We start from the raw sequence: 576,716 nt of genomic DNA on the forward strand, positions 1-576,716 counted from the left end.
ATTGTGTGCCCTCCGGTATACGATTAGGACAGAAAGCTTTTGGTTGGACCAGTGACTGCGCAGGTTTTGATGACACAAGGAAGACAATAAGTTGGGCATTGTGTGAAAGGGAGGCAGCAGGATCCGGGCTTGTGCACTTGTCACCTTCTGTATGAAGCCAGGAGGGTAGAGCTTGATAACCTCTCCTAATAATACCCACATGCACATCTTTGTCATCCTTAAATCACTGAGTCTTGGACTTCAGGTTCTCCTTGTGCCGGTCCACAAGGGAACCAACCCACTCCACGGTTTTCTGCTGGGCTTCCTCCCAGCTGTAAAGTGGCTTATATGCCAGTTCTCATTGAGCCTTCTTGTAAGAGAAGGTGACCATGCTGTTGGACAATGTCACTGTGTGGCTGTTGAAGGGCGGTCGATAAGTGTAAACTGGCCTGAGAAGGAAGCTCACTATTTCCAGCAGGAAGCCAATCCAGCACACCAGGGATAAAGGAAGGCTCCATCTGGAATCAAGGCGGAGGCCGAATTCTTTGCTCAAGGTATAATTAGGGATATCATAGCTTTAGTGAGGCCTGTCATCTAGGATGTAATAGAACTGTCCTCGGACACTTAGGGCCTTCTTGGGGCTCCACAGGACCCTCAAGGCCAGAATGTGGGCCCAGCCCACATAGACTGGGTTGGTTGTGGGGAACTTTCCAATAGTTGACAGGATTGCATTGTTTTTCAGGGCCCTATTTACATTGGCAGTAAGAAATGGGCTTCCTTCCCCATAGATATGCATTGATCTTAAGGCACAAGGGTACAAGGTGCCAGCATTTTTCAGAGTCTGCACATTAACCGCCAGCACAGCCTTCTCAGCAAGTTTTTTGCTGTATGGATATGGAGCGGGCTCTGTGTTTTCCAGAGGCTCTTGTTCATGTTGATTCTGGACAATCTTTTTGTAGGAGTTGGGCCAGGCTACCTGTATGTTGGTAGTGTGGATGAAGACTAGCACACTAGCTTGGACACAGGCCTCCAACAGCTGTTGAGTACTTGTCCATGAGGAGCATGCTGTCAATGTCAGGAAATATCCCTAAGGGGGGCTAACCACGTGAACAGATCCGTGTGTCTCACTCCCCACTCCCAAGTTCAGTAGTTGTAATAGACTCGAGGTGCATTCTTCAGTGGATCTGACTGAGACTGGGTCATGCTACAGCCATAGGAAAAACACAAAAACGAAAAGAAACTGACATTTGGGTTCTGGAGAGCAAGAATTTCTAGACTTTGGGGTTTCATGGACATGTGTGTGTGTGCTTGTGTGTGTACCATGATTTTGGAAAAGGAACTATATAAAGGGACCTATATAAAGTTATCACTTTATATTTTGCCAAGAAAAGATATTGAAAAATAATAATTTGTTATCAATACCTTTGAAAATAGATCATTTAAAATCTAAAAAATCAGAAGGCTATACTATGAGAATACAGACAGTCCCAGTCCTTAGGCACAAAGAGGCAGTGGAAGAATTCACATCACACACACACACATTCACAGTTGTATATAGGCAATATACCTCTTAAATATACATGAAATTGTTGATATTTATTACCTTTTGTTGAGGACTAATAAAACTTTGTCACAAGGACCATCCCTGGAGTCACTGAGCAAACGGTGAGTTATGGGAACATGCTGGAAACCCACACTCTTTTCCTGATTGTGAGTTCCCTGGGAAAGATGCTTCCAATTCTGGCTGTGACTCTGTTTACCTGGTAATGCATAGTGGGGTGACAAACCTTCCTTTAAACCCTGCACCAGCATTTCCTGTGGAGTCTGGTGGAGGACTGGGGAGGGAGTGTGCCCTCTGCTTGTAACATCTGCACTGGGAGGACCTGGCAGCCTCCACTGAACTGTGTGGAAGCGAGGTATCTGGTGTGCCTTCCCTTGAAGAAGGAAGAAATTTCCTAGGCAAAAGATTGTTATTATTATTATTTTAATTCTTGGCCCCTTCTCTGTGGAATTTGGGTTTCTGGAGAGACAGCCTTATGTTCTCAAAAATTAATCTGGTGGCAGAGAAAATTTATAGTTAGTTTACCTTCAAGGGGGAATTGACCAACATTGTGAAGTATTTTCTAAGCCTGGGAGTGACAATGGTTTGAGGAAACAGATGCCTCTAACACTTCCCTATCATTTCACATCCCCTGTTGTTGGGAGCTGTGGAGAGTAAGAATTAAAATGAAAAACTGGTTACTCTTAGCACCCTCCTTGCACTGTAGGGGTACTTAGAGGTATGGCTAACCAGAAACTGGAAAGGTTTTTTTTTTTCTTTTTCTTCCTTTCTTTCTTTTTTTTTTTTTTTAAATATGGTGCTGGAGACCCAAAAGCAATTAGTTTTGTTAGAAAACGCATCAGAGTAGATTGAATTTGGAGGGCCAGGCCAGCAGTTGTGTACTGTGGTGCTTAAGAGACTGGGCTCTGGGAATCAGCAGGTGAGACTGCATGGAAAGATTCCTTAAGGAAATGTGTCTGAATTTAAAGTAGGTTGGTAAGTCGCAATTCGGAAAGACCACCAAGCATTTAAGGAATGAGGACTGAATGAGAGTGCATTTTGAGCACCTTACAGAAAATAGCTCGGTAATAGTAGCCCCTGTGGTGAGCTGAAGAAACCGTATTCTGGATACTGGGCAACTCTTATTGTTAAGAAAATATTGTGAGAAAGCATGTACTGGATAATTCTGTTCTGATAGATCTCTGTGAACCAGCTTTGCTAGTTCTCTCGAGAGAATTTCTTTGACGTGGTCAGGACAGCTCTGTATGTTCTTGATATGGAAGTGGTTGGAAGGGAAGAGCATGATCCCTTTAAATGATATGGAAGGGGAGAAGGGAAGTGCTGGGTAGAGGAGGGTGTGGTTCCTGACTAGGGCTCCGACTCCACAGACCTAGGTGAGGTCTTGCATTTGCATTTCCCAAATGTTGCATTTCCCAAGACTGCCGTGGCCTGCTATGTCCCCGTTCTGTGCCTATAAAAACCCCTAAGACCCTAGCAGTCACACACACAAGCTACTGGATGTCAAGAGCAGCAGATCAGTGGAAGAAGACAGAAGGGGCTAGATGTGGAATGGAGCACATCAGTGGAGGAACACACAGGCAGCTGGATGTCAAGAGGAATGCACCAACTGGCAGAACAATGCAAAGTTTGGCCTGTGTGGTCGGAGACGAGTTGAGATATTGAGTAGCCAACTTCCAGGGAAAACTAGCCCCTTCCGGATTTCCCCATCTGCTGAGAGCTACCTCCACTCAATAAAACTTTGCACTCATTTTCCAAGCCCAGGTGTGATCTGAGTCTTCTGGTACACCAAGGCAAGGACCTGTTATACAGAAAGCCTTCTGTCTTTGTGACAAGATAGAGGGTCTAACTGAGTTTGTTAACATAAGCTGCCTATAGACAGCAAAACTAAATGAGCACCCTGTAACACACGCCCAGTGGGACTTCAGGAGCTATAAACATTCACCCCTAGTCACTGCCATGGGACTGGAGCCCCACAGCCTTCCCATCTTCATGCTTCTTTAGAGATTTGAACAGTGGGGCACTGAAGAAGCAAGCACACCCCATCCCATGCCCTGCAAGAGGGACAAGAGAATTTTTTTCATTTCTACTGGGGGCTCATCCAGGCTCTCAGGAAGATGAGTGTGAGCAAATGCAAACCTCTATGGTCTACCTTTCTTCCAAAACCCTGCCACCTCTCTCTCTTTCCTGTGGGTAAGATGCTCTGTTACTTTTTTCTCTTTTTCCCTCTCCCACAGTTTGAAATCTCTTATCTCTTTCTTTATAATGTTAAGGGTTTTGCTACAGGCTATGGCAATGTTACTAAATGTAATGAGCTTTAGACTCAGACACCTAAGGTGCAAATCAGACGAATTGTTCCTAAAGGTGCCATGTATGCCTCCATGATGACAGCTACAGGCATGCATGGCTCAGGGCACCTTCTGTTACTCTTTCCCCTCCCAGTTCAGGAACATGGGCATGCCCACAGCAGGCAAAGGCTGAGCCTAACAGCGACAAGTTGGGGCGGGAGAAAACCAGAGGTAGCTGGGACCCCACAGGGCCAAGGAATGGACACATTTCTCACTTGCTGTGCCAATGGGACCTTTCCTCCCCTGGCCAAGGAATTTAACCTGGTCTGAACCAGGGGAAAGTTATAAGGATTAAAGGGGCCCACTTGCACTAAGCAAAGGTTTCTTCCCCTAGAATCCCCCACTTTTTTGTCCCTTTAACTGTTTTTCTCTTTTTTCCTTTTGTAGGTGAGAGGGGCCCCCCTCTGACTCTGTTTCTGATAGAGAAGTTAATGGAGGGGTGACCCCTGCTGGCTGAAAACTGCAAATTCAGCATGGCTCATGGATACGAAGAGCCTCTGAAATGCCTTTTCAGTCCTAAACTCAATTCCAAGCTTCATGCTTAGACTCCAGAAAGAAAAAACAGGTGAGGGATCCAAAGCCAGTCAACAGGTACAGTGTAAATGGGCAGGACCAATTCCTGCTGAATGAACCCCACTCCACAGAAGGAGGCCATGCTTCATGGCATAAACAGATCCAGGGAACTCAAAGTTTGCCAACAGTAGGGAGGAATGGATGCATAGGCAAGGGCAGGTAATTCCTACTCTCTAGGCTTTCCCTGCCTTACGAGGACACACCACATTGGTATCTATGGCCAGCACCTGCCAAGGTCACTGAGTCTCAGGAATAAGAGGTGGAAAGTGAAGGGAGGACATTCTCTTTCTCTCTCCATCACACCCTGAGTATTTTCTGAAAGAAGAAAGGAAATGATAGATGCCTCTATTCCCTGTCTTTCAGAATGGGCAACCAGTTCTCTACACCACCCCCAGCTTATATTCCTCTGGAGTGTATTGTAAACCATTGGGATTGCTTTGACCCTCAGAATCTGGAGAAAAAAAATATCTCATATCCCTCTGCACAAAGGTTTGGCCAAATTATGATTTATATGAAGGACTGACTTGGCCTCAGGAAGGGACCATTTATTTATACCATCTGGCAGTTGAAACTTTTCTGTAGATGCGAGGACAGATGGTCTGAGGCTCCATATGAGCAGGCTTTCTATACCTTGCAAGGTGATCCAGACCTTTGCTGACAATGTAGGATTGATCCAGCCCTCCTGTTTGCTATCACGGGAAAGGCTGCAAGGGGCAAGCCCATAGAGTTAAAGATAAGAATCCCAGAACCACTCCCACCAGAGAAGCCAGATCCCTTCAGCCCTGCTCCTCTGTGTTCACCCTGACCTCCCTATCCAGCTTCAAAGCCCCTCCTAGAAATCCTCACCCTAAACAAGCCCCAGTCTCACTCTTGCCCCTCCAACAGATGCCCAGTGAATTTGGGCTCAGTAAGTTCCAGGTCTCCTTCTCCCACAGGACTTAAAGCAAATTAAGGGGATATTAGGAAGCTTTCAGATGACCCTGATAGATACATAGAGGCTTTCTAAGATTTCACCCAAATATTTGAACTCTCCTGGAGAGATCTTATGTTACTTTTGAATCAGACCCTGACAGATACTGAGAAACAGGCCACTGTGCAAGTAGCAGAGAGATTTCGGGATGAGCTTTGTATCACATATAATGTCAGGGAAAGGAGTGAATATTATCCAACTGAAAGAGAAGCAGTACCAGTGAGTAACCCTACATGGGATCATAATGATGAGATGGAAGACTGGAAAATGAGACACTTTCAGGTGTGAATAATGGAAGGTTTATGTAGAACTAAGACTAAGCCTCTCAATTATATCAAGTTGTCCATGATTGACCAAGGATTTGATGAAAATCCCACTGGAAAGGCTAAGTGAGGTCTTAGTAATGCACGCCTCTCTATCTCCTGCTTCAGCCAAGAGACATCTAATTCTAAACGATAAATTTATTACTCAGGCAGCTCCTGACATCCGGAGGAAGTTGCAGAAACAGGCCCTGGGACCAGGTAGTACATTAGAGGAGCTCCTGAAAGTGGCCATCTCGGTCTTTCACAATAGAGACAGAAAGGTCCAGGAAAGAGAGAGGAGATACAGGAAAAAAACCAAAACTTTTAATGGCCTTGGTGCAAGTCCACAAACCCCAGAATTCCCGGAGTGCACCTGTCAACTGCTGAAGATATACCAAGAACAGTTATGTCTCTTCTAAAGTTTAACCAGTCCAGGGTGAAACAGATCAGGGTACAATGTTGTTAGTACATTTTACATTTTGTCTCTGTAATGTTTAGCACTAAATTCTTTCTTTGTGTAATACACATGTTTAACCCATGCATACTTAACCTTATAAAACTTGTTTTTTCTCCCTAGGAACCAACAAATCCCAAACAGTAAGGCAACTGGAGCCTCAGAGGATGGCTCCCCTTTGCTAGGAACCCTTAGATAGACCCCTGGAAAGAATCTGACTGCTGTTTTTCCCCAAAACAACACCTCCTGTCAGCAGGAGGCAGCTAACACTGGTAATTGTCCATATTCTAACGGCAGTTAGATGTACCTCTTCAGAGGGGGGATATGATACAGAAGCGCCATAAAGGGAAAAGCATGGTCCCTTTAAATGATATGGACTGGGGAAAAAGACGTGCTGGGTAGGAGGGAAGGGGAGGGAGGGAGTGGTCTGTGGCTAAGACTCCACCCCCATAGACCTATGTGAGGACAGGCATTTTCTGCCCAAATATTTCATTTCCCAAGGCCACCCTGGTCTGCCACACCCCCATCCTGTGCCTGTTAAAAAGCCCCAAGATTCTAGCAGGCACACGCAAGCTGCTGGACGTCAAGAGGAGCAGATCAGGGAAAGGAGACAGAAGCAGCTAGATGTCGAGGGAAGCACATCAGTGAAGGAACACAGGGCAGCTGGACGTCAAGAGGAATGCACTGACCAGCAGAAGGATGCAGAGTTTGGCCAAGCAGTTAGAGAAGAGTCAGGCCATTGAGCAGCAGACTCCAGGGGGAAAACCATGATTTTCTGGCTTCCCCCATCTGCTGAGAGCTACCTCCACTCAATAAAAACTTGCACTCATTCTCCAAGCTCAGGTGTGATTAAATTTTTCTGGTACACTAGGAGAAGAACCCAGGATATACAAAGCCTTTTGTCCTTGTGACAAGGTAGAAGGTCTAAGGTCTAACTGAGCTGGTTAACACAAGCTGCCTATAGATGGCAAAACTAAAAGAGCAAAACTAAAGGAGCACCATGTAACACACGCCCACTGGGGCTTCGGGAGCTGTAAACATTCACCCCAGACACTGCTTTGGTGTTGGAGGCCCCCAGCCTGCTCGTCTCTATGCTCCCCTAGAGGTCTGAGCCGGGGCACTGAAGGAGGGAGCCACACCCCCATCACACACACTGTGAGGGGGACAGGGATTTTTCCCATTTCATGATCATCAGCCTACAAACAAGGTTTAAAATGATGACTATGGTGGCACCTGGCAGGTTTGATTCTGGCCCACAGAGGCAAGGCAAGGCAAGGGGTGGCTGGATATCAAGAGTCTGAAGTCAGAGTTTAGTTGACTTTTGATTGGAGCTACAGTGGAAAGAGTGTCCACAGCCTTTGGAGTCACACAGGGGTGAGTTTAAAGTCTAACTCTCCTACTTACTTACCTGGGAGGCCTTGGACTGGTTACTTGCCATCTCTCAGCCCTAGTCTTCTCATGTAACAAACTGAAGGTAGCAGCTTTGAACTCCCCCAGTTGGTAGTGATTAGCAGAGACACTTGGCCCAGAGCACAGCAGGTATTCAGTGGAGGGACTTCTCTTCCTTCATTGTTTATCTTTCTCATCCTTGTTTGCCCCACCTTGCTCCATCTCCTCCTCAGGCTACTGTACCTTTCACATTGAAGTTCATGATAGACTCTCTGTGAGTGACACCAAAGATGTCAATGATAGAGGCAGTGTGGATGATGACCGAGATGTCCTGGCAGGCTCTCTTCAGGCATGACTCATCCAGAATGTCTCCTTCTAGCATTGTCAGCTTAGTCTTGTTCTGGAGCTCTGCAAGAACACAGGTCAGGTCCTTGGAAGGGTTTCCGAATCTGGCTTCAAAGTTTCCTGATAAAGGTGATGTTACATAGGTGTTCGGGGATGGTTAGAGTTGGGTTGTTAGAGTGGAGGGTGTACGTTCCATGGAAGGAACAAGTAAGCAAAGACACAGAAGTCAGCCTGTTTAGCAATTTATTGGGAAAGAGCAAACATCTGTTTCTACCCCATCTCATTTCAGAAAAGTAATCTAAGCAATGAGCTGTCAGCTGTTCTTGGAATATAAGCATTGCTAGGATCACGGGAGACTCACCAAAATTTTTAAGGGGAGTAGGGTGATTGTGGAGAGTTGGGTGTAAGAGGGAAAAGTTTGAATTTAATTCTGTAGGTAATGCAGAATCATGATTTTTGGTCTCCAGCACCATGTCAAAGAAAACCCCTTATTTATATTTGGAATAAGTAGAGAAGCAGGCCAGGGGTGGTGGCTCACCCCTGTAATTCCAGCAATTTGGGAGACTGAGGCAGGTGGATTGCTTGCATCCAGGAGGTCAAGACCAGCCTGGACAACCTGGTGAAACCCCCTCTCTACTAAAAATACCAAAATTAGCCAGACTTAGTGGTGAGTGCCTATATTCCCAGCTAATAAGAAGCCTGAGGTAGGAGGATGGATGGAGCCCAGGAGGTGAAGGTGGCAGTGAGCAGAGATCATGCCTCTGGACTCCAGCCTGGGTGGCACAGTAAAATCCTGTTTCAAAAAGAAAAAGAAAAACAGAAGCAGAATTGTAGTGTAGGAAGTTAACCCTGCCTCAAGGATATAAAATGGACTGGTATAGGGGATATGAGAAAGCCAGGTGATCAAGAGATTAATCAGAATGTCTGTGCCAAAGTTTAGATGAGGGCTGGAAGCAGGGTCCAGCAGTGGAAGCAGAGGAGGGGAGAGATACACCAGGTTGGAATTTCAGACCTTAACTTGATGGTCCTGGTACCTGTTGGAGCTGGGCTGAGAGGAAAAGGAGAAGATAAAATCACCCCCACAGTTTCCTGCTCAGGCAACTGAGAGGAGAGTGGAGCCATTATTAGGGAATTGCAGAAGAGTTTAAATAATGAATTCTATTGAAAATTCTTATTGGATATTATCAAAAGCAAGTAGCAATGCTGAAAATGAGTTAGTCACCAGTGGACTAACATCTAGCTGTGTAGCCCAGGGCAGCAGTTACAACATTGATGTCTTCAGGCTCCTCTGAAATCCACAGGTAGTGATGCTGCCAGTAAAGTTGTCACCTGGAATTAGCCCACAAAATGAACATCATGCTACATGGAGCTCAGATAAATACTCTACACTCATTTGTGCTTTATAATCTGCATACGGCTCACAGCTTGCTTCTTTCCTTTTACTGCTATCTCATGAGGCAGCTATTCTGAGTCCCATTTTATTGGTGAGGAAACTGAGGCTCAGGTTAAGGCACAGATTAAAAGTCACGTTTCTAGTGAAGGCTCAAAGCTGCCCACCCCACCTCCAAGTCTTGCACCCTGTACACCGGGTGCAGCACTAGCTGTTTAGAATCAACTTTTCTGAGAAAGAGTAAGAATAAGTCAGTTTAACTGAAATTGGCAACAAAGGCCAAAGAACAGTGAGAGTAAAATTCAGAGTGAAAAATTCAAGGCTGGAGAAATTCCTTTCTGCGGTACAGGCGGGACCATTTACTCTCCTGATGCCTCTGCCTTGTTTTGTCTACTCCCAGCCCCTTCCCACTGTCAGGCAACTCCAAGGAGGCCCTGCAATGGGGGAGGCAGGGAAGAGGCTGCTGGGGAGGACATGGGTAACAGACTGAGAATGGAATTTTCCCTGGTTGTATTTCCACCTCTGCACTTCCTGCTCCCTTCCTCTGCTTCCCATTTGCTGCCGACTTCAGACAGACCGGCTCAAAGGAATTGCCTTTTCAAAGCTGAAGAAGTCTAAAGCCAAGAGAAAATCACTCTTCCCCAACGAGTTCACAGGGAACTAAAGAGACCAGGAAAGGGGACTTTGTGGATGGAGCCATAGCTCCCTCGTTCCCCAAGCTGCTAGACGAACTATTGCTTAAGAGCACAGATGCTGCACTAGACTACAAGGGTTCAAATCCAACTTTGCCATGTTCTAACTGCAGGACATTGGACAAGTGCATTAACCTCTCTCTGACTGTTTCCTCATCTGTAAGAAAGGAGGATAATAATATTAACTATCTCATAGGGCTGTTATGAGAAGCAAATGGGTGGGCACATGCAAACCATGTAGAACAGTGCCTGGCACAGAAAAAACATCAAAAGCATTCTCTGTTTTTATCTTCATACAGTCTTCTGCCCATCCATTCTAGCCCCTGCATTTTCACCACAGGGAATTGTTCCTCTAGGCTGAGCATTGCTTTTTCTTTGTATTAACTGTTAGAGTACAAATGTTGGTGAGACATAAGGATTACAATCATTTAAAATTGGTCAAGTGTTAATATGTGTTTATCAAAGACACCTTTAGAACAGAGGGTGGAGGAAATCAGAAGAGGTCAGAGAAGAGCGAAAGAAGAGTAGAGTGCTGGGTGTGGTCCCTGAATGCTGTCAAGGGGGGACTTTTCTGTGGGCAGGGCATGACCTTCTGCACAGTCAGAGCCCACATGTAGACACACAGTCCTCCCAATCCCATGGGATGGGGAGGAGGACAGGGAATTGGGCACACAGGGAGGCAAAGGGAGAGATTGAAGACCCACTTTGCCAAGCATCAGCCCCAGGGCCAAGTGAAGCCACTGGATGAAGCTTTGGTCTGAGCTCTGCTACACATTAATCAGATGACCTTGGCAAGTCGCTTTATGTTTCTGGACCTTGATGATGCATTCATTGTCCACTTGGATGTCACCCCTTTTCTACCTTCCTCATAGTGTTATTTGCATAAGGAGTTGCTACAACAAATTCTGCAGTTTTTTTTTTTTCCAGAGAAGGGTGGTATTGAGCAACACAGACAAATGGTTTTTAAAAAGCCATATATGAGAAATGAAAATGAGGCATGTCTGGTCTCATACTGCCTCTTACTCTGTCTCTGCTCTGTGCTGTGCACTTGTGCATACTACCTCTCACTGATGCTCTCTCTCTCACTCTTTCTCATTCATTCTCTGTCTTTCTCATTTTCTCTCTCTGATTTTTCTCTCCCCTTCATTTTCTCTCTCTTTCTCACTCTCTGATACATACACACAGGCACACATGCACACACACACACGCTTAAACACTCATCTTTACCTTCACTTCCTTTTATTTTACTTCCACTAAAGATGCTGAGGATGCTACAAAACAAAACAAAGCTCAGGGCGGTCCAGAGAGGCAGGGACCCACTGGTGAGGTCTCCAGGTACATGTTGTCCTTTATGAATGTTGTAAAGCAATTGCCAAGACAAAAAGCTTCAGAGCATAAAAGAGTTGTAGACAAGAAAGATAACTGATGTGGGATTTTCTAGATGAAAAGAAAAGGGACCTGGAGGCTGAGGTGGCTGCCTCTCAAGTTCCGCGTCAGGGCCAGAATCCAGTCTCTGGACAGCCCGTCCAGTATCTTTCACACTATGCCATTTTATACTATTTAATTTTCTTTTTTTGATGACTTTGGATGTGGGATTGGCTTAGATTTGGCTACAACTTTCCATAACTTGCCAGAAAAGCTCCACCTCCCCACACCTATGCAGGGTTTAAAATGGAACCACACACCCACGACTCAAGTTTACTTACTAGAAAAATCCTCCCTCAGTCCTGGTCTGAAGGCCTTGTCCAAGGCCCTGATCTCCTTCAGCTCCTTCTTCACCAAGAGGCAGACGATCCTCTGACCCAGAAACCCTCCTGCTCCTGTCACAAGGCAGCTCCAGCCCGTCATGGCCAATCCAAGATTTCAGGAAACCCTTGCCAGGAAATAGAAGATGCTGCAGAGCAGATCTTATTCTAGGGTGACCATGGAGAGGACTAGAAACAGAGGTAAAATGGTTATAGACTTGCACAGATGCCTTGTTTTCCTCCACCCTGTTTTTTTGCAAAACTTCCATGTCCCCACCACTGCCAAGAGTAGCTGAAAGAAAATGAAAAAGCTCTAACCATTAGTTAAAGGGTTAAAAGCTGGACAGAAGAGTCAGGGTGCTGGTCACTTCATCCCCTAAGGCAGCCCTGGAGCTTTATGCTCTGTGGCTCCTGGCTTGCCCCTTATCACTCTGAACTGCCACATACTCATTGCTCCCACCTCCTCAAGCATTCTTTTTCTCAGAAGAATAGTGACCTTTAGGTTAAATCTCTAATTCTTCCCAGGAACAGGAGGAGAAATCCAATCCTAAGGCTACTCTTCGAAAAGGAGTAAGTGGTAAAGTGTGTGGTAAAGAGTCTGTGGAAAAGACTGTGGTAAAGAGTCTTAGGCTTAGCCTTAACAGGACACTGGTCAGTTGATACCAGCTGTCTGGGATCTGCAATCTGTGAAGTTAAACTAGACTGGGAGAAATCTCCAAGTGCAATGCGAACTTTGCCTTTGTGCAGTAAATATGTTTGGAGGGAAATCCATATGAGCCCATTATTTCCTGTCTGAGTGGCATTTGAAATGTTGCTGCTGTCTTGCAAAGTTTAGAAATTTGCAATGGTGGTATCTCCAATCACTTAGTTTTATGTGAGGTGACTTTCTTTCCTACTGAATACATCCAAAACCTCAATTGAAATTTTTCCCCTGAAGAGCTCTGGGTTGCTAGATGAAGAACATCATTGAAGGAAAGCTATCTATTGGTAACTGCTTAATAATATGGCCTGTACCACAAGAGTGGAGATTTGTAGTTGTTTGCCCCAATAACTCTTGTCATAGATGTTTGAATGTATCCCATATTTTTGACTGCAAAACCATTTTCAGCAAATTCCTGAACTGAACATGCTGTGAGTGCTGCTGAAGCCTATGCATTAGAACTGCCTGAATTTACCCACCATAAGCTCCCGAGACACTTTATTTTCTTAAAAAAATGTAATTTATATTCATTAAACTGCCCAGATCTCAAGTGTTCAGTTCAGTGAAACTTGACAGTTATGTATGCCCACATAAGTACCACCCAAAAAAACAGAGGTCATTTTCTTCTTGGAAAGAAGTTCTTAGTTAATTCCTCGCACTGTACCCAACCTACTTGGTAGGCAACTACTTTCTGATTTTTATTCTTATTTTATTCCCATCTTTTCCTAGTTTTTTCTTTTAAGATTTCTGTGGTTCTGGATATATATTTAAATACAAAATCATTCTGAAATGAAGTTTTGTACATGGAGTACAGAAAACTTGACCACTGATTGTCTCTATTGTTTGCTCATTTTTTATTTCATGATTTTCCTTATTATTGGCTTATAATTATTAACTTTGGGTTTATTTTGCTCTTCTTTTTCAGGGTTCTTATGATGAAAGCATAGATAATTGACTTTACTCCTTTGCTCATTTCCACCACAGGCATTTAAAGTTGTCAGTCTCTCTCTAAGCACTATGTCAGCTGCGTCCCACATTTTGAGGTGCTGGGTCATCATCACTCAGTTAACGATGTTTTAAACTTTTTCTTGTGAGTTCGTCTATGACCAAAGTGTTATTTAGAGTATGTTGCTTGTTTTCTAAGATTGGGGGCTTTCTAGATATCTTTTATTTATTTATTTATTCATTTATTTATTTATTGAGGCAGAGTCTAGCTCTGTCCCCTGGGCTGGAGTGCAGTGGCAAGCTCCGCCTCCCGAGTTCACGCTATTCTCCTGCCTCAGCCTCCCGAGTAGCTGGGACCACAGGCACCCGCCACCGCGCCCGGCTAATCTTTCTATTTTTAGTAGAGACGGGGTTTCACTGTGTTAGCCAGGATGGTCTCGATCTCCAGACCTTGTGATCCGCCCGTCTCGGTCTCCCAAAGTGCTGGGATTACAGGCTTGAGCCACTGTGCCCGGTGCTCTAGATATCTTATTGCTACAGATTTCTAATTACATACTATTGTGGCCATAGCATATACTCCATATGATTTTGATTCTTGGATGTATATTGAGACTTATTTTATGGTGCAGCAAATAGTCTATGTTGGTGAAAATGCCATAAGCACGTGAAAAGAATGCTTTTTGCAGTTGCTGGAAATAATACTCGACAAATGGTTTGGTTTGAAACCCCACTCTGGGTTTTGCCCACCTCCTGTGTTGTAGACATTCATCTGCTACTTGGGACCTGACTACCAATGCTTCAAACCCACTTGCCTAGGAAAGGTTGGTCCTGTGCTGCAAGATGTAGTAGCTAGTTCTCTGAAGTTATCGGAACTAGCTACAGGCCCTGGGTCTTGCTGAGACTTGTGGAGCGCTATCTGAAATCACCCAGGTGCATCGCATGCCTTTGTCTGCTGTATCAGGTGCTGGAATGCATCTTATGTATCCCCCATCGCCCTAAGGGTGGGGCCGGTCATTCCCTCAGCTGTTGGGAGTTCTGGAGGCTGATAGATTTCAGCCAGTGTCTCTTGGAGTCTCTGAGTGGAAGCAATAAATATAAGCCCTAAAGAAAGTGAGAAATTAAACAAAAGGCAAGACTGATGGGGCCCACACTACTGAACTTTTTTGTTTTTAAACAGCTTACTAAGGTATAATTGACATATCGTAACATTCACCTTTTTTAAGTGTAGAGTTCGATTATTTTTAGTAAAATTTTAGACACGTATGACCATCACCATGCTCCTGTTTTGCAACATTTCTATCATTCCTAAAACATCCCTCATGCTTATCAGTTGCCACCTTTTATTCCCACTCCCCAACTCAAGGCAACCCGTAATTGGCTTTCTGACTCTAGAGATTTGCCTTTTCTGGACACCATATAAATGGAATCATGCAATATGTGCTCTTTTGTATCTGTCTTCTTTCACCTAACTTAATACACTTTTGTGGTTTATCTATGTTGTAGCACATATCAATATTTCATTAGGTGTCAAATCCTATTAAATTGTATTGATAATTCCCATTTGTTTGTTCATTCACCTGTTGATCAATATTTGATATGTTTCCACTTTATGGACTATTATGGATAAAGCTGCTATGAATATTCACATTCATGTGTTGTGTGGACATAGGTTTTTATTTCTTTTGGGTAAAGAACTAGGAGTGAAAGTGCTAGGTCATATGGTAAATGTATCTTCAAAGTTTTTAAGAAACTGCCAAACTGGTTTTCAACATGACTACATGTCCCATCAACAAGGCATGAGTAGTTTCATTTTTCCACATCATTGTTTTTTCACTTCCTCCAGTTGTTTCTATCCTTCTTTTATATTATAGCATTCTAGCGGGTAAGAAGTGGTGTCTCATTGTAGTTTCGATTTGCATTTCCCTGCTCACTGATGATGCTATCTTTTCTTGTACTTTATTGGCCATTCCTACACCTTTTTGGTGAAATGGCAATTTATATATTTTGCCCATTTATAAAATTAGGTTATTTATCTTTTCATTGTTTAGATGTAAGTGTATTTTATACCCTGGATATAAGTCCTTTATCAAACATATGATTCGATTTTTTTTTCTCAGTCTGTGGCTCATCGTTTCATTTTCTTTTGATGTCTTTAAGTGCAACATTTTTAGTTTTGATCGTGTCTCATTTTTAAACTATTTTTTTAACCAGGAAAAGTTGGGTTTTTGCCTAATTCAAGATCATGAATATGCTACTCTATGTTTTCTTCTAAGAGGTGTATAATTTAGCCTTTACATTTAAGCCTATAATTTATTATGAGGGAATTTTTGTGTATGTCTGTGTTAATGGCCTGGATTCATATGGCCAATTGATTTTAACAATACTAAATTCAATGGGGAAAAGCATAGTCTTTTAACCAAGCGATAATGAGACAACTGAATTTGTCCACATGCTCAGGGAAAGTCAGCATGCTATGTCAAGTGATGCTCATCTGAGTCACCACCTATTGGCATCTGAGCGTGTGAAGAATTTCTCAGTATGATAATTATGGGTTAAATAATATGCTGTAGCTTTCTGCTTCTCCCATTTGACAGACAGTGTCATCTTTTTGTGCAGAGCCAGCCACATCCCTGAGGCACCATGGTGAAAATGAAGGCATAAGTCAACGGATTTGGCTTTATTTGGGTGCTGGGTCACCAGGGCTACTTATAACTCTGATAAAGTGAATATTGTTACCATCAGTGACCCCTTCATAGAGCTCAACTACATGGTCTACATGTTCCAGTATGAGTCCACCTATGACAAATTCCACGGGACCATCAAGGCTGAGAACAGGAAGCTTGTCATCAATGGAAATCCCACCACCATCATCCAAAAGCTAGATCCCACCAAAATCAAATAGGGTGGTTCTGGAACTGAGTACATCATAGAGTCCACTAGTGTCTTCACTGCCACGGAGAAGGCTGGGGATCACTTGCAGGGTTGAGCTAAAAGGGTCAACATCTCTGCCCCATCTGCTGATGCCACCATGTTTGTAATGGGTGAGAACCATGAGAAGTATGAAAACAGCCTCAAGAACATCAGCAATGCCTCCTGTTCCACCAACTGTATAGCACCTCTAGCCAAGATCATTCATGACAATTTTGGTATATTGGAAGGATTTGTGACCACAGTCAACACTATCACTGCTACAGAGGACTGTGGATGTCCCTTCGTGAAACTGTGGCATCATCACCACAGAGCTCTCCAGAACATCATTCTTGCATCTACTGGCACTGTCAAGACTGTGGGCAATGAGATCCATGGGCTGAACAGGAAGCTTACTGGCATGACCTTCCATGTACCCACCACCAACATGTTGGTATGGACGTAACCTGCCATCTGGAAAAACCTGCCAAATATAACATCAAGAAGGTAATGAAGCAGCATCAGAGGGTCCCCTCAAGGGCATCGTGTGCTACACTGAGTACTAGGTTGTCTCCTCCAACGTAGCCATTGACACCCACTCTTCCACCTTTGATCCTGGGACTGGCAGTGCCCTCAATGACACTTTCTCAAGCTCATTTCCTGGTATGACAATGAATTTGGCTACAGCAACAGAGTGGTGAGCCTCATGGCCCAGACGGCCTCCAAGGAGTAAGACCTCTGGACCACCAGCCCCAGTGAAAGCATGAGAGGAAAAGAGAGGCCCTCAGGTACTGGGGAGTCTCTGCCACACTCAGTCCCCCACCACACTGAGAATCTCCCCTTCTCACAGTTTCCATGCAGAATCCCTGAAGAGGGAGGGGCCTAGGGAACCCTACCTTGTCCTGTACCATCCATAAAGTCCCCTGTATGTACTAGGCCAACAAAATGCTATATTAGGAAAACTCACAAATATTACTGATCAGAAAAAGATTAGACAGCATGATTTCTCTATCCTATTTTATGCTAAGGCATAAATGGTCAGGAAATGCTGGGCTCACAATGGAAGTCTGCATTCCAGTATAGGAACACTGGTCTCCCTTATTATAACTTTTTTTTTTTTTGTCATGTAAGCACAAGGACACAGCTTTAACAATGGAGGAACACACAGGCTGTTTGTGTGAAACAGTCTGGATTTAGGTGCCAACTGTTCACAAGATTGTCTGGGAAACTCAACTGCCCAGCATCTAGAGTCCTTGGGCCTCATGCAAAGAGTTTCCATTTTCTTAGGGGAGAAAGCCACCCATTGTACAGGGAGCTATAGTAGGCATAGCCCCTCATGTTGGGAAAAGGAAATCCCTCTTCTAGGCCAGCTTATTAAATTCCTGGGTTACTTTAGGATAATTACACCCCTTGTGTTATAGTCCTAGAGAGGTCAATTTGGACATGAGTAACATAGAATAATTTTTAAAGGCACAGGAGTAGATGAAATAAGCTATGGTAAGAATATTCATGGATAAAGGGGAAAGTTCCTGGACTGAATCCTGGAATAGATACATCAACATTTAGAAGTTGAACAGAGAAGAAGGGACCAGCTAAATATACTGAGTAGGAGTTGGTAGCAGGTAGGAGGAAAATTAGGAGAAGATGGCCTTGTAAAAGTCAAGCAAATAAAGTGTTTCAGGAAGAGTGTGGGCCACTATGTTGGATGCTGCTGATGTATCAAATGCAATAGGAAAATGACTGATTATTGATTTTGACAACATCTTAAGTAATTTGGTACGAGAAATTTCCAGGAACTGTTGGGTTGAAAGTTCAATTGGAAAGTCCAAACCACAATTCATCTGTGTGTTGAGGAATAGAAAAAATGTGTAGAGAGTGACTATTAATAAACTGCTGTACAAGAAGTTGTGCCATGAAGATCTCAGTAAAAAGGTGTTACAGCCAGTGGAGTTAAGAGTTTGTTTTTGTTGTGTTGTCTTAAAACTGGACTGCTGCCTTTATGAATCCTCAGCACCTTGTACAGAGCAAATGTTCAAACATTTTTGAGTGTTTGACTCGATAAAGCACCTGTGTCTCATGCATCTTTTTATCACCATAAGAATTTGCACAACATCTGACACGTAATATAAACTTAATAAATGTTTATTGAATAATGAAAGGAAGGATGAGTGAACAATCAAGGACTCTTGAATGTCTTAGTGCTTCTGGGACCACTGCCCAGGCCAAAGCTGTTTGCCAAGGAGAAGCAATTTTCCTCCCATCTAAAACATGGATATGAGTAGGATCCCAGGTATTTGAAGGATACTTGAAGAGTCAGTTTTCAGAAGTAAGGAAAAATGGGCCATCCCCTCCACCATACAGGGAGAGCTGGGGGCAGAGCTTTTGGTTTATACGAGCTCAACTTGGCTGTCTTTCCCAGCAAGGCCTTTAGAGTGAGGAAGGAGAAGGCTTTAGCAAAATCTCTTTTCCATGTCCTACTTAATTCTCTGTTTGTCAGTTATTTTGGGAAGGTCACATAGATACCATTCAACAAGGTGCTCCAGAGGATGACAATGATGATATGGTAGCCAGCCTCTAAGGTGACTCCAGTGATTTCTACTTCTTCGTATTCAGTCCCTTGTGTGTGGGCTGACCCTAGTAACTTGCTTTTAATCAGTATGATAAGACAAAAATGATAGAATGTTATTTCCACGATTAGGTTAGAAAAGATTGTTACTTCTGTCTTGATTTTACATTTCCTGTTTCTCATTGGGCTGGATGAAGCAAGTTGCCATACTGGAGAGGACAATATGGCAATGAACTGAGGGCAGCCAACAGTCAAAGGGGAACTGAGGTTCTTGGTCCAATAAGTTTCGAGGAAGTGAATCTTCCAACAACTGTGTAAGTGAGCTTGAAAGTAGATATTTCCCTAGTTGAGTCTTCTGAGGAAATCAGAACTTTGTGCCACTCCCAGAGTTCTTGGAACTCCGATGTTTAAGAAAAAAAAAAAATGCCAGGCACAGTGGCTCACACCTGTAATTCCAGCATTTTGGGAGGCCATGGTAGGTGGATCACCTGAGGTCAGGAGTGTGAGGCCAGCGTGGCCAACATGATGAAACCCCATCTCTACTAAAAATGCAAAAAAATTAGGTGGGCGTGGTGGCACGTGCCTGTAATCCCAGCTTATTGAGGCAGGAGAATTGCTAGAACCCAGGAGGCAGAGGTTGCGGTGGGCCGAGATTGTGCCATTGCACTCCAGCCTGGGTGACAGAGGGAGACTCCATCTCAAAAAAAAAAAAAAAAAAAAAGAAAGAAAAGAAAAAGGTAGACTGTCATACTTTCAACAAGCTACCTTCTTTCCTTGGGGATTTCTCTTGCATTACAAAGAATATTCACCCTTAGTTAAACTCAGTTTGAAAACTACAAGTGGTTTGGCAAATGTTAGATTCACTGAAGTTTGTATGTGTTGGGGAAGATGTGGGGAGACAGGCGTGTTATTTGTGGAAGTGTAAGTTTATGCAAATTTTTGGTGAGTATTTGACAAAATATTTTAGACTTTCACACACTTGACCCAGCAAGTTCACTCCAGATATTTATTTTAAGGAAAAATCAGTTGAGATCAGACCAAGAGGTCATATGGGACATCTCCTTGCATATAGAAAGCTCTACATATGAGCTCTAATATATTAATTGAGTCCTTCACTATATCTAAGATGCTTTACTTATATTTTCTCATTTAATTTTTAAAGTAGACTTTATTTTCTATAACAGTTTTAGCTTCACAACAAAATTGAGGGAAAGTGCAGAGAGTTCTCATATACTCCCACTCCCACATATACACAGACTCCCCCACTATCAACATCCTGCACCAGAATGGTACATTTTGTACAATCAGTTGATTTGCACTGACATATCTTTATCACTCAAAGTCCACAGTTTACTCTTGGTCTTGCACATTCTCTGAATTTTGACAAATGTATACTGACATGTAAACACCATTTTAGTATCATCTGTCCTGAAAATCCTCTGTGCTCTGCCTATTCATCCCTATGTACATCTTCACTCCTACAGCCATTGACTTTTTACTGTCTCCAAGGTTTTGCCTTTTCCAGAATGTCATGTATTTGGAATCACACTGCATGTAGCCTGTTCATTTTGGTTTCTTGCATCTAGTAATATACATTTATGTTTCCCCCATGTCCTTTTATGGCTTGATAGCTCTTACTTTTTTAGTACTGAATAATATTCCACTATCCATTCAACTATTGAAGGACAATTTGACTGCTTCCAAGTTTCAATAATCATTAATAAAACTGCTATAAAGATCTAACCTAAAAGTACTTTTTTATGTGGACGTAAGTTTCTTATTTATTTGTGTAAATGCAATAGAGCATGATTGCTGGACAATGTGTTAAGAATATGTATAGCTTTGTAAGAAACTGCTAGACTGCCTTATGAACTGTACCATTTTGCATCCCCACAAGCAATGGATGAGCATTCCTAATGCTCCACATTCTTGCTGGCTTTTGGGGTTGTCAGTGTTATGGATTATCACCATTCTAATGGGTGTCAGTGGTATTTTTTAGTTTGCAATTCTGTAATGACATATGATGTTTAGTATCTTTTCATATGCTTTTTTTGTAATCTATGTATCTTCTTTGGTGGGTGTCTGTTCAGGTCTTATGCCTGTCTTTCTATCAGATTGCGTTCTAAATGTAAGGCATTTTCAGAATTGAAGAGATTCCTTCTGAGATTTTTATATGCATCTCTTCAGTTTACTGTGGGCATTCCTTTTCCCATGTTCTGAGCAATGGAGAACAGCTTTTTGGTATTATCTTGATAATATTCTTGCTCATTTCCCTTGGAGTTTTTGATCTAGCCCTCTGAGCCCAGTTGCAACTTAAAAAATTACACACGTGTGTGTCCAGGAGCACAGTTATGACCAGGTAGATGTATACAAAGAGAGCTTCTACTACATTTTCTTGTGAAGCAAGCTAATGTCATTGTCTGTATGCCACATTATTTTAATACCATATGCTCATGTGATTTGTTTCACTCTTACCACAAACCAATCTCTAATGACTCCCCTAAGTCCTCAGCTGGTGATTTCATGGTTGAAGAGATGACCTTAAGTGGGTCACTACACCTGCACTGAAGTCCTTGTAATAAAGGAAACTTGGGGAAATGTTGCAACATGATCACTAACAAGCAGGAAAGCATGAAAAAAATTGATTTGCGAGATTCTGATTGGGTGTTGGGAGGAGTAGACATTATCGTACTTATGTTTTCTCTGATTTCAAGTCTTATCTTCAAGGCTTTTAAAATGTATTTACTTAACCACAAAGAACAATTTAATACCGAAATGTTCTTATCTTTTTCAGCTGTGAGGAGAATCATGAGACCACAGTTATGAACTTAATACAAATGGAACGAGGCTAAGAAGGATGGTATTTGACAAAGAGTTCTATGATTTAGAAGAGAAATTCCAAAAAGTAAAGTTCTAGAAAGGGCACCAAGTCCCACTGTCTATGAGGGTGATTCCTGATGGATGACAGGGGTATGAGGGCTGGGGAACAGGCCAGAGGAGAGCAAAGTCTGCCTAGTTTTGGTCATTTGCTGTGGGATATGGCTGGTGGGACAGCTCTTGATGAGTCTGCCCACTGTCTGAGGCAGTGTTCTTGGGGACCGCTGGGTAAGAGAAGATTTCTTAGACTTTAATCTCTCCCATTCATTTAGCTCTGTAGTACTTTATTGAGAAAGCCTCCATCTATCTACTAAAACTATCCAATATGACCAAAATAAGCATATCTCCTTTCTCATTTACTGGTGAAGAACTGGGCTAGTCAATATTAATTTGCTTTCAGGGTCCCTGAATTTCTTATTTGAAAACTCTGCTACTTTTCTTGGAGGTCAGTGCATTGCACAAAATAGACATTAGCCAATGGGCCATAAAATCCTGTTACATCATAGGGCATGACAAAGAATATTTTAGGCTTTTCTTCGCTCCTCTGTTCTTTCTTGTTCTGCTCTTTCTGGCCTTGGCTCTGTGACTCAAAGGAAAAAATATTCCCGAAGTCCCTTGCAGCAGTGCATGAGTTAAGCTGTATCAAGATCACTCTTGTCTCATATTCTTTTTAATCTTGAGAGCTTGTGTGGTCTGAATCAGATTCACATGTTGAAACTCAATTGCCAATGTGATAATGTTTAGAGCTCGGGCCTTTAGAAAGTGATTAACATATGAGGACAGGGTTTTCATGAATGGAGTAAGTGTCCTTATAAAAGGGCTTCAGAAAACTAGCTGACCCCTTCCATTCTTCTGCCACATGAGGACACAGTGTCTACCTTTTGCAGAGGATGTGGCAACAAGATGCTGTCTTGGAAAGAGACACAGGGCTCTCACCATACATGGAACCTACTGACACCTTGATCATGGACTTTCCAGACTCTGGAACATTAGAAATAAGTTTCTGCTATTTGTAAATTATCCAATCTGATATATTTTGTTACACTAGCACAAAATGGCTTAAACCATGAAGCTTCCATTTTGTTTCAAGTCACATGTTGCCATGCAAATAAGGGTGTTGAAGGTCATCTTCAAGGCCCATGGTCATCTAGGCATCCTGTCCCATAATGCAACTGTGGCTACTGTGTCATTCAGTCAGTCACCCCTAGATATGTGCTTTCTTAGTATGTCCCTAAACTTTCAGTGCAAGCACTCCATCCTGGCTGCCAGGGTAAAGACCCCCTCTTTGGCCTCAAATTATCAGCCACCAATGCAGCAGACAATTTGACACCTACATAAAAAATTAAGGCCTAACACTGGGAGCATGGTGAATTTCATTTTTCTTTTTATCAACCCATTAACAATGACATCTACTTTAGACTTCTGAGCTTCTTTTCAATGACCATTATTCTCCAAAGTATCCACTCCTCTTCCAAGTATTCTAACGACACCTGCTTCATATTTTCCTTTCATCTGGTTTGACTGCGCTGCTCTGTTTAACAGATAGAGAGTATGAGTTCTGTTGGAAAACATTTTATAGGTATAGCTCTTCTGTCCAGAGTTCAAAGTTCCATACTTATTTCCTAGAGATATATAGGATGTGCAAAAAATTGTAATCCACTGATGGTTTCAGTCATTACTGATCTGCCCTTTTAAAATCTTTTATTCTGAGAAGAACCAAAGGGAGGGCTTTGAGTCACACATTTTATGAACTAATTTTTCAAGGGAGTGCTGTTTTGAAAGTTTGGGTGTTCACTTCTTTTTAATTCTGGGTTCTGAATTGCAGTTATAGGCAAGCAGAGCTGTACGGCCATACTTCATTTTTCCTTTCTAAATATGTGGGTGGTAGACACCCTATACATATATTTGGGTTAAGCAAATAGGCCTTAAAAGTTATTACCAGGTCTGCTGTGGGACTGCTTTCTCTTTTGGTGTTTCCCATGCTAATGTTCTTTTAACCCAGCTCCTGGCTCTGTGGGTTAATCTGGGTAAAAGTGAACCTGTACTATGGCACGGATTCACGCAGAAAAGTGTCCAGTCGAGGAATGATAGAAGACTTTTCAGGTCTGTTGGCTTAGGTAGTGACCCATTCTGCTGGGTTCCATCCTAACTCACTGTTTTCCTCCTTGGATGGCTATAATTTTCCAGATGTGCTCATGTATTTTGATCTGGCTTTGCTTTCCTGGATTAATTTATTTAATAAATATTTATGAGGCCCTCTATGACTTTGGGCATGATTCTAAGCTCTTGGGAACGTAGCAGGGAGCAAGACTGTCTGAGGTCCCTATGAGGGTACAGATAAACAATAAAATCTACAACTAGAAGTTAAATGCAGGTTTTGGTAACAGGAGGGGAGAATCAGGGTGATGTGATGCGTGAAGCAGAGCATATTCAGAAGAGGATGGTCAGTAAGTCTCACCTCTTTAGGGAGGTGATAGTTCAGCTGAGATCTACACGTCAACAGAGAGCCAACCATGAGAAAATGAGGAACACCATTTTATGTAAAGGGAATGAGAAATGTGAAGATTCAGAGGCAAGAAAGTTTTGCTTGTTTATGGACTAGAAGGAAGGTTGATATCTCTGGGGCATCATGAGTAAAAGGGAAGTGGTGAGGAGCTGGAAAGTTCAGCAGATCATTCAGTGTCCGGGAGAGCTGGAGATCAGTTTAGAGTGTATAGTAAATGAATGGGAAGCCACAGAAAGGTTTTAAATAAGTGAGACATAGGATTTGATTTTACTTAAAAAAATCTCAGGCTGTTGTATGGAGAACAGAGTTTGGCAAGCAGCAAGACAGATCATGGGAAAAGTCAGTGCTGACACTATTCATTTAGACAGATATATATTTTTCTCTAACCTTCTTTCTTTCTTGTTTTTGTTTTTTTGAGACAGGGTCTTGCTCTGTCACCCAGAATACTGATGTGCAGTGGCGCAATTCTCAACTTCCCAGGCCAAGAGATTCTCCTACCTCAGTCTAAGGAGTGGCTGGGACCACAGGTGTGCACCACCATGCCTGGCTAGACTGTTACACATTTTTAATTTTGTAGATATGGGATCTCCCTATGTTGCCCAGGGTGGTCTCAAAATCCTGGTTCAAGTGATCCTCCCACCTTGGCCTCCCAGAGTGCTGGGATTATAGACGTGAGTCTCCATGCCCAGCTATCTCTAACTTTTCTGTGAGTGGGCCTCTGCCCACATTCCGATTAGAGAAACTGCACCTGGTCACCTTGGACTTCTTGAGGTTTGATTAGTTTAAGCTGCAGATTTTCTTAACCTTGGAGAGCTGTTTTTTTTTTCTTTTAAATGTAAAGAGTGATTCGTTAGAGTGAGGCCTAAGTACCTGTAATTTTGTAGAAACTCCCCAGGTGATTTTAATGAGGAAACAGGGTTAAGAACTCTGTAGGACCAATTAGGGACCCCCCATTCTTTCTTGGGGATTACGGTAAGTATAACACATAAGGCTCCAATCCTCTCCTCCACCAGAATTACAGAGGCAAAGGGCAGTGCAAGGTGCAACAGGCTTTGTCTGCTCCTGATAGGCCACCTTTCACACAACTGCTCCAAATAGTGAAGACAGTATAATAAGAGCCAGGAAAAGTGCCTGTCTTGGCTGTCCATCGGATAACTTCCACTGCTTCCATCAATCTAGCAGTGGAAGGCTGCTGCTGGCCTTCACCATCCTCGCCACTCATAGTCTCTCTTCTTCCCCTATTCTCATGAATCTTTATTTTCCCAACTCAGCTCACTTATCAAATCAAAACCCCAGGCATGACTCCTTTTCTCAACTGCCCTTGGCATGAACATAATTTCCGTCCTCTCTGCCCGTGTGGGAGGGGAGGAGCACACCTGGCCAGTCTCCAGCATGAATTGCCTAGTACTTGCTCCTCTGTCTCATTGTGACAGCCACAAGTGCCCTGCAGATTGCAGTTTTCTGCTGCCAGACTGTGGTTTTAAGTTCATCTCTGCTAACCCAAAGCACATTCCAATGGGTTTCAATTTCCAGCTGCTCCCCTGGGATCCAAACCACTGTTCACAGTGCTCTCTGCATCCAGCTGGTGCCCTGCCTCATTCCAGCAGCTGGGAATGTCAACTTTGGAAGCCAATGTGGTGGGCGGCAATTTGTTCCATATACCACATTGCCCTGTGTTCAGGAAGGCTGAAAAAGGTATCAGTGTACATGAGGTGTTCAAGCTGACTTTCTCACTCATATATTTGAAAGATGTTCAACCTAAGTAAAAGTATGGGCAGACTCCATTTCCTGGAGACCAGGGATTCATTGAAAGTAGTTCCATGCATTCTTTTTATTCACTAAAGACACTCCACTGAGATGCTTTTCTGGACCTACTAGGGCTGAAGTAGGGAGTGATTCTGCCTGGGTGTTCTGATACCATCTGTGTATAGCTGGCCTTCCCCAGCCCCAAAGCTGTGACTCATAAAGAGCAGAGCCCCTGAGAAGTTCACCCCTCAGCTGAGTGGGCAAGTGCCGGGCCTAGTGCTCAGTGCTAGGGAGACAAATATGAGAGAGGTAGAGATGCTTGCACATTCCAACACCATTTAAGGGTGAAGGTGAAGGCTGATTTTGTTCCCTTCCTGCCCAACATGCTTGTGGTGAATTATTTTGCCAACTGTAAGTATGATTTTCAGGGGCACCAGGGACTGCAGGGGGTGAGAGGTGGACAGGGGGAACTTCTTCATGTTAAGGCTTCACATGTTATGCTAGGGCAAAATGGTACATTCGGCAAAAGCTTGAAGTTAAGTAGATTCTCTGCCAAGGACTTTGAAACTGTAAGTCAGAGTCCCCACCACTGCTGCAAATCAGGCAGTGTCCACTGTACCTGGCTTTGTTGGGTGGGAAAGGACAGTGTGTGACCTTGGAAAAGCTAGCTCACTTTGTCAAGGGGCTGGAAAAGGATCTGACTAGACATTTCTCTTGTCAAGTGTAGCACTAGTGAACGTCTGAAACGAGGGTCACCTCAAGGTTTCTGCCGAAGTAGTTCTGCTGATTTCTGTGTTGAAGTTAATAGATTTGGGAGAAATCACAGACACAACTTCACAGCCTGAGATTCACTGGATTGACAGAGCCAATGTTCAATGTTGCTGAAACCTGCACCACCATGCCTGATGAAGCCCTCTTTAGCTCTATAATCTGAATTCTACAAAGACATTAAATTGCCCTGGGGGAGTCAGAGAGCCTTTTCCATTTACCCATGATTGATCAATGAACAATAGTTGTTTTGCCTGCTGCTAAAAGAAGTTCTCATAATTAGGACTCGCTGCATATTTTACAGGGATAGGATCTGTGCAAAATAAAATGTGGGGTCTCATGTCAGTCCCTTAAGCCAAACACAGGCCCTGTGTGACCTCATGAACCATGTGCCCTTACAGCTCCCCTGCTCAGAGCTACACCAGGGATTTGACAGACTCCAGATGGTGAGAGAGGGAGCTAGGGCCGGGCTCATGAGAAGGGTATTCCTACCTCAGTGGCCAGGGTTCATGTTAGGATGACCATAGGCCGGCAGCCCATCTCACACCCACTCGTCTGTCACCAGTACCTGATTAGGAAGAAGGGCTGACTTCGATAGTGCTGGTTCTTCCATTTCTTGAGAAAAGATTGCACTATGCAATAGGGAGCTTCAGATTTCCAGAACAGATTACTGACTGTTTTGGAGTCTGTAACTGACCCCAGTGACCCCTGCCTTTGGGGAGAGAATGGCCGAGGCACCTTCTGTTCATCTAGACCTCCCCCTCCACTTCCTCATAATGAACCTCTTTCATGCCTCAGAACACCGTCTCAATTCCCTGCTCATTACCCTTGGGTGAGATCTTGGGCTGTGATAAAGGAAAAGAACTCCCACCCAAATTTCCCCCAGAGTCTCCTGATGTCTTAAGAATCACATGTACCCGGAGAGGTTGAGTGGTCCTCACCTGAGTCTCCTAAGAGTGGGAAACTCTCTTTTGAATTCAGTTTTTAAAAGCAATTTTTCTCTCTCTCCCTTTCTTTCTTTTTTTCTTTCTTTTCTTTCCTTCTTTCCTTTCTTTATTTCTTTCTCTCTCTCTCTCTTTCTTTTTTTTTTGTAGTATAAAAATGCTCCAGGCATTGCACGATGTCAGGTTTTGGATCTAATTCCCAATCCCTTTATAACCATGACAGCTGGACTTCGCCTTCATCAGTATTTCCTTTTCCCTGCTCATGGGCCTCTCACTCCTACATTCACTCTTCACATCACACAAATAAGTTCATTCTCAACCCCATACCTGCCATGTGGCTTCCCTTTTTTTCCATTCTCATCATGATAATCCAGGTTCTTCACGTTCATCAACACCTTGAAAAGTCATCTTTGAATTCTTTCTTGCTTTGTCATTCAAAGCATTCTACTCCCTGACTCCCCATCTCTTCCTCTCTCCATTCTAACAGTTCTGTTTGCTTGTGTTTTATCCATCCATCCATCCATTCATCCATCCGTCCATCCATCCATGCATCCACCCATTCATCCATCCATGCATCCGTCCATTCCTCCATCAGCCCATGTGTCTATTTTGTCTCAGACACTGGGGACAGAGAGATGATATGGTGAATTACTGTCCTCAGGACATGGCAGTGTAGGGGTGGGGAACAGGATATATAAATAAAAAATTAATGGCAGTGCAACTAGATATGCACAAAGCATGGAGGATGTAAAAGAAGAACCTGGGAAGGATGCACTGGCAGGAGAGCTGGGCACCTTCTAAGCAGAAGGAATGCCGTGCACTGGCATGGGTAGATGAAAAAGCATACTGCACGCAGGAAGCCCTGAGTTTTGGAAAATTGTTGAGGCAAAAATTAAGAGAATCTGGGGATAGGACAGGGATTGGTGGTAAGAATTAATCTGGAGTGTTAGGCAGGGCCCAGGTCTTCAGAGGTCCTATATGTTATGCTAAGGCTCTCAGGCTCACCCTAATAGTCCTGGGGCTCCACTCAGTGGTTGGTTTTAAGGAAGGGAGTGACATGGTGAGACTAGTTTGGAGAGAACTCTGGACTCCTGCAAACAGATTTCATGGGTAACTCTTCAAGGTGGGGAGGCCTGTGGGGGGTAAAAGTAGGAATGATGTTTACCAGGGAGGAAGAGGACACATGCAAGAAGCGTTGTGGAGGTAAAGTTGGCAGCCCTGAATGATAGGTGGAAGGAGTCTGGGGCTGCCATCCAGGTTTCTGGTTTGAGAAAGTGCGTGCATGAGAGTTCTGTGCCCACACCCAGTCCTGTCTAAACTAGGTCGTTCTGCCTTGGGCCTGCCTCAGTTGCCCCTGTATTCAGTTTTGTTACCAACGCATAAATCAGGCCTTCATTTCTTACCTAGATTCTTGAAGTATCCTCTTCATCTCTTTCAGTCCATCCTAGAAAATACTGCCATCGTAATCTTCCAGGGATGGCTGAACAATTCCCATTGCATAGTGAACGATGTCCCAGCTTTTAGCATCACCATCAATATTCATAGCTAGAGCAGACTTTCTTTTCCCGTACAGTCAAATTTTTGAGAGAACATGAGGCATGTTGTATGTGAAAGTGGTTTTTAAGGGGGGCACAGACTCATACTCTGAGGTCAAAGAAGGAAGATAGCAGGGTGTCTCAAGAAGTGACCCTGGGTGATCCTGTCTGTGCCCATCATGTCTTTCTAGGTGTATCTTCCACCTTTCCCCTGGCCTAGTGTTCTCTGGTCTGGTCTCATTGTTGCCTAAAATTGACCCCTTTCTTACCTGGGTCTTTGCAGACTGCATTGCTTCTGCCTGAAATACTTTCACTCACATTCCTGTCTGTTGAAATCCTACCCATCTTTTGATATCCAGCCCAAATGCAAGGACCCCATGAATCTCCAGGGGAATGGATCATCCGGAAGCACTATCCTGTGTTACGACACCCTGCACATTTACTGTGCACAGCACCCAACATGTCTCGTATTTTATCTCCCCCACTGGACTGCTAGACTGGGAGCAGAAGTGGAAAATCGGAGGCCTTAAGCCTGGGTCCAGCCTTTGAATGTGTTTTGTTAATTTGCACATTATTCCCCAACCAAATTTAATTTATTAAAAAAAAAAACCTGTGTTAAACACACAGAAAATTTGAAAATATGATATAATAATGTATATTTGGGACATCACTGAGAATGAACAGATTTGCTGCTGACACCTCGCCACCTACTTTTTAAGATATAAAATATTACATGTACAGTTTGAACACTAGCCCACACATCCCTCTTAAAGCTGGTCTTCACACTGCTATTTCAAATTTAGCGTTAGTAACTAATATTTAGAAATCAAAAGATTTCACATAAGAATTGGCCTCCTACCACTTTCCTGCCAGTTCTCAGCAGACCACTGTGGGTTCCACACCCCACTCAAGCCCTCAGAGCCTGCCTGTCTGGTCGGTGGCTGAATCTTGCACCTGAGCTCCTCGTCTGCCCTCTGTACACACTTCCCAGCAGTTGAGGGGGCTCTTCATGGCCTTTGTCCTCCTCCAAACCACTGCCCTGGCTGTGCCCCCTGCCTGGACCCAAGAATCCAAGGCCTCATTCAAGCCCCATGGGCTCCTGCGGCTTTTCCCAGTGACTTCAGCTCAGATCCATTCTCTGTACTCATATACACCTAGCTCTTAAGCCGGTGGCTAAGCACTTGCCCGTGCTTTCATTTATTCCTTTGCTAGGTACCTTGCAGAGCCACCCAGGTGAAGAAAACGGACCCAAAAGTGCCCGCTGGGTCTGGTTTCCTTGTTCTTCCCTCTGAGATTTTGCTGCTCCCGTGTGATGCATCACATGAGGTGTGGTGGGGCTTGGTGCAGGATCTCTGCCCGCCTGGCACCTGTAGCTGTAAGAAGGGATGGCACATATTGTTGGCTACAACACAACAGGGCCTCTATGCTTGTTCAGTTGAGAATGCTAGTCATCCGATTCCCTCGTCTCTCTTCGATCACTCCTCGCTGCCCGATGGAGACATGTCCTTTCCCTTTCCTTCCCTGTGAAAATTGCCCCGGTGGTTCATAGGTGTGGGGTTTCACTAGGCTGAAAAACAAGGAGGAAGGGCTCTTGTCCCAGATTCCACCACCCTCCTTTCTCTCCCATGCAATTTTGCATTAACATATGGATGGTGTGCATGCCTTTCAAAAGCTGGACAGATGCTGGCTCTTGGCATTTTGTGCAGAGGACGGGGAAGGAGGAGTGCTGCATTTTTCACCTTACCCCATTGCCTGGGGCCACACCGCCCTGATGGTAGTGCTGATCATCGGTTCCTTGGGGTTTTGAAAGTGGTGGAAACCTGTTCATCTGAGCCAGAATGTTTTTCTCTTTTCCCGTCAGAACGAACACTGATACTATATCCTTTGTGATCATCAAATTCAACTGATTAATGATGTGTAGATTTCCTGTGTAGGAAAGAAGCCGTCTTGGTCCTGGATGTGACTGTCATCATTGCTGTCACACCCAGGTGCAGAGGGAGACAGCTTCCCCTCCACACACTCTGACCCCACAGCAACCTCCTCACCTGCTTCAGTTCTACTCTGTCCCTGATGTCCCTGAGACTGGATTGTGTTTGTTGTTTGTTTGTTTGTTTGTTTTTTACTGTTGCTTCTTTGGTTGGTTATTGGCTATGTCATCGTTGAAGTCCCCAAACTTGTCCTGATTTGTCTCCACTTCTCAGGCATGTTGAGAAGAATAAGAGGGCCAGTGACTAAAAGGGAGATGGAGGGAAGGAAAGTGGCTAAGGAAGTGGAAGAATAAAGGAAGAAAGGATGTGATTCAAAGGAGAGAAGGATAAAGAAAGAGGAAGAGGCAGTTAAATCTGGGGATGTGGGATAGTACACTTCTACTTTTTGAGCTGAAGAGGAGGTATATTTTGAAGAAGTTCACACTTGTTCCCTTTACTTGCCCAGGAACCCATGGTGTGGCTTCATTGTGTGATTTGAAAGGGTGAAATGCAAGATTATTAATGACCAGAATGGCCAACACATTTATAGCCAGGTGTGTCCTAGAGACCTTCAAGGAAATTGGCACTAAAGCTGGTGGAGGCTGGATGCCTTTTTGCTTGCTCTCCCTTGCTCAAGGCCATTGGTAAGGCATGCAGCCCTTCCAGATGCCCTCAGGGAATTTCCCGAGTTCTAGAGAATCCCCTGCATGGGATTGTGCAAGAAGGAGGTAACCCAAGTAAGCTAGGGCTCTCCCAAGGATTGGCACCCCATGCTCCAATGCTCTGCCGTACCACTGACAAGGCCAGTTCAGGCTGTTTGATTTGGTGGAGACATAGGGACTTTCTTGGCCAATCTCCTGATAGCAGGCCTAGCCACTAATCAGTTGACTGTGAACAAATTTTCTCACCAATAAAATGGAAACGGTCACCCTGCCTCGGGTTTCTGATGAATATTAAATGAGGTAATATATGTCATATGTAGCTCATGTTGTACATGCCTGAAATAAGGTAGAGCTTATTCAGCCTTCAACCACCCTTCCTGACCCTCCCACTACTCTGCCCACCTCCTAACCCCAGTTTCATGCTACTCTTCTAAGTTGGAGATGGTGATACCTGGAAATGAAAGGGAAAGGAGGAAAGTATGTGTTAACAGAAACCACACCTCCCTCCAGGTTAAGCATTAAAACATTTATTGCTTGTTTCATTGAACTGTGTGAAGAAACAGGAGAGTTAAAAGAAAAGAAATCCTTTCTCATTTAGGAGGAGAAATGGAGTTCTAGTAGTTAAAAGAGACCCTCAAGATAAAAGAGACCACAATTTTTCAGAATCAGGCACTGAGATTTGGAAAAAGCAAATCACGTTGTCTGTCCTCTGGCATACGATTAGGACAGAAAGCTTCTGGTTGGGCCAGGGAATGGGCAGGTTTTAATGACATGAGGAAGACAATAAGTTGGCTATTATGTGAAAGGGAGGCAGCAGGACCTGGGCTTGTGCCCTTGTCACCTTCTGTATGAAGCCAGGAGGGTGGAGCTTGATGACACCTCCTAACAACACCCACATGCACATCTCTGTCATCCTTAAATCACTGAGTCTTGGACTTCAGGGTCTCCTTGTGCCGGTCCACAAGGGAACCCACCCACTCCACGGTTTTCTGCCGGGCTTCCTCCCAGCTGTAGAGCGGCTCATACGCCAGATCTTGCTGAGCCTTCTTGTAAGAGAAGGTGAACACGCTATTTGACAATGTCACTGTGTGATGGTTGAAGGGCGGTTGATAGGTGCAAATTGGCCTGAGCAGGAGAGTCACTATTTCCAGCAGGAAACCAATCCAGTACATCAGGGATAAAGGAAGGCTCCATCTGGAATCAAGGCGGAGGCTGAACTCTTTGCTCAGGGTGTAACTAAGGTTATCATAGCTTTGGTGAGGCGTGTCATCTGAGATGTAGTAGAACTGCCCTCGGACACTTAGGGCCTTCTTGGGGTCCCACAGGGCCCTCAAGGCCAGAATGTGGGCCCAGGCCACATTGCCAACATAGACTGGGTTGACAGTGGAGAACTTGCCAACACTTGACAGGATCCCATTGTTGTTCAGTGCCTCATTTATATTGGCAGTAAGAAATGGGCCTCCTTCCCCATAGATACACATGGGTCTTAAGGCACAAGTGTAAAAGGTATCACCATTTTTCAGAGTCCACCCATTAGCTGCCAGCACAGCCTTCTCAGCGAGCTTTTTACTGTGTGGATATGGAGCAGACCGTGTGTTTTCCAGAGAGTCTTGTGTTTCTCTCTTACAAGAAGGCTCAGTGAGATCTGGCGTATGAGCCGCTCTACAGCTGGGAGGAAGCCAAGCAGAAAACCGTGGAGTGGGTTGGTTCCCTTGTGGACCGGCACAAGGAGACCCTGAAGTCCAAGACTCAGTGATTTAAGGATGACAGAGATGTGCATGTGGGTGTTGTTAGGAGATGTCATCAAGCTCCACCCTCCTGGCATTCTCGATGATTTCCTTGTAGGAGTTGGGCCCGGCTACCCCTAGGGCACTGGGGTAGATGAAGACTGGCACACTGGCTTGGACACAGGCCTCCAACAGGAGCTGAGTACCTGCCCACAAAGAGCATGCTGTCAGTGTCAGGAAATATCCCTAAGGGGGGCCTACCACATACACAGATCCATGTGCCCCACTCCTCACTCCCAAGTACAGTGGTTGTAACAGACTCGGGATATATTCTTCTGTGGCTCTGACTAACACTGGGCCACGCTACAACCATAGGAAAAACACAAAAATGAAAAGAAACTGACATGTGGGTTCTGGAGAACAAGAATTTTTAGACTTTTGGGTCTCATGTATGTGTCTCTGTGTGTGTGTGTGTTTGTGTGTGTGTGTACCTTAATTTTGGAAAATGACCTTGGGTTATCATTTTTTGTTTTGTCACGTACACATTGAAAAATTAGGATTTTTCATCAATACCATTAAAGACAGATCATTTAAAATCTAAAAATACTCTGAGTGTATGGATAGTCCCAGTTCTTAGGCACAAAAGGGCAGTGGAAGAATTCACATGACACACACACAAATACATAGTATGCAGGCAATATACACTCTTCAATATACATGAAATTGTTAATATTTTTCTCATTTTGTTGAGTACTAATAAAACTGCCACAAGGACCATCTCTGGACATTGAGCAAACAGTGGGTTGTGGGAACATGCTGGAGACCCACAGTCTTTTCCTGATTGTGTGTTCCCTGGGAAAGAGGCTCCCAATTTAAAGTCTCTGTGCAATTTGAATTTCTGGAGAGACAGTCTCAGGTTTTTAAAAATTAATCCAATGAGGGAGAAAATTTGGAGTTAGTTTGCCTTCAAGGGGGAATTGATCAACATTGTGAAGTATTTTCTAAGCCTGGGAGTGATAATGGTTTTAGGGAACAGATGTCTCTAACTGTCTTCCCATCTAGAAGACATCTAACAGATGTCTTCCCCTGTCATTTCATATCCCCTGTTGTATGGAGCTGTGGAGAGTAGGAATTAAAATAAAAAACTGGTTAATCTTAGCATCCTCCTTTCACTGTAGAGGTACTTAGAGGTATGGGTAAGTAGCAACTGGAAAGGGTTTTTTTTTTTGTTTTTTTGTTTGTTTGTTTTTGTTTTTTGAGATGACACTGGCGACTCAAAAGTAATTAGTTGCTTTAGAAAAGGAGTTTGAGGCTGGGTGTGGTGGCTCATGCCTGTAATCCCAGCACTTTGGGAGGCGGAGGTGGGTGGATCACGTGAGGTCAGGAATTCAAGACCAGCCTGGCCAACATGGTGAAACCCCATCTCTACTAAAAATACAAAAAAAAAAAAAAAAAATTAGCTAGGTGTGGTGGTGGACACCTGTAATCTCAGCTACATTGGGAAGCTGAGGCAGGAGAATCGCTTGAACCTGGGAGGTGGAGGTTGCAGTGAGCCGAGATCACACCACTGCACTCCAGCCTGGGTGACAAGAGTGAAACTCTGTCAAAAAAAAAGAAAGAAAAAGAATAAAAAGAAAAGGAGTTTGAGTAGCCTGAATGTGGAGGGCCAGGCCGGGGGTTGGGGTGCTGTAGTGCTGAAGAGGCTCTGGAGATCAGAGAGTGAGTGTGCATTAGAAGATTCCTTAAGGAAATGTGTCTGAATTTAAAGTAGGTTGGAAAGTGACAATTCAGAAAGACCACCAAGCATTTAAGGGATGAGGATTGAATGAGGGTGCACTTTGGGCACCTGGCTGGAAACAGCTATGTAATAGCAGACCCTGTGGTGAGCTGAACAGATTGCATTCTGGTACACTGGGAAACTCTTATTGTTAAAAAAATATTGTGGGAAGGTGTGTGCTAGATAATTCTGTTCTGACAGACCTCTGTGAACCAGCTTTGCTAGTTCTCGAGAGGACTTCTTTGAGGTGGGCAGGAGGGCTCTGAATGTTCTTATCAGCCTGCACACAAGGTTCAAAATGATGACTATGATGACACCTGGAAGGTCTGATTCTGGTCTGGGGAGCCAAGGGGTAACTGGATTTCAAGAGTCTGAAGTCAGAGATTAATTGACTTTTGACTGGGGCCACATTAGAAAGAGCTTCCACAGCCTTTGGAGTCACACAGGAGTGAGTTTAAAGTCGAACTCTCCTACTTACTTACGTACTCACCTGTGGGACTTTGGACAAGTTGCTTGTCTTTGCTCAGTCCTAGTTTTCTCATCTATGAAACTGAAAATAGCAGCCTTGAGTTCCCCCAGTCAGTAGTGATCAGCAAAGGCACTTGGCCCAGAGCACAGCAGGTGTTCAGTGGAGAGACTTCTCTTTCCTTCCTGCCCTTCTTTCTGATCCTCATTTCCCCACCTTGGTCCATCTCCTCCCCAGGCCACCGTACCATTCACATTGACATTCATGATGGACTTTCTGTGAGGGACACCGAAGACATCAATGATACAGGAGGTGTGGATGACGACCAAGACGTCCTGGCAGGTTCTCTTCAGGAATGGCTCATCTAGAATGTCTCCTTCCAGCACTGTCAGCTGGGTCTTGTTCTGGAGCTCTGTGTGAACACAGGTCAGGTCATAGGAATGATTTCTGGATCTGGTTGGGAAGTTTTCTGATAAAGGTGATGCTACACAGGTGTTCGAGGATGGTTAGAGTGGGGTGTTAGAGTGGAGGGTGTACATTCCACGGAAAGAAGAAGCAAACAAAGACACAGAAATCAGCATGGTAGCAGTTTACTAGGAAAGCAAACATCTGTTTCTACCATGTCTCATTTCAGAAAAGTAATCTGAGCAGTGAGCTGTCAGGTGTACCTAGAATATAAGCATTGCTAGAGTCATGGGAGACTCACCAAATTTCTTAAGGAGCCTAGGGTGATTGTGGAGAGTTGGGTATAAAAGGGAAAAAGTGAATTCAATTTTGTAGGTAATGAGCAATAATGTATGGAATCATGATTTTGGGTCTCCAGCATCATATCAAAGAAAAATGCTTATTGATATTTGGAATAAAAAGAGAAACAGGCCAGGTGTGGCGGCTCACGCCTATTTCTTTTTGCATTGCAAACATAAATAAGCAATTTTTGGAACTTTGGGAGGCCAAGGTGGGTGCATGCCTTGAGCCTGGAGGATGGAGACCAGCCTGGACAACCTGGTGAAACCCCATCTCTACTAAAAATACAAAAATTAGCCCTGTGTGGTGGCATCTGTCTACACTCTTTGCTATTCAGGAGGCTGAGGCAGAAAGATGGATGAAGGATGGATGGAGCCCAAGAGGTGAAGGTGGCAGTGAGCTGAGATTGCACCTCTGCACTCCAGCCTGGGGGGTAGAGCAAGACCCTTTCTCAAAAAAAAAAAAAAAAGAAAGAAAGAAAAAGAGAGAGAGAGAGAGAAACAGAGGCAGAGTTGTTGTGTAGGAAGTTAGCCTTGGCTTGAGGATATAAAATGGACAGATACAGGTGATATGAGAAAGCCAGGTGATCGAATGATTAATCAGAATGTCTGTGCCAATGTTTAGACGAGGGCTGGAACCAGAGTCCAGCAGTGGAAGCAAAGGAGGGGAGAGATACACCAGGTATGAATTTCAGACCTTACCTTGAAGGTCCTGGTACCTATTGGATCTGGGCTGAGAGGAAAAGAAGATAAAATCACCCCTGTGGTTTCCTGGTTTTCTGCTTGGGCAACTGGGAGGAGAGTAGAGCCATTACTAGGAAATTGAGGATGGGCGTAAATGATGAATTTCATTGAAAAACTCTTATCGGATACCATGAAAAGCAGATAGCAACGCTGAAAATGAGTTAGCCACCGATGAACTAACATCCCAGATGTCTAGTGTCTAGCCAAGGGCAGTGGATATAACATCCATATCTTCAGGCTTCTCTGAAATCTACAGGTAGTGATGCTGCCAGTAAAGTTGTCAGCTGGAATTAGCCCCAAAATGAACACCATGCTACATGGAGCTCAGATAAATACTCTACTCTCATTTGTGCTTTATAATCTGCATACGGCCCACAGCTTGCTTCTTTCCCTTTACAGCTATCTTGTAAGGTAGGTATTTTGAGTCCCACTTTATTGGTGAGGAAACTGAGGCACAGGTAAGTTAAAGGACAGATCTAAGGTCAGGCTTCTAGTAAGGCTCAAACCTGCCCACCTCACCTCAAGCCTTGTACTCTGTACCCCAGGTGCAGGACTGGCTGTTTAGAATCAACTTTTCTGAGAAAGAGTAAGAATAAGCCAGTTTAACTGAAATTGGCAACAAAGGCCAAATAATTGTAAGAGTGAAATTCAGGTGAAAAACTCAAGGCTGGAGAAATTCCTTCCTGGGGTACAGGCGGGACCATTTACTCTCCTAATGCCTGTGCCATGTTTGGTCTACTCCCGGCCCCTTCCTATAGTCAGGCACCTCCAAGAAGGGCCTGCAGTGGGAGGAGCCAGGGAAGAGGCTGCTGGGAAGACGTGGTAACAGCCTGAGAGTGGAATTTTCTGTTTGTATTTCCCCCTCTTCTCCCTTCTCTGCTGCCTTCCTCTGCTTCTCCTTTGTTGCCGACTTCAGACAGACTGGCTCAAAGAAATTGCTATTTCAAAGCGGAAGAAGTCCAAAGCGGGGAGAAAAGCACTGTTTGCAAACGAGTTTGCAGGGATCAATAGGCACCAGGAAAGGGGACTTTGTTGATGGAGCTATAGCTTCCTCCTTCTAGAAGCTGCTAGACTAACTACTGCTTAAGCACACAAATGCTGCACTAGACTGCGTGTGTTCAAATCCAGATTTGCCATATTCTAACTGTGGAACCTTGAACAAGTTAATTAACCTCTCTCTGACTGTCTCCTCATCTGTAAGAAAGGAAGGTGATAAAAAACCGATCTCATAGGGTGGTTATGAGGAGCAAATGAGTCGACACATGCAAAATGTTTAGCACAGTGCCTGACACAGAAAGAACACTGAATAGATTCTCTGTTTTTATCTTCATGCAGGCCCCCACTCATTCATTATACCTTCTGAATTTTCACCATAGGTGAACGGTTCCCTTAGGCTGAGCATTATTTTTTTTTCCGGTATCAGGTGTTAGAGCGCGAATATTGGTGAGATATAAAGATTACAAACATTTAATATTGGTCGTATGTTAATATTTGTTTATCAAAGACACCATTAAAACAGAAGGTGGAGGAAATGGGACTTTTGAAGAGGCCACTCTTCTCTGGGAGAGTGAAAGAAGAGATTGTTGGGTGTGGTCTCTGAGTGCTGTCAAGTGGGAGCTTTTCTGTGGGCAGGGGAGGACCCTCTGGGCAGCCAAAGCCCACATGTAGACACACAGTCCCCCCAATCCCCTGGGTTGGGGAGGTGGACAAGGAATTGGTTGGGGGCACACAGAGAGGCAAAGAGAGAGACTGAAGACCCACTTTGCCAAGCATCAACCCAATGGCCAAGTGATGGAGCCTCTGGAAGGAAGCTCTGGCCTGAGCGCTGCTATACATTGATCAGATGGCATTGGTAAGTAACTTTATGTTTCTAGACCTTGATGGGTTCATTGTCCAGTTAGATGTGATCCATTTTGTACCTTCCTCATGGGGTTTTTTTTGCACAAGGAGTTGCTACAGAAAATTCTGCCATCAATTTCTTTGGGGTATTGAGCAACAGAGATAAATGTTTTGTTGTTGTTGTTGTTGTTGTTTGTTTTTTTTAAAGCCATTTATAAGAAATCTAAATGAGGCATGTCCGACCTCATACTGCCTCTTACTCTGTCTCTGCTTTGTACTGTGCACTTGAGCACACTCTCTCTCTCTCACTGATGCCCTCTCTCTCTCCTATTCTCTCTCTTTCTCATTCATTCACTGACTTTCTCATTCTCTCTCCTCCTCATTTTTTTCTCTCTCTGACACACACACACACACACACCCCACACACAAACACTTACACACTCATCTTTACCTTTGTTCCCTTTTATTTTCCCTTCACTAAAATACTAAGGAGGCTTCCAAACAAAACAAAGTCCAGCGCAGTCTAGAGAGGCAGGACCCACTGGTGAGGTCTTTAGGGTAATGGTGTCCTTTGTGAATGTTGCAAAACAATCGCCAAGACAAAAAGCTTCAGACATAAAAGAGTTGCAGACAAGAAAGAGAACAGATGTGGGATTTTCTTAATAGAAGAAAAGAGGCCTGGAGGCTGAGGTGGCTGCCTCTCAAGTTCTGGGTCAGGGCCAGAATCCAGTCTCTGGACCCCCCATTCAGTATATTTCACACTATGACATTTTATACTCTTTAATGTTTCCTTTTTAATGACTTTGGATGTGGGATTGGCTTAGATTTGGCTACAACTTTCCATAACTTGCTAGACAAGGTCCACCTCCCCACACAACAGGGTTTAAGCTGGAGCCACACAACTATGACTCAAGTTTACTTACTAGAAAATTCCTCCCTCAATCCTGGTCTGAAGGCCTTGTCCAAGGCCCTGATCTCCTTCAGCTCTGTCTTCTCCACCAACAGGCAGATGATCCTCTGACCCAGAAACCCTCCTGCTCCTGTCACAAGGCAGCTCCAGCCTGTCATGGCCAATCCAAGGTAGCAGGAAACACTCGCCAGGAAACAGAAGATGCTAGGGAGAAGATATTACTCTATGGTGACCTTAGAGAAGGCTAAAAAGGGAGATCAGATATTTATACACTCACACAGATGCCTTTTTACTTCCACCCAATTTTTTTTTGCAAAAATTCCATATCCCACCATTGCTAGAAGTAGCTGCAAGAAAATGAAAAAGCTCTAACCATTAGTTAGATTATTAATAGCTGAAGAGAGTAGTCAGGGTGCTGGTCACCTCATCCTTTGAGGCAAGCCTGGAGCTTGTGCACTGTGGCTTCTGGCTCAGTCATTATCACCATGAACTCCTGCCACAAACTTATTGCTTTCTGCTCCTTCAGGATCCCTTTACTCAGAAGAACAGTGACCTTTAAGATTTATCTCCCAGGAACAGAATGAGAAGTTTAATCTCCCAGGAACAGAAAGAGAAATTCAAGGCTGCAATGTGATGAAGAGTCTTGGGTTTAGACTTAACAGGACACTGGTCAGTTGATACCAGCTCTGGGATCTGCAACCTGTGAAGTTAAAGTAGACTGGGAGAACTCTTCAAGTGCAATGTGAACTCTGACCTTGCGCAGTAAATACATTTGGGAGGAAATCCACATTAGCCCATTATCTCCTCTCTCAGACTATCATTTGAGATGTTGCTCCTGTCTTGCAAGGTTTAGAAATGTTGACAGCTCCAATCACTAAGTTTTATGTGAGGTGACTTTCTCTCCTACCCAATATATCCAAAACCTCAATTGCAATTTTCCCCTGGAGAGCTTTGGATTCCTAGACAAAGAACATCATTGGAGGGAAGCTGTCTAGTGATAACTGCTTAATTATATGGCCTGTACCACAAGAGTGGGGATTTCTGGTTGTATGACCCAATGACTCTTACCATAGATGTTTGAACTTATCCTACATTTTTGGCTGCAAAACCACTCTCAGCAAATTCCTGAACTGAATATGCTGTGAATGCTTCTGTAGTCTATGCCTGACAACTGCCCAGTATCACTACCATAAGCTCCCCAAAACACTTTCCTCTATTTTAAAAATTCAAGGTGTAATTTATATGCATTAAAATGCCCAGATCTTAAGTATTCAGTGCCAATGAACTTTGACAGTTACATATGCTCATGTAAGTACCACTCAACGAAGATATAGACCATTTCCTTCCCTCCATAAAGATGTTTTCCAACTGTTCCCTGTTATTTCCCTGCCCTCCGCCCAATCAGTCTCAGAGGCAACTACTTTCTGATTTTTATTCCCACAGAATTCCCATTTGCTATTTCAATTTCCTATATTTTCATAATTTATTCTTCTAAGATCTCTGTGGTTCTGGATATATGTTTAAATATAAAATCATTTTAAAATTTAGCTTTCTGCATAGTGTACAGAAAAATTAACTACTGATTTTCTCTATTGTTTGTTCATTTTTGTATTTCATGATTTTCATTATTTTTGTAATTGGCTTACATTTATTAACTTTGGGTTTATTTTACTCTTCTTTTTCAGGGTTCTTTTGATGAAAGCATAGATAATTGACTTTACTCCTTTGCTCATTTCCACTACAGGCATTGAAAGTTGTCAGTCTCTCTCTAAGCACTATGTCAGCTGCGTCCCACATTTTGAGGCACTGGGTCATCATCACTCAGTTAATGAACTTTTTCTTGTGAATTCGTTTATGACCAAAGTGTTATTCAACATATGATGCTTGTTTTCTAGGATTGGGAGTCTTCTAGATATCTTATTGTTATGGATTTCTAATTAAATCCTATTGTGGCCAGAGCATATACCCTGTGTGATTTTGATCCTTGGATATATATTGAGACTTGTTTTATGGTCCAGCATACGGTCTATGCTGGTGAAAATGCCATAAGCACTTGAAAATAATGCTTTCTGAAGTTGTTGGAAGTAATACTCTACAAATGATTTGGTTTGAAACTCCACCCTGGGTCTTGCCCTCCTCCCACATTGTAGACATTCATCTAATACTTGGAACCTGACTACCAGTGCTTCAAACCCACTTGCCGAGAAAGGTTGACCCTGTGCTGCAAGCTGTAGCAGCTTGTTCTCTGAAGCTGGCAGAACTAGCTACAGGCCCTGGGTCTTGCTGAGACTTGTGGAGCACTATCTGAGGCCAACCAGGTGCATCACATGCCTTTGCCTGCTGTAGCAGATGCTGGAGTACACCTTAGGTAGCCCTCATCTCCTTCAGGACAGTATCGCTCATTCCCTCAGCTATTGAGAGTTCTGGAGGCTGATAGATTTCAACCAGTGTCTCTCTTGGAGTCTCTGAGTGGAACCAATAAATATAAGCTTTCTTTAAACCAATAAATATCTCGCTTTCTTTAGGAACATGAGAAATAAAACAAAGGGCAAGACTGATGTGAGCCAAACTACCAACTTTCTTTTATTTTTAAACAACTTTACTGAGGCATAACTGATATAACATTCACCTGTTTTAAGGCACAGTTCAGTTACTTTTAGTAACATTTTAGAATTGTGTGACCATCATCACAGTCCTGTTTTGGAACATTTCTATCATTCGTAAGGAATCCCTCATGCTCATCAGTTGCCACCCCTTATTCCAAACCCCCCAGCTCTAGGAAGCCCATAACTGATTTTCTGACTCCACAGATTTTATTTTCTGGACACCATATAAATGGAATCATATAATATGTGGTCCTTTGTATCCATCTTCCTTCACTTAGCTTAATATACTTTTATGGTTCATCTATGTTGTAGCACGTATCAATATTTTGTTCCTTTTAGGTGCCAAATCCCATTAAATTGTATGGATGACTCCCATTAGTTTATTCACTTATCAGTTGATAGATATTCAAGGTGCTTCTGCTTTTTGGACTATTATGAATAAACTGATATAAATATTCACGTTCATGTGTCGTGTTGACATACATTTTTATTTCTTTGCGGTAGACAGGTAGGAGTGACACTGCTAAGTCATATGGTAAATGTATCTTTAATGTTTTAAGAAACTGCCAAATTGTTTTCCAGTGTGGCTGCCTGTCCCATCAACAATGCATGAGTATCTCAATGTTTCACATCATTGTTTTTTCACTTCCTCCAATTGTTACTGTCTTTCTTTTCTATTATAGCATTCTAGTGGGTAAGAAGTTGTATCACATTGTAGTTTTGATTTGCATTTCCCTGCTGACTGATGATGCTGACCATCTTTTCATGTGCTTTATTGGCCATTCCTATACCTTTTCGATGAAATGCTATTCAAATATCTTCCCCATTTTAAAACTGGGTTATTTATCTTTTTGCTGTTTAATTGTATTTTATATTCTGGATACAAGTCTTTATCAAATACTTGATTTGAAATTGTTTTCTTAGTCCGTAGCTTATCTTTTCATTTTCTTATTGATGTCTTTCAAAATGCAAACATTTTTAGTTTTGATCATTTTAGTTTTGATCAAATGCAAACATTTGATCTCATTTTTAAACTTTTTCCCTTTTACCAGGAAAACTTGGGGTTTTGCCTAATTCAAGATCATGAATATGTTAATCTGTGCTTTCTCCTAAGATGTGCATAATTTAGCCCTTACATTTAGACCTATAATCCATTTTGTGGGAATTTTTGCTTATGTGTGAGTTAATGGCCTAAATTCTTATGGTCACTTGATTTGGACAAAAGTAAATTCAATGAAGGAAAAGGATAGTCTTTTAAACAAATGATACTGAGACAACTGAATTGTCTACATGCTCAGGGAATTTCAGCATGCTGTGTAAAGTGAGGCCCATCTGAGCCATACCCTATTGGCATCAGAGTTCTTGCAGACTTTCTTGATATGATAACCATGTGTTAAATAATATGCTGTAGCTAGTTCTCTCTTCCTGTTCCACAGGCAGCCACACTGTCCTGTTTTTCTCCAACCACATCCCTGAGACAACATGGTAAAGCTGAGGGCCTGAATAAACGGATTTGGCTGTATTGGGTGTCTGGTCACCAGGACTACTTTTAACTCTGGTAAAGTGGATATTGTCGCCATCAATGACCCCTTAATTTAGCTCAACTACATGGCCTACATGTTCCAGTATGATTCCACCCATGGCGAATTCCATGGCACCGTCAAGGCTGAGAATGGGAAGCTTGTTGTCAATGGAAAGCTAGATCCTACCAAAATAAAAAATGGCAATGCTCTTACTGAGTACCTTGTGGAGTCCATCAGTGTCTTCACTACCACGGAGAAAGTTGGGGCTCACTTCCAGAGGGGAGTCAAAAGGGCCATCATCTCAGCCCCCAGTGCTAACGTCCCCAGGTTTCTGATGGATGTGAACCATGAGAAGTATGACAACAGGTTCAAGATCGTCAGCAATGACTCCTGTCCGACCAACTGCTGAGCACCCCTGTCCAAGGTCATCCATGACAATTTTGGTATCGTGGAAGGACTCGTGACCACAGTATACGCCATCAGTGCCAGTCAGAAGACTTTGGATGGCCCCTCTGGGAAGCTGTGGCATGACGGTCACCGGTCTCTCCAGAACATCATCCCGGCCTCTACTGGTGCTGCCAAGGCTGTGGGTGAGGTCATCCTTGCCTAAATGCAAGGACCCTATGAATCCCCTATGGGAATAAATCCTCTGGAAGCACTTTCCTTTCTTATGGCACTCTGCACATTTACTGTGCACAGCACCTAACATGTCTCATGTTTTATCTCCCCCGCTGGACCACTAAACTGGGAGCAGAAATGGAAAATCAGAAGTATTAGGCCTTTGTCCAGCCTGCAGACTTGTTTTGTTAGTTTGCATGCTTTTCCCCCTACAAAGTTTAATTTATTAAGAAAATTATAACCTATGACACACACACAGAAAATATGAGAATATGGTATAATAATGTGTATTTGGGACATATCACTAAGAACGAACAGATTTGCTGCTGACACTTGTCCACCCACTTTTTAAGGTGTAAAATATTACACACAGAGTTTGAACACTACACCATGCATCCCCCTCCTGCAGCAGGTCTTCACACTACTTTTTCCAATTTACAGTTAGTCATTAATATTTAGAAATGAAGAGATTTCACATAAGAATTGGCCTCTGGCCACTTTCCTGCCAGTTCTCACCAGGCTGTCGTGGGCTCCGCGCCCCACCCCAGCACTTGGACCCTGCCTATTGGGTCTGTGACTGACTCTTGCACCTGAGCGCCCTCATCTGCCCTCTGTACACGCTTCCTAGAAGGTGGGGGCAGGGAGCTCCTCATGCCCCTCATCCTCCTCTGCACCACTGCCCAGGCTGTGCTCCCTGCCTGGACCCAGGAATCCAAGTCCTCATTCAAGCCCCATGGGCTCCTGTGGCTTTTCCCAGTGACTTCAGCTTAGCTCTGTTCTCTGTACTCATATACACCTCGTCCTTAAGCTGGTGGCTGAGTACTTGCCTGAGGGTTCATTCATTCCCTTGCCAGGTACCTGCAGAGCCACCTAGGTGGAGAAAAGGACCCAAAAGTCCCCACCAGGTCAGATTTCCTTGTTCTTCCCTCTGAGCCTTTGACGTCCCCGCGTGGTGCATCGCATGAGGTGCAGCGGAGCTTGGTGCAGGAGCTCTGCCCACCTGGCACCCTCAGGTATAAGAAGGGATGGCACATTTTGTTGGCTACAACCCTCCAAAGCCTTTTTGCTTGTTCAGTTGAGACTGCTGGCCCATCCGATTCCCTCGTCTCTTTCTTCAAACACCCCTTGCTGCCCGTTGGAGATATGTCCTTTTCCTTCCCTTCCCTGTGAAAATTGCTCTGGTGGTTTTATAGGTGTGGGGTTTCACTAGGCTGAAATACAAGGGGGAAGGGCTCTTGCCCCAGATTCCACCACCCTCCTATCCTTCTCATGCTGTTTGTCATTAATATACAGATGGTGTGAATACCTTACAAGAGCTGGACAGATGCTGCTCTTGTATTTTGTGCAGTGGCCGAGGAAAAATGAGTGTTCCTTCCATTTTTCACCTTTCCCCACTGCCTGGGGTCACTCCGTCCTGAGGCTGGTGCTGATCTTCTGTTCTTTGGGGTTTTGAAGGTGGTGGAAACTTGTTCATCTGGGCCAGAATGTTTTTCCTTTTTCCCTGCAGAACGAACACTGAAACGATCTCCTTTGCAGTAATCAAATTCAGCTGATTAACGATCTGTAAATTTTCTGTGAAAGAAAGAAGCCGTTTTGATGTTGGGTGTGACTCTCTTCATTGCCAGGTACAGAGGGAGACAGCTTTCCCTCCCCACACTCTGGACCCACAGCAACTTCCTCACCTGCTTCAGTTCACTTCTGTCCCTGATGCCCCTGACTGTGTGTGTGTGTTTTTTTAAACTATTGCTTCTTTGGTTGGTTAATGACTACATCATCATTGAAGTCCCCACATTTGTCTTGATTGGTCTCCTCTTCTCATGGAAATTGAGAAGAATGAGAGGGCCAGTGATTAAAGGGGAGACAGAGGTAAGGAAAGAGGCTAAAGAAATGGAAGAATAAAGGAAGAAAGGATGTGATTTAAAGAAGACAAGGAGAAATGAGAGAGAGGCAGTTAAATCTGGGGATGTGGGATAATAGACTTCCACTTCTTGGGCTGAATAGAAGGTACATTTTTGGGGAAGTTCACGCTTGTTCCCTTTACTTGCCCAGGAACCCATGGTGTGGCTTCATTGTGTAATTTTAAAGGGTAAAATGCAGGGTTATAAATGACCCGAATGGCCAACACACGTATAGCCAGGTATGTTGTAGAGACCTTCAAGGAAATTAGTACTGAAATTGGTGGAGGCTGGATGCCTTTTTGCTTCTCTCTCCCCTGCTCAGGCCCATTTGGTAAGGCATGTAAACCCTTCCAGATGCCCCTCAGGGAATCTTCTGGGTTCTAGAGAGTCCCCCGCATGGGACTGAGCAAAAAGAGGTAAACCAAGTGAGCTGGGGCTCTCCCAAGAATCAGCACTCCCTGCTCCAGTGCTCTGCGGTACCACTGACAAGACCAGTTCAGGCTGTGTGATTCTGTGGAAAGATAAGGACTTTCAAGGCCGACTCCCTGGTAGAAGGCTTAGTCACTAATCAGTGTGACTGTGAACAAGTTTCCTCACTGATAAAATGAGAATAGTCACCCTCACCTCATAGGTTTGTGAAAGAAAATTAAATTTTGGGACCCCACACTCATTTAGCCAAAGGGAAAAGTCAAGCTGGGAACTGGGTCATGCAAACCTGCCTCTCCCTTTTGGTGCCTAAATAAGATGGCTACAAGATGAAAAGCCACATCCCCGCCCCACTTCCCCATCCCATATTTTGCCCACAAGAAAATTTCTAGTTAGCTGTTAAAACTTCATCGTGGCAATGCAAATTGGTAACTTATCTTTACAGGGCAGTCACCCGGGCTGCCAGACACAAATGCATATCTGATTGTTCCCCTACCCAGTGTTTTCCATCTTACCTTATGTACAATGCAGATTCCCTGCATTTTCCCTCTGCCTTTTTTTTTTTTTTTTTTTTTGAGACGGAGTCTCGCTCTGTCACCCAGGCGGGGAGTGCAGTGGCGCCATCTCGGCTCACTGCAAGCTCCGCCTCCCGGGTTCATGCCATTCTCCTGCCTCAGCCTCCCGAGCAGCTGGGATTACAGGCGCCCACCACACGCCTGGCTAGTTTTTTTTTTTTTTTTTTTTTTGTATTTTTAGTAGAGACGGGGTTTCACCGTGTTAGCCAGGATGGTCTCGATCTCCTGACCTCGTGATCCGCCCGCCTCGGCCTCCCTCTGCCTCTTTTATGTCATCTTATATAAAAAATGCAGATTCACTGAGCCAGACAAGGGCATGATGGCTATTTTTCCCTACCCTCCCCTTACATAAAAACTGTGTGCTTCTCAATATCCCACTCTTTCCCCCTTTGAATTTGAAGCACTCAAAATCGTCTACGGAGAAAGGCATAGACCTGTCTCCTGGGTCTGTCCTTAACTTTGACAAATGAACCTGCTAAAACAATTCAGACTTGTCTCATCATTTTCCTCAATTGACATCTGGTAACCATGGAGGGATCCTGAGTGAAAGTGACCTGACCTGTGGAAATTTGCCTCTCGGTGCTTGGTACCTGCTTGGGCACTTTATATCCCAAACTGACAGGATGATTTGCCAAAGTCAGGGAACTCTTTCCTGCTGGGATCCCTTCCAATATTTTTCAGTTAGGGGGTCAGAGGTTTATTTGCTGTTAAAACAACTCCCCTTTTTTTTGTGGTAGTTTTTCTACTTGCTTCCATCAAGGAAGGTGAGCTCATCTGCTTCTGCATCAGTGGAGCGTGGTCTCCAGCTTGGACCCCATCACTAGGTATGAAACTGGTTTGGGATTGTGTCTTATCAATTCTTTTAAATGACTAAAATTAACATTAACAACCAGCTGGTGTTAATTTCCTGCTCACACTTAGAGCGCTCAGTGTGATCACTGTTAGTTTTGCTTAACTGTTTTGTGTGTGTGTGTGTGTGTGTGTGTGTGTGTGTGTGTGTGTGTGTATTTCAGTCCTTTCTCCTGTCGGATTTGACCAACTCTGAACCCTCTGGCTCATGAGTGTGGAATCTTCCACTATGAAGAAATAGAGCACCTTGCTCCCCTCAGCCTTTTGAGGCATTCTCAGGTGATTGAGAATCATGTGAAGGTGTCTTGAAAGAAATGCTCCCTAAGATGTGCAGTGGCTCTAAATAGGTTTCCCCCTCAGAAGAACATACTTAGGGTCTAATCTCAGCTGGCAGGTGCATATAAGGAAGTGATCCCTCCTGCACCTTGAGCCCCTGACACATTGTGCCAGGTAGCCATGACACAGGTAGACCAAACTGGGTCAGGGGCTAATGGCTCTGAAAAGTTAGCTCTGCATGGAGCACATTTTGTGCCCGACACATGTCCCAACTTGGCCAAATTTAAAGATGAACTCTAAATTATGGCGAACGAGGCCTCTAAGATCCCAGCAGCTGCGAAACATAAAGTTCCCCCTTTAGGAACTCTAGCTAGGTATATGCAAAATACTTATGGCAAATCATCATGCAAGTATTTAACCGAGTGGACCACTGTAACTAAAGCAGATTCTAAGTTACAGTGGCCTAAATGGGAATCTTTTGAGATGCCCAAATCAGTGTACCTGTGAACCACTATGGAAACGCAGACACAAATAGCAAACAACCAGAATGGGAGAACTATGTTCAGTGGTATCTAGAAAGTAACAAAAGCGGGGAAGACCACCTCATCTCCCTACAGGAGGTGAACAAACAACTTGGGAATGCTAATAAAGAACTCTCTAATATTTTATCTCTCTTAAAGAAATCCTCGGGATCCACTAATTCCCCTTTGACACCTTCCCCACCTCCACCTACACTCCCACTCTACCCTGACCTCTCTGAGCTTCCCAGGCCAGATCTGTCCTTACCTTCCCCAGCATGTTTAACACTTGCTCAACAGAAGACAGAGTCAGGAATCTGACTCCATGGACCCCACCCGCTGATGATTCCCTGACATCCCCAATGGCAGAGTCTCATCTGGAAGATGTGGGAAAGCGGGACCCCGCAGGGACTTCTCTCATGATTTCCTCATTTTGGGAACAACCAGTAACAGGTAGGGGAACCCCAGCAATTGTCTACCAACCCTAGTCAAAGGCTGAATTATGAGGCATAAAGAATTTCCTGACCCCATAAAGATCCAACTGGGTTTGCCCGAGAAGTTGAGTTTATTATCAGAACCTATGACGAAGGTCATTCAGACCATTATCAGCTAGTCCACATGTCGGTCTCAGAAGCTAAAGCTAGGGAATGGCTGGAAAAAGCTCAATGGTCAGACCTTATAGCAGATTTGACCCCTGAAGGCCCAATAGAGCCACAATAATCAGGCTCCACAAATCCAGAAGACGGGTGTAAAGATGCATGGGAACAATCGACCACTCTGTTAAATATTAGTCCTTCAGTGTTCCAAAGGGTTGTGGATTGGAATAAAATCCAACAATGCTGCCAGAACCCAAATGAATCAGTTTTAGATTGTTTCACATGTTCTGATAAAACTTTAAGACAGTATTGCGGGATGTCAGCTGATTGTTTGAAAATACTAAAAATGATATATTACCAAATTAAAATTTCTTAAACAGACTAGATGATGATTTAGCCACCCTTGTAAAACACCACTTGACAAATTGGGCCACAGCCAGAACTAATGAACTAGTTAACTTATCTGACCAGTTATCTCACATTATGATAAAGAAGGAAAAAGAAGATTGCCTGAGTTATGCATTTACAGCTAAAGCAATTAACTTCCCAAACCTCTCAGTCCCAGAAAGACTTTAAGCTCCCTCAGTCTGAGAACTCTTTCCTCCAAGTTTGTTACTACTGTGAAAGACTGGGATGCCTCAAGAGGGATTGCCTTAGGCTGAAGCGAAAGAAAAGGCTAGAGAATGCAACTTAGGAAGACTAGGGATGCTCTGAGGAAATACAGGGGTTTCACCTCTTTAAATACTCTACCCTGACAAACAAACTGGGAGAGATTAATATAACAATAAACCATTTTATTTTATTTATTTATTTATTTATTTATTTTTTGAGATGGAGTCTCGCTCTGTCGCCCAGGCTGGAGTGCAGTGGCCGGATCTCAGCTCACTGCAAGCTCCGCCTCCCGGGTTTACGCCATTCTCCTGCCTCAGCCTCCCGAGTAGCTGGGACTACACGCGCCCGCCACCTCGCCCGGCTAGTTTTTTGTATTTTTTAGTAGAGACGGGGTTTCACCGTGTTAGCCAGGATGGTCTCCATCTCCTGACCGCGTGATCCGCCCATCTCGGCCTCCCAATAAAAAAAGAAGAAGAAAAAAAAAAGAGCTTAAAACTGTTTTGACAAAGGCATGACTATTCCTTTGATAAATCCCAACTTATTTAGAAACCCCATTCCTTAAAGTAATAAAAGATTTAACATGGTGGGTGAGTCTAATAAAACAGTCCCATGTTTAAGTTCAGACCTACCCCTTACCTTTTCGTCGGCTTCAGCTTCCCCTCCACAGGCTCTAAGCATGACACGCTCAATACGTCCCATATGTTCTTATATGCCCTCGGGCCCCTGTCAATCATCTGGGCCATGATCTCCTCAACATCCATAATGCTCATATCCTTTTTTTTTTTTTAAATCAAAAGGTGAACTCTTTTTAGAATTGGAGCCAGGTGAGCAAAAATACCAAATTAAAAAACGTCCTGACAATGTACCACAATTTTGCATTAGTAATGTTAAAATGTCAGCTTGTGACTGGGAAAATAAAATGGAGGCAGGGGAAGAAATATTAAGGGAGAAGAGTAAACATCGGAATAAAGAGCAGGAAGCAATAAAACTCCTTTTAGCTTCCTCAATCTTCCTGCTAACACCAGAAGCGGAGTACTTGTTCAAGATGTCCCCTCCCACTTATGGCCTCAGTCAAATACAGATATGGGAAAAATACCCTCAACCACTTTAATAAAGGTAGAGGTAAACCCAAAGAAACCCCTATCCAACTTTAAACAATATCCTCCATGACAGGAAGCCATAGACGGAATTGCCCCTATCATACAAGATTATCCGGGAAAAAAAAAAAAAAAAAAAAGCTCATTATTCCCTGCATAAGCCCCTGCAACAGCCATTGGATGCTTTCCTGTAAAACATCCAAGCGGGAGAGGATAAAGATTTGTGCGTGACTTGGGGGCAATTAACAATATTGTAATACCCAGGCACTCAGTAGTCCCCGAACCACATACCCTTCTATCAGCAGTAGCCACTACCAGCCAGTATTTCTCAGCTGTGGATTTCCGCCGTGCCTTTTTTTTTTTTTAGTATTCCTGCAGATCCAGACAGCCAGCATTTGTTTGCCTTTACTTGGAAAAAATGGCAATATATGTGGACTACAATGCCCCAAGCGTATACAGAAAGTCCCACTTACTTTTCCCAAATATTAAAAGCTGATTAAGAGGATTTAATTTTTCCCCAGGGCTCAACCTTCACCCAGTACATGGAGGACCTTGTCCTTTGTTCAGGCATACTATCTTCCTCCCAGGAAGATAGTCTGTATTTACTCAAACAGCCACCAAAGGACACAAAGTGTCCAAAGACAAATTTCAGCTATGCTTACCACACATTAAGTATTTGGGGCATATTATCTCAAAGGACTGAGTATTAACCCTGACAGAGTGAGAGGAATTTTAGCTTTTCCAATGCCCATCACTATGAAGCAACTTAGAGGATTTTGGGGCTGTTGTAGAAACTGGATACCAAATTTCTCCCTTATGGCGTAACCTCTGTATGCATACCTAAAAAATGAACAACCTGATCCCATCATGTGGACTTCAGAGGGACAATCAGCTGTACAACAAATAAAGGAAATTCTAACTAATGCCCCAGCATTAGGATACCCAAACTATTGCCTTTCTCCTTTTTCGTACACGAAACTGGAGGTACTGCATGCAGGATACTGATCCCAGAAACATGGTGATCATCAGAGACCTATAGGCTATTATAGCCAATAGCTGGACCCTGTGGCTTGAGGGCTGCCTCCTGTGTGAGAGCAATAGCAGCCATGGCCCTTCTGTACAACTCTGTTGAAGAAATAATTATGGGTTCCCCCATTACCATTTTTGTGCCACATTCTCTTAAGACCCTTCTCAACTCTCATCATACTCAACATCTGTCAACTGGTTAGCCTCTTATGAAATTTTGCTTTTACCATTTCCCAATATTACTATTTCCCTCTGTAATAATCTGAATGCAACCACTCCCTTGACAGGCTCTTCCAATAAAACCCCTAATGACTATGTTCTGATGATTGACCAACTTCTCACCCCCAGAACAGACTTATAAGAGACCCCACTGGATAATACTGAGATAGAATCAGATACAGATGGGGGTTATTTAAGAGGGGAGGAAGGAAATTTTAGAGGAGGATATGCTGTGGTTTCCGTAGCAGAGGTAATTGAAGCCAGTCTTCTTCCCCAAGCCAGATCAGCTCAAGTGGCCGAATTGATTTCCCTGATCCAAGTTTGTCAATTGGCAAAAGACAAGGCTGCAAACATTTACACTGACAGCCACTATGCTTTTGGGGTTGCTCATGACTTTGGGATGCTATGGAAAGAGAGAGGATATTGAACCTCCTCAGGAAAACCCATAAAATAATGGACACCAATTATGAGAGCTGTTAGAAGCTATTTTAAAACCCAAATGTTTGGCAATTATAAAAATCCCAGGTCACTCAAAATTAGACGCCACAGACAGTCAGGTAACCAATTGGCTGACACTACAGCTAAAAGAGCAGCATCCAAGCCACAAGCCCCAGTATAAGAAATGGCCATAAAACCCCAAAACACTTAGAAACATGTTGAAAGAAACCCAGAGCATAGCTCCTACAAGAGAGAAATCTACTTGGAAACAGGCAGGGGAATACTTGTCTCCCAAAACTGAAATGTGATGTGGACCTAATAATAAATCCACTATTCTAATTGGATGTCAGGTGCCCCTTATGGAATATGTTCATAATCTAAGCCATTGGAATCCAGATAAAATAATATCCTAATGTAAACAATATTACTGGAAACCATCCTTCACAGTGGCACAAAAAGTTTACTCTTGTTATTTGTCCCAAATGTAACCCACGAAAGCCCCTCCATGGGGCCCAGGGTCATTTTTCCTTTCTCACTGGACCTCTTGACGTATGGCACCTTGATTTTATCCAGCTGCCATCATCTCAAGGTTACAGGTATGTTTTAGTAATAGTCTGCATGTTTTCCCATTGGGTTGAATCTTTTCCCTGCAGGCAAGCAACAGCCATGGCAGTTGGAAAAATCCTACTAGAAAAAAGTATCCCACTGTGGGGAGTCCCTGGTGAACTTCACAATGACAGGGGAACTCACTTTACTGGCCAGGTTATTCAAAGCATTTGTAAAATTTGGCCCATATTTCAACATTTCCATTGTGCCTACCATCCCCAATCTCAGGCCTGGTGGAAAGGACCAATGGAATAATTAAAACCCAATCCGCTAAGTTCACAGAAGCATTTTTCCTCCCCTGGTCCAAAGCACTCCTGCTTACACTCTGATCAGCCCCTTTTGGAAAACATCAATTGTCCCCTTAAGAAATTATAGTGGGAAGGCCCATGTGTACGGGAACAAACATAACGAATCCAACTTTTCTCAAGGGAGATAGATTGCAATATTGTGAGGGACTTTTTTTCATCCACCTTAAAAAATGCCAAGATTTGGTAAGGAATTCCTTTCATAGTGTGCTCCCTGGAGATAAGATGCCTGGTCACAATCTGCAACTGAGAAATTTTGTCTATTGGAAAAGACATCTAATAAATAATTCCTTTCAACCCTGATGGAAGGGCCCATACCAGGTACTATTGACTAATCCATGTGCCACAAAATTAGAGGGTATAGACTTTTGGATTCACATCACTCATTTTAAAAAGGCACAATCTCCTGAGCAGACTGTAACTTCCACCAAAGACCTTCACCTCCAGTTCACTAAACATTGACCTTCAACCCAAAATTAGAAGCAGATGACAGCTATTGTGGACTGCTTAAACCCAAGATACAGGACCAGGCCTGTATACGAAGAAATGTCTATGTTCATTGTACAATAACCATTACAATGATTGTCCTAGATATACTGGCAACTACTGTCTTATGCAGAACAGGGCACTTGCTTTTGTCTAATTTAACTAACATCTGTTAGTAACTAAAATGAATTTCACAACCTTGCTATTATTAATTATATATCCCTACATCTTCTTGCTACTGATGCCCATGAAACAAACCTATTTCTACAATAGGCTCAGGATTATGCAGACAGATTACAGGACACCTGCTGGATATGTGGGCTCATGCCTCTCTCCAGTGGCTCTGGCCTGCCATGGTGAGTATCCCCCTTCCAAGGTCAGGACTAGATACAATACCAAAAATGTATTGCATCACAGAAACAGTCTGGTATTCTTAGTGCTACCATAACAAAATACAATATATATATAGTTGGCCCATTAAAAACACTCTTAAGAGTGAGGGACATAGGAAAAGTTTTTCAGTGGAAAAGACCAGCTCATTTGCTCTCACTTTAGCATCTCCCAAACTAAAAGAGAAGGTGGTAACCATGCCTCAAACAATGACCCATTTTCAGAATGGAATAATACAAATTTGGGATGGATTTATATGGCTCACCCATTCGTTGGCCAACTTAACAAAACAGTGCGAGAGATATGGGGTGGATACCTGGAGAACATTGAGACCACATTATCATATTATAAGACGCTGACTGGCATGCCAACAATTGGGTGCAGCAACCAGATATTTATTGGCTAGCTCCAAGTGGTACATATTGGCTATGTGGCACTAACTTATGGCCATAGTTACCTCCAAGGTGGTTGGGATGATGTTCCCGAGGTTATGCTTGGGCACAAGGACAAGTAATTCAGACCCTGCCAAAACCAGCAAACCTTTTTCATTTACACTCTCATTGGATGTGTTCAGTATTCCAATGGCATGATCATTTAGCTTCAATCTTTATACCACAGATAGGTATTGAAGATGTTATATGGCATAGAGAGGCCTTTATGAATTACACCCAAAAGGCCCTGAATGATAGCTGCATGTGTATCCCCTTGCTAAACAATGAGGTTATGCTTATGAGGAAAGCTGTGCTGCAAAATCATGACTTTAGATACTCATGACAGCACAAGAGGGGACCTGTGTCATCATAAAAACTAAACGTTGTGTGTATATTCCAGATGAATCAAAGAACATAATGCGACATATGACTGATATGAAAACCCAGGTAACCAACATGTCAGATCCAAAACCCTTACTAATCGATTGGTTGAGTGGTTGGCTTGGATCCTGGGGAACACGGTGGTAGAAACTATTGTTTATAATAGGAATAATAGTAATAATTTGTGTTCCATCCTGTTTTTGCTTACAATGTTGTTGTGGTATGTGCTTACATATAAGTCAACATGCAACTAAAAGGCCTAAAGAATTGCTCTAATTGAGGAGGCAGTGATATACTCCGACCCAGCTTCCAGGTTTGCTTTCCTTTTGTTGCTGTAAATCTGGCCTATGTCCCTATGTATTTTCTTTTTTTCTCTCTCTCTCTCTTTCTGGTTTCCTCTCATGTTCCCTTCTTCCATTTTTTTTTTTTTTTTTTTTTTTTTTTTTGTATCTTCATGGGACAAGACTTCCCAGGAATAAGCCTTCCTAGCAAGGTGAGACATAACCTCCCAGGAACGAGCCTTCCTAGTGACGTGGGACCTGAACTTCTAGGAATAAACCATCCTAGCCATGAGAAACCAGCCAAAAAAAAAAAAAAAGAAAAAGAAAAAGAAAAAGCAACCAGAGGCCAGGAACGCATATTTCTTTCAAAATGCAATACTTTGAAAGAGTTTAGAGAAAAAAAGGGGGAAAATGTGAAAAAAAAATTAAATTATGGGACCCCAAACTCATTTAGCCAAAGGGAAAAATCAAGCTGGGAACTGGGTAATGCAAACCTGCCTACCCCTTTTGGTGCCTAAATAAGATGGCTACAAGATAAAAAGCTACACGCTTCACCCATATTTTTCCCACAAGGAATTTCCTAGTGAGCTGTTAAAACTTCACCACAGCAATGCAAATTGATAGCTTATCACTACAGGTGCAGTCACCCCAGACATGAATGCCTATCTGATTGTTCCCCTACCCCATCTTGTCTGTGTTATTTTATGTACAATGCAGATTCCCTGCATTTTCCCTCTGCCCCTACTGTTCATGTCATCTTATGTAAACAATGCAGATTCACTGAGCCGAAGGCATGAATGCCTATTTTTTTCCTACTATCCCCTTACATAAAAACTGTGTGCTTCTCAATATCCCTCTCTTTTCCCCCTTTGAATTGGAGCCCTCCAAATCATCTTTGGAGAAAGGAATAGGCCTGTCTCCTGGGCACATCTTCAAATAAATCTCCTAAAATGATTGAGACTTGTCATTTTCCTCAATTGACAGGTTTCTGATGAGTATTAAATGAGATAATATAAGTCATATGTAGGTCATTTCATACATGCCTAAAACATAGTAGAGCTTATTCAGTATTCATCTGCCCTTTCTGTACCTCCCACTACTCTGCCCACTCCGCAACCCCGGTTTCATGCTACTCTTCTAAGTTGGAGACGGTGATAGTTGCAAATGAAAGGAAAAGGATGAAAGTATGTATTAACAGAAACCATGCCTCTCTCCAGGTTAAGCATTAAAACATTTATTGCTCTTTACATTGAACTGTGTGAAGTAATAGGAGATTAAAGAGAAAAGAAATGCTTTCTCATTTAAGAGGGGAAATGGAGCTCTATTAGCTCCATTAGTCAAAAGAGAACCTCAAGTTAAAAGTGACCACAGTCATTCAGAATCAGCCACTGAGATTGGGTAACAGCAAATCATATTGTCTGTCCTCTGGCGTATGATTAGGACAGAAAGCTTCTGGTTGGGCCAGTGACTGTGCAGATTTTGATGACATGAAGAAGACAATAAGTTGGGCATTGTGTGAAAGGGAGGCAGCAGGACCTGGGCTTGTGCCCTTGTCACCTTCTGTATGAAGCCAGGAGGGTGGAGCTTGATGACATCTCCTATCAACACCCACATGCACATCTCTGTCATCCTTAAATCACTGAGTCTTGGACTTCAGGGTCTCCTTGTGCCGGTCCACAAGGGAAGCAACCCACTCCACGGTTTTCTGCTTGGCTTCCTCCCAGCTGTAGAGCGGCTTATATGCCAGATCTCGCTGAGCCTTCTTATAAGAGAAGGTGAACACGCTATTTGACAATGTCACCGTGTGGCGGTTGAAGGGCGGTTGATAGGAGTAAACTGGGCTGAGTAGGAAGCTCACTACTTCCAGCAGGAAGCCAATCCAGTACATCAGGGCTAAAGGAAGGCTCCATCTGGAATCAAGGCAGAGGCCAAACTCTTTGCTCAGGATGTAATTAAGGTTATCATAGCTTTGGTGAGGTGTGTCATCTGAGATGTAATAGAACTGTCCTTGGACACTTGGGGCCTTCTTGGGGTCCCGCAGGGCCCTCAAGGCCAGAATGTGAGCCCAGGCCACATTGCCAACATAGACTGGGTTGACAGTGGAGAACTTGCCAACACTTGACAGGATCCCATTGTTGTTCAGGGCCTCATTTATACTGGCAGAAAGGAATGGGCCTCCTTCCCCATAGATATACATGGGTCTTAAGGCACAAGTGTACAAGGTGCCACCATTTTTCAGAGTCCACCCATTGGCTGCCAGCACAGCCTTCTCAGCAAGCTTTTTGCTGTATGGGTATGGAGCAGGCCATGTGTTCTCCAGAGGCTCTTCTTCATGGCCATTCTGGATGATTTCCTTGTAGGAGTTGGGCCCGGCTACCTCTAGGGTACTGGTGTAGATGAAGACTGGCACACTGGCTTGGACACAGGCCTCCAACAGGAGCTGGGTACCTGCCCAGGAAGAGCATGATGTCAGTGTCAGGAAATATCCCAAAGAAGCTGCAACCACGTGCACAGATCCATGTGCCCCACTCCCCACTCCCAAGTGCAGTGGTTATAACAGACTCAGGGTGCATTCTTCTGTGGCTCTGACTGAGATTGGGTCATGATACAGCCATAGGAAAAACACAAAAATAAAAAGAAACTGACATTTGGGTTCTAGAAAGCAAGAATTTCTAAACTTTTGGGTTTCATAGACCTATGTTTGTGTGGTGTGTGTGTGTGTGTGTATATATATATATACGCATATATATATATACTTTAATTTTGGAAAAGGACCTAGGGTAATCACTTTATATTTTGCCAAGTAAGAATATTGAAAAAGTATGATTTGTCATCAATAAAATTAAAGACAGATCATTTAAAGTCTAAAAATCAGGAGACTATACTCTGAGAATATGAACAGTCCCAGTCAGTCCTTAGGCAAGAAAGGACAGTGAAAGAATTTGCATTACACACACAAACTCACGGTTGAATATAGGCAATATACATTCTTAGATATACATAGAATTGATGGTATTTTTCTCATTTTGCAATGGATTAATAAAACTTTGTTACAAAGACCATCTCTGGAGTCATTGAGCAAAGAGTGGGTTGTGGGGAGATGCTGGAAACCCACACTCTTTTTCCTGATTGTGCGTTCCCTGGGAAAGCAGCTTCCAATTCTGGCGATGACTCTGTTTACCCAGTTATGTAAAGTGGGGGTGATAAACCTTCCTTTAAACCCTGCCCTGGCGTTTGCTGTGGAGCCTGGTGGAGGACTGTGGAGAGGAGTGTGCCCTCTTCTGGTAACACCTGCACTGGGAGGACCTGTCAGCGTGCCCTGAGCTGTGTGGAAGCAAAGCTCATGGAGGTATCTGGAGTGCTTTCCCTTGAAGAAGGAAGAGATTTCCTAGGCAAATGATCATTTTTTATTTACTTATTTTTGTATTCTTAGCCATTTTTAAAGTCTCTGTGCAATTTGATTTTCTGGAGAGACAGCCTCATGAAATGGCCATCATTGTGAAGCATTTTCTAAGCCTGGGAGTGATAATGGTTTTAAGAAACAGATGCCTCTAACACTCCCCCTGTCATTTCTTATCCCCTGTTTTTGGGAGCTGTGGAAAGTCAACATTAAAACAAAAAACTCTTTACTCTTAGCACACTCCTTGAACTGTAGTGGTACTTAGGGGTATGGCTATGTAGAAACTGGTAAGGGTTTTTTTTTGTTGTTGTTTGTTTGTTTTTTTTAGGTAGTGCTGGAGACTCAAAAGCAATTAGTTGCTTTATAAGAATTTGAGTAGACTGAATGTGGAGGGCCAGGCCAGCGGTGGGGTGCTGTGGTTTGAAGAGAACTGGGCTCTGGGAGTCAAAGGGTGAGACTGCATGGCAAGATTCCTTAAAAAAAATGTGGATCAAATGAGGGTGCACTTTGGGCACCTGGCTGGAAATGGCTCTGTAATAGTAGGCCCTGTGCTGAGCTGAAGAGATTGTATTCTTGATACTGGGAAACTCTTATTGTTAAGAAAATATTGTGGGAAGGCATGTGCTGGATAATTCTGTCCTGACAGACCTCTGTGAACCAGCTTCGCTAGTTCTCTCGAGAGGACTTCTTCTTTGAGGTGGGCAGGAGGGCTCTGAATGTTCTCATCAGCCTGCACACAAAGTTCAAAATGATGACTACGGTGGCACCTGGAAGGTCTGATTCTGGCCCAGGGAGCCAAGGAGTAGTTGGATATCATGAGTTTGAAGTTGGAGTTTAGTTGACTTTTGATTGGGGCCACAGTAGAAAGAGCTTCCACAGCCTTTGGAGTCACACAAGAGTGACTTTAAAGTCTAACGCTCCTACTTACTTACTTAACTGTGGGGCCTTGGAAAAGTTACTTGCTGTCTCTCAGCCCTAGTTTTCTCATCTAAAAAACTGAGGATACCAGCCTTGAACTCCCCAGTCAGTAGTGATCAGCAAAGGCACTTGGCCCAGAGCTCAGCAGGTGTTCAATGGAGTGACTTCTCTCCCCTTTCTTGTCCTTCTTTCTGAACCTCATTTAACCAACTTGCTTTATCTCCTCCCCAGGCTACCGTACCTTTCACATTGACGTTCATGATGGACTCTCTGTGAGTGACACCAAAGACATCAATGATACAGGCGGTGTGGATGACGACCGAGACGTCCTGGCAGGCTCTCTTCAGGAATGGCTCATCCAGAATGTCTCCTTCCAGTACAGTCAGCTTGGTCTTATTCTGGAGCTCTGTGTGAACACAGGTCAGGTCATTGGATAGCTTTCTGGATCTGGTTGGGAAGTTTTCTGATAAAGGTGATGTTTCATAGGTGTTCAAGGATGGTTAGAGTGGGGGTGTTAGAGTGGAGGGTGTACATTCCATAAAAGGAACAAGCAAACAAAAGCACAGAAATCAGCATGTGTAGCAGTTTATTGGGAAAGAGCAAACATCTGTTTCTACCCCATCTTATTCCAGAAAAGTAATGTGAGAAGTGAACTGTCACACGTCCCTGGAATATAAGCATTGCTAGAGTCATGGGAGACTCACCAAAATTTTTATGGAGAATAGAGTGATTGTGGAGAGTTGGGTATAAGAGGGAAAGTTTGAATTTAATTCTGTAGGTAATGAGGAATCATGTATAGAATTATGATTTTGGGTCTCCAGCACCATGTCAAAGAAAAACCCTTATTTATGTTGGAATCAGTAGAGAAACAGGCTGGGCGCAGTGGCTCATGCCTGTAATTCCAGCTCTTTGGGACTCTGAGGTGGTGAATCACTTGATTTCTGGAGGTGGGGGTCAGGTTGCAAAACGTGGCAAAACTCTGTCTTTACTAAAATTACAAAAATTAGCCTGGCATGATGGCACATGCCTATAGTCCCAGGTAATCACAAACCTGAAGCGGGAGAATGGATGGAGTCCGGGAGGCAGAGGTTGCAGTGAATTGAGATCATGCCACTGCACACCAGACTCGGTGGCACAGAAAGACCCTGTCTCAAAATATTAATAATAATAATAATACAAGAGAAACAGACGCAGAGTGGTGGCATAGGAAGTTTACCTTGACTTGAGGATATAAAACGGACTGGTATAGGGTATATGAGAAATCCAGGTGATCAAGAGATTAATCAGAATGTCTGTGCCAAAGTTTAGACGAGGGCTGGAGGCAGGGTCCAGCAGTGGAAGCAGAGGAGGGGAGAGATACACCAGGTTTGAATTTCAGACCTTACCTTGAAGGTCCTGGTACCTACTGGATCTGGGCTGAGAGGAAAAGGAGACAAAATCACCCCTATGGTTTCCTGCTTGGGCAATTGGGAGGAGAGTGGAGCCATTACTCAGGAACTGCAGATGGGCTTAAATGATGAATTTCATTGAGAAATTTTTATCAGTTATCATAAAAAGCAGATAGCAATGCGGAAAATGAGTTAGCCACTGATGAACTAACATCTCAGCTGTCTAGTGTCTAGCCAAGGGCAGCAGATATAACATCCATATCTTCAGGCTCCTCTGAAATCTCCAGGCAGTAACGCTGCCAGTAAAGTTGTCACCTGGAATTAGCCCCAAAATGAACACCATGCTACATGGAGCTCAGATAAATACTCTACTCTCATTTGTGCTTTATAATCTGCATACAGCCCATAGCTTGCTTCTTTCCTTTTACAGCTATCTCGTGAGGTAGCTATTCTGAGTCCTACTTTATTGGTGAGGAAACTTAGGCTCAGAGAGGTTAAGGGACATATCTAAAGTCAATTTTCTAGTGAAGGCTCAAATCTGCCCATCCCACCTGCCATTTTTAGACCCTGTACCCCAGGTGCAGGAATAGCTGTTTAGAATCAACTTTTCTGAGAGAGTAAGAATAAGCCAGTTTAACTGAAATTGCCAACAAAGGTCAAAGAACAGTGAGAACAAAATTCGGAATGAAAAATGATAGGCTGGAGAAATTCCTTCCTGGGGTACAGGCAGGACCATTTGCTGTCCTGATGCTTCTGCCTTGTTTTGTCTACTCCCAGCCCCTTCCCACTGTCAGGCAACTCCAAGAAGGCCCTGCAATGGTGGAGTCAGGGAAGAGGCTGCTGGGAAGGAGGTGGATGTGAGCCCGAGACCGGAATTTTCTCTGGTTGTATTTCCACCTCTACCTTTTCTACTCCCTTTCTCTGCTTCTCCTTTACTGCCGACTTTAGACAGACTGGCTCAAAGGAATTACCATCTCAAAGCGGAAGAAGTCCAAAGCTGATAGAAAATGACTCTTCCCCAGTGAGTCCCCAGGGATCTAGAGAGACCAGAAAAGGGAACTTTTTTGATGGAGCCGTAGCTCCCTCCTTCTCCAAGGCACTGTGGACTTGGCAAGCGTTTCATGTAGACTAAATGCAGTTGCTTTTGTGGTGTGTGTTGGGCTGGAGGGAGGCTCAGAGAAGCTGCTAGACAAACTACTGCTTAAGGGCACCGACGCTGCACTAGACTGCCTGGGTTCAAATCCAGCTTCGCCATAATCTAACTGTAGGACCTTGGACAAGTTGGTTAACCTCTCTGTGCCTGTCTCCTCACCTATAAAAAAGGAGGATAATAATATTACTGATCTCATAGAGTTGTTATGAGGAGTAATGAGTCTGCACATACAAAACGTTTAGCACAGTGCCTGGGCACAGAAAGAACACTGAAAGGATTCTCTGTTTTTATCTTCATACAGACCTCTGCCCATCCATTATATCCCCTGCATTTTCACCATAGGAAAACTGTTCCTCTAGGCTGAGCATTGCTTTTTCCTGGTATCAGATGTTAGATTGCAAATATTGCTGAGACATAAGGAGTACAAACATTTAATATTTGTCATTTGTTAATATTTGTTTTTCAAAGACACCATTAGAACAGAGAGTGGTGGAAACTGGACATTTGAAGAGGTCAGGGAAGAGTGAAAGAAGAATAGAGTGTCAAGGGCAGCTTCTGTGTGAACAGGGAAGGACCTTCTAGGCAGCCAGAACCTGCATGAAGACACATAGTTCACCCAGTCCCCTGGATAGACGGTTAGAGTGGGGGTGTTAGAGTGGAGGGTGTACATTCCATAAAAGGAACAAGTAAACAAAAGCACAGAAATCAGCATGTGTAGCAGTTTATTGGGAAAGAGCAAACATCTGGAAGGGGGACAGGGAATTGGTTTGGGGCACACAGAGAGGCAAAGGGAGAGACTGAAAACCTACTTTGCCAAGGATTAGCCCCAGAGTCAAGTGATGAAGCCTCTGGAATGAAGCTCTGGTCTGAGCTCTGCTACACATTAATTAGCTGTTTTTGGCAAGTTACTTTATATTTCCAGAACTTGATGGGTTCATTGTCCAGTTGGAGGTGACCCCTTTTCTACCTTCCTCACAGGATTATTTGCACAAAGAGTTACTACAGCAAAATCTGCAGTTAATTTCTTTGGGGTATTGAGCAACAGAGACAAATGGTTTTAAAAAAAAAGCTATATATGAGAAATATAAATGAGGCATGCTGGCCTCATACTGCCTCTTACTCTGTCTCTGCTCTGTGTTGTGCACCTGTGCACGCTCTTTCTCTCTTTCTCTCTCTCACTGATGATCTCTCTCACTCTCGCTCTCTCTCTTGCTGATGCTCTCTCTCTCTCACACTACCTTTCTCATTCATTCTCTTTCTCATTCTCTGTCTCTGATTTGCTTTCCCCCTCGTTTTCTTTCTCTCTTTGACACACACATCCACTTACACACACATCCACTTACACACACATCTGTACCTTCACTTCCTTTTGTTTTGCCTTCACTAAAGATGCTAAAGAAGTTATAAAATGAAACAAAGCCTGGGGCAGTCTAGAGAGGCAGGGACCCACTGGTGAGGTCTCCAGGTAAATGGTGCCCTTTGTGAATGTTGCACAGCAATTGCCAAGACAAAAAGCTTCAGAATGTAAGAGTTGTAGACAAGAAAGAGAACTCATGTGTGATTTTCGAGAAGAGAAGAAAAGAGGCCTTGAGGCTGACATGGCTGCCCCTCAAGTTCTGGGTCAGGGCCAGAATCCAGTCTCTGGACACCCTATCCAGTATCTTTCACACTATACCATTTTATACTGTTTCCTTTCTGATGACTTTAGATGTGCAATTGGCTTTCATTTGGCTACAACTTTCCTTAACTTGTTAGACAAGGTCCACCTCCCCACACCCGTGCGGAGTTTAAGATGGAGCCACAGACCCATGACTCAAGGTTACTTACTGGAAAATTCCTCCCTCAGTTCTGGTCTGAAGGCCTTGTCCAAGACCCTGATCTCCTTCAGCTCCTTCTCCTCCACCAAGAGGCGGACGATCCTCTGACCCAGAAACCCTCCTGCTCCTGTCACAAGGCAGCTCCAGCCCGTCATGGCCAATCCAAGGTAGCAGGAATCACTCGCCAGGAAACAGAAGATGCTGGGGAGCAGATCTGATTCTAGTGTGACCCAGAAGAGGGCTAAAAACAGAGGTAAAATGGTTATACACTCACACAGATGCCTTATTTTCCTCCACCCCATTTTTTACAAAAATTCCATGACCCCACTACTGCCAGGAGTAGTTGAAAGAAAAGGAAAAAGCTCTAACCGTAAGTTAGATTGTTAAAAACCGGACAGAGGAGTCGGAGTCCTCATTGCCTCATCCCTGGAGGAAGGACTGGAGCTTTATGCTCTGTGGCTTCTGGCTCAGCCCTTGTCACCTTGAACTCCTGCCACATACTCATTGCTCCCTCCTCCTCTAGGATCCCTTTTCTCAGAATAATAGTGACCTTTAGGTTATATCTCTAATTCTTCCCAGGAACAGGAAGAGAAATCCAATCTTAAGGCCACAGTGTGATAAAGAGTCTTGGGTTTAGCCTTAACAGAACACTGGTCAGTTGATACCAGCTGTCTGGGATCCGCAATCTGTGAACTTAAACCAAACTGGGAGATGTCTCCAAGGGCAATGTAATTGTCCTTGTGCAGTAATTCCACCTGGAGGGACATCTACGTTAGCCCATTATCGCCTCTCTCAGAATGTCATTTGAAATGTTGCTGCTGTCTTGCAAAGTTTAGAAATTTACAATGGTGACAGCTCCAATCACTAAGTTTTATGTGAGGTGACTTTCTTTTCCACCCAATATATCCAAACCTCAATTGCAATTTTTCTCTGGAGAGCTCTGAGTTCCTAATGGAAGAACCTCATTGAAGGAAAGGTATCTAGTGATAACGAATTAATTATATGGCATGCCCAATGACTCTAATCATAGATATTTGCACTTATCTTATATTTTTGGCTGCAAAAACATTCTTAGCAAATTGTTGAACTGAAGATGCTGTGAATGCTTCTGAAACCTATGCCCCAGTCTGCCCAAACACCACTGCCATAAACCCCCCAAGACACCTTTCTCTACTTAAAAAAATAGAGATGTAGTTTACATGCATTACAAGGCCCAGATCTTAAGTGTTCAGTGTACACACTTAAGTGTTCAGTGTCAATGAACCTTGACAGTTATATATGTCCATGTAAGTACCACCAAAAAGAAGATATAAGCCATTTCCTTCACTCCAGAAAGTTTTTTTCTGCCGGTTCTTAGTCAATTCCCTGCCCTCCCCCCAATTTACCTGGTGGGCAATTACTTTCGGATTTTTATTCCCACAGAGTTCCCATTTTATTCCTATATTTTCCTAATTTTTATTCTAAGATCTCTGTGGTTCTGGATATATATTTAAATATAAAATCATTCTGAACTGAATTTTTGTGCATGGAGCACAGAAAAATTGACCACTGATCGTCTCTATTGTTTGTTCATTTTTCCATTTCATGTTTTCACTATTTTTATTATTGGCTTATATTTATTAACTTTGGGTTTATTTTACTCTTCTTTTTCAGGGTTCTTATGATAAAAGCATAGATAATTGACTTTACTCCTTTGCTCATTTCCACTATAGGCATTTAAAGTTGTAAAATTCTCTCTAAACACTATGTTAGCTGTATCCAACATTTTGATTACTCAGTCACTGATGCTTTGGATTTTTTTCTTGTGATGTCTTCTTTGACCCAAGTGTTACTGAGAAGCATGTTGCATGTTTTCTAAAATTGATTTTCTAGATATCTTATTGTTATGGATTTCTAATTAAATACTATTGTGGCTGGAGCATATACTCCATGATTTTGATTCTTAGATATATACTGATATTTGTTTTATGGTCCAGCATATGGTCTATGTTGGTGAAAATGCCATAAGCACTTGAAAAGAATGCTTTCTGAAGTTGTTGGAAGTAATACTCTACAAATGATTTAGCTTGACACCGCACTCTGTGTCTTGTCTTTCTCCCGTGTTGTAGATATTCACCTTCTACTTGGAACCTGGCTACCAATGCTTCAAACATACTTGCCTAGGAAAGGTTGGCCCTGTGATGCAAGATGTAGCAGCTTGTCCTCTGAAGCTCTCAGAAATAGACACAGGCCCTGGGTCTTGCTGAGACTTGTGGAGTGCTATCTGAAACCATCCAGGTGCATCACACACCTTGCCTGCTGTATCAGAAGCTGAAGTGCACCTTACAGACCCCCATCACCTTCAGGGTGGGAACGAATGTTCCTTCAGCTGTTGAGAGTTCTGGAGGATCTTAGATTTCAGCCAGTGTCTCTTGGAGTCTCTGAGTAAAAGCGATAACTGTAAGCTTTCTTTAAACCCATAAATATTTTGCTTTCTTTCGGAAAGTGAGCCGTAAGACAAAGAGCAAGGCCGATGGGGGCCACTCTACCAACTTTCTGTTTATAAACAGCTTTACTCTGGTATAATTGACATATTATAACATTCCGCTGTTTTAAGTGTACAGTTCAATTGTTTTCAGGAAAATTTGAGACTTGTGTGACCATTACCATGATCCTGTTTTGGAACATTTCTATCTTTCCTAAGAAATCCATCATGCTCATCAGTCGCCACCCCTTATTCCCAACGCCCCAGCTCTAGGCAGCCCCTATGACTTCCTGACTCCACAGATTTGATTTTCTGGACACCATATAACTGGAATCATGCAATATGTGGTCTTTTGCATCTGCCTTCTTTCACTTAGCTTAGCATACTCATGTGGGTCCTTTATGTTGTAGCGCATATCAATATTTCATTCCTTTTAGGTGGCAAATTCTATTAAATTGTATGGATGGCTGCCATCAGTTAATTGACTGATAGATATTTATGTGTTTCCCCCCTTTTTTTTTTTTTTTGAGACGGAGTGTCGCTTTGTCACCAGGCTGGAGTGCAGTAGCACAATCTCGGCTCACTGCAACCTCTGCCTCCTGGGTTCAAGCGATTCTCCTGCCTCAGCCTGCTGAGTAGCTGGGACTACAGGTGCATGCCACATGCCCAGCTAATTTTTGTATTTTTAGGAGAGACAGGGTCTCACCATGTCCGCCAGGATGGTCTCAATCTCTTGACCTCATGAACCGCCCGCCTCGGCCTCCCAAAGTGCATTATGGATAAAGCTGCTATAAATATTCACAGTCATGTGTTGTGTAGAAATACATTTTAATTTCTTTGGGGTATTCAGGAGTAAAACTGCTGGGTCATATGGTAAGTGCATCTTTAATGTTTTAAGGAACTGCCAAAATGTTTTCGAACACGGTGGCCTGTCCCATCAACAATGCATGAATATTTTAATTTTCCCACATCATTGTGCTTTCACTTCCTCTAATTGTTATTGTCTTTATTATTATTATTATTATAGCATTCTAGTGGATAAGAAGTGGTGTCACATTGTTGTTATAATTTGCATTTCCCTGCTGTCTGATGATGCTGACCATCTTTTCATGTACTTTATTGGCCATTCCTACACCTTTTTGGTGAAATGGTTATTCAAATATCTTGCTCATTTTAAAATTGGGTTATTTATCTTTTTGTTGTTTAGCTGTGAGTACATTTTACATTCTGGATATAAGTCCTTTATCAAATATATGATTTAAATTTTTTTCCTTCAGTCAAAAGTGGCTTATCTTTTCACTTTCTTATTGATATCTTTTAACATGAAAACATTTTTAGTTTTGATCATGTCTCATTTTTCAACTTTTTTCCTTCTACCAGGAAAATTTGGGCTTTTGCCTAATCCAATGTCATGAATATATTAATTTCTGTTTTCTTCAAGAAGTGTATAGTTTAGCCCTTACATTTAGGCCTGTAATCCATGTTGAGGGAATTTTTGCTTATGTGTGAGTTAATGGCCTAAATTCGTATGACCAATTGATTTTGACAAAAGCAAATTCAATGGAAAAAAAAGACAGTCTTTTATACATGCGATCCTGAGACAACGAAATGGTCTGCATGCTCAGAGAAGGTCAGCATGCTGTGTAAAGTGATGCTCATCTGAGTTACCACCTACTGGCATCAGAATTTGTAAAGAATTTCTCAATACGATAATCATGGGTTAAATGATATTCTGTATTAGGGAAACTCACAAAGATTACTGATTAGCAAAAGAAGAGGCGGCATGATTTTCCCATCCTCTTATCTTATGCTGATGCATAAATTGTTAGGAAATTGCTGGGCCAACAATGTGAGTCTTCATTCAGTGTAGGAACACTAGTCTCCCTTATTATAACTTTTTATGATGTAAGAACAAGGACACAGTTTTATCAAGGGAGGAACACAGGCTGTTGGCGTGAAACAGTCTGGATTTATGTGCCAGCTATTCACAAGATTGTCTGGGAAAATCAACTGCCCAGCACCTAGAGTCCTTGGGACTCATGCAAAGAGTTTCCCTTTTCTTAGGGGAGAAAGCCACCCATTCTACAGGGAGCTATATTAGGCACAGTCCCTCATGCTGGGAAAAAGAAAATCCCTCTTCTTGGCCAGCTTATTAAAATTCTGTGTTACTTTAGGATAATTACACCCCTTGTGCTAGTCCTAGAGAGGTCAATTTGTACATGAGAAGCATAGAATAATTTTTAAAGGCACAGAACTAGATGAAATAAGCTAGGGTAATAATATTCATGGATAAAAGGAAAAGTTTCTGGACTGAATCCTGGAATAGACATATCAACATTTAGAGGTTGAAAAGAGGAGGAGGGGCCAGCAAAAGACACTGAGTAGAAGTGGGTGGCAGGAGGAAAATTAGGAGGGGATGGCATTGTAAAAGTCAACTGGAGAAAGTGTTTCAAGAGGAGCGTGGTCCACTATGATGGATGCTGCTGATGCATCAAATACAATAGGAAGAGAATTGACCATTGGTTTTGGCAACGTGCTAAGCAATTTGGTAAGAGCAATTTCCTCGAATATTTGGGTTGAAAGTTCAACTGGAAAGTACAACACACAATTCATCTGCGCATTGAGGAGTAGAAGGGAAAAGTGAAGAGAGTGGCCATTAAAAAAAGTACCTATTCATCAAGAAGTTGTGCCCTGATGATCTCAGTAGAAAGGTGCTACGGCCAGTGGAGTTGAGAGTTCATTTTTGTTGTGTTGTCTTAAAACTGGACTACTCCTTTATTGATCCTTAGTACCGTGTACAGAGTAGATGCTCAAACATTGTTGAGTGTTTGACTAAATAAAATGTCTATGTCTCATACATCTTCTTATTACTATGAGAATTTTCACAACATCTGACATGTAATAGGAACTTAATAAATGTTTATTTAATAAATGAATGGAAAGATTAGTGAACAATCAAGGACTCTAGAATGTCTTAGTGCTTTTGAAACATAGTGCTTATGAACTAATACATAAAAGGAAATAGAAGAGAACAGTGACCACAAAAATGAAAATACTGGAAAGTTTATCATACTAATGACAGACTGGGACCATTGCCCAGGCCAAAGCTGTTTGCCAAGGAGAAGCAATTTTCTTCCCATTCAGAGGATGGATATGAATACGTTCCTATATATTTGAAGTGTATTGGAAGAGCCAGTTGTCAGAAGTAAGGAAGAATGGGCCATTCCCCATACAGGTAGAGCTGGGGCCAGAGCTTTTGGTTTATATGAGTTCAACTTTGCTGTCTTTCCCAGAAGGCCTTCGAAATGAGGAAGGAGAAGGGTTTAGTAAAATCTCATTTCCATTTGCTACTTACTATGCTGTCTGCCAATTATCTTGGTGGGGGAGGTCACATAGATGGCATTCAACCAGGTGCTCCAGAGGCTGACAATAATGGTATGATAGCCAGCCTCCAAGGTGGCACCATTGATCTCTACCTCCTGGTATTCATACCCTTGATTTGTTCTTTTTGCTTAGTCTTACTTTGGCTATGCAGGCTCTTGTTTGATTTCATATGAATTTTAGGATTGTTTTCTCTAGTTCTGTGAACAATAATAGTGGTATCTTAATGAGAATTGCATTGAATTTGTGGATTGCTTTTGGCAGTTTACAATTTTTTCACAATGTTGATTCTACCCATTCATGAGCATGGGATGTGTTTCCATTTGTTTGTATTGTCTATGATTTCTTTCAGCAGTGTTTCATAGTTTTCCTTGTAGAGGTCTTCTGCCTACTTGGTTAGGTATATTCCTAAGTATTTTATTATTATTATTATTATTATTATTATTATTATTATTATTTTGCAGCTATTGTAAAAGGGGTTGAGTTCTTGATTTGATTCTCAGTTTGGTAGGTGTTAATATATAGCCGAGCTACTGATTTGTGTACATTAATTTTGTATCCTGAAATTTTGCTGAATTCAGCAAATGATAAAAGGACAAGGCCTTTTATAATTTTCTTAAATTTATTTGAGATTTGTCAGTTCTAGGAGCTTTCTGGAGGAGTCTTTAGGGTTTTGTAGATATACAATCATATTGTCAGCAAACAGCAACAGTTTGACTTCCTCATTACCAATTTGAATGCCCTTTCTTTCTTTCGTCTGATTGCTCTTTCTAGGACTTCCAGTACTATGTTGAATAGAAGTGGTGAGAGTGGGCATTCTTGTCCCAGCTCTCAGAGGGAATGCTTTCAACTTTTCCCCATTCAGTATTTTGTTGGCTGTGAATCTGTCATAGATGGCTTTTATTACAGTGAGGTATGTTTCTTGTATGCCAATTTTGCTGAGGGTTTTAGTCATAAAGGGATGTTGAAGTTTGTCAAATGCTTTTTTTTGCATTTGTTGAAATGATCATGTGATTTTTTTGTTTTTAATTCTGTTTATCTGGTGTATCACATTTATTGACTTGTGTATGTTAAACCATCCCTGCATCCATGGTATGAAATGCACTTGACCGTGGCAGATTATCTTTTTGATATGCTCTTAGATTCAGTTAGCTAATATGTTGTGAAGGATTTTTGCTTCTATGTTCATCAGGGATATTGCTCTGTAGTTTTCTCTTTTTTGTCATATTCTTTCCTGGTTTTGGCATTAGCGTGATACTAGCTTCATAGAATCGTTTAGGGAGGATTAGCTCTTTCTCGATCTTGCGGAACAGTGTCAATAGGATTGGTACCAATTCTTCTTTGAATGTCTGGTAGAATTCCATTGTGAATCCGTCTGGTCCTGGACTTTTTTTTGTTGTTGTTGATAATATTTTTTTTTACTCTGTCGCCCAGGCGGGAGTGCAGTGGCCTGATCTCAGTTCACTGCAAGTTCTGTCTCCTGGGTTTATGCCGTTCTCCTGCCTCAGCCTCCCGAGTAGCCAGGACTACAGGCACCTGCCACCTTGCCCGGCTAGTTTTTTTGTATTTTTTAGTAGAGACAGGGTTTCACCATGTTAGCCAGGATGGTCTCGATCTCCTGACCTCATGATCCACCTCTCTCGGTTACCTTTTCATTCTCACTGCTTATTATTGGTCTGTTCAGGGTTTCGAATTCTTCCTGATTTAAGCTAGAATGGTTGTATTTTTCCAGGAATTTATCCATCTCCTCTAGCTTTTTTTAGTTTATGCACATGAAAGTGTTCGTAGTAGCCTTGAATAATCTTTTGTATTTCTGTGGTGTTGGTTGTCATATCTCCCATTTTGTTTCTAATTGAAATTATTTGGCTCTCTTCTTTTCCTGGTTAATGTTGCTAATGGTCTATCAATTTTATTTATCTTTTTAAATATCCACCTTTTTGTTTTATTTATCATTTCTATTTTTTGTTTCAATTTCATTTAGTTCTACTCTGATCTTGTTTTTTTTCTTTCTTCTGCTGGGTTTGGGTTTGGTTTGTTCTTGTTTCTCTGGTTCCTTAGGTATGACCTTAGATTATCTATTTGTGCTCTTTCAGATTTTTGATGTAGGCATTTAAGGCTGTGAACTTTCTTTTTTAGCACTGCCTTTGCTGTATCCCCAGAAGTTTTGATATGTTATGCCACTATTATCATTCAGTTTGAAGAATTTTTTATTTTTATCTTGATTTCATTGTTGCCCCAGTGATCACTCAGGAGCAGGTTATTTAATTTCCATGTAGTTGCTTGGTTTTGAAGGTTCCTTTTGAAGTTTATTTCCAATTTTAGTCCACTGTGGTCTGAGAGTGTACTTGATATAATCTGAATTTTCTTAAATTTATTGAGATCTGTTTTGTGGCCTATCATATGGTCTGTCTTGGAGAAAGTTCCATGCACTGATGAATAGAATGTATAGTCTGAAGTTGTTGGATAGAATGCTCTGTAAATATATGTTAAGTCCATTTGTTCCAGGGTATAGTTAAATCTATTGTTTCTTTGTTGACTTTTGTTTTGATGACCTCTCTAGTTCTGTCAGTGGAGTATTGAAGTCCCCTACTATTATTGTGTTACTGTCTATCTCACTTCTTAGGTCTAGTAGTAATCGTTTTATAAATTTGGGAGCTCCAGTGTTAGGTGCATGTACATTTTAGATTGTGGTGTTTATCTGTTGGACAAGTCCTTTTATCATTATATAATGTCCCTCTTTGTCTTTTTTTAACTGCTGTTGCTTTAAAGTTTGTTTTGTCTGATATACAGATAGCTACTTTTGCTCACTTTTGGTGTCCATTTACATGGAATGTCTTTTTCCACCCCTTTATCCTAAGTTTATGTGAATCCTTATGTGTTAGGTATTTGAAGGCAGCAGATACTTGGTTGGTGAATTGTTATCCATTCTGCAATTCTGTATCTTTTTTTTTTTTTTTTTTTTTGAGACGGAGTCTCACTCTGTCACCCGGACTGGAGTGCAGTGGCCGGATCTCAGCTCACTGCAAGCTCCGCCTTCCGGGTTCACGCCATTCTCCTGCCTCAGCCTCCCGAGTAGCTGGGACTACAGGCGCCCGCCACCTCGCCCGGCTAGTTTTTCTTTTTTTGTATTTTTTAGTAGAGACGGGGTTTCACCGTGTTAGCCAGGATGGTCTTGATCTCCTGACCTCGTGATCTGCCCGTCTCAGCCTCCCAAAGTGCTGGGATTACAGGCTTGCGCCACTGCGCCCGGCCAATTCTGTATCTTTTAAGTGAAGCATTTAGGCCATTTATATTCAACATTAGCATTGATATTTGAGGTACTATTCCATTCATCATGCTATTTGTTGCCTGTATACCTTGGGGTTATTTGAGTTTCTTGTGTTTGAATGTCTAGGTCTCTAGCAAGACTAGGAAAGTTTTCCTCAATTATTCTCCCAAATAAGTTTTCCAAACTTTTAAATTTCTCTTCTTTTCCAGGAATGCCAATTATTCTTAGGTTTGGTCATTTAATGTAATCACCAACTTTTGGAGGCTTTGTTCATTTTCTAAATTCTTTTTTCTTTGTCTTTATTGGATGGGGTTAATTCTAAAACCTTGTCTTTGAGCTCTGAAATTCTTTCTTCTGCTTGTTCAGTTCTATTGCTGGGACTTTCCAGTACATTTTGCATTTCTCTAAGTGTGTCCTTTATTTCCTGAAGTTGTGATTGTTTTTTATTTATGCTATATATTTCATTGAAGACTTTTCCCCTCATATCTTATATCACTTTTTAAAAAATTTCCTTAAATTGGACTTCATCTTTCTCTGGTGCCTCCTTGATTAGCTTAATAATCAACCTTCTGAATTCTTTTTCAGGTAAATCAGGGATTTCCTCTTGGTTCGGATCCATTGCTGATGAGCTGGTATGATTTTTTTCGGGGGCGGGGGTGGTGGCAGGTTGTTTAAAAACCTTGTTTTGTCATATTACCAGGACTGTTATTCTGGTGCCTTCTCATTTGGGTAGGCTATGTCAGAAGGAAGATCTGGGGCTCAAGGCTGCTGTTCAGATTCTCTGTCCCACAGAGTGTTCCCTTGATATATATTCTCCTCCTTTTCCTAGGGATGTGGTTTCCTGAAAGCTGAACTATAGTGACTGTTATTTCTCTTCTGGATCTAGGCTCTGGGCTAGTACTGGGGGTTGTTTGCACAGAGTCCTGTGATGTGAACCATCTTCAGATCTCTCAGCTGTGGATACCAGCACCTGCTCTGGTGGAGGGGGCAGGGGAGTGAAATGGACTTTGTGAGGGTTCTTAGTTTTAGTTATTTAATACACTGTTTTTGTGCTGGTTGGCCTCTTGCCAAGAGGTAGCACTTTCAAGAGAGCACCAGCTGTGGTAGTATAGGGAGAATCAGGCAGTGGGCAGGGCCCTAGAACTCTCAAGAAAATATGCCCTTTGTCTTCAACTACCAGGGTCAGTAGGGAAGGACCATCAGGTGGGGGCAGGGTTAGGCATGTCTGAGCTCGGACTCTCCTTGGGTGGGCTTGTTGCAGCTGCTGGGCTATAGGGCTATGGTTCCCAGGTCAATGGAGTTACGTTCCCAGGAGAATTATGGCTGCCTGTGCTGTGTCATGCTGCCTGTGCTGTGTCAGAGAAATGGAGGAAATCTAGCAGTCATAGGCCTCACCCAGCTCCCACACAACTCAAAAAGCTGGTCTCACTCCCAGAATGTTCCCACCCCAACATCACCGAGTTTGTTTCCAGGCAGTGTGTCAGCAGGGCTGACACCCTGCACCAGGCTACCAGCCTCCCAGGAGAAAGTAAGCCGAGCTTTCATACCTTCCCGCCTGTTGAGTCTGCATATCAGATTCACACCCTCCTCTGAGTTTCTTTGTTTGGAATTGTTACAAAAGTCAGCTGAAGGTTTCCTTCTCCCTGTGTTCTTTTCCCAGTTCCTCTGGCAGCCCTTCCCAAGGACCTTTGTGAGACAAGTCAGAAATGGCTTCCCTGGGGACCCAGAGAGTCCACAGGGCTTTTCCCACTGCTTTCTCTACCCCTGTATTTTGCTCAGCTCTCTAAATTGACTCAGCTCCAGGTAAGATCAAATCCTTCTCCCATGATCTAGATCTTCAGGTTCCCTACTGAGGGTGTGTGTTTGGGAGTGTACGATTACCCTTTTCTCACTTTCACACCTTGGGCATTCAGAGTGTTTGGGCTCTCTCCTGAGTTCCGCAGGAGCAATCTGCTTCCTTCAGAGAGTCTGTGGGTTCTCTCAGCTTTCCTGGTATACTCCTGCAGTAGTTCTGGAGCAGAAGTTCATGATGCAAGTTTCCACATGCTGTTCTGTCCGTCCAAGTGGGAGGAGCAATTTAGTCCTACCTCCTATTAGCCATTTTCCCTCCACTCCAGACATTTATTTTAAGGAAAAATTAGTTAATATCAGACCAAGAGGTCATATGGGATATCTCCTTGCACATAAGAAGCTCTACATATGAGATCTAATGTATTAATTGAACCCTTTATTATGTATCAGGAACTTTACTATATTATCTCACTTAATTTTTTAAATGGGCTTAATTTTCTATAATAGTTTTACCTTCACAACAAAACTGAGGGAAAGTGCAGAGAGTTCTCATGTACTTCCTACCCCCACAAATACATAGCCTCCCCCACTATCAACATCCTGCACCAGAATGGTACCTTTAGTACAATCAATTGACCTGTATTGTCACATCTTTGTCACTCAAAGTCCACAGTTTACTCTTGGTCTGGCACATTCTCTGAGTTTTGACAGATGTATAAAGACATGTAACCACTGTTATAGTATCATCTGCCCTAAAAATCCTCTGTGCTCTGCCTATTCATCTCTCTGTTCACCCTGACTCCAACAGCCATTGACCTTTGTACTGTCTCCAAGGTTTTTCCTTTTCCAGAATATATATATTTGGAATAACACTGCATGTAGCCCATTCATATTGGCTTCTTGCATTTAGTAAAATACATTTAAATTTCCTCCATGTCTTTTTATGGGTTGATGGCATTTTTCTTTTTTTAAGCACTGAATAATATTCCATTGTCTGGATGTACCATAGTTTATGTATTCATTCACCTACTGAAGGACAATTTGGCTGCTTCCAAGTTTTGACAATCATGAATAAAACTGCTATAAAGACCTACTCTAAAAGTAGGCTTTGGTGTGGAAATAGATTTCCAAATTATTTGTGTAAATGCAATGGAGTATGATTGCTGGATCATATGGTAAGAATATATTTAGTTTTACAAGAAACTGCCAAACTGCCTTACAAAGTGTCTGTACCATTTTGCATCCCACTAGCAATGGATGAGCATTCTTGATGCTCCACATTCTTGCTAGTGTTTGGTGTTGTCAGTGTTGTGGATTTTGCCATTCTAATGGGTGTGCAGTGGTATCTCATTTTTGTTTTAGTTTGCAATTCTCTAATAACATACGATGTTGAGTATCTTTTCATACGTTTTTTGTAATCAATATATATTCTTTTGTTAGGTGTCTGTTGAAGTCTTTTGCCAAACTTTTTATCAGATTGCATTCCAAATGTAAGACATTTTTAGGAGTTAAGAGATTGCTTCTGAGATTTCATATGCATCTCTTCAGTTTACTGTGGGCATTCCTTTTTCCATGTTTCTGAGCAATAGAGAGCAGCCTTTTGGCATTATCTTGATAATATTCTGGCTCATTTCCCTTATAATTTTGGATCTAGCCCTCTAAGCCCAGACAAACTTAAAAAATTACACACTTGTATCTGGGAGCACAGCTATCACCAGGTAGATTTATACAGAAAGCTTCTACTACTTTCTCTTATAAAGTAAGCTAACATCATTGTCTGTATACCACATTGCTTTAATACCATATGCTCATGTGATTTGTTTCACTCTTATCCCAAAACTCTCTGTAATGTCTCCCACAAGTCCTCAGCTGATGATTTCAGGGTTGAAAAGATGACCTTAAGTAGACAATTATGCCTGCATTAAAAAGTACCTGTAATAAAAGAAACTGGGAAATTTTGCAACATGATCACTAGCCAACATGAAAGCATGATAAAAAATTGATTTATGAGACTGCGATTGGGTGTTTGGAGGGGTGGATATTATCCTACTTACGTTTTCTATAATGTCAAGTTTTATCTTCAAGGCTTTATTTATTTGTTTACTTAACCACAAAAAAAATTTAGTACTGAGATGTTCTTATCTTTTTCTGATGTGAGGAGAATCATGAGATGGCAGTTATAAACTTAACATAAATGTAACGAGGCTGAGAAACTGATATCTGACAAAGAGTTCTATGGTCTAGAAGTGAAATTCCAGAGAGTAAAGTTTTAGAAAGGGCACCAAGTCCCACTGTCTCTGTGGCTGATTTCTGGTGGAGGACAAAGGTATGAGGGCTGGAGAACAGGCCAGAGAGCAAAGTTTGTCTAGGTTTGGTCATATGCTAGTGAGACAGCTCTTTCATGAGTTTGCCCACTGTCTGAGGCAAACTTGGGGACCCCTGGGTAAGAGAAGATTTCTTAGACTTAAATCTCTGCCATTAGTTTAGCTCTTTAGTACTTTATTGAGAAAGCCTCCATCTATCCACATCTATCCAGTGTGACCAGAATAAAGGTTTCACCTTTCTAATTTACTGTGGAAGAACTGGACTAGTCAATATTACTTTGTTTCCAGCGTCCCTGAATCTCTTATCTGAAAACTCTCTTTCTGCTACTTTTCTTGGAAGTCAGTGCATTGCACAGAATAACATTAGTCAATGGGTCATAAAATCCTGTAACATCCTAGTTCATGAGAATGAATATTTTAGGCTTTCCTTTGCTCCTCTGTTCTGTCTTGTCTCTGGCCTTGGCAGTGTGACTCAAAGTAAAAAAAATATTCCCAAAGTCCATTGCAGCAGTGCATGAGTTAGGTTACACCAAGATGACCTTTGCCCCATATTCTTTCTTGATCTCGTGAAACTGTATGGTCTGAAGGTGTTACCTCCAAATTCATATGTTGAAACTTAATTGCCAATGTGATAGTATTTAGAGCTGGGGTCATTAGGAAGTTATTAACATATGAGGACAAGGCCCTCGTGAATGGGATTAGTGACCTTATAAAAGGGCTTGAGGGAACTAGGTGGCTCCTTCCATTCCTCTGCCACATGAGGACACAGTGTTCATCTCCTGCAGAGGATGCAGCAACAAAAATCCATCTTGGAAGGAGACTCTGGGCTGTTACCAGACTTACCAGCCTCCAGAACATGAGACATAAGTTTCTGTTGTTTATAAATGATCTGATCTCATATATTTTGTCATACTAGCACAAACAGACTAAATCATGAAGCTTCCATTTTTTACAAGTCACATGTTGCTATGCAAATCAGGGTTTGAAGGTCATCTACAAGGCCCACGATCATCTAGGTCTCCTGTCCCATAATGCAACTGTGACTTACTGTGTCATCCAGATAGTCATCCCTAGATATGTGCTTTCTTAGTATGTCCCTAAACTTTCAGCACAAGCACTCCACCCTGGCTGCCAGATTAAAGACCCCTCCTTGACCTCAAATTATCAGCCCACCAGTGCAGCAGCCAATTTGACACCTGAGTAAAAAGTCAAGGCCTAACACTGGGATCATGGTCAATTTCCCTTTTCTTTTTATCAACCCACTAACAATCACATCTAATTTAGCCTTCTGAGCCCCTTTGCAATGACCATGATTCTCGAAAGTATCCGCTGCTCTTCCAAGTATTCTAACAACATCTGCTTTTTTTCCTTTTCGTCTGGTTTCTCTATGCTGCACTATTTAATAGTATGATTTTTCTTGGGGCATATTTTATAAGTATAGTTCTTCTGTCCAGAGTGCAAAATTCCACAGTTATTTCATATAGATATATAGGATGTGCAAAATTTTATAATCCACTGGCTGTTTCAGTCATTTCTGATCTGCCCTTTTAAGATCTTTTTTTCTGAGAAGAATCAAAGGGTCTTCTTTGAGTCACACACTTTATGAACTTTTTTTTAAAGGGACTGCTGATTTGAAAGTTTGGGTGTTCACTTCTCTTGAATTATGGGTTCTGAATTGCAGTTATAGGCAAACAGGTTGTATGACCTTACTTCATTTTCCCTTTTCTAAATATATGGGTGGTTGACATTCTGTACATATATTTGGGTTAAGCAAATAATCCTTAAAAGTTATTACCAGGGAGACTGCTGTGGGACTGCATTCTCTTTTGGTGTTTTCCATGCTAATGTTCCTTTGACCCAGCCCTTGGCTCTGTGGGTTAATCTGGGCAAAAGTGGACCTGTACTATGGCGTTGTTTCATGCAGGAAAGTGTCCAGTCAAGGAATGATAGAAGACTTTTCAGGTCTGTTGGCTTAGGTAGTGAACCATTCTGCTGGATTCCATCCTAACTCACTGTTTTCCTCCTCTGACTGCTATAATTCTCCAGATGTGCTGATGTAGTTTGATCTAACTTTGTCTTCATGGATTAATTTATTTAATAAATACATATGGGCCCTCTATGACATTGGACATGATTCTAGGCTTTTGGGAACGTAGCAGGAAGCAAGACGGTCTAAGGTCCCTATGCAGGTACAGATAAACAATAAAGTAGACAACTGATACGTTAGTTGCAGGTTGTGGTAACAGCTAGGAGGGGAGAAACAGTGTGATGTGATGAGTGAAGCAGAGTGTTTTCAGAAGAGGATGGTCAGGGATGTCTCACGTCATCAGGGCGGTGACAGTTCAGCTGAGATCTACATGTCAACAGACAGCCAACCATGAGAAGGTGAGGAACACCATTTTATGTAAAGGGAATGATAAATGTGAAGATCCAGAGGCAAGAAAGTTTTGATTGTTTATGGAATAGAAGGGAGGCCAATCTGTCTGTGGCATTGTGAGTGGAAAGGAGAGTGATGAGGAAATGCATTGGAAGGATGAGCAGATCACGCAGTGCCCGAGAGAGTTGGAGATCAGTTTCGAGTGTATAGCAAGTGGAATGGGAAGCTATAGAAAGGATTTGATTTTACTTTTAAAAACTCTCTAGGCTGTTGTGAGGGAATAGAGTGTGGCAAGCAGCAGGAGAGATGATGGGGAAGCCATTGCTGAAGTTATTAGTTTAGACATAGATATTTTTTCTTTAACCTTCTTCTTCTTTTTTTTTTTTTTTGGTTTTGTTGTTGTAGTTTTGAGATGGGGTCTTGCACTGTCACTCAGAACACTGGAGTGCAGTGGCATGATCTTCAACTTCCCAGACCAAGTGATTCTTCTACCTCAGCCTCCAGAGTGGCTGGGACCACAGCTGCACACCAGCACACCTGGCTAGGTTTTTAACAAAGTTTTAAATTTTGTAGAGGTATCCCTATGTTGCCCACGGAGGTCTCAAAATTCTAGGCTCAAGTGATCCTCCTGCCTCAGCCTCCCAGAGTACTGGGATTATAGGCATGAGCCTTCATGCCCAGCCATCTCTAACCTTCTTGCTGTCTTCAAGTGCCAGATCTTATTCAGCTGGGTATCCCTGCTCTAGAAATCTATTCAAGCTGACTACTGGTCTCAGGAGGTTTTGTTCTGATAGGTCATTTATATATTTTCCAACTCTCCTTTATCTATCCCTCCATCCTTCCATCCATCCATCCAACCATCCATCCCAGAATTGTTCACTGAGATGTTCCTATATGCCAAGCCCAGAATAAAGCAGAGTTTCTTGTTTGGAGTCATTCATAGTCTATTTATGGAGAGAGACATGCAAATAAAGAAATATGATAGGGTTTAATAAGGGTTGTAATACTGGAATGTGCAAAGTACAATAGGAAGGACAGAGCAAATAGCCTAGGTTAATATTCTATGATAGTTGAAAGTTGAACAAAGCCTTAAAAAGTTAATAGAAATTTTCCAAGCAATAAGTGTGTGTGTGTGTATATATATATATATATATATATATATATATATATATACTCATTAAGTATATATATATATATATATATACTCATTAAGTATATATATATATACTCACTTAATGAGTATATATATATACACGCTCATTAAGTATGAGTATATATATATACATGCTCATTAAGTATGAGTATATATATATATACTCATTAAGTATGAGTGTTATGAACTTCAAATAAATCATCGTACTCAAACTTTTTCCCAACCTACTGACTGAGGGAGTATAATCCCCATTTTACAGACCAGGACTCAGAAACACAGAAAGATCAGAAAACTTGCCCAAGTCACATAGCTTGCGGTAGTCCTGACTGTCAAACCCGCATCTGTGTGGCTCCAAAGCCTATGTCCTTAACTATTTCCCTATTTCTTTAGATAGGAGTATGTTTTTGTTGGGAAAATGCCTTGTATATACAGCTCCTCTGTCCAGAGTACAAAGTTAAATAGTCATTTCATAGAGTTGTATAGAGTATGCAAAAAATATAACCCACTAGTGGTTCCAGTCATTAATGATCTGTCCTTTTGACATCTTTTACTTCAGAGGAAGATTTTAGGCAAGAAAGCAACATATAACAGTCAGTGATACAAAGAAGGGCATGGAACATTTGGGGAACACAGGGGTTTGGAGGGCCTGAAGCACAGGGGTGGAGGGATTGGAAATATGGGAAATATGGGGCATAAGCCTCCGGGCAGGATGGGGTCCAGGCAGGACAGCATCACACACCATGCTGTGAGTTTGTGATCCTCCTGTGGGCAACCTCAGCAGTCTGGTTATTGGCCCTTTTTTCTTACAGCCTGGAAAATTGGATCAAGTTTCGATTGATCTCAGCAACCGACCGGCAGCCTAAAAGAACAATGAGGTTACAAGCTCATTTCTCTCAAATACCAGCAATTCACCTCATCATGGGTAAGGGGTCATGAAGGGGAACAAGTCTGACTTGATCTTTGTGCTCACTCTTATAAATGGTTTACATACAGAATGAATAATGTAATTCTGTTTGCATTGGAAATTATTCTGTGAACCTGAGCCCATGTCATCTCTGAACACAGCTATGTCAAAATGTCAGGGTAAACATGTAAAAACCCTATTTTAGCATTTTCTAAATCAACTCTTGTGTGCAATAGATGTCTTTGATCTTTATCTTGGTTTTGATAAGGCTCAGGGATATAGGAAGTATCTGTTAGGGAGGACTATGACACACAGATAGCAAAAGAGATGGGGTGAGTATTCCACATAACAATTGCCGTCTAAAGGAAAGTTCTGTCAAAGGAAAAGACTCTTCTTTAGAAGAAGATATTAATTAATATGTAAAATTATGACTGTAGCTCAGATTGGCCATAAGGATTGAAGAGAGTAACTCCAGACAAGTAAAAGAAGGGAGAAAGAGAAGCTGGCATGATGTTATGGGGCTGGGGAGTTGTGGACTTGAGTAGGCAATGAGAAGTCCCTGGTGATAAGAAGGCTGAAAGAATTCAATAACAGACTGCATAATGTTTAACTGGGAGTTCTTTCCATATTTATGATGTATGCACCATAACTTTGGCAAAATGTATTATTCACAAAAATATACTAATGAGAGAGTCTTTTCCTAAAAATAGAAGCATAGAAAAGAGTTGAGTTTCATGCCTGGGTTGATTGGAGTGGACAGAAACAGCAGGCATGGGATATGTCAATGGTCCATAAATTGAATGAATTCAACAGAAGCAAGAATTCAGAGCCAGAGGTGACACTCCCCAGAACTGACAATGATCTTGAGGAGTGCTCTGGTCTCCACTGGGCAGAGAATACTGCTTAATCTTTGTCTTGAATGTTGCCTGCCTGTCCTATGTTTTGAACAGCTACCATGTCAGGAAAGGGTCAGCTAGAGGGAAGGACTGCTATTCCTATTCTTTCGCCATCCTGCTTTAAGTTCCAAATCAGAGAAAAAAATGTTTTTAACTTACCTGTAAGGGCCATGGAAGTGTGGAACTCATTTGTTAAAATGTTCAAAACTTCCTTAACACCATGTTCACCCTGCTCCCGAGGCAGACAGACAGAGACACAAAGAGACATAAAGGAACATTCTGACCATTCACTGAATATAAATTCTAGATGTAGTCAGAGCTATGATGGCAAAGATGGGAAATATCTGTGAAGTAAGAATTACCTCGGGAATAAAGGAAAGGACAGAGATAAAGATAGGGGATGAGAGCTATTGAATATTTTGCAATAGGCTTCAGAGGAAGCATGGAGATGCAGCTTAGGTGTAACTATCCTTTAGGAATCATTTTGAAAAGGGCTAAGCTTGGAAAATGAACCACAGGAAAGCACAGAAATGAATGAGAAGCTCTGTATCTTCTTGCTGGTTCGCTTTGCCACTCTCACCTTGTAGGCAAGACCCCATAAGATTGGTCTCCCAAGAAAAATGCACCTAGCCCCAAGGGCCAGAGCCTTCAGCACATCATTGCCAGTTCGGACCCCGCCATCAAGGTAGACTTCAATTTTCCCCTTTACAGCAGCCACCACTTCTGTCAAAGCATCAATCTGAAAAGGAGATACACATGGGCTGGAGGGCTTTCTATTTTGACTCTCAGACTTGATCTTCCTGGCATACGACCAGGCAAACCAAGCTGAGGAGATGCCCTTGACAATTTCTTCCCCTCCCATGCTTGAGGCTGCCGGTGCTGATCAACTGCAGCGGCAGTCACATTCCTGAGGCCCTCCTGCCTTGACTTTCTGCTTTGACTCCAGTCTAGCTTCTCTCTGACCCCCTTAACTTTCTTACAGATTGGAAGAACTGCTTGGTTGCACTTTCCATCCCAAAAGGGGCATTTTCCATTTATAATGTTCACTTTAACCTTCTTCTTTTCAAACAACATTTTGACTTTTGATTTTCTTCTACTCTCTCTGTTTCTAGGGTGGCAAAAATAGAAAGTCTCTCCACTGTGAAGGCACTAAGTCTTCTTGGCAAGACAAGTGTACTCGGCCATGGCCTGCATGTCTGGATTGCAGCTTGACTTGGGAAACTGGGCTGCACACTATTTCTCATGCACCACTTGGCCAACTTGTCCCTGACTCCCTCATGGCGTATCTGAGAAAATGAGATAGGACTAAAGTACAACATGGTAAAACTAAATTTTGAGATTTTGATAGACACAATAAAAACATCTTATCACCTTGGCCTGATTTTTCTAAGGAGCTTTGTCTCTTATGTCGCCTCTTTAATTCCAGGGAACAGGCCAATAGGCCTTGACCACACAAGGTGCCCCAGGCCAATCTTTGCTTCTAGGCACCTACAAGTCTGTAAAGAGGAGTGACAGCAGGCCCCTTATGGATCAAGGGGGAAGATCCTTGGGGAGGGAGTTCTGGAACTCCCTTGGGGTTCTAGCTATGCTTCTCTGAGAGATAGCCTGAGAAGAGGAGTCAAAACTTGGCCCTATGAGGCCATCTGCTGCCAAAGGAATCCATCAGCATTCTATCTGAATGGGATCCTTTGGCCAAGACTGAACAGTATAAGAAACTAGTGAGGAAATAATTTTCTACTTTAATTTATAGGTGAGGGGATGGAATTGAATATGTTTGGAACTTACATGTAATAACTAGAGAGAATTCACATTCTAATAAGAGGCATTTTTTTTTCCTAGGAAATGAATATCAGTATTTGCATTTAATAAACATTTACCGGCCAGGCGCGGTGGCTCAAGCCTGTAATCCCAGCACTTTGGGAGGCCGAGGCGGGCGGATCACAAGGTCAGGAGATCGAGACCACAGTGAAACCCCGTCTCTACTAAAAATACAAAAAATTAGCCGGGCGCGGTGGCGGGCGCCTGTAGTCCTAGCTACTCAGGAGGCTGAGGCAAGAGAATGGCGTGAACCCAGGAGGCGGAGCTTGCAGTGAGCCGAGATCGCGCCACTGCACTCCAGCCTGGGCAACAGCGTGAGACTCCGTCTCAAAAAAAAAAAAATAAAAATAAATAAATAAATAAATAAACATTTACCTTCTCAGAAAAATGGATTTTTCTCTCTGCAGAAGAGATTTACGCCAAGCTAGAGGGTACTATTAAAGCAACTTTCTTGAGATGTTTTTTGACTGGCGCCTGTCTATGTACGTATGACTATAACATACATCAGTGTTTTTATTGAAATATATACAGTGAGGCATGAAAACCAGGATGCACCCAAGTAAAGCATATTCCATCCCCAAAATATAAGCTGTATAAGGAATTAATATCTATAGGGACTATATGAATACTTCTGGTTTAAAAACTCATCTGATCTATAGACATTGTGAAAATTGTGTTTGAGGCATACTTTCAAAAGGATTACATTGGAAATGAAATAACTGATTCTGTTTATCCATTTCAAAGTTAAGGAAAGGTTCTTAAGACAGAACTGATTCTTTTCTTTGCATGTTAAGTCCAAAACAAGTTGTGGAGGTTTTAGGAACTGAATATAGCCTAACAGTGCCAGGATCACTTTAAGTTCTCAGGCAGTGGAGGTATATATGGCTGTATAGATCTAAAAGATTTTATTATTATTATTATTATTGTTATACTTTAAGTTCTAGGGTACATGTGCATAACGTGCAGGTTTGTTACATATGTATACTTGTGCCATGTTGGCGTGCTGCACCCATCAACTCGTCAGCACCCATCAACTCGTCATTTACATCAGATATAATTCCCAGTGCAATCCCTCCCCCCTCCCCCTTCCCCCCTCCCCATGATAGGCCCCGGTGTATGATGTTTCCCTTCCTGAGTCCAAGTGATCTCATTGTTCAGTTCCCACCTATGAGTGAGAACATGCGGTGTTTGGTTTTCTGTTCTTGCGATAGTTTGCTGAGAATGATGGTTTCCAGCTGCATCCATGTCCCTACAAAGGACACAAACTCATCCTTTTTTATGGCTGCATAGTATTCCATGGTGTATATGTGCCACATTTTCTTAATCCAGTCTGTCACTGATGGACATTTGGGTTGATTCCAAGTCTTTGCTATTGTGAATAGTGCCGCAATAAACATACGTGTGCATGTGTCTTTATAGCAGCATGATTTATAATCCTTTGGGTATATACCCAGTAATGGGATGGCTGGGTCATATGGTACTTCTAGTTCTAGATCCTTGAGGAATTGCCATACTGTTTTCCATAATGGTTGAACTAGTTTACAATCCCACCAACAGTGTAAAAATGTTCCTATTTCTCCACATCGTTTCCAGCACCTGTTGTTTCCTGACTTTTTAATGATTGCCATTCTAACTGGTGTGAGATGGTATCTCATTGTAGTTTTGATTTGCATTTCATAAGAGGCATTTTTATAGTCCCAGCATGGTATTATTTGGAATATTTTTATACCGTTGTGAAAGAGGTGGAACTTCTATGAGGAACTTCGAGATCATCTGATTTCGAACTATAGTATCTGAGTTTTTGGCACCCCCTTAGATTCTGTGCCTGAGGTCAGTGTCCCACTCCCTGCAGTATGTTGCCAGTGCTATAAAAGGTGAGGATTTTGAGAAAAGTTCCCACCTCTATGAGGTTTCATATCTAACATTGTCCTTGTACTTCCTCCTGGGACCAGGGGAAAGGATAAGTCAGCTGTTATCCCCAGAAGACTCTAATGAATGTCCTGTTCTGTTCTATTAAAAATTAACTCTAAAGCCTCACTGCACCCTAAGGTGAAATTCACTCCCTGTTTTATTTCACAATTATTATCAACTCCACTGCATAGTATGGCTCACTAGAAGAGTTTGTACAAACATGTTTTTCTTTCACGACATCATACAAATATTCCAGTTGGGCACAGTGGTCCATGCCTATAATCCCAGCACTTTGAGAGGTGGAGGCAGGTGAACCACCTGAGGTTAGGAGTTCGAGACCTGCCTGGCCAACATGGTGAAACCCCATCTCAACTAAAAATACAAATAGCCAGGCGTGGTGGCCAGTGCCTGTAATCCCAGCTACTTGAGAGGCTGAGGCAGGAGAATTGCTTGAACCTAGGAGGCGGAGGTTGTAGTGAGCTGAGACTGCACCATTGCCCTCCAGCGTGGGTGACAGGAGCGAACTCCAACTCAAAAAAAGAAAAGAAAAGAAAAGAAAAGAAAAAAATCCAAATAATACCATGCTGGGACTATAAAAATGTCTTTTATTTGGACATGAATTATCTCTCGTTACTAATAGTCACCAAAACTGATGGTACTGGCATAAAAATAGGCACATAGACCAATGGAACAGAAGAGAGAACCCAGAAATAAACCCAAATACTTACAGCCAACTGATCTTTGGTGAAGCAAACAAAAACATAATGTGGGGAAAAGATACTATATTTAACAAATGGTGCTGGGATAATTGGCTAGCCACATGTAGGAGAACGAGAATGAAACTGAATCATTGTGTCTCACCTTATACAAAAATCAACTCAAGATGGATCAAGGACTTAATTCTAAGATCTGAAACTATAAAAATTCTAGAATATAACAGGAAAAACCCTTCTGGATACTGGCTTAGGAAAGGATTTTATGACCAAGAACCCAAAAGTAAGTACTATAAAAACAAATAAAGAGCAGGCATTTAATTAAACTAAGGAGCTTTTGTACGGCAAAGGAACAGTCTGCAGAGTAAACAGACAACCCACAGAGTGGAAGAAAACCTTCACAATCTATGTATCTGACAAAAGTCTAACATGGAGAATCTATGAGGAACTCAAGAAAAAAAAAACTCATCAAAAAGTGAGCTAAGGACATGAACAGATAATTCTCAAAAGAAAATACACAAATAGCCAACAAACATATGAAAAAGTGCTCAACATCACTAATGATTAGGGAAATGCAAATCAAAATTACAATGCAATACCTCCTTACTCCTAGAAGAATGGCCATAATCAAAAAATCAAAAATAATAGATGTTCATGTGGATGCAGTGAACAGGGAACACTTCTACACTGCCGGTGGGAATGTAAGCTAGTACAACTACTATGGAAAACACTGTGGAGATTCCTTATAGAACTAAAAGTAGAACTACCATTTGATCCAGCAATCCCATTACTGGCTATCTACCCTGAGGAAAAGAAGTCATTATATGAAAAATATACTTGCATACCTGTTTATAGCAGTAGAATTAACAATTGCAAAAATGTAGAACCAACCCAAATGCCCATCAATCAATGAGTGGATAAAGAAACTGTGGTATAGGCTGGGTGTGGTGGCTCATGGCTGTAATTCTAGCACTTTGGGAGGCTGAGGCAGGTGGATCACAAGGTCGGGAGATCAAGACCATCCTGGCTAACACAGTGAAACCCCGTCTCTACTAAAAATACAAAAAAAAAAAAAAAAAATTAGCCGGGCGTGGTGGCGGGTGCCTGTAGTCCCAGCTACTCAGGAGGCTGCGGCAGGAGAATGGCGTGAACCTGGGAGGCGGAGTTTCCAGTGAGCTGAGATTGTGCCACTACACTCCAGCCTGGGAGACAGAGTGAGATTCCATATGAAAAAAAAAAAAAAAAAAGGAAAGGAAAGAAAAGAAACTGTGGTGTGTGTATAGATAGATAGATAGATAGATAGATAGATAGATAGATAGATAGACAGATAATGAAATACTACTCAGCCATTATAAGAAGGAGTGAATTAATGGCATTTGCAGCAACCTGGATGAGGCTGGAGATTGTTATTCTAAGTGAAGTAACTCAGGAAAGGAAAACCAAACATCACATGTTCTCACTCATATGTGGGAGCTAAGCTATGAGGATGCAAAGGCGTAAGAGTGACACAATGTAGTTTGGGGACTAAGGGAGAAAGGGTGTGAAGGGGGTGAGGAATAAAAGACTACAAATAGGGTGCAGTGTATACTGCTCAGGTGATGGTTGCACCAAAATCTCACAAATCACCACTAAAGAACTTACTCATGTAACAGACACCACCTGTTCCTTAATAACCTATGGAAATAAACTTAAAAAAACTCAGATAAATGATATTTGAATACAATGTTTTAAAAAACCAAATGGCAAACTCTGACCTGTGAGCTGGAAGTTTGTTTTTATAAATAAATAGATCTCAGGCCAGGATTAAGGTGAGGTGAGTGAGGTAGGGTTACGCAAGTGCAGAGTCAGGCGTCACCTGAAGCAAAACCCTCACTAGGCTCACAATGATATTGGTGCTGTCTCTGAGTGACGTTGGGTTTGGATGTGAAGCCAAATGGCTTGGGAGAATAACAAGTTGATCGGCACAATAAGATAGGAGAAATTCTCTTCTCCCTGGCCCCTGCCTTAGCCAATACTCATTCTCTAGTGGGGAAGCACAATGGGAGAATTAGTCTCCCTCTTTCTCTACTCATTACTCAGTTCTTCCAAAGGAACAAGACCAGCTAAGTTGATTAATGAGAGCTTGACACCTATGGTATGATGTATTTTATTAGTTTTCTTTCAAAAGCCTATATTCTAATGTTTGCTGCTTGTTGGTGATGGGCTCTTCATTGTCTTCTGTTCCTATTTAGGCATAGTTGGGATGACTCAGGGCATGCCATACTCTTTTGCTTTCTCTGTTTTGCTAAATACTGGATGGCTTGTAGGCATCCTGGCAGGGGTTGGGTGAGAGAGCTCACTGTGTGCTCTGCCCAACCACTTTCTCCTAAGGTTGCAGGTCAACAGGTGGGATGGAAAGTAGGAGGCCCGACCGCTTCAGTTCAACTCTTACCAGAGAGCCACAGTGAAGAGTGGCTCCCACTCTCCATGTGGGCTTGCCATTCCTCTGCCTCTACCAGTTAGAGCTGGTGCAGAGGAGGAGGTGAGTGGCTGGCTCTTAGGCTTCCCAGCATCATGTGTCTTGGAATGTACCAACCAGCTAGTGCAAATTTCTAATTCAATTTTATCTTAAAGAAGTACTTGAGAATGTGCTATGGATTCAATCACTGATGTGTTGTTTAAAATAGGGAAAGATTAGAGGCAATACAGATGTTCTCCAATGGATGTCGGTTATATAGTTGTCTGTTCATACTACATACCAGTAAAAATAAGAGGATCATATATACTGAAACAAAAAGTTGCTCTTAATATAATGCTAAGTAAAAGAAAAATATAACAAAATAGTATTTATACTTTTCTTAAGCACAAAAAGTTGTATTTGCATTAAGAAGATGTTAACAATGACCAAAATATTGATGTTAGTGAAAGTGATAAAATTAGTGTTAATTTTTATCTTTTGCTTATGCATATTTTCTAATGTATCTGCAGTGAACATGTTTTATTTATGTAAGTGTCAATGAAACTGAAGAAGAAAAAAATCTCATTTCTCTTTCTTAAAACAAGTCAAGCAGCAACAGAACATTTGAAAAAAATATAACTCAATGAAAACAAATCAACAACAAATTCCCACGTAAAGATTCTTTCCCTGCCTTCCTTTCCCTCTCTTTCTTGCCCTCAAACTTCATCTATAATGGACATAAGTTTATGAGTTAAGCAAAAAAATTATGGACTTTTTTAGATTTTAGCAAAAGACTCATTAGGGTGTTTTTAGAGTTTTGCCATGAAAGGTGTTTACTTTAGAACATCTGTCTAATGAAATTCCATATTAACTATTTATTATCTATGTGAACTAAAGACAAGTTACTTAACATCACTAAACTACAGAATCCCCATTGGCAAAACAGGGATAATACCCATCTTGCAGCATTGGCATGAGACTTAGAGATGCTATATGTAAAGGTTGAAAAAACAGCCTAGCACACAGTAGGCTACTAATAATAATTAACAGTCCTTAAAATTCACAGCTACATACCAACACATGTGGTATGGAGGAGTGAAATATGCTCAGATTGCACAGAGTCCCTTGATGTGGACACACTCACACATACACACACAGCACTCACAAACACATCCCTCTTGGAAGTAATCCTACTTACTGAAGCGAGAACCTCATCAAGCTGCCTCCCACCATGGTTGGAAACAATGATGCCCTGGACATTGTGCTTCACAGCTAACTCTGCATCCTCTTTTGTCAGAATCCCTTTAAGGATGATGGGCAATCGAGTTATGCTCTGAAACCAGGAGAGATCATTCCAGCAGAGAGAAGTGCTGATAGGAGTCATCTGGAAATAAGGTATTGAATTTCCCTATAGGAAATAAAAAGGGAACTTAGTGCTGAACTCTCACAAGGCTACTTGATGCATTCCAAAGATGAGACACATTTGGAGAGCTGCCATTTATAAACTGGAAGGAGGAAGAACAGGTCTGGGCATGGTGGCTCTTGCCTGTAATCCTAGCACTTTGTGGGGCTGAGGTGGAAGGATCTCTCTTGAGCCCAGGAGTTTGAGACCAGCATGGGCAACACAGAGAGAGCCTGCTTCTGCTCCTCTAAAAAAAATAAATAGTGGTGCACATCTGTAGTCCCAGCTACTCGGGAGGCTAAAGTGGGAGGATCACTTGGGCTCAGGAGGTCTAGACTGCAGTGAGTCGTGATGGCGCCACCACATACTAGCCTGGCTGATAGAGTGAGACCTTGTCTCAAAAACAAACAAACAGACAAACAAACAAACAACAAAGAAACAAAAAGAAACAGGAGCAACAAAACCCAACAATATTTCTAGCTCCTTTTTCTAACAAAATTAGTATAAAAGAATTTCTACTTTAATTGCTTATCATTGACCATGAATCATATTGCTGCTCAATAATTGTGCTAGGATCTGGTGACACAAAGACAAATAAGGCAAAATTTCTACTTTAAAAAAATTCAGAGTTTAGTATATGAGATGGATAAGCAAAAGCATTTATAGGTCAATGTGATATGTTATGGTTGAGACATACCCAGGATAAGAACTAAGCAATACCAAATCAGTTATTACCCAATATTTACTCTTGGCTCACCATGTACATCAAATATTTATAAATCTCGTGCTTCTGGAATTTGAATAAGGATTTTGGAGCACCTCAAGGCCAATCTGTGATTAATGAGAACCGTTGAGTTAGTTGGCTGGATGTCACAGCTGCCCACTGGGTGAAAAGGCTGGCTTTAGTATCTCTACTATAGCCAGGGATTCCCACTTTATCATGGCTGTCTCTCTCTGAGGTACTCCTTGCCATTTAATTGCAGGATTTTAATGGGGAAGGTGTCCTTTGTAGTCACCTGGTTCAGAGATTACAAACAAATGTGCTATAACATCCTGGTGCTCCACAAATGAGTTCTATGTGTGCAGAGATATTGATTCCTCAGTTTCAAGGCAGTAGGGTAGAACCTGGCCTGTCTAGACTGTCTGGCCAGTCACCTTGGCCATGAACATCCCCTTTGGAGAGTCAGTTTGTCTATGTATGCCAACCAAAATTAGCATTTTCTGAGTGTGTCATAAAGTAGAAAATGTTGGATGAACTTTTTTAGTTTACTCTCCTGTTCACGTGAAAATCTTTTCTGTGGCTTTCCTATTTCTCAGCATCCAGCTCTGGTCAGAACACTTCTGGTGACAGGTTGGGCAGCTCCAAGGGTGAGAACATTTGGTCTTACATTCTGCTTGTCTGGAAACTCTAAGGAGCAGGAACCATATCTGCTTTTTCGAACTGCTGTATCCCCAGTGTCTGGCACAGAGCAGGCATTCGATAAAAGGTTGTGGAAAGAAAGAATGGAGGAAAGGGGAAAAGAGGGAAGGAAATTTGCCTCCTGTAATGCTTGTCCATTGAATTTGGTATCTTTCCTACCTTTTTAGGTGACTGAAGATCTGTTAGTGTTAAGTTCCTCCTCAATTGGTTTCGAATGTCATGTCGCCTATTGCCACATACAGGTGTATCCAAAGTAATTACCAAAGCTTTGAAACCTAGGGATTCTACCCTCTGGATCAACTGTTTGTTCAGCTGCAGGTCTGGATGCACATAGAGTTGGAACCATCGGAGGCCTTCGGGAGCTGCGATAACAATGTCTTCAAGGCTACAGCTGGCAAATGTGCTGGTGATGTAGCAGATACCAGCTGCTTGGGCAGCTGCAAAGCAAAGGACATGACTCAGGCTGGAGGACGGAGGCCTCTGGACTAGGCTAAAAAGCCTTGGGAGTCTGTGTAGCCTCTGGCCATCTTGCCCCATGAATGCAGATAAAACTTAATTTCATTCTGCTTCCTTATAAGAAAGGGATGGAAGGCAATTTGATGAGACTGAGAGACCTAAAGCTGTTTGGGTTCTCCTCTGTATAACCTGTCTTACAAACCCTCTACTCGCTAACAAAATATTTCCAGCTAAAGATGTCATGCAATCTCCAGAATCATGTTGGTTGTGTTATAGCCTTCAGACAGGAAACTGGGCTTCTTATGAACTCCTTAATGAAGCAGAAGAGAATTAGAGAGGACAGAGGATGAGGGAATGTAGTCCCAGTGGAGAATCCTGAACTTCATGGTGGAAAAAGCATAACATATGAAATTAGAAGAATGTTAGTTCTACTCCTTCTTTGCTGGGTGGCCTTGAGTCTCTCATTTTCTTTATCTGTAAAATGGGGAAAATAATACATCTCTTTAGGGTTGTTGGGAGACTGAATAAGATACTAGCTATGGGAGCATTCTTTACATTGCAAAGTGGCGTACTGCATAGATACCAGTGCTAATGAAGTTGATGGTGATGACATTCATACTGCTGCTGTTGACTGGCAGATTTCCCATTTCCTACTCTATTCATTTCAGTGAAATCTCCAACAGGTTAACATCACTGTCCCACTATAACTCATGGGCAGAGAATTTAGGCTAGTCAAAAATGAACACTTTCAATTTTTCATGTCAACAGGAGATACCCCATTCTTTCATCCTACCCCCAAACAACACATTCAACCATGACGACTTAGTAAACTAGTCATATTCATATAGGATATTAATGTTTCAACCTAGCTAGACCTGGTCCCTAAACCCCATCAAGATGGATGTCACATTCAGCTCTAGAATCCTTGAATCTATAGCTTCCTGTATCATGGAGTCAAAGGAAAAGACCTCAGGGAAGCCCTGAGCAATTCACAAAAAGAGATGTGACTTAGAGTGAAGATTATGAAGGAGTCCCAAGAGCATTTTCAGCCCCATCTCTCCTTTTCTATTTATTATTATTATTATTATTGGTGGTGGTGGTGATGGTGGTGGTGGTGGAGGATGTGGGATGAGAATCAGGTTGACTGGGAAGGAGATGTAACCCAACAAGAAAATCTTTGTCAAACAAGATGACAAGGTCAATTGAAGAGAGGGAAAATGGAATATTTGGGCAACAGCAGGTTCCAGGGCCTTATGTTAGGACCTAATGTCATGATTCTCTCCTCATCCTAAATTCAGAGACTGCCATTCAGCCCTAGTCCTGGCCCATCAGGGGCCAAAGAGAGCCCTAGCCTTGGGGCTGCATCAAGCATCCCTTTCCCTGCAGATGGTGTGAGCCTGAAGGGCCAGCATCCCTCTTCTGAGGGATGACTTGGTTGGCTTTTAGCACCTTCTTATTCATCTTAACCCCCGTTGCACTCTAACTATTCTCTATTATGGAAAATGAATGTTTTCTCAATCTTAGGTTACACAGACATAGCTTTAAGCATTCCCTTTCCTGCTTTCCTTAGTGTTAACCAGATTGTGTTCCTAAAGCCCTTCTAGAGAGAATCTTGGAGCACTCTGCCACTGCTCTGAGGGACCCCTCCTCTGGGAAGGGAACCTCAAGGTGGGGACGGTTCATACCTCTTGCTGTGCTCATTTCCCCATCAGGCCAGACAAGGCAGTGGAACCCTGTGGGTGCGATGCAAATAGGGGCACTGATCTCCTCCCCTTGGATTGTGGTTCTGGTGTCCACCTCAGACACATCTCTCAGGTACCGGGGACGGAGGCGAATTCTGTGCCAGACAACAAAGAGATCTTCTGTTGGTGCGATGATTCTGCAGCAGGGAGGTGCTGCCTGGGGTGGATCCCCCTGATTCCTGATACAAGTCTAAACCAGACTGGGTCCTGTGGAACCTTGGTGGGTTCAGTTGGCTGGGAGCTGAGTAACCTGTGTTGATCCAGAAAAAGGCTCATCTCCAGAAAGCCATTCCCAACACCTCATTTCCCATTACCCAACCTTCTCTGAACCACTCTGTGCACACCAAGTCCACACTATACACTATACCTGCTTTGCTCTGTCAGAGGTCTGTGTCTTTGAGCCATGCCTCCCTGACTACACTGCAGCACTTGGATGGTTTGGTTCATCACAACAAAGACTAAAAGGAAAAGAATAGGCAGGAAGAAGTTCCAGGCTCTTTTCCTCTCAGGTTAGGAACAAGTCTCCAGAAAGTAAGAAAAGGCCACTGAATGAGAACAAATCCCAGGGAGTGATTGAGGTTTTTGTGATAAAGCTAGTTAGTTTGAAGATGTGACTTAAACACTGCTTTAGGAGAAAGTAGGAGAATTTACAAATAATAAATATGCAAAACACACATTTTAGATAAATGTTTACTTAGCCTCAGGAGTCTAAAGTTTTCATTGTTTACACAGTATCAGTATTTCTGCACACGAACTTAGAAAAATTTTCTGAAAATTCTAATTGTGCAAATTTGAGTAAGATAACCTCAGTCACTTCATCTGAAATAGGAATAATAATCCAAATTTCCTAATAGTTTTGTGAAGACAGACTGAAATAAACGATGTAAGGTGCTTAGTATAGTGCTAAGTATGAAAATACAAAACATAGGGCTCCCTTTTATACCATTTTTCAGTTTTCTCCTGACCTCTCTATCACAGGAATCAGCAAGCTTTTTCTATAAAGGGCCAGAGAGTAAATATTTTAGGCTTTGTGGACCATGTGGTCTTTGTCACAAGTATTCAGCCCTGCTGTTGAAGTGCAAAAGCAGCCATAAACAATAGTAAATGGCTGAGCATCGAGGTGTTAAAATAAAACTTTATTTATGGGCACCAAAATTTGAATTTCATATAATTTTTAAGTATTACAAATTATTCTTCTTTTGACTCACCACCCTGCAGTCATTCAAAAATGAAAAACGATCGTTAGCTCATGGACCATACAAAAATAAGTGGCGGGTCAGCCTCTGCCTGCGGACTGATGTTGGTTGACCGATGCTCCATCTCCTACTTTTTCAGACCAACTCTTCTCCGCTGACTCAATCTCTTATCTCTAAGGCTCCTTGGATCTCCGTATTTTCTCCAAACCTGAGTGTTCTCTCCTGTCTTCCATTTTCTTCTCCAAGCCAGAGTTTAGGAACTCAGGAGATCTAGGCCGCCCAACAGGCCCATCCTCCCTGACCAGGGAACTGGTCATTCTGAGACTCTTGTTCTATCTTGTCAGGTTGCAGAGTTGCTGAGATGAAGGAGAATGACTTCCTTATGCTAGTTATAAGAGAAATTCTCTCTTTTTCCATCTTCCCATAACCCTCCCTCCCCTGCCCCCAACAAACAAAAACAACAAAAAAATCATCCACCTTATTAGGTCTTGAGTGGTCTGTGTTTTCTGGAGGCAGAAACCAGGACTACTACTGTCCAAGGAGCTCTCCACCAGTGCACCTTAACCTAACAATAGACAGGCTGCAGAAGACCAAACCTTTTAAATGCTGCAATGTTGTCATCCCGCGTGACACTGTCATCAGCTCCACCTTCAATAAAATCCCGAGTTGACTTAGACAGATGCTCTCGCGCGTGGGCCTGAAAGTCTGTCAGACACACCAAGGACATTTCTGGACCTTCCAAGGAGAAAACAAAACCAAACCCAACCCAGTGAGAACACTTCAGATGCAGAAAAGAAAATGAAGGGGAAGCTGCAGTATGAAATTGTTTGGATTCAACATTAGTCTCCCTGTATTCTTTATCTTAACGGAGTTATTGCCAAAGCCAATGATCCCTAAACCAGAAGGCAGAGAGTAATGGTCCACCCCTCCATTCTCCCATTCCCATTCCCAAATCCTGATTGTTTGGCCTTCTGAGTATTTCTCATATTTTATCCTCCACTCTACACACACCACCTTAGACCTAGTTCAGGCCCCACCACCTCTTAAAACCTCATTACAAATTTTTTTTTGTAATTTTTTTTTTATCTTGCCTTCACATTCACTCCCCATCTTGTCTTCCATCAGCTGCCTGGGATCTTCCTAAAGTTCAAGGTTGATCATGCCTGCCTCTTGCTTTTCAGTGTACCCACATCATGGCATTCCCAGCTTTCTAGGCCCTGGCTCTTCACTGCCTCACCAGCTTCATTCCTTGGTGAATGTATGCTACCATCTGAGAGTTCCCAGGAACCTCAGTGTTTGAATTGCTGGGGCTGTGGATTACAGAGAGCGGAAAGAACAAAAGAAAGTTTACTTTGTAATTCTTGGCTGGGTCGCTGAACATGTTGCTTAATATTAGCAGGAGGCTTAAGGGTCACCATCTACCTCTTTGCTATTTTTGCTAATTTGGGGACCTGAGAAACAATGTGTGTTGCCTCCATTTATTCCCATCTTCAATTTGAGCCCTATAAACCCAGAGCTTGGTACTTTTGATACAATACCTCTGAAAGAGAAAAGAGGACAAGCCTTGGGGGTAATCAATAAATCTCTCCAGTAGAAACAGGGCAGTAGGAACAGCAGCAGCAGCGGAGATGCTGAAGACACTAGCTGCTTTCAGTTACAGCATGTAGAGCTCCTGCATGAGAGGATTCCAGAAGGAAAAAGAGAGAAACGTGAAGTTCTAAGCTCCAGCCAACTCCCAGGCAGTTGGCAGCCGTGTGAAAATTAACCAAAGGTTGTGGGTAGAAACTGAATGGCTTTTAAGTCATTATCTAAAGGAAGAGAATAGTTCCCAGTAACTAGGGCTTCAACTAGGAATGGGTTAGTTCCTCTAATGGACAAAGGGGACAGAGAGGCCAGATGGGATGTGAGGTGCTGGGAATCTTGGCTGGAGCAGGGATGGGGCAGAACTTGCTTGAGGATACCTCAAGTCAAGCCAGAATCTGGTCAAGCCAGATTCTGTTGAAGTCAAACAGAGAAGTAGCCCTTAGCACTTACTTAAAGGTCTAAGCAGGAAGAAATTATATGACAGACAGGAAACGGAGCCCCCAGGAAGTGCACTGGGCTCTAGATGGAAGCTATGAGGAGTAATTTGGAGCCCAGTCATAGCACTTTTTATAGAAGAAGTACTCTTCCAGTGAGTGAGGAGAGAACATTGAGGTATGGAGTTGAGTATGACAAAGTACTACAACCATATCTAATTTAGCTCATTCTTACTCCACCCTTCAAGGGGTTAATAAACCTTAGTCAAATGAATTAATCATTGCAAGTAACCAATTATATCACAATTGCTTATTTATATCTCTGTGTGCATGAAATAATTAACATACTAGGCCTGGGAATGTTATTCTTTCAGAGGTCTGCTTGCAAGATTGGACCTTGATTGGTGTCTGGGAACTTGGACTTCAACAGGGTTCCCAGTGTTCCCTGATAAGAGTACCTCCCCATGTGTAAACTGTTTGTATAAACAATGTGGTTTATGATGAACATTTGCTTCTCCTCTTGGTATGGGCTAGGCAGAGGGTGACCACATGATTAGCCCCCAACGTGAAACTCTGGGCATTGAATCGCTACTGACCTGCTCAGGTAGGTAACATTTTACATGTGTCATCACATGTAATTCCCCCATGCTGGGGGAATTAACTGCATCCTGCATGAGTCCACTGGCAGAGGACTCGTGGAAGCTTATACCTGGTTTCCTCCAGATTTTGCTGCAAGAGCCATTTTTCCCTTTGCTAATTTTGCTTTCAGTAATAAAGCATAGCCTCAACTATTTGTTCTTCCTAATGAAGAACTGAACCTGGGATCCCCAACACACTTTGTATTCCCAGGCATTAGGATAGTACATGGCACTGAGTTGCTGCTTACAGTGTTCCTTACTTGAATTTAACATTCCCCTGCCTGTCATTTATCTTCATCATTGGATGAGAATTCTCCACCAGGTTTCAACTCCTGATATCTCAATAAATCCACATATCCTATACATTACACACTCATAGAAATGCTGTTCTACACAATTCTAGCATAAAGATTGTGTCTAATCCAGATGAAATATGCTCACAATTATGGCAGAGTCATATGCCTAGAATAGTGTCAATTATGTGATTTGAAACCTGCTTGGACACAAAGAATCAACCCTAGCATCTTATATATAACAAACACTATTTTTTCTCATTTCTATACCTCTTCTAATTTTTCCTTAGACTCTTTTCTATCTACAGCTTTTTCTTAATGTCCCTGTGAAGAAGACAGAGAAGGTATTAGTGGACTGTGAATTTTTGAGTTTTGCATTTAAAGAGACTGAGGCCTCAGAAATAAAATAACTTGTGAAAGATCTGTGATATGGTTTATCTGTTTCCCCACCCAAATCTCTTCTGAACTGTAGCTCCCATAATCCCCACATGTCATGGGAGGAGCCTGGTGGGAGGTAATTTAATCATGGGAGTGGGTTTCCCAGTGCTGTTCTTGTGAGAGTGAATGAGTCTCATGAGATCTGACAGGTTTATTTATTTATTTACTTATTATTTATTTTGGGACGGAGTCTCACTCTGTCACCCAGACTGGAGTGCAGTTTGTTCTAGACTCATGTGTTCTGGTAGCTTCTAAAGATAGACATTCTCTATTTTCAATTTCATGTAAAGAACAAAATAGTTGGTTCTCATAAATTGCTTGTTATGTTTAAGAGCATTTTGTAGGTTTAAAAATACAATTATGCATTTTTTTCTTTTTATAATGTATGTAAAGCTTAGTATGGTCTCGGCTCACTGTAATTTCTGTCTCCCCAATTCAAACAATTCTTCTGCCTCAGCCTCCCGAGTAGCTGGGATTATAGGCATGTACCACCACATCCAGCTCATTTTTGTATTTTTAGTAGAAACAGGGTTTCATCATGTTGGCCAAGCCGGTCTCAAACTCCTGACCTCGGGTGATCCACCCACCTTGGCCTCCCAAAGTGCTGGGATTACAGCCATGAGCCACCATGCCTGGCGGATCTGATGGTTTTATAAAGGGCAGTTCCCTGCATGTGCTTTCTTACCTGCTGCCACTTAAAACATGTCTTTGCTCCTCCTTCACCTTCCACCATAATTGTGAGGCCTCCCCAACCACGTGGAACTGGGAGTCCATTAAACCTGTTTTTCTTTATAAATTATCCAGTCTCAAGTATTTCTTTTACAGTATGAAAATGGACTAATACAGTAAATTGGTACCTGGTAGTGGGACGCTGCTATAAAGATACCCGAAAATGTGGAAGTGACTTTGGAACTGAATAATAGGCAGAGGTTGGAACAGTTTGGAGGGCTTAGAAGAAGATAGGAAGATGTGGGAAGGTTTGGAACTTCCTAGATACTTCTTGAATGGCTTTGACTAAAATTTTGATAGTAATATGGACAATGAAGTCCAGGCTGAGGTGGTCTCAAATGGAGATGGGGAACTTGTTGACAACTAGAATGATGGTGACTCTTGCTATGTTTTAGCAAAGAGACTGGCAGTATTCTGCCCCTTCTCTAGAGATCTGTGGAACTTTGAGCTTGAGAAAGATGATTTAGGGTATCTGGCAGAAGAAATTTCTAAGCAGCAAAGCATTCAAGAGGTGACTTGGAGGCTGTTAAAAGCATTCAGTTTTATGTATTCACAAATATATGGTTTAGAATTGGAACTTATTTTTAAAAGGGGAACAGAGCATAATAAAAGTCTGGAAAATTTGCAACCTGATGATTTGATGATAGAAAAGAAAAACCAACTTTCTGAGGAGAAATTCAAGCCGGCTGCAGAAATGTGCATACGTAATGAGGAATCAAATATTAATTGCCAAGACAATGGGGAAAATGTCTCCAGGGCACATCAGACATCTTCACTGCAGACCCTCCCATCATAAGACTGGAGGCCTAGGATGCAAGGCACTAGAGCCTTGCTGCTTTGTGCAGTCTCAGGACTGGGTGCCGTGTTCCAGCGGTGGCTAAAACCAAAAGTACAGCTCAGATTGTAGTTTCAGAGGGTGCAAGCCCCAAAGCTTGGCAGCTTCCACATGGTGTTGGGCCTGTGGATGTGCAGAAGACAAGAACTGAGATTTGTGAAGCTTTCCTAGGTTTCAGAGGATGTATAGAAGCACTTAGATGTCTAGGCAGAAATCTGCTTAAAGCAGAGCCCTCATGGAGAACCTCTGCTAGGGCAGTGCAGGAGGAAAATGTAGGGTTGGAGACTTCATACAGAATCCCCATTGGGGCACTGCCTAGTGGGAGCTCTGAGAAGAGGGCCATTATCCTCCAGACTCCAGAATTGTAGATACACTGACAACTTGCACTGTGTACCTGGAAAAGCCATAGACACTCAACACTAGCCTGTGAAAGCAGCCAGAAGAGAGGCTGTACCCTGAAAAGTCACAGAGGCAGAGCTGCCCAAGACCATGGGAACCCACCTCTTGCATCAGTGTGACCTGGATGTGAGACATAGAGTCAAAGAGATCATTTTGGAGCTTTAAGATTTGACTGTCCTGCTGGATTTTAGGCTTGCATGGGGCCGCAGCACCTTCAATTTGTCTAATTTCTCCCATTTGGAATGGCTGTATTTACCCAATGCCTATACCCCCATTGTATCCAGGAAGTAACTAACTTGCTTTTGACTTTACAGGCTCATAGGTAAAAGGGACTTGCCTTGTCTCAGATAAGGCTTTGGACTGTGAATTTTTGAGTTAATGCTGAAATTAGTTATGACTTTGAGGGACTGTTGGGAAGGCATGATTCGTTTTGAAATGTGAGGACATGAGATTTGGGAGAGACCAGGAGTGGAATGATATGGTTTGGCTGTGTCCCCAGCAAAACCTCATCTTGAATTTTAGCTCCCATAATCCACACGTGTCATGGGAGAGGCCCAGTGGGAGGTAATTGAATCATGGGGGGTGGGTTTCACCATGCTGTTCTCATGATAGTAAATAAGTCTCATGAGATCCGATGGTCTAATAAAGGGCAGTTCCCTTGCACATGCTCTCTTGCCTGCCACCACGTAAGACATGCCTTTGCTCCTCCTTTGCCTTCTGCCATAATTGTGAGGCCCCTTCAGTTATGTGGAACTAAGACTCCATTAAACCTTTTTTTAATTTATAAATTACCCAGTCTCAGGTATTTCTTCATAGCAGTATGAAAATGAACTAATACAATCAGGTAGTAAGTTATGAGAGATGGTTCTGAAGTCGTGTGTCCTGGTAGCTTCTAAAGGTAGACTTTCTCTATTTTCAATTTCAGGTAAAGAACAAAGTAGTTGGTTCTCATAAATGACTTGTTACATTGAACTTGAGAGAATTTTGTAGGTTGAAAAATACAATTATACATTTTTTAATATAATATACGTAAATCTCTATTATTTTTATTAGAGGTTTAATATAAGGTTTATAATTAAAGAAAAGGATAACTTCATTGTTCAAAGCTTTTCCTAAATTTGGAAATGAAGAAATTAGCATAATATATTTGTATATATTTAATTCAATTTGATCCCTACCAGTCTTGAAGCTACCAGGAATTAAAGGGAAGATTCAAGTTATCTAATGGTTTTCTTGTAGTCCCTTTTTATTTTGTCCTCTTGTATTCCCATTTTATTTTGTCTCCATTTCAATGTTGTTTTCTTTTTTCCTTTTTTATTCCTACTGCCCAAGAAGAAGAGACACAGGAGAAAAGAATAAAACTGCAAACTGACCAATTGCCAGCTATTGTTCTAGAAACTTTAGCTCCTTTTAGCTCCTTGAACCTCTTTAGGCTTTTTGTCTGATAATGAAAACAGTGAGGTACAATTAGCAGACCAGTGACAAGAAGGAGGAAATCTAAGGGCAAGGACATTCAGGAGTACCTGTTGCTAACAATCTGAAGTTCAAACTGTCCTGACTGAGGGAAGGAGGAAGGAAGTAGAGAAGCTGGCAGGCTTTTCAAGGAAGACTTGGCTTTCTTCAATATTGCAATCTGATTTAACACCAGACAGATAACAAGTTGTCTTCCTTTGAAGATTCTGTATGATTCATATGATTCATGTTGGTGTTGCTTTAGGAACTCAGGGTTATCACAGCTTATATTTTTATGGAACCCCCCTACACAGTCTGTGGGAAATCTCAGTGTGAAAATTGCAGGGTAGGCTGTGGAGATACAATGGGGGAGAAAAGTCAGCCTCTGATGACTCACTTTAAGGTACACTTGCTTGGTGCTATAGGATGGTGTCCTTCTAGAACCTCTGGCCTAATTCTTTAGGAACTTATGCCAAGTTTCCCAATGGAATGTCAGATAATATCAAGGCTACATTTTACGGGCCTAGTTTGAGAGATTAGACTGTTCAAAGTTGGCTGAAAATGCTTTCATCAGTCTTGCCCTCAAGGATGGTGGATACAAAGGGTATAGCCATTACCATAGCATTGTCAACAACAGCATTCTCAGGGGAGAGGCTGAAGCTAGAGGAGACCCTGAGAATGAAGAGGTGACGGGAGAGGAGAAGGGTGGCAGAGCTGATGGAGACTAGGAGAGCCATGTGCAGATGGCAGTGTTGGGTTCAGGGAAGACATGAATCAATGGCATTGGAAAATGCTCCTGTGACTGAGGCGATGAGCCCCAAGCATGGGGAGGAGAGGGAAGGAAGAAGAATTTGGATACCCAGGAACAGCAGGTCAGCCCTCAGTGTATAAAGGGAACCAAGTGTTTCTAGCATTGCAGTGACCTGAGGAATCAAGGGTGGCATTTGTATGGGAGTGAGGGGAAAAGGAGCCAGTCCAGTTAAGATGTGGCAAGGATTAATTCCTGGTGGCTGTCAGCCCAGAATCAGTTCTAGCTTCTTCCCTGAGCTCTCATACATTGTGAATCAAGGATGCAGGAGCCTTCTGAAACATAATGGCCCTTTTTTTTTTGTTTTATTCTGATTTGTATAATAATAATGTCTCCTCCTTAGACTGCCACTCCTCGCCCATTCTCATTAGCCTTTTTTCCTTTCTACTAATGAAAATTCCCTTCTTGACCTGTAAGCGTGTTCTACCATGAGGAGTATGATGCTTGAGTTCTTCAGAACAGCTTCTTTAGTCATGATAGGAGAGTGACTCATATCTTTGCTTTACTCTAGGAGCTTTGTGTGTCATGGATTGAAAGAGTTTTTGAGGTTTGCGGTGGTGGGCACGTTTATGTTAAGGACATGCTCACTCTGAAGCTATAGTGACCTAATTAGGCAATTACCTACCACTGTCCTGCCTCCCACACATCCTGCCTATTGAGGACTGGAAGACTATGAGAACAGTCTTGCTTGATGGAGCCAAGGGGGACCCTAGAGAGACAGAGAGATGTGCACAAGTTTGGTAGCACAGTTAATAAATGAACTCAGGTCTTCTGTCTCCACATTTAGGGTTCTTTCTGAAATACAATATGACTCTTGCAATTGCTTGTGGATAGCCTGGGAAAACCTAGAATTAGCTTCTCCTTACTTGAGAATTAGCTTCTCAGCACAGACCTAAGATTTCTAGAGACTCAACTCATCTACACTAGATTTTATCATTCCACCTTCACCTCTACTCCTTCTGACCCTGCTTAGTCACACCAGCAAAAGGAGCTCCACTTGAAGTTGGAGGTATAGAATAAACTTTTGCTTCATCCAGTCAGTGGAGCTGTGCGTGTGGCAGCCTGAGAGGCAGGCTGCTTCAAGGGAGATCGTTACTAACACTTATGTGTTATTTGAACAGTGGCAGGCTACATGTCTTCTCTCCAAGTCTCAGTTTCCTCATTTGAGAAAATACACATTTTTGTATATTTCAGCTTAATCCATGATAGATTTGAAGCCACCTGAAATTAAAAGCTGAGCTGAGGTCCTTCAAGTACTCATATTCTGTGCTTTCTTGGCCCATAAATACAAGGAGCTATTTAGATGAGTTCATATGAACATTCTAATTCAACATTTACTTCATGGCAATAAAGTATAGAACAGGGAACCAGCACAATATTTAGACATATTTGCCAACACCAAACAGCTGGATGCTCAAGCCTGCCTTTGCTCCTCCTCCCAGCCTGGAGGGCTTGCTTTTCATGAACTTTTCTGGTCCCATGGCACCACCTTATGGCTTCAGCGAATAACTACTTGACCAATCTTGTCACCATTCCCTTTTACAAGCGGATATGATCTGTCACGCCACCTGTTTTTCCTACTGTCAGACCAGGTAATTGAAATCCATTTTACTACATAGATGTGCCTCTTCCTCCTTTCTCAATTTCTCCAAACTATTGAGTGCCTTCTCAGAGAAATCTTTCTCACCCCTTCTTCTCTTTTCCTAATCTCTCCCATCTCCTTTCCTTTTTCATTTGCAAACCAAAAATAATTGTGCTATGTAGTCCCTTGTGTCAAGAAGAACAAAGTGAAACAATTTTGAAGGCGCATTAGACCTAGCAAAGAACTTCAAAAACCTTTGAAAGTACTCTCAGACATCTTAACATTTCTTACTGACATTTCCACTCCATTCTCTCTTCCTCTAATTAAGCCTGCTTTTCTTCATCAGCTGCATATACAAGAAAAATTTTTAAATGATTTAATACACAATTTTCTTAGTTTTCAGTTTTGGTTAATGACGAGCAATACAATAACATTGTTTCACGTTAATTTGCATTGCAAATATGCCAGATCTTCTGCTATTTTGCGAATCAAGTGGGTATTTCAGTCACCTGGGAATCCAACCGCTATTTTAATAGCATTCTTTCTATGGGAAAATCTGTTCTGAGTTTCAAACAAATGCCCTCCAAGTAGAGTTTTGGAACTCAGCCATGTTGTAAACTGTGTGCTGCCCATAGGGTGTTGAAAATAGTTTAGGGCATACTGGGAGACATTGATCCAAATGTTTATATGGTGTTTTGAAAGATTGAGGATTTTCTTATTATTTCAAATAGTGGAATAATTTGATTATGCAAAGAACCTTGGAGACAGCATGATGGCTCCTTAATATGAATAATAATAATGATGACAATAATATTGCAACCATGTATCAAGTGCTTCATGTTGTGCCATGCACTGTGTAAATTGCGTTACATGCATGACTGTTTTAATCCTTGTTGAAATGTTCAACACAAATATTATCATCCCCATTTCACGGGTGAGAAACTTGAAGTTCAGGAGGTTAAAATACTTTGTTCAATATTACATAACTAGTAATGGGTCATGATTCCAGTGGCCTGGCTCTGAAGCACCATAGAAAGAAGAAAATGGGCACAGCCAAGTGTGGTTTATGGAACGACAGAGTTGGCACAGACCTTAGAGGATTAAAATGTCATGGACATATGCAACTTTGCTTTCTTCCCTCAAAAAAAATCATAACTCAAATAGAAAAAATCTTCATTATTCAGCCAATCACTAAAAAATAACCTCTTATGTTTAAATCTGTCTTAACAGTCTACAGAGCACTCTTCTATATGCTATTCCATTTGGTGCTTACGACAATCCAGCGGGCAATCAGAGACTGTATGTATGAGCCCCATGTTATAGATGAAAACACTAAAGCTCGTAGAATCCATGTGAGTTATCCAAGCTCATGCAACAGAAATGGCAAAGCCTGATCTGGAATCTTTCTGACTTGTTTCCAATGTCTTTGAACTAGTATAGAGTGTTAGTGGTATGGAGGAGACATTTAAGTCTCTGTTCTGAATGGTCAGAGAGCTGCATAAAGTGAGCTTGGTCAATTCCCACAAAATCCAGACCATTGGGAAAGGAGTTCTATGTGATACTGTGAGATCACTGTCCCTGCCTTTTTATCTGCTCAACAAGGATAGAATGTGCAAAACAGACATCAGCATCCACACAAAGCTCCAAAACAGGCTCTGCCCTCCACTCTGTCCACTAGTGACTTCAGGTCTTACAGGTGTACCTGTATCTCACAGTGGCAATCACTGGGTGGTAGCAGGAGGAGAGGAGAAAGGCCAGAGCAGTTGGGGATGGAAGAGCCCAGCTATGAAGTGCAGTTTTTTCTCTCTTTGCCTTCCTCCTGGCATCTCTGTCTATGGCAACTACCCAGATTGTGTTTCTGAAGGCCATTGCTGTCCACCAATCGACTGTGCCCAAGGAACTATGCCTGAGGGAGTCAGTGGAGTAGAGAAGATAGAGTATATCATAACCTTTGGCACTTGGCAAACATAGGCTGAAATCTCAGCTCTACTACTTGCTCACCATGGTTCCGTGCAAAATTTATTTGTTAAAGGAGAATATTAACATCCATCCCATAGGGCTACCATGAGGACTAAGCACTATGGCCCCTTTGAAATTTCTAAAACAGTGCCTTGTATAGACTAGATTGTCAATAAAGGCAGCTCCATGTTCATTATTCCTCCTGTTGATGACATGTATGATTTCATCTGAGGCTCTGGAAGTGGAAAGCTGCTTCAGGATTTGAGTATTTCTGTCATAGTATAATTTAAACCCTATGTCAGATTTACTCATTAGTTTATCCAAGAAGGTTTGTTGACACACACTCTCAGCCAGGATAGCAGAGGCATATACTGCTCCCCATGTGCTTAACATTTCCCTGCTGCTTAAATACAGGCACGGCTCTGTGACTAGTTCTTCTGGCCAGTGGGCTGGGAGTGGGAATAGCAGGTGTTAATTCTAGGCCAAGGATTGAAGAGCTGGCATGTGACCATCCAGCTTTGTTTCCTCCTCTACAGTGATCCTCCATCCTCAAGAAGACAGCTGCAAGAGAAAGGCCACTTGGATTCCCAAAACGCCATTCAGAAAAAAGTAGCCCTGGAGATCAGTTGATATTGTACGAGGGAGGAATATATATTTATGTGTTACCTCACTAAGTTGTCAAGGTTTATTCTTTACTATAACATAGCTTAATCTAACATAATATATCAAGGTATTATGCTAAACACTACAGATATGGGGGGAAAAGCCTTTATCACATAAGTTTCTGCTCTCAAGAAGCTTACAGTCGAAGAAGACAGACTTGAATAGCTCGTCATTTGATAACTGATACGATGTAGAGTATAACAGAAGTCCCTTTGGTGCGGGAGTTACCTGGAAATTTGGCAATATTCCCATTACCTCTCAAATGATATGCCACAAATGATGTTCCACTCAATCTATTCTAGACAAGCTCCAATTCTCATCTATCTTTAAATTAGGATATTACTATCTGTCTCATAGTGATCTTGTGAGAATTGAAGGATCTTGCAAAATGCAGAATATAGTGGTAGTTAAGAATAAAAGTCTGGGGATTTTGCTTCCTACTAATGAACTCTCTATTCTGTTCCATTGATCTATTATCTATCTTTGTACCAGTACCTCCCTATCTTCATTAGTGTTCTTGGTAGTTCTCTCCAGGTTGATCTGTAGATTCAATTTAACACAATCGGAGGCGCTTCATTAGAGGGACTTTGTAACCTATTTGTTCCAAATAAGCTTATTGCTCAAAGGAACTACATTGTTTGAGACACAGTGACTTCTTTGTTTTTTTAGGAGTCACTGTTTTCTTTTGCTTGTGGCGAGGAAGCAGTGGTCAAAATACTAAATATATCCCTGAAGGCAATCGCCATACCTTTTAGGTTTTCAGAAGGCTGCCAAGTGAAAACATTTTAACCCATTTTTCCGCCTACAGACACCCACAGATATTCCTCCATACAATTCTTAGACTCAACTTCCTAGACTTAAGCTTCTCTGTCTGTATCCTCTTTGAAACCAAATCTTCCTTTGCCCATGCCCCCTGAGTTCCCTAACACCTGTCTCCCTAGGACTGTCTTTGCCAAGGTCCCTGCCTTGCAAACTCACACTTGGCTTCTACGATATCTCCCATTCCCATCCCACCTGGCACTTCATCTCCTTTCTCAGTTCCAAGCACACAGAACACACTCAATGACAAACCTGATTCTAACATCTTCCAGTCCTCAGGGAAAGCAGTGTTTAGACACAGTCACTCAAAGCCTGGCTCACTGCCGGAGGTGTTAGGAAACACACATCACTACCCACAGTTCATGCTAAAGAAGAGGCTGAAGGCTCAAAGTTAATCTTTTAATGAAAACATCCAGCTTAGCAGTAAATAAGCAACTAGGCCTGAGCAAGGTTGACTTTGAAAGAATTTTGCTGGCTTTGCAAATTTACTTCAGAATTAAGTGAAGTTTATTACAAAATTAAACTTCAAAGTGAACAAATGGTTTCTTTTCTCTCAAACTTTATGTTGTCCTCTGCTCATCACAGATTGTTAGAGGTAGGGAGTGGGTGATTTCAGGTAGGAAATTACTTGGAGAAGGAGGGGCTTTCTGTGGTGATGGGGTTAGGGTGGGAGAAGAGCAAGCACAGCCTGGGAGCCCGTGGGCAGGACAGCAGTGGGGACCCAGGCCAGGACGGTCTGAGCTTTGGGGATTGGGATGGAGGATGCATAGTGTAGAGCCTTCCCTGCCCACAGAACTGTTCTGGGGAAATTAATTATTCTAGATTAATATGGGAGGCAGGGAGAACCAGTGAAATTTTTGAGTGGAAAATTAATCAGGAATATACAAGAAATGCTAGGAAAAGCGAACTTAAAAGTACCTGGAAAAATAGAATTAATTTCTCCAGAACAGTTCTGTAGGGGTCCCAGAAAGGTCACTAATTTGTCCAGGTCTGTTCGTCTCCACTCCTCCCCCAGCTCTTGCCACTGCTCCTTAGTATTGCTACAGCTCACGTGTGTGATGCGCTTATGACGTGCCAGGCACACTACACGTGTTACTTCATTTGATCTTCACGGAAGGTCAATCTTTTCAAGACTGTCTCTTTTTCAGAAGAGAAAATGAGATTAATTAACATGACCAAAGCCTTTCAGCAGTAATAAGCAGAATTGGGATTTGAGCCTAGCCTGTAGCCAACACACGGGGCGGGGGAGGCAGAAATCCTGAGCTGTACCAATGACCATAACAGTGGGGTTTGCCTTTCCTTTGGAATCTGTAGTTCGAGTGCAAAATGAGTTTCCCACTGACTTGTCATACCATCTCCACTCAAGGCTCATTGGCTATTTATTTGGAGGGTAGTCACTACCTGCTACCTAGCCACTAGAGGACAGTATTACCTCAAAAGTGCTTTCAAAAGTAGCCAAAATCTGGGTTCTGGAAATTTCTTTTCCATAGCAATTTTCACAACCTCCATAATCAGCCTCTAGGCCATATCCTCGGTCAGCTCTCACATAACCTGGCCTGCTCACAGTCCCCTGATCCAGACCCTCCCTTGCTGTTTTCCAGACTCCAACTCTGTCTCTCCCTTCCAGAAGGAAGCCTGGTGATGAACACACACTGGAACGTGGTGTCTAAGCTCCAAACTGCAGCCACTCACTCATTAACATCCACATGTTACTTAAATTCTCTGTGCCTCGGTTTCCTCATAACACCTCCCACACTGTAATGAGAAGTAAGCGAGTTAATACTTAAAAGGTGCTGGCAGTAGATAGAAAGAACAGTAGAGGTTCTCATGAGAGACTCTCAAGTTTGAAATAATGACCTTTTTGGAGACCTTTTAAATCTGAAACATTGCACTGAGTTAAAGAACATCTTCTCTCCAAGGTAACACACTATAATATCAGCCTCTAATGTTTGCACCTAAGTGAACTGATCTCAAATGGGGGATATAGGGCCACAGGCAGAGCTTTCTGAGGCAGTATTTTTGCAGCACCTCTTGAATTCCAGGGAATGGGTCCATGGATAAGACAGGCCAGCTTTGGACCCACCAGCAGGCTTGGAGAGTGTTTCAGGATGAGGTTATGAAAAGATATTGGTTTTATTCAGGTGGTCATGGGGTACCCATTGAGCAATATGCCTGCTTATTTTGGATGAAGAGAAATGTCGAGTCATTCTTGAGCTGTCATAACCCAGTCTCTTAGAAAGCAAATATAGTTTCACAGTAGAATAGAATGCCAAAATTCTTCATAATGGAGGGGATTAAAAACATGCTAGGTCCTCCTGATCACTGTGATCCTGTTCTAACCCAGCCATCCATTTCGCTTGAGGTAATTCTGGAGGTCAGGATGAGCCCTGGACTTTGCAGTCTGTGCTCAAGCCTGTCAGGGTTAAAGATGAACAGTTTGGTGCTGTGGTCAGGTTAATATTAGGTTGGCGCAAAAGTAACTGTGGTTTTGCTATTGAAAATAATTAATGCAACCTTGGGTCATTGCAAACTGAAGCCAAACCAGTCATAGATGGCTAAGTCAAACTAAAGACAGTTTGCATATTTCTGCAGCCAACAAGCCACTTATAGGCTATGAGCCTCTTTGCAATGGCTACACGGTGGATGGGGGCAGCTCTGCAGTCAGTTACAGGAAGAGATGGGAAGAAAGCCTTCTCAGTGATTCCTCAGTACCTCCTGGGAATTTCAAACTCGCTAACTTGACGTTTAGGATTCTTCAACATCTAGCCCTGGCTTGCCTGTAGGGGCTGCCACACATGTCCCTGCATGCACAGTTCTGGCTGGTTTGGCATCGTTGGCTGCCTGCATGGCCACTCCTCAGTGCTTCCTGGAATCCCTCCCTAAGTCACGCACTCAAACATCTCTGAAAATGGGGGCCATTCTTCCGTCATGGATCACATGTACAAAGCTCTCTCATATGTGGAATTCTTCTATGGTACTTAGTTCCTCTGGCTGTGGCAAAGCCTCTGGAAAACCAAATGTAGAACTCATCTCTGAGTTCCTACAACACCCAGACTATTTCCTTGAGCAGAAAATTAAATAATTAATAGAGAACCTTTTATTGAAGGATCCATTCTTACTTAGGGAATCCCAGCCTGAATATTTTCTTTTGGTGAAAATGACAAAAGGGGCTTGGATAAAATGACTGAACCATGTCAGTCTTTTTTCTAGAGGCATAAATGTGAAGAGGAAAGAGCTGAGAAGGCACATATATGACTTCTTTTCCTGAGTCTATCTGGTTCCACATTTGGGAAAACATCCCCAACAGTTTCCTGCCTTTATTTTTGTTTATCATGAAAAATGAAACTAAGTTTAAGATGGGTCAGGATCTCACATACCAAGTCAACAGGAAATCAGAACTAGAATGCTTGGTGTTTGGGAGTGAGGGCAGTGAGAGAGCTAGTGCTTACCTTTACTTTCTTTCTTTCTTTTTTTTTTTTTAATTATGAAAATCACAAAGTAAGATAAAAATCTTTGCTCCTTGTCCTCTTACCACTGAAGATCTTTGACATTACCCTAGTGGTTGCTTGCTGAAGCTCTGCAGGGAGAAAGATTCGTTTTAAAAACTGATGCGGTGTCCACAATTCCATATGTAAAAGGATTTAAGGATCACCAAACGGGGGTGGGACCCAAAGCTTCACTGAGCCCTGATGAATGAATAGAACTACATTATAAGGTTCTCCAGAGAGTAGGGCAAAAGTTACCAATTGTTTTCCTGAAATATATCAACAAGAATGCAAGCCTAATTAACGAACCCCAAGGTTGATTTTTCTTGCTGCCTTTTTCTCTGTAAGACAAATAATAAATGAGTAAGGCTGAAAGTAAATGAGAACCATATTGGGAAAGTGAAGCCTAGTCAAACTTTTGGCTGGGCTGGTTGCAAAGAGCTAAAGTTCTTTAATCATCTCACTGGAGATGTAGCCAAAAAATGCAATTTGAAACACACGCACACAAACACACACACACACATCAACACACACATCTACACGTATTTCTACACCCACACCCTTCCCCCTTTTTACTGTAGATGAATCAAGATGGCAGAGACAGGATATGATGAGAACCATTCCTGCTCTCCACCTATTTCATAAAAGGCTTTGACTATTAGTAATCTTTGCTGCCTTGATTTGAGGAATCCATCTATGTATTCTTATTCTATAAATGTACACTGTGCATTGTGCATTGGCTATAAGAAGCTAATAAGCAACTGGATTTGATAATGAATTGGGAATATGCTAAGATGGCACTCTATTTAAAATCCAGATTCTTCTAACAGATAATTTTTCTAGAAGATAAATTTGTTTGGGCTTAAAAGAATGCTACTGTCAGCCAGGTGTGGTGGCTCAAGCCTGTAATCCCAGCACTTTGGGAGGCAGAGGTGGGCAGATCACCTGAGGTCAGGAGTTTGAGACCAGCCTGGCCAACATAGAGAAACCTCATCTCTACTAAAAATACAAAAATTAGCCAGGCATGGTGGCATGCACCTGTAATCCTAGCTACTCTGGAGGCTGAGGCAGGAAAATTGCTTGAACCCAGGAGGCGGAGGTTGCAGTGAGCTAAGTTTGCATCACTACACACCAGCCTAGGCAACAGAGACTCTGTCTAAAAAAAAAAAAAAAAAAAAAGAATACTACATCTGAAGGTGGGAATGGAACGAGAAATGAAAACTGTATTATGATTGAGGTAGTTTTTTATTAGTTGACAAACTGACGAAACACAGAGGTTTTTCTTGTGTCAGGGTCAGTCAGGTCAATTTTATACAGAGGCAGAACTAATAGTTGAATATGGTGGTGTGATTTCAGGATGGTTTAGTATACACTCCATTCCACTCTACCTCACAGTACTTTGGAGTTTAAGGCCTGAAAAACTGCTATTGTCTTTGTTAACAGAGAGGCAGAGGACATATCTATCTGGCTTAATGGAAGTTGGATGGGTGAGATGTGGACTTTTCAAATGAGGCCTCACTTAGATTGACATTAAATAAATTTGGCGCATTGTAAGAATATTTTTACCTAACTCATGATGTTTCCTTTTGTTAAAGGGAGCTCATTTAGTGTTACTCCTGTCCTCCTCGTCTCCATTGCTCACCCTTCCAGGGTGAATGGAGTATCTTACCTGATGGATACCTCTGGGCATGCTCAGCTCCATGTTCCTCCTTATTGGGAGTGAGGTGTTCACAGAGAGAAAGCATTTTATTTTGCTCTTCTAGGGGAGGGTTTTTCCTTATTGGGGTTCAGTACAGGCAGACCAACTTGGCTAACAGATTACCACATCCTCCAACCTGGCCTCTACCAGAAACAAAGGATATTTTGGTTTTCCATTTGCCAGTCCTTTTTCAATTTGTACAGAACATTGGCAAAGAAGAGAGCTATTTATTGGGATTCCTTAGACACCCCAACATGGTTTAAACATCAAGCAAACTGAATGGAGAACTTGAAAATTTTAGTTCTGATCCTAGTTCTGTCTTTCCTTAGGTGTTTGAATTTTGGGGAGACATATAACATTTCTCTGCTTCATTTTTCTTAAATGTAAAACTAGTTCATAAAATCACTACCCTACAATTATACAGCAGTTTCCCTTTATCTGTGGAGAATATATATTAAGACTCCCAGTGGATGCCTAAAACTGCAGATAGTACCAAACCCTATATATACTGTGTTTTTCCATCTGGTAACTGAGACAGCTGCTAAGTGACTAACAGGTAGGTAGCATGTACAGAGTGGATATGCTGAACAAAGGCATGATTCACATCATGGGCAGGGTAGAATGAGATTTAATCATGTTATTCAGAATGACATGCAGTCTAAAACTTAGGAATTGTTCATTTGTGAAATTTTCCATTTACTATTTTCAGACTGTAGTTGACCACAGGTAGCTGAAACAGTGGACTGCGAATAAGGGGGGACTACTGTATGTGTAGTGGAGTACCACACCACGACACATGTATATAATACAGTGTACTGTTGGAGACTTTTTTCTAGACAGAGAAGCTTTCAAGGCTCTACAAAGGCATAGCCTGAAAAATACCTGTTAGTTACATAAGAATTGGCTAATCAAATTATCATCTCTGGGAGAAAGATATAAATAGACTTTCTGATATTTGAGCCTTCACAAACTTGCCTATCTCCTTGGGAAGGTAATCTCTGGTAAGGGGCTATGACATTTTTGCAAAAGGATCACGAGGGCTTCTGGGAAAACAGGAGCTGAGATCTCAACCCTGTGTTCCAAAGACCAAAGTTATAATGATCCACAGGCTAAGGGAGCCCCCAACCAAGGCCAGGGATGGGGAAGACCAATAAACTCCCGGAAAACTAAATTATTTTGAAGAAAGGGGGAATCATGATGGCCTGGGTTCAACATGGAGTGATAGTCCATGGACCAATTAACAGTGACCACACTAATGCTGTAAAACAAACAACCACAAAATATCAGTGGAAAAACCAATAAAGACTATTTTGCTAAGGAGTCTTTTAGTTGACTAAGGGTTGGCTGATATTTGCTAGACTCAGGAGCAAGGCTCTGATGATTTCCAATAGGCTCATTCAAATGTGTGCAGGTTTGCTGGAGCTCAGTCAATCTAGGCTGTTCTTGACTGCAGTGGCTCAGCTGAGTTCTGCAGTCAAATATACATGAGGCTTCTTAAGGCTCAGCCATAGAACTAACACACTGTTTTCAACTTTTTCTATTGGCCAAGCAAGTCACATGGCCAAGTCCAAATTTAAGAGTGGGAAAATATATTCTGCCCCTCCCTGCTATCCTTGTTATGAGACAGGTTCTCACTCTATCGCCCAGGCTGGAGTGCAGTTGATGGTTACAGCTAATTGCAGCCTTGACCTCTTAGGCTCAATTGATCTTCCCACCTCAGCCTCCTGAGTAGCTGGGACTACAGGTGCATACCACGATGCCTGGCTAATTTTTGTATTTTCTGTAGAGATGAGGTCTCACTATGTTGCCCATGCTGGTCTCAAACTGCTGGGCTCAAGCAATCCTCTCGCCTTGTCCTCTTGAAGTGTTAGGATTACAGGCATGAGCCACTACACCTAGCCACTCTGCCCCTTTAGTAGAGAAACCTCAAAGTTATGTGGCAAAGGACATGGATATAAGGAGGGATGGAGAACTGACTAACGATGCAATCTGTCAGAGTAGAGGAGGGTAGTTTTGGGCACACATCATAAGGTTCATAGCGAGAGGTCCTCCAGACACAAGCACATAGGCACCAATGTTTGTGCCTTTAAGAGAAAAACTTCAGCTGAATTAAATTTAAAGGAGTTTAATTGAGCAATGAACAATTCGTGAATTGGGCAGCCCCCAGAATCACAGCAGATTCAGAGAGACTACAGGGATGCCTCGTGGTCAGAACAAATTTATAGACAAAAAAGGAAAGTGTTGTATAGAAATCAGAAGTGAGGTACAGAAACAGCTGTATTCATTACAGATTGGCGTTTGCCTTACTTGAGCACAGTTTGAACACTTATCAGTGTATGAGGGGTTGAAGTACGGCCACTGGGATTGGTCAAGACTCAGCTATTGTTGCAGGTGCACACTCCTAAGTTTTCAATCTTGTCTGCCTATTAAGCTAGGTTACAGTGCATCCACAAGGACTCAAATATAGAAATACAGAGTCTTTCTCAGGTCATATCTAGTTTGCTTTAACAGTGCTCTGGAGAATGATGGCTGAGTAAGGAAATGTGAGTTTAAAAGGGTTGTAATCTTTGCATGGAGAACTACAGTGACCTAAGCAAGGCCATCTTAACATCAGAAGCCAAGGGTAGCTGTCAACTCCTGTAGGGCCTACAGTGATTAGTGGATCTGGCAAATGTTCAATCCTCTCACCAGAAGATAATGTGTAAGTTCTTGGAACTCTCGTACAATCTGAGGGTATTGAGATGCGAGGGAGGAGAATTCAAAAACAAGATTCTGGATTTCCTGATAATACGTGCATAAGATATGGGTTGTTCAAACAAGTTTAGCCTAAAGCTGCCTCCTTACATATTTTAAGTTCAACCTAAAGGTTTCTCTATACATCGTGAACTCTAATAAATGAAGGTGTAAACAGACCATAGCCTACACTTGTGCCAGTCACTGAGTTTTGGCCAATCAAATGTGGCCAACTCTTTGAACTGTGTTCAAATAAGGCAACTGCTGAGCTATAACCAATCCAGCTATTTTTGTGCCTCATTTCTGTTTTCTGTATATCACCTTCGTTTTTTTCTGTCCATATATCTTCTTCCACCATGTGCTGCGCTGGAGTCTCAAAGCCTATTCTGGCTCAGGAGGCTGCCTGATTTGGGAATCATTCACTTCTCAATTAAACTCCTTTAAGTTTAATTCAGCTGAGATTTTTCTTTTATCAGGGTTAAACGGAAAATTTAATAGAGAGATAGTTAAATATGGACCCTGAATTAGTGATACAATTTCGTGTACAAATAAAAACCACTCACAAATGAATCCACCTCATCTATTGCTGCCACTCTCCTCTTTTGCCTTTCATTCTCCTTTTTCTTTCTGATTTTCCAAAGTTTATAATTATAGATAATGAAGAAAGTGTCATGATTCTGTAAAGGAAATGTCTTAGGCCCCTTCAAGCTGGGCACTACTCAGGGCAAGTCTGTCTCCCCTTCTATTCAAAGTCACCCACAGAGATAGATGCATATTCTTATTCCCTCCTTTGGAAAGACTTATTAGGAACTCAAAAGAATGCAACCATTTATCTCTCATCTACTCGTGACCTGTAAGCCCCCAAGGTTGGATGGGGGAGGGCCTTGCTGGATGGAACTAATGTACTTCTTACTTATATTGGCCTATGTCTCATGTCGCCCTAAAATGTATAAAACCAAGCTGTGCCCCTATCCCCTTGGGCACATGTCATCGGGACTTCCTGAAGCTGTGTCACTGGTGCATCCTCAACCTTGGCAAAATAAACTTTCTAAATTAACTGAGACCTGTCTCAGATTTTCTCGGTTCACATTTTGGTAACCGTGGGGGGATTCCGAGTGGAGATGCCCCTGATCTTTCACAAATCTCCTGTCGGTGCTTGGTACCAGCACAAACTCTGACTCAAACCAATAGGACAATTTGCTGAGGTCTGAGTGTACCCGCCCCTAGAGAATCCCAGATCTCCCCAAATGTGGTTGAGATTTAAAGTTTATTTTGCTGTACAGCTCCTCTTTGTTTTTTGGAGTTTTACTTGCTTCCAACGTAAGGAAGGCAAGTATTTCTTGCTTGCGTGATGATGGAAGGCAGGTAACTCCTTTATGGAGTTTGAGCTGGCTTCCAACAAGGAAGATGAGGGTTTTTTTGTTTTGTTTTGTTTTTTTCCCTTCTTCTAGGATGCTAGAGAGCAGTCTTCAGCCTGAGACCCATCTCTAGGTAAGTAACTGAACTGGAGCTTGTCTTGGCTAAAGTTAAGATTAACAACAAACTGGTCTTAATTTCTGCTTACCATTAGAGGGCTCAGTGATCATATTGTTGGGATTTTTTGTTGTTGTTTGTTCCTGTCTGAAGTGGTTGTTTAAGGATCCTAACTGTAGTTTGGAGATACATTCTAAAGGGTCTTCTCTGTTGCTTTTTTCCTCAAATTTAATCTTAATTTGGTTTGTCTGTGTGCATTTGCATGAGGAACTGAACTGTTGTTTTCATAAAAAGAGACTGAGATTTCTCGGCTCTGAAGGAAAGGGCATTTTGCTCCTCCCAGCCGAAGGATGTCCCTGGGTGACCAAGACCTCATGGGAGTGTCTGGGGGTTGATCCCCTCCATGATGTGAAGCAGCCCCGCATGGAAATCCCCAACAAAAATTAATTTTAAAAATGGCTCATCCGGGAAACGCATATGAGGACTGATCACCCAGCGTTTTGAGCCCTCTATGAGGTCACAGACCTTTGGAGAGAGAAACTGAGACATGTAAAAGGGTGGAGATGACTCAGTGGTGACACACCATGGAGTCCTGCCCACAAGCAGCACATATTGATCCACCACAGAAAAGCCCTAGACCATAACTCCATTCCTCCATTAAAAAAAAAAAAAAGGCAGGAAACAATCTAAGAATGAGGAGAAAACAAGGAGAATGACCCCCTTTTGAGCACTCCATAGGTTTTATGTCATCTCTACTTGCCAAAGTTTACATAAAATGGAAATAATATAGTCTTTGTGCACATTTACATTAAGAAAAAAGAGCCCTAAGGTCGACCTGCAAACTATGGAGTTCCTAAGTCCTGTTTTTCTTTTCTTCCTGCTCTGAATCTGCTGTTATATTTCCATTATATTTCCATTAAGATAAAAACCACTGTTTAGACCCAAGAAGTTCTTTTTGCAAGCTGGTAAATTTGTATTTATCTCATGGCTAAAAGTTCTGAAGTAAAAACTGTAGGAACTTCTTGTATGTGTGTGTGTACATGTGTATTTATCTATTTAAAAGTTCCTTATAATTTATATAACCCAACCTTTTTCTCTCTGCATCTTACAATGTAATTTTTGCTATTTGACTTTCACATGAGCTGCTTCCTTTAATATGCAAATTTAAGGCTATTTAGTTGACAACAGCCTAGGGTGGTAAAACAGGTTATCAGGAATCTGAAAGTCTAAGATAGGAAAAAAAAAGTTTTGTGAAAATAAAATATACTTTTATCAGCATGCCTAATATGTCTCTGTATTTATGTGTGTGTACATAAAGTTTCACTGCTAAAAAAAATATAAAAGAGCTCTAATTAATCGGCTTAAAAAAAAAGTGCCTAAGTCAGATACTAAAAAAGCAAAGACTAGTCAAATGCCTTTTCAAGTTTAAGTATTTTAAGTAAAATCTTTAATAAATAGGCTAGCTTTAAAATTATTGGTAAAGTAATATGAGAAATGTCTTAAGAATTGCCAGCATACATTTTTATTTGCATTTATTAGTCAAGCAATTTCATTCTTATCCCTGCCAAATACTATAAGGTGTCAAAATTTGGCACAAGGGTTACAAAATTATAAACCCAGCCCCAAACAGAATGATCTTTGCTTTTGTAATTTTTAATAAATAAGACATTGATACTGGTTTAATGAAAATAGCTGCATCTTAAATTTAGTAAGATTACTATGAATTCTAATCTTTTGACTTTAGGCAGTCTAGTCCACAGGCAATAAGGATGTTTGTTTTGGGAAAGGACTGTTTGTTTCAAAGTTAAACTATAAACTAAGTTCCTCCTAAAGTTAGTTTGGCCTATGCCTAGGAATGAACAAGGGTAGCTTGGAGGTTAACAACAAGATGGAGTCGATTATGTCAAATCTTTTTTTCACCATCTTTGTTATAATTTTGAAATGGTGGTTTTATCACTTTAAATCATGACTATCACAGTTTTCATAAATAATCTAGGTAAACAATTAAAATAAAATAATTAGGTAAATGTAATGGGATAAACACCTGTAGACAAACTGGTCATAATTTAGAATATAAAGTTATATTAAATTAAACAATAGATATTTTATTATGTGGGTATTTTCCAATAAACATATATTGTAGGAAAACATTCTTGCTTAAAAAAAGGGGGTGTCCCTTTTTTAAAAGAAAGTTGTACAAGTTTTGTCTAATTCAAAGCTAATTTAAAGGTTATGTATAAAACAAGGTAAAAGGAACCAGAGAATAAAACGAGATGTAAAGAAAGTCATAACAATAAACAGGTTCATTTTGTGATAAGAAAACTTAAAGAGAAATAATTTTATATGAGAAAGAATCTTGTATGGTAAATGCAGTTTTAAAATAAAATAATTAAATGACTGGTTGTTTAAGAAAGAGAGATGTCCAGGACAAACCAGAAAGTCCAAGCATGTCACGAACAGGCTGCATAAGTCACAATACGAGGATTTATATTAAAATAAAAACTTTAATATGATCCAGTTGTCATATTGTCATCAAGTTTTGGCTTGCTTAGGAAAAAAAAAAAAACTGAGACAAATTTTTTTTAAAAATTAAGGTTATTACAACCATGTATCTTCCTGTATGTGTTTTTAAAGTCCTTGTGACATTGAGTTACAGGGTTTTGACTCCTGGGTCTAAAAAGGACACCAAGTCCAGCTAAATCTTAAACACTGACAGCAATTAAACCTCATCTTCAGGCCCGATAGAAGATGCTAATCAAAATAAACTGCAGTCCTGACACACGGGGCAATAAATTAAAGCTATTCAACTTCTCAAGGCCCAGGCACTACTGAGGGAGAGATGGACACATAAGATTGTAAGGGTCAATTTTGAAAGATAAAATAAGTTCTGTTTCTCTATAAGTTAATCATTAATGTTAAAGGCACACCAAGGCAAGACAAGCATATGGGCCCCTGTGTCAGATTAACAAGGTTTTCTTGAAGCATTAACCAACTCCTATATAAAGGTTATAAAGATTATAAAAGGCTTATGGAAGCTATATCTTACAGTCAAGATTAAAATTTTAGAGATTGTTTATAAAATTTTGAAAAAAATTAATTGGCTTCATGCTGTTTTTTTTTTTTTTTTTTTTTTTTTTTTTTTCGGATGGAGTCTCACTCTGTCACCCAGGCTGGAGTGCAGTGGCACAATCTCGGTTCACTGCAAGCTCCGCCTCCTGGGTTCATGCCATTCTCCTGCCTCAGCCTCCTAAGTAGCTGAGACTACAGGTGCCCACCACCATACCCAGCTAATTTTTTGTAATTTTAGTAGAGATGAGGTTTCACCATGTTAGCCAAGATGGTCTCGATCTCGTGACCTCGTGATCTGCCTGCCTCAGCCTCCCAAAGTGCTGGGATTACATGCTGTTTTTATTAGGGTTTATTGTTTGGAAAATTAAGCCTTCTCTCTCAAAGAATAAAAGCGTTTACCTGGTTTTTTTTTTTTTTAAAATATTTGCGTTATCACTTTGGTTAAATGAATGACTTATTTTACTATGACCTGTGATCCTATTTTGTGATATCAAGTGTTTAAAACCTTTGATGTTTGACAAACTTTCCAAAATCAAATTATAAATTATGTCTTTTTATGACCTAATTAATTCTTTAAGATATTAGGTTCCCTAAAGTCCAAAAAATGCCACATAATTTGACTTATTTGGTACAAAAATTATACAGGAATATGCAATGGCGTTTGGTTTCCTTTGGGCTATATTTGTATAAGTAGGTTATTGTTATGTATTCCAAAATTATGGGAAACTCCTATAATTCTGATATAACTTAGTGTACATTATCAGTAATAATCATAACTATTATGGTAAAATTATTGTGTGCTACAGAGGCAACAAATTTCCTTGTCAACTGTGTCTTTGACTAAGGCTGCCCTAAAACTTTTTGTCATCCACGGACAATTGTTATCTTATTTTGGTCCTCTTTAGAAGGTGGTTTTATAATCAGCTATAAAACTCTTAACAGGTGCTCTTGAATGCAGGTTTCTGATAACTCTGGAGACTGTGATATCAGAATAGAGGAAAAACTTTCAGGACTCATGAGAGCTAAAATGTTCATGAATATCAAGAAGAACAGGAATATACTACATGGACTGAACTAATCTTTTTGACTTTTTTGCTTAAAATGTTTGCTGATCCTTTGTTTTGTTTTTCAGAGTCTTAAAACTTTTCTTTTATGCTATTGACAGCTTTTAACAACTCAGAATACTTGTATGCACAAAATTAGGAGCATATTTCTTTCTCTCTACCTGATTTCTTCAGAATTTGGAAACTATTTGTGAGTATTTTTAACTTATGGCAATACAGTTATTTGCATAAGTGCCATAAGAATCTGTTTTCATTTGTAACAGGAAACAACTGGAGAAAGTGGTTATTTCACCAAGGTTTCGACTGAAATGGTGTGCTTTCTTTTAAGGAATCAAATTTGACTTATGGAGCCAATAAAACTCTTGGAAAAACTGGCCTCAAATTTTGTGTACACAGTTTGCATACAGGGTTTCTGACTTGTGGTAAATAATGAATGTCACTTTCTGACAGGCCCACAAGCCCCAGGTTTATCTTAAAACCTCAAGAGGAGAGGAAATTCACCCAACTCATAGATATTTGATGACACAAATCCATGCCTGGTTTGGCTTTAAAAAGTCTCATCTGAGATTCTTCTTATGAAATAAGTTCCATCAAAGCCAATTTAAAAACCTATGTAAAAGAAAAGAAAAAAAATATATATATATATACAGACACACATATATATAATTGCCACACTGTATACAAATAATTAGGCCAAGTATAATAAAGCAAACCGTCCTGCCATAATTTGTCTTCAGTACAAATGGGAAGCTGGAGAGAGAAAAATTATGTTTCAAAACTATAGTAACCCTGTTGTTAGATTTCTACTGTTTGAATTGAATTCTAATTTTTCTTGGCTACAAGTCTTCAAAATAATGTTTTCAATTTTTTCCTTCTTTTTTTTCAAGTTTTTCCCAATTTGAAATCACTGAAAACTAAGTTTTGCTTTCTTAAAACCCTGTGAACTGAAGCCAGACAACTTAAACTTCAGAAGAAAATAACAGCAACCTATTTACATACATAAGCCACTTGCATACCTGCCTACTAATGTATGGACTTCAGAGTAATATGGCCTATATACATTTTTCCAGGATTGTTCTTTTGTTTATTGTTGTTTTTCTCCCTTCTTGCCCCAATTTTCTCTTCGTAGGACATGAGACTTCACAGCCTGCTAAAAATAAGCTTTTGGGACATACCTGTCTAGGAATAAACAGTCCTAGCCTTGAGAGATCAGATGAAACCTGAGGTCAGAGACTCATTTTCTTCTAAAATGCTTTCTCCAAAAGATTTTTAAAAACAAAAGAGGGGAAATGTGAAAGGAAAATATCTTGAGCCCCTTCAAGCTGGGAACTGCTCAGGACAAATCTGTGTCTCATTCTATTCGAAGTCATTTCTCTGCTCAGAGATAGATGTCTATTCTGATTGCCTTCTTTGGAAAGACTTATCAGAAATTCAAAAGAATGCAACCATTTGTCTCTCACCTACCTGTGACCTGGAAGCCCATATGGTAAAGGGGGCTTGCTTTGAGTTGTCCCTACTTTTTTGGATGGAACAAATGTACTTCTTACATATATTGATTGATGTCTCATGTTTCCCTAAAATGTATAAAACCAAGCTGTGCCCCGGCCACCTTGGGCATGTGTTGTCAGGACTTCCTGAGGCTGTGTCACAGATGCATCCTCAACTTTGGCAAATAAACTTTCTATATTAACTGAGACCTGTCTCAGATTTTCTGGGTTCACAATTCCTACTGGGAAAATTGTCGATATTGTGAATGAGAGGGATTTGAAGTATCATTCTGCTTCTCTCTGTCCCCAAAATCAGTTTTGGAATTATCCTTTCTCTTTCATTTCCAAAGATTAAGTATGAAATGAAAATGTAACCCCCAAGGCTACATCCAATCAGGACAATGATTTTCTGATTTTTGTCTCTTGTTCAGGTAAGGAATCCCTTTTTCTTATAGTACTATGGGCAATCTGATAGGAAAACAGTGGTGCTGGTTGTGAAACCGCCTTTGCAAAATTGTAACTGAGGAAATTATAACAGTGAAATAAATCAGACTTGACTGACTCTATCTTGCTTCCAACCCTTAAGCTGTCATTAATTCCTGGGCATAGGTGGAACTAACTTTGGGAAGAAGTTCAGTTCATGGTTTGACTCTGAAACAAAATTGATAAGAGTGCTTTCCCAAAAAGACCCCCTTCTTGTCTGAGGCCCAGTCTGCCTTTGCAGGACTAACAAATTAGCTACAAGATTAGAAATTACAATTTAGGGCTCATGCAGCCTCTGGCTCCAAGAGTCTGAACCTCCCCAAATTGCTCCTGGGGGTAACATCACTATTGTAAAACCTAAATTCGGCACTTGAGATATTTTGCAGACCCTGCATTCGATGAATCAGCCGACACGACCCAGACCTGTAATCTGGCCCAACTAGTTCTGCCATTATACCCAGGAACAGAAGACATTAAGGAAACCTAACTTCAACCCACGATGATTTCATCTCCAACCTGACCAACCAGCACTCCCCACTTCCAAGCCCCTACCCACAAAATTCTTTAAAAACTCTGATCCCCAAATGCTTGGAGGGGCTGATTTGAGTAATAATAAAACTCTGGTCTCCCACAGAGCCAGCTCTGCATGAATTACTCTTTCTCCATTGCAATTCCCCTGTCTTGATAAATCGGTTCTGTCTAGGTGGCAGGCAAGGTGAACACATTGTGTGGTTGCAGTTGGCTATGTGTTTAGAGGAGGACGATTTGAGAACAAGAGATATTCTGCGATGTACAGTGCTCCCCCTTCCCCAAACATGTGAGGTCAGCCAGCATATTTCTTCCACACTCTCACGCTGTCCAAAGTCTGAAGTCACATAGGTCATGAGCAAACATGTTTAATGAGTAAAGAAAGAACTGCTGGTCTCACAGACTTTTTAAAGGGCTTGCCCCCACAAGTTCAGTATCTTGTTTGCTCTCCAGGGCCTGTGAAGCCCTCTGAGCCTACCCTACCTGCTCATGCCTACTAAAGGAAAGGACAGCTTTGAAAGCGGAAGTCTAGTTATCAGGAGTTAGTGCTTTTATGCACACCTGTAAAGAAGGAGGGGAACGGAATTCAGTGCTTTGGGAATATCAATATGCTTTTGTGTAGAGAGGATATGTAGGTGTGGCTTGCAGAGTCTAATTAACAAGAGTGAGGTCTGGTGTAAAGAAAGTGATTTATTCCAAAGTCAGTTTAGGGGAAAAAGTACAGGATTCCTGCCTAAGGGGACCACTTTGCTTATGGGGCAGAAACTGGGTACTTTTAAAGGGGAAGGCACACAGAGGAGGAAGTCAGCAGGTAGGGGGGCATCCAAGTGCTAGCTCTGTGCTTTATCTACTGAGCTGTAGAGCTGGTGACTGTTGGTGCCTTTGTGGACAGGACCAGGCCCAAAACTCCCCAGGTGGGAGAGAGTTTTTGTAGCGGGACTTTGGGTTGTAAATCAACTGTTTTCTCTTGAGGCTTTCTCCTGGTGGGAGTTTCTAAGCACAAAGATAAACTTGCCTTGTAGGGAGTGTCTGGTGAAGGGGGGGGAAAAAGGCTATATTTGCATTTTTAAAGGACCAAGTAGGAAGGGGCTTAAAAGACAAAGGTACAAATGGTGTATTGGATAATCTCTCCCCTCCAATCCCAGGAATGCATGTTTTGGATTCATATAGATGCAGATACAAATCCTGGCTTTGTTGATGATTAAAACTGACCAGGGGTAGATACTGAGTCTCTTCCATCTCACATAGTGGGGACAGTAATGAATACATCATAAAGTCATTATGACTAGATGAGAGGATATGTATAAAGTACTTGGCATAAAACAATAGCTAATATAGCAACTATTCATTCACAAAACACAGACAAAGGTAGGCATCTGATCCTCATATTTCCTCTTCAACTCTCTTCTCTCTACCCAGCTTACAGAGCATTATCTATTGGGCTTGGAAGTGGGGGAGGATGCAGATAAGGAAAAAATGAATGCTGCCAGCTTATAGCTCTATTTAGATGTTTTCTGTCTTATTTCTGGATAATGCCTTCTGAAGTCAAGGAATTTGGTCTTCCTGCTCTCTGTTTCTGCAGTATTTGGATTATGGGCAGCTATTCAGGGCACAGGTGAATGACGTATGTGAGAATATGTGTGGGGAACGTGTTCATTAATACTACATATTAGTCCATACCTAGTTTGCTATCACTGCCGAAGCATCTGGTTGGTCTTTGTTCCAGTAGGTAGCGCACTGTCCAGTGATCCTCAAGAGGAGGGGTTTTATTTTCTAAAAAGGCATCTACGGATGAAGAAGAGCATTGACCATGGTGGGAGGTGACCTGGGTGGAGTACAGACACTGTAGCCTCTTCATTGCTACATTGCTAGGTGACCTTGAACATTTAATCCCTTTGAGCCCAGGTTTTCTCATTTTAAATTAGGGCAAGGGTCATAATAATAACTTTCTTTCGATGTTGTTAAAAAATTAAGTAAAGGCCATTAAAATTGCAAGTACAGTTTTTCTAAATCTCCCATACAACTTAATTATCTTACTATTGAAGGTTGCACATATAAAATGGGAAGTGAAAAGTTAACTGTTCTCCCAGACATTTTGGTAAGAATACTAAGGTGATAATGATGCCAACATAAGTAAGTAATTTACAAGAATAGTTCTACAGATTTCTGGTGTTTAAAGTTATCTCAAATAGGATTTCAAAAATATTGGCAAATCGTGATGTAGTCTGTATTATGGACTTGACACTCTTCTGAGCATTTCAGATTTATTATTTCATTTAATTCCATGCTAAGCAGTATAATCTTGGAGAAAATTTAGCTTTGATTTGAAATTTGATAAAATAATGTATATGTCTGCCATGGACTGAATTTTGTCCACCCAAAATTAACATGCTAAAGTCCTAGCCCATGATATGATGGTTTTTGGAAGTGGAGCCTCTGGGAGGTAATTAGTGTTAGATGAAGTCCTGAGGGTGGGGGCTTCATGGTGGGACTGGTACCCTTATGAGAAGAGACACCAGAGTGCTTGCTCTCTCTTGCACTCTCTCTCTCCCTGTGATGTGAGGTTGCAGCATGTTGGTGCTGTCTACAAGCCAGGAAGACAGCCCTCACCAGAAACCAATCATGCTGACACTTTAATCTTGGACTTCCAGTTTCCAACACTGTGAGAAAATAAATTTATGTTGCTTAAGCCACCGAGGCTAGTATTTTTTATGGCAGCCCAAACTGACTAATACAATAATCTTAATGCTCTCTTTCTCTGTGGTTGGTTCTCTCCCATTGGCCCTGGGCAACATCTGTTGATAGAACTTTGCTTCAGTGTAATTGAAAAAGCAAGCAAACATGTATCAACATCTGTAAACGTTTTCACTCAGTCCACCATGGAACTAAAATTCAACCAATGTTTACCATGCTTTTATCCTCTTTTGCACCCACCTTCAACCAATACAGTTATTTCTAGAAAGAATTTGGGCAAGCTTCTGCCTTTGTTCAAATATGCATGTGGCCAAGAGGTATTTTTCCTCCATTTTTTTTTTTAAAGAAACCTAATGAGTTCTTTTCTCATCCTCTCTATTAAATTATAAATTCCTTGAAAACAGTATCATTCTTGTTATTGAGTGATATGCAAATTCTAGTGTAGCAACCTCATATCTCTTGGACACTCAACACATATCTGCTAAATTGTACCAAAATTTTTAAAAGGGGACCTCAGATCAGTTTGGGCTTAGAAAAATGGAGGAGTTGGGAGGGGGGTGTGCCACAGAGACGAGTCCAAACCTGAGGCCTTGAGAACAAAATGCAGGGAAAACCAAAGTGCAAACATCAAGGCCAAGTCCCAGGGCAAGAGAAGCAGCCTGAAATAAGGAGTCATTTGAAATTGGAGGGGAGTAGGAGCCACTCTGGAATGCAGACAGGAGGCCTGCCACCGCTGCTAAAAGTGTCGCTACTGTCCCTAGGCTTCCAGATAGGTCAGCTGGAGAATGGGATATGCCACTCACATATACAAGGCCGTTCATGTACAGGCTGGGGCCTGACATTTCATCTTTGTATTCATCCTCATGCCGTTCTTTCAAGGGTGGTTCCTTCTCAACCCGGTTTGTTTATAAACATCCAGGACAGCAGTCCCCTGCACACTGTAGGGGTTAAGTCTTTGTTGACATGTATTGCAAGTCATTGTCCATAGGGCTTGGGTGGGGAAGGAAGCTGGGATTAGCCTGGAGCCTCTGTAGAAGATCTGTTTCATCCTAAATTACATTCAGAAGAGTAAATAATTCTTAGAATGCATTTCACAAGAGCAACACACTCATTTTAGTGTCCTGGATATGGTCCAGGGAATTGTAATCTAAATTCTCCATTTCATATGGTCATGTTTCTAACATTGCCCAGAAAGGTCATTCCTGGGTTGCAATGGATTGAGAGGCAGGAAATAAGAACTCAATCTTGGCCCCACCACCAAATCATTCTGTCATTCTTGGTCCCTGAGTCTCCCGACTCTGCTCTCAGTTACTCCATCTGGGAAACGGGAATAACAAACTCCCTGTTGAAAACATGAAGATGAATTAGAGATAATATTTTTAAAGTGATTTCCCAGCTAGAAGGAGAATGCTGCATATTTCATAGTTGCTCCCAGGGACAAAATCACACACATGTAGTAGTCGTTTTCTCTCCTCTGTAATTGAGAAAATCTAGAACTTGAACTGGGAAATTCATTGTTCTAATGTTTGAGAGGGGTGTGAATAGTGATCTTAAAAAATCAGCCAGTCACAGCCGATGTTGAGAAAGGGTAAACACTAGCGGAATCAATGGGCTTTAGAATGAGGCAGTAAAACCTCCAACAAAATAGGTCACTAAATCCCAGTCTTGGCTCTGGCTCAAATCCCCTCACTAGAGTGTTAAAGTATGATGGGAAGCTTCTGGCATTATACCTGGCACAGCACCACCCTGGGGTCCAGCTGGCCCTTATAAAACTCTTTCATTCGTACACTCGGCTGCTCCCGTTCACCATGCACGGAAGGCACCCACTGTGTGCTCTCCTGGTGAATGCAGGTGGTAGCCAAGGCGGAATGTCACGTTGACTCTCCAAAGCATAGGGCCTGGTACCTTGTGGGAACTCGTAGATATCTGTCTGGGAAATACATGAACCAATGAAGGTACTTGTTCCATGCAACTGAAAGTTTGGGCAGTTTTCCTTACCCTCTCCTGGAAGAAGACACGAGTCCGTGCACACTAAAGGGACATTTGGTGGGCACCCAAAGCGTGAAAGAGGTTCGCAGTAACAAAACTAACACCTATGTAGTAGCTGCTGAACGTGCCAGGAGTTTTCACCTCGTTTAATCTTCACAATAATCCCGTGAGGTATGCTCTGTGATGATTATTCCCATTTTACACATAAAGTCAAGGCCCAAAGGAATTTTGTAACTTGCCTGATGGTTAGGACGCTGGGTGATCTGAATGCAGGCAGCCTGACTTTGGATACCACCCTGTTAACCACTCAATTACAGTGTACTTCAATGACCTATGACCCCTACCACAGGAGCAGACTTCGGGAGAAGATACCACTTGGTGCACTGTGCCACCGTCCCAGCATGAGACCAGAGCAGTGCTCAGTATCCTGACACACTGGCGTAGGTTGGGCCTGGTGTCTCCGTTTCCTAATGGGGACATTGAGGTGCACAGCAGTTGTGTGTCTCACTCATAGTCACTTGGCTAACTGTGGCAGAGCAGGGATCAGGAATCTGGTCTGCTGGTCCCTGCCATGCTGCTTGGGGCTCTGCAGTTCAGCCACTTGTGCCAGAGACACTCACCTAGCGTACTTCTCAGCCCTGTCCCACCAGACTCCTTGGCCCAAGGCCACCAATAGTGGCCATGCCTGGCAATCAATTGGTAGACACCTGCTTCGTGTGAAGGACTTTGGGCACTAGAATAAAAAGCCAGAAATGGAAGACTTTGAGGAACATTTAATCCAACCTCTCATTTCACAAATGGAGAAATTGAGGCAGCTCATCCAAGGTCCCAAACTACTTAGTAGCAGTCTGGAACAGGCCCAGGTCTCCCAACAAGACATGTCATATTCGTTTGCTACTCTGCCGTGCTGTGCTGGGCAGTGGCAACGGGAGGTACCAAGAACCTCTCTGTACTGTCTGTAGAGCCTCTCCTTTCAGCTTCTCACTGCCTCACTCCATGGCCCTGGCTGCAGCCTACCCACTGCACCCTGTGGCTGTCAGTGCATGGGGTAAGCCCTGACATGTGGAGGGAAATAGGCACCCAGCCTAAGGGATTCTCCCCAGGCCTGTGTATGAAAAGGATCCTCAGCAAGCCATCCATTCCCACTGCCCTCCTCCCACTCCTCACCAGAAACTTAATTAATCATGTTTGCATCTGGATCCAGACAAGACAATAGCAGGGATGTGTTTTTGGTTAGGAACTGAAGCTGCATTCGCAAAGGAATGTTGATTAGTTAGTGGTCGGTATCATTTTTCATGCCTTTTTAAGTTACAAAAATTTTAATATCAAAGCATTTCTCCCTGCACTGCACGTATCTATTTCTCGTAAGTGCATTATGCTGGCATAATTTTCTTCTCCTTCCTGCGGGCTCTGTTTATGAGATGATCCATCAGGTTGTCTCAGAGTCTCCATCCAGCCCTTCAGCAACCGGAGGCATTCCAGGTGAACTCTGAGCCCACAGCCCCACCCCGTGTGGAAGGGGAAGGAGAAAGGTGGGCTTAGGCTGAGATATGATACACTGTTGATCAGGGAGACAACAGTCACCCACTGCAGAGACAGCAGGCTTTCCCCCGTCCCCCGCATTTCCCGGACCCTCATTATAAATGCTGCTGCTCTTTACAACAGGAGTGGGTCCCGGAAGAGAAGAAAAGAAAACGTCCCAAACCTCCTCCAGACCCGTAGATGCTGAGGTCAGTCTGAATGCTTCCATTCAGTCTTCAAATCTGCATCAGGAAAATGCCCTCAATATGGGAAAATCTTTGAAGGCAGGAAGCATGTCTCAATGTGTACAACATGCCCGTGTGTGCAAAACATGTCAAGTCACAGATGATAAGGCATGGTGGGATCTATGTGGCACAGTCAGAAATCTGTCTGCATGCCCAGCCCTCCAGCTAAACCTCCCTTTAGACAAAAGTGGTGGAGGGGTAACAAAAGAGAATAAGGTGCCTCCTCCTTCTGTTCAGTGACCTTTCCGAAGGCAAGCCTGCAGTAACAAACCTGGCTGAGGCACTACGTGTACAGCTTGGACAGGACTGACCAGTGGGAACAACATAACAGCATGTTCTAAGATGCTCAGATGCAAGCTGACCTTCCCTCCAGCTGAGAAACCCTCCTGTGGTCACTGATTTCCTGAATGCACTGGCCTGAGGGCATGGGGAGGGCCTGTTACAGGACAGGATCACCAGCGGGAGTTCAGGGGATTCAGTATACATTTGTGTCACATTGGTCCCCAAAGCAGTTTGGGTTTGTTGAGGCAGGGTTTGACTTCCTGAGAGCCCAGCCCCAGGTCATTGTTGTTACTCCAGACACTAGGAAATGTGGATTGTGGGGTGAGATACTGAAGCTGGGGATTGGCCTGGAGACAGAGAGTACTCTGCACAACTCAACAGCAAAGTCACATTCCCAGAGAGCAACCAATTGATCCAAGGGTTATTTTTTCAGAAAATGAACTGCAATTGTGTGCCAGGCACTGTGCTAGAGGTACACCACACTGGGCCCATTGCAGGCCTCACCCCATGGGGGGTGGCCTGACTTCGTCTCATTATTTGTTCCTCTATCTTCCAGGCCTCTTCCTTGGTGCTGGCTAAGGGCTAGGCTGGATGTTTAGTAGTAGCCCTAAGGAAAAATTTTAGTATGTCCATTTTTATACACAGAAGCACAGATGGTAAGCAGCTATGAAAGTTGTCAGAATCAAAATGGAGTCATTTATGTTAAAACCTTGGCAAATGGAGCCAGGGATGGCCATCAAGGGAGGGTCCTCACACATGAATGCCTGATAAGAACTGTCAAAATACTTACTTGGCAGGGGAGATACCATGATCACGAAGATTTTCTGAAGGCGAGGCTTATCTATTGTAGTACGTTTGTACTGACCCCTGTGATTTACTATAGCTTTGCAAAAAGGCCACTGCAACCTTAGACAGAAAATACAGATTCTGTAAGGATGTTTGTCTAGCAACTGCCTGTCCAAGCTTGGACTTGTGCCACCCTTGTAGCCAAGGATAATTGATTCGAACAACTGTAATCCTCTTCCTTTTGTCTTTATAAACTTCCCCTTGCCCCAATCTCTTTGAAAACACTCATAATTTGCTACGGTATACATATTCCTATTGCAATGCTACTCCCAGATGAATATCTTTTTTTTTTTTTTTTTTGAAGAGTCTCCCTCTCTGTTTGTTATTGAGTTTGACAAAGCAGGGGTTGGAAGGCTATAGCTTGTGGGCCAAATCTGGCCTGCTGCCTATTTTTGTAAATAAAGTTTTATTGGAATGCAGCCATACTTGTTATAGTATTGTTTATGACTGCTTTTATGCTATGCTGAAAGAGTTAAGTAGCTGGGAGAGAGACTGCACGGCCCACAATTCCTAAAATATTTGCTGTCTGGCCCTTTACTGAAAAATTTGCCCTGGTATAAAAGATTTGCCCATTTCCACTAGAGAATCAACGGTCAAATAGAAAGTATAGTCAGATTTCTTGATTTCTTTCCAAAGACCCAAACCACAGACTGACCTTCTCATTAAAAAGTTATTTTGTTTTGTCTTTAATATTTGTAATCTTCGTGATTCCTGCCTTTTGGCAGAAAATATCTGAAATATTTAATGGCTGCGATAGAAAGCAAAGAAGGATACATGTCTTGAAATCTTTAGCCCAATAACATACTTTAGAAACCAGAGGACAACTGCAGGCTCTGAATCTTCTTGGGGCCTGGTCTGAACTCAGGACCGTGGCCCGCCTCGGTTACTGACTTAAGGCAAAGGTCAAACTTTGGGGTAGGTTCGTGTTGACTCTAGACAGCCATCTGCGGAACACATAAAAAAATCAGGTAACTTATACTCTTGTATTATAAAATTTTAAAGTATTTATGTATTTTTAAAATCACAGATACAAGTCTCTAAAGCACGCATAAACAAACCCTTAGGATATTGTGATAATCTAAAAATATCCTGGGGGAAGATGAAGCAATATGTAAATATTCCGTTTTATTATCCTCTGAATAAAAACAGATATTTTTGTGGTACTTTCAGGACTTTGGGGTAGGTAAATAGATAAAGAATGAAGCCCAGAGATATTAAGTTCCTTACACAGGGCCATGTTATCCTTAGTTCTGCTAACCAAGTCAGCCTCACTTGAAAGCCCATGTCTTAAACATTCTGCTTGCTCTATAGCCTTGCTTTCTAGGGGAGGGGAAGCTTGGTGCCTCTGTAAAGTTGGACTCATGAACTGGCTTTAGGATGCCCCTTGCAGCTGGGCTCATAAAGAGTCTTACAGGCTGGCTTCTGCAGATGCCTGTACCCTCAAGCCAAACACGAAGCTATTTTCTTGGCTCATCTCCCGGCCCTGGGTCTTTTTTCTGGTTTTGTTGGGATGCTGCTGAGTGAGAATTGCAGGATACCCAAGAATTTGCCAGAACTGAGGGTGCCTTCACACTTCTAGATCACCTTCTTTTTGGAGTACACGTGGTGTGGTCCAAGAGGAATGTGTTCGACAAAGATGAGGAGGGTCGTTGTGTTCACGCACTCATGAATATCAAAGAAGAGGCACCAACTAAGTCTTCTGGGAAAATTTCCAAACTGACAGTGCAGTGAAGGAACAGCTGCAATCCCTGCACCTCCCATTCTGCTCAGCCCAGCACAATAGATTTCACCGAGAGTCTGCTCAGAGACAAGCCTGTATGGAGTGTTGGGAGCCAGGGTATCTAGGACCTTGGCCTATCCCTGCCAGGGATGGGGTGTCAGATACAGCAATGAAGCCTGCAGTGGGAGGATCTGAGGCAACTCCAGGGCTGGCATTGGGCACCTGCAGAAAATATCCTGCTGTTGGCAGGGCCTGACCACCTGCTGTCCCTTTACTCACTCTAAGGCCCAAGACAGACACAGGTATCTCTTAAAGGCCCTTACAGCTCAAAGATTTAGAATCATCTCCTAATCCTTCATCTTGTAAAGAGGGATTGTCATTAGCTATGCGAGTGGATGGGCCTAGAATATCCAGATGAGTGCTCAGTGGAAACCACTTCACCCTCATAAAGCCATGTGAGAGAAGTAGCCCTACCTCCATTTTACAAAATAAAGTAACTCAGAGAGATGAACTGATAAGCCCTAATCATACAGTTTGTAAATGGCAGAGCAGGGAATCCACAGCTCTGGATGCCAAGTTTCTACAGTGAGCTCTGAGGGAGGCCTGACAGGGAAAGACAAGTTACAGAAGGGCAGGTGAGGGCTGGGCCTCCCATTCGGTTGTGTAGGCTGACCCCTGTACTAAAACCTTGTAGGGACTGAAATTCAGCCTGGGTTCTGCTCCCCATGCCATGAGCCCCAGCAAGGTACTGAGCTCTCCAAGGAAGACTCTTTCTAATATGCCCAGAAGAGCACTGGGGTCTAGTGCTGCCCTGCTTGTGGGTGTGCAGGTAGTGAAGTCAGGGTGGGGAGGGATAGCAGATCCACTTCGACCTGGATGATGCTGGCAGGGTTATGGACTGACCTTATGATTACCCCCTTCGTACTGTAGGTTTTGCTGTTGTTGCTTTGAGTGTTCTCCTTACCTTTTCAACCACTCCTCTTCATCATTGAACACCTTTATGAGGTCATCTAGCAGGACATTTACCCAGCAAATGTTTTTTCCAAGACCAGGGCAGGAGATGAAGAAAGGGGGAAGATGAGAGACAAGAGCATATCGATGCTTTAAATTAAATTTATCTCCTAATTTGGATCATAATTTAATTAATCCTAATTTAATTAAATATCTCCTAATTTAAAAAGCATACCAATGTCTCAATTTGGAACATTTAAAAAATTGTTGCAAACAAAATGTAAAATTAGCCCATTTCCAAAGATCATGACAGAATGGAGTTTTGGGAAAGAGTAACAAGCACATATTTCGAATATTGTGGGCCCAAGAATAAGCTTGCACTCTAATTGAAGACAGAACAATTAGTGACAGACGCGCTCCAATTCATCAGATTGGTCAAAATCATAAAACTCTCATCGACATGGGGTACAAATGCAGTTTATATCTCTGTTTTTTCAAGCCCTTCCCCTCCTACCTAGTGAATAGTAAACCCAAGGTCCTCTTCTTTGCCTCCATCCTTAGTCTGAATTGTCTGTGAATTCAGGGACTTACAGTTTCAAGATATAAGACCTGGAGTCTGACCGGTAGACTAAACATCCACTCCAGGCCCCCTGCCAACCCCGAGGAAGAAGCCTGGAGGTAGAGGGAGGAGAAATGACCAACTCAGGCCGGAGGCCATGGTGAGGCCCGCGGGTAGGGGGCTCAGAGCCTGGCACACGAATAGCACTTTATTTTCTGAATAAATAACTCTGATTACTACTTGGTTCATCTCTGGGAACACTGAGTTTGCTATTGAGTTGCTCCATCAAACTCTTGGTCCACAGGTCAGTCCCTAGCTTCAATATCTCACCTCACGATCCACTTCTTTCGCTGAAGTCAGGAGGGACAGCAATTAACTCCTGCGCTGCAGCGTCCCCAGGGCCAGGTGCCACTTGAGAGACCCCAGGCTGGAGCGAGAACGTGAGGGCCCTGTGCTCCGGAGCAGGGCGGAGGGATAGCGACCTGGGGCATCCGCTGCTTGCAGGCCCGGTTAGGGCGGTTGCCAGCCACCGGGGAGAGGCGCTGGCAAAAGCCAGAGAGGATCCCCCGCAAGAAATATATCGCGTGCTGACACTTTTACGACCCGGGCCGGCTTACAGTACACAGGCCGGTGCACAGCTCCGCTTTCCCCTGCCCAGCTTGACATCACATGCTCACCCCGGGGCTGCCACTTGGAGTCAGGAAAGCCCATTTATTTTCCCTCCTCAGATAGGCCTAGTGGTTCTCGTCAGGTGCAGAAAGCCAATAAATCACCAGCTAAGTCTCCGTGTATCTATCAGTCAGGAGTTTGTCATCCTCCAGCCTTGATCCACATGAAAGCCGGGAGCAGGAGGGACGGGGGGCGGGGAGAGGGGCGCGCGGGGGTGGGGCGCGGTCGGGCCTCGGACACCTGGCGGGGAGCTGGCGGGAGGGCTCGGGGAATCTGCGAATGTTCACAGCTCCAAGGGACCGCGGGGGAAATTTACACCTCCTCCCCCTCCTGCTTGTGCTTCCTTTCGCTTTGAAGTTCTGTGGCTCCGCACTGGAGTTCGGGAGGCAAGTCCTCCAGCCTGGGGTTTTTAATATTCACATCACGTCCTCTTTGCAGCTACTTTGGGAGGAATGAAAGCTACAAAGGACGTTTGGGTGACCTCCCCACAACACAAGGTGGGGTGCGCGGCTTCAGACCACACTGCCCTGTCTCCAGTCGCCATGGGTGACCAAGTAGTTGAAACACGACTGGGGACTTGGGTGCCAGTCCTTCTAGGCAGAAGGGGCCCTCTTGGGTAACTCCCTTTTCAGTCCTTAGTGTCTTCCAGATAGCAGTACAGTATCTGTGGAATCCGATGGACCTTGATTTGAATCCCACCACTGCTACGTTCACCTTTTGGACTTTAGTACATTTACTTATACTCTTCATTTTCAATTTCCCCATGTCTAAATGGGAATACAAGCCTCTAGTGCACAGAATTAGTGTGGGAATTAAATGAGGCAATATGTAGCAATTGCTCAGCACTGCATTTCATGTAGTAAAACCATGGAAAGGAGATAGTTGCATTTTAATTATTTTCCTGATCTATGAAATGTTGGTTTGGGACTAAGGCCATTCTAACTTTCAGCTGCTCGCCCTGAGCCAATAGTGCAGCTTGGGCACTGGGTGCTACCGTTGCATGGCTCCCACTCTGCCAGGAAGGCCTGACCTCATGCTGCCATTTACCATGAGGCTCCTGAGCATCATAGGTCAGCGAGGTCTGGCTCTGCTTTTGATGAGTGCCTTTCTTTGGAGCCATTTGGGGAGCCTCTTTCGATGTCCTGGTCACATCTGCATGAGAAACACTACAGGTCATTGAATAGGAGATCCCATGTCTCACAATGAGAACCTGAGTCTTCAAAGATAACAAGGGAAGGGCTCTTGATCACATGGTCAGCTGTGCACCTGGGACTGGAACTCAGTGGCCTTTTCCCATCCTGCAGCCACACCAACATGTACAGGTGTTACTGGAAAGGGCTCCCCATCCAGACCCCAAGAGAGGGTTCTTGGATCTCAGGCAAGAAAGAATTCTGGGAGAGTCTACAGAGTAAAGTGAAAGCAAGTTTATTAGAGAAGAAACAAAAGAATGGCTACTCCATAGGCAGAGCAGCCCCCAGGATGGCAATATGCTAAACCAGGGGTGGATTATTCATGAATTTTCTGGGAAAGGGAAGGGGAATTCCTGGAACTGAAGTTTTCTCTTCCTTTTAGACCATATAGTGTAGCTTGTGGACATTGCAATGGCATTTGTAAACTGTCTTGACGCTCTAAGGAGTGTCTTCTTTCGCATGCTAATGCATTATTATTAGCGTATAATGTGCAGTGAGAAGGATCAGAGGTCATTTTTGCCATCTTGGATTTGGTGGGTTTGGGCTGGTCTCTTTACTGCATTCTGTTTTATCAGTGGGGTCTTTGTGACCTGTATCTTGTGCCAAACTCCTACCTCATCCTGTGACTAAGAATGCCCAACCACCTGGGGATGTAGCCCAGCTGGTCTCAGCCTCATTTTACCGTGCTCCTATTCAAGATGGAGTCACTCTGGTTCCAGTGCCTCTGACATAGGTACTACATTCACCATGTAGAGGAGCAAAAGCAGAAAGTTCCCTTAATAGGCTGCATTTCTCTTTTTCAATATCTCTCACTCAGGAAACAGTTTTTTATAATCTTCTATGTGAAAGCCACCTGTCATTTCACCTCTCTGTCTTCAGTTTCTTCAGTTGTAAAATGAGGGGGCAGGAATACCAGTGTTTTTCAATTGGGGGTTATTAGAATCTGGGGCCAGGACTGTCGTGCACATTGGAGAATCTTTAGCATTTGGAGCTTCAGAAATTAAATGCCAGCAGATCCCCCAGGCATTGTGACAATCAAAATGGTCCTCACATTTCCAAAACCCTTGAGTTGAGAACCGCTGGATGATCCTATTTACTTTCTAGTTTTAATATTGTATCAGTTGAGGAGTCCTGGTTCAGGTACTAACCAATTACCCCTGCTGTGACTTTTGGCTAAGCTCTTTAACCTTCTTCTTCTTTTAAATATCTGTACCATGGGAATAATCAAACTTGTCCCATACTGTCTATGTTACACAGCTGTTGTGAAGATATGATTACAAGAAAAAAAAAGTCGATGTGAAAACATTAGTCTCTGAAGGTAAGTTACCATCATTATTATGCAAAATTTTTTTGCAAAATAATTTTTAATTGTGTGAAAATAATTACCCTTAAATTTTAACTAATAATTACAATACCCTTTAAATCGATTTTCTTTATTTAGGGAAAAAGAAAATAGATTAAAAGGGTAAATGATTTACCCAAGGCTATGAAGCTAGAATTTGAATTCAGACAGTCTGACCACAAAAACCTGTGTGCTAAATAGTGTCCTCTGTTTCTTGTTCACATGGGTCAGAAATGGCTTCTCCCCTGATCAGAGCATTTTCTGTTTATAAATGAGTTATATAGGAAGCTGTTAGATTGTTGTTTATCAGTGCATTCCATCCAGAGGTGGTAGTGATCTGAAGAAGGGCTCTCATTTTTGAAGGGAGGTGAGTCTCACTCTGTTGTCTAGGCTAGGGTGCAGTGGTATGATCATAGTTTACTGCAGCCTCCAACTCCTCGCCTCAAGTGACCCTCCTGCTTCAGCCTCCCAAGTAGCTGGGACTACAGATATGCACCACTGTATGCCTGGCTAATTTATTTTTTATTTTTTTAGAGAGGGAGTGTCACTACGTTGTCTAGTATTGCGGGATCTGGCCAGCAGTCCGCAACGCAACGGGGCTCTCTCTTTGCTCCCAGGCGGACCAGCAGGTCGAGAAATAATAGACACACACAAGATAGTGAAAGCTGGGTCCAGGGGGGTCACCGCCTTCTGGTCCCGTGGTGCCAACAATGCACTGGATATGCCAGCATTTACTATTAGGTTTAGTGAGGGTGGGGGTAGGTTAGTGAGGGATTTAGGGTCATTTGATTATGAGGTGAGATGGTCACATGGGGATGAAGTAATTCTTTAACATGACATCTGTATGCAGAAGTACAGTATACAGAGGTAAGAATTGACAATATAGTGTGTGCATCAGTAATTTCTAACAGAGCCTTAAAACAGAAACACAGCCTTTCCATAACCTATGATTAGCAAGATATTAATCAGCAGTAACAGTTGCAGCAAAAACTGGTTACAAACAATCCATAGAAACAGGACGTGAAGTTAGACAACTGGTTAGACCAGAAATTCTCAGAAGGGAGTATGAACCCTGAAGAGGCCTAGAAGAGCTACGGCAACATGAGGGCATTTATAACCCTATCTTATCCATATGGACAGACGCTCCCCATGCGCCCGTTTATAGGCTCTCCCCGAGGGTCGCATTCCATTCCCAGAGCTATGAACATCTGCTTTTCTGGGATAGGAATCTTGGTGATGTGAAACCTCCCTGACTGCACGTCCATTCACAGGCTCTCTGGCAGGGGGAAGCACATCACGCGCTGTTGCAATTTTGTATTTACAATTATTAGAAGCATTTCATCTTTTATTCTGTAGCAATAGTTTCAGGGGGTCTCCCTACAGTCTAGGCTGGTCTTAAATTCCTGGCCTTAAGTGATCCTCCCACCTCAGCCTCCCTTGTAGCTGGACACCCAGCAGAGAAAGACTCTAAGCCACTCTGCTCAATTGCCTCCCTTAGTGTGACTCTCACTTTTTGGTCTCTTGTGCCTTCTCCACTTCCTCTGTGAAAACGAAGTCTTCTTAAGTTCATTTAAATCTTTTGTATATCCCATTACTTTCACACAACTCTTTGTTCCTACTGTCTACTCTAAACAAACACACATACACAAACACACACACACACCCCCCTAGAACCAAGGTTGCCAGATTTACCAAATAAAAATAAAAGATTCCCAGTTAAAACTGAAGTTCATATAAACAATAAAATTTTTAGTATATCTCAAATATTGCATGGAACATACTTATATTAAAAATTATTCATTTTTAATAGAAATTCAAATTTAATTGGGTGTCCTGTATTTTATCTGACAACTCTAATCATAACTCATATTCCAGTGCTCTCCAGCCTCGCTCTGCCCCTCAGACAGAGAGCAAGAGAGGAGCAGGGCTCTGTATGAGACATGATCAGAGACCTCCAGAACACAGAAGTCTCTGTTCTAAGGGTATTTTCAGTCTAGCTGAGAATACAGACGTCACAAGAGGCAGCTGCTTGACACTTGACTTGCATCTCATGTCAGTACCCGCTGGGAGTCTCACTGGACTGCTTCGTCTCCTGCTACCCACATCCACTCAGTCCGTTACTCCCCTCTCCTTTTCACATCCTCTCAGATCTATTCTCTTTTCTGCATCCCCAATTTTGGTCCACTTTCTCAACAATTTGCAATTCTCCTAACTTGGCTTCCTGTTTCTATTCCTGATATTGAATGTTCTCTACCCTCCATACAGACACCAGGCAGATTTTGCTTTCTTTTAAAATAACATGCTTCCTCTGATGAGTGTAGTCATCTACATTCATTACAGAAATATTCCCACAGGAATATTACAGAAAATTCCCATAGGAATACAGAAAAAAAAAATTGCAAAGTTCTCATTTCCTACACCAAAAAAATCCAAGCTTCGAGACCAAGTGATCATGGTCCCTGAGATATGGCCTTTCCTGACTATTCTGGCTCTGCCTGACATAATATCACTCAAACTCCATCAGCTCAAACTCCATCTACACAACCACGTTCCAGTTCCCTAAATAACAAGCCATGCTTTTTGTCTGGTAGGACTTTGCAAAGCCTTTTTCTTCTCCTCCCTAGAAGCAGCTTCTTCCATTACCCACCAGTGGGCTCTTAATTATACTTCAGAACTCAGTTCCAGTGTTATTTCCCTGAACTTGGCTTCCCGAAACAGACTTAGAAATAATCTCCTTAGTGCTCCTAAAGTCATCTGAGCTTACACAGTCTTTGCAAATACCTTTCTTGCGGATATTTTAAAAAAATAATGTGTTGCAATTGTTTATTTACACATATATCATCCCATGTAAACTTAAGATCCTTAAGGATAGAGGCCATGTATCTCTTAAGTCAGCAAAATGCCTCATGCAATTAGGAGCTCAATAAAATGTTCATTAATCATTAAATTACTTAAATAATGGGACCATTTCTTTTCCTGTGTGTTTTATGCATTTCACTGATGGCCTCACACTAATTGTTCTACAAATGAAATGCTGGTTTGAATGCTGCTGTTACTTAACAGTTGTCGATCCAATTAGATTATAAATATCTGTGATCCCCCACAGTGTACCTTTCAGGGCTAGCCATAAATAATTGTTGAATGACTGAATTATCTTCCTGCAGACCTAGTGGATGATACACATGGCAAAAGGTCCCAGATAAAGTTTCAAGGACTTGGGTTCCAGTCTCTGCTTTTCCAAGCTGAGTACATTACTATCGCTCTCTTGGTCTTGGTTTCCTTGTCTATAAAGTGGGTCCAGGTCATCTGTTAGGTCCCCTAAATTGTTAAAGGGCAATGAATTTATAAATAATCTTATCAGTTGTGACTTGCTAATAAGCTGCTCCTTCTGTCTTCGTGGGGAATAAAAGGAACTAATGTTTGTTGCATAGCAGGTATGTGCTAGTCAGCCCCTGTCCTAGGAACTTTCCATGTTTCTCTGTTCAAGACAGGAGGAGAGCATCATGTGACACAGGTGACATCTGCAAATCAGAGCATATTCCTCTGCACCCTCATTTACTCTCATGTGTTGAATATTAAATACTGTGTTAAAAATCTCTTGAATTCACCCGAATATGTTGATTAAGTAGATTGCATTTCCTAATATGGGTGGGTCTCATCGAATCAGTTGAAGGCTGAAAAGAACAAAAAGGCTTACCCTCATGTGAGCAAGGGGGAACTCCTCCTGCCTGAGCTCCTGAGTTGGGACACTGGCCTTTTCCTAACTTTGGACTAAATTGGGGTTTTCTTGGGTCTTGAGCCTTCAGACTGAACTATGCTGTTGGCTCTCCTGGGTCTCCAGCTTGCTGACTGCAGATCCTGGGACTCCTCAGCCTCCATAGTTGCATAAGCCAATTACTTATAATAAATCTCTCTCTCTCTCTCTCTGTGTGTGTGTGTGTGTGTGTGTGCATGTATATGTGTGTATGCACACACACACACATTGTTGGTTCTGTTTCTATGGAGAACCCTGATTAATACAACCTGTCAGGCAATGATCAGTCCAGCCAGCCAGATGTCAAGGGCTCTTGCCAAGTTTAATAGCTTGGAAGAGGAATTCAAAGCCTGCCCTGTTTCTACCCTCTTCTGGCCCATCCATCTCCTTGGATGACCTCAGCAGGGCCAGCCTTGGACTTCAGTTTGAAACCCCCTCTCCCCTGCTATCTACTGTCTGTAGATATTTTCCCCTGCTAACTCTTCAATGTCCTTCCATTCTGATTTAGAAACTTCTTGCAGAAAAGGGAGCTACCTCAGGTTTCCACACTATTATCACTAATATATAATCATAGATTGTAATAATTACACTATAATGTTAGTGCTAATGGCTAACATTCATTAACTGAGTGCTGTAAATGAATGATCTCATCTGCTCTCACAACAACTCTGTGTAGTAACTACTGTCAGACATATTATAGGTAATAAAATTCAAGCACAGATAAGTTAAATGCCTTTCTCAAGATTCAATAGCAAGTGACAGAGCTGGGTGTGAATTCAGTGAACTCGATTCCAATCTTGGGGTCTTGAACAGATAATCCTTAAAGTCTCATTTCACCCTGATATTCCCCAAGTCTCTAAAACCATTCATACCAAGGCATGAGTTGCCTGCCTCTACTACTCTGTATTAGGGCCCAGGTTTCTAGGGCCGCTACTGCTGCTAGAAAGTATCAGAGGTTACATAAGCATGGGGGAGCAGAAAGAGACTGGGCCCAGGAGCCACAAAGCTTGAAAATGAGCCTCCGCTACATGGCAAGCCATCTGTGGGAACTTGGGCTCATAAACTCTGAATCTCAGTATTTTCTTCTCTTAAATGGTAATAATCATGATCATGCCTGCTTCTCATAACTCACAGCATTATTCTAAAGATCAGGAGATCAAGGGCATGTGAGAGTGCTTTGTAAATTGTAAACTGCCATACAAATATGAATTATTATTGTTTCCAGCTGGAGTTGTCTGGGCCTACTTCAATGAGGGCATTATAAATGATTGATAAAACTTTATATGGTATCTGTGCTTTAAGGGGGGAACTAGTCTTAAGCCAAATGGCTAAAAAATCTGGTATGGAATGTTGGTTGCAGCACTCTAGACAGAAAGATTTGGGCACATGAATAGGGATTGGGCCCAGATCCAAGATACTGGTCAGCTTAACTTAGATTCTAGGGTTAGAAAGTGCTATTAAATGTTGATTGCTATTTAGTTATTCACTGAACAGATCAAAGAAAGTAATAATAGAAAATGTGTGTTTGAGTGCTTACCGTGTATCACACTTAAGTATTTTATATGTACATGTTATTTAATCCTTACAACAATCCAGTGAGATGAATATGTCTATAGATAATATGACTATTCCCATTCTCCAAATGAAGAAAATAAGGCTCAGAGAATTTAGGAAACTTTTCTAGAGTCACACATTTAATAAGTAATGGTAAAGTTTGGATTTGAACCTGGTCATTCTGACCCTAGAGCCAGAAGGAACAAAGAAAGGATGAAGGGGGGAGGAGAAAAGAAAAGAAGGGAAAGGAAAGGGAAAAGGAAAGGGAAGGGAAAGAAAAATGAAAGAAGGAAGGAAGGAAAGAAGGAAGGAAGGAAGGATGGAAGGAAGCGGGGAAGGAAGGAAGGAAGGAAAAAGGAAGGAAGGATGGTAGGAAGGAAGGGAGGAAGGAAAGAAGGAAGGAAGGAAGGATGGAAGGAAGCGGGGAAGGAAGGAAGGAAGGAAAAAGGAAGGAAGGATGGTAGGAAGGAAGGGAGGAAGGAAAGAAGGAAGGAAGGAAGAACGAAGGAAGGAAGGATGGGAGGGAGGGAGGGAGGGAGGGAAGGAGGGAGGGAGGGAGACAGGAAGGGACGGGAGGGGAGGGGAGGCAAGAAGACTATATACTGAGTACTCCTCAGGTAGATTATAATGAGACCTAAGGAAGGAAATGACAGAGATCTGAAACCAAATAATCTCCAAATAAAACATGTCTTGAGGGAGTCAAAAAAGGTCCTTGGCCTATTTTGGCCTATCAGGAAGTGCATGTTCACTCTCATGTGTATGAACAACAGTGGAGCCACAACACTGCGATAAAAATTGAAATTGGGTGCTATGGAAATACAGAGGAAGGGTGAAGATGAGAACTGGGGAAGGCCCTCTGCCAGATATGATGTCCAGGTAAATCTCAGATAATGATATGGTCTAGCCAGGCACAGAGTCAGGAAAGGAGGCATGAGACTGCACAACACAGGTGGAGCTACAAGGAATTAGGAAGTACTACTATTACAATGCAAAAGGCAATGTGGGAGAGGTCAGACGGCAGGCCGGAGATTCAAATAGGGTCCAGGCCATATGTGCTAGGATGCTCTGTGACAAGCCAAAAAGTTCAGGCTTTATTTTATAGGTGACAGAGACTCACAAGTGGTTTTAAATAAGGTCAGACTTGTAATTCAGATGATCTCCTCTGACTAGAGTGGGGAGGGGGGATTTGACGGGTGGAGGACAGGGCAAGAGAGAAGAATGGTCAAGATTAGATTCCACTAGTCCAGGCAAGTCTTTACAGAGCCGATGAGGAAGGTGAAGAGATGTTTAGGAGATATTTTTAGAAGCATTTCATGATTCACTGTAGTGGGGTGGCAATGGAAAGTTTCTGGGCTGATTCCTGTTCTTGGTTCAATAACTTGAGAGTCTGCTGTGCTACTAACAGAGGTATGGAATACTAGAAGAGGAGCAGTTCTGGGAAATGGACTTGTTCAGAAGCAGATGGGAACAATAAATATGAAACTCTGGGAAGCAGTGAGGGACAAAGATGGCTATTTGTTTTGTTAACAAAAATTGTTTATTAACTACTAGATGTTGATATAAGACTAGGTATTAGAAGTCAGCACAAGACAGGTCATATTGCAGTAACAGACTACCCCACAGCTCAGTGACTTAATGCAAAAAAGGTGTTTATTTCTTAACTCGTACTGTCGAGTGTGTGTTATTGAGGGAATCTGTTTCGCATCATTACTTAGGGACTCAAGTTGACAAGGTTGCATCATCTTGTAACTTCAGTATCTAGAACATGAGTGCTTCTCAGTCACTTGGGAAAGAGAGGAGAAAGACTAAATAATCACAGGTATGCCTTTTAATTCCTCAGCCTGGAAGTGACAAAGATAATGTCTGCTCACATTTCATTGACAGAATTGGTTTTTTTGTTTGTTTGTTTGTTTTTTGTTTGTTTTTTTTTTTTTTTGAGACGGAGTCTCTCTGTCGCCCAGGCTGGAGTGCTGTGGCTGGATCTCAGCTCACTGCAAGCTCCACCTCCCGGGTTTACGCCATTCTCCTGCCTCAGCCTCCCGACTAGCTGGGACTACAGACGCCCGCCACCTCGCCCAGCTAGTTTTTTGTATTTTTTAGTAGAGACGGGGTTTCACCGTGTTAGCCAGGATGGTCTCGATCTCCTGACCTCGTGATCCACCCGTCTTGGCCTCCCAAAGTGCTGGGATTACAGGCTTGAGCCACCGCGCCCGGCCGACAGAATTGGTTTTATGGTCCCACCTAACTGCAGGAACTGAGAAATGTAGAGGTGCAAATGTTACTTGTGGTGAGCGTTACCGTCTCTGCTGCGTGTCATCAGCATATGGGAGGTGATTAAATCTGAAAGAGTAAGGACAAGATCAATCAAGGTAAAGCCCACAGAGCGAAAAGAGAATGGCCAAGGACAAAACCCAGGGAATCACCTTCTGTAAGTAAAACAAGGAAGAGAGGAGCCCAAGGATGACACCGAAAAGTGACATGAAAAGAGTTAAGAACTATGAGCCAATAGTGTCACTCGAGCCAAGGAAGTATGTCTATACAGAGGTGTAGAGCAGCAAATACAGCCTGGAGGAGCAGAAGGATAAAGACTGAAGTCTCCACTGCATTTGGCCATCAAGAGGGGGCTGGATAACATCTTAATAGAAGTGTCTCCTTGCAGTGAATATTTACCTAGGTTTTTGTTCTAGAAAAAAAAATGGTCACTTCTAGAGCTGTATGGGACAGGGCTGTGTTCCTGAGGCCATAGCCCCCAGAAGTCTTCTGAAAGTGACGGTGGCAATTCAGGTAGGTAGTCTGTCTTTAGCTCACAATATCATTTGAAATGTTTAATACATTAGCAATTGATGATTAGCTAACTGGGTGAGATAAGACCTGTAAAAGTACAGACCCTGATAATTGAAAGAAACCGTAAGCTGTGTAAACTGAAATGAAAAGTGATGTTTACCTATTATTCATTAGTATTCTTATAGAGTGGCAGTATCATAACTTGGGAAGTTTACCTAAAGCGCAGTTATTATTACACTTGATCTTAGCCAAAAGGCCAAGAAGCAATTAAAGGTCAGTTACATTTAACTAATAAAAATCCTTAGATTGAATTAAGAATTGCATTTGTGGCTTTTTCATCCAGGAGAAGGAAGTGTTATTTCCTTTTTGTATTTTCACTTGGAAAAAACTGAGAAGAGTGTGACTAGTCGATGATATTTTGACCATACAGCTGGTGAGCACTTCTGAGGAAGAGGAACATGGACGAGACATTTGTTGAGTACCTATTACATGCCAGGCAATTCCCATACATATTTTATTTAATCTTCACAATCACCCAGAGAAAGAGATCTCTTTTATCCTCATTTTACGGACATGGCAAAACTGAATAGAAGGTCCTAGTTTACAAACTCCAGGGGCTCCACTCCATTTGCTATCAGCTAAGCAGACTCGGAGCGTGGGCCCCTATTTCTGCTTCTCCCGGGACACTGTAAATCGCTCCATTTGCCATCAGTCCGGAGCTGTGAGCATGCAGATGAAAGGCGTTGTGGATCTGGGAACTACCGCTCTATCTTCAGAGGAACTGACTTTCAGCTTTCAGCCACATGCATGAGAGGGGCTGATTCCATCTGTCGACCTGTCAGGCCGCCTCTCTCTTAGGCTTCTTTCCTCTCTTCTTGGAGTTTCTTCAATAAAACATTTCACTCCCTTGAAAAGCGACTCCCCTGAGTGGCTGAGGAGGGCCCAATATGGTTCCATTTAGCTCTCTGGGGAGGAGGAGGAAGCATCCTCCCGTTACCTAACTTTCCTAGCAAGTGGTATTTCTGTTTCCTCTCCCTCAAAAAACTATACAAAAATAAATGCTAGTTGTCCTCCCAGCTCATGAGTTCCACTACCCACAGTTTCTGCTCGGAACTTCCCCACTCCCCTGCCGTCCCGTCATTCTCCATTCTTGGACTCCTGACTCCCAGAAATACTGATGGGAGGGTGAGTGTGGCGCGATCTTGTGGTCATGCGGTGGAGCTTCACCTTTCTCAGCCGCTCTGCTTCAGCGGCAGAGACTCTCTGGCCTTTCTCTCCAGAGGGCTTCTGCTACTCATCCACAAGACCCCTGCGAGAAGCAGAACCCGCTCTGTCCTAGGCTCCCTTGAACAAGCCAAGACACAGGCGGCAAGCTCACACGTGGTGAAGGACACATTAGACTTTTTTCATGATCCTATAGAAAGGAAGTTTATCTTCTGGTCAGGCTCCCCTTCCAGAATCTTCTCTTACCCCTCCAGTGCCCAAGGCTAGGTCCTCTCTCTGTACCTGTTGTTCTCTCCCATGGAGGCTCATTAACGCCACTACAGGAGTGACCGAGATCACCTGGGGAGGCTTAAGAAAACACCAATTGCTGAGCTCCAACCCCACAGTATATGATTTGCCTTTCACTGAGAATTTGCTTTTCAGGCCACTACCATTGGTTTGCAACCCTAGATGCAGATTTGAATCACTGTTTTAAAAAATATATAGTATGTGTGCCCCAGACCAATTAGCACATTGATAGCTTTAAAAACACCCCCAGGTAGGCCGGGCGCGGTGACTCAACCTGTAATCCCAGCACTTTGGGAGACCGAGGCGGGAGGATCACGAGGGCAGGAGATTGAGACCATCCTGGCAAACACGGTGAAACCCCATCTCTACTAAAAATACAAAAATTAGCCGGGCGCGGTGGCGGGCGTCTGTAGTCCCAGCTACTGCGGAGGCTGAGGCAGGAGAATGGCGTGAACCCGGGAGGCGGAGCTTGCAGTGCGCCGAGATCGCGCCACTGCACTCCAGCCTGGGCGACAGAGCCAGACTCCGTCTCAAAACAAAACAAAACAAAACAAAACAAAACAAAACAAAATAAAACAAAAAACCCAGGTGCTTCTCAAGCGCCCTGAGGCTGAGAACCTCTGTATATTCAAATCAGCTTTTCACTTCCCGGAGGTGTTTAGACCTGAATAGTGGACTTGAGAAACTTTCCCTCCTAACCTTTCAGGCCCCCAAAGAAATACATTTTTTAAAGTTAAAAGTTTCAGGCACATGCGCATATTAAGGGACGGGGTTGATATTTTATTGAAAGAGATCAGCCTTTCTGGAACTCCTCATGTTACCCTGCCAGCCTAAGCTGCCAGAATAATGCACTGGTAACTGGCATGGAGATCTGGAGACAAAGTTCTAGCTCCGCCCCTTACTACTATGTGACTTGGGTTGCCTATTTAACTTCTCTAAGCCTTAGTTTTCACATCTGTGACACGGGGACAATAAGCACACCTATTATTTATAAGGTTAGTATGAGGAATAAAAGAAACAATCCAACCCCTCACAGATAGTTAGAATTCTGTAAAACACGGTTTTATTTTAAAATTGTATTACCGTTACTGTTACCACTATTGTTCTTCTTGTGACTCTTTGGACCAGCCATCGGAAGAGCTAGTGCATTCTGATCCTGATTCCAAGCTTATGGGGCCTTCCTCTGTGAGTTGTGGAGAAATAGACTGGCTGTCAGAACTTTCTCAATTCCAGTTCCAACTTCATGGTCTGTTACTGGTCTGTGATTTACCCCAACCACCATCCTTGCCCAAATATCTACCAAAATCCTTAGACTCTACTCCTCCTAACTTAACACAGGATCTTACTCCTTAACCCACCCTCACATCCTTCTAAACCCGTCTCTAGGAATGGCATCTCTGTCTACCATAAACTCAGCTGCCCAAACTAAAAACTGGAGAGCATTCTTGAGTCTCCCCTCTTGTTCTTGGCCCGCCACCACTACCAAAGAATGAGACAGACAAACAAAAAATGGATAACCAATTCTTCTAAGTTTTAAATTAATTTCATATCTGTCCCCTCTCCTGCTGCCCTCATTCAGGAGTTCCCTTCTGGATTATTTTAGCTGTCTCTTACTTGTCTCTATCTCTTATTCTTAATTTCTCTACCTTATGTACCATGTCACTACCAGGGAGATATAAATACAATTATGTTGTTCCCCGGCTCAGAACTCCTCAGTAATTTTCGATCATCTATCAGGTTGAATTGTCTTTGCAAACACAGACACTGGCAGGGACAGGCAGGCAACACAAACTCATGGCATGGAATGTTGCTAAAACAATATGCAGTCACACTCTGACTTGTCTAGCTAGGCATGTTGCTTTTTAAAAACTGTGCAAACCAAACAAAACATCTCTTAGCCATGAAGTCCTTGGGCTACCAGCCTGAATCACCCCCCTGGCCTAACACGTAGATTCTGATTGCTTTGATGTAACCTGCAAGGCCTTTCCTGATGTGGCTTTCGTTACCTATATAGCCCCATACCAATCCCTCTCTTCTTGCGCTTTATACATGAGTAAACCTAAAGTTCTCAGAATAGATCATGTGTTCTTGTACTCTCATGTTTTTCTTTCATTTTGTTTTTCTTTTTAGCTTACAGCTGTTGCAGCCAGAAACCTTCATGTTTTTGCTCATGCTGTGCCTTCTACCTAGAATGCCCTTCTTCTTTTCGGCACCCTGGCCAAATCCAGTTAATACTTGACAGTTCAGTTCAGAGGTTAGCTATACATGGTTCCACTAGCCTAATACAGTTTTCACTCTCCCACTCCTAATTCTCGAATCTAATAGTGGCCATATTGCATTGAATCACTTATTTGCATGTCTATTTCCTCCACTAGTCTCATAAGCTCCTTAAAGTCAGGGGCTGTCTTTTTACTTTAGTATCCTCAGCTCTTACCATAGTGCCTGGCATCTCGTCTAATGAGTACAAGAATGGAGGAATGGTAATAAGTAACATTTTGAGTGCTTCCTGAATTTCAGGCACTAACGTAAGTACTCTACATACATTATTTGCTTTAACCCTTTTATCAGGTACCAAAAATAAGAAGGAAGGGACAAGTCTAGGATGTCTCCGTGTAATATATACATTGGTTTTTCCTAAGTGCTCCCAACTCAACTGAAAATGACTAAAAATGTCTGCAAAGGTACTGTTTACAATAGCAAAGACATGGAATCAACCCAAATGCCCATCAATAATAGACTGGATAAAGAAAATGTGGTACATATACACCATGAAATACTATGCAGACATAAAAAAGAATGAGATCATGTCCTTTGCAGGGACACGGATAGAGCTAGAAGCCAATATCCTCAGCAAACTAAAACAGGAGCAGAAAACCAAACACCACATGTTCTCACTCATAAGTGGGAGCTGAGCAACGAGAACATGTGCACACAGGGAGGGGAACAACACACACTGGTGCTGTCGGGGGAGCGAGGGGAGGGAGAGCATTAGGATAAATAGCCAATGCAGGTGGGGCTTAATACCTAGGTGATGGATTGATATGTGCAGCAAACCACATGGCACATGTTTACCTAAGTAACAAACCTGCACGTCCTGCACATGTATCCTGGAATGTAACATAAAATTAAATTAAAGAAAGAAAAAAAATGTCTGCAAAGGTAGGATTTAACCATCTGGGATGCTCCAGAGTGACCTATAATTACCTCTACTTTACTACATGAAAATTACTTATTTATTAAATTACTTATTTATTACTTATTAAATTACTTATTTATTACTTATTTTATTCCCTATAAGATAGTGAAGCTCTTGGGGGCAAGGTCTACAGTTTTCATCCCATAATTCCTAGCACCCAACTTCCTTCCTGGTACATAGTGAGACTTGTATAAATGTTAGATAAGTAAATGAACAAAAGTTCTGATAGATTTCTTATTACACAAGTTTCTGAAGCTCTGAAATTCTGGCTGTAGGTCTCTGGCAGGTTCAGTAACTTCTTTTGACTTTTTTTCAGACATGTGCTGGGTACTTTGGGTATATAGGTTACATATGTTTGTATAACCACACGTTGCACCTGAGATAAAGGAAGAAAGAGAAAGAAAGATTGGGTAGAGGAATATAATATAAAAGAAGGCAAAGAAAGTGATAGAGAATAAGGAATTTTTAAAAATTTGCAGCTATTACTAAATGATTTTAGAGTGTAACTTCAATGTATTTTATTTGCCATTAAAAAAAAAACTCTGCAATTAAGCTACATGGTCATTAGATGTCAGTAAAGTAATAATGTGTCTCATCACGCTCACCAAGGTCTTAAGTTCCACACTATAGCTTTAGGCTCAATCTCCTACAGAGATTTATAATCATGAAGTTCTATTGTTATGGTGATGAAAAACAAACCTTATTAAAGAATATAACATTAAATAAATAAAGTAAGAATCAAAACATATAACACTTTTAAAGGAAAATACAAAAGCAGTCAAATTCTACAAATATCTAAATGTATTTCTCAACTATCATATAGTAGTTAAAACTCCTAGTTCAAATTTCAACTGTTATAGTCCTTTCAACAATTTCTATCTAAAATTAGAAATGTTAAATTTGGTTGATTCATCTAAATATATTATTATCACTTCCTTCCTTTCCACTTATCCCTGTTCCCCCATCCTACCCCCTCTACACAGAAATAGCCACTTGTCACTCAGATTTTGCTGTAGGAACTTTTGTATAGGATATAATTAATATTTACTTCTATAGCTGATTATTATGCAATTCATTGAGTGAATCTGTAAGTACCTCTAACTTTCATCTCTCTTAGACAAAAAAACAGCTAATTGAGATTTTGCAATTTCATCCCTCAGTCCTCTGATCAATCACATTAGGCTCCCTCTCTATCCTCCCCAAGACCATTAAAACGTCTTCATGTTTTAATTTTTTCGAAGTTACGCAGTGCTAAATTTTACTCATCAGCCCTAGCTCAAGAATTGGCTTTAGTAATGCCCTTGCAACTGGCAGGGAGGTAATGGCCAAGATTTGACCTCCGAGTCAATCAGAACTGAGTTTGAATCCTGGTTCTACCTCTTCTTTCTGCCTTTGGGAAAGGCAAGTGTATCATTCACAACAGAAAAATTTATGCTGCAGAACAAGCAGCTGCTAAAATTTCAGTGGCTTAAAACACAAGTGTATTTCTCACTCACACTGCATGTTCAAAACAGACTGGCAGAAATCTTCTACTCATTGTAGTCACTCAGGGACCCAGGCTGATGGAGGCTCCTTCCTCTGCATGGAGTAAGGTGGTCTTCAAGTAATCCACAGCCATCCAAGTTGGTAATGAGCAGAGGGTCTTGAGCTGTTATTTTGGTGCTCTGGCCCGTATCATTTCTGCCCACAACCCATTGGCCAGAGCTAATTAGAGGGCTATGTCTGACTTCAAGGATGTGGGTAAATGTAGTCTCTACGTTCTTCAAAGAAGAGGGGAACTCAGTATTGGTAACAGTAGAAAGATCTGCTGTAGACCACCTTCAGTCTCGAAATATTTAGTTCTGTCCTCTTAATCCTCTTAATACATGCAGAAAATACTCCTCCCTTTCCCGACAAGATAACCTAAATATCCTGCTGAGTCAAGACATTAAATTCAAAGTCTCAGATCTCTGAATGAAGCATCACGGAATCTTCATCACAGAATCTTACCTTGTGGTTTCTCCATCAGGTCTGGATGTGGCAGACCTCGCTCTGTCATCCAGGCTGAAGTGCAGTGGCACAATCTGAGCTCACTGCAACCTCTGCCTCCCAGGCTCAAGCAATTCTCCTGCCCCTCCTGAGTAGCTGGGACCACAGGCATGCATCCCCATGCCTGGCTAATTTTTTTTTTTTTTTTTTTTAAATAGCGATGGGGTTTCACCATGTTGTCCAGGCTGGTCTTGAACTCCTGACCTCAGGTGATCCACCTGCCTCGGCCTCCCAGTGTGCTGGGATTGCAGGTGTGAGCCACCATGCCTGGCACAACCCTTGATCTTAAGAGCTATGAACTAAAAAGACGTGCTCTGCGTCCTCCTTTCTCCTCCACCCAATACACAGTGATAGAAGAGGAATGTGATAATCTTGAGAACACCTATTCAGAAAGGGGAAGAATGGGAGATGTGAGTGGCCTGTGGAAGTTCTGGATCCTGCTGGGTTAACTTTTGAGGCCCTCTCCTTGGAGTGGAAATATATTTTAATTAATCTTTGATTTTTCAGGTTAGAGGAGCTTTTGGATCCATTATTCTCTGTCACTGCTGGTCTACTCCACGGGAGCTTCTTTATTTTTCTTTGTCCCTCTTGACTATGTCTAAAATAGGCATTGGGGAATATGATTTTGTTATGCCCAGACCGTTTATTCCCCGAAGAAGACCACCAGAGTCCAGAGTCAAAGCTAAGCAGCAAGGATCTTTATTACAGGTTCGAACCTGGAACTCTCCCTCGCTCGTGAAACGAGACGGGCAGGAGAGCTCCCCCACTCAGCTCCGAACAATGTTATATAGTCTAAGAAAAGTGGGCATAGAGTTATTATACAAATCAGATATATGATTGGCTAGTGTTTGAACAAGGCGATTTGGCTAACTATGATTGGTTCCCGCCATTTCTGATATTTTGGTTCAAACTTTGAGGCGGGAGAGCAGGTTTATGGCAGCAAGAGTTTATCTTCCTTAAACACGTCTTGTGACCTTGCCTCAGAACTTATAAAATCTCTGGTATGTGCAAAACAAAATCTCTGGTACGTGCAGAAAACCAGGTACTCACAGAACTTACGAAATCTCTGGTATGTGCAAAGATTAGAGAGCAGAACAAGGGTGTAGCGGGTGGGGGGCGGGTGCACATCTATCTTTGTGTCCTTTCAATTTCATAGGGGATCAAGCATCTATTCCAGTCTACTTCCTTCCCTGAATGATTCGAAGTCAGGGTCTCAACAGTCACTGCCCTTTTAGCCAAGGCCCATGCCTCCTTTGGCTGCGTACCTCTCTCAAAACTTCAGTGAGCTGAGACTCCCCTGAGTCAGAGACTGAAATATTGTATTTCAATCACTTTAAGTGCTACTAACCACTCCCTCAGCCCTTTCTCAAACGTGGTTCCCTTATTTGCTGTTTGGTTTCTCACTCCCAAACCTATCTCTAGACTTAAGTGCATGCCACGTCTTTCTTTCTTTCCTTCAGTGCTTTTATCTGATTAAAAGGATTTACTGGCACCCTGTCCTTCACTGGATCTTACTTTAAGACACCTTACTCCATTCAGAACTTTTAACAACTGTATTTAATGACTATGCCCTTAATTTGATCCTCCCCACAAAGCTGAGTTTTATTAGCCTTTGCTTTTCACAGTCTTCCTCATTCTTATCTTTTATAGTTTAGAATTGAGAAGCAGTTGACTTTGCAATGCCACCACTCCCTGAAGTTTTAGATGCTCTCTATTCTCTTTCATTCCTGTTTGCAAGCAAGCAAATTCTTTGCTGAGCGCATCTCTTGCTTACAGGACCTTGACAAGTATAGCCCAACAGCAACCAGTGCACATTACGATATTCTTTCCCAACCTCTTCTCCTAATTAGAAGCATGACATGGCTCCAAAGTAGTTAGATGCATGATATGCCTCCAAAATGACTGAAGGTGGCAACTTTATAAAATGCTTTGCCATTAAATGAAGTGGATTACCAACTTTCAAGCCTCTAATGTCAGTTTTCTCACCACCTATCTAACACCTGGCACATAAGCCAATGTCATATATTTCGGGACTGTTTTTTTCCCCCTTTGGTCTTATTATTGTTGTTGTTATAGTAGCTCTTCTTTCAGCTCCAATATTTGTATCAGTAGAATAGTCTAGATTATGCTTTGGTAAACAACCACCCTAGAATTTTAGTAATTTAAAACAATAAAGGTTTTTGGTTACTCACACTATGTGTTCAACAAAGATTGTCAGGAGAACTCTGCTCATTGTAATCACACAGGAATCCAGGTTGATGGGGGCTGTGTCACCACACCCAGGATGGGAGGGTCTTAGGCTGATAATTAAATGCTCCAGCCTCAAAGGAACTTGCATCATTTCCCCATACAACTCATTAAGTAGCACTAGTCATATGGCCATGCTGCCTTCAAAGGGTCATATCCTTAATCCATTGAGTGGTTTTTCTTTTTTGCTTTCCTATCCTATATACACAAAGCAGGCCACTGATAATAACATCTACTGCACTATATAGCTGCTCCATGTTCTTCAGTTGATTCATTTGTGAAAAAGAAACCCAAGTAATATCATCTGATTTGTGTTTTCCAGAGATTCTTTCAGATTTCACTAAGGAGAAGGAATTGTGGGCATAATGGGAGTGGAACACAAGGATGGAGGTAAGGAGACCATCTAAGAAGCTGCTTCAGTGGTCCAGGTGAGAGCGATAATGGACATGAACTTATGGATTTGAACTTTTTAAAGATCAGTCAAGATCAAGACAGTGAATACGACAGGGAAAAGTCCAACTCAAACAAATCCAACTGTGGGTTGGTGGAGAAAGATGATTTTTTTTCAGCAATGATAACTGAGTGACATTCAGGCTAAAACAAAACCACCAACCCACAGAAAAGCACCTCTAATACCAAAGGGTGAGTGTTTCAGAGCATGAAGGAGGAAAGTCAGCAACTAAACTTCTTTGTCAACTGCTCCTCCATTTAGCTTTACTATTAATAATTGAGTCCTCACTTAAATAGCCACTTGTAACCTCACACCTCCAAACCTTGTAGCTGCTCATGGCTGTGATTTTTACTTTACACATAGAGAAAGAGATGCTGAGACCTATTTTTCTCTCTCTCTCTGACCTTACACTGTAGTTCTTTTATTCGCCTCTCCAAGTCTCCTTTTGGGATTGATGAAAACTCTGTGTGTTAGAAAAGGAAGCCCTTTCCATTTTCCTACCCAAATTCCTCCTCTGCCAAGTTGCTTAGTTTCTATGAAGGAGTTACTGCTGCAGAATCTTCAGACTTCATTATTAGGTTTGGTTTTGGTTGATGTCTTTTAATGATGTGGAGAGAGGTGATAACTGCATATTAATGAGACTCACAAAGGAACCAAATGGAAAGCTGTTGCAGACTCCAGTGGTGACAGCAATAAACTAGAACTCTGGAGAGAACTGACTGACAAGCAGGGAGCAACAACATGTGCTGAAACCTGCGCATGTGATACTGACACTGCCGGGAAAAGAAGCACAGGTTTAAACATTTTTTTTTAAAGGGAAGAAGAAATGTGTAAAACAGCAGTCAAGAGAAGAGTCTTAAGGATGAAATGAAAATGAAATGCTGAATTTGCACAAACCTAGTCTCCATGGGAGGAAGTCGAAAGGATGCGGTAATTCTGCTGACCTCACTCGGCACCTTCCACCTTACCTTTCTCCCCCATGATGATGGTCACAGGTCCCAGGTCGAGAAAGCCAGTATATCCCAATCTCATAAACACACTGGTTCTGGTATAGACATGTAACCTGATGAGTCAAATAAGACTCAATTCTGGGATTTTGTATTTTATTTTATTAGAACTAGTATAAAAATAAGAAGCTTTCATCCGACAAGGATTGGAAGTTATAGTTAGTATACACCTATAGCTGTCAGAGTTCACCTAATAGAGAAGACCTGGCTGTGATTGAAATCAACATAAGGAAAAGCAGAGTTGACAACAGAGAGAGAGAGAGAGAGAGAGAGAGAAAGAGAGAGAGAGATAGCGCACGAGAGAGAGATAGGGTAAAGGGGAAGAGAGGGAGAAAAAGAAAAAGAGAATAAGCCCTCTGGAACCAGCCATGCCTGATGTCGTAACCCTTGGTTGCTCAATTATTAATAAATTTCTTTTTGTATAAGCCAGTATCAGAGCACTAACCCAAGAAATCTTTTCAAACATATTGCCCTTTTTTTCTGTACCCTTTACTTTCTAGCCATACTGGATGACTTCAATTTCCAGAGTATTTTGGAAAAAAATTATTCTTCTGAGGTCTTGCTCAAGCAGCTTTCTTCCCCCTTACAACGGAAGAACACTGATTCTGCTATATTTGTGAAAACTCTCCTATCCTCAGGGTCCAATTCAGACTACTTCTTTTGGACTCCTGAACATTCAGTGGAATGTGATCTTTCCCTTCTTTTTTATTATATGTAAATAGACTAGTATAGATTTGGAAAGTTTGAAGAAGAACAAAGTTGGAGGATTAAGACTACTTGATTTGAAGAGTCACTATAAAGCTATAGTGATTGTGTCGGTCAGGAGTCTCTAGAGAAATAGAACCGATAGGGTGCTTTTCCTCTCCTTCTGTGTGTGTGTGTGTGTGTGTGTGTGTGTGTGTGTGTGTGTATCATTTGGCTCATTTCATATGTATATCACATGATTGTGGGGGCTGGCAAGTATGAAATTTGTAAGGGAGGATGGCACTGGAAGCCCAGACAGGAGTTGAAATTGCAGTTGTGAAGCAGAATTCCTTCTTGTCCTGGAAACCTCAGTTTTTGCTCTTAAAGCCTTTCAAATGATTGGATGAGACCTACCCACATGACTGAGGGTAACCTCCTTTACTTAAAGTCAACCGACTGGAGATGTTAACCACATCTACAAAATGTTTTCACAAAAAAATCTACAAAATACCTTCACAGCAACACCTAGATAGGTGTCTGATTGTATAACTGGGTACTACAGCCTAGCCAAATTGGCACATAAAACTAGCCATCACAGTAATCAAGACAATGTGGTATTGGTGTAAAGATAAACTGATGTAACAGAATAGAGAGACTAAATAGAAAGGTACACACATATGGATGGACAAGTGATTTCAACAAATGTCCAATGGCAGAAAGTCGTGAGAAAATAGTCTTTCATACAATAGATCAATTGGATATCCATATGCAAAAATAAACTTTGATCCGTATCTCTCACCATATACAAAAATTAACTGTAAATGGATCATAGACATAAATGCAAATCCTAAAATTATAAAATTTCTAGAAGAAAGCATTAGAGTAAACCTTCATTATCTTGGGTTAAGCAAATATTTCTTAGTTATAATATCAAAAGCATGATCCACAAGAGAATAGATTGATAAGTTGGGCTTAATAATATTAATATTTTAAAAACACACAGAGAATGAACAAACCACAGACTATCAGGAAAAATTTGCAAAACATGTATCTAATAAGTGACTTATATCAGAATTTAGAAAGAACTGTAAAAATTCGACAATAAGAAAACAACATAATTTTAAAATGGACGAAAGATGTTAACAGACATTTTGCCAAAGTAGATATACAGATGGCAAATAAGCACATGAAAAGATGCTCAACATCATTAGTCACTAAGAAAAGCAAATTGAGGAAATGTGCATTAAGGAAATGCACAAGAGGTATTACAGCTACACACCTATTAAATTGGCTAAAATTAAAAGACCGAGTATATCTAGTGTTGGCAAGGAAGGGGAGGAATTGGGATACTCATATATTGCTGGTAGGATGTAATATAGTACAACCTCTTTGGAATACAATTTGGGAGCTTTGTAAAATGTTCCACATACACCTAATATATTATGCAAACATCCCACTTCTACATATTGACCCAGGAGAAATGAAGACATTTGTCTATATAGGACTTTTACTGGCTGGGCGTGGTGGCTCATACCTGTAATCCCAGCACTTTGGGAGGCTGAGGTAGGTGGATCATCTGAGGTCAGGAGTTTAAGACCAGCCTGGCCTACATGGCAAAACCTCATCTCTACTAAAACTACAAAAATTAGCTGGGCATGGTGGTGCACACCTGTAGTCCCAGCTACTCCGTGGGCTGAGGCAGAATTGCTTGAACCCAGGAGATGGAGGTTGCAGCGAGCTGAGATCGTGCCACTGCACTCCAGCCTGGGTGACAGCAAGACTCCATCTCAAAAAACAAAAAACAAACAAACAAAAAAACTTGTACATAAATATTTATGGGAACTTTATTTGTAATAGCTGAAATGCAAAATCAAGCCAAATGTTAATCAACTGGTGAATGGATAAATAAACTGTGATTGGCCGGGCACTGTAGCTCACGCCTGTAATCCCAGCACTTTGGGAGGCCGAGGCGGGCAGATCACGAGGTCAGGAGATGGAGCCCATCCTGGCTAACATGGTGAAACCCCGTCTCTACTAAAAAAAAAATACAAAAAACTAGCCGGGCGTGGTGGCGGGCACCTGTAGTCCCAGCTACTGGGGAGGCTGAGGCAGGAGAATGATGTAAACCTGGGAGGCGGAGCTTGCAGTGTGCTGAGATCCGGCCACTGCACTCCAGCCTGGGCAACAGAGCAACACTCCGTCTCAAAAAAAAAAATAAATAAATAAAAGGAAATTGTGACATATCAATAGAATACAACACAATTCCCCAATAAAAACAAATGAATTATTGATACATGCTACAAAATTATTGAATCTTATGCTGCAAGAAAGAAGCCAATAAAAAAGTACATACCGTATGATTTCATTTATGTAAAATTCTAAGAAATGCAAACTAATATATAGTGACAGGAAGCAAATCAGTGGTTGCCTGGGGACAACTGGGAAGAGCAAGAAGGAGGGCCCAACGAAACTTTTGGAAATGATGATATGTTTTCTATCTTAATTATGGTGCTGATTTCACGGGTATATACCTATGTGAAAACTTACCAAGTTGTGCTCTTTAAATATGTGCAGTTTATGGCATGTCAATATTATACTTTAATAAAGATGTTAAATAAAAAGTACATGCAGGCTAATGACAGGAAATTTCAAACAAAGTAACTAAAGAACTCCAAGGGCTAAAGCTGCATGTTTTTCAGCCTGGGAGTTCTTTTTTTTTTTTTTTTTTAGATGGAATCTTGCTCTGTTGCCCAGGCTGGAGTGCAGTGGCCGGATCTCCACTCACTGCAAGCTCCGCCTCCCAGCTTCACATCATTCTGCCTCAGTCTCCAGGGTAGCTGGGACTACAGGCGCCTGCCACCACACCCAGCTAATTTTTTGTATTTTCAGTATAGATGGGGTTTCATCATGTTAGCCAGAATGGTCTCCATCTCCTGATTTGGTGATCCGCCTGCCTCCGCCTCCCAAAGTGCTGGGATTACAGGCGTGAGCCACTGCGCCAGGCCCAGCCTGGGAGTTCTTAAGTTGAATTTGTCAAGTTCTGACTCTGCCATTTTTAGCGTCTCTAAGTCCCATATTTATCACTCATAAAATGGGAGTAATCTTTCTTCCTCTACTACCTATCTCAAGGGGATTACCGTGAGGACCAAAAGTGATAAGGCATGTGAAAGTGTTTTGCAAATGATGCAAACTACAGCACATTGCACAAATGTCACCCATTGGTTTAGTTGTTATACACCATCTGCATACTATTCTTGCCCAGCATATATGCCTCATGCCAGCTCAAGTCCTAATAGCCCGTATATAAAGTGTAATTGCACAAGTTACTGGAATAGCCCTGAAACCCAGTATTCCGGGCATGACACATCCTAAATACACAACAGATTTTGAAATAAATCAGTTTCAGCCCAAAGCAGAATGCAGGAAACAGACAGATGCCTTCACACATATGCCAAGTGAATGAGACCCACCCAATCAGGGACAGAGTCCAGGGCAAGGGAACACAGCCACGATACAGGCTTTTTGTTCCCTGCTGGAGGCTGTCATAGGGGACGGTGACCCCGTAATATGGCCAGCCCCAACGTGCTGAGAGGTTCTCTACATTTAGAGCCAAGTTCACTTGGAAATTAACTGCTTTTTTCTTGGCTTCTGACACTAGCCAGCCAGAATAATGGGGCCACAAATCACACTGAATTAGTCAAAGTTAAAGACTACAGAAGGAGAAATGGGTAAATGTGCTTAAGTCACCCATCTTCTTTTCTTGCCTTTGGCATTGTTATTTAGCTGATTCTAAATCACAACTAACATTGTCCCCATCATTTGGATTGATGTGAACTTGTTGGAACTTTTCCCCCCAAAATGTGCCAGGTCCCTTGAACAGTCAAGACCCGCTGTTTGAACCCATCTTTCTCCTGCTGACCTCGGAAGGGGAAATCCTGTGGGATTGGGCTATGCCTGGGCAGGGCTGCATTTGATGCCGTACAAAACCAGGGTTGGCATTCCCTGGATGAGCTGTGCCTGAAAGGAGCATTTGGGAAACAAAGAAGGAAATTTGAGAGATGGCTTGGATGGAAGGAACAAAGGTATCATGCAGGGGTGTGTGTGTGTGTGTGTGTGTGTGTGTGTGTGTGTGTGTGTGTGTGCAGGGAAGCAGAGCAGAATTAGATCAAAAGGTAGGAAGAAGTCAGGGAACACAGTGCCCTCAAAAGCTGAATGGTCAGTAATAAGTCAAGGAATAGATGTAAGAGGCATCCTACAAACAAATGTCTCAGATGACGCTGAACCTTTTTCTTTCATGGGACTCTATGCATCTCTCTGGCTGGGGCTGCTTTTCCGAGACTGAGTGCGCTGGTTACCATGACACCTAGACGCCATGCAGCAGAAGCTTCTGTGGTTGGGCATCTCCTCAGGCTGGGAGGAGTGACAGACAGCTTGTGGGAATTCATAGGTGTACTTAAAAGCTTTAGGCAGAGACATTGCAGCAATTACTGCATACTGAAGGAGTACAGTTTGGCTCAAGGGATCCCCTCTGGGATTTGGAAGTACATTTTTCTAATTCTCCAAATATTAATCCCGGTTCAACTGAGCTACACTGATAGCCTGGGATGCTTGACCATCACCCCAAGTAGATTTTGCTTTCAGGTACTCATAAAGCCCAGTTGAGGGGTTCCTGATAGGACCTGCCTTTTCTAGAAGCGGAATGATGATTTGAGGGACACTGAAGCTTCACTGCAAAACAACATGAAACAGAATTCCTCTGTAGATGCTTGAGAGTGTGTCATTAAAGATTTATTCATCTTATTTGCCATTTTTCTTTGTTTTTTTTTTTAAATAAGTTTTATTGTGAGTATTTAAGGTATGCAATATGATGTTATGGGATACATACTGATACTACAAAGGTTGCTTTGGGGAAGCAGATTAACATATCCATCACCTCACATAGTTAACCAATTTTGTTTGTTTGTTAAATGAGCTGCCAAAATATACTCATTTAGCATGAATTCCATGTAAAGTACAATTTTATTACCTGTAGTCCTCGTGTCGTATTTTGATCTCTAGACTTATTTATCCTGTATCTCTGCGACTTTGTATCTTCTGATCTACATTTCCCCATTTCCTCCTCTCCACACCACCTGCTTCTGGTAATCCCTGTTTTGTTCTCTCTATATAATGGAATTTTTTTGAGATTCCATACATAAGTGAGATCATATAATATTTTTCTTTTGGCATCTGGCTTATTTCATTTAGCATAATATCCTCTAGGCTTGTCCATATTGTGGCAGATGGCAAGGTCTCATTCTTTTTAAAGGCAGAATATGTATTAATGTGTAGCACACTCACTGTCTCATATAGACATCTGCACTCCCATGTTCACTGCAGGGGGTATTTCTAAGCGGATTTAGCCACCAAGTCCTAGACACCTTAATGTACATTTCCTGATCTTTTTTTCCCACTATGGTTAGAGGACTGACCATAAGTCCACATTGGTAGAGTCCTATGTCTTAGAGAAGAGGGAGTTCCTATGAGGGACAAAGGACAGAAAGTGAAGGGGACAGGAAACTAGGCAGAAGGGATCAAAGACAAACTTCATTTTTGTCGCCTTTTCCCTCAATGTCAAGAGTTTAGTGTCCACCTTCAATCATTTGAAGGCTATTATTTTTTGGTAAATGTGATATCAGTAAACTTCAGATAAAAGATCACAGACAAGAACACTGGTAGCCAAATGGGAAATGCATTTTGTTATCACCGGTAAAGTGGCGGATTCCAGGCTTCGGCACTGAGCCCAAGCTCAGCCAGGCCCCAGCACATCTCCATTGTTAATGACGCTATTCTTCATGTCTCCATGGTGCCTCTAGCAAAGCCAGCCTAGCCATGTTGGGAGATGCTCTTTCTGCTAAATGTCTGTGCACTCTTAAGGGACAGGCTGAGCAGCACAGCCCTGTAGAATTGCAATTTGAAATATGAAAGCATGAAACTCTTCCAGATACTGGGTATTCCGTTGTGTCCCATGCTGCAGGGTCCTTCTCTTGAGCCAAAGCTGCTCCTACAAGCTCCATGCTAAATGAATGAAAGTGTGTTTCTCTACCCGGGGTACACACAACCAAGGGGGCCCGTGACAGATAGCAGGGTGGGACAGGGAAGCACAGGATAATAATTTTGCAACTTCTCATACAGTCAGTTTTATTCAACAGGAAATAGCTGAAAACATTTTTCTGCATGGACTAGAATAAAAACTGCATATGAGATTTCAAAAACGTAATTTGGAGCTTTATTTCTGCTGCCTCAGGTGGTGCCTTGCAGACTCCCCAAAGGAGGCTTGAGTCACCCCTTACAGCGGGACAGCCTTGCCCTCAAGCCCACCGTGGATTTAAAAGGCTTCTCAGAAATACTTTGGGTTCTTCTTAATTTCTGAAATTAATTCTACTAGTAGAATATAATTCTCTAACTTTAAGGCTTTGAATTTCAGTAACATAAGGATACCAACCCCTGTCTCCAAATACTTTTTGACCATTGTCAGTTATAGCTGATGCATTCGATATGAACAGAATCCATCGGGCTTTTAAACTCAAGCAAAATCTGGTGAAAAGGAGAGAGGCACACTATGTGGGTAGAGTTAGAGTGTATTTCCCTGATTTCATGACTGTGCCAAAGATCAGTCTTTATCATGTAATGTTGTAGCTCTGCCTGCAAACACCTAGCCCTGAGTTTGTCCACAGCCTTATCCAGTGATGTGCCCTGACAGTTTGAACCTGATTTCATTCCATTTGGTCTGAAGGAACTATTCCAACAGAGTTTCACGGGCTAGGAAGAGAGGTTCTCATTTAGTAGGGGGACCGCCAACATTGTTGTTGATTTGCTACTGAACATTTCAGCCTGCCCTGGGGGTAGATCCAGGTCTTGTGTCCTGTGAAGCTTATGCAATTTGGGGGAGCCCTATTTAAGAAAAAGAAATTTTAAAATAGGGTATCTTTGCAAATTTACAAAAATATATGAAGAACATATTGCTAGGCTCTCCCAAGCATGTGGAAGGGGCTGACACAATTGAGGGGTCTGAAGTCTCAGCCCTGTTAGCTTGACAGTAATCTACCTCTGTTCCTACACTTGAATGTATTTTTATATTTGGTGATGGAGCTTTCAGGGGTTGCTAGTGATATATTATTTTCTCTCCCAGATGTAGCAATCTGTATTTTTCCAAGCTGCATCTCATTTTATAGCCTCCTGCCCAAATTTTCCAGTCTCATTGGGTCCGTATCTATTTCTTCTTTCTGGCCGGACTTTAGAGCAGCTCCTTGGGAGATGTGCAGGGGCATTCAAACAATGGGGTTGGCCCAGGAGCATGGAATTTCCTGAAAGACAGCAGGAGTCTCTGGTGGGTTGTTGGGATAGATGATCAACAATGTTTAACACTGGAGATGGAGTTGTACCTGTCCATGCCAAGAGCCTTTCAGAGGCAGCTCATGTGGAAACCATCAGTCCCAGTTCCACTCATTGGCTAACTCAAAGGCAGCCAAGCCTAGGGACCAGAGCTCCAATAGCCAAGAACAAAAGTACTGTATGCCCCAAACCAGCTAAGAGTGCCGATGAGAAATCTCCCCAAAAGAGTCCCCATTTTCCCATCTATCTATCTAAAAGTAGGTATAATAAAAATTTAGTGGATTTGTCAGTACTCACACATATACCTCAGTCAAGATGAAACATCACAAAATCAATTACTTTATTTCTAGGCTTATAATCTTTCGAAGACCCCCCATTGCATTTATGATGTTTATGACATTCTAAATAATACTTCCCTCTCTCATCTTATTCCTCTTCCTCACACTTCAGGAACAGGCTGCACTAAAGTTATATCAGCTCCTTAGAAAAGCTCCGCACTCTTTCTTTCTTGCCCTCACACAAGCCCATGCCTTTAGAACCCACATTTCTCTTTTATAAGTGGTTAACTCCTACACTAACATGTTAACTTGGAGACATATACTATACTCTCATAGTACCTTGGACACTCATCACATTTTACCATTGTACTTAATGCCCATCTTCTCCACTACACTAGCAGCATTATGTTTTCATTATATACTCCATTATAACAAATGATCAAATAGTGGCTTAAAACAACATTGATTTTATTAATGCTCATGATTCTGCAGGGTGACTGGGCTAGGCTCGGTGATTCTTCTGCTCTAAATGATGTTTGGAGCTTCAGTCATCTGCGGACTGGACCAGCCGGTGTGTCTAAGACAGCTTATCCATAAAGCCGTTAGTTGATGCAGGCTGTTGCCGGGAAACTCAGTGAGGGCTGTTGACTGGAGTGCCTCAGTATTCCTTCCATGTAGCCTCTCCATTTGGCTTGGCTTCTTATAGCATAGTTGCTGGATTCCAAAAGGAAGAAAGTGGAAATGGCAAGTCTTTGTAAAACCTGGGGTCAAAAGTCCCAGGATTTCACTTCTACTGCATTTTATTGTTTAAGTAGTCATAAATCCAAGGGAGGAGAAATAAACCCCACTCATCAATAGGGAGTGGTACGCACATATAGGAGGGAAAAAAATTGATGGCAGTCATTTAAAAAAAATTATCTAGCACACTATGAGACCAGTGAATAGGTCTGTCTTGTTCTCCAGCACCTGGCTTAGTGCCTAACCACTAAGGGTTGGCACTTTGCCTATTCGACCAAAGCATCTATTTCTTCTAATTCTTTGCTAATGCTTAGGTTTGGTCTTCGTGTTTGATGTATGTTCCACTCTCCAAACCATGTAGGTTGACTTTTCCTCTTTATGGTTTGCCAAAAGTAAAAGTAACAACTCCAATAATACATTACTTAAATAAGAGATGTATTACTCAAAACCAAAAGGGTACTGGATGCAACCGGAATGTTATATGCATTAGCTGAAAGTCCGCTTCCAGCTGCTGCTCAGCAGATTATTAGGGCCTCCAGGAACAGTGTCTGCCTCCACCACCCCCATTTCTGCTGCTGTTACATCTCACCACCAGAGTATAGGCAAGGATGAGGAATCAGAAATTGGGGTTCTCCAGGAGGTAGAGGTTACAGTGAGCTGAGATCGTGCACCACTGCACTCCAGCCTGGGCAGCAGAGTGAGACTGTCTCAAAAAAAAGCAAAACAAAAAAAAAAAAAGAAATTGGTCTGTTATCTGGTAACATACACTTGGAATCTGGCTACTCTAGCTGGTTTCTTTGGGCCAACTTTACAGTTTCTATAGAGCTTGGTGAGTGTGATTAAAAATGTTTCCTAATCACTCGCTTATAGGTTAGAAATGCCTAGGATTCCATTTAACTTCAATCATTAGGAAAGAAGGAGAGCGTGATGAAGTCAGTTATCTTTGGAACTTTAGGCAGCACATTAAATATGGGGTTGACTGCCACTATCACCACCCTAACTGGTGCCACAGGCTGGCACCAGAGGAACGGGCATTAAGATCACATATATTATACCGAGAACAGAGTATCTCAAGGACCAAGACTTCTGTCTTTCTTGGTCTTCAGCTGTGATACCTACCCAGGCTTATGCTTTCCATGCTCTCACGTACCCTCAAAGTACAGAAATGAGATGACTATACTTCTCAATTCATGGCACCCTCCTCAGGCCATGGCAAATTAGAAAATTTAGATTCAAAGTTCCTTTCTTCCTTGCACATTTTTGAAGATATTAACTACCCTTTTGTTGTTCTTGTCTTCAGTGTTGATAAGTCTGATATGAATCAGATTCTTATTCTTTTGTAGTCAGTCTTCCTTTCCTCTCTAGAAGCTGCTTTTGATACCCTTACTTTTCATTATAATGTGTCCTAAAGAGTTTTGTTGTTGTTGTTGTTATTAATCCTGTTTGGCATTCGGAGCTGAGAATTACAGAATATTACCAATTTATGAAGGCCCACTAACTAGTACATTATGCAGATGGACATAAACATCCTTTTTATTCAAAATTATAAGTGTTGAACTTTTCTGGATGCATAGAGACACACATATGGTAAGCATTTAAAACAGGCTTTACGGACTACCACAGGTACTCAATAAACATTTGTGGGTCAGTGAATGAATAAATGAATGAGTAGCACATTGCCTAGCACATAGTAAATTCAAGGTAGCTATTATTATTAACAGAAGTGCCACATAAGTTTAGAAAACTGCAAAAGAGTTGATCTCTGCTCTGTAGTGATCTTAGTCTAGTTGAAATAGGTAGACAAACTTGCAGTACTTATCACATCATAATGTTCATTTGAAATACCACAGCAATCACTGGAGAGGGAGTTACTAACTCTCTGAGAAGCATTCCCAGAGAAAATAGAGCTGAGTTTTGAGGATAGCCTAGGACAGGACAGGATAGAATAAAATAGGACAGGACAGGACAGGGTAGGATAAGATAGGACAAGATGGATAGGATAGGATAGGATAGGATAGGCGAGGCTAGGATAGGATAGGATAGGATTGGATTGGATTGGATTGGATTGGATAGGATAGGATAGGATAGGATAGGATAGGATAGGATAGGATAGGATAGGATAGGACAGGACAGGACAGAACAAGAAAGGATAGGACAGGACAGGATAGGATAAGAAAGGACAGGACAGGAAAGGATAGGATCGGATCGGACAGGACAGGACAAGAAAGGACAAGACAAGACAGGACAAGACAGAACAGTAGAGGACAGGACAGAACAGGATAGGATAGCATAGCAGAGAAGTGAAGAAAGGGCATTTGAGCCAGAGAAAGGCTCACGCAAAGGCCCACCTGGGACATGCCATCTTCAGTTTGTTGTGGCTAGAATGAAGACTAGAGGGAGAGAGAGGAAGAGGAGTGAGAAATTATCTCAGATAAGTGAGAGAGCTGCCTTCTGAATCCTTACTTAATCCTCACTGACTCTTCACACAGTGCCCTAAGTAAGTTTTACAGATGGGGAGACTGGGCTGAGAATGGTTAGGAGAGTCACCAAGGCCACCCGGTTTTGAGAGGCAGAGCCAGGACATGAGCCAGGATCTGCAGGCATCTGCTAAGAACTTCAAGAACAACGACCTGCCTGCAGCAAATTCCCTGCACTTGGTTTTTTCTGTCTCCAAAAACTTAGCAGGGAAAAAACTCTACAAAGGAAAGGGCTCTGTAATTGTTTTTAGTGACAGTGACAAAGCAAGGGCATCTGCCTTGCTCTGCACAAATAGGAGCAAGACTTAAGAGGACCAAAGGACCAGAAACAGCTGAAGGGAGGAAGGTATATGTCTCGGCTGTGAGACTCACAGAGACAAAAAAGGGAGGCTTGGGGAAAAGGGTCAAGAGGTCCACTCCCATTTGGGGCTAATGAAGACTATTAGACGTCCTAAGCACTGAAAAGAGGATACTCTCATCAAGTCATAGAAAATTAAAAAATAGGAGCTGGGTGTGGTGGCTCACGCCTGTAATCCCAGCATTTTGGGAGGCTGAGGCAGGAGGATCACAAGGTCAGGAGATCGTGACCATCCTGGCTAACATGGTGAAACCCCGTCTCTACTAAAAAATACAAAAAAATTAGCAGGGTGTGGTGGCAGGCACCTGTAGTCCCAGCTACTTGGGAGGCTGAGGCAGGAGAACGGCGTGAACCCGAGAGGCGGAGCTTGCAGTGAGCCGAGATCGTGCCACTGCACTCCAGCCTGGGCGACAGAGCAAGACTCCGTCTCAAAAAAAAAAAAAAAAATTAAAAAATATATATGAAAACATAAAGTAATGATAAGGAAGTCCAACAGAATTCTCTCTCTATTTTTCTTTTTGGATGACAGCTCTAATTTATTAATTTTTTTGAGGGTGCTAAGGTTGTATCTGGGGAACCTGATGCCCACTGAGTGGTGTTAAGAACTACTCCCCCATTTTGCAGACAAGGTGACTTTAGTCGCAGGGGAGATGGGTCCAGGGCTTTGCCTGAGCCTTCAATCTAGCCTGGGAAATGAACAGCCTTAACTCAGATGAAAGTCTCAGTTTTTCCATTAAAAGCACTTTCCCATAGCAAATTCTGAATGCAGCCTGAAATCAAGATGTGCTATGAAACTTATTCCTCTGGGGCATACGTGCAGCTTAAACCACTTGTTTTACAAACAGGAGAAAATTTATGGTTAAAAATTTTCTCTGGGGAGAGGTTAATTAGAGTTTGTACTCTGGTTCTTGAAATACCACTAGCAAATCTCGTGCTATTACCCAGAGCTCATCTTACTTGGCCAGAGGATAACCGAGGGCTTAAAATCAGCTAAGGTTCAGTTTTAGAAAAAGCAGGAGCTCTCTCCAAAACTTGCCTCTCCTCATACCTGCTTGAAGCTCCAAAATTTGACATGAGGAAGGAATATGATTTCAGAATGCAGAATCTGGACTGTTTTGGCAGAAAAGTAAGCTTGAAGAGAGGCCTCATAATGCAAAACAGTAAAGATCAAGAAAAGACACTCCAACTTCTTTCCCTGTACAACTTCCTAGTGGGTCTGAAGGGGTGCTGGGACCTGTGATATTTTCAGCAAAGTGAACCTGCTTATAGCCTGGTTAAAGCGGCATGGTCGTCCTGACCTCTAGGAAGCTTAATATCAGGTCTAATGAAATACAACACGTGGCTGACATCAGAGCCTGTCTCAGGCCACACATCAAAGGGAAGGAAGTGGATGCTTTGATCCTCTAAGTCATTGCTCTCTACAGAAAGTTTTAACAAAAGAAGGAGGGAACTGGATGGGGGTGGGGGTGGTATTCAGGGACTGGTTTTTCCTTCTGCTAGTAATGTTATTCTTCAAGTTTTGGAGGACAGGCAGGAGGGTGGTGTAGGGAGTGATTTTCCTGTTGTAATTTCCATGGGCTGAGGTGTCTATCTTCTCCCAAATCCCTGCCTTGCCTGTACAATGATTCCTGAATTCTAGGGTTTAGTTTAGTTAGGTTGAGTTTTTACTTTTATTAGAATATAAACCCCTCCTAGGACAGGCAATCACTAATGCCATATTATCCCACTCTTCAGTAAAAGTATCGTGTTAGGCCGGGCGCGGTGGCTCAAGCCTGTAATCCCAGCACTTTGGGAGGCCGAGATGGGCGGATCACGAGGTCAGGAGATCGAGACCATGCTGGCTAACACGGTGAAACCCCGTCTCTACTAAAAAATACAAAAAATTAGCAGGGCGAGGTGGCGGGCGCCTGTGGTCCCAGCTACTCGGGAGGCTGAGGCGGGAGAATGGCCTGAACCCAGGAGGCGGAGCTTGCAGTGAGCTGAGATCCGGCCACTGCACTCCAGCCCGGGCGACAGAGCGAGACTCCGTCTCAAAAAAAAAAAAAAAAAAAAAAAGGTATCGTGTTAGAATGCATTTCAGATCTTGTCATTCTACCAGCCTATAGTGTCTTGGCTCCTGGTGAGCACAGGGTGCAGTCTGCATGCGTTCCTGGGAGGGCTCGCCTTCCCATAGGACCTCGACCCTGCCTAGCCTCTGGTCCCCATGTCTGCCCCTCCCTGCATTAACATTAATCTCCAGCAATTGCCCTGAACTGTCCTGTGGCTTTTCATCCTTATCCACGCAGTTGCTTGCTCCTGCCTTAGGATACGCTGTTCTCTGGGGTGGAATGCCAGCCAAAGGTCAAATATTATCCTGGTTCCTTACAAAGATTAGGCCATGAAAATATTTATCATATAAATAAAAAAAGATAAATTGCACCATGGCATATCTGCTTTTTGTTTGTTTGTTTTTCTATTCTGCAGGTTTTCAATGAAAGGAAGAGTGGGAGGCATTAAGAAGCCTGAGAAAGAGGGGAGAGAGGGGTTAGAGGCTCCCGCCTAGGGACAGGGAACTGCAAGAGGGACTGTTCAGTGCTTTGGGCTAACTCAGAGTGGTGCCACTAAGGTAGGGGTAGGAATCTGACTCAGAGCTGATAAGCCAGTGTTCTGGGAGCACAGGGATAAGCCTGGCACACTTGGTTGGGGTGGGGAGGAGGGACAGAGGAAGCAAGAGCCAAAGGTGGGGGTTAGGCGGAGGAGGCAGAGCAAAGCTCAGGAATCCCTGGCTAGCAAGGCAGAAAGGAACAGGAAGGTTGCTGGCCCAGGTGCAGTGGAGAGTCAAAGGCTAAAGAACTCTAAAATAGTTGACTATGAATGTTTTAGAGTCCATCATGTTGAGTCTGTTTTCCCTCAGCAGTAAAAACGAGTCTCAATAAAATGTGAGGGAGTAATTGCTAAAACCCAGATGGATCTGAGGAGGTGGTAGGTGAAATTGTGGTTGGAGGGGAGGTGTGTGATGGGGGACTGAAGTGAGATACAGGGGTATAGAAAAAAATGGCCAGTGCCCAGATGGCCTTCCCCTTCTCTCCCACAGGGCTGCTAAGCTCCATGGAAGGAAGAGCACTCTCCCCCGGCGCCCCTCCTTTCCACCTGATAGGGCTGAGGCCAAGGTTTTCTCTAGGACCTTGACTTTGACATCTGCTCTGGGGGAAGATGATAGCGTGGTGGCTGGCCAGGAGTGAAGGCACTGAGATAGGGACACGGGGACAACGTGGCATCATTCTCTGCTTCTTTTCCTGCAGCATGTACTATTTTCACTATTCTCATGCTGGTGGCACCTATGCTGCCTACCTATAAACTGAGAGTGGCAGCCACCTGTCACCCTGAATGGTGACAGAGAGCAAGCACTTTGTAATCCATTAGCTTTGCTTCTTTGATACGCCTTGTGACGGCGGACATTACCTGTATTAGTCAGGGTAATGTCCTAGAGGGACTCTGACTAGAGGAACAGAGCTAATAGGATATATATACATATATATGAGTTTATTAAGTATTAGCTCACATGATCACAAGTTCTCACAATAGGCCATCTGCAAGCTAAGGAGCAAGGAGAGCCAGTCTGAGTTCCAAAACTGAGAACTTGGAGCTCAAGAGCAGTAAGTATCCAGCAGGGGAGAAAGAGGTAGCTAGGAGGCTAGGTCAGCCTCTCTTTTCTCATTTTTCTGCCTGCTTATATTCTAGCCTCACTGGCAACTGATTAGATTATGCCCACCCAGATTAAGGGTGGGTCTACCTTTCCCAGCCCACTACTCAAATATTAATCTCCTTTGGCAACACCCTCACAGACACACCCAGTTTCAATACTTTGTATTCTTCAATCCAATCAAGTTGACACTCAGTATTAACCATCACATTACCTAAGCAATCCGAGCACCAGTTCCTCCCCTGGAAAACTGAAGTAACAATAACATCCACTTCTTGGATTATTGTAAAAAGTAACTGAAGGAAGGTATATAAAGCATATAAAAACAGCACCTGGCACAAGGATATGCTTAACATACTGTACAAGAGGAAGCTGGAACATCTTCCAAGGCATTGAGGAGCTTGGTGAGGGCACCTTGGATTTTGGCTTCTCTTTATTACCTATAGTAATAAAGATAATGCATGTTTTTACAATAAAAAAGTATGCAGAGAAATTTCCAATGCACTAAAGGCCTATCTCTGAAAAAATAAAGGCATTATACACATCTGTCTTCTTGCTTTTCTTAGTTCAGCATTGCAGCATTCATCAAAAAGAGGATAAAAATGGTGATTTTGTCCCACTGAAGTCCTAATTATGCTCATTGAAATGTACATATTTAGGTATTCTTCAGAGGTGCTATTCTCCATTCTTAGATAGGGGGGTGTATGAATACCACTGAAATGTGTATATGTTTACCCTTTTAAGTCAAGTCTCTACAGACAGAAACAATCCCCCAGCAGAAAGAAGCTGGGGAGAGAAAAGGGAAAGAAAAGAAAGAAAGAAAGAAAGAAAGAAAAAGAAAGAAAGAAAGAAAGAAAGGAAAGAAAGAAAGAAAGGAAAGAAAGAAAGAAAGAAGGAAGGAAAGAGAGAGAGAGAGAAAGAAAGAGGAAGGAAGGAGAGAGAGGAAGAGGGAGAGAGAGACAGAGAGAGAAAAAGAGAGAGAGACAAAGAGAGGCAGAAAGAGAGAAAGAGAAAGAAAGAACAAAGGAAGGAATGAAGGAGGGAGGGAGGGAGGGAGGGAAGGAGGGAGGGAAGGAAGGAAGGAAGAAAGGAAGGAAAGAAGGAAGGAAGGAAGGAAAGAAGGAAGGAAGGAAGGAAGGAAGGAAGGAAGGAAGGAAGGAAGGAAGGAAGGAAGGAAGGAAGGAGATAATTTATCCAATGCTCCTTTCTCACTCTTTGCCTCCAATTGGTTAAAGTTCTGCCCTAGAAAAGTCATTCCCTGGCACTTCTGGGTTTTGTGACCAGTCCTTTGGTTACGCCCTGGAGAAGCCAGATTCCATGCCTTGTGGTGTGGAGCTTCATCCAAATTTGGACTTGGTGGTAGGAGCTAGAGACTCTAGCTGGTGCAGAGCTGGTCACCCCGCCAGCAAAGCTAGCAGTTGAGGGTCCGAGAGACAGTAGGGCTGAGAAAATCTGTGGAGACCCTTAAGATGAGTTTGATACAGAAAGTTAATTTCTTAAGATGGAAATTGGCTCATTCCAAGTAATCATTTCCTTAATATTGAATGTATTTCTCTTGCTTCTGGAGACTTCGACATTAAAAAAACTCTGAGTCATCTATAAATAACCAAATCTAAACTTCTCATTCATCAGCTTCTTAACATTTTATTTGGAGGAATGAATAAAATAATATTTGAAATCAAATTTGTATTTGGAACCCTGGCATTAAAATCACCAGTGCTTTTATTTTAAACTTTAGATTTTTAAGCATTATCTTATATATTTTAAAATTCATATTTATTGTTGTTCTACTTCTAAATGGGAGGTCTTTTATGTGGATAGCTTTAGTAGTAGATACCTGTTAGAGAACTGGGTCTTAATCCTGTTTGGTGTCATGTCACCTGGCCTTTCCCTATGGACTAGAAGAGTGGTTTTAATTTTTTGGGATTTGAGGTACACTAGGAGTTCTGGTAGTATTCCTTGAAGGGATGAAAAGCCTCTGAACCACATGAATTCACCTTATAATCATCATATCAGTACAGCAAAGTCTCATGGTGCCTGTAACAATGTCCTCTTAGGTCTCTAAGCATAGTCACCCTTTAGTTCTGGGCAGCTGTTTCAGTAGAACCAGTTACTGCTCTGACCTTGGCTTCTCTTGCCTGCTCCCAATATTCTCATGTGTGTTCTGGTAAAGGCACACCCCTTAGTTCTTGGTCCCAGTGATCTCTTCTTACCAGATCACATGACTTGCTCAATTCCATATTCTGTTGGACAGTATTGCCATAACAGCAATGAACATATAACAGAAATGGACATATCGGTGAACATTTGGCAGCACACTCTTTTTTTTTTTTTTTTTTTTTTAGAGTCTCGCTCTGTTGCCCAGGCTGGAAGGCAGTGGTGTAACCTCAGCTCACTGCAACCTCTCTGTCTGCTGAGTTCAAGTGGTTCTCGTGCCTCAGCTTTCCCAGTAGCTGGGATTACAAGTGAGCACCACCACACCCAGCTAATTTTTGTACTTTTAGTAGAAACGGGGTTTCACATGTTGGCCAGTTTGGTCTCCAACTCCCAAACTCAGGTGATTCACCCACCTCAGCCTTCCAAAGTGCTGGGATTACAGGCGTGAGCCACTGTGCCCAGCCAGCAGCACGCTTCTAGAGGGACTGTACTTCTCTGCTGTGCTGTGACACACAGTTGCAAAACTCTGGACTAAATATTGGACCAAATCCCTTCTAGATCTAACCTCTTTTTTTAAAACAGCTTTATTGAGGTATAATTGATATACAAAAGGCTGTACACATTTAATGTATACAACTTAATGTATACAATTGCATCCTTTGAGATGAATAAGTTCTAGAGATCTGCTGTGCAATTTAATTGTGACTATAGTTAACAAGACTGTATTGTGCACTTAACAATTTGTTAAAAGGGAGATCTTGTATTTTCTTATTACAAAAGCAAACAAAACCTCCAAGAAACAAACAAGAAAAAGAGTCACAAGGAAACTTTTGGAGGTGGTCTAAATGTTACGCTCATTGTGGCAACCATTTCCTGAGTATATGTAGAGATCTAACATCCATTTTTATATTCACAACAGAGAATAGGGAGAATGACAAAGCAAGTTAATGACAAACAACCTTAAAACCCAGAGATCTCCTATTCAATGTTAAGTTGTGGAAACTCTGGTTCCTGTTTAAGAAGCACAAGTTTCAGTCTCCCTACACCCCTGCCCCCACCACATTTTCTTGTCTGAGAAACACTGTTGTTAGACATTGTTATTATTATTATTTTGACACTGAGTCTCGCTCTGTCACCCAGGCTGGAGTGCAGTGGTGCGATCTTGGCTCACTGCAACCTCCGCATCCCGGGTTCAAGCAATTCTCTTGCCTCAGCCTCCTGAGTAGCTGGGATTACAGGAGTGCACCACCATGCCCGGCTAATTTTTGTATTTTTAGTAGAGACGGGGTTTCACCATGTTGGCCAGGCTTGTCTTGAACTCCTGACCTTGTGATCTGCCCACCATGGCCTCCCAAAGTGCTGGGATTACAGGCATGAGCCACCGTGCCAGCTGCTGTTAGACGTTATTATTCATTCTTGATACTCCCAAGATCTCTTCCAGGAAAAAAAAAAAAGTGGGTTGACTAGGTATGTTAGTCCATTATCATGCTGCTAATAAAGACGTACCTAAGACTGGGTAATTTATAAAGGAAAGAGGCTTAATTGACTCACAGTTAGCATGGCTGAGGAGGCCTCAGGAAACTTACAGGGATGGCGGAAGGGGAAGCAAACGTCTTTCTTCACATGGTGGCAGAAAAGAGAAGAGCCCAGCAAAACGCGGAAAAGCTCCTTATAAAACCATCAGATCTTGTTAGAACTCAGTATCACGAGAACAGCAGCATGAGGGTAACTGCCCCCATGATTGAATTACCTCCTACTGGGTCCTTCCCACAACATGAGGGGATATGGGAACTACAATTCAAGATGAGATTTTGATGGGGACACAGCCAAACCATATCACTAGTAGACTGTTACTTAGTTTGGATCTGGGTTCCCACACTTCTTCTGCTATACCAACCAGCTGTGTGACCTTGAGCAAGTCATTTAACTTCTTTCTCTTTCAGGTCTTCAGTCATATGAGATAAATATAGTAGCTGCTCCAGCTTCCACACTGGTACATTCTGAAGCGATGACTCCCCACCGTCGCCTTCTTGATTCAGCCCTCCTCTTCTCACACATGGTTCATTCTACTCCCTGACCCCCCGCAGTCAGCCCTGTGCCAAGTCTGTCCTTGGTCCAACCTCCTACACCTATGGTCACAGCATTTTTCTAAGCATAGATCTAGTCATGTATCTTATTACAAAAATAAGATATTTTTGTAATAAATTACATTTTTTATATGTAAAAAAATGTAAAATAAAAAAAATTATTATTTTTTTTAAGAGACAGGGTCTAGCTCTGTCACCCAGACTGGAGTGCCATGGCATGATTATAGCTCTCTATAACTTCAAACTCCTGGAATCAAGGGATTCTCCTGCCTCATCCTCCCAAATAGCTGGGATTACAGGTGCACACCACTACACCTGGCTAATTTTTAAAATTTTTTGTAGAGACAGGGTCTCATTATGTTGCCAGTCTGGTCTTAAACTCCTGGACTCAAGGGATCTTCCTGCCTCAGCCTCCCAAAGTGCTGGGATTACAGGTGTGAGCCACTGTGCCTGGGCTTTTAACATATATATTTCTTTTGAAAAATGGTTATTTTTGTAGAGATAGAGTCTCACTATGTTGCCCAGGCTGGACTCAAACTCTCGGCCGCAAGTGATCTTCCCGCCCCTGTCTCACAAAGTGCTGGGATTACAGGGTAAGCCACCATCTCTGGGCATGATAATACTCCCTTAATGGCTTCTAGCTGTTCATTAAATAAAGATTAAACTGCTTAGCTTGGCCTTCAATGTCCCCTAACCTTGCCCCTGTCTACCTTCAGTTCTCACCACTTTTACCCTCATCTTTATCCTCAGGGTATCTTAGCATTCCTTTAGTTTCTCCACCTTAGGATCTTTGTACATGCTGTTTCTTCTGTCTGGAATGCTTTCCTCCATCTAACTCCGCCCACCTCCTCCTTGCCTAATAACTAACTTCTTTTCCTTTACATCTCAGCTGAAATGGTCCTTCCTCCAGGAAGGCCTTCCCTGAAACATTCCATGCCCAACTTGATCAGCCCCCCATTACATTCCTTCATAGATGCCTACACTTTTATTTCCTAGAACTTGCTGCCATTTATAAATATATACTCATATGACTTCTATTGATTAATGTCTATTTTTTCTCTACTAGAATGTTGCCTAAAGTCAAGAACTATGTTCTGCTCACTGTTTTCTTCCCAGGGCTTATTACTGTGCCAATTGCTCAATAAATATTTGTTGGTAGAATTAAAGGAAAGATGGGAAGATGGGTGGATGACAGATAAATGCAAAGGAGAAATATGTGACCTTTCCCATCCTGGACTGATTCACCTTTCCCAGCTCCATTTCCCATACTCTCTGTCTTGATTTTTCAAGGTTCCTCCATGTCTCTCGTATTCCAGTCACCTAAAGTTACTAAACTATTATTAAGATGACACTGTGTTTACTACCTCCACTGCTGTTTAGCCAAGACAAAAATGCCTTGATATGTTATACATCAGTTGTTGCTATGAAGATGATTCTACTGTCACAATGAAAAAAAATTATAGTCTGTTTAAGGGAACAACCAATAAATAAGGAAGAGATTTTGCTTTAGAAAACCGAAGACGCCCAGGAACCATGGTGGCTGTTTGAATGTTTGAAGGACTGTTTTCAAGATGACTAGACTAATTCCCTACAATATAGAGATTAGACCCAGAAACAAAAAGTGGAAGATACAGGGAAACAAAATTTGGCTTGATAGAAAGCAAGAATTGTGTGATAAACATACATGGCAGAAAAGGAAATGGGTTGCTTTGAGTGCTGGTGCACTCCATATACCTAGAGGTGCTTCAGCCGAGGTTAGATGGTCACTTTGATATAGTTGGACAAAGGTCATCTCCAAGTCTGCTTACACACATTCTGTCTGTGGAGTGATGTTTCTATTAAACCGGCATCTGAATGGGACACTACAAGAACTCTAGAGATGGTGGTAGGACCCAATCAGTAACTTAAATATGGAGGCCTTTTACTTCAAAATTTTACAAAGGTCTTAGATAAAACTGAGAAGTAAATCTCTGGGCAGGCGGAAACCAACATAGACTCATGACATTACCGAATGCTCTCTCCTTTTTTTTCCTTTTTAACCTATCAAGGAACCCAGTTCTCATGTAAAGGTTACACATGCTTCCAGAGACCTCAGCACCCATCTTTTTCAAAGATTTTGGCTCCACCTAGTGGTTTGACTAGGTGTTTTGCACACCATGGGTGCAGGGTTGGGGCTGGAGTGGAGGGTCGGGGGACCTCCTGTTGCTGGAATATGTTTCCATGCTCTTTGACTGGACCCTTCTCCCTAGTCCTGCTCTGTTGACTGAGAACTAGTTGACTGGAGTCAGTGATTGTACCACCCCACTTTGCACCTCTAAGAAGTTTGTCCTCCAGGTCCCTGTATTAACCCACATGGTATTGGCAAGGAAAAATCTTGAGAGGTCATTTTTTCTACTTACTGCTCCTCAAACTATGCCTTATGGAGACCAAAGTGTTCCAGAGAGGTGTTTTGGGAGTCACTGCAGGGTGTGAAGTAAGAAAGGCTGAGCTGTAGGCCAGGTGCGGTGTCTCAGGCCTGCAATCCAAGTGCTTTGGGAGGCCGAGGTGGGTTGATCACTTGAGGTCAGGAGTTCAAGACCAGCCTGGTCAACATGGTGAAACCTCCATCTCTACTAAAAATACAAAAATTAGCCAGGTGTAGTGGCATGCACCTGTAGTCCAGCTATTCAGGAGGCTGAGGCAGAAGAATCGCTTGAATCTGGGAGATGGAGATCTGCACTGCACTCCAGTCTGGGAGACAGAGCGAGATTCCATCTCAAAAAAAAAAAAAAAAAAAGGCCGGGCGCGGCGGCTCAAGCCTGTAATCCCAGCACTTTGGGAGGCCGAGACGGGCGGATCACGAGGTCAGGAGATCGAGACCATCCTGGCTAACACGGTGAAACCCCGTCTCTACTAAAAAATACAAAAAACTAGCCGGGCGAGGTGGCGGGCATCTGTAGTCCCAGCTACTCGGGAGGCTGAGGCAGGAGAATGGTCTAAACCCGGGAGGCGGAACTTGCAGTGAGCTGAGATCCGGCCACTGCACCCCAGCCTGGGCGACAGAACAAGACTCTGTCTCAAAAAAAAAAAAAAAAAAAAAAGGCTGAGCCGTCAGGGATGGTAACATGCATATAGATGGTTTTCTGCTCCACTGCAGAATACATTGAACTAAAATCTTTTCCATCTTGATAACATTTTTATTAGAGTAAACAGTTTAAGAAATTTTGAGCCAGGTGTGTCCAGTATGCCTGTGTATGGTTTTATTCCTCACTAATAGAGGGCATTCTTAGAATATAATCATGTAAGATATAAAGGGATAACAGGAAAAAGGAAGTAGTTGTTCTAGGTCAGTACTCAATAGTTGCTTTACTGATGATGTTATAAGACCAACAGGTTCGTGTGCCCCCTGTGCAGTAACAGATTAAATACACTGAGACAGCAGGGTTTGCAGTAGAAAAAGAGTTTAACGATCTCAGGGCACTGCACAGGGAGGTGGAAGGAGACCCTCAAATCCGTCTCCACGAGGAGTCCTTGGCTGGGGTTTCAAGGGAATTATGGAGGGTGAAGGGCTGGAAACTTGAGGCTGTTGATTGGTTGGGGCAAGGGGGGATGAAAACATCAGGATGTGGAAACTGCATCGTTTGGTGAGTCAGCTCCTCTTGGGATGCTTCAGACCAGCTGAGTCAGTAGTTGCATCAGTACACAGAACCTGAAGGACTATCTCAAGGGGAAAACGTAATGTTTCATAATATTCAAGTCGTTATCTATAGAACAGGTCAGGAGAACTATAATCTAGGGTCTACCTGATTCTAGCACAGCAGGCACCAAACAGCTGTAAGGAAGCAGGTCCGAGAGCAGGCTGCCCTCATGAGTAATGCGGAATGTGCTGCAAGCTTGTTTATTTTTGTTTATCTCCCTCCCTTCTGCCCTGATTAATTTTATCAAGTTTATTTGGAAGATTTCAGTGATTGCTAACACCAATAATGGAATGCTTTCCTATTTAATAATAAACTATTAACAATTATCTTTGGGTTTTGGTCTCACTACTCAGGAGGCTCCTAATCCAAGTACATTTAGCCAGATTTCCTGTGTCACCAGATTTGTCTATGCTAGTGTCCAAATCAGCACCTCAACTTGTCATTAATCACAGGCAAAGAAGTCTATAGAAGGTGGTGACAATTATTACAATGAATGATGTAGTGAAAATGCATATTTCAGTGATTTATTTATTGTATGTTAACAGTGAATTGTAACTGAAAGAAGGTATGAGCACAAAGTTCCTGCCCAGTCAGTAGAATTTCATGATAATTCTTCGACTACATAAGAAATAAGCAGATTTCATGGTTCTCTGGAGAGACTAAGAACACATAGTTTGAGGAGAACACACAGAAGCACTTTCTCATAATCAACATAATTCCTTAAAAGATTTTATTTCTGCAGTATGATCATATGAGATTAGAAATTAGATAACATCTCAAAAGTCATTCCTAGGTTTTGAAGAATTTCAAACATGTAGATTCTCAAGTCCAATTTTCACCATTGCTAAAGTGCAGCCCTCAAGTTATCTACAAAAGATTGTGAAAACTTGAATCATATAGATTATATACAGGTTGAAAGTCACTGGGCTGTGGCTCAGCTTGACCTATGCAGATCCAGCCTGTTTCACAATTTAAGATCTGAATCAAAAGCACATGTATTTTTAGCATACATTTTTATTAGGATGACAATGCTTTTGACAACTGTATTCTCCTGAATTTTTATTTGGTGGTTGAATGCCATGGAAACTTTAGAAAACCTTACTGATAAGCTGTGGAGATACCCCATTTCAAATACCAGGGCAATGAAATTGATGGTACTTAAGGGTTGATGCCTTTTGAAAATTAATTAGGCCAGAGGGAGAGAAAGAGAGAGAATCCTCTAATGCTCATATCAATTATTGGAATTATATGCTTCAAAGTAATACCTGCACCGCTGTTAACCCCTTCTCAGCAACTTGCCTTATGTACTTTTTCTTGAATACTATGTACGATGGAATCCAAGCTTCTTACATCAGATCTTATTGAGCAGTACACGTAGAAGGGTCTTGTGTGAACTAATGCTGGGACATATCACTAAATGCCAAATTGCTCCTGTAATTAGAGATGAGCTTTTTTGGCTAATTTCAAGTTGGTCATTCTACCTGATCTTCTTTGGGAACCAGAAGACAAATTGGACCAATTATTTGCATTGTATCAGAATTCTTCTGATCAAAGATTCCAGAGACACAGATCTTTATTGGATATGGATTGTCAGCTTGAGTGACTTTAACCAGAGTGAAGACTTAACTGTCTTCCCAAGAGATAGCTGAGTGCTGGTGGCTTGGGCTGGGCAAGGACTCTACCTCTTCACTAGTGTTGAGAAGTTTTTTTTTGTTTTTTTGTTTTTTTGAGATGGAGTCTTGTGCTATAATTCGTAGAGTTACAGAGCACACTTCAGTGGGAAAAGAGGAAGAAGAAAGAGGAATAATGGTTAAGCAAAAAGAGAGAGATTGACTCTAAAAACCAGAGTAAAATTGGGAAGAGAGTGAAGGGTAAGATTTATCTAAGAAATTCTGCTGTATAAATCCTGGTATAACCTGACAATTTGGAGTTGTCACATATAATCAAGTATTTATTGGCTCTGAGATCAGATAACTAACTTGCAATAAAATATCCATCTTTCTTTAATATCATCCTTCAAATCTCAGTGTCCTTATCTGTAAAATAGGAATTTTAGTATCTTTCATTTAGGGATATTAGGTGGATTAAATTCAATAATGCATGTGAGCTGTGAAGTACTCTATAAGTACTCTTTTATGTGACCTGAAATATATCTTCAGAAATATTTTGTTTTTGTGAAGATCTAGATTATGGATGGAAAATAACTTTCAATTTGAATATTAAGTTCAGTAGTTAGGAGTGGCTGTCTGAGCAAAGTGCTGAAAAATCTTTTTTTTTTTTTTTTTTTTTTTTTTGAGCAAAGTGCTGAAAAATCTTTTTTTTTTTTTTAAGTTTTCTTTGAGCATTCATTCATAGACTTGTGCTATCTCTGAAGCTCTCACATTTATAAACATTTGTAATATTTGTAAAGCAACACAGTTCTTATGGCTGTTTGTAAACATTTGCCATCCACCATGGGTGCCATAATGATATCATTGACCACATGAAAACCAGAAGAAAAATATGCTGAGATTCTTTCCCATCCACTGTAAACATAGAAGTATTCAAGCATATTATTCAACAAGTGGAGCCCTTTCCAAAATTTCAGATCTGAAGATCTTAGCAAATTAAAATTATTAAAAACCCAGCTTGTCAGCAGGAATATATTGAAAGTATCATCACGTTCAGATTAACCATACAACACAAATTTAAAGCATATGAAGCCAATATAATCTGAAAAGTCTTTGAGGGACAACTCTTAGTACCATAGTAACAAACTATGTGATCAATTAGCGATGTCTGTAATGGGTATGGGAGGGTTGAGTCACAACATAGATGTTATGTGTTTCTCCTATCCACAATTTAAATAGATGACTAAATATCTAATGTGAAAACTCAAGTCTCTTTGGAGCTGAGGTTTCCATTTTATAGTTAGCATATCTATACTATTATTATATGTATATAATTTATAATTTCAGAATTCTTTTTTTTAAACAGTTCTAAGATTGTATTGATAATAACTATTGCAGATATCTTTCTATAGGGCTCCTGGAATGAGCATTTTGCCATGAACTGTATATACTAATTTCTACTGAACTAAAACTGAACTTTCAAATACTTTCCCTTTAGTGGTATTTTACTAATGATGCCCATCATGATTTGATCATAGTTTAAGTATATATTTGATGACACTATATCAATGGTAACATAATTCAAGTGCTATAAAATTTGTGTAAAAGAAAACATGTTAGGCATAGATTTACTTTCTTTGAAATATTCCTGGTTGACTACCTTCCCCTCCCTGTAACCCTCCTGACGATAGTTTTCCTGCCTCTCTGGAGCAAGGCCCGATGAACAAAGGTGCCATGAGATTATTCCCATCTGAATGGCAAATGATGGTTACAGTGAACAGGCTTTTGAGAAGGGAATTCCAAGTACTGAACTGAGAGCCCAAGAGAACTTCTTTGATTCACAAGGATTGGGTGAACTCTGCTACCTAACATAGCTTAGGTGTTAGGTGCCGCTGTAGCTGGCAGTAGGTCCAGAAAAGCACCCTATGGGGTGCTTAGGTGACAGTGCACGTCTCTTTCATTGGAGCTCATGAAAACAGGATGATTTTTCTGCTTTGCATTTCACATTTGGTACATTTAATGTTTTTGCCTTCTGCCCAAGCTATTTCATTATCATCGTTATCAAGACTTTTGATAATCCTTCCCGTTATCATGGGAAGTATTTATTATGCATCTATTTCTATTCTGCTAGGCTTACCACAATGTGGGCTGGAGCTCATGGCTTTCCATAGTATCTGGCCTCCTACCACACAGCAACAAAGCCATTTAACAACTATTAGAAATTAATACAATTCAGTCACTGGCAGATTGGGAGAGATAACAATTGGCGATAAAAAATGGGCCCTGTAATGCACAGGTGAGATAAAGGATGTGGTTAAAAAAAATAAGTGAATACCATGCCAAATCCTACCCAGCCTATAAAGCCTACTCAAATGCATCCTTCTCTGAGAAGCTCACCCATAGAACTTGCTTTACAAAACCACCTTTTTTGGTACTTCTTGAATTCTGTGACTTTTATGCACATCTTATTTCCTGCTCTCTGAACTAACTGAGGAACATGTCACATGATATCGTAAACATGTTTCATGATACCTAGCACAACGCATGAAATATTCAATAAAGTTTGATGAATGAGAAAGCAAATCAAGAAACTCTGTCAAAAAAATGTGTTAGATGCCTAAGCACTATGCAAAGCACTGGGGGTATAATGATGAACAAGACAGCCAAGGCCCCTGCCTTCAGCAAGCTCACAATCTAATAGCGAAGGAAGCCCAAGAACTTAACAGGAATTGCTTTAACACGGTATGTACATTGATGTGATTGAATGACATAGAAAAGAGGAAAAGTCATACTTTCTAGCCTACCAAGTATCTTATGATTCAATATTAAATTTCCCTGTCTCTATTTAGAGCAAAAGTGGCAAATTCAAATGTTTTCATGAGCCAGGTAGGTAATATCAAGTAAGACAATAGTGGGCAGTGGGGGCTTCAGTGACCTGGAGAGTTTATGCTCCACTTCTAGGATGGAGGAGCTACTCAGCTTCAGCCAATTGTATCATGTAAGACTGAACGTTGATTCAGTGTTGCCAGATCTAATTTTCTTCTAGGAAGCAAGCAATTTGGATTTTTATGTGAAATCTTCTGATTTTTAAATGTTGGCAACCAATTTCCTATTTTGTGGCTTAGATCTGGCCTGCGAGCTACCATTGACTGCCTCTAATTCAGGGCTTCCATAGAGGGGTGCCCCTTATGAGGAGCCCACACACCACGCCTCCCCTGTATGGGTCCCAGAACCCAGGCTATCAACTCTCTACCTCTCAGCCCTCTCTCTTCTCCCTGTCTTCCTTTCACACCCTATTCCAGTGTCAAGGACGCTCAAGCTAAATCAATTAGGGAAGGGCTGACATCTACAGTTTGTGGGAAAATAGTTTAACCTTTATGAAAAGTCAGAGGTACAGGGCCCCTGGGAGTTGGAGATGTGAGTGGGATAGAAGAGCCTAGTGGGGAACTCTCCCAAGCTTCTTGCATGATAGGCAATGCTCTCCTTTAAAAAGCATTAACAAAGGTCAGATTGACAAGTCAACACTGAAACTGTATCCAAATACGTCTCCCTAATTGTAGGGAGAAAGCAGAGAAGGGGCTAGCGGAAAAAGTCCAGAGGACAAGACTGACTCCAAAGCCTTTCTCCCTCCATCCACTGGCAGGCTTGGGCATATTCTATGAGGTGAAGGGAAATTGCAAAATTAGAACTGGCAACTTATACAGAGAGGCCCAGTGCAAGGCCATGGGCCTGAGGCAGGCTCGGAAAGTTGAGGAATTGTGGGGGAAAGAGGATTTGGCAGCCTGACTTCCTGTGGCTGTATCCAAGGCTAATTAGTTTGCAGTGTTCTGTGTGTGCCTGAATGGAAATGATCCCAGTCTTGAGAGGCAGGGGGGTAAGGAAATCAAAAACACATGCAGAAAGAAAGAAGGGGAAGGGATTGGTGGGAGAGGAAGGCAGGGGGTTGTGGGGAGGGGAGGGGGAAACCTGTCCTTTGGCTACATTTTCTTTCTTCAGGAGAGGGCTCTCATCATTCTGTTTCATGACCAGTAAATCACCACCACAGCCCTGTCCATCACATCTCACATCTGCTGCAGAACTCGTTAAACATCAAAAGACGAGCCTATCAGTTCTGCTTAGTTAGAAGTCTGACTTACTAGAGGTCTAACCAAGGAGGAGTTTGCATGTTTTTAATAATAGCTTAAGGAACTTCGTAGCACCCCATAAATTACTTAATGCAACAAACTCTTCCTGTAGTCCAGCTGGCATTTGAAAGTTGCTCAACCAACCCAGACCTGCCCCTATGGCAATGGTTTTTTGGTGGTCACATTCCAGGACACCACAGGGTGTTAGTTAATGCTTCAATTCATAATTCTGAGCCCATTATTAAAAATGAGTTACTCTACTGTGTACGTCCTCCCTGGCACGCATGACTCAGAATTCCTTTGCCTTTGTCTTTCTGTACTTCTGAGGTTGCCAGGCACCTCAGAGCAAAAAGAAATGGTCTAGTGGAGAAATGGATCAGTAACTAGGGACAATAAAATCAGAACCTCGTCCCAGACTTGAAGGTACATGCTCGACAGATACATTAATATAAATCAGTAAATATTTACTGAGTGCCTACTCTGTGCTAGGAACCAGACATACAAAAATAAATTCTGACATTCTGACTCCTTTTAAAGAGTCCACAATAATGTGGACACGTATGAACACTCTGAGGTTTAAAAAACAAACTAACTAACACAAATGGAAGGATATAATTTACTCCACCAGTAACCCCTTTGAAGTTCCTTGGATGTTGGTGCATTTTGCTATCCCTGTTTGATGCTAACCTCCCAGGTGTCCAGACCCTGTGAGGGACACAGTCTAGGTAAAACCCACAACATCTGCTCAAGAGAAGCTTCAAAGAAGCAAAATGCTTGGAATTATATCTTCTCTAAGAAAATATAGGGTTAAAAACTCAACCCAGACCTCCTGACTTCATTTTTTCTACACATTTGACAAGGCCACAGAAGAAATTTTTAAGCACCTATCTAAGTAATATTTCCTCTACACAACAGTCTATATGGCATGAGGCTAATACTAAGACAAAAATCAAAATCAAGGGAATACATATAATACTACTAATTTATTATTTATGGCATTCTTGCATTGTGCCAGGAATTGAGCCATGCTGATAAAGATTATTAGAACATAATCCCCCGTTTCATAGACCTTCCCTTCATGTCAAGAGGCAAAGTCCACCACAGTAAGAGAAATGACCCAAGTGTGCAAAGGATTCTATGGTAGCAGGAGAAGGTACTCAACTCAGACATGAGTACTCTTACTAAGGTACTTAGGACAGAAGACTTTCTTAGCAAAGATGGTGTGTTAAACTGAGTCTCAAATAGGTAATTAGCCAGAAGTAGGAGATGGGACATTCTAGGAATTATAGCATCAGTGGTGTAGCTGTTTGCAATGCTCCGTCTCCCAAACCCTCAAATGATCTCATTATCGTTAACTTCACTAGAAAATTAATGAACAATTGCCTTGTGCAGAAGCTGTAGAAACTGTACTAGGTATTACAGATTCAACAATGATTTCTATCCTTCAGTGACACACAGCTTAGGAGTGATTAGACAGTATGGATGGATGAATAGCTAATAGAGACAGACAGATGATGGCAATACCCAACCTGTACTACACTTTTGTGTGGCAGTACCAGTTCTTTTTTTTTTTTTTTTTTTTTTTTGAGACGGAGTCTCGCTCTGTTACCCAGGCTGGACTGCAGTGGCCGGATCTCAGCTCACTGCAACCTCCGCCTCCCGGGTTTACACCATTCTCCTGCCTCAGCCTCCCGAGTAGCTGGGACTACAGGCGCTCGCCACCTCGCCCGGCTAGATTTTTGTATTTTTTAGTAGAGACGGGGTTTCACCGTGTTAGCCAGGATGGTCTCGATCTCCTGACCTCGTGATCCGCCCGTCTCGGCCTCCCAAAGTGCTGGGATTACAGGCTTGAGCCACCGCGCCCGGCCGGCAGTACCAGTTCTAAGGAGCTTCACAGTGGGCTTCATTTACCTTCTCTGTCCTGAGAGGGAGGGAGGGAAGACATTGCTTAATCCATTTTGAAAAAGAATAGATTCCTAGGCTAAAGAATAGTGCAGATGACCAGTGCACATGCCTGATTACTTGAAAGGAGGTCAAGGGAGGAAAAACATCAAGGGAGGAAAAACATGGGTAAGGAGGTAGATGTTCTGAAGGGAAGCAGATGAACTGGCCAAGCTGAGATGGGAGGAGAAAGCCATTGCTCTGAGCACCTGGACCATGTGCAGTTTCTCAGTTTTGGCAGCAAACTCACATCTGGCTGAAGCAGCACCTCCATGAAGACCTAGAGGCTAGGCTGAGGGCGCTGTGGACATACCATTAACAGCAAGGCTCAAAAACACATAAAGTAGGAGTGACCTGGGAGAGTCTTCCCTGAGTTGTCCCTTTACAATATGTTTGACCACTTGAGCACCAGCTCCATGGGGTTCAGCACGGCCTGGGGCTGGGATTATCACACGATGACTTTTCTTCCACCCCTTCTCTCCATCTCTAAATGCTGCATCCCCCTGGGCTTAAGTCTGGATTCTGTTTAAGTGCCTCTTCCTTAATTTCACAACTAGGTTTAGAGGCTCAACTGAACTACCATTTGCCACAAGGTATTGTAACTCACAGTGTCTCTGTCTCTCCTACTAGTCTGTGGGCCTTTTGAGGGTAAGGATCATTCATGTTCCTATAGTGTCAGCACTTACTACAAAGACTAGCAAATAGTAAGTATGCATTGAAATTTGTTGAATAACTAAATAAATGAGTGGGTTTGTGTACATAAGAATATCACCAGATCTGCCAGACCATGACATTTGTGGTTTCCATATAAGAATCCAGTTCCTAGGGCCTACAGGATCCTTTTTTTTTTTTTTTTTTTTTTTTAAATCTAGAAGCGCTTCTATTCAGAAAGTCTTATTCCTAAACACTATTTGTGATGGTCTTAATTTTCTTTTTTTTCTTTTCTTTTTCTTTTCTTTTTTTTTTTTTTTTTTAACGAAAGAGGGTCTCACTCTGTCACCCAGGCAGCTGGAGTGCAGTGATCACAGCTCACTGCAGCCTTGAACTCCAGGGCTCAAGCAATCCTACTGCCTCAGCTTCCCAAGTAGCTACAACTATACGCACATGCCACCATACTCGGCTAAGTTTTTTTTTTTTTTTTTTTTTTAATTTTTTCTAGAAATGGGGTTTCTCTTTGTTGCCCAGGCTGGTCTTGAATGCCTGGCCTCAAGCCATCCTCCTGCCTCTGCTTCCCAAATGGTAGGATTACAGGTATGAGCCACCGCATCTAGCCTGTGATAGTCTTTTTGTTGTGTCAACTTGGATAGACTACAGTCTCCAGTTACAGAATCAAATACAAATCTAGGTGTTATTGTGAATGGATTTTGTAAATGTAATTTAAGACTATAATTAGTAGACTTTAAGAAAGGGAGCATAGCCTAGATAATCCAGGTGAGCCCAATTTAATCAGCTGAAAGGACTTAATAGGCAGAGCTGAGGCTTTCCTGAAGAGGAAGAAATTCCACCTACGGATGGCAGCTTCCACCTGTGCCTGACAGTTCCAGCCTGCCCTCCTGAGTGCCTGCCCTACAGACTTCAGACTTGCCTCGCCATCCCCCACAATCACATAAGCCAATTCTTTGTAATAAATCTCTTAACATTTATGTCCTATTTGTTCTACTTCTCTAATTGGATCCTGACTGATATACTATAAATTCAAAGTGTCTTAGAGAGCTTGAGCTTGCAGTTTCCCAGTGTACTTTCAGTAAATAACAGAAGGTCAAACTTTCAGAGTTTTAATTCAGATATACTCTTATTCCTGCTGATGTATTCTATTAAGTATCTTTTCCTAACATGAACCAGTTAAATGTCTTATTTTTCTTTTTTTCTTTTTCCCAAGCAATAGTGTCACTTGCTGAAGACGTTTTAAGTTCATTAATTTAACCCTTCTCCCCAACCATTTCTGCAAGTGTGGTGAATAGACCTCCTTAGCAGTTATGGTTAGTGTCAGACTGGGCTGCCTTGCCACATTGAAGTAGTATAGATTTGAGAATACAGATTTGTCTTTCAGATTACAGAACTAGTCCCTGACTTACTCCAGAAGTTAAGTAGTAGAGCTTTTACCATGCTTAGTTCCAAATTCCAGAACAACTCCCAGCCTTCTCCAAAATTAAAAACAGTCTAATTTAATTGACAGTGGTTGATTTTGGCTGGCTGGGTGATGATGAAAGAAAGGAGAGCACTTGCGTAGTTTATGGTGAAGATAAAGCACGTATTAGGCATTGTAATTATCTAACTGCACACTATAAACTTTCCCATTTCATTCATTTCTGTATCTCTTGCTCTTTATTGTCAGTTGCAGAGGCACAACACTTTTCTCAGGATTCGTGATCAACTCTGCCCTTTGGAATTGTCCCTACTGTCTAAAAATTAATTCCGCATGCATGTACAAACTTACATTTTATGTTCTCACCACCTTCTAATTGTAAAAATGGTTCTACCTTCATTTTGTCATAATTATGCTCCTTTTCTAAGTAACACTTTTAATATTATTGCTGCTTTTGCACTTCTCAGATATGTGGAGTCAAAAATGTTTCTAGAACACTTCAAAATCATGCACAAATGCAGCAAATTAGCAAGTATTAAAGAGTAAGTGGTTGGCAGAGACCTAAATGGCAGGGCATTGGACAATAGCGCCATCTATTGGTTGTGGATAGAGTTGGCTTCTCTCTATTCGGTCTTTATTCTTAAGTGTAACCGGTAATTTCCTATGACACAGTTCCTAGGAGAAGGAGCTTCTGTCATGATTTCACGCATCCTTGACGTACTTTCTTTCTGTGAATGTTAAAAGCCTTTAATAATAAGGGTCACTTTGGTCCCAAGTGGTCAGAGCTGGGCCTTCGGAAGGCCAGGTGAGCCCACACAGGGAGATCTGCATGAGCCCCTCATTGCCCCTATACCAGTGCCACAGCTGTTTTCCAGTGAGAGCCATGACCTAGATCACAGGTTCTATACTCTGGCTGCACCTCAGAACCTCTGGGGTGTGGCATAGGCTTTGTGATTTTTTTCAAAGTTTGCCAGTTGATTCCAATGTATAGCTAGGCCTGAAAAACACCTAAAGGAGTAAGAGAACGACATGGAAGAATTAACATTCTACACATTTGTTAAGATCTCCATTTTCCTCATGCCAGCATCCACTCTTTTCAGCCAAAGCACTGTTTACCAAATATATCCCAAGGAGATATTAGAAACAAACAGGTTTCATGATTTTTCCAAGATCAGCCGATACTTCTGTGGCAGGTCCAGGTCTGGAACTTGGCACACAGAGACCTAAGCTACAAGAGCTGTGAGCTGAAAGCTGCTAAGTATCCCTGTCTATAATTATGGCCTCATCTGTAAATAGATGGCTTTAGACCTGAGTTTCCTTTTCCTGGAAAGATAAAGCCACCAGAGGTGAACTTCATTCTTCTTTTAGAGAAAGGAGGAAACAGGGACGACTTTTGCAGTCTAATGAGACAAGGCAGCTTTCCACCGTCTCAAGAGAGACCATGGCTCTTGGCTACAGTTGCCTGCAAGCCCAAGGATGGGACAGAGGAGGCTGAATGCAAAATCGTCCTCTTCTTAGAAGCTTCCAAGGAATTTCATTAGGGCTCTTTATCATGAATAGTTGTTTAAGATTTAGGGATACCTCAATATGTGTTCTAACATGGAAAACAGACCTTTCTTTACTCAGTGGAAGAAAATATTGAATTGATAAATATATTTACAAGACATTTCTGTGCCAATAGGTCACTCTCTACATTTCCTGATATGCCGCCATCTGACACATTCTTTCAGAATTTTGTGACCATTAGGATCTAAGATTGGATGGAACTAGGATTGGATCCAGTTCAGCAGTTCCTTAGACCAGGAAAATAGCCCCAGCTATCAAGTAGCTCTAAGCAAATGACTTTAATCTTCCTAAACCTGAGTCTGTATCAGCAATAAATGGAATTATTGTGATAATCAAATAACAGAGAGCCCAAGAAAGAGGTTTGTAAACTATAACATGCCATATAAAGCTCAAGCAATGTGATGAGGACTGTTTTTCACTCTCCAAAGGGAATCTTTCCTCCAAGCAAGTCCCCTCTTTGTCAATCACAGTGAGTGATTGGCCCCACCCTCTCCAAGACTGTTCCTGTGTCTGCATCTTACCCTCTCTTCCTGTCCAAATCCTGCCATTATTCCACACCCAAATCAATTTATACCAAGTGCAAGAAAACACTTTCTGACCAATCTAGTTCAGTGATTTCTCCCTCCCTAAATTTCTGTAGCATTTTACAATTGATGCCAAAGAATGTATAAATTCAGATGATTTGCCTTGCCTCCTATTCTTTCATGTATGTCCTTTCTGTCTCCATAACTTTTTTTTTTCAAAAATACACCTTTTATAGAAGAATTAAAACACACATACAGAAAATATGCATGTAGCACAAAATAACCCACTGCAAGCTCACCCAAATCACTCACCAAACCATCAGAGATTAATAAACAGAACCCTGTCAACATCTGAGAAGCCCTTCTTGGGCACCTTTCCAACCATTGTCTCCACTCTCCTTCCAAAAGATGCCCACTCTTCTGACTTCTAATACCATACATTAGTTTCACCTGTTTTTGAGTTTTCTATAAAGTGTGTATTATTTGATGTCTAGCTTCTTTTGCTCAACTTTATACTTGTGATAATCATCCATGTTGTACGTGGCAGTAGTGTCTTCACTTTCATTAATTTGCCGTTTCATGGATATATCACAGTTTATCTCTCCATTCTATTGTTTGAGGACATTTGAATTGTTTTTAATTTGGCTATTTTAAATAATGCTGTTATGGACATTCTTAGGTTTGGCTTTTAGTAAACACTTGTATGCATTTCTTCTGGGCATGTATCTAGGAATAGAACTAGTGGGTCATAGGGTGGGCATATGTTCAACTTCGGTATATACTAACAGTTTCTCAATGTGATTGTACCAATTTACACTCCCAATAGCAATGTATGTATGTTCCAATACTCTACAGCATCACAAATACTTGGTATTTTCAGTCTTTTAAATGTTAGCCAAGTTGTTGATACACCATATATTTCACTGTATTTTTAATTTGCTTTTTCCTGATAACTAACGAGGTTGAGCACTTGAAAAAAATGCTTATTGGCAATGTGAATATTCTTTTTTGTGAAGAAAATAGCATCCAATTTTTACTAGGTTTTCTGACTTTTTAAATTGTAAAAAATATATACAAGATGTCATTTTATATATAATATTTGTATACATACATTTCCTTCCATTCTATAACTTTCTTTTTCCTTCTCATAATGGTGCCTCTTTATAAACAGAAAATGCCAATATTTTAATTTTTTTTAGGAATGTTATGTCTTACTTAAGAAATCCTTGCCTGCTCCAGGCATACAAAATATCATTCTACATTAATTTTTAGAAACCTTACTATTTTACATTTCATATTTTGATCTAAAATCACCTGGAAATTATTTTTTTCTTTTTCTTTTTTTTTTTTAAGAGACAGAATCTCACCCTGTCGCCCAGGCTGGAGTGCATGCAGTGCAGTGATGCAACCTTGGCTCGCTGCAACCTCCGCCTCCTGGGTTCAAGCAGTTCTGCCTCAGTCTCCCAAGTAGCTGGGACTACAGGTGCACACCACCATGCCTGGCTAATTTTTTTTTTTTCTTTTTTTGTATTTTTTAGTAGAGATGGGGTTTCACCATTTTGCCCAGGCTGGTCTTGAATTCCTGAGCTCAAGTGATCCGCCCGCCTCGGCCTCCCAAAGTGCTAGGATTACAGGGGTAAGCCACCGCGCCTGGCCCTGGAATTGATTCCTTAAATAATGTATGAGACAGGAGTCAAGATTGTTTTTTCTCATATGGATATCCAATTGACCATTGATTAAAATAGTGTCTTTTTCCCACTGCTCTGCATGGACCAGTGGTGTCCATATATGTGTGGGTCTGATTCTAGACTTTCTATTGTGTTTCATTCGTCTATTTGTCTATTTTTATGCCTCTCTTCACATTGTATTAATTACTTGATAATAATTATTGTATGTAGTAGGATAAGCGTTCAAACTCTAATCTTCTTAAAGATTCTCTTACCTATTCCTGTCATTCTACATTGCTATATAAAATTCCACATACATTTATCTACTTTTAAAAAGAACATCTGTTGGAATTTTAATTGAGATTGCATTGAATGTATAGATCAATTTGGGGAGACTTAATATTTTTGCACTATTGAGTCTTCCGATCTATGGATCTCCGTTTTAGCTCTTCTTTAATTTCTCTGATATTGTTTTATAGTTTTCTGTGTGAGATAACACACATTTTTCATTATATTTATGTCTAGATATTTGATGCTTTTATATTTTCTTTAAATTTCATTTCCTACTTGTTAGTTGCTACTATACCTATACTTGATTTTTATTAATGTCCTTGAATCCCGTGAGTTTGCTAAACTGACTTATTAACTTTGGAAGTTTATCTATAAATTCCTTTGGATTTTCCAGGTACACAATTGTGCTCTGTGTAAATAATATATTTTACTTCTTTCTTCCCAATCCTTATATGCTTTATTTATTTCTTTTTCCTTATTATACCATTACAATTTTAACCTCTAGTATCATGTTAATTAGAAGTATTGAAATCAGAGATTCTTGTCTTATTTTTAATTTTGGGAAGAAAATTATATTTCACCTTTTAGTATAATATTTGTAGTAGATTTTTGGTAGATGCCTTTTATCTTTTCAGCTCCAGAATTTCTATTTGGCACTTTTTAATAACTTCTATTTCTTTGCTGAGATTCCACATCTCTTCGTTAATTATAATCATGTTTTTAAAAAAATCTTTGAAAATATTTATGTAGCTGCTTTAAAGTCTTTGTTAACTCCAGAATCTGGGTCATGTCAGAGTATGTTTCTATTGACTGCTATTTCTCTTCATTGTATTTTCTTCTCACTTTGTGTGTGTAATACTCTTTTATAGTACGCCAGACATTTTGGATGGACCCCTGTAGTGACTGGATACTGTTACCACCCTCTGAAAAATGTTGATTATTTTTTCTCTCAGGCAGTTAACTTGGGTGGACTCAAACCCCAAACTCTCTCCCCTATGAGAGGAAGTAGCTGAAATCTCTAGTAAGTTCTTTCAGACTTTCACCTGTTGCTTTTCACTGGGCTCCTCAGAGTTCCTCATACATACATAGTTTAGGGATCATCCAGATGTTTGGGCAGAGTTTATGTGCACATTCTGGGGCTTCTCTCTCAGACTCCCGCCTTCCTGACACCTCACTCTCTGTTCCGTTAACCCTAACTCCATTTAATGGTTCCCTGAACTGCTAAGAATAATGTTCTCTTCTTGAATTATTGTTATTGTCGCCCTATATTGTACAGACTGCAGAGTGCCTTCAGACAAAAGGCATATCAAGGTAAATCTTAAAAAATGCTATATTGAAGGGATGAATTCCTCTCCAATTCCTGTCTGCTTTCAGTCACTATCCAGTGCCTTCAAGCAGTTTTTTATTTCCCTCAAGAATAATTGTTTTCTACAGAAAGTTTTGTCTAATACGAGCTACTACAAAATTACTGGAAGTGGAATGTAGTGAAAGGCTTTGAATTATGGATTACACTTCTTTATTAGGTATAAGACTATTCAGATGTCCTATATTTTTCCCCAGCTTTAGTAAATTGTGTTGTTTGAGAAATTTGACTCATCTAAAAGTTCAAATTTATTGGCATAAAGCTGTTTATAATATCTCACATTGTATGCTTTTGTAGATTAAGTATTTTGAATTTATATAAAACTGAGTAAGAAACTAGAGAAAATTACAGGGCATGGTCCAAATTTAAATCCAACAATTCTTTTAAAAATATTCTTTATGACATATATACACACACACACACACACACACACATATATACACTATTTAAATAGAACCTGTGTGACATTTACTTGTATTTTCTTACATTATTCATTTGATTTCAACTTTATAAAAGTTAAATGACAATAATTTTTTAAATTAAAATAGTTTTCAAAATATAAAAGTTTACATACTTAAGAATTTCTAATTTTTCTAAATATTATCATCTATAAGTTAAAATAGATTTGAATTACCTCTCTTCATAAGTTAAATATCCTGAAAATTGCCTCAGCCTTTTGCTTATTTTTTTTTACTAATAAAATATGCTTTTGAAAGTGGCACTCTAATTCAATTATAAATGAGCTAGTGTATACTGCCTAAAAAGTAGCCTTCTTATGACATCTAGATTCAGGTTTTATAGCCAAAAGGAAAAATATCAAAAAGATGTTGATTTAAAATCAAATAAAAAATTGAAAAGGCTAATTCTGTGAATTTTAATTCTTAATATGATCCATGGTAACCTCTTCTGGGAAGTAAATTTCACTTGATACTCAACAAGAGAAAGTTTTTGTATGCTTCTCATGTATCCTTTGTTCATTTTCCTTGTCACAGCCTATAATTCAGTTATCACAATGTATCCTTACTTCATTATTTGAAATTTATACTTACTTTTCTACACTTAATATAACCCCATGTTTTCTTTTCCATTCAACAAATATCAATTTCATCATTTCTGTTTTTGATCTAAGGGTGAGGTAAACTAGGAAAAATGAGGTTAGATCTGTGTCTTCTTCAGTCTAATGAAAAAAACCCCTTTACTTTGACATTCTTTTCTTTGTTTTAAAGTCAGGTTTATTGAGAAATAGTTTGTGTACAGCAAAATCTACCCTTTGTAAATGCAATGAATTTTGAGAAACATAGACAGTTCAGTGTCCACCACCACCATCAAGATAAAGAACATGTATCTTAATCCAAAAATTTCCTCATGTACTTTTGTTGTCAAATTCTTACCTAAATTCCCAGCCCACAAACAACCACTTAGTTTTTTCTGCCCCATAAGTTTGCCTTTTCCAGAATGTCTTATAAATGTAATTGTGCAGTATGTAGCTTATTGAGTCTATTTTTTTTCCATTTATTATAATGCATTTGAGATTTATTCATGTTGTTGCCAATAGTTTGATTCTGTTTATTGGTGAGTAATATTCCATTGTATGGATGTACCACCACATTTTATGAATAGAATTACTATTTGATGGACATTTGAAATATTTCCAGCTTGTAGTAATATGAATATGGCCACTATAAACATCTGTGGATGTGTTTTTGTGTGAATATATGTTTTCACTTATCAGGCATATATCTAGGAGTGGAATTGCTGAGTCATATAGCAATTGCCTATTTAATTTTATAAAAAACAGCCAAACTATTTTTCAAAGTGGCTGTGCTATTCACATTCCCATCAGCAATGTATGAGAGTTCCAGTTGCTCTTCATTCTTCTCAGCAGCTTTTGTAACAGCTGGTGTCTTGTTTCAATCTGCAATTCTCTACCATTAGTGTTGTTGGACACAGACTTATGTGCGTTTTTGCTGTCTGTGTATTGTCTTTGATGAAGTGTTTGTTCAAATTTTTTGCCCAGTTTTTAAATTGGATTGTTGTTTTCTCCTTTAGAAAAACAAAAGAAAAAGAAAAAGAAATTGGATTGTTGTTTTCTTCTTATTGAGTTGTGAGGGTTCTTCATGTATTTTGGATATCAGTCCTTTTCCAGATATATGTTTTAAAAATATTTTCCCCAAACTTATGTCTATATTTAAATGACATTTTCCTAAAATTGTTATTTAAATGTGGGAGGCTTTTAAATTTTAATAAAGTCTCATTTATCAATTTTTTTCATTTATGGAATGTGCTTTTCGTATTCTACCTAATAAATCTCACCTAGCCCAGAGTCACAAAGATTTTCTCCTATATTTTCTTCCAGAACTTTTACACTTGATTTTTACATTTAGGCCTCTAATCAATTTTCAGTTAATTTTCATATATAGTTTAATGTATGGGTCAAGATACATTTTTTGCATATAAATGTCCAACTGTTCCAGTATTATTTTATGAAAAGACTATCCTTTCAGCATTGAATTGCCTATGGTGGATTAGCTATGTCTGGATTCTCTACTGATCTTTATATATTTCTCAACTCGTGTGTGTGTGTGTGTGTGTGTGTGTGTGTGAGACAGAGTCTCACCCTGTAGCCCAGGCTGGAGTGCAGTGATATGATCTAGGTTCACTGCAACCTTTGCCTCCCAGGCTCAAGCAATTCTCCTGCCTCACCCTTCTGAGTAGCTGGGATTACAGGCACACATCACCACGCTGGGCTAATTTTTGTATTTTTAGTAGACACAGGGTTTCACTATGTTGGCCAGGCTGGTCTCGAACTCCTGACCACAAGTGGTCCGCCTGCCTCAGTCTCCCAAAGTGCTGGGATTACAGGCATGAGCCACCGTGCCTGGCCCTCAACTCATTTTTTGAGGCCAGCATTAACCTCACACCAAAATCAGACATTATAAGAAAACAGAACTACAAACCAATATCCTCATGAATATAGATACAAAATACCAACAAAATATTAGCAAACCAAATTCTGTAATATATTAAAATAATGATCTATCATGACCAAGTGGAATTTTTCCTTGAAATGCAATATTGTTCAACATTTGAAAGCAAATCTGTAGGGCTGGGCATATTGGCTCACACCTATAATTCCAGCACTTTGGGAGGCCAAGGCTGGCAGGTCACTTGAGGTCAGGAGTTCGAGACCAGCGTGACCAAAATGGTGAAACCCTGTCTCTACTAAAACACAAAAAGTAGCCGGGCATGATGGTATGTGCCTGTGGTCCCAGCTACTCAGGAGGCTGAGACACGAATCTCTTGAACTCGGGAGGCAGAGGTTACAGTGAGCTGAGATCACACCATGGCACTCCAGCCTGGGCGACAGAACAAGACACTGTCTCAAAACAAAAACAAAAATAAAACAAAACAAAACAATCAATAGGATTTATCATATCAACCAAACTAAAGGAGAAAAGCCATATCATCCTCTCACTAGATGCAGAAGGATGGTTTGACAAAATTCAACAACTATTCATGAAAACTCTAAGCAAACTAGGATTACAGGTTGAGACTTCCTTAACCTAATAAAGGGCACCTTTGAAAAACCTATAGTTAATATCATACCTAATGGTGAAAGACTGAGTACTTTCCCCCTAATATGAGAAAAAAAGGTAAATATGTTCACTCCTATTACTTCAGTTCAACATCGTACTGAAAGTCCTTGTCAGTGCAGTAAGGCAAGAAAAAGTAAGAAAAGGCATACAGATTGCAAAGGTATAAACTAAACTGCCTCTATTCACAGATGACATCACCTATGTAGAATCTACATAGAAACTTAGGTTTTAGTTGCTTTTCTTCCCATTCTTTTTTTTTTTATTTTGTAGAATTGGTGTAATATTTTCCTTAAATGTATGCTAGAATTCACCAGTGAAGCATCTGGAGTTGTTCTGAGGGATAGTTTTAAACTATAAATTCAAATTTTAAAGTAAATGTAAGACTGTGTAGCTTATCTTGAGTAAGTTTGGTAATTTTCATCTTCCAAAGACTTTATCCATTTCATCTAAGTTGTCAAATTTTTGGTGTAAAGTTGTTTATAATTTTTTGTTATCCTTTTAATATCCCCTTTGTTCAGGGCAGCAGTTCAAATCACAGTCAAACTCTCACTTCACTCGATGGCTTGACGTCTGTCCCATATGAGAGCAGCTCAAGGGTCAGTAAGAGATGTGGGCAGATGGGGATCCCCCTTTAGTCTCTATTCTTTTGGGGATTTCCTCTTAATTTTCTTTGTGCTGTGGTTGCCCCATACTCTGGTTCTTCTAGCCAGTAATATGTGGGGTTTATATGGAGCTTTAGCCATTCTACATAGTGCAGACTAGAGCCTGCCTTGGCCTAAAAGCTGTAAAATCTAAAAACTCATCAATGCCATTTTCTTATTTCATATATTGGCTTCTTCCAGCATTTTCGTGCTTTTAGTCACTCTCCAGTGTCTTCAGATACTGTTTTTAAAAATATGTTTTGTCCTCTGTGTGTGTATATAATTTTTTATGTAGATAGATCTGATAAAAGATGCTCAGATCTTACGGGAGATGAAATCTCCTTTTTTTTTTTTTTTTAAACTACTACCACTAAGACTCCAAAATTATCAAGTCTTTTCCATATGAAGTATAAGCCATTTATAAAGAACCAAGATTGTGGGGAAAATGTTTCACAGATCCTGTAAGTCTGAGATAAATCACCCCAATAATTTCAGATCCTATAGCATTTTCTTGACTCAGCTTGAAATTGTAGGTTTCAAGCAATAAGCCAGGAATCCCATACTCTTCCTGGCTTTTGTTATAACAGGGCAAAAGTTTGAGTCCTCACTTTATTGTACTTTGTATATCATACTTTCATATGTGACAGTGCAAGGAATACTTAAGTTAGATAAAAATTTATTTTAGATAAAGATTTTTGCCATGAATGCTCCTTCCTTTCCCATCCTACTGAGCTAAGCTGGAAAACCTAAAAGGATACATGAGGGTCTCTTTAATAATTTTTCTTTAAGCCCAGAGGAAATGCTACACTATCAGCAACTTGCTTTTCTCTTCCAGGATGTCCTGATTCCCTTTATCTTCCAGGCCATCAAAAAGTTCCAGAACCTTGATCATGCTTAGATTTTTAAAAATCTCCTAGATAAAAGAGGAGGAGCTAAGTGAGGGACAAGTGGAGTAAAATCCTTTCTCTTGGGAGGTTGAAGCAGGAAGATCACTTGAGCTTAGGAGTTCAAGTCCAGCCTGGGAAACATAGAAAAATCCTGTTTTTTTTTTCTTTTTTTTTTTGCTTTGTTTTTTTGAGACAGAGTCAAACTATGTTGCTCAGGCTGGAGTGCAATGGCATGATCTCGTCTCACCGCAACCTCTGCCTCCTGGGCTCAAGAGATCCTCCCACCTCAGCCTCCCAAGTAGCTGGGACTACAGGTGCACGTCAGCACTCCCGGCTAATTTTTTGTATCTTTTGTAGAGATGGGGTTTTGCCATGTTCCCCAGGCTGATCTCGAACTCATGAGCTCAAGCGATTTGCCCACCTTGGCTTCCCAAATTACTGGGATTACAGGTGTGAACCACCATGCCCAGCCAACTATATATATATACTATACTATACATATATGTATATATACATATATATACAGAGAGAGAGAGAGAGAGCGCGCAAGCGCTGGCCGCAGTGGCTCACGCCTATAATCCCAGCACTTTGGGAGGTTGAGGCAGGTGGATCACCCGAGGTCAGGAGTTCGAGACCAGCCTGGCCAACATGGTGAAACCCCGTCACTACAAAATTTACAAAAATTAGCCGGGTGTGGTGGCAGGGGCCTGTAATCCCAGCTACTCAGGAGGCTAAGGCACAAGAATTGCTTGAACCTGAGAGGCGAAGGTTGCAGTGAGCCAAGATCACACCACTGTACCCCACCCTGGGTGACAGAGCAAGACTCTGTCAAAAAAAAAAAAAAAATATATATATATATATATATATATGTGTGTGTGTGTGTGTGTGTGTACATATATGTATGTGTGTATGTATACATATATGTGTGTGTGTATATATACACATATATATATAACCCTTTATGGTAGGGCATCACTCTACCTCTTTATCTTCCTTTTGATTATCAGTAAATAAAATGCTTATTTATGCATAGACATCTTGATAGGCAAAGGAGAGTTGATAATTCAGGAATAGTCCTTGCCCCCAGGTCCCTTTTGTTTAGCTCTGTAAATAAAAAACGCAGCAGCATGTTACAGGCATTATGCTAAAGATGTGGACAGTGTCAGGATTCACAAAGGAAGGAATGATCAGTTTTGACCGCCGGTGGGGTGTCCAGGTGAGATTCTGTATGTGAGTATGTGTGTGAGTATGGGTTGGCAAGGTGCACAGAGATGAGGGTGAAAGAACTGGCAGCTCAGGTTTGGAGATGGCAGGCCTGAACCCACCCGATGTTTTCAGGGAAGTGCAGGGACATTTGTGTGTTTGGTGTGTAGGGTATGAGGTATGATAGAAGAGGAGTCTGGGGAGGGAGGAAACATGAAGGACTTTGTTACATGGTTGAAGAGTTTGGACTTCATCTTGTAGAGTATACTGAACTGTGAAAATGTCTTAATCAGGACAAGAGCGGGATCACCTCTGTGTTTTAGGACAAGACATGTATTTATTTCTGTATGTTCTTGATGCTTGTGAGGGTCCCTCCCTAAGGAGTTGGTCTGATGGAGGTAAGAGATGGGATCACAGGGAGGAGACATGGTCAACCATCTGGTCTAAAATTAGACTACAGTCATCTATTGTGTGCTACACTGAGCCTCTTTTCATGCCAGATATGGTCTGGGAACCAGACCTGTTTAGACGTGGCTTAGGTGAGAAACTGGTTGCCTTTTTCAAAGATGATTTGGATTTCAAGAGGAAAATCACAGCATCGGAGTTCCAAGCAAAGGGGCACTGTAGGCCAGCAAGACTGTGCAAAACTTAAAGCTGCAAAACAACCAGAATTAAGTCTACCTGAGAGCATCACTGGGAAGAAAATTGAGGCCATAAATACAGCTGGAAATAAAATTGAGAAGTGTTACCATACTGCTACTGCTTAAAAACCGAAAGAAAAGAATAAAGATGAATTCAATCTCTTCCTGAAAGCAGGACTAAGAGGTCCAGGCATGATGCTTGGAGCTCTAAAATGAGCACAATAATGGAAAGTGGGGGGCTGCATGCAAATGGCACATGAGAAATGTGTTTTTCCATAAGTCTAGCTTTTCTTCTCAGGATCCAAAAGTCCCCACCAAAATCAGGGCAGTTTCTACAATAATGGGCTTAGGAAGGAGTTGGGCAGATATTCTCAAACTGTCTGTGGCTCTCTGAGCCTCAGGCCAGTCTTAGCTAGTAATGACATTTATAATGTGACAGTGCCTACCTAAACCACTTGCCTGAAATAAACTATAACATGACAGTTGATTAAAACTATGACTCACTTCACCAGGCTCTTTCCAGAAGCAACCCCATCAGAAGCTGAATCTGTAAGGAGAGAGTGCTTAGGAGGTCAAGGTCATAGGCTTGTTCCCTGTATAGATCACTTCACTCTGCTCTGCAATCCCATATCTCCGGTGACTTCCCGCAGGATAGGTTACATGCCCTTTCCAAATCCTCGCATAGAACCCTCTGTCTCTTCTATTACAACACATGTTATAATTTACTGGAACTGCTATTTAATTTTCTTTCTTTCCTGTCAGAAGGGAGAGAGGGAGGCCATGAGTGGAGGTTTCTTTCTGCAATGGCAGCATGTGTGTGGCATGGTGGGAAGCTCTGAACCCAGAACACCTGCTTCCAAGTCCTTGCTCTACCACTGAATAGTTTGAAATTGAACCTGTTTCTTCAACAATAAAGAGGAAATAATGGCACTTATTACATGCCATTATTAACGAGCCAATGAAAGTAAGGATTATTTACTAAGGGCTATTTGGATATTAATTAATCATAATATTCACCAGTCTTGAGACTGTCCTAGCAGGGTGGGTGCGATTGAACTGGCAGAGGTATGGGGAGGGCATTTCTGAATGAAATTGATATTACAGAAGAGGGAAGAGGAGGGGAGTGAGTAGGGGCACAGAGGTAAGCAGTGGAAAGACAAATGAAAACGAAGAGAGAACGGAAAATGAAGAGGGGCCCAGAGCTGTGCTATTGAATGCAGTAGCAGTAAGCCCCATGTGGCTATTTAGCTAGTTCGAATTGAGATGGGCTGCTAGAGTTATTTAAAAAAAAAAAAATGAAAAAGAGCTAATTGATAATGTTTATATAACATGCATGTGAAATTACAGTATTTTTGATATATTGGGTTAAATATAGTATGAAAATTAATTTTACCTATTTAATTTTACTTATTTTAATGTGGCTACTAAAAAATGTAAAAGTATGTATGTGGTTGGTATTTGAGGCTTGTGTTACATTTCTATTGGGCAGTATTACTCTAGGTTATTTGCTGTCCATGAAATAAGTGATAGGGAATATAAGAATTTTTGAGAATTTGGCTTTTCAAAGTAAAGTCAGGGTACATGTAAAAATTGAATTTATCTCACAAATTTACCCTTTTTTTTTTTTTTTTTTTTTGAGACAGAGCCTCTCTCTGTCTCCCAGGCTGGAGTGCAGTGGCGTGATCTCTGCTCACTTCAAGCTCCGTCGCCTCCCGGATTCACGCCATTCTCCTGCCTCAGCCGCCCGAGAAGCTGGGACTATAGGCGCCCGCCACCACGCCCGGCTAATTTTTTTGTATTTTTAGTAGAGACGGGGTTTCACCGTGTTCGCCAGAATGGTCTCGATCTCCTGACCTCGTGATCTGCCCGCCTCGGCCTCCCAAAGTGCTGGGATTACAGGTGTGAGCCACCGCGCCCAGCCAAATTTATCCATTTTCAAAGTTAATTTCACTGACATGCTTTAAACATCTGTTCCGTGCCAAGGACTAAGTACAACACAGGCCAAGCCCTTCAGGAGCTTACACTGTAACCATGGATGAGGATGGGAGAGTCTCTTGTAACTCACAGTATTCCATGGCCATCCAGAAAGTGTTTGACTGAATCTAACACAGTGTCAGCAGACCAGGGGTCCCCCAATGTATCTTCAAGTTAAGAAGAAACAACATGATGCCAGGAAATCTAACTTGGTTTGAATGTTTTCCTTCTTGCTGCTGCCGGGCCGCCTTTGACTGTTTCAATGTGGCATGTGGACGTAGATGAAGGGCAGGCTTTCAGGAGCTGTATTAGCTGAATCTGTAAGGAGATAGTGCTTAGGAGGCCAAGGTCATAAGTTTGTTCCCTGTATGGGTCACTTCACTGTGCTCTGATCCACGCCTCAGACTTGCCCCCTGTCAACCTGAGCCAGCTGTTTTGTAAATATGCTTTGAATCACTTGGGGAACATGGCGAGAACATATGCAGGGAGCTGGTCAAATCTATCACCACTGATAGATTGGAGCAACAACTGAAAACACATTCTCAGTCAAAAGCAAGGACTCCCGGGAGGAGAGCCCATAAAACTTACACATCACCTCATACAGTGGACCCAACTGAAGCCATCTTTTCCCTGCACATTTCTGCCTGAAGTCATTGACTAGGATGGAGCTTGTAGGGCAAAGCTTCTGGAGGCCATAGTTTCTGGATAGAGCAGAACACAGGCAGCATTCACCGGGAATTCAGACTTCTGCTAAAGGTGGTGTTGCCAACAAGCACATGGGGCCTCCCTGTCTGACCTACAGAGATTGTTTAGACTTGGAAATACGGGCACCTATCTCTTGAGTGACCTGTCTGCTGGTAATATTTACATCCACATTCACACAGAAAGGTGGCATGTTTTAATTCCAAGCTGAGATTCAGCCCCATGCTCTTCACTGAAGCATCGCTGACAGAAAGGCTGGTCTGGGATCTCCAGCTACACAAATAAATACTGAAGCAAGGCCTAACAGGAAGACCCTCACTACCCAATTTCTTCCAGATGGCAGTGATGGATGGCTGTATGTTTATGTTTACTTGGTTTCCCAGGTGACTGGTGTCCTGGTTTCCACTGGTCATGGTTTGATGAGCATTTCTTCGAAGATGTGAACTGCCTACCCCAACGGCCCAGCTCTTGGCCCACCAGTCTACACCACGCTCAACATTGTCAAGAGGTCATTGTGCTTGTTGGATGACTAGTTAACTCTTTATTCACCACCCTCTTCTTATAAATTTCTAAAACTAGCAATACAAGATTCAAATCTAAATCGTCATAAAGAACTGCATGTTGGGCAGAATAATGGCCTCCAAAGTATCCGTGTCCTGATCCCCAGAACCTATAAACATGTTACCTTTCTTGGCAAAAGGGAATTAAATTTGCAGATAAAATTAAGGTTTCTAATCGCCTGACCTTAAAGTAGAGAAACCAGCCTGGATTATCTGGGTGGGCCCAATGTAATTACAAGTTTCCTTTAAAGGGGAAGAGGGAGGCAGTAAAGATGGTCAGAGTGATGATATGTAAGAGGGACTCAACCTGCCCTTGCAGGAAGGGGGCCATGAGCCAGAGTAGTGTCCTTTAGAAGCTCTTAAAGTCAAGAAGAGAATTCTCCCCTAAAGCGTCCATAAAGGAACTCTACCCTGCTGACGCCTCAGTCTTAGCCCAGTGAGACGCATGGTAGACTACTAATGGAACTGTAAGGTAATACATGTGTACTGATTTATGATAATTGCTTATAATAATTTGTTATAGCCACAATAGAAAACAAATACACACCTAGACAGGTTGAACACTCCTTGGCCTCCACACTCTGCTTAATGTGAGAAGTACTCCTTCCCTTAGCACAGTGTAACCTAGTGGAATACATTCTTCCTCAGGGCTGCTAGAGGCTGGAGCACACACATGGCTTCCTACAAAATTTAGGAAAGTGAGTGACGATGGAACCCTAATTGGAGAAAATACGTAATCAGTCATCAAGTCCTCTTGGTACTATCTGAGTAGAGGGAAAGCATATGGGCTTTGACATCTAGCAGACATTGGGTCAAATCCTGGCTCTGACATTTAATGCCTGTGTGATCTTGAGTGAGTTAGCCTCCCAGATGTTCAATTTCTTAAGGGGCACATCACACCTACCTCACGGGGTTGTTGTTGTAAAGAGTAAATAAAATAAGGTATATAAAGTACCTATCTTGGAGCCTGGGAGCAAGATAGAAATCCAATAAATCATGTTATCTTCTACCTTCTTTATAATCATTTCGCAGATCTCTCCTGGTTATCTCCAATCTCATGATTCTTGACTGAGTTAGTTTCATCATATCTCTTGCCAGGACTGTTTTAATAGCTCCTAAAGTTTTTAGGCCGGCTCCAGACTCCAATCCTTCTTTACAGCCTCTACAGCTATCTTCCAAAACATAGATTTTCTCGTAATACCTCTTCTGCTGTAAAACCTTCAGCAGCTTCCTGTGGCCTGTGGATTAAAAAGTCTGAAGTCCTTTCCAAGGTTTGTGCATATATTAGTCTGTTTGCATTACTCTAAAGGAATATCTGAGACTGGATAATTATTTCTTTGTTTAGGTGAGACAGATAATGTACTGACGTAACAAGGTTCAAAGGTGGCATATCTCATACATGCTCATGAACTACAAGTCAAAAGAACTAGGTAACATAAAGAGGTTTATAGCTGGGCATGGTGGCTCACGCCTGTAATCCCAGCACTTTGGGAGGCTGAGGGGGGGTGGATCACAAGGTCAGGAGATCCAGAGCATCCCGGCTAACACGGTGAAACCCCGTCTCTACTAAAAATACAAAAAATTAGCCAGGCGTGGTCGTGGGCACCTGTAGTCCCAGCTACTCAGGAGGCTGAGGCAGGAGAAGGGCATGAACCCGGGAGGCGGAGCTTGCAGTGAGCCAAGATCACGCCACTACACTCCAGCCTGGGTGACAGAACGAGACATCATCTCAAAAAAAAAAAAAAAAGAAAGAAAGAAAGAAAGAAAAGTGGTTTATTTTTGGCTCACAGTTCTGTAGGCTATACAGGAAGCTTGGCGCCAGCATCTGCTTTAGGTGAGGACCTCAGGAAGCTTCCACTTAAGGTGGAAGGCCAAGGGGAAGCAGGCATGTCACATGCCAGAGAGACACCAAAAGAGAAAATGGGGAGGTCTCAGACTCTTTTAAACAACCAGATCTTGAATGAACTGAGCAAGAACTCACTCATCACCAAGGGGATGGTGTTAAGCCATTCATGAGGGATCCACCTCCATGATCCAATACCTCTCACCAGGCCCCACCTCCAACATTGGGGATTACATTTCAACATGAGATATGGAAGGGACACACATCCAAACTGCATCAGTGTGAATCCTTCACAACTTCACCTCTGTCCCTTGCCTCCTTTATCTGTCTAGCCTAGGTTCCTTTCTTGTCATGCGCTTACTCATTTCTGTGCCATTTTTTTTTCTTTTTAGCTTAGTTGCTATTTTCTATCTCTGGAATTCCTGCTGCCTCCCTTTTTATCTAGAGGGCTCCTTTTATCTCTTCATGTCCATTTTAAATGTCACCACCTTTTCAAAGTCTTCTCTAATTCCTCTAAGAAGTTAAGCACTCCCTCTGCTGTTTCCATCATACTATGTACACTGTAGAAGTTATCAGAGTGCATTGTGATTATCATTCTAAATTTTTTGATGACAGAGACAATGCATTTTGCACCTTTGTTCTCAAAGCTTAGAATATTTGCTTTGCTTATAACGTATACTCAATATAAAAGCATACTTAATATTTGTTTTTATTAGTATGAATAAATGAATGAACAAATGTTACGTGAAGAACTCACATCTTTAAAGCTGTTTCCAAGGAATGGAATTGTACTTTTCACATCCCAGGTTAGCTGACCCCAGGATGGCCCTTCTGCGATGTTGTGCATACAGTGAGTCTTCTAACATAGTTGGATTATTGAACAACTTTGCATTTATTTAGTAAGGTTTTATGGATTTTAGTCAGGTCACTTTTTCATTTAAAAATATTTAGTTGTTTTTCCTTGCTTTAGGAGAAGGTCCAAAGTCCTTAGGAGGTTATTTAAGGCCTTAGGTGATTTGACACCTACATATCCCGCTTTTTAATTTGTTGACTACTCTGCACTCCAACAAAACATTTGTAAAACAATTTCTTAAACATGTCTTGCCTTCACTCTCATCTCCATGCCTTTGAAAATACCATTCCTTTACCCATACCTCAATCTTCATCTAACAACTTCTTACCTTAGAAATGAAGCCCAGGCATCCTTTGATCCAGGCATCCTTTGATCCAGGAAGTCTTCTCTGACATTCCCCTTGTCTATCCTCGTTCAGATGCCTGTCCTCTATATCCCATTACACCCACCACCTCTATCATACAACATATGGCAGTGTGCTTTTAACTTTTTAATTTATTTTATTTAAATAAGAGGAATGTAGCCACATAGAAAAAGAGAGAGAGGTAGAAAAAGAAAACATGTCATACCACCACCAACAGATCTTTGTGTCCAACGATTAGCACTTTCTTGTTAACTTTCAGAAAAATTATTTATGTATCTATAACTCTACTTTATCCATAATCTTTTTATTTATAAATAAGATAATATTAAATATGCTGCTCTGCATCTTGCTTTCTTCACTTATATGAGAAAACATTTTTATCCCAATACATCTACTTTAAGATTGCAATGGCCAGCCCGGCTCAGTGGCTTACACCTGTAATCCCAGCAGTTAGGGTGGTGGAAGAGGTCACACGAGGTGAAGGTGGAAGATCACCTGAGGTCAGGAGTTTGGGACCAGCCTAACCAACATGGGAGAAACCCCATCTCTACTAAAAATAAAAATTAGCCGAGGGTGGTGGCAGGTGCCTGTAATTTCAGCCACTTGGGAAGCTAAGGCGGGAGAATCGCTTGAACCTGGGAGATGGAGGTGGCAGTGAGCTAAGATCAGAGCACTGTACTCCAGCCTGGGCAACAACAGCAAAACAAAGAAAGAAAGAAAGAAAAGAAAAGAAAAGAAAAGAAAAGAAAAGAAAAGAAAAGAAAAGAAAAGAAAAGAAAAGAAAAGAAAAGAAAAGAGAGGAGGAGAGGAGGAGAGGAGAGGAGGGAGGGAGGGAGGGAGGAAGAGAGAGGGAGGAAGAGAGAGGGAGGAAGAGAGAGGGAGGAAGAGAGAGAGAGAAAGAGAGAGAGAGAAAAAAAGAGAAAGAAAGAAAGGAAGGAAGGAAGGAAGGAAGAGAATAAAAAGAAGAAAGGGAGAAAGAAAGGGAAAAAGAGAAAAGAAAGAAAGAGAAAGGAAGAAAGACAAAGGAAAAGAAAGAGAAAAGAAGAAAGAGAAAGAAAAGAAGAAAGGAAGGAGGGAAGAAAGAAAGAAAGAAAAAGAAAGAAAGAAAGAGAAGAAAAGAAAGGAAGGAAGGAAGGAAGAAAGGAAAGAAGAGGAAAGATTGTAATGGCCAAGGAGTTCGATACCAGCCTGGCCAACACGGTGAAACCCTGTCTCTACTGAAAATACAAAAATTAGCCAGGCATGTTGGCAAGTACCTGTAATCTTGGCTACTATGTAGACTGAAGCATGAGAATGGCTTGAACCCAGGAGGCGGACGTTGCAGTGAGCTGAGATCATGCCTCTGCACTCCAGCCTGGTTGACAGAGTGAGACTCTGTCTCAAAAAAATGTATATATATATTTTAATGGCCAAATAGTATTCCTGTAGCAATAAAGCAATAACCTTAAAGAATAATTAAATAAAAGCAATAAAAGATAACTGTAGCAATAAATAACTTTATTTAATGATAATCATTGATGAATACTCAGGTTATTTTCAAGTTTTAAAATACTGTCCATCTTAGGTTACATTTGTAAGTATATATTTAGGATAAATTCCTATTAGTGCGTCAAAGGACATTTAAAATTTCAAAATATGTTGCCAAGTTGTACTCCAAAAATTTTGCACCAATTTAAATTCCCACCAACAGTTTGTTTATTTTACAAATTTGTTTATTTTAATCTTTTCTTTCCAACCCCACATATATCAGAACTTTCTAGTGTTTCCCTATATGTTTGATGAAATATCTCTTTGTTGTTTTGATTGCATTTAAATATTTTCAGTCAGGTTGAGAATCTTTTCACATATTTCAGGTCATTTGTTGTATTAGGGTTCCCTAGAAAGATGGAATTAATGGGACAGATGTATATAAAAATGGGAGTTTATTAAGGACTATTGACTCATATGATCACATTGTGAAGTCCCACAATGGGCTGTCTGCAAGCTGAGGGGCAAGGAAGCCAGTTGGAGTCCCAAAACCTCAAAAGCAGGGAAGCCAACAGTGCAACCTGCAGTCTGTGGCCTAAGGCCTGAGAGCTCCAAGCAAATCACTGATGTAAGTCCAAGAGTCCAAAAGCTGCAGAACTTGGAATCTGATGTTTGAGGGCAGGAAGCATCTAGCAGGGAAAAAGATGAAGGCCAGAAGACTCAACAAGTCTGCTCATTCCACATTCCTCTGCCTGCTTTATCCTAGCTGTGCTGGCCACTGATTAGTTGATGCCCACCCAGATTGAAGGTGGGTCTGCCTCTCTCAATCCACTGACTCAAATGTTAATCTCCTTTGGCAACACCCTCACAGACACATCCAGGAACAATATTTTGCATCCTTCAATCGAGTTAACACTCAATATTAGTCATCAAATTTGTATTTTTATCTTTTTCTGAGAACTATCTGTTTATATTCCTTGCATGTAGTTATTGTTTTCTCTTTCTCTTTCTTTCTTTTTTTTTTAATTTGGTAAAGCTTTTTGAAAATTAAGTAGCCATTTATCTGTCATGTTTATTTTGAACAACCAATGTAGTATTTGTCCTTAGACTTTGGCTATGGATTTTTTTATTTTTATTTTTTTGCCATATAAATGTTTTACATTTTAAGTTCTTAAAATTTCCTTTCTGGCTTCTGGGTGTGCTGTGTATTGAATGTATTTTCTTGATTGCTTTTGTTTGCCTATTAACAAGAGGACCTTTCAGTCACCTTTCTATTCCCAGTGCTTAGCAGAGGGACCTGCCCGTAGCCCACTGGATGCTAATGGAGTGAGGAGATGAGTAAGTGTGAGCACACGTGCGCCTACTGGCATAGGATTGACATATTACCAAAATAAAACAAAAACCAGGCTGACAACAGTTTGAAAATGTCTCTGGGATTTTCATGGGCACATGAAGAACAGTAACGTGGTTTTAATTCCCACAAGTAGGCCAGGGTACATGATTCTGTCTGTCTCCCACTTACCTACAAACTTTACCAGTTTTACCACCACCTCCATATCCTTTAGTCCATGTTCAAGGATCCAGGTTCAATAACCTAAGGTGTGTGGGCCAGGTAACAGGGTAATTGAGTAAGAAATTAGAGCTAGGCTCTCATAGAATAGGATTCAGGTCATGTTTTTGTCCACTTGCCCGGCCAAAATTGCCTTTGACAAAAGCAGAAAATTTCCATCTTTTTTTTCTTTTCAGTAAGGCCCTTTTTCCCTTAATAGACAGTTACATATGTAGATAGATAGATAGATATCTGTCTAGATCTACATATTTATCTACATATCCACAAACACAAATACATATAATAATGAATTATTATCACTATGTAGAGATATCTAAAAATTTCTATTTGGGAAATACATCTTTTATTAATGTTCAGAGAGAAAAGCAATCTTTCCTTTCAGAGTTTCAAGGCAACCAATGAATAGTTTGTGATTCTAATATGAAAATGAATATACATTTTATAGATTCTCCTGGAAATTTAAACTGGTTATATACTAGACTGTGACTATTTATATTATTTTTTTAACTTAAAAAAATCATATCTTAAAATGCAGAAAACACATTAGTATTATTTCACTCATGCCATGTAATAATAATAACAAAAATAATATTTGCACAATATATTACAGTGTGCATTTGTAGGCACTTTCTTGTTTATCAATCTCAACAAAATGTTAAGACAGCAATTATTATTATTATCTCCTTCATTTTTGTGTGACTCATGCAAACATATCCTCTTGGTAAGATGAAACACAAACCTTGGCTGACGCCAGATGTAATGTTTTTCCTAATAAAACACAACTAGGGTAAAAAAAAAACAAACAAACAAAAAACAGTGTGTTTTCTTTATGTAGTCCTTTTAACTCTCCTCCCTAGCATTAGTTAGGTAGGAAATTCAGAATTGGGATTCAAAGGGAAAATGTCCATTCATGCCAAAAGATTATTTTAAGAGGCATGAAGAAGTGAAAAATATATAAGGAATTTAGTACAATATGCTACAGCCACCATATACCTCAGTCCATGTTCAAGGATCAAGATTCAATAATCTAAGCCATGTGGGCCAGGTAATGGGGTGGTAGAGCAAGAAATCAGAGATGGGCTCTAAGAGATTAGGATTCAGGTCAGATTTTTGCTCAGTCTAAAATTGCCTCCAATAAAAGCAGAAAATTCCACCCCCGCACCCTCCCCCCACCCCCCACTCTCTCTCTCTCTCTCTCTCAGGTGTTTGCTTTACTGAAGACAAGAAGTCCTGGGTCCTAAAGAGATCCTGTGTCTGCTCTTAAAAGCTGGCGGGGCTAAGAGGGCCAGACAGTCTTAATTGAGAATTTCTTAACTTAATTGAGGTTGGGTTTCAATTCTAGTCTTGGAAGAAGCCCTATCTCTCTAACCATCTCCCTTGTCAATGCACAAATCTCACCCCAGCCTGCTTGTTGAGAAGCATAAGAAGAAGAAAGGTCCCTAACTATGCGAAGCCATGGTTATGATCCACACTGTATGGTTTAAAAGAAATTTAAGTTTACTCCTGGATTCTTTCCACATGTTCTTGATATATCATGAATTACAAAATAAATAAAAATCCTCATTTGGAGAGGTCAGTGTCCAAGCAAACTAAGAGAGACAGATTGGCTCAAGCTGGTGGCCCACCATTTTCCTGCATATAGTTATAACTTAAGAAATACGTACCACTTTAGACAGTTTGCTTCCAAAGTATAGAGGCTGGTAGGAACCACAGCACTGTGACTCCGGCGTGACAGTTTCATTGATTTCTGAGTCATCTCACCAGGATTTGCATGTGAAATTGAGAACAACTTCTTCCCTGATGGCAAGTGCTCCATATGTGGGGAACTTCTATTTTTTTGTATCCCTTCTCCCCAGCCCATCCTGGCCACTTGACTGGCTATGTCAATGTTAAGACAGGATAATAGTAGCTTTGGAAGAGGATTGGGCAATGAAAGAAAGTATAAGGAAAATGCCAAAATAGAGTCTCAGAAAACAATCTGAGTCACAGAATTGGCCAGAATCTGACAGTAGGTAATCTCAAGAGAAGACACTCAAGTGGAACAGAGGCAGAAGCAGAATCTATGAGCAAATCTAAGGTCTAAGTCATAAGGAGTTAATAAGGAAGCAAAGCACACAAGTCAAGGTACAGAGATAGTAGTCACAAAAGTCCAGTTAAATTCTAAAAAACAGCAGGAGGTCCTCTTTTAGAAGCCCTAGTTCCTTGACCTGTGGACATGACTCTTCACTTTGAGACCAAGGGTTGCAACCCTGAATTTCAGAAATAGAACAACAGCTGCCTGTCCTGCCGCAGGAGCAATAACGATGCATACATTTATTGGCTCTGCTGCCAGAGCATCACGAGTGCAGGAAAACAGGTTGGTCCTGAAATGTCAGTGGTCAGGCCTGTGGGAAGAACTAGTAAGGAAACCCCAGGCATGGGAATCTCCAGGCTCTGTGTCCATGCTTGTATTCCTTGGCCTTACTACTACTGTCAGCTTTAGCTCTTTATTTTTCTTGTTCCTAGTTTAAATACTAGTTTAACGTTTTTCTTTTTGATTTTGTTTTGTTTTTGAGACAGAGTCTTGCTCTGTTGCCCAGGCTGGAGTGCAATGGCATGACCTCAGTTCACTGCAACCTCCTCCTCCTGGGTTCAAGTGATTCTCCTCTTTCAGCCTCCCGAGTAGCTGGGACTACAGGGGCACACCACCACGCCCAGCTAATTTTTGTATTTTTAGTTGAGACGGGGTTTCACCATGTTGGCCAGGCTGGTCTCGAACTCCTGACCTCAGGTGATCCACCTGCCTTGGTCTCCCTGCCTCAGCTGGGATTACAGGCATGAGCCACTATGCCCGGCCTCTCTTTGATTTTTAATTGTATTTTTTAAAAAACTACAAAGTACTGCATGATCTTTGTAAAAATTCAAGTAACTTAAGAGTATACAAAATACAAAGCAAGAGTGCCATTCTCACACTCTACTCCCACTCCCCAGTGGAAACCAATGTTAAAAATTAGACCTGTATACCTTTAGAATTTTTCTAGGTTATTATATTTTTGAGTATGGTCACACTGTATATATTATACTGCAACTTTTTTTTTTTTCCTCAATCACATATTACAGACTCCATTCCAATTCAATATATATGTGTCTAACTTATTCTTGTTGATGGCTACATAGCAGTCATAGTGGAAATATGTAAAATATATTAATCATCCCTTTATTAATTTGCTATTATAAATAATGTTGCCATGAACAGCCAGGATGGTTTCTATCTCCTGACCTCGTGATCTGCCCGCCTTGGCTTCTTGACTTCTTCTTCTGCTAATACTACTCTTGCATACACTGGGGATTATAAAAAATTTGATACTAACAATTTCATACATTTTTCAGTTTACATAGTGTCTTCCCTACCTATTTCATTTGATTCTCACAAAATTTCTGTTAGGTGTGCAGGGAGGAAATTTTTATCTTGGACTCAGACTAGCTTTCTTAAGTTCATATGATTAATAAAGGAAAGAACTAGGACTTGAATACAAGTTGGCTAAGTCCAGGTTCTATTTGCCATTTCCCCCTCTTCCTCTTTGGAACAGATAACCATCAAAAAGTTTGTGTTTCTATCAATTGCTTTCTATTCATGTGAGATGTCCACGATCTCTAGAGAAGCTCAAGTTTGTTGATTGGTTGGATGGATTTGGGGCTGCTATAATTTGTGAATTAGACGTATCAATGTTGCTTATAAAAATGCTTTTGCAATTTCAATATTCTGGCATTTAATCCAAGATGACCCAGGGCAACATCTCCAGCAGAAGATGCCTGGCAGGGTGCCAAGAGGCCTCATGATGACCTTATCTAGTAAGTGTCAGTGCTGCAATTGGAACCAGACCTTTCAGACCCCAAAGCCTAAGCCTTTTGCACTTACTCTATGCACTTCCTCATATAGACCAAGATGCTCAGGGCAGAAGATCAATGCATTCTTTCCTTATAGGCAAATTATATGAGAAGCCAAATTCTCAGAAGGTTGCATGCTGGGCATGGAATCAGAAAAAGGAAGAGTTCAGGGTGTTAAGAAGTGAATTTCAGCTCAAGTAGCTGAAGGCATGCTTACCCATTAGGGAGTCACACATTCAAAAATCCAAAAGATTCAGAAGAGTGTAACATAGATGAGTGAAGCATGTCAGGGAGCAGGCAATGATAGGAAATAGTGGGGACCATGCCAACTAGAGAGTGCATGCCCTTCCAAAGGAGGCAGCCATGGCGTCATAGCTCGAGCCCATTGTGGCCAGCCTGGTTAATTCAGGTTTTCCCAATGTTTCATGAAAGGCTAGATATATGGATTTTTCTATGTGAAATTAGTTGACAACTTATTCAATTTTAAAAAACAGTATGACACAATATAGTGTGGACCAGACTTGACCTACCAGCTGCTGGTTTGTGAAGTTTTACTATGGGTAAACTTTCACCAAGAAAACTTCAATTCTCCAAGCCATTTAAAAATGGCTTCTTCACCTCTAAACAAATCAAGATCAGGATTCTTCAGATTTCCCTTTTTACCCTTTGGGGTCAACCTCTGCTTACAGTCATTCTCCAGATAGAATAGACCATATTTCATTCTATTTCCTCATACTAAAATATACTTACATTTCAGTCATATCTTCTTGGAGGATCCCCATCTCAACTTTGATTGGATTCACACTTATGTAGCATGAATTCCTTTGCATTTTTATTGCTACCATTACTATTTTTGGAGTTGTCAATCTTACGCTAGATGACATTGCTGCATTGAGTGTGAATTTTACTAACTGACTCTCAGAGTGACACCAATTTCCAAGTCCTAAGAGGTCTTTCACTGCTGTTATATTGTGGGGACAACAAAATTATTTTGCCTTTTCAGACATTAAGAAATTGTTTTAAGTAAATACATAACTTTATTGCCTTACAGATTTATTGAGTGATTATCACTTATTTATTGAGTGATTTATTCTCCTAAGAGAATTTAGCAAAGGAAGTGAACAGCTTATAGGAGAAGGAGAGAATAGGGAAAGCTCTTCTAGATACCAAAACAAGCAGGAAGAGTTGGACTGGATTTTAATTCAAAATGAAGTCTGAACATTTCTTCTGCATCTCAGTGATGCTGAATTGACCCTCTTCCTCTCCAAATGGAGAGATGGCAGTTCTTGCCTTGTGGCACACGATAGCCTTCAGGACCCTGAAACCATCACTGAAAAATGGAGGAGGAGGGAAGGCACCCAGAGAATGGAAGGTAGCTCTGCTCTTCCTCAGGCACATCACGCCAATCCATATATGACACGGTAATGTATCAGGTCCATTTCCAGAAGAAATGAACTTGTGAATTTCACAGCATTTGGGCATGGGGACTTCACCAACATCTTCAGTCATATCCATAATCAACTAAAAAGACTATCCTTCAGTTAACAAGTGTTGGTAACATTATAAGAGTATTATTTCCAAGACACTAGTTCAATTTTTTAAAATTCCTTTCTTTTTTATGTACTCATTTTTCTTTTATTCTTTTAATTTTTTTTATTCTCTTTTCCTTTTTTTTTAAATCTTTGATTTATTTTTCTTCACAATCTGTTTCCATGTAATTCCAAATTGACCAATCGGACTACCATCTTGCCTTTATTATTGAGAGGTGACACACAGTGACACATTACAAAATAGATAACATTCATCTAGAATCTAAATAGCTAAGAATCTAAAGCAACCAGATCTTTATCTCTCCCCACCACGGTCTTGTACAATGACAGTGATGCCCACTCCAATGAGCCTGATATCTTCTAAGATTCTAAAATTTACCTGAATCATGATAAAGATTATTTGTGCTCTGTAAAGTGTGTCCATTGTTTTCACTGTATGCCAATTCTTTGAAAATTAGAAATCCAAAATAAAAGACTTCCCAGTGCAGCCTTAGCAAGAAAATTCCCCACATTTGCCTCTTGACAATTCTACCAGATCATCCACAAATGTTTTGGGTTTCTACTCCTTAAACCCGGGTGGTGAAGAACATGGTTAAACAGACGTGGGCTCAAATCTAGTCCACTTCTACCTATAATCTTGGGCAAGTTGGTTAACTTTCTGAGTTCAGTTTTTTTAAGTGGAAATTGAGAATAACAATATCTACCTTAAAAAGTATTGGTATGGGGATTAAATGAGGCAATGTGTAATAAGTGTGTGTATATATATATACACACACACACACATATATAAAATAATCCTTTAATAAATGTGGCTGCCAACATGTTTTTCAACTCAATCACCTGTTAGAGGGCAAATCAACAACAGTGAGGCATATCAAAATGCATTCTGCCCTGAAGGAACCCTCTCTTTTGCTGGAGAGAAGCTGCAAACACTCATGCAACATTGAGACCAATCTAAGACCCTTTGCAGGAAAGAGCTTAAGTGACCAGCATATGATGTCAGCGTTGCAGGCACTGAGAGACATTCTTACTCCTCCATTTTCACCTGGTCTCTGTTGCAGAGGAGCAGGACTTGGACAGAGGAGACCAAGCTCCCTATCTTCCTACCCAGTATACTTTACAACCTACAAGCTGCAGGCTGAGCCTCACAGCCAGCCAGGGATAGTGGATACAATTATCTCCCAGCCCTTTGAAGCTCCAGTCAGGAATATCTGTTGTCACCACCACATGTGATTAGGACAGCAATGTCCTCCTGCAGAAGACAGAACTCTTTGTACATCACCCTCCTTCTACCACTGTTAGAGATCAGAAAGTGTGCAGAGAGGGTGGCTGGCCTCTCTCCTTTTGGTCCAATTTCACATATTGGATTCTCTGCATTAATAAATTGGTTACATTTGCCCAGCATTTGGCAGGCAAGGTTTCTAATAACACTCTGATCCCTTCAGAGAACATGAATCGCTGGCATGCAGGGGGCTCTGGTTACCTCCTCCCCCACTCTCTGCTGCTAAAGGTCCTACGCGTTAGTAGGGGTCAGGCGCTTGCCTGGGCCAGGGCAGTCTAGGACAAGGGCTATGGCTTCGAGGCACTGTCACAGAGCTCAAAGATTTTTCCCTCAGAGGGAAAACAGATAACTTTAAGCCCAGGCAATGTGCAGCTTTCTTCAGCTGTCAATCCTACCTGGTTTGCATACAGATTGAGAAAACGTGTGATATTTTACCACAATAATCGGTCCGGAGAACTCAAGGGGGTTGGTGGTGGGTGGAGAGGGAATGGGAGAGAAAAAAAATGTGTGGTGCAGATGTCTGAGAGTCCCATGCTGCCCCGACATGCTCCCTTTGTGAAGCCAACATTCTTTGGGGATGGAGAGCCTGAAGGGAGACTGGGTAGAATGCATCTACATTGCTCTGATGCAGCCTTTCCCATTGCCATGGTGCTCGAAAGTTCCCTGAGCAAGGAGAAGCCCTTGGGTTGAGAAGAGGCCCAGAGTCAGGGTCCAGCCACACCTTCAGCCTTGGCAAGCCAAGCAGAGGGAACAAAGCAAGGGGCAAAAATGAGCTAAAATAACACTAGCCGACTGGGACAAACCTAGGGAATCAAAAACAAGAAAGAGATGGAGAGGGAAAGGAAAAAGAAACATGGAGAATTGAGAAGAGAGGGAATGGGAAGGAATTCAATTGAATTCCATAGACATTTTATGTTAGCCTGTATTGGGGAGAAAAGAGTGGGGTTTTTGATTGTTTGTTTTTTCTGACATGGAGTCTTGCTCTGTGGCCCAGGCTAGAGTGCAGTGGCACAGTCTTGGCTCACTGCAACCTCTGTCTCCCAGGTTCAAGTGATACTCATGTCTCAGCCTCCTGAATAGCTGAGATTACAAGTGTGCACCAATATGCCTGGGTAATTTTTGTATTTTTAGTAGAGATGGGGTTTCGCCATGTTATCCAGGCTGGTCTCAAACTCCTGGGCTCAAGCGATCCTCCTGCCTCGGATTCCCAAAGTGCTGGGATTATAGGCATAAGCCGCCATGCCTGCCAAAAGGAGTGTGTTTTACAGAGCAAATGTATATGGAATCCAGTTCCTGCCCTCTAAGGAGCTTGCAGATATCAGGCCAAGTGCTGTGGCTCAAATCTGTAATCCCAGCACCTTGGGAGGCTGAGGCAGGAGGATCACTTTAGCCCAGGAGTTTGAGACTAGCCTTAGCAACTTAGGGAGGCCCCATCTCTCCAAAAAAAAATTTTTTTTTAAATTAGCCAGGTGTGGTGGTGTGTGCCTGTAGCTCCAGCTACTCAGGAGGCTGAGGTGGGAGGATTGCTTCAGCCTGGGAGGTTGAGGCTGCAGTGAGCTGTGATTGCACCGCTGCACTCCAGGCTGGGCAACAGAATGAGACCTTGTCTCAAAACAAAACGAAATCAGCCACACAACTCAGTCCTGCAACAGTCCATGAAAGGGTGTAATTCCAGACATCAACGCCATGAGGTATGGTAAGGAGAGAGATGGTGGTGGGGAGACTTTGTGGAGGTGGTGAGTCTTGAGACTGTTCTAGCAGGGTTGGTGCAGCTGAGCTGGCAGAGGTACAGGGAGGGCATTTCTGAATAAAATTGGTAGTACAGAGAGGGAAGAGGAGGGGAGTGAGTAGCGGAAAGACAAACGGGAAGAAAGAGAGAATGGAAAATGAAGAGGGGCCCAGACTGCCACTCACAATTGCCATAAGCCACCTACCCTTACCTTTAGACCTTTTCATCCAAAGGAATTGGAATTAGAAGCTTCTTATAGGATCCTGGAAATCCCGGGCAATCCACCAACCCAGAAGCCCAGCTTCAGGCCCAGAGGGAAAAGAAGGAAAAAGGGCTGGTGCACACTTAAGTAGGAAACCTTCCCCTTTCCTGCTGACTCCAGCCAGCCTCACCGCTGAGGTCCCCAGTCAGCAGATCTGGAGCCACCAACACATCGCAGAGCCTCCCGTGGGAGAGTCCCAATGTGGCCATGGGACAGTCCATGATCTGTCTCTCTGCTATTATCCTTCTCTCTGTGGTTTCCAGTATTTCCCAGGAAGATAGGATTTTTTTTCCCCGTCTATTTTTCCAGCTTTTTATTTTGAAAAATTTCACATCTTAACAAAAGTTGAAAATATACCATACTGAGCACAAGGAACACTTGAAATATTTCACCAATTATTAACGTTTGATTCCATACGCGGTAGTGTACTGATAAACTGGATCTAGGGTAGGAGAAGCCCTTATTTGTAGTAATTGCCAATTTATGTGGTGTAAGAATTCCCACCATGGATGATTTTGAGCAAATAATGACTTAAATGGCTTGCAAAATTCCTAAATATTTATCTGCTCTTGAGAGCTGGTAAGAGTCGGCTGCAGTGTATCATATTTTTTTCTGAACTATTTAAAATTGCAGATATCACATCACTGAATCAAATACTTCAGATGCATCTCCCAAGAATATAACGTTCTCTGACATAATCACATTATCGCACTTATGAAAAAAATTAGCAACACATTTCCTAATATTAGCTAACATACATTTCCCACTAAAATTTTCCAAACTGTCCCCAAAATGTCTTTTAGTAGTATTTTTCTGAAAAATGAAAATCTAGTCAAGATTATATATTGCATTTGGTGTTTTGGTTAGTTTCTTTTATTATTATTATTTTATTTATTTATTTATTTTGACAGGGTCTTGCTCTGTCACCCAAGCTGGAGTGCAGTGGTGAGATCTCAGCTCACTGCAACCTCTGCCTTCTGGGTTCAAGTGATTCTCCTGCCTCAGCCACCTGAGTAGCTGGAATTACAGGAGAGCACTACCACACCTGGCTAATTTTTGTATTTTCAGTAGAGATGGGGTTTCACCATGTTGCCCAGGCTGGTCTTGTACTCCTAGCCTCCAGTGATCTGCCCGTCTCGGCCTCCCAAAGTGCTGGGATTACAGCTGTGAGCCATCGAGCCCAGTGGTTAGTTTTTTTAAAAAAATTTTAATTTTTATCAATGAATAATTGTACATTTATGGAATAAAGAGATGTTTTGATATATGTATACACTATGGCATTATTACATCAAGCCAATTAACATATCACCTCATTTTTTTTTTTTTTGGTAATGAGTACATTTAAAATCTATTCCTTTAGTAATTTTGAAATACATAACACATTATTACTAACTATGGTCACCTTGCTATGCAATAGATCTTGAAAATTTATTCCTCCTAACTGAAATTTTATACCCTTTGGTCAACATCTCCCCGTTGCTTACCCTCCCTGCCCTCAGACTCTGGTAGCCACCATTCTAATCTCTACTTCTCTTTAGTTTCTTTTAATTGGAAATGATTCCTCTATCTTCTTTTTTTTTTTGAGACAGAGTCTTGTTCGTGTCTCCCAGGCTGGAGTGCAGTGGTGCGATCTTGGCTCACTGCAACCTCTGCCTCCCGGGTTCAATCCCAGCTACTTGGGAGGCTGAGGCAGGAGAATTGCTTGAACCTGGGAGTTGGAGGTTGTGATGAGCCGAGATTGTGCCATTGCACTCCAGCCTGGGCAACAAGAGTGAAACTCCGTCTCAAAAAAAAATAAAAAATAGATAAATAGATAAAGTAGTAGCCAACAGATCTGTCCATTTAAAAGGTATCTTTTCTCCTTTGTAATTAATAAATAATTTGTGGGATAATATATTGATGGTCTGTAAATATCCTAAAATGCCAAAACCTTTTACTCAGTGGTTAGCATCTGCTGATGATCCTTGCCTGAATCAATTGTTACATTAGAGGTCAAAATATTGTGATCTTCTAATTTTATCACTCTTCTACATTTATTCGATGGCTTTCTTTTTTTTTTTTAATATGCTCTTTTACTATCATAATGGACTCACGGACTTAAAATTCAATGGATTATAATCCATTACTGTTGTTTTCTTCTTGATATTGAAATTACCCCAAATTTGGCCATTGGGAACCTCTTCTAACAGGATCCTGTGTCCTTTTGACATGACCCCATTGATCTTCAGGCCCTTCCTTTCTTTCTGGCACACCAGGACTCCCCAGGCTCATTTGTGTTTGCCCTGTAACAGAGCCAGAAGCACGTATTTCTTCAGCGAGCCCTGATCTCTTTAGCGGGAAATGTTGCTTAGAAATCAAGGTCTGGGTGCTAGGTGTGCCCATCGCTGTGGGAATATTATTGCTTTTAGATTTTTTTCAATTGACGTGGTTGGGGGCAAATGTGTATATATAATACATATTATATATAATACGTATTGTATGTCATATGTACATATATGTATATAAACTAAATTATATATAGTGAATTCCCTAACCCCTATTATTTCAGAATACAACCTTATTTGGAGATAGGGTATTTACAGAAGTAATCAAGTAAAACGTGGTCATTAAAGTGGGTCCTAATCTAATAATTCTGATGAAAGGGGGGATTTAGGCACAGAGGCACATACGGAGGGAAGATGATCTGAAGACTCAGGAAAAAGATGGCCATCTGCCAGCCCAGGAGAGGGGCCTGGAACAGATCCTCCTCTCACAGCTCTCAGAAAGGACCACCCTGCTGACACTCTGATTTTGGACAGAACCATGAGACAATACATTCCTGCTGTTTGAGCCACCACTTTTGTGGTAACTTGGTATGGCAACCTTAGCAAACTAATATGCTGCTATATACATTACCATAAGTTTATCAGCATCTTCTTGAAACAGCACATATTTACTACCTTGCATTTCTGTAGCAGTGTCCCACGGGCCACATCAGACTAAAATCTAAATGTTGGCAGGGCTGTAGTGCTTTCTGGAGTCTCTAGGAGAGAATCTATTTACTTGCTCATTGAGGTTATTGGAAGAATTTAGTCCCTTGTGGTTGTAGGACTAAGGTCCCCATTTTCTAACTGTCCGCTGAGGGCCTTTCCCAGCATCTAGAGGACATCTGAGTGCCTTGTTACATGGCCCCTTTCCTTCATCTGCAAAACCAGCAAAGACAGTTTGAGTCCTTCTGGTGCTTTGAATCTCTCTTGCTCCTGCCTCTTCTTCGCTGTTGCATCTTTCTTGCCTATGATTCTTCTCTCTTCTTTCACTGTTAAGGGCCCATGTAAACTCACTGGGCCCACTAAGATAATCTGCAATAATTTTCCTATCTTAAGGTAACCTTAATTTCACCTGCTAAGTTGCTTTTGCCATGTAACATAACATATTCATAGGTTCCAGGTGTGGACACCTTGGAAAAAGGAGCATTATTCTGCCTACCATGTAGAGATATTGATATACTTACTTATTTGTTTTGTCCAGCAGCATGCACGGAATAGTTTCAGAATGCCAGTAACATTATAATTATTTAAAAATAACCAACTAAATAGTGTTAAAATTTCTTTGGAATTATTTTTATCCCTAGAACATTTCCCACTGAGGTAGTGAACACAGAGTACTATATTCAGAATTTTACTTGAATTCTCTTCTCTGTGTGGTGAGGTTATTAATGTGATATACAGCTAGATTCATTTGTTTGCTTTTGTATTTGATTTAAGATTTGTTTATTTTTCATCTTTTCATATTTAATTTTATTTTGTGAATAAGGAGGACATTTCTATAAGTCAGAAGTCAAAACTACGTGAAAAGGTATTCCTAGATAAGTCTCATTTCCATCCCAATCCCAGCTCCTGGTTTCCAAGGACTGGTCTGCTTCTCTGATTGCTTGCTCTGATGGTCACTGCTGTTACAGAAGTCAAATTACTGACATATCAGTAGCAAATATGTGTTAGTACAAGTCTATCATCATTTTCATCAACTATAGTCATTTATTGCAGATTAAATACTGAGAGCAAAAAAGAAGAGAGCAGTCCCTGCCCTAAGGTGTGACAGTCTTCTTGGAGAAACAGACCTGAAGTGCTACAGAGAACCACAGGCAAAGTAGGCTCCACATATGATGAAAGGTTTACCTCCAAGGTGTGGGGACCCTGGATGATTCCTCATGATTAGGCCTCCTAAGAAAAACTTCGTGGAGGATGTAAAACTTGATTCAGAGCATTTTAAGAAAGAAAAATGGCATAAGCTAAGGCAAAAAGGTATATACCAGAGTGTTTGGGAAACGATTAGCCAACCAGCCTGGTGGATGGAGTAAGCACTGGAGTTGGACCACAGGGAACTGGCTCCAGGTTCAAATGCTGCCCATGTGACCGTGGGCAAGGATTTGCTCCACTGACACACTTCTCAGTTTCCCCACCTACAAACTAGAGGTAAGACTAAGTATTAAGCCATTCTCAGAATAGTTTGATTTAAAAACAGTTTCTTTATAGAAATACTGGGGTAGGGTGGGGGAAGTTAGAGAATCGGGTTTGAAGCACATCACATAGAACCTTCATTAGTTTGGATTCTGTCTTATAGGCAATAGAAGCCAAAGGGAGGATTTTTTTAAAACATATGTAATAAATGAATTTTTTATTACTTATGAGTAAATAAAGCATTTACTCATGAGTACATAAAGTATACTTTGACTTTGGTTAGTAATATTATAGGTATATATTTCTGAACTTGTTCTTTTTTTACTAAGTTATATATGCCAATGATCTCTCCATGCTAATACTTTTGCTCTTTAACCAGTGCACTGTATTTCACAGGATACATCAGTCTAATCTATTTAGCAACTTTTTATTGTATAGTGACTCTTGTTCACACAAAGGTACTTCCTTAGAAAGGGTATTTCTATATCAGTGGCTCCCAAATTCTAAACATGCATTAGAATCACTTGGAGGTCTTGTTATAACACAAATTCCTGGATCTCACCCCCAGAGATTCTGATTTAATAGGTAAGTGGTGGGACCTGAGACTATGCATTTTAACAAGTTCTCAGATGATATTGATGCTGTTGGTATATTTCAAACTTTGAGAACCATCTTTCTATATGATGGACTCTTAAAATTAGAATTATTGGGCCAAAGCTTATGTGAATGTGTCACTTTGATGAATCCTGCACATCATATTCCACAAATACTGTTATCAATTTGCATTCCCACTGACAATTGTATGAGCATGCCATTTCCCTGCCAACCCTGGTTATGATAACTTTTACTTTTTTGCCAATGAAATTGTAAAAACTGGAAGCTCATTATTGTTTTATTTTTGACTACTTGGAGTGTATTTTTCTTATTTTTATAGTAGCTTTTTAAAATCTTATTACAAGAATAATACTTACTGCAAAAAAATTTAAGAACTACAGATAAGCAAAAGATAAAATCATTCATAATTCTGCCATACACAGATCACCAATTTTTTTTCTTTTTTTTTTTGAGGCAGAGTCTTGCTCTGTCGCCCAGGCTGGAGTGCCTTGGCATGATCTCAGCTCACTGCAACTTCTGCCTCCTGAGTTCAAGCGATTCTCCTGCCTCAGCCTCCTGAGTAGCTGGGATTACTGCACACCACCATGCCCAGCTAATTTTGTATTTTTAATAGAGACGGGGTTTCGCCATGTTGGCCAGGTTGGCCTCGAACTCCTGACCTCAGGTGATCAGCCCGCCTCAGCCTACCAAAGTGATGGGATTATAAGCATGAGCCACTGCACCTGGCCCAGATCACCAATATTAACATTCCATGTATTTTGTAATCTGTTTTCTTTTCACTTAATAACATTCTGTGAACATTTTTTCCATATCATGTCATTAACTGTTATTTTCCATTATCAGCCTAAACGGCTGCATGGTGTCAATGGAGTGTTTCTGAATGAGAGCTGACATTGCAAAATGTTTTGAGAAGATTGATCTAGCAGGAGGATTTAGAATGGGAAAAGACAAGGGAAGTCTGGAGGCAAGAAATTAGCAGACTATTGAAATAATGTAGGAGAGTGGTGACAGTGGGATTGGATAGACAGGAGTGAACATAGGAAACATTAGAAAGAAAGAATCAACAGTCTTGTTAGCCTCTATGATGGAAGTGAGGAAAGATGCAAGGCTAATCCAGCAGGGGGTCCCCAGTTACTAGGATCATAAATTTAATAGATGCCTTACAAGGAACAATCACTCTTCCAATCTCTGATTCGTGAATTTATCTTGGTGTAGGGGATGAGGGAATAAAGTTAACTTTATAGAGGAAGAATTTCATTTAGGAAAGCAGCAGACTTTAAATCGCAGAGCCCAGGCTTGATGCCCCCATTTTAGTGTAAGTATTAATTATTTGAGAGATCCTACGGTGAGGTGGAAAGACCATAATCTTCAGTATTAGACAGAATTGTGTATTACTGCTTTGCCACTTCTTGTGACCTTCAGCAAACCTCTTAACCACCTTGAACTTTTTTGTCTGTAGAGAGTAATAATATTTACTTCATAGGATTGTTGCGAGAATTAAGTGAGATTTGATATATACTTCTCATATATACATATAACATATATATATATATATGAACCTTGTGAATCATCCCACAACCCAGCCCTCCCTAGAGAATCACTCATGGCCAACCTAGACATGTTTGCTTGTCAGTGAAATGAAGCTCATTGATGAAATAAAGTGAGTACTGAAACAGGTCCTTCCATGGGTAGCTGTCTGCACTGGCACACAGAGTGGACTGTGGCTTCCTTCCTGAGCTTAGGTTTTGAGGGGTGCTGTGGATGGCTGGAGAGATTCTCTGTGTGCTGGACAACTCCAGAGGTGCCTCGAGAACGTTGCAGAGATGTACACAGCAGAAGCAATGGAGACTTGAAATCAGTATTGACAGGCTTGGTCCTTACTCTTTCTTATTTCCTTCATCTTCTACCAGCTCGCAAGGAACTCAGGCTCAATGTTACCTCTAGTCTCAGTATAGATATTGAATAAAATAAGTCTGCAGGCAAACAATTCAATTCTTCTCGGTTACGTCTTTTCTTCCTTAAAGTGGAGATATTACCATGGTGAATCTGAAGGGCAAATGAGATGTTGCATTTGAAAGTGCCTAGCATGATATCCAAGAGGAGTGGACACTTACTGTTGAGTTTCCATTGGGAACCTCTGTAAAGCTATCTCCCTATAGGGCAGCAGTAAGTCAACCACAACAGAAAATGTTTCAGCTGCCTGGTAACCACCTAGTCTATGATTAACAGAGACATCAAAATAGCCATCATCTCCTAATCTAACCAAGTCTCTGACACAGCAAGAAACACAAAACACCCATTTTCCTAACTTAACTCCCATCCCTCAAGGTTGGAAAAAGGGAAAACTTAGATCCAGTCACTAATACCCTATTTGCCTTAGATGACATGTCATGTATTTCTACAATACCCTATTTGCCTTAGATGACAATATATGACATGTCATGTATTTCTATAATACCTTATTTGCCTTAGATGACATGTCATGTATTTCTACATGGCAGCCAACAAATGATTGCCAGGAACACTGTGGTGACTGTGGGTCTGGGGAGAGGGGTCTGCCAGGGAAAGTAAACCATTTATTTACTCAGTATCTACTATAAGTCAAGTGCTATTATAAGCCCTTGTATAACCTTATCTTCACAACAAGCCTATGAGATGGGTGGTATTATAACCATTTTGCAGATGAGGTAACAAAGACTCAAAAAGATTAAGTGGAGGTACAGCATACTAGGTGGCAGCTACCTCCCCCTTTTCCATCTTGCTTTTAATTTAGTTTTTCAGCACATATTCCTATCATCTTGATTGCTTTACAGACCAACAATCCTTTAATCTACCCTAAAGAAGAAGCAGTATAGACCTGATTTCCGTCTTTGAATCAGTCTGTCCAATTTCATCCAATTTCAAGTTAAGTGCAAGTTAAATTCAGTGTGTATAGCATTAAATGCTACTGTCTACTAAAATATTAAACCCTGTCATTCTACTATGTACTGTCAAGCCCACACTGATGAGATAGTGAATAGTAAAAGTGTCATTATTATAATTTTTAAGTTAAAGCCTGATTTGTCTGCTCATTTTTTAAAAAGCAAATTCTCATATAGTATGAACCAGTCCCTGAATTTTTTTAAACAAGACCATTGTTTTTAAAAGTGAAATGAGTGGAAATATGCTGTTTCCTGCTGTCTGTATTCCCCACTCCTTTGCTCTCTTTCCCACCCCATGTGCATATATTATGCATTTCTTTCTTCCAGAGATGCTCACAGCTGTTTCTCTTCCTCTCCCTCTTGAGCTCTCTAGGGCAGCTTTCATTCTTTCACCTAAGCATGCTTGGAGCCCCATGGAAACTCCCCCACAGTGTGATTGCTTCCACACTTTTATACGCTTTAAGGAATATCAGCTGAGAACTGCTTATTGATCCCAAGTGGGGAATCCTCTCTTACAAAGCAGCTGGCCATTGATGAAGAAATGTTAAGACATCCTCATCCTTGTCCTTGTCCACTTCCAGTTCCTCATGCTTATGCCTCCCAAACCAGGCCCACCCTCAGCTCAGAGCCTCCTTTTCTAAATATTTCTCGTGGAGCTGCTTTTTCTATTTCTCAGACACTGATCAATGGAACCACTTGGTCATTCTAGTTTTAAATTAGATTGCTATCCAGTTTAGAGATTTTATTTTGAAGTCCAAGTATGGAAAAGAGTTAGTTGCTCCCCAAGTGCTTGAAGTCTTAAGAGACAAGGTTTCCATTTGCTCAGGTAGCATCACTGGCTCATATCTTATTCCACCCACCAAGTAGCAGGAACACTGAGTGGCTGCGCCAGGGTGTAGTAGGCAGATGTTGTAAATCATCCTATTCTTGGTTGGCAGAGCCGGCTTTACTGTAGCCTTGTCAGTGCTCAGTACTGCATGAAGAAATGAAGGAAGGAGCCAGTATGTTTGGAGTGCTTGTTTTCCTCTAGGAAGTATCCACAACCTGTTGAGAAGATTCAATCCCACACTCCTAGAAAGTGAAGACTTTCTAAGGACTTCTCTTCTACCATCACTGTTTTACCAGTGAGAAAACTGAGTCCCCAAAAGTTGAATAGTTCTCCCAAGACCACACAGCACATAAGTAAAAGTGACAGATGGCAGCCTAGCCTTCTGGCTCCTAATTCAGTGCATTTTCCATTTCTCCACAGCTGGCAGGTGTTCCACATACTAAAAGTTCACATTGGAAATGAATTTGGTGTATTGGAAAGTGGCACTATGATGCCTGCCATCGTTTAATTGATACATATCAACATGACTCATATTCCAAAGGTGATGCTTCTTTTCTGCCCAGGCACTGACCTTGGAAGCTGCTGCCTGGGCGGCAGGCATGATATCCACACTCTCTGTATCCCCTTAGGTCTGGGTAACTGAGTCAGAAAAAAATATAGCACATTTTCTGAATGGTGTGCCTTTTGTCACAAAGATTGAATTTTTATTAAGCAACCAAAACTAAAGACTTACACTCTAGTAGGATGGCATTTAAAAGATAGTAAGTAAAATTTGGAGCAAGGGTTTTAAAAAAATAGAGTTCAAAATAGAAATGAGTTAACCTCTCAGTCTTTCCCTCATTTCTATATACTGCTTTAAAAAAGAATGCTTAACTATTCTTTTCATCTACATTATTAGGTAATAATGTCTTCCTCTCCCTGACATTAAAAGTTTGCCTGTAGGATTTTTCCTCTAAGGAAATATGTAATCTCTCACTGCTTTTTGGCTAATCCCAAGAAAAATTTCTTTACTTTTCCGTGTATGCCCTTTTTAATTTATGTTAAAAAACCTTTTGATGTTATTATTAAAACCAAAACAAAAAATTCTAGCTTGTAACAAAATTAATTCTTAAAATACATTGAGATGAAGCATTACGTGGTTTTTAGATACATTAGATTATGTCTTCACAGGTATTCAGACCATCTACAATACTCTAAAATTCCTATGAGTATTTTTCAAATACCTCTATTCCAGTATCTTGCCACCTTTCTTGGATGAATGATTTTTAAAACATTGTTTATTCATCCTTGCAGAACAATGGCCCCAGAACCACAGTGGCAAGAATGACTTACAGACCGAAGAATTACATTGAACTCATTAAGGTATAGCAGTTGATTCCTTAGGATTAAGACAGACACCTAGAGAAGTAAAAAAGATATACCCATCAGCCAATCATCAGCAAGTATTTACTGTGAGCTGTTTCAGTCAAGGCTCTTTGATTGTAGGACCAGCTAGTTTAAATAAAGATAGAGATTGTTGTAAAGGTATCAAGATCTCATGTGAATTGGAGCTGGGAACTGGAAGGCCACAAGGAGCTGAGACAAACCTTCACCCGTCACTCCATCTCGGAGCACAGGGTTCCCCATCTCTGACCTTGTTTGTGCAGCTCCATCCTCCTCTCAGGACATCCTGGTCTTCTCTTGACTTATGGGGTCTGCTCCCCCATTCTCCCGGCTGCATCTGAATTTGGCTTGCCATACTCTGGGTTCAGGTCCTAATTCTGCTAGTCCTTTCAGCCTGATTCCCACAGATGATTGGCTCAGATGCTGAGTGTCCCAAATTTCAGAAAGGGGAATGTGATTGTGATTAGTCCAGGTTGGATCAGGAGCAGTCCAGTCTGCTGTGGCCATGGAGTCATGTTTTATAAGCATGGCCATCTCAGAAGGTCTTTCATCAAAGGCAAGAATCTGGGGCAGTTACCAGGGAAAGAAGATGTGGGCTGTTTAGTGTGAGCACCAACTATGTGTTCTTTCTAGTATAAAGTGGTGGAACAAAGCTCACGTATTAGAGTCCATGCAGACATGGCACTCAAATTTAAGTTTTACCACTTGCTAATTATTCTGGACAAGTTAATTAACTTTCCATTTTTAATTTCTTAATCTGTAGAATGGGAACAATAACAGCCTCAGAGTGTTATAGTGAAGATTAAATAAGATGATGTTTGCCAACTGTTCGGCACAGGGAAGTACTAAAAGCAATGCTAGTTATCTTTAGTTCTCCTATACGCTAGGCTGTATGCTAAATTTAGAAGTAATACATCTAACAAGAGTTTTCATGACGCGTGGAAAGCATGTATCACATTAACATGTGGACTGCTGAAAAACCAAGAATTCTCTATACCAAAAAGGAAGGATATTAAACAAATAGATACTACCCCAACATCTCTCTTTTTGGCACCAAATAACAATATAAGTGACTAACATTTGCTTAATGCTGTACAGCATAAAAGGTGGGTTTCTTTTTCTTTTTCTTTTCTCGAAGTGGAGTCTAACTCTGTCACCTAGGCTGGGAGGCTGGAGTGCAGTAGTGTGACCTTGACTCACTGCAACCTCCACCTTCTGCGTTCAAGTCATTCTCCTGCATCAGCCTTCCAAGTAGCTGGGATTACAGGAGTGCACCATAATACCCAGCTGTTTTTTGTATTTTTAGTAGAGCTAATGTTTCTCCATATTGGCCAGGCTGCCTTGAACTCCTGACCTCAAGTAATCCACCTGCCTCAGCATCCCAAAGTTCTGGGATTACAGGTGTGAGCCACTGGGTCCGGCCATAGGTGATTTTCACTTTCTTTTGGTTCTCTTTTCATTCTCCTAACAACTCTGTGAGATTGATACACTTACTAGCCTCTTTTTACTGTTAAAAAATTGTTCAAGATCACATGGTTTGTAATTAACTGATATGGGATTCAAATCCAGGCCCTTTGACTCTAAAATTCATTATGCTTTTCAGCGCATCCACCAGAAGATAATTAAATTCTGTATTGGTTATTTCAGGAGCAGATTGCCTATTTTATTACGTGATTCTTCACCCCCTGCCCTCACTGCATTGAGATAAAATCCAGACACTTGACCATGGCTGCTAAAAGCTCTTCAACAATTGATTCCAACCTCCCTTTCCAACCTTGTGTAGCCCATTGTCCAAACGCTTCTTCGTGATTTTTCAATTTTTCCTATCCTAAGAGTGTCCTTCTCCATCCTCTAGTTGAGTGAAGTCCTGTGAAGCTTTCAAGGTCCTGTTCAATCGTTGCCTCCTCTGGAAAGCCTTCCTCTTTGTCCTTCAAGGCAGCTTTATTCCTTCCTTCCTCTGGGCTTCCTTGACAGTGTGTTCACCCCACTTCAAATTACAGCAAATGCAGGCTGTGTCAGGAATGAAAGCCTTTTCACCTTTTTCTCCTAGTGTCTACTACAGCACTAGATATGGTACCTGTAGCAACAGACCAGGTTCTAGACCTGTGAGATAAATGCCTGAGCCCCTGAAAAAACACTGGTCTGTGTCACACCGGCTTCGGAACTGGGTAGGGCTGGGCTCTGCAGGTATCTGGGAAGGAGGTACACTTACTTTACAGGATGTATGTCAAAGGAGCAGCACCTTCCATTAAAACAGAGGAGGGTTTAAAATGAACACTTAGGAAATAATTTTTTTAAAATAAAAAGCCAGAGCTATCCCTGTCTCCATCAGACAGCCTAATTTGTATAACTGGGCTTCTGCCTCCATGTTTTATTAAATATTTCTCTTTTGAGCTGGCACTCTGCTCTGAGCCCCAGCCCACTTAGCCAGCCTGGCTACTCCTGTCAGTCCCCCTCTCATGGCAAGGAAGGAGGGCACTGTCAGTAAAAAGGCTTCAGCTTTCGGTGCTTTTATGGGACAAGCTTAAGTTTGCTGAAGATTCAGGTCGAGACCAAGGTTAACTCACGGCAGGGAAATGCTTACGATGGCATAGTAACTCAGAACAATAAACTTGTGCCAGACCTAAATATGTGTTACCACCCTATACTGATTGCTGCCATATTGATTCATTATGTCAGAGCTTCTTGGACGGCAGTGGCTTCAATCAAGTCTGAATTCACTGGCATCTTTGGGCCCCGTACATTGGGCAATATGGTAACTTTCCAGAAGATGAACTCAGCCAGAAATAATTCCACCCCCTACTTTATACCTCCAGCTCCTACAACAGAATCTCTGCTTAGCTTGGTACCATTTCCTCTGAGACTGGACTTTCTAGAGCTTTCCTCATTGAAAGCAGGGCTCAAAAATAAATTTAAGGATGGGAGAGCATACCTACTATAATGTAACACCAAGTTTAGAGTCTTTTAACTGAGTTCCGGGAACTGCCGCTGGCTCATCAAAACAGGGTACTGGCCGGGTGCAGTGGCCCATGCCTGTAATCCAAGCACTTTGGGAGGCTGAGGCGGGCTGACTGCCTGAGCTCAGGAGTTTGAGACCAGCTTAGGCAACACTGTGAAAACCCGTTTCTACTAAAATATCAAAGAAATTAGCCGGGTGTGCCGGCATGCGCCTGTAGTCCCAGCTACTCAGGAGGCTGAGGCAGGAGAATTGCTTGAACCCAGAATGTGGAGGCTGCAGTGAGCTGAGATCGCGCCACTGCACTTCAGCCTGGGTGTGGACTGGCGTGAGACTCCGTTTCATAAAGAAAAAGAAAAAGAAAAAAAAAAAAAGTACCCTGATATCCTTCTCCAGCCCTTATTCCCCCAACACTGTCATTTCCAACTAAGAAGGTTTTTATTTGGTGCACCTATTTGCCAAAACTCATATAAATCAGACTGTATACTTTGTAAGGCTTAGGTTTAATTTTTTAAAATTTAGAAGCTGCATGAATGAGGTTTGAGATTAAGTGTGCAAAGAGGTTTAGGAGCAGCTGCCCCACCTGCCTTCAGATTGAGATGGATGGGGAGCAATACTGGGTTTGAGCTGCCCATAATTGAAAAAGTGTGTGCCCCAAATATCATACTTATCCTGCATTTCTACAAGAGCCATAACTCTAAGGCTTTCCATTAGAACCCCAATAAAGGGGATGTCTTCAACTTTAAGCATCCCAGACACTCTCGGCGTTTGTTATACTTATAGAACAAGGTTAGACATGTTAAGAATAAAGGGGAGAGGAGGAGAGTCCATCCCCTGGACAAGCAGCATAAACTAGAAGAGTAGCCTTTGTGAATGAATGAACAATAGGAGGGCAAATAGGAACCTCACAAATCCAATCTGCTATCCCTGGGAGGCACACCCACATTGACCACAGCAGTTGCCCCAGAAGGTGTCCAGAGCACAGTCAGAGCTGCCAGGTGCCAAGTCTGGGGTCTCCATTCACATTGTCTTCTATATAAGTGAATGTGGTTCCTGAAGTTGTGCAACATGGTGGTTGTGAGCAGCGGAAGCCACAGGGGACACCAAAATGTGGGTCCCTAGGGCAGAATCCCAGGTCTTTGGGCCAGCCGTCTCTAAGCCCTAAAGTTATGTCAGTGGCACTTTCAGAAGAAGCTGAGGAATGGCATTCATACGAACATTCAACTGCTGAGCACCTGCTCGGTGAAAAGTGTAGTGTATGGTGTGAGGAATCAAACATGTATGAGAGATGTTTAGTGAGTATCTGAAGGTGTATATGAGGATGGGCTCCCATCTCTTATCTGGCTGTGACTTTGCTGCTTGACTATAATTTTAATGTACCAACAGCTCATATACTGTACACTCCTAACACCAATCCCTGTCCTTTCTCATCTCACCCTCCCCTGTTTCCTTAACTCCTTTCTTTTTAAACGACATGCTACAGACCACAAAATATAAACAACTGTAGATTAGACTTTGGAGTTAGAATCTCTCTACAAATTTGATTTTGTTCTTTGCTCCTTTAGAATACTTAAATTTTGACATTTAAAAGCTCTAGTAGTGTTTTGTGTGTGTGCATGTATTCACACTCATTACCTATACACAAATAATTCACAGATGACATTTCCAGTTAAGTACAAGCCCAGGGCTATAAAAAACAACTTTCAAGGGAAACCAACTTTCAAGGTGGATCATAAATTAAAGTATTTAAAAGTTGGCAAAAATCTGAATATGATATTTTATTTTCATTGCAGGTCTATGGAATTTGAATAAGGGCCATTCAGAGTTGCTCGGTAGAAGAGTGCTATTTTAGAAGAAGAAGGAGCTGATTTTCCTTGTTTATTTTTCTGGAGGTGTAAGGCAGGACCTAAAGAGATGACATCAATTAGCACAATATTCTGGTGACTTATTGGAGTTTGTGGAGTTGGTAACACAAAGAACTAAGGGGCAAATTAACAGACACCTGACTCAGTGTGAGGCTTACAAAAGGGTAGTTCATATGTATCAGCACACAAACTCTACCTGGGGAATTGCTCAAAGTACAGAAGTTCCGGCTGCCCTGAGATCCTGAATAAGAGACCTGAGGGGTGATTTTGATGTAGGTGGTCAGGAAACCATACTGAGAAACCTGTGTTTGCAGTTAAAACCTGCTGACCAATAGTGAACGTACATGAAGTCGATATGGGGTTCATTTAGCTATTCTCACAACTTATTGGTAGGTTTACATTTTTATAGAATAAAAAATAAAACAAAACAAAAACCAAAACATCCTCTCACTATGCACCTAATTCTCAAAACACCTCCATGTCTCGGAAACATAAGCAAATAAGACAAATGACTGGGGGGCCTCAGCGAGGGGGATCTCCTCCAACCTCCAATTCTTGGCTCTGTCTGGGGTTATGTGTGCACTGAAATTTTCTACTCTTGTTGAAAAGCCACAAAGGGGATGCTGACTCAGAAGTCTGGCCACTTCCAATCAGACCAAGTGTCAGACTGACAACATGTGAGAAGGGGTGCTTTTGTCCCAAGCCTTCCGGAGGACAGAAGGGGGCCCACCCAAATCCACAGGTATAGATGTGCTTTGCACGTTGCCAGGTTGCATTTTCTCCACTAGCTGTGGTGAGGAGTCACAGCTAGAAATTCTTTTCCTAGGGGCTAAGAACCCAAACATATGTGACTGATTAGAGCTAATATCTCATTTCTAATTCTATTGATTCCTTGAAAAGAGCAAGTCTCAAAGACTGTGGCTATTCTTAGCAATTTTGCCTCCTCCCCCACCATGATGGCTGTCTCTGAGAGAGGAAGGAGGAGGCCGGCAGGGACTCACTCTTGTCAGCTGGGCAGCAGGGATTCCTGCCTTCCTGGTGTCAGTGGGGCTCAGCCTCCAAAGCACATGCCTGCAGTCAGATCAACACACACTCACACACTCACACACACCCACATGGGGGTCTCTCTCACCTCCCTTCTTTCCCATTTCTAAGTCACAGCTGTGGTAAGGCCACTATTAATAACAACAGGGCTTCTCACTGGGTTTCAGAACTCTGTGACTTCCACAGTCAAAGTGTGTTCCTTCTCCTTAGTCCTGTCATCTTCCTGTGATTTGGTAGGAAAGCCTCTCCGGGGCCTTTCTTTTAGTTACCACAGGAAATAAAGGAAAAGCTTAAGCCCCATTCATCCAGATCAAGACTTTGGTCCTAAGAGAGGCTTTTCCAGTGCAGACATAGCAACATCCCAGCAGGTCTGATCCTTGTGCCCCTCAGAGCAGAACTGAGGAAAATACATTGTTGCCTGGCCATACCCAATCAGCCTTTAGGGGTATGTGGGGCTCCACGCAATGCCCTGCGAGGTTTTCCCCGTGGCGGCCCCATTCAATGTTTGTTAAGTTGAACTGAATTAATCACATGGAATTCCCCTGGGTGTTCTCCAAGTGTAGCCAGTCCTAGTCTGTGCAAAGCCCTGTGGTTTCCCAGAGAGTGTCTCAGACCTCATACCTCAGACCTGGTACAAATGACCTGATGTCTAGTTCTAGCACTGCCACCAGGTAGACGCATGATCTCAGACAATCTCCTGACTTCTCTGAATCTTATTTTCTGCATTAGTGAAAACAAAAGTCTTGAACTGGAATTACTAAATGTTTTCTATGACCTCTTCCAGCTCTACAGAGGTAAGGATAACGATCTGATGGAATACCAGTTTTCCCTTTAAGTGAAAATGACCACTACGTTGCCAAAGCCCACCATATATGTTTGCACTCTGTTCTCCATTCTTCTGGCTTGGAAAACAGAACAAGTTGAATGCAATCTCATAGTTCGCATTCACACAACAAAAATCAAAGCTTCCCAAGCCAGCACTGGGGATAAAATGATGATAAATGGAAACTAGCTTTATCATCCAAAAATACCCCCTCAAATGCTGAAGAAATATTGATAATAACACTCCATCTGCTGAATAAATCAGAACAAGACTGGAGATTCTACTCAACATTGTTTGAGTATGGAGGATAGCCAGTAAAGTACTAGGGTTTCATGAAAACTGATCTCAGGAGAACTGACATAAATAAAGCATGTCAAAGTTTAAAAGAGGAGAATGAAAATAAAAGGAATAGCAGAAATGTTTTCTGTTTGTTATTATCTTCATTGTAAAGAACTATTGTAGAAAGAGCACAGGTCTAGAAATCAAGATGCTTGGCTTCTAGTTCAGTCTCTACCACTGATTCCCACCTAAACTCAGTAAAGTCACTTCACCTCTCTATACAGGCTACCTTATTTGGTGACTGCGAGGCTTCAATAAAAAATATAAAAAGGCACTTAGGGAGAAGAAAAGGTGTCTAAAGCTTAAGATGCTATGTGAATAAACTGCATGGATATTATGAATAATAATAGTAAAATAATTCTTCCAAGTACCGTAGTAAAAGAGCCCAGAGAGGCAGCTGCTGTTTTAGGGCACCCCCTGCAGGTGGACCCAGAAGTTGGCACCAGCATAGAGACCCAGATTTCCTGCCTTTTGGACCTTCAAGGGAACTGCGCTCAGCCTGGGCAGAGCAATGAGACTTGCAGTGGAGACGGATGGGGGAAATTGAAATAGCCCAGTTTAGTCTTTACTGTCAAGAGGCCTACAGCAATATTATTAAGGTCCACTAGGGTCTCCTCCCCATCCCACCACCAGACTTAGATCTTTTGGATAAGGTCGATTCCTAAAAGTGAGGCTGTTAGTTCTCCTGGCCTCTCACTACCAATGTAAATACTCTGGGGAAGTGCCCAGGTTCTCCCAAAGTCATCTTAAAGTGCAGGGTAGCCCTAGGTGACTGATGGTCGGTTGGTATTTGGAGTTGGAGTCCTCAGGTTTGAAAATCTCCACCAGGTTGCAGAACTCTTGGCTTATATAGAGAGTCTCAGTTCCTCAGGTGAATATCTGTGAGTTCCCCACTCCCAAACAATGTAATAAATGGAGCCTACAGTCTAAATTACTAATCAGCCGTATAAATGGACCAAAATATCTTCCGAGGTTAAAGTAATAACAGCTGTAAATATTATAGTACATAGTTGGAAACTTAAACTGGGATAAGTCCAATAATTTATAGGTATCTCTGCATGTTTACATAAATGTGGTCAACTGCCAGGATTGCTATTATATACCATATGGAAAATAAAAATCATTCTTTTTTAGGGGGAAGGGATGCTGTCTTAGATATTCTATCTTGGAAAGAACATGAAAATACATGGAACATGAAAACAGAAAGTAGGGCATGCAATCTGAACTACATACAATAATCTTTGGGAGTTCAACAACACAAAAAATTCTTTATAAAATTTATGATTTCTGGCTTTCTCCTTCTATTTATCCTTCTTTCCCAGATCCTTAGCTTCTGATGCTAATACAATTTCTGAATTGCCACTGCAGAAGCATACCACTATATTCTCAGGCTTCTGAAATTGTGAGTGTGGAAAAAGGAAGTGTCAAAAATTGCGTTTGACTTTCTAATATCCAAGGTAAAGAAATCCCCAAAGATAAAGAAAAGGGGATTAAGCTATTACTCTGCTTGTTAATCCTGATATAGTCGATTTGCACAGGTTTTTATAGAAAATTTTTGGAGAAGAACATTGGATTATTTGAACAAATGAGGTATTTCAAAGAATCATAGAATTTTAGCAGTAGAGGGAAATTTAAGAATTATTTTATTTGACAGATGCAGAACTATTTTCCAAAGAGATAAAATAGCTTGTTTAAAATGTACTAGTATCAGAGCCATTGTCTTTCATTTGAAAATGGGAGAGAAAAAATTAAGCGAAAGAGGAAGAGGCAAAGGAGGGAAGATACTGATTTAGCAGAAAAAGGTACACACAGAAACAGAGATAGATACATATAGAAGGAGAATAAAGAGAGAAGAAAGAGGCAGGAGAAAGAGAAGAAGGCAGTCTTGTAAAAGGGCAGAAGACAGAGTGGTTGATGCACAAATATGAGAAAATGCCATTGTATATATTAGTAGTAGCCCATGCTTCCCTTTCTGGACATTCTCTACATAAAGAACCTATCCTCCAACTTACTAAATGGGACATCTTATAAGAATCCAGATTTCTGGGCATTCCTGAGCATTGGGAAGCTTGCCACCAGCTTAAATAAATTGATCCTAGTCTAATTTGGACAGTGCAACTTAATATAAATGGCTGGATGAGACCTGAGCAATATCTGCTCATTTTCTGTTCTTTGTTTTAGTTTTTTGTTTTTTCCCTCTAGCACACTTAAACCATTCCAGAGAGATAAAACTCTTTAGTGATTTTATTCCCAGAAGGAAGCTGAATGCCTTGAAGCATCTGGCCTGATGTCCTCATGTTTTCATAGCTCATAGCTCATCTTTCTTTGTGCCCTGGGCAGCTGATCTGAATATAGAGTATACATGAACTTCGAAGGAAGCTGGCAGGATGGAGTTGGGGCCTCACTGTTTTAATCAAGATGAATTCAAAACCTTTGCGTATCGAGTAGAAAACTTGAACCAGCAATGGAGAAACAATTGACACCAACGGAAAAGGAAATGGCAATCAAAAAGGTGCAGGGAGCATAATAAGATTATATTTAACATGGTTATACCCTCCTAGCAGATGATCATGGATTAAATTACTTGTTGCCTCCATAAATAATTTCAGCATGTGGAATAAGATTGCCTCCTAGAATGTATGAGATAAGAAGTTCAGGAAAATATGCAATAGCTCAAGACAAAACCACGGTTTCCACCTGTATATCATGGTAATGATGTTTCTCCCTCCTTGAGCTGGGGGCTCCCTGTCCAAGCTTCTCCAGTTAATGTGGGGAACCACATCACTAGTCACTCCCTCATGACTCTGCACCTAGCTGGGCATCACTGCACACTGCATTTGCCTCTTCTCTTCTGGGGCTCTACTTCATATGGGGGCTATCCACATGGGATATATCAAGTGATGACTTGGGTTCGGAGTTATTTTTCTCCAAATTGCTCTCCTTCAGGAAAGCACCAAATCTGGCATATGGCAAGTGCTTGAAAATGTTTTTTGAAAGAAATAAATCCATTATTCCTGAACCCCCTTCCCCACATCCAGTACAGTGCTAAGCACATAGATAATATTTGAGCTTTTTTTTTTTTTTTTTTTTGAGACAGAGTTTTGCTTTTGTTGCCCAGGGTAGAGTGCAATGGTACAATCTCGGCTCACTGCAACCTCCGCCTTCCGGGTTCAAGCGATTCTCCTGCCTCAGCCTCCAGAGTAGCTGGGACTACAGGTGAGCACCACCATGCCCGGCTAAATTTTTATATCCTCCTTAGTAGAGATGGTGTTTCCCCATGTTGGCCAGGCTGGTCTCAAACTCCTGACCTCAGGTGATCCGCCCGCCTTGGTCTCCCAAAGTGCTAGGATTACAAGTGTGAGCCACTGCTCCTGGTCAATATTTGAGCTTCTTTCATTGCCTATGTTGTCCTAAGGAACATGGTGGAGAGCCTAAGGCTCAAGCCTAAGGAGTTTACTTTGTCCCTTGCTAAGAGGATACCTGAGAGCCACTCAGAAGCCTTCCAGTGACAAGGCAGGAAGGAGACTCTGGGGAAAGGAAGATGAACAAAGGAAGAGGTACTTGGAGCCAGTCCTGGTCATGAATGCCTCAGCAACCTTTCCATGGAATACTTCTCTGAGTCCTCTCCATCCAAAACAAAGAAAAATGATTTCTGGGACCACCACTTCCTTCTCACCCTCTAATAGATATCGAAGGACAAAGTATTCAACATAGAACCCAAGGAAAGAGACACTAACAGATTGGGTGTCTTTTATCCTCACTCAGGGAGTTTTCTCAAATCACACAAACAAGAACAGCACCCACTTTCCCCACCCTCAGCCCCGCTTTGAATCTGCTGCTGCTTCTGCTGTGCGGCCTTCTTCATGTAAAGATGAGATCAAGGAGCAAGGATGCAGAACACTCTTGGGACTTTCCCCGATATTCCAAGGCAAAAGAAGAAACCTAGAGAGAATTAGTAACAGCAAACACATCTCTCTAGGAATGTGTATAGTACTTTTTAAAAAAGATTCTCCAAAGAAGATACATAAGTGGTCAACCAGCACATGAAAAGATGCTCAACATCATTATTCACGAAAGACTATGCAAATCAAAACCACAATGTGATACTGCTTCCTACAGGTACGATGGCTAAGATTTAAAAAGACAGAAAGTAAGAAGTATTGGTGAGGACGTGGAGAAACTGAAACCCTTCTGCCTCGCTAGCTGGAGTATGAAATTATGCAGCTTTTTTTTGGAAAAGAGCTTGCCAGTTCTTCCAAAAGTTAAACAGAATTGTATGACCTAGTAATGCTATATATATCCAAGAAAATTAAAAACACATATTCACATAAAAACATATACAGAAATGTTCACAGAAACATTATTCATAATAACTGAAAGGTAGAGATAACCCAAATTTTTATCAACTGATGAGTAAATGAATAAAAAGTTCTACATCCAAATTATGGAATATTATTCAGCCATAAAAGGAACAAAGTACTGATACATTCTACAACATGGATGCACCTTGAAAGCATTATGATAAGTAAAACAAGCCAGATATGATGTCCACTTATTATGTAATTCCATTTAAGTAAAAATCCCAGAATAAAAAACAGAGTCAGAAAGTGGATTATTAGAGGTTGTCGGGGTTGGGTGGAGTGGGGTGGGAGAATGCACAGTGCCTGCTAATGTGTCAGGGTTTCTTTCAGGAGCAATGAATATATTCTAGAATTACACAGTGATAATAGCTGCACAACCTTTTGAATATATTAAAAGCCACCGAATTGCATACTTCAAAACAGTAAATTATAGACAGGTGAATTATACATCAATTAAAAAATTATAAGAAGAAGCCTTTAGAATTGTTCAAAGGACCCTGCTAGAAACTCTAATCTCAACTTGTTCTGCTAGACTACTTGCCTCTTCATCTCACCCCCTAACTCACACTCCAAAGCAGCCCCAAACCACAGTCCCTAGCTACTACTAAAGGAAAAAAATAGAAGAGACACCAGTCAGCATTGGAGGAGACTTGAGAAGCATTTGATGTTTGCAGACATTCCCTGTAGGGGGTAGGGAAGAAGGTTGAACATAGGAACGTGAATTAATGGAAGATGAATTGCCCCATCTCCAGAAGGGATCAGATGCTGATTGTGAAAGGAAGCCAAAGTGTCTCCAGAGAGGCCTCTTTTTAATACCTTCCCATGTGTTAACTATAAGGGAGTGTGGCCAACAGAATCCTCATTACACACAAATGTATTTGACTTGAAGAGGAAAGGTCACCCTGAGCAATTCTGAAGCTTGCTTGCTTACTGGGATCCTCCACGGGTCCCAACATTTTTGTTGGCCTAACTTCTCCCCTGACTCAGAGGCTGTGGGTTTCCTCTCCTTGAATCCTTTCTCCCCATGTGATGTGTGTGAGAGAGGAAGAAATGTCAAAGTGTAACATGAGTGGTTGCCTATTTAACTACTTTAAAATCAGCTCTAAAAAACGAAATTGATTCTAACCAACAGTGTGCAAGATTTTCAATTTTGCCATACTGATGATGGGAATCAATTTGGTACAGCTACTGTGGAAAACAGCATGGATGTTCCTCAAAAAATTAAAAGCTTAACTAAATCACATACCATATTATTCAGCAATCCCACTTCTGGATATTTATCCAAAATAATTGAAATTAGGATCCTGAAGCTATATTGGCACTCTCCTGTTGATTGAGACACTATTCACAATAGCCAAGATGTGGAAATAACTTTGATATCCATCAAAATATGAATGGATAAAGAAAATGTGATATAGACATACAATAGAATACTATTCAGCCTTTAAAAAGAAGGACATTCTGCAATATGCAACAACATATCAACCTTGAGGATATTTCGTTAAGTGAAATAAACCAGTCATAGAAAGAAAAATACTGTATGATTCTTCTTATATGAGGTATTTAAAATAGCCAAATTTATAGAAGCAAAGGGTAGAATGGTGGTAACCAGTAGCTGGCAGAAGGGAGAAATGGGGAGTTATCAATCAAGAGGCATAAAGTTTCAGTTAAGCAGGATGATAAACTCTAGATATCTGTATTATAATATAATACATACAGGCAACAATAAGGACTTGTACACTTTAAAGTTTCCTGAGGGTAGATCTCATGTTGTGTTCTTACCACAATAAAATAAAATTGTCCCCATCCCCTCTTCCACCCCCTGCCAAAAAAAACCCTAAATTGATATCTTCAGAAGATGCTAGGGAACCAACTAGTTTTTGGAAAATTGGTAAATAAAAGTTTAAAAATTTTAAGGTTCCCTTTTGTTTTTACTATGCAAAGTGTGCCACTGAAGAAACAAAAACCACATGGGTACTTAAATTTCAACAAATTCGAGTTCTCTTTCCTTGCAAGATGATGGGTGAAAAAGTTGAGAAGCTGCATACTAAAAAGAAGCCCGAAGCCAAGAAGGCTAATGCTGGTGGCAAAGTGGAAAGGGGTAACTTCAGGGCTAAAAAGCCCAAGAAGGGGAAGCCCCATTGCAGTTGAAATCCTGCCCTTGTCAGAGGAATCGGCACATATTCCTGATCTACTATGTATTCCAGAAAGGCCATGTACAAGAGGAAGTACTCAGCCACTAAATCCAAGGTCAAAAAGAAAAATAAGAAGCTTCTTGCAATGGTTAAATACCAGATAGTGGTGACAAGAATGGTGGTATCTGGGTGGTTAAACTTCACAAAATTCCTAGATATCCTACTGAAGACGTGCCTCAAAAGCTGTTGAGCCACAGCAAAATACCCTTGAGTCCACACGTGAGGAAACTGTGAGCCAGCATCACCCCCAGGACCATTCTGATCATCCTCATTGGACACCACAGGAGCAAGAGGGTGGTTTTCCTGAAGCAGCTGGCTAGCGGCTTTGTTGCTACTTGTGACTGGACCTCTGATCCTCCATCGAGTTCCTCTACAAAGAACACACCAGAAATTTGTCATTGCACCTCAACCAGAATTGATATCAGCAATGTAAAAATCCCAAAACATCTTACTGATGCTTACTTCACAAAGAAGCAGCTGCAGAAGCCCAGACCTCAGGAAGGTGAGATCCTTGACACAGAAAAAGAGAAATACGAGATTAAAGAGCAGTGCAAGATTGATCAGAAAGCCGTGGAGTCACAAATTTTGCAAAAATCAAAGCCATTAAACATCAATGACTACTGATGTCACAAAAAGAGAGACACTGAGACATACATAACCTCTAAGGAAGAGCACCTAATAATAATGTCCTAATGCTTTAAAACAAGAAGAAGGAGGAGGAGGACCTGGATTGGTCACTTAGATACAATCAGAAACACAGAGACTAAAGGAACAGAGTAAACTTTACTGTGGGGAAGCAACCAGCTAATTCCAGACTGTAGGAAACTCTTTAGATTAAGTGTTCCAATTCTTTCAATGAATAAATTGTAAGGAAAAATAAGGAAATGAAGGGGAAGCCTATGGACTAAAAGGCACTTAAAAGATGTTTATAAAAAACAGGCAAAGCTAAACAAGTGTTTAGGAATATACACTTAGGTGATAAGACTATTTTTAAGAAGTGAGAAGTGGTTGCAATAAAAGGACAATGATTACTTTTGCTGGAAGAGGAGAGATGTTTGAGAGATGGGCATGTAGAGGGCTTCTGAGCTGGCTGGAAAAATTCTCTTATCACGGGTAGTGTTTACAAGAGTTATAGCTTTGAAACCATTATTTTAACTTGCACATTCTCTTTTTATGGCTTTTTGGTACTTACAATATATTTAACAATAAAAAGTTTTTAAAATAAAAATTAAGTAAGCTTTGATGTGAGAAATGGGAAAGAAAAAACAGAAAACAGAGAAAAATATTAGGACTGTAAGAGAGAAAAGGGTCACATTTGTGACCCCACATCTATTTTTTATAGCAAAAACAGAACCCATTTTTTTTTTTATCACAAAGATGATTCTGAGTGTCACCTAGGATCTCCCTCTTCAAAATGCACAGTTAATTTTGGCCACCTATGACCCTGACAATGAAATCCAGGAGGAGGGGGAAAAGCTGGTGGAGAAGAGACTGGAATTGAGACTGGCTAGCTGATTGTGCATGTGCTGGCTGGAAGAATGGGAAACCAACATCTTAAGACCACCATTTGAGAGAGGCCAGAGTGGCAGCACAGCCCCCAAGAAAGAATGTGGAATAGTGTCTTCAGTGACCCCATCAGAGAGACACCAGCATCCCCAGGAGCAGCTGGAGAAGTCAGGACCCATGTAGGGAAATGTCAGCTGTGTCAGAACCATGGGAGCAGAGAAGGAAGGCCTCTGTAAGAGAAATCTTTCTCTGCCTGCCCACATGTCTGTCAGCATGACATTTTGGGTCAATAAATATTCATCAGGATGCACCATTCCAGCTGACCTATGTTACCCCCTCCACTGGAGGAGAAAATAAACAGGACTGTGGGTGCAGAAAACGTCTGCCCCCTTCAGAGCTGCCTTTGTGCTCTGTGTGTGAGCCAAGAGTTCAGATGAATGTTTGCCTCCTTGAATCCTTTGGGACTTGTTCATCTAATATCTGGTATGGAGCCAGCTCCTTCTCTGTGTGTTAAACAGCAATACAGTGCCATCAACATTCTCAACTGTGAGAGAGTAACATCCAAGCCAAGGTTAGCTAATCAATGAGCAACTCTTTCTGTTACCTGCTAATGGGAGGGTTCCCAGGTGGAGTTTGTTTCTTCCTTTTTTGTGCTCCCAGCATCTGTTTTCATACATCTGTTTTGGCTTTTCCTCTCATTGCTATTGTCTATGTATCTGTCTCCACAGTGAGACTGGGAACCTCTCAATAATTTCATCAATAAATATTGATTGAGTAACTCTTATGTACAAAGCATTATGCTAGCTAAAGTGGCAAACAAAGGAGTAAGTCCTAGAGCTAAGAGGCAGATATTAAACAATGACACACAAACACATGCATAATTATAGATTATGTGAGTGCTGAGAAAGTGAAGGGTGAGATGAATGATTACCCAGGGCAGTCTGTTGGATAGTTCCACATAGGAAATGCATCAGTGAGAAAGAATGTGGAGGGATTGGCCAGGCCAGGGACAAGGGAGTGTGTTTCTGGGCAGGGAGTATGTCCAGAGCAGCGGGTGAGCGGAACCCTGGTGCAAGCCAGGGATGGAGAAGCAGGGCCATAATATGAAGAGCCTGGTAGACCATGATAAGGATCTTAGAGTTTTAACCTAAATACCACAGGAAGGGGTACATGTTTAGAAATGCGGAGATCACTTATTACACTGGACAAGCAGAATGATGATGGAGGCAGAAACAAGAGTGAAGAGGACAGTGATGAAGAAGTCAGCAGATCTGAGAGGTATCTGGGTGACATATTTGGTAGTGTTCTCAGGCGGATGCAAGCAGTAAAGGGTCATTCCAAAACTTCTGGAATGAACATGAAGATAGATAAAGGTGTCATTTATGAGCATAACTCAATATCAAAATGAGACAAGACTAGTACATACACACACACACACACACGGCATGACTAAACTCATTAACAATTATCAATACAAAACTCATTTACTATTATCAATACAAAAACACTGAATAAAAAAATTAGCAAAGGTAACCCAGTAGCATAATACTAGTAGCTAACACTTAATGAAGTATTACTATTTACCACAGGCCAAACACTGTTCTAGAATTTTATTACCTCATTAAATTAATATTTGCTCATAACATAATTACTTGCATTATCTCTATCTCCACAACCACCATATGAGAAAAGTACTATTATTATCTTCATTTCACTGATTGGTGAATTGTAGCTCAGAGAAGTGGGCTGTTTTTCATGAATCAGCATAGATGACATTCCCAGACATAATGGCTCCTTTCCATGTAGGATTCCATTTATATGAAGACGCAATCCTAATCCATGGTGTCAGGACAGTGGTTACCTCTATGGAAGGTATTTACTGGGGAGGAAAATGAAGGCCCTTCTTGGGTACTAGAACTGTTATTTGCTAGATCTGGGTGATTGTTATGTGATATATGCATACGAAATTGTAAACTTAAGACTTGCACATTTTGCTAAATGTATTTTTTATCTCAAAAGAAAAGGTATGTGGAGGACATATAGAAGACAAATATTCAATATCTTTGTATATGACAAGCTCTAAAAACCAATGAAAAGTAACCATCAATCCATTAGTGGATGAAGGATATAAACATGGAGCTCACAAATAAAGAAATATAAGTGGAAAATAAATTTGTGTGAAATATATGTAAACAGTAAATAAAGAAATGCAAGTTAAATATTAATGAAATATTTTTCTCCTAGCAAATTGATCAAAATAAAAAAAAGGTCAATAATACTCACTGTCAGTGATAATATGGGGAAACAGACATGCATATACTGTGGTAGTAGAAATTGTTACAAATTTTCTGAGGCTAATTTGGCTGCACATATGAAAGTCTTTTCAGTTGTTTATACTTTGAAACAGCAGCGATTCTAGTTCTACAAAGTCATCATAAAGAATTACTTGACCAGGCATGGTGGCTCACACCTGTAATCCCAGCACTTTGGGAGGCTGAGGCAGGTGGACTGCCTGAACTCAGGAGTTAGAGACCAGCCTAAGCAATACTGTAAAACCCCATCTCTACTAAAAAAATACAAAAATTAGCTGGACGTGGTGGTGGGCAACTGTTGTCCCAGCTACTCGGAAGGCTGAGGCAGAACAATTGCTTGAACCCTGGAGGCAGAGGTTGCAGAGAGCTGAGATTGTGCCACTGCACAGAAGTCTGGGCAACAGAGAGAGACTCCATCTCAAGAAAAAAAAAAAAGAAAAAAAGAACAAGCTCCATTCCAAGATGGCAAAATAGGAACAGCAATGCGCTCCATTCCAAGATGGCCGAATAGGAACAGCTCTGGTCTGCAGCTCCCAGCATGACTGATGCAGAAGACGGGTGATTTCTGCATTTCCAACTGAGGTACCTGGTTCATCTCATAGGGACTGGTTGGACAGTGGGTGCAGCCCATGGAGGGCGAGCTGAAGCAGGGCAGGGTGTCGCCTCACCCAGGAAGCACAAGGGGTCAGGGGATTTCCCTTTCCTAGCCAAGGGAAGCTGTGTCAGACTGTACCTGGAAAAATGGGACACTTCCACCTGAATACTGCACTTTTCCCAAGGTCTTAGCAACCAACAGACAAGGAGATTCTCTCCCGTGCCTGGCTTGGCGGGTCCCATGCCAATGAGGCTTTGCTCACTGCTAGCGCAGAAGTCTGAGATCAAACTGCAAGGCGGCAGCCTGGCTAGGGGAGGGGCATCCACCATTGCTGAGGTTTGAGTAGGTAACCAAAGCAACTGGGAAGCTCGAACTGGGCAGAGCCCACTGCAGCTCAGCAAAGCCTACTAACTCTATAGACCCCACCTCTGTGGGCAGGGCATATCTGAACAAAAGGCTGCAGACAACTTCTGCAGACGTAAACAACCCTGTCTGACAGCTCTTAAGAGAGCAGTGGTTCTCCCAGCATGGTGTTTGAACTCTGAGAATGGACAGACTGCCTCCTCAAGTGGGTCCCTGACCCTCGTGTAGCCTAAATGGGAGACACCTCCCAGTAGGGGCTAACAGACACCTCATATAGGTGGGTGCCCCTCTGGGATGAAGCTTCCAGAGGAAGGATCAGGCAGCAATATTTGCTGTTCTGCAGCCTGCACTGGAGACACCCAGGTAAACAGGGTCTGGAGTAGACCTCCAGCAAACTCCAACAGACCTGCAGCTGAGGGACCTGACTGTTAAGAGGAAAACTAACAAACAGAAGGGAATAGCATCAACATCACAAAAAAAGGGCATCTACACGAAAACCCCATCTGTAGGTCACTGACATCAAAGATCAAAGGTAGATAAAACCACAAAGATGGAGAGAAACCAGAGAAGAAAAGCTGAAAATTCTAAAGACCAGAGCTCCTCTTCTCCTCCAAAGCATTGCAGCTCCTTGCCAGCAACAGAACAAAGCTGGATGGAGAATGACTTTGATAAGTTGACAGAAGTAGGCTTCAGAAGGTCAGTAATAACAAACTTCTCCGAGCTTAAGGAGCATGTTCAAACCCACTGCAAGGAAGCTAAAAACCTTGAAAAAAGGTTAGATGAATGGTTAACTAGAATAAACAGTATAGAGAAGACCTTAAATGACCTGATGGAGCTGAAAATGATGGCACAAGAACTTCTTGACACATGCACAAGCTTCAATAGCCGATTTGATCAAGTGGAAGAAAGGGTATCCGTGATTGAAGATCAAATTAATGAAATAAAGCAAGAAGACAAGGTTAGAGAAAAAAAATAAAAAGAAAAAAAAAGAATTATGCCAAAAATGTATTTGGTTATATAGAAATCATCATAACTCTCTTGATAAAAGCAAAAATTTGGAAACTACCTGTGAATATGTGATTAGTGAAAAAAGTATTTTATAATCATATAACAGCACAATATGCAGCCATTAAAAGTGATAATGTTGATCAATATTTATCGGCATGAAAATATGGCCGTGACATATTATTTAAATTTTTAAAATTGAGGGCCAGGCACAATGGCTCATGCCTGTAATCCCAGCAGTTTGGAAGGCTGAGGCAGGCAGATCACTAGAGGCCGGGAGTTCAACACCGGCCTGACCAACATGGTGAAACCCTGTCTCTGCAAAAAATACAAAATTATTGTGTGTATAATAATATATAAATAAAATTGTATATATGTATGATATAGGTACATATATCTAATGTATATATAATTATAGCTACAGTGGATGGTTGGCTGGATATGAACCAAAATGGTAAGAGTAGTTGTTGGCTGGTAGAATTGCTGGGCGGCACTTACTTCTTCTCTACTTCATGAATTTTTTTTAATTTTAAGTTCTGGGATACATGTGGTGAACATGCAGGTTTGTTATATAGGTATACATGTGCCATGGTGTTTTGCTGCATCTATCAGCCCGTCATCTGGGTTTTAAGCCCTGCATGCATTAGGTATTCGTCCTAATGCTCTCCCTCCCTTTTCCCCCCAACCCCTGATAGGCTCTGGTGTGTGATGTTCCCCTTCCTGTGTCCACGTGCTCTCATCGTTCAACTCACACTTATGAGTGAGAATATGAGGTGTTTGGTTTTCTGTTCCTGTGTTAGTTTGCTGAGGATGACGGTTTCCAGCTTCATCCATGTCCCTGCAAAGGACATGAACTCATTCTTTTTTTATGGCTGCATAGTGTTCCATGGTGTATATGTGCCACATTTTCTTTATCCAGTCTATTACTGACAGGCATTTGGGTTGGTTTGAAGTCTTTGCTATTGTAAATAGTGCTGCAATAAATATACATGTGCACATGTCTTTATACTAGAATGATTTATAATCCTTTGGGTATATACCCAGTAATGGGATTGCTGAGTTAAATGGTATTTCTGGTTCTAGATCCTTGAGGAATCGTCACACTATCTTCCACAATGGTTGAACTAATTTACTCTCCCACCAACAGTGTAAAAGCATTCCTATTTCTCTACATCCTTGCCAGCATCTGTTGTTTCAAGACTTTTTAATGATTGCCATCCTAACTGGCATGAGATGGTATCTCATTATAGTTTTGATTTGCATTTCTCTAATAAACAGTGTTGACAAGCTTTTTTTCCCATGTTTGTTGGCAGCATAAATGTCTTCTTTTGAGAAGTGTCTGTTCATATCCTTTGCCCACTTTTTCATGTCGTTCATTTTTTTCTTGGAAATTTGTAAGTTCTTTGTAGATTCTGGATATTAGCCCTTTGTCAGCTGGATAGATTGCAAAAATTTTCTCCCATTCTGTAGGTTGCCTGTTCACGCTGATGATCGTTTCTTTTGCTGAGCAGAAGCTCTTTAGTTCAATTAGACCCCATTTGTCAATTTTCATTTTTGTTGCAATTGCTTTTGGTGTTTTAGTCATGAAGTCTTTGCCTATGCCGATGTCCTGAATGGTATCGTCTAGGTTTTCTTTTAGGGTTTTTAGGATTTTAGGTTTTACATTTAAGTCTTTAATCCATCTTGAGTTAATTTTCATATACAGTGTAAGGAAGGGGTCCAGTTTCTGTTTTCTGCATACGGCTAGACAGCTTTCTCAGCACCATTTATTAAATAGGGAATCCTTTCCCCATTGCTTGTTTTTGTTGGGTTTGCTGAAGATCAGGTGGTTATAGATGTATGGTGTTATTTCTGAGGCCTCTGTTCTGTTCCACTGGTCTCTATATCTGTTTTGGTACCAGTATCATGCTGTTTTGGTTACTGTAGCCTTGCAGTATAGTTTGAAGTCAGGTAGCATGATGCCTCCAGCTTTGTCCTTTTTGCTTAGGATTGTCTTGGCTATATGGGCTCATTTTTGGTTCCATATGAAATTTAAAGTAGTTTTTTCTAGTTCTGTGAAGAAAGTCAGTTGTAGCTTGATGGGAATAGCATTGAATCTATAAATTACTTTGGACAGTATGGCTGTTTTCATGATATTGATTCTTCATATCCACGAGCATGGAATTTTTTTCCATCTGTTTGTGTCCTCTCTTATTTCATTGAGCAATGGTTTGTGGTCCTCTTTGAAGAGGTCCTTCATATCCCTCATAAGTTGTATTCCTAGGTATTTTATTTTCTTTGTAGCAATTGTGAATGGGAGTTCACTCATGATTTGGCTCTCTGTTTGTTATTGGTATATGGGAATGCTTGTGATTTTTGCACACTGATTTTGTATCTGAGACTGCTGAAGTTGCTTATCAGCTTAAGGAGTTTTTGGGCTGAGACGATGGGGTTTTCTAAATATACAATCACGTCATCTGCAAACAGGCAATTTGAGTTCCTCTTCTTCCTATTTGAATACCCTTTTTTGCCTTCTCTTGTCTGATCATGAATTTTTATAATACAAATTTTATAGTCATATATGTAATATATATTCAAAAAAAGATAGCACATTTATCTAGATATTCTAGCAATTTTAATTTTTAAGCTTCATCTACCTTGTTTTTCTTTAAATCATAAAACAAGCTTTAAAATGCAGTAATCACCATACACACAGTGCAGGAGTTCTTACTTGGGGCTTTGATTCTCAACGTTGATCTCTCTTAGTTTGAGAATGCCTAATATGTTCTAAACATCTTTTATGAGTTTGGAGAGTTTTCCACATTGTAACTCCCCAAAGTGGGGCCAGAACTCACTGTTCCAGGCTCCTTTGCTGCTGACATCAGAGGATGAGTCTTTGCATCCATGTGAGTCCCAGCTTGGAAGGTAATGCTACAAGAAGGTAGACATGCATGGTATCCATCTCAGGTGAACATGACCCCAGGAGCTCAATGACTGAGCTCCTAGCATCTAGTTCCAAGCATTATCAATGCAAGCTACAGTGTCTCTGCAAGAAGCAGAGTTGTTGCCAAGCATTGGCAGTGACGATGTTTTCGATGGAGCAGATTGTACAGTGTGATTTGATGTTGTTTCTGGCCTGATACTTCCTAAGTCTGCTTCTCTTGCCCTCCAGGAGATTCTGTGAGTTGCTTTATATATATATATTTGCCTAAACTAACTAGAATGGATTCTATTATTTGCAAGGAAGAACTATGCCTAATAGTATTACCTTCACCTCCATTTTACAGATGAAGAAATTGAGCCTTTTTAAAAAATGAAGAAAATTTCCTAAGATTACAACAGCTAAAAAGTAATGAGGCAAGACTTAAGTGTAAGACCTTTGAGTCAAAGTCTAGGTTCTTCCTACCATGCCATGCTGCTATCTGGAAGATATGTACATATATTTTTACAAAGATTATTAATAATTAAACAAATAGATACTAGTATGGGATATCCCAGAGGAATTTAAAACTAAGATATTCCAATACTGACCATGAAGTCAGGTCATTAATAAAAACAAATGTTACCACTTCACAAATAATTACTATGTGCCAACACTGCCCATCAGCTGTGGGAGGGATCCCAGAGATTAACCACTCTCATTTATAGATGAGGAGCTTGCAGCCCAGAAACATGATAGAATTTTCCTGTTTCAGTCAGTAGGGTAGAGTGAGGAGAGAAAAGCAATTTGTTGACTCCCTTTTCCTTTATATCAGTGGAGGGTGAAACCACTTATTAACCTGTTTAGAAATGCTTGTATCACACAAGTTCAATGCCTAAATGAAAATCTTATTTAAATGTTAGAAGAAATAAATATTGAATCTATGAGGAATAACCACATTTAAAATATTGCCAACCAGTTCCAGAGATACCCTAGACTACACTATCATCAGCCCTTCGGGGTGTGTAACTGAGAAGCCTAAAATAGCTTTTGAGAGAAACCTCATGAAAACATCCCCGGGGGAGCTGAGATCACATTTCCACCCAACTCTGAAACACAGGATTTATTTGACCAGCTTCGAGGCAAGAAAATTGTTCCTTCTGCAGAAATTGGGGAAAATGTGAAATCCCTTGTGAATCCATGGAAAAATGTAAGATTTAGTGTCTAAATGTTTTAAAATAAAAACATTTTATAGTAGACATTACTATCTCCATGTTCATAGATAATATTTTTTGTTTTAATAAAATCTAAGATGTGTTTTACCCTAAGGGCCATTTCTATTGAACCTGGAGGGGGAGAAAAAAACCAACTTGAGTTACACAAGGAAAACTGAACCTTTACATTTCTGATTCGTTTCCCCTTAAATCATCCAAACATTGCTTTTTATGGGCTGTGTAATAGCAAAACAGTCTCTGAGAGGGTGTTAAAGCATTTCAAGCCTTGCTTCCCTTAAAAATAAAATAATATAAAATAAGTTTTAAAAGGAGGAAGCAGGCTTCAAGTGAATCTAAAGGGTTTACAAAAGGTCTCATCAGGCCAATATCTAAAATGTTTTAGTGAATTTTTAATTTAAAAAATTTTCCTTTTCCTGTTTAATAGTGGAATCTTGCATGAAGATTGCCTTGAATGCTTAAAATATGTCTTCCTATCAGAATAAGAATAAACTTGGTCACTAAAAAGAGAGCACTCTGCTTTTCTCCATTAGAAATCACCGTGAGATATTTTAGAGTGAAGGAATTGTACCAATTTAAACCATATGCTTGTTTACATCTAATTTATCAGATAACTATTGGAAAATTTTACCTAACTAAGAGAGTCTTCTTTTTCACAACCATTGGGTGATTCAAATAGTGGAGTATGCAGTTCACTTAGGGCCAAATGTAGAATCACATGTTAATAGAATTTGACTTCTATTAAGACTTCTTCCTCCCTTTTTTATCTCTATTATTGAGATGACTATTGAATGAAATCAGGTCACTTTTGCCTTAAGCTCTTTTTTACTTTAGTTCTCCCATGAGCCTACTTACATGAATCATAACTTAGGTAGTTTGGAAAGAAAGTCTAAGAAAACTAAGAATGGCCGGGCGCGGTGGCTCATGCCTGTAACCCCAGCCGTTTGGGAGGCTGAGGCGGGCAGATCACCTGAGGTCAGGAGTTTGAGACTAGACTGACCAACATGGAGAAATCCTGTCTCTACTAAAAGAAAAAAATTAGCCGGGCGTGGTGGCACATGCCTGTAATCCCAGCTACTTGGGAGGCTGAGGCACTTGAACCTGGGAGGCAGAGGTTGAGGTGAGCGGAGATCGTACCATTGCACTCCAGCCTGGGCAACAAGAGTGAAATTCCGTCTCAAAAAAAAACAATAACAAAACAAACGGCTAATATTGAATGAAGCATTTTCTCAAAAATAGTTTCAGACATTGCACTAGTTTGCAAAGCAGAAGAAATCCACCATACATTGTGCATTTCCAGGTAATTAGTGAGTTTTCCATTTGAAGTTTTAGCTGGTTAAATTTTTGGCTGCCTTGAATCTGAAGAAAGACTGGCAGAGATAACAACATAGTATTTTAAGCAGAAATCTAAGGAAGCCATTCAGAAATTCATCCATTCATTCCACCATGATTTATTGAGTGACAACTATGGGCAGGCAAGATGTTTGGGACTGGAGGTATAACAGCGAACCATGGAGACAGGTATTTTCAAAGAAATTGGATGACAAGAGATCTGTTTGGGAGGGCCATAGTTTGGCGACAACAAATACTAATTCTGGGACTCATTTGTAGCATGTTTCATAATTTCAGAGAAAGGAAACATCAAAGTGCAAATAGTGAGATCTCTTCATTTTCAGTCCTGTGATATTTGGCCAGTGTTTTGCATAGCCTGAAGAGCAATTCCTATCTGAGATCCAATAACTTCACTCACTAGGGCACATATGATACCCTGGAACATTTATCATTTACCTTTAGTGTGCATCTCACCTCTATTCTACTTGCTCCCAGCTTTGTGTCTCTGCCTCCTACTTCACTATGAAAACTGAAGTGATTGAACTTGTATTCTCCCAAGTCTTCTTTTTGCCACCTTCAAATTTATCTATGTCCTATACATTTAATGCAATTCCAATAAATAGTATCTCCAATATTTAAGAAGGAACTTGCAGTTCATGCAGAAAAATAACATGTGAGAAAACTCAGAGAAATCTTGAAAATAAAAATGAGAGATAGATAGTGTTACTAGACAATGCAATATATTTTGGAATTCCAATAAGTAAAAAAGTTTGATATTAGATAAAAAGTGAAAAATCCATGGAATAGAATAAAGAGTTCAGAAATAGATTCAAATTCTATGAAGGTTGGGCTTATGACAAAGGTGCCATTTCAGACTGGGTAAGGAAGGAAGGGAAGAATTCAAAATATGATGTTGGACAACTGGCTGACCACTGGAAAAAATATTAAAACGGTATTTATCTCATCAAAAATAAATTCCAGATGGATTAAAGACATAAATGTTAAAAATAAAAGATTTTGAAGAAGGCATGAGAAATAACAGGGACCATATTTACCTTCCTGTCTGAAACAACTAAGAAAAAAGACAAAAAATACAATGATTTTAAACCATTAGACAATAGGCAACAAATGACAATGATCCTTGAGAGACAGGAAACAAACTATATGAACCCTATTATTGCCTCAGCCCACTGCCTGGAAAGAGTTTTGAGGCCACAGCATAGGGAAGGGGGAACCAGCTACAGCCCAATGATCTCAAGAAATTTAGGAGCTGGAGCTGGAGCTGAAGTCCAGGAAGGCCAAAGCAGCTGAAGCAAACAGGGCAGAGTACCAGAGAAAATCTGCTGTCCAGAGAGAGAGCCCTGGAGATCTTCAGAGGATCCCCTTGCAGTATTCAAATCAGTACTACTCAGCAAATGTGTGTGAGTAAACTAGTAGAGGACCCAGACACTGGGAAACAACCATCTGAAAGGACTAAAGAGAACAGTGTCTCACAATGGACTGGAAATAGTTCCTGTTCCCATCAACCAGACTGAAACACCTCAAAACTCAAAAGGCATCATGTAAAGTACTCATAAGAGTTTTGCCTCATGAATGGGGGGAAAATATCCCTACTAAATGCTTATCTGGTCTTGCCTAACAGCTTAAAAACAAGACTAAAATGAACCAGAAAAAACTCAAGAATATTCACAAGATTACAAAAATAATAAACATCCAACAAGGTAAAATTTACAGATCTGGTATCCACTAAAAAGTTACCAAGTAAGCAATGAAGCAGGAAAATGGACCCATAATGCCAGTGGTTAATTCTGACGAACCAAGTAGTAAAAGACTTGTTTCATTGTATTTCCTTCAGTCTCTTAAAATTATATAAATATATACAAATGTATTATATATTTATATATAAGATATATGTGTTTTATGTATGCAAATGTGCATTTATATATACTATATATATACACACACACACATCTGCTTCCTCCTGTCTACCTACTCCACAGATTATCTAGAAATATAGATGGAGAAAAAATATACAAGAGATGATAGCAGACATAGAGAATATAGTGAAAAGTTTGACAAGATGTCAATTGTGAGTACCATAAGGAAAAGGGAAAGCAGAAAGAAATGGCTGAGATTTTCCTAGAACTCATAAAAACATCCACAGGTGTAAGAAGCAGCCCAGGACTGCCCTAGTGGGTTAAGGATATATATATACACATATACACACACACACATATATATATTTTATATATATATATATATAATTTGAAAGGATCTAAATGTTCATTAATGTGGACTGTAAAATTACAGTACATTTATGTTATAGATGCTATGTAGCCATAAAGTGTACTAAAGGAGCTATTTATGTCAGGATATGGACCAACCTCCTAGTCTCCAAAATATACTGCTAGGAGAAAAGGCAAGGAGGAAAGTAACACATAGAGTATGTCATCATTTGTCTGGAAATGGAGGTGGAGTCACATTCACACACAGATATAAATACCTATTTGGCTGTAAATGAACAAAACATTTCTGGTTTGATACACATAGAAATAAGTAATAATGGTTGCCTCTGCAGTGTTGGATAGGCTGGGTGACAGGAATAGAAGGAATATTTTGTTCCTTGCATATATTTTTGCCTCTGAAATTGTGCAGGAGGTGCGACTATCACCCATGTAGATCAACCAATAAGAAAATTTAAAAGCAAACCCCAGCACAATCAAAATGGCCTTCAGCTCTGACCAGTTAAGTCCTTTTCCCTTTAACTACTTTCTCTGGCCTTTTACAGTCTGTCACTTCTTGGAAAAACTGGGAATTGAGAATTTAAAAGCATGAGGATATCTTTCCTCTATAAGCATCAAACCCAAGGCTGGAGCTCTGTATGGGTTTGCAACAGACTGCTTTTAAATCCACAGGGTGGAGAATTTAGCTTATTTTTAAATTAGGTGGAATTCAGAAAAGAGCTGCCAAAATGATTAAATAGACTGGAGAGACTGGTTTATAAAGAAAGATGAAAAGACCTAAATGTGTGTAATTTGGCGACATGACAGCAGGCCTGGCCTGTGGTTAACACATACAAGTACTGAACTTGATGAGTTCAAACACCAGGAAAGGAGCAGAGTAGTTGAGGATATAAGTAGGAGGAAAAAGGAGAAAATATGAAAAGAAAAACAAAGTGAACAGATACTCAAACAAAAGTCTTAGTCAGCCTGTCTGTCTCTATCTCTAGAGAGGCCTCTCCAGGGAAGCAACTGATGTCTTTTTTCTTGGATACTATCCTAGAACATCTTTACCTTCTCAGCAATTATAAGCTGAAACCAGCTGCCAGACCAGGGGTTAGAGGTCACCAGAAAGACTTTTATTCAACTTAAGCTCCCCTTTTCCACTGCCTTCTCCCTGATCTGGCACTTTGCTGTATTCGAGTGGCTACTTTGCTTCCATGTGCATAACCAATAAGGGGCAGACAGCCTTTTAGGGAGGAGTCTATGCAGAGTACATTGATCATTCAGTCATATGTCAAGTTTTACTGGGTGTCTATGATAGGTTTGAGAAAGAAGATTGCAGTTCCCTGCTACTATCAAGGAGTTTGTGGTAGTTCACAATAGTTCTATCAAGAAGGGATAAGTGAGATGGCCAGGTGGACACAGACCAGCTTAGCAGCAGCACTGTGAGCACTGTGCTGTGCATTGGATGGTCCCATGTCCCTAATCAGCCTCTCACTGAGCCTATCTCTAGAGAGTATTAAAAAGTCACACTATTGCTATGCCACTGAAAATGAGTACCATCAGGGGTAACTTTTCTTGCTTGTAATGTAACTACTCAGTCTCTTCACCTGCTATATCTAGTCCATTCCTTTTATTTCATATTCACTAATCCTTAGTCCATATTTATTTGGGCTTGCAAATTAACTTGCCAGAGTATATGCTCAAGGGTGTGCAAACTGATATGGGAGCATATATAAAAATCCACATTTGTATGTACAAATAATCATGCACAAGTCTGTATGCATTTCTGGATTCATATCTCTGTGTTGCTGTGTATATGAGAAAATGCACATATGGGTAAAATGAACGAAAAATTAATTTAAGAAACAATCTGGTAGGGATTCCAAAACTAATACATAAGAGAATGTTTTAAAAACCATTCTTGGTTTATGTTTATTTTAAATTTTCTCCATTTTTCAAATGAAGGAACTGAACTGTGGCTGGAACTTGATCCTGATGTGCTTATTACTGGTAGCATTAGGTGAGGCCATTCCCCTGTGGGCAGAGAGTAGGGTCGGAGGGAATAATCATTATAACTCTCAATTATCCTGGACAAGAGGCAGCTTCTGGGTCAGGAGATGAAAAGTTGGCAGCTATGCCTTAGACTGTGGGTAAGGAAAGAATTACTTCTCTCTGGGCTCCGGTTCTCTTGTAAAGAGGCTCTGAGGGGTCCAGAAATGCTAAAGGCCTTTCCCATGTGGTGGAGAGAAGCTGAACTCTGCCATATGGAACTAGGGGAGGAGATAGGCTCATAGCTACGGTGCCATGATTAGGTTTGCCTACAGATTACAGAAACCCCAAAAGAACAGTGACCTAAACAAAAAGTCCAGGGATACTGTGGTGGCTTCACTAGGTAATCAGGAACTCCATCTCCTCTCTGCTCTGCCATCCTTGGCAGCTGCTTCCAGCCTAAAGACCATCACATGTTCCAGGATGGCTGCTGTAACCTCTGTCATCACGTCCTTTTTTGGGCAGCAGAAAAGACAAAAAGGAGGCATCTCCCAGTTTTTTTTCTGTTGTATTAGCCAGAACTTAGTCTTGGGACCATATCTAACTGCAAGAGAGGCTGGGAAAGATATCCTTATAGCCTGGTTCATCACCATCTTGAATAAAATTGTTTTTCTGTAACTAAAGAAGAAGGAGAGAATAAACATTGGGGGGAAAAGTGTTTCCTGCAACAGTTGGGCAAAAATGTGGCCTAGAGAAAAGCCCATAAGGATATGTAGTTGCCAGCCGAAGCATAATTTTGGTATATGCTTCCTTTTGGTGATACCTGAGGCTGTACCAAAAAAGTGATACTAGCTGTTATAAGCTGTTCTTGGTTATGCTGTGGGTATTAAAGAAAGTGTCTGTGCCCACTCTTGGGCAAAGGAGACAGCAGCACTCAGAGGCAAGTATGGTGTGTCTGCAGTGACCTCAGGGAGCACTGGCCCACAGAGAGAACCACAGAGAGCTTTCTGGAGCAACAAAATCACTTCATGCTCATAGGCAATGTGTCTGAGTCATGACAACTGGTGGGGAGGACACAAGCAAGAAACATCCTAGAGACTCCCTGGGAAATACCAGCTGTAACAATACCTCAAAAGTGGGGCTGGGGTCTTGCTGTCCCACAAGTGAGGGTTACAAGGTCAGTAAGCTGTGCTGAACCATGTATATGACCTCATTTATAACCATGGACAGGTAAGGCCAGGGGATTATTTGAGTGACAAGAAATAAAGAATATATTTCAGAAGTATTTGTTTTGTAAAGAGAGAGTTGGTTAAGAAAATGTGGATGCATGCATTTTAGACCACGCTTCAGCTTTTTAAAGTGAACACCAATGAGTGAGCATGATGATTTTCAATGCATATTTCATGGAACTCTCTAGTTTCATGAAGTGAATCAGAGTGCCTCCAAGACCAGAGAGAGACCAATGGGCTAGACTCTGGTCCCCAACCTATGCTGATGACATCATATTCATATTATTAGATTTCAACATAACTTCTCATTTGAAAAATTATTTCTACTGGCCCCACCATTAGAAATTAATGGTATAGGTATTAAACTTAGTAATGGTAATCACCTAACAATGTTGATCTCACTGTCTTAAACTAAGAAATACTGCAGAAATGCTATTTAATAAAAGGAAATAGATATGTTAAATCTGCTCCTCTAAAAAATTCCAGTCTATCAAGGATATAGAGAAAATGAAACATTTATACATTGTTGGTAGGCATGTAAATTTAGTTCAACCCCTACGGAAAAACAGTATGGAGATTTCTCAAAGAACTAAAAATAGAACTACCGTTCAATTCAGCAATCCAACTACTGTGTATCTATCCAAAGGAAAAGAAATTGTTTTATCAAAATTTACCTGCACTCATATGTTTATCACAGCACTATTCACAATAGTAAATTCATGGAATCAACCTAAGTATACATCAATGGTTTACTGGATAAAGAAAATGGGGTACATATATACCATGGAATACTATGTAGCCATTAAGAAAGAATAAAATCGTGTCTTTTGCAACAAAAAGGGTGGAGCTGCAGACAATTATTCTCAGTGAAATAACCCAGAAATAGAAGATCAAATGTTCTCACTTATAAATGGTAGCTAAATGAAGGGTACACATGGACATAAAGATGAAAATAATAGACACTGGATGCTCCAAAAGTGGGTATGGTGGGAGGGGACTGAGGTTGAAAAACTGCCTATTGGGTACAATATTCACTATTTGGGTAATGGGTTCAATAGAAACCCAAACCTCACCATTGTGCATCCATCTAACAAACCTGCACATGTATCCCCGAATCAAAAATTTGATAAATAACAAACAACAACAAAAATTCCAGCCTATACCTACATGAGCTGAGATATGCAATATTGGTTACCATGATTAATTCACTAACAAAGGTTCTAGACATCAATCAAAACATTTACGAAAAGAAGGGATTCTATATGAAGACAGGCTTTGAAAATTCTATTTTTTTAAAAAAAATTTGTTATTATACTTCAAGTTCTGGGATACATGTGCAGGATGTGCAGGTTTGTTACATAGGTATACATGTGCCATGGTGGTTTGCTGCACTCATCAACCTGTCATCTATATTAGGTATTTCTCCTAAAGCTATCCCTCCCCTAGTCCGCCACCCCCGTCAGGTCCCAGTGTGTGATGTTCCCCTCCCTGTGTCCATGTGTACTCGTTGTTCAACTCCCATTTATGAGCCAGAACATGTGGTGTTTGGTTTTCTGTTCTTGTGTTAGTTTGCTGAGAATGATGGTTTCCAGCTTCATTCATGTCCCTGCAAAGGACACAAACTCATTCTTTTTTATGGCTGCATAGTGTTCCATGGTGTATATGTGCCACATATTTTTTTATCCAGTCTATCACTGATAGGCATTTGAGTTGGTTCCAAGTCTTTGCTATTGTGAACAATGCCACAATAAACATACATGTGCATGTGTCTTTATAGTAGAATCATTTATAATCCTTTGGGTATATACACAATCATAGGATTGCTGGGTCAAATGGTATATCTGGTTCTAGATCCTTGAGGAATCGTCACACTGTCTTCCACAATGGTTGAACTAATTCACACTCCCACCAACAGTGTAAAAGTATTCCTATTTCTCCACATCCTCTCCAGCATTTGTTGTTTCCTGACTTTTTAATTATTGCCATTCTTACTGGCATAAGATGGTATCTCATTGTGGTTTTGATTTGCATGTCTCTAATGGCCAGTGAGGATAAGCTTTTTTTCATGTTTGTTGGCTGCATAAATGTCTTCTTTTGAGAAGTGTCTGTTCATATCCTTCACCCACTTTTTGATGGGGTTGTTTTTTCTTGTAAATTTGTTTAAGTTCTTTGTAAATTCTGGATATTAGCCCTTTGTCAGATGGAAATTTTCTCCCATTCGATAGGTTGCCTGTTCACTCTAATGATAGTTTCTTTTGCTGTGCAGAAGCTCTTTAGTCCCATTAGACCCCACTGCTCAATTTTCACTTTTGTTTCAATTACTTTTGGTGTTTTAGTCATGAAGTCTTTGCCCATGCCTATGTCCTGAATGGCGTTGCCTAGGTTTTCTTCTAGGGTTTTCAGGGTTTTAGGTCTTACATTTAAGTCTTTAATTCGTCTTGCATTAATTTTTGTATAAGGTGTGGAGGCCTAGTCTCCTCCACACCTTATACACCTAATTCTTCTGCATGTACACCTCCACACCTTATTCTTCTGCATGTGAACATCCAATTTCCCTAGCATGGTTTATTGAAGATTAGCTGGCTATAGTGCACGAATTTTTTCTGGGATCTCTATTCTGTTCCACTGGTTTATATGTCCATTTTTATGCAAGTACCATGTTGTTTTGGTTACTATAGTTTGGGGTGTGTGTATATATATATACACACATATAAAAAATACATTAATATATAACATATATGTTATATATAAATTAAATTTATAAATTAAAGTTAAATTTTTAAAAATTTAAAAAATGTATATACATATATATATATAATGAGATGGGGTCTTGCTATGTTGCCCAGGCTGCCCTTAAACTCCTGGACTCAAGCGATCCCCCCGCCTTGGCGTCCTAAAGTGCTGGAAATACAGGCGAGAGCCACCTTGCCTGGCCTGGCTTTATAGTATATTTTGAAGTCAGTTAACATGATGCCTCTAGCTTTGTTGCTTTTGCTCAGGATTGCTTTGGTTATTCAGGGTCTTTTGTAGTTTCAAAAGAATTCTAGGATTCTTTTTTTCCTATTTCTGTAAAGAATGTCATTGGCATTTGTATAGGGATTACAATAAATCTGTAGATAACTTTGGGTAGTATGGCCATTTTAACAATATTAATTCTTTCAATCCATGAACACAAGATATCTTTCTAATTATTTATGTGTTCTTCAATTCTTTCACCAGTATTTCAAGGATTTTTCATTGCCTTAGTTAAGTTCATTCCTAGGTATCTTCCTTTTCTTTATACTATTGTAAATGAAATTGTTTTCTGGATTTCTTTTTCAGATACTTCACTATTACTATATAGAAATGCTGTTGATTATTTTTACCCTACAAGTTTACTGAATTTGTCAGTTCTAATAGGTTTTTTTGGTAGAGTCTTTAGGGTTTTCTATATATAAGATCATGTCATCTGCAAAAAGGGACAATTTGACTTCCTCCTTTTCAATTTGGATGCCTTTTATTTCTTTCTATTGCCTAATTGCTCTGGCTAGGACTATGTTGTCTTTCAACATTATGTTACATAGAAGTGGTAAAAAGTGGGCATCCCTGTCTTTTTCCTGATCTTAGAGGGAAAGCTTTCAGCTTTCCCCCTTCAGTATGATGTTAGCTGTGGATTTGTCACATATGGCCTTTTTTTGTGCTGAGGTACATTCCTTTTATATATAATCTGTTGAGAGTTTTTATCATGAAGGAATGTTGAGTTTTGTCAAATGAATTTTCTGCATCGATAGAAATAACTATACGGATTTTGTCTTTCAGTTAATGTGGTATATCAAATTTATTGATTTGTGGATGTTCAGCCATCCTTGCATCCCTGGAATGAATTCCACTTGATCATAGTGAATGATATTTTTAATAAGTTGCTAAGTTTGATTTGCTAGTATCATTTTGGGAATTTTGCATCTATGTTTATCAGAGATATAGGCCTGTAGTTTTCTTTTTTTTGTTGTGATCTTGTCTGATTTTGGAATTAGAGTAATGCTGGCCTCATAAAATGAGTGTGGAAGTATTCCCTCCTCTTCCTCTTTAGCTGTCTGAAAAGGTTGAGGGTCAGTATTAGTTCGTCTAGTGTTTGGGGAATTCAGCAGTGAAGTTCTCAGGTCTTGGTTTTTTCTTTGATGAAAAACGTTTTATTCCTGACTCAATGTCCTCACTACTTATCAATGTGTTCATATTTCTATTTTTTATTATTTAATCATGGTAGGTTGTATGCTTCCAGGAATTGATCCATTTCTTGTATGTTATCAGATTTGTTGGTGTATGGTTGTTGTTCATAATACTGTCTTATAATCTTTTTAATTTCTGTGGTGTGAATTGTAATGTATCCTTTTTCATCTCTAATTTTATTTACTTGAATATTTTTTCTTAATCTAGCTAAAAGTTTATCTATTTTATCTTTTCAAAAAACAAATCTTCATTTTATTGATCTTTTCATTTATTATTTTTTTAGTCTCTGATTTACTTCTACTCTGAGCTTTAGTATTTCTTTCCTTCTACCAATCTTGGGTTTAGTTGTTACTGTTTATCTAGTTCCCCAAGGTGCATCATTAGGTTTTTTATTAGAAATATTTCTTCTTTGATATGGGCATTTATTACTATAAACTTCCCTCTTAGAACCGCTTTTGCTGTGCTCCACAGGTTTTGGTATGATGTATTTCCATTCTCATTCATCTCAAGAATTTTTTTTAATTTCCCTTTTTATTTCTTTATTAACCCATTGGTTATTTAGGGGCATATTGTTTAATTTCCATGTATTTATAAGGCTTCTGAAGTTTTTCTTGTTTGTTGACTTACAGCTTTTTATTAAAGCTACCTCTATTGCTGAAATTCCAGCAGGGAAAAAAATTATTATTGTAAATCCAAGTCTCTATCTTCCAGCACTTTGTTGTCTTCTGAAACAATGGGATTTGGGGGTGGGGACACACGAAGTTCCTTAGGAAGTTAACTATTGCACTACAATAGAGCTGCTTGCAGTTGGGAGCTTTTAGTGGGCAATATATCATAATCAGCAGCAGAAGATGTAGATTCATGAAAGTAAATCAGTGAGATGTGACTCAGGCTGCTTCTGGAAAGACAGGAGTAATTTCCTTAAGACAAGGTCTGCTCCAACACTGTGAGAAGTGGAGCTCTTCGCAGAAAAGATGAGAATTGCTTCTGAATTAAAAAGCTGTGAGTGACCTTCCAAGGTCACCTAGTTTATTCCCTTCAGGCAGAAACCCCTAGTAATGTGATGATAAGGTGGCCTGTTTTACAGACCCTGAGAGAGAGCACATACATTCCAGAATCCCACACTCCAGCACGAAGAACGTTCACTAGCAAGAAATTCTTCTTGGGTGTAAATATAATTCCTCCTGCTATGGCTAGTTTGCTTTTGCTTTTGCTTTCTATTTTCTCTTCCTGAGAGACAAATAAGCTGGTCAAGTAAGACTAAGGAACCAAAGAAGCACGACTTCACAACTTGCCCAGAGTTGGTGAATTCAAAACTAGAGAACTCATTATGGTATCCGTTCTTATTCCCAGATCTGAAGAACAGTGAATGCCTTTCTTGGCAGATAGAGAGCACTGGCAGGAGGCAGTTGATCTACCTACTTGCAGATAACTAAAAATCTTTAAAGCTCAAGGTACTACTCACCAGGGAATCAACTGTTAGTTCCCCCGTAACGCCCCCACAATAAAAGGTTAAAAAAAAATAAAGGGAAGGAAAACAGCAATTTAAAAGTCTATAAAAGTGCCAGTTGCATGGTCTGAGGCTAGTGCTTGAGAGTAAGGGTGAGCAGGAGGTCTCTTTCACCCAGGTAATGACTGTATGAGCCCCATAAGGAGATGGTTAAATCAAACACTGAGATGACTGCTCTTAAGAGGGGAAAAATATGTCAATCACACTTTGCCTTTGACACAAGGAAATTCCTTGAAACTGAGAATGGAGAGTGGAAGGGAGGGAGAATGTCTCCTGATGTGGGTGGCCAGGAAATCAGGGGCCAGAAAAGCATGAGAGGAGAGAGGAAGAAAGAGACTGAGAGGGAAAAAAACACAAGATTGAATTCTAATCAAAATGCTATGAGGCGTTCACACCAGGCCTTGGGAGAATATTAACAAGGTTACCCAAGGGGGGGCCTTTAGCCCCAGGAATTATTAGTGAATATGGAATTATATTTGCACAAACACTACCAGATGCAAGGGGCTAAATGTCCTGCAGATGTGGAAGGAGCCAGTGTACGTTCCAATAGGCGGCAGCTTTATTTGTTTTACTCTTCGTCCAAAAGTCTGGGCAGCACGTTTCTGAGGGGTTGCAATTCTGGAATGACCACCACATCACTAGGCCCCTGTTTCCCAACTGCTGCTTGCACCAGCTCCAAAAGTATCTCTGCCTAGGACAATGTGGAGTGGCCCTGAGTTAGGTTTGACAAGCTTACCAGCTGACCTCTACCATTTTTTTTGTGTCGGGGGAAGGGGATAATAGCAGTCCTAAAAGAGATTTTCTGAAAGATGAAAGAGTTCAGAGCCAGGTGAATCACAACAATTTCAAAGAGTAGTTTTGAACTCAAATTTTAACGAGTCAGTGTTGGGCAAAGAATATACAGCAAAACAAAAAGGGTACAAAGGGTCTCCTCATATGAACCTTTAGAGCCCCACAACTCACTTTTATTTAGATTCGCCGCTGCTGAAGGGGACATATCTCATCTCTGTGGTTGGATGAGATGCTGCCTTCAGGGGGTCTCCTGAATGCATGACCCCAAACCACGACCACCATCTTGCTCGCATTGAGCAATGATTGCCAGTCTGGAGAGAAAGAACTGCTCAGCACACTGATAAGACATGTAGAGGCAGTTGACCCTGAAGCTAATGCCATGAGCCCCTCCCACATCCCTCATAGGGCCTCTATCAATATGTATGCATGGCTATATGTTTTCATAAAGTTTACGAAATTAAGGTATATAACACCAATTAGTTAATACAGCCCTGATTTCCCCTCTGTCACATTTCCCTTTGTGTAGGGTGGCATCAGAGTTGGGTTGAAGATATACTTAGCTTGCGTGGAATGAAATGTATTACATGGTTTGCATCACCTTTGTGTAGGGCTGACTGCTAACCACCTGGTTGTATAAATGGATTCCATAAGCACTTCTATCATCAACTGCTCACCAGTGAGCTGGGTGACCAAGGGACATCATGTTGGGATTACCAGCATCCTAAGATGCTGATCCTATGATGAATTCTGATGTTACGTAAATACATCCTACAATGCCCAGCCCTGAAATTAGAATAGTGGAGGAGAAATAAGATTTGAAATGTGCAGAGCCAGAAGCTAGTCAGAGAAGTGTTATCTAAATCTTACAACTCTTACATGTAAAATCTTGATAAAAGTTTTCCCAAATTTGACAACAATTGTAAAATTTTGCGTGACATTGCAAGCAACAAAATGTGGTATTGAAGAAAATTTCCCTAAACTATCAACAATAAAACACAAATTTTAATGAACCATACTAAAGGAAAGTTGAACTATGTTTCTATTCTCTCTATACAGTATGGTATTACAAAATTGTCATATAAAGAAGCAATCAGAATCTGTACAACTATATGTGTATATATTAGAACTATATATATAGTCCACATAATAGAATATATTACATATTCATATATTATCTAATATATATTATTACACATAATAGAATATTATTATGTATTATATGTAATATATTACATATTTATTTATTTTATATTAAAATTTATATTTTATATATTTATTATGTATTACATGTAACATATATTACATAATATATTACATATTTATATATTAGATCTAATTATATATTATCATATATAATAGAATTATTACATATTATATGTAATATATAATACAATATATAATTAGAGATATATAAATAACATATATAGTATGTAATATATACAATAGAAATATTTCAGAGAGTTAATAAATAAAAGCAGCATGTTGTTTTCCTGGATTTTGTGATTTTTGTAATATTTGTCAGCTTTCTTTTTCAATTCGTGATTTGTTATTTATTTATTTTTTTTATTTGTTATTTGTTTTTTGAGATGGAGTTTCTTTCTTGTTGCCCAGGCTGGAGTGCAATGCCGCAATCTTAGCTCACTGTTCACCACAACCTCTGCCTCCTGGGTCCAAGTGATTCTCCTGCCTCAGACTCCCGAGTAGCTGGGATTACAGTTGCTCACCATCACGCCTGGCTAATTTTTTGTATTTTTAGTAGAGATGGGGTTTCACTCTGTTGGCCAGGCTGGTCTTGAACTCCTGACCTCAGTTTATCCACCCACCTCAGCCTCCCAAAGTGCTGGGATTACAGGCGTGAGCCACTGAGTCCGGCTGATTTGTTATGATTTCTTTTTTTTTTTTTTAAATTATTATTATACTTTAAGTTCTAGGGTACATGTGCATAACGTGCAGGTTTGTTACATATGTATACTTGTGCCATGTTGGTGTGCTGCACCCATCAACTCGTCAGCACCCATCAACTCGTCATTTACATCAGGCATAACTCCCAATGCAATCCCTCCCCACTCCCCCCTCCCCATAATAGGCCCTGGTGTGTGATGTTCCCCGTTCTGAGTCCAAGTGATCTCATTGTTCAGTTCCCACCTATGAGTAAGAACATGCGGTGTTTGGTTTTCTGTTCTTGTGATAGTTTGCTGAGAATGATGGTTTCCAGCTGCATCCATGTCCCTACAAAGGACACAAACTCATCCTTTTTTATGGCTGCATAGTATTCCATGGTGTTCTTACTGTAAAACATATTCACTTTACTACCTAATTTTATATCCAGAGTTGTGTATTCTTTTTCTTAAAGAAGGCCTCCAATATTATATAAGCTTCAAACCCTATATAACCTGGATTTGCCTTTGGTGCCATGTACCTTCTAATCATTTTTCAGACTTAAAAATTTTACTCCTCAGCTTATAAGGTAGGCCTTGTTTATACTATTTTACAAATAAAGAAGCTGTGACTTTCAGTCATATAGCTTCTAAATGGATTTGAATGCAATGTCTGTCTTATGCCAAAGGAAGTGGGTTAGCTCTAGTCCCTAATTGTATTCCCTGCCCCCATAGCCCCATGCTGATTCCAAACTTAAACTTTCTCTGCTTTATCCAGTCTGATTCAAATGGCTTCCACTGAGATCATTCTCTCTACTGTTCCACCCATCTGTCCCCTGAAATACCTCATTATGAACTGATCTGAAAGATATCACTGTCAGAAAACTTTTCTTCATTTATTTTCCATTATTCTGAAATATGCCCTTGTGGACCCCCCTGGCAATTTCTCTTTCTTGTGATACTTGCCAAGTTTTATGTAGTGTTTACCTTAATAGAAAGAACCAGGAAAAACATTTCAAAGCATCTTGCCCGAAGGATCTTTGAAATATTTTTTTAAATTGAAATTCAAAACACACTTCCTCCAGGAAGCCCACCAGATTAATTCCAGGTGGCAAGTCCCCATGCCATCCTCTTCCTCTGTAACTGATTACTAGCTATTCACAGCCACACTGTATGTACTTGCATATACAGTATTCTCTTTCTTATTAGAAAACTCATGATCAGCAATGCTTTAAAATCTTTACTACTTAAACTTAAATGCATGTTTGGATTCCAAAAACTTTCTGGGAACTCAGCAGAATTTTCAGACTATGTAATGTAAGGAGGTGAGGTCTGATTTTTTCTTCAGCACACCTCAGTATCTATCCTGTTGCTTTCAAAATGAAAAATAAGCAAGTTCATTTAATGCAAAAACAGAAAACCTCAGTTCTGTGGTGGAGCAAAAACTCATCAGACTCCTGGCCTGGTTCCCCTGAGTTCTAATGCATGGCTTTAGCTCTTTCAGTGTGTAACCTCCACAAACAACATGGCTTCTATTTCTCTATCTGTAAAATAAGAATTGTATTATTTCTTTCCCATTTACTTCACAAAAGTCTCATGGGAACAAGAGTTAAATGATTAGTGACTGAATAAAAATCATCCCTCATTGCCACAGTGATAGGCACCAGTGACCTGATGCTAAATCTTGACTGAGACTGAAGGCAATTCAGATCAACTCTGGGCCCTGTCTATGATTCCAGGCTGCTTTTCTCCTCATGAGGACAATCTGGGCTCAAGAATCTTGACTTCTTTCACTGACAGGCCCCCTGCTCATGGCCCTCCCTGCTCAGGCCCAACCCCCAAATAATATGAAATTTGGCTTACTGGTTGTAGGGAAGCAACATGTAGGAAATTGTAACATGTGCAATATAAATTTATTCTCTCTTTTTCAGCTTATACTACAATATTATTTAGAAAATTATTTGAGATCAAAGCTCAGCATTTCATCTAGTTTAGGCCTTTCCAAAGAGAAGCTCCTGCATAACTCTGTAAAGGGTTTCCAAGTCAAACAAGTTTGCTGTCAGGACTGAAATAAGTGGGGTGTGCTTGAGGAACAAATACATCTCTATTGATGGAAATTTGTAAAGGTTATTTTAAAGGAAACAAGGGATTCTGGCATATTTTCAGTCAATTGTGCTTATTGAACATAATCTATTTCTGGTCTTCAGGTATAAAACAGCCATGGGAAATCACCCTGAACTTGAATCTGATCCCTGAATAAATTCAGAAAACTCAAGATGCATAATTACTCTACCAACCCTGATGCCTATAGTACTATCTTGTCCTAAAACAACTTTCTCCTCTAAGATAATGAAAGACTAAATGAGGGAGTTTGTCGGAGAAAATAATCACTAAGCTTTGCTATGTTTCATGGTAACAGAGGACAAAGCAACACAATGTGCTTGAGTTTTGGAATCAGACAGACCTGGGTTTGGAATCCCAATAGTACTAGTTCCTAGTTGTGGAATCTTGAGCATATTATTTAATTTCCCTGAATCCGTTTCCTCATCTACAAAAAAGGACTAAAATTGTACAGGTAGAGAAATAAAAGCAATGGTTGCCACTGTTACATATTCAAAGAGCTAAAGCCATACATTAAAATTTGGGGGAATCAGCCCAGGAGTTTGATGAGTTTATGTTCCATCACAGAAGCAATAGTGATGATTGAATTAGATACTGTATACAAAGTGTCTGGCAGATTGCCTAACTTATAGTACACAATCAATACATAATAGATATATTAATCATAATAATGAAAAAAATATATTCCTGGTCTACCAATAAGTCTATTATAGTCAAACAAAAAATAGTTTTTGAGGATATATATGCTGGGCGCTATAGGAAAGGGAAGTACAATGACTTAGATAAAATGTAACCTACTTTCAAAGATCTGACTGTCAGAGGCATTTGAACAAGAGCAGCTCTATCTTGAATAGGGGCTGGGTAAAATAAGGCTGAGATCTACTGGGGTGCATTCCCAGGAGGTTAGGTATTCTAAGTCACAGGATGAAACACGAAGTCAGCACAAAGATACAGGTCATAAAGACCTTGCTGATAAAACAGGTTGTGGTAAACAAGCCAGATAAATCCCACCAAAACCAAGATGGCGATGAGAGGGACCTCTGGTGGTCCTCACTGCTCATTATATGTCAATTATAATGTATTAGCATGCTGAAAGACACTCCCACCAGTGCCATGACAGTTTGTAAATGTCATGGCAACATCAGGAAGTTACCCTACATGTTCTAAAAAGGGGAGGAACCTTCAGTTCAGGTAATTGCCTACCCCTTTCCTGGAAAACTCATGAATAATTCACCCCTTATTTAGCATATAATCAGGAAATGACCATAAAAGTAGGCAGCCAGCAGTCCTCAGGTCTGTTCTGCCTGTGGAGTAGCCACTCTTTATCCCTTCACTTTCTTAATAAAGGTGTTTTCACTTCATGGAGTCACCTTGAATCCTTTCTGTGCAAGATTCAAGAAGCCTTTCTTGGGGTCTGGATCAGGATCCTTTTCCGGTAACACAACCATCTAGTTTAACTTTTTAAAATGTTATTAAATATCTGTCTTTATGTATTCTCTGACTTTGCCTAAAGTATATGCAAATCATACATTTCAATTGCACAGGTTCTTTAATTGTATAGGCTATAGCTGCTATACCACAATATATGCATTCTTCAAAATCATTGCCTACGATAAAAGTTCATGTTAAAATAAAAGAGAATGAGGATAAACGTACTCAACTTTGTAACCAGAGCACTAACAAAAATGGTAATTATTACCTGGGAGATAACTTGAAAGTTTCCAGGAAAGCAGATCAGTTGGCACTTGCCTCTGGGGATATTTTTAAATGCATAAAAACAATAGTGTGGTCTGCTGGATGCAGTGGCTCACGCCTATACTCCCAGCAATTTGAGAAGCTGAGGGAGGAATATCCCTTGAGGCAAGGAGTTCAAGATCAGTCTGGACAACACAGCCAGACTCTGTCTCCACAAAAAAAAAATTAAAACAATTATCCAGGCACGATGGTGCATGCCCATAGTCCCAGCAACTCAGGAGGCTGAAGCAAGAGAATTGCTTGAGCCCAGGAGCTTAAGGCTGCAGTAAGCCATGATCGTGCCACTACACACAAGCCTGGGCAGCAGAATGAGATCCTGTTTCTAAAAACAACAATAACAGCAAACAACAGTGTGGGACTTATGCTTCCAGCCAAGATGGAGTAACAGAAATTGGATTTACCTTCTTGCGTAAAACACCTGAAAAATCCCCTGGACATCCTAAGCTAATTAATTAGAGAACTGAAAACCAAATACCACATGTTCTTACTTATAAGAGGGAGCTAAAGACTGGGTACTCATGGACATAGAGATGGTAACAATAGACACTGGGGACTACTAGTGGGGGAAGGGAGAGAGTAGGGGAAGGGCTGAAAAACTGTTAGGTTTTTACTATGCTCAGTGCTGGATGGCAGGATCATGAGTACCCCAAACCTTAACATCACACAATATATACCCAGATAACAAACCTGCACAGGTACCCACTGAATCTAAAATAAAAGTTGAGAAAAAGACCCATCAAAATATCTGTACAAAACCTGGACAAATATATAAAATTACAGCTCTCAAGATATTGGAAATAAACAATGAAGGACAGTGGTCTCTGAGTGAAGGAAACAAATGAGGCAAACTTTAGAATTTCCCAGTTTACTCTTTAAAAAGAGTTCCCAGGTCATGATACAAAGAGGGCAATACAGGTAGAGCCCAGTGGTCTCCCTGAGGTGAGGAGATGGAGCTGGGAGTCCAGGTAAGCCAATATGGCTAGAGTTCTCAGAGCAGAGAACCAAAGAAGAAAGTGTGTGGAGAGTGAGTGAGATTTACAGAGGATCCCCTTCAAGATTTCCATTGAGAACTGATCAAGCATTGAGAGGAAACTACTTGAGACTAGGGAATAAACCACAGTAAAGGATAAGAGCAAACTACCCCAGGTCTCATACGGGGCCAGGAATAGTAGCTATTTTCATCACCCAGAGAGAAAAACCTCATAATTCATGGGGCTTAGGTTAATAATACGAAGGATTTTGACTCAGTAGTGAGAAAAAATTAATCCTAGGGTAAATGTTGCTCTGATTCTGCCAAACAAAGCCTAAAAGCGTGACCCAAAAGTACCCAAGTATTTCTCAATAAACTGACCACATTCCAGAACAAAGTGCAAGAATATTTTTAATAAAACAAAAATATACAGCATCTCTCAAGATAAAAATCACAATGTTGTGCATCTAAAAAAAAATGACCAGGCATACAAAGAATCAGAAAAATCAAACTGATAGTGAGGAGAAAAAAATAATTTATCAAAATACTTTTAAAATGACATAAATTATAGCACTAATAAATAAGAGTAACACAGTTATGATAATGGTATCCCATATGTTCAAAAGTTTAGAGAAAGATTTAACAAATTAAGTAAAGATATGTAAAATGTTTTTAACAATGAACTTCCACAGATAAAAACTAAAATGTGTGAAATGAAAAACACACTGGATGGGATAAACATCAGATTAGACATCACAGAAGGAAAGATAAATGAACTTGGAGACATAGCAATAGAATCTATCCCAAACGAAGCACAGAAGATTTAAAAAAAAAAAAAAAAAGACCAAGAAAAAAAAATAAACAGAGCATCACTGAACCATGGGACAACTACAAGCGGCCAAATATGTGTGTAATGTGCAATGGGAGTTGCTAAAGGAAAGAAGGCAAGGAGGGAGTTGCAAAATATTTGAAGAAATCATAGCTGAAATATTTCCAAATCTGAAAAAAATATAAACTCATAAATCCAAAAAACTCAATAGACTCCAAGCACAAGAAGCATAAAGCAAACATGAGAACATGGGGATACACCATAATCAAATTGCTTAAAACTAGTGATAAAAGGAAACTTTTAGAAGAAACCTGAGAAAAAGGACACTTCACATAAAGAGAAACAATAATAAAGATGACTTAGATTTCCTGTCAGATACTATACAAGCAAGAAGATAGTGTAGCAATATCTTTAAAGCACTCAAAGAAAGGCCAGCATTGGCTAGGTGCGGTGGCTAACTCCTGTAATCCCAGTACTTTGGGAGCCAAAGGTGGGTGGATCACCTGAGGTCAGGAGTTCGAAACCAGCCTAGCCAACATGGTGAAACCCCGTCCTACTAAAAATACAAAAATCAGCCAGGTGTGGTGGTGCATGCCTGTAATCCCAGCTACTTGGGAGGCTGAGGCAGGAGAATCACTTGAACCTAGGAGGCAGAGGTTGCAGTGAGCCGAGATCACGCCATTGCACTCCAGCCTGGCAACAAGAGCAAAACTCTGTCAAAAGAAAAGAAGAAAGGAAGGGAAGGGAAGGGGAGGGGAGGGGTGGGGAGGGGAGGGAAGGGAAAGGGCGGGGCCAGCATTATCCTGATACCAAAGCCAGACAAGAGCACTGCTGCAAGAAGAGAAAATTACAGGCCAATATCCCTGATGAACAAATATGCAAAAATCCTCAACAAAATACTAACAAACAAAATTCAACAGCACATTAAAAGGATAATTCACTACAACCAAGTGAGATTTATCCCTGGGATGTAAGGATGGTTCAACACATGTAAATCAATAAATGTAATATACAACTTTAACAGAATAAAAGACAAACCCATATGATAATCTCAACAGATGCAGAAAAGATACTGAACAAAATTCAACATCCTTTCATAATAAAAACTTTCCACAAATTATTTATAAAAGGAATGTACCTCAACATAATAGATGTCACATATGATAGGCCCATAGCTAACATCATACTGATGAAAGTCCATAGCTTTCATAAATAGTGAAAAGATGAAAGCTTTTCCTCTAAGATCAAGAACAATACAAGGGTTAGGTGCAATGGTAATCCCAGCACTTTGGGAGGCAGAGGCAGGTGGATTACTTGAGGTCAGGAGTTTGAGACCAGCCTGGCCAACATGGTGAAACCCTGTCTCTACCAAAAAGCACAAAAACTATCAGGGCATGGTGGCACATGCTTATAGTCCCAGCTACTTGAACAGCTGAGGTGGAAGGATCACTTGAATTCAGGAGGCAGAGGCTGCAACGAGCTGAGATCGCAATGCTGCATTCCAGCCTGAGTGACAAAGTGAGACCCTGTTTAAAAAAAAATAAAAAGAAAAGAAAGAAAGAAAAAGAACAATACAAGGATGCTCACTGTCACCGCTCCTGTTCAACATACTACTGGAGGCCGGGCGCGGTGGCTCAAGCCTGTAATCCCAGCACTTTGGGAGGCCGAGACGGGTGGATCACGAGGTCAGGAGATCGAGACCATCCTGGCTAACACGGTGAAACCCCGTCTCCACTAAAAAATACAAAAAACTAGCCCGGCGAGGTGGCGGGCGCCTGTAGTCCCAGCTACTCGGGAGGCTGAGGCAGGAGAATGGCGTGAACCCGGGAGGCGGAGCTTGCAGTGAGCTGAGATCCGGCCACTGCACTCCAGCCTGGGCGACAGAGCGAGACTCCGTCTCAAAAACAACAACAACAACAACAACAACAACAAAACATAGTACTGGAAGTCCTAGCCAAAACAATTAGCCAAGAGAAAGACATGAAAGCCACACAAAGGGCCCAAAACTATAAAACTATTATACTAGGAGAAAACAGGGGAAATGCTTTAGGACATTGGTGTAGGCAAAGATTTTATGGGCAAGACTTCAAAAGCATAGGCCACTAAAAGAAAATAGATAAATAGAACTATATCAAACTAAAAAGCTTCTGCACAAGAAAGGAGAAAACAGAGTGAGGAGACAACATATAGAATGAGAAAAAAATATTTGCAAACAATTTATGTGACAAGGAACTAATATCCATAATATATAAGAAACTGAAACAACTCAAGAGCAAAAACAAAAAACAAAAAACAAAAAACAAAAAAACAAATAATCCCATTAAAGAGTAGATAAAGGATCTGAATAGATATTTCTCAAAAGAAGACAAATGACCAACACATATATAAAGAAATTCTCAACACCAGTAATCATCAGGGAAATGCAAATCAAAACCAGAATGAGATATCATCCTACTCTAGGTAAAATGGCTACTATAAAAAACATTTTAAAATAACAAATATTGGCAAGGATATGGAGTAAATGGAACTTTTATATACTCTTGGTGGAAATGTAAATTTGTAGAGTCATTATGAAAAACAGTATGGAGGTTTTTCAGAAAAATAAAACTATAACTATTATATGGTCCAGCAATCCCACTGAATATTTATTCAAATGAAAGGAAATCAATATATTGAAGAGATAATCTACATGCTGATGTTTATTGTTATTACAATAACAAAGATATGGAGTCAAACCCAATGTCCATAAATGAATAAATGGATTTTTAAAATGTGATACATATACACAGTGGAATACTATTCAGCCATAAAAAAGAATGAAATCTTGTCATTTGTGGGAACATGAATAAGTCCGGATGATATCATGTTAAGTGAAATAAGTTAGGCATAATAAGATAAACAACACATGTTCTTACTCACATGTGGGAGCTAAAAAAAGGTTGAACTCATAGAAGTAGAGAGTAAAATTGTAGTTATTAGAGGCTGGGTAGGGCGTGGGGGAAGGGAGGATAGAGACAGGTTGGTTAATGAATATTAAATTACAGCTAGATAGGATAATACTAGATAAGTTCTAGTGTTATATAGTACTTTAGGGTGATTAGCATTAATAATTAATTGTATAATTTCAAAAAGCTAGAAGAAAGGATTTTGAAGGTTTTTAACAAAGAAATAATAAGTGTTTGAGGTGATGGATATGCTAATTACTCTAATTTGATCATTACATATATGTATCAAAACATCACTCTGTATCCCATAAATATCTATAATTATTACATGTCAACCAAAAATAAAAGGAAAGGAAAATAAAAAGACACAAATATTTTGTTTAAAAAAACAAATGCACTCACATTGGAAAGGAAGAAGTTAAACTGTCTCTGTTTGCAGATGACATGAAAACTCTAAAGACTCTACCAAAAATGTTGGCACCAATAAACAATTTCAGCAAAGTTGCGGGATACAAAATCAGTAACAATAAAAAATTAGTAGCGTTTCCATGTTCTAACAATGAACTATCTGAAAAAGAAATCAAGAAAACAATCCCAACTACAATAGTCACCAAAAAAAAAAAAAAAAAAAAAAAAAAGTGTAGGAATAACATTGATGAAAAAAACTGAAGAAGGAACAAACATTTTGTGTTCATGGATTAGAAGAATATTGTTAAAATGTCCATACTACCCAAGGTGATCTACAGATTGAATGCAATTCTTGTCAAAATTCCAATGACATTTTTCACAGAAATATAAAAACAATCCTAAAATTTATTTGGAACCACAAAAGACCCTGATAGCCAAAGCAGTCCTGATCAAAAAAAAACAAAGCTTCTGGTATCACATTACTTGATTTCAAAATCTACTGCAAATCTATAGTAACCAAAACAGCATGGTACTGACATAATAATAGACACACAGACCAATGAAATGGAATAGAGAGCTCAGAAATAAATCCATACATTTATGGTCACTTAATTTTTGACAAAGGTGCTAAGAACAAACAATGGGGAAGGGACAGTCTCTTCAATAAATGCTGCTGGGACAACCAGCTACCTACTGACAGAAGAATTACATTAGACCTTCATACATTTGAAAAAAATGGTTAACATCTAAAATATATAAGGAACTCAAATAACTCTAAAAAGAAAACAAATAATTGGATTGAAAAATGGCAAAAGTTAATGATCATGCTTTTGAAGAAAACAACAAAAGTAAATAAAAAGAAAAAAAAATGGGCAAAGGATCTGAATGGATATTTCTCAAAAGAAGATATATCTTAAAAGAAATAGATATATCTTAAAAAAAATAGATATTTCTTAAAATAAGGCAAACAGCTACATGAAAAAATGCTCAACATCACTAATCATTAGGGAAACAATGAGCTGTCATGTCACACTTGTCAGAATGCCTATTATTAAAAAGACAAAAGGTAAGTGTCGGTGAGAATGTGAAGAAAATAGAACCCTTGTATGCTCCTGGTAGAGATGTAAATTATTGCAGCCATTATGAAAACTGTATGGATGTTCTTCAAAAAACTAAAAATAGAATTATCATATGATCCAGCAATCCCACTTCTGGGTATTAACCCAAAAGATCTGAAATCTTATGTCAAAGAGATGTCTGCACTCCCATGTTCATTGTAGCATTATTCACTTGGCAGTTATGGAACCAACCTGAGCGTCCACTGATAGATTAATGCACAGAGAAAATGTAGTATATGTACACAATAGAATACTAAAAGGAAATGCTGGCCAGATGCTGGGGCTCACACCTGTAATTCCAGCACTTTGGGAAGCTGAGAGGGGAGGATCACTTGAGCCCAGGAGCTTGAGACCAGTCTGGGCAACATAGTGGGACCCCCAGCTCTACAAAAAATAAAAAAAAATTGGCCACGTGTGGTGGCACCCATCTGTAGTCCCAGCTACTCAGGAGGCTGAGGCAGAAGAACTGTTGAGCTTGGGAGGTCGAGGCTGCAGTGAGCTGTGATCATGCCACTGCACACCAGCCAGGGCAAAGGAACAAGAAGAACCTGTCCCAAAAAATAAAATAAAATAAAATAAAATAAATAAAATAATGGAAACTATAAAGGAAGAGATTTTGTCATTTGCAACAACATGGATGGAATTAGAGAACACTGTGCTAAGTGAAATAAGCCAGACATACAAAGACAAATACCATATGTTCTCACTTATATGTGGAATCTAAAGCAATCAAACTTACAGAAGCAAAGAGTAGAATGATGGCTACCAGAGGCTAGGGGTTTGGGTGAATGGGAGATGACTGTCAAAAGGTACAAAGCCTCAGTTGAACAGGAGGAATAAGTTTTTGCTTTTTGAAATCTATTACACCAGCATGATGAATATAGTTAACTCTCATGTATTGTACATTCAAAATCACTAAAACAGTAAACTTCAAATGTTCTCAAGACAAAAAAATAAGTACTTAAAGTGATGGATATGTCAATTTTATTGATTTAATATCAACCTAGATTTAATTCTTTCACACTGTATTAATAAACCATAACATTGCTTTGTACCCCATAAATATATACAACTATAATTTGTCAATTTACACACAAAAAATTTTAAACTGGACCCGCATCTCGCACTTTGTAAAAAAGTCAACTCAAAATGGATTAAAGACTTAAACATAAGACCTGAAACTGTAAACCTACCAGAAAAATAAACTAGAAAAAAAGCTCCATGACATTGGACTTGGCAATGATATTTTTTAATATGACCCAAATCGCTTCTCAGCCTTTTGACTAAGATCAATTATGGGTATATCCCCCAAATGACAAGCAACAAAAGCAAAATTGGACAACTGCGATTCCATCAAACTACAGAGCTTCTGCATAACTACAAAAACAATGAACAGAGTAAAGAGACAACCTGCAGAATGAGAAAATATATTTGCAAACCAAACATCTGGCAAGGGGTTAATGTCCAAAATATTTAAGGAATTGAAACAACTCAATAGTAAGAAAGCAAATAACCTAATTAAAAACAGGTCAGAGGACTTGAATAGAATTTCTCAAATGAAGACATACAAATGACTAGTAGGTATATGAAAAAAATGTTCAACATCATGAGTCATCAGGGAAATGCAAATTAAAACCACAATGAGATATCACTTCATGTCTATTAGAATGACTATTATCAAAAACACAAAAGATAAGACATGTTGGCAAGGATGTGCAAAAAATGGAACCCTTATTCACTGTTGGTGGGAATGTAAATTAGTATAGTCCTTATGAAAAACAGTATGAAGGGCAACCCCCTTTGGGTCCCCTCCCATTTTATGGGAGCTCTGTTTTCACTCTATTAAATCTTGCTACTGCACACTCTTCTGGTCCGTGTTTGTTACAGCTCAAGCTGACCTTTCGCTTGCCATCCATCACTGCTGTTTGCTGCCATCACAGACCCGCAGCTGACTTCCACCCCTCCGGATCCGGCAGGGTGTCTGCTGCACTTCTGATCCAGCCAGGCGCTGCCCATTGCCACTCCCAATCGGGCTAGAGGCTTGCCATTGTTTCTGCACGGGCTAAGTGCCCGGGGTTCATCCTAGTCGGGCTGAATAGAGCTATAACACTCACCGCAGGGCCCAAGATTCCATTCCTTGGGATCTGTGAGGCCAGGAACGCCAGGTCAGAGACCAAGAGGCTTGCCGCCATCTTGGAAGCGGCCCGCCACCATCTTGGGAGCTCTAAGAACAAGGACCCCCTAGTAACATTTTGGCGACCATGAAGGGACCTCCAAAGTGCTTTCGCTTGCTATTCTGTCCTATCTTTCCTTAGAATTGGAGGAAAATACCGGGCACCTGTTAGCCGGTTAAAAACGATTAGGATGGCCACCAAACTTAAGACTCAGGTGTGAGGCTGTCTGGGGAAGGACGTTCTAACAACCCCCAACCCTTCTGGGTTGGGAGCATTGATTGTTCTGCCTGTAACCAGCTTCCACTTTCAATTTCCCTGGGGAAGCCGAGGGCTGACTAAAGGCAAAAAGCTGCCGTACCAAACTCCCAGCATTAGCCGGTTGAGATCACGGCGCAGCCAGAAGTCTCTACTCAACAGTGGCCCATGCGGGCACCCCTACCTTTCCTTCTGACCCATACCTCCTGGGTCCTGACCATGACTTTCTTGAAAGTATAGCCCCAAAATTCTCCTTACCTCTGAATCTGCTTCCTCCGATCCCTGCCTCCTAGATACTAATGCTTCAGACTTTCACTTCCTCTGGCAAGTATTAGTATCTCCAAAAGGATCTAAGGAAGCTCTCCGCTGCATCCTTAGGCCCCTAGGCTATGAACCCAGGGAGTCTTGTTTCTGGTGTCCCTCCCAATTTAGTCATACAGCTCTCGACATGTGCAGTTTTGTGGGACCCATTCCCCACCACCCTTGCCAGGGCCTTGGAACTGATAATCCAGTACTGTAACAACTGGAACTGGGTCTACAACAACATAATACATCAGGATGAAAGCAAATTGAGTAAATAAAAGGGAGGCGCATATTCCTATAGTGGGGGCAACGAGTGAACATCCTTCCACTGTGTTTCCAAAATCCATCTACAAAGACAGAAAGGAAAAAGAGAGAAAGAGAAAGAAGTAGAAAAGAAAAAACAGTGTACCCTATTTCTTTAAAGGCCAGGATAAATTTAAAACCTATAATTGATAATTGAAGGTCTTCTGAGTGACCCTGTAACACTCCAATACCACTCTGTTGTCAGTGTAACCAAGGGCGTTGGCTGAAAGCACTGAGGCCACTGACAACCAGTAGCCTTCCTATCAAAAATCCTTAACCCAGGAACCAGCAGATGGCCCAAATGCATTCAATCTGTAGCAGCAACTGCTTTGCTAACAGAAAAAAGTAGAAAAATAACCGTTAGAGGAAACCTCATTGTGAGCACACCTCGCCAGTTCAGAACTATCCTAAGTCAAAAAGCCAAAAGGTAGCTTACAAACTCAAAAATCTTAAAGTATGGGGATATTCTGTTAGAAAAAGGTGATTTAACATTAACCACAGCAAATTCCCTTAACCAAGCAGATTTCCTAACAGAGGATTTAAATCTTCATTACCATACAAAGGTCCAACCAGACCTAGCAGAAACTCCCTTCAAGACAGGATGATACATATTTCCTCCGGGTGACTGAGGAAAAACAAAACACACACAATGGGTATTCAGTAATTGATAGGGAGACTCTTGTGGAAGCAGAGTTAGGAAAATTGCCTAGTAATTGGTCTGCTCAAACGTGGGCGCTGTTTGCACTCAGCCAACCCTTAAAGTACTTACAGAATCAAAAAGCCCAGTGTAGACTCTCATTGGGACGCAGAATACATGGAGATTGGTGCCGCAGACATTTACTAACTTGCATGCTAGAAAGACTAAGGAAAACTAGGAAGAAGCCTATAAATTATTCAATCGTGTCCACTATAACACAGGGAAAGGAAGAAAATCCTACTGCCTTTCTGGAGAAACTAAGGGAGGCACTGAGGAAGCATACCTCTCTGTCACCTGACTCTATTGAAGGCCAACTAATCTTAAAGGATAAGTTTATCACTCAGTCAGCTGCAGACATTAGAAGAAAACTTCAAAAGTCTGCCTTAGGCCCAGAGCAAAACTTAGAAACCCTATTGAATTTCGCAACCTCGTTTTTTTTAATAATAGATATAAGGAGGAGCAGGCGGAATGGGACAAACGAGATAAGAAAAAGGCCACGCTTTAGTCATGGCCCTCAGGCAAGTGGACTTTGGAGGCTCTGGAACACAGAAAGGCTGGGCAAATTGAATGCCTAATAGGGCTTGCTTCCAGTGCAGTCTACAAGGACACTTTTTAAAAAAAGATTGTCAGAATAGAAATAAGCTACCCCTCGTCCATGCCCCTTATGTCAAGGGAATCACTGGAAGGCCCACTGCCCCAGGGGACAAAAGTCCTCTGAGTCAGAAGCCACTAACTAGATGATCCAGTAGCAGGACTGAGGGTGCCCGGGGCAAGTGCCAGCCCATGCCATCACCCCCACAGAGCCCCAGGTATGCTTGATTATTGAGGGCCGGGGGTTAACTGTCTCCTGGACACTGACCGTCCTTCTCAGTCTTACACTCCTGTCCTGGACAACTGTCCTCCAGATCTGTCACTATCTGAGGGATCCTAGGACAGTCAGTCACTAGATACTTCTCCCAGCCACTAAGTTGTGACTGGGGAACTTTACTTTTTTCACATGATTTTCTAATTATGCCTGAAAGCCCCACTCTCTTGTTAGGGAGAGACATTCTAGCAAAAGCAGGGGCCACTATATACCTGAACATAGGAAAAGAAACACCCGTTTGTTGTCCCCTGCTTGAGGAAAACATTAATCCTGAAGTCTGGTCAACAGAAGGACAATATGGATGAGCAAAGAATGCCCATCCTGTTCAAGTTAAACTAAAGGATTCCGCCTCCTTTCCCTACCAAAGGCAGTACCCCATTAGACACGAGGCCCAACAAGGACTCCAAAAGATTGTTAAGGACCTAAATGCCCAAGGCCTAGTAAAACCATGCAATAGCCCCTGCAACACTACAATTTTAGGAGTACAGAAACCCAACGGACAGTGGAGGTTAGGGCAAGATCTCAGGATTATCAGTGAGGCCCTTGTCCCTCTATACCCAGCTGTACCTAACCCTTAAAATCTGCTTTCCCAAATACCAGAGGAAGCAGAGTAGTTTACAGTCCTGGACCTTAAGGATGCCTTTTTCTGCATCCCTGTACATCCTGGCTCTCAATTCTTGTTTGCCTTTGCAGATCCTTCGAACCCAATCTCTCAACTCATCTGAACTGTTTTACCCCAAGGGTTCAGGGATAGCCCCCATCTATTTGGCCAGGCATTAGCCCAAGACTTGAGCCAGTTCTCATACCTGGACACTCTTGTCCTTTGGTAAGTGGATGCTTTACTTTTAGCTGCCCGTTCAGAAACCCTGTGCCATTAAGCCACCCAAGTGCTCTTACATTTCCTCACCAAATTTCCTTTCCATGGCTACAAGGTTTCCAAACCAAAGGCTCAGCTCTGCTCACACTAGGTTAAATACTTAGAGCTAAAATTATCCAAAGGCACCAGGGCCCTCAGTGAGGAACGTATCCAGCCTATCCCAAAACCCTAAAGCAACTAAGAGGGTTACTTGGCATAACAGGCTTCTGCCAAATACGGACTCCCAGGTATGGCAAAATAACCAGGCCATTATATACACTAATTAAGGAAACTCAGAAAGCCAATACCCATTTAGTAAGATGGACACCTGAAGCAGAAGCGGCTTTCCAGGCCCTAAAGAAGGCCCTAACCCAAGCTCCAGTGTTAAGCTTGCCAACGGGCCAAGATTTTTCTTTATATGTCACAGAAAAAAACAGGAATAGCTCTAGGAGTGCTTACACAGGTCCGAGGGACCAGCTTGCAACCCGTGGCATGCCTGAGTAAGGAAATTGACGTAGTGGCAAAGGGTTGGCCTTATTGTTCACAAGTAGTGGCGGCAGTAGCAGTTTTAGTATCTGAAGCAATTAAAATAATACAGGGAAGAGATCTTACTGTGTGGACATCTCATGATGTAAACGGCATACTCACTGCTAAAGGAGACTTGTGGCTGTCAGATAACCATTTGCATAAATATCAGGTTCTATTACTTGAAGGGCCAATGGTGCGACTGCACACTTGTGCAACTCTTAACTCAGTCACATTTCTTCCAGACAATGAAGAAAAGATAGAACATAACTGTCAACAGGTGATTGCTCAACTTATGCCGCTTGAGGGGACCTTCTGGAGATTCCCTTGACTGATCCTGACCTCAACTTGTATACTGATGGAAGTTCCTTTGTAGAAAAAGGACTTCCAAAAGTGGGCTTTGCAGTGGTCAGTGATAATGGAATACTTGAAAGTCCCTCACTTCAGGGACTAGTGCTCAGCTGGCAGAACCAATAGCCCTCACTCGGGCACTAGAATTAGGAGAAGGAAAAACGGTAAATATATGTACAGACTCTAAGTATGCTTACCTAGTCCTCCATGCCCACACAGCAATATGGAGAGAAAGGGAATTCCTAACTTCGGAGGGAAGACCTATCAAACATCAGGAAGCCATTAGGAGATTATTATTGGCTGTACAGAAACCTAAAGAGGTGGCAGTCTTACACTGCCGGGGTCATCAGAAAGGAAAGGAAAGGGAAATAGAAGGGAACTGCCAAGTGGATATTGAAGCCAAAAAAGCCACAAGGCAGGACCCTCCATTAGAAATACTTATAGAAGGACCCCTAGTGTGGGGTAATCCCCTCTGGGAAACCAAGCCCCAGTACTCAGCAGGAGAAATAGAATGGGGAACCTCACGAGGACATAGTTTCCTCCCCTCAGGATGGCTAGCCACCAAAGAAGGAAAAATACTTTTGCCTGCAGCTAACCAATGGAAATGGCTTAAAACCCTTCACCAAACCTTTCACTTAGGCATTGATAGCACCCATCAGATGGCCAAATTAGTATTTACTGGACCAAGCCTTTTCAAAACTATGAAGCAGATAGACAGGGCCTGTGAAGTGTGCCAAAGAAATAATCCCCTGCACTTCAGGCCATACATTTCAATCCCTGTATCTTTAACCTCCTTGTTAAGTTTGTTTATTCCAGAATTGAAGCTGTAAAACTACAAATGTCCTTCAAACAGAGCCCCAGATGCAGTCCATGACTAAGCTCTACCACGGACCCCTGGACCAGCTTGCTAGCCCATGCTCTGATGTTGATGACATCAAAGGCACCCTTCCCGAGGAAATCTCAACTGCATGACCCCTACTACGCCCCAGTTCAGCAGGGAGCAGTTAGAGCAGTCATCGGCCAACCTCCCCAACAGCGCTTGGGTTTTCCTGTTGAGAGTGGGGACTGAGAGACAGGCCTGGCTGAATTTCCTAGGCTAAGGATCCCTAAACCTAGCTGGAAAGGTGACTGCATCCACCTTTAAACATGGGGCTTGCAACTTAGCTCACACCCGACCAGTCAGGTAGTAAAGAGAGCTCACTAAAATGCTAATTAGGCAAAAACAGGAGGTAAAGAAATAGCCAGTCATCTATCGCCTGAGAGCACAGGGGGAGGGACAATGATCGGGATATAAACCCAGGCATTCGAGCCAGCAATGGTAACCTCCTTTGGGTCCCCTCCCATTTTATGAGAGCTCTGTTTTCACTCTATTAAATCTTGCAAATGCAAACAAACAAACAAAAAAAAACCCAATAAAACCCCACTATGGAGGTCCCTCACAAAATTAAAAACAAAACTACCATATGAGCCAGCAATCTTACAACTGAGTATATATCCAAAGGATATGAAATCAGAATGTTGAAGCGATATCTGCACTCCCATGTTCACTGCAGCATTATTCACAATAACCAAGCTATGAAACCAACTTAATTGTTCATAAACAGATGAATGAATAAAGAAAATGGAGTACATATACACAATGGAATAGTATACACTCTTTAAAAAGAAGGAAATCCTGTCATTTGCTGCAATGTAGATGAACCTAGAGGATATTATGTTAAGTGAAATAAGCCAGATACAGAAAAACAAATACCACATGATCTCACACATACATGAATCTAAAAAAGTTGAGCTTGGCTGGACACAGTGGCTCATGCCTGTAATCCCAGCACTTTGGGAGGCTGAGGCGGGTGGATCACTTGAGGTCAGGAGTTTAAGATCAGCCTGGCCAACATGGTGAAACCTCATCTCTACTAGAATACAAAAATTTCAATTTTTAAAATAAAAAATTTCAATTTCTAATTGCTGCTATTGTATATAAATACTATTAAATTTGTAAATGTACAATAACATCAAAAAATATGAAACAGGGATAAACTTGACAATAGATGTTTAATATTTGGTTACTGCAAACTACAAAATATTGCTGAGAAAAATTAAAGAAGATATGAGTAAATGAAGTGATACATTGCATTAATGAATAGCAAGATTCTGTACTGTTAAGATGTAAACAGTACTCCCCAGATTGATCTATGGATTCAAGGTATACCCAGTAAAAATCTACATAGGCATTTTTTGGAGAAATTGACAAGGTGATTCTAAAATTTATATGACGATGGAAAGGCACTGGAATACTCAACACACTTTGAAAAAGTAGAACAAAGTTGGAGAACTTATACTACCTGACTTCAAGATATTATAAAGTTATAACAATCAAGACACTGTGGTATTGATGTCAGAAAGATAAATAGATATATGGAACAGAATAGAGAGTCAACCGATTTTTAATAAAGGAGCAAAGGCAATTAAATAGACAAAGGAGAGCTTTCCAATAAATGGTTCTGGAACAATTGTATATTCATAGGCAAAAAAAGTGAACTTTAATCCATAATTCACACCATATAACAAAAAATAACTCAATTTGGATTATACACCTAAATGTAAAACCTATAATTACAAAACTTTAAGAAGCATTTGCTGAGTCATTTAAGTTACAAACATAACATTTCAACCCTAAGTACTTCAGCATATATCTGAAAAATTGATTATTGTATTTATTCATGTTATTGTTATAGCCAATAAAGTTAAAGCTGACACCATAACATTACCTAATATATAGTCTATATTCAAATTCCCTTAACTGACCCAGTAATATTCTTTTCTTGCTATTTATTTCAACCCAAGATCAAATCCAGGGTTACGGACGAATTTAGTTTTCAGGTTTATCTCTTATAATATAGAACCGTTCCCTCCTTCCAACCGTTACTCATTTTGTGACACGGACATTTTTCAAAAGCCCATATCCACAGTCTTAAAGAGTGCTTTACAATCTGGATTTGTCTGATTGGTTATTGCTGTTTGGATACAGGTTAAATATTTCAGCAAGTATACTACATAAGTAATGTCGTACACTTCCCATTACATCCCAGCCGATACATCTAACATCAGTTTGTCCCACTGGTAATGCTAAGTGTTAATCATTTAATTAATGATTTAATTAGGTGGCATCTGCTGAATGTCTCCATTTGGAAGATGCCTTTTCCATTTGTAATCGACAGCAATCTGTGATGTAACACTTTGAGATGTATGAATAATATTTTGCTCTCTATTAGCAATTTGTCATTGATTATTTTTACCTGAATCTGTTATTGCATAAACGTTGCAAAATGGTAAATCTGTAAATTTATCATCCTTCTACATATATTAGTTGGCATTCTTTTGTAAAGAAGAATTTTCTTCCCTTCTCCTGTCTTTTCTTTAGTGTCACTATGGACATGGATTTTTAAAAATTCAATGTGTTATATCCAATTATATTATCATTATATATAATAAGTAATCACATATTATAATTAATGTGTTATATGCTATTCTTTGAGATTCTCAAACTGTCTCAAATGTGGCCACTGGGAGCCCCATCTATTCTGTTCCTGTGTTCTTTAGACATCTTTTTTTTTTTTTGAGATAGAGTCTGGGATCTGTCATCCTCGCTGGAGTGCCGTGGCGTGATCTTGGCTCACTGCAGCCTCCAGCTCCCGGGCTCAAGCCATCCTCCCACCTCAGCTTCCCCAGTAGCTGTGACTACAGGCACGCACTACAATGCCTGGCTAATATTTTGTATTTTTTGTAGAGATGGAGTCTTGCCATGTTGTCCAGGCTGGTCTTGAACTCCAGGACTCAAGCAATCTGCCCATCTCAGCCTCACAAAGTGCTGGGATTACAGGCGTGAGCCTCCACATCCTACCTAGACGTGTCTTTTCCAGTCTTTGAGCACTCCCTTGATTTCTGGCACTAAATATTCCAGGGTTGTCTTGTGGTTTCCTTTCTCCAAACTTAGAATTAGCCATTTGCCCAAAAAGTCCTGTTGTCTTTAGTGAAGAATGATATCTGGAAACCAAGATCGCATTTCCAGGTGTGCTTACTGCTACTGGTACAGAGCTCATCACAGTACCCTCCAGTTTCAGAGTTCCTCCTACCTGTTCCCCATCCATATTTAAACCTCTTCTTAAACAGGGAAAACCTAAGTTCCCGACTATCTGAAAACAATTTTTTCTCTATCCTGCAATACAAATAAAATAATTTCAGTACTCTAATGCCACTCCTAATAACAAATCTACTATTTCAGATTTTATTGCAGATCTTTCAGTCCATAGACGGATCCCATTCAGACTCCTGTCTTCAAAAGTTATGTTCATTCTTTTTACCTGCATCATTATGTCATTAACTTGACAAGTGGTTAGGTTTTTTTTTTTTTTTCCCTGAATGTATTCAATTGTAAGGTTTGCTTCTTTCAACTTTTCAATTTATTTTTGAAATTGTAAAACATTCATACAACTCAGAAATCCAAACTGCATAAAAATATATACTCAGGGATATCACACTCCCCTCCCTGTCTTATCTAGCTCATTACCCCCCGCCCCCCAGTCACCTCGGGTCATTATTTGCTTTTTTGGTTTATCCTTCTGGTGTTTACTTTTTACAAAAATATGCAAATGCGTACACATATTTTTATTTCTCCTTCTTTCTGACATAGATAAAACTTACTGCATATACTCTGTGGCACGTTGCTTTTTTCCACAAGAGTATATCCAGGAGATTGTTTCATATTGGGACACAGAGGCTTTCCACAGTATTTTTTTTCTGAGTCGGAGTCTCACTTTGTTGCCCAGGCCAGAATACAGTGGCACCATCTCAGTTCACTGCAGCCTCAACCTCCAACGTTCAAGCCATCCTCCTGCCTCGCCCCCCACCCCCACCCAAGTAGCTGCGACTAAAGGCTCATGCCACCACGCCCGGCTAACTTTGGTATTTTTAGTAGAGATAGGGTTTTGCCATGTTGGCCAGGCTGGTCTCAAACTCCTGAGCTCAAGTCATCCTCCCTCCTCAGCCTCCTAAAATGCTGGTGTGCCACCACGCCCAGCCAGCTTTCCTCAGTTTTTTTGTGGGTGCATCATACTCCACTGTGTGAATATATCATAGTTCACCAATCTCCTTGGCAGGGAATTAGTTTGTTTCCATTTTTGTTCCTTTGTTGTGAATAATTTTAACTGTATATATATGTGTATCTATGTGTGTGTGTGTGTTTGTGTATATATATATAATATATATATATATATTACTTTTTTGAGATGGAGTCTCGCTCTGTCACCTGGGCTGGAGTGCAGTGGAGCAATCTCGGCTCACTGCAACCTCTGCCTCCCAGGTCCAAGCAATTCTCCTGTCTCAGCCTCCCGAGTAGCTGGAACTACAGGTGCCCACCACCACACCCAGCTAATTTTTGTATTTTTAGTAAAGACGAAGTTTCATCATATTGGTGTGGCTGGTCTCAAACCTCTGACCTCGGGTGATCCACCTGCCTCGGACTCACAAAGTTCTGGGATTACAAGCATTTGTTTTTGTGGAAATATGTTTCTGAAGTTATATGTCCATGAGTGTCTGAATCTGCTAGGACTGCCAAAAATACCACAGACTGTGTGGCCTAAACAATTGAAATGTATTTTTTCACAGTTTTGGAGGCTGGAATTCCAAGATCAAGGTGGCAGCAAAGTGGATTTCTTCTCAGGCCTCTCTCATTGGCTTGTAGATGACCAATGTCTCCCTGTGTCTTCTCTTCACGTGGTCTCTGTGTATTGTGTGTCCCCTAATCTCTTCCTATAAGGACACTAGTCATATTGGATTAGGGCCCACCCAGATGATCTCATTTTACCTTAGTTAACCTCTTTAAAAGCCCTGTCCACAAACACAGTCACATTCTGAGGTACTGGGGGTAAAGATGTCAACATATAAAGGTGACAGGAACACAATTCAGTCTTAAAGAGTAAATGCTGGTATTGTTAAATTCACTTCATTGGGTTTATTCAAGTTTGCACTATCACCAGCAATCAAGTGCTTCTTTTTAATTTTTTTAAAAATATGGCTGAACAAAGTACTGCTTAGCAGTAACCACACTAAAAGTATTTACTTTCATATTAGAGGCTATAATTTTGTTTCTTCTATTTCAGCTCTCCTTGCCTAGACGATCATGTTTGAGTCTCACAAATTTCATGTTATATTGACGTAATTTTCCTTTTCACAAATTGCATATGAGGTACTTAATGTTACAGAAACACTTTTTGTGGTAGGCCAGGCTGGATTTTAAGTTGTCGTGACTCAGATGTTTTCCCTTGAATCTGGATGTTGTTTCCCAAAGAATCCTTGCCTTGACTATCTCCTCTACTGTAATAATGATTCTGAGAGTGGGACACGTGGGTTTTCTAAACTAATGAAAATGTGTCAACCTGGAGTTGCATCCTAAAGTCGCTGAGTTTTGAAGTCTATGTGAGGAAGAGAGGAAGAGAGGAAGTGAGTACACTGTATTCTAGAAGGGCATAAAATGAAAAACATTTCAGGGTACAAGAAAGACTAAGTGCGGTACTTCCTTATCATTGTCCCTTGCATTATTGGTGTATCGTGAAAAATAAATTCTCATTCTAGGGATTATGACTTCATGGGGAGGCAATAACACTGCAAGAGATTTATAGCTATCTCTGGTCTCCTGCATTTTGATACCACAGGGTTACCTTCTCCAATTCTCACAGGTGAGTTCTCTTTAAGGCCTGTTCCTTTCCCTGCCATCAGCTTGCCCTTATTAAATAGAACTTTACCTGTAACTGCTCCCTACAATGGTTTTCTATTGATGAATAGTCTCATATTCTAGGTGTTTATTTTCCAAGTGAAATTTCATTCCAAAACCAGTTACAAACAAGTGTTCTGAATCTCTTTAATCTCTTTTAATTACAAAAGAAAACATCCTCACTATATCAAGTTTGCATAGTACAGATGTCTATGAAAGTAAAAAGCAAAAGTTATTCTTTAACTCCAGAGGTAACTTATAATAGTTTTTATATGTTTTTAAAAAAATCTCAGTGAGGGAGCAGTTGGGAAATACACTGTCTTGCACTGTTGCTGGGTGTATATGTTTGTTAACATCTCTGGAGATGCACATAATCTCAGAATTAGTGACTCACTTTCAGAAATTTACTCTGCAGGTATAAGATTTATTCTCATATATACAAATATATATTTACAAAAGTTCACTGGAAGCATTGTTTGCATTAGTAACTATCTAAACACAAGCCAAATGTCCACCAAAAAGAGGTTGTATAAACAAATAATAATACTCTTACTCAACAGAATACTATAAAGCTTTTTTTTTCTTAAAAGACAGGGTCTTGCCAAGATGCCCGGGGTAGATTAGAATTCCTGGGCTCAGGGTATCTTCCTGCCTGTCTGCCTCCCAAATAGCTGGGACTACAGGCATGCACCATTACACCCACCTATTGATTTTTTTAAACTGAGGTGTACATGTTTACTAATATGTAAAGATGCTCAAAGCACAGTAAGGAGAAAAGTCACAGAGCTTGTAAGAAAGCATGTGGGTATTTGTGACATCTCTGTGATATGCATAGAATTCTTCTAGAAAGATGCACAACAAATGACTGTTTCTCTTGGCAGTGGGATTCAGGAGTTGGGGTAGTAGGTTGGAGGGCAGAACTTTCACTTTTTATTTTGTAGTCTTCTTTAGTTTGAGGGGTTTTTTTAAACCATGTGAATGTATGACTTTTAAAATTGAAAAAAAATATATTTTAAAGAAGCAATTTCCATGGTCTGGACTTGACTTCTATTTACAGTCCCCTGTTAAGCAGATCATGATGCATTAGTTTCCCACTGTTTCCTGAAAAATTTTTTTCTACATCCTTTCTTTTTAATAGCCACTGTACATAATGAAAGAAAATGGTTGAATTTTGTCTAAGTTATAGTACAATTGGTAGGGAAAAGAAAAACAAGTTGGGCTTTATATTACATAATTCTTTGTTCTGTTGTGGTAACACACGTAAACTCCCAGGCAACATACCAAGATATGCTTAAGCAAAAAGGAAAAGAGCAAGAAATCTGAAGTGGAGAGCTTAGGCTGGAGACGTGTAGAACATTTGACTACCCGATACCACATTCCTAATTGTTTGTTACATGTTTACTTTCTAGATCCTGGAGACCAGGAAATAGTTTTCTCATGCCAAAATTACATTATAGTTGTAAAATGTGAATGCTTAGTTACTTAGTTTTTGGGAAAGATTTGACCACTATTTATTTGAGAAAGATCAAGAATGATTAGAACTCAGTAGACTGAGGTTTTATGAAAGAATATATTACCATCTTAGACTTACAAAATGTTTTACAGTTACACAGAGTGAAGTATAGGCTAAGTCTTGTACAGCTGGCCACAGTGAAAATCACACGGCATTGGACTGCAGGACCATCAGCTTCTGATTCTGAGAATTTCTAGCTCTATCTCAGAGTTGCAACATATTATTGCTGGTCATGTCATTCCACGGTACTGACATCTTCTAAAAGTATTGGATGGCGCATGTAAATTACAACAAAATGAATATTTAATTTCATTTTTAGAATATTTAGCAATATTTTGCAATTCCCCTGGAGAACTGGCGGCTCCATGGGCTGCTGCAAAGCCAGGGCTAGCAATCCCTGCCAGAGAAGACCACTAGCATCAACCGCTTCTAAGAAGTCAGGAATGGTATGAAATGGAAGCAGAATGTGTCACTGTCACTGTTTTGATTTGATTTTTTAAAATCAAGAATTGGCTTTCCCAAGTAGGTACCAGAACAGTGCTACTGTTCAAATATTTCTTAAAACTCTGTACTGTCGATTATGGGAAAGCAAAGCCTGGGCACTTCCCCTGCCCTCCCTGACCAATTCCAGCAAGGAAAACCATCTGTGTCCTGGCAAAGCCCAGAACAACTGAATGCTCTGTGCAACAAGAAACAGTTCCTCCCACCATTCCTTTGCCTCATCCAAATACAGCTGTTTGCTTCAGTCTGCAAGTGCCTGAATGCACAGGCGGTTTCTGTGTCCGTTGTGTGAAAACCAACTAACATTTGCAACCCACTTTAGTTTTCAAAGCATTTTTCCCTCTTCTATATCCTGTGCTCCTTCTTCACACACGACCACAAGTTAGAGGTAAACTGAAGTTTTTATGATGTACTCAAGCTTCCCCCCTCCTCAGAGTGTCAAATCAGGTTGAAAATGTAATTGGTAAATATTTATTTGAGAATTGTAGGAACATTTTTATGTTTTCTGAGAAATAATCGATTAAAATTGAATCACATCCCCGCCTTCCAAAATGAGAGTTGAACTTCTGATGTTTTAAAATTTGACCAAACTAGTATCTGTGGTGTTTTATTCTATTCAGTTCAATGGCGCAGTTATTTACTGAGCATTCACTGTGCACAGGGTATATGCCATACAACCTCAAGCAAGGCTGTTCATGGCTCTAGAAGGATCTTAGGGGTCCGTGGAGAACATTAGACAGTGAGGAAATGGGCTAGGGTGTGAGTGATCCTTTGAAAGGTGGGAGCACAGGGTGCTGAGGGAGCTCCAGGAGGGACACTAACTCCATCTTGGGAGAACATTTCTCATGCAGCTTCACATCTTCACAGTATGTTAAGGAGAAACATACTGTTTGGATTACAGACAGTGGTGTGAAAGCATCCTGTTTGGGAAAAGCAAACAAAAACATGCATATTTTCCCCCCTTGGCTTTGTCCATGTTCATCATGTTTTCCTCCAAGTTCCTCCTCTTATCTCATCATGGGCTTATGACTCCTCACGAGCTGCACAGGATGCTGGCTGTAAACAGAATCTTGGGACAGGGTCTGAAAATGCCTGTGTCATGCCAGGGCGTGGGAGGCAAAGAGTGAAGGGTCCAGCCGGGGACACTGGGAGAGAGGAAAAGACACCCACAACACAGCTGACTCTGGTTAGCAAAACAACCAAGGCCAGGGTAGGCAAGGCCAAAGGGCCCGAGGCTTGCTAAGGATCAGACCGCTCAATTGAGATGTTACCTTTGGGAATCTCTACTTGATCCTCTCTACCCCAGTACTGTCCTCCAAGTAGAGTTGGAGGACCCCTCTGGGCCTCTACAGAAACCTTGTTGCTCTCTCTAGTCACAAGAGGTCACAAGAGCTTCGGGTGGGGCAATCCCCTGTTCACTTGTCACTCCTATTAAGCTGTAAGTGTCCAGAGTTCAAGGCTGCTCTTTTATCTTCAGTGTCTTTCATACTACCTGGCTCAGACTAGCTTTTGGAAAATGTTTCCTTTTTTTTTTTTTTTTTTCCTGAGAAGGAGTCTTGCTCTGTCGCCCAGGCTGGAGTGTAGTGGCATGATCTTGGCTCATGCAACCTCTGCCTCTGGGGTTTAAGCAATTCTCCTGCCTCAGCCTCTGGAGTAGCTGGGATTTATAGGTGTGTGCCACCATGCCTGGCTAATTTATTTTTTGTATTTTGGTAGAGATGGGGTATCACCATGTTGGACAGGCTGGTCTCGAACTCCTGACCTTGTGATCTGCCCACCTCGGCCTCCCAAAGTGCTGGGATTACAGGCATGAGCCACCATTTTTTTAATTAAAAAAAAAAAAAATACTGGACTGGGTGCCATGGCACACACCTGTAATCCCAGCACTTTGGAGGCTGAGGTGGGAGGACTGCTTGATGCCAAGAGATCAGCCTGGGAAACACAGGGAGAACCCTTTTCTAAAATAATAAAATAAAATAAAATAAATTGCCTGGGTGTGGTGGCACATGCCTGTAGTCATAGCTATTTGGGAGGCTTAGGTGGGAGGACGACTTGAGGCCAGGAGGTTGAGGCTACAGTGAGTTATGATTTTACCTGTGCACTCTAGCCTGGGTGAGACAGTGAGACCCTGCCTCAAAAATAATTAATTAAAACATGAAAAAATATTAGAAATCTTCAAATTAAAGCACACACAGACACTTAATCCTACTGCTTTTTTTTTAAAAAAAATTACATTAAGATGTGAAAGTTCCCCTTTCATATCCTCCCTGTCTTCTTTGCTAAAACAGATATATCAATGTATACAGTAAATGTTGTTTGAGTCAATTAATAAATGAGTGAACAAACACTCTTGTCTGTGTTGAGATTAAATCCTGGAAGGAGGCTCCCAGTTTTTGCATCTGGAAGTCTAAGCATTGGTCTCAAGTTAGGTGCAAATCCTACCCCCTTGAATTCAAGGCTAGCCATTCCCTAGCCATAGCTGTAGCTGCTAGCTAGTAAGCTTCTGAGAGCACAAATTATGTTCTTTACCTCATATTACTACACACAGTGTTCCACCAAAAAAGTGGGGAGGGGTGCTCAATAGCTAATTATTAAATAATGAATCAACAAACTGTCCCCACCTTACCTGCCCAGCATTTTTCTCTGAAGATGCAGTGAATAGAAGTTGTATTAGTTTCCTATTGCTGCTCTAACAAGGTATCACAAACTTGAAGGCTTAAAACAACTCATATGGTTGAGTGCAGTGGCTCAGACATGTAATCCCAGCACTTTGGGAGGCTGAGGCAGGTGGATCACCTGAGGTCAGGAGTTCGAGAACAACCTGGCCAGCACATGGCGAAACCTCAACTAAAAATACAAAACAATTAGCCGGGTGTGGTAGGCGCCCGTAATCCCAGCTATTTGGGAGGCTGAGGCAGGAGAGAATCGCTTGAGCCCAGGAGGCAGAGGTTGCAGTGAGCCGAGATCGCTCCACTGTACTCCAGTCTGGGCAGCAGAGCAAGACTCCATCTCAAAGAAAACAAAAACAGAAACAAATATATTAGCTTACGGTTCTTGGGGTAAGAAGCCCTGAAATCAAGGTGGAGGCAGGGCTGAATTCCATCTGGAGGCTTTAGGGGAGAATCCAGGCTTTTCTTTTCTACCTGCATTCCTTGGCTCTGGGTCCCCTTCCATCTTCCAACCTCTGTTTCCATCATCCCATTTCCTTCTCAGACTGACTCTCCTGCCTCCCTGTTAGAAAAACCTCTATGATTACATTGGAGAATAAACCAGGATAATATTCTCATCTCAAGATTTTTAATCACATCTGCAAAGTTCCTTCTGCCATATAGTCATCTTCAGGGCCCGTCATTCTGTCTACCATAAAGCCCTTGGGGTAGAGACACAGAAAATCTGTGCACGTTCTGGTCCACACTCTCCTAAAGAGCAGTTTGACTTCATTTGCATTCTCTTTGATCTTAGTTTCCTTATCTGTAAATAAGAAAATGTATTTAACAAATACATTACTACACATGCACATTCTGAACTTTGATGACACGTAATAAAGCAGACAAAAGGCCATGCTCCTATGCTGCCTATATTCTAGAGGAGGAGAAAATAAAGTAAAAGATTTTAGGTGGTAACTGGTGAGCATTGGTGAGGAGACCAGCACGTCTGGAGTAGAGCAAAGCAGGGGAGAAGGCAATGGGGAAAGGGCCAGAAAGAGAGGTTGGGATGGGAGATGCAGGTCACTTAGGTCTTACAGGTTTTGAGAACTCTGGATTTTTTCCAAATGACATGGAAAGACACTGGAGGGTTTTGGGCAAAGGAGTGACCATGACCTGACTTACATTTTAATAGACCACTCTGGTGGCTGATTGAAAATACACGGAAGAGGGTGAAGGTAGAAGCAGGGAAATGTGTTGGTACCTTATTCTCTTTACTCCCACCTTTCTTTATGCCCTATTCATTTGCATATCCTTGCTTTCTTCATGCAGTTCTCTGTTCTAAGGGCACCCTGCTCCTCTTTCCAATTCAAAATTCTATACAGACACTCCTTCAAGACTGAACTCAGTATTCATTTTAGAGCAGTAAGGAAACTTGGGGAGCTTATTCTTTGCCCCCATCTTCAGATGAGGACACTGGGGTCCAGAACTCTTAGGAAGCCTGTCCAAGGTTATACGAATAGCAAGCAGTGGGGCTAGGATTGCTCATAAAGTGTGATTCTAAGGGAAATCGAAAGGGATTCCTGATACAAAGATGTTTCTCTTGAATTTTTTTCTTTTTTTTTTTTTTTGACAAACCCACAGCCAACATCCTATGACTTGAAATTCTGTTTGCTGTTTGCCTTCTCCCTAATTAAACTGAGATCTTGAAGAGCATGGATAGTATCCTATTCAGCTCTGTGTATTTAGCACAGTGCCTGGCACAATAGACACTCAATAAGTATTTGCTAGGTGAGTAAATAATGGAATGTCAAGCTCTTGAAAATCTGTTTGTGTGTTACTAGTCTCATGACCTCCTCAACTCCACCATTTCATGGTGTTAAATGTCAGTTGGACAGGTCTAGAAACCTATGAGCTGGGTGTTCTAGAAAAGGAGACCTTATTATTGTCTTAAAAAAAAGGAGTGGCAACATGATTAGAGTGGGGATCTTCCCAACAGAGTAAAGGTCAGAGCTAGAGACCCTCTTCTTTTCTTTCCCTCCTTAATTCTCAAGCAGTTCTGAGATAAGAGGGATGACTAAGTTCTAAGTGAGTGTCACTCTTTGAGGAGAAACCACAGCCCTGTGACCTTCTGTGCACTAGGCATGGTAGTCGTTTTTACTGACGTAATAACTAGCAGTGACAACGTAAGTGATACGTGTACCCCTGCCTCTTACTCGTGTGGTGGGGTTGTGCACGTAGACCAGGAGAAAGGCCCCAAGAAGTATGTCCCTGTTTTCACTGTCAGTGGTTGTGTGGACTCATACTAAATTATCTAGTAGCTAATATTTTTAAAAATAGGGAACTTGGGCCGGGCGCGGTGGCTCAAGCCTGTAATCCCAGCACTTTGGGAGGCCGAGACGGGTGGATCACGAGGTCAGAAGATCGAGACCATCCTGGCGAACACGGTGAAACCCCGTCTCTACTAAAAAATACAAAAACTAGCCGGGCGAGATGGCGGGCGCCTGTAGTCCCAGTTACTTGGGAGGCTGAGGCAGGAGAATGGCGTAAACCCGGGAGGCGGAGCTTGCAGTGAGCTGAGATCCGGCCACTGCACTCCAGCCCGGGCGACAGAGCGAGACTCCGTCTCAAAAAAAAAAAAAAAAAAAAATAGGGAACTTGGCTGGGCGTGGTGGCTCATGCCTGTAATCCCAGTACTTTGGGAGGCTGAGGCAGGTGGATCACCTGAGGTCAGGAGTTCGAGACTAGCCTGCCCAACTTGGTGAAACCTCATCTCTACTAAAAATACAAAAATTAGCCAGGCGTGGCAGGCGCCTATAATCCCAGCTATTCGGGAGGCTGAGGTAGGAGAATCGCTTGAACCCGGGAGGTGGAGGTTGCGTTGAGCCGAGATTGTAACACTGCACTCCAGCCTGGGCAATGGAGTGAGACTCTGTCTCAAAAAAATAAAATAAAAACAATAATAGGGGACTTGAGTTCATACTATCATGCTCATGCTCTGGAATGGCACCTATTTTCCTATTGTATTTCTTAAGTTTTTAAGAAATCCTCCCTGCAATACTCAGCTTTTCTATGGTGGGATCCACGTTTTAATCCTCCATGGAGCGCCAGCATCCTAGACACAACCATGTTAATCGGAGTTGGTCAACACATGTGGGCAGGATGGCAGTGAGGGAGGGAGGAAAGAAAGGTGGTTTTCCAATTGCATGTCTCTGAGGTTTTGGAGTGGGAAATAGGAAACTAGAGCCAAGAAAAGGTGATACATTTGATAATACGTAAGAAGTATCGTATGTGGTACTCGGATAACATAAAAATTACCTTTTCAGTGCTTTAGTTTCATGGACATGCAGTAAGAATGCATTAAATGATTTTTTTTTTAAATGAGTGAACAGTATGAATGAATACAAGTACTAGTGCCTTTGCCTGACAAGCTTTAGTGATAAATGGTTTTCCCATCTCTTCCAGATCTTACTCTTCCCTCCAGGCTCTCTCCCACAATACTAGCTCCCAAACTGTGCCCCCCTCCAATCCCCACCAAGAGATGCACGTAATAATATTAGAAGACTCTTTATTTCTCCTTTATTTTGAATTTATTATCTAATGTTTTCTAACAAAATTTTTTCTTCAAGTTAGTCATAATTTGATTCAATTCCTCCAACGCTAGACTATCCAAGACACGGTTTCTGGGTCTTCCACAAATTCATGATATAACAATCAAAGAATCATTGAGGTGCCAGTGGGATCCTCTATCAAAAGAGCAGGATAATTCCACTCAGTAACCTGTATTTCCAAAGTACTGGGCAGTCCTTGGGTTAGAAATGCAACAACACCTACATGAGCATAAGCTTATATGTTAATGGCTAGAAGGAACCTTGAGAGGCATTTGGTTCAAACATTCTCACTTCTTTTCAGACACATACGTGCACAAAAAGGTTCAAAAGTTGCCTGGGCCCTGTGGCTCATGCCTGTAATCCCAGCACTTTGGGAGGCTGAGGCAGGTGGATCACTTGAGATCAGGAGTTCGAGACCAATCTGGCCAACGTGGTGAAACCCCATCTCTACGAAAAATACAAAAATTAGCCAGGCATGGTGGCAGGCATCTGAAATCCCAGCTACCCAGGAGGCTAAGGCAGGAGAATTGCTTGAACCCAGGAGGCAGAGGTTGCAGTGAGCCCAGATCACTCCGCTGCACTCCAGCCTGGGCAACAGAGTGAGACTCGGTCTAAAAAAAAAAAAAAAAAAGTGGCAAAGTTCAGGACTTTCCAATGTCACTTTACTTCCTACAGCAGTGTTAGGACGGGAATAAAGTCCCATCTTCTTTTCAGTGCACCCATTGCCTTCTGGGACACATTTTCTCCTTTTCTGCTTCAATCCTCCTAGTGGAAGTTTACTCTCTTAGATTACAACTGATATGAACAGATCCTTAAACACAGAACTGGCACACAGAGAACTTGATGATAAATTGGAAAATGATGCAAGCACAAGGACTGAATCCAGAAATAAATCATATCTTCACATGTTTAGAGAAATTGCATTTTGAAAAATTTCCATAGAAATTATTTTACCCACCACAGGAATGCTACTCTCTCCCACAGGGATTTGACCAAACAGAAAGGGAAGCAGAATGGAGGAAGAGTAGTAATTTAGATTTATATGTGAAACATTATTTGGAACCTAAGTAATAACCCTTAACTAATCAGAATGTTTTATGCATTCTGCTTTTTAGCAGAAAGAGCAAACCACAAGAAAGCAAGCATGTAGTAGAGAATTAAAAAATGCTTCCAGGGTTTCTTAGGCTCAAAAAAAATTTTTTTCCCAACTCTCTGCACTATCTAAAATATCCCATTGCACATTTCCCTCCTCTCCCTCGCATGTGTTTTGTTCATTTAACCAGTTTGCCAATATTTATTGAGCTCCCTCTTTTTTTTTCTCAGTTTCCACGTACAGCACTGATGAGTCCGTCTTGGATGTGCCTAGTACTCTAAGTCAGAGATGAAGATAAAGTTCTTTCCTTTAAGAAGTTTAATGCCTGTTTAAAAAGTTATCCTAAGATGATTTTGGTTTTTATCATTTTTAGTTATATTCCTAGTTCTGTAAATAGATAGCTCTACAGTGAATATTTTCATTCAGATCCATTGTCTATCATTTTGCATTTTGTTCTGTGCATCTGGGGAAGGGGCTGGCAGAGGGACTGACCTTTACAGACTGGATAAGTCATACTCCTTTGCTCTGAGGTTCATCAAGTGGGAGTAACCAAAAGATCAGAAGATCAAAGTGTGAGAGAGAGGCAGGGGTAATTTCCCACCCACCATCTCTCCAACACACATATACTTTGTTCTCCACACCTACAAGCTGTGGGTAGACAGTGGTTCCATTCCTCTTCTAAATGCCACAGCACCTGTTAGGTAGCCCTCTTCTGGAACTCTCTCTTAGGCTAGCAGCTGGCACACAAATCATTGTGACTGCCGATTACAAAAGAAGCATATTTCTGAGAACAAGCCAAAAGTAATACAGTTGGGAGCTAGAGGACCTGCTACAGAGAACGAAAACAGGTCAAGATATTCTTCCCACCTACCCTTCAAAAAGAGATCTGTGGAAAGCCACTTCATATTCAGGTGGCTGAGAGTTGCATATTCTCTGTCTTTCATAAATGGAAACCTGCTATGCTAGGATGACAAGCAGGGGCAATTTCACTTGGTTGAACATAGCTTCCTGGAGCACAGTCTTGAGAAAAATTTTGAGGCCCATTCTCAGAACCTGCATCTCAGTATCTTCCACAGACATGGGGTCAGCAGATATACTCTAAAATGTGGATTCTGACTATAATACCTATTTCTGTATTTCTAAATGACTGTAATCTGAGACAAGGCAGAAACGAGTGTCTTGAAACACAAGAGTTACAATGGTGTCATGTAGCCCTCCTCTTTCTTCCCCTCACTTTACACACAAGGAAAAAGAGGCACATACACGGAAAAAGAAGCATGTGAAGGGTGAATGGTTCACAGATCAGTAATGCATGCTGATTTTCTCCAAGATCATGCTCAGTTCTACTTACTGAGGAGAAAAAGTAAAGAAAAATATGGTTGATTGCAGTTGTCAATGAATCTGGGGAAGTCCAGTGAAATCTCATGGGCTGAAGTGGAATTTGACTGAGACAGTTAGGTCAAGACCCTATTTTTAGAGAGGCAAAGATATCTTTTAATAATGTTTTTATAAATATCAAGATCTAAGCATTATGTTTTACTTTCAGTAGTCACACCTAGGATCATAGCATCATACTAGAAGACAGGGTGTTGGATGGAATCTAATGTAGTTTGATTACAAAGACAAACAGAAAAGAGCCTATCTAAAAGCCACTCGAGGGAGCTTTTTGGAGATCTTGTTAAAGTTCTTTTTGTAAAAGATAAGCTTTGAATTGCAAACCCTGCTCCCCCAAGTTATAAAGTAGCTGGGAGCAAAGGATGGTGATTTTAAAATAGAGTAAGTGTACAGATAGTATAAGGATCTTGTCTTTAGGGCCATACCAAGTAGAAAAGATACACCATGCAAAGAGAGACAACAAAATAAAATACACTTTCAAAAGTTTAATTTTCCTCATTTTAAAGTTGTATTTCCTCTATGGGATACAGGTCCTAAGACTGAGGATGAAAAATGGGGATAAGGAACACTGAAATAGTCTTACAATTCTCCCAAATTATTCTCTATTCTAGATCCATACACAAGGGAGCAATTCTCTGCCTTTTTTAAAGACCTGTTCTCTAATGTTGAAATGACCATTTGTAAGAGTATGGAGAGAAAATATTAAATATAAACAGGAATCCTGGGGCCTGTAACATTGCTATGTAATCAGTATTCCTCCTGGTTCTGCACACTAACAACTCTACATGTAACGGAGTCAGTTTTCATGCATGTTATTCACTTGTATCTGTTCTGACTCTCTACCCACCTTCCCCACCTTAACTCTCATCAAAATATCTTCACTGTTGCGGGGTGGAAAACTGTCCTTAAGGCAAGAAGCCGAACCTGGCAATACAGAGTGTGGCCTTGCCCCTTAATTTTAAGAAAAAAGTACTCTGAGAAAAATCCCATTTTGCTATTCACATCACTTAGTCTCTTCTTGCATTTTGCTCTTTCTTCCAGAAATAAAGTGATAATGATGGCTCCCTAAAAAACCCTTTAAGCCTTCCCAAAGATAAGATGAGCTTCTGATTATTGTCCTTACAATAAGATGCTATAATTTGCTCTCTCCCAAAAACTACTAGGGAAAGAAAACATTTTTTTACATTAGGGGTGGAGATGAGAGTATCAGCCTTTAAAAATAGGATACTTGCTTGTTCTGACTTTGAAGCCTAACACAAGGATGTGGCTTTATGTGGAACCTTTCCCCATTTGGACTGGCCCTAGCTTTAGCCTCTTCAGCTTTACCATGGTGTCAAAGTAGAACACTCATCTGGAGATGAAGGTTCTTCTTTTTTTTTTTTTTTGAGATGGAGTTTCGCCCTTGTTGCCCAGGCTGGAGTGCAGCGGCACAATCTTGGCTCACTGCAACTGCTGCCTTCCAGTTTCGAGTGATTCTCCCGCCTCAGCCTCCTGAGTAGCGATTACAGGCACCTGCCACCACACCTGGCTAATTTTTGTATTTTCAGTAGACGGGGTTTCACCATGTTGGCCAGGCTGGTCTCAAACTCCTGACCTCAGGTGATCCGCACACCTCGCCCTCCCAAAGTGCTGGGATTACAGGCATGAGCCACTGCACCCGACTGAAGGTTCTTTTCATTCTTGCTTTTACTTGTGTGATTTTGGTCAAGGTACTTAATATCTGTGGATCAGTTTTCATCAGTTATAAAATAAGAGGAGGAACTAAAGTTAAGCCAAAGGTAAAAAAAGAATAATCATTATTACAGCTTCCCACATACTTTAATGACTCTTGGAAGTTATCTCACTCAAAAGCAGGATCTGCCTTACTTTAATTTGGGTCCTTATAATAGGTCCAGCATAAGATGGCATGGTCAGAGAACACGTACAGAGAACTGTACCCCATAATTATGAAGAGAGAGGTTTGTTTGCTTTTATTATGGAATCTCTTCTATATTTGAAAAAACATATTCAATATAAATGAAAGGTCAGGGGTGAATGAATTGTGCTTTAAGTAAGTTTTGAAGACAACTGCCATCTAGTCTTTGCAGTCTGCAAAATTCTTCTTTAAGTGAATAAATGTGAGGGCAAATCTCCATCACCTTGATCAGCATCTAATACCAACCTGACACTTAGAATTAAATTAGAGAAACAAAATTGGATACTTTGAGACTTGAGGGCTGATTATACTGCTTGAGCTAAGAATGGATTTAAACTCTTCCCTTATCCCATTTAAATCTAACTAGGTATAAACTCTCCATTACTAAGGAATAGAGGTGTGTCTGCAGAGGTGGAGGTTCCCCTTGATGTTCTTGGACAAGGAAACCTAATCCTTTCTTCTGACACACATGGTTGCAATAGAAACCATTTCCCAACTGCCAGTCTGGTTTTAATCTGTTGTTTCTAGCAAGAGAGGATTTGCAGGGAATGTTAAGGAGAGAACAAAATTACCAGAACTTACTATAAAGTAAAAGTGTTGATGAGAAATCAAAATTTAAACAAGTGTTCAAAATTGTAAGCATGAACATATGCAGACACATAGTTCATGCTATAAGAATAGGACTATAGAAGTTTTTAATCTTAGGTATGTTTAAAGTCTGCTCTCAATACAACATTTATATCTCACTTTACCAAAGTTCTTTAGCTTACTCAAATGATAGCAGTGGTAAAATACTGTCATTAAATACAGTGGTGCTTCATTTAAACAACACTGTTGGAGAAAGAAGTATTCCATAGGAGAATTTTCCATATAACCAACTGCATAATACACACTTTTCTTTCTTTTTTTTTTTCTCTGAGACAGTCTTGCTGTGTCGCCCAGTGTGGAATGCAGTGGCTCAGTCTGGCCTCCCTGAAACCTCTGCCTCCCTGGTTAAAGCAACTCTCGTGTCTCAGCCTCCCGAGTAGCTGGGACTACAGGCGCACACCACCATGCCCGGATAATTTTTGTATTTTTCGTAGAGATGGGGTTTCACCATGTTGGCCAGGCTGGTCTGGAACTCCTGACCTCAAGAGATCTGCCCACCCCGGCCTCCCAAAGTGCTGGGATTACAGGTGTGAGCCACCATGCCCAGCCCATGATATATATACACTTTTAAATGTTAACCATTTTGTATGAAAACATTTCAAAAGTGTATTACGGGTTTGTTCTTTAAACATACATTGAATAATATATCTTTCCCAGAGGAGTCACGGTTACCATTATTAAAAACTTAAGTTAAATATACTGAGCTGAATATATTCCTCCTCTTAGAAGATGGTGAGCTTTGTAGTCATACTTTCCCCAACACCAAAACGCTTACTGTGAAAAAGTACAAAAGTAGACAGAACTGGTTCATTTTTAATACATCCTGTGTCTTTTCTGTTAACTTCCTTCCAGTGGTTAAAAGCATATCAATCGCTGACAATAAGCTGTGTAATTTGTTCAAATCCAATTTACTTTTAAAAGAGGTGCCTACTCTGCACAAGAGACTATTCTAGGTGCTGGGGGAGATGTTAGAAATATAAACTATAGTCCTTGTCCAAGAAGCAAGGCTGACTGAGTGACACCTGAGAGTTACCAGGTGACCACCAAGGTGCAAAACACAATTTATTACTTCTAACAAAGTCTAAAAATTAGCAAATATTTCTGATTTTAAAAATCAGGATACTGAAGTTATCAAACTTGTGGTCTGAAGTTCCACCTTTTTTAGTGGGACTATGTCTTGGAAATACGTCCCACGAAAATATTATTGGTCATGGGAGTTTGCAGATAAGACTAAGAACTACTTCTTGAAGAAATAAAGTAGGTATACACTTTGACAGCTTTTGGTGCACCATAGTCTTATTGCTAGGTTTTATCTTGCTATCTAGATGGCTAAGGATGTCAGAAATCTAACCTTGCTAATTGCTAGGGTCATATAATCTAATAAATAAAATATATGTAAAAAACTGTACTATAATGCTTTCCTCTATGTATGAGTAAAACATGTAGGGCATTTATTAAACTGCATTTTACAAGGGATAACATACATCCCCTTTCCCCTGGCAAGGTTTGTTTCCAAGGTCTCAGTAATACCACATTCTTTGGGTTCTACAACACCTCTTGGCTCCTTTATTCCCATCATCTGGCTGCTTTCATTCCACAAACTCTATCTGGTGGTCTCAAGGATTTCCTTGGTTTCAAGTACCATCTGTTCTGTAGTTCATATCGCTTCTGAGCTTCAGACCCATGTATCTATTTAATGGGCACCACATTTTGGAAGTACTACAAGCACCTCAAATTTAACAGCCAAAACCAAACTGATGAGTTTTGTTGAAGGCTGTAACTTGATTTCCTAGGGTTTTGTTTTTTTTTTTTTTGCCTTCATCCCTTTTCTGCTCACTTCTAAATTACACCAATTATACTTGAACTTCACCAGTACTTTGTATACCTACAAGATTATACTATACGGTTTTAATTTACTGTTTTGTCTTACCCTGGTAGATTTCAGCTCCTTATCTCCTACCTCTCCTTGGTAATTTTCAGTAGCTGGCTGAATTATAACAAAACACATAAAGGAATCCTCATTAATTTCTTCCAGTTATATTTTTACTGAAACACTCGTAAATCTGGGCGATTTTTAGGTGAATTAACAGAAGCAGGAGAACTGTATTAAATTTTATCATAACCCCAAACAAAACAATTTCTTCCATCAGGTATAACCTTCCTGCAGTCTTTCCTAATTAGGTTGAAACACCCCAGTCCTAACCACTCCTCCTCAAAACTTGGTGTTTGCTTCTTTAACACCTATTAAGTGTACATCATTTATTTATCCGATACTCTATTAGACTGTACACATCTTGAAGGCAAGATATGTCTTTGTACTTTCAGTGCCTAGCACATTACGGTAGGGCTCAACAAAGTTCACAGGACGAATGAAATAAGGCCACATATGCCCAGTGCGGTGGTGCATGCCTGTAATCCTAGCACTTTGGGAGGCCGAGGCAGATGGCTTGGCTTGAGCTCAGGAGTTTGAGAGGGCCTGGGCAACATGGTGAAACCCTGTCTCTACCAAAAATACAAAACTTAGCCGGGCGTGGTGGCGCACCCTTGTGGTCCCAGCTACTCAGGAGGCTGAGGCAGAACAGCTTGAGCCTGGGAGGCGGAGGTTACAGTGAGCCGAGATCGCGCCACTGCACTTCAGCCTGGGCGAGAGTGAGACCTTGTCTCAAAGAAAAAAAAAAGGGGAAATGAGGCCACATACGTCTAAAAAGACCACTTACATTGCCCTCTAAAAGAACTGGGAGTTCCTAAACAAACTTTTTTAAGGTTGCCTTCACAAAGTTAAGATGAGAAAGGCAGCCTACTTGACTTTCTTCCCAGTCTAAAGCGCTGCTACTAATAATCCCCAAAGAGATTCTCCTTCCAGGAAGGCTGATGCAGACATGGAATCCAGGGAAAATCACTAAAGCCCCACCTCGTTCCTGTCCCCACCTGCTCGGTAAAAACTGCACTCCGCCTGATAGCGGCTGCGCCGCGGAGCCTGGAGGCCCGGGCCGCGCCGCCTGGAGGCCCGGGCCGCGCCCAGCAAGCAGGAGTCGCGAGACTGGGATTGGCTCTCTGAACAGACGTCATTACGAACAAGACGGCTCCGCCCTTCTCAAGATGGCGTTGCACTCAATGCGGAAAGCGCGTGGGTGCTGGAGGTTCATCCGGGCACTTCATAAAGGATCCGCAGCTGCTCCCGCTCCCCAGGTAACCAAAGACGGCCCTTCCCTCCACGGCTTCCCACGCGCGAGGTTCTTCTCATCCCACTGCCCTCTATTTCTCTCCTCCCGCTTCTTAGGGAAAGTACGTGCCTTCTCTCGCCTAAGGTCTACTCGCCTATGACTGCCGGCCTACTCAGAGCGTAGTGACGTTGCAAGGATACGTGATGACGTAAAGGTCCCTTGGTGGAAAAAGCGCGCCGCTTCCTGACGTCTTGAGGCCGCCTGCAGTTCTGGGAGCCGAGCGCCGCCGCTGTTGCCGGGCAACGCGGTGAGGCTACCCTAGCTGTGATGTTTTCAGAGACCGGTTGTTTTAGAGACTGCTCTTCTTATCGTGGTCCTATTACTGTTTTTATCCTCCTTACCCTAACAACAAGCTAAGGGGCTATCGGAGAGGTTAGGGAAGTCTTGTTAGGCATTGGGCGGCTTAGGTCCGGGCAGCAGATTGGCAGTGTGGTACTTGAGCAAGTGTCAGTCCTTCTTCCATTCTGGTTGCTTCTCGTGACTCCACAGCACTGCTGTATCTAGCAGGTGAAAGAGTGACCGCAAGCTGCCACAGAGTTCGTCCTGTCCTGCGCTTGACAGCACTGCCGTTACCATTAATCTCGTCGTATGGAGACCATGTCACGGCCTGGTCTTATTGGGATTTGTCTTAAATATTTGGAATTTTACCCTCAAAGCAAAAAAGTCAGGGGGAAGGGATACTCTTTCTGTTATTCAGGCTTTTACCAAACGTCTTCCAAGTGCAGTCTCAGTGGCAAGCACTTTGACATACGATGTCTACGGGAGATAGCTTCTGGGAACTAGAGGGAAAGGAGAGAACGTGATAATGTAATTTCCTGGCGTCGTTTGCATATTCATTGCTATAATGCGTAGGTGTGAGGATGTCACACCTATTGTAACTGTTGTGTTGAGAGCTAGACTGGAAGGTAGCCTAGAGGTCAAAGGTTTGGTCTGCCGCTTGATAGCTGTGTGAGGAGTCAATCTCTTTGGGACGTTTTTTTTTCTTTTTTTTCTCATATTGAGTGGAGGAAGAGTTGGACTGATTGACATGTTAATGTTCCTTCAAGCTCTGGGAAATCTATAGTTCCATGATTATGAAGCCAAAACAAAGCCAATGAGAGTAATTATGGAAACCAAGATTTAAGTTCAACTTATTTTTCTAATCATGTCATAAATTTTTTGAACTTCCGTTTTTTTATTGATGTGAGCCTCTCAAAATTCTTATAAGCTAATGTATTAATATATTACCAGAAAGCTCCTTGTCAACAAACAACTATTCAAATGTTACTTTAATTTTCAGCAGCAATGCTAGGCAAGACAATTAGATAAATTTATCAAAAATTAGATAAATTTATCAAGAATTCCTCTTCTTGCAATTTGAGGGTTTGATTCTGCAGAAGCAGAATTAGCTGATTATTTATAATTAATAGCACATTAACACCTGTGTTATCAAAGTAGCTAAGCCTTATTCCAAACTAAAGAATTGAAGATGTCTTGAGAATAGAGAATCAAAGAGAAAAAAGAAAAAAAGAAAAAAACTACAGCCTGCTAAAGACCGCCCAGGGAAGTTTAAGACACTAAGTCATTATAAATGCTAAAGAAAAAATTTCTTAAACCTCTACTATTGTTGCAGTGGCATTTATGAATAGGGCTATTAAAGTTAATTATTAATCTAGATTGTTTCAAGATGTAGAATTTCCAGTACAGATGAATGTTTCTAAACATTTAATTTAGCTTTGAGTAGAATAAGAATTAAATGTGGGAGTATTTTTTTAAAGTGTAAATCTACATATAATTTCAGTCATTTAAAATGATGGTTTGAAAAATTAATGTGGTCTTTCAAAAGACTAAGACACAAAATTGTGTTCATAGTGTTATTACAGTGTTATGTTTATATATAAGTGTTTATATAAACATATACGTAGAAAAAAAGACTGGAAGGGAACAAACTTTTATAACTTTTAAATTTTGCTTTGGCCTTCCTAAATAGTGAGTTAAAAGTTATTTGTTTCCTTTTACAGCATTCCATATTTTTCACATGTCTAAATTGAAGACACACTTTTTTATAACCAGAAAAAAGTTTTGAAATCATAAATCTTTGTACAAATCTTTAGTCATTAATACCATTTGTGATATTTTAGGTTTCTGGGGAAGATACTTGTCCCACAGTGCCATTATTAAAATGGCCTTAGAAAAGGACTACTAAAAATTTATGGCCACTTATCCTGTATGTATCTTCTTTTTCTCTTGAAAAGCTTCCTTTGAAGTCAAAGGGATTTTGTGAACAGATGCAGAAATATGTGAAAGAGGCACTGGATTCTTAAACCAGATGCATTAGACATTTTTATTATATCTCATAACCTTTGTAGAAAACAAAGATTATTTTGCAAGACTAGTATAATGGGAAAAAATGTATATTTATCATATGAATGGTTCTATCAAAAACCAAGAAATAGCCACGTTAGTTTTTATTGGCCTTGGCTGTGCACTTACTCCCTGAGTTGTGAAGCAAAAGTGAATGAGCCATAGCAGTGCTATGTTAGAAACTCTAACTAATAAAGTATTGTGATTCCTAGGTTGTTTTAATGGTTTTTAGTGTTTTCCTTTTTTAAAACAAAATCTTGGGTGAAAAGCTTGACATAGGGCATTTTTGCTTATCTCAGATGCAGGCTTTTATCTCTCAAGGCCAGATGTAAACTGAAGTTGAAAATAAAAATTAGGGAGAAACAGGAATAACAGCACATCACTCCATACTCATTATGGGATGTCTACAATTTATATGAAAACGGTTTATTTTGCCAGGTGTTGCCTGACAGAAAACTGTTGAAATCTGACAAGATGAGCATAGTCATAGAGTCAGAGGAATTAAGACTTGACATGTTCTGTTTAAATGTTGATGGTATTAGGTAAATTTAAGCCTGTCATCATTGGCCAAACGCAGAATCCATACTTCTTTAAGAACTAAGTCATGATAGTGTTGTGCAAAGAGTGAAATACTGATGGTTAGATTTTTGCAAAAATATTTGTTATTCAGTTGAAGTATGATAGAGTGTCCACATTTTATTGCAGTTGAACATGCTTCATTATTAGCAGTGCCTAGCCTGGGTTTGGCCAGTATTCACATAATGTTCTTGCTGTTAACAATTGCCAAGTATAGCCATTAGATGAAGAATTATGTCTTAAAAAAAAGCATGGTTTAAAATTTTGGACCCTGTATTTAATTCTCACAAGACTTAAATTTTTTTAATTTAAAAATAATTTTAGATTTACAGAGTTGCAAAATTAGTACAGAGAATTTCTGTGTACCCTTCACCAAGCTTTGTCTTGAATAATCATAATACAGTTATCAAAATCAAGAAATTAATGTTGGTACAAAAATAGTAATTTAGCTACAGACTTAGTTCAAATTTCACTAGATTTTCACTGTCCCTTTACTTAGTCCAAGATCAAATCCAGGATCCTACATTGCATTTTGCTTTCATGTGTTTTCTAATCTATACATTTTCTCTTTCATGACCTTGGCACTTTTGAAGAGAACTGGTCAGTTATTTTGTAGAATGTCTCTCAGTTTAGGTTTATCTGATTTTTCTTTGTGATTAGACTGAGGTTATGGATTTTTGGCAAGAATACTGCGAAGAGATATTGTTCATAACAAGACCTTGAGGCAGGTATTGCCACCTTATTTCAAACGTGAAGAAATAGTCTTTAGTTAAGTAACTTGCCCAATGTCACACAATGGTGGAATTAGGATGGTAAGATTTAATGTAGGCATTTCATTCCATATTTTGCAATTAGTATTTGTTACTGTAGGTTTCTGCATTGTTAATGACATTAAATTGGGGTAGTGTTTCCACTGACTTTTAGCTTTTCTCTGCCATGTATTGTTCATGCAACATGCAACATGAGCTAATCGGCATGGTATGTGTTCAAGAGCTACTACAACCATCTGGGAATTTTGCTAGTTGATTACTCTGACAATTTGATGAGGTTACTTCATCTCTCGTGGCAAATAAAGGTGTTGCATGGATCCACTCTAAAGCTCCTTTTAATCTCAGTCAGTGAGTCTGTTTGTTTAAAGTGTTCTTGTGGTTGGTTGCTTTTGTGAACTGACCTAGTTTATTATAAATGATAATAATATTTAAATTCTTTGCAAAATAGCTTTGAGCAGCTAATGAAAACTACTGATAGTAACTGTTGAAAATATAGACGAAGGAAGAACTGTAGCTGAATGCTAAGGATTTATGCTAGCAGATAGTATGGCAGCCATGGCCTGGAAATGCTAAAGAGAGTGATGCTGCTGACCTCCAAATTCTTGCTCAGTGTATCTTTTGAATGACTGCAAGTTATAGAAGAGTTGTCTGCAGAATCTTCTGCAACTATATCTGCACACACACAGAGACAAAAATATATATATTTTTGTATAAATATATTTATACACATTTATTTATTTATTTATTTAAACATCTATTGGCCAAGCACTGTGGCTGACGCCTGTAATCCCAACACTTTGGGAGGCCGAAGCCGGTGTATTTCTTGAGCTTAGGAATTTGAGACCAGCCTGGGCAACATAGTGAGACTTGTCTCTATAAAATATTCAAAAAATTAGCCGGGCTTAGTGGCATATGCATGTAGTCCCAGCTAGTCAGGAGACTGAGGTAAGAGAATCCCCTGAGTCCAGGAAGGCTGCAGTGAGCAGTGATTGTGCCACTGCACAGTTAAGATCCTGTCTGAAAAGCAAACAAAAAAGCCCCCCAAATCCATCTGTCTGTCTGCCTGTCTACCTCTCTCTCTCTCTCTCTCTCTCTCTAATCTATCTATCTCTATATTCCTTGTCTTTTAGAAAAGGAACTAACAGCTAAGCCTCATGGTATGTGTTACACATACTTTGTCTTATTTACTTCATACAACAATTTGTAAATATTATTCTTCCCATTTTATAAAAGAGGAAACTAAGGTTCAGAGAGTTTAGGTAATTTTCCCAAGTCACAGAGTAAGTAAATAGCAGTAACACAGTTCAAAGCTAGTCTTGCCTATGCTTTTCCCACTTTACCAGTAGTCTTTTATCAAATGAAATCTTACATGAATCCCTGTTATATAAAACAGATAAAAGCAAAGCTTTTCTGATTTAAGAAGCAGAGGAGTATTTTTAGCCCTGCTTGTTTGATTTCCCTCCCCCCCTTACCCACCCCACTCCACAACCCATGGGCTCCTGAGACAGTGCCACACGATTTTGGATTTCTTAAGATGTAGTTTGAAAAATACTGCAGCTTCCATAAATATCCAAGTAAGTTTGTTGATCAGGACCACATATGATGGATGGATTATTTTTAAGGAGCTGCACTGTAAATGAGTTTGAGAGTATTTACTTTGATGTGTATGTATTTTATAACTAAAAGACAGTATTCTATTGATCTTAAGCTACCTGAGAGTACGTGAGATAATAGCAGTCAAACAACTTTCTTTCCTTTTCTTGCCTTCTTTCTTTTTTACAGCTTAACTTCTGCCTAACATGCTGATCTTTGTGCCCAAAGGTAATGCTTTGGATTCACTCTGTCACTGTTGTAACTAACCTAGCCTCTAGCCTCCTCACAGAGAACACTTATTCTCGTTCTTTTCTGGACTCTATTCTACTGCCACCATTCAGGAGTTCAAGACTTTCTCTTCTGAAGATTACAATATGAGGCCTAAGTCTTCCTCCTAAATTTCAACAGAGAAATTTACTCCTTTAGGGTAGATGCTGCTCAGCCACACTGTCAGACCCTTGATGCCGAGAGATAATTTATAGGTACAGAGGTGATATGCTGACTCCAGCTTGAGTTAATTTAACTCTGCTCAGGCATTTACAGTTTTCTCTCTCTACCATTTCTTAACAATATCCTATCTTTTTTTCTCCAGTTCAGAGGCTTCACAGATTTCCTTAACTTCTCTGCTTACTGAGCATAGCAAGGTCATTTATAGGTCTTCGCACTGACCCATCACCTGAGTTCTGTTAGGTTTCTACTCATTAACCAACATTCATCTGTAGCTTTCTTTTTTTCTTGCCATACAGTCTTCTGTTTTTTTCTAGAGCTACTCCTCCATTTCTAATTGAGAAAGTTCTAATTGAACTGACTTCTGGTTGGCTAAAGAACTGCTTTTTGTTTTTGTCTTTGTTTTTTTTTTTTTTTTTTTTTTTTTGCCCTTTTACCTCCTAAAAAGCAGAGTGAAGCCAATCTGATTTTTAATTCATGGATATTCTTACAACTGCCGCTTCTACATCCTTTGCATTCTTTGCGGATGCACCAAACAGCATGCAAGAATGTCAGTTTCTTCTTCACATTCTTATCTTCATGTTCTGACTGTGACTCACTGAGGATGGATCCCTGAATGACCTTGGTTAGGTTGCTTCTTATCCCATTTTCTTGAGATGATAGGTGTAGATTTTTCAGTAAGGTAGTTGAAAGTGTAAAATAAAATAACATCTTACTTTGTAAAACATTTTAAAGTGGAATCTATTCTCTTTAATAATATCCTATTTTAATACAGCATTTTGTAGTTTTCAGAATGCTTCACATTCTCATTTACTCTTGAGTATAATATACAAAGTTCCTCTGTTTAGCCATCAAAAATTTTTACTCATTGATTAAACTTTTATTGTGCCTTCCCATGTTTTTTAACTAGTTTTGCAATGATGATGAATATAAAGTAAATATCCGTGTTCTTTCAAGTTTTACTTCAGCGACTCTTATCCTATTTGTACTAAAATTAATATAATGTTTAATTCATTTTTGGGCCCTGGTCTGATAGTATTGTGATAATTTCAGTTATTACTAAACATGATGGTAATGGAGGTGGTGGTGATAATAGCAAACATTCATTGGATGCTTACTATGTGCCAAGCATGGTTTTAAGTATTTGACATTCATTAACTCATTTAATCCTCATAACTCAATGAGGTAGGTGTTATTATCCCCATTTTATAGATGGTGATTTTGGGAGGTTAGATAACTAACCTAAGGTTACATAGCTAGCAAGTGCCGGAACCAAAATGTAAACCCAGCTAGCCTGATTCCAAACCCTGTGCACTAACTACAATGATGATAAATTCTGAAACAAAGTACACATGTTAATTTGCTGATAACTGCCTTGTAACTTTTAAATCTGTTCTATGAAAGCCACTTACATATCTTGCCATGGTGACATGTAGAGTAGAAATTATAAATCATCCTTTGTTGTTGCTATTCTTACAGTCTTGTTTGGCTCAATGAATTATGAGAAAGAAGCAAAGCTGTCTTGTAAATTTATCTCCATGTCTCTATTTGGCTACTACCACTAGGATTACCTTGTATAAAATAAGAGCTTTTAACACATGAGTCCCAAGGTGCATGTAGGAAGTTCTATTTATACACAGTCTATAGCTAAAAGGTCAACCTGCACAGAGCCCTGCAGGCAGAGGAGAGGTGGTGAGAGCTAAAGCTGATGGATGACCAGGGGACCAGTATCTAGGGTCTAGTTGGGATTTATGGCTAGAGTGCATTCTTCAAGAAGTAGCAGAAGTACAAAGTGAAAAGGTGGGGAATATGAAAATAGTGTTGTGGGCCATTTCTGCAAGGGACAAGGAAGAATTTGATTCTAAAAGATTGTCCTTTGAAGGAGTTCTTAAAGAGGTCTAAAATTCATTAATTATAGAGTATTAAGGTGAGTGTATTAATATATTAGAATGATGATAAGGCTTTAAAATTAGCAATATTGAACAGAATTCATTTTATACATCAAACAAAGAGCTTCTCATGAACTTTTTGTCATACTCCTCATGAACAGAGACTTTGCATGGAGTGGTCAACTTTATTATATGAATAAAGCCTACTCTTTATTCACCATGTCACTTTGGACCCTTTTGGAAAGCAGGAGAATATAAAAGTGAAGGAAAATGGAGCTGTTTGTTCAAATCCCAGATTTGGATTCCTGTCCTCCCATGGGGAGAATGTTCTGAGCAGCCAGTTCATAAATTTGCTGGAAAAGAGAAGAGGCCTCTTGGGCTGAGGGTGAGTGTGCAGTGCGAAGTTGGAGTCCCAAGGGAGATGTTAAGGACCAGACTGTGTGGAACCCTTGCCAGTTGGGGGGAGAGAGCCAGATTGGCCCCCCGACTATGGCTACTAGTTACCTGGCAAACTTTGGCTTTTCCCATGGCTGGCAACCTTCTAGCTACTCCCATGCCACTAAGCTATGAGACATCCAGACTCAATAACTTATTAGAGACCCAAGTTCATCGGGGATAAACATTCACACAAACATTGTACTAAGTTGACTGGCTCTTCATTAAGAGGAAGTGTGGGAAAGTAGATCATGCATGACTATTTGGATCAGCCAGGCCTGGCTCCACCACCACATTTTAAATGTGATTCCAGGCAGTTTTTTGACCTCACTAAACCTAAGTTGTCTCATGTGCAACATGTTAATAATACTCCTCACATTGTAGGAATTTTATGTAGATTTGAAATCCTACCATATATAAAGTTCCTTGACTACGGCACAGCACCTGGTAGGTCCTCCCTGCTTGATGATGACTTCTTCAATAATATATAATTCTATCCAGCAACCTTTCTCTTTTTATCACTCTTAGTAGGATTTTTCCCATTGCCATACTATTCTTTCCCCCCCTAAAACGCCCCCCAAAATCAGTCTGACTATGTTAATCTCCCAAAAGCAGGGTTCTGATTATGTTGTTCCCTTGCTGAGAAGCCTGTGGGGGTTTCTGATAAAGTCCAGACTTCCCACAGAACGTTTAAAACTTTGCACAGTCCAGATCCAAAATACCTCTCTAGACCATTGCTATCTTACATAGATCCTTTGCCCTAGAGTTCACAAAATTTCCAAGTTTCCTCAGAGCGACTCCCTTTTACTTCCTTATTAATGCCATTGCCTCTTCTTGGAAAGGCCTTTCTTCTTATCCTTATCTGTCTGTATTCTATCATTCTTTAAAAACAAAACAGAAATATGTACAGCTTTCTGCAGTATCAATTATACCACAATGAAGTGTTTTAAAACAAACAGCAACAAAACAAATCTCATGTATAGGTTCTAAAAACTTTGTTCTGAAGCTGGAAATGATTGCTTCCATTTTGAAATTTTATAGGACATTGTGTCTTTCTTATAGAAAAAAAATACATCGTTTATACTCTGTCTTTGTGTATAGGCATTTGCTTTAAGATAGATGGAAGAGCATGCTCTTTTTCATTTGGACCTTTTGTGAATACCTCAGCAGAAAACAGTTTAATGTGCACCATACCACAGGTACAGCATAGGTTGCTACTCAACAGGCAGACCTCACCAGGCAGTATGTTTCTAGAGGCCACCACCAGTCATGAAAGATAGGAAGATTCTTCCTGTTGAGCCCTGGCTGTGATAACTATGTGTGTGAGAAAATGAGTTATTATAATAATAAAGATTTAATTCTTAAATCTTTGGCATAATAACTCCTATTACAGGAGTAGCTCAATAAGTATTTAATGAGTGAATGAATTCAATGAAAAAAAATCAATGACACAACACATGAGACAGTGCATGGCATTGTCATCAAGGAGACTGCTGAACTTAAACCATACATTTTTGTGTGCATTTTTATTTTTTTAATTACAAAAGATGTGTAATGTTTGCTGCAGTTAATAAGTGATCTTATTGCCCCAAGTATCCACATGTTTATAAATGATTGGAAGGTCATACTAATCATTTAGAGAAAATTTAGAGAAAATTTATTTCAACAATTTTCTCTAAGAGGGTATGAATTTCAAACTTCTTGCTTAACTGACTTTTATTGCCACTCTGGCCCTAATAGTATTTTTCACAGGTACCACTAATTATACTAGGGTTTGCCACCTCTTTATATTATACTGAGGTTTGTTACATTTGTATATAGAAAAGTGTAGACATACTCAGGATTAAGATGAAAAGATTTTAAGTATGGTTTTGCCTCAAGGAACTGTCTAGTTCATAAATGTGCCATATTATCTATATAACCACTGATGTGGTATTTGCTTTTATAATCCAGAGTATGCTTTCTTCCACTTATAAAGCAAATAAAAAGCTCATTGATTGTATTGACATTGCCTTTTTTTTTTTTTTTTTCTCATTTACCTACCTTAAGCCCCGTTTAAGCAACCTGTCAAACCATGCCTAGCATTTTTGCTCTGTAGATCTTGGTATGCCCTGCATAGATCAAGAAAACAGCCCTAGGTCTCACTGCACCGTTACGTGATGTAGATAGGCCATTTGTAAGCTAATGCAACTTCATTTTTCTTTGCACCTTGATAAATGCAGAGAAATGTGGTTCAAACAGATTTTATATCTATATAACCAAGGTTTTGCAAAGAATTTATATTTTCTTCTTTTAAAGTGGCCAGTGATATTATAGTAGTTGGTCAGGAAAGCTTTATTGCAATGCTTGCTTACCAAATTGTCATTACATGTTTAATAAAACCTTAAATCGTGCTATATCATATCTGTTAGAGAGAATGGGATTCTTTTTTTTTTTTTTTTTTTGAGATAGAGTATCGCTCTGTTGCCCAGGCTGGAGTGCGGTGGTGCAGTTAGAGCTCACTGCAGCCTTGATGTCCTGGACTCAAGTGATCCTCCTTGTGATACTCACCTTCCTGCGTAGCTGGGACTACAGGCATAGGCCACCACATTTAGCTACTTTTTTTGTTTTTTATTAAATGCAAGGTCTCACTATGCTGTCCAGTCTGATCACAAGCTCCTGGGCTCAAATGGTTCTCCTGCCTCAGCCTCCCAAAGTGTTGAGATTACAGGTGTGAGCCACTCTGCCTGGCCAAGAGGACAGGTTTGGTTGCAGCATCTATCTGGTAAATCTATGTCTAACTGTATTCAGGCTGCTATAACAAAATACCATAGACTGTGTATCATAAACAACAGACATTTATTTGTCACAGTTCTGGAGGCTAGGAAGTCCAAGATCAAGGTGCTGACACATTCCATGTCTGGTGAGGGCTTCCTTCCTGGTTCATTCTCTGAGATCTTTTTTATGAGGGCGCTGATCACCTCCCAAAAGCCCCACCTCCTAATGCCATTACATTGGGAATTAGGTTCCAACATATGAATTTTGGGAGGACACAAACATTCTCTTGCAGTCTGTGACTACAGTGGCCAGACATCTTGTAAAATCCAGAACCAGTTATACTTTATAACCATAAATCTTTAAAGTGTCTTTGAAATTTCAGTGTTTCAGCATCCACCTGACATCTCCTGCACTGTGTCTCACATTCTAAAATAGAACAAAACTTCTTTAGCAGACCACATTCCCTTAATTTTGATTGAAAATATATTAACATATCTAGGACTAAAATAGAGACACAGCTTGCCCTCTTGTCTGTCTTTTCCATCTAGCTAGCAGGGATTTTGGTCAGGCTTCCATTATACCTGTCTTTTGAAAGTCAGATGCTTACCTTTAGACCAACCATGTGGATATAGGGTCAGCCAGTTTCCATTTTGACCGCAAGTTAGAAGGAATGGGGAATGAGAGGGGTGGCTATTCAAAAAGGAGTAATAAAGCCATGACCACTGATGGGATTACTGTCAGCTGAATACCATTTAAATTCCATTTTCTACAGGGAGATCATTAAGAATAAAGCATGTACATTGCAGGGGTGGGGAGATGGGAGTGGGTGGGTGGCGGGGAATGTTAAATCAAGCTTTTTAAAATTTCTCTCAGTTCAAACCCTGGGGAGGAAACCAGAGTTGAGGAATTAAAAAAGGGAGACAGAGATGGCAGAAGAATCGTTAGAGTGTAGATCTAAGGATTCCAAGGGGGTAGAGAATGTCAAGAAGAAGAAATGAAGAGCAAGATAGTGACATGATAAGATAAAGACTAAAAATTATCCATTAGAATTTAACCTATAATCCCAGCACTTTGGGAGGCTGAGGTGGGTGGATCACCTGAGGAGTTTGAGACAAGCCTGGCCAACATAGTGAAACACCATCTCTACTAAAAAATACAAAAATTAGAGGCCAGTGGTTGTGGCTACCTATAATCCCAGCTTCTCGGGAAGCTGGGGTAGGAGAATAGCTTGAACCCAGGAGGTGGAGGTTGCAGTGAGCCAAGATCGCACCACTGCACTCTGGCCTGGGCAACAGAGCAAGACTCTATCTCAAAAAAAAAGAATTTACAGTTGGTATTATCACTAAAGACATTAGCAAACAAAAGTTTTAGAAGAGTTATTGGTGAAGAAGTTCAGTTACAATGAGAGAAAACGTGAGAAAGTGAGTATTGCTCGTTTGAAGATCCTGATTGAGAAGGGAGTGAGCAGGTGAAGGAAGCTACAAAGAATGGCCTTACCAAAAATTTTCTTGAAGGTAAGGTCTTTTGGGATGAAAGAAACTTGAACATGACTGTTAGAGCAAGTAAAGATGGAGAGATTGACGATACAGGAAAGAGATGGAAAGAAATGGGAAAAAATTTGTCCAGAGCAAATGATTGAACACTAGGAGAGTGGGAGAAAGGTAGAGATAGGTGTGGGTCTAGGTAAGTTTGCTGAGAATGGCGTGGGAAATCAAGGAGCTCCAAACACTGCTGAGCATCATTCTCTCAGATGGCTTTAGTCCTGAGGTGATGGTGTATGTTAGTGGGTTTGTGTATGGATTCTGCAATCGGTCTCCTTGCATTCAAACCAAAGTTCTTCCATTCAATAAATGGGTATCCTTGGGCAAGTTACTGAGCCTCTCTGTACCTCATTTTCGTTTATAACATGGAGAAGAACATTGAGATAAAAGCTTGAGCTAGACTGCCAGGATTTGGAGCTAGTAAGCTCTACTGCTTACTGGCAGTGTGACCTTGTGAAGTCACTTGATTTTCCTGTGCCTTAATTTTTTTTCATCTGTAAAACAGACCATAATAGTATATACCTCAGTTTTTGGCTCTCTGAGCAGCACCATGGCAGTTGGCAAGAACAAGCGCCTAATAAAAGGCGGCAAAAAGGGAGCCAAGAAGAAAGTGGTTGATCCATTTTCTAAGAATGATTGGTATGATGTGAAAGCACTTGCTATGTTCAATATAAGAAATATTGGAAAGATGCTAGTCACCAGGACCCAAGGAATCAAAATTGCATCTGATGGCTTCAAGGGTTGTGTGTTTTAAGTGAGTCTTATTGATTTGCAGAATGATGAAGTTGCATTTAGAAAATTCAAGCTAATTACTGAAGACGTTCAGGGCAAAAACTGCCTAACATCCATGGCATGGATCTTACCCGTGACAAAATGTGTTCCATGGTCAAAAAATGGCAGACAATGATTGAAGCTCACATTGATGTCAAGACTACTGATGTTTACTTGCTTCATTTGTTCTGTGTTGGTTTCACTAAAAAATGCAACAATCAGATATGGAAGACCTCTTATGCTCAGCACCAACAGGTCCTCCAAATCCGGAATAAGATGATGGAAATCATGACCTGAGAGATACAGACAAATGACTTGAAATAAGTGGTCAATAATTGATTCCAGACAGTAATGGAAAAGACATAGAAAAGGCTTGCCAATCTATTTATCCTCTCTATGATGTCTTCGTTAGAAAAGTAAAAATGCTGAAGAAGCCGAAGTTTGAATTGGGAAGACTTATGGAGCTTCATGGTGAAGGTAGCAGTTTTGGAAAAGTCACTGGGGACAAGACAGGTGCTAAAGTTGAACGAACTGATGTATATGAACCACCAGTCCAAGAATCTATTTGAAGTTCAGACTTATAATAGTGGCAAATAAAAAATCCTCTATTTGTGGGAAAAATATCCAAATAGTATCTACCTCAGAGTGTTACCATGAGTGTGAGAATTCAATGAGTTAATATTTGTAACTATGTAGAACAGTGCTAGGCACACTGTAGGTATTATGCAGGTTTTTAAAAAGGGTTTTATAATCAGGGTTGAGAGCCTAATTGAAATTAGAAATTGCAAATTAGATTTGGAACAAAATTCTGCATTATTTTGAGATTTCCCCCCCCCCCAAAACTGCTCAGCTAGTAAGGGGTATAAGTGAAGAATGAGTTCTCTACCCTTGATCCACAATTGGAGTCTTTGTCTTGGCTAGGAGAGCTGAGGTTGCTCGGGAGAACATAGTCCAAGTGATGACCTTGGGGCCAGGCTGGGTGGGGAAGAAGAGAAGACAGGTAGGGAGTGCTGTATCAGCAAAAAATGGAAAAATCAAAGGCTGTGATTTCTAAATAAGGTTGAAGAGCACATATAGTGGGAATTAGAGAATGAAAGAGTTAAAAGGTAGAAGGTTGCAGACTGAGTAGAATATTGACATTTATGATTTCAAAAATGGAGAAATTCTGTGTAATGGCAAGGCCCAGGGTATAACATGGGAATAAAGGATTGAGGTTGAGGAGATGCAACAAATGTATTGAATGCTAGTGTATTGGATAGGTAGTCTACCTGACAATTGAACTCTCTTGGAGAATAGAATTTGAGGCAGAGAGACAGCCAGCTTCCTAATCCTTTAATCAGTTTAGAAGAATATTCAAGAGGTGGAAAGATAACAACAGAGGCTGAATAAGTGTAAATATCTACTCTTCTGTCGTTTATGTAGTCATGTAAAACTTTTTGGACCCATTGTCTTCTGAATGATTAGAAGACCCTGTTCAGTGGAGGATTATTTGAATATGTCACCTGGTGAATTCTGTCCTCATCTCTAATTCATGAGAGTAGTGAAGTTGTGAGTATTTTATAGTATTGATTCAACAAGTATTTAGTGAATACTTATTATGTGGTAGGTATTGGAGATAGACCAGTGAAAAACAGAAATCTTAAATTCCAGTAGGAGAGACAGAGAACAAGTAATTAAGATATATAGTATGTTAGATAATAGTGATATGGAGAATGAATCAAAGCAAAGCAGGAATCAGGAGGTGGGTAGCCAAAGGGTACCACAGTTGTAAATTGGGTGGTCAGCAGAGGCCTCCAAGAAGGTGACTTTTAATGGAAGACCTGAAGGTGGTGAGAACATGTACAAAGTAGATATCTGAGGGAAGAGGATGCGAGGAAGAGGAAAGAAGAATGGAAAAGCCACGAGGTGGGGGCTAAACTGTCATGTTTGAAGACCAGCATAGAGGCCAGTATGGCTGCAGGAGAGTGAGCATTTTCTGTAACAAATACTATATAGCACTTACTATGTGTTGGATACTTTTCTAAATACTTCACAAGTATTAACTCATTTAATCGTTATATCAACCCTATAAGACGGTACAGATGAGGATCTGTGAAACAGATGTTAAGTAACTTGCCACACAAGCAACAGAATGCGCACAGCTAACAAGGGTGAAGAGCCAGGACCTTAACCTTGGGGTGGTTTGCATTATGCTGTTCATTGTAGTAATAATATACGAAGTCAGATGGCTAATAGGAGGGTGGACGTGGGGAGGTCAGTTGTATAGAACCTTAGAATAAATTGTAAAGACTTTGACTTTTTCTGGCATTAAATTGGGAAGTCATGGGAAGGTTTTGTGTGGGAGAATAGCGTGATATGATGTAAGTTTTAAAGTCTCACTCTGGTTATCATGTTAAAAATAGAATATAGAGGAACAAGAGTAGAAGCGAGGAGACCAGGTAAGAGGCTACAGGATTCAAGCAAAAGGTGATGGTGGCTTGGACTAGGGTGAGTGGTGAAGATGGTTTCATGAGACGTGATCAGGTTCTGGATATTTATTTTATTTTTGTATTTTATTTCATGTCATTTCATTTCATTCCATTTTTTGAGACAGAGCCTCACTCTGTCACCCAGGCTGGAGTGCAGTGGCGCTATCTCGGCTCACTGCAAACTCCACCTCCTGGGTTCAAGCGATTCTCCTGCCTCCGCCTCCCAAGTAGCTGCGACTACAGGAGAGAGCCATGCCTGACTAATTTTTGTATTTTTAGTAGAGACGAGGTTTCACTGTGTTGGTCAGGCTGGTCTCGAAATCCTGAGTTCAAGTGATCTGCCCACCTTGGCCTCCCAAAGCATTGGGATTACAGGCATGAGCCACCACACCCGGCCATGGATATTTATTTTAAAGCTAGAGCAAATAAGATTTTCTGACTAATTAGATGGAAGATGAAAGAAACAAAAGAGTCAATGATGATTCCAAAGTTTCTGGCCAGAGCAACTGAAAGAATGAATTTGCAATTTACTGAGATAGAAAATAATGTAACAGTAACAAGATTTTGGGAGGGAAGATCAGGGATTATCAGGAGTTAAGTTTTAGGCAAATTGAGTTTAGATGCTTAGTGAACATCTAAGTGGAAATGTCAGGTAGGCAGTTACACATGTGAGACCAAAGCTTAGGGGAGAGATATAGATGGAGATGTACATTTGAGAGTCCTCTGTATAGACTGTGCTGAAAGCCTTGAGATAGGGTATGATTATCTGTGCAGTAGGTTTAGAAAGAGAAGAGAGGAGTGGAGGGGAAGGATGGGAGGGGAGGGTGAGAAGGGAGGGGTGGTTCCAGTACTGAGCCTGTGAACATTCCAACATTAAGTGGCTGGGATGATGAGAACCAGACAAGATCTATTATCCAGATAAGTATAAGATAAGTAGGAAGTGGTAACATGCTGGAAGCCAAGTTAGGAAAATGTTTTATAGACTAACATTAATGTGTGTGTGTGCACGCATGCACACAAGTGCATGCTCTTGCACACAGTCAAAAACACCCTCCCCCCCAAACACACATGTCTTATATGTAGATGGAATGATGAGGAGTATCAACTACTTTTCTTCAATAATTACCATAGTCTGTACTTGCAGGCAGATTTAATTGGGAAGCCAAATTATTAAGTAAGATAGCTTGATGGGTATGGAATCAGAGCAAAGGGAGTTCACTGAAGCACTTCATTGGCTAAGGTAATCAAGCTGTCATTATCCAAAGATCCATCTCCAGTATGGGACACACCTGTTCCTTGAGCAACATATTGCTGGCCTGTGCCATAGTGCCAGCTCACTTGGGCAGTTCTTTAAAACCCAAGGCCAAAGTTTTCCCAGTAGAGCTTCTTTTTTAAAGCTTCCACCCCTCAAGGGGACATATTCTTTCTTTAGATATGTTGATGTGCCTCATTTTGTTTCTATAAGTGTATTAAGTCTTGTCCTCAGAGTTCTTATACTTTTTGAGGGGGGTGGGTGGGGTCACTATTTACTTTGATTAAAATGTTGACCTCCGGAGGGGGCGGAGCAAGATGGCCGAATAGGAACAGCTCCAGTCTCCAACTCCCAGCGCGAGCGACACAGAAGACCGGTGATTTCTGCATTTTCAACTGAGGTACTGGGTTCATCTCACTGGGGAGTGCCGGACTATCGGTGCTGGTCAGCTGCTGCAGCCCGACCAGCGAGAGCTGAAGCAGGGCGAGGCATTGCCTCACCTGGGAAGCGCAAGGGGGAAGGGAATCCCTTTTCCTAGCCAGGGGAACTGAGACACACAACACCTGGAAAATCGGGTAACTCCCACCCCAATACTGCGCTTTAAGCAAACAGGCACACCAGGAGATCATATCCCACGCCTGGCCGGGAGGGTCCCACACCCACGGAGCCTCCCTCATTGCTAGCACAGCAGTCTGTGATCTACCGGCAAGGCAGCAGCGAGGCTGGGGGAGGGGCGCCCGCCATTGCCAAGGCTTAAGTAGGTAAACATAGCCGCTGGGAAGCTCGAACTGGGTGGAGCTCACAGCAGCTCAAGGAAACCTGCCTGTCTCTGTAGACTCCACCTCTGGGGACAGGGCACAACTATACAACAACAAAAGCAGCAGAAAACTCTGCAGACGCAAACGACTCTGTCTGACAGCTTTGAAGAGAGCAGTGGATCTCCCAACACGGAGGTTGAGATCTGAGAAGGGACAGACTCCCTGCTCAAGTGGGTCCCTGACCCCTGAGCAGCCTAACTGGGAGACATCCCCCACTAGGGGCAGTCTGATACCCCACACCTCACAGGGTGGAGTACACCCCTGAGAGGAAGCTTCCAAAGCAAGAATCAGACAGGTACACTCGCTGTTCAGAAATATTCTATCTTCTGCAGCCTCTGCTGCTGATACCCAGGCAAACAGGGTCTGGAGTGGACCTCAAGCAATCTCCAACAGACCTACAGCTGAGGGTCCTGACTGTTAGAAGGAAAACTATCAAACAGGAAGGACACCTACACCAAAACCCCATCAGTACATCACCATCATCAAAGACCAGAGGCAGATAAAACCACAAAGATGGGGAAAAAGCAGGGCAGAAAAGCTGGAAATTCAAAAAATAAGAGCGCATCTCCCCCGGCAAAGGAGCGCAGCTCATCGCCAGCAACGGATCAAAGCTGGACGGAGAATGACTTTGACGAGATGAGAGAAGAAGGCTTCAGTCCATCAAATTTCTCAGAGCTAAAGGAGGAATTACGTACCCAGCGCAAAGAAACTAAAAATCTTGAAAAAAAAGTGGAAGAATTGATGGCTAGAGTAATTAATGCAGAGAAGGTCCTAAACGAAATGAAAGAGATGAAAACCATGACACGAGAAATACGTGACAAATGCACAAGCTTCAGTAACCGACTCGATCAACTGGAAGAAAGAGTATCAGCGATTGAGGATCAAATGAATGAAATGAAGCGAGAAGAGAAACCAAAAGAAAAAAGAAGAAAAAGAAATGAACAAAGCCTGCAAGAAGTATGGGATTATGTAAAAAGACCAAATCTACGTCTGATTGGGGTGCCTGAAAGTGAGGGGGAAAATGGAACCAAGTTGGAAAACACTCTTCAGGATATCATCCAGGAGAACTTCCCCAACCTAGTAGGGCAGGCCAACATTCAAATCCAGGAAATACAGAGAACGCCACAAAGATACTCCTCGAGAAGAGCAACTCCAAGACACATAATTGCCAGATTCACCAAAGTTGAAATGAAGGAAAAAATCTTAAGGGCAGCCAGAGAGAAAGGTCGGGTTACCCACAAAGGGAAGCCCATCAGACTAACAGCAGATCTCTCTGCAGAAACTCTACAAGCCAGAAGAGAGTGGGGGCCAATATTCAACATTCTTAAAGAAAAGAATTTTAAACCCAGAATTTCGTATCCAGCCAAACTAAGTTTCATAAGTGAAGGAGAAATAAAATCCTTTACAGATAAGCAAATGCTTAGAGATTTTGTCACCACTAGGCCTGCCTTACAAGAGATCCTGAAGGAAGCACTAAACATGGAAAGGAACAACCGGTACCAGCCATTGCAAAAACATGCCAAAATGTAAAGACCATCGAGGCTAGGAAGAAACTGCATCAACTAACGAGCAAAATAACCAGTTAATATCATAATGGCAGGATCAAGTTCACACATAACAATCTTAACCTTAAATGTAAATGGACTAAATGCTCCAATTAAAAGACACAGACTGGCAAACTGGATAAAGAGTCAAGACCCATCAGTCTGCTGTATTCAGGAGACCCATCTCACATGCAGAGACATACATAGGCTCAAAATAAAGGGATGGAGGAAGATTTACCAAGCAAATGGAGAACAAAAAAAAGCGGGGGTTGCAATACTAGTCTCTGATAAAACAGACTTTAAACCATCAAAGATCAAAAGAGACAAAGAAGGCCATTACATAATGGTAAAGGGATCAATTCAACAGGAAGAGCTAACTATCCTAAATATATATGCACCCAATACAGGAGCACCCAGATTCATAAAGCAAGTCCTTAGAGACTTACAAAGAGACTTAGACTCCCATACAATAATAATGGGAGACTTCAACACTCCACTGTCAACATTAGACAGATCAACGAGACAGAAAGTTAACAAGGATATCCAGGAATTGAACTCATCTCTGCAGCAAGCAGACCTAATAGACATCTACAGAACTCTCCACCCCAAATCAACAGAATATACATTCTTCTCAGCACCACATCGTACTTACTCCAAAATTGACCATGTAATTGGAAGTAAAGCACTCCTCAGCAAATGTACAAGAACAGAAATTATAACAAACTGTCTCTCAGACCACAGTGCAATCAAACTAGAACTCAGGACTAAGAAACTCAATCAAAACCGCTCAACTACATGGAAACTGAACAACCTGCTCCTGAATGACTACTGGGTACATAACGAAATGAAGGCAGAAATAAAGATGTTCTTTGAAACCAATGAGAACAAAGATACAACATACCAGAATCTCTGGGACACATTTAAAGCAGTGTGTAGAGGGAAATTTATAGCACTAAATGCCCACAAGAGAAAGCAGGAAAGATCTAAAATTGACACTCTAACATCACAATTAAAAGAGTTAGAGAAGCAAGAACAAACACATTCGAAAGCTAGCAGAAGGCAAGAAATAACTAAGATCAGAGCAGAACTGAAGGAGATAGGGACACAAAAAACTCTCCAAAAAATCAATGAATCTAGGAGTTGGTTTTTTGAAAAGATCAACAAAATTGACAGACCACTAGCCAGACTAATAAAGAAGAAAAGAGAGAAGAATCAAATCTACGCAATTAAAAATGATAAAGGGGATATCACCACCGACCCCACAGAAATACAAACTACCATCAGAGAATACTATAAACACCTCTACGCAAATAAACTGGAAAATCTAGAAGAAATGGATAATTTCCTGGACACTTACAGTCTTCCAAGACTAAACCAGGAAGAAGTTGAATCCCTGAATAGACCAATAGCAGGCTCTGAAATTGAGGCAATAATTAATAGCCTACCAACCAAAAAAAGTCCAGGACCAGATGGATTCACAGCTGAATTCTACCAGAGGTACAAGGAGGAGTTGGTACCATTCCTTCTGAAACTATTCCACTCAATAGAAAAAGAGGGAATCCTCCCTAACTCATTTTATGAGGCCAACATCATTCTGATACCAAAGCCTGGCAGAGACACAACAAAAAAAGAGAATTTTAGACCAATATCCCTGATGAACATCGATGCAAAAATCCTCAATAAAATACTGGCAAACCGGATTCAGCAACACATCAAAAAGCTTATCCACCATGATCAAGTGGGCTTCATCCCTGGGATGCAAGGCTGGTTCAACATTCGCAAATCAATAAACATAATCCAGCATATAAACAGAACCAAAGACAAGAACCACATGATTATCTCAATAGATGCAGAAAAGGCTTTTGACAAAATTCAACAGCCCTTCATGCTAAAAACGCTCAATAAATTCGGTATTGATGGAACGTACCTCAAAATAATAAGAGCTATCTATGACAAACCCACAGCCAATATCATACTGAATGGGCAAAAACTGGAAAAATTCCCTTTGAAAACTGGCACAAGACAGGGATGCCCTCTCTCACCACTCCTATTCAACATAGTGTTGGAAGTTCTGGCTAGGGCAATTAGGCAAGAGAAAGAAATCAAGGGTATTCAGTTAGGAAAAGAAGAAGTCAAATTGTCCCTGTTTGCAGATGACATGATTGTATATTTAGAAAACCCCATTGTCTCAGCCCAAAATCTCCTTAAGCTGATAAGCAACTTCAGCAAAGTCTCAGGATACAAAATTAATGTGCAAAAATCAGAAGCATTCTTATACACCAGTAACAGACAAACAGAGAGCCAAATCAGGAATGAACTTCCATTCACAATTGCTTCAAAGAGAATCAAATACCTAGGAATCCAACTTACAAGGGATGTAAAGGACCTCTTCAAGGAGAACTACAAACCACTGCTCAGTGAAATCAAAGAGGACACAAACAAATGGAAGAACATACCATGCTCATGGATAGCAAGAATCAATATCGTGAAAATGGCCATACTGCCCAAGGTAATTTATAGATTCAATGCCATCCCCATCAAGCTACCAACGAGTTTCTTCACAGAATTGGAAAAAACTGCTTTAAAGTTCATATGGAACCAAAAAAGAGCCCGCATCTCCAAGACAATCCTAAGTCAAAAGAACAAAGCTGGAGGCATCACGCTACCTGACTTCAAACTATACTACAAAGCTACAGTAACCAAAACAGCATGGTACTGGTACCAAAACAGAGATATAGACCAATGGAACAGAACAGAGTCCTCAGAAATAATACCACACATCTACAGCCATCTGATCTTTGACAAACCTGAGAGAAACAAGAAATGGGGAAAGGATTCCCTATTTAATAAATGGTGCTGGGAAAATTGGCTAGCCGTAAGTAGAAAGCTGAAACTGGATCCTTTCCTTACTCCTTATACGAAAATTTATTCAAGATGGATTAGAGACTTAAATGTTAGACCTAATACCATAAAAATCCTAGAGGAAAACCTAGGTAGTACCATTCAGGACATAGGCATGGGCAAAGACTTCATGTCTAAAACACCAAAAGCACCGGCAGCAAAAGCCAAAATTGACAAATGGGATCTCATTAAACTAAAGAGCTTCTGCACAGCAAAAGAAACTACCATCAGAGTGAACAGGCAACCTACAGAATGGGAGAAAATGTTTGCAATCTACTCATCTGACAAAGGGCTAATATCCAGAACCTACAAAGAACTCAAACAAATTTACAAGAAAAAAACAAACAACCCCATCAAAAAGTGGGCAAAGGATATGAACAGACATTTCTCAAAAGAAGACATTCATACAGCCAACAGACACATGAAAAAATGCTCATCATCACTGGCCATCAGAGAAATGCAAATCAAAACCACAATGAGATACCATCTCACACCAGTTAGAATGGCGATCATGAAAAAGTCAGGAAACAACAGGTGCTGGAGAGGATGTGGAGAAATAGGAACACTTTTACACTGTTGGTGGGATTGTAAACTAGTTCAACCATTATGGAAAACAGTATGGCGATTCCTCAAGGATCTAGAACTAGATGTACCATATGACCCAGCCATCCCATTACTGGGTATATACCCAAAGGATTATAAATTATGCTGCTATAAAGACACATGCACACGTATGTTTATTGCGGCACTATTCACAATAGCAAAGACTTGGAATCAACCCAAATGTCCATCAGTGACAGATTGGATTAAGAAAATGTGGCACATATACACCATGGAATACTATGCAGCCATCAAAAAGGATGAGTTTGTGTCCTTTGTAGGGACATGGATGCAGCTGGAAACCATCATTCTTAGCAAACTATCACAAGAACAGAAAACCAAACACCGCATGTTCTCACTCATAGGTGGGAACTGAACAATGAGATCACTCGGACTCAGGAAGGGGAACATCACACACCGGGGCCTATCATGGGGACGGGGGAGGGGGGAGGGGGGAGGGGGGAGGGATTGCATTGGGAGTTATACCTGATGTAAATGACGAGTTGATGGGTGCAGCACACCAACAAGGCACAAGTATACATATGTAACAAACCTGCACGTTATGCACATGTACCCTACAACTTAAAGTATAATAATAATAAATAAATTAAAAAAAAAAAATGTTGACCTCCTATCTTGAAAAATGTGTATATGCATTCTCAAAACTGCATACAGTTTCACAAGTTCATAAACCCAAGTTAAGAACTCCTAAATTTTTTTTTCCTATCCTCAGCTGATTTTTTCTTCTCAATTTCTCTTACTATTCTTTTTTTTTCTCCCTCACCCTCCTCGCATCCATTTCCCCAAATCCCCAGAGTCCATTCTGTCATTCTTATGCCATTGTGTCTTCATAGTTTAGCTACCACTTGTGAGAAGATACTGTGTTTGATTTTCCCATTCATGAGTTACTTCACTTAGAAGAGTGGTCTCCAACTTCATCCAGGTTGATGTGAATGCCATTATTTAATTCCTTTTTATGGCTGAGTAGTATTCCATGGTATATATACCACATTTTCTTTACCCACTTGGTTGATGGGCATTTAAGCTGGTTCCATATTTTTGCGATTGTGAATTGTGCTGCTGTAAACATGTGTGCCTAGATGTCTTTTTCATAAACATGACTTCTTTTCCTCTGGGCAGATATCCAATAGTGGGATTGCTGGATCAAATAGTAGTTCTGCTTTTAATTATTTAAGGAACCTTCATAGTGTTTTCCATAGTGGTTGTACTAGTTTACATTCCCACCAGCAGTGTAAAACTGTTCCTTCTCACCACATCCATGCCAACATCTATTACTTTTTGATTTTTAAATTATGGCCATTCTTGCAGGAGTAAGGTGATATCACATTGTGGTTTTGATTTGCATTTCCCTGATAATTAGTAATTTTTATTTTAGCATTTTTCCATGTGCTTATGGCCATTTGTATATCTTCTTTTGAGAATTGTCTATTCATGTCCTTAGCCCACTTTTTGATGGGATTGATTGCTTTTTTCTTGCTGATTTGCTTGAGTTCTTTGTAGATTCTGGATATTAGTCCTTTGTCAGGTATATAGATTCTGAAGATTTTCTTCCATACTGTGAGTTGTCTGTTTACTCTACGGATTATTGCTTTTGCTGTGTAGGCACTTTTTAGTTTAATTATCTTGGTTTTTGTTCCGTTTGCTTTTGGGCACTTGCTCATGAATTCTTTGCCTAGGCCAATATCTAGGAGAATTTTTCTGATGTTATCTCCTAGAATTTTTAGGTTTCAGGTCTCAGATTTAAGTCTTTGATCAATCTTGAGTTGATTTTTGTATAAGGTGAGAGTAGAGGATCCAATTTCATTATTCTACATGTGGCTTGCCAATTATTCCAGCACCATTTGTTGAATAGGGTGTCCTTTCCTCACTTTATGTTTTTGTCTGCTTTCTCGAAGATCAGTTGGCTGTAAGTATTTAGCTTTATTTCTGGGTTCTCTATTCCATTCCATTGTACTACGTGCCTGTTTTTATACTAGTACTATGCTGTTTTGGTAATTCTAACCTTGTAGTAGTTTGAAATTGGGTCATGTGATGCCTCTAGATTTGTTCTTTTTGCCTGGTCTTGCTTTGGCTATATGGGCTCTTTTTTTGTTACATATGAATTTTAGGATTGTTTTTTCTAGTTCTGTGAAGAGTGTTAGTGGTATTTTGATGAGAATTGCATTGAATTTATAGATCGCTTTTGGCAGTATGGTCATTTTTACAATGTTGATTCTACCCATTCATGAACATGGGATGTGTTTCCATTTGTTTGTGTCATCTCTGATTTCCTTCAGCAGTATTTCATCGTTTTCCCTGTAGAGATCTTTCACCTCTTAGGGTTAGGTATATTCCTAAGAATTTTATTTTATTTTATTGCAGCTGTTGTAAAAGGGGTTGAATTCTTGATTTGATTCTCAGCTTGATTGCTATTGGTGTATAGCAGTGCTACTGATTTATGTGCGTTGATTTTGTATCTGAAACTTTACTGAATTCATTTATTAGATCTAGGACCTTTTCAGATGAGTCTTTTTTTTTAAATTTTTTTTTTTATTACACTTTAAGTTCCAGGGTATATGTGCACAACGTGCAGGTTTGTTACATATGTATACTTGTGCCATGTTGGTGTGCTGCACCCATCAACTCATCATTTACATCAGGTATAACTCCCAGTGCAATCCCTCCCGCCTCCCCCATCCCCATCGTAGGCCCTGGTGTGTGATGTTCCCCTTCCCGAGTCCAGGTGATCTCATTGTTCAGTTCCCACCTACGAGTGAGAACATGTGGTGTTTGGTTTTCTGTTCTTGCAATAGTTTGCTGAGAATGATGGTTTCCAACTGCATCCATGTCCCTACAAAGGACACAAACTCATCCTTTTTTATGGCTGCATAGTATTCCATGGTGTATATGTGCCACATTTTCTTAATCCAGTCTGTCACTGATGGACATTTAGGTTGATTCCAAGTCTTTGCTATTGTGAATAATGCCGCAGTGAACATACATGTGCATGTGTCTTTGTAGCAGCATGATTTATAATCCTTTGGGTATATACCCAGTAATGGGATGGCTGGGTCATATGGTACATCTAGTTCCAGATCCTTGAGGAATTGCCATACTGTTTTCCATAATGGTTGAACTAGTTTACAATCCCACCAACAGTGTAAAAGTGTTCCTATTTCTCCACATCCTCTCCAGCACCTGTTGTTTCCTGATTTTTTAATGATTGCCATTCTAACTGGTATGAAATGGTATCTCATTGTAGTTTTGATTTGCATTCCTCTGATGGCCGGTGATGACGAGCATTTTTTCATGTGTCTCTTGGCTGTATGCATGTCTTCTTTTGAGAAATGTCTGTTCATATCCTTTGCCCACTTTTTGATGGGGTTGTTTGTTTTTTTCTTGTAAATTTGTTTGAGTTCTTTGTAGGTTCTGGATATTAGCCCTTTGTCAGATGAGTAGATTGCAAAAATTTTCTCCCATTCTGTAGGTTGCCTGTTCACTCTGATGGTAGTTTCTTTTGCTGTGCAGAAGCTCTTTAGTTTAATGAGATCCCATTTGTCAATTTTGGCTTTTGCTGCCGGTGCTTTTGGTGTTTTAGACATGAAGTCTTTGCCCATGCCTATGTCCTGAATGGTACTACCTAGGTTTTCCTCTAGGATTTTTATGGTATTAGGTCTAACATTTAAGTCTCTAATCCATCTTGAATAAATTTTCGTATAAGGAGTAAGGAAAGGATCCAGTTTCAGCTTTCTACTTATGGCTAGCCAATTTTCCCAGCACCATTTATTAAATAGGGAATCCTTTCCCCATTTCTTGTTTCTCTCAGGTTTGTCAAAGATCAGACGGCTGTAGATGTGTGGTATTATTTCTGAGGACTCTGTTCTGTTCCATTGGTCTATATCTCTGTTTTGGTACCAGTACCATGCTGTTGTGGTTACTGTAGCCTTGTAGGATAGTTTGAAGTCAGGTAGTGTGATGCCTCCAGCTTTGTTCTTTTGACTTAGGATTGTCTTGGTGATGCGGGCTCTTTTTTGGTTCCATATGAACTTTAAAGCAGTTTTTTCCAATTCTGTGAAGAAAGTCATTGGTAGCTTGATGGGGATGGCATTGAATCTATAAATTACCTTGGGCAGTATGGCCATTTTCACGATATTGATTCTTGCTATCCATGAGCATGGTATGTTCTTCCATTTGTTTGTGTCCTCTTTGATTTCACTGAGCAGTGGTTTGTAGTTCTCCTTGAAGAGGTCCTTTACATCCCTTGTAAGCTGGATTCCTAGATATTTTATTCTCTTTGAAGCAATTGTGAATGGGAGTTCATTCCTGATTTGGCTCTCTGTTTGTCCATTACTAGTGTATAAGAATGTTTGTGATTTTTGCACGTTAATTTTGTATCCTGAGAGTTTGCTGAAGTTGCTTATCAGCTTAAGGAGATTTTGGGCTGAGAGGATGGGGTTTTCTAAATATACAATCATGTCATCTGCAAAGAGGGACAATTTGACTTCTTCTTTTCCTAACTGAATACCCTTGATTTCTTTCTCTTGGCTGATTGCCCTAGCCAGAACTTCCAACACTATGTTGAATAGGAGTGGTGAGAGAGGGCATCCCTGTCTTGTGCCAGTTTTCAAAGGGAATGCTTCCAGTTTTTGCCCATTCAGTGTGTTATTGGCTGTGGGTTTGTCATAAATAGCTCTTATTATTTTGAGATACGTTCCATCAATACCGAATTTATTGAGAGTTTTTTGCATGAAAGGCTTTTGAATTTTGTCAAAGGCCTTTTCTACATCTATTGAGATAATCATGTGGTTTTCGTCTTTGGTTCTGTTTGTTTGCTGGATTATGTTTATTGATTTGTGTATGTTGAACCAGCCTTGCATCCCAGGGATGAAGCCCACTTGATCATGGTGGATAAGCTTTTTGATGTGCTGCTGGATCCGGTTTGCCAGTATTTTATTGAGGATTTTTGCATCGATGTTCATCAGGGATATTGGTCTAAAATTCTCTTTTTTTGTTGTGTCTCTGTCAGGCTTTGGATTCAGGATGATGTTGGCCTCATAAAATGAGTTAGGGAGGATTCCCTCTTTTTCTATTGATTGGAATAATTTCAGAAGGAATGGTACCAGCTCCTCTTTTTACCTCTGGTAGAAATCAGCTGTGAATCCATCTGGTCCTAGACTTTTTTTTGGTTGGTAGGCTATTAATTATGGCCTCAATTTCAGAGGTTGCTATTGGTCTATTCAGGGATTCAACTTCTTCCTGGTTTAGTCTTGGGAGAGTGTAAGTGTCCAGGAAATTATCCATTTCTTCTAGATTTTCTAGTTTATTTGCGTAGAGGTGTTTATAGTATTCTCTGATGGTAGTTTGTATTTCTGTGGGGTCGGTGGTGATATCCCCTTTATCATTTTTTATTGCATCTATTTGATTCTTCTCTCTTTTCTTCTTTGTTAGTGTTGCTAGCAGTCTATCAATTTTGTTGATCTTTTCAAAAAACCAACTCCTGGATTCATTGATTTTTTAGAGGGTTTTTTGTGTCTGTATCTCATTCAGTTCTGCTCTGATCTTAGTTATTTCTTGCCTTCTGCTAGCTTTTAAATGTGTTTGCTCTTGCTTCCCTAGTTCTTTTAATTGTGATGTTAGAGTGTCAATTTTAGATCTTTCCTGCTTTCTCTTGTGGGCATTTAGTGCTATAAATTTCCCTCTACACACTGCCTTAAATGTGTCCCAGAGATTCTGGTATGTTGTATCTTTGTTCTCATTGAATTCAGAGAACATCTTTATTTCTGCCTTCATTTTGTTATGTACCCAGTAGTCATTCAGGAGCAGGTTGTACAGTTTCCATGTAGTTGAGCGGTTTTTATTGAGTTTTTTTAGTCCTGAGTTCTAGTTTGATTGTACTGTGGTCTGAGAGGCAGTTTGTTATAATTTCTGTTCTTGTACATTTGCTGAGGAGGGCTTTACCTCCAATTATGTGGTCAATATTGGAATAAGTGTGATGTGGTGCTGAGAAGAATGTATATTCCGTTGATTTGGGGTGGAGAGTTCTATAGATGTCTATTAGGTCCACTAGGTGCAGAGTTGGGTTCAATTCTTGGATATCCTTGTTAACTTTCTGTCTCGTTGATCTGTCTAATGTTGACAGTGGGGTGTTGAAGTCTCCCATTATTATTGTATGGGAGTCTAAGTCTCTTTGTAAGTCTCTAAGGACTTGCTTTATGAATCTGGGTGCTCCTGTATTGGGTGCATATATATTTAGAATAGTTAGCTCTTCCTGTTGAATTGATCCCTTTACCATTATGTAATGGCCTTCTTTGTCTCTTTTGATCTTTGATGGTTTAAAATCTGTTTTGTCAGAGACTAGGATTGCAACCCCTGCTTTTTTTTGTTCTCCATTTGCTTGGTAGATCTTCCTGCATCCCTTTATGTTGAGCCAATGTGTGTCTCTGCATGTGAGGTGGGTCTCCTGAATACAGCAAACTGATGGGTCTTGACTCTTTATCCAATTTGCCAGTCTGTGTCTTTTAATTGGAGCATTTAGTCCATTTACATTTAAGGTTAATATTGTCATGTGTGAACTTGATCCTGTCATTATGATATTAGCTTGTTATTTTGCTCGTTAGTTGATGCAGTTTCTTCCTAGCCTCGATGGTCTTTACATTCTGGCATGTTTTTGCAATGGCTGGTACCCATTGTTCCTTCCCATGTTTAGTGCTTCCTTCAGGATCTCTTGTAGGGCAGACCTGGTGGTGACAAAATCTCTAAGCATTTGCTTGTTTGTAAAGGATTTTATTTCTCTTTCACTTATGAAACTTAATTTGGGTGGATATGAAATTCTGAGTTGAAAATTCTTTTCTTTCAGAATGTTGAATATTGACCCCCACTCTACTGGCTTGGAGAGTTTCTGCCGAGAGATCTGGTGTTAGTCTGGTGGGCTTCCCTTTGTGGGTAACCCGACCTTTCTCTCTGGCTGCCCTTAACAGTTTTTCATTCATTTCAACTTTGGTGAATCTGAGAATTATATATCTTGGAGTTGCTCTTCTCGAGGAGTATCTTTGTGGTGTTCTCTGTATTTCCTGAATTTGAATGTTGGCCTGCCTTACTAGGTTGGGGAAACTCTCCTGGATGATATTCTGAAGAGTGTTTTCCAACTTGGTTCCATATTCCCCCTCACTTTCAGGCACCCCAGTCAGACGTAGATTTGGTCTTTTCACATAATCCCATACTTCTTAAAGGCTTTGTTCATTTCTTTTTCCTCTTTTTTCTTTAGACTTCTCTTCTCGCTTCGTTTCATTCATTTGATCCTCAATTGCTGATACTTTTCTTCCAGTTGATCGAGTCCGTTACTGAAGCTTGTGCATTTGTCACGTATTTCTCGTGTCATAGTTTTTATCTCTGTCAGTTCGTTTATGGCCTTCTCTGCATTGATTAGTCTAGTTTTCCATTCTTCCATTCTTTTTTCATGATTTTTAGTTTCTTTGCACTGGGAATGTAATTCCTCCTTTAGCTCTGAGAAGTTTGATGAACTGAAGTCTTCTTCTCTCTACTCGTCAAAGTCATTCTCCGTCCAGCTTTGATCCGTTGCTGGTGATGAGCTGCGTTCCTTTGGATGGGGAGATGCGCTCCTATTTTTTGAATTTCCAGGTTTTCTGCCCTGCTTTTTCCCCATGTTTGTGGTTTTATCTGCCTTTAGTCTTTGATTATGGTGACGTACTGATGGGGTTTTGGTGTGGGTGTCCTTCCTGTTTGTTAGTTTTCCTTCTGACAGTCAGGACCCTCAGCTGTAGGTCTGTTGGAGATTGCTTGAGGTCCACTCCAGATGCTGTTTGCCTGGGTATCAGCAGCGGAGGCTGCCGAAGATAGAATATTGCTGCACAGCGAGTGTTGCCATCTGATTCTTGCTCTGGAAGCTTCGTCTCAGGGGCGTATGCAGCCCTGTGAGGTGTGAGGTGTTGGTCTGCACCTAGTGGGGGATGTCTCCCAGTTAGGCTACTCAGGGGTCAGGGACCCACTTGAGTAGGCAGTCTGTCCATTCTCAGATCTCAACTTCCGTGCTGCGAGATCCACTGCTCTCATCAAAGTTGCTAGACAGGGACATTTACCTCTGCTGAGGTTTCTGCTGCTTTTTGTTTAGCTATGCCCTGTCTCCAGAGGAGGTGTCTACAGAGGCAGGCAGGCCTCCTTGAGCTGTGGTGGGCTCCACCCTATTCGAGCTTCCTGGCAGGTTTGTTTACCTACTTAAGCCTCAGCAATGGCGGGCGCTCCTCCCTCAGCCTCGCTGCTGCCTTGCAGTTAGATCGCAGACTGCTGTGCTAACAATGAGGGAGGCTCCGTGGGTGTGGGACCCTCCCGGCCAGGTGTGGGATATAGTCTCCTGGTGTGCCATTTGCTAAGACCCTTGGTAAAGCGCAGTATTGGGGTGGGAGTTACCCGATTTTCCAGGTGTTGTGTGTCTCAGTTCCCCTGGCTAGGAAAAGGGATTCCCTTCCCCCTTGCACTTTCCAGGTGAGGTGATGCCTCGCCCTGCTTCAGCTCTCGCTGGTCAGGCTGCAGCAGCTGACCAGCGCTGATTGTCCGGCAGTCCCCGGTGAGATGAACCTGGTACCTCAGTTGAAAATGCAGAAATCACCCATCTTCTGTGTCGCTCACGCTGGGAGCTGGAGACTGGAGCTGTTCCTATTCGGCCATCTTGCTCTGCCCTCCTGTATTCTTCTTGGATGAGTCTTTGGGTTATCTAGGTATGCAATCATTTCATTGCCAAAGAGCAACAGTTTGACTTCCTCATTACCAATTTGGATGCCCTTTATTTCTTTCTCTTGTCTGATTACTCTGGCCAGGTCTTCCAGTACCATATTGAATAGAATTGGTGAATGTGGGTATCCTTGTCTTATTCCAGTTCTCAGGGGAAATGCTTTCAACCTTTCCCCATTTAGTATAATGTTGCCTGTGGGTTTGTCATAGATCTCTTTTATTACTGTAAGATATATCCCTTCTATGCCAATTTTCCTAAGGGTTTTAATCATAAAGGAATGTTAGATTTTGTCAAATGCTTTTTCTGCATCTGTTAAGATGATCATATGATTTTTGTTTTTATTTCTGTTTATGTGATATATCATTACATTTATTTACTTGTGTATGTTAAACCAACCCCGCATCCCTGGTATGAAACCCACTTGATCATGGTCAATTATCTTTTTGATATTGTGTTGTATTCATTTAGCTACAGAAGATTTTTGCATCTGTTTTCATCAGAGATAGTGGTCTGTAGTTTTCTTTTTCTTGTTATGTCATTTCCTGGTTTTGGTATTAGGGTAATGATGGCTTCATAGAATGATTTAGGGAGGATTCCATCTTTATATTTTTTAGTAGTTTCAGTAGGATTGGTACTAATTCATCTTTGAATGTCTGATAGAATTCAGCTGTGAATCCATCTGGTCCTGTACCTTTTTTTGTTGACAACTTTTTTTTATTACTGTTTCAATCTCATTACTTTTTTTTTTTTTAAGAGTTTTTGTTTCTTTCCGGTTTAATCTAGGAGGTTTGTATATTTCCAGGAATTTATAGTTTATATAGTTTATATACTAGGGTTTGTAGTTTATGCACATAAAGGTGTTCATAGTGGTCTTGAATTGTCTTTTGTATTTCTGTGGTGTCAGTTGTAATATCTCTCATTTCATTTCTAATTGACCTTATTTGGATCTTCTCTCTTCTTGATTAATCTCACTAATGGTGTATTGATTTTGTTTATCTTTTCAAAGAACCAGCTTTTTGTTTCATTTATCATTTGTATTTTCGTTTGTTTCAATTTCATTTAGTTCTGCTCTAATCTTTGTTATTTTTCTTCTGCTGGGTTTGGATTTGGTTTGTTCTTGTTTCTCTAGTTTCTTGAAATGTGACCTTAGATTTTCTATTTGTGTTCTTTCAGACTTTTTGATGTAGGCATTTAATACTGTGAACTTTCATCTTAGCACTACTTTTGCTGATTGGTTGTGCCACTATTATCATTCAATTCAAATAATTGTTTAAATTCCATCTTGATTTCATTGTTGACCCAAGGATCATTCAGTAACAGATTATTTGATTTACATGTATTTGCATAGTTTTGAGGGTTCCTTTTGGAGTTAATTTCCAGTATTATTCCACTGTGGTCTGAGAGAGTACTTGATATAATTTCAGTTCTCTTAAATTTATTGAGATGTGTTTTGTGTTCTATCATATGGTCCATCTTGGAGGATGTTCCATGTGCTGATGAAAAAAATGTATATTCTGCAATTGTTGGGTAGAATGTTCTATAAATATCTGTTAAGTCAGTTTGTTCTAGAGTGTAGTTTAAGTCCATTTTTTCATTGTTGACTTTCTGTCTTGACCTGTCTAGTGCTGTCAGTGGAGTATTGAAGTTCCCCACTATTATTGTGTCTATCTCATTTCTTAGGTGTAGTAATAATTGTTTTATGAATTTGGGAGCTCCAGTGTTAGGTGCATATATATTTAGGATTGTGATATTTTCCTGTTGGACTAATCCTTTTATTATATAATGTCTCTGTTTGTCTTTTTTAACTGTTGTTACTTTAAGGTCTGTTTTGTCTGATATAATAGCTACCCCTGCTCGCTTTTGGTGTCCATTTGTATGGAACATCTTTTTTTCCACTCCTTTACCTTAAGTTTATGTGAGTCTTTACGTGTTAGGTGAGTCTGTTGAAGACACTAGATACTTGGATGGTGAATTCTTATACATCCTCCCATTCTGTATCTTTTAAGTGGAACATTTAGGCCATTTACATTCAACATTAGCATTGAGATGTGAGATACTGTTTTATTCATCACTGCTAGTTGTTGCCTGAATACCTTGGGTTTTTAAAATTGTGTTACTTTTTTATAGATCGTGTGATATTTATGCTTTAAGGAAGTTCTATTTTGGTGTATTTTGAGGTTTTGTTTCCAGATTTACGACTCCTTTTAGCAGTTCTTGTAGTGCTGGCTTGGTAGTGGTGAACTCTCTCAGCAGTTGTTTGTCTGAAAACGGCTTTATCTCTCTTTCATTTATGAAACTTAGTTTTGCTGAATACAAAATTCTTGGCTGATAATATTTTGTTTAAGGTGGCTAAAAATAGGACCCCAATCCCTTCTGGCTTGCAGCATTTCTGCTGAGAAATCTGCTGTTAATCTGATAGGTTTTCCTTTATAAGTTACTTGATGCTTTTGCTTCACAGCTCTTAAGATGTTTTCCTTCGTCTTGACTTTAGATAAACTGATGACTATGTGCCTAGGTGATTATGTTTTTGTGATGAATTTCCCAGATGTTCTTTGAGTTTCTTAGATATTGATATCTAGATATCTAGCAAGACCAGGGAGGTTTTACTCGATTATTCCCTCAAATACGTTTGCATACTTTTAGATTGCTCCTCTTCCTCAGGAATACCAATTACTCTTAGGTTTGGTCATTTAACATAATCCCACATTTCTTAGAGACTTTGTTCATTTTTAAAATTCTTTTTTCTTTGTCTGTGTTGGATTGCGTTACTTCAAAAGCTTTGTCTTTGAGCTCTGAAGTTTTTTCTTCTGCTTGTTCGATCCTATTGTTGATACTTATCAGTGTGTTTTGCATTTCTCTAAATGTGTCTTTTATTTCCAGAAGTTGTGGTAGTCTTTTCCTTACCATATCTATTTATCTGGGAACTTTTTCATCCATATCCTGTATTTTTTTTAAATGTATTTAAATTGGTTTTCACCTTTTTCTGGTGCCTCTTTGCTTAGCTTAATAATCAACCTTCTGAATTATTTTTCTGGCAATTCAGAGATTTCTACTTGGTTTGGAGCCATTTATGGGTGTTATAGAACCTTGTTTTATCACATTACTAGAATTTTTTTTTTTGGTTCCTTCTCATTTGGGTAGACTGTTTCATTGGAAAGATATGGAACTGAAGGGCTGCTCTTCAGGTTCTTTGGTCCCACAGGGTGATCCATTGATGTGATGCTCTCCCCATTTCTCTAGGGATAGGGCTTCCTGAGAGCCAGACTGCAGTTATTGTTATTGCTTTCTGGGTCTAGCCACCCAGTGGGGCTACCAGGATCCAGGCTAGTGCTGTAAAGAGTGCTGTGATGTGACCCATCTTCAGTTCTCCCAGCTGTGGATACCACCACCTGCTCTGGTAGAGGTGGCAGGGGAGTGAAGTGGACTCTTTGGAAGTCCTTGGTTGTAGTTTCGTTTAGTGCACCAGTTTTCTTGAATACTGGTTATGCTCACAGTGAAGTTGTCACGTGGACAGACTTAGGACCTCTGGTTAGCCAGGGTGTTGCACATGGTAGAATTAGCTGTTGTTTTCTCTTTCTTTGGAGCAGGGTTGTTCTGCTATTAGTTGAGTTGGTTGGCCTCTAGCCAGAGGTGGCACTTTCAAGAGAGTGCCAGCTGCAGTAGTAGAAGGGGGATATAATCTTGCCCTACATTGGCCAGGATGAGTACTCCGGTTTCTCAGGTGATGGGTGGGGCCATGGAGCTCCCAAGAGATTATGTCTTTTGTCTTTGGCTAACAGGGCCAGTGGAGACAAACCATCAGGTGGGTGCAGGGTTAGGGAAGTCTGAACTCAGACTCTCCTTGGGTGGGGCTTGCTGCAGCCACTATGGGGGATCGTGGGGGTGGTTCTCAGGCCTGTAAAGTTGTGTTCCCAGGGGGATTATGGCTGCCTCTGCTGCATCATACAGGTCACCCGGGAAGTGGGGGAAAGCTGGCAGTGACATGCCTCACCCCACTCCCATGTAGCCAGCAAGGCCATTCTCACCTTCACCATGCCTCCCTAACTGCACTGAGTTTATATACAGGCCGCAGGAGAGCAGAACTGAGATCTTGCCTTGGCCTAAAAGCCTTCCAGCTGAGAAAGCAAGCAGGGCTCTCAGTCCTTACCTCCCTGCCTGCCGGAACCTTTGGCTGTGACTTCTGCGTTTATATCTGCACTTCCTGTTCACTCCTCTCCCCTGCCCTGGATTCTGCTCAGGGAAGTTTTGCTCAGTTGAAATTATTACAGAGTTCAGCTAGGAGCTTCCTTTACCCTGTGGCCTCTCCCCAGTTCCACTGGCTGCCTTTCCTTCTCCAAGGACCTCTGTGAGATAAGGCCAGGAATGGCTTCCCTGGGGCCTGAGCTGAGGACTGGGAATGCCTACAGGGCTCTTTCTGCTACTTCTACTTTTATATTTCACTTGGCTCCCTAAATTCATTTTAGCTCTAAGTATGGTTAAATCCTCCTGTGATCTGGATTTTTAGGTTCCCCAGTGAGGATGTGTGTTCAGAGGCTGACTTTTTCCCCTTTCACACTTTGGGACCTCACAGTTTTTCGGCTGTCTTGTGGCACTTGCAGCAGGAAGCCACTTCTTTCAAAGGGTCTGTGAATTTTTTCAGTTTTCCTGGTATATTCCTGCGATGGTTCTTGGAGCCAAAGTTCACCGTGTGAGTCCCCAGACACTGTTCTGTTCTTTCTAAGTGGGAGCTGCACGTTAGTCCTGTCTCTTACCTGCCATTCTTCTTTTCTCCCTAACAACTCCTACTTTAAGTTGACCTATCTTTGTTTTATGGAAGAACCCAGAAAGTAAACGTATTTATTTCTTTCAAATGCTGAGCTCTCCTCCTCATTGTTGCCTCCTCCACTTACTAACTTTACTTACTCCACTTCCTAACTACAAAGCTGGTCTGATGCTGTATACCATAGGACTTTTATGTGAATAACTAGGTATTTCTAGTATGACAGAAAGTCAAATCTTCAATAAGTAACGTCTGGGAGAGTGAGGCAGACTTTATATAATATTTCTTACTGTACAAATGTACTTAGAGTGAAGGTCTAGTGTACACAGTAGCACAAACGCGTAATGCTTATGCTAGCCAATTCTGAAATCCGCCTTTAGAGAGGGTGTGAGAATCTTTCTGTAAGACAGTGCTGCCTAAACATTTGGGAACACACACACACACACACACACACACACACACACACACACACACACACAAAATTTGGTTAATGTTTTGAGGGAAATCCTGAAAGAGTAAAAATATTTGCCTGAAGGGAGAGAAAAAAGCTTTCCAGGATATAAACAGTAACACCCATCTGAACTTCACAGAAAGTGTCATGGGTGTCAGTGATTAGAACTCATCAGATATTTGGCTGTCCTTTTCAACCAGAAGATCGATTTGAACCAGATTACCACATTCATGGTTTAGTTTTGAAGAGAGAAAGAAAGAGAGAGAAAACTAATTATTTGTGTCTTTGTTCAAAGGCCTTTTTGTATTGTATATCCCTGAAAAGCTCATAGGGGAGCCAGCCTTCACATCCATTATGGTTAGTCCTGAAACTGTTGAATTTGATCTCTTCCATTTGCCATCTGGATACAGTAGAGAAAAAGCTATGCTGCATTGGGTTGCTGGACACTATCCAGAAAATAACATGTCAGGGCATCAAAGGCTTGAGGCACTTGGTCCAGTCTGTCTAATGATCACAGGCAGGGTCTGCTCTCCAGTTTTGTAATATGTTTTATTTTTTCAGTGACAATATATATCCCAGTAAAATAGATCACAAGGGTTACTGCCAACTTGTCAAAACTAGGATACTTCCATCATAGACTTCAAAAAAAGACCATATTTTAATTGGGAAAAGCTTCATTGCCACAACTGAGGAAGCTCCATCTCCCTTATCCTAGTATATCCCCTTTCTTACAGACAGCACATACTGCAAGAAGGATTCTGATTCATAGATTGTTTCATCCCATCCCCAAGTCCCAAATTTAAAATCTCATTAATATTGACATTATTTAAAATTGTATTAATTATCCTGTTTGTAAGTGGGCCTAGTATCTGGCTAGTTAATGACCATACTGGCAGCTTTCCAGAAATCTGACAACCACATCTCATTATTCACACCAACTGGAGCCAATTGAAGCTGATTTTTTTTTTTCTGTTATTTTAAAATGTGGATGGGAAGCAACAGCAGTGGCATGTCTTCTAGTCTCCTCTGAGATTGGGGAGGAGGCTTGCATAATAGGACTTATAATATCAGGGAGCATATGGCTACATTTTAAGGTAGCTGGAAGCCATCTAAGCTGTGATAAAACAGGCTTTGGTTTAGTTCTCTGCAGGTTGTACTTAGGAATTCATTTATAGCTTCTGCAGTAAGCACAATTGTAGGGAATTGCCATTTTGTCTCTTACACAGGAATGAGATGGCAAGAAGAGTTGCCAAATCCTAACCGTGAAAATTACTTTTCTTGTGGACAGGAATGGTCCTCAACTGTACTCTGATTACTAGGACAACTAAATCTCCTAACCTGACCCAGGAAGCTGAAGAAACCTTGCTAAGTTGTGGCTGGGTTACTAAAAGGGGTGTCGTGTACCTTGTTCAGGTTATCTGGAAGGTCCAAAGTTGTTATATTCTGCTCCAAACTGATACTGTCAGTACTCCTATCTTCTCATCATTTATGAACTTTACTCAATAACTTTCTTGTTCTTCTTTTCTTCTTTTAGATCCTGGTATTGAAAACAAACAAAGTCTCCTCCAAACTATAAATCAAGCAAAGCAGTGTTAATTCTTAGCAATATTATCCCTGCTAAGCATTGTACACATACTCATAGCTTTCATTTGGCCACTTTCAGACTAGCCTGTCCCTTTCTATAGGTTGGTGACTTGTTTTTCCTTTAGTGTTTACCTGCTCTCAGATCCCCTCCCTGGTTTAAAAATAAAAGAGGAAAGACTGTGATAAGTCATTACTAGAGCCAGACTTCCTGGCCCCACCATCTCCTACCTGAGTTACTTAAACCCTTCTGTGCCTTAGTCACCTTATCTGTAAAATACGAATATTAATAGTGCCTATGTTATAGGTTTGTGTTGATAGCTAAGTAAGGTATATAAAGAAAAGGGCATAGTGTAGGAGAGTGCTCAGTACTGCGTATATTTACTATTGTTGTTTCTTATTAGATATAATTTAGAATAGACAGGTTTACTTATTTTTACCTCAAGCAAGTATTTAGCATGTTAAGCCTTTTATTACTTATTGTAAATGAAAAGAGCTTCAGGTCTGCTGAAAGAATTACAGAGATTAGCAAGCAGGAGAGTTGAAGCAAGAGAGATCCTTAAAATTATATTATTGTCTTACTACAGTTGAAGAAATAGCAGAAGCATAGAGTGTCATAGTCGAACTTACCTAGAAGAAGGCAAATTCCTAACTTCAGCCTCCTCTAGCCATCCTGTCTCACCTAAGAGGGGGAGAGAGATGAAAAAATAAGCTGAAAACACTTGTGAGTTTCACAGTTCAGGGTCACAGGTTCACCAAATCACTGAGACCTAATCATAAGACTATACAACACTTCATCGCCCCCTACGACTTGCCACTACACTATTGAAAGCCTGTTTACTGAAGTTCCTTTTACCTAGTAGATTATGTCCACCTTTGAACAAAAAATTACAAGACATACTAATGGGTAAAAAACACAATTTGAAGAGAATAAACAACCTCAGAACTAGAGTCAGATATGTCAGGTATATGAGAATTATTAGACCAGGAATTTTTTTTGACTATGATTAATATGTTAAGGACTTTAATGGAAAAAGTAGACAACATGAAAGAACAGATAGGTAATTTAAGCAGGGAGATGGGAATTCTAAGAAAGAAGTTTTAAAATGCTAGAGATCAAAAACACTGTATTAGAAGTGAAGAATGCCTTTGATAGGTTCATTAGTAGGGTGGACATAGTCATTGAAAGGACCTCTGTGTTTGAGACAATAGAAACTTCCAAAACTGAAAATCAATGAGAAAAAAAAAAAGATAAACAAGAAAAGAATATCCAAGAACTATAGGACAACTATAAAAGTTATAAATACATGTAATGAAAATACTTGATGGAGAAGAAAAAGAGAAAGGAACAGAATCAATATTTGAAGCAAAAATGATTGAGAATTTTCTCCATATTAATGTTAGACAGCAAACACAGATCCAGGAAACTCAGAGACCACCAAGAAAGATAAGTGGAAAAGCAAACAAATAAACAAACCCCCCAAAACTATACCTAGGCGTATCATATTCAAAATGCAGAAAATCAAATATTTAAAAAAAAATCCTGAAAAAAACCAGAGGGAATAAACACCTATAGAGGAACAAAGATAAGAATTACAATTGACTTCTCTTCAGAATCCATGCAAACAAAAAGAGAATGGAGTGAAATATTTAGTGTTAAGAGGAAAAAAAAATCAATCTGGAATTCTGTACCCTGTGAAATTATTATTTAAAAGTGAAGAAGAAATAAATACTTTCTTAGACAAATAAAGATTGAGAGATTTTGTTACAGGACACCTGCCTTGCAAGAAATATTAAAAGAAGTTCTTCAGAGAAAAGGAAATTGATATAGGTCAGAAACTTGGAGCTACATAAAGAAAGAAAAAGCATCAGAGAAAGAATAAGTGAAAGTAAAATGGAAACTTTAATCTTTCTTATTCCTAATTTAGCTAATAGATAATTTGTTCAAAATAATAATAGCAACAATCTATTTGATTACATATGCATATGTACATACTTATTTATGCTTATATATAAGGGAAATGAATGACACCAATGATACAAGGGATGGGAGGAAGGAATTAGGAATATTTTGTTATTACTAGGTATTCGTACCCCCTGTGAAGCAGTAGGTGTTATTTCAAAGTCACTTGGATTAGTTGTAAATTTATAGTGCAAAGTCTAGGGCAATCACATAGAAAAGTAAAAAAAGTATAATAGATATGCTAAAAAAGGAAAGAGAATTGAATCATATAAAATGTCCAATTAAAAACTACATAGGCAGAAAAGTATGGAAGACAAAAATAAGAAGTATGGAAGACAAAAATAAGAACAATAAGGCCGCAAGTAGAAAACAGTAGCAAATATGGTAGATATTAATCCACCTATATCAATAATAATTTTAAATGTCATTGGTCTAAATATACCAATTAAAAGACAGAGATTGTTGAAGTGGATTAAAAAAACCAACAAGAATCAACTTATGTTGTCTATAAGAAATCCACTTTAAATATAAAGACACATACAGATTTAAAGTAAAAAGATGGAGATATACCGTGATAAAACTAAATGAAAGAAACTAGCTAAAGGGGGATCAACTGTGTTAATTTCAGACAGAACAGACTGAAGGTCAAGGAAAGTTATCAAGGATAAAGAGAAACATTACATAATGATAAATAGGTCAGTTCTCTAAAAATACATGGTAATCCTTAATGTGTATGTATGTGCCTAACAACAAAGTGTAAAAATGCATGAGCAAAAACTGATAGAACTCCAAAGAGAAATAGATGATGCACTCTTACAGTTGGAGAAATGGACAGATCTAGCAGGCAGAAAATTAGTAAGGCCATAGTAGAACTCAACACTCCATAAATCAACGGAATACAATTGACATATATAGATGATTTGTATCTAACAATAGTAGATTGCACATCTTCTTAAGCTTATATGGAATATTCACCAAGATAGACCACATTCTGAACCGTAAAACAGATCTTAACAAGTGTCAGCGAATAGAAATCTTACAGTGTCTGACCTTAGACCATATGGAATTAAACTAGTAGTCAGTAACAGAAAGATAGCTGGAAAATCCTCAAATACTTGACGATTAAACAACAAACATGTAATAACACGGTGGTCAAATATAAAATTTCAAGAGAAATTCTAAAATATTTTGAATTCCATGAAATTGAAGGTACAACTTATTGAAATTTGTGGGATGCAGTGAAATCAGTGCTTAGAGGGAAAATTAGAGCATTAAATGAATATATTTGAAAAGAAAAAGATCTAAAATCAGTTATTAAAACTTTCACTAGCAAAATAAAAGCACATTAAGTTGAAAATAAGCAAATGAAAATGAAAAATAAATTGGAGCAGAAATCAATGAAATTGAAAATGGGAAATCAATAGGAAAAACCTACAAAACCAAAAACTAGTTCTTTGGAAAGTTCAATAAAATCAATAACATGCCTCCCCCAAAAATAATAATAAAATCACCAACCCTTAGCCAGGCTAAGAAATAAAGAGAGATGACACAAATTACCTATATCATAAATGAAAGAAGGAATATTACTATGGATCCCACAGACATTAAAAGGATAATAAAGGGATGTTATGAACAACCCTATGCCCACAAATTTAATAACCTAAATAAAATGGGCCAATTCCTTGAAAAGCACAATTTGCTAAAACTCACAGAAGAAGAAATAGACAATCTGAATGGGTCTAAATCTGTTAAATCAATTGAATCAATAATTTAAAACCTTACAAAATGTAAAGTACCAGGCCCAGATGGGTTCACTGATGAAATCTAGTAGATGTTTTAAGAAGAAATTATACCAATTCTCTGTAATCCCTTTCAGAAGATAGAAGCAGAGGGAATACTTCCAAACTCATTCTGTGAACCCAGGCATTACCCTATACCAACAAAAGACAAAATACAAAGACATTACAAGAAAAGAAAACTATAGATCAGTATGTCTTACGAATATGGATGCAAAAATCATCCACAAAATACTAGCAAAGTGAATCCAACAATGTATAAAAAGAATTATACACCATAATCAAGTGGAATTTATTTCAGGTATGTGAGGCTGGTTTAATATTTGAAAACCAATGAGTGCAATCCATCACATCAACAAGCTATAAAAGAAAAATCACAAGATCATACCAATAGATGAAAAAAAGCATTTAACAAAACACAACACTCATTCACGATAAAAACTCTCAGTAAACCAGTAATAGAAGGGAACTTCCTCAACTTGAATGCCTGCGAAAGACCTGCAACTAACATCATACTTAATGCAGAGAAACTTGAAGCTTTCTGCTAAGGTTAGAAACAAGACAAGGATGTCACCACCCCTTTTCAACATTGTGTTGGAAATCCTAACTAATGTCTCTCTCTCGCTCTCTTTCTATTTCTCCAGCTATAAGAGTGCATTCATCTAGAGGGAGAGAGAGAGAGAGGCATTATGTAGGAAATAGAAGGAGACTGTATCAGTTGACTATATATGTATGTACAGTCAAAGCAAAGGCAATACAATGGAAGAAAGAGTCTTCATCAAATGATGCTGGAATGATTAGACATCTGCTTGAAAGACACGAATCTAGACATAGACGTTACACTCTTCGCTTAAATCAAAATGGATCCTAACACTAAATAGTAAAATGCAAAACTATAAACCATGTAGGAGACAGCATAGGATAAAGTTTACATGACTTTTGGTATAGCAGTGACATCCATAAATGAAATAATTGCTAAACTGCACTTCATTACAATTATAAACTTCTGCTCTGCAAAACACAATGTCAAGAAAATGAGAAGTCAAACCACAGACTAGGAGAAAATATTTGCAAAAGACAAATCTGATAAAGGACTGTTACCCAAAAATATACAAAGAACTCTTAAAACTCAATAATGAGAAAATGAACAACCCAATCAAAAAACGGGCAAAAGACCTGAACAGACACTTCAACAAAGATATACAGATGACAAGTAAGTGTATCAAAAGATGTTCAACATCACTTATCATTAGGGAATTGCAAATCAAAACAACAATGAGATACGACTGCACACCTAATAGGATGGCCAAAATTCAAAGCACTAATGCTACCAAATGCCGGCAAGAATGTGAAGTGGCAAGAACTCTCATTCATTGATGGTGGGAATGCAAAATAGTACAGACACTTTGGAAGACAGTCTAGCAGTTTCTTACAAAACTAAATATACTCTTACCATGCAGTCTGGCACTCATGCTCCTTGGTATTCACCCAAATCAATTGAAAACTATGTTCCAAAAACCCTGGATGTGGATATTTGTGGCAGCTTTATTTATCATTGCTAAAAGTTGGAAGTATCCAAGCTGTCCTTTAGTAGGTGAATGGATAAATAAACTGTGGTACATCCAGACAATGGAACACTCTTCAGCACTTAAGAGAAATGAACTCTCAAGCTATGAAAAGATATGGAGGAAATTTAAATGCATATTACTAAATAAAAGAAGCCAATCAGAAAACGTTGCATATTTTATGATTTCAACTATGTGACACTCTAGAAAAGGCAAAACTATGGGGACAGTAAAAAGCCTAGTGGTTACCCAGGCTTTGGGAAAGGGAGAGATGAATAGCCACAGCACAGAGGATTCTTAGGGCAGTGAAACTCTCCTACACGATACTGTAATGGGGGATACATGTTATTATACATTTGTCCAAATCCATAGAATATACAACTCCAAAGGGAAAACCCTGGTGTAAACTATGGAGTTTGGGTGATTATGATGTGTCAGTGTAGGTTCATTGTTAACAAATGTTCCACTGTAGTGTAGGATGCCAATAGTGGGGAAGGTGATATATATGCGGGGACAGAGGATATATGGGAACTCTTATTTTCTGCTCAATTTCGCCATAAACCTAAAACGTCTCTAAAAAATAAATTTATTAATTAAAAAAAACTGTTAATACTTTCTCTACTTCTGACCTTCTAAAACAGCCTATTCCAAGTTGGTTTTTATTCCATTCTCTTCCTTCTACCTGTTTCTTACCTATCTTTCTTATTAAAATCTTTAGTAACGTTCACATTGCCAAATCCAGTGGTCAATATTTAGTACTTATATTCTTTGATCATTCATTAGCATTTGACACAGTTGACTCCACCCTCCCTCCTAATACACTTTTTTTTGTTTGTTTGTTTTTGAGATGGAGTCCCGCTTTGTTGCCCAGACTGGAGTATAGTGGCTCTATCTCAGCTCACTGCAACCTCCACCTCCCAGGTTCAAGCGATTCTCTGCCTCAGCCTCCTGAGTAGCTGGGATTACAAGCGTGCACTACCACACCGGCTAATTTTTGTATTTTTAGTAGAGACAGGGTTTTGCCATGTTGGCCAGGCTGGTCTCGAACTCCTGGCCTCAAGTGATCCGCTCACCTTGGCCTCCCAAAGTGCTGGGATTACAGGTGTGAGCCAATCGCGCCCAGCCTAATGTGCTTTTTTAATGTCTTGGTTTCCAGGACACCACATGCTCCTATTTTACTCCTACCTCCCTGGCTGTACTTTTTTTGTTTTGTTTTGTTTTTCCCCCAGCATGGCACTAATCACATTCTGTACACATCATTGTTATTTGCTTTCTTATTTTTCACATGTCTCTTTCTGGAATTTATGCTCCACAATACCAGGGCCACGTGTTAGATGCCGAACACATATTTGTTGAATGAATGACTCTCCCACTAATTTGGTGTTCTTGGGCAATTTGTTTAATTTCTTGAGACATCAGTTTTTTCATCAGAAATGTGTTGCTGTTTGCCTTTTGATTTTTAATATTCTTATGTTATATGATTCTCAAAAGGAAGAAAATGGAGGCAAGGAGACCAGTCAAAGGTTATTATAAGATTATAGGTATGAGGGGGAAAGGATCCTAATATTATGGGTATTAGATAGTTTAAAAAGAATTTGTTACATCTATATATATTGACCTGGAAGGATGTCTATGGTATATTGTAAGATGGAAATAAAAGCAGAGTAATATATGGAAATATGGAAATATATGGAAATATGGAAAGTGGAAATAAAGCCTGGCTCAGTGGCTCATGCCTGTAATCCCAGCCCTTGGGGTATATGAGGTGGGAGGATCACTTGAACTCAGGAGCTTGAGACCAACCTGAGCAATATAGTGAGATTCTAATTAAAAATAATACATTTTTTAATTAAAAGAAAATATTTTTTTCTTTTTAATTAAAATAAATATATATTTTTTCTTTTAATTAGAAAAGTAGAAATAAAGTGCAGAGTAATATATGATCCCAATTTTGTTTAAAAATGTGCCCTACATATGTAAATTGTTTCATATTTTTAAATAAAGGTGTAGATATATACACTTGAGTCTTAATGTTGATGGCTTTATTTAGGGGTAATATGAAGGAAGAACAAATTTTTTACCTTTTATTTTATATAGTTCAATATTATTTGAACTATATATACTATATAAACTACCAGAATTATTTGACAGTTTTTAAAAATCTAGTATGGTGAAGAGGAGTAAAAAGATGACATTATGGCCTGAAGTTTCCGTACGAAAAAGTTAAAGTACAAATTCTCCTTTAAACCACAGGATTCCTTTTCCAGAGTTTTTAAAGGAACTGTTGGGGCAGTGGCATATGATAATTAAAATAGTATATTATTAACTAATAGATATGGGCCTGATATTCCCATGTCTAGCTCTTATAAACTTGATTAGGCCCAAAGCTCTTGACCCAAACCCAAATGTTGGGATGTGAATTACCACCTATCTGAGGTAATGGGTACCAGAGACCAACCTGAGCCCCTGCATGCGGGAAGAACAAGTCAAGGGCGCCAGACCTGGCTCTACCGTAGGCTTATAGGGATAACAGAAAGGGCAAGACTCCTCTGGTGAAAAAGAAACTAACAACCACACACACACATACAAAGAAAAAAACCAACCAACCAACAGACAAGCAAACAAACATGGACTAGTCATGGTCCTTGAAGCTGATCAATTCGATGAGCAATTCTTTGACACAAGTGTTAAACAAGATCAGATAAAGAAAGTAAGCTCTCTTGTTCTCTTTTCTGTGAATATTACCTGTCGTAGCAGAAAAAAAAGTAGAAAACTGCTGCTTTAGATCCCCATTTACTAAGTGAGAATAAAAAATGAGGAATCAACAAAGACAAAATTAGAGAAATCAGAGTGTAAAATACAAACAACACAGTGTAGCTTCATGAAAATGAGAGGGGAGTGTTTTGTAGATGATAATAAGCAGTGTCAGTTGATAGATTGAAAGAGATCATTGAAGAACAGCAAGACAAAAACAGCCTATTGAATTAAAGGATTAGGAATCATTTTTTTAATTTTAGAAGAGCTTTAGTAATTCTGTGGGTAAGAAAGCAGATTTGTGGAGAGATTAAGGTAGAGGGTAGCTTATGGGGAGTTAAAGTGGTGGTGGCAGGTATGAAGTTCTTACAGGAATATTTGGGAAGAGTAGGAAAGGGAGAAATGACCCAAGATGGAGGTAAACCTTTTTATATTTCCATAGAGTAGGAAAGACTTGAAGGATCTGATAAAGAGATAAAGATTAAAGATGGAAAAAGCATAAAACCTGATAGAGAAATATTCTGAAGAACACAGAAAGCATAGAATTAGTAGCACTGTGGGAAAGGGTTAATCTTAGAGGGACCCCTTTCTGTGAAGTCAAGGAGAGGATGGTTATCTATGTGGAAATATTTGGAAGTACGAAGTAGAAAAGTTGGTACAATGTGCTGAATTCATTAAAGCAAGACCTGAGGTTACCTGTTAAATAGAGAGAAGCTCTTGGGAGCTTAAGCAGACTGGAGATTTAAAATTAGATCTAAGTAAAATAGAACAATGAATTAGGTGTGCTTGGCATGATCATGACTGTACTATAGACTTCTCAAGGGATTTACTATTTCATGACTGTTGTGTTCCCACTCCTCAACACAGTGTTTGGTACATGGCTAGTGCTCAATAAATGTAAATGGATGGATGAATGAATGAGGATTTGGTATTTTTATTTTAATTGAATCAAACTATTGCTCCCCCTCCCCAACCCCGGCCACTGCTTCCAACAAGGGCTTGAGTGAAGTTAAATGTAATCATTAAACTAAGTCCACAGTGGTCTAAAGTTTGTAAACAGGACTTGATACAATAGATGATATCTTTTTTATAAGCCCAAAATCGTGTGTGTTAGCTTTCTTAGGATAAAGGGTAGCAGTAATATTTTATTTTGGCAGTGCTAGATAAAAAGGGGGAGTTGTTAGATCTAGCACACATTGTTCTGCAGCTAGTAGCTCTGGAATATTTGTGGTTTCAGTGGCCCCTAAGGAGCCTGCTCTTTCCTGCTCTTGGGTCCTCATCAGAATATTCCAGTAAGTTTGAGATCATTCAGATCTCCCTATTTAAAACTGAAGAAATGACTAGCATGTTTGTTAGAGAGGCTTGGGAGCTTGTGTTCAGGAATCCTGTTAGAGGTCATAAGTGAACACCAAGATTGCAGATTTGAGCACGTATGGGTTTACTTCAGTAAAAGATTTTGATGAAAAAGAGGACAGGGACAGACACTGCTTGAAAACAGAAATAGGCTTATAGTCTTTTATTTTTCTGTGAGGATAAAGAGGAAAGTAATTATGAAATTTTATCATTTACTCATTTATTTAATAAGTATATATTAAGCACCTGTATTATGCAGAGAAAAATGTTAGTAAAATGTGATTTGTTAACTGGGAAACATTTTGAGTATCCTTCAAAAAAAGAATAGCATGACTCATATTATTTTTATTTTATTTTTATTTTTATTTGTACAAATTTATGGCATACATGTGAAGTTTTGTTACATGTATATAATATATAATGTGAAATTTTGTTACATGTATATAATATGTAGTGATCAAGTAAGGGTACTTAGGGTGTCCATCATCCAAGTACAATGCATTTTTGTTAACTATATTCACCCTACTCTACTGCCAAACATTGAAAGTATTCCTTTTATCCAACTGTATGTTTGCACCCTTTAACCCACTTCTCTTCATCCTCCCTTCTCACCCACACTCATCCCTCCCAGTCTCTGTTATCTATCTTTCCACTCTCTGCTTCCATATGATCAAATATTTTAGCTCCTACATATGAGTGAGAAGATGAGATGTTTGTCTTTTGGTGACTGGCTTATTTCGCTTGCCCCAAACGTGGCTCACACCTATAGTCTCAGCACTTCAGAACGCCAAGATGGGAGGACCACTGGAGCCCAGGAGTTCGAGACCAACCTGGGCAACATGGTAAAATCCCATCTCTACAACAAATACAGAAATTAACCGGGTGTGGCTGTTCAGGAGGCTGAGGTGGGTGAATCACTTGAGCTTGGGAGGTCAAAGCTACATTAAGCCGAGATCAGGCCACTGCACTCCAGTCTGGGTGACAGTGAGACCCTGTCTCAAAACAAACAAAAACCCCCCAGTTCTATCCACATTACTGTAAATGAAAGGGTTTTATTTTATTTTTTAATGTTTGTGTAGCATTCCATTGTATATATGTACACATTTTCTTTATCCATGAATCTGTTGATGAACACTTAGATTGATTCCATAGCTTTGCTATTGTGAATAGTGCTGCAATAAACATGCGAGTGCAGGTATCCCTTTGATATATTGATTTCTTTTTCTTTGGGTAGATATCCACTAGTGGGATTGCTGGATCAAATGCTAATTCTATTTTTAGTTTCTTAAGAAATCTCTGTACTGTTTTCCACAGCAGCTGTACTAGTTTCCATTCCTACCAGCAGTGTATAAGAATTCTCTTTTTTCCACATCCTCACCAACATCCATTATTTTCTACCTTTTCTGATTTGGGTAAGATGATATCTCATTGTGGTTTTAATTTGCATTTCTTTGATGATTAGTAATGTTGAAGATTTTTTGAAATACCTGTTTGCCATTTTCATGTCTTCTTTTAATGAATGTCTATTGATTTCCTTTCCCCACTTTTTAATGGGATTGCTTTTCGTTTGTTTGTTTTGCTGTTGAGCTGAGTTCTTTGTATATTCTGGGTATTAGTCCCCTGTCAGATTAATAGTTTGCAGCTATCTTCTCCCATTCAACAGGTGTCTATTCACTCTGTTGATTATTTCTTAAACCAAAATTAAGCTTTTAAGTTTAATTAGGTCCTATTTGTCTATTTTTGGGTTTGTTGCCTGTGCATTTGAGGACTTAGTCATAAATTCTTTGCCTAGACCAATGTCCAGGAGAGGTTTTCCTGGGTTTTATGCTAGTATTTTTATAGTTTCAGGTCTTTTGTTTAAGTTTTTAATCTATTTTGAGTTGATTTCTCTATATGGTAAGAGATAAGGGTTCAGTTTCATTCTTCAATATGTGGCTCTCCAATTTTCCCAGCATTATTTATTGAAGAGCATGTCCCTTCTCCAGTGTAAGTTCGTGCTTATTCCAAATTTCTTTCCTAATGAAAGTTGAAATAATTCTGATACTAAACCACACATTTATCCTCTACTAACTAGATGACATTAGGAGTTTGCTGTTTCTTCCTTACTGCTTAAGACATTAGTAAGATCAAAGCGTTTTCCTCCATATTGCTTTTGGTTCTTAGGAATCTCTGCAGTGGAAGGAAACTGTGACCCCCTTGAACCAGAGCAGCAGCAGGTGAGCAGAAAAGGAACTCGATTTCAAAATATTTTGTTTTAAGATGTGTTTTGTTGTATTGAAGTCATCATACATCTGATATTGATTTTGAGATTCTTAATTCATTCTTTTTAAAGATTGAGATTAAAAAACCTAAACACATTTCCACTCAGTTTTCCCATAAATCCCATCCATTACCTCAATTCAAAACATCCTGATCCTGCAGTGTTGTGCTATGTTTCAGCCCTTGCTGAATTGGGAGTGCTCTTGGGTGTCTCGTGGGGTATGTGCAGTACTGTCTTCCAGAAAAGAGAAAATGACACTGTATTACAGGTTCAATGTATGCTCTAGCTAAGGGCAAAACTATTCAAAAACCAAACTGAATTTATATTGAATTTCCCTGTATACTTGTGAATGCCTCTTTCACAGAACATTATTAAAATAAATATCAGGGCTGGGCATGGTGGCTCACGCCTGTAATCCCAGCACTTTGGGAGGCTGAGGTGGGCAGATCACCTGAAGTCAGGACCTCAAGACCAGCGTGGCGGACATAGTGAAACCCCGTTTCTACTAAAAATACAGAAATTAGCCGGACATGGTGGCATGAGCCTCTAATCCCAACTACTCGGAAGGCTGAGGCAGGAGAATCACTTGAATCCAGGAGGTGAAGGTTGCAGTGAGCTGAGATCACACCATTGCACTCCACCCTGGGTGACAGAGCAAGACTCTGTCTTAAAAAATAATAATAAAGGCCAGGCATGGTGGCTCACGTCTGTAATCCCAGCACTTTCAAAGGCCAAGGCAGGTGCATCACCTGAGGTCAGGAGTTCGAGACCAGCCTGGCCAACATGGCGAAACCTTGTCTCTGCTAAAAATAACAAAAGTTAGCTGGGCGTGGTGGCAGGTGCCTGTAATGCTAGCAACTTGGGAGGCTGAGGCAGGAGAATCACTTGAACCCAAGGGGCGGAGGTTGCAGTGAGCTGAGATCATGCCATTGCACTCCAGCCTGGGCAACAAGAGCTAAACTCTGTCTCAAAAGAAAAATAATAAAATAAAATAAAATAAAATAAATATCAGGAAATTATCACATAACATCTACTCTGAACTTTAAAGTGAGATTGCTTGCACTTTAAGGAGAGTTGAGGAACTTTATAGTTTATGAGGTAGCTTTTAAGCACTTATTATTCTAAGAGTGTTTTATTAAATTAATTTTAATGTATTAGGCATTTTTTTGTTTTGTTTTGTTTTGTTTTGTTTTGAGACAGTGTCTTACTCTGCTGCCCTGGTTGGAGTGCAGTGGCGTAATCTCAGCTCACTGCAACCTCCACCTCCTGGGTTCAAGCGATTCTTCTGCCTCAGCCTCCCGAGTAGCTTGGACTACAGGCACGTGCCACCATGTCTGGCTAATTTTTATATTTTTAGTAGAGATAGGGTTTCACCATATTGGCCAGGCTGATCTCGAACTCCTGACCTCGTGATATGCCCGCCTCGGCCTCCCAAAGTGCTGGGATTACTGTTCTGATAGTTGTAGGTATTGTTACCTGAAGGATGGCCAGCATTTGGATAGGCAGTCTGGGAAGGGATAATTTGAAAATTTTCCCTACTCATTTTGGCAAATGGCCCGCCTCCATCTTCATCCATCGTGAGGACTCTGAGTGTCATGGGATTTAAGATGAGACTTCAGCTCCTGCATTTCATAAGCCTCATGTAGTATTCATTTCTACTTCATTCATATGCATATATTGAATCCCTGCCCTGTTGGTGTTAGGGATAACAGCATGGTTCTTTCCCTCGAGGATTTCACTGGCTGGTGAGGGTAGTGGGCATGTAGGAAAAGTGAGTTACAGTACAACTATGTGCTATAATAGAGGGAGGACAAAGCATTGTAGTTGCTTACAGGAGCAAGTGACTCATTTTGTCCTGGGGATTTGTAGAGTGCTCCACAAATGTGGTAACAGCTGCACCGGGTCTCAAAAGATATATTGAAATTTGTTAGGTCAAGAAAGGGATGCCAGGCAGAGAGAATTGCAAGTGCAAAGTCTTGGAAGTTAGCAAGAGTATGGAAGTAAAAGAAGTGTACAGTTCATGGAGTGGAATGGTAGAAGAAAAAGGCTGAAAAAGATAGACTTGATTCTTATTAACCCAGTAGTGCCGGTGGGGTGGGAGGTCAGCAAAAAAGTTAAAATTGTTAGAAATATGAGACAACTTGAAAAATCCTTTGTTATATAAAACATTGGATCGGTAATTGGGCTCTTTTTTCTGCTACAGTATTTTTTAAAAATCACATATTTCTCATCAAGATAGAAAATAAAGAAAATCACTTCAGTATAACTCAACTGATGACATTTCAATAGCATTGTTCTTACCCAACTGGGGTTCCACCTGTCCACACAAAACAGCTCTGTTCCACTTGGTACATACATTTCTCACTGTCCTTTACTGTTTGATGGTCCAGACATGAGCATTTACAGTTACTTTCTCAGTAACTATAACTATTTGGTAGTAACAGCAAAACAAAAGTCTATGTTATTTTTCCCAAAAATGTCCAGGAGTTTACCAGTTGAGGTAAGCAATGGTATCACTTGTGGTACCAAGTATTTTATCATTAATAACTTTTCATGGTACAGTAATTTGTCATCTAAGTAGATGAAAAGTAATGCACTTTCAAGATACATTTTCAAACCACGTGTTTGAAATTGTCAAAAATAAGAGCACTATTTTATTTTTTAAATAGAAACATTGTAATTGTACATATTTATGGGGTGCAATTTAATATTTTAATACATATGTATATAGTATAAAGAGGTATATTCTATTTATGCTAATTATTTTATCTGTTCAAATGTACTATAGAGAAGAATTATGTACAACATGTAAAAATTTCCAGATGGGGAAGAAGTCTCAAAAACTCGTAAATTGCATTTAAAATTTTTACAGTTTGAGTGTGAGTGTTGATTTTATGGTGACTATTAAAAATTATAAGTTATTGACTTAAAGCATATTTGCAAAAGTAGAATATACCCATATAAAGCTATAAAATATATAAAAATCAGAATTGAAAGTGTATTGTTTACTGCAAAAGGGACATGGTAAATATTTCGCTGGTGAATAAAGTAAACTTGTTCGAGTTGTTAGAAAAGCAAAATAAGGCCGGATGCGGTGGCTCACCCCTGTAATCCCAGCACTTTGGGAGACTGAGCGGGGCGGATCATGAGGTCAGGAGATCCAGACCATCCTGGCTAACACGGTGAAACCCCGGCTCTACTAAAAATACAAAAATTTAGCCAGGCGTGGTGGCGGGCGCCTGTAGTCCCAGCTACTTGGAAGGCTGAGGCAGCAGAATGGCGTGCGCCCGGAGGCGGAGCTTGCAGTGAGCCGAGATTGCGCCACTGCACTCCAGCCTGGGCGACAGAGCGAGACTCCATCTAAAAAAAAAAAAAAAGAAAATATAAAGAAGAACATTATTTTGACCTTTACATTTACAACGTGATTACTACAAGAATGCTCCTCTTCCAAATGAAATAATTTACATTAGAGAAACAAAACCATGGTGCTGCATTACTTTACAAGTGAAATAAATATTTCCTCAGTGTATTAAACAATACATTATAAGCTAACTTAATAACAATTTTAAAATTGCCATCAATTTATGCAAGCAATCAGGAAACAAAAGGCTCTCTTAATTAAAGAAATGTCCTTGAATTTTATTAGGCACAATAAGACAACTGACTAGGAGTGTAGAGTTATTTTATAAACATATAGACACACAGACACACACAGAGCAAGTGCAAATTAGAACTGTGATGGTGCCACTAAACATGAGTGGAAGGTTCAATGTGATGGTAAAATTTTAGAGGAAGAACTAAGTACTCGATTGTGTCAAATTTTAAGGTTTACCAGTAAGTTTGAGAAACTTAAAACTCTTCAGTGTCCCCCAATACTGACACTTCCTTGATAACACCCTCTCTGCATTTCTATATAGATTGCCAGTTTCTTTAAAACTTGTATAAGAGGCTCAAAGATATGACATGCAGTAAGCTGTGTGGTATGTCAAAAATATATTGGACTACTGGCCGGGTGCAGTGACTTGCTGCTGTAATCCTAGCACTTTGGGAGGCTGAGGCGCATGGATCACAAGGTCAGGAGTTCAAGACCGGCCTGGCCAAGATGGTGAAACCCTGTCTCTACTAAAAATACAAAAATTAGCCGGGCGCGGTGGCAGGCGCCTGTAATCCCAGCTACTCGGGAGGCTGAAGCAGGAGAATCCCTTGAACCCGGGGGCGGCGGGGGGCGCCGGGGGGCGCCGGGGGACGCGGAGGTTGCATTGAGCCTAGATCGCCACTGCACTCCAGCCTGGGCGACAGAGTGAGACTCCGTCTCAAAAAAAAAAAAAAAAAAAAAAGAAAAAAGAAAAGAAAAGAAAAGAAGGAAGTCTTTAGTTCACAGTGAAAGGAATGTTGACTTTGAAATTATGGATTTATATTAATGTCACTATAAACCAATGGGAATGGTAATATTTAAACAAACTTGCTAAATATGGAGAGACTAAACTACAAAGTTAATAAATTGCATATAGCAGTGTAGCTTTTCGCTCTAGATGGTGTCTCACAATGGATTTCTGTTGCTTGACTATTTTCTTAGTGAATATTTAAACTAAGGTAGTGACTGAGATTTAGTGATCTGGCTAAGTATTTTGAAAGACATTTTGAATAATATAGTTTAGTGTTAACAGGGAATTAAATATGATTTTTTTTCTTACTCATTTCACCTTCCCTGTACTGTGTATTTGGAATTGATCATTTAAAAAACTCCAAAAGAAAATTAATATATATAGGACTATTTGTTCCCTAACCTTATAGACTGTCATTCAGAGCTTCCAGAGATTACTGAGAGAATCTTTTAAACATAAAGAGGGATGGTGAATTAATGATTGGCTGATACTGGTTTGTAAATTTGAATTTTTCTTTCTTTTTTCCTCTGAGGTTATTTTATTACATACAAGAATTCTTTGTAAAGGATGAAATGGAGAGATGTAGGTCAGAGGATGCAAAGTAGTAGATATGTAGGATGAACAAGTCTAGAGATCTAAATACAACATGAGGACTATAGGTAATACAATTGTACTGTATTTGGGATTGATACTAAATAAGAATTTAGCTGCTTTTGTCATAAAAACAAAAGAAATCGATAACTATGTAAGATGATGGATATGTTAATTTACTATAGTAACCTTTTTGGTATCTATATATATCCCATAATATCATGCTGTATACCTTAAATATACACAATAACATTTATTTTTTAGAAAAGAAGTTTTTATAAAGAACTTCAAAGAAAATTTAAAGGCATATTTAATTGTTTTTTTAAAGTAAAAGAAATAGTTTACTGCTTATTTAAAAAAAACAAAAAAACCCCACATATCTCAAAATTGTTTGGGCTGGGGTAATTATGCCAAAAAACAATCTCAAGATTTCAAAGGGAAAAAAAAGTCCTTTTGGAGAGCAATAATCGATCATGGAAGTTGAAATAGCACATGCCATACTACTTCATCTGGAAAATGGTATACAATCAATATATATATATATATTTTTTACCAAAGGATATAAGTATTTGCTAAGTTTAAATTTACATTTTTGTGAGCAATTACAGCATAATGAAAATTTCAGGAGCTACTGTTTACATGAAAGAAATAAATGGAGCAAAGTCAACTATGTGCAGTAATTTTACGGAATCAATGCAAATGTGATCCTAGAACTTTGATCCCAGAACAAAGTAACAGCAAATTCATCTATGATTACAGCCCCTTAGTTGATGGCTGTTTGTTTATTTGACATGGTCTATGTAACAATGCTTCCTGCCTCTCAGCACCACTACCTACATACAGTTGTAGTTGCGGTTGTGTCAGTCACCATAACAAACAGTGCAGAATACCTTTATTCTACTCTGCATTCCTGAGCTACTCTGCATTTCCCCAGGGCTTGCACAGTCTTGGAAGAGAAGGCCAGTGTCCTGGATGTGAATTTCTTACAGAAATAGTAACCAGATTACAGATCCTGAACAACTGACCTTACTTACCTTACCAGTTTAAGACATTAGTCAAGTGTGCTGTTAATAGTTTTCTAAGGCTGCCATAACAAAATACCACGAACTGGGTGGCCTGAAAGAACAGAAATGTATTCTTTCACAGTTCTGGAGGCTAGCAATCTGACACTGAGGTGTTGGCAGGGCATGCTTCTTAAGACTTGAAGGAAGAACCCTTCCTTGTCTCTTCCTAGCTGCTGGTGGCTCTTGGCAATCCTTGGGATTTTCTTGAATTGTAGCTGCATCACTCCAGTCTCTGCCTCCATTGTCACGTGGCCCTCTTCCCTCTATGTGTCTGTGTCTTCTCTTCTTTTAAAGACACCAGTCATTGAATTTAGAGCCCACTATAATCCAGTATGACCTCATCTTAACTGATTACATCTGCGAAGATCCTATTTCCAAATAAGGTTACATTCTGAAGTTCTAGGTGGACATGAATTTTGGAGGGACATAATCCAACCCACTACACCAAGCAATGGAAGTACAGTACATTTAATTTCCCCTAGAATAATGACATGTCATTTTGTTTACGTTTTAGGCTTTAATTTATAGATCCTGAAGATTACTCAGTGGTTTTTTGGTGAATATGATACTTAATCTAGTGTTAGGATAATCAATGAAAAATAGCATGTTATAAAATGTTAAATGTAAAACTTGAACCCTGAATTTCTCATAAGACTTCTCACTTGCTTAATTAATGTTGATTCATGGGGATAATTGCCCTGACTATGTCTCAGTAATCTACATGTATTTGAAGTCAGATTATGAAGGATTTTATACACTAAATTAAGGGTTTGGATTTGACTCTGTGAAAAAGGAAGAATCAGTGGAGATTCATTACTTTTAAATGATAGTTCAGGTAGTAGTATAGAATAAACTCTGAAAAAAGCTATTGAAACAGCACAGGTGAGATGATTGTGGTTTAGATTACATTGATGGAGATGGAGAAATGAAATTGTATTGAGAAATATTTCTGATGATTTAGTACTTGATTAGATGATGAAGATAGCTAATATTTATTAAGTATTTTCTATGTGCCAGGCACCAATCTAAACACTTTTTATGTATTAATTTAATTCTTGCAATTCTCCTATAAATCAGTACTATTAAAATTTTTATTTCAGGTGATGAAACTGAGGCAAAAATACTTGCCAAAGATCACATAGCTATAATTGGAGGAGGCAGGATTTGAACCATCAGAATCTGGTAAGGGAAAGGAAGGAGTTGGAGATGAATCTTAAGGTTAGGAGATTAGGTAGATGGTTGTATCATTAGCCAGAATTGAGAATACAGTGCAGAATAGGGGAGAGTTGACCTGAAGGTCATGAGTCAGTAGATTTAGTCTGGGATATAGTATTAAGTTTGAAGAGCTACTCATGAGAAGTAGGACAGGTGATAGTAAGTACTAAAAATAATATTTGATGTTAATTAATTTTTTAGATTAATTTCCTTAATAAAGATAACGTCATTTTAAATGTATACATTATGCAGCTATGGTAAAACGTGAAGAATTGGTGATGCTGTCTACTAGTCCTGAAAAGCAAGAGTGCTTTAACGGTGCAATTCCTTGTGATAACGCATTCTCATATCATCCCTACATTAAGTTAGGTAGGCAAATAACTATCTTACTTGGAACTTTGTGAATGTTTTGGTCAGTCAGAGAAAGTAGAGGAATTCCTAAGTTTGTACCCAGCCGGTCATTAGTGAATTTACTTCATTACAAATTCCCTTTACACTCTTACTCTTTGATTCACGCATCCCACCAAATATACCCCTGCATTGCTCTAACCACGGGGAATTCTAGTTCAAACTGGGCAGTTTATGGGAACTGCTTTTGTTGAAATGATTAAATAAAGAAATGCCTGTGAATTCTCCTTCCGAAGCACCGCCTGTTTTCTGTGTCATTTTGGTCTCATTAATCAGTGTTGCAGCCAGGCAGACACTGTGCTGTGTATTTTACTGTCCTCAGCACAGCGGCTTCTACGTCTCTGCTCCCAGGCCGACACATTGGGGAAAAAGAGAGAGGGAAACCATCAATCTTCCCAGTTGCACATGTCAGCAGTGATTCCTTCCCCCTTCCTGTTGGCTGTCTCTCTCACCACCTGTGTTTAGAATTAGCACTGAAGCTGCTGCCCAGATGAATGAGAACCACTGTCCTTGTCACCTGCCCTGGTACGGGCCACCACTTCTCAATGAAACAAGTATATCAAGCAGTCAGTTATCTTTAGCGTGAGCTGTGTAAGAGAATCACACACCCCTTAGAAGTTTATTATAACATAAAATTAAAATTTTAGGCCATACATTCTAGTGAATCAAAGGGACAAAAGCAAATAATTTCTTGAGTGCCTTGCTATCTTCACATAATCTCCCTCTGAAGTACATATGGCTGAAATTGATCGACCTGGGTTCAAGTCGTGGCTCCACTATTTGCTAGCTATGGATGACTCCTTTAACCCTTCTGTGCCTCAGTTCCTTCATTCTTGTGAAACAAGGATGATAGTACCTCAGAGTTTTTATGAGGATCAAGTGAGATAATACATTTATAGCTCTTGCTATAATGCTTCCCATGTAGTAAGCACTCAATAGATGTTAGCTATTATTACCATTAACCCCATTGTCCAAATAATAAAACTGAGTTTCAGAGAGGTTACATAATATGCGAAAGGCACTAGGAGGCATAGAAGGAATCTGAACCTAGCACTGTCTGATCCTCAAAACTCATGTCCTTTAGATTACACTGCATTGTTTCTATTTTAGTTTCATTTTACAAATAATATCTGAACTTAATAAATCATTTAACATTGTCTGTGTCTTATTTTCCCATTACTTAAAATGAAAATGGTAATAACCAACATTCCTGTTAGTATGAGACCCTTTTAGTTACATATCAAGTAATTCGATCAGACCATATGCCAATAAACTAGGCCTATTTTTCTTTTGAGACAGGATCTTCCTCTGTTGCCCAGGTTGGAGTATGGTAGCACAATCATGACTCACTGCAGCCTTGATATCCAGGCTCAAGCAATCCTCCCACCTCAGCCTCCTGAGTAGCTGGTACTACAGACCTGTGCCACCAGGCCTGGCTAATTTGCCTTTATTTATTTTGTTTTGTTTTGTTTTATGTTATGTTATGTTATGTTATGTTATGTTATGTTATGTTATTTATTTTTCTGGTAGAGACAGGGTCTCCCTATGTTGCCCAGGCTGGTTTCAAACTCCTGGTTCAAGTGATCCTACCACCTCGGCCTCCCAAAGTATTGGGATTACAGGTGTGAGCCACTGCATCTGGCCCAGACTTATTTTTAAAATTTGGTGACAGAAAAAGACATGCATTTTTAAAAATGTTAAACAATACAAAAAAGTCAAAAAGGAAGTAATTACTCCCATTTCCTTGTATAACCACTAGTAAGTTAGGTATGTAGGCTGTCTTCCTTGTCAGCATTTATCTATTTAACAAGTGTCTATATAGAATCTTCAGGGGAGTACTGTCATTCCTCCCATTTTACAGCTAAGGAAGTTCCCTGTTTTGCACAAGGAAGCACAGCTGGTGCACAAGAAGGCTGGCACTGGACTCATGTCTGACTCTAGATTTGGGCTCCTCACCTCCACCCTGTGCCAATTCTCAGTACTGAACAGGACCTACCTTCTTATTTATTCCATAGTATTTCATTATATAAAAAGAAAACTATAACTTATTTACTATTTCCCCTACTGATGGACATTAGTTACTTATAATTCTTTTTTTTTTTTTCCTTCAACTTTAAAGCTCAAGGCTATATGTGCAGGATGTGCAGATTTGTTACATAGGTAAATGTGTGCCATGGTGGTTTGCTACACAGATCATCCTGTCACCTAAGTATGAAGCCCAGCATCCATTAACTATTCTTCCTGATGCTCTCTCTCCCCAACCTGACAGGCCTCAGTGTGTGGTGTTCCCCACTATGTGTGTCCTTGTGTTCTCCTCAGTCAGCTCCCACTTATAAGTAAGAACATGTGGTATTTGGTTTTCTGTTCCTGGGTTAGTTTGCTGAGGATCATGTCTTCCAACTCCATCTGTGTCCCTGCAAAGGATATGATCTCATTCCTTTTTATGGCTGCATAGAATTCCATGGTGTATATGTACCAGTATAATTCTTTCATAATTAAATAATCAGGGGGAACACCAGATCTTCTTACATTCTTGTGTGAGTATTTCTATAGGAAAGATTTCCATACATTGAATGGTTGGGTCAAAATAAAACAAAATTTTGATCTCCAGAAATGGTCAGATTACTGAGAGCTTATTCTGTGCCAGGGTTATACTAATAAACTTGTCACAGTCCTCCTAACTACCCTACAAGATAGGTACTATTATTATCCCTATTTTATATGTGTTCAATGCCACGTAAGTAATTGGGCAAGTCTTGAATCCCAACAGTGTGGCATTAGATTCTGCCTCTCAACCATGGTTTATAACCAAGCTAGTTATCACAATCATATTTTAGTGCTTGGTTTTGTCATTCTTCTAACTTACTATAAGGTTGAGTTAACAATCTGAGCTGACAGAAGGGTCTGAACTGATGCAAATGTGGTCTGTCTACCTGTAGTCTTATATCAGTCTATAGGTTGGATGAGAAAGGGAGCCATGATTAGCTGGAACATGAGACTTATTTGCTCTTGGAAGAGGTGAAATAACAATCAAAGAAATCCCCTTTTTTGTAAACTATTTTATGCCAGGAAAATAACTTTAGAAATGTTTTTTTCCTGTTCGTATTGTGGGTACTTTGTAAGAAATTCACGCTGTCTCTCAAAGGTTCAGAACACTTGAGATAGTCATGGAATTACATATACATTATGTATAAGAATTACTGGGCATCTCAGCTTCACTTACCCAAGGCCACCTGGTGTTAGTCCAGGACATGGCCAACCAACTGAGCTAACCGTGAGACCCACTTACAGTGCTTGACTGTTGAATCCAGACTTTCTGGTAGGAAAGATCAGAAGGAAGTAGGGAGTTTGCCAAGCAGGGACATGGGCAGAAAAATATATCTATGCAGAGATAATTTTGTCTCCAATCCATTACAGTTCTGATATTGAACACTCCTCAGTGGTATTACTTCCTTGGTGATGTCCAGGCTATATATGCTTTCTAAATCCCTGAGCCATAGAGATTTATGGACTTGGACTTTGCCGAGTAAGTCTCTCTAGGCGTCGAAGATGACGTGCCTTCTTGTTGTCACAGGTGTCTTCTCTCACCAGCATAGAGGCTATGACCACAGCTTCATAATCTTCTGCCCTTCATGGCTGCCGCATTAATATCCAAACTGCTGGGAGCCAAAGCGGCCTCTGCCCATACATGATTAAATCACTGCCTTAGAGATTTCATTATCTTGAAATGTAAATTACTAGCAAGTGAACTTACTCCTCATATTTTTCGTCCTTTTATTTGTGTGTGTGTGTGTGTGTTTGTGTGTGTATGTGTGTGTGTTTCAGTGTTTCCTAGCAGGTTGGCAGCTTTGGAAGATAATTATGTAGCAGTTGGCTTAGAACAGTGGTGTCTCATTCATGGCCTCATGTTAGAATCACCTGGGGAGCTTTTAAAACTCCCATTGCTCACGCCAAATCCCAGACTGATTAAATCAGAATCTCTGGGGGTGGTGCCCAGGCATCAGTATTTTTTAAAGCTCCCAAGTGATTACAGTGCAGCCAAGATTGAGAACTGTTGGCTTAGAAGGGACCTTCTCTTTTTCATTCATAATGTTTTTATCTGTACCTCATTTTCTGCAGTTGAAGTGAATTTTAAGAATAGATTATTGGTGCCCAAAAACCTCGCTCAAACTTTAGCATACATCAGAATCACTGGAGAGGCTTGTTAAAGCAGGGTTGCATAAATGTTCTCATTTCTTCTTCTCTGATAAGCCCCACTCTTAGAATTCTTGATTTAGTAAGTCTGGGTTGGAACCCAAGACTGCATTTTTAACAAGTTCCCAAGCTGTGATGATACTGCTGGTCCTGGGAACACACTTTGAGAACCTCTGCTCTAATCCCTTCCTCTCACCTTCTTTCTGCTCTTTTCTTTTCCACCAGCGGTGACCAGGGCTGCCACCTCTGGCAGTCCATACAATATCAGTGTTAGGAAAGGCAATGAATGCATAAGGATGTTTAACCTGTTACCCCACCTCAAAGTAATCATACAATTTAAAAAGAATTTACTGTATATACAAATACAATTTCCTCTGCATGCATAATTGCTCTCCTTAAGTCCTTTCTAATATAAAATCAAAGCCACCACTGAATAGATTTCTGGTGTCCAAAATGGACCTTGGATTCCGCCTTCCTACAGAAACAATTTTATGGATGCTGGTTAGGTACAGATGAAATCATGCTGTTAAAACCATTCTTCAAGAATATTACAGGCTCAAAGAGACTTTGATGGTCTGCTTCCCATTTAAAGAATTCAATTTCTGAGTTTCAAAGAACCCATTTTTAAACAAACTCTTAGAATGTAACTTAACAATTGTCTGCAACTGAAACATTTGGCTTATTTTGTTTATAGTTATTTTACCCTTTACATTTGGAGCTAAAGTATGGGAGAAAGGATTTGTCATGATTCAGTTAACATTTATTAGGGGACCACAATATACCTGGCACTGTGCTATTTACTGGGTATATAAAGAGGGAAAAGATAGCCCCTGCCCTAGAAGAGCTCATATTCTAGGCGGGAAAATAAATCTATGGAGCAAATAAAAAAAAATTACCAAGTTACCAATGTGATATGTTCAATAATGAAGAATTGATGAAGGAGGCATCTGTTCTTCTGAGCAAGAGAAAGAGAGACATTGATGGTGTGTGTGGTGGAGCATGGAGCATGTGTGGGTGTGTTTAGTAAGAGGAAGGAGCATGTTTAAGAGTCTTAGAATCAGGGAGAGATTGTTAGGGCCTAATAACGAAGGGGGGTTCCCCATGCAGAAAAGAGGGTAAAGGGCATTCTAGGATGATGGAAGAGTGTGAATGCAGAGGGTAATACTCTACAGAAGAAAGGCAAGTAGTCAGCTGCGTTCCCCAGGAGGTATGATTGGAGAATGACTGGGAAGGGCATTGACCACCCCACAAAGTCAGAGTCTTATCTCAGAGGAAGAAATGAGAAGAGTTATGCTAAGTCAGCATATGTGATATTTGCACCTCTAGCCCATATTTTACTATCTTTCTTCTCCTGTATATTCCCCAATATCGTGAGGAAGACAGTTTCAATTTCAACAAAATATTAATACTTTGAAAATGTCTGAAGGTGGTTTTCAGACTGTGCTCTGAGAAGCCCCATTGTGCTTGTCTGGGGTGAGGTCAAAAGAGCAGTCGGGACCCAACAGAGCTCCCCCACTGACTCTGCTATTATCCATCTACCTCTCAAGATTTTCTTTGGAAAATTCCACTTATTAGGCACATCTAAGAATATTATATTTGAAAAAGGGTATACAATTAGAAAAGTTTTAAAACCAATGTGATTTAATCCTCACATGTTTAGTAACAGTCTGCCAACTTGGTGTGGATAGCCACATCTCTCAGCTGCTGGCCAAAGGATAAATGTTCTCAGATAATTAGCTGAAGAGGGGAATCAGGCAGGTGTCAATATGGATGTGTGAGCAGTGATAATTGTTGGTATGATAAGCGTTTAGTTGGCCACAAGAGATAATGACAATATCATATACCCCCAGAATGAACACTTGAAAATCAATGTTAGAATTTTCTTATGAATGCCAGGTGCAATTGCTCACAGCTGTCATCCCAGCACTCTGGGAGGCCAAGGCAACAGGATCACTTAAGGCTAGGAGTTTGAGACCAACCTGGGCAAGACAGCAAGACCCCGCCTCTACAAGAAATTTAAAACATTAGCCAGAGTATGCACCAGGCTGCCTTGCCTGGGCACTGATACCTGAATGCTGAGCGCGAGCCTACGGAGGTGAACCCTTTTACTAAAGTGAAGCTGATCAACGAACTGAATGAGTGAGAGGTCCAGCTTGGGGTGGCCAATAACATGTCCTAGCACTCCTAGTACAAGGACAGCACCTGGATCTTCCTGGGAGGGCTTCCTTATGAGCTGACTGAAGGGGACATCATCTGTGTGTTCTCACAATATGGAGAGATTGTTAACATTAATCTCATGTGGGACAAGAAGACTGGGAAATCCAAGGGATTCTATTTCCTCTGCTATGAAGACCAGAGGAGCACAATTCTGGCCGTTGACAATTTTAATGGGATCAAGATCAAAGGAAGAACTATCTGAGTGGATCATGTGTCTAACTACAGGGTTCTAAGGACTTAGAAGAAATGGACGATGTGTCCAAAGAGCTCCAGGAGAAGGGCTGTGGGGCTCGTACCTCCTCACCAAGTTTGTCTGAGAGCTCTGAAGATGAAAAGCCAACAAAAAAGCGCAAAAAAAGACAAAAAGGAAAAAAAGAAAATAAAAAGAGAAAACTGACCGGGAGATACAGGCAGAGCAACCATCCTCTTCGTCACCCAGAAGCAAGACAGTAAAGGAAAAGGATGACCCTGGCCCTAAGAAGCACAGCAGCAAGAACTCGGAGAGTGCTCAGAAGTCAGTGCCCAGGGAGGGGCGGAAGCTCCCCAAGGCCAGGACTGCCTGCTCTGGTGGGGCAGAGAACCTAGAGAGGGAGCTGAAGAAGGAGAAACCACGCACCAGCGCAGGTCCTCAAGCAGGAGGGAGGCAAGAGAAGAAAAGACCAGGGATAAGGACAGAGGGAGGAGCTCAGACACACTTTCTAGCCCGTACAACGGGCATTCTGAAGGGTGTAGTCATAGAAGTCCAAGTAGGAGCCGAGATAAATCCATAGGCATGAAAGGACCCGGCGCTGCCCGGAGCAGGAGTCTTCGAATCCCAGTGACTGTAGGCGTCACTGAAGACTGTTAAGCTGCTCAGTAGATTTGGAAATAATTATGTTTTCTAAATGCAGTCAAGTTCAGTTGGGTTGTTACTATTTTTGTATCTAAAGCTCCTGGGGCTGGATTCTTTTCACCTCTTGAGTATTAGAGTCATTGAGAGGGCTGCAGTTTCAACAGCTACATATCCTGGATATTCTTCCTACCATTCATTGTCCCTGAACCAGAGTATGTGTCCTGAATTTTGGTTCATAAATATGGCTCTTGAACCCATAGACCCCAGTTAAAGATGGAATTTTCAGGAAAGGGAAAATACCAGATAATTCTAGAATTCTAGTTTTGTGTTTGATATTTAGAGCTCAGCATCGTGGGACCTTTCCAGTTACTAGGTTTGGACAGCTTGATGTGAATGAATGGGATAGGATTTGTAACATCAACCAGCTCCATGCCCAAAACCACCTGTTTAAAAACATGTTTAATGTCTTTTCTTTTTCATTACAACTTTTTTGTTTGATAGGCCTCTTTCCAAATTTTTCCTTGCAATGTATTTATTATTTATTTGTATTGAGGTGAAATTCACATAACATAAAGTTAACCATTTTAAAAGGAACAATTCAGTGACATTTGGTACTGAAAATCCACAATGTTGTGTAACCATCGCCTCTGTCTAGTTCTAAAACATTTTTTATCCCAAAATGAAACCCTGTACCCATTAAACAAGAACTCTTCATTTCCTCCGTCCTCCCCGTCCCTAGCAACCACCAATTGACTTCCTGTTTATGGGTTCGCCTATTCTGAATATTTCATATAAATTGAATTATACACACACAAAAAATTAGCCAACGTAGTTGTGTATTCGTCTAGTACCAGCTACTTGGGAGGGTGGGCGAACTGCTTGAGCCTAGGGGTTTGAGGCTGCAGTGAGCTCTGATCATCCACAGTACTCCAGCCTGGGCAACAGAGAGACACCCTGTCTCAAAAAAAAAAAAAAAAAAAAAAAAAAACATTCTTGTGAGGAAAAACTAACTTTTAAAAACATTTTATATCATTTTTTATACTTTTAAAACTGTAGTGCTTCTTGATGTATTACCTGTACTTACTGTCCTGTTCAAGATAAAAATATGCTGTGTTAGTTAGTATGTTATGGCAAGAATATGACACTTGCTGATTTGGTTTAGCAAGTAGTGTTATTAGGAATTAAAATATTTTGCACTGCATTTAATTTTCTAATTATTTATGTCATGTTTAGATAATTGTTAATTTAGTTTTAATCATCTTTCTAAGAAAAAAAAGGACTTGCCTCCTTATTCTTTACTTACGTATAAACTTTGCGTTTAAATATAGATTAACTGCCCTGAGGTGATGATGTCATCCTTCCTGGGAGCCAAAGCTCATGACTTTATATTTCATCATTTCTGTCTGCTGGGGAGACAGAAAAAAAGACCTGAAGAAAATAGCCCAAAGAGATGTTTAGGTACAAAAGAAATAGCTACAGGAGAAAAGAACAGTGTAAAATTAAAAACCTGATGTCTTAGTTCACTCGTACTGCTGTAACAAAATACTACAGACTGGGTAATTTATGTAGAACAGATATTTATTTCTTACCGTTCTGGAGGCTAGGACGGCCCCAAGAGCGAGGCACCAGCTTTGGTGTGTGGTAAGGGCCGCTCTCTGCTTTCAAGATGGCACCTTGTTGCTGCATCCTCCAGCAAGGAGGAATGCTGTGTCCTTACATGGAAGGGGTGGAAGGGCAAAACAGTGTATACTTTCTCTAAAGCTTTCTTTTTTTTTTTTTTTTTTTTTTTTTGGAGATGGAGTTGCGCTCTGTCACCCTGGCTGGAGAGCAATGGTGCTATCTCAGCTCACTGCAACCTCTGCCTCCCAGGTTCAAGTGATTCTCCTGCCTCAGCTTCCTGAGCAGCTGGACTATAGCCATCTGCCACTACGCCTGGCTAATTTTTGTATTTTTAGTAAAGATGGGGTTTCACCATTTTGGCCAGGTTGGTCTGGAACTCCTGACCTCACTTGATCCACCCGCCTTGGACTCCCAAAGTGCTGGAATTGCAGGTGTGAGCCACCACGCCCAGCCTGAAGCTTCTTTTATAAGGGCATTAATCCATCCATGAGACAGAACCCTCATGACTTAACCACTTCCTAAAAGGCCCCAGCTTTTAATACTACTACAGTGGGGATTTCCAATTTGAATTTTGAGGGGGTCACACCTTCAAAACATGGTATCTGGGGAAGAACATTATGTGGTGTGGTGGGCAGGGCACTGGAGTTCTGAATTCTGGCCCCAGCTGTGCCATTAGTTGTGTGCCCTTGGCCTTTTGATTAACATCTCCATGGTACACTTTCCCCTTCTGAGAAGTGTGTTGGGGAGAGGGGTTGGGTGGGAGTGGGAAGCTTGAAGCCAAGAAGTTGTAAATTGCATGCAGTTCAATGTGATGGAAGGAATGTAGAACTTGGAGTCCAGTGGCAAGAGCTCAGATCCAGATCTGACTCACCTGCCTGTGACTTTATGCAGGTTATTTAACTTTGCAATGTCCTTCCCTAGAAAATGATGCCTATGATTCCTACCTTCACTACATGAGATGAAGAACATGAAAGGGCCAGGGCATGTTTCTGATAGCTAAATTTCATCACGAGAAGGAAAATACATCTGCAAAAGCATTCCATTATATGATAGAAGGATGGTAGGTACAGTGCATGTAAGGAAAATAGATGCGTAACTCTTGAAATTTGAAAATGGCTTAAATAAGCCTGTGGGGAATATTTTTTAAGAATTAAGTTGATTCCTTTTAAACTGTTTTACTGAACTGACAATACATATTAAGTGCTTATCATTTATGCCCTTTAGGCGCTCACAGTCTAATTGATTAGTCACTCCTTTTTCTTTCTTTTAAAAAATAATTTTCCTTCAGTTTTACTTGTTGGCCTAGATATTTCTTCTTACTTGGAGGTGATATAGGACCTTCTTTCTCTTATACTGAATTAATATTTACTCTATTGATTCCCAGGTCTGAACATCTGCTTTTAGTTCTAAGCAGAAATGAACCCATTTTTCTTGGTGCTGAGTGAGCATTTCTTGACAGACCAGGACTCTCCAGTGCTTTTTGGAGGAAAGAGCTGACTATAGCAGAACAATGCTGAGGCATTGCCAAACCTTCAGAGGAGCACCTGGCTCCTCCCAGCCAGTGTCACGCCTGGTCTTCTCTGTTTCAGCTCTTCAATCCTTAATTGCCAGTAGAGGCATTTTCAAGAAAATGTTGAAGATAATTTCAGGAACTTAGGATTGAAATAGTAGGGCGATGTAAATGATAGAATTGAGAAGCACTAACAGAGCTAAGGAGTGAGAGCTTTAAACAGTATTTTTAAACTTATATACAATTAGAAGAATAAATAGACTTATAGAAATAAATAGACAATAGAAGAATAAATAGACTTTTCATCCCAATTAGCTGGGTAATGTTATTGAATACTTTTTTATTGTAATCTGTGATAAAATGCCATTTATGTAACCAATAAGACATAGTGTGGCCGTTGAGCCAAGTTTGTGGTTTACCTTTGACCGTAGTTAAAACAAATGTGATCAATGAACAATTGGTGTTACAGCTGGATACAAGCAGGACTTTGTAAGAAGAGTCTTGAAATCTTTAGCTGAAGTCTTTCTCACCACTGTACTGAAGCTGAAAATGTTTCAAAGCTAGTAGGCAGCCTTCTTTAGATGTATCTTATCCACTTGAAATTAAAGACAGAAGCTCTCCTAATCACAAAAATTCTTTTGCCATAATTAATAACTTGGGATTTTTAAATTGCTTTTGAGTACAGTAAGAAAATTAAGGAAATTACACATTTTGGATGTGCTCAGTACCTTACAACAGGAATAGTTTCAGCTATGTCTGTCAAAATGATAGGTATGCTCTACCTTTGATTTGAATACCCACTGTCTCTTCTGGTATATATCAAATGCCAGAGCTGAAGCTCCTCAGGGATATGGTACTGCTGGTTCTGTTATAAAAATGAGTCAATAAATGTATAGGCTGGAAGTGGCATTTACCAAGGAAATATGCCTGAAATGAAATGAAGACCTACTTTCTAATGTGCTTCTTTTTTAATCCTCTGCATACTGTGATGGAATCATAGGTTGATGCTCCAGGCTTCCCCTTGAATGAATGCCTGTGGGCTAGGCTAGAAGCTGTTTTCTTTGAGGTTTGTCTCCTGTCCAAACCCACGGGAAGCCCAAGCTCCTTTCGTTTTCATTCTTTTCTAACTCTAGTGCTTTTGAACACAGAACCTCCATCTTCCCACCACCCAAACTCCACATTCCAACCCCGTGATTTCATGGTACCCGGCATGTCTCCCCTGCCATGCTGTCAGGCCGCCTGCTGACTCTTGCAGAGGGAACAGACGGGAACATAAACTCACTGCAGAAGAGCAGGACATTCTCTGTATATTTTTAAGACCAGGTATCCAGTTCCCATTTAGAGGCTGTATTTTTTAATAGTGCCTTGAAAATTGAACAAAACACTTCTTGTTAGTCTCGTTGCTTGATAATATCATTCCCTCTGCGCTAATGTATAGAGGGAACTAGAGAATGAAAAAGATGTATTAGATCATTTCTAGCCCATTCCCACTGGTCACGATACTTTTTTCCCACAGTCTCTTCTCTAGTGCTTTTCTCTTCTAGTTTTCTCAAAGATTTGTTTTCTCCATTTCTCCTGGGGAATAATTTCTGAGTTTGAAGATGGAGAAATATATGTGAAAATATTCCTATTTTTTTCAGCTTAAAATTCTTAGTCTTTATAATCCTTTACATTACCATAAACAGTCCCTTATCTTCCTAGGTCAAGTGTTTCAGGATGGTATTTTTTTCCTTTCCATTTATTAACTTCAGAGTTTGTTTTTCTGCTTTGCTTTCTCCCTTCATCAATCAGTCCCTAAAGCCCATTAATCATTTCTTACTGCACTGAAAATTCCTTTGCTTATTCCCATATCAGGAATCCAAAGCTGGTTAAGGTCCCTAGGTCCTGGAGGAAGCCTCAATAATAGGTACTCATTCTATGCTAACTTCTCTCTCTGTCTCAATTCTCAAGTAGGAATTATTTTTAAAATACTGTTTCTAGATTATGATCTGGGGATTTCATCACTTGAAAGCCTTTTATGTGTGTGTTTGTGATTTTGAGTGTAAGATTATGTTTGTTCTCAATTACCTGAAGGATATTTTTCATATCCTCAAAGCCAGAAATCATTTGGGTCTCCTCCTGAGTTCTTGGATCAAGCACAATTCTGGACCATGGAACTATGATGTAGCATTCTGTTTTAGGGCTGCCATCTTAGGAGTTGAGAGGAAAATAGACTGTACTTGTAGGATTTGGAATACTTGGGGAAAAGGTAGTGCCAAATTTAAGTAGCCTTGGCACTCACATATCAAAAGTAGATTAGCTCTCAGGAGCTAGCATTAGGTATAAAAAAGACTTCACATGGCTTGTGGCTTCCTGGATTGGAGGACTTAATATTATAAAGATGTCAGTTCTCCCCGAAACAATCTTTAGATGCAGTGTGATCCCAGTCAGCAACGTCAACCAACACTTGCAGCTTCTAATCTGATCTAAAAAGAAGAAGAAAAAAATGAAAAGGATTTTTTATTTTTTCCCTCTTGGGACTTGACAAGATGATTCTAAAATATATTGATACATATAAAGGGCCAAGGATGAATAAAGTACTCTTGAAGAAAAAGAAGGTGGAAAGCCTTGCTTTAGTAGGTCCCAAGATGTATTTTTAAAAAGCAATGTGATACTGACACAGTTACAGACAGATAGACTAATGAGTCAGAATTGAAAGACCAGACCCTTTCCAGATTCTTCTTACAGGGATCCTTGATTTATGATGGCGATGGCATTTCAAAGCAGTGGGAAGAGACAGTCTTTTCAATAAATGGTGCTAGAATAATCAGATATTCATATAGGAAAAAAAGAAGAAATTAGATGCTTACCTCACACCATATGCAAAAAACTCCAGATGGATACAGACCTAAATGTGAAGAGTAAAGATAAAACTTTAAGGCGCACACACACACACATTGTATATATGCATGTGTATGTGTCTAGCTATATGTATATAGCCGTATATGCACACACACCCCCCCCACACACACACACACGTGCACCTTCATAACTGTAGGGTATTGAAATGTTTCTTCTATGATACAATAACCTGTTATCAGAAGTTATGTATTTGATTCATAAAATTAAGTACTTGTCTTTATCAAAAGATAAGATAAAGAGAAGACAGCCATACAATAAGACAATATTTGCTCTACATGTAATTGAAGAATATTAGCATCTAGAATATGTACAGATTCTTAAATCAATAAAAGACAATCCAATCTGAGAAAAACAGGCAAAATAATTTAAATAGGCTTTTCATAGAAGAGGAGGTAAAAATAGCTAGTAATCATAAAAAGAGTCCCCAACTTCTTTAATAATCAAAGAGAATTAAACCATAATGAGATTCTACCTCATTTCCATCAGATTAGCTAAAAATAAAAAGATTGCTAATACCAAGTGTTGATGAGGATATGGAACAACAGGAACTTGGTAGAAAGTGTATAATGTTACATACTTAGGAATAGTTCACCACATTGAAGTACTACAGTTGAAGATACATATACATACCTTATGACTCAGCAATTCTGCTCCTAGCTATATACACTAGAGAATCTTGGCTCACTAAGATACCTGTATAATAATGGTCTTTTTTGTCCCCGTAATTTTATTTTGCAGATTTTTAAACTGACTGAAAAATTGCAAAATTAATACAATGAATATGATAACATCTTAATAGATGGTAGCTAAGCAAAGCATAGTAGCTAGTAGAGAGAACGTACATGGGCTTTGAAGTCAGTGATATATGGCTTGAAACTTCAACTCCACCACTTACTAGCTGTGTGACCATGGGCAAGCTAATGAAATCTGTGAGCCTCATGTCTCTCATCTATAAACTGGAGGTAATAATATACCTACCATATTAGGTATTATAAGGATTAAATGCATTAATATATGTAAAGCACTGGGCATAAATGCTTGCAACATAGTAGTTCAGTAAATTATTGCTGCTTTTGTTTTTTTGTTTTCGTGGTGGTTAAAAATGATAATGATGCATTTTATTTTCTCAGGGCCTTTTAGTTACAGCATATTACTGATACATACTCATTTTTGGTTTTTCACAATGGAATGTATTACAAAATAATTCAGGGGAAAAATAGCAATTTTTTTTAGTTTGTATTGCTTTTTTTTTCTTTTCATTTTCCTATTATGACTTCAGCATTAGGAAGTACAAACCAAAGGGAAAATATGACCAGGGTGCAAGTGTTTTTTATAATTTAAATAATTATATAGAATTAAAATTTCCTTTTGAAGAATTGAAAACCCAAATATGATTTTATTAAAAGTAAAAGGAAACCAAGGCATAGAAAATTTAAATAACCTTATTAAGAAGTAATATTAGAAATAGAGTATATATTTTCTAATTTCTAGCCCAAGATCTCATACACTAAATTATGATATCAAAAATATAAACAAAAATCTTAAGGCAATAGCAGTAGCCTTTAGCACTAATGCTAAGGCCTTCATTTCCTTAGCTGCAAAAGAAATTAAATCACATGAAAAACTCTCGAGGCCCCTTTAATCTCCAGTGAAATTTGATTCTATGTCTGAAGGCCTCCTCATTGACCACCAAACCTCAGTTACCTTTTCCTCTTGGGAATTCCTCTCTGAACCCTATTCTGTATCATTCCAAACTGGTCATGATTATGTTACCATGTTATACCTTTACTTGCCTTTTCATAAACAATATCGTCTATCTCCTATTACATCACATTCTCTTGGGGATGCAGATCTTTTCCTTTTTTTTCTTTCTTTCCTTTTGTTTTTTTTTTTTTTTTTTTTTTTTTTTTGAGACGGGGTCTCGCTCTGTTGCCTATGCTAAAGTGCAATGGCATGATCTTGGTTCACTGCAGCCTCCACCTCCCGGGTTTAAAATTCTCCCACCTCAGCCTCCCAAGTAGCTGGGATTATAGGCGCACCACCACGCCCAGGTAATTTTTGTATTTTTAGTAGAGACCGGGTTTCACCATGTTGGCCAGGCTGGTTCCAAACTCCTGACCTCAGGTGATCCACCCTCCTTGGCCTCCCAAAGTGCTGGGATTACAGGCATGAGCCACCACACCCAGCTGCAAATCTTTTCTTATGTGTCTTTATATTTGTACACGTTTGAGTGCAAAAACATTTTTAATATCTATTTTTTTTTGTCCCTAGTAGCACCTAGCATAGTGATTTACAGAGTAGGCCCAAAATAGATGGATGATGATGACTGTCAGATTGTGGTTTACAAAAATATAACTAGCTCCCATAGCTATGATAACATGGGCATAGGATTCATGGGATTCTGCCTCAAAAGCAAATATGTTTGTTTTCCTTTGTTCCAGAAAGACAGCAAGAAGCGAATATTTTCTGGCATTCAACCTACAGGAATCCTCCACCTGGGCAATTACCTGGGAGCCATTGAGAACTGGGTGAGGTTACAGGATGAATATGACTCTGTATTATACAGCATTGTTGACCTACACTCCATTACTGTCCCCCAAGACCCAGCTGTCCTTCGGCAGAGCATCCTGGACATGACTGCTGTTCTTCTTGCCTGTGGCATAAACCCGGAAAAAAGCATCCTTTTCCAACAATCTCAGGTCAGCTTCTCAGATTAGAACTGAGAAAACTTTTATTTGCAGATTATTTGAGGAAAAAATGTTGAATGGTTCACACAGCCCCTGCTTGTGATTTTTAAAAAGTGTTTGAAGGTGACTTTTTCAAATGTGATTTTTTTTTCAGCTTAATGTTTTACTTGTGTTTATATCATTAACTATCATTATATTGTAAGAGTATTTTTCAGCTTTTCCTCTACTGTATTTGGTAAGTTTATGATGCTTCATATACCAAAGAGTTGTGTTTCATGAGTACTTCTAGCCCTGGAGTTGTTTTGCTATGCTGGGTTGCTTTCAAACTGATTACTTTGTATTGTTGACTAATCTCCATGAGATCAGGGATAGAAATTAGTGACCAATAGTTTTATGTAATTCCAATGTTGCTTTATTAGATGTTGTATTTGGAAGGTCTGTTGGATAATTCCCACTGTTCATTCTTTGTTTTTGAGAAGATTTGATAGCACAAGTTGGGAAATTGGAAGACAAAGTTTCAGTGTCTTGTGTCTAGGCCAAGAAAGGCTTCATAGTAAAGCCAAAATATTTGACTCATATCTTCACTATGGATGAATCAGTTTATTCTTGGACAGGCAGATAGTCTGGTCTAGAGACAAGGCAATCAAGATACACACTAGAAAAAGATAAAAATTCTAACTAGATCGTGCCTTCATTATGTATCTGCTTTAACCTTAGGACAAAGCCCAGCCAAGGAATGGTATGTTATACATGCTATGGTATATGTTAACATGCGTGCATATTTGTAACCTTCTTTGATTGTACATTTCTATCATTATTTTTATATATGTTTTGTTATACATAAAACTTAAGGTAACGATTCTTACAGAGCAGACTGTTAAAAAATATGTGATAAATGAAAAGAGTATAATGATCCCTTGGCATCCAAAGAGTGTTGGTTCCAGGACCACCAAAGCTACCAAAATCTGCAGATGCTCAAGTTCCTTATATAAAATGGAATCATATTTGCATATAACCTACACATATTCTTTCATATACTTTAAACCATCTCTACATTACTTGTAATAACCTAATACAATATAAATGCTCTGCAAATAGTTGTTATACTGTATTGTTTTTTAATTTGTATTACTTTTCTATTGTGGTATTGTTATTTTTTGATGCCTAAATACACATTAATTTCATATATATATATAAATTTTTTAAATTTTTAGAGATTAGGAGGGTGTATGTGCAGTTTTGTCACATGAATATGTTGTGTAGTGGTGAAGTCTGAGCTTTTAGTGTCCCTGTCACCCGAATAGTGAACATTGTACTCAATAGGTGATTTTTCAACCAACATCCTCTTCCCCACTTTTGGAGTCGCTCTGTATGTCCATGTGTACCTATTGTTTAGTTCCCACTTATAAGTGAGAACATGCAGTATTTGTTTTTCTGTTTCTGAATGATTTCACTTAGGGTAATGGCCTCTATTTCATGTTGTCCTCCATGTTGCTGCAAAAGACATGATTTCATTCCTTGTTATGATTGTGTAGTATTCCATAGTGTATATATAGTGGTGGTGTTATTTTTTATTTGTTGTTTTTTCCTAATATTTTCAATCTGCTGTTTGGTTGAGTCCATGGATGCAGAACACACAAATTCAGAGGGCCAACTCTATGTTTAAAAAATAAATGCAGTTATCAACTTTGTTGCCAGCTTGGAGATAATTTGATAAAATAATAGAATCTGATCATTAAAAGGACCATAAGGGCAATTTACTGCAACTCCGTTCCTTATAGTTGGTCAGGAAGGCTTTACTTGCACATGACTTTTCAAATTCAGTGTTGGACAAATCCAGTTACTATAAAATACTTGCTTTTATTGACTGAATATCTACCTCCATATAATTTCCATTTGTTCATTTAATTTCTGCTCGGTAAAAAACACAATAAATCAACTCTGCTTCCACACAACTGCTCTTCAAATACTTGGAAAGACATTTATTATGTACCATTTGTATCTTACTCTGTAGGTCCTTACCGTATAGGTCTTTCCTTCTACAAACTAGCTATCCCAAGGTCTCTCGCCTTCTTGGTCATCCTCTCTCAAAAGCACTCTCATCTTCTTTCTGAAAAGAACGTGCCTCAAGCTTCACATCCATTGCCAGCGTTGGAGAGCTGTTCATCAGTAGAGCCACTTTTTGAGTCACCTAATGCATTTTGCAAAGCACATCATCTTCACTTCATCTAAGCTGTTTTTAATACAAGCTGGCTTTTGATCCTTATCAGATACTATTTCTAAAAATTATATTCCCAGCCACAAGTACCTATTTCCATACTTCTTGTGGATGAATGTCTAATCTCCACAAAGTAACCACTTGCCAGATTGCTTTTTAAAATGGTCTTTAATATTAAAGACTTATTTACAACTACATCCTATACTTGCACTTTGAACTCAATCTCTCAGGAATGATTACCATATTATAATTTTTTTCTACTTTGTAAAGGATTTTAGCAGTGACCTTCATAAGCATCTAAAATTTGCAATAATTGAGATATTTTCTTCCATGTGGTACTTTGTTGTTCAAAATAGCAATTGAAAAAGTAACCCACTATATGGGAGACTTTGTAAAGACTTCCCCATAAAGGAGGGACAAAATTCACCTTCTCTTAAAATGGAACCTAATGAGCTCATTGGGTCTAGGTCGGAGAGTGGAAGGGGCAGAGTTGACTGGTGTGTGCCTGTCTTCTCCTTATAGCTTTAATGCAGTTGTAAAGCTGTTTAATAATTCGCCTCTTTGCCATCCCTCACTTCAGCTCCATTGTGGAGAATTTTCATAGTTTGCCAGCAAAATTTAAGGGAGGCACTCATCTTGCCTACATTATACAATTTGTCTCACAAAGGCAATATGAAAAATTTCCTCAGGTGTCTTTGTAACCTAAGATAAACTTGGTTCTTAGCCATTTCATTCTTTGACTCAGGCAACCAACCTTATTACAACTCGATGGATGGATGGATGGATGGATGGATGGATGGATGGATGGATGGATGGGATAGTTTATCAGGCTTTCTTTCCCCCTTTTTAAAAAAATGTAATTTAATTTAAAAATGTTTTTAACAATTTATAACAGTAGAGAGAATAATATACTGTACCCCATCTCTTGTTAACATTTTGTTATTTATCTCACTGATGTTACTTTCTTTTCTTTTTTTTTTTTTCTTTTTTGAAAGAGAGATAGGGTCTTGCTCTGTTGCCCAGCCTGGAGTGCAGTGGTGTGATCATAGCTCACTGCAGCTTCAAACTCCTGGGCTCAACATCCTCCTACATTAGCCTCCTGAGTAACAGCTGAGACTTCAGGTGTATTCCATCATACCTGGCTTTTTTTTTTTTTTTTTCTTCGAGAAATGGGTCTCACAACGTTGCCCAGGCTGGAATCAAACTCCTGGGCTCAAGTGATCCTCCCAACTTGGCCTTCCAAAGTGTTGGGATTATAGGAATGAGCCACTGTGCCTAGTCGATGTTATTTTCTTTTTGAAGTATTTCAAAGCAGATACTGCACATCATGGCATTCCAATTCCTAAATATTTTAGCGTGCCACTATAAATCCAGGAAATTTTCTTACATTACCATAATACTGTATGACACCTAACAATGATCATTCCGTATTATCATCTAAAACCCAAATTACCCTGACTCTCCCAAAAATGTATTTTATAGTAGGCTTGTTTGAGTGAAGATCTACCAAGGTTCACATATTATATTTGGTTATGGATCTCAAGTCTCTTTTCTTTATGCCTTTTGATTTGTTCATCACACTTTATTTCCTGTAAAGTTAGTCCTGTGCTTAAAAATAATTAAAACTTTGATTTTTTATGCTTCTACTTTTTTTCTCACCTTTGATGTATTGATCAAGTTTTCTTTTGTTTTCTATAAAGTTAGTTCTTTTGAACTTCAAAATCTTAGTTTTTTAGTTGCTTTCTCTTTACACTAATCTGTGTTAGCTGATGGTTAGTGACTATAAACTACTGTCCCACATAGTTGCTCATCACCATTTTCATTAATTTGAGTAGAAGCTGTGCTTATCTACTGCCCATGGATTACCTAGAAATGACCATTAGACATCAGCTCCATTAGAGTGGCCATAATGCTTCAGTTTGTTCATGGATGCTGATGGAAAGGTCCTCCTCATGCCTTATCTTTACAGCCATGAAGGCATGTATTGGCTTTTGCTTCTTAGAACCATTTTTCAGGTAGAAGTATAAGTGAATAAACCAGTCTTCTGGAAACAGTTATTATCTTAGCCACATGACCCCATTATTTACAGAGTTCTAGTAGGTGAAAAATAATCATGGCGATGACTTAGGTTTTGTAATACAAAAATCAATAATCAATAACTGTCTTTTTTTCTTTTTCATTTTCTTCTTTTTAACAGGCAATGCTAGGAAGAATTTTTTCTTTTTTCTTTATTTTATTTTATTATTATTATTTTTTTTTTCCAGATAGAAAACTGAATATGCTTTATAGCCAAGTAGCCAGATCTATTAATTCAGGGTAGGAAAAATGTAAGCATTTTATCTTTGCATGACAAAAAGAATCTGAGATAGAGCACATAAAAGCTAAGGCCCAGGATAAATTATTCAAAATATAAGAAAGATACAAGGAAAATTAATAGATGCCTTGAACAGAATAAGAGTGCTAAAGGTATATGACCCACCACACAGAAGGTTTCTTGAGGGGTGTCTGTAGCAACAGTAGTAATAGCACTGGCTGAAAGACATTTAGGTCTTCACCAACATCTGTTTGAGTAGGAAGCAGGGATGTGAAGGTGACAAAACTGGAAAGGTTCTGTTCTTTAAAACTCCCTATGAAGGAAAGAGATTCAGCAATCCTGGTCAGTTCTCAATATCTCTAGAGAAAGTGCCTCTGTTAAGTCATCCAAAGGGGTAAGGTGAGGTAATGCACATGATCTGTCAATTCATCAATATCATCACTTCAATAGTGGCTCAGGGATCCCAATGGTAGATTTCTGACTGGATTCCTGGAATTCTTTTTTTTTTTTTTTTTTTGGAGACAACGTAGGTTTTGGAGACCAGGCTGGTCTCCAACTCCTGGGCTGAAGCAAGTCTTCTCCTGCCTCAGCCTCCAAAAGTGTTGGGATTACAGACATGAGCCACTGTGCTCAGCTAGGTTCCTGGGATTCTTCGTAATCTCTCTTTCACATTTTTTGATTTCTTTTTTTTTTTTTTTTAAATTTATTTATTATTATTATACTTTAAGTTGTAGGGTACATGTGCATAACGTGCAGGTTTGTTACATATGTATACTTGTGCCATTTTGGTGTGCTGCACCCATCAACTCGTCATTTACATCAGGTATAACTCCCAATGCAATCCCTCCCCTCTCCCCCCTCCCCATGATAGGCCTCTGTGTGTGATGTTCCCCTTCCTGAGTCCAAGTGATCTCATTGTTCAGTTCCCACCTATGAGTGAGAACATGCGGTGTTTGGTTTTCTGTTCTTGTGATAGTTTGCTAAGAATGATGGTTTCCAGCTGCATCCATGTCCCTACAAAGGACACAAACTCATCCTTTTTGATGGCTGCATAGTATTCCATGGTGTATATGTGCCACATTTTCTTAATCCAATCTGTCACTGATGGACATTTGGGTTGATTCCAAGTCTTTGCTATTGTGAATAGTGCTGCAATAAACATACGTGTGCATGTGTCTTTATAGCAGCATAATTTATAATCCTTTGGGTATATAACCAGTAATGGGATGGCTGGGTCATATGGTACATCTAGTTCTAGATCCTTGAGGAATCGCCATACTGTTTTCCATAATGGTTGAACTAGTTTACAATCCCACCAACAGTGTAAAAGTGTTCCTATTTCTCCACATCCTCTCCAGCACCTGTTGTTTCCTGACTTTTTCATGATCGCCATTCTAACTGGTGTGAGATGGTATCTCATTGTGGTTTTGATTTGCATTTCTCTGATGGCCAGTGATGATGAGCATTTTTTCATGTGTCTGTTGGCTGTATGAATGTCTTCTTTTGAGAAATGTCTGTTCATATCCTTTGCCCACTTTTTGATGGGGTTGTTTGTTTTTTTCTTGTAAATTTGTTTGAGTTCTTTGTAGGTTCTGGATATTAGCCCTTTGTCAGATGAGTAGATTGCAAACATTTTCTCCCATTCTGTAGGTTGCCTGTTCACTCTGATGGTAGTTTCTTTTGCTGTGCAGAAGCTCTTTAGTTTAATGAGATCCCATTTGTCAATTTTGGCTTTTGCTGCCGTTGCTTTTGGTGTTTTAGACATGAAGTCTTTGCCCATGCCTATGTCCTGAATGGTACTACCTAGGTTTTCCTCTAGGATTTTTATGGTATTAGGTCTAACATTTAAGTCTCTAATCCATCTTGAATTAATTTTCGTATAAGGAGTAAGGAAAGGATCCAGTTTCAGCTTTCTACTTATGGCTAGCCAATTTTCCCAGCACCATTTATTAAATAGGGAATCCTTTCCCCATTTCTTGTTTCTCTCAGGTTTGTCAAAGATCAGATGGCTGTAGATGTGTGGTATTATTTCTGAGGACTCTGTTCTGTTCCATTGGTCTATATCTCTGTTTTGATACCAGTACCATGCTGTTTTGGTTACTGTAGCCTTGTAGTATAGTTTGAAGTCAGGTAGCGTGATGCCTCCAGCTTTGTTCTTTTGACTTAGGATTGTCTTGGAGATGCGGGCTCTTTTTTGGTTCCATATGAACTTTAAAGCAGTTTTTTCCAATTCTGTGAAGAAACTCATTGGTAGCTTGATGGGGATGGCATTGAATCTATAAATTACCTTGGGCAGTATGGCCATTTTCACGATATTGATTCTTCCTATCCATGAGCATGGTATGTTCTTCCATTTGTTTATGTCCTCTTTTATTTCACTGAGCAGTGGTTTGTAGTTCTCCTTGAAGAGGTCCTTTACATCCCTTGGAAGTTGGATTCCTAGGTATTTTATTCTCTTTGAAGCAATTGTGAATGGAAGTTCATTCCTGATTTGGCTCTCTGTTTGTCTGTTACTGGTGTATAAGAATGCTTCTGATTTTTGCACATTAATTTTGTATCCTGAGACTTTGCTGAAGTTGCTTATCAGCTTAAGGAGATTTTGGGCTGAGACAATGGGGTTTTCTAAATATACAATCATGTCATCTGCAAACAGGGACAATTTGACTTCTTCTTTTCCTAACTGAATACCCTTGATTTCTTTCTCTTGCCTAATTGCCCTAGCCAGAACTTCCAACACTATGTTGAATAGGAGTGGTGAGAGAGGGCATCCCTGTCTTGTGCCAGTTTTCAAAGGGAATTTTTCCAGTTTTTGCCCATTCAGTATGATATTGGCTGTGGGTTTGTCATAGATAGCTCTTATTATTTTGAGGTACGTTCCATCAATACCGAATTTATTGAGCGTTTTTAGCATGAAGGGCTGTTGAATTTTGTCAAAAGCCTTTTCTGCATCTATTGAGATAATCATGTGGTTCTTGTCTTTGGTTTTGTTTATATGCTGGATTATGTTTATTGATTTGCGAATGTTGAACCAGCCTTGCATCCCAGGGATGAAGCCCACTTGATCATGGTGGATAAGCTTTTTGATGTGTTGCTGAATCCGGTTTGCCAGTATTTTATTGAGGATTTTTGCATCGATGTTCATCAGGGATATTGGTCTAAAATTCTCTTTTTTTGTTGTGTCTCTGCCAGGCTTTGGTATCAGGATGATGTTGGCCTCATAAAATGAGTTAGGGAGGATTCCCTCTTTTTCTATTGATTGGAATAATTTCAGAAGGAATGGTACCAACTCCTCCTTGTACCTCTGGTAGAATTCAGCTGTGAATCCATCTGGTCCTGGACTTTTTTTGGTTGGTAGGCTATTAATTATGGCCTCAATTTCAGAGCCTGCTATTGGTCTATTCAGGGATTCAACTTCTTCCTGGTTTAGTCTTGGAAGAGTGTAAGTGTCCAGGAAATTATCCATTTCTTCTAGATTTTCCAGTTTATTTGCGTAGAGGTGTTTATAGTATTCTCTGATGGTAGTTTGTATTTCTGTGGGGTTGGTGGTGATATCCCCTTTATCATTTTTAATTGCGTCGATTTGATTCTTCTCTCTTTTCTTCTTTATTAGTCTTGCTAGTGGTCTGTCAATTTTGTTGATCTTTTCAAAAAACCAACTCCTGGATTCATTGATTTTTTGGAGAGTTTTCTGTGTCTCTATCTCCTTCGGTTCTGCTCTGATCTTAGTTATTTCTAGCCTTCTGCTAGCTTTCGAATGTGTTTGCTCTTGCTTCTCTAGTTCTTTTAATTGCGATGTTAGAGTGTCAATTTTAGATCTTTCCTGCTTTCTCTTGTGGGCATTTAGTGCTATAAATTTCCCTCTACACACTGCTTTAAATGTGTCCCAGAGATTCTGGTATGTTGTATCTTTGTTCTCATTGGTTTCAAAGAACATCTTTATTTCTGCCTTCATTTTGTTATGTACCCAGTAGTCATTCAGGAGCAGGTTGTTCAGCTTCCATGTAGTTGAGTGGTTTTGATTGAGTTTCTTAGTCCTGAGTTCTAGTTTGATTGCACTGTGGTCTGAGAGACAGTTTGTTATAATTTCTGTTCCTGTACATTTGCTGAGGAGTGCTTTACTTCCAATTACGTGGTCAATTTTGGAGTAAGTACGATGTGGTGCTGAGAAGAATGTATATTCTGTTGATTTGGGGTGGAGAGTTCTATAGATGTCTATTAGGTCTGCTTGCTGCAGAGATGAGTTCAATTCCTGGATATCCTTGTTAACTTTCTGTCTCGTTGATCTGTCTAATGTTGACAGTGGAGTGTTGAAGTCTCCCATTATTATTGTATGGGAGTCTAAGTCTCTTTGTAAGTCTCTAAGGACTTGCTTTATGAATCTGGGTGCTCCTGTATTGGGTGTATATATATTTAGGATAGTTAGCTCTTCCTGTTGAATTGATCCCTTTACCATTATGTAATGGCCTTCTTTGTCTCTTTTGATCTTTGATGGTTTAAAGTCTGTTTTATCAGAGACTAGTATTGCAACCCCTGCTTTTTTTTGTTCTCCATTTGCTTGGTAAATCTTCCTCCATCCCTTTATTTTGAGCCTATGTATGTCTCTGCATGTGAGATGGGTCTCCTGAATACAGCAGACTGATGGGTCTTGACTCTTTATCCAGTTTGCCAGTCTGTGTCTTTTAATTGGAGCATTTAGTCCATTTACATTCAAGGTTAAGATTGTTATGTGTGAACTTGATCCTGCCATTATGATATTAACTGGTTATTTTGCTCATTAGTTGGTGCAGTTTCTTCCTAGCCTCGATGGTCTTTACATTTTGGCATGTTTTTGCAATGGCTGGTACCGGTTGTTCCTTTCCATGTTTAGTGCTTCCTTCAGGGTCTCTTGTAAGGCAGGCCTAGTGGTGACAAAATCTCTAAGCATTTGCTTATCTATAAAGGATTTTATTTCTCCTTCACTTATGAAACTTAGTTTGGCTGGATATGAAATTCTGGGTTTAAAATTCTTTTCTTTAAGAATGTTGAATATTGGCCCCCACTCTCTTCTGGCTTGGAGAGTTTCTGCCGAGAGATCTGCTGTTAGTCTGATGGGCTTCCCTTTGTGGGTAACCCGACCTGTCTCTCTGGCTGCCCTTAAGATTTTTTCCTTCATTTCAACTTTGGTGAATCTGGCAATTATGTGTCTTGGAGTTGCTCTTCTCGAGGAGTATCTTTGTGGCATTCTCTGTATTTCCTGGATTTGAATGTTGGCCTGCCCTACTAGGTTGGGGAAGTTCTCCTGGATGATATCCTGAAGAGTGTTTTCCAACTTGGTTCCATTTTCCCCCTCACTTTTAGGCACCCCAATCAGACGTAGATTTGGTCTCTTTACATAATCCCATACTTCTTGCAGGCTTTGTTCATTTCTTTTTCTTCTTTGTTCTTTTGGTTTCTCTTCTCACTTCATTTCATTCATTTGATCCTCAATCGCAGATACTCTTTCTTCCAGTTGATCGAGTCGGTTACTGAAGCTTGTGCATTTGTCACGTATTTCTCGTGTCATGGTTTTCATCTCTTTCATTTCGTTTATGACCTTCTCTGCATTAATTACTCTAGCCATCAATTCTTCCACTTTTTTTTCAAGATTTTTAGTTTCTTTGCACTGGGTACGTAATTCCTCCTTTAGCTCTGAGAAATTTGATGGACTGAAGCCTTCTTCTCTCATCTCATCAAAGTCATTCTCCATCCAGCTTTGATCCGTTGCTGGCGATGAGCTGCGCTCCTTTGCCGGGGGAGATGCGCTCTTATTTTTTGAATTTCCAGCTTTTCTGCCCTGCTTTTTCCCCATCTTTGTGGTTTTATCTGCCTCTGGTCTTTGATGATGGTGATGTACTAATGGGGTTTTGGTGTAGGTGTCCTTCCTGTTTGATAGTTTTCCTTCTAACAGTCAGGACCCTCAGCTGTAGGTCTGTTGGAGATTGCTTGAGGTCCACTGCAGACCCTGTTTGCCTGGGTATCAGCAGCAGAGACTGCAGAAGATAGAATATTTCTGAACAGCGAGTGTACCTGTCTGATTCTTGCTTTGGAAGCTTCCTCTCAGGGGTGTACTCCACCCTGTGAGGTGTGGGGTGTCAGACTGCCCCTAGTGGGGGATGTCTCCCAGTTAGGCTACTCAGGGGTCAGGGACCCACTTGAGCAGGGAGTCTGTCCCTTCTCAGATCTCAACCTCCGTGTTGGGAGATCCACTGCTCTCTTCAAAGCTGTCAGACAGAGTCGTTTGCATCTGCAGAGGTTTTGGCTGCGTTTGTTATTGCCCTGTCCCCAGAGGTGGAGTCTACAGAGACAGGCAGGTTTCCTTGAGCTGCTGTGAGCTCCACCCAGTTCCAGCTTCCCAGCAGCTTTGTTTACCTACTTAAGCCTCAGCAATGGTGGGCGCCCCTCCCCCAGCCTGGCTGCTGCCTTGCTGGTAGATCACAGACTGCTGTGCTAGCAATGAGGGAGGCTCCGTGGGTGTGGGACCGTCCCGGCCAGGTGTGGGATATGATCTCCTGGTGTGCCTGTTTGCTTAAAGCGCAGTATTGGGGTGGGAGTTACCCGATTTTCCAGGTGTTGTGTGTCTCAGTTCCCCTGGCTAGGAAAAGGGATTCCCTTCCCCCTTGCGCTTCCCAGGTGAGGCAATGCCTCGCCCTGCTTCAGCTCTCGCTGGTCGGGCTGCAGCAGCTGACCAGCACTGATCGTCCGGCACTCCCCAGTGAGATGAACCCAGTACCTCAGTTGAAAATGCAGAAATCACCGGTCTTCTGTGTCGCTCGCGCTGGGAGTTGGAGACTGGAGCTGTTCCTATTCGGCCATCTTGCTCCGCCCCCCTTTTCTTTATTTTAAATTGACAAATAAAAATTGCATATATTTATGGTGTACAGCATGATGCTTTGAAAGATGTATACATTGCAAAATGGCAAAATCAAGGTATATAACATATCTATTACCTCACATACCTATCTTTAAGTGATTTTCAGATATACAATACGTTATTATTAACTATGGTCACCATGTTGTACCAGAGATCTCTTGAACTTATTCTTCTTGTCTGACTGAAATTTTGTGTCCTTTGACCAACATCTTCCCATTTCCTCTTGCCCCATTCTACTTTGCTTCTATGAGCTCGATTTTTTTAGATTTCACATATCAGTGAGCTTATGCAGTGTTTGTCTTTCTGTGCCTGGCTTATTTCACTTAACAAAATGCCCTCTGGGTTCATCCATGTTGTCATAACTGACAGGATTTCCTTTTTTAAGGCTGAATAGTATTCCATTGTGTGTATATACTGTATTTTCTTTTTCGGTTCATCTGTTGATGGACACTTAGGTTGATTCCATATTTTGGCTATTATGAATAGCGCTGCAATAAACATGAGAGTACAGATGTCTCTTTGACATACTGATTTTCTTTCCTTTGTATATATACCCATTAGAGGGATTGCTGATTTATATGGTAGTTCTGTTTTTAATTTTTTTGAGGAACCACCATACTGTTTTCCATAATGGCTGTACTAACTTTCTCACCAACAGTGTGCATGGGTTCCCTTTTTGCCACATCTTTGCCAACACTTGTTATCTTGTTTTTTGTTTGTTTGTTTGTTTTTTTGAGACGGAATCTCGTTTTGTCAGTGGCACGATCTCGTCTCACTACAACCTCTGCCTCCTGGGTTCAAGCAGTTCTCCTGCCTCAGCCTCCCAAATAGTTGGGATTACAGGCACCTGCCACCAAGCTCGGCTAATTTTTGTATTTTTAGTAGAGACAGGGTTTCACCATGTTGGCCAGGCTGGTCTCAAACTCCTGACCTCAAGTGATCTGCCCACTTTAGCCTCCCAAAGCACTGGGATTATAGGCCTGAGCCACCACACCTGGCTTGTTATCTTTTTAATAATAGTCATTCTAACAAGTGTGAGGTGATCAATCTGTGTAGTCTCCAATAGAGGGGCTGCTGAAAAGAAAATAATCATATTTTCAGATCTATTTTTAAAAAACATGCTTATTAGGAGACTATTTATTTACGATAGTGTCTCACTCTCTCACCCAGGTTGGAGTGCAGTGGTGGAGTGATAGCTCACTGCATCCCCAAACTCCTGGGCTCCTCAAGCAGTCCTCTTGTCACAGCCTCCCAAAGTGCTGGGAGTACAGGTGTGAGCCACTGTGCCTGGCCAGAAAACTATTTTTAAATGTGTAAGGCTGGCTGGACATGGTGGCTCACACCTGTAATACCAGCACTTTGGGAGGCTGAGGCAGGTAGATCACTTGAGGTCAGGAGCTCCAGATCAGCCTGGGTAACAAGGCGAAACCCTGTCTCTACAAAGAATACAAAAATTAGCCAGGCGTGGCATCGCATGCCTGTGCTCCCAGCTACTCAGGAGGGAGGCTGAGGCAGGAGAATTGCGTGAACCCAGGAGGCAGAGGTGGAAGTGAGCGGAGATCATGCCACTGCCCTCCAGCCTGGGCGACAGAGCAAGAACTTGTCTCAAAAAAGAAAACCACAATGTGTTAGTTTACCAAGCCATTTCATGTATATGACTTCTCTCTTAATCATCAAAACAGTCACAGGAATTAGATATTACTGTTATCTTTCACTAATGAATAAATTAAGGCATGAAGAGATTAAGTAAATTGCAAATGTACTTAAAATGATCTTTGAGGCCGGGCGCGGTGGCTCAAGCCTGTAATCCCAGCACTTTAGGAGGCCGAGACGGGCGGATCACGAGGTCAGGAGATCAAGACCATTCTGGCTAACAAGGTGAAACCCCGTCTCTACTAAAAAATACAAAAAACTAGCCGGGCGAGGTGGCGGGCGCCTGTAGTCCCAGCTACTCGGGAGGCTGAGGCAGGAGAATGGCGTAAACCCGGGAGGCGGAGCTTGCAGTGAGCTGAGATCCGGCCACTGCACTCCAGCCTGGGCGACAGAGCAAGACTCCGTCTCAAAAAAAAAAAAAAAAAAAAAAAAAAAATCTTTGAGCAGTATCTGGTACTTAGTAAATACTCAGCATATAGAACTTTTTCATTAGCTGCCTAAGGTCACCCAGCTCGTAGGTGGCAAAGCCAGGGCTTTTACAGTTTTCCCCTAAAGCACCACTTATGGAAGATGTACTCATGAGGCGGGAATCGTGTTCTGTCCCCTGCCTACGCACCCTACTCCAGCCCTCATGTCTCTGCCTCTGGAGATGCTGGTAGAGGGAAAGTGGGGAGTTGGAGCTGACCTCAAGGCCCTCATTATTTCTTACCTGAACAATTAAATTACCCTTTCACTCCTGCCCTAGCTTTATGGTTTGGCAGTTCATTCCCCACCAGGCAGCCATAGTCACCTTTCTACTAAAAATACATCAGCATCTCTCTCCTGCCCTCAGGTAAAAATCTAAACCCAGCTTAGCTAGAAATCCCTTAAAAAATGAAGCCCCAGAGTACACTAGACCAGTGTTTCTTCTACTACACCACTAAGTTATGCAGACCTTTTGTTATCAGTTTATTTTGTGTTTGGATGATCTGATTAACTTCTACCAATGACCCTTTAAAGCTGAAGCCAAAATACTTTCTTCTGGTTTAATTTTGAGAAGATTTGATAAATCAGTCCTTAACTTACAAAACAGATAAATTAGATATTATTTATCTACATTTTTAAAAGGCTTTTTGCTAGTTCCTTTATACTGGTAGGTTTATAGTGTACTTAAGTATTTAATTGATCATTAAATATGTAACAGAAAGGATAAGAATTTAGAAAACAATTTTATTTAATGTTTTGGGAGCCAATTCCAGTTACATTAGTTATACCTGCCTCCCCATCACACAATTATTTACAAGTAAAATTAAGAAGTTTTGAAATTATGAGTTAGAGAAAAGTATTATTTTATGATGTGCTTTCTTCAGCTATATTCATTGTGTTAAGCCAATTACTTACAGCTAAATTATAAAGGCTATTTTTCTGTGTGCTATTGTTGAACATCAGAAAAAGTTCTAATAATGGCTTGAAATAGGGAAAGGATTTAGCTATGTTACAATGTTGACTTTTACCAGTAATTTTCATCTCCAATCCTTTGCATTCTTTCCCAGCAGTCTGACTGGAACAATTCAGACTTACTGAAGATTTTTCTCATTATTTTCTTTTTCTTTCTCTCCCACTGGCCTCTAGTCATGTGCTTCCCCTAAAATATGTTCACCATATGTGCGGAATTTTATAGACCCTCTCTGCTCAAAGGTGTGTGTGTGTGTGTGTGTGTGTGTGTGTGTGTGTGTGACAGAGAGAGAGAGAGACACGTCGTGGGAAGGGGATCATGCCTATGTGTGTGTTTGGCAGAGGTTTCCATCCCTACGCCAGAGTCAATGGTCTTTTATTTCTAGCAAACCAGCAGGCCTGAGTGTAGATCCAATCTGAGTCCTACAGCTGCCTGTGGTACAGGCCTCTACATCTTTCACTGTTACTCTGCAGATGGAAGATAAAAGTGGAGGACCTAGCTCTAGGCACTGGATTTCTGCCAAGGCAAGGAGAAAAGGACAGTTGGGGCCACCAGATAATTGTGTTATGAGGGTCCAAAGAGACGAAGGAAAAGTGAGGGAGGAGAGGGGGATTTGCATCTCTGGAATGTGGGCTCATTCTTTAATTAGAGTTATGTTGTTTCCCAAGAAACAAAAATCAATAATGATAAAAGAAGAGAGACGATAGAGGAATTGGTTTCTGAATGATGGCCAAAGTAACTGACTACATAAATCTTGGCTTACTGTACATAAATAAAAGTTATACCTCACCAATTGTCCCTTGTCTTAGAGGTATAAAACCAAGGCCTTAAACTGGACAGAGAGTCTCGTGCTTCCCTTTATTCTGGTAATTTAGGAAACATATTTGAGTGTATTTATATTTGTTAAACTCTCAGAGTTGTTTGCTGCCAACATCAGGTGCTCTTTCAGCTCACAATGGAAAGGGAGCAAGTGTCTGCATAGATTCGTGGACTTGGAGAATATATTTGTAAAATTGGCATCACCTCCAAAGTTCCTAGGGGGAGATAAGAATCTAAATGGCCCATGGTATAAATAATAAGTTTGGAAAACTATTATATAATCAGACTCTGCATGTATTTCCTTCTCCACAGTTTCCAATAATACCACTTCCTTGCCTGGATCTATACTCCTCTGTGACATGATGAACAAGTTGCAGTACTTGTGTTACTTCTGTGCCGGACATAGGAACAGGTGATAGGTTAATTACACCTTCAAGAAGAGTTCTTTTCTTGCTGTCAAAACAATAGTGGAAAAAAAAAAAAATACAGGCTTTGAAGCCAGATATACTCAGCTTGAATCTTACTGTCACTTCTTTTTGGTTGTGAGACTATGGGCAAGTGGCTCAAGCTCTCTGAACCCCATTTTTAATGTCTATAATAGCAATTTAAATAAGATAATATATTTTGTCTAGCAAATGTTAACTTTCTATCACCCTCCTCCACTATACACAATGCTCCCACCCTAGGCTCCTTGATACTGAGAAGGATTTATATAAGGGTAGAGTGGGATTAGAAGATGGAGATAAAGTTAATGACAATGCCTCTTTTTATCTTCAATAATAAAGTATTTTCAGAAGAGTTTGTTGTCTAAGGTTTTTTGAGGACTTTTTAAGAAATATTTCAAACATTCATAAAAGTATGAAGATGAATGGCTGCCTTTTGAATTGCTTACCTTTTGGCATACTTGCTTCATGTGGTTTTTGTTTTTTACACATTAAACATTACAAGTATAATAGAAACTTTTCTGCTTAGCTCTAATGCCGTTTTCCTCTGTGCCTTCCCGAGGTATTATATTGATTTGATATTCATGATTCCCACAAATGTGTTTCTATTTGTTGCATATAATATAGCCATTAACAATCTATATTATTTGTTTTGCATATTTTAAAACTATGTGAATGGCATCATGCTGCCCATATCCTCTTGCATCTATTTTTTGTGTACAGTGTTACATGCTTGGGATTTATTTAGTTTGACTGCTGTATAGTATTCCATTGTCTGCCTCCTTCACAGTTTATCGATTTTCCTGGCAAAGGATATTTGGATTTTCTTTCCAGCTTTTTGTTACTGCAAACAGTACTACAGAGGGCATACTTTTATCTGCCTTTTGTGCACATGTGAAAGACTTTTCTCTATTTTTTTATATTGATCTACAGACTCCTCACAATCGCAATGAAAATTTCAACATATATTTTTATATAAACTGACACACTGAATCTGAAATGTATAAGACCATGCAAAGTACTTAGAATACTCAAAACAACTTTGAAAAAGAAAACACAACTAGAGGACTTATACTGCCTTTTGAAGCTTACTATACAGCTATAATAATTGAGAGTGTGGTATGGACATAAGAATAGACTTACAGGTCACTGAAAAGAAATAGGGAATCAAGAAGTAGACCCACATATATATGGTCAAATATTTTCAATGAAGGGTTCAAAGCAGTTCAGTGGGGAAAAGATAGTTTTTCAGCAAAGGACGTTAGGTCTCCAACTAGATGTCCATGTGAGGGAGAACATGAACCTTGACTCTCAGCTCATAGCATTCGCAAAAAAGATCAACTTAAAACCACCATAGACTTAAATGTAAAATCTAAAGCTATGAAACTTCTGAAAGAAAATATGGGGAAAATTTTCCAGGCCTTGAGAATAGGCCAAGATTTCTTAACAGTACACAAAATCACTTAATATAAGAGAAACTATTGATAACATTTAGTTTCATCAAAAGATAAAGCCTCTGTTCTTCAAAAACGCCATTAAGAAAATGAAAAGGTCACCCATAAAGTGGGAGCAAATATTCACAGTACATATATCTGGCAAGGCTTTTATCCAGCTGTATAAAAAACTCTTATCTCAGTAATAAGGAGAGAAACTAATTTTTTTTCTTTTTTCTTTTTTTTTCTGAGATGGAGTCTTGCTCTGCATCCAGGCTGGAGAACAGTGGCGGGATTTCGGCTCACTGAAACCTCCGCCTCCCGAGTTCAAACAATCCTCCTGCCTCGGCCTCCAGAGTAACTGGGGTTACAGGCGCCCACAACCATGCCTGGCTAATTTTTGTATTGTTAGTAGAGATAGGGTTTCACCATGTTGACCAGGCTGGTCTTGAACTTCTGACCTCAAGTGATCCTCCTGCCTCAGCCTCCCAAACTGCTGGGATTACAGGCATGAGGCACCGTGCCCAGCCATGCTAATATTTTAAATAGTCACTATATTTGAGTAGACATTTCACAAACAAAGATAACAAATGGGGCCAGGCACAGTGGCTCACGCCTGTAATCCCAGCACTTTGGGAGGCCGAGGCAGGTGGATCATGAGGTCAGGAGTTCAAGACCAGCCTGACCAATATGGTGAAACCGTGTCTCTACTAAAAACACAAAATTTAACCGGACTTGGTGGTGCACACTGTAGTCCCAGCTACTCGGGAGGCTGAGGCAGGAGAATCACTTGAACCCAGGAGGTGGAGGTTTCAGTTAGCCGAGATCGTGCCACTGATTCCAGCCTGGGTGACAGTGCAAGACTCCATCTCAAAAATAATAATAATAATAATAGTAACAAATGGCTAATAAGCACATGAAAAGTTCAACATCATAGTCATCAGAAAAAAAACCATAGTAAGATACCAGTTCACCCACTTGGATGACCAAACTTAAAAATACTGTTAATACTATGCTTTGATAAAGTATGCTGAGAAACTGGGATTTTACATTGCTAATAACATTGCTAGTACCACTATATTTTACATTGCTAGTAACACTATAAAATGATAAATCTACCTTAGAGAACAGTTTGTCAAAGTTAAACGTATACTTACCACATGACCCAGCAATTCTACTCCTAGGTATTTACCCAAAAGACTTTACCAATAATCTACAAAAAGACTTGTACAAAACATGCTGAGTATTAAAGCCAAGCATAAGGGTTTATGTCATATAATTTCATTTAAGTGATATAGAATAAGCCAAACCAATCCACAGTAACAAAACTGATCAGTGGTTTCCAAGAGCAAAGGGTACAAAGGGACATGAGAGATCTTTTTCGGGGGAATTGAAATTTTTCTGTATCTTGATTGGTGTGTTGGTTACACATGTGTATAGATTTGTCAGAATTCATTGAACTGAACAGCTAAAACGAGTGCATCTTATTGTTTATAAAGTATGCCTCACTAGGCTTGATTTACTATATATAAATATATATATTTAGTCTATATATAATATATATAGTCTATAGTCTAAGTCTACAAATATATAGACTATATATATGGACTAAATATATACTAAAAATATATAATGTTTAAATGAATAGGCTCGTAGGATGTTGTTATATGAACCAAAAGAAAGAAGGAAAGCCCATGGAACTGTGTAGTGTAGGGAACACTGCAGGTAGTTTAGTGCAGCTAAAAAATTGGTATGAGCGAGGCGTGGTGGCTCATGCCTGTAATCCCAGCACTTTGGGAGGCCAAGGCAGGCAGATCACTTGAGCTCAGGAGTTCAAGACCAGCCTGGGCTACATGGCAAAACCCTGTCTGTATTAAAATTACAAAAAAAAAAAAAAAACTTAACCAGGCGTGGTGGCACTTGCCTATAATCCCAGCTACTTGGTGGGGCTGAGGCAGGAGAATCGCTTGAGCCTGGGAGGTCCAGGCTGCAGTGAGCCGAGGTCACACCACTGCACTCCAGCCTGGGCAACAGAGAAACAGAGAGAGAGAGACCCGTCTCAAAAAAAAAAAAAAAAAAAAAAAAAAAAGTTACAGTATGAGATTTTCATCTGATCTTTGAATCATGGATTCACAATGCAGCCAAGAAACAGCCTGCTCAGAGGTTTATTCCGCAAACTAATTATTTGATTTGTTGATGTATCATATTCCCTATACTGATAGTTCCTTTGTTTTAGTTATCAACTGCTTTTCTTTAATCCCCCAAAAGTCTCCTCCAATCCATAACTGTCAGCTATTTCCTTTCAGATTTTCTTTCTCCTTTCAGATTTTCCTTCCTTCCTTCCTTCCTTCCTTCCTTCCTTCCTTCCTTCCTTCCTTCCTTCCTTCCTTCCTTCCTTCCTTTCTTCCTTCCTTCCTCCCTCCCTCCCTCCCCCGCCTCCTCCTCCTTCTTCTTCTCCCTTTCTCCCTCTCTCCCTCTCTCCCTCCCTCCCTCCCTCCCTCCCTTCCTCCCTTCCTCCCTTCCTCCCTTCCTCCCTTCCTCCCTTCCTCCCTTCCTCCCTTCCTCCCTTCCTTCCTTCCTTCCTTCCTTCCTTCCTTCCTTCCTTCCTTCCTTCCTGTTTTTCTTGCCTTTCTTCTCTGTTTTTTTTTTGGGGTGGGGAGAGGGGAACAGAATCTCCCTCTATTGCCGAGGCTGGACTACAGTGGCATGATCTCGACTCACTACGACCTCCGCCTCCTGGGTTCAAGTGACTCTTGTGCCTCAGCCTCCCAAGTAGCTGGGACTATAGGTACGTGCCACCATGTCCAGCTAACCTTTTTGTACCACCATGCCTGACTAACTATTTTGTATTTTCAGTAGAGACGGGGTTTTGCCATGCTGGCCAGGCTGGTCTTGAACTCCTGACCTCAAATAATCCACCTGCCTTGGTTTCCTGAAGTGCTGGGATTACAGGCGTGAGCCACCATGCCCGGCCACCTCTCAGATTTTTTTCAGCCATTTTGTTTCTCTCTAATTGTAGATTTGTATTTCCAGCTATCTTCTAGACATCTCTATGTGACTATCTTCAAAGTCTCAAGTTCAGCGTATCTGAAACCGGACCTTTCTTTTTTGCCTCAAACCAGCCCTTCCATCTGACTTTTAAAAACAATTTGTTGAAACAAAAGTCACATAACATGAAATTTGCCATTTTTTCCAACTTGAGAAATATGTTTCATCTATATTTTTACATAGCTTTTTAAAAATTTTTGAAATTTATAAAACACACATTAAATTTATCATCTTAACCATTTATAAGTATATAGTTCTGTAATGTATATTCACATTGTTGAACAACCAATCTCCAGAACTTTTTCATCTTGCAAAACTGAAAATTCTATACCCATTAAACAATAACTCATTCCCCTCTTTCTCCGCCCAGTTCCTGGCAACTCCCACTTTACCTTTTGTTTCTATAAGTTTGACTACTCAAATGTATACCTCATACAGATAAATCATACAATATTGGTCTTTTTGTGGCTGGCTTATTTCATTTAGTATAATGTCCTCCAGGTTCACTCATATTGTAGCATGTGTCAGAATTTTCTTACTTTATAAGGCTGAATGATGTTACATCATATGTTTTTGTCACATTTCATTTATCTAGTCATCTTATAATGGACATTTGGGCTGCTTTCATCTTTCAGCTATTGTGAATGATGCCGTTACGGGCATGAGTGTACAAATATTCTTTGAGACCCTGCTTTCAATTCTTATGTATATATACGAGAAACGGAACTGCTGAATCATATGGTAATTCTATTTTTAATTTTCTGAGGGATCACTATGCTATTTTCCATAGCAGCTGCACCATTTTACATTCCAATCAACAGTGTACAAGAGTTCTAGTTACTCCATATCGTCACCACACTTACTATTTTCTGGGAGCTTTATATATATATATGTGTGTGTGTGTGTGTGTGTGTGTATATATATATATATATATATCAACCATCCTAGTGGATATGAGGTAATATCACATTATGGTTTTTATTTGCATTTCCCTAATTATTAGTAAGATTGGGCATCTCTTTCATGTGTTTGTTGGCCATTTGTGTATGTTCTTTGGAGAAATGTCTATTCAAATCCTTTGCCCATTTTTCAATCAAGTTTATGTTCTGTTTTGTTTTTGCTGTTGATTTGTAGGAGTCCTTTATTTTAAATTTTTAATTTAATAATAATTATTGTTTTATTTAATAATTTATAATTAAATTATAAATAATTTATTTAATATTATTATTAAATATTTAATCATTATTATTATTATTTGATATGGGGTATCTCTCTGTTGCTCAGGCTGGAGTGCAGTGGTGTTATCATAGCTCACTGCAGTCTTGACCACCCGGGTTCAAGCCATCCTTCTGCCTCAGCCTCCTGAGTAGCTGGGACTACAGGTACATGCCTCTATGCCTAGCTAATTAAAAAAAAAAATTGGTGGGGGGTGATAGATATGGGGCCTTCTTGTGTTGCCTAGGCTAGTCTTAAATTCCTGGGCTGAAACAATCCTCCTGCCTTGGCCTCCCAAGTGCTGGCATTAGTGGGGTGAGCCACCACGCCTGGCCTTAAGTGTTCTTTGTATCATCTGGATGTTAACTGCTTGTCAGACATATGATTTGCAAATATTTTTCTCCCATTTTATAGGTTGCCTTTTTACTCTGTTGATTGGGTCTCTTGATGGAGAGAAGTTTTAAATTTTGATGTAGCTCAAAAAACCTTTATTATTTTGTTGGACCTAAGTTCCTGGGGCTATCAAATATATCCACATAGAAGTTTTAAATAAAATCTTACTGAAAAGATAGGTTTGATAAAATATCAACTGTCTGCCATCAAGTTCTCTACAGGTCAGTTCTCTTATTTTTTGTCATGGTAGCTAATTTGGGGGATGTACTAGTGGTAGATTATTATTGTTCCCGATTATTCATTTTTATTTCTTGTAAGAGCAGAGATTATCAAACTTTCTGTGAAAGGATAGACAGTAAACATGTTAGACTTTGCAGGCAACACGTAGTCTCTATCGCCACTGCCATTGCTCCTATCTCTTCCCTGTTTTCTTTTTCTATTTCTTCCTCTCCTCTTTCTCCTCCTCCTCCTCCTCCATTTTTCCTCTTCTTTTTTTAAAAAAAATTTTTGATTACTCTTATGAAATGCAAACACCATTCTCAGCGCGTGGGTGGAACAGAAACAGTCCACAGGCCAGATTTGGCCTGGGAGCAGTAGTTTGCTGACCCCTGCTTGGGAGGATTGTATGTCCTCGCCCACTGCCTTGTGAATTCTCCTGTGGGAGAGGCATCTCTTTCTACCCCACTGATGTTGGACTTGTCCATGTGGTTTACTTTAGCCAGTGGAAAGTGAGTGGGCATGATGTACACCATGTCCAGGAAGAATCTTTAAGAGCCATTGCCTGTTTGCTCTAGCTCTCTTGCTCTTTTTCCTTCTGACATGAGAACAGAATGTTCAGATAGGGGCTATTTGTTCAATTTGGATCCTGAAATGAAAAGATCTATAAAGCAGAATTAGAGCCAATCTATAGGTACCAATATGTCATGTGAAAGAGGAAAAAACAATTTCTGTAAGCCACTTAAATTTGGGGGCTGTCTGTTACGCTGTATAGCCTAGCATGATCCGATGAATATATTGTTACAGGCAAACACACACACAAGCACAATAGGCAATAGAATTTACATAGAGGTGAGTTTTAAGTCAAGAATAGCCTGACAGAAGCTGCTTATTTAACTTTGGAAGTATTAGATTAAGAAAAAGTATAGAGAACTCCAAATGTGTACGGACAGATTTATTGGCATAGTACTGAGAAGAGGAAGACCAGTTGAAGAGAGTGAGCTTATACAGAGATTCTTTAATTGAAATCAGAACTCCAAAGTTCCTCTTAAGGGGATTTGTCATGGGGATAATAAGAGTCTAATAAAAATAACTCAGCATAAATTGCTAGTTTCCAAGAGGAAGCAATAAATGAGAATTTCTGAGTCTAAATAGTCATCCAAGTGTCCTAAGTAAAACGTACAGGACCCAATTCCTAGGAAGATAACATTTACATGTGAAAAAGTAAAATCTTAAGGGACACAGAGATTTGATCCAGGATTTACTGAGCCAGCTAATTGCTTGAATCAGTTGATTGATACCTAGCAGATATATCTTTCAGAATCATGCTGTCTATCCTGCACTCTTTCTGTTAAATATTTTTGAAATTTAAAAAATATTAAAAATTATCCCATCTCAAAAACTTTAAAAATACAGCGAGGGCCGGGTGCGGTGGCTCACACCTATAATCCCAGCACTTTGGGAGGCTGAGGCGGGTGGATCATTTGAGGTCAGGAGTTTAAGACCAGCCTGGCCAACATGGTGAAACTCCATCTCTACTAAAAATACAAAAATTAGCTGGATGGTAGTGGCATCCGTCTGTAATCCCAGCTACTTAGGAGGGTGAGGCAGGAGAATGCTTGAGCCTGGGAAGCTGGAGGTTGCAAATCGCACCACTACATTCTAGCCTGGGTGACAGAGTGAGACCTTGTCTCAGAAAAAAAACAAAAAAAAATTACAGCGAGATACCATCTCTTATCAGTCTGAATAGCTATTGTTAAAATGTCAAAAAATAACAGATGTGGGCCAGGTTGTGGAGTAAAGGGAACCCTTATACACTGTTGACAGGAGTATAAATTAGTTCAACCATTTTGGAAAGTAGTATGGCAGTTCCTCAAAGAGCTAAAAACAGAACTACCATTCGACCCAGTAATCTCATTACTAGATATATACCCAAAGGAATGTAAATCATTCTACCATAAAGATACATGCACACGTATATTCATTGCAACACTATGCACAATAAGAAAGACAGAATCAACCTAAATGCCCATCAATGGCACAGTAAAGAAAATGTGGTATATATACTACATTTTACCATGGATTACTGTGCAGACATAAAAAAAAAAATGCTAAGATCATTTTCTTTGCAGGAACATGGATGGAGCTGGAGGCCATTATCCTTAGCAAACTAACACAGGAACAGACAACCAAATACCACATATTCTCACTTATAAGTGGGAGCTAAATGATGAGAACACATGGACACATAGAGGGGAACAACAGACACTGGGGCCTACTGGAAGGTGTAGAATGGGAGGAGGGAGGGGGCAGAAAAATAACTAATAGGTACTAGGCTTAGTACCTGGGTGATAAAATAATCTGTACAACAAACCCCTGTGACATGAGTTTACCTCTATAACAAACCTGCACATATACCCCTGAACCTAAAATAAAGTTAAAAAAAAAAAAGCAAAATACAGAAAATGGTAAAACATCCATATTCCCAATACCAAAAATGAATATTAATTATTTTGTCATATTTGTTTCAACTTTTTTATATTAAAAACATTATCGATGAAGTTGAGAGTTCCTTCAATTCTTTCCCTTCCTATTCCCTTTACCCGTCCTGATTGCGTCCCTTTATTCTCAGGCAACCAAAATCTTGGATTTGGTGTCAGTCTAGCCCATTTTTTATACTTGCTTTCATGTGTAATTCGCTGAACAGTATATAGTATTTTTGTTTGTATGGTTTTTAAAAATTTTTTTCATAGTTGGTATAATAGTAGAGTACTTTTTTGCAGTTTTGTTTTTTTCACACACTAGTATGTTTTGTTATCTATTCGTGTTTATTCATTTAAATCTAGCTCACTTATTTGTTGTACAATATGCAACTATATACATATGCCACATGTTTAGACATTTCTCTATAAATGTCTAATGTTTAATTTTATGCATACATTCATTAAATATTTATTGAGTACTTACCATGCCCTACGTACTATAGCATGATATATTAGTGAATATATGAGAGAAAAATCTTTGCTACCATACTACTTATGTTCTATTGGAGTAATATAAAATAAATACATAAGCCAAACATAAAGTATATTAGAAGATGATAAGTGATATGGAAAAAGATTAAGGAGAATTGGGAGTGGGATTGAGGGGAACAGACTCAATCAGTGTAGTTTGGGTAAGCCCCCTTGGTAAGATGATATTAGAGCAAAAACAAGGTGAGGGAGTTAGCCAGTGAATATCTAGGGAGTCAGTGATTATCTAAGGAAGACAATTCCTATCAGAGAAAAGCCAGTGCAAGCCCTTAATGTAAGAGTGTAATTTGGTGTTTTCTGGGAACACCAGAAGGCCAGCATGGCTGGAGAAGGAGGGACAAAGGAGATAGGAGTAGGATTTGAATCACAGAGGTTACAGAGTTGAAACGGAGGAGATGACTGTGCCTCATCTTACAGGCTGTTATGAGGACTCTGGCTTTTACTCTGAAAAAATGAAAAGTACATGAAAGATTTTGAGTAGAGGAACGATGTGATCTATGTTGTGGAGGGGTCACTTAGGCCGGTATGTTAAAAATAGACTGTAGGGAGCTAGAGTGGAAGCAGGGAGATGAGTTACCACGGTGCTCTGGGGAGGGTTGATGGTGTCTCACACTGGAGTGCTAGCAACAGATGTGGTGAAAAGTGGTGAGACTGAATATATGTTGAAGGTAGAGGCAACAAGATTTGCTGATGGATTATATACAGAGTGTGAGAGAGTACGAGGAGTGAAGAATGATGCCAAGGTTTTTGCCTAAGCAACTGCAAAGTTGTCCCATCCACAGAGATGGGACATCTGTGAATAGAGCAGATTTGGGATGGAGGATCAGGAGTTATTTTGGATGTGTTGAGCTTGAGAACCTGTTAGATATCCAGATAGAGAAGCTGAATAGGTAGCTGGATATGAGTCTGGAGGTCATCAGCAAGGTCTGACTGGAGTTATAAATTCAGAAGGCATCAGCTATACAGATTTTACTTAAAGCAGTGAGATGAGATGATATTGCAAAGGGAATGGGTATAAAAAACAATAGAAGAAACAAAGACTGAAACCTGGGTGTCAGCAATTAAGAAGTCAGGTTAAACAGAAGGAACCAGCAAAAGGAGACTGAAAAGAGAAACTATTGAAATAGGGAGAAAACATACCAAAATGTAATATCTAGGGGAGCCAAAAAGAAAATGTATCAAGGTAGAGGAGGTAATTAGTTGTGGCAAGGACTGCTGAATATGTCAAGTAAGATGATTACTTCACCTTAACCATTAGCATTGATGACAGTGGTGAGTAGTTTTAGTGGAGTGGTGGAGGTGAAACCTATTGGAATGGGTTTAAGTGAGAATTGGGTTGGAGGATGTGGTCTCATCAAACACAGTGGCAGCTCTGATACCTTTACCTTTCTTCAATTACGGGAACCCATTCTCCCCCTTAACCATGTTGAAAGGAACTGGAGTTAGCGTTGATTTGGGGGCTACCTACTGCTGTGTGGAGTGATTTTTTTTTCATTCTATTTTCTAATTCTTTCTTCAGCTATATACACTCTAATATTAATCACATCTATTGAGTTTTCTGTTTCATGACTCCAACCTTTATATTCACATTTTCGATTTTTAAGGTAAGCTTTATATTAGGTCTAACAAACCTACAGAATAGTACAAAATCCTAAGCATATACAGATCAATCTATTTTTATAAACTGAACACACCTGTGTAACTAGCCCCCAGAATGCCCCTAATTCTTCTTCCTTATCACTATTACCCCTTACTCTCAAGATACCCCATTTATAGAGATTATATAAATGCGATTATGCAGTATATACTCCTCTCATTCAGTATATGTCGTCTGTCTTCTTTTATATGATGTTTGTGAGATTGATTCATGTTGATGCATGTAATTGTTCATTCATTGTCATTGATGTAGTATTCCATTGTATGAATATACCACAATTTATCTGTTTTACTTTATGTGGACATTTGGATTGTTCAGAATTTGGGGTTGTTACAATATGTTCTTGCACATATATTTTATGGAACATATACCCACATTTCTCGTGGATATATACCTAAAAATGGAATACTTAGGTCATAGGATATGTGAATGTTGAGCATCAGTGGATACTGTCAGTTTTCCAAAGTTGGTGTAACAATTTACATTCCTACAGCTGTGTGTGAGAGTAAGTGTTCCATTTACTCAACATCCTTGCCATACTTGATGCTGTTGGGTTCTTCACTTTAATCGTTCTGATGAATCTGTATTGGTATTTATTGTGGCTTTAATTTGCATTTAATGCATGTAATTTGCATTTTCTGATGATTTCTGAAGCTGAATATTTTCCGATATATTAATTTGTTATTTGGAGATCTTATTTTGTGTGAATTACTTATTCCTATTTTTGGCTAATTTTATAGGTTTATCTACTTACTTGTTATAAATTCATAGGAGTCCTTCACGTATTCTGTGTACTGATATATTCTGTGTAGGTATTGCAGGTATCTTCTCCCAGTCTGTGGCTTGCTTATTCACCCTATGGTGAATTTTGATAAGGAAAAGTCCTTAATTTTAATGTAGTTTAATCTACCAAGATTTTTTGCTTTATGTTTAGCGCTTTTTTGGATCCTATTAAAGTCCTTGCTGACCAAAGGAAATTTAAAATGCAGTCAACTGATTTAACTTTTTTCTACAAATCTTTTAAATATCCATTATTACTTAGGCAGAATATTTTAGGCTACTGTAAAGAATATCAGTTTCCCCAAGAGTATAATTTATGTATTACTTGTCTCCTTTCATTCACAAAAATATCCACAAAATATCAATTCAAGTCTCATGTAACTCCACTCCATAAGGCCTTTTTTGTTCCTTCTTATCACACCCAGAAATTCTCTTGAGTATATTTCTTACCTCATTTATTTCTAATCACCCTGTCTTCTATTTTCGGAGATAACAGAGCCTGTTAGATGTGGATTCCTCTAAAACTTTCTGTCCTCCACTCTGAACTCACAGGATATGTCCTCATCTGTCTTCACTTCCCCCATCTCTCCTTTCAGTGGAAGATATGGAAGATATTTCATCATCCATTATTTTACCTCTGTTGGGTATCATTCCTTTTCCTCCTTCAGAAATATCATTCTTTGAATTATCCCCTTTCCTGAATCTTTAGTGGCTCTCCCTCTGCTCAGTACATCGACAGTGTGTTATCCCAATTTAGAAAACAAAACAAAATGCTTATTTTCTAACTCCTATCAGTTATCCCATCTTAATCCTTCCTTGAAAAACAAATGTCTTACACATACGATTAACGTGCATAATACTAAACATACCCCACACACACAATTCGTGCATATAAAACTAGGGAAATCTCAATAGGGTGGAGGGATGGCATCAAATTCAGAATTTTCTTGTTGTTGAAACAGGAAAGGTTCCCTTGTCCCCCTGGCAGGATGTGTGACAGGGGAAGTGGCTCAGAGTGGCTCGCAGTGCCTCGCTGCTCACACCTCTGGAGGAGCGTACAGATGGGCAGGCTGTGGGGCTCTGACCCCATGGCAGTGTCTAGGGGTGAATGTTTATTGCTGAAGCCCCAGTGGGCGTGTATTACAGGGTACTCTTTTAGTTTAGCCATCTGTAAAGGGCTTGTGTTAGCTCAATTAGACCCCTACCTTATTGCAAGGACAGAGGGCTTTCTGTATCCCTGAGTTCCTTGGTGTACCGGAAGAATTGGATCACATGTGGGCTTGGAGAATGAGTGCAGGGTTTTATCGAGTGGAAGTAGCTCTCGGCAGATGGGGGAGCCAGAAGGGAGATGGTTTTCCCCTGGAGTTGGGCCGCTTTCCCCTGGGTGGCCAGGGTTCTCCTCCCACTGCCCCAGACAAACTCCATGTCGTTCCGCCCATCAGTGGCCTGCTGGTGTGCAGGTGCCTGTCGAGCCCCCTATGTTTCATGTGTTCCTCCACTGATGTGCTCCCCTTTATGTCCAGCCGCCTGTGTGTCTGCCTGCTAAGGTCTCAGGGTTTTTTGTTTGTTTGTTGTGTGTTTGTTTGTTTTGAGACAGAGTCTCGCTCTGTTGTCCACACTGGAGTGCAATGGCATGGTCTCTGTGATCTCTGCTCACTGCAGCCTTTGCCTCCCGGATTCAAGCGATTCTCCCGCTTCAGCCTCCCGAGTAGCTGGGATTACAGGTACCTGCCATCATGCCCAGCTAATATTTGTATTTTTAGTAGAGATAGGGTTTTGCCATGTTGGTCAGACTGGTCTTGAACTCCTGATGTCAGGTGATCTGCCCACCTCAGCCTCCCAAAGTGTTGGGATTACAGGCGTGAGCCGTCGGTCCTGTCCAGGTCTCGGGGTTTTTATAGGCACAGGATGAGGGTGTGATTGACCAGGGTGGTCTTGGAAAATACAACATTTGGGCAGGAAAACAAAAATGTTTCTCCTCATCTAGGTCCATGGGCACAGGTCCAGGGGTGGAGCCCTAGACCATGCCCTGCCCCTCTTTTGTATCATTTAAAGGGACCACGACCTTCCCTTCCCCACTTCTGTATCATTGTGATATTAAGCTGTAGTTATGCATGATGTTGCCATTGAGGGAAAGTGGGTTAAGGGCATATGGGATCACTCTGTATTATTTCTTACAACTGTATGTGAATGTACACTTATCTTAAAATTAAAAGTTAAAACAGAAGTATTTCTAAAAATTAGAATAATAAGAGCCACCATTTATTGAGTGGTTACTATGTGCTAGGTTCTGTTTACATACTATCAGGGGGATATTATTGTTAACCTCATCTTCTAGAGGAGAAAACTGAGACGCAAAGAGATTAAATCACTCACACAGAGTCACTCAGCAACTAAGTGGCAGAACTTGCATTCAGATCCAGGCAACCTCACTCCAAAGACAGAACTCTTAACTACTTTGCAATCCTTATTGCATATCTGTCTTTATATCTTGCCTTCTAGTCTCACTCGTCAGCCCACTGCAATTTACCTTTCATCCCAATCACTCCCCTGAAACTGCTTTTGCCTCAATCACCAAGTCTGTTGCCAAACCTAATGGTCCCATTCTTTTTACAGCCTTTCCTATTGCCAACACATTCAACAAATATTTCCTGAGACATACAATGTACCAAGTTATGTTCTACAGCTGTAAAAAAGATAGGCAAAACAGCTGCAACTGAAGAATGCACCTTTTAGAATTAGAGGTCTGAAATCTTCAGTTCTTTCTTGTTGTTTATGCTGCTGACTTGTTTATGGATGGTCAATAGGCGACTTTATTGTCCATGCCTTTGTTTTTCTGTGGCCAATCAGGTTATATAGCTAGTTTGTTTGTGGTTTTACAACATAAATGATAAAATATATTTAGATACCATTTTCCCTTTTTCCCCCAAATGGAAATCTGAACCTTTCCAAGCAATTGTCATGAATATGTACAAAGTAAGACAACCAAATCTGAAGTATCCTACTCTTCTTATATCATTATTAAAAATGAATTGTGAAAAATTAATTGCCATTGACCTTTTACCTACTTTTTCTGTGTGAGGATAATTTGAATTAATTTTATGCTCACTATTTTGGAAACACCAGGAAGATCTCTGCAGAATATTAAGTAAGTTTCATTCCATATGTCCAAATAAAAAGTTACTCCAAGGAAAATACTCAGCTTCATGGAGACCTGGTAGTAGCTTTTTGCATATCACCAAAGCTAAGCATTTGAATCAGAGTTAAAGAGGCGTCATCTTGTCTCTTTCCACATATCCATGGTTATCTGTGTTTTCATTCCTTTCTCCCAATTCAGTAAAGAGAAGAAAAAAATTCCCTCCTACTTCTTCATGCCAAAAAAACAGCTCTTGTTTTATTACTTCCAATGGGAATGTATTTTCCTTGGTGATTGGAAGCAACTCTAGTCCTCTTGCCTACATCCAGGGTTAGTTACTATTTAACTATTTGTTTACAGCAGCAGTTAGCAATTTGCATGGACAGTGTATCAATGTCACTGCCCTCAATGAAGCCCAAATGCCTCTTGGAAGAAAGATGACAGATTCAGCCCATGGACTTGCAAAACTTTAAAAGTGATTCCTTGTCAAACACGTGAAAAACAACTCTTCCCTCTCTATAACTTGAGGAAAGAAATGAGAAACCATCTTACAGCAGATGGTGATTCCTTGCTAGTAAAACAGGCCTGGCTGATTCAGCTCCACTCCTTTATGTTCTTTTTGCAAAACCCACAAAGAACACATTTGGGGCCACTTTTCAGAGTTGGCAACAGTCTCTGTTTTTTAAGGAAATCATGTGGACATTAAAAAAAAAAAAAAAAGCCACAGTTGATGAAGGGCTTGTAATCCCCAGAAAACAGAAACAGGATGCATAGGCCTTAAATTGTAGGTCATCAGGTTTGGTAACTTGATTAAATTTGGTTGAAACAAAAACAAATTTGGGGCTGGGCGCAGTGGCTCATGCCTGTAACCCCAGCACTTTGGGAGGCCAAGGTGGGTGGATCACGAGGTCAGGAGTTCAAGATAAGCCTGGCCAAGATACTCCATCTCTCCTAAAAAGACCAAAAAAAAAAAAAAAGCCAGGCATGGTGATGGGTGCCTGTAATCCCAGCTACTTGGGAGGCTGAGGCAGATAACTGCTTGAACCCAGGAGGCAGAGGTTGCTGTGAGCTGAGATCGCGCCACTGCACTCCAGCCTGGGCAACAGAGTAAGACTCTGTCTCAAAGAAAAAAAAAAAAAAGGGAAAGTTGATATTTTCTTGTTGATTAGACTTCTTCTTAAAAAAAAAAAAAAAAGAAAAGGAGGAAGAGAAAGATGAAACAGAGGAGAAAGAGGAGGAACTAGAAACTATAAAAATACTCTTTGGGGTGATGGAATGATAAGGCGATCTCTAATTTTCAAATTACCCTAGATCTAAAGAATTCAATCTTTAATGTTAAGTCCAGTTCCTTTTTTCACCACTTGTATATAAAGTACTATAGCTGCTTTGATATATTTAGAAGTTATTTAGAGAAGCTTAGAACCAGTGTGTGAGTGTGTGTGAGTATGTGAGTGTGTGATAGAGAAAGAAAGAGAGAGAGAGAGTCTTCTTAATAAGCTTGGCTTTTTACAGATAGAACAGATGCCTTAGGACATCATGAAACTTTCTCATTGAAGATGTTGAAGCAGAATCTGGTGTATTGTGGAGTAGACTTAAACACTAGATTAATACTCAAATCAGTTAGTTTGTATGATTTTTTCTTCACTGAAGAGTCTATCCATCATGAATCAGAACTAAGCCCCCTTCACCTGTTCTTATAATAACCTTGATTTGGGGTATTTTCAGACATTTAGGGTAATACTTACTATTTAGTTCTTATATGCAAGAAAACACTGGCCACCTTTACTAATGTCCTATTTTATTTCTTTAGGTGTCTGAACACACACAGTTAAGTTGGATCCTTTCCTGCATGGTCAGACTACCTCGATTACAACATTTACATCAGTGGAAGGTAAATGCCAGTAATCTGATTAATAAACAGACAATAAGCTATTTTTCCCTTCCTGTTTATTTTTCTGTTAGGTTCTGGGAATCCTGAGTTTACTCTCCTCCCTGGTCTGCTACTCACTAATGGTTGGAACATCATCTTTAACCTCCCTGCTTCAGAGTATTAAAAGGAAAATAAAAGGATTTTCCAAGATTCCTCCTGACTTAAAAATGATGTTAATCATTTTTATCTGTGTACAGTTGAATGAGCGTTACCTTTGGATAGACTTGGTAATGACTTTGAACAACCACATAGTTAATAAACAATCACAGATTCTTGATTACCGGACCCTGAAGTTGCCTCCCATTTCCACTGGAATTAACTGGCAGTAAGGAAAGAATGTTTTTATTGCGGAGAGAAGAGACAACATATTATATTTAACAGTTAAACAAGTTGAGTCCAGGCAACAGTTCAAACCCACAGAATAATTAGGGCTATACTTTTTCTAAGACGTTCAACCAAGAAAGATAAATTGAATAATTCATAGTACTTTACTTCCATTTATTTTTGCAATTGGATAACCCCAGGGTAGGTAGCCCCCAACTACGTCAACGCTAATTTCAATTTCAAGCTTCTTTTGAGCGTATTTTCAGGGCCATTGGTTTCCTCATAAGCTGGTCTTTAGAAGCCTTCACACATGCTACAGAAAGAAAAAGACAAAGCTTTAAAGTGACAGTTTCTAAATGCTATGATCTGAATGTGTCCCCCCAAAATTTATATGTTGAAACCTAACTCCCAAGATGACGGTATTAGGAGGTAGGGCCTTAGTAAGGTGATTAAATCATGAGGGTGGTGCCCTCATCAGTGAGATTAGTGCTCTTGTTAAAGAGGCCCGAGAGAGACCACCTGCTCCTGCCATCATCTGTGGACAGAGCTAGAAGTCACTGTCCATGAACAAGGTTCCTCACCAGACACTGACTTTGCCTTCATCTTGGACTTCCCAGCCTCCAGAACTATGAGAAGTAAATTTCTGTTGTTTATAAGCCACCTAGTTGGGTATTTTGTTATAACAGCCTGAGTGGACTAAGACACTTAATACCTAAGACGGAACTGGTAATGCTGCAGATTCCTTATTTGCCACGAATTAGAAACAAAGTTTCATAATGTTATCTGCCGTATTTTGGTTTTAGGCAATACTTTCCCCATAATATTCTACCATTAAGTGTAATGTTGAAATCCTTTTTATAGGAACTGAATACTAATCTAATAGGAACTATTCCCACTTTAAAACAGCATCTAAAGATCTCCTGATAGCACATTACTAGTGCATGTACTGATATTCTGGAAAAACCTTTCCATTAGTATATAATTGCTTGTTTGTAGGAAAAACATGAATTTCAAATCCCAGTCTTATCCTCAGGTATGTCACTGTTTTCTGTGGTCATTCCTTCATTAATACTAATTAAATACTAGTAATATCTTCTGTGAGTCTTACGTCATATTAGGTGCTAGAGATAATAGCAGTCAATAAGAAGTAGCCCCCTTCATGAGGCTTATAGTCTGTTTGGGAAGAGACAATTAAATAAGCAATAAGAAAGTGTAAGAAGCGCTCTGAGGGCTGGATTCCAGTGCCATGGAGGATCTGATAAGGGCATCTAGCTTGGTTTCCATTGGGACAGCAAAAGGTAGAATAGTGGCACAGAAGGGTGGGGTGAGGGTTGCTGAGGTCAGGGTTATTTAGAGGATTAATCAGTAACATATATGTAAAACATCTGGAGCACATAATAGGCACTCAATAAATATTAATGCTCTCCACGTTTTCCCTCTCCCTTGTAATTTCAAGGTCCATTACGCTAATATGAAAAGGCTATAAATTGGGATGGCAACTTTTAAAAATTGGGTTCTTTTCCAATTTGCACATTTCCAAATTAAACTTTCATTATCTTTACCTGGTGATAATTGTGAACTAGCCTTTATCATGAACTTTGTAATTAGGGGATGTAGTGAAGAGATTGTATGTTCAAACATTCAAATTTCGTTTGAATGGCCTAGAGCATTGGTTGCTCTAAGCCAGAAACCACTTGAAGTATACTCAGAAAAGTTTGTAACTAAATTATGAAACACCAAAATTAAGATGACTAAAGAGAGAAGCTGTTGTGTTTTCAGATTGAGCCTTAAAAAGTGTGTCTGCACCTTGGTAGGGGTACCCCAAATTTGTAAGCTCATGAGCTTGGTCCCTGGAATAAAACAAGTTTATAAATTCAGTTGCCCAGTTCATTTTGAAATAATCAGACTTGAAGGAAATGATTCACATTAACTAAATGGGTAAGATTTGTCTACATACCAAAGCATCCATTTATTTTTACAAGAGATGCTATACCTTAGGCCTTGAAACTGCACAGAGTATTCTCATCTGATAAATAGCTCTACTCAGAGAACCAAACGACATGTCAGCAATGTGCAGCCGCAGCAAGGGAGTTAGCATCATTAGGATCATGTTTACTGAGTACACAGTAGTAGTTTATAGTCGACATCTATTGCTACCCAGTTATTAAATGTTTCTAATATCATCTCAGGTGTTTCCATCAACTTCTCCATTAAGGAACTGTTTTGGTCTATACAACCTGTACTGTTCATTGGGGCATGCTTAATCACCTAAGGATCAAGACAGGTCATTAGGATTGGTTAGATGAAAATTTCTCTCACTTAGTTTTATTTTAAATGCCATGATTTTTTGTTTTTTGTTATTTAAATGTGATTTTAAGGGAACATTCCAGTTTTCTCAGTAGCATGCTGTGAGACTTTTTGGGAAGTTTCCACATATAAACAATAGGGCTTTTGATATTAACTGCAGTTAATTTGTAGAGATTTAATTTCATGATAATTTGTGACCTTGTCTGTGAAATCTGGAATTTATCCGATTTGGAACCAATAAATGCCTGTATCCTTACTTTAATAAAATAAATAAGAAATAGTAGCAGGGCAGGATCCTTTAAAGGGGCAGTGGTGAAATACACTGTCCTTATTCCTGCCTCAGCCTGGAGCGTGAAGACAAGCGAGCCAGAAGATGGCTAGAGTTGCTAAAAAGGAACCCACATATAATGTTATTACAGGTGGCTGCAGATCACAGTTTGCTTGTTTTAAAATTTTCTTAATTTAGCAGTATAATTAGGTTCAAGTCAGATTTCAGATTTCTAACCCTCCTTTCTTTTGACCTCTCACAGGCAAAGACTACCAAGCAGAAGCACGATGGCACGGGGGGCCTGCTCACATACCCAGTACTCCAGGCGGCCGACATTCTGTTGTACAAGTAAGAAGAGAGTTCACCCTGGTCTTGTACATACTCATGGTGACTAGAGAGTGTTTTAACCTGTTCAATACAGACTTGGTTCATGGGCAGGGGGAAGTGCAGAAAGGGTCAGACATCTGAATCAGTTTATATCTATTCCCCAGAAATAGGTACTACATTATAGAAGTATGTTTCTGTGAGAAACTAATAATATTAAGAGCTAACATTTAAATAGCACTTACAACGTGTTGGAAACCATTGTAAGTGCTTTACATACATCAACCCTTACAACAACCTTCTAAAATTTGCACTCTTATTGTCCCAGTTTTACAGATGGAGAAATTGAGGGACAGAGTGGTTAATAGCATGCCCAAAGTCATATAATTAGCAAAGCTTGGAGCCAGGATTTGAGTCCACGAAGTTTGGATACAGAGTCTGTGCTCATAACCAGTATGCCATATATATTTCCCCAGTGATGATTAAACTTCAAACATTTTAAATGTTGATTTTTTTATATATTCTAGACTCTAAAGCAATGCTGTCCAATAGAACTCTCTGTGTTTATGGAAATATTCTATGTCTGTGCTAGATCCTGTAGCCAGTAGCCACATGTGTGGCTGTTGAGCACCTGAAGTGTTGCTAGTGCCACAGAGGAACTGAACTTTACCTTCTATTTAATTTTAATTAAATTTAAATAGCCACCGTATTAGACCTACAGGTTGAGAGTGAGTTTTTAAAATATGATATAGGGTACTTGTACTTTTCCTGGACCCATAATCCATCCAGTCAGCTACTGCTGCCACTTAAAGTCCTAAAAAATATATACACCTGAGGATGCTGATCCCTGCACTTGCTGTACTACTGGCCAGGGCTTCTGATTTCATCCCCCTCTCAATTCTTCCATGCTAACCCCTCATCAGCCTCCTCTGACCCCCATTTGGCCTTCTAGAGATAAAGCCTCCCAATTGGCATGCACTTAGGGCCATGCTACTGTGAAAGCTTCTGGGAAAAGAAGACACTTCAATGTTTTTGCATCCCTTACCCCTAAAGCTGTGAACTACAGTTCTTTGCATGGAAGTCTGATAACAGCATGAAGACGACAGTATCTGTACCTCGTGGCATGACTCCAGAGCCCTTGTGCAATTATGACAGAAACAGCCAGAAGGGCAGCTGCTTAGCTCTACAAACAGGGAATGTCCATGAGTACATGCAGCCTATCTTCAATTCTGATGAAAACTTGCAAGGATTATTTGTCTGTTTGTTGTATTAACTTGTATGCTGGACTCTTGATAACATTTATTATTTGTAATTAGTAGCTTTTGACTTATTTAAAAAGCTAGAACAATATTCTCCAATAAGTAACAAATGAAAGTAAAATGAAAGTCTTAATAATACAATTTCTAGAGAGGTAGGATATTTGCTTGAAAAGGTTCTGTGAAGAAACTTGATTTTCTCACCTGTAAAATGGGAATAATTATTAAGCACAGGATTATTAGAGGATTAAAATGAAATATAGGCCAGGCAGTACTCTGACTAGGAGCTGTTACTTGGTTATGACTAATGATGACTATGTCTTTGATGATTACAATGTTGTCTAATTTTGTTTCAAGACCTACTTCTTTATAGAACCAAAGGCTAGCCAGGCATCGTGTTGCATGCCTGAAGTTCCAACTACTTGGAAGGCTGAGGCGGGAGGATCACTTGAGCCCAGCCGGGGCAAAATAGTGAAACCTTGGCTCCAGAAACGAAAACAAAAAACAAAAGCTGAGAATTGTCAGCACTAGAGTAAGAAAACACATGAGCATGGTAGGTTTCCTTAACAGTTGAAGAGCTATAATGGGAGAGTCCTCTGAGCTTAGGGCTATGGAAAAGCGTAAACTTTAACAAGAATGACTGCACTCTTAATGATACCGTGAAGCAAAGGATGGAAAGGAGCTTTAAGGAGCCTCTTCTTTAATTCCATTGCTTTACAAGTGCAGCCCAATGTGGGTTTAACAACTTGCCCGAAGTTGTGTAGCCAGTTAGTCGACTTTGGAACATCTAGGCAAGACTATGGGTCTACAGCACTTTTTCTGCTAATGTACATTTTGTATTTGTCTCGTTATGTTTCTTCTCAAGTTTAGAAGCTCCTAATTGCTTGATAATAAGCAGCAGAGTCAGGACTCAAACTCAGGTTTGATTTTTAGGCTACATCATTGTTTTCCCTATAACAGAGATGAAGCACTTGAGGGTATTTTTATTTGTTTTTATTTTGCTTTGTTCCAGACATTTCTGGATTTTGAAAAAGATCATTGCCAGAATGTCTCTGAATATTTGTATTATAAATGTAGATAGGTAGGATGGTAGAATGAAGGGTGGATAAAACATCTGTGTTTTTTTCCCTACCAGCAAATCTACATGTAACCTCTTCATAAAATTTTGATGCAAGCCAAATATTAGTGTTTCCTTTTATCAAAATCATCATCAGAATGAGTGGCATGGTGGGTCAGAGAACAAACATAATAGAAAGGAATGGAAGAGGAGCCATTCAGATAAGTTTATAAAAGATTTATGTAAATGTTTTGGCGGAACTTGGTAAGGAACCCAGGAATGGACAGCTGAGACCATCTTTAACTGCAGAGTATGATAAGCACAAGAAATCTGAATACAGACAAAATATTCCAATGCTCAAAAATAGCAAGTATTCATGGTTTTTATTCTGCATCTGTATTATTTTTCCAAATGCCTAATTTCAAATAGCTGACTATATATTAAGTAAATATTTCTTTCTCCTCTTTCTCTCTGTATATGTCTCTCTCTCTTTCTCTCTCTCTCTCTGTGTATGTATATGTGTTTTATATATATATGTGTGTGTATATATATGCATACACACACACATACACATAAAGGCACACACATATAATTTTTATTAATAAACAACAAATAGTTGCTAAGTACCTACAATGCCACTGATCCGGGAAAAGGCACTATACATGGCCTTGAGGGAAAGGAAAGGAAGGACTTTACATGTGTTGAGCATTATTTGCCAGTCATCTACTAACTGCTACACACTCATTATCTGTTCGGTTCTCACAATAGGGCTATAAAATAAGTGGATGGTATTATCCCCACTTTACAGATGAGGAAATGAAGTTTCAGAGAGATTCCACTAAGTTCATTCAGATAGAGATGAAAGTGAGTATCTGGGCAAATCAGATTATCTTTCTCAAGAATTTGAAAAATTTGGGAAGAGGATAAGAAGACTGGAAACTGGCTGGGCACAGTGGCTCATGCCTGTAATCCCAGCACTTTGGGAGGCCCTGCCAGGCAGATCACCTGAGCTCAGGAGTTCCAGAGCAGCCTGGCCAAAATGGTGAAACCTTGTCTCTATTTAAAATACAAAATATTAGCTGGGCATGGTGGTGTGTGCCTGTAGTCCCAGCTACTTGGGAGGCTGAGGCACAAGAATTGCTTGAACCCAGGAGGAGGAGGCCGCAGTGAGCCGAGAGCACACCACTGCACTCTAGCCTGGGTGATGGAGCGAGACTCTATCTCAAAAAAAAAAAAAAAAAAAAAAAAAGACTGCAAATGAAAGCAAAAATGATATAGAAAAATGAGACAACAGAGTCTTCAAGAAACTGCAGGCAGAAACCAAACCAAACCAAAACCCAGAAAGTATAGAGAGCAAAATGATTGCTCGGATACTTCAGGCTGGTAGAGTCAGAGAAGAGGTGTCATCATAATGTCTAAGAATCAGGCTACTGCCATTGAGGACCACTGAAAATAAGCTTTTTGAGAGCTTATTATTAGTAGTATTTCTCTTTTTTTGAGACTGTCATAGAACAGCATTTGAGAGCTTTTTCTAAGAATGCTAGAGTTCCTGTAGCTGCTTTGGAGACTTCCGGTTCTTGAAGTGCTTCATTCTTTGTGAGGCCAGAGTCGAGCCTGGATTTTTCTGAGATTCAGGAACCTGCTGCTCATTTCTGCAGTCTGCTCATAGGCGCGTACTCACCCACTCTACCTAAGCAACGGTTTTTATCCTTCTCTTTCCACTTCACTTCTATTAGGCAAAGGCCTATACCAAACCAGAACCCTCCTGAAAGGCAGTCTGAGAAATGTAGTTTGCAGGCTGCCAGCCCCTGAAAATCAAGAGGTAGTGTAGAAGGGAGAGAATGGTGCTGAGGTGTCAGCAGATAATCCAGTGTGCTCTCCAAAGAGCAACAGGAAGCTATTTGTACATTTCAAGGATACAGCGAATTTGATATGACTCATTCTTTTAAAAGAGAATTAAAATACAGAGAATGAATTTTAGGAAGACAAGAATATCTGGGGCAATCTGTTTAGAGGCTATTTCATAGTCTAATGTGGGCCATGATGGTGACAGTGAAGAGGAAGAAAAGTAGACAAATATAAGAAACATTTAGGCAGTAAAATGGATAGGACTGGATGTGTATGAGAGGGAGGTGTCAGGGATGACCCAATGTTTCTGACTTACCCAACTGGATTGATAGCATTGCCATTCACTGAGGTAGGGGATGCTGAAGGAGGACTCGCCAGAAGAGTTCAGAGCTTCCTTGGGTATTATCTCTCCTCCTGGAGGTCTTAAATCTTTAGAAAGTAAACCTTTCATTATATATTTCACAGTGCCCGGCACCAGGTCTTTCACATCATGGGTCTTCAGTAAGTAATTGCTGAATTAGAGAGTCATTATTGCATATCCAACAAGCAACTAGTGATGAGAAATGAATCCTTTATGACAAGAAAACACCACCGAACTCCTGTCGCAGCTGGGCTGGTCAAAGGCAGCAGCACTGAAAAGTTACCAACACAGCCAAAAAAAGTAGAAAAAGAAAGAATAAGACAACAAATCTCTGTGAGCAGATATATGTAGGTAATGATTATTCATCTGGACACTAATTCTGCCAGAAGGGTGGGGTGATCTTAAGTAATCATAGATGCAAAAAGGAGCTAAGCAAAAGAAAAATGGTTTAGTCACCGAAGGAGATCAGAGGCCTTATTATGTGACAGAAGTTATAACAATCAAAATTATGAAAGACTTTTGTTTTATGTTGTGTCTAAGAAAGCACAGTCAGTAACTAAAAAAAAAGGAAAATAGAAAAAAGAGAAGACACATTAATATGGATATCATTATGCAGGATATAAATTTTTAAAGAACAGCACTAAATTATTTGAAGTGAAAGGAAGACTGAGGGGAAAGGCTGGAAATATGAAGAGAATAAGGCACATAAGTGAGTAGAATCAAAGACAAGATGAATTAATGTAAAGTGTAAACTCACTGGATGAGAAGTAAAGGCCAAAATAAATTATAGGAGGTGAAAGAAGCAGCAGGAGCACAGGGAGGGAAGGCGAGAAACAAACACACTAAAATCAGATGAAAAAGCCAAGTGGAGCAATAGGGGCAGGTGAAAAAGATTAAAATTTTTTAAATCCTTTTTTTAAAAAAAAGCCAACCCCCCCACCCCCCCCACAGAATTGTTAGAAAAGAGGCAAGGAACCGACATCAGGCAAAGATGCATGCAGAGTCATTATGAAAACTAAATGTGTTTTCTGTTTAGTTTGGTTGCTTTGTGAATCTGGAACCATTTTGACATGTGGAAATATTCATTTTGATGTGCTTTAAGTGTATTGATTATGGTAATTGTTTTTTCTGTGTTAGTTGCAGTCCATTGCGATTTCCTATGGGCTACTGTTATTGTTTTTTAACCTGCTCTGTTGGCTAATTTAGCTTGGGGGTGTCCAGGTGACCTCTGCATGTCAGCCTAACTACAATTACAAGACAGGTGTAGCAAAGTCCACTCAAAGAAGAGAAAGTTACAAAGGTGGGGTGTCTGCATGTACATCCCAGAAAGGAGTATCATGTAGGACTATGAGTGCTTACGAAAACATAAAAAGGAATATTGTTTTTGCCACTCACTGATCCAGTGGCTTTCTACTCCAGGCTGTGTGGAAGACAGCAGTGGTTATGGCCGTAACAGTTATTCTGTAGAATTTCCCACATTCACTTATTTTTTTTTTTTTAACTTTTTATTTATTTATTTATTTTTTGAGATGGCGTTTCACGCTTGTTGCCCAGGCTGGAGTGCAATGGTGCAATCTCGGCTCATTGCAACCTCCGCCTCCCGGATTCAAGCGATTCTCCTGCCTCAGCTTCCCAAGTAGCTGGGATTACAGGCATGCACCACTACCCCCAGCTAATTACGTATTTTTAATAGAGACAGGGTTTCACCGTTGGTCAGGCTGGTCTCGAACTCCCGACCTCAGGTGACTCTCCCACCTTGGCCTCCCAAAGTGCTGGGATTACAAGCACGGGCCACTGTACCCGGTCAACATTCACTTATTGGCCTTAGAAGAAGAGAAACACCTTCTGGGTCTGCTGTCATGGTCCTTACATTTTGCCTTTCCATTGATTGTTCTGTTCTTGTTTTCCTTAAATTAAAAGAGCTCTCAGAATTCCTGTAACATGCGATTTATATTTTGGGATTACCTGATCAGATATGTGAACTGTCAGTTTCAAGTAAGGTTTCTATGCATATCAGGATCACTGCCCAGGTCTGTGACTATCTCTGGGATTATGCGTTCTTATTTGTGGTATGTCAGCTCTGAAAAAGGAAAATGATCCGGTGTGAAAAAAGTCAGTGTACCCCTCATCAGGGTTCTTTATAGTATCTTTATTTTACCATTTTGTCCTTCATCATGTCAGATATTAATGAATGTATATATAGAGAGCGAGAAATATCAATAGCAACCATTTATAGAGCTAATTTTTTTTTTTTTTTGAGACGGAGTCTCGCTGTGTCCCCCAGGCTGGAGTGCAGTGGCACGATCTCGGCTCACTGCAAGCTCCGCCCCCTGGGTTCACGCCATTCTCCCGACTCAGCCTCCCAAGTAGCTGGGACTACAGGCGCCCGCTACCACGCCCGGCTAATTTTTTTTTGTATTTTTAGTAGAGACGGGGTTTCACCGTGTTAGCCAGGATAGTCTCGATCTCCTGACCTCGTGATCCACCAGCCTCGGCCTCCCAAAGTGCTGGGATTACAGGCTTGAGCCACCGCGCCCGGCCAGAGCTAATTACTATCAAGTAGTATACTTGTAATCCATGAAAGAGCCGTATGAGGTAAGCTCCATCATGACCCTCACTTTACAGAGGAAACGAAGGCTTAGAAAGGGTAAGAAACTTGCCTGTGATGTCTCGCTACTTTTTTCACAGGAGCAATATTGTTTCTTTGATTAAAAAAACCTCAGAGCACTGTATTACTTGTATTATCAAGTATAAACTCCCAGCCAAGCATTACATATATAAAATCGCCTGTTTTTTATCCCTCCATAAGGCTTCAGTATAAAATTTTCCTCATCAAGACTTCTCTATAATGGTTCATTCTTCCCTTATTTGATGTAATAAAGTTTGCAGTGTCATGATCTGACACTGCCAGCTTTACATATGGGATTAAAGTCATGATAAAGTCATTCCCTATATTCTGATATTTTTGGTTTCACATCTTCATTTCTTAATAAAATGAAATATTACAGATAAAATTCAAGTCTCCTTTGTTCTTCAGATCTATTTCCTTCCCACCTTCTCTAGAAGCAGCTACAATTATAAATTTGGGGAGGAGCTTCCAGTATGTTTTTATGCTTATTACTACAGATATATTTCCATATGCACTTATAAAATTTACATAAATGTCAATGTACTTCATGTTTTCTCCAACTTGCTCTTTGATAGCCATCTACACTGTACTTGTAGATTTTAAGTTCTCTGCAACATATTAATTGTCCTGTGATTGCAATGTACTTGAAAATGAAGCTTACTGCAAAAGAATATTGAATTACTCCCTATGTGACAGGGAGGAAAAACTCTTGCCTGAAGAACTTTCTGCCGCCTTTGATTTGAAGAGTGGGGTGGGGTGTCTTTCAAGTGTGAGCTACAGTTCTGAGGTAAAAAGCATCTGGTCAGGCCTGGGATAATATGTGCTGACTGGGTGAGGGAATGAGGAGTAGTTTTAAAACACAATCGTGCCTAGAGCATATGCTATTTAAAATCCCATTCCTCCCTCCCAGCAAGGTCCTGTTATTCTGGTGTTGATGGCTGTATTCCTCTGCTATGGAAAAAACACAACTAGAGTAGAGAAACATCTCTTTGGCTTTTGTCTGATCCATAGATAAAGACTTAGGTCTAAACATTCCCTCTATAGTTGGTGAACATTTGTTGAACACCAACAGCGAAATATTCACAGGAAATGCAGCTGCTTGCAATATCATTTCTGTCTCTAAGAAAGAGCCTTGCTGTGTTTTTCTGTCTGTCTTTTATTAAAGGTCCACACACGTTCCTGTTGGGGAGGATCAAGTCCAGCACATGGAACTAGTTCAGGACCTAGCAGAAGGTTTCAACAAGAAGTATGGGGAGTTCTTTCCAGTGCCCAAGTCCGTTCTAAGTAAGTAACAAACTTATAATTGTTACATCAGGGTATATTCTAAAGAGAGGATTGGACAATAGACAGGCTTGGACCTTTCTTGGGACTAACCTCAGCTTTCTTGTAGACAGGATTCAGGATCTGTAACTAGAGTCCTCATTGTTTTCTCTAGTGTAGGACTAGTAGGTAGACCACATTGGATTACTGAAAAAGATGTTGAGTTATTGGAAAGGGTAACTAAAATTATTTTAAAAGTATGGAAGAGACAAAAAATTTAAAATAATATTTAAAAAGTAGTACATAATTTACAAAGTATAAACGGATGCTTCTTGACTTATAATTGGGTTACATCCTGATAAAGCCATTGTAAGTTGAAAACACTGTTAATCAAAAATGCATTTAACCCACCTAACCTACTGAACATCACAGCTCAGCCTAGCCACCTTCAGCGTGCTCAAAACACTTACATTAGTCTATAATTGGGCAGAATCATCTAACACAAAGCCTATTTTACAACAAAGTATTGAATATCTCATGTAATTTATTGAATACTATACTGAAAGTGAAAAACAAAATGGTTGTGTGGGTATTTCAAGTACAGTTTCTACTGAATGGATATCACTTTTATACCACTGTAAATTTGAAAAATCATAATTCAAACCATTGCAAGTTCGGAACTGTCAGTATATACATCTTGGTGATTTGTTTGTTTTGTTTTTGTTTTGGGTATGTGTGTGTTGGTGTTTTTAACCTAGCATCCATGAAGAAGGTAAAATCCCTCCGTGATCCTTCTGCCAAAATGTCGAAATCAGACCCTGACAAACTGGCCACCGTCCGAATAACAGACAGCCCAGAGGAGATAGTGCAGAAATTCCGCAAGGCTGTGACGGACTTCACCTCGGAGGTCACCTATGACCCGGCTGGCCGCGCTGGCGTGTCCAACATGGTGGCAGTGCACGCCGCGGTGACGGGGCTCTCGGTGGAGGAAGTGGTGCGCCGCAGCGCGGGCATGGACACTGCTCACTACAAGCTGGCCGTGGCAGATGCTGTGATTGAGAAGTTTGCCCCAATTAAGCGTGAAATTGAAAAACTGAAGCTGGACAAGGACCATTTAGAGAAAGTTTTACAAATTGGATCAGCAAAAGCCAAAGAATTAGCATACCCTGTATGCCAGGAGGTGAAGAAATTGGTAGGTTTTCTATAGGAAGTTTCAACGAATCACAGTAAGGCTTTTGTGCCTTGCACTCCATGCATTCTGATAACGGCAGCTTTCCTCACAAGAAAAAGTTATAGTTTTGGGACATTTAATTTGGTATAGCTGATTATTGGCTTTATTTGATGAATATTGCTTTGTAGCTTTGAAATACGACAGTGTTCCAAACCCCATCAACAAAATGCTGTGAACAACAACAAAAATAAATAAATAAATAAAGAAGGCATAGCTGTCTGAATCCCCAATTATTGAGGCACACTCCTTGGCCTACACAAATGTGATTGAGGTAAGGAGTAATTTGGGAAATGGAGTGTCATTTGTGCTTCTTTCTGGAGTACTTAGTGTAACAGATGCACACTTTATCTACTTCAACCCTTTTATAAAGCAATATATAGAGTTCTTAGATGTTTAATCCTTGAGATGCCATTTGATCAGATGCTAATTTGTATTCAGATCTCATAAAAACAAGTCCATTCTTATAGTTTGTTTGTCACTGAGATGGTGCCTGATTTAATTATATTTAAGTTGATTAACTTGTTTTCCAAGAGATGACATCAACTGTTCCAGCAATAATTTGTTTTTTAATTCAGAGATATGGGATATGATCTTCTAAGGAGGTTGCATTATTTTGACTTGATTTATTTACTGTACAAGAGCCCAAGTCCCTGAATTATATTCTTAATAAGTACTTTCTTGCATTCATTTCAATTTAGTCTCACCAACCCCCTATGAATTAGGAGAATTAGTGTCATTTTACACATGAGGAAAGTGAGGCTGAGAGAATCCAATTAGCTTGTACGATATCACTCCATAAGAGAAGCAAATCTGAGAGTAAAACTCTTACCCCTTATTCTTAAGAATAGTGCTTGTTTCATCAGTACCAAAAAATAAAAATGCTGAAAGGTAGCATTTTTTAGACTCTCAACATTCTGATTTTGAAGGTGGGTATTGGAACGACTGATGACGTTTATATCATCAATTCAGCCAATAGATGTGAACTTAAAATCTGGATTCAGACAACCGTGGTCACATTTCCCCATCACAATCCCCAAGGCAGGTCCCAAGTTCTCTCCTCTATGCTTTTTGCAGAAACACTTTGAAATAGGTTCTGCCAGTCTACAACAGCAGTGAAGACTGATAAATCAGATATTCCCAATGACTGACAGCTTCTCATCTTGCCTCTACCTCAGTTAAGTAATGTCACCCTAAAAGCTAGCTTTTCTGCACTTCTATTTCTGACACTTGAAAATGAAAATGATAATCCTGACTTATACAACAAGACCTGTTAGGAATATCGATTTTGTAACAGAAATTGCTTATAAGTTTTTTGTCAGTAAGGACCATGATCACCATTTGTACATACCTAACTAGGTTGTTGAGCAAAGCATTTTTGCTCATGTTTCTTAAGGAAGTAGAGTGGTCCTCGTGTCAGAACACATGTAAATCCACAAAACACCACATCTCAGAATCCAAATTAAAAGATCCTTTTTAGGATTCTTGGAGCTAGCCTGGATCATGGGAAAAGGAAACATTTTGCCTTTTGTATCTTATATTGGAATGGGATGTCTATAAATCCTAGAACCTCTTTGAGCATATTTCTTACTAGCCTCTTTTTTTTCCCCTTTAAAGGAAACTTTGAAAGGATTATGAATACTGGAAAATGACAAAATTAAAGGTAGATCTATTTGCCTTTTGTATCTTATATTGGAATGGGATGTCTATAAATCCTAGAACCTCTTTGAGCTATTTCTTACAGGCCTCTTTTTTTCCCCTTTAAAGGAAACTTTGAAAGGATTATGAATACTGGAAAATGACAAAACTAAAGGTAGATCTATCAAGCCAATTATCTGTTTATCTGTTTGTGTGGTTTTTTACCCCCTTGCAATACCTTTCCTCCAAAAAACTAAGGCACTATGGAAAGAATCTCAGAGGAGAAAAACAAATAACTTGTGATAACTTCCAGGGACCAAAGTCTATGCATTGGTGAGGGTGGACTTGTTTGCAACCTGTTGTGTTTTTTTTTAAGTGACCGAACTGTTCAGATCCAAACTTGGCCCATATTTATTAAGAGAATCTTGCCTGGTTAATCAGTATTAATCAGGATTCTTCAGAGAAACAGAACCAATAGGATATATATCTGTATATTAGAGGATTTATTATGGGGATTAGCTCACCCAATTATGAACGCTGAGAAGTTCCATGATAGGCTATGTGCAAGCTGGACCCATGAGAGATGATGGTGTGATGCAGTCCAAGTCCTCAGGCTGGAGAACCAGGGGAACCAATGACATAACTGTCAGTCCAAGGCTGAAGGCTTGAGAACCTGGGGGCCACTGTAAGTCCCAGAGTCTGAAGGCCTGAGAACCAGGAGCTCTGATGTCCTAGGGCAGGAGAAGGTGAAGTCCCAGCTCTAGAAGACAGCAAATTAGCCCTTCCTCTGTCTTTTTGTTCTAGTCAGTCCCTCAGCTGATTGGATGTCAGCCCACATTGATGAGGGTGTATCTCCTTTATTGAGTCTACTGATTGAAAGGCCAATCTCTTCCAGAAACACCCTCACACACACACCCAGAGTAATGCTTTACCAGCTATCTGGATATCCCTTAACTCAGTCAAGTTGACATAAAATTATCCATCACAGCCGAGTGCAGTGCCTTACATCTGTAATCCCAGCACTTTGGGAGGCTGAGGCGGGTGGATCATGAGGTCAGGAGATCGAGACCATCCTGGCTAACACGGTGAAAACCTCGTCTCTACTAAAAATACAAAAAAAAAAAAAAAATTAGCCGAGCGTGGTGGGGGGTGCCGAGATCGCGCCACTGCACTCCAGCCTGGGCGACAGAGCGAGACTCCGTCTCAAAAAAAAAAAAAAAAAAAAAAAAAAAATTATCCATCACACCTAGTGATCTCAGGAAGTTGATTAAAGAGCCAAGCATAGAATCTAGATCTATTTTCACATCCCTTCCACCTATCGTTTACAGGACCTTCACAATCTTTCTAATGGACATGAAAAATTGGAGAGAAACTTAATTTTTATTTTTTCCTGTATGTTTTGTAGAAAGTTGAAATGGTAAAAAAATATTTCAGATGGTAATAATCATGGTCGTGTAACTTGGTGCTCTGAAACCCTGCTTCAAACCCACTTTGACACAACACAGTGGGGGTGTCTTGCCCCTTGTAGGTGACTCATAAACATTTATCAAAAGTACATGTCAGAAAATGGGCTAAAGATTTCTAATAAAGCTGAATTTTTTTTTTGCAAAAGCCCTCCTGATGTACACCATCAAGATGCTTATAATAACACTATTGAGTTCTCATTGTTTATCAGGCACCACACTAAATGCTTATAACAGTGTTTTTCCAAGTGTGGTCCCCAGACTGGCAACATGAGCATCACCTGGGAACTCATTAGGAATGCAGATTATCTGACTCTACCTCAGACCTATTGAATAAAAAACCTGGAGGATGAACCCAGCAATTGGTGTCTTCGCCTTCCAGGTGATACTGATGCATGCTGAACTTTGAGAACCATCGCTTTATTTGCATTCTCTAATTTAATCTATAAGCCAATAAAGTAGATACTGTTATCAACCTCAGATTGTGAAAGTTGAAACTGAGGAGGCATGGGAGGCTGAGTTACTTGCTTAAAGTAGTTCAGCTTCTAAAGGGAAGATTGTGGTTTCAAATCCAGGTCACCTAATCCAGAGCCACACTAGGCCAACAGTGACCTGTATAGGTCTTTTGGTATGTATGGGGGCAACAGTGTCCAATATAGTATGTGTCCATTTAAACTGAAATAATTAAATTTTAAAAACTGCTTCCTTAGCAGCACTTTCAAGTGCCCCATGGCTTCATGTAGTTTATGCTTACCATAGTGAATAAATACAGATGGAGAACACTTCTGTCATAGAACCATCTATGGATACTGCTTCTTCAGTATTCCGTTTACTGGTTTTGCTTAATAATAGGTCAAATATTTAAAGTTCAGGACTCTTCCTAGAGAGTTATTCAACTGGGCAATTCACGAAGATAGTAAAAGCATTACTTGAGAATGACCATATAGTTTGCCAAAGAATATTAAATAATAAGAGCTATTCCAATATGTATTATATACTTGCCATATGCTGAGCACTTTATAAGTGTATTTATGTTCAATATCTTATTTCATGTTTATGTCAGCTCTATAAGATAGGAACTATTAATACCAGTTTTTAAAGTAACAGTCAGCAACTTGCCAAAAGTAACATATTTATTATGAGTCTCTAGCTTCTCCTAATTAAGAATGAAGAAATATCCCTTAACTATTATGCCCAAGGGAGTAGTCTGCCGCTTTTCATTGAGTCTAGAATCTTCTCCAAGTACTTGTGATACTCTCTTGTGTGTCCCATGATATTTTTACCCTCACTTCTCCCTCCTTGCCTCCTTTCCCCCTCCCCTCTCCTTACTTTAATGCTGTTATAATTATTCCCCGAAAAGTTCTTCATTTGTACACAGAGCAGTCTTTAGTTTGCTTTCAAATGCAGCCTTTGATTTCTTTCAGTTCACCCTGTCAAGTGCTATGTGCCCCTGTTACAAGTTAAAGGAAATAATTGTGCATGTGAAATTCTTGGTCTCTTTCTCTTTAACACAGGACTCTGTCTGTGTTCTCATTGACTGTGTGTCCTCCCTATGTGATCAACATTCTCTTTTCAGTCTGTCGACTGGGTGCATCTTTTGAAATGTTTTGGCTGGGAAGAGTCAATCCCTCCCTGAGACTGAGCTGAAAACAAATTGCCTATCACTAGCACTTAACACTTTCAAACCACCCCCTTTAAGAAGAACAACCTGGAGGCTTTACTGTTAGTCATTTTAAGTCCTCATATGTTAACTCTCAAGAATTCTGTTATATTGGCCAGGCAGGGATTCTCTTCTTTCTCTAGGAAGGAAACTGGGTTTCAGAGCTATAGTGACTTTATCCTTAGATAGGTAATTCAACATTATGACAAATTTTTGGGTAGGCACTGAGGAAATGCAATATGATTACAGTTTAGAGGAAGACACACAGAGATACCAGCTAGCAACTGCTGGGTGTGCCTGGGAATGAGTAATTCACAAGAATGTTCAAGGAAGGAATATGATTGATATAGGACAGGAGACAGGGCTTTTCGATAAAAAAGTAGGGCACAGAAACATGAGCGCATTTAGGGAAAAGCAAATTCATACAATATGTGGACAAAATTAGATGGAAATATTAAGTTGAGTCATATGAAATTATAATATTTGATTATTATTTTTTACCCAAAACACTGGCAGTTCCATGTGGATTCACCTAATATACTCAGTGAACAAGCATTTGTGGAGTGCCTGTTTTGCAGGTACAGTCCAAGCACCAAGAATTAGAAATGACACACAGTCTCTACCCTCAGGCTCCTTGTCTATGTGGAGATGGACATGGAAAGCCAGTGAGAGGTCGAATAGGAATTATAACCAAAGTCTTCTGAGTCTTGTCCCTCTCCTGTGCATTAGCTGTGGCATTTACTCTTAATTATTTGGAATGTGACCTCTAGATGTCACAATCACTTAGTAGTCCTTGAATAAATAAAATATTTAATATTTGATATAACCATGTTGGCTCTATGGAATGCAAACTCATTTTATAATACGCCCTCCTCACTTCTACCCACCTATGCACATAGTAAAGCAGGCCTATAGTCATCCTTTTCTTCTAAGTGTTTCTAAAAATCAAATGATGTGACTTTATATGACTCTAAGATAAAATGGTCTGATTTTACAGATTTCCCTTTTTGTGAGTAATATAAAAATACAGGCTCTTCCTGGGAAGACAGCCATGTCTCATTTCCTATCTGTAAATGCAGTGCTGAAGAAGTGCTACGTGCTTGGCCTTTACCACCAGATCTCCCCACACCAGCCTGTTCTGTAGGGAAACCCATTGAGAACAATAGTAAATAGGTTGTTCAGCGAGTTCCCTGAATTTGCAGTAGCCTCCCCCAAAAAGAGGCTTCTGTAACTATATTTTTGGTTTTAATGAGCGACTGTGTGGCTTATTCAGACATGACTGTGGGAACCAGCCCTGGGGAGAGAAGCGTTCCCGCCATGAACCAGACGGCTAGTGAGCAGGAAAGGTGTTGTTCCTCAGCAATATTCCAGAAGAAAGTTCCTGAACTGAAGGAGGAGGTGAGTACTCATGAGGATGAAGGCCACAAAATTATTTTATTATAGTTTCCTCTCTGGGGCCCCTTATAGAAAAATTAACAAATAGAATTTCTGAGGTTGCTGATTCCTCAGTAAATTACTATTATTTCATTTTTTCTGTGCCTTCCTTTTCTACTTGCTGTTTTCTAGTCATCTTTAAAGCTCCTCAAACTCAGCACAAAAACAAAGAATTCCCTGGTGATTAGTGTGCATCCACATTTATGCATAATGGTCATTTGCTTTTGCCTCTGGGGCATCCTGAATTCATCTCCTCCCCCTTCCCTGTATCTAGGTTGATGCCCAATTCAGCTACTGCTGCCGTTTCTCTTATCTATTGCTTTTTCTGCTTTTTGCTAAAGAAACAAAACAAACCCCTTCCTGAGCCCTTTTCAACTTTGGCACTCTTCTAGCTTGGTGCTTCAGAACTCCTGCCCATGCTGTTGTTGCTGTTTGTCACGTGTAAAATGTTCCTGTCAAGCTTTTCCCTGCCTCCTATGTAGGTTACATTACTCTCTTCCATGGTCTCCCTTGATGTCTAACACCACACACTTATATTGTAAATGAGTGTCTCTTGTGCTCTTCCTCTCCTCCTGCTATTCTGCAAAACCTACCACCGTGTGTCTCACTCTTACCCACTGTCAGTCCCATTGTTCTTTCCGCCCCAGCCACTATCGAGACTTCCATTCTGGACTTCCATGCATTTCTCACACCTACAACTTCATATTCACCAAACCATGTGTTCCTCCATGCTCCTCTGGTGAGGACAGGACATTCTCATGCTCCTTTGATATGCTGGCATATTGACATGTTGAAATAAAGGAAAGGGTCTTGCATTTAGATCCATATTAATACCAAATTAACAACATCTGTATTAAGCGTAATTGCTTCCCTATCTCAATTTCCCCCCAAAATATGTACAAATACATAGAGAACTCTTATTGTATTTATTACTCAGATTTTTGTCACTTTGCACATATATTTGCCATAAAGTTTTTGTGACAGAGACTGCCAACTATCCGCCAGTATACAGTCTCTTTTCCCTCCTTTTGAAGTGGAAGAGTTCCCTGATACCTCTCGCAGGATGTGTGACAGGGGTGTGGCTCACCTGTTCGGTCACCTTACTGCTCAAATCCCTAGCCAGAGTGGGAGCATACGGATGGGCACGTGCAGGGCCCAGGGAGAGCGCTTTTGGGTCTGGCCCCACATTAGTATCTAGGGGTGGGTACCTGCAACCCCAGTACTACAAAGCTCTTTCAGCTTTGCCATTGCAGACAGCTTGAATGTTAATCAGCTCAGTGGACCTGCTGCCTTTTTGCAAGGGCAGAGGGCCAGTGTGACAGCCTTCTTTATCCCAAGCTCTTGCCCAGTGTCCTGGAAGAATCAGGTCACACACAAACTTGAGGATGAATGCAAGATTTTATTGACTGGTGGAGGTGGCTCTCAGTGAGATAGATGGGGAGCTGGAAGAAGGGGATGGAATGGGAAGGTGATCTTCCTCTGGAGTTGGGCCGCCCAGCAGCTGGACTCCTTTCTGACTGCCCCCAGCTGAACTTCTCTTGGCATTCAGATGTTCCTCCTCTTCTCTTTTTCTCTGCCGTGTTGTTCCACTGTCCATCATCTGGTCTGCTGGCTTGCTGGTCTGTCCCTGGAGCCTGGGATTCAGGGCTTATATGGGTGCAGGACAGGGGGCATGGCGGACCAAAAGGCAACTTTTGGGGCATAAAAACAGGAATGCCTATTCTCATTTAGGGCTGCAGGATCCAGGCTTGAGGCTGGGGCCTTTGCAGGGAGATCATCCTCTTCTATCCAGTATTTCGCTGTGTCCTGTCCATATCACTTTTTAGTAATGGAACCCTCACTCTGAATTTTAGCAGAGCACATAGCCCAAGGTAGAGACTAAATTTCCCACCCTACCCCTATAGCAAAGTATGGGCCTGTAAATTAGTTCTAGCCAATGGGATATGAGCAAAAGTGATGTGTGTAATTTCAAAGTCACATCTTTTTTAAAGCAAAGTGTTCTTCTTTGCCCACACATCCTGGAACAGCATGTTTGACCTATTGCTGGAAACCAGAAAGGAAAGGTAGACAGAGTCAACCCCTCAGCCTGGGTTTCTGGACTCAGCAAGCACAGCTACCTTTCTACCCCGGACTACTCACCTATCTCTGGACTGTTGAGTGATAAATCACTTTTATCATATTTAAGCTATTTTGTCTTGGGATCTCTGGGTTCCAGTACTTTAGGTACTACCCCAACTAATATACTGATCTTCCTAGACTCTTTGTCTAATGTCTTCCTTTCAAGTAGGTTGCTTCAGTTCAATGCAACCAACATTTTGTGAAAGCCTTCTATATGCTGAGGCAGCAAGTGGTTCTCCAGATATGGTTCCCAGACAAGCAGCATCAGAGTCTCCTGGGAACTCATTAGACATGCATATCCGCAGACTCCACCCCACACCTACTGAATGAGAAGCTCCAGGAGTAGGGCTCAGTAATCAATTTTAATAAACCCTTCAGGTGATCTAGATGTACAGATGTTTGAGAATCACTGTACTGGGGTGAAGTGAGTCGGGAGCAAGAGGTGGTTGGGGGCAGAGCTAAAAATGAATAAAAACTAGCTTCTATCCTGAAGGAGTTTACATTGGAGAGAGCTACAGATAAATAATGTTATGAAGACAAAATTATTGTCTTAACTTTCTATTTCCTGCTTCCCTTTTTCATCAGATTAACTCATGATAATTTAGCCTAGATTGTTTTAGTTTTTATATGTGATTATTTATAAACAGCCTAAAATTTTAGGCCATTTGGGTCTATGCAAATCCCAAAAGGGGAAATAATTGAAGTTACATTGGTAGATAGGGTGAATAGAGATTAGATCACCAATATTCAAATCTTAGAATCAATGAGGATTTACTGAAACTAAGAATAGGGTGTTATTTTTTACAGTGGGTAGTAAAATTACAGTACTTATTACCTTGTAAAGGGTTATATGGCCTAGAAATAAAAACAGTTGAGCATGGATTAGATTTATGAGGGAGAAAGTCATAAAATTCCAATAAGCATGAGTTAGGAATGTTCAAATTATTTCTGAAAATGTCTGACATCAATATCGTACAAGGAAACTACCATCTTTGCTGTCACCACCTCTTATTATAATCTTCAGTGTTCAGAACACTAGTCTAGACCAGACTAAACCAATGTGGTATTGGTTGTGGGCTGACAAGTAGACTGTGTGAGAATAAAGACTCTTGTACCTAATGTGTTTTGTATAAAACCTGTGCACACTTCAGATTTGAAAGGTAGAGAAAATAAGGGAGACAATGGATGCAACTCATAAAAGAAAATAATTATGGTTTGAGATTAAAGCCAGTTTGCCATTATTCTTACTAACAAGAGACAACCGAGATAATTGAAATCTGTAGATAATCTAAAACCTAAATAAAATATTATTATTACTATACACAGCAAACTAACCTACTGTCTTTGGCATAGGAGCCAAATACTTCGGACAATGCTAACATGATGAAGAAGAATTAGCACATTCAAAATCTAGCCAAACTTGGGACTTCAGTGAATCTATAATAGGTTCTTTGTCATAATGAAGACATGGCAGTTAGCATTGCCCTACTTCCCCCAAATTATGTGACTCTTTAAAAAAAGGGTTGAATTTCCCCACCTGCTGTTAGAAACACAAAAGTCTTTCTGCATAGCTGCTAAAAAGTATTTTAGCTTTGGCTCATACATTTTTTAAAATCTTGCAGTGTCTTTAAACTACTATCAGTTTGGTAAGATACAGCCACTTTATCTCTTTTTCTCCCTTCTTTTTTCTTTTAAGAATTCTTCATCCGTCTTCTTTCCAAAAATACTGTGAGTCAGGATTTCAATTCCAAATAATTTGGAATCAAAAGTATTCAACAGTCTGGAGGCAAATGAGGTTTTTATTGCATTTTTATTGAGAGCAAATTGAACTGTGTGGGCAGGCTAGAGAGGGGCTCCTCTGTAAGGCTTCAGCATGCCCCACTGTTGCACCCAGCAAAGACTCATGTTACAAGAATTACATCTGTGATCTGCTTTTATTGACTGGCTGGGCCCAACAGGCCCCTGGGCATTGCCAGACAAGTTAATTCCTTCTTGAGCCTCAGGAACCTTCCACAGGAGGGCTTACATGGCTCCCACAGGTCTCTGTCTTTCTTCTTATAACTTTCAAATATTTTCCTAATATGAAGAAGTGTTTGGTAAACTATAACCGTATTTCATCTTCACAAACCTCTATAATACATAAGAATTACTGTCCCCATTTTACAGACAAGTTTTCCCTGAGTACTTTGTTACCAACTTATATTTTTTTTGCAGTTGAAATTTGTACCATAAATTACTACCCTTTTTAAAAACTCTTATGTGTTCTTATTTGTAAGTGTCTTGGAATATATATTGTTGCAAAAAGATTGAGGGCTTTTATGCATGTTTTTGTTTTTGCAAATTACTCCAATATGAATCACAACACTTGAGCACAGAGTAAATGCTACATTAGTGCTTACTGATGGAAAACAACCCTGATAAGAGAGAAGTTAGAGGCTGCGCATTCAAATGGCTTCACGGGAGAGGTAAGTATGTAAATCCATTAGATCATTTTACAAATACTTATTCAGTGCTTATTATATGCCATGCACTGTTCTAGTCACTGGGTGTACAGCAGTGAACAAAAAAAGACAAAAATCCCTGCCCTCTTTGAATTGACATTGTAGTGGTGAGATACAGACCATAAACCAGCCAGGAAAGGCAGGTTACCAGGTGATGAGTGCTATGTAGAAATAGAAAAAAAATGGAGATGGAGCATTATGAACTGAATTGTGTTCTCCCCAAATTTACATATTGAGGTCCTCGTCCCCAGGATGTCAGAATGTGACTCTTTTGGAAGATGGGTGCCTTAAAGAGATAATTAAGTTAAAATGAGACCATTAGGGTATATATCCTAACCCAATTGGATTTATAAGCAGAGGGGATTAGGACACACAGACAGACACCAGGAGAAAAGACCATGCGGGGACATGGCATGAGGGTGGCCATCCACAAAGTCAAGAAGAGCGGCCTCAGAAGAAGTGAAACCTACCAGACCTTAATCTCAGCATTCTAGCCTCCACAACTGTGAGAAAATAAATTCCTGTTTAAGACACGAGTCTGTGGTATTTCATTATGGCAGCCCTACCAAACGAATACAGGGTGCTTGTTTTAATAGAGTTTCAAAGGATGGTTTCATTTAAGCAGAAGACTGAATGAAGTGAGAAATAAAGCAATGTGATAAGTGAGGGAAAACCAGTCCAGGCAGAGGGAACATCAAATGCAAAGGTCTTGAAGCAGAAGCATGCTTGACTTGTTTAAAGAGCAGCAAGGAGACCAATGTGGCTAGAGTCAGGTAAATGAGAGGGAAAGTGGTAGAGAGGTCAGAATGCTGATGGGTTCAAAATGTTGATGGGGGTCAAGGCTTTCCAGGCCATGGTAAGGATTTTGGCTTTTACTCTAGGGAAGTGGGATTGGGAAGTCATTGTGGGTTTAAGTTATAAAAGGTTCATGTTCGCTATTATGTTAAGAAATAGACTACAGGGGTCAGAGATGGATGTGGGAAGACTAGTTAGGTGACTATTTTAATCGACCATGCAGAAGGGAAGGCTTGGAGTAGAATAATAGAGATGGAAGTGGTAAGGCATGGTAAGATTTGGGATACCTTTTAAGGTAGAGCTGACGAAATTTGCTGATTGGTTGTGATATTTGAGAGAAAAAAATAAGTCAATGATCATTTAAAGGTTTTTGACATGAGAAGTTAAAAGAATAGATTTTCCATTTACTGAGATGGGAAAGACTGTAGAAGGAACAGATATGGACAGGTTAGGAGTTTGGTTTTGGACATTTGGAGATATTAATTCATTAGTTGTCTGCTTGAAAGTAGAAGTTAGCCAGGCATGGTAGCTCACATCTGTAATCCCAGTGCTTTGTGAAGCCAAGGAAGGGAAGTTTCTTGAGCCCTGGAGTTTGAGACCAGCCTGAGCAACATAGTGAGACCCCCATCTCTATAAAAAAATAAAATAAAAAAATAAAGTAGCCAGGCATGGTGGCACATGCCTGTAGGCCCAGCTACTCAGGAGGCCTAAGTGGGAGGATCAATTGAGCCTGGGAGGTTGAGGCTGCAGTGAGCCATGATTGTGCCTCTGCACTCCAGCCTGGGCAAGAGTAAGAGCCTGTCTTAAAATATAATTAATATAAATAAAAGTAGAAGTCAGAGAGTGGTCCAGGCTAATGAATGAATGAATTTCAAAGTCATTAATATATAGATAGAATTTAAAGTCAGGAGTCTTGATGAAATCTCTAAATGAGTGAGCATGGACCGGGAAAAGAGGAGGTCCAAAGATTGATCCTGTTTAGAGGTAGAGAAAGGAGAAAACATGCAGCAAAGAGCCTGAGGAAAGAAGCACAATATGACAAAAGGAAAAGCAGGGTAGAGCTCTGATTGCCCTGAAAGCCATGTAGAAAAGCTATCTTCAGGAAAAAGACTAGTCCATGTCAAGTACGGTGAGGACTGAAAAAGGATCACTGGATTTAGCAATGTGTGGGTCATTGGTGACCTTGATTAAAGGAGTTTGGGTGGATAGAGGGGTAAAAAGTCTACCTGAATATATTTAAAAGGAAATGGAAGGAGAAAAATTGGAGACAGTGTTCTTAACAACCCTTTCGAGGACTACTGCTGTAAAAGGAAGCAGAAAAATGCAATAGTATGACAGTGATATGGAATCAAAAGAGGGTTTTGTTACTGTCTTAGTTCATTTTTTGTTGCTATAACAGAATACCCAAGACAGGGTAATTCATAATAAAACAGGTTTATGTAGCTCATAGTTCTAGAGGCTGGGAAGTTCATGATGAGGGAGCCGCATTTGGCAGCTTTTGGTGAGGGCCTCATTCATGTCATGTCAAAACATGGTGGAGAAATGGAAAAGGAATTGGGCTTGTGGAAAAAAGAACAAAGCATTAGAGGCCACCTCACTTTATAACAACCCACTCTTCTCTCTCAGGAGCTAATCCATTCCTGCAAAAACTAATCCATTCCAAAAAACAAAACAAACAAACAAAAAAACAAAAACAAAAAACACTCTTGTCTGGCAAGAAAGACATTAATCTGCCTTAAATACTTAATCATGTCTTGAAGGCCCCAACTCCTAACACCATTACGTTGGCAATTAAATTTCATCATGAGTTTAGGAGGGAAGAAACCACATCAAAACCATAGCAGTTACTTTTTAGAATGAGAAAAATAATTGCATATTTGGATGGGAATGATCCAGTAGAGAGGGAGAATTTGATGACTGAGAAGTTAGAGAGGACAATTACTGAAGGAATGTCCTTGAGTAAGTATGAAGGAATGGGATCCAACCTGTTCACATGTAGACAGGATTTAGATGGGAGACCAAAGAAGAGAGAAGGAAGATATATAGACACAGAAGCAGATGGATTTTTACATGTGGTTAAAAAAAAAAAAAAGCAAGAAGAAGTTCTCTTTGTTGCTTCAGTTTTGTCAGTGAAATAGGAATCAAGGTCCTCAGCAGAGGATTGAGATGAGGGAGGATGTGTTGGAAGTTTAAGGAGAGAGGAGTAGGAGGTGTGAAATAGTCATCTAGGGAAGAGGGAAATGTAGTAGAACTGCCAGGCAACATTTAAGGGCTCTCTTGAGGCTAAGGGACATGAATTCACAATGAGAGCAGTCAGCACAGTTGATTGTTTTGTTCCAACCACATTCCACTGTGTGGGTGTAGGCGGAGACAGAATGTAGATAGAAGTGGATTTAACCTAGAGCTGGGCTTCGCCAGGTGATCACAACAATGGACAAAGAGGTAAAGGACCTGAGTACATATGCCGGATGCCAGGGTGTGAGTAAGGGTCATGGCATTCACACAGGGCAAGGCGGGAGGTGAGGATGTGAGGGGTGTGGAGATGTAGAACGATGATAAAAATCAGTTGATTGAAGGTCCTGGTGGTGTCAACAAATTGAGGGAGTGAACTGGAAAGACAGGCAATGTGGGTCAGAGCTTGAAATTAAGATTGTGGGGGTTCAACTCTTGGTAATGACAAAGATCAAGATATGGCCCAAGGAATGACTGTTGATATAGAGTGGAAAACATAATCCCTGGAAGAGAGAAGGTCAAGAGTCTAGGGTATTATAAAGATCATTTACTTCAATGTGAAACCACAAAAACTACGCTGGGAGAAGCACTAGAGACAATGATAATGATCCAGGAATAAAGTCTTCAAGAAATGAGGGGGAGTGGTCTTGGGAGTCTGTAGACTGATAGCATCATTTCCAAAACCTGGGGCAGCAGGGAAATTAGGGAGGAGAAAGGGATAATGACCTGGAAGTATCAATAAGGAGCAAAGAGGACAATTTCTTTACCACCAGCTGCCAGTATTGTGTGTAGGCTGGAGCACAAGATTCCCCACAATTCCAGCACCAGCTAGGTAGCAGGCCTGAGCTGTGTCATGAGTGTGGAGTTTTTCTGTGGTCAGTACTTTGGAAGATTATGTTGGGGGCATTCAGAAACCTGTGGTTGGCCATGGGGCTGTAATTTCCTAAACTACAAATGCTCTTTCATCATTGAAGTCATCAGTAAACTTTCATAATTCCACTGTTTAGCCCTACTAGTCTGATTTCTAGTCAAACACATTCATTTTTGTTTTTGTTGTTGTTGTTGTTGTTGTTGTTGTATTTGAGAGGGAAGATGAGTAAGGAAGGGACTCACAGCTAATTTAATTATTCTTGAGAACTTCCTTAGAATATCTCAGAAACTTCCAGATAGGGCTGCTGTCCTAGAACAAGCTCTCTCTCAAATAAGGAGACCCAGAATATCTGGGACTCCCCAGGCAGACAAAATGCCTCTAGGAATCTGCTCTGATTTCCTTTAGCAGCTTTGTTCCCAAGGTCTGCAACCACTGGATGTGGTTGGGACTGGCCCACAGTTGCTTTAGGCCACCATTTTGCTTGCTGTGTGTTCCACCTCAGTAATACCACTAAAATGACACCATTTCTCTAAGCAAAGATGCTATTCTGCTCTGGATACTCCCAGTTTTTAGAGTTAATTCCTCAGCATGAGCAGCTTTGATTTCCCAGAGCGCACCCACATTAGCCAGCAAGAAGAAAAGAGCATTGAAGTAAGTGATGATGCAGAATCCTTCAAGTCATTTCCAAAAGAGGCATTCCAGAAATGTTTTGAGCAATCATTTATATAAGATATAGAATCCCAAGGTAATTTCGTAGAGGAACAACTCTCATTCATTATAAGTTGTGGCATTTTAAAAGATACATCAGCCCCATTACTCTCTACACAATTTCAATCCTTTAATTCTTTAAAATTTCTTACCTTCTCAAAAGAAAGAGCCCTGCCTAGTGACAGCTGCTATTCACCATTACAGGTAGCATGTATGGCTGAGACAGAAAATACTTCTGATTTTGTGGATTTTGGATCAAACCCAGCATTGTGTGCCTTCTAATTTAGTCAACATTCAATTCAGCTATAGGGGGGTTTTAACATGCTAAAGCAGAAATGTAATAAATAATCAAAAGGTGAAGTAGTCATTGCTAAGAAGGCCAGCATTCCATATTACACTTTACATCCTAGGTGCAAGGTGCTATTGAGATGGCAATTCAAGAACGCAGAAGTCATTATAGTTGGAAAGCCATAACTTGATCTCCAGTGCCTATGTTTGTGATGGGGAAATTTTCAACAAAAAACAAAAAAGAGGGGAAAATAGAATGCTCCTTGAAAACATATTCTATGTCTTATTACACAGTCTGGCACAGGCACATAAGACCACATGATGCCTTGGCTCCTATGGGAAAATCCAATTGATTGGCATTCCTTTTCCAAAAACATAAACTTCTGTGAAGATATATTAAGGCTGTCTCTTTCCTGATTCTCTCTGACCAAGTAGAATACATTTATAGGAAAGGGTATCATGGATGTGCTTGGAATAAGGCCAAACTAGTGCCCAAGTGGATAGAACCTCTGTGATGATCTCATTAGCATCCACACGAACTGACTGCTAACCAGTCATCATGGCTTACAACAGTGCAGCTCAACTCATCCCCTTTTCTATGCTCTCATATCCTAATAAGGTAAGATCAGGAGGGAAAAGTGGTAGTTCTGGAGAGAATGTGGGCAGGAAGAGATATGACCCAATCAAAGGAGAAGTCTGAACAGAAATTTTCCCACCCTTGGACCACTATTACCCATCTACAGGGATACTTGGCACTATCCAAGAGGATATCTGCACATTAACTTCCACTTAACATGTTCCATCGTAAGCTGAATCTTCCCCTTCACCATACTCTAAGATGATTAATCAATGTACCCAGCAATATGCAAGATGTTGTATATCATGAAAGTATTAACACTGAGTCTCTGATCTCATGTTACAGTTCAGTTGGGGAGACAAAATTTAAACTGATTAAACATAGTCCCTCACAATTTAGCAGAAATGGTCTTGCTTTGCAGGACACACATTAGTGCAAAAAACTTGTCATTTTTTAACTAAATGGAGTTAAATTGCCAATCGTGTTTGTGCTCCTTTGCTTTACACTTCTCAGACATTCAACCAACAGTTATTTGTTGCTTACTGTGTGTTATAAGCAAGGCATTGTACTGAACTCAGGAAAAACCATGGTAAACGGTAATATTCCAAGGATATTAGTACTGATTAGTAACCCCCCACACCAAATTCAGTGTGGCATTCTAAACAAATACTTTTTTAAAATATGATTTTAATTTTAATCTTCTCTTTCCCCTCCTGGTGTGCATTTTCAATCCTAGTACAAAAGCACTGAAAGTATTTTGGTGGAGTGATGTACCAAAAAACAAACAAACAAAGTTTGCGGTGTAAAAGAATAAATGGTATTAGCACTCTCTTCTGCCCCTGGAAACATGAGGACTCTGACTGCTCTGGGGGTTCCTGTGCTTTTGGAAGCCCTCAGCTGGTCTTCAGCAGCAATGATGACATTAAGGAAAATTGCATTCTGCTGCAGAATTCAGTCCCTTCATCTTTCTCCTTTCTCTAGAGCATGAAGCTAGGGGCCCATAAAGGATCTAATATCAAAAGGAAGAGGGTAATACCACTACATGGAGAAGAAAAAAAATAATTACCAAATTTCCTGAATAGTAAACAGCTTTAAAAAAGCAGAAAAAGCTGAACCCTTTGATAGCTTGGCCCTTGGTCTGCCCGTGAATGCCTTAAGGATTATATCATCAGACTGACTCCAGCAGCCCGCGCTATTGTTTCAGAAAGAGGAAACTAGAAAGAAGGGAAAAAAAGAAGAAAAGGGGATGGGTGGGAGCATGTCTGCCTTTTGGGGAGGAGAGCGTTTGATTTTGGAAGTGCAGTTATCAAATGTAAGGCTAGAAAGACAAATTGAACAAATTCTCAGTGTCTGTGGGCAGGAGGTTTCTGGGGCCATTTTTTCCTTTTTTGGGGATTAACATAGCCTTTGGATTCAATAACTTTTCTATCACAGATGACATTAGCTCCGAAGAGAAATAAAGCGACCTGAGATTGCTCAGAAATGTTATTCCTGAAAACCATCACCTGGGGGCAGTCTTGGGACTGTTAATTTCCTCTGCCTCACTGGTCGATAATTCACTACTTTTTTTCCACGATGTACTGTTTCTTTATCTGTGGTTGAGGAGTGAGAAAAACGGGCAAGGGAAGAGGAGGCTTAGGCACTAGACCTTTCAGTCTCCTCAACCAGCCAGGAGGCGACCCCATGTGAATGCGCAGGACGTTCTTGAAGTCACAGAAGTTTTCCTTTGGAGCTCTGAAACGGAGAGCCTCAAAAGCTGGAGGCGGAGGGGTGAGGCCATACACACTAACAGGTCCACCGACGCTAAAGATCTCCGCGCCGGATGAGATCGAGAAGCCGGGATTCCCTGGTCCGGAGAACTAAAGGAGGTCCCACCTCCACCCCCACCCCGCACCACTGCACACACACGCCCGGGAGTGCCGGGCCCGCCGCGCCGGGCCAGCCCCTCTGTTCCGAGACCCTTGTCTCCCGCCCACTACCCCGCGGAGCCTTGTCAGCAAAGGAAGGCAGGGCGTGGCCCCTACTAGGCAGCTCACGGATTCCGGTTGAGGAAACCGCGGCTTCGGCGCCCAGGCCTCCCCTAGGTCTAGCTGCGGCCACAGTTATAAGCTCTGGTTCACAACCAAGAGCGCTCCGTGGTTCTCTCCGGGTGCGTTTCCCGGCCCGAATATGGGCATCCCCGGGGACCTCCCCTGGGGGTGAACCAGAGCCCTCCCTGGGCTGGGCCGGGGCCGCCGGGCTGCTACGTGCGTGGCAGCGAAGCTGGATCCGGGTTCACTATCAGCACCTTGAGCAGTCAGGCCCACCAGGTTACCTGAACCCTTCGTGGTGGTTCCCGTTCAAAATTACAATAGAGAGCCCCTGTTACCTTCGCGTGCCAGCGGATAGAATCTGCGAGAGGGAAGCCGACGATGGCCCTTCCCGTTTCCTGGGCTGTGCGCGGGTGTGGCGTCGGGGCTTCGCCTTGTCGCGTGTGCCTGCGCGGGGCCCGAGCAGCGGCCAGCCCCAGCGGTGAGGCGTGCGGGCCGGAGTACAGGCACAACCCGACAGCAGGGAGGCGGAACAAAGCCAGGTCCCGCTCCGCAGAACAGCAGTGGAGGAACACTTCTCCTTCCTCCCCCACAGGGTCACCCCGCCAAAGAACCAGACACCCTCAAAAGTAGGGAAGGGACGCTTCCTGAGGGATAAAATGTCAGGCAGAGAACTCAGAGTTCTTCGAAGGGCTTGGCCTCGGCGTTAACCACGACCCGGTCCCGGGAGCCTCGGGCCCAGTCCCCACGCCCAGTGGGCGCCGCACCAGCCATGCGACAGGAGCCCTGATGCCCAGGCGACGGCTCCAGGGAACTCACGCGGCGCCCGTTTCTCCGGAGGTTGTGCCCATGGGACAGGCCCTTCTAGGAAAGAAGGGAAGGGCCGTCGATTTTCAGAATCTAAATATATTGAGACTCAAAATGGCATGGTTTTCGCCTTCCAGAAGACGGATAAGAGGGCAATACCCGTGTTGGGGTGGACGGGGACCCTCGGCCGTTCTTCATCTCCGAGCCCCTAGAAATAAGGCGAGGTTGCCTTTTTGCCCCATCGCTGGCTGCCGAACCCACCCACGAGTCCGGGGCTCACCTGCGGAGGTAGCGCGGCCAGGTTACAGGGGACGACCCCCAGTTCATAAACCTCGTCAAAGGTCCCCGCGCGTCCCGGAGCGCGTGAATTCACGGGCAGCGTCGGGTCCGAGGCGGCCCACGGACCGAGCGGAGCGTTTGGGCGCAGAGCGGGCTTTCTAGAGGACCCCGGCCAGGGATCTGCCCCGCGGCTCTCCCTCCCCGCAGCCCCACCTTGCTCCGCGCCGAGGCTGCCCGCGTGCTCCGGACAAAGGCAGGCGCAGCAGCGGGTCTGCGTCTTAACATCGCAGAGTCGCTGGAGTGGCGCAATACGCCCTCCTCTTCGCCAGGTGCGGACGGAGCTTCACACGGGGGCTCTACTCTCCTCCAAGACACGAAGAATGTGCAGAACTGCGGAGTGTGTGTTGACACCGCCCGCTTCCTGCGCTACAAGGGCGGGCGGCTGTAGTCCCTTTCCCGCCTGGCTCCGGCGCGCCAACAGCCTCCCTGCATCCGCACTGGCGGCAACACTGCGGGCCCGGCTGCTGAGCTCAAGCCTGGGTAAAAAAGCTCGCGGCCAGGGCTTTCCTTGAGTCATACGCAGCCGCCAGGTTAGATAATTTAGAGATCAGACGCCACGGGGGGATGCGCCTGTTTCTCCAGCACAGGTGCAGTGGAAACGATCATACGCGGTTAAGATTGAGGCTACATTCCCAAAGACTAGATGTGAAAACAAGAGCGATGTTCGAAAAGGGAAAACCCGTTTGCTTCACTAGTTTAAGGTGAAAGTGAAAATGTTTTCAACTTGATAGAGCTGGATGTTTTTTTCTGCTACTTCACTAGACAGAGCTAGGATAAACGGGCCATTAGGGAGGTCGTGTGCAGTTTTATAATGTCCTCTTCATCCGTAGAAGAAGTCTGCAGTTCGCAGTGCCCTCTTCTCACTGCCTTCGCATTCAGAGAATTGTTATTTACTTCGGCCGCGGGTGCTGGGAGAGCTTGAACGCAGCGGCATCTGGATGAGTTCGGGTGGCATTCAACTGCTACCCCTTACCTTTGCCCCCAAGGCTTCTCATGCCGTTATTTTCCACTGCATTCTATGGCTGGATTTTCTATTACTTAGGTTGTTTTGCCTTCCTCTCCACTCCTTTATTGTATACCCACCGATTAGACCCCGAAAATATGGAATCCCTGTATTGATGTACCTCTTTTTGCTTGGTCTGGATTCAAAATCGCCAGTCCATGAATGTGCTTGTACCTGCAGATTCCTATGCTAAGGCTGCTGAGCGTCTTCCACTTTGCGCTAGGGAGAGAGTCTGAGCATTTCATACCATGAACTATGGATTGGATTTTACCGACTATTCCATGAAGCCACAGGCAACAGGGTCATTTGTTGCTACAAGGCTGGGGTAGTGTCTGCTGTCTTGGTTACACAGATATAGCAGATAAGTTGGTAAGGGCACAATGAAAATGACTGTTTAAAAGCTAACTGACTGGTCAGTTAGGAAGAATAAGTTCAAGAGACCTGTTGTACCACATGGTGACTATTAGCAATTTTCAAGAATGTATAGTATTCATGAAAATTGCTAATAGATTTTAGATGTTCTCACCACACACACAAAAATAAGTATATGAGGTAATGCATGTTAATTAGCTCAATTTAGCCATTCTACAACGTATATATATTTCAAAACAACATATACATGATACACATATTCCATTTTTCTTTGTCAAATAAAAATTTTAAAACTAAGTGATATTTTGAGTCTACTTGTGGAGTTACTGAATTTCAAAAATAAGGAAAACTGAATCCACCCTCCCCACTCTGTCCTACTTTTTTTCTAGGTATGATTACATTCTATGTAAGTAAATTTGTATAGTCACGTGTATATTGGTGTATACATGTGCCTGTGTGTGTACATACTGTTGAAGTGTACACTTATGGAAATTGCCCTAAGTCAGTCTCTTCAATGCCATAGTCATTGAAAAGAAATCCATTGGTTGCCTGGTTATTTCCAACCTCCTTAGAACGATTCTGGAAGAGGAACAGACTTTAGGAATAGAAAGCATTATTTTAAAATGATTTAACATATTTTGCTTCTCAGCATTATCCCCAAAGGGGATAGCTGGCTGAAAGCTGGAGCTCAAGGCTATCCCCCCTCCACTTCCACAACTGCACAAGAGGAAAAGTGTGAACTCCTAGGGCACTAGCAGACTTGTTACCACTTCTGGCAATGACCCAAAGTGTGTGTATCCTGAAGTCTGAGTCCCATCACTCAGAGTTCTGAGTTGTCTTACAAACCTGCTCTGAAGCCAAATTGGAGTTTGCTGGTTGAATGTGTACTCAGACACACACACACACACTCTCTCTCTCTCTCTCTCTCTCTCTCTCTCTCTCTCTCTCACACACACACATATTTACAAAGAAGAGCCTAGCAAAATGCCCTGTTCATGGTAGACATTCAATGATTATTTGCTGAGGAAATGCATGAACTTATGTGCATATCTATTTTGTTCAAGGCAAGGGTTTTCTTTTTAAACTAAATAAGTTTGTATGGGCATATGTAATACATATGTGACAAAGAATTGTGTGCATGGAATATAGGAAGATTTTTTTATTTGTTCCTTTTTGTCTTCTAGTTCTCTTGAGTAGCCCCCTCCCCCATGTCTCTGCAGGGCCTTAGGTCTTTGCAACCAGTTGGTAAAATTATCCAACCCCCACTAAAGCCTGTCAGTCAGCCAGTAAAAGCAAATGCATTGCTTTAGTTACATCCTTGCTTTCCTCACAGATCACACTCATGTTTCTATAAAGTTTCTTGGGCTGATTTCATCCTGCACACCCGTACATTCCTTTGCAACTCTCTCTAGGAGGTATACTGATTGGGTTTCACAGGCCTGCAGACAGGCAGGTCGCCCCTGTTAGCCCACCTCAGCCTCAGTCAGCATTTTCACAGAGTGGCTGAACTTCTCAGAAAAGCTTAGAGTCTTAATTTGGGAGAGGCTTGTCAGCTCCAAAAAGGACAGAAGTCACTGTTCTCACTCTAGCTAAGACTAGTCGCACAGTCTGTGTGTTTTACAAAATCATGCATTTAATCACAATTGTGTGACTTCAGAAACTACAAACCTGGCACCTCGGAGAGAAGAGTTCAGTGCCAGGACTTTGGAGCTCAATGGGTCTCACTCTTGCCACCCAGAAGACCCCAGGTATTAATCCCTCTGAGGGAGTTGGAGGGTCTTCTTGACCCTAGCCAGGCCTGCTGCCACCTAGAGCATGCAGATACACTCTTCTTTCCACCTTGCCCAGACCACCACCCCCCCTTTTTTTTTAGAGGAAGTTTTGCTCTTGTAGGCTGGAGTGCAATGGCTCAGTCTTGGCTCATTGCAACCTCCACCCCCTGGATTCAAGCGATTCTCATGTCTCAGCCTCCCAAGTAGCTAGGATTACAGGCTCCTGCCACCACACTTGGCTAGTTTCTGTATTTTTAGTAGAGATGGCGTTTCCATGTTGGCCAGGCCGGTCACCAACTCCTGACCTCAGGTGATCCTTCCCCTCGGCCTCCCAAAATGCTAGGATTATAGGTGTGAGCCACCCCTCCCGGTCCAGGCCCTTTTTGACCCTTTCTGAGCTTGGAAGGAGCAGCTAGCCATGCCCCAGTTGCTGCAGGGGAGGGAAGGAGCTAATTTCTCCCCATCAGAGCAGAAATCAGTCTCCTGAATCAGGAAGACCCAAGCAAACAGGACAAATAAAGACACTTCCCTTTCTCTTTCTCCTCTGTCTCCTTTTTCTTTCCTCCACCTCTCCTCTTATACTCCTCCTTGTACTTTGGGAGTACCAGAAGTCCATGAAGGGAGTCATCTCTAAAGGCTTTGGCCCCAGAGCCACTGTCTGCTTAATCAGGAGGGTGATGGGGACAGAAAAGTATTTTAAAAGTTCCACTTAAAGCCTCACTTTGAAAAAAAAAAAAAAAAAAAACTGGTAGCAGCTGTTGAGGCAACCTGGAATGTTTCAGATCTCATGCCCAGCCCCTCAGGAGGGACAATGTTCCTTTTCTAAATGAAATAGAACAATGATCAGGACTCAGCCTGTGTAGGGGAGAGGTGGGCAATGGAGAGGACTAACTTGCTTCTAACCCAAACAACTACAAAAAAGTCAAACTAAGGTTGCCTCTGGAACAGTTCTGCTGTGAGTACCTTCTCCTTTTCCCAGTACACTCCCTGTTGGCTCCCAGGAAAATATACCCCGGGATCCACACAGGAAACAGGAAACCCAGAGCGCAGTTCTCCCAGTGAGACCTCTGATTTGAAGCAGGAAACCTTTGAGCCTCAGTTTTCTCACCTGCCTGCCCCACCCACATCAGAGGCTGCGGCCCAGAGGGGCTTTGCTAGTTGCTAGCACTTTACTATTTATAAAGAATGAAAGTGGTGACAACCCAAAGGCATCTTAGTGCAGGGACCTCCACAGCCTGCAGCCTGCTGCCTTCTTGAAGTTCTCCAGGGGCTACTTTCAGAGTCGCCTTAAAAAAAATGAAACCAAACCCCAACTCAACAGTGTTGAATCAGCTGCTCATTCTACCTGGTCCGCCCCATGTGATCTACAGCCACAATTGCTAACGGTCACCCAGGGACAAATTAAGGAATTGAAAATGCTGAGCTTGAGAAGTCGAATTCCTTACACTACTTGGGGTCGTTAATCACCCAGCAGAAACAGCAAGCAGGGAAAGTAGCCGAAGGGACAGAAAGACAGTGTAGGTCTGTGCGCTGGTGTTAGCAGGGCTCAGGTGGTCGGATTCAAATATAGATGTGCACACGTGTCAGATGTACTGGAAATGAGCACCCAAGCCCATAGTGAACCAGTCCCAGGAACCTTTAGGCTGCCCAAATCACCCCAGTTCCACAAAAGAGGAATGCGGTCTCTGCAATTAAGAGACTGGTGCATGGTTAGGTCGTGAGTCAATGTTCCAGCGAGTCCACTGGTCCACACCAACACGCGAGTGTTTCCTGAGAGGAGGTAGCGGTTTCTCACCCAAGGCAGTGAGAAAAAGAAGAGATTCCCTGATCCTCTCGGGAATCTACCCCCAAGCGCGCAGGTTGAGGTTAAGGGTGGGGTGTGCGTGTGTTTGTGTGTGTGTGTGTTGTGTGTGTGTGTGTGTGTGTGTGTGAGAGAGAGAGAGAGAGAGAGAGAGAAAGAGAGAGAGAGAAAGAGAGAGAGAGAGAGAGAGAGAGAGAGAGAGAGAGACTGACTGACTTCTGTGCAGACCAGGAAGGGTGAAACTTCACTATGAGCCACCTTTCAGAGTGGAGAATCCTGACAAATTCAATCTCTCCTTGCAAGGCCAGGAAACCTGGCGCTTGGGTTGGGTACCCTGTAAGGGTGTTCCAAGGCAGACGCGCTTTCTACAGGCGCCCGCCGATGCTTGATTCTGCTCCCTTGCCCATTCGGAACCCGTGAGTTTAGGCCTGGATCCCCCAGCTCCTGGGGCGTCGACACCTCTGGCTCAGCTTCCCCACCACGGCGCAGGGCGGCACTAAGGCGCCGCGCTCTCTCTCCTCCGTGGTCCTGACAGTGGGGGGGCTTCCGGTCACACTTTCTGGCAGGCAGGCTCTGGGGCACAGGGCCGCTCTAGAACCTGCCCTGATCTGCTCTTCGCAGCTCTATAGTTTTAGCGACAATTTGTTCAGTGAAGCTTCTCAGACAATAGAAAGTTCTGAGGTTTCCTGGACGTTGTGTTCGGGAGGCGGGGCCGGGACCCGCTGACGGCAGTTTCCCAGCCCTGTTCCCCCTCCCCTGCCCCCTCAGCCGCCGGGCAGCAGAAGGAGGCGGCCAGCCTACTCCTGCCCCACGGCCGGACGAACTGCGGCTGCCGCACCCGTCACCTCTGCACCTGCCTGGTTGAGGTGAGATGCCTGGCGCGCACGGTGAGGGCGGTGCGCGCAGGCCCGCACAGAGCTGTTGGGGCTGCCCCGGGGTCCATGACTTCAAATGACGGGTGGGAGAAGGGCCTGCGAGGCTAACAGAATCCCACTCAGGGGAGTGGAAAGAACAAAAATGTTTCGGTGACCTGGGTAATAGTCCTAGCTTTGCGGCTCAGGAACCCGGGACCATTTAACGTCAAGTTGTAGGGACGTTAGTTTCCTTATCTGGAAACGAGAATAACACTGTTGCTTCATCCTCCCAAGGGGATAGCTCCCAGATTGGAGATGCAGTCTGGTGGGAGGCTGGAGAGATGTAGAACCCAGGGCGGGAAAGAGCAGGCGCGCTGTCAGCTGTTTTAACCCATACTTCTTTAGTAGACAAATCTGAAATTTAAAACAGAAATGGCCACATAAGGACAATTCAGATGAAGCGCAGGCGGGCTGACATCGCGCACTTGGGTCTTTCCTGCAAAGACAGCCGCGCTCTGGGAGAAGCCTAGTCCTCCGGCTTGTCCCCGGGCCCACCCCAAAGGCCGCTGGGAGCTGGGTGAGGACGTGGCGGTCCCCTTGCGCATCTTACTCCGGAGGCAGGTTCCGCAGAAAGAGCCTTCAATCTCGGCCGTTTGGCTCCAAGATAATCTCCTGGCGAAAGCTGAGAGGCGGCTAACTTATTCAGGGTACTCAGCCCCTAGACTGAGCTTCTTCCGCTGCAAAACACTCCCAAGCCCTGAGAACTCGCGGCTCGAGTCTCCCCAGGCTTCCGGCGTGAGCGTCCCAGCTACACTTTAGGGCACTTTACTTGGCCGGCATCTATCCGGTTTTCGATTAAGGAAAGCGCAATGGGGACAGAGGGAACCCCGGCCTCCTGTACCAGGCCTACGTAGTCGCCCAGGTGGCCGGGTCACAAATAAACAATTCCAGCATCAAGAACCCCGCTAACTTCTGTACTCCGCTAACCTCTGAAAACCTGATACTGATCCAGGTCTCCCAATATAATTTGAATCTCCCCAGTCCTTCCGGTGGAACAGCTCGCCTGAGCGCAAGGAAAATTGACAAGGAGCCTTCAGCTAGCCTTCTAGCTTTGAGCTTGAGTAGGGGCATGGCGACTTGGTGGCTTCTTCGCGGTTTATTGGTGTATTTGGTGATTCTACAGATCCAGATCACAGCTCCCCCCCCCAAACATTCTCTTCCTCACCACGCCTCCCCACCTCCCCGCCCCGCTCCGCGCCCTGGGCAAGTTGGTATCTCTAGAAGAGCCTCAGGGTTCTGAGTCCCGTGGGGGCGCGCAGAGATGGTCAAAGCAAGGTTTCTCCACGAGCCCTGAACTCTGAAGCTACAAGTTTCCCCGCTGCGCACCCTGCGAAATTGGTGGGGAAGAGTATTTAAAATACAATGGCAAAACGCACTGTTGAGAACCCTTTGAAGTTGGGCAACCACGACTGCTCCACTCTCCCCATCTCTTTCCTCCCCCATCTCCCCACTCCTCCATATGCACCAGAAATCGGCACTTTGATCTTGTAAAGCAGCAATTTATATTTATTTAATTTTTTTTCCTGTAAAACGATGATTGGACCGGGGAGAAAATAATGTAACTCCACGGGCCGCAGGGCTGAGCAGCGGCTGTCTAGGCCATGCCGGGGCTGGGTGAGTGCACCATGCACATCTGTTCGCCCGGGTTTGCAGTGCATTCCTCTTCGCCAGGGTTCTCTTGCGCTCTCTCTCTCTATCTCCCACTCCCCCCCACAAACCCCCCCACAAGGAACCGGTCGACCCAGGCAGGAAGCTAGGCTTTATTTGTCTTTGACGAAGAATTGCTGGGCGCGGTGGTGGGGGCTTGGGGAGTGCAGGAGGAAAAGTCAAGGCTGAGGCTCCAGTTCGGGGAAAGTGAATTGAAGAGAGGGGAGGAAGAACTCAGAGAGAAAACCACCTCCTGCCTTGGAGAAGAAAACTCAAAAGCCATTCACCTTCTTCTCTAATAGTGGAGGGGTGGCGGCAGCTGCGGACTCAGTGGGTGGAAGGCCAATATTAGCCAGTTCTCACGTGTCTTTCCCCATACCCAGAGCACGGAGATTTACGGGAATAAGTCTGATGTGCAACCTTTCTCGGCACTTTGCCTAATAACTTCAAATTGGATTAACATTTGGGAAAATATTAACTACTTAAAGCGACAAACACCATGGCTTCCCACTAATTTCTCCCACCCTCACGCTAAGCCCAAGGTCCCTCCCTCCTCTGCCTGGGTCAACCTGGCCAAACTCCCACTGCTCTGGGTTCTGCTTCTGGGTCTTCCACTCCCTAGGGCCCTAAGTCTCTTAGCCCTTTCTCCCAATAACCACGTTTTCTTTCTGTACTCTGAGATCTCTTGTCTTTGCTCTCTGGCTGCCCAGGGCATGCTGTATCCAACACATCAGTGTTTGAGAAAGGAGTTCAGGAGACCCAACCATACCTGGCCTTCAATCTGCACAGCTGATTCCTCCAGGCCCTTGACCCCCCCACCCGGCCCCCTTCTGCTTTGTGCTAGGAACCCTTTGCTGAGGCCTTCAAGCCCCAGGCAATGGGCCACCCTGGCTCTGCTATACATGATGTGATGGACTTGCTCAGAAGACACTTTCTAGGATCCCTAGTCCTCTGCTAGTACCTCAAATTCTGATAGTCTCAAGCTGCTTGGGGAAAACGGGCCAGGGTGGGGGGCATTGACACATGCACCAGACAGAGGTGCAGCCAAGGTCTCAGTAACTGAGAGGCAGTGCTGACCACTTCCCTTCTATTTCTCTTACCCTTTGTTTCCTTTTTCTATTCCTTTTCTTTTTTCCATTCCTGTCTTTTTTTTCTTAAATTCTGTCTTCTCCTTCCATTCCCTCTCATGTTTCCCTAGCTTTCATTAGCCTCTCTCTGTTCTAAATTGCTGCAACCCACATTCCTCAGGCCCACAGAGGCTGCTAGTACACTTGTCCACTGGCATCTCCAGCCCTAGATAGAGATGGGGGTGCTGTGAGAAACTGGGAGCAAAACAGGAGCAGCTAGTGTTAGAGCCCTCAGGGGCCTCCCAGGGCCCAAGGCCCAGGTGAGGGACTCAGTGGCTCCTCCTTGCACATATCTTCCCTTTGAGCATCTAATGCTTCCACTTGCTCACGTCCCTCCCCACAGTCTTCTTCAGGAGACAGGTGCCAGCTGGGCTTCCAGTCATAGGTTAAAAAAATCAGGAAAAAAATAGATGGAAAGAAAGCAAATGGTGGTCCCTGGATGATATGAGAGTCTGCTGCAGTCAGTTGGTTGGGTGAAAAATGCATCTGTAGTACTGAAGGAAGCTCCCCCAGTGGGGTGGACATGGTTGAGAGTTACTAGGGAGGACAGGAGGGAGATCCAGGAGCAGCACAGAGCAGATGCATGGGCAACACCTGCACCAAGGAAACCTGGGCAACACCACCTTACCTCAATAAGAGTTTTAATGCAGCATTTGCACAGAGCAAGACAGCCAGTGAGACTGGATTTGCCATCAAGGGGAGAGAAAATGTAGCCCAAGAAAAGAGGCTGCCAACATTCCACTGAGAAGTCCAAAATGGGGAAAAGGCAAAACTAAAGAGGGGAGGTCTTCTTGCATTTCACCCTCTTCCCTTTCCTTTCTGGATCCCACAGGAAACAGTGGTTTGGGGCCTGGTCCAGGGCATCCCAGGGACTGGCTTCGTCCCCTCCATCCCTAAAATCTTCCTTTACTCTGGCAGCCCAGGCCCTCCTGGCCAGCCTTTGCTGGGGGCAGGTGGGAGGGGGTGGGGGTTGGGTGGGGTGGGAAAGAACTAGGCCTGTGATCTCTGCCAGGGGAGGAGGCTGCAGCCACCCTGGCACCCAAACAAGACCAAACTCACTCCCAGAACTGGAACTCCTCTAAGCCCAGAAGTCAAGAGGGACTTTGCAGCGTGGCTGCCAAGGTTTGTCCTTTGAGGGGTGGGGACTTTGATGACGAGGCTGTCTCTCCCTCCAGCTATGTTTCCTAAGGCTGATCTGCAGCTTGACAGGAGCCCTTCAAATTAAGCCAATAGCTTTTTCTCCCAAGCCGAGGTTTTTCCTCTGAACTCTGGAGTTCTGCTCCCTTCCATTTGGCTCCAAGGACCTGTGAGGTTTCTCTGCCTGTCCCCTTTCTCACGAGGAATCTGATTTCCAAGTCCTCAGCTACTCTGATAAATAACTGACACCAATAAGTGCTCGGAACCTTAAGACAGTTTCTTATTTGCATTTCAAGTGGATCTGAGCTGTAGGGATGACAATTAAAATAAACAGAGGACCCCCCGAGTTGAGTCCTGTGAGTGTATGTATGTGTGTGTGTTTGGGGGCGGATGAGAGGGGAACTCAGTTTGAAAATATTTGAGGGCCCACCATAGGCAGCTTTATCTCACTAGTGGCCATCATAGAGTGATGATGGAGAGAGCTCCCATGCTGGGTTAACACATCCTGTCCTCAAGAAGCTCCCAATTGGCAGGCAGAAATGGTCTGCTTGGCACTGGCTACAGACCACTACTGCGAGGACAAAGTCTACTTAAGACATAATTGATGTTACCAGCCTACAAGTGGGTGGGGTTGAAGGTCCAGAAGCCTTCAGAGAACAGGTGGCTTTGGGGTTGAGCCAATAAAGGGTCAAAGCCATGTAAAGCGGATGTTTTCAGGTGAAGCTGCCCAAGCTGACTGGGCACCGCGAGAGAAGGCTGACCAAGGGCTGGTCTGAGGCTGGCAATGGGGATCCTGGTGAGCAGAATAAGAGCTTAGCCGCATGATCCCAGTTGACCGCCCATAGCCCTAGGTCACTGCTTCCAGGTTGCCTTCCTGGAAGCAGCCACTGTGGCTCCTGCAGTGATACATGTTCTGTTGGGCACTTGGCTGGGCCGTGCCTTGAGTAATGTCACAGTGGGAGACCCTGCCCCACTATCCTTTTGAAGACCTCTCATGTGTATGTTAGATCTGGGCAGGCAAGATTTTTTGGCCTGTGTAAGACAGTTCCATCAGTGCTCCATCTTTCCCTACTAAGTTACTTGAATCAGTTGCAACCAGAGAGAACTTAGGTGTGCACAGAGAAGGGCTGAGGGTGTGGGAGCAAAGAATTCCAGCTGCAGAATTCCTTTTAGAATTTTACCTGCACTAAAAGCTGTGAGACCTTTGCCAAGCTGCCTAACTCCTTGGTACCTCAGTTTTCTCATGTGTAAAATGGGACTGGTAATACTAGTTCTCAGCTTGTAGAGCTGGAAGCAGGTGACATAAGTCCATGTAAAGCACTTAGCACAGGGTGCTAAGGCATGGAGTAACAAGCTCAGTAAATGTTAGCTCTTCTTAATTTGTGCAGACTAGAAAGAGAGGAGATACAGAATGAAACTTGGTGGCAAGAGAGGAAGGCTGTGGAAATAAACACTTATCTTGTTCTCTTTGCCTCTCCTGGAAGGAGAGACCTCTGGATAGCAAACACCGTCTACTGTTTTCCAAGCTGGCTCAGAAGTTCTCATTTCCTGTGGTAAAGGCAACCAAAGATAGTAATATTGGGTGTTGGTGAAGCTTCCATCCACCATAGTGCCACTGACCCTTGCCCCTCAGAGTCATCATGCCTTGCAGGCCCCTAATGCCACAGACATCATTGATAATTAGGAGAAAATGGATTCATGAATGGTTCCATTTTGGAAATTCCTTTATTTGCCTAGATCTGTAGGCTGTCTTACGAAGTCCTTGTGAAGGTACGGAATTCAGTATTTTTCTTGGTTACAGATGGACCACTTTCCTCCCTGCTGGCTTTCCGGGGTACTTGGCAATGGGCCAGAGTGCAACGTCTCTTGTGGCTGTTTGAATGGGACCAGCAGTGGGACTGTTCTGCCCCAACTCTTCCCCAGCAGCAGCTCCAGGGACTCCGGCAATGTTTGCCTCTCAGCAGACACCCACGTATGTGTCTCTGGTCTGAAAGTACGGTCAGGTTATAAAACAACATTTTAGAATTATATATATCAATCTATATCTACTTATTTACTTCAGCCTTCTGGAGGTCTCATTTGTCCAGGGCAACTGTGCGCCTGATCTTGGTAATCTCCTTACCCTGACTAATTTGTGTCACAGGATGCTACACCTACCTCCCAAGAGTTCTGGATTCCTTCCTATCCCCTTTGATCTGGTTTCAGGTAGAAGAGGTAGCCCATGAGTTATGAGCCAAAGTCACATAAAAACCTCCCATGGACTAGCTCACACCCTGCTCCTCCAGCCTCATCTGAGGCTGTGGGCAGAGGCAAGAACAGTTCCAGCTGCCCCAGCTACCCTGACCTTGGCAGCCTGGAGGATCTAATACCCCAGCCCCACCTGGGAGCTGCCCAGTTGTTCTCATGTGGAAAGTTGTTTTCCACTCTCCTTGAATAATGGAGAACAGCTATTGAATAATGGAGAATAGCCACCCCACTCTCCTTGATTAGCTATTTCCACTGGTGGAGAGGGGAGATTGGGTATAAGGAGGCTGTAAAAATCCACATTTGGGACTTTTTGGGTGATGGCTCAGGGCTGGGTAAGCTCTTGAATTTCCACCTTGAACATTTTGCTTGTAGGTGGCCATTTATTAGCAACAAATGAAATTCAACCACTTCTGGAAAAAATAAAGTCATCATCAAATTAAATCCCTAATGCCTCAATTCAGCTGCCTTTAGCTGCTGGTCCTTGTGCCCCAACAGATTTCAGAGCTAGAGGCCCCTCTCCCCTGCCTTCTTTCTGCCAGCCTCAGCCTCCCCACCACCACCCCGCAGAAACCTCAGGTAACCCTTTTATGTCCCAAGGTTGCTACAGAGTTAGACCGCAGGGTCTGGTGCTTCTTCCCGTATAAGCTTTAGATAAATTCTTCCTCTCAGTGGAAAAACTAAAGGAAGAACTCTGCTTAGCCAAGCACCTGCAAACCCAGCATGAAGCGGGAGATGGAGTCACATTTAGGGGATGAACCTGGTAAAACTGGGGTTCCTGAGACCAGAAAGAACAGGGAAGAATTCTCTGTGTACGACTCATCTGGCTCCCAAGATTTGGCTTTTTGGCCTGAGGCCTGCCGACTAAAGGGCCAAGGGGCTGCACATGAAAGCAAGACAAAGCCCTGTTGCTCCCACTTGGCCCCACCATTTCTCACTGTCCTGTTTGTCAGTCCCTACTGAGGATCTTGGGGCTTTGGAAAAAGTCCTAGTCTCCCCCAAGAACTGGGTGGCTCTCCGGGGAGCGAGAGCTGGAAGCTGGGTACTCCTCATATTTCATTTCTTTTGTTGCTTCAGACACCTTGACCATTCAGGCAATCCCTTCCAGATAAAGGAGAGGAGGCTACAGGACAGCCACCTGGATTAAGCTTCAAGAAGCCAGGGAGATCCCGGGAGAGTTATGGATTGGGGACAAGAGATGCAGCAGGAGGGATGCGTGTTGATTTCTGCAGACCTTGGGGGCAACCGAGTGGGGCCAGGATGTTTCCTCACATGCCTGTGTGTGACGCTGTGTACCCACGTACGTATTGTTTCCACATTCATGTTCGATTCTAGAAAGGTACATGGATACAACGCGTCTGGGTATACGAAGTGTTTGCATGCTTATGTGTGCTGCTGGATAAACTTATGTCTTTCTGTAGTCACACATGATACGTGCATGATGCTTGCACTTAGCTTCCTATAAAACGTATATGGTAGTTGCTAATGTAGCCGTATTTTTTTCGGGGTGGGTGCACGTTGGGGCCTCAAAACTCGCTGACTTTGGATTGGGTTTTATGGTCCTGCCAAGCAATCCCGAGCTCCTGAGTGTGCAGAATGTTACCTTCCAGCATTGCGGAAGCAAGGCCGAGGAGAGGGGCTGGAGGGCTTCCCAGAAAGCCCCTTCACCTCGCACCCTAGGCCTAACTTTCCGCCTTGGTAACCTGAGGCAGGCTCCTCCCACATGCTCTGTGGGCCCAGCTCAGGCTCGAAGTTACGCATCCTGCATCCTACATCCTGCGAAGGCTGGGAGGGCCGGAGCTGGCGCCTGCCGCGGCGCACGCTGCAGTCGAAGGTCGGGCTGCAGCGTTGCGCTAAACGCCGTGGGGAAAGAGAAGCTGGGCCTGGGGGAACAGGATTTCCTCACCTCTTGGGCGCGGCCGCTCCGGCCTGGCCACACAAGGCTCCCTTTGTGGAGGGGCCCTGCTTCTGCGCAGACCGAAGTCAGCGAACAATAGCGCAATTTTGCGGCCCGCCGGGCCGGGCTCTGCCGGCCACACCGCGGCGGCCGAAGGCGAGGAAACCGGGTGGCGCTTTTTTATAGTCACAAATATAAAATCGGGGCTTTCCCCCCCTTTTCGCTCGCCTCTTGCCCCAATGCCGATAGAAAGCAGATAAATTTATGAAGGGCAAGCTAAGAGAATAATTACAGGGTGAAGGCCGTTAAATTTTATTTCCAGTCCCAAAGGCAAAACCTGCGATTTTATTGCAAACATCTGGAAGGACCAAGGGATGGGCACGCTGCTGGTTTAAAATAAAAATAAAAGATTTTATTTCGTGAAAACAAAAAAACATCATTAAAGACCTTTCACCCCCACGGACTTTTATTTTTAAAAAGTGCGAGGGGGTGGTTGAATAGTTAACGACTTATGCGGGTCCCGCAGCTCTCTGAGACTTGAAGGAGCGACTGGAGGTGCGGTCTGCAAGAGTGGGCCCACGCCGCCTCCGCGGATCTGGCGTTGGGCGGGCGTTTCCAGAAATCCACTCCCTTTCCCCATCTCACCACGCCCGAAGGTTCCAGATCAGTTATGCTGTCCCATTTCGTGCTCCTGTGTTTTTTGTTTTTTGTTTTGTGTTGTTTTGCTTTGTTTTGCTTTAGGGGCATCGATTTGGCAAAATACGTGAAAAGCGGAATCGTTGACCTCACATTCCCAGAATATTCGATCACAGCAATAATAAAATCTCAGGTCTGTCTGGCCCGGCCCCAGGGTTGATGACCTTGCCTGCTCTTCTTAGTTGTAAAGTTTTAAGAACCCCTTCACTCTGAGGATAGGGAAACTGAGGCATGGGCCATTAATCGACTTGCCGAAGGTCACACAGTTTGGAGGTGAACCGGACCTGGTCACTAGGCTTCAAGTTCGCCTTGCAGTCTATATGGTTTCTTCCCACCCCATAGACGCCTCATAATGTTTTATACCTACCTTGATGGGCGAATTCATTGTAATTCTCTCACCCCCACAGGGTGTCCTACCCACGTGTTTAAGGGCAGCCTAATATGTCCCGCTGGCCAACTATTTTTAACTTTGTTTTCAATTACTCACTCAAAACTCCGAAATCAAAGCCGGCTGGTGGTTCACCTTGGTATTGAGGCATTAGCAGTGGTGTTATTTAAGGTGCTATTCAGTGTGGGGTAATGGGACTTGAAAAGACAGGTATGTGGAGGATGTGGGCGCTCCGTTTCTGGGAATGCCTATTTGGTTTATGACTCTGATCTGTTGCCGCATTATTCTGCTCTTCCTTTGAAAAATCAAAATATCTGGACATGGTCAGTTGTAGGTGAACAGTTACTGTACTGCCTTTCTTTTTCTAACTTTTCCTCTTCCAAGACTAGGCCTGGACCTCCACTTCCCTGTAAGTCCCTGCAGGTAGCCTGTGAAACCCCAGGGCTCCTCAGACTTCCCAGGTACCCAATAACCTTCGCTTCCTTTTGGGGGGCTGCAGGGAGTAAGTGGGAGGCAGACATCTTGCCTGGTCTTTGTCAACCAGTTTCAGGCCTAAAACAGCCCTGAAATTCAGTCATTTCAGGGTGGATCGCCTGTAGGATCCACTCAGGGTGAAAAGCTGGAGCCTGTAGCAGGGAAACATAGGTAGTGCCTAGGGAATTAGCCTCATAAACTGGGTACCCCACCCCACCCATAAAGGGTAAAAGAGAGAGAAACTGGGATAATGAGGAGAGATTTTAAAAGCCCGTTGATGTAATCAGTAGAAGAAAAATTTGTATCACACTTCCAGGTTCTTACATGTAATCTCCCAAACCCTCCCTCAGCTGCACACCAGTGTACACCTAAGTACACATATTAAGCCATCCCACTTACTCTTTCTCCAGACTTTCCTTCCCATCAGCAGAGTCACCCACCAAGGAGTGCATGCTTCTGGTAAAAACCTTACATTAACTCCTATAGAGTCACGGGAGTTTTCACTGCTCCTCCCATTTACTTAGAGGAAACCCCTTATTTTCAAGACTGCTAAAACCCAGCCTGCTTTCATTTGGGTTCGATTGGTTTTAGTGGCCTAACCTACAATTCCAGGATATGTGTGTCTGTGGAATGGGGGTGGGAGCAGCCTATGTGCAATCTGAAGGAGGGGTGTGGGAACTCTACCCGCTGACTACTGACTCTGCTGAGAGCACGCTTCGGGAGGATGCAGATGCATGCTGTTGAAGGCATTGCTTATTCCTCTTTGTATGCCTCTCAGATGCTGTGTCCTTGGACACACAGGAACAATCGAGCCTCTAGACCTGCAATTAGGTTCCTGGATAACCAAAAAGTCCTCCTTTTTTTTTTTTTTTTTTTTCTATTTTTGAGACAGGTTCTCACTCTGTCATCCAGTCTGGAGTGTAGTGGCCGGATCTCGGCTCACTTCAGCCTGGACCTCCGGGCTCAGGTGATCCTCCCATGTCAGCCTCCTAAGTAGCTGGGGCTACAGGCCCACACCACCACACCCGGCTAATTTTTGTATTTTTTGTAGAGATGGGGTTTCTCCATGTTGCCCAGGCTAAGTCCTCCTTTTTGAGAAAATTTCATGGTCTCAGGGAGGGTGAGGCCTATGGTGTACCTGCTTCTCAGTCCAAACCAGGCCTGTGAGAGGCTGTGAAAGGAAAAAGGCTGCCAGAGAGAGATGGGAAATACCGGCGATGGGGAGGAGAAAAGAGCTGGGAAAGTCTAGAGGCCGGCCCTATTGCTACCCCACCGAGCTTGGTAGCTGCAGGCTCCAGCCGCAGGCGGAAAACGCCGGGCGACACCAGAGTTGGGAGCTAAGAGAGAAGCCCCAGCCGCTGGGGAAGGAAACTGCGGGTTCCGGGCTGCCTTGTCTCCAGCTTCTCTGCTGAAGCCCGGTAGCAGTGAATGCGCGCTGACTTTCAGCGACGACTCCTGGAAGCAACGCCAAATGGTGACTGAAGCGGGAGATCCTGCGCCTCTCCATCCGGGCTCCCGAAGTCCTCTGGGCAGAGCGGCAGGAGACGGGGACCGGTACCCTGCTTCCAGCTCCCTAGAGTGCATGTTCGTGCTCCCTGGGGACCTCTAAGCCTGAGACACAGGCTCTGGGGAGGTCAGGTTTGGCTGAATCACACTCATCCGGTGACTTTTCCATTGTTCTTTTTGCATTCACTGGGATGCTAGCTTCCCGACATCCTGGTTGGATCCTAATTTGAGGCGGGGGCGAAGGTGGGGGGCAAAAATAGCCTCTTGTCCAAAGAGGCCCAAATGCATTCACAACACTGTGGTTGCCTTCAGCACCAGAGCACTTCCAACTGTAATAATAAAGACTAGATTTCCCTGGGTCCCTCCGCAGTCCGGCAGAGAATTCGGCGTTTCAGAGGCCTGACAAGTCATCTTTTCTTGCCGCAAGGTGGGAGAGCTGATTCTCCCGGGCCTCGCGAAAACAACAACAAAAAATCTTAACAGGCTGTGGGCCCGCTAACCTAAACTTTCAGGTTTGGAGACTTCTCAGGGCCTGGCTGTCGTCACGACTGGACTGCTTGGCCCCTCAGTCTGTCCCCCGCCCCCGGGACCCAGCTCTTTCCGGCTTCTTTGCAAAAGGATAGAATTGTCTCGACCAGGGCGCTAGGACTGGAAGATCGGGCTGTGTCTAGGCCGCTGTCCGCGAAATCTGAGACGTTTTTCCAGCTTGGCTAGGACCGACTTCGCCGCGGGTTTGAGCTTTCTCTGCACTCGGGGGTCTCCTGCCGTCCTCGACCAGTGGCGTAACTTGGGAAGGGGTGTGGGAATTAAGAATGGCCAGGAGAGTTGGATTTTAAATTCCTTAGAAATCCATATTGAATGCAGTCCTTAGAGATTGAAAAAGGCGGGGGACGGCCAGCGGGGAGATCAGTTGGCCGGGAAAGCCAGGCTCTTGAGGTAACGGGATTTGCAGGGAATTTTGAAAAAGCTCCTTCTCTTATGTTAAAGTTCCTAGTTGCTCTCGCCTGGCACCTCTCCATAGGTTCTCCGGAACAAGAGCCCGGAATAGGCGAAGCTCAGCACAACGTTCGGGCCATACGGAAAGAGTATTTATTTGCAGCGTGCGGGGCCCAGCTGGAATACGCCTGAGGAGCTCTCCCTAAACGCTGCGCTCCGCCGCCCGCTCCTTGCTCTCAAGGCGCCTGTGTCTCCTTCTCCACCAGGTAGAGCTGGAAGGAGGAAGCGGTCTTTGAATTTTCAGTTACAAGACCCTGGTTAGTAACAGAGCTTTTTGTTTGTTTGTTTGTTTCCTTTTGCCTTACCCAGATTTGCTTAGAAAACGTTCAATAGGAACATTAAAAACCTGTGCGGCGAAATCCAGGAGGAACCAGCATATTCTAAAGCACCTGGGGCTGATGCGAGATTATCATAATCGTTTTCTGGCGTTTTGGACAGGTTAACATTTTGCCAGAGTCCCCAAATTCCAGATCTGCAACTAAAGTGACTCTGGGCTTGCAGCGTCTATGAGACCCGGCAGATCTGGAAGAAAAACGTATGGATTTGGGATTTGCAGGAGTTTGTAAAGGCGCAGATCAGACCCGGACTTTCAACTGTCCTACCTCCCTCTTGGAGTAACCCATGGGGAAACCGGGAAGCCAGGGGTTAAAGTCGGCCCAGGAGCATCCAGGGGACGACTGGCGCGCCGCCTTGGCCCGGGCCTCAGTCTCTCCCTTCCTCTCATTGGTTCGCGCTCTCGGGGTTTCTCTTGTTCCCTCCTCGCTATTGGTTGGGGGCTGGCTTTTTTCCCCCTCAGTCTTTTTCTTCCTCCCCCTCCCTCTCCCTCACCCCTCGGACAGGAGCGCAGCGCCTGCCCCCTGTTCCTCGGGAAGGGAGGAATTCAGCGGAAAAAAAAGTTTCCCAGAAGTTTGGATCAGAGGGAGGACGGGAAGGCAGAGAGGAAGAGAGAGAGAGGGAGGAGAGAAAAAGAGAGGGAGGGGAGAGAGAGAGAGAGAGAGGAGAGAGAGAGAATAATAATAATAACAAAAACAAGATGAAGTTCAGGGGACATAGCCTGTGAGCGCCTGCCCCGGTGGGTGGGAAGCAGGACTCGGGCGCTCATGCAGCGAGCGGGCGGCGTTCGGGGCGCTAGTTCCTAGCAGCTGGGCCAGCGTAGGGGCGCAGGTCCGATCCGGCAGCGGAGGGCGGAGGAGGACGCAGGGGGAGGGTGCAGAAACCCGTGAGCCGCCGCCTCAGCCTCGTCCGCCGCGCCTCTGCCTCTCCCGGGCCGGGCCCGGTGGGCGCTCCGAGCTTCAGGGCGCCGGCTGCTCCCTCGGTAACGGGGGCGAGCGGAGGCAGGGGTGTGGGCGGCTAAAATGAGTGAAAGGAGAAGATCTGCAGTCGCCCTGAGCTCGCGAGCACATGCCTTCTCCGTTGAAGCCTTGATCGGCTCAAATAAAAAACGGAAACTGCGAGACTGGGAGGAGAAGGGGCTGGACCTGTCCATGGAGGCGCTGAGCCCCGCGGGCCCACTCGGAGACACGGAGGACGCGGCGGCACACGGCCTGGAGCCTCACCCGGGTGAGTGCGTCGCAGCCGACCGCGGGAGGCGGGCGGAGAGGGGACGCCGAAGGGCCAGTCGCCAGTCGCCGGTGAGGAGCTAGGCCCTGCCGTTGACGCCCTGCCGTGACCCAACATAGGTTTCTTTTTCTTCGAGCAAATGCCCTGAGCCTCCCTAAATTTACCGGAACCAATTTTGGGGGCTGAACTGAGCCTTGCATTTTGGTCGGCAACCTAAGCAAGGAGTCCTCTTTGTTTGCATTTCCTTCTTTTGGGAGCAGAGCGCAGCTTTCTGGGTGTCCGTGGGTGAAGGGGCTGCCGGTCCCTGGGATTGGGAGGGGCGCGGGCCGAAGGCAACGGCGGGAGTCGAGATCTGGGACTAGCTTCTGAGAACTCGGAAGGACTGGCGCGGCGTTCTTCAATCCAATACCTCAGTCTCGGGGGAATGACCAGTTTGTCTCATTTAGCTTTCAACCTCGTCCTTGCCCTTCTCCCACCAACTTTTCGATGGTGGAACATAATTATATTTCTACTCCTTTGGCGTTTACGGAAACAAGAATGGGTATTAGACCCCCTACTCCCTGGGTCACTCTTCAGGGCCCACATCTCTGTATATTTAGGGTGTGGGTACGATTGATTTGTGTCTCAGATCCTACAGTAACCCATGTATATTATGTGCACGGAACATGAAAAAAGCAGGGCGGATGTCATGTCTGTATTTTAACAGAACCCTAGGAGGGGAGAAGCCAACTTTAACGTTTTGTGTTAAGTGCCAAGATTTCAACTGTGCAAAAACAGCCCGGGGGAACAGCTGTTGTCGGAAGAATCTTGAGTGTGCGCGCGCATGCACACACACAACGCTCGCAACTTGGTTTAGCGGTTTCAGAAGCTTTCCAGCTCGGACTTCTAAAACCATACTGGAAGGTGCTCCTGCTGAACAGCCAGAGCTGGGGAGTAGACCCCGCTTCGCACGCTGGCAAGCCTGGGGAGGGGGCAGCGGCCTGCACTGAGGGGCTCAGGAACTTGGGGATCCCAACCGCAAAGCTCTCCAACTCAGAGGAGGGACAGCTGTCGCTTACATTTTCTCTTTAGGCAGTGACAGTTCAATTTCCATGCTCCCGAGGCTAATAATAATGCGATTAGCGGGTGACCTGCAGAGATAGAGTTTTATGAATTCTCCGTGTTTTTGTGGCCCGTTACGGTATTTGAGTTTAGTGCTGGGGAATTATTTTTATTAGTCGATGAAAAGAAAATTAAAAGGAGATTTATTTCGACCGTCCGAGCGTTTTCCTGTATTTGAATGCAAGTGCTTGTCCACGCGGATCCCTGCGTGGGCATTCCAGAAAGGGACCCAGGGCTAATGTGTGTTTCCCTTCCCTGGCCAGACCCTATTTCCTCACCTCATTTACCTATTGTCAAAATCTCGCGTGGGCCTTCATACAGTTAGAAGTTCTTGCAGGGGTTATGACACCTTAGAATTTTTAAGTTTCTTTTATTTTCCCCACGGCGGAAAAAACAGAAGTTGTTTAGCTGCGCGTGGCAGACGTCCTGTCCCCGGGAAGTTTTCTCTTGGGAGGCCCCAGTTCGCACGGAGCCCGTCTAGGGCCTTATGTTCAAAAGGGGTAATACATGGGGTCATAATTAGAGACTTAGATCAGAGTTTGCTCTTTCTGCGGTTCTCCTCAGCCTGAGCCCCATTCGGGAGGCGGAAGAGAGAAAAGTTAGGGAATGAGGCAAAAAGAGACCATTCCAGAGCGTGAACGTGGGGAGCTGAGCTCCCGAATTCTATTTACTCTCCCGCGGGATGGGGGTGGGGTGGAAGATCTAACAGAACTAACTTTATGTAACAGAGTTCGGGTGGTCATTTCCCATTACGTTATCTTTTTTTTTTTTTTTTTAAGAAAAAGATGGGTATTTGGATTACAGAAAACGAAATATATTTGTGGGGCAAGGGTCTAGGAGGAAGAAGCTGGCTTTCTGCAGAGCTGGGCTGCAGGCCGGGCCTAGCCTTTTAGTGGGCCGGGGGAATCCTTAAGTTGGAGCCCCCGCAATGGCTAAGACTTTTTTTTTTTTAACGATTTGCTGATAGGATGAGAAAAGATCTTTTAGTAAAAAGGGCACCATGGCGTGGAGACGCAGTGGTCCAGGGAGCAGAAGAGGTGGCGCTGTGGGCTCCAGACTCAGACAGTAGCGAAAGGCGCGACCGCGGCTGGAGTTCTTTTTAGGCCTTTATTTTGCTGTACTGTAGCACCTTAACGAACACACACAGGGTCACATTTAAAGATCTGTGTATGGAGGAGTAGCGCAGACGACTCTATTGTGCCCAGGGCAGCGTCTCTTCCCGGGTGAGCGTCATTATGTTTCAACTCTCTTCTCCTTCTTAGGGCCAAGAAGCCGCTGTGTGGCTCTCCCGCCCTAGGCCGATAACAAACCCGGAATAGGAAAAGAACAAAAAATTGTTTTGGGGGAAGAATTAAACACTCACACACACGCACACGTTCATGCCTAGAGTATTCTCACCATCTCTCATGACACGGTTTTTCAGTCCGCTCTGCCGGAGCCTCAAAATTCTGCGATCTTTAGACAACCTTAGGGTCAGATTTTAATGATTAACTTTCATTCAAAACGCGGCCTTTTCATTCAAAATCGCGGCCTTTTGCTTTCTCACAGCCCATTTTTCTTTCCGCGTCTGGACAGAGCTGGCTTTAGTTGGCGCCCAAGCACCCGCAGCCTGGGGCACAACCTGCAGCAACGCGGGATCCGTCCGGCCTGCGCGTTGTAGGCACTCACTCCACAGAGGAAACTATGTATTTCGAAAGTGTTTCAAAAATTCCACCGAGCCTGGTGGCCCCGAAAAACCCCAAGGCCCGCCAGACTTTGGAGAAGGGTCTGTGAGGTACCCTCACTGTCGTCATGCCTACGCCGGCACTCGTCTTTTGGAAAAGCCGCTAGGAGTGCCTCAAGACCAGCCTCGGAGGGGCCTGGCTCTGGAGCCTGCTCGTCCCCGCCCTCTCCCAGAGCAACAGAGGAACTTTAGAGCTAGGATCGGCTGGAACAGCTGCTCTGGCTTCGGCCTTGCAAGTATATTTCAGGCGCTCGGCGGCGCCATCTGCGCTCGGACCTCAGCCCCGGCTCCACCCGGAGTCCTCAGCTAGGGCTTGGGCCTTTCCCGCCAAAATCTGCTGAGTGCGGCCGAAGCCGGGTCTCCCGCGGAGCGAAATAATTCAAACCTTCTGTGGAAGGATTTCCTCCTCCAGAGACTTCGGGCCGGGCCACGCAGCCGCTGCACTCCAGAGGCCTGGGGAGGTGGTGGCGCGCGCGGGTGGGCACCTAGACAGGCACACCCAAGAATACGCAGGCAGATTGACACTCCGCGTACACGTGCACACGTGGCAGGTCTCGCATTCTCGAACGCACCCGACAGCTCAACTCCTAGTGAAATGAGACAGGAAGAGCCCGTGCAGTAAGCGCGGCCGCCCCAGGGCACTTTTTTCTTTGGAGTTATCTAGATCAAGTGGTCACATGAATTAATCTGCCAGTTTATGGTTTGTTTGCTCAAAATAAAACTCGGAGATTTTAATTCTGACATCACCTCTCTACCCACCTCCAACCCCCAATAGGGAAACAGGGTGAACACGGAGGAAGTGACTCTTCACTGACGTTTAAGTAACAAATAAAAAGGGATGAGTTCAAGCCAGCGGGGGAGAATGTGTGTGTGTTTGCGCGGGGCAAGCGCTAGCCAGGGCACAGGCCGGAGTTCGGACCGCAGGGACAGGGTGTTCCGCGAACGCGTAGAGTGAGATGCCGGAGGGTCTGCTGGGGTAGAGTCCAGGGATAAGGAACCTTGGTTCGTCTCTGCTGTGCACGCCCCTGCACTGGTGCTGGCCTGGAGGTTCGTGGCTTCGAGGAGTCAAGGGTGAGGCCTGGTGGACCTACACAAGGCACTCGCTTGTCAGGTTAAAACGGTCTTCCGCGGAGGTCACCTTTTTGGTAAGTGACCTTGTGTGAAGGGAAGCGAGAGGGAGATAAGGCCCGAATTTGTCATGGGCCAGTGAGGAGTATTGTTCGCTGAGAGGATGACCGCCAAGGGCCTTTTTCTGCGCACTGATCTGATCTTACTAAATTAGAAGCCCTTTGGGTGCGCGGGGCTGGGTTCCCGGGCAGCTGAGATGGTTATGAAGACATTCTAGGTAAAACTCCGGCTCCTGCGCGGTGGCACAATACAAACCAGTAGGCAAAGGGAAGTAATTGTAACCTGTTCCCACCCAAAGAAGTGACCACGGAAAATTGCACGAGGGCAATGGGAAGTTCAGTGAATGGGAAAACCCAGATGCAGAGTCCGGACTGTGATGGGGAGGAGGTAAAATGGGCTGTGGTTTGCATTTCCAAAGGTCCCTTCCCACCTTAGGTTCCCGCGCTTCAGAAGCCAGTAATGATAGACCCAGGGATCACAAGCGGGTGTGCGGGTCTCTCCCTTTGCTGCCACGAAGTGCAGGACGACCCCTCACCCGCCTCTGGCGTCCACCTCTGCACCTCAGAGACCCGCTGGGGAAGCACAAACCTCATGGGCAGCGAAGGCTTTCCAGGCAGCTTCACACACAGTCTACGGGCGCTGCAATTCTGAATTCAGATCTTCTACTCCCAACTCAACGTTATTTCTTACTGAGCACTATATTTGGGCTCTGAGCTTGCCACTTTGGGTATCTTGATTTGTATAGGTGAAATTCCCAGAAGGAAAGTTTCATGGGGGCAACCTTCATGCAGGGAGGAAGGGAGAATTAAATTTCTTAAGCAGGAATTCAGACTGAAATGATGGTGACACAAATTGTCTGACATTTTTCTGACACCTGCCATACCAATTACTTCAAATGGTATAAAAATCTTTTAATTATGAAAGAAAATTTGTTTAAAATAGCTTTTAATATAGACAGCATGTGAGGAGTGAGTGAAGAATGGCATGCAATGCCTAAACTGGGTATTGTGGTTTGTGTAAAATACTGGGTATTGTGGTTTGTGTTCTCCATTTATCTATATACTGTTCTTCATGAGTGTAAACATGGAAACGAGTCCCTCGTCATTAACGCTCATATTAGGCCACAAGGAGAAAGGGACAAATACATTTTGGCTTAGAAGGCCTAAACATTGTGTTCATCCAGTCCTCTCTTAGGGCACTCAATGCTATTATTGAGTGAAATATTTCAGGTCCATCACAATCGTTCTATTGACAAAAAAAATTACAAGATGAGAGGACTGCTTTGAGATCCTGATTATAGACTCTGGCAGAACTTTATTTCTCACACCCGGGAGAAAAACAATTACCTCTTAAATCTGTGAATTCCTTCTCAGGGTGTCTATAGTTTTTTGTTTTGTTTTTTGTTTTTTAAAGCAAGGCTAAACTGTGCAAATTCCACAGGGATAAAGGGCAGATTGCCATGCTATATACCTTTCTCTTTTCTGGAAACAGGACTCCATTCGATTATTATTCTGGGAGCGTAGCTGGTTATTGCTTTCATACTCTCAAAAGATAAAGTTGTTCAATAGGAGAAAATATTTAAATGATTTTCCCATCTGAGATTTATGTTTTGACCTTTTGAGATACTTTTCACAAAAGGGAAAACTAAGGAACTGGTGGAATGTGGAATCTCTTTTCCTTACTCTTTCTCATCCGTGTAGTTTATTTTTGCTTTGCTTTTCCTGGTTTCTAGTAAGTCTGGAATTTTATATGTGCATGACTGAGATACTCAGGGGTCTGCACTGGGAACAGCAATTAGCAAATTTATAAATTAGGGTCCTGTTTACACTTCTTGGGGGAAGGATAATCATTAGTTAATTTAAGTGAGGCCCTTGCTCTAAGTGTCAGAGGTGGAAAATGTGATTTGGTAGGGAGGACCCGCTGTGAAATGGGAAAAGGGGAATTCAAGCAACTGGTGAGGACCAATCAACATTTCTTCAGTGCCATTAATGGCTTCACTTTTAGGCAAGATATCTTGCTGACTGCAAAACTGGTGATGAGCTTTTGATACCAGAAGTGAAAACAGGCCTTGCAAATGACTACTTTTCATTTTATACTTTAAATACTAGCTAGTGTTTTATATATTTTATGGATAAGTGTATAAAACATATGTTCACAAATGTATGTGTTTATATACAAACTTATGTGTGTGAACACTATAATATCACCAGAACACTATATCCACATCAAAATGTCAGTTCTGAATTGGATGTAGATAAAATTTGGGACAAGAAACTGCCATTGTGTGTGTGTGTGTGTGTGGCCAGTTTAACAAATTGGGAATGTATAAAATTTGGGAGGCCAAAAGTTTTGTCACCCCTAGGTATCATGGGACGATTCTAGAGTATCCCAGTTTTGAAACTTCCAGGTAATGGGCATTGTCATTTAACTTGTAAATAAACTGATGACTGTGACCAAAGTCAGAAGTACCAGTCAAGGCCAGGCGTAATCCCAGCATTTCGGGAGGCCAAGGCGGGTGTATCACGAGGTCAGGAGTTCAAGACCAGCCTGGCCAAGAGGGTGAAACCCTGTTTCTACTAAAAACACAAATATTAGCTGGGTGTGGTGGTGGGGGCCTGTAATCCCAGCTATTCGGGAGGCTGAGGCAGGAGAATCGCTTGAACCAGGATGCCGAGGTTGCAATGAGCCGAGATCATGCCACTGCACTCCAGCCTGGGTGACAGAGCAAGACTCTGTCTCAAAAAAGAAGGAAAAAAAAAAAAAAAGTACCAGTCAAAATACCAGAAATTGAGACTGTACAGATGCTATTTAAAGGAACAGGGAGAGTGGAATTTTTGTAACTAAATTTAATTTTGTAATTTGTATTAATTTTGGATGGGCAGAATGGTGCTTTTTATTCTAAAAAGTGGTTTCATGTTCTTCCATGTAGAAAGCAAACGGAATAACTAAGAAATCTTAATAATAAAAATGGCTTATAGAAATAACTAGAGAAACATCGTGATTTGGGGAAATTAATTTAAGAACATAAAGAATGTATGTAAAAGCGTCCTCTTACTTGTCGTCGTATATTTTCTACAATATAGTTGCCAAGGCTCAAATGAGCTGACAGTTTCCAAAATGTTGCCATACACTTTAGAGGATTAAAAAACAAAAACACAAACCACCCACTACAGATGGCGAGTAGAGTTCCCTTGGAAAGGGAACATTAGAGATTTAGGTATTTATTATAGACCTAGCTCGGAGCCTTGGAGTTTTTTTTAGCTCCTAGTTCTCAACTGGATGAACCGATTTTCCTAATCCCCTCACCGCTGCGTTCTCTTTTACTGTCCCACACCCGGGGACGTGTAGTTTAAGCTCCGGATAGGGGTCCGGGAAGCAGTTAACCCCCTTACTTGCCACTCACTTCCCCTCCCCCAATTTTCCTCCACGCACGATGAAAACGTCCAGTTCTTCCCCCTCTCCAAGAATTTCAGATTCCATTTCGCCCCAGAAGGAACTGGGATTGCATCTCTTTCCGTCAACCCATCTCTGGGAAAACAGAGCAGTTTCGGTGACCTTCACAAGTCAGAATTGGGCCGTGGCCGCGTCTGCCGGGCCTTGGAGGCGCCGCGGGGCGGGAACGGCGGCCGGGTCAGGCGCGGCTGGGCTGCACCGCCTCAGTGTGCCCGCCCGAGTTCCTGTTCTCGCGCCCGGGGCTCCGCGCTGGCCCAGCCGCCTGGCCTCGCCTGGCCTCGCCTCGCCTGGCCTCGCCGCGCCGCGTGCGCCCGGGGTTATCGCGGGGCCTTGGAAACCCGGGACCCGAAACCCTGAGGGATGGCCGCTGTTCTGAGCTCTATTTACATTCTGGAGAAATGTGGGGACCCTGGGCTAACCAGGAAGGCCCTGGTGAAAGACACCCCCCCCCACAAACAAAACAAAACAAAACAAAAACAAATCAGGAACCCGCCAACAGCAAACCAGAAATGCAAATGGAACCCAAGGGTCTTACACCTCACGCCCTGAGGGGAGTTCGAGCTTTTGCTTTCATCAGGCAGAACAAATTTCCGAGGAATCAAACTGACTTCAAACATTAGCAATTAGAAACCAAGAATCCGCTGGCTTGAAGAACTTTTAATCCCTAACCATTTCCAAATGGGTAAATCTAGGGTCAGTATATATCGTAGCTCGTCTGTTAAAAAGGAAAGTCATCCTGTGAGATCGTGACATGGAGGATCCCTGGGTGCCTAAGAGACAGGGATGCTCACGCCCAGAAAGCGGGCATTGCCCACCAAGACAAAGAAAATCAAATGATTGTCCTTCACGCTGCTCTTGGGGGATTAAAAAACGATGAATTCATTCTTTTATTAAAAAAAAGAAAAAGAAAAAGAAACCAAGTGTAAAAGCAGAGTGAGAAGTGACTACTAGTAGCTGAAGTAACTGCGTTCTTTTAAGAAGCCGGCGGGAATGGCTTCCCTTTGAAGCGAAGTCCTGTCCCGATGCATCCTTGCTCCAAAGCTTTAATCTCTCCAGGATACAGGGCTCAGAATTGTAAACCTAGGGGCTAGGTGCCTTGGGTGTTTTAGTGCTTCCACTCTTGCTCCTGAAAAATAAATAACTGAATTTCGCAGTGGGGAGGGGCAAACATTTGAGCCAACAAGTGATTGTGAACACAGCGGTGTCTTCCCTGGGTTCAGAAAAGTTTTCTCAATTTAGAAACTTAATTAATAATTTGATTTTTTTGGCATCAAAGGGTGGGAGGGGCTATACCTATGCGCTATTTAGAAAGAAGGATTTAGTTAGAAAATTACAGGTATAAACAAACTTACAGAGAAATACTGAATTGTAAAATATATCAGAAACTTTGCTTACTTATGTGGATATGTATGTCTTCACTTTCCTGCAAAGCTTTCGACACAGACCCTCATGTTCTGTATTATATCCATATTTTTATGGTAGAAAGAGGGCTGGAGGAGCTTAAGTTAGGAGTCCTAGATTCTAGTGCTAGTTTTGCAATTGATGTTGGAACCAGGGATATTTGATTTAAAACCAGACATATTAATGTTGAAAAAAAGTTTCAAAATTGTTTTATAGCCACTGATGAGGCCTCAGTGCCTCATTTGTGAAATGAGGGAGATGAGGCTCAAATGACATGTGAGGCCCCTTTAGCTACAAGATTCTGTGATCCTAACTTTGGTTTTGTTTTTTGAAATATTAACATTTTCTCCTAAAGTACTTTGGCCATCACTTGACCCATCCTTACTTTGTTGGAACGAAGGAGTTTTACTGCAGTTGTAGAAATTAACAGCAATAGCAACACAAGGCCAAAAAATTTAAAAAAGAGAGATTTTTAGAGCTAGAATTGAAAGTTTTGGTAAAGTTCTTGAAAAAGTTTTTGTATTAATATCACATGTTCAGCAGTCCTGGATCAGTGATTTCCAGTCCTTGTGTATGATGTAACCTATTGTTGCTTGCGTGAACGCTGTTGAAAGGGTTCTACAGCATTAGCGAGTTTAAAGGAAATGTAAGTTATTTATGCTTTGAACATTTTCTGTGCCATTCCCAGAAATAACTGGAAAAACTCTGGATTTGAAAAATGAGGGTTGAAAAAAGCAACTTCATCACTGGTGAGTTGAATTGGTGGGCTAATAAAAATCAGTTGCCCCCTCATTACTATTTGAGCCTGATGGAAAGCACTAGCAACTATTTTCCATGTCTAGTCTGCTAAGCCGAGATCTTGATCTGGCAGAGATGTGAGAATGCTAAAAGGATGACTTAGTAACAGGCAAAACGCTTGTCAACAAGATAGATCAGAAGACAGCTTAGCATTCAAGGCCTCTATTCATAGCTGCTGAACTTGAGGGCAGGGTCAGATGCAAAACTGTGCCCAGCACACACCTAGGAGGGTTTCTTGTGTTTCTATCTGTAGGGCTTTATTTCCTTACAGACTTCTGCAGGTGGGTTCAAACTCCAGTGATGGCTCCTCACCCTCATCTGATGTCTGCATTCTGCGCAGCCCCTGTAGGCCAACGACCTTGTCCTCATTGTTTTTGTATCTCCAGATCCAAGGACAAATGGCTGTTACATAGGAAGCACTTAATAAATAATAAAACTGTAATAATGATAACATGATAAGAACAATGATAACAAACAGCAACATTTATTAAATAGGCACTCTGTGCCAGCCCCTGTGCTATGTATATGTGCATATATATGTGTATATAACAATTATATGTATATCAAAACACTCACAAAATACTGTATCTTATTATCATTTCTACTTGGTGCAATGAATGAATGAATTACACAGTGTAGTGGTTAAAAGATCAGATTCTTGGGGTCAGACTGCATGTGTCTGAGCCCTGGTTTTAACGCTTGCTAGTTGTATGACCTTGGGCAAGTTAGTTAATCACCCTCAACCCTAGTTTCTGCATCTATGAAATTGGAATAATAAATGTGTTCACTAAAGGATTACTTGAGAATTACATGAGATGGTTCACATACAGGAACACAAGATTTAGCATAGTGCCTATTATTCCTATCAATTGAATTGACAGCGATTACTCACCTTAGTGAGCAGCTTGGATAAGAAATTGTTGCAAATTGTAATCTATAGCAGCCATTGCGCCTCTCCCCCATTCTTTTGCTTTAAATGGAATGTTTGGGACTTGAAGTGGAATCCCCACTTTGTTTATAGCCTATGGCTAGAAACAGTACAGAATTTGAGTACCTGTGGCTAATAAAGACGAAAGGAATTTTGACAGCTGTTGCTACTGAAGGTTCCACTGAGGCAAAATGCCAACCTGAGTGAGCATCTGGGGAAGGGGTGGGGAGTAGCTGACTGGCATACAGTAGGAAGAGGGGGTGAGCAGAAGCGGGGCTGAGGAGACTCAGCCTTACCAACTTCCCTAGGAACTCTGCTCTGAGAAGACAGGAAGGCCTTTCTGAATGCAGGGAGGTGGAATAACACAAGCATGTTTCTCTTTGGTTAGCTTTTGATATTTCTTCCCAGAGCTCAGAAATCCCTAAGAATCCAGACTTTACCTGATAGGAAATAGGAGGATTCATTCTTTGTTTGCAAAGCCATATTCCAATGTACCCCCCCCACCCTCCGATTCTGAGAAAAAATGAGCCAGTTGCACCAGTTAGTTGAAGCTGCAATAAAGGATTAGTAGGTGTTGCTTGGCTGAATTAAAACAACAACAACAACAACAACAACAACAACAAGAATAAAAGAAGAAAGAGACTAAATGAAAAGAAAGCCTATAACTGAGCTGAATGTCAGGGAAGAGGAAATTGGGAAGTCTTTTTTTAGAGAAACAACAGAAACCTCAGCTCTGATTTGCCCGGTTTAGGACTGGACAACCTACATTTGGCAGCCCTGGTTTGCCCAGTTTTCTTCCTTCTGTAAAACAGAAGCCTGGATTTGATAATTTACTAATTTTTAAAAAATTTTTGTTTCACCCTAGACTTTGTTTATATTATTTCCTGGCAACAGAGGGAGAAGGTGGCTTCCCTAGGAAAGAGGAACAGAGAAGAGATCCTCTCCTCAGTCTCCTTCAAGAAGCAGCCCAGGGCCCTTAAGAAGAAGTGCTGAGGTCCTGACCATCCAGAGGAAAAGGGAGCTGCCCTTTCCTTCTGGAATCCAGGTCTCAGTGTTCAAATTAGACTCTGCCCTATGTTTTATCCCCAAGACAGATGTTCCTATACTTTTCCAATTTTCCAAGCATTATCTTTGCTCAGTGTCCACAACTCTAACCAGCAGTAGCTTTCATGAATTGAGAGCACACTCTGTACCAGGTACTGTGTGGATGGTTTTATTCACATTCTCTCATTGCATCTACCCAATAGGTCTCAAGGAAGGTAATTCTTTCCCCATTTTACAAATGAGGAAATGAAGGCTCAACGGATTAAATAGCTCACCCACCGTTGCACAGTTCCAGTGTACTTTAAGTGGCCCAGCCAGAATTTAAACTCAGCCGTGTGTGGCTCCAGAGTAATATCCTTAACCACTAGATTATATTGCCTGTCCTGTAGATGACTCTTAAGAGCTCTAGGGAGAATTTTGAACCTTTGTAGGTGGAAATTTATGTTTGCTGCTCACGTTGTCACCAAAACAGAAATTGTTAAATTGTGAATGAGAGAGAGGTTATTTATAGTTTCCAGGTATTTTCCTTCCTTGCTTGTCATTATTAGTTCTTCTGCTCCTAAGGTGACTTTTCCATACCTGCTAGTAGAGGTCTGTTTGTGGCAGTGATACAGGGTTGATTTTCTAAACCGTGGTCTTTGGAATGGTGCACGTGCAGCCTTCCCAACATGACCTGCGTTTCTTTGACTTTAATGCACAAAAATCTCAGTGTCTGAAGTATAGTGACTACATATTGAATTTTATCTAAAACCTCTCCATCCTAAATCTCCTCACGCAGTGAAATTTGGGGGAAACTTTAACTGTTCTGTTTTAGCCATTCCCTTCTCCATTCACAACGGGATGGATGGAATCTTATTGGTAATTGATTCAAAATGGAACAGCTTAGAAACATATCAGTTGCAATGACAGGCAATTCGTGCATTTCTAAGTACTGTTGATTTTTTTCAAACTCAGTAATCACAGCTGAAATCCCTTTGCCATGGATTGAATTTACAAAGGAAGAGATTCTGATTTCCACAGTGGCTTCTTTTTAATGCCTTCGGATTAGGAAACTGCCTTGAGGACCCACGGCAAGTACACCCGCTGTTAGGGTAGAGGTTTTAACTTTAACCTCTGAGTGACTGCTCTGATTCATTTATTTTGTAACAGCTCTATTTAGAGTAGCCTTGTTTGGTATGGTACTCAGTTATTTGCAGAAGTCTCTCATCTCAACGAACACTTACACCCTGTGCTCCGTTACTCTTCTAATGCTGTAAGTGGATGAGATGCCAGCAGTGAGTTTCAGAGAACTCAACAACAGGTTTCATGCTTTTCTGGCGCACCTGTTCACTGTCTTTCCATCACTTTTTCTCCACTCCGAGTAACCTTCCTCTCTTAGGAAGTCTGATGTCTCCAACAGGGATTTGAAGAAAATCCAGCCCCCTGCCCCTGTTTTGGTGTGTGGATTTTAGCATTAATGTGTTTCTTGGCTCTTTAGTTGTATAGTCTGTCATATTCCTGTCTGTTGTGGCCAGTGATTAAAAAAATGGCTTTTAGAAGCGAAAAAGAGAAAGATGTAAAATCCATCTCTGTTTTAAAGCTTTGCTTTCTCCTATTGCCAGCACCACTCTATGCAGGCAACTGATTGATGGGATTTGATACGCTCTTGCAGCAACAGAAGCATGTGAATCTCTGGGTCCATTTCCTTTCCCAGGGAACCCATAGAGAGCCAAATTCTTGAAATATAGAGTGTGGCAGAGGATGAGATGAACACTGCAATCTTGGGTGATTTACTGGATCTCATCCATAAGATCTATCACATTAGAAATGTAGATTCTGCAAGGTATGCAACTAGCCAGGCCTTGGTCATTTCATTTTCCCCGCAGTGTTCAGAGCACTAGTTGCATGACCAACATTAATCCTGGGAACATTAGATCCCATCTGGTACAACTGTGCATTACCCAGATTAGACTGTGACAACACAGAGATTTAAGGCATCTCTGTGATATTCTGACTGGGTGGTAGGTACTGCAGGAGGTGCTTCCTAAAGACACAGGCCAATTTGGTGGCTGTAGGGGTGAGCAGAGAGTAAGCCAAGCCTCAGCCAGTGTGTATGAGAGTGTGTGTGTGTATGAGAGTGTGTGTGTGTATGTGTGTAGGGGAGTGTTGGGGGCGGTGCTGAGGGATGTTATGGAGAACTGGGTGTAACAATTCCCTAGCCTGCGTGGGTGAATTGGTTCCGGATGTTAACATTTTTTCTTTGGGGATTGACTACATTCTTCTTTTTCTTTGCCTGTCTGTTTTCCTGCCCAAATTGTTAGGCTTCCACAGCTGTGTGGCTCATTGCTGGTCAGTGCTGAGAATGAAAAATCTGCTTTATTATAAGGGCAGTTTTTGGGCATGTATATAGGTTTAGACTTTTGAGGGATTTTTTATTCAGCACCTTTTCTGAATTCTGAGGGCTTTTTTTTTTTTGTCCATCATCTTGTCAGCTGACTACTAACCCTGCAGTGTATTCGATGGCCTCTGTTGGGAGATGAGCGTGAGTGTGAGTATGAAAGCATGAAAGCAGACAGCCTTCATATACCAGAAGCGGAGAAAGCTGGTTGGTATGGGAAACTAAGACAGTAGATAGAGGCCAAAGAAGTAGCACTGAACTGCAGGGAAGAGTCAGGGAGACCTGATTTGAGCAACTCTTCTGGCTGTGAATTTGAACACATGACCTGGGCACACTGTACCTCAGCTGTGTACATGTCAAATGAGGGCAATAATATTGCTGCAGAGTTCTTGTGAGAATTAAGTGAGATAACAAATCTAAGGTGCTTGGCATAGTACCTGGTACATACATCATGTCAATTAACATTTGTATCAAATTACCCTTTTCCATCTTAGAATATTCCTCTCATATTTGGTGCAAAATTAGAGAATGCTCAATATTATCATCTGTCTACCTTGATCATAATTACACTTTTCATACATTGAGACAACTCAGACACTCTTTAGTGTTTTTATGAGAAACCATTTGGCTGGGCGCGGTGGCTCACGCCTGTAATCCCAGCACTTTGGGAGGCTGAGGCAGGTGGATCACCTGAGGTCAGGAGTTCAAGACCAGCCTGGCCAACATGGTGAAACCCCGTCTCTACTAAAAATACAAAAATTAGCTGGGCACAGTGGTGGGCACCTGTAATCCCAGCTACTTGGAAGGCTGAGGGCAGGAGAATCACTTGAACCTGGGAGGCAGAGGTTGCAATGAGCCGAGATTGCACCACTGCACTCTAGCCTGGGTGACAAGAGTGAGACTCCATCTACAAAAAACAAAGAAAGAAAAGAAAGGAAAAGAAACTATTTGGAGAGTGTTGGCACAAGACGGTCCCTGGTCCCAAACTACCAAACTACCCTCCTTGCCTACTTTCTACTGCTGCCCTAATCACAGCTCCTCTCCACACGGCTTTTTCTCCTCCTCCATGCCATTATTGCTGCTGTCTGGAGCACCGTTCCTCCTGCTTTTTCCCATAAATTTCTTTCTAAAGAAAGTTGATTCTACTTTCAAGATCTATCTTGACACCAAATATGACAGGAGTATTCTAAGATGGAAAAGGGCAATTTGATATAAGTGTTAATTGACATGATGTATAAATCCAAACATGTAATGGCTTCAGAACATTACGTATGTCCATGCAGAGCTCATATGTTTGGATATACTGTAATGGAGGAAAGTCTTTGGATTCACCAATTTTACCTTTAACTTGGAGTTGGCTAAAGGGAGCTCTTCTTTTAGGGATGTCTTTTTGGTTTCCTCTCAAAATGGCGCCAGGGTGCTTCTGTGGTTTTGTGGTCACAAAAGAGCTCCGGTTAGGTTTTCTGCAACTCTCAAAGGTGTAGCTAAGATTGTATAAATACAAGGGTCCCCCTTTGGCCATCATCATCAGCTTCTCTTGGGAGGAGGTCTTCACCAAGTAACCTGACTTGACCATTAATCAAGGCTCTTGTCCTGCCTTTATCATCATAGAATACCTGCCGGCTTTACACTATCAACAGGACAGTAATTTGGTTTTAGCCTGTTATTTTCTTGGCAGGATGCACACCTGTTCGATTCCTTTTTCCCTGTTAGATTGGCATTAACCTTTAGACTTTTGGGCAATTGATGCCTGTACCCAAAGGGTTGTTGGCTTTGGCTGTCCCTCTTATTCTGTGGCCATCTTTGTGCACATGTAAATGCATATACACACTCACACAATGGTTTTGGTTGATATTTTCTACATTTTAGAATTCGTCACAGATGAATGGATAAGTTACAAGCCTGTGAAAACTAGTATTTTGTACCTTTCTTATGACATCCAACATGTTTTTGCTTGAATTATAACTTTTTGGAAAAAATATTTATTTTACAAGCCCCAACTAGACTGGAAAACCCTGGAGAGCACTGTGTCTTACTCATCTTTGAATTCCTGTTGACACTCAGTTAACATTTGTAAAACTGAATTGGTGGTTGTCAAACTTTAGTGATGGGTTTTGTGACCACTACAGCCACTTTACAGATGACTTGGCTTCAAGATGATCCTTGAGCCCAGCGTGAGATGCCTGCCAGTCACCTGTAGGTGTGACCTTGAATGTGTCAGTTGATCTCTCTATATTCTGGAATCTCTATAATAGGAATAAGAATCCTGGACTTAGAGAAGAAAGAAAGGACATTTAACATTTTTTGTAGATAGAAATTGTTGAATGCTCATGGAGTCTCTTTTGGAGCTTTTGCCTGATGAGGTGTTAGCATTTAGAAGCATAATTAGTTTGTGGGAACCTCTCTGCCTCCTCTTTTCCTATTTGTTTCAGGATTGTGACCACAGCAGCCTCTGCTTTCTGCCCAGCAAGGGAGGAAAAGAAATAGAATAAAAGGCAATCTGAAAATATCTAGTGTTAAACAGAAGTGCAAAAAAATCTCTAAATGAAAGACAGATTGTGTGTGTTTGCCTGAGAGAGCAGAATTGGGTTAAGCTGAAGCAGAATGACAGAAATTTTTCTGGCTTTCCTTTCCCAAGAGCAGTGGGGGATATGTGCATGAACTGACAGGAGATCCCAGCTTAGGGCTCAGCCCCATGGTACCAGGGAAGGAAGATTGTCAGGAGAAGGAAGGAGGAAAACCCTCTCAAACACAAGGTAATCACTGAGCAAAATGGAGGGTTGAGAAATGTAAGGCAGCTCTGTAAGAATGCATTAAAAAACTGCACGGTCAAAAGAGTCAGCAGCAGAGATCCACAGAGTGCCAGGTGCTTTTTGGTCCTGTTGAATTGCATGTAAAATCCTTAGTACTGTTTTGGTTCTGATGCAGTTGGTCAAGGAGGAAAACAGCCTCACTTTGCTATTTCCTTTCTTCTTTTATGCCTTATGACCTGCCTTCCTGCTGTTGCTTGGAAGGAGATATTCTGACTACTATGCCAGTTGCTTTTCATGACTTGCAAGAGGGTTTCTCTTTAACCCAGATCTTGTTAACAATTAATTGGTTTAGAAGATAAAGGCCTCCTTGATTCAGTGTGAACTCTCAGCTAGTGTGCCCACAGTGGCACTGGACTGCTAACGCTGACCCAGTGTCATTGGGGGTTCTGCAGGGGTGGTGGTTTCCAAGCCATTGTTATATTCTAAATCCTGCAAAGTGGAGACAGGTGTGGAGGGCCAGACTTACAAAAGGAGGCCGTATTAGTCCATTCTCACACTGCTATAAAGAACTACCTGAGACTGGGTAATTGGTTAAGAAAAGATGTTTAATTGACTCACAGTTCCACAGGCTGTATAGTAGTCATGGCTGGGGAAGTCTCAGGAAACTCATAATCATGGCAGAGGTGAAGGGGAAGCCAGCATGTCTTCACATGCCAGTAGGAGACAGAGAACACACAGAGGGAAGTGCCACACACTTTTAAACAACCAGATATTGTGAGAACTCACTATCACAAGAACAGCAAGGGGGAAATCTGCCCCCATGATCCAATCACCTCCCACTAGGTCCCTCTCCCAACACTGAGTATTACAATTCAACATGAGATTTGGGTGGGAACATAGAGTCAAACTATATCAAAGGCCAACAGACTTAAAGTGAACAGATGCCTTGAGCTCCAGGCATGGGAAAAGCGTTTCTCTGCACTTAATATGTAAATAATCAGAATAACTTAGTCTATCTTTCTCTAGTTGAGAAACCCTGATCCTGAACCTTGGAGGATACTTCTTCAAGATACATTTGTGGGTCTCTAAATGTTATTAGCCAACAGACTCTAGGAATTGTTGAATGAGCTGGTGTCTTTTGGGAGAACGCCACTCCAACGTAGTTCTTATTCTGTATCCTCTTTAGAAAGTGAATATGACCCAGGAACTCAACCCTAGAAGGGTTGTACAAGATGACTTACCAAGATCTGATTATAGGTCATGAAGCACCCAATTTGATGCCTCTGAAAACAACAAGTCCCTTCAGATGCTGAAGTGCTTTCTGAGGATATATATTGTCCATAAAGATTTGAAAGTTCATTATTCATTCATCTGTATGCTGATCCTTAAGGCTTATAGAGTTCTCTTATAGCCTACCCTTCAGGTCTTTCATGGTCCAGAGGCCAGAATCAACAACTCCAGAGAGTAACCCCAGAAGGTCACTGCTTTGACACCCCTATAATAATCACACAGTTTGAGCTCCCCTATTTTCTGTTTCACAGTGAAGTGGGTCCTATTGAGTGAAGGAGAAGATGGGATGAACCTGAACCATAGGCTACTGGGAGATGTCTAGCCTTTGAGCTGCACTAGGTACAGGGAGTAAGTCCATTTGTCCATGATGCTAAGAAACACGGTGCAGACACTCTGGGGCAAGGGATCTTCTGACTGCTGTGCCAGTTGCTTTTCATGACTTGCAAGAAGGATTTTCTAACCCAGATCTTGTTAACAATCCATGCTAGGTGACGTATTAATTATGCCATTTGGTCTGTTCTATCCTAGGAAAACCCCAAAACCTACTTTCTAATCCCAACGGTACTTATAGTTTTCAAAGAAGCTGAAGTGCCTGGTATTTACGATGGAGACAGAGGCCTGGTGTCTTTATCAAAAGGAGGGTCTGGGCAAACAGGGAAGCTCCCTGTGCCTGGCTCTGGGGCTCACTGTAGACTGTGATCCAAGTTTCACATCATATGGTTCTCTTTAGATGGGAAGTGGAGCACCAACACCCTCTTTTGGAGTCCAAATCAGAACAGACCCTCAAACTAGTTTCCATGCTAAGAACTTCTGGGTCTTTCCTTTCTTCACCCAACAGCATTGGCAAAACAGCTGGTTAACTCACAAATGCAATATGTATATATTTGCAATATATATGTGTGTGTGTATATATATATATGCCATTGAGAGAAAGCATTTAAGTTTGTTTTTCAGAAAATTCTTCAGACGATGTAAGACTGGGCGTGGTGGCTCACACCTGTGATCCCAGAACTTTGGGAGGCCAAGGTGGTCAGATCACTTGAGGTCAGGAGTTTGAGACCAGCCTGGCCAACATAGTGAAACCCCATCTCTACTAAAAATACAAAAATTAGTGTGATGCATGCCTGTAATCCCAGCTACTCTGGAGGCTGAGGCAGGAGAATTGCTTGAAACTGGGAGATGGAGGTTGCAGTGAGCTGAGATCGTGCCACTGCACTCCAGCCTGAGTGACAGAGGGAGACCCTTTCTCAAAAAAGAAAAAAAGAGAAAGTCCTCAGATGATTTTGATGGGCAGCCAGGTTTGGAAAACACTGTTCTGTACCACTGTCTTTTTCTTAGGAATTCCCAGGAGAAAAAGACTGAGAAGTGTACATTTGGCAAAAATGGTCACAGTGCTCTGGAACCTGTATTTGTAATGCTATTGTAATAGTTCTACCAGTATACAAATAAATGTCTTAACCGAGAACATTCATTACTGTAGCTAAGTCAGAAAATTACTTTTTGTTTTAATAGGAGTGACTTGTAGCTATTGAAATAACGTGAGGGCGGTAAGTAATATCCGATTATAGGCTCCCTAAGCAAATGAGGCCTGGGATGTTTTTCTGGTTGTGGCAAATGCAGCTTGTTATTTTATAGAGGTCATGGAAAATGAAACTCCTTCAAGATTTTAACATTGACAACAGAATACCCTTCTGGAAATGAATTAAATTAGAATTAAATTTAATTTTATGCAGGTTAACTCTGGGAGCTATGCTCAACATTTGCAACTCTTAGGATGATATTTAGACCTGAATGAAACACCAAATCGAATAAAACACAAGTTTAAAAGTGAAACATTTGGGTAACCTCTTCTTTTGTCTACATGGCTTTAAACAACTGCTTTGACTGTTTTATCTTCTACTTGTCCCTTTCCTTCGCTTAACTGATGGATTTGATTTGTTGAGTTGGCAGATGAGGTGCAGTTTCTATGGAATATAGCTATCTTTTTCAGGCATAAAGAGAACACAAAATCTTAGCTCAGTGGTGGCAAACACATTGTTTTAAATCATTTCGTTTGAAATATTGCCTAATTATGCTGCTACTTATAGGTCATTTTTATGATTTTTATATAGCATTTTGACCACTGTGAAATCTTAACAATTTTAGTCCTTCATTTTTGAAATTATTCACTTAGGTGCTCAACTAAGTGAAAACAATACAAAGCAATAAATAAAAAATAAAGATTTGGTGAGTCTGCTTGTGAAGGTCAATAATGTAGGTGTCATGAGGTCAACCCTTTTCTTTTTCTCTTTTGGCACTTTGCTTGTACCTCTAATAGTATACCGCAGTGATGGTATTGGAGTACAATTATTTGTTTACATCTGTCTTCTTCACTCGATCTGGTATTTCCTACAGGTCAGGAGTCTGTCTTTATCTCTGTATGTCTAGTCTTCACACCATCCTTGGCTTGCAATAAGTGCTCTATTAATTAACGTGTGGCAATTAATGAATAATCATAGTTTTGGGTTTTGTCTGTGCTGAGCTATCAGATTAACTGTTTTGACTGAACTAGCTGGCTAGAAAATTTAGTCAAATCACTGGCTTTTCTCCAAAAAGATCACTTGCATAATACTGCTAATATTTTGTATTTGTATATTAGTTTATTTTCTCAAAGTACTGTCTGTCCCAAGATGGAAAATCATGTTGACAATTTTATTTCATTCTCTCTAAAACATAGAAGATGAAACTACTAGTCTTATCTTAGAATTGGGAAAGGAAATGAAGACAGCTTAAGCAAGATCACAGCCAGGTATGAGCAGAGCTGTTGGGATAGATCTGTTGCTTTCCTGTTAAAATGCCCAGCCTCAGTATACCTTCCTTTCCTCAGTATACTCTCCTCCTTTCCGTACCTCCTTTTCTTACCCTGGGCAGTGTGGGTGGAACTTTAGAGGATGTGCTGGAGGCAGGCCGAATACCATTTTACATTCTAAGGGCCTCTGAATGTGCAATGGGTCTTCTCCTACTGGTCCTAGGAATTGGGTTGAGGGCCAGGCCTAGAGGTACATAGTAGTGATATGGAGGGTTTCCTTCACTTTGTTTTTGAGGATCCCGTGTTTCTAAGCCCAGAATGTCTACCTTTGTGTTTCCTTAGCTGCTGCCCAGCAGGCCGAGGAGCACCTGCTCTTCACGATTTGTGAAATCGCTGCTGGGTGACAGCCCATTAGGTATCTTCTTCAGTGCATGGGCCTCCGGTTTTCCCTGAAAGACTGAATCAAAACCTTAGAGTCACAAGATTGGTTCTATTCTTTTCATCTTAAAGTACCAGGTGCACTGCTGTGCCTGAGAAGATTGTGTTGGACCCAGTTTCTATTGTCTAATAGGCTGTGATACTTTTTACTTCTTCTCCTTTTTTACTTATAAATTAAAAAAAAAACTCAGATAATTTGTATACTTTAAAAAATCCAAATAGCCCAAAATGAACAGTGAGAAGCATAAAGTAAAGAGCAATCTCCCATCCCTAGTTTCTGAGCTTCTCCCAGGATAACTACTGTTACCAGTTTCCTTTTGCATCATTCCAGATACATGTATGATATATATGAGTCCTTATGTACACATACACACATATGTATATGTACAAACCTTTAAAATGAAAAGAGAAATTGTGGCATAATACATATAGTACTTTAGACCTTATACTTTTAGTTTTGAACTTGTGTTGAGACTGTCAAATAGTCATTCTTGCAGGTTCTCCACTTCTCCCTCTTTTAAAGTCTCATAGAATTCCGTCGTGTGGATCTATTGTAATGTTTATTGAACCTATTTTGATGAGCCTTCAGGTTGTTTCTGGTCATTTCCTTCTTTAAATAAGGTTCCATGATTATTTTTGGGCATTCTTGTGATAGCACTTATAGAATAAATTCTAGAAGTAGAGTTGTACAGTTGAAGTCATGGCATTTGCAATTTTGATGGGTATTCCAGATCACCCTCCTGAAAGGTTGTTCAATTTACACTTCCACCCACAGTGTATGACAGCCCATTTTCCTATCCATTTGCCAACAATATATTAGAAAATATTTTTGTCTTTGCTACCTAATACCCTTGTATTTGAAGGGTATAATGCTTGCAAATTGATTTCATCATAAATTCTCTTCTGTTCTCCCCCCAACTTCCCCATTTTTTCCAGGTACAGAGCTTAAGTTTATAGATTTGTAGAGTAATTCCTTCTTCCCTTTAAACAGGCATAGGGTTTTGTTTAATATCTCAAGCTTCCCTGTTCCTCCATTTATTGCCGATCATTACTTTAACTTATTCTTTTAGGATCCTGGAGTGCAAGTCTTCAGTGCCGGAGGCTTTCAAGGTGTTGAGTAAATAAGAAATGGCAGCAAACATTTCTTGTTAGCGAGGGAGAGAATAAAAGGCATGTCACTCAGGGTTTCTGGGTGCAACTTTGGTTCAATTATCTTCAGATGTTTAAAATAAAGGCTGTTTCCAGACCATTTCAAAGAACGGCAGGGCAACCTGCTGAGACCTGTGTGAAATGAACACCCTGTTACAACTAATTAGTGTTACTGTTTTCCTTGCAGTTGGGGGTGAGAGGAAATATATGAAGGGTGTTTATCTCTTCCTGTAGTAGGAAAGAATTGGAACCACTGGAAAAGCCTGGAGGGGGCCCCAAACCATGACTCCAGCTGGCTATTCCCACCTTTCTCCAAAGAGTGGCTGCAAGCAGCTATGAGCCATGTGGCTGATCTGACCCAGTGCATATGCCTTCTTTCACCATGCACAGCCTTCAGGTTGTTTTTACAAGAGGCCTGAGACAAATAGCCCATTCAATTAAATTTGACAGCTATTTATTGAACACTTGCAATATGTAGATGAGTAAAGAATAGTCCCTGCCCTAAAAACTTTACAATCTAGGCAGAAAGGATAATTGAGTAGATGTTTGGAGCCCCTGGAATTTTTCAAGGAGGAGAGTGGTTATGAGCTTAGGCTGGGTTTGAATTGTGACTCTAATCCTTATTAGCTCTGAAAACATGGGTAAGTTTCTTAATTTCTCTTGACCTCCATTTACTTATCTATAAAGGTTTTGTTATAAGAATTAAAGTCATCAACAATTAGTGATCTATTAATGTCAGTAACTATTACATAATCAGGGCTATGCCTTAGGAAGATTCATGTCACAGTAGTAAATAGGATGCTAAAGCATGGAATGGGGAAAGATAAGAAATGGGGAGATATCAGTTTAGTCAGGATAGGTTAGGCCCCATGGCAGTGACAAACCCTGAAGTCTTAGTGGCTTAATATAGACAAGTTTATTTCTTGCTCACTGTTTCAGTTATCAGTTTCCGCACTTAGTGTCTTAAAACCCTTAGTGACACCATTTCGTTTGCTCCTGATTCTGTGGGTCAGGTATTCAGGGCACAGCAGGATGGTTCATCTTTGCTCCATGATACATGGGGCCTCAGCTGGGGTGGCTTAAGTGGCTGGCTGAGATGACCTAATAGGGGATGTATGACTATAGTCTCCATTTTGGCTGTCAGACGGTCTCCTCTTTCTCCTCCATGTGGCTTCTGTATGTTGCTAGCTTGGATTTCGTCACTGCATGTAAGCTGGACTCCAAGAGGATGTATTCTAAGAGGACAGGCTCCAGTGTGCAAACATGTATCAACCCTTGCATCATGCTTACAAAAGTCCACTTGGCTGAAGCAAGTCATGTTACTAAACTCAGCGTCAGTGTGGAAGGAGATTGTACAACAGTACAAATACTGAGAAGAAGAGTTCATTAATTTAGACCCACTGATGTAATAGTCTATAATACTGTGAGAAATCTGGACATCTTCCAGCATGGCTCTCTTCTGAGTGATGACTCAGGGACCCAGTTTGCTTTCATTTTATAGTTCCGCCATCTCAACACATGGCTTCCAATATTGCCATGGCTAGGGAAGAGGGTTACACTGGGGCCTTAGCCTGTAAGTTAAATATGTCGCAGTCCAAAGCTAATCATAGCTCTAAGTACAGAAGGCCTTAACGATGTATTCTGATGCTCAGGAGAGGGAAACAAGTAAGAATGAAACTAGAAATCTTTTCTATTGTCACTAGGGAAGATGTCTGTGGTGGTCCAGGTAAGCAGAAATGCAGGTCTGAAACAAAGCATTTAGGAAGACATTATAAAGGAGAGGATCGATTCAATGAAAGAGCGCTTCAAATACCTGGTTAGTAATAGTTTAGATTAAATAATATCCTAAATCAACTTTCTGCTGTATTTTTTAACCTCATAAAAACACATGTTTTCTTTATTTCTGTGAGTTAATATTATAGCTGGGTTTTGCTCTAAGGATGTGAGGTCCTGTCATGGATTATTTTATTTACTTAGATGTATGTTCTCTACTTTTCTTTTTCAACAAGAATGTTAGGCTTTACAGCATAAAGGTTAGAAAGACTTTCAGAGATTAGACAATGTAATGATAAACCTGAAGGATAAACTTTTAAAAGTGACTTGTTTCTTATCTCCATTTTCCAAATATGCCATCTTCCTGAAAAGCAAATTCCTTAAAAGTTTAATTCTTCCCTTTTCTAGAAAGTTTTAGTTTTAATGGAACTGAGGGGTTGTCATGAACTATTTCTGCTTTTGAGATCTCTCCTACCAACTTGTAATTTAATTATGTAATAACCATTTCTAAATTAATTCAGTTACCTAAGTGGCAGTGTTCATGATGGATATTTTCCAAAGATCATCATTGCCATCAATTTTCTAGATTCTGACTGAAGGCTTCATTGTATAGCTAAATAAACCAATAGAGTGAGGAAACTGTGTAAAGGGGTAGAGAGAGTCCCTTAAATCCTAGAGGTTACACTTTTTGGGGACATGAAAACTTTAGTTTAGCACTTGGTTTGGCCATTTTTGAGAGCACTTTGATATAATGCACCAGTATTTCATTATTGATTAGAGGTAGCGAGGTGGCTCACTGAAGTTCATGAAGACTTATCAGTTTTCCACTTGTCCATATAGGATATTTTGAGGTTTGGGGACGAGCATCATTGTCATTTAAATACAGAAGGGAATGTTGTTGGTTGCTTTTGGCCACAGAGACAAGAGTAAGTAGCCTGTTTTACTTTTGGGAGAAGTGATGATGGTTACCCTTATCATCAGCTGAATTGTCATTATGCATCGAGGAAATGTAGGCATGATTTGGGGTTATGTAGGCAACCATAAGTTGAAGGCTGTTTTTAGGGTTTGTCTAAAAAAGCTATAGTCAATTTTTTATTTATCTGATATTGGAACAAATTGTAACCTCACATAGCCAAACATTTTATCAGTGCTGGTCTGTAGTAATTGACCCTTACAGAGTTTTCCTTAGAGTTCTGCAAAAAATGAATGTGCCTTTTGTGTAACACTGTCCTCATAGAAAAAAGAAATTTTGTTGGCTAGGATTTGGCCCTAATGTACTAGAACTTTTGAAAAATTGGCATATCCTCATGATATAAATGTTAATCCTGGCTTCTTGTAGTTCTTCTGGAAAGTAGAAGTTGACTGTAACTTAAAAAGTTCTTCTGTAAACATCCATATATTGGGTTGTAGGAAGACCAAAGCCATTGTCATTTGCTTCAGCATGGGTACCATAGTCTGTCTTGATTATAGGAGAGGGTCTTATCTCAGCACTTATACTGTACATACCTTGAGGACAGGGATAGTGCCTTAATCATCTTTGCATACCCCTCAGAGCTCACCAGAGTCCCCCAGGTAGCAGGTACCAAGGAGATGTTCATGGAAGTGATTCAGCTTGTGGTGGGAAAGAATGAGGTTAGACAGATGATACTCCCAGATCTGCAAGTACTGGATGGGAAATTTTGGGCAAATCACTTTTCTTCCCTAGGCCTCAGGATTCACACTTAATATGGGGATCTAGTGAGATGAAACTTCTCGTCCTTATTTGACCTCCATCATCAAGCTTCTGCTTCAGAGAGTCAGAGGAAGGTTCTAGGAACCTGAATTTTACATAGTAATTGGGGCATTCTTCTGACATCTCCCTTCCCCCCATGCACTTTGAGTAATGCTCCTTCTCCCCAGGGAAGATGGCTTCCTTATTCCCAGCAGTATTTTGCAAACACTGAGACTGTACAAGAGTACATGCTCAATTTCAGTGGAGAGAATGAATCACACTCTCATCATAGCAATAGTTGATTCACTTATTCAACAAACATGGTACTAGGTGCTGGGAGGTATAAAGATGAATAAGCACCATTCTCTGCTCTTAAGAAGACATACATAATCAGACAAATGAAACACAGGGTGATGAGTGTCTCGACAGAATATGCACAGAGTATGGAGCACAGAGCCTGAGTTAGGAAGGGGGAGCCAGGAAATCATTTATAGTTTCTTGATTCCCAACAGGTTTCCTACAGCAGGGTCTGGATGAAGAAGGAACTTGCATGAATTCCCTGTCCTTGGGGGCCACCACTTTCCTGCGGTTCCTGTAGCTCAACACAACTGCCACCCCCTTCTTTTGCTCCCCAGCCTTTCCTGCTACTGCTGCTGCCTGCAGATCTCTATCCATGGCTGCCCAGTGTTGATGACAGCAGCAATAACAAATTGCTTCTCCCTCACACCAAGAGGATGGGTTGAGCCAAGTCCAGGATGATTAAATTGCACTTTGAGCCACTGCTGTGTTGACCAGACCTCGGCTCTGCCCTCCCTCCTCCCTTCAAAGCAACAAGTAGCAAACACTGGGGATGATTGAGTCAGAGTGGCCGCTTGTCCCTATTTCCTCACACCAGCTGGACTTTGGAACATGAAGCCCTCATCCTGAGGGAGACTCTGCCGGCTCACTCAGTAGCCTGCCTGGGAGGCTGTGTCATCTTCTATAAATTAAACCTTGTGCTTTCTACCCTGGCAGGCCTTCCCTGCAGCCCTTCCTCTCATTGTCCAGTTTGGCCTCCTGGTCGCTTAATTTTGTTGTGTAAACTTTTGTACTTTTTAGAACTGACCTCCTCTTCTGGGTCCTGGGAAGCTGGCAGCTGTGGATGTCAAAGCTTGGAGAAGCTCAGTCACTGAGTCTGGCCACCCAAGCCATTCGCCTCAAAGGTTAGATGGAGGTGCAAGGGCAGTGAAGAGCTGTAGGTGTTCTCTAGGTCTGATTTGTATCCAGTTGTTTCCATTCAGCTGCAAAAAATGCATGGGGCTTTCGAAACTAGAGCTTCCTGGTGTGAATCAGATGAAACCTGAACTGAGCGGAAGGTGGCAAGTTTTCCAGTGCGAGCCTAGCGGGTGTACTTGGGTGGAAAGTCACGTCAGGCCCATAAACACAGCAAGATGGAGAGGCCGCCAAAAGCAGAGGCAGAAATAGCCAAGGGGTCCCCCATCCTGCCTCACTCAAACCACAGGCTCCTGCCAGACATTCTTCTCCCTTGCCCTGCCTTCCCTTTTTTTCTTCTTCTTTTTTTTTTTTTTTCCTCTTTCTCTTCAAGTTTTGTTTTGCTCCAGTGATTCTTCAGCTAGTCCTGCAGTTGTCTTGCCAATCTCTAAGGTGCTGGGCCTTTTCTTGGAGTGCAGGAGAGTTTCAGAGAAGCTGGTCTCGGTCTAGGACTTTTCTCTGGGAAGCCACAGGAAACATGCCTCTCTGCTCCACCCCAAGGTACTATATTTCAGGTGTCTGTACAAGGAGAAGAAATTGCCTCCTAACTCTAGTTGCAATCAGAGCATCTTTGGGTGTACTGAATTTATTGCAGACATTTGTGCTTATTCTGATTTTGAAGTCAGATTTCATCTCTTTCTCATTTGGTCTATATGTAGCTCCCCTTGCTCACTGAACTGAGCTCATTCAGTATTTAACAATGATGAATTAGGGGGCTGGAGTAGGACTGACACTGTTCTGGAGAACAAAGTTCTATATTTTGCTGATGCTCAGAGTGTTAAGGTGGTTTTAGGGAAAACACAATAGCAGTGAAACAGGTGCTGCAGTGGCAGTAACTCCAGGGAAAGCTCAGTTCAGCTTGGCAGGGCTGTTGTGTTTTTTCCAGCTACAGAGACTGGAGCCCCTACAGTGCTGACAGAGGTTAGGTACTGGAAATATCAAGGACCATCATCTCTCAGGCCTGAAACACCTTGTACATTTCATGTTCAGATGCAGAAGCCTTGAACACCTGGCAGAACACAGCTGTCTGCCTTCCAAAGGAGAGCTGATGGTCTCTCTTGCAGATGTCTATAAATACATATTCTTATTCGCCTGAAGGCTTTCTGGCATGGATCAGAGTGTATCCTCCACAGCCCAGCATTCATAGTTGGGAGGATTCAGTGAGGTAATGTGGGAAGTATCTAGCACAGTTCCTGGTGCAGAGGAGGCCTTAATTGTTGACCTTTCCCACTCTATTCCATATTCCCTTTTTTCCTTTGTTCTTAATTTCTTCCCTCTCCCACAAGGAATGTTAGCAGAGTATATGTTTAACTTCACACACACATTCTCTCTCTCTCTCTCTCTCTCTCTCTCTCTCTCTCTATATATATATATATATATATATATATATATATATAAAGATATACTTTCTGATGACCTCTAAGACATTTTCTTCCCAAATTAGAGAGCCTCCCTATTAATTAGTATTTATAACACTGAAACACTAAGAACGGTCTTCTACCCATCTTTTACCAATCTTCCTTCTTGTTTACTATTCCAGCCTCTGTTTTTGCTCCTTCTAGTGTGAGACAGCTGTTTAATATTTTTCTTCTTTTGAACTAGGCCATCAGAAAGCAGAGGAGGTAGTGGCCAGGTAGAGTTGGTATTAATTGGTGAGCATCTCAACATGCCTCATAAGACAAGACATTGGTGAAATGCAGTCCCAGGAACCATGAGGATTTAGCTACTTCTCTGGGAGGTGGGAGGTGGGGCTCGTGGGAATATGGAAGGATATTGCAGTGGGAATGGAGTGCTAGACTGTGTCTGTTAGGGTAGGGCCAGGACTACGGTGAGGCAAAAATTACATCACTAATCAAGTTAAATAATATTTAGTGCAGTATTTTAAAAATTCAGAATTAATGTAAAAGAAACTATGTTGAACTAAACATCAAAATATTGAAGTGATATTGGAACCTGAAGCAAAAGGAAAAATCAGGAATACTGATCCTGTGTGTTTCAGTCTGCTCAGGTTGCCACAACAAAATACCATAGACTGGGAGACTTAAACAACAGAAATTTATTTCTCACTGCTCTGAAGGCTAAAAGTCCCAGGTCAAGGTACAGCAGGGCTGGGCTCTGGTGAGAGCTCTCTTCCTGATTTGCAGGTGTCCATCCACATGGTAGAGAGAAAGAACAAACTCTCTGCTGCCTCTTCTTATAGGGCCACTAATCCCACTGGACCAGCTCCTACCCTTATGACTTCATTTAATTCTAATTACCTCCCCAAAGCCCTGTCTCCAAAAACTGCCACATTGGAAATCAGGGTTTTGACATAAGAATTTTGTGGGGACACAAACATTCAGTCCATAGCACTATCTTTATTTTATTAAATATTTTGTGATAACTTCATTCATGGCAAATTTTTGCATTAATTTTAATTTTTAAAAATATTGCATTGAAATATTATTTATCTTGATTGCTGAATTTTTTGGTGCCCCTCAAATTTTTCACTCTAGGGCAGTGCATTGCCCCCCTCACTCCAGTCCTGGTCCTGCCCTAGAGAAACCCACCTCCTAGATTTGGAGTAGAGCAAGGGGCTGAGGCATTACTCTAAGTCAAAGGGGCAAGGTCTGACCCTCATTGGATTGGTCTGACTCTGACCAAATTCTTCATTTCCTTTTTCTTCCTTGATTATTGTCAAGCGCATGGTTGTGTTTTCAATGCTCAGTTATTTTCATTGTTCCACAATAGTTTGAATTTTATTCAACATTACAGTAATTAGTTAAATATAACATTCAGTAGCCAAGTATAATTTTCTAGATTTCTCATAGGAATGGAGGTAGGCAGGAACTAGAGAACCCATTCAGAACCTTCAGCTTTGTTAGGTTGAATGTTCTTTTGTTGTGACTTCTGTAATCTTGATATGTTAGTGGATTTAATCTATTTTTTAAAGGCTGTGAATATTTTTCAGCTCTCTGATGATGTGGTTATTTTTTCAAAATTTTTGGGATGATTTTCCAAAATGATTAAACATTCTTGAACTTCTAATCCTGATGTAATTTTAAGTTTACAGAAAATGTACAGTAACTATTAGAAGGAACTCCTGTATGTATACCCTTTACATAGTTTCACAAATTGTTTATATTTTGCTCCATTTGCCCTCTCTGTGAGTGTGTGTTTTTGTATAAACATTAATACATAAATACCGAATTTTTTTCTGAACTATTTGTTAGTAAATTGGAGACTCATGCATTGATACAATCTGTCATTTAACCCAGTTGGTATTCACATTTTACCGTTTGTCCTAATATCCATTACTAGTATTCTTTTTTACCTAATCTAAGAGCTAATTCAAGATTATTGTCTTAGTCTGTTCAGACTGCTAGGAAAAAATACCATGAACTGAGTAGCTTATAAACAGAAATTTATTTCTGACAGTTCTGGAGGCTGGGAAGTCCAAGATCAAGGTGCTGGAAGATTTGGGATTTGGTGTCTGGTGAGTGCCTGCTTCTTGATTCATAGATAGCACCTTCTAGCTGTGTCCCCATGTGGTAGAAGGGGTAGGGCCACTTTCTGGGGTCTCTTTTATAAGGGGCACTAATCCTATTAATTAGAGATCTTCAAGGAGATTATGGATGGAGAAGCCAGGCATGACCCACAGCTCATAACCGTTAAGATGAGAGGTCTTTGAAGACCTAGGATAAACTCTGTGCTCATTTACCTGGCCTGGAAGGATAACTGTTTGGTAGATGATCTTTTATACCTGAACTATAAATCTCCATGAGGCACACATAGGGAAGAGTGGGCTGTTGTAACTAATCCTTGGGTTTTACTAAATTTCCATATACAAGCATTCCATAAAGTCTAGAATAGTGTCAGGGAATTGAAACAGAAGAGGATGACCTTATGTGATTCTCTGCCTTTTTTCACTTTCTAATGGCTCTAGAGCAGGGAGTTCTTACTCTTTGTAAAATGGCTCTGAGAACTCTTTTTCTAGACTGTAGCAGAAAATGTCTTGCCTTGCAGAAAAGCAGGCCAAGGTTTTTTTCTGGCTGAATAGTTTTGTATTTCCACACTAACTACACACTAGATTGCAAGAGCCTTGGGAGCAGGGCCCTGAATCATTCTTATTTGCATCTCCCATTATTCATGGATTGATTGGTTTTCTGGAACAACCCCAACTGCTTTGGGATATGTGAGATGGGAGATATAGTGAGATGCTGACTTGTGTATCAGTATAAAGTTTTTCTGTGTTAGCTTAATTTTATAACCCTGGGTGGTTCTGGAGTTTCCCTTGTACAGGCAAAATCACTATAGCAGTTCCAGACTTCACTTTTCCTAAACATCCCTTTTTTAAAAATCACATTGTTCATGTTTAAAGAGCAGATAGCCTTTTAAAATAAGGGAGTTTCTACATATTTAAAAGCCCCTTTTAGATAAAAATAAACCTGTGGGCTAACTGATCTTCCATGGTGAGGTATAGGCAAACTTAGGGCAAGGGAGGCCTTCTTGGCAACCCTAAAGTGATGCCATGTAGGTGACTCCTATGCTGCCCATGAAGAGGGATTCTGGAAAGGTGGCTTACCTTCTTCACACTCCCTTTGTGGGTCTCACTCTTGGGCCTGATGAAGCCTGAAGCTTGATATATTGTAATTCTTCTAGCCAAGGTGGTGCTTGGGACTCTTCCCTCTTTATGATGGGGATAGGCTCTGAAGGAACTTGAGGGGTATGCTCAACAAAGGCCTATAAAATCATGCAGTGCTTCCAGCTGAGATGCCTGTGTGCATCAGTTGTGGAAACCAACAGTTGGATTGGGGAATTCCCCCAACCTGAAATGAATATTGATTTGAGTTATTAATCCCAAAAATATTTCCTGTCTTTGAGATTTGCTGGCAGGCCATTCTTGCCTTAACTTAAAGGGTCAGATTTTCCTGTAAACAGTTGAGCTCCCTTGCTATTTTGGGTAATCACCTCTCCACACACATATGGTTAATCAGGAGCTGGAGTATAGTGAACTTCATTGACTTTGTCCTGTGCCTGAATTAGGATCTCTTCCTTGGCCAAGTGAATGCTCTTGATGAGTTTGCCTCCTTCTGTGATCATGTTGTAGGGCTTCTGATTAGACATTGTTGTATGTAATCCACTCTCAAGTAGACAGGCATTCCTCCAAGTAAAGATAAGATCTGGCTCGTGGTAGATGATGACTCTTTTCTTGGGATCTCCTGGGGACAGGCTGGTGCTTTGAGAACTGCCTTGTGCCTTGATCTTAATTTATCTGTTGTATTCAATATCATTGGAAGCCAGGAAAAGGCCAAATACCTGACCTCTGTTCCAGGGCTGTGATATTCCAACCACTCCAAGCTTCCTTTGATCCTTGCTTTGCCCAGCCAAGCAGGGAAACTCCTTAGCTTTCCTTGGTCTCCAGAGGTCCATCTGACTGTTGGTTTGTGATATTTAGTCTTCCTATTAGAGTTTGATTTGATTACATGTTGGGGAAGAAGAAGGATTTGACAGCCTCTGGAAAATAGCTATTTAGAATGATGCTCTTCTAAGTGTCCACGTGAAGATTAGTGTTTCTCCCATGATCACCTGGATGTCATGTGACAAATCTTGAGGGATAGAACCTTGGCTTTATTAGGTCTTGTCTGGTTATAAGAACTTAGAAGGGTAGGCAAAGGACACTATAGATAGCTTACAATATTCTCGTTCAGTTCACTCCCTCTGCAAATAAAGACAACTTGACTGTTCATTTCAGACTGTTTATTAAAACTAATTCAGATCTGCTGAAATAATATCTACCTTTGTAGGGGGAAAAAGAACATTCATCAGAAAATTTCACGTAGTGAAGAGAATTGTTGACTTTCTTGAGAGTGAAAACCAATAAGCTTAAAAAAAGAAAAAACCTGGAACAACCCTGTGTATAAACTGTTGGTGGTGGGTTAGGAAGACATGGGTTTCAGATAATTCCCATATGTGTAACATCAAACATATTATAGGCACATGGCCCTTCTCATCTCACTTCCATTCCCATCTGAAATATTATTGTATGAATTGTGAAATAATGAAATTTCACTTTAAAATGTGTTTTATAATTGGAATTTTGAGGGTCATTCTTACCTTTCTTTCTAATTGGAGTGAGGCTCTAAGGGTCCCAAGGCCCAGAGTGGGAGGTTGGGAATGAGTGAAACAGCGGAGACCAAATGTTTCTCTTGGGGATGTGGAGCAGTTGGAATTCGCCAAGATTCTATTTTATCTCTTCTCATATGTACATTCTATTTTGTATTTATTCTATATCTTGTATTTTATGTTTGGTTGGCTAAGTCAGGTGTTATAAGGGTTAAAATAAAAAGTAGCACTTAGGATGAGTTAAATTCCAGTGACTCATTTATGAGGGTTAGGTTCAGAGGACAACCAAAAAAATCACTAGTCTAAAAAAATACCAGTGGCCTTAATTAATTTAGTCACATAGGCAAATCTTAAAGAGAATATGGTTAGTTGGCCACAGGTGTATTTTTTATTTTTTTCAGAAACTAGTCCTTGGCAGCATGGAAAAATGTCAGTATTGGGTTTATACATTTAAAAAACGTGAAGTGCCTCTCTTTCCTCAAGCCATATTTTCCTATTTCTATTCTGCTTTAAGAAGCCTGAGCTGTGGGTGGATCTAAATATGGGATGTACCATTCCTTCAAGTGCTAAAGACACTTGGCTGATGACAATTTTTCCTGGTGGTTTCCTGTACTTGTTTTCCGAGATAGCAGAATTTCAAGTAAAGTAAATACTTGATTTCTGTCTCTTGTGGCTCCTAGTGTAGTTTCTTGGCCAAGGAAAAAGTCCTATTACCTTTCTGAGCCAAAGAGTTACTATTATTTTATTGGTCAAAACTACTATGGCTAGCCCACTTGGGAAGTTTAGCCATACTTTATACAGGTGCCTAGTCTGGGCATCTACAGGTATTTAGGGCTATGTAAGGGCAGAGTGCCTAGGAGAAGGAGAGATTAGACACCAGAAGCTGATGGTTGGCCCAGAATTGTAAAATGTCTTATGAAAAAAAGGGCATAAGACTGTTGACACTCAGTGAGGGCACTGAGAGAGATGGGAACCCACATTTAAAATAATTGAGAATTTAGAGTCTTGGTTTGAATCTAAAGACATGGTTGAATTTAAGGACAGAAAATTATTTTTTTCTAAATTTTTATTTCTATATTATTGACCCTTGTAAAATGTGAAGGTTGTGATGCCGACTCCCTGTGTAGCCAAAAATCTCGATATAACTTTCAATTTTCCCAAAACTTAGTTGCTGTAGACTATTGTTGACTGGAAGCCTTACCAATAACATAAACAGCTGGTTAACACATATATTGTACATGTATTGTATACTATATTTTTACAATAAGGTAAGCTAGAGAGAAGAAAATGTTAAGGGAACCTCATGAAAGAGAAAATATATTTACTGTTCATTAAGTGGCAGTGGATTATCACAGGTCTTCATCCTTATTGTCTTCACATTAAGTAGTTGAAGAGGAGGAGAAAGAGGAGGGGTTGGTTTTGCTGTCTCAGGGGTGGCAAAGGCAAAAGAAGTTCTACATATAAGTGGACCTGCACAGGTCAAACCCTTGATGTTCAAGGGTCAACTGTACTTATATCAACTTCCACTGCAGCCCTACATTCCTGCAAGCTGAAGGCACGGATAGAGAGTCACATTCAGATTTTGAACACTGGCAGAAGCAGAGCCCTCCCACCCTTACCCAGGGATGGCACAGGGAAGAGACATAACCTTGTTAGGGCTGTAGCTGTGGAGAAGCAGTGAGGCCCAGATAGGGCTGGGACACTAACATCAAGTTGGTGACCTTTTGAGTGTGTGGTGCGAATTGGCAGATAAATGGGAGCAGGAAGCAATTTTGGCTCAGGTTAATGATGACCTTTAGGTTTTGCCACCTGGAATCAGGAACAATGAGATGTTGCAACCGAGGGCATGAGGCAAAGTAGAAAAAGGCACCTGTGGTTGCGGCAGGTGACCTTTAGTGATTGCCAAGAAGAGCTCAGGAACCATTTGGAGACCTTGCCAATAAGAGAGGAAGGACCAGGGTTCTGGGACTCCACAGATCTCCTGCCTCTCCTGCCCTGGACTCACAGCCGATGAGTGTTATTATTGTTACTCAAAACCCCTCCACTGGACTTTCTCCAGCTGGCAGAGGTAAGGGTGGCACAGGTTGCCTCTATTTCTTAGGAGAGAGTTGTCGTTGCTTCTTATTCTGGGAATTGCATGTTAGCTGCTACCTGTGTATTCCAAGAATTTAGAATGCCAAGCCAATTAGGGGAAATGTCTTCTACATTGGGAGGTGAACTCCTTTCTCATGATTTTGTTATCCTTATGACAGTTGGAGTTTGAACATTTCTGGTCTCTGGATAAAAGGAATCTTTTTTCTCCTGTCAAAGAAATTTATTTCAAGCCAGGTATTTTGTGACATTAAAGATGTAGTCATAGTTTGTAGTTTGTTTTCTGTAGTATCCTATTCTTTTTATAGCTAGCTACATGGCATCTGAATGGTGTAATGATTCTATCTTTTCTTAAAACTTTAAATTCGTTGCAGTATGAAAATTGTTCTTGTGCATTGCTCTTTGGGGGGCAGTAGATGCTAGTGTCTTTTCAGAGTGCACAGTGGCATGTTGGACTTTTTTCTTTTATCACCACTGCCTCATTTGGTAAGGAACCAAGACCACATGCTGATGTTTGGACTGACCCACCTGATCCTCCAATGAGAACTATGAGGCAAGCTTGAGAACTGAAGCTGGTTTTTTTCTTCCTTTTTTTGTGATGGTCTTTGAAATATAACTGACATTCTGAGTTAAGCTTTCCTATCACAGAATAATAAAGGCCCATACTTATCAAGCTATGAATATCAGATGTTCATTTAAGAAACCGAAGAACAACAGCCAAACTACATGAGAGGTCAGGCAGCTCAGTCCACTACCACTCCAACAGGCTTTTCTGGGAAGGCTGCAACTTGGCCCTGTGCTTGGAGTTTGCTCTCAGGGAAGGTGCTTATATATTTTCTTCAGCTGCTATTAGGAGATACTTTAATGGTCCAACATGGCTCTTGTCCTCATTTAAACTATGTTTAAGGCCAAAGATGAGACCACATCATGTGGCCTCTGCCCCAAGGATGCATGAAGAAAGAGCTCCTCTTTATGTCAGTGAGTCTTGGCTCAGCATAAGCTGGCTTCATCTTGGGTTCTGCATCCTCAATCCTGTCTTTGTCCACTCTCAGTGAAGCACAAGTCAGACAAGAGCCTGTCCCGATGAAGCCAGAGGCCTCAAAGCAGCAGAGAAATCTCTCCTCCACAAGCCACATATGCCTAGACCCCGAGAGTATATGACTATTACCGTGAAGAGGGGGTGCCTTCTGCCACTGAAAATCAGTCTTTTACAATTTTTTCCTTCACCCTCCCTATTTGCTTCTCTGAGCTGTGTCATGTAGCCAGAATTTTATCAAGTTAAAAGCAAGGTATTTATTGTGTGCCCATGGTTTTTCAAGCCAGATAGTGGGAGATTATTTTAAATGCAAATGTATCTCGAAGACCACAGAAGGGAAATAAGTACTGTCTTGGAGAATCTGGATCGGGGGATGGCTACAACTATGGATCATATAAAAGAACTTTAAGACTATTCTTTCTTCAAGGTTGTTTTGAGATTTTTGTGAAACTCACTGAGCGATCCGGAGACAACCTGAATAGTGGATCACGAGTTCAAGGTGTCTGTGTTTTCTCCCATTTTCTCCCAGTTCTGGGGTCCTGGCAATGTGGACCATCTTAAGCCATTGAACTAGTGCTGATGGAAAGGCAGGAAAAGTAGCAGCTGCTTCTCTTATCCTCAGACTCAAGGGCCTCGGCTAAGAGGCCTCACAGCCAGGTCCCTGCCAAGGACATTGGGTTTCTTGAGTGACTTGATCACACACTGATGTTTCAAGGCTGGGTGCTCCCCAGCTGGAGCCCTGAAAATGCTTGTGTGACATCTTTGGAGAAGGAAACAAACTTGAAAGAAACTCCCGCAAAGTAAATCACCAGGACTGGATGGTTTTCATCCAAGAGTTGGGGAGGAAATGAAGTGTGAAATAGCACAGATACTGATGAAGACATTAGTTCTCCATTAAAACCACAACTGTGTCAGAGCAGAGGAAGTTTGCTAACATGATGACCTTATTTCTAGAGGGGAGAGATTAGTGGCCTCTCAGATGCCTCTGGAAAATCTGGGCCACTTGGAAAGAATAACATAAAAGATGAACAATGACACAATAGCTTTTATTTCCTGAAAGCAGTTAAGAAGGATATTGTGACAATTCATGCACAGCAGCATCCCAGTAGAGACCTTAGAAATAATATGATAATAAATATGTAATGCACATGCTGCTATTCCCTACTCCTGTGTTCATGAAAGACATCACTAATCAATCTGGTACTCTTCCCTTTGAGCTTGGATTGGGCCTCATGCTTCTGAATTCCAAGCTCTCAAATGCCACATTCAAATGGCTAGAGTTGACATGTGTGTTGAAACTCATTTGCTCTCCCTTACTAAGAGGTTGTATTTTATCCTGGTCCACACTGACTCATAGTTAATTTGTAAATAATGACAAGAAGGAGGTCTTTCACAGGTAGATTAGGAGCATGACAAGAAACATGTTACGTTCTTTCTTCTAAGGACTGAGTTAGCAGAACATTTATCTCTAAATAGTAATATTTATCTTGTGTGAACTGAATTAAGATGTGTAATCACAACTCAAACCATGGTAGGGTCTTTGTAGAGGGAAGGAAAGTCACTTCCTCTGAGGCAACAAGCAGCATGTTTCAGAAGATCATTTTGAGAAATGAGAATCAATAGCAAGATCTTTCATTAGGTGTTTCTTTGTGGAGTTGAAAAACAGTTGTAAACATTGAGTCCTGCCACCACAGTGACTCTGCGAGGTAAAGGCAAAGTGAGGTATGTTTTGAGAGAAGAACAGCACTGAGGCCCAGAGGGGAAAAGAGACAGGCAGGTTGGACCCTAGAGAAGTTGCGCAATTTTATGTGAAACCTGAGGTTTCTTTGGGACTAACTTTTGTTTTAGGAGGGAGCAGAAGGCCAGCTCTGTTGCTGGTCTCAGAATCCCATAAGGTCAGTCCCTGGAACATTTTGCCATTGGATTGAGCAAAGCCTTCTTTTGCTGAAAATAATTAGAGCAATTTGGCTATACTAATTATCCTGCAGCCTAGTGGCCTTGGTATAAGAGGATATATTATAGAGCTAATCTCTTGGTGTGGACTGTAAACTGACCTTTTAAAGATGTTATCTGCCTCCCCCCATTATAAAATGGGTTATTTTGCTTGATCAGTGGAAAGTTGCTACATATGTTTCTTAACAGAGAATCAGAATATAGGAAAAGGCACTTAGCATGATGGAGACCCTGACTGTACTGTGATTCTTCATTGAGTCACCACTGGGGAGATGGCCAGGTGCTATGCTTCAGAAACCGAAGGAACAAATGGGGTCCACTGGTCAGCACCCTTAGCTGCTAGTTCCCCCGCACCACAAGATAACTCACGACCTTGCTCACATCTTGCAGAATCACAGATCATGGAACAAGATGCTGCGGAGGTCATTTTGTTTAGATCTTTGTCTCATAGGAGCATGCAGTTAACATCTCCATTTTAAAAATGAGGCAAAGGTTGCTCAGCAAGAGTAAGTGAAGTACTGCTGCTGGGGGAGATAGGGACAAGATTGAGGAGACAACCCAGGGTCTCAGCAAACAGGTCTTCTCACTTCACCACTTTGCTTCACCGAGTCTCAGTTTCCTCATCTCTAATGGGCACTTCATGGATTTAGCAAGTATAGATTAAGCATGGTATTTGGAGCACACTGAGAAATCTCTGCAGGGTAAATGATTAAATGTAGTAATGATAACTTACATTTTATAAGGCACTTTATAATTTACAAAGTGCTTTCCTCTGCACTATTTTATTTTGCTCGTGCCTCATTGAGTTGGGTAAGTAGTAGGTTTCCTTCTCCACTTTTCACAGATGTGTCAACTGAGGTGCCACAGGGTTCAATGGCTCCTCAAGATCATATCTCTAGGTAGAGTCAAAATCAGGACTCACACTCCTGCTTTCTGATTCCAAGCCAGGACTAACACTCCTACCTTCTGATTCTGAACCCAGAGTTCCTTTCACCATAAAATGACAAACAATGCAGAGTTGACTGTGTTTACTATTCACTTTAATGACAGCAGAGAGTTTTCAGTGTCACAGTGTGGTAAAAATAGATGTTTAGCTGTGAGGACAAGGAGGTTCTTGGTAGCAAACAAACTGAGCTCACCAAAATGTTCTTCTCATGGGCAGGCTCTGTTGCCATGGCCTTTAGGAAAGCCTTGGCAGGCCTACCGGGGGCAGCCTCACTGACTCACTGTGTCCAGCTTCCCCTGGGGAGCTGCCTCTCAACCCCACTGCCAGATGCAGACATTGCCTTAGAGGACATGATGTGGAGGAATTTCTTCTGAGATACAGGGACCATTGACTAAGAGCACATCCCCAGTGAGGAGATGGGAGTGCAAGTCCCACAACAGCAGACTTGCTGTGCAGACTTTTGGCACACATAAAGAGAAAGAGCCTGGTGAGCTTGGGGTTCCTGTGCCACTAATGTTTTCCTGGGAGACAGGGGAAAAGAGAACCAGAGTAAAAGCAGCAAGGCCAAAGGAAAAGCCATGTTTTCATTCACTCAAAAATAATTTACAATTCATCTGCTTTCCCCAAGTAAGTAGATGAATATGGATTATAATTTATCCAACTTATACATATGTGTATGTGTGGTTAAAATAAAGATCAATGGAAAATAAGGAACCATACAGAGAAAGTAAGATGGTCTCAGGTGGTCATTTTAATACTCACTACTACATAGAGAAACACAACCCCTTCATCTTCATAATACAGATAAAAATATATTTTATTAAGATGCAGCATTAGTATTCTGTGCCATATTCTTTTGAAGCTTTCTTTCATTGTAAGTATCTGGCTGAAGGAAAATACATTTTGTTACAGCAGAAGAGAGCTTGGAAAGTTGGATGTTTATTACACTTGAAGAAAACCTTTCAAACCAGTGTAGTCCTTAAGGCCTTTTAAAGTCATAGATTCCTTTGAAAATCTCATAAATCCCATACATCCTCGCCCCAGAAAAGCACACAAGCTTTTGCAAATGTAAGTTACCATTTTAGGTGACTTGTAAACCTCCAAAGCCTGTCCATTGACTTTAGGTTAATAACCTCTTCATTTAAATAATTAAAAGTCAGTGTTTTATATATATTTTTTCTTTATAAAAAGATTCATCTCTAACTATGGCTGTAGTTAAAATGTACATGTATAGCAAGTGTCATATAAAATATTCTGATATCTATGAAATTTCCTAGCCTATAGCATTTGCATTTCAAACTTGTACTCATTGCACATTCACTTATAGTTTTACTCTAGTCTTATTTTTTAAACGATGCTATATATTTTATACTTTATTGTAATTTGCATTTGATAACACTCATGTAGTACTTGGTATAAAAAAGAAAATCTGCCTTCACTCGTAAATCAATGTTGATTATACGTAGAATATGGTATATAAAGTAATACTTTAATATATACAACAGCTCATACACCGTCAATAAGATCTCATCCTCCAGACTTGTAAATTCTTGGAAAAAATTACTTCCACATGTTCCTAAAAGTACTTAAAGATTTTTGACTGGTTGGTGGTCCATTGACTCTGAATATCTGACCTGTCAAAATGCCATCTTTAAACTCCAGTGATGCATAGAGGCTTGGAATTAGCCAGGGTTGAATTTATTACAGAACAAAGAGAGCTGATGATTAACACACCCATCTGAACAGTAGGGGGGGAAAATAATCCTTGAATGGATTAGATGCCATGATCCTAAAACCACATTCTCTGAGTGTTGGGTTCTTGCCCAGGAATGGGAGAGGCCAAACACTGATGCCTTTTAAATGACAGGGTGTCTCCAGGGAACTCTGGTTAGGGAAAGTGGGGTAGAGAGTTTGGGGTGAATTGAGAAAAAGCCTTTCTTTCTCCTGTGATCTATCAGATTGAGGACCTAGACCTGCTCTGTGTGCAGTAACCCTCAAAACTTATAGCCCACCTGATTAGTACTATACAATTATCAGTCTGCCTGTGTGGGTGGAGATTAATGTGAATATGTAAATAAATGGACTTAATTTTTAACCACTAACCAGAATTAACTTACAATTTTGGGGGGACTCTAGTATGCTGCTTGAAAGACTGGCATAAATGCTGCTAAGAAGATGAAGTGAATTCTTGTATACTGTCCCACTTAGTTGTGAAATAGGCTCTCTCAATTCACTGCCAATATCTCGTAGGTTCTGAAGACTCCCAGGCTATGTTTTCTGGGAAATTTATCTTTGTAAGAATAGTCCATGAACAGAGTACTAAACTCATTTTCAGATTGACTTTCCTATTCTCCTGTCTTTCCCCTTCTATGTGTTGCAAACTTTATAAAAAGTATGGATTTTTAAACAGCATTGTGTAATAGCATTGATGGAGATTGACTCTGAGAAGAGGCCTCCAACAGAAGGACGCCATCCTAAGAAGGAAACAGAACATCAGAGGAAAGTCATTTTGACCCCCATTCCCTGGGAGGAGGAGTGCTTGAATCGCAAGCCCAGGTGCCCAGGAAATCTCCTGTCACTCTGAGATGGGCTGGAACATGGTGCCATGTCCAAGCTTCTAAATACAGTTCAGGCTGGGTCATCATGACAGATGCTGAACTGGCACCACTGTGGGAATTGAAGTGGGAACTCTGACAGTGCTTAAATGCCATGGCCCCTGGGCTCAAAGTCTTCCTAGGCAGGGACAGGGAGAGGCAGGGCAAAGTCTTGTGGGGAGGAGGGTAGGAGCAACTTTGGCAAGGAAATCCTGCTGTCTCGGCGACACTGCCACTCTTTCAGAAGGCAACAGACACTCAACAACACACCAGGTATTTTGGAAGCTGTCCGTTTCTGAATTGCTGACACACTTGAAGGACACTGTCTCTTCAAGGGTCATTCTGACCCTTCAAGGTAGGTAGGCCTGGGGAAAAACAGAGGCTTGCTGAAGCCAGGGTGTTGACCATGGAATGAGTGGAATTAAGTGACATGGTCAGAATGACTCAAGGAGTCGGGAATGGAGTTAAGAATAACATGTTCACTTTGCGATTCCCAAATCAGCCTTCTACACAGAAGACAGTGTAAGGCAATTGCTTACCTCACCCCACCCTCCTTTTCTTGGCCATCATAAAAAATCCACCCTGGGGTTAGCATCCTTTGATGACTCATTCCCCTTTGGGAAGAACTTTAGAGGAAAAAGAAAGACAGGAGAGACTTGGGAGGAAGACTTTTCCTGGAGGGTCTGGGAACTTGGGATGTGAGGGTGAGATTCTAAGTTTTGCAAGCATCTTAATCTGGGTTTGTTGAGTTGTAAATATAAAGACACTCAGTGATTTCATTCTCAATGATTGCCTTGTGCCCCGAAAGTGAATTTCTTTCTGCCATCAAAACATTTGATTTTAGGGTTTCTGAAGGTGGTGTGGGATGGTGGATGAGGTGAAGTTTTGAAATGGGAGAGACTTGAGTCAATTTGTTCTCTCTGATACTTCTGGGTGGGTGGCAGTGGGCGTATTCCCTTGTAGAAGTCTCAAAATAGGGTTAAAATGCCTACGTTTCAGGCCTCCTGCTCATGCTCCCTGGGAGCCTCACCTAGGTACTAGATTTTTTTTCTGCCTTCCCAGTGTGTTTTCCTTATCCTGAGCCAGGTGAGTGTTTCTGACAAGGCTGTCCATCTGGAGTCAGGGCTTCCTGCAGCTTCTAAGCTCTGCCCTGTCCTTTCCACCTCTCATGGAACAATGCCTTTGAGCAGCTTCTTCAGCCTCAATTGCTCTCTCTGCTTCTCTGTTCAAGGTGAGAGTTTGCTCCCTAGCCCATTTTCCTTACTGAAAACCCAATGTACCTCTTTTCTTAGTGATCTACCTTTTTCTCTCTTCTTTTAGACCTTATCACTTTCCTTCTCAGATATTGTGCCAGCCATTGTGGACCAAGAGAGCATCACTCAAGCAGACCCACACAAAAGCAGGCTTCCTTACATGGCATTTTCATTGTTTCTTCTGCTTTTCCCTTTTTCTGCCTTTCCACCATTTCTCCTAACACCGTTCAATTTTGATAGTTTTGCTCTAGACCCTGAAATATTTTCTTCATCATGTGAGCTTTTCCCACTCTATATTTTACATTTTCTTTAGTGAGGTTTGCATTTATTCATTTCAAAGTCGTCTTTCTGCCTCTCTGATAGGGACAGGAAAGTGACTGGGAAAAGACTTAACCCATATGATCATTTTCTGTTCCAAATGATGGAAAGCATTTATATTAAGTATATTCCTATTGTGCGCCAGGGGCTTCACTGAGACACATGGTAACCACGATCTCCATTTTAGATGAAGAAATTGGCTCAGAAAGGCTAAGTAGCTTGCCCAGTCATAATCTGGGTCTGTGGAATTCTAAAGGAGGTTTGTAATCTTTTCCCTTACTTCTCAGCAACTCTGGAAACCCTACTTCATTGCAGACAACAGAGACGCTGGATGTGTAGGGGACCTGGTGAGCACAGCAGTCATTCTGTTTCTGAAGGAGAAGGGTATCTCTGTCTCACTACCTCTCCCTTAGCATCACTAGCTCTAGCATTTGTAGAAGAACTTGATCCTTTCCTTATTTTATCCTCATGACTGTAAGCGCCTTCTCTTCTTGGGTTAATGTGGAGGAGAGTTAGTATCTGAGTATTTTCTAGGTGTTTGACTGACTGCTACTCACAGAAGTGACTGAACTCTTTGAACTCAGTTGAAACCCCTGAAAGATTTCAGGTCAGACCTCACCAATCAGTTTGACACAGCTCACAGTCATGCAAGGAAAAGCTGGTAGGATTCCAGTAGTTCAGGTTATAATGTCAGGAGGTGACCCTGGGATTTAATAGGGATTTCATTGGGAACATATCATGCAATTAAGACACCTCATTACTAGGGATATATTTGTCTCCTGGAAGAAGATGAGAAGAATGGTATTCAAGATTCTTCATCTGGCTCCAGCCTACCCTCCCAGATCTTCTCTGGCTATATCTCTTCTCTTACTTTGCTAAACCTACAGCATTTCATTCATTAATTCATTCAACGAAAACACTTTATTGAGTGCATAATAGGTGCCAGACACTGTTCCAGGTGCTGAGGATATAAGAGGAATAACACTGATGTGGTCAGAATGACATAGATTGCTGCTCTCTAAATACGTTTGGCAGATTTTATTGCCATGCCTCTGCCAGAAAATTCCCTTTTCCTAGAAGACCCCTCTCTTTCTTCCCCATTTCTGCCTTTGCATCTCACAGACATATCTTCATTAGGCCCAGAAAAAAATCCCTGGACTGGGAGAGATTTCTCTCACCTCTAAACTCCCATAGGATTTTGTTGCTATTTCTCTTAGATAATAGTACCTGAAAATTAGCATTCATATGTCTGGATCTTTTTTGCTGATAAAGTATTAGTGCAAATACACATACATAGGCACCTTGTTAATAGTTCATAAAAGTTTCACAAAGTAGATACAAATGGTATCCTCATTTTACAAATGATAAAACAAAGGCTTAAGAAGTTAAGTGACTTGCTTAAGGTTAGATGGTTGGAAAGAGGAGAGATGAGCTCAAGAACTCAGTCATTTGGATCCTAAGCCCCAGCATGCTGTCTGCTATGGTGGATTTTGACTATTCTACTTTTATTAGACTTATTTATGGATGTATCCTCTCTCCCTAAATGATTGTATAAGCTCCTGAGGACATGGATCATCTCTTATTCAATTTTGTGCCCCTAATAGCACCAAGTACATTGCCAGGCCCAGCCCAGAAAATGAATATTAGTTGCTGAACAAATGAATGATTCATTGAATGGATGAATTTTGATTACTGAAGAGGTTGTTACATTGTTGTCAGCCATGTTATAGTTACTAAAGAGGATGGTTTTCTGTGTTTGCATGGTGAGTTGAGTAGATTTTAAACTTGGAGTAGTTGATGGTCTCCTGGGATCATCTGAAGGGCATTCCTGGCTGTACTCAAATGTTTATCCTACTTACATCTTTGAAACTGCCACCACCAGGGGCACTCTCTCCAGAAGTCACAGTTAAATTACACTTGTTTAGAAACTGGCTGCTTAGTTCTTCCCCTTTAGCGCATCATCATGAATTTGTTTATTTATTGGTGCTCAGTGGGAACATTCTAACAAAGCATACAGCAAATGCTTGTAGGGCCTTTGGAGAAAGGCCCACTTTTCACATCACAGAAATTAAAAGATCACTATGGCAGATATATAATGGTGCTATGACAGTGGCTGTTGTCGGAGGTGGTGGTGGGAGGTTGGAAGTAGTGGTTGCAAAGAGCAAATAAACATTGACTTGGGGATGAGACAATGTATTGCTTCACCCAGGAAAAATGCGAAGAGCCTTAGGAAGGGGCCTGTGTTGATAGCCGCTCACCTGAAATTGACAGGTAAATCTTGAAGACCACCCAGTTTATCAGAATGAACTTTTGAAGGACCTTTGGTGCAAGAGATACTTAGGTTGAACATTTCCATGTGACTTGTGGCCAATTTTTGATTATTCCATCAAAATAAGCAAACAGTGTGATGAACACACTGTCTGTGTGTTCATGAGGAATATTTTCTAAACCAAAAGTTGGTCTCATAAACATTAATTTTGTGGGAAGAATAAAATAAAATATTTGAAATTAGGACTGTTTTAGAAAATTCAGTACCCATATTTATTTATTTCTTTCTTTCTTTCTTTCTTTCTTTCTTTCTTTCTTTCTTTCTTTCTTTCTTTCTTTCTTTCTTTCTTTCTCTTTCTTTCTTTTTGTCTTTCTGATATGCTTGGTCATTGGCGTAGAATCTTATATGTTGATTTGACACTTTATTGTTTATGAAGTGCTTTCACATACATTATTATCAGCTGAATTCTCTTCAAGCGTAGATATCCACTTAGGACCATCAAAAACGTTTGGGTCCTACACTCTGACTTGAGTTAAGCCTAAATAAACCAAATTCTGCACAAGTAGGATCCACTTCAGTTGCCTTCTGTCTTTCAATGCTTCCATTAAAAATTTCTCAAAGTCCAAACATTTTCCAAGTACCTTGTTATGTTTTACTTATTGATCTAGGCTAAAGCAAAAGGGTGATTTGACATTGAGAGTGATCTTTAGTGTCTATCACATTTGGATCTTTTACCTAGGTTGGATTGGGCATAGGAAGTGAAATACAGCAAAAGAGGCCTTTTATACTTGTACTTGCTTATTAATAATGTTAAGTTGATGAAGAGAGCTAAAATATTCCTGAATGTAACTGCCCTTTTACTGACAGGGGAAAATTCCCGTCAGACCTTCGTTTGAATTTTCCCTTCTCAAAAAACCGACAGTTTTAATTTCCATAGAGCTAACTTCTGATTGAGCAGCCTGAGCATTAACTCTGCATTTCTGAGTTCAGAGTAGAATGTGCATAACTCTGCAGTTCTAGTTCTGAAAAATGGGCAACAGAGTATAGTGAAAAGAGCATCAACTCTAGTGTCAGACTAATTCAATTCCCACTCTGACACCCCCCATTTATATACTGTGAGAGAAGCCTTTTATTCATGTCATGCCTCAGTTTTCTTATATATAAAATGGCAGCAATAATGCCTACTTTAAAGGTTTCTGTGAAAATTATATGAGATAATAATGTATATAAAGTGCCTAATACAGTACTTGCTACTTCTCTTCCTTTTTGTTCATTTCCAGCTTCAAAGCATGCTGGATCACTAGAGGTTGAAACTTTTGCATATTGTTCTAGGCTAAAGCAAAATTTTTTATAATTTCATCTTTTATTTGAAATTTCAACTTTAAACAATTTTAACTTTTGTTTTAGATCTAGAGGATACCTGTGCTATCCTCTAGATATCCTTGTTACATGGGAATATTGCTTGACGCTGAGGTTTAGGGTATGAATCCCATCACCCAGGCAGTGAGCACAGTATCCTATAGGTACTTTTTCAACCCATGCCTCCCTCTTCCACCATGTAGCAGTCTTCAGTGTCTGTTGTTCCCATATTTATGTCCATGTGTGCTAAATGTTTAGCTCTCACTTATAAAAGAACATGAGATAATTGGTTTTCTATTCCTGTTTTTATTTTATTTTATTTTATTTTTTTGAGGCTAGATCTCATTCTGTTGCCCAGGCTGGAGTACAGTGATGCTATCACAGCTGGCCGCAGCCTCGACCTTCCCAGGCTCAGGTGATCCTCCCATCTCAGTCTTCCAAGTAGCTGGGACTACAGGCACGTGCCATCATGCTTGGCTAATTGTTGAATTTTTAGTAGGGATAGGGCTTTGCCATGTTGCCCAGGCTGGTCTCAAACTCCTGGGCTCAAGCGATCTGCCTGCGTCAGCTTTCCAAAGTGCTAAGATTACAGGCATGAGCCTCTAGGCCTGGCCTGCTCCTGTGTTAATTCACTTAGGATTATGGCCTCCAGCTGCATCCATGTTGCTGCAAAGGACATAATTTCATTCTTTTTTATGGTCGCATAGTATGCCATGGTATATATGTACCACATTTTCTTTTTCCAATCTACTATTGGTAGGCACCTGGGTTGATATCATGTCTTTGCTATTTTTAATAGTACAGCAATGAACATACAAATGCATGTATCTTTTTGGTTAAATGCCTAATATACAGAATCTATAGGGAACTTAAATCAATAAGCAAAAAACAACCCCATTAAAAACGGGCAAAGGACATGAACAGACACTTCTCAAAAGAAGACATACAAGTGGACAATAAACATAGGAAAAAATCCTGAGCATCACTAATCAACAGAGAAATGCAACTCAAAATCACTATGAGGTACTATTTCACACCAGTCAGAATGGCTATTATTAAAAAGAGAAAAGAACAACAAATGCTAGCAAGGCTGTGGAGAAAAAGAAATACTTATACACTGTTTGTGGGAATGCAAATTAGTCCAGCCACTGTGGAGAGCAATCTGAAGCTTTTTCAAGTAACTTAAAACAGAGGTTGAACCTTTAATGGCATTGAGGCTTTGCCGGCTCACCAAGAAATAGATATAAAAAATTACTACTACCACTTCTTTGCAAAGACTCTCTCAAAGGCTTTGATCTCAGGGATGACTTTGAGTCCTTGCTATGGTTCTATGTATCGCTGAGAGAGGTGCTGCTTGTTAAGTGGAGAGTGCTGTAGGCAGCTGGTGAGATATGATGTGCCCTTAGTCTCCTTAATTGGCTTATTGGCATGGGAATTGCAGGCTTCAGGTTACTCCCTTTTCCCAAATAGAACTTGGAGGGCATGGAGAGCTCAGAGACACCATTCCATTACTAAAGCCATCTAACAGGCTCATTTGAGTGTTTGCTATCATCATAATTTTAGTTTAATCCAACCTGGGTTATAGTTCATTCCCTTGAAGCTCTGGACTGAGTATCAAATTTGGGCTCAGTTCGTACTCAGGTCAGTGCCAAATGCTCTGCTTCTGCCATATTTAGAGTTACTCTATGAAAAGTTTCATCACCAGCATTCTCTAAGCTACCTGATAAAATCTGATAGCCCACAACCAATTTCCACTGCAGAGGTCCTCTGGAAATAGGAACTTACTTGCTTCTGGTACAGAGAGGGCTGCCTGGGTTTTAAGATTCTGGTATCTGCCCTTCTATGAATGGGAGCACTGAGATAGTCATGAGAGTTTTGGTTTTACAGGCTTTGGGATTTATAAACTAGATCAAGAAGTGGCTGTCCTACCAATATCAGATAGGAAACACCATTCAATGTGGTTGTGTACCAGTATTTGGCAGAAAAGAAAGTAAGATGAATTGTCTATCATCTGGGTTGGGTTTTTCTCCTTTAATTGTTTCAAACTATTTTCTTCCTTGGGGAAAATATGACAGCTGAGCTGCAGTCTTACAGAAGTGACACTGTGCATCCAATCTCAGAGCATTCTACATCTCTTATCTGACTCTACAGCCAGCTTACACATTTCACATAGAAACCAGGCTATCTTGCATCATTCACACAGGAGGTGTGGCAAAGCATTAAACTGAGCTTATGGAATTCATGGTCTGAATAGAAGACAGAACTATTACTACCTGCAAGTAAAAGAAAACATTAGTATGTAGATGATAAAGTCTAAACTCCATATCCTGACACCCAAGATCCTCGGCCATAAATTTGTGTTTGTTCCCTGACGTCCCAAGAGTTTAGAAGAGTGACTGGCACATAGTAAATGTTCAATATGCAGTCATTTAGTTGAGTTGAACCTGACCTTCCACCTTCATCATTTATCTTACTTCCTCTCTCCCTTTACATAATCTAAACTCTGACATACCAGTTTGTTTGTAATTCTCTAAAACTCCAAATCCTTAATCATTGTTATTCCCACTATCTGAAATTCTTTCCCTGTCATTTTGTTGCTTATTGGTTTCAAATTTCTATTTCAAGACCATATTCAAATGTTAGCTCATAAAGTCTTCTCAATCATCTTATCGTTGACTTGCTTCCACTTCGAAGCTCCTCACCACTTTTCCCCACCTTTGCTGGAGTACCTGTCACAGTCAGCCTTCTTTAACAGTTTCCATGTCCTTTCTACCAAATTGTGAGCTCCTTCAGAGCAAGAACCCGTTTTATTTGTCTTGGTCCATTCATATGTAATCTAGTCAAGGCAAAGCAGAAATATTTGGTGACATAAAAATGAAATTAAATGTAGTCTTCTGTGCTGGAAATCCTTAGGCAATAGAATGGATGTAACCTGGACTCTGGCATCAATAATGTATAAAATGGAGATAATAATAATAACTCTTAGGCTTGCCTGTACTAAGTGACGTTATGCATGTACAGTCTTGGCAGAGTGCCTGACAAATAGTAAGAGCTCAATAATGTTGGCCATTAACTCTTTGTGTTAGTTCTTGTGAGCTTATATTCATCTCCCTGTCCAAAGTCAATAATATTATTATCAATAGAACCATTACACTATGCTTTATCATAAATATATAACTATTTTTTTAGCAGAAAGGTATCTTATACCCCTACCCCCATGGTAAAGATAAGGAAACTGAGGCCAAGTGAACCAAAGAAACTTTAAAGATCCCACTGCTGATCAGTAGCAGAGCCACAGGAGTATATGTGCTTTGTTCACTGTAGTAACGAATAATTCCTCAAAATTAACTGTTAAGTGGAGATGCCAGGACTGTAAAATATGCTTTTAAAATGTCTAATTTTGATATTAAGTTTTTATTAGAATAAAAGTGTATGCAATTTAGGCATTTTCTATATATGGTAAACAAACCTATTGTAGTTGGTTTGCTTTTGTTAGACTTGGTGGTCTCTAAGCTGTACTACTAATCCACTCATTAAACATTCAAGTTAAAAGGGACTTTATAGCACTTCTAATTAAATGTGCATGTGCTGTGCCATAAAGATTAATGAAATTGGGGACCAGAATAGTCATGTGACTTGGCCAAAATCAAACATATTTAAGCCACCTTAGTTGTGAGGATGGTTAAAATAGTTAAGGGGTGTTACAGAATTGCCAGCTGTTTTGGCTGGGTTGAACCTAGTATGCTTTTGGGGAGATCTGACCGTTGGATCAGGATGGAGAAGACCTACATTCTAGTACATGTTAGTTTTCAATTTCTCTTGTTTCAATGTCCTTGTCCACAAAATAGACGTAAAAATACATGCTATGTCTACCTTATCAATGGGAATACAATATTAGGTAATGTGTAAAATATAAATTAAAAGTTATTTTATTATTATTGCTAGAGTGAGAATTGAACTTACTCTAAGCTAAACTCACCTTTCTGTGGGAACTTAGTGTTACAGTATGCATTTTAGCAAAGTGAAATAGGTCAGAGATAGAAAGTAAAATGATGGTTAAAATCTCTTTTTAAAGAATTTTTTTGGGGGATGAAAATAGATATGTTGCTTTGGCCCTGTGAGTCGCAAAATGTTCTCCAGTGATTTGTAACTGGCTCAGCGCAGGTTACTTAAGTTTTCTTCTTTAGCTGCCTTGGTTATGTGTAACATTTTATGCTCCTGATTTACTTAAACTTCTGTTGAAATATTATTCTGACAGTATCTGATAGCCAAGAAATTCTGCATCATTCATATGAGTTCCTAATAGTTATTTTTTGTGGACAGGAAGTCATAAATTGCCAAGAATAAATGAACTTGAAAATACAGAGGTGTTTTTTGATCTTTAAGGGACTGACTGATTATATTTCTAAATGGATGATTTAATTTGATTAAAATAACCAGCCGTGTGTTTCTTCATGACTTAGATAACTTGATTATACATCCTAATTAACAGTTAAAAATTTTGATCTGGTTAGCCAAAATATTTTCTGTAACTATGATTTAGAAATGTATTTTACAAAAGATTAAATTTTATTTTTGCCTAGCCTGTTAATCTTGACTCTGAGGTTACTATTTTAAGGGTTTGTAGGGTTGCTTACCCCTAACTCTTCAAGAAGCTTTTTAAACAAAGCCTCTATAAAAGTAACAGTAACTTTATTTCAAGATTATAATATTTAAGAAACTAATGAGAATAGAAGATTGCATGTACATTCATGTTATTGCACATGTGTGCTGTTGCTTACATTCTTGATATAAAAGTCACTGGATCCTATTTTGTGAGAGAGTGAAAATTCAGAAGTTCAGGGTATTTCCAATTAAATAAATGTCTTTGAAAATCCTCTCCATGGACAAATACTGCCTATGCCTCCACAGACTTACCCATTTCCTTTCTATGAACCCTGGGTTCCCCAGGAGTGTTCTTGCCCTCTTGGATCTCTTTCTCTTCTGGACTCCTAAGAGACGTCTGGGACAGGAAAACTGTGTGGCAGTTATTTGTGTTGCTCTCTGATTATTTTTGAATGCTCCTAGTCTCCACTGTACTGTACTTGAAGAGGGGTCCCATTGTGTACTTCGTTATTTCCCAGAATCTAGCACAGAGCTGGGCACATAGTAAGCACTCAATAAACACATAATTAATCAACACTAACTGGGAAATTTCTTAAGGTCTTGGATTCTGTTTCTAATTATCTGCATGGTACTTCATCTAAGGCCATATGCTGATAGGTGCTTATTGACTGATTTGATTGAAGCTATAAACCCTTATAGAATACCCACTCAATTATTTAACTCCTATGGTAATGTGAATCTGAGCCCCCAGTCTTTTTCCTTATTTAAACTCGTCTTGTTCAAAGAATTTTAAATTTGATGTTTCTAATTGAGGTTACCTGGGTTAGCACTTGCACTGGGGAGGATTCTTACATACCGGTCATTAGAGGTGGAATCCTTAAGTTCATTCTTTCTCATTGCACATTGAGGACCTAGGCCCCCCTGTGGTTAAATGGCGTGTCTAAGGTTATTCATTAATTCATCTGATGTTACATTTTGAGTCCCTCTTTTGTTCCAGATGACATACTGAGTTAAGGGTAAAGTCTCTTATTTCATACTTCTCTAGCCGTAGTCCCAATTCCAATCTCAACCTCAATTTAGCTACCATTAAATACTTATCTCTTAGTGTAGTGATACCTTTCCTTCCCTTTCCCACTTTCTAAACATACATTGGAGAAATCGTATGTCCAAAATTTCTGCTGGGTCCTACTTAAGGTGTATGTTTTCATTTTTTTTGTAATTGTTGCACTTTATGGTGGATTTCATAGCTCTTCACTTCCAAAGCTAGGACAATAATATATTTTAAAAATCTTGTTTTGAGGAATTTTTTGAAAAATGTACCCTATTCATGATAAGTGAGGAGCTCTTAAAATATCCCGGAAACAAAATAGGATTTGGGAATCTATGTCTCAGAGGACATGAATTAGTGTGTTTGGCTGAATGTGTGATGATATAATGGCTCTGCCACTGAAAGGCGTATAGAATCAGGCTAGGATATAGATTTGTCACTCAGCAACAGCTGTCATCTTAGATAAGTAGTTCTACTTTTCAGTGCTTGGAGAAGACCAAAAAATAGCTGCTGTTTAGTCCTAGGTATAAAATTATGTGCTTAGACATATAAAACCTAGTTATAAAAGTTTATAGTTGTTTTTTGTTGGGGGGAGCAGAGGAGGAGGGAGAATGAAGTGACTACAGTAGTGATTATGGGTAAACTGAAGTTTTTGGTCAGAAACTTCCCCTTTATTTAGAAGTTTGGTTTGGTTCTTTAACAACCTGAATATCTTCACAAGTGACAGGTGAGGAATTGGGGAGATAGATAGAAATGACATTTTTTCCCCTGTGGACACTTTATTCTCTGTGGGCTTTGACACAGCTGTTAGATATTCTTGCCAGAAATGCTGCCTGGGGTTGCAAGAGAAAAAAGTCAGTGACAAAAGGAAAGAAAAGTAAAGGAACCATGGGATGTATTTTTCACAGGGCTGCAAACCTGCTGCAGGTAAGTGAGGTTGGCAGCAACATGATTTGGCATTCTGTCCCGTTCTTTTTCCATCTTACTAGTGCCAAGGACTGATGCTCAAGAAGCTCTGACCCTTGACACCATTGAAAAGTCACTTGTCAGAGTACAGCACTTGGTTCCAGCCTTTACTCATGTATATATTTAAATCCAAGGAAAGCAATCAGAATTCTAGATTTAAGGGTGGGTTAAAGAAATGGATTCTTAGGCTTGACTTGCAGCATCATTTGACCTAAGAAAATTATACTAGATAATCTGAATTTGAAAAATTTTAGGACATACAATTCTTGGCATTAAGCTCCTAAAGGTAAATATTTTAAATTCTAGAAAATCTTCCCTGGTAAATCTGGCTCTAGCCTTCTCCATTAGTCAACTTCCCCTGCCCCCCAGCCCCACTTGTCTTCAGGAGTACAGAAGACACAGGAAAGGACCATCTGGCCCAGCATGCCAACTTTTTATTTGGTTGCTCTCAATCCCACCTTCCTGTTTGGATCACCCCTCCCCTCTGCCCATACTTCAGAAACCAATCAAGGTGTCTCCTGAACTCATTTATTCCCTTTGTTTCAACTGCCTTTTGGGGTAACTTTTTCCATATGCTTACATCCTTGACTCACAACAGAGGTTTTTTTCCCATCCAAAATGGCCTGATTAGACTCTTAGGAAAAACCATTTACTCAAATATATGACAAAGTACTTCTAAAGATCCCAAGCAGCTTTTCATTACTTTTGATGGCCATAGCTTATGTAAGTAGAGGAAAAATTTCTGTGTTTAAAATAGCTGACAGGCAGCGACGCTGAGTGGTATGGAATTGAAGAACATATTGTTAGCACTGAATCTTTACTCGCACAAATGAAGTAGTCTAATCTAGGTTTGGACCTATAATTTATAATTATTTTAGTTTAATTTGGCATTTATTTTGTTGACCCAGTTTGGCCTCATTCCCTTCAACATGGTGACATTAGTACTATTTATATTGCCTGTTGTGGACCAATTTTCTTCAGCTGTTGCTAAAACTTACTAAAATGCCAGATGTCATGTTGGAAACACGAAACCTGAAAGAAGGTCATAAATCACAAAAACAAACCATAAAAAATAATAAAATACCCTGAGTGCTGTGCTCTGGAGCTTCCTAGCTTTAAGTCTCCTTTTGTTTACCCCTCTCCCCACTTCACTGCGTTTCCCACCCCCATCTTTTAGGGCCAGGGGTGAGGGGAGCTCAGCAGTTTCTCACCTAAGGCTTGATTGTTTATTTTGCAGATTCTGAGCAGAGCACTGGTTCAGATTCTGAGGTACTCACTGAGCGGACTTCCTGCTCCTTCAGCACTCACACTGACCTGGCCTCTGGCGCTGCAGGCCCTGTGCCTGCTGCCATGTCTTCCATGGAGGAGATTCAGGTGGAGCTGCAATGTGCTGACCTCTGGAAGCGGTTCCATGATATTGGAACTGAAATGATCATCACCAAAGCAGGCAGGTAAGGACAAATTCCTTTGAGTGGCCAGATTCAAAGAATTTGCAGAAGTAGGAGCCATTACATTCTTCCATTCTTATTTATTTGTGATGGCATCAATAAAACCAAAGCAGCTTGCGCTCACTTTTCTGCATTTGGACATCTTGGTAAAGTGGTTCTGTTGTGTTTGCTGTGATTGTATTATGTTCCTCCAAGGGCCATTCAAATGTAAGTCATGTAAATCACAAACATTTTCCACCTACAAATGTATTTCAGCTAATACTGAAAGTCCATGGTATCTTAACAGCCAAAATATAAACAATTATGCTACTTTTGTGTTTTCAAAGCCAGTGTACATAATCTTACATGTCATGGGGAACAAAAATCCCATCTTACTGATTATGAGCTGTTTTCATGAACATAGCCATTTAAAGTAAAATAATATTTTGATTGGGTCCAGTTTATCTACAAGTATATAAGGAAACCTCCCAATACAATAAGATATTTCCAAAGCAAGTGTTTACTTCACCATTAAATACTTTCAAGAACTTTGCTTCCCAAATAACAACTTGCATCTTCTAAAGTATTTAAAGAAACAATGCTTTTGTAATAATTTTTAAAAAAAGAATTGGCTTGATGCATATTCTGAGCCCTGTTGATGGTCCATTGTGTTTTATCATTGACTTGAAATTATCACACAACTTTATTGGTGACCTATGGAATTTCTTGCAAAACTGTTTTTCTAGGATTACAAAGTTTTAAAAACACAGCTTCTCTTGATATAGACACTTTTAGTTAAGTGTGTTTACTCCTTTATTGGTGTGTTTCAGCTTTCCATAGTTAAGTGTCTATTTTGTGCTGGACACTCAACACACACCTTTGAAACTTACAGGAATCCTATGAGGTTGGACATAATCATCCCATATATGGATTAGGATGCAGAGGATGAAAGACATTAATTAGCTTGTCTGAGGCACATGGGTACTAAGAGGCAGTTCCAGAATTCTGCATAAACCTGTGTGGCTCTAAAACAGTGGTCTCAACTCTGAACTGTTAAGAAATGGTTGTAGTTCTTGCCCCTTGGATTCAAAACGAAACTGTTTAGATAAACTTAAATTTGGGCCAGGCATGGTGGCTCACGCCTGTGATGCCAGCACTTTGGGAGGCCAAGGCGGGTGGATCACCTAAGGTCAGGAGTTCGAGACCAGCCTGGCCAACATGGCAAAACCCCGTCTCTTTTAAAATTACAGAAATTACCTGGACGTGGTGATGGGTGCCTGTAATCCTAGCCACTTGGGAGGCTGAGGCAGGAGAATTGCTTGAAGCCAGGAGGCAGAGGTTGCAGTGAGCCGAGATCATGCCATTGCACTCCAGCCTGGGTGACAGAGCAAGACTCTGTCTCAAAAATAAAAAAATAAATAAATTTTGGACTAAGCTTTTCAGCATATAGGAATAGTTCATTGAAATTAAGCAAAACAATTATGCTACTTTTGTGTTTTCAAAGCCAGTGTATATAATCTTACATGTCATGGGGAACAAAAATCCCATCTTACTGATTATGAGCTGTTTTCATGAACATAGCCATTTAGAGTAAAATAATATTTTGATTGGGTCCAGTTTATCTACAAGTATATAAGGAAACCTCCCAATACAATAAGATATGACAAAAACATGAAGTTAAAATAAAGCTGAAATTTTGTTTATCTTCTTTCTCTTCTGGAACTCTCTTCCTTCTCTCAGTAGTGAATAAAACCATTAAAGGCTTCCTAGGGGGAGCAGCTGGGCTGGATAATTGTGTTCAATACCATCTCTTTTTTGTTGCTTGGGTCTCAGTGTACTTCTGTTCCACATTTTGGGGTGTAAAGTCTTGGAAGAAACAAAGTCACTCAAGGAAAATTTTTTTAAGGTTTTGGTAGAAGAGTTGGTTTGGAGAGAGGAGAAATATTACATTTTTTTTTCGTCTGTAAGATTTTCCAGTTTTCTTTTTGGGTTTTTACTTTATTACTCTTGGGTCTGTGCATTCCAGTCATGTTTGTTCCTGACATCACTCCTTTATTCCCTGTCCTTCAGTGAATTGAGTTAATTTGAGCATCTCTTTGACAACCCTCTTGTGACTCATTTTGTAATTTCTTCTGCAGTATTTTCATTTCCGTATCTCTGATTTCACAAATTCACCTTAATATCTGGATACTCTACATATTCCCCAAGACAGACACATAGTTTTTTCTTTAGTAATAATTGAAATCATGTGTTTAAGTTTAGAAACTACATCAATGCATTCAGTTGTCTCAACTGTTGTTACTACATCTAATTCTTTTTTTTTTTTTTTTTTTTTTTTTTGAGACGGAGTCTCACTGTGTCACCCAGGCTGGAGTGCAGTGGCGCGATCTCGGCTCACTGCAAGCTCCGCCTCCCGGGTTCACGCCATTCTCCCGCCTCAGCCTCCAAGTAGCTGGGACTACAGGCGCCCGCCACCACGCCCGGCTAGTTTTTTGTATTTGTAGTAGAGACGGGGTTTCACCATGTTAGCCAGGATGGTCTCGATCTCCTGACCTCGTGATCCACCCGCCTCGGCCTCCCAAAGTGCTGGGATTACAGGCTTGAGCCACCGCACCCGGCCCTACTACATCTAATTCTTTTCAGGTAATTCTGAAACAACTCAGAATCATACAAATAAGGCTTTCTCTTCTGTGAATTTTCTTCATTCCTTCTCATTCTCCTGGTTGATTTCTTGCTTCTCACTCATTTTTCTTCCTGTACAGTATTGTCAGTATTATTTTCCATTTTAATTCCAAACTCCATCTTCATAGTTATGTTAGTTATATATGGCTTTCTCTCCTTTTTCTCACTTAGATGATCTTCGTCAACATCTACCTCCTCCCACACCCCGAACTGTGATCCTATTGATTCAGAGCTACTGAAGTCTATAGAGCCCTTAGTCTTTGAGTGTACCAACCCAACCTGCATAATCAGCACCATGGACAGAGGTGCTTGCAAGGATTAATGGGTTTAGAAGACAAAAGAACTGTCCTAAATTTAGCCATAAAATTAAAACTAAACACATCTCTTTTTATAAAACATGAAAGATTAACTTTCCTTTAGAATGTTGTGACTTCACTTGATATTCTATGCTAAAATGTGACAAAAAGAAAAAAAAGACTTGCAAAGATTTTAAGAAGAGAATTCAAAGGTAGTCACAGAATTTTAAAGCGGGGGGGGGGCACCATGGAGATTATCTAGTCGATTTCCTTTGTTTTATAGGTGATGGGGTTAAATGACTTATCCAAAGTCACATAGTTCATTCATTTTAGAAGCTGGATACTGGAAAGAGATGGGTAGCTTCTCCATTGAAGGTCATATAACTGTTCCAGACAAAACAGATACTGAATTTAAAAATCTAACATCTTTCTTTGTAAAGTTATAAAGAAAAGAAGTCTCTCTTTTTCATGTAATACAGCCTCTCTAGGTGACGGGGGGAAACCATATTTTCTTATCTCAGGTAATAAGTGAGAGGACTTTTGCCCTATCTCTGGCAAGATGCCCTCCAAACATTTACATATAGAGGGAAGCTATAAATCTGTGTTATTAAGAAGGGAATTACTTATCTGTATTTAAATGTATAGATTAAGGTTGCCAAATTTTTGGAATTAATTAATGCAAATTAAAGTGCCTAACCTATAGTGAATGTTAGATTTAGTCAATATGAGTATCCCATCATCAAATTTCATTAGCCCACCATAAGACAAAAGTATGAGGCTTTTAAATAAAAATTGTGAGGGTAGGGGGAGAAATGATCTTTTTAAAATGATATACCCATAGAAGCTTCTGAAGAGTAATAAGGTGAGAAAGATGAAATAGTTACATATTAATTTTGTAACCATATAACAATTAGCCACCATCTCTATTACAGGACTGTGATCCTTCTTGTGCTTTCCCTCAGATATGATTATGATGTCACTGACCTACTGCCAGGGGATATTAGCCTTTTGGGTTGCTTTTCCTGGATGAGTAGTGAGTGTGTAACTAGCACAGAGAGCCTCTCCTGTGACCAACCAGTACCTATTTGCAAGATGGCTGTCTGAGGTCAGGGTATGGTCTATGGCCATGAAATGGAGCAAAGCCAATTAGGCCATATGTGGATCAAGCCTGTGACCTTGACCTCATTAGCACTGTGCTCTGCCCAGCTTGACTAACTAGCCCCAGATGGTTAAGCTTAATGCAACATTTTGCATACAAGTAGCCTCGAGCACATTCAGGTCAATCCAAATTTTTGAACTGAGGACTTTTTATGTCCGGCTTGATACAAAAGAGCTTGAGCTTGATGTTTTTCTTCTTTCTTATGGTTAAAGAAGAATGGTGAACTTTATTCTAGACTTATTGAAACTCAATACCTCTTTTGGGCTGCTCTGTCTCCTCCTCTCTTCAATTATGAGAGAAGTTGTAAAGTGCTATATCCTGACCTCACTTGCTTTGGCAAGTTTAACAAGCCATTGTGGTAGAAACAAGGTATTGCCCAGAGGCCACGAGAATTCATTTGGTATTTGCTTCCAATTCCACAGGGTCCTTCTTCTGACACACACGTTGACAGCCTGAGAACTTGCAGAAAATTTTCTACAGTTTTACACATTAAAAAATCTTGGTGGCTCTTTGTTTGGAGACTGGTCACACCTTCCTTTTTTCTTTTTTACTTGAGAGACTATTTTTAGAGTGGTCATTTTCAAATAAACTCAGTTGAAAATATTTTATGGTAACTTGCAATAAACTGAAAAGCTCTTTGGATTATAAGAAGAGTGTAAGTTGCTGTACTAACCTTTAAAAAGATTATAGCTGTACCTGATGCAAATGATGAGTTGATGGGTGCTGACGAGTTGATGGGTGTAGCACACCAACATGGCACAAGTATACATATGTAACAAACCTGCACGTTGTGCACATGTACCCTAGAACTTAAAGTATATATAAAAAAGAAAAGATTATAGCTAATAGGAAATGTATGTCTGGCTACACACATCCACACACATGCCTATGTATACATGTATATCACAACAAAGATTAACTAAAAATACAAAGCAGGGTTGAACCCTTGGAGAGTATGAATCATCAAATAGGTCAGTTTAAGTTAAGAAGAGATACTAGTTCAGTAGTATAAGTCTCCAGTATATTTTGTAGTGATAATTTCCAAAGTGAAAAAAATTGGCCAACTTTGAGAATTAGAGGACATTAGAATTTGATGTGCTTAGAGTATCTAATAAGAATACATTGTTTAGGCCGGGCACATTGGCTCACACCTGTAATCTCAGCACTTTGGGAGGCCGAGGCAGGCAGATCACGAGGTCAGCAGTTTGAGACCAGCCTGACCAATATGGTGAAACCCCGTCTCTACTAAACATACACATACACACACACAAATTAGCTGAGCATGGTGGCTCATGCCTGTAGTCCCAGCTACTCGGGAAGCTAAGGCAGAAGAATCCCTTGAACCCGGGAGGTGGAGGTTGCAGTGAGCCAAGATTGTGCCACTGCACTCCAGCCTGGGTGACAGAGCGAGACTCCATATCAAAAAACAGCAACAACAACAACAACAACAAAAACAAAAAACATTGTTTTAGCTTTTACCCCTGCTACTTCTCCCATTCTGATTTCTGAGCTTTCTGTTTTATTCATCTATATAGGAGGATGTTTCCTGCCATGAGAGTGAAAATCACTGGCCTAGATCCACATCAGCAGTACTACATAGCAATGGATATTGTGCCTGTGGACAATAAGAGATACAGGTAACAATAACTGGGATGTGGAAATGTGGGTATCACCAGCATTCCAAGACAATTCTTCAAACTCCTTAGAGGAAATATTTTAACAATGCATACTGTACAGGGAACAAGGAATGGAGACTATGTCAATGGCCTGTGGCAGAGCACCAGGTGGAAAAAGTGTTAACTTTGACCTGGGATTCCCTGCTATGTCTCTGGATAGAATGGGACTGTATAGTGTCTCCCAAGGTAGCAAAAATCAAGTGGATCTTAAGTCTAAATTTAATTTAATTAATATTGGAAGTGATTAACATATTGAATAATTTGGTTTGTGAAATGCTAAATAAATTGGGGTGATTTATTTTGGAAAGAGGAAGGAGAGGTGGAACAATAAAGCATATTAAAATGTATATTTGATGGATTACCCCATAGATGATGGAGAGGAAGAACAGGAGAACTGGGTAAAATTTCAGGAAGAATATCTACTTAGGGAGAATTATTATTCATTGATATGGGTTGTGAGTGAGATTGTTAAGTAATTTTCCCTCAAACTGATTAAAAGCCAATGTAATCTCCATGTCTCTTGGATGGCTTATACATAGTTCTTGCCAGAAAAAAAAGTTGTGGCTTATTTGTTCTCTTGAGGTCTCACTCAAATCAGTAAATCATTACTCATTTTTGAAATATCTAAAGTCTAAGAACTTGGCCCTAAACCAATGAATAGGGAGGCAAGTGTTGATGAAAAAGGCCAGGACTAGTATGGCAAGCAGGGAGAGAGCTGGCTGAGAGAGACACGGTCTGACTTTCAGCACTTAGGAGAAAAGATGCTTCCAGCTTGTTTTAGGGAATCTTGGGAGCTGTGATTTGGACTGGGTGCCTCTATTTCTCAGGGTCCAGGTCCCATGTGGTCCTTTAGAACTGAGAAGCAGGAAAGTGCCAGATCCATGAAGATGTTTCTTCTGAACTACGAGAAAATTGGCAAAGTTGGGAAAACTGACTTCCTTTGCTACCAAACGTCTCGTTTCCAGTGACTTTGTGGGAAAATAGTGTAGAAGATGATGTTCAAAACAGGTTCATCAAAGAAAATGTGAACTGCGAGTATTTGGTGGTGTTTCTGAAAAGGTTGCAGTGAGGCAAAGGCCCGTTGTAGAAATTCCTCAAAGTCCAGATTCTTAGCAAGGAAATGGTTAACCAGTGAGAGACTTGGAAGGGCTCTGCACATGGCTGCATTTTATAGGACAATATGGAAGATGTTTTTAATAAGGAACAAAATCCTGAACAAATGGCCAAGGGATTATATGGTTTGCATTTGAAAGGTGAAAGGTTGCAGTAAAATGCCTTTTCTATAGCTAGACATGTGAGTTCAGGATGCCTGTGTGCACACAGGGGTGCATGGCATGGAGAGAGGGAAGAAAGGAAGAGGGCTGTGAGAATGTTTTCCTTGCGAGGGCTGTAGATTTGATCATTAACCACAACACTTCTCTGCCCTCCCCACTCCATCTTTTTGTCCATTTCTATCTCTATTTCGTTACCCTGCTTATCTGCCCTTCTCTTTTCCTCCTTTGATTCTCTGTTTCTTTCCCATTACTTCTCCATTCCTGTAATCTCTTTGTTTTTCTCTCCTTTCCCCTGTCTCAACTTGTTTCCTGGACCTCTGTCCCTTCTCTACCTCTGTCTCTGAATTTTCCTCTCTTTCTCTTTATCTCAGATATGTGTATCATAGCTCCAAGTGGATGGTGGCTGGCAATGCTGATTCCCCTGTGCCCCCAAGAGTTTATATACACCCCGATTCTCTGGCTTCTGGAGACACCTGGATGAGACAGGTGGTCAGTTTTGACAAACTCAAGCTCACCAACAATGAATTGGATGATCAAGGACATGTGAGTCAAAGAATCCTGTCTCCCCTTTCTTTCTCTCTTCCCCTGTTTGTTTTAGAGCTGGCTAGCCCCTGTCTTTTTCAAATAGGTAAAATAAGGAATCTCTGTGCCACTTTAAGTCATTTTAAGTAAGTAAGCATAAAAGTGTTTTTTTTTCCAGTTAAATTCCATTTATTACAAATCTTACATTTAGCAAACATCTGTTATACATCAAGTTGTGTTTACCAGACAAAGTCCTTGTGCTCCAGAGGCTTACAGTCTAGTCGAGGAGGCAAGACAGAAAAACAAGACAAATTAACCAGTGGTAAAAGAAATCACAACATTCAGTAGAATAACCCAAAGGCCATAAAACAAGAGAAACAAGTGAATGACAGTTTCAACTAATTTGTCAAGAATTTTTTTTTTTATAGGGAAGACTAAATCTTAAGGTTTTCCAGGTATAACTGGAGCATGTGATACTATTAATATATCTTTGGCAGTGAAACATATATTGAATTTTCACTGAATGGCAGGACCCATACTGGGTGCTATGGGAAGATTGAATAAGTTAAAACCATTGCTTCCATCTTCAAGGAAATAACAATTTTCTGAAAGAGTGAAAACCCATATCTACCATTCACTCTCACATAACAAAATAATGTTCACATATTCAATAATGAATGCAAATAATAGAATGTAGAAATTTAAAGACAGCATGAATACATGCTGAAAATTTGAAGCTGGAGGGAATAACTAGTCACATGGCAGAGGTTCTGAGACCTTTTAGTGATATGTTGTTCATTGGTACTAGAGAAGTCATTCGGCATTATCCAATTGAAGCAAACATATTACTTTTACCATCCATGATAAGGATGTCCTGCTATTTGGTTCCATGTAATGCTATTTAATCGCTTAGTTCTTCCTGGCAAGTATACTGATTTCTAGTTTTCTGTACATCTCACCTCCACTCTGTCCTTTTCCTAGTGCTTCTACTTAGTGATGTATTTTGCATGAGAGCAAAATGTGGGTTCCTTAAAGCCAAGCCTGGTACAAGTCCCCTTTTTATTTCAGATCATTCTGCACTCTATGCACAAATACCAGCCTCGAGTTCATGTGATTCGCAAAGACTTCAGCAGCGACCTTTCACCCACTAAGCCTGTTCCTGTTGGGGATGGAGTGAAAACGTTCAACTTTCCTGAGACTGTGTTCACCACAGTTACAGCCTATCAGAACCAGCAGGTAAGAGGTGGCCCTTGAGAGTCTTCTGCTACATCTCTTTTTAAGGCAAGAAATGCTTAGTCCTGCATGGCACTGAAGAGTTAGTATGAGAGAAAAGAGTTTTTCAGTACACACAAGGCATTGGTGATAACAATATGGTAGTGCCTAGTAACAGCTTACACCATCTAGGTTTAGATCAGAGACAAGATCTTGACTGAGAAGACCAAACCTATTAAATTATTTTTATGTCTCTCTGTACTTGCACCTGTGTTCATGATCTCTACTACATCCTGGCAAATGATCCTCATCATTTGGAATTCCTTTGCAAGTACTGAGGTTTGAGTCATGCCTTCTCTCTTATACATAATTTTCTGTGTATCCTTCCACCAGGCTACATCAAAGTCATCAAGCTATTGTGGGTCTATTTAAGACTCACCACTTCCACTTACACTTTCAGATTAAATTTACTTCTGTGTGACCACCAGCCACATCATAAGATCTGTAAGTTTATATCTGTAATACATTCATTCATTCCATAAATATTTATTGAGAACATACTATGTTCCAAGTTTAACAGAGAAATAGAGCTGATTAAGATGTATTTTTTGTTCAAGAAAAGAAGAATTTTTGTTGAATGAAAGACGTGTAAATACATAATGATAGGAAAATGAATTAACTCAATAACAGAGATGTAGGCAGAATGTTTCTTGGTTTGTGGAATAAGGTAAGTTTTCCTGGAAGAGTTGACACTTTTCTGATGTACACACACACACACACACACACACTAGCCAGAAGAATGCAAGAGAAATATGTGTAGGAGAGGGGGAAGGAGAAGTCAAGTCTAGAATTACTGTGGGTATTCTAAACATGTTTTTTGTTTTTGTTTTTATATATTTTTTTTGGAGGAAGGTGGCTAGGTGGACTTGTAAGTGGTCTCACTTTACACAACTCCCTAAAAGTTGCATAAGAATGCCATTTTTATTAATTGGATGATATTTAATTATTTGTCAAAATATGTAATTACAAAGACTCTGCAGTGAACCTTTCCAAAACAAAGAATTTTTTTGTTTATTTTGCTTGAAACTGTGCTTACTTTTATTTGGGGCCTATGGAAGCAAAGTGAGTGTACACTGTTATACTCAATACCTTTTGTGTTGGATACTCTGCTTCGTGCTCTAATAGTGAAAGCAATATATAGAAAAGCATTCATTTACTAATTCTTTATCAAGTGATTATTATGTGCCAGGCAGCTGAAGGTGAATTATGTAAGTATTGACTCAGATAAAAAGGGTATTTCTATCTTTCATGGTCCTTCTGCATAAGATTCCTTAGGTATTATTTACTTTCAGAGGAATTTGACATACAATAACCCTTAGTCCATTAAATGTTAAGTACTATACAGTGTTAGACTTCTCAGCAGCTGTAAAGTGTTTCCAACTTCAGATTTTCCTAGTGAATGCTACATTTCATCAAAAATAGAAGAAGAGCTTTAGTTTGGTTTGGGTGCTATTTAAGAAACTATTAAACTGTCTCAAATTCCTTAGATAGTAAAAATGCAGAAGCCATGGAGGATCCGTACAGAAAACTGTAATAATCAAGATTTTTCAAGCTCCGATACAAGATATAGCATCAATATAGACATAGACTTTGGAGCAACCAGAACTTTGGGATTAGTTCTGGCTCAGAAGAGGGAGAGTAAGAGTCTGAATTCTCTGGATAACTGATTAGACTTTTCTAAGAGTACTCCAGCCACCATTTAAAATAGTTAGTTTCTGATGAAGGCAGTGATGTCACAATAAATATTTCAACATCAGGATTTACTTTGTAGAACACTGAAGAACAAACATTCTACTGCCTTATTGAGATCAGTTATAGAGACCAGGAGAGCCAGTATTGTAACCCAAGTTGAAACTAGAAAGCTACAACTCACTTTGGCAATGAAAGAGGACCAAGCATGGATTTCTGACAGCCTCTTCATATCCTCTACCTTCTTTCACAGATAGTGTTCTAGCACATGAGTACATTCTATCATAGAAATATTTTGTTTACATCTGGGCTGAAGTGGGAGCAGGATACCATGGTTAAGATCATGAAATTTGGCAGCAGATAAACTAGGTTTGATTTCTGATTCTTTCATTGACACCGTGTGGCATTAATTCCTTTCAACTTGTGTTTCCGGTCTTGAAAATGCACCTACCTCATAGAGCTATGAGGACTACATAAGGGAACGTGTGTAAATTCACAGATACAAACCTGACATCTAATTAATAGTAGTCAGCCTACATTGCTCCTTGGCTGGGTCTGAACAGGCATGAAAAGTGGGGCATAGAAGCAATTTTAAAGAATAAATTGCTTATTAAGGAAAAAGTGCATTGTTGGAAATTGGAGGAGCTGCAATGGCTCTCAAAGGAATTATAATCCATAGGTAACTACTTTGATCTCTCTGTGGTCATGTCATATTGTTGAATTCATGATGTGCTGACATTCAAAATAGATGCGTCATACTCAATTCTGCCCATTTGGGATCAAGATGACAGCTTTTGCCTGTTTAACAAGCCTCTAATCCCTGGATAAATCAACAAGCATGCTTATTTAACATTCCCTTTGGCTGTGCAGATATGATTTAATATAATACAGTAACTTCTAGTAATACAAAATAACCTTGAGTCTTTCCCCCAGGGATCCTGAAGTTTGCATCCTGTAGGTCAGAGCTGTTACCTAACTATACTTTTCAGACTTGTTCTGAAGATGCCAGGTAGCATAAATTTTTCTCTTTTGTGAGCTATTTTCACCTATGACTGTGTTTTTATTCTTCATAACCTTCTGGAATGAGAACAATCAATACGGCAAAATTATTTACTTCATCTATTTCTTTTTAAGGAAATGGTTAGTAGGCCTGTGAAACAGTAAAGAGAAAAAAATTTAGTGGTAGGTCCTTAGTGTTCTCAGGAACTTGTTTGGGGAAACACTGAAGAAAAGACAATAGAGGGAATGTAATGGAAATGGAACATTACCCTGACTTTCTAATGAAAAGCAGTGTCCTGCTTCACAGACAGCAATGAACTAGACATTCGGAGACCTGGGTTTTAGTCTTAAATTTTCTACTAGCTACACACGTTGCTCTGAGCAAGTTGTGTTTTTTTTTTTTACAAGCATCACACTTCAGTTTCTTCTCTTAGAAAATGAGGAATTGGCCTGTGCTTTATAAGGTCCCTGCTAGCTCAGGAATTCTAATTTATCCCTCTTTTTTTCTGCATGATTTCTAATGAGGATTGGGAGCAATTGTTCTCAAACCAATACAATCAACACGATTTTCAGCTATTGAAAATTATTACAATGTTCATGTCTGAAAATTGTTTTTATTCACCAGATAATCTATACCAATACATTTTTAATAAGTCTACACTTGAAAGATATGAGCATGGTGTTTTGTAAATAAGATATTCCCCAATATACTGTTTATTTGTGACTCTTTTCAGTTCTCTTGCTGTTTTTATTTTTTGTTTGTTTGTTTTTTGGGATAGGGTCTCGCTCTGTCAACCCAGGCTGGAGTGCAGTGGTGTGAACATGGCTCACTACAGCCCTGGCCTCCTGGGATCAAGCCGTCCTCCTGCGTCAGCTTTCTGTGTAGCTGGGACCACAGGCGGGTATCACCATGCACATCTAATTATTTTGATTTTTTTTTTAGAGATGGGATCTCATTTTGTTGCCCAGGCTAGTCTTGAACTCCTGGGCTCAAGCGATTCTCCCACCTCGGCCTCCCAAAATGTTGGGATTACGAGTGTGAGCCTTCCGTTTTTAAACACCGTGTTCCTGTTAACTTCCATCTTGTCACCTAGGTTGAACACCTGGCTGTCACAACATCCAGTCTGCCACTAATGTATTTTGCTTCTACTGATAGAATATTTTCTTCTTTCTAATCTAATTGATTTTGCCCTTGTTCTGTTCTTGCCTTGCCCTGACCTTGGGTTCTTATGATAGCTTCCAGTTAGGTCACCTGGACTGCAAGCTTAATATCTCACAAGACATCCTATACATCATTGTAAAGCACAGCGATAATTGCACCATTTCTATGCCAAAAATTGTCAATGACTCCTCAGTGCCTAGGGAGTCAAGTCCTGGACCCCGAGCCTTTCCGATAGTGTCCCCTGTAGCTAAAAACCAACTACATTTCTAGGCTCAATTTCTGTTATTCCTCCTCACACATCTACAAGAGAGTTGCAATCTGGTCAGATTTTTACTGTTGCCTGAACTTTGTTGCATCCTTGCCTTTGTATGTCCCTTTTTCTTTTCTGGGAATTCCCTTCACTTTCATTTTTATCTGTCTTGATTCCTTCTACTCTTCAAAAATTCAGTGAAAATACCATCCCCTACCACTTCCTTCCTTTTTTTCAGCTGCAAATGAGCTCTCCCCAGTTAGAACTGTTAGGGGGCTGCACTCTCTCACGACCTCATCACATTGTAACTTTGGCGTGCATCCCCACTCTTCCTCTTGATATTTTGAGCTTTTTAAGAACAAAAGTTGTACCTTTTACAAATAAAGAGTATGATGTAGAAAACCTGAAGTTGGGAGTTAGGAGACTTGAGTTCTAGACCCAGCTCTGCAGTTGACAGACGGTACTACTTTTGACAAATCACTCTACCTTAGTATTCTCATTTACAAATTGATGATTTGGTCTGAATCAGTACTAGTCTATGGAGAAGGTTTTATGGTCCACTGAAAAATGAGAAAAATATACAAATATAGAGACTTTTATGAATGTAGACTCTCAATTTAATAGACTTTATTTTATTTTGTCTTTCCTACTTTTTAGATATAAAAATGTCACTATTTTATGAAATTATGAGACAGGAGAGAGTAGATAGGTGTTAACTGTCTCCATTTGGTAGAATGAAAAATTGGGATGTAATGTTGATTCCTCAAATGATGGGAGGGGGATTAGAATTGGCCTAAAAAATTCTGAAGCACATCTCCATAATTCTAAGATATTTGTGTCTGACCTATATTGCATAGCACTGAATATATGTGGTTGGCAAATGACTGAAAGGAAACTGAATGAATGATTAGCCGACACGACTCTATCACTGGTTCCTTTATATATCTGGGGTTCTTTTTCTTTGGATGTAAGTAGTAGTGAAGAGAGCTTTTCTATTTTCATGGAATATGTTACGCTTTTCTTTCCCCATTTTCCATTCCTTCCTTCCATCCTTGCTTACTGACCGATAGACTCTTAGGGCTGCTAGCATACTGAAGTTATTATTACTATTATTTGCTCTCTATGTGCCAATTTGGCAGACCTGTGGCAGAGAGAAAGGTGCAGCATGCCCAGAATCTCTTCATGGGGAATAAAGTGGTAGATGTGGGAATAAAGGTGACTCAACACTTCATGCTTTTTCGTAGAAGAATCTGACGCCAACACATCCTCACAGAATTAGCAAGAAATTTCCATTGCAAAACCTTTGTCTTCTCTAAGGGAAAAAGAATGCTGAACGTTGATTTTTGTTTTCAAACAGGAAACTAGATTTCAAAAAGACATGGCCTTGTTCTCCCCAGGTAACACAGTCTTATTTCTTGATGAGAATTGGCTACATGAACCAGATAGGAAGTCGGAAACCACATCCAGGTTTGTGCGAGCAAATCCAATAGGATTTCTGAGCCCCTCATTATGGTCTAAACTAGAGAGCCGTTTTGCTGGCTCAAATCAGTGTGGAATTTTTTTCATATGGGCTAAGGTTTTTTGTTTTGTTTTGTTTTCCCCCCTATGGAAAACCTTTCAAGCAATATAGTATGAAATAAAAATAACGTAGAGTGTTAATAAGAGAAGGCCCTTTCAGCCTTGGTACTGTAAAACCATACTTAGGATATTCAAGTTTCATTTCCTTTTCAGGTTGTGCTATTTATGTCTGCCTGGTGCACTGTGAAGTATACCTCATTTATTAACTGCCTCCATGTTACTAGGCAAGAAGTCTGTGACAATGATTAACATTAATGGTGGCAAGTCGGCAACCACCCCCTTATGTGCCTCAGTGTTCTATAATTCAAACTATACAAATTAGTATAAGGTTATGGAAATAAAATCTGTAAAGTAAAATGCTTTTACAACCTCTGTATTTTCCTTGTCTTCTCATTATCATTGGGCAAAGTTTGGACATGTAGATTAGTAGACTTGTTTTAGTCACACAGGAGGTAGTACTAATAGACCTTGTTCTCTTAGTATAGGATTTTTGTCTCTAATGCCTCTAGTGAAAGTAAATAGAATCAAGAGCATTGTTTGGTCTACATTCTCTAAAACTTATCATGGTTTTGGGATTCTTGATCCCTAGCTCTCAAATCATCATTTACTCATTCACTCGCTCATTGAATAAATATTCATTGAGCATGTCACACGAGATTCTGCTTAATTAAATGGTGTACAAAATAGACATGGTTCCTACCTGTGGTCCAGGGGGAGTTACATTTAATAAACATATAAATACAAAAATGCATGTGTAATTACCAATTGGGCTAAGAGCAAAGATGGAATTTAAAAGGGTGCAGTTTAGAAGAGTAGCAGAATTATCCTATTTTGGAGAGATGATCAGAGATCTCTCTCAGGAGATAACATTTTGACTGAGACTTAGCACGAGGAGTCAGGTATGTGCAAAGTAGAGAAATGCGCATTTCAAATCTGGTTGTAGTGCAAATGTGAGTAGTCTGAACACAGAAAGGGCTTGGCACAGTCCAGCACTGGGAGCATCTCAGTCTGGCTGAGTTGCTCAGTCTGCCCTGAGCCTGTGGATCAAGGCAAGGCAGTGTGAATGGGTTGGAGAGGCAGGCCAGAGTAAGGGCCTGCTGGCTCTGCAAGGCTGGGCAAGGAATTTGAATTAAATTCTGAGTGGCAGTGGCCACTAAACAGAATGACATGGTCCAGTTACATGTTAACAAAGACCAATTGGGGTGCTGGGTAGGGAAGAGGTTGTACAGGGATGAGAATGGAAGGAAGAAGTTCAGTTCTAATGCCACATAGAATAGTTCAGTCAAGAGATGATGACATGGGCTAAAGTTTCTGGAATATGTGTCATTCTTTCCCACTTTGATATTCATGCTTCCATAGGGCCTTTCTTTAAAAAAACTTTAAATTAAATTTGATTTTAAGTTCCAGGATACATATGCAGGATGTGCAGGTTTGTTTCATAGCTAAACGTGTGCCATGGTAGTTTGCTGCACCTATCAACCCATCACCTAGGTAGTAAGCACCACATGTATTAGCTATTTATCCTGATGCTCTTCCTCTTCCACTCCCTGACAGGCCTCAGTGTGTATTGTTCCCTTCCCTGTGTCTATGTGTTCTCATCATTCAGCTCCCACTTATAAGAGAGAACATGTGGTGTTTGGTTTTCTGTTCCTGTGTTCATTTGCTTAGGATATTGACTTCCAGCTCCATCCATGTTCCTTCCAAGGACATGATCTCATTCCTTTTTGTGGCTGTGTAGTATTCCAGGATGTATATGTATTACATTTTCTTTATCCGGTCTATTATTGATGGACATTTTGATTGATTCCACGTCTTTGTTATTGTGAATAGTGCTACAGTGAACATACACATGCATATATCTTTATAATAGAATGATTTCTATTTATTCTGGTTCTAGGTATTTGAGGAATCGCCACACTGTCTTCCACAATGATTGAACTAATTTGTATTTCCACTGACAGTGAAAAGTGTTCCTATTTCTCCACAGCCTTGCCAGCATCTGTTGTTTCTTGATTTTTATTTATTTTTATTGTTTATTTCTTTATTCTTTTTTTTTGGAGACAGAGTCTCATGCTGTCATCCAGGCTGGAGTGCAGTGGTGCAATCTCAGCTCACTATAGCCCCTACCTCCTGGGTTCAAGCAATTCTCCCACCCCAGCCTCCCAAGTAGCTGGGACTACAGGTGCACGCCACCATGCCTAGCTAATTTTTTGTATTTTAAAGTAGAGATGGGGTTTCAGTATGTTTCCCAGGCTGGTCTCAAACTCCTGAGCTCAGGCAATCCACCTGCCTCAGCCTCCCAAAGTACGAGGATTACAGGCGTGAGCCACCATGCTTGGCCTCTTGACTTTTTAATAATCACCATTTCTGACTGGTGTGAGATGGCATCTCATTGTGTTGACTTGCATTTCTCTAATGATCAGTGATGTTGAATTTTTTTTCATGTGTTTGTTGGCCACATACATGTCTTCTTTTGAGAAGTGTCTGATCATATCCTGTGTTACAGAGTACCTTTCTTAAGAAATGCTTCCTTTGTTCCTTTTCCTTCTCTTGTGTTTTCATTAAAATCCTACACATCTTTCAAGGCCTGGCTCACATGCTGTCTCTAACATGAAACCCCAGAGCCCTTCAACATGGAGTAATTCCTACTTCGTCTAAGCTCTCAGGCTACTTTGCCTTTATTGTGAACTTTATGACCTTCTTTTTTATATTGTAATTGTTAGTGCACGTCTGCTTCTTTCTTCTAGATTATAAGCTCCTTGAGGAAGAAGGGATGACACATAGCTATACACTGGCTGTACACCACTCTGTCACCTGTATTGCTTGTCACACTGCTTTGCACACAGAAGGCACTTGATGATAAATGATAAGTGGCACAACCATGCTCTTCATAAAGCTCTCTAATTCTCACATTAAAAGCTTTAAAACAAGTGCACAGATACTGTTTTTTCTAACATTTGAGGCATTTGCTATTAAATTTCCATGCATACCCATTGACCTGGGATCCAATGAGCTGTGGGAAATATATTTTCAACCATTTCTCCCAGGCCCATGAAGTTGAGTGCTGTTATATTTACAGGGGTCTGTGGAGACCCCCAAAACATGGCATCACAGTCATGTGTCAGAAATCCCTATCATAAATGAGTTGGACAGGATAAACCAACTTGAAAGAGAAAATAAAATATTATAACCCAAACTTGAAAAGAAAATATGGTGCATGGTTTATTGCTGTGGATTATGGAGGAAGAAAGAACTGATTTTAAGTCAACACAGAAAAGCAGTGACACTCTTTAAACTCAATACAGTATTCATATGGCAGACACTCAACTTTAGAAAGTCAAACCTTTAGGGTCCTGCTCTGGTCTATAAAATACATGCAAAATTGCTTTGCTACATTATTAGTGCTGCATAATTAGTGTGCAATTTTAAAGGCAAGGAATATTTAGGGAGAAAAATAACTTTGAAGCCTTGAAGACTCTTTCAAGTCAGAGTCTGTTCGTCAGAATCTCACATTGCTTTAAAAGACCTTTAAAGACTGTGGTCTTGGGAAATTCCACTCTGATAAAATGAGGTGAAAGAGAACTAGGAAAGATTTGCAATGTAGGAAACAACTTGAGCTGTCTTGGTGATGAGTTCTGCAATTATCAAAAATATGAAGATGATCTTAAATAATGAGATTCCCTTATTTCTAGAATCACCTTGCACTGAGAGTGCCTTCCTTCTTTCCTGAGCTCCCGAGCACCTATCCCTAAGTCTCCATTGCTCAAATGTAGTGAGTCATTAACAATTGGTGCAGACACAAAGGTACCAAGACTGAAAGTGGAAACACTAGAGTGCATATGGAATATGTTGTTCAGGCTTGTTCTAGTCTACAGGCATGAGGGCAATGTATACAACCATGGCAGGGGTTGCCAGAACTAAGATAGGATGCAATGGATGGGGACTTATGCGTTAAGTGGAGGTTGAACCACATGTCCCCTGAGGACCAAGCTGGTGACACAATTGGATGTGCTAGGTTGGTCAGCCTTATGAAACTGGCTCTTTCTTTCTGATTTGCTTGTGATTCTTGGAGACTGGATGACATGTACTGCATCCTGCCCCGTTCAGTCTCACATTGTGGATTTTCCTTTGGCTAAGACCTGGAAAAAATCTGCTTTTTCTGTCCTTTACATGAACATTTCAGGTCATTAAATGAATAATGTCTAGTGGTAGGAAAGGCATGCCTTCAGTGAAATGGCAAATGCAGTCAAGTTTTGGGGTCTTTCAGGCTGAGGCAGATTGTCTGGTGGTCTGATTGCACCTAACTGAATTGACTGAGTCCATTATTAATTATTAACTCACTTGCACATAATTTGTTTACTGATTCATTCAACAAGCATTTTTTAAGTGCCTCCTGTGTGTCATGTACTATGGATATGACCATTGACCAGTTTTCCATTTCAATATCTGTCTAGGCAAGTGATTTATCACCACTCTGGGGCAAGGAAGGTGAGTAGAAGAGAGTTTATAGAGTCACATGCTGGGCAAACTTTAGTTTTTATAGAGAAGTGAGTCAGGTGGGTCAGACATCTGTGTGCCAGGCCAAGTTCTATATCCAGCTTCAAATTAAATCTCAAGCTGAAAGGAAATTAAGTAAAAGCAACAACTGTTATTAAAAAAGTGATTTTTGTAATTTTCTAGGAGTACTAAAAAAGAAATCAGTTAATATAAAAGCAATTCATACTTATTTGTTTGTTTCTAGATTACCAGATTAAAAATTGACCGAAACCCTTTTGCTAAAGGATTCAGAGATTCTGGGAGAAACAGGTAAGAATCACCGGGGAAGAGGCACTTCTTTTCTATGTGACTTTACTTCCTTCACATCCTGCTGATGGCTGATGGTTCCTGCCTTTTAGAAAACACCGGTATGCTCCGCCACTGTGCACACTTCAGCAAAGAGAAATGGATAGCTAACCTAAGAATCAAATTCTTTGTTGCATAGCCTAAATCACCACATCAGATCCCTCATGCTGGGTTCTTCCCTGTATCTTATTTAGTAACTGAGTCACTTAAAACAAGTGTTATGGTAATTTATTGTCATTAAAAGATTGCCATTTTTTCTCTGATATGTATTTGTAGGTGGCTTCAGCACCTGCAGTGATATCTCATCTATTTCGCATTACCAGGAAACAAGGAGTTGTAGACAAATAACATTTTTTTCAGAAAATTACTCCCTTAAGAGCTAAAACAGTGTGAAAAAAAATGTAACTGCTTTTCTCCTGGGAAATAGTTCCAAAATATATCAGATGCTTCCTGCTTTAGAAAAGAGAGTTTATAGAACCCCCCTTTCTTGATGACTTAGTCTCAGTCATTATAACTAGGTTATTATATAGTGAATCTCTTAAGAATTGCTGAAGTTTATAGGACTATTTGCTCCTGCTATAAATGTCCTTACAGACTGTGTCATTTCTCTGGATGATACTTCTTTCTGTTCTCTAAATTCTTTCTCACTCCTCCTATGTAAAATTAAAAGCTGTTACCTATGGAAAGTTAGGAGAGAATCAAAATGGGTCGGGAAACCAGCTGTATCTAAGATTATTCAATCAGAAAATTTCATCTTATATATACAATATTGAATTCACAAATGTGACACATCTGTCTCATAAAGTGCGTAGGCTTTGCAATGACTATTTTAATAGATTTTTTCCCATAATTTGAGGGCATTTATTTACATTCAAATGACAGATTACCAGGAGTTATCTTCAGTATTCTCTCTGTAAGAGTTTTCAAATCAACCAAAAACTTTTATTTAAAAACATTTTGTGAAATGTGCAGTGCATTATATTAGAATCCAGATTTATGCTAAAAATCAGTTATGGCAATCATTTTCTTTACAAAATGATTTATGAATCACTTCTCTACTACACGTATGTATGTTTAAAATATATTTAGATTTGAATAAAATTGTATTTACCTCAGAATTTTAAAAAATTATATGTACTGAGAAAAGTAAAAATCACTTAAACTTCCAGCTTGTGGATGATAAAATTGAGCAATATATTTTTGGTCAAGCAACTACTAGTTAGTGGCAGAGCACAGTAGAACTCAGGCATGTGGACTACATGCCAAATGCTTTTTCCTTTCGATCATTCGTTGTTTATAACAAGACAGAGGCCCTCATTTTCAAAATTTAGCCAGTGAGGAATGAATACCTATTACTTTCATTTCAGATGGCCCGTCCTCTTCCATCCCATTAGCTTATTTTACATGTCCAGGTCAGCAGAATGTGCTTGCAAGCCATTTCCTGTTGCCTTTTTTCCAAGGTGTTCTGCACTGTGGGCTAACTGAAGACCTTGTTAGTGATAAGGAGATCAAAAATAGAAACTGGCCTTTTGTAGAGAAGCCCCTAGACCTGTCTTGGTGGTGATTCTTTGGGGCAGGACTTTCATGACAGGCTATTTCTGGAGGCAGGCCATGGTATGCAAGGGCTTTTAAGACCTTTAGCTTGGAGTACATGGATAGATTTTTCAGGAGTTTCAGATATTGTAGGTAAGGTTGTGTTTGGATGAATAGATGTACATTTTTCCTGGAGAGAGGTCTATACCTTTCTTCAGATTTTCAAAAAAGTCTTAAAGTTAAGAATTTCTGCTCTAGTTACAACTTTCTCTCTCTCTTAAGGGTTCCAGCCTACTGGTGTTAGTTATTAAACTACTTCTTTCTTTTTCCTTCCTTCTGTATCTCCAATAGCATTTAGTATTTGCTTATTTTATTCTTGGCGCTTGAAATATTTTATTTTCTTTGCTTTTTTTCTCCCATTTGAGTCCGTGTTTTTCAGAGTTTTTGTTCATTTTTCTAAAGTTGAATTTGATTTCTAAATAAGTACTTTCCTATGAGCAGTCACCCATTCCTTGGAAATTGCCATCTGAATGTACTTTGACCATTTGTTGTCTGCACTGCAAAGGCATCGAGAAATATGTAGGTCAATTGTTGATAAATGCGAAGAAGAAAAATAAATCAGATTAAGAGGTAGAGTGAGAGGTGGAGACATTTTTACAGGGTGAATAGGGATGGTGTCTCTGATAAGATGCCATGAATGTTGCAAAAGAAACTGCCAGCTATGTACTCTGGGGCAGTGGAAACAGCGAGTGCAAAGACAGATGTGTGCCAGGCATGTCTATGATACATCAAGGAGGCCCTGTGACTACAAAGCATGACCCCTGCACAGGAACATGACTGAGCATCATGAGAATGAAGGTGCTGAGGCATGATTTATAACAGAAAAGTAGGCTAGATAAGCGAGTGTTGACCAGCATTAGATCTATGTTGTAGGAAATAGAGCCACTCTTTAACTTTGAGAATTAGACTGTTGTATCTTGAAGAATTTGCTGTTGGCTAGGAATTGTGATGACATCTCAGTTCAAGTACTGAGGCCCTCATTCCTCTACTGGCCTGAAGGCTGGTGACTGTCTTACTGTTCAGGGTGGACAGTTATGTGTGTGTCCTTCCTAATGAGCTCTATTCTCTCTAAGGGCTCCAGGAAAGCAGAACTATGGATCCTCATTAGCTCATTTCCCTGCATTATTTATTTATTCTTTTCTGATAGCATGGGAATTCTTCATTGTGTTCCATCAAAATCTGAGGGCTACTTTAAGTACTATCAGAAATCTTATCAGTTAACTTACTGTGTTCCAGACCTTTAATTATGTTTTCTCTAATCTTGAAAACAACTCGTATTTTACATATGAAGCAATTGAGGCTCAGAGAGGTTGGGCAGTTTTCCTACTGTCACATAGTAAAGCTGGAGCAGGTATTAAAGCCGACTCTGCCTGACTTCAAAGCCTGAATGCTTTGTGCTTTATCGTGCTAACAGTTTACACTTGGCTTATCTTCAACAGATATTGAGAACAGAATCCCAACTCTAAAAGGCAGAATCCTACCTCTTAATCTGTGTAAAAACACTATTCAAGTCACCTAGAACATTTGCTTTTCCAAGTAACACAAACTATATATTCTTAGTTTGTCTTCGTAGTCTACTCCCCGTGACTTCATTATCAACTTTCTATCTCCGTGTAAATAAGTGTTTTCCTAGTAGACAATGGGAAGCCAGCCTGACTTTCCCTAGCAGATGAAACTATGACATTGAAGTCATGTGTCTCATGATGGGGCAAGGATGAATTACTAAAGATAGAAGCCATTTTTGTCCTTTAGCATTCTGGAAAACTGGATTAAAATAAATTGTTAAGGCAAGTAAGGGGGTCCTTGTATTTTTCTCTTTAAATATCTCAAAATTACCTGATAATCACACTTTAATTCTCACTGATGACCCACAGGATCTGATGAGGGCAACAATTATTAATGCCACTTTGCAGGTGGGAAATATTGATAGATGAGGATATAGAGAATTATTTGCAAATCTTCTGGGATCTTGTGGTTCTGCGCCAGAATCAGGACCCAGTTCACCACCTTCCATCCAGCACCTCATCTATTGCCCTTCCGTGGTAAAAAAAAAATTCTAATTTTAAAATTTTAAATCTAAGATCTTCCCCATGCATTTTAGACATCAAGTGACTCATGCAGAGGAGCACGGTTGATGAGTTGCATATAAATGTACCCAAAACATACGGATTGTATTTCCTTTAAAAACACATGGGCTTAAAAATTAGGGGGGAAAGTGCTTGTCCAATGTTTTTTGGTTTTGCAGAACACAAAACATTTGTGGAAGACTTTGGAGTTACAGAGTTTGCCAAACCTCAAACCAAAACATGTTCAGGTTTGTCAATCTCAATACATCCTAGTACAATCCAGAGGCTCAAGAAAGAGGAATGAGAAGAAAGATGGGGAGGACGCAGCCACCCACAACACTCTCCTCAAATGCCTGTGAGAGTCTTTCTCAGCCCATAAGCCTCTCACACTCAGAACCATCCGAGTGTGGCCCCCTGGCTGACAGCTATGTCCTCTGAAGTGTAGAAAAGAGTGCTTGAAGGACCTGTGGCTGAGCATACTAGCTTCCCATTTTTCATATGTTGATGTAAAGAGACATCCGACTGGGTGCGGTGGCTCATGTCTGTAATCCCAGCACTTTGGGAGGCCGAGGCGGGTGGATCACCTGAGGTCAGGAGTTTGAGACCAGCCCGGCCAACCTGGTGAAACCCTGTCTCTAGTAAAAATACAAAAATTAGTCGGGCAAGGTGGTGTGTGCCTGTGATCCCAGCTACTAGGGGTGCTGAGACAGGAGGATCGCTTGAACCTGAGAGGTGGAGGTCGCAGTGAGCCGAGATCATGACACTGCACTTCAGCCTGGGCAACAGAGCGAGACTCTATCTCAAAGAAGAAAACAACGATAACAACCACAACAACAAAAACAAACCAGGGATATCCTTGGAGAAGTCCTCCTGGCTTCTAGCCCCATCACTTTCTCATTCCTCTAAATGGGAACCAGATCTGATTGGTGAGTCTGGAAGAAGGAACTTCCCAGATTCTTGCCTGCTTACCTGCAGAACATACATTCCCAGCTGTCTTTCCACTATGTGGAAAGTCTAGCAGAGGAGGCCTACATTTCTGGGGCATCGGCTTATTTCAGGGGAGTTCTAGCCAGGTCATTCAGCCTTCTCACCTATGCCACAACCCCCAAATACCTTTATCTATAGTGAAAATGGTATTCTGGTCTCCATGGCATTAGGCTCCTGTGCCTTCCACAGAATAGATTCTGAGCTTGGGTGAAATAAGAGGTGATATTCATTGGACTGTGTAAGACCCCAGTGGGAGCCCCAGTGAGTTCACGTTTCAGCCCTGTGGTGCCACCGTCATTAGAGCCTGTTGTAGTTCTCCCTGCTCCTTTAGGAAGTGTCAGGTGAGAAGCATGGGAAGGGCTCCACCCTTCAGACTTGACTTATGGAACTGCTACTTTCCATTACCAAGTAATTAAGCCTCTGATGAGAAGTCTTCACTGGGAGCATGCATGCATGTGTATGTGTGTGAATGTTGAGTGTGCGTGTGTGTAAGTAAACCTGTATATGTGTGAGTGTGTGTCTATGTGTGTTTGTATAAGTATTGTAAGTATTCATATATGTGTGAATATGTGTGTGAATGTGTGCATGTAAAAGTATACCTGTATATGACTGTGTGTGTGTGTGTGTGAGAAAGAGAGAGAGAGAGAGAGGAGTGGGTGTATGTGTGTGTTCACATTGTGGGGAAGAATAGCAGATGGCCATTTCTTCTGGAGTGAAATCACTGACAGATTTTGCTTCCAGGCATTGTGTCTGCAATGGGAGGGAAATTGTTTTTTTTATTTTTTTTCTAAGTTGTTTCTACTTCTAGATTTCTTAGAAATTGTGTGGCCTGAATCTGGCTTTGGGTGTGTGTGTGGGAGGGGGCAGTGTTCACCTGTTATCAGGCCTATAGCTCTCAGACACAATATCCAGGGTTGCCTCTGGAAGACTTCTCCTACTGGGGGAGATAGTAACACTTGACCATTTTCAGGAAAAAATAGCTTTTCTCAGCTTGAGTTTTGTTTGTTTTTGTTTTTTGTTTTGTTTTTTGTTTTTTTGATCTTGTGCTCTGTGTTCCTGGGCTCTCCCCTCTACTACAATATAAGCTCCTGGAAGACTGGGACTGTACCTATTCCAGGTTTCTGTTCTTATATTTTTGTTTTTCATGGTGCCAGGAATACAGAATAAAATAGTAATTTTTGAATTAGCTACAAAACAGTAAAAAGGTGTTGATGAGTGGCACAGAATATAAAAACCAGGAGCATTAGAGAGAGAAAGCCCTATCCCAACCAGGGGGAAATCAGGTAGAGCAGCAGTGAGGAGCTAGTTTTGAATACCACATAAGGAGGGAAGAAAGAGCAAATCTCTAAACAGGCTTAGCTTAAAAATTAATGACAATTTTGATGAAAGTCAGAGACTGACTGCTGCTGTAAGACATTGATTTAGCCTAACTGCAGATTAGACACACATACCCTTGAGGCCCTCTGATCTGGCTCTGGATAGCTGGGGCATGTCTGTGTATTTCTGGCTCCCTGGAGGAGGATACCTAGCAATTTTCAGTGCCTGCGAGCTTCAGAAAAGAAGTGGTTCCCAGAGACTGAGTTAAAGCAAAATGAAGTTTGGTTGAGAAAGGCCATGCAGTAGTGAACCAAGAGGTAAAATTATGTCTTTGAGGATGGCCGCCCCAATGGGGAACCTGCACCAAGGAGAAGACAAAGATCCTGAAGCTGAAGAGGGGCAAGAGTCTTTGCGCTGGGTCTAATTTTCGAGAAGCACCCCTGGGAAGTGCATGTGCACGCATACCTGGAGAGTCCACTGTGCTCAGCTAGAGGGAGCATGACAACTGCCAAGACCCTGCACATGAAAGAGATAACCAAAGAAGTGGAAGGAAAGAGACTTTGCATCTTTCGTCCCACATCTGATGTGAAAGCTTTGTCCTTGATGGGGCGGCTGCCAAGATTTTACAGAAAGCACAAGTCAGCTTGGGAAATTTTATATAATTCTCAGGGACTTCCTTCAAAGCAAACACACACATAAAAATAAGATGATTAAGATTGTGGTCCGTCTGGTTAGTGAAAGGTTCCATGAACTTGTCTTAAACGTGCTATGGAGTGAAAGACTCTGGGATTTCCTCTGACAGAGCCTTCATCCTGTCTGTGACCTTGGGTTTTACCCTTACTCCTAGCCTCCATTGCATCTAGTACAGCTGCAGGCAGGACTGTCCCATCTGACACAGTTTCCTCCAGATATTTCCAGCTGGCATGATACCCCAAAGCCACTGCTGTTGGTCTCACAATAGGGCCCAAGTGGAATGGCCCTTCTCTAGCCCAGGGAATTGGCACAACTTCTTAGGAGGGTATGTTTTTCTCTTTGAAATCCACCATTGGAGGCCTGAGCCAGAACACTCAAATTCTATAACTTAGAACCTATCACAAAAGAGTCAGTGGCAGGCTCTGTATCACGAGGAAGTTTTTTTTTTTTTTTAATGGGTAAGTAGTTTTAATGCATTGTCCCCCACTGAAGAAACAATAGGGCTTGCAGGATGAGGCGCAAGAAGACATCTGAGTCTGAGCTTATATTCTTAGAGTGTTTGCAGCCAGCAGTGCTGTTTGCTGGGAATGTGGCTGGTGGCAGTCCTTCTTGGTGCCTAGTGTCCTTTTACATAACATGTCAGAGGATGCTGATCTAAAAATGGAGCCACTCATTGCATTACGGGAATGGATATATTTGCTCACTGAAAAAGGATGTTTAATGAGGTTGATACTTAACCTGAGAGAAATAATTTCTCTCTAATGGTGGTGGAGAAAATATTTGGGAGCAAAGAACTTTCTCGTGACCACCTCTTCAGCAGCTGCTGTCCCATGGCCATGTTTATAAAGAACCACCTCTCTTGGGCACAAATAGGAGTCCCCTGTTGGAGGGCCAGCCCCTCCTCACAACATCCAATAATAGAAGGTGGAATGTAAGGTGAGGAATCAAAGTGCCTAATATTAACAGGAGGAAAAGAAGGGACAAGGAAAAGTCGGCTAGAAATTAATCCCAGGGCCAGTTTATTTTTGCTGAAATCTGAAACAACTTGTCTTTGGGGGTGGGAGGAGAAAGGGTATACAGAGGATCTCAGTTAAAATTTGCTGATAGAGTTCTCTATTATACCAAGTAACTCAAATCTTATCTATACCTTTATCAGTTAAGTTAAACATAAAAAAATACTGTATTTATAGGTCAAAAATGGCAAAATGCTAGCAATTTCATACAGTTTAACGTCATATATTTATTTTTAGCCATTCAAATAATAAGTATACAAACAATAGTAATAATTATTTCATAGAGTATCTGTGGTCCAAATTGTCCATTTTAATCTCCAAGTTGATGATGTCAATGCAACATTTCCCATTTTACTGATGGTAAGACTGAACACGATGAGGTATTAGCTTTCAGAATTTGTAAATCCAGCTAATGACAGCCTACAGATAATGATTTAACTCTCTTCTGCTAGGCATAGCTTGCTCATCAACAGAAATTGATCTTTGTCCACCTCTGGCTCCCTGTCACTCCTGAAGGCTCATATAGTGAGCTTAGAGTCAGTAAACTGACCACTTGTCTTTAATTCAACCAGCATGACATCTCAAGTGTCTACCTCACTTTCAATTTCTATATTTTCATTTGGTTTCCTTAAAGCCATTGGGTATATTTTTCCAGCCAATCTCTTTCTGCTCTTTCCTGGCAATCTTACCAGCCCCCACAAATTTTGCATACCCTTTTGTTATCCCTGGCATGGGTGCCTTCTTCCATTTAGCAGATCTAAGGAAGCAATACGTGCTGGACACTACATCAGGTTCTACCACATCTACAGTTCAAGATAGCTGGCCCTGTGCTGGATTCTGGCAGATGATCCAGCTGGACTCCTGCTTTTCATGCAGGCCATAGCTGTTTATCATATTCCTTGGCTTGTGGTCTTTTAGCCAGTACTTAACATTTTTTTCTGCCTTATTTGTTCTCCCTCCCTTGTCGTGAGCCTTTTCCACCATTGTCCTCCTGGCTGTGTGAACTTTCCAGAGAAAATTGGCAATCATTTTGTTATATGTGGCTTTTGCCCAGGGATGGTGTCATCGAACAGAGGGACGTCTTTTTAATGGCCAACATATTGGAGTCTGAAATCTCTGCAAGATAATGAGGCCTACAGGGACTTGAGGGACACGTTTTTGTTTCTTTGAGAAGACAATGAAAAATGGAATTAGGTACTGTATAGCTCCCTCCACATTTAATCCAGAGCCAGACGGCTGACAGAACTTTGGATTTCAGTGAAGTAAGAATATATTCTTCTATTATAGGTCACAATCTGAGCAGAATGGTTGGAATTCTTTCACTTGAGTTAGACCAATGGTCCTCAAACTTTCATTATGTTTTCTCTCTTGTTTTGATACATTTTGTCTTTAATCAGTCTGCATTTATTAAATCACAGTTAGGAGGAAGTATTATGACTATCTCCATTTTATAGATAGGCAGACTTAGAAATGAAGAGGTTATATAACTTGGCCAAGTTTGCATTAATAGTCAGCAGGGTTGCAGTTTGAAGCCAGGTAATCTAGCCCCAGAGCCTATGCTCTTAACCGTGATGCTAATTTGTCCCTTATGTGATTTTAGCATTACTGAATTAAAGTTAGACAATTTCAGTCAAATGCAAAGAAACTTAATATTCTAGTTAACCAACTTTGTGTGATCATGGGTTATTACTACACTTCTTGAGTCAGTGAAAACTGTTTATGGACTGCCATTGCTACTGATTCATATGCCAAGGGAGGACAGGGTTTTCAAGTTGGGAATCACTTGGTAAGGAACAATTTTAACTCAACTCCAGGCATCTGTCCATCGGACACTTGTTCTCCCAAGCCATTGCAAGGCACGTTAATGACAGCTACTTCCTCATGTAGATATACTTATGGTACTATTTAATGCCAAGTTTTGAATGATTGTTAGGTTTTTAGTCAATTTGCACACTTCTGCTGGGAGGTCTTTTAGAATATCCCTGGACAATAAAATTCCTGAGTAATCTGGATATTTTGATCTGAGTAATTCTATTTCAGATCCAGTGAAGGAGAAGGAAGTATGGAAGGTTTGGCCTTACCTCAACCAAGCAAGAAAATCTATGAATGTTGAGATGTGATAATTATATCTGAAGGAACAGTATATTCTAGTTATATGTCCTTTCAAATACTAGAAGGGAAAATAAAGGGGATCAGAGGCACAGCACCACCCATGGGATAAAATCTAAGCACCTAACATGGAATAAATGTTCATGATGTCTACTGCCCCTCTCCCATTCTGTACCCTAGGCTCCAGTCACCTTGAACTATGTCCTGAAAACATACTTTCTCTTGCATACCTCCAAGTCTTTGCACATACTGTTAAGTCTACTAGAAAAACTTTTCCTGCCTCTTTTCTAGATGGAAAATGGCTGAGTACTCTTTAATAGTAAGCTTAAATAACTGACCTTTTTTGGAATCTTCCTTGAGTTTTTCAGGTGTATTAAGTGATTATTGCTCAATACTCCATGGCATCTTGGCATACGTGTCTTCAGTGTAACATTTACTGCATAGTTCAGAAACTAGTCATTTATATCTTGTTACTTTTTTAAAAAAACAAGACAGTTGTAAAGAGTAGAGACCCTGTGTCTTTTCTGTCTTTACATTTCCTGAACTTAGCATATAAGTATTTTTTTCCGGTTGGATAACTGTTTTATTACTTCAAGACCTCTGTCTCAGTAGGCTTCCCTTAGTCTTTTTCTATCTTCCACTGAGAGACGACCAATGACCTTATCAACCCATAGCATATGTTCCCTTTGTTACCAGTGTCACCAGCAAATAGTATGGGGAAGAGTAAAAATTAAGGAAGTCAGAACTAAAGAGAAAATAAACAAAGGAAAAATTAAAAAGCAACTCCCTATCTCAAGACAAATGAAAAGCAGAAATATGTATTGGAGTGCTACCAAGTAGGGTCATGAAAGTTATTATAATTATTGTTGTACTTATCAAATATTTGTTGAACTTTGAAGGAATGATCCTGCCATCTTTTTTGAACTGAAAATGTTGGAAGGATTTTTTTTTCTGTAGTCTGACTATTTTTCCAAATAAACTGATTTCAAGGCATCATCAATTTGCAAAAGAGGTCCTTGGCTTGCTTTCTTTTCTTCCTCTTTCCCCTTCTCTTCAGCACATTCTGTTGGCTTGGCCAGTGAGCAGCCTGAAAAGCCTAAAGAGAAGAGGTCTGGAAACCAGAGAGGTGATTATAGCCAAAGCACTGAACAAAGGTGGTTTTGATACGGCCTGTGTTGTCACTGGAGCTAACAGGGAAAAATGAGCAAGAGGGGGACACTTGCCAATTGGACTCTCTCTGATTGGAAATCTCAGAGATGACATCAGGTCTCTGGTGTTCAGCAGACCTGAGAGGCTCACCATGTGGAACACGTTAATGGCATACCATTACCTAAGACTGCTTTGTTCACCTGTTAGACAATGAATTCACTTTTAAAAACTTGGAGATAAAATTTTACAAAACTAGGGTAAAATGATGACAAATGGATAAACAATATGTAGCACAGGGTAAATTTTGACTAGACATCCAACTGACTGAAGATGTTAATAGGTGGTTGGCAAGAACTCTTATAAGAAAAGATGCGGGGTGAACTCTTATAAGAAAAGATGCCCCTGCGAGGGAACTCAGACTCTGCTGAAGCTCAGAAGTTCTACGACTGGAATGGAAAAAATACAATGAAAATGCAAACCTCTCTGAGCCTGAAGTTAATAAAGGCACAATCACAATAAGCTATAGAAACAATTCTCAAATCTCTAATACTGGAGGATCTTTTCTGTCTTCAGAGACTTTATTTTACACCAAGTTGTGTTCCTAAGTTTTAGACTTAGAATGGTGAATGCTTGTTAAGGTGTAAGAATGACTCAGCAACAAAGCATTAATTCCTCTACTTATTAATTCAATGCATATCATTTGAGATCTTACCCTGTAACCAGCACTGTGCTAGAAAACTGGGCATAGAAGAACATGGGACCCAAGCCCTTGAGATGCAAACATACTAGTGGTGGAGAGAGGTGAATTGTTTAATCTTGGCATGGCACTACACCAAATATTGATTTATAGAACTAGTACCTTCTAATAATTAGATCTATCCAATGAAGCATAATAGGGTTGAGGACAAATAAAAGAGGTGGAATATGGTAAATGAATAGGATTAATTTTTCTAAAAAGCAATACACACTGAATACATAAATAAAATCAATAATATAAATCTATGAGACCAATATTATTCTCCGTAGGATAATATATATTATAGGATCATTTCTATTATAGAATAATTTATATATATATGCTATGTAGGATATATTTATGAGACATAGATCCACTGTGGATTAATAAGATGGTTAGGCATGTGTGGTCTTAGCCATTACTTTTTTGGGAGCCCTCCCCACACAATTCCACTACCAAATTGATCCTTGTTGTGACAGACCCCTGGATGGATTACATATGTGTCCATCTGTGGCTGGTTGTACATTATGTTCTTTAGCTAAGGAAGGTCTTCCTGCTGAGGATGTGGCAGGTGGACTCCTTGTGGGAAATGCCTATCCTCTTACTGTTTACTTATTGGTAATGGAACCAGAGGGTGAAAGTTATATCAGATCTATCAAAAAACTGAAAATTTTCCTGGGGATATATATACCAACAGAGGTGGATAACCATTCAAGATGATATCATAAGAGGTATAGTAGATGACATCCAAGATTCTTCCCAGATTTAAAATCTGTGCTTTTACAACTCAGTTCTTTTAGTTGGATTTTAGATTTGAATTAATGAATAAATGGTCACTATTCTATATAGAGTTAACCGCTTAAATAAAATAAAACTGTTAACACTTTTGTCACAGTCTTCTTGCCTATTATGAAAATGAAACTGCTGTGGTTTGAACACATTTCCCCAAGTTTATATGTTCCAAACTTAATCTGCAATACAACAGTGTTGAGAGCTGGGACCTGTAAGAGGTGATTAAGTTCTGAGAGCTGTGCCCCATGAATGGCTAATTAACATAGGAGTGTGTTCCTGATGAAAGAATGAGTTTGGACCCTTTCTCTTTTGCTCTTGCCCTCTCTTGACGTTCCATCTTTCATCATGTATGACTCAGCACAAAGGCCCCTACCAAGTGCCAGCACTATGCTCTTGGACTTCTCAGCCTCCAGAACTGTGAGCCAAATAAACTTTATTGTTTATAAATTACCTAGCATATGGTAGGTTATAGCAGCACAAAATGAACTAGGATAGAAAATGAAGTTCATTTTCTATTTACCCAACAAATAAAACATTGGCAATGTATCAGTATATTATTGCAATTTCATAGTCTTCTAGCACTTTATTATGAACTGAGAAGGGACTGTTCTTTGTCCTTGAGCTAATATTTTGTCCTCATCATCAGTACATGTTCCTGGGAAGAATGAACTAGGAGGTGGAACAATAAAGACCCTGCCATTTTCAGTGAGCCTCCTGTGCCATTAAAGGGAATCCTAAGATATTCTGGTGGGTGGCCAACATTCCAAAACAAAGCAGTAAGACCTAAGCCTGGCCTATCTATTTCTTCTATCCATCCAGGCTCAGTGTGGCTTTATCTGCCTATCCCCTTATTATTCTGAACTCCCTAATTGCCTGGGCTCTTTCTCTCCACAAATAGTTTCATGTACTGTATTCAACATTAACGTAGAGTGACTATGTGGAGATGTCTCCTATTCCTACTTCTAACAGATTAACAGCTAATAAACACCATGCAACACTCTCTTGTCTGAACCTCTTCTTAAAATACAGAGTTTGGTTTGCCAACATTGGTGTATTTAAAGCCTCCAAGATTCCAGGGAAGACTTTAGAAAGTTAACTGTGCAAGTGAGGCCTGTTCAGAGAGGAAATTTTCCAACACAAAGAGTCAATCAGCATATCAACAGTTCATCTGAGAAGAACCTCAGGGTTTCCTATAGTTGTTGTTAAGTAAAGGATATTTGTTCTCACCTAAAATAAAATGTCTTTATTCTTGTTATGTAAGGCTGAAGAGAACTCTGGAAATACATTACCAAGAAAGAAGCACAGGCAGCAGAAGTTTCATCTCAAAAGGGAAAGCTAATCCATTTCAGGAAGGGATGCCATACCACCCACCTTCCAGTGACTTTGCAATGAAAAGATTTATGCCATCTGCTCTTTCCCATTCTCCTCCCACCTTTCTCACAAGTCCCACACTTCTCCTCCCTCTATTTAGTTAAGTGAAGCAGTTTTTTTAAAAAGAAAAATCAGTAATTAGAAGCTGTGTTCAAAGCTTCAAACAAAGCCCCAGCTGATATTTTGTTTTGAGGGTATGGATATCAGCAAGAATATGTCTGAGATAACCTCAATAATCATGTGAAAATGATGTATATCAACATTTGCATATGTATTAGAGATATAGTTAATTGAAGGGTAAAAAGACAGTATACACATGGTCCAATTTATGGAATTTCCAATATAAATGAACCAGGAGCCTTAAAGGAATGTACTTGTAAAATGCTATATACTTCCTGAACTCTGACAGTTTGTGATGACCAAAGACTAGATTGATTATTAGGTTACTAAAATGCAGATGAATGTTTAGAGAAATGTATTAGTCTTTTTGCCTGAGCCATAATTTCTGAGACCAAGCCCTTTCTTTATCTTCAGGTAGGTGTTTCTTACTACAGCAGAAACCCAACTCTATTTCATTGCTTAGCTCTCCTTTTATTTCTGTTGCTCTACTCATCTCTGTTGATTTAAGAAGACATTAAAATCACAGCAGTTTGACAGTTCCATTCATTCTGTACATACCCCAGGTGAGGAGCTGACCCTCAGTCAGGCTGTGTCAGTGCACTGTGGTAATGATGACGACATTGTTCTGTGCTAGAGAAACAGTCAATGTTACTTTCTCCACAACTGTACTCATGATTTTAGTGGCCTTAACCTTTAACACTTACCATGCTTTTTTTTCCCCTGCAGACCAAGCCTCCTTTAAAGGAGGGTCAGAATAAAGTTCCATCATAGTTGTAGATTTGCTTGCAAATTATCTGAATTGGGTTAATTTGTTATTCCCCCTGCAGTCCAGTATCATTGTACCTTGAGTTTTTTTCACCCTAATTTACCCTGATGGTGGTAGATCTTAGTACCTATGTTTTTATTACCTGTTTAACAGTCTACCTCTGGATCTTTGAAAAGTCATTGCATTTCTTGAGATTATTTATGACTTCCCTTGCTGGCTTTTCTCTCGTCAGAACTGGACTTGAAGCCATCATGGAGACTTATGCATTCTGGAGACCTCCTGTGCGCACACTCACCTTCGAAGACTTCACCACCATGCAGAAGCAGCAAGGTAAAGCCCTGGAGCAAGGCCTCTGCTTAGTGACAGGGCCAGGGACAGAGTGGGGAACTCAACTGAATATAGCACATCTGGCCTCAGGCCAAGATATGGGTTATACCAATTCTCCTGGAATGAAGAGAACTCAGGAGCTCTGTAAATAACCAAAGCATCACCACTTGGGTAAACAAGCTGGGTCCAAAGGCAGCATTTCATCTGGCACTCAAAATGCTCTCACCCTTCCTGACAGTGCAGTTATATATTTATAATATCATCATTACATGATATTATGATAATGATGATATTATTAATATTGCTAAGCATTCACATATGCCTTGGTATTTGAAGAGATTTTCTTAATAACTTCATTTATTCCTCATGGTAGCCTTCTCAGTTTTCCCTAGAATAAGAAAAGTTTTGTGATGAGCAAAATCTTCGCTCTGGACAATGGGAATAAATTGTATCAGGTCTCAAGGTGAGGAGTGGGCTGCTGCAAGCCTATCTGAACCTTGCAACTTGTGTTCTTTCCTTTTTTGCTTATATAAAACAACAACCCCCTCAGCTGGTGGACTAAATAGACGTCCCCCTCTACTGCTTTGAACTTTGTGCTTTTTATCCAATTTATAGTTTTTCTTTCCTTGCAGCTCAGGTTGGGAAACCTGTGGCCAGATGGGTCGTGACTTATTTCAGATTTTCTTAGTTTAGTCTGTAGCTTCCCCAGGCATAGCACCCATGTATTATATTACATTCCCTTTTCAGAGGAGCTTCTAACATTTTGCACACTGAATTAGGTTTGTAACCTAAATTGCTGAAATCTGTCGGGTTTTAAGATGAGCATAGTGATTAAAAGCAAAGACTCTGGAGTCAGACTAGGTCTAGGCTAGGCTCTTATCACTGGTCCTTTCTAGCTTTGTGACCTTGGTCAAGTCCCTCAACTTTTCTGACACCCAGTTTTATCTTCTGCATTATATGGAAAAGTAGAATCAAATAGAATTCTTGAATTAAATGAGATCGTCCATTTAAAATCATAGTAAGCATTTAATACTACTTGTTATCGTCTTCATCATCCTCATTATCTTCACCTTCAAGGCCCTTATGTCCCTGTATGTAGACACTTAAGCAAAGTTGTGTCAGGACCAGGGAATATTGCCTTTCTGATAATTAATTATTTAAAACATCATTAGACTGTTCATTTTCACAGGGATCTGGTGAAGTAAGTGATCCAGAATTTCCATCTCTTTTATGTATTCCTCCCTACAAACCTATGATTAGAAGCAGAGTCAATAGTTGTTCAAGGTGTCATCACGGGTTTGAAGCCCTCATGGATGGCCATTAAGAGGCAGGGGCTTAAAGGGACTCAGGAAAATCTAGGCCCCTATCTTTGATGGTCACATATTCTCTAAATTTGAAGCAATTTAATTCTATTCCTGCATTCCAGCTTTCTCACCTACAAAAGAGGGATAATTTTTGTGTCTGTGTGAGGAAATTTATATAAACATGCTGTGTAGACAAAAATGTGTCATTGATTTGATTTAGTTCTGAGATGGCTTCTTTGCTTATCTGCCCTTGCTTTACTCATTGCCTTTCCAAGCTCTAGCTAAGCAGGAGTTTGTATCATGGAGGTTGGTCGGAGAAGGTTGGCAGTGATATTGCCAGTTTCAGAGGGCAGGCATTAATGGCAACAATTGTGTTCAATGCTGTATCCCCAAGATCTACCACAGGACCTGGCACCCAGTACGTACCCAGTGAATATTGAATGGGATCACTTGGTGGCACTGTGACTCAGGTGTGCAGAGCCACTCTCAGCCTTCATCTTGGAGCACAATCACCTAATGTGTATATTTACATGGATATGGAGTAATCATTGAGGGTGATCGTTGGGCAGGCACAGACACAGGAAGCCTGCATGGGTTACTTAGATGTGCAGCATAGTAGGTTTTTTGGTACTTACACTAAAAATTTGCCAGTATGAAAGGTTATTATTGACATTTTGAAAACAATGGTTTCAGATAAACTGAACTTTCAAAACACTTCAGTGACCCTCACTTTTATCGGAAGAGAAGAAAGAACTTGAATTATTGGATACATATGGTGATGGGATGGGGCTAGAGAAAAAGCCAGGACTCTATTAAATAGTTTAATTGGAATATATTTTTGAAATATCCATTGAAGTTGATCCAGATTCTCATTATTAAAAAATATGTGGCTTGGTTTCTTGACGTTAACAAAGGATGTAAACCCAACAACACCATCCGCTCTTCCCTTAAGAACTAAGAGTTTCAGTGACTCTGGACAGTATCACTCATAAAATGAAGAGAAGAGACACAACCGTGCGTGCTGAACTGCTTTGCATCTTAGAAGGAATAGAGAGGAATGAACTTCTAGTGGAAACTGCAGTGGTAGTCTATTTTTTACAGTAATTCCTTTTTAATGAGGTGAGTATTGGCAGTGTTTGCACCAAACCTAAGATTGGTGCCAAATATTAACTGACTTATCCAACTGTCCATATCACCTCATTGTTTCAAGCACATTAATGTCTGTCATGTCACATAGCAGTCCTAGACAGTTTTGTGCTGCTACTGGTGAGAGTGGATCTGTCTTTCTGCATACATGAGGTTAAGGATGCTTTTTTCGTCCTGGCTTTGCTGCCATCTTTTATTTCTCTTGTCATTAAGACTCATCTGCTGATAAAACTTCGAGGAAAGCACTTGGTAAATTCTCCACAGTTTTGCAAAAATTCAAATCTTTTTATTTTTAAAATCACATTGAATAGAGTATTTTAAATAGTTGTTTTAGAGAGAAGAATGCATGAGATTAATTATCTTCTGCCTTTGACACAAAAAAGAAACTGAAGCATGATGCAGTCTAATACAGGGGTGTCCAATGTTTTGGCTTCCTTGCACCACATTGGAAGATGAAAAATCATCTTGGGCCACACATGAAATATACTAAAACTAATGATAGCTGAGGAGCTTAAAAAAACTACAAAAAATATCATAATGTTTTAAGAAAGTTTACAAATTTGTGTTGAGCTGCATTCAAAGCTATTCTTGGCTGCATGCAGCCCTTGGGCCATGGGTTGGACGAGTCTGGTCTAGTATCATATCGGTAGTTAAGCGGTGGCAGAACTAAGTTGAGAGTATCAACGCAGATCTCTTATTTGACAGGACAGTTTCCTTTCCACCAGATTACGTTATTTTTCTTTTTCTTTGTTACTAGAGCTTTAATTTTCCACAAAGATTTTAGTTTGCTCTTCCTATTAATGGTTTTTATTGTTCAACAACTTGAGCATTAACTCTCAATAGGTCAATATTTTATTTTTTTATAAGTTAAGTATATGGTCTTCAGATGTCTTCAGTTAGACTCAAGGACGTTTATGTGTTTGGAGAGTCTAGAGAGGCTGGAGGTTCTGGAGATGAAGATTCTAACTCAGGAATGGCTTTTGCCTGAACACTGCTAGTGACAAGGGGAAAGGAACTAACCAGGCAAGTTATGCTTGGAGAAAGTGACTGAGGCAATATAAACATAGAAGGAAAAGGAAATAAAAGTCCAGGTCAGTTATAGCTAAGTGCAATGCTGTTGTTGTTCTGATGGATATCCTTGAATAAAATATGTGCCTCAACTTCCTCATGTATATAATGGAGCTATTTGAGTGGGCAAAACTGAGAGCTTTGTCAGCAGTGACTTCAAGCTGTTTAATAACTGTTGTTCTAAAAGGAATCATTCTGGACCAATGCCACCAGAACTGCCAACTTTCCATCTGTGGACATGAGGGGACCTGCCATTTACAAAAGCTCTCCATTCTCCAAGAGAGTTGGCAGACATCACTACAGAGCTCAGTACCATTGGGTGTTTCAGTGTTTGTCAGGCAGTTAAAGGGTCAGGATTATGAGTATCTCTGTTGGTGACTGAATTGCATCAGTTTGACTTGTATTAGTTGAGGTTGGTTAGTGAGAGAGATCACCTACTGATCAAGTCATACAAGTAAGATACTGGGAAAGAAGGACAATTAGGTGGACATGAGCCATTGAACTGTGACATCACTGTAATGATCAAAACATAGCCGATTTGCACAGATCTTAGTTATCGCTGAGGTGAGGGATAATGGCCATATGTACAGCTTACCAGTGAATAATCACATAGAATTTTTTTAAAGCACTCCCTTTTTAGCTATAGAAGAGCAATATCCTAATTCTGCACTATAATCATGAAGAGCTCCTGATAGGGGGTAGAGAGCATCTCAATTCAACCCATTAAAACAAACAGTAATTGATTTCATATTTTGTTTTGTCCCCAAAGTTCCTTATGCTCAGCATGTCCAAAACCGAGTCAGCATCTACCTCACAGCCTGGTGCCCTCTCCATGGGAAAGGAGAACACTCGATATCCCGGAATTTTCCCTCCCTGCCCTACCCCCATGCCCAACCATTACTAAGTTCTTAAATCTGTCCACATCTCTAACCTTCCTTGCTACCATACCACTCTGCACTGACGTCGCCTCTCACTGCATGACCGTAATGTCCTCCATAGTCTCTACATTTTCTTCCAAGCCATTCCTCATGTAGAAATGAGAGTCATTTTTTCAAAACACACATCTTTGTGCCTCAACCTTCTCTCTCCAGTCTGCTTAAAGCTGCTCAATGACCACAGTTTACTTGCACCTATGAAAGACATATTCCTTAACATTGTCTCTAGACCTTGCATGTTCTGGCTTTTGCTGCCTCACCTCTAAAATAGAGATAACAACAATGAGAATTAATGAATGTAAAGTGCTTAGGAAAGAGCCTAGGATTTACTGAGTGTTCAAAAATGTTCTCTATGATCATCCTTATTATTGCTATTATTACTACTCTAGTTTCAGCCTATATCACCTCCCCTCGTTCTCTCTGTTGTTTCAGCATCACTCATCTTACTTCCCTTTCTCAAACATGGTGTGCTCTTTCCTGCCACGTTGTTTTCTTTCCCTGGAAGTCTCCTTGCTACCCACTTGCCTTCTTAGTGCTATCTGTCTTTGAGATCACAGCTTAAATAGGATTTCCTTGGGGAAATTCCCTGCCATCTAGAATAGGCCACGTCTCCTTAAGGTGAACTCTTGTTTATTTGTGTCATTCTTTCATTAATGTCTCTTATCCACATTTTTCTCACTATTTTTTCCCCACATGATTAAATCCCTGGGTCCAGACGCTCCCAGTTGGTTGAGTGTATATTCAGTACTCAAATAGTTATTGAATAAGTGAATAAACTCTGCTAGGTTTTATATCATAGGGACTAATGTCAATGTGTTTGGCAAAAATTAACCAGAGACAACTTTGAGATAAAATTTGAAGGGCATGATGATTAGAAAAGAAAAAAGAAGAAAATAAATGAAGAAATTACTCTAAATTCTTTTCTTTTCTTTTTGTTTTGAGACGAGAGTTTTGCCCTGTCACCCAGGCTGGAGTGCAGTGGTACCATCTCGGCTCACTGCAACCTCTGCCTCCTGGGTTCAAGCGATTCTCCTGCCTTAGCCTCCCGAGTAACTGGGACTACAGGTGCACACACCACCATGCCTGGCTAATTTTTGTATTTTTTGTAGAGATGGGGTTTCACCATGCTGGCCATGCTGGTCTCAAACTCCTGACCTGAAATGATTTGCTCACTTTGGCCTCCCAAAGTGCTGGGATTACAGGCATGAGTCACCACACCTGGCCCCCAAAATTCTTAAGTGAAAATAACAAGATAGTAAGTTGGGAAAAATTATTTATGGTCTCAGGAATCCATGTGTCAGTATGTATAATATGGGGAGTGAGTAAAATGACCTTGAAGCTTTAGTACTAAGAAGTAAGAGTCACTTGTTCACTCATGCAGTCAATTAACATTAGTGTTTCTCATGCTGTTGTGGGTAATGTTAAGACTTCTCAGGATAGAAATAATGACAAGAATAGTTAATTAAGGTGATATACTTTGAAAGAAAGAAACCCAATACAAGAAAAAATATGAGTATTACTGTTAGGGAAGACTACAAACTTCACTTAATTCTAGGCATCCTAATGTTATTCCCACAAGATCACACCATTGGTTTTCCTGCTTTTATTTATATATCCTTCCTTTTATGTCTTACCTAACTGCATTTCACAAACCTATCAGAGAATGGTCACTTTGATGTCTTTAGACACTCCTCTTTTATCTTCTCACCATTTGTGGGGTTGTAATTGTTTTTTGAAATTACCTTTTTGTTTAGATTTGTGCATTTCTTTCTACTGAACTTTTAGAAAAATTAAAAAAACCCAGCAGCTGTTGTTTTTCTATTCTGTACATTATATTCCTTATTTGTCATGAACACTAATATGAAAAAATCATCTTGAAAAGTTGCCAGCATTTTCACTTCATTTTTTAGCCTGTTCTTATTGGTCAGAATGAGGCCAGCAGCCATTTAAGAGATTATGTATATTTTTAAAGTAAAGGCACTATCTTATTAGATATTTTTTACAGAGCTAGATGTCTATTTACATAGCTGAAATACCGTGTTTCTACTCATAGGTGATTTATCATGTCTTAGGAAGGAATCATCCATAGCTTCCATTTGACAAAGTGGTTCACAGTCTAGTCCTACCGTTGTCATTTTTATTTCTGTCTCTTCCAACTTTATCTTAATATTCCTACCCCTTCAGTTTCATAGTGGAATTACCTATAGAATTAGGGAGGTATATCAATGAGGATTCTTACTGTTGTAAATAATATAAAACCCAAATGGCAAAGCAAAAAAGAAACTCATTGGGTCATGAAACTGAAATGACTCAAATAGCCAGTTTTAGGCAAAGCTTAATGTAGGCACCCATAAAAGATCATCAACTCCATTTCTCAACTTTGCTATCATCCTGACTTTGTTCTCAGGTTCCCCATGGTATGAATATGCTTACCAGAACCCCTGGACCTACATATTTTGAGGTTTAAATCTGATGAGAAAAGGCATGTACCTTTCTCCTAAGATTTCTACCAAAATCTCATTGAGTCTACTTGCCTTTAATCGAGTCATCTCAATTTTAATTACTATGGTAGGGGGGAAAATGATGCTTTGATTGTCCAGGCCTGAGTCACGTGCCTTCCCTGAAGGTAGGGGTGAAGCAGTGAGAGTGGGAGAAAGTGTGCAGTGGTGGGAAAACTAGATACTGTTGCCAGAAAGAAGCAGATTAATTCTAAATGAAGATAACAGATGCATGCTGCGGCAAGGAAGGCAGTAAAACAAGTAGCGGAGAAAACAATTAAGTTAATGGAAAGTGAAGAAATGCTGCAGTCCACCTAAGGAATGTGGTAGGTATAAAATAGGACCATCTAAGAAGCAGAACACAGAGGACCAATGTGCAAAATGAGGATTGGATGAATATATTCAAAGCTATTTTAAAGAGAAGGAGTTTAGGTCTGTGCATTCCTTTGACTTTTATGGAGAACGATTCATTAGGAATCTTTCTAAGATTGAAACCACACGCTTCCTATTAGCACTCTAATGTTCACATTTGCATTATGAGGATGGTACTCATCTCAACTAAGTATTTCTTTTGTTGAGATGAACAGTGCTGTGCTCATTAAACTTTATGATCTCTGGGTTTATTCTCTGGGATCAGTCTATAGGGTGCTGATATTTTACCTCTTACCTGTTTGAAAGCCTCAAAGAAGACTTCTCAGGGATACACAGTGAATCAGCACTCCTCAGAGACAGATGCCATTGAATTATACGAGAGAAGAGTCTGGCTCATGGAACCAAGTAATTACATGGAAATTTATTCTTTACTAGCCCAGATGGAGTTTCGCCTTACTGTTTTTCAATTTGGGGGGAGGAGGAAGAAAAGCACAACAAAATAAATTGAAAAAGAAACTGTATGTGAAAGCCCTCATATTACAATCTGGAAATGATCAATTTAGAGATGCAAAAGTCAGCAGGTTTAGTATTCAGGATTTTCATGGTCACATTTAACTTGTCTTTATGGTAAAATGAAGTATATTCTATGTTATTGTCTTCATACGGAATTACTGCTAAACGTATCCTTTTTGGTTGTTTTGGCCATTAGCCTTGGATATTGGAGCAAGTTAATGTCATATATGAATTTTCATGTGTGCCGCCTCATGTTGGCCCATGGGTAAAATAGGATGAAGGGAGCTGGGGCTATAGGAGATTGATCCTACAGACCCTACAGATCCTACAGGACCTACAGATCCTACAGATGCTTCCGAACTCCTGAAAGTTTTAAGCTACTTAGGGCATTATATTTTAATCACTTCTCAGAAGTGAATTAAGACCTCTAAGGATAGTGGGAATGACAACAGTCCAGCTATTTGTGTTCTCTCAATTCCACTTTGCTTCATTTGAGGAAAGATGGAGACAGGGGCAGTCATTCTTGTCCTGAACTGGAAGTGAGGGAGGATGGACAGATAATTCAGAGAGAAACCAGAGTTAGGTTAGCCTTTGGAAATGTGGCACAGGTAGGGCCATAGCTGCTACCTGGCCTAGTGTTCCATCATTCACAGCAATGGAGGTTCCTCTAGCATGTTACAACAAACATGTAGCTGTTGGGACATAATGCTCATCAGGGTGGGGAGAGGCCAAGATGCTTAGCTCCACAGACAGAGTCCAACACTGCAGAGCCATTCACATTAGAACCGAAGTTCCTTTCTCCTTCCTTCACTCTTCTCTCATAGAAGAGAATAGTTAATGCTTATGTGCTGAGCTAGGTGCAGTGGCTCACGCCTGTAATCCCAACGCTTTGAGGCTGAGATAGGAGGATTGCTTGAGCCCAGGAGTTTAAGACCAGCCTGAGCAACATAGTGAGGCCCCATCTCTACTAAAAATTATTTTTTTAAAAAATTAATGCCTATGTGCTAAATACAGGTATGAGCACTTTGTAATATATGTTATTATATCTTATCTATTTCTCAAAACATCTCTACAAAGTAGATATCAGCAATTCCTTAATAGTGTAAAAGGCTTGGAGATGCTAACTTGCTACGGTTCTGTCCTTAATCAGTAAGACAGCTTGGATTGGAACTGGGTTTGTTTGACCCTATAGACCACACTCACCCATTAAATAAAATTTCTGTCAAGATGCTCAGAGCACTTAGGACCTGGCAGGTACAGAGGCGAGGAGGGCACAGGGAAGAGAGGCACGCTTTGCTTTGAGCGGCAGCTCTTACCCTCCTATATCAGTGTGGCCTGGCCTGGCCTCCCACCCTGCCCTAGCTTTTCTGTGATGAGAATCTCTAGTCAGCCAAGTGTTGAAAATGAACAAGGAGGATGGGCTTCCTCTTTGTGCTCATTTTGCTCTTGGCTGGAAATTCCAGTCTTATTTAACAGTTAACAAGCTGTTAGATCATAGGAGGAGAAAGACTTGTCAGTATCTTGGTTTGCTTCTCTGTAAAATGAATACCATAGTCTTCTCTTTCTATGGGGACTTTGAAAAATAGCTGTTATCTGTATTGAGTACTTTATGTGCACAAGAGCATTTTTTGTTTTTTTGTTTTTTTTTGAGACAGAGTCTCGCTCTGTCACCCAGGCTGTCATCCGGAGTGCAGTGGCCGGATCTCAGCTCACTGCAAGCTCCGCCTCCCAGGTTTACGCCATTCTCCTGCCTCAGCCTCCCGAGTAGCTGTGACTACAGACGCCCGCCACCTCGCCCGGCTAGTTTTTTGTATTATTTTAGAGATGGGGTTTCACCGGGTTAGCCAGGATGGTCTCGATCTCCTGACCTTGTGATCCGCCAGTCTCGGCCTCCCAAAGTGCTGGGATTACAGACTTGAGCCACCGCGCCCGGCCAAGAGCATTTCTTCAAAGTGCATGGAGGCAAGGTGACCTTCTCTTGGACAGGCTTGCCCCTGCCTCCTTCAAACAGTAGTTCACATGGAGGCTTCACCCACTCAAGCTCAGCAGGCCACCAAGTCTCAATTCCAGTGAATGTCATTTAAAAGCCCAAGCAAGCTGACTACAAACTTTTTAACATGTGTCTTTCATCTGCTCAGCAGAAATCCCTGTAACTTGTTAATAGTTCCACCCTCCCCCCACCTTTTTTTTTTTTTTTTTGTAGTGAAACCAATTGAGGCCTCAAATCAGTACCACTCGTTCCATCTTGGGCCATCAGAGAAAACCATTTAGAGTTGTAGGAAGTCGTCTGTTCCACCTTATGCTTCCTGCTGCAGGGCTAGAACCAGTGCTTGATGGAATATACCTATAACAGGACAGTACGGCATGCTGAACAGGTGGTCTCCTCAGGGACCACATAAACACCAGATCAGGGAGAGCAAGGATGAACTTTCAAAGAGAAGTGATCAGATACTTATCCCATAAAACACATATCTCTTTACAGCTGGAGTCAGGTTTCTCCATTTGTGCCATAGCATTTATTTCAGAGAAGCTCATGGCATTTAGAGTGGAAAATAAGGAAAATGTGTAGGATGCCTCAAAGAAGAACTACACTCTTGAAATAAATCCTTGAGATTTCTGCAAGGCACAGAAGGCCTGGCCATTCAGCTGTATAGAAACAAGACAGATGAGATGTTCTTTCTCCTCCTTCTAGAATATTCTCCTGCCAGACATCCTTCATTATATTAAAATAATTCCATGGAAAGTACTTGTTGGTAATTCATGCTTTATATTACTTGAAACCTCAGTTACAGATATGCTGAGAAGGACAGAAACTGAGGCCCACTGGTTCAAGTCCCTGATTTCACAGCTAATGAGAATGAAGAGGTGGCCTGCACTGGACAAGGTTAATAAGCCTAGAATCAGACTCAGGGCTCTTTCCAACATGGCCAGCTGCTGGCTTCCTTCTCCCAGTGGTATTTACAATGTTGGCTTTGTCTCAAATTGTGGAATAAAAATCATTTTACTTTTTTTTTTTAAGGGATTTTTAAGTTGAGTATTAGAAATGAGGAAGGAGAAGTTTCTGAAATGACTCTATTAAATACAATTCTTCCTTGAAAGTTCATTGGGGGAAATTCTTTTGAAATTCTTTTGTTATTAGTTAGGCTTTGTCAAAATTTACCTCTGAATAAACTATTATAACAACAAGAGCCAAATTTGTACTTCTATAGCCAGCACTACTACCTATGTCCATGGCTGTAAGCTGAATGCTTTTTTTTTTCCTGCTAAAAATTAACCCTAGGTTCCTCTTTGAGGGCATCTGTCTCTTAATTGACACATCTGGGACCCCTGAGTCCTTAGCACACTGTGGATGGTTTCTTTGTATTTCAATGTCTCTGGAATCCTGCTTTTTTTTTTTTTTTTTTTTTTTTTTTTTTGAGACAGAGTTTTGCTCTTGTTGCCCAGGCCAGAGTGCAATGGCGCTATCTTGGCTTACTGCAACATCTGCCTCCTGGGCTCAAGAGGTTCTCCTGCCTCAACCTCCCAAGTAGCTGGTATTACATGCGCCCACCACCACACCTGGCTGATTTTTGTATTTTTAGTAGAGACAGGGTTTTACCATGTTGGCCAGGCTGGTTTTGAACTCCTGACCTCAAGAGATCCACCTGCCTCGGCCTCCCACAGTGCTAGGATTACAGGCATGAGCCTGTGCGCCGAGCCCCTGCTAGTTTTTATAACATTCTCTTCACTGAGAAAAACCTTATTCCTGCTCTTTTCTACCTAAAATGCCCCTTACCCTTTTATAATGCTCATCTTCTAAGAGTCCCAACATGAGTGCGTAGGTGATCTAAAGGATATTAGATTCCTTGGGGGAATCACAGCTCTTGACAATGCTGGGAAACTCCTAACCTTGCTGTGAAGGAAGAAGTTACATCATGGAAGATTCTCTATGGAAGACAAAGCAACTGCTCTTTCCAGAATTCAAATAAAGGGCCCTGCAGCCCTAGCACTCACCCATGTCTTTAACTTCCATTGGATGAGACAGAAGGCGGATGCTACACTACTCCTTCCTGACTTTGGGAAAGAGGAGGCTCGTAAAGGTCATTTTTGGCCTTCTTAAACTATCTGAGAACACACCGAAGTAGGTTGGATTGAACTGGTCCTCAGTCTGTTGGTGTGTCATCCACCTGTCTAGCTCTAACATTCACACGTCGTAAGATCAACTCATTCAAACACAGATTCAGGAACTTTTGGAAATGAAAGGAATCTGGAGTTCCTCTAACCCAAAGTGTGGTCTCTGGACCATCACCTGAAAACTTGTTGGAAATGCAGATTCGTAGGCCCCACCCCAGACCTACAGAATCAGAGACTCTAGGGATGGAGTCAGCAATCTATGCTTTAACAAGCCATCTAGCTGATTCTCATACACACTCAAGTTTAGGAAGGACTATTCTGAGTACTTAGAAATGAGGAATTCGGGTTGTATGATTGGTTCTTAAGCCACCCTACACATCTGGGGGAGCTTTTAAAACAATACTGATATGGAGGTCCCATGCCCAGAAACTCTCCTTTGGTTCATCCGAGGCAGGATCCTGGAACACCAGCATTTTTAAAAGCTGCCAGGTCCTCTATGCCCGAGAACCACTGATCTAAGTTAATTCCTCATCTCTAGATGAAGAAACTGTAACCTGCAGAGGGTAAGTGATGTGCCCAGGGTTACCTGGGCAGTTAGTGTGGCAGAGTTGTGAGCAGACCCAGATCTCCTGACTTTCAGGTCAGTTTAAGGCCTGTTTAGCTTCTTGTTCTCATAAATATCAAAACTCCAAAGACTCCATTTACAGTCTTTCTTCCAGTCTCTGAGAATGGGCATGATCTCATAAAAGGAGATCAGCAGAGCCTCTGGTTCATAATGCTTTTGTTTTGGGTTGGCCTTGCTTTATTCTAATCTAGCCCTTATAATTGTGTTCCCAAATGTCTTTCATGTGATGCAACTTCAATCTCATACCCCAGGCTCCACTGCTGTGCACCCCCAGGCCTCAATTTTGACTTGGCACTCTCTTCCATTACCCCATTTCCTCTGAGATTAGGGTCCTGCTTTGGTGTCCTGCATGTTTGGCTAGAAGAATAAAAATGGCAAAGCAGGCAACAGCCCTGGAATAAAATACATATTTAATGCATTTCCATTAAGAATGGGAAGAGCTGAGCTAGTGGATTTTAATGCTGACAGCAGAGGTCTCTTAGAAAGTGAATTTGATGGTGAGAAATGGCAACGTGAATCTTGGAAGGTTTATTGTTATTTTTATACAAAGGACTTACTAAGGCTCTTACAGAGAGAAACAAACAAAAGAATTTAGTGTTGTTTTTGATCACGGTCTTCTGGAATGTGTATGTGTGTGTGTGTGAGTGTGTGTGTGTGTGTGTGTATGACTGTATGACTGTGTATGTGTCCACAGGTGGAATCACTTAGCATAGGTCTGCTGAGTTAAGAGGAAAAATGGTTCTGTAAAAATCAGGCTTATCTTGGACATTTCAAGGCGCCTCCAGTATGGCTTGCATATGACTTAGGCAGACTCATCTTAAAAGACTCTGTCTCAATAGTATTCACATTTTATTTTTCAGGAGGCAGCACAGGCACTTCCCCAACCACCTCCAGCACTGGGACACCATCCCCTTCGGCTTCTTCTCATCTTTTATCTCCATCCTGTTCTCCTCCAACTTTTCATCTGGCCCCCAACACTTTCAATGTGGGCTGCCGAGAGAGCCAGCTGTGTAATCTAAACCTCTCTGATTATCCACCATGTGCCCGAAGCAACATGGCTGCCTTGCAGAGCTACCCAGGGCTGAGTGACAGTGGCTACAACAGGCTTCAGAGTGGCACCACTTCAGCCACTCAGCCCTCTGAAACCTTCATGCCTCAGAGGACTCCATCCCTGATATCCGGAATACCAACTCCTCCCTCATTGCCTGGCAACAGCAAGATGGAAGCCTATGGTGGCCAGCTGGGGTCCTTCCCCACTTCCCAGTTTCAGTATGTCATGCAGGCAGGCAATGCTGCCTCCAGCTCCTCATCACCACACATGTTCGGGGGCAGCCACATGCAGCAGAGCTCCTACAATGCCTTCTCCCTTCACAACCCTTACAACCTGTATGGATACAATTTCCCCACTTCCCCTAGACTAGCTGCAAGCCCAGAAAAACTGAGCGCCTCTCAAAGCACTTTACTCTGTTCTTCTCCTTCCAACGGGGCCTTTGGAGAGAGGCAGTACCTGCCGTCAGGGATGGAGCACAGCATGCACATGATTAGCCCTTCACCCAATAACCAACAGGCAACCAACACTTGTGATGGCCGGCAATATGGAGCAGTTCCAGGCTCCTCCTCCCAGATGTCCGTGCACATGGTTTAAAGGCCAGTCCAAACACCACGGAGCATTTGGCAATCAAGGCCCCAGAGTCTCCGTGGTCAGATCCTCCTCTTTGGGAGTCCAGTGCCTTCAGAAAACAGGAACTGTGTTTTTTTTTTTTTTTTTTTTTTCTGGAGGATGACATATCCCCAAGAACTAGAGACACCTTTAAGCCAGTGAGGGATACTTGTGGTAGAATCATCCACAACTCAGTGGCCATTCTCCTGCCTTCCCAGACCTTAGTTTTATAAAGCATTGTCTGTTCCAGAGTGTCCTTTGAAGAGACTGAATAATCACTTCGTCATGATGTTAAGGGAGATGCTAGTGTGTGGCAGCCATGAAAAGTTACACATACACACCCACATACAGACAGACCTACCAATACATACATGCGCACACACATATATATTCATACACAGTTCATACACATGCAATCATACATGCACACGGACTCTGAACTGGGTGAACTCTGTGGAGGGAGGCCCAGAATGGGTGCTTTCACCAAGAATTTGTCTATGTACAACTCTAGATGGAGTGGGCCAGCAGTAGCTGCCAGTCTCTCTCCCCTGCAGCTTCCTCTACTTCTGGAATGAACCATGTATTCATCTCCCCATGGATGAGAGTGGAAAGACGTCAGTAAAACTGGACTTGGCTTCCGGAAAAAGATTGCTTTTGAACTTTGGCTCTCTTCACTTGTGTGCTATCATTGATATTCCCAGTGGTGCCTGTGGAAAGAGGGAGAAAGAACAGCTGAACAGGAGAAAGACAAACAGGAAGAACAGAGAACAGGAGAGAGGTGGAGAGCAAGAGTGACAAAGAAAGTGTGAGCAATGATGAGAGCTTTAATTCACCAAGGAGATGTGTTTTTGGTTTGTCCGCCCAAATGCCGCCTGCCCCACTACAGGCTATAGAAAGAATCATGGCATTACTGAGGAGTAAACGTCTCTGGCACATTGAGCATGGTCAGGGCATTGGTCAGAGGGACAGAGCAAGGAATGCATCCTGAGCCTACAGCTCTGACCACTGTGATCCAGAAGAGAGGTGCACTACGTGGGAAGTGCTGATTCCACAGCATGCAGCCTGGTAGGGGAAGGGAAATAGAAGGGAGTGAAGAAGGAATAGTTTTACAATCTCGGAAGATGATACCAAGAGCAGAGGCAACAAATAGAGGCCTGACCTCCAAGTGCCGGATCCAGACACCTAACCTAGAATGCCTGCCCGCTACCCCTGTGGCAGGAAAAATCCCCTCATGTCCCAGGCAATTGCAGATGGGTCTTCTATACCTTCTACCTGCCCTTAGATCTCCATTTTTATCAAATAGTTCATTGCATTTTGAAGTTTTGGGTTTTTTCCTTCATCTTTCCCTTTCCCTTCAAATCTTTTAATGGTAAGAAAGCAAGTGAAGCTTGGTGCAAGCTAAAATTTTTAAATGGTGTGGAAATGCAAATAATACCAAGTAAAATAATACAGATATTATTAAGATTTCTGGTTTTGAGGTGTTGTAGATAAATGTATTTATGTGCCTAGTGGGGAATCCAATATTATGAATATGAAAAAGAGGGCAATAAAAGGGTATGTAAAATATGTATGAAGAAAAGGTGTATAAAAATTTGCCCTTATGCACGGAACTCTGTTTCTAAGTGCCAAGCACAGAAAGCCGCTAAATAAAATCTTTGCAATTGTTTTCTGCATGTTTGTTCATACAGAAAAATCAAATAACAGCCTTGTGCATCTTCATCGTGCATTACAGTGAGTATAGAAGTTTTATATATGTTACTCTATGTGATCTTTATATAGACCCCATGAAGTGAATATTAGCATCCTTTTATATGTAGTAACTGCATTCCAGAGAGATTGAATGAATTTGGCAGCATTATCCAGCCTGTCACAGAGGGAATGAGGACATGAAACCAGATCTTTTGACTCTAATGGGATTTTTGCCTTCGTGTTAGCTGCAGAAACCTGTGTGAGGCTAATAGTAATTGTCATCATTACTGTGTGTCACCTGATACTATACCATGTATTTTACATGATTATCTTATCCTCCCACAATTCTGTGAGATAGGTAATATTTGAATCATCATTTTATAGATCCAGAAACGAGCTTATAGAATGTTAAATATTTGACCAAGTGGTGGAGCTGGCAATCTGACCCTATGGTCAATTAGCACTGTCATTCAGCAGTACCACGAGGCACTTCGACAGTCAGGAAATAAGACATATCTTAAGGCACTGAGGTGAGAGTGCCTCTGAGGCTGGATTTTGTTTGGTGTATTGAACAATAAGCATACACTATCCTCCTTGAATGCATCACTGCAGCATGAGGAGAGTGGTTTGGAGTTGTCATGCACCAACTGACAAGTTAGACTAATAAAGAGGCTAGGACTATGCCATTTACAAGAACTTCTGTATATTATTTCATTGGAGCCTCACAATAACCATGAAAGGTGGACAGGCCAGGAAGTATTGTTTTGCAAATGGAGAAGTAAAAGATAAACTCTGTGACCTGCCCATTCTTAAGTGGCTGAGAAGTAGCAGAGCCAGGACTTAAAACCTCCTCCTCTTGCCCCTACTCCAGACTGTTTCCTGGTGGACTGTTACACTGGTTGCTCACTGACCCATTTCACCAGGGTTTGATTTGGTGGGCTCAGGTTGCCAACCACCACAGCCATTCACTGGAAATGGAGGTTGGTTTGGGAGAGCAAAAACCTTATACATTGCTCTGGTTTTATAAATAACTGCAGAGGGTGGCATGCTAGTTAATTCCATTAGCCATCAGATCATTGCCAAAATAGCTGGACAATGACTGACTGAGTACCTCTACAGATTGTAGGCTCTCTGGGCATGACATGCCTCAAAACTTAGAAAACCACTCCTATTTGGAAACCTTGCATCACCCCTTGGTTTCATAATGGTATAACAAAAACAACTACATGTGAAGCTTATGGTTATTATTATTATTTTTTAATTTAGCAGCATACCAAACATTGTTCACTGATCTAACACCCTTTGAGGTTTGGGGTGGTAGATAATCATAGTATGCCAATCAGAAAACTTGACATAGAAATCTCCATATTTTCATCCAATAGTAAGAATCATAATTTCAGTAATCATTTAGAATATTAAATACAGAACATTTTTGTAATTTGGGTTAATTAGAACAATCCAAGTTAGTTACATTGAATTATGGCATATGTTTCTATGTGTACCTGAAGAAGTAATAAAAATGTTTTTTAAAAAACAAACTGGATAAAGAATTGTGAAGAATATGCTCTATGCAATTCTCTTTCATGAAATAGTGAGCATTTATTGGAATTGGCATAGTGATTACACAAAGGGGTGTTTACTAGAAGGATTATTCTTCTATAGGCTAAGGTGCTCTACAATTGCTCATTTTTCTAGGGGGAAGGCTATCTTGTTCATCTTTGCATCCTCAATAGCTAGGACAGTTCCTGATCTATTATAGAATCTCAATACATACTTACTGTTTAATTTGTTGACCAAAGCCTTTTTTTTAAGGATGGTAAAAAATGGTTGCATGGCTAAATAATATTATTTACTCCAAGTTAAAGCTACCTAAGTTAACAAAGGTTTATTGTTTTTCATATAGTATTCTGTGGTAGATTAGTATAAATTTAAATAGTAGCTAGCGAGCATCCATTATACAGAATGAAGAGAATGAAGAGTAAAAAACACACCATGGTTTCTTTCTTGAAAGCGCTTGCTTTTTAGGCAGCCATTCACAATGAGGTTAATGATATAAAAGGCTCTGGAAATTCAAAGACGACGTTTAGGGTAAGAAGGAGAGGTTAGTGGTTTTCATTGGTGAGGCAGAACTTCTATTGAACTTTTAAGGATGCTCAGAATTTTTATAGAAATAAGAAATGGTGAGCTGAGAACAAAATAAGATTTTAAAAGACAGTACAATGAATAAATATTGGAGGAAAAATAATAGCATTACAATTTAAGGAGCAATTTAATAAAGATAGAGATATCCAGAACTTTCTTACAGCCAATAGATTAGTATCTTTTTCTATGGAATATTTTTTCATTAGTGAGAGTTTTGAGAGCTGAGATCCAAGAGCAGAGCTGTTTGGTTGATGCCAAGTGTTTAATTCATTGCTTAGTACTTTGAGGATTTCAGAGAAGCTCTGTTGTACCAATTTGCATTCAGTAAGCTAAAGGAGAGTTGTCTTCCCAAGGAAACCCAGCCGCAAAGATGCATTTCACAAAAGCTTTTTTGCTTATGATCATCAACTGGAGATTTGTTCCCCACAACTATGTCAAGGTTCATCAGGTTCAGTTCAATAAATATATAATGCTCTTTGTTAAGTGCTGCTGTAGGCACTGAGAATGTAGCAATGAACAACCAGATATGTTCTTGCCTTTAAGGAACTCATGGTCTGGTGGGAGACTGATATTGAATACACTAGCAAGTAAATGAATAATTTCAGATTGCAATGATGACTTTGAGGAAATTAAAAATAATAAAATGATGGAGAATGACTGGGCAATGAAAATGAAGGCTTATTTAGATAGGAGTTTCTAAGAGGGCTGCTCTCAGAGGGTGATGTTTGAGCTAGTATAAATATAGCCATTTTCTTAGAATTGGCTTACTGTAACTTGTGCTGAGGGCAGCCATGCCTCACTGGAAGATGTGCTCAGCTGGTCTTGTATCAGCGGAGGCCAGGCATTTTTGTCTTTACAATAGCTTTGTAGTATTGATACTAATTTTTTGAAGTCTTCTTGGGACTGGAGTAATTTAGAGACTCTTCAAAATGTGAATCTATCTTCTACACAGCCCGAGTAAAATAATATTTTATGACGTTCTTAGAGGATGAGAGACACGTTTCTATCTAACGTTGTGCAAGGTTAAAACTAGTGATCAACCAACCAATTCA

General features: G+C 40.9%; 6 protein-coding genes, 1 long non-coding RNA gene, 1 other non-coding gene and 5 pseudogenes across 26 annotated transcripts; 7 read left to right on the forward strand and 6 right to left on the reverse strand.

Annotated features, from left to right (window-relative positions):
• Positions 1-223: 223 nt before the first annotated feature.
• Positions 224-11,848, reverse strand: LOC105479079 (3 beta-hydroxysteroid dehydrogenase/Delta 5-->4-isomerase type 1-like; annotated as a pseudogene).
• Positions 11,849-11,924: 76 nt separating this feature from the next.
• On the forward strand, positions 11,925-44,677 carry LOC105479081 (glyceraldehyde-3-phosphate dehydrogenase-like; annotated as a pseudogene).
• Positions 32,705-40,248, reverse strand: LOC105479082 (3 beta-hydroxysteroid dehydrogenase/Delta 5-->4-isomerase type 1-like). Its single transcript, XM_011736881.3, has 4 exons — positions 40,088-40,248; positions 36,086-36,250; positions 33,692-33,801; positions 32,705-33,490 (listed from the first exon to the last, which is right to left on the reverse strand). The coding sequence occupies exons 1-4, from the start codon at positions 40,230-40,232 to the stop codon at positions 32,789-32,791; spliced, it is 1,122 nt and encodes a 373-aa protein (XP_011735183.1). The 5' UTR covers positions 40,233-40,248; the 3' UTR covers positions 32,705-32,788.
• A 12,766-nt stretch (positions 44,678-57,443) lies between the features above and the next one.
• Positions 57,444-65,062, reverse strand: LOC105479084 (3 beta-hydroxysteroid dehydrogenase/Delta 5-->4-isomerase type 1). Its single transcript, XM_011736882.3, has 3 exons — positions 64,918-65,062; positions 60,791-60,955; positions 57,444-58,679 (listed from the first exon to the last, which is right to left on the reverse strand). The coding sequence occupies exons 1-3, from the start codon at positions 65,060-65,062 to the stop codon at positions 57,868-57,870; spliced, it is 1,122 nt and encodes a 373-aa protein (XP_011735184.2). The 3' UTR covers positions 57,444-57,867.
• A 17,115-nt stretch (positions 65,063-82,177) lies between these two features.
• On the reverse strand, positions 82,178-109,561 carry LOC105479086 (hydroxyacid oxidase 2). Of its 4 annotated transcripts, XM_071086946.1 has the most exons (9): positions 109,446-109,531; positions 98,099-98,232; positions 97,157-97,295; positions 95,308-95,459; positions 93,326-93,603; positions 91,543-91,752; positions 84,046-84,204; positions 83,625-83,694; positions 82,178-82,524 (listed from the first exon to the last, which is right to left on the reverse strand). In XM_071086946.1, exons 3-9 carry the CDS (start codon positions 97,285-97,287, stop codon positions 82,469-82,471), a joined length of 1,056 nt encoding a protein of 351 aa, XP_070943047.1. In that variant the 5' UTR covers positions 97,288-97,295; positions 98,099-98,232; positions 109,446-109,531; the 3' UTR covers positions 82,178-82,468. The 4 variants fall into 4 exon arrangements, with proteins under 4 accessions (XP_070943047.1, XP_011735185.2, XP_011735187.1 ...); XM_011736883.2 differs by lacking the exon at positions 98,099-98,232 and having other exon boundaries at positions 109,446-109,561; XM_011736885.3 differs by lacking the exons at positions 98,099-98,232; positions 109,446-109,531 and adding an exon at positions 97,652-97,871.
• Positions 109,562-152,262: 42,701 nt separating this feature from the next.
• Positions 152,263-309,903, reverse strand: LOC105479088 (uncharacterized). Of its 5 annotated transcripts, none has more exons than XR_011617600.1 (3): positions 309,763-309,838; positions 308,765-308,821; positions 152,263-152,398 (listed from the first exon to the last, which is right to left on the reverse strand). XR_011617600.1 is itself a non-coding variant. In XM_071086973.1 (3 exons), the coding sequence occupies exons 1-3, from the start codon at positions 309,901-309,903 to the stop codon at positions 166,617-166,619; spliced, it is 387 nt and encodes a 128-aa protein (XP_070943074.1). In that variant the 3' UTR covers positions 166,551-166,616. The 5 variants fall into 5 exon arrangements, 2 of the variants coding, with proteins under 2 accessions (XP_070943074.1, XP_070943082.1); XM_071086973.1 differs by lacking the exon at positions 152,263-152,398 and adding an exon at positions 166,551-166,805 and having other exon boundaries at positions 309,763-309,903; XM_071086981.1 differs by lacking the exon at positions 152,263-152,398 and adding an exon at positions 298,584-298,998 and having other exon boundaries at positions 309,763-309,903.
• Positions 207,988-208,088, reverse strand: LOC112426219 (small nucleolar RNA U13). The gene has a single exon (XR_003017507.1). It is a non-coding gene; the product is annotated as a small nucleolar RNA U13 (small nucleolar RNA).
• LOC105479310 (large ribosomal subunit protein eL6 pseudogene) lies at positions 245,056-245,821 on the forward strand (annotated as a pseudogene).
• A 4-nt stretch (positions 309,904-309,907) lies between the features above and the next one.
• LOC105479087 (tryptophanyl tRNA synthetase 2, mitochondrial) lies at positions 309,908-435,247 on the forward strand. Of its 11 annotated transcripts, XR_011617587.1 has the most exons (11): positions 309,937-310,023; positions 310,115-310,305; positions 359,895-359,947; positions 362,780-362,837; positions 383,370-383,627; positions 416,107-416,187; positions 419,388-419,473; positions 427,766-427,884; positions 428,619-429,052; positions 430,706-430,901; positions 435,123-435,247. XR_011617587.1 is itself a non-coding variant. In XM_011736887.3 (10 exons), exons 1-9 carry the CDS (start codon positions 309,934-309,936, stop codon positions 430,724-430,726), a joined length of 1,200 nt encoding a protein of 399 aa, XP_011735189.1. In that variant the 5' UTR covers positions 309,918-309,933; the 3' UTR covers positions 430,727-430,751; positions 435,123-435,247. The 11 variants fall into 11 exon arrangements, 5 of the variants coding, with proteins under 5 accessions (XP_070943025.1, XP_011735191.1, XP_070943036.1 ...); XR_011617586.1 differs by lacking the exon at positions 310,115-310,305 and having other exon boundaries at positions 309,915-310,023; positions 383,370-383,456; XR_011617578.1 differs by lacking the exon at positions 310,115-310,305 and having other exon boundaries at positions 309,918-310,023.
• LOC139360291 (small ribosomal subunit protein eS1-like) lies at positions 314,901-327,190 on the forward strand (annotated as a pseudogene).
• LOC105479290 (RNA-binding motif protein, X-linked 2 pseudogene) lies at positions 373,914-375,829 on the forward strand (annotated as a pseudogene).
• Positions 435,248-454,247: 19,000 nt separating the features above from the next.
• On the forward strand, positions 454,248-455,308 carry LOC139356732 (uncharacterized). Its single transcript, XR_011609099.1, has 2 exons — positions 454,248-454,384; positions 454,760-455,308. It is a non-coding gene; the product is annotated as an uncharacterized lncRNA (long non-coding RNA).
• Positions 455,309-467,332: 12,024 nt separating this feature from the next.
• LOC105479089 (T-box transcription factor 15) lies at positions 467,333-575,842 on the forward strand. Of its 2 annotated transcripts, none has more exons than XM_011736891.3 (8): positions 467,333-468,083; positions 522,970-523,183; positions 528,832-528,933; positions 530,618-530,789; positions 531,837-532,004; positions 542,460-542,524; positions 557,505-557,602; positions 571,034-575,842. In XM_011736891.3, the coding sequence occupies exons 1-8, from the start codon at positions 467,879-467,881 to the stop codon at positions 571,816-571,818; spliced, it is 1,809 nt and encodes a 602-aa protein (XP_011735193.2). In that variant the 5' UTR covers positions 467,333-467,878; the 3' UTR covers positions 571,819-575,842. The 2 variants fall into 2 exon arrangements, with proteins under 2 accessions (XP_011735193.2, XP_011735195.2); XM_011736893.3 differs by lacking the exon at positions 467,333-468,083 and adding an exon at positions 510,039-510,269.
• The last annotated feature ends 874 nt before the right edge of the window (positions 575,843-576,716 follow it).

The sequence above is a fragment of the Macaca nemestrina genome, chromosome 1 (assembly GCF_043159975.1).
Source record: "Macaca nemestrina isolate mMacNem1 chromosome 1, mMacNem.hap1, whole genome shotgun sequence".
NCBI lineage: Eukaryota > Metazoa > Chordata > Mammalia > Primates > Cercopithecidae > Macaca > Macaca nemestrina.

What these genes read in the sequence shown, in the direction of transcription:
- LOC105479082 (XM_011736881.3), bottom strand. Translation starts at nt 40,232, where the DNA reads ATGACAGGCTGGAGCTGCCTTGTGACAGGAGCAGGAGGGTTTCTGGGT. An exon ending in ATTGAGGGAGGAATTTTCTA is followed by an intron (nt 36,251 to 40,087) that starts GTAAGTAAACTT and finishes GTGTTCACACAG; the next exon opens with AGCTCCAGAACAAGACCCAG. An exon ending in CATGAATGTCAATGTGAATG is followed by an intron (nt 33,802 to 36,085) that starts GTACGGTGGCCT and finishes CTTTGTGGGCAG; the next exon opens with GTACTCAGCTCCTGTTGGAG.
- LOC105479084 (XM_011736882.3), bottom strand. Translation starts at nt 65,062, where the DNA reads ATGACGGGCTGGAGCTGCCTTGTGACAGGAGCAGGAGGGTTTCTGGGT. An exon ending in ACTGAGGGAGGAATTTTCCA is followed by an intron (nt 60,956 to 64,917) that starts GTAAGTAACCTT and finishes GTGTTCACACAG; the next exon opens with AGCTCCAGAATAAGACCAAG. An exon ending in CATGAACGTCAATGTGAAAG is followed by an intron (nt 58,680 to 60,790) that starts GTACGGTAGCCT and finishes CTTCCTGGGCAG; the next exon opens with GTACCCAGCTCCTGTTGGAG.
- LOC105479086 (XM_011736885.3), bottom strand. Translation starts at nt 97,682, where the DNA reads ATGGAAGACAAGATGGGGAGTGAATGTGAAG. An exon ending in GATGGGGAGTGAATGTGAAG is followed by an intron (nt 97,296 to 97,651) that starts GCAAGATAAAAA and finishes TCTCCTTGGAAG; the next exon opens with GTCCAGAAATGTCCTTGGTG. An exon ending in TATGGGGTCTTGCCTACAAG is followed by an intron (nt 83,695 to 84,045) that starts GTGAGAGTGGCA and finishes CCTCGGGAGCAG; the next exon opens with GGTGAACATGGTGTTAAGGA.
- LOC105479088 (XM_071086973.1), bottom strand. Translation starts at nt 309,903, where the DNA reads ATGACGTCTGTTCAGAGAGCCAATCCCAGTCTCGCGACTCCTGCTTGC. An exon ending in GTGCAGTTTTTACCGAGCAG is followed by an intron (nt 308,822 to 309,762) that starts GTGGGGACAGGA and finishes GTTATAATTCAG; the next exon opens with CCAGCTACTGAAAATTACCA. An exon ending in AGGAGCTGAAATCTACCAGG is followed by an intron (nt 166,806 to 308,764) that starts GTAAGACAAAAC and finishes TTTGGAATCCAG; the next exon opens with CAACTATGCTATAAGAAGCC.
- LOC105479087 (XM_011736887.3), top strand. Translation starts at nt 309,934, where the DNA reads ATGGCGTTGCACTCAATGCGGAAAGCGCGTGGGTGCTGGAGGTTCATC. An exon ending in GGAAGAAGTCTCAAAAACTC is followed by an intron (nt 362,838 to 383,369) that starts GTAAATTGCATT and finishes CCTTTGTTCCAG; the next exon opens with AAAGACAGCAAGAAGCGAAT. An exon ending in GCCAGGAGGTGAAGAAATTG is followed by an intron (nt 429,053 to 430,705) that starts GTAGGTTTTCTA and finishes TCCCCTTTAAAG; the next exon opens with GAAACTTTGAAAGGATTATG.
- LOC105479089 (XM_011736891.3), top strand. Translation starts at nt 467,879, where the DNA reads ATGAGTGAAAGGAGAAGATCTGCAGTCGCCCTGAGCTCGCGAGCACAT. An exon ending in CGGCCTGGAGCCTCACCCGG is followed by an intron (nt 468,084 to 522,969) that starts GTGAGTGCGTCG and finishes TTTATTTTGCAG; the next exon opens with ATTCTGAGCAGAGCACTGGT. An exon ending in GTGGACAATAAGAGATACAG is followed by an intron (nt 528,934 to 530,617) that starts GTAACAATAACT and finishes TCTTTATCTCAG; the next exon opens with ATATGTGTATCATAGCTCCA.